The sequence below is a fragment of the Marmota monax genome, unplaced genomic scaffold (assembly GCF_021218885.2).
Source record: "Marmota monax isolate L192 unplaced genomic scaffold, Marmota_monax_Labrador192_F-V1.1 WCK01_AAM20220418_F8-fsc00025, whole genome shotgun sequence".
NCBI classification, from domain to species: domain Eukaryota; kingdom Metazoa; phylum Chordata; class Mammalia; order Rodentia; family Sciuridae; genus Marmota; species Marmota monax.
In genome coordinates, this window is record NW_026691950.1 from 4,620,656 (window position 1) to 5,197,371 (window position 576,716).

Genomic DNA, 576,716 nt, shown 5'->3' on the forward strand with positions numbered 1-576,716 from the left:
TATACCCCTCTACTCTCCACCCTTACAACTACAATTCTACTCTGCCTTTCTAAGGCCATTGTGGATACTTTGCATAAGTGGAATAATGAAGTATTTGTCTTTCTTGGATTGGTGTATTTCACTTCGTATAATGTCTTCCAGATTCACCCATGTCATCACATATGGTAGGATTTCTTTGGTAAGGCTGAATAATATTCCATTGTATATATACTATTTTCCTTTATCCACCTGTTTAAATTGTTTCCACATTTTGGTTATTGTGAATAATGCTGCAATAAATATTCAGATATCTCTTGAGTTTTCTAATTTTATTTTATTTATTTTTTTGTATATATAGCTATCCTCAGTAACATGGAGGATTGATTGAAGGATCCCTCAAGGTTACCAAAATCCACAAATTCTCAAGTCTCTTACATAAAATGACAGAGTATTTGCATATAACATTACACTCCTTTCTATATAAGTTAAGTAATTTCTAGATTACTCATAATACCTGATACAATATAAATGTGTTGTAAATTGTTGTTATGCTCTACTGTTTAGGGGATATCATGGTTAATTTTGGATGTCAACTGATTTAGAGAATTGGTAGAACACACTTCTAGGTGTGTCTGTGAGGATATTTCCAAAGAAGACTGGCATTTGAGTTAGTGAACCGAGTAGGGAAAACCTACCCTGAATATAGATAGCTCATTCAATAGACTGGGGACCAGATGGAAGGAAAAGAGAAAGAAAGAAAAAACTCAGCCTCTTGCCATTATTCTCCCTTCCTAGGCAGAAACTTTTTTTTTTTTTTTGATGTTTTTGTCCTTGGACATCAGAGACCTGGTTCTTTAGCTTTTGAACTCAGACCTGCACCCGTGGTCCTCCAGGGGTCTTTCAGAGCTTTGGTCTTGGACTGGCACTGCAAGTCCTCTCTCTCTTTTTCTCTCCTTCTCTCTCTCTCTCTCTCTGTCATCTGGGGAACAATCTAATTATCTTCTCTTATAATTATATTGTATTCATTTTTTCATTGAAGTGATCAAAATACCTGACAAGAACAACATAGAGGGAAAAGTTTATTTTGGCTCATGGTTCAGTTCATGGTGAGCAAACCTCATTGCTTTGGGCCTAAGGTGAAGCAGAGCATCATGATGGAAGGGTGTGGTCAAGAAAAGCTGCTCAGCACAGGATAGCTGGGAAGCATAGAAGGAGAGAGGAGCCAGGGACAAGATATAGTCCACAAGAGCAAGCCCCAGTTACCTACTTCCTCCAACCATGTCTACCTGCTGACAGTTACTATCCAGTAGTTCAGTTATTGATTCATCAAATGGATGAATTCAGTGATGAGAATACAGCTCTCATAATCCAATCTTTTCACCTATGAACACTGTTACATTGCCAGCACATGAGCTTTTCAGGGAACATTCTTTGATAAATACACACACACACACACACACACACACATATATAAACACATACACTATTGGTTCTGCTTTCTTGAAGAATCTTGGCTAATATAGGGAATAAAAAAGAACAAAAAAAGTGAGTACATATTCAATATAGACACAATTTTAAAAGTTTTTATTTAAAAAAATTCAGTTCTAGGAATTGATCCCAAGGCTATTGACATGCTAGTAAACTGCTCTAGCACTGAGCCACATCCCCTGCCCTTCTTATTTTATTTTGAGACAGTGTCTAGCTAAGTTGCACAAGCTGACCTTTAACTTATGATTCACCTATCTCAGCTTTCTCAGTTATTGGGATGATAGCATGCACCACTATCAAATATTTTTGATGCACTCTTGGTTGAATCTGTGGATATATACTGACTATATGCTCAGAGGTAGCATTGTTGGCTCATCTGGGACCTCAATTTCTATTTAGTTATTTATTTGAGGAAACCTTATACTGTTTTCATAAAACAGGGAGAAGACTTCTGAACATTGGTCTTGATAATGATTTCTTGGATATATAACCTCCAAAACATAGGCAACAGAAACAAAAGTAGATGAATAGACGAGTGGGACTACACTCAACTGAAAAGCATCTGCACTGCAAAGGAAACAGTAAACAAAATGAAGACACAACCTAGACATTGAAAGAATATATTTGCAAACAATTTATCTCATAAAAGATAAGTATTCATTATAAGGAACTCTTGCAATTCAATAGCAAAAAGCCAGATACCCCAGTTTAAAAAATGGAAAGGCATGAATAGACAACTTTCCAGTTAAGTCAGACAAAAGGCCAACAGGTATGTGGAGAGATGAGCATATCAACATGAATAACCTTCAAGGAATTTCGAATCAAACTGCAATGAGATACCACTTCACCCTCGATAGGATGACTATTATGAAAACTGTAAGAAAAACAAAAGAAGAGATAACAAGTGTTGTTGAGGACATGGAGACAAAAGAACCTTGTACATTGTTGTGGGAACAGAAAATGGTTCGGCCACTTTGTGGAAAATAGTATGGAAATGATTTTAGTGCAATGATTTTATGGTAATATCTAACTGACACAATTTTGAGGTGAATTTTCTTAAAAGAATAAAATGGAGTTTCTGTAACATAAGGAAAAAAAAATAAGACTTACCCAATGACAAAGGACAGACTCACCTTTATAACACTATGAGAACAGACTTTGACCAGCTCATAATAACTAACATGTTCCAATGAGCACTGACCTTCAAAACCCTCTTATTCTGAGGCTATTCCATTATTTTAATAATGTTGATAAAGGTTAAGAATGTCTCTTTGTAAATTTTGAAGGCAGTTTGTGATTCAGGAAAAAGGTCTAGGTTATTGATTTTATAGTCACATTATGTGAGTGCTGAAAAGAGTACTATTTTATTAAAGGCTTATTAATTAATTTCTGATATAATAGTTGGATTACAAAGTCTTCTATGCCTGTTTAACTCTGACTGATGAAATTTTCCTTTGAAAATGCAAAACAATTAAAATTTGATTTTTCTCAAGACTAGTGTTAGTCAGATTTTCATCTTTGTGGCAAAATAACTAAGAAAATCAACTGATGGGAGGAAATATTTGTTTTGGCTCATAGTTTCAGAGGTTTTAGTCCATTCTCATGTGTCTTCATTGTTTCTGAGCCTGTAGTGAGGCAGTACATCCTGGCAGAAGTACATGGAGGTGCAAAGCTGCTTACTTCGTGGCAGGGACAAGGAATGGACCAGGGACAAGCTAGAGTCCCTGACATTATACCCTTCAGCTAGATCCTTCCTCCTACAGTTTCTAACACAGGCATTCAGCTATGAATCCATCAGTGGATTACTCCACTGGTGAGGTCAGAACCCTTATGAGCCAGTCATTTCTCCAAAGCCCCACCTCTGAACATTCCTCCACTGGGGACCAAGCCTTCAATACAGGAGCCTTCGGGAGACATTTCAGATCCAAACTGTAACAGTGATCAACGTGGCCTTAATCCTTTCACCTTGAGTAAACTTTATACAGTTCTCTTACTGACTATAGGTCCTGGCTTCACTTTTCTTAGGTTATTTCAGTAAAGCTTGTGAGTTCTTTCTTTGCCTTGTGGAGATGAAATTTCTCAGCCTTTCTCCAGATTTTGAACCTGGGATGGCTTCTGCATTGACCCGGGCTCCATTTCCTTGAAATGTCGTCATCAAGGAAGGCAGTACCCCATTTTTCCATCTCTGTGGGTGAGTGCAATCTTAATTTACCTATCTGTAAACACTGACAGCCTCATTAGACTGACCAGCTTTCCCCTTGATCCTGTCCAATGCTTTTTCCTGACCAAGGCTCCCAGTGCTTTAAATCCTTTTTTGTTTCAGAGCAATAGTCCTGAGTAAAGTCTTCTATGCCTGTTTAACTCTGATTGATGAAATTTTCCTTTGAAAGTGCAAAACAATTAAAATTTGATTTTTCTCAAAACTAGTCAATCCTTGGATGTATAACTATATTTTTACTGTTGTAACTAGATCCAATATGAAGAGGAAAATGTAAGTCATTTCACACAAACTCTTATTTGAGAAGTTCTCACAAGTCAAATTCCCTTTGCTCACATTTCTTTTGAGGACTTTATGTTTAGCCATTTAACACATCATATTGGTGCTTTAAGATGTGAAGGCACATATTTTTTTGTGGAATAAACTTTTTTTAACCTCTTGGTTTATCCTCTTAAATTTTACTAATGTTAAAGTATTATTATCTGTCCATAGACACTGAAGATGGTAAAATGTGAGACACAGGAATTTTCTTCAGTATACCTTTAGAATAAAGCATATTTTGAATTTCATTTTAATACTATATCACACATTATTTGAGAGAGAAAATATTTGGGATAGTCAACTGCATTCCCTTAATCTCATTTCTCTTACCAATGTTACAGTTAATTATTATCATCGAAAAAACAATACAAACAATAGTGGGAAAAATTATCTTTGCTAAATAGTGGAAATTTTGAAGCTCTCTGAAGGAAATTGAGATCCTTAAGGCACTTTCAACTGATTTTATTCTGATAATCTACTTAGAGCTAGCTTTAGTTTCTATATAGTTTTCTTTTGGGATACCAGTTATTGTATATTGAGGAAAAGAACAGAAATTTTTCTGGGTGTAAATTAATCAGAGTTGAATAGTGAAAACAAGGGTTAAAAATTAACTTTATGAGATAAAAATGTACTCATACATGGTGATGTTAATGTTTTTAAGACTGAATTTAGAGGAAAGAGAGATTTGTTTTCAACAAACATACACAGATTAGAAAGAGGGAGAATAAAGAAAGGTATTTTACTTTTTTAATTTTAACTTATTATATACAATAGGAGAATACATTACAATTCATATTACATATATAGAGTACAATTTTTCCTATCTCTGGTTGTACACAAAGTAGAGTTACATAATCTGTGTCTTCATACATGTACTTAGGTTAATGATGTCCATCTCATTCCAAGATCTTTTTTACCCCCATACCCCCTTCCTTGCCTTTTCTCCTTTGCCCTATATAGGGTTCATTTAATCCTCCCATGCCCCCCACCCCACCACATTATGAATCAGCATCCTTAAATCAGATAAAACAGTCAGTGTTTTTTTTTTTTGGGGGGGGGGGGATTGGCTTACTTCATTTAGCATGATATTCTGCAGTTCCTCCATTTACCTGCAAATACCATGATTTTATTCTTTTTTAATGCTGAATAATATTCAATTGAATATATACCACAATTTCTTTATCCATTCATCTACTGAAGGACATCTAGGTTGGTTCCACAGTTTAGCTATTGTGAATTGTGCTGTTATAAACATTGATGTGGCTGTGGTAGACTGAGGAGTGGGATAGCTGGGTCAAATGGTGGTTCCATTTCCAGTTTTCCAAGGATTCTCATTACTGCTTTCCATAATGGCTGCACCATTTGCAGTCCCACCAGCAATGTATGAGTGTGTTTTTCCCCACATCCTTGCCAACACTTATCATTGTTAGTATTCTTAATAGTTGCCATTCTGATTGGAGTGAAATGAAATCTTAGGGTAGTTTTGATCTGCATTTCTCTAATTGCTAGAGAATTTGAACATTTTTTCATATATTTGTTGATTGATTATATCTTCTGAAAAGCATTTGTTCAGTTCCTTGGCCCATTTATTGATTGGGTTATTTGTTTTTTTGGTATTTAGCTTTTTGAGTTCTTTATATATCCTACAGATAAGTGCTCTATATGATGTTCCTGTGGTAAAAATTTGTTGCTTTTCTGTAGGTCCTCTATTCACCTCACTGATTGTTTCTTTTGCTGAGAAGAAAAGCTTTTTAGTTTGAATCTATCCCCATTTATTGATTCATGATTATAATTTTTGCACTATAGGAGTCTTCTTAAAGAAGTTGGGGCCTAATCCAATATCATGGAGTTTGGGGCCTACTTTTTCTTCTATTAGACACAGGGTCTCTGGTTTAATTCTTAGGTCCTTGATCCACTTTGAGTTGAGTTTTGTGCATGGTGAGAGATAGGGGTCTAATTTCACTTTGTTGCATATGGATTTCCAGTTTTCCAAGTACCATTTGTTGAAAAGGCTATCTTTTCTTCATGTATGTTTTTGGCACCTTTGTCTAATAACTGTACTTATATGGATTTGTCTTTGTGTCCTCTGTTATGTATCATTGGTCCACCATTCTACTTTGGTGCCAAAACCATGCTGTTTTTGTTACTATTGCTCTGTAGTATAGTTTGAGGTCTAGTATAGTGATGCCACCACTCTTCTTGCTAAGTATTGCTTTAGCTATTCTGGGTCTCTTATTTTTCAAGATGAATTTCATGACTGCTTTTTCTATTTCTATGAGGAATGTCATTGGGATTTTGATTAGAATCTCATTAAATCTGTATAGTGCTTTTGGTAGCATGTTAATTTTCACAATATTAATTCTGCCTATCCAAGAACAAGTGAGATCATTCCATCTTCTAAGGTCTTCTTTAATTTCTTTCTTCAGCGTTCTGTAGTTTTTGTTGCAGAGGTCTTTCACCTCTTTCATTGAGATGATTCCCAAGTTTTGTTTTGTTTTGTTTGAGGCTATTGCAAATAGGGTAGTTTTCCTGGTTTCCCTTTCAGAGGATTTGTCACTGATACACAGAAATGCCTTTGATTTATAGGTGTTGATTTTGTATCCTGCTACTTTGCTGAATTCACTTATTAGTTCTAAAAGTTTTCTGGTGGAATTTTGAGTCTTCTAGGTATAGAATCATGTCACTGGCAAATAGTAATAGTTTGAGTTCTTCTTTACATATTGGTATCCATTTAATTTCTTTTGTCTATCTAATTGTTCTGGCTAGTTTTTCAAGAACTATGTTAAATAGAAGTGGTGAAAGAGGGCACCCCTGTCTTGTTCCAGTTTTTAGAGGGAATGTATTCAATTTTTCTCCATTTAGAATGATGTAGGCCTGGGGCTTAGCATAGATCGATTTTACAATGGTCAGAGATTTTCCTGTTATCTTTAGTGAATCTATTGTTTTGATCCTGAAGGGGTGCTGTATTTTGTCGAATGCTTTTTCTGCATCTATTGAGATGATTATATGGTTCTCATTTTTAAGTGTATTGATGTGATGAATTACATTTATTGATTTCCGTATGTTGTACCAACCTTGCATTCCTGGGATGAACCCCATTTGATCATGGTGCACTATCTTTTTGATATTTTTTTGTATTCAATTTGCCAGAATTTTATGGTGAATTCTTGCATCTATGTTTATTAGAGATATTAGTCTGAAGTTTTCTTTCTTTGATCTGTCTTTGCCTGGTTTTGTAATCAGAGTGATATCGGCCTCATAGATTGAGTTTGGAAGTGCTCCCTCTTTTTCTAATTCTTGTAAAAAATTGAAGAGTACTAGTATTAGTTCTTCTTTAAAGGTCTTGTAGAACTCAGCTCTGTATCCATCTGGTACTGGGCTTTTTTAAGTTGGCAGGCTTCTGATGGTGTCTTCTATGTCATCACTTGAAATTGATCTGTTTAAATCGTGTATATCATCCTGATTCAATTTGGGCAAATCATATGACTCTAGAAAAATGTCAGTGCCTTTGACATTTTCTATTTTATTGGAGTACAAGTTTTCAAAATAATTTTTAATTATCTTCTGTATTTCTGTAGTGTCTGTTGTGATATTTCCTTTTTCATCATGTATGTTAGTAATTTGAGTTTTCTCTTTTCTTCTCTTCATTAGCATGACTAAGGTTCTGTCAATTTTATTCATTTTTTCAAAGAACCAACTTTTTGTTTCAATTTCATGGATTTTAGCTCTGATTTTAATTATTTCCCATTCTACTGGTTTTGGTGTCTATATGTTCTTCTTTTTCTAAGGCTTTGAGATATAATGTTAAGTGATTTATTTGTTGACTTTTTCTTCTTTTGAGGACTGGTCTCCACGAAATTAACTTTTCTCTTAGTTCTGCCTTCATAGTGTCTCAGAGATTTCAATATGTTGTATCTGCATTCTCATTCACCTCTAAGAATTTTTTAATTTCTTATCCGATGTCTTTTGCAACCCATTATTCATTCTTTAGCATATTACTTAGCCTCTAGTTGTTGAAGTAGATTTTATTTTTTCTTTTATTATTGATTTCTAATTTCATTCCATTGTGATCTGATAGAATACAGGGTAGTATCTCTACTTCTTTATATTTGCTAAGAGTTGCTTTGTGGCATAATATATCATCTATTTTAGAGAAGGATCCATGTGCTGCTGAGAAGAAAGTGTATTCGATCCTTGAAAGATGAAATATTCTATATATGTCAGTTAAGTCCAAGTTATTGATTGTATTATTGAATTCTATAGTTCCTTTGTTCAGCTTTTGTTTGGAAGATCTATCCAGTGATGAAAGAGGTGTGTTAGAGTCAGCAGAATTTTTGTGTTGTGGTCTGTTTGACTCTTGAACTTGAGAAGAGTTTGTCTGATGAATGTAGATGCTCCATTGTTTGGGGAATATATATTTATTATTGTTATGTCTTATTGATGAATGGTTGTCTTAAGCAGTATGAAATATCCTTCTTTATCCCTTTTGATTAACTTTGGTTTGAGGTCTACTTATTTGATATGAGGATAGAAACCCCTGCTTGCTTTCGCAGTCCATGTGAGTGTTATGATTTTTCCCAACCTTTCACCTTCTGTCTGTGGATGTCTTTTCCTATGAAATGAGTCTCTTGAAGGGAGCATACTATTGGGACTTTCTTTTTTTTTTTTCATCCAATCTGCCAGTCTATGTGTTTTGATTATTGAGTGTAGGTCATTAACATTCAGGGTTATTATTGAGACATGATTTGTATTCCCACCCAGTTTTGTTTATTTTTGGTATTTAACTTGACTTGGTTTCTCTGTTGATTAGTTTTTCCTTTAGTATAAGACCTCTTTTTGGTGATTTTCATTGTTGCTTTTTAATTCCTCTTCATTGAATATTTTGCTGAGAATGTTCTGTAGTGCAGGCTTTTCTAGTTGTAAATTCTTTTAACTTTTGTGTATCATGGAAGGGTTTTATTTCATCATCAAAAGGTTAATTTTGCTGGATATACGATTCTTGGTTGGCATCCATGTTCTTTCAGAGCTTGGTGTATGCTGTTCCAGGATCTCTGGCTTTCTGGGTCTTTGTTGAGATATAAATTGGTCTCCTCCATGTATGATCTGATTTCTTTCTCTTGTGGCCTTTAAGATTCTATCCTAATTCTGTATGCTAGGCATTTTCATTATAATGTGCCTTGGTGAGTTCTGTTGTAATTTTGTACATTTGGTGTACTGTAAGCCTCTTGTATTTGATTTTCCAATTCATTCTTCATGTTAGGAAAATTTTCTGATATTATCTCATGAAAAGATTGTGCATTCCTTTGGTTTGAAACTCTGTGCCTTCCTCTATCCCAATAACTCTTAGATTTGGTCTTTTGATGCTATCCTATAGTTCTTGGATGTTCTTCTCATAGTTCCTTACCACTTTCACTGTGTGATCAACTTTATTTTCCAGGTTGTATACTTTGTCTTTATTATTTGACGTTCTGTGTACCAAGTGATCTAGTCTGTTGTTTATGCTTTCTATTGAGTTTTATATTTGGTTTATTTTTTTTACCTTCATTTCAAGGATTTCTGATATATTTTCTCCAGAATCTCTATCTCTTTCTTGGAGTAATCTTTTGTTACCTGTTTTTGCTCCCTTATCTTTTCGTTGGTGTGATCAATGGATGCCTGTATTTGCTCCCTTATCTGTTTATTGGTGTCATCAATGGTTGCCTATATTTGCTCTCTTATCTCTTTGTTGGAGTGATCAATTTTGCCTGTATTTGCTCATTTAGGTCATTCTTTAATTCACAGATAATTTTAATTTTAAACCTGATGAACCCTTTCTCTGATGTTTCATCAACTGCACTGTTCATGGATCCTGTTTTTGTAGCATCCTGGTTTGTTTGGGGCACTTTCGTCCCTTGTTTTTTCATGTTGTCTATGTGATTTCCTTACTTGTAGTGTGGATTTGAGGTATTACAGTTTCTACCCTATAATCTTGTAGTATCTGTGCAAATTTTCTCTATCTCAGTAAGGATTTTGGGCCTCCAGACTTTGCTGGTGTCCCAGGATGGATGATATTACAACTATAGATGGTGGAGGCAATAACAGAAGGTAACTCGAGATAGCAGTGGAGGTGACCCAAGATGGATGCAACATCTTTCAGAGATGGGGCTGAAAGTGTGTGCTTTACACTGGCTTTGGGATGCCTGCTTAGAAGATGCAGCTGCTTCTAGATTTTGTCTGTTGTCCCAAGGTAGAGGCTACTGCATGGGGAAGACTATGGGGATAGCTGCAAGGTCTCAAGATGGAAATGGGTTAGACTTGGGCTCCCACATGATGGTTGTGGTGAGGTGGACCCAAGCTTACCCTGGGCCCTGGCTCCTGCGCTGGTCAGCAAGGCAGGTCTGGGCCGGGCCTGAACTCTGGTGGGTGTCTCCCAGTGGGTGGGCCCAGGCAGGTCTGGGCCAAGCCTGATCTCTGGCGGGTGACTATCAATGTCAGCAAGGACTGGGTCTACCATGGTCCTGAGCTCCTAGGCAGGTCAGTGCGGTGGATCTGGGCTGAGCCTGAGCACCTGAGGGGGTCTGAATTGTATTTTCAATAGGACTAAAATACCCATTCTTTGAACACAGCCATGAGGCCTTCTTCATTGGTCACGTCATAAATTGAGGCAATAGTTCTGTCAATTATAAATGTAAGCCAACAATTCAGTAATTATAAACTGCTATATATATACATGGAAAATGGTCTTAAAATATTTTCTAGGTGATTGTAGTAGACTGAGGTTTAACTACTCTGTTAGGGTGCTTTCCCTAAACATGGGACAAAATGTTGAATGGAGTCATCACAGGATTTGAGAAAAATCAGGGACAGGGGAAAAAACCATGAAGGCTAAGCAGTAAACTTGAATGCAACTACCTTGGTAGAAGGTAACAGTGCTGAGCCCTTTTCTAGCTTTTCTATGGCAGCTTCAGCAGGTGGCGCTGGTGTGCTTCTTATAGGCAATGACCTGCGCTGCAGAGGTGGAGATAGGGGCTGAGGAGGTGCATGGTTCTCCCCGCTAGGCCTCCAGGGAAGAAGAAACATGCAGTCCAATAAAAGATGAATATCTCTTTTAGTATATATGAAGCAACCATGCATATACATACAAAAATTATATTTGTATTTACAAACATGATAACAAGTTATCTCTGAAGAAAATTGTCTAACAATTAAAAGATATATTCAAAACTACTCAACATAAGTTTAAAAATTTTTTTGTAGTCCTCAGTCTTCCCAAATTTCTTTCAAGTTCTCGGCTAATCCATCTGCCAATGGCTGCATTATTTTGTAGCTGGGTAATTAAGAAATTTGGCAGCATGCTACAGAGGAGAGCTTTTCCAACTTTAGTGTAATACAAGCTATGTAAGGATCTTATAAATGCAAATTTACATTCAGTAAATATGAATAGGGTCTGGGATTCTGCATCTTGAAGAGCCCCCTAATGATGTTGTTACTGCAGGTCCTCATTTATACTGTGTAGCAAGTATATAAAGGGATTCTTCAAGACCTGACAATCTCTGTTAACTCTTTGACCTTGGTGAGGTTTTTTCCTTTCTTTGATTCTCTAATAATGAAACAAACAAAAATAAATTAATATTGCTTTTACTTTTTGTTCATAGAAACCATCTTCGTGTCCTATAAAGTCCTGCATTACCTACCAAAACAAAAAATATTGTTTTATTTTGTAAGTATTCAGATGATAAGTTGAGAATACTGACTTGAAACTTTTAGATGGTGCCACACAAAACATAAATTATTAGCTAAATGTGAAAAGCTTGTTTAATTCATATTTTAGTTTCTAGATTAGCCCCAAAGTGACCATTAAAATATGAATGAGTGAAAAGCAAGTTATATAAATGAAAGAATTGCCAGCAAATCTAAAAACTGATGGGAATACTTTGCTGAAAGAATGAGGAAACAATTCTGAATCACTTAATTATGCAATTATGATTTAAAAATAACATTCCAAGAAGGAATGAGAAAACAATTGAAGTCATTTAATTGTGTGACTTTAGTAATAAGTTAATATCTCCATGGGGGATGTTGACATCAGCCAAAGCAGCTTGCTTAGTACCTGTTTGTGTCAGTGGGACTAGCCTGTGCAGAACAGTTTCTTCTCCCTACATTCAGTCTTATGGTCAGTTTGATACCTTGTTTCTTATTTGACCTGAATAAAAGTTTGCCACCACAAACTGTTTGTCCATATGTATCTCAGCAGTAGAGTGACAATAAACAGCAGTTTTCCTGGATTGGGCACTTGCTACCTTTGTAATTAATGCTTGAATGTTCAGCAACTGAATAGCTTCAATAAATGACTTCTCAGATGTTCAGGCAAATTGAAGCAGGATGCCTAGGTTTTTATACGGAAGTGGTGCATTCAATCATTTGGTCATTTGAGTAATTGGTCTCTCTTTTCTTAGTGCTAATTTTGAGATTTCACTGCCTAAGGTTTTATTCCAGTTTGGGAGTTTAATAACTTGAGTTGGCACAAGTGACTCAACCTCTCTGAGCCTCAACTTCTTTTTTTTTTTTTTTTGTAAAATGCAAATATTAGCTGAACATAATTAGAGAGGGTTGTTGAGAAAATGTGGTTTAAGACAAGGAAACATAGTTCTGGTACATGGTAAGCCATCAATGTATGTTTGCTGCTACTATTAGTCATTATTTTTATCAATAGTTATGCTGAACTACAGAAATTGATTCTGGTTTGTTCTCTGACCTCTTAGGTTATTGTAACTTTGGGATCATATTGACACTCAGAATTCAACTTTTTTCTATGAACTATCACTACAGTTTTATTTACTTTAAAATAATGTTTTTCTTGGAGTTATTTTAATTTTTGGCAAAGATGTAACCCTGTCTTTATATAGAGTCATGCTAACTACTATAACTTCTCAGGTAATTTTGTAGACATTTTAAATATTTTTGATAATTATCTGTTATGGTTTAGATGTGAGGTATCCCCTAAAAGCTCATGTGTAAGACAATTCGAGAAAGTTTATAGGAGAAATGATTGGGTTATGTGAACCTTAACACAATCAATGCACTAATCCCCTGATGGGATTAACCGAGTGGTAACTGAAGGTGGGTAGGATGTGGCTGGAGGAGGTGGGTATTGGAGGTGTGCCTTTGGGGTATTTATTTTGTATCTTGTGAGAAGAGTCTCAGTCTCTCTGCTTACTGATCACCATGTGAGGTTCTTCCCTTTGCCACACTCTTCTGTCATGATGCCTTATCTCAAGCTCCAAGGAATGGAGCCAGCCATCTAAGGCCTGAGACCTCGGAAACTGTGAGCCCTCAAATAAACTTTGTTTCTTCTACAATTGTTCTGTTCAGGTCTTTTAGTCACAGTGGCAAAAAAACTAACAAACATTCTCATTACTAATAAATACTATAATTTTTTCTTAAAAAATCAGTAACTATCTCTTATATTTTTCACATTAATCTTAGAAAAACATGACAAGCTGAATTTTCTAAAGATGAATTACCCTAAAGTTGAATAGAAATGTTGAAATTGAATGGCATTAGTGGGTTTCACACATGCTCTATGCTTTGATAGTTATTTTTCTTAAGGGCTCACAGCAATTCCAACAGATAGATAGGGAGGGAGGTAGATGCCCTTAGATTTTCATAGATGAGGAATTGTATTTAAAGTATCAGTCCAGTTCTTGTTCCACAGTCACACAATTTATAAGCAGCAGAGAGGAATCTCAAGTCTGGGCCCCATCACTGCAAAACTAGTACTCTTTTCAAAGCCATGGAAAGGCTTTGGCCTTAACTATGAGGTCTGAAAGTGTGCTGCAAGAGGGCATTGAGTGCAACTGTGTGATTTGGAGTTGAGATTATGTGGCTTCCAAGATGTACTAAAGGCAGCATCTGTCATTCCTACATACCCATTTGACAAACATCCATCAGGAAACCTCACCTTTCTCTTGATGTTTTCAATGGCTTTGGGATGCACTGTTACTGGTCATCACAGCCTCCAACCAGTTAGGCTTAATGAGAGCCCAGGTAGCATCTGACCCTACTGGTTCAATGCATAAGATATTGTAGTTGGAATCAATTTGATTATTTCATTTGGCCAACACATATTTCCTGAGCACCTACTATGTGAGGTAAGAACATAGGAGGATTCCGATAGATGTATGAATTACAAGACGTAGTGGGGAAGCACATAACTGCAAGTTGTGAAAATTATAAATATGTAAAGTCATTGGAGGCAGCAAGCTACTTGTGCAAATGATGAGTAGGAGGCAGGTTTTCAGTTTGCTCACCTTACAGAGGAGAAAAACAAGGTCTCAGCAGATAGAGGAACTGGCGAAGATCATTTAAGTGTGTGATAGATGGGGACAACACTGGGCTCTATGGACACTCACTCCAAGACTCAGTCTTTTTACTTGATGTCTTATTATGAATTAGTATTTTCAGGTAACTTAGTAGAGAATAAAATTCAGCAACTATTTTTCATATATATATATATATACACACACACACACACACACACACACACACACACAGCCTTCAGGGAAGGTAGCTTTGAACAAGGGTTGTTAGGATATTCTGGGGTTTTTCAGGGAGTGTGTTTTATTGACGCCAGCAACAGAATGCATTAGTCCCCCAGGAGACTTGAGTAAAATCTACCTCCAGCACTTCAGACACTACCAATTCAAGTGCAGCAGTCATGTATGGAATTCTAGTCACATAAAATGAGAATTATTAAGAGAGTGAAACTAATTCCACAACTAAGTTACATAATGTAGCACAAACACAGACAATTGAGTCACATCAAATTCTCAAGTGGAATGCTGATACAGGTGAAGCGAATTAGCACCTGTGGTCTCATAGCACAGCTGGCCTCTGAATTTGATTCTCAGATTTAGTGTTGATAAGAGTAAAGTTTGATCCCACTCCTGCAGTCCCACATCAATTCAGTCCCACATCACTGACTTGTAATTCATGGGACAGAAGCAAGCCATAGTGCACATTTAAATGGAAGTCTACTGTGGCCAGTTCTTTGGAGCCTTTGAGGACTGAATGTTTGTGGATACAGGACACTGCTAGGTGTCCTTGAGGAGTGTGGCAGGGTCTGCAGTGAGACGTGCAGAGCCAAGGAGACCTCCTTTACAGATGCAATAGCGCTAAGCTAGTCATTGACAAATTTTCAACCCACGAACTCCTTTTCATTGATTTTTTTTTAAAGAGAGAGAGAGAGAGAGAGAGAGAGATAATTTTTTTTAATATTTATTTTTTAGTTTTTGGTGGACACAACATCTTTGTTTGTATGTGGTGCTGAGGATCGCACCCGGGCCGCACGCATGCCAGGCGAGCGGGCTACCACTTGAGCCACATTCCCAGCCCTCATTGATTTTTTTTATGGGCTCTAAATTTAGATAATTTTTGTTGGCTACATTGTACTTGTGTAAATAATTAGCTGTCACATGGTTAGTTAGTTATTATTCATATGCATAAAATCACCAGTAGGAACTAATTATTCTGAAATAAGTAATGTTATCACCTTGGGTTGACATTATTTTAGCCAAAGCAAAACAAAATACAACAAAAAAAGAATTTATTCTTAGACTTAACCTGCAGGGTTTAATCTAAGACTAGCTTCAGCTTCTCGGTTATGTTTCTGGAGTTTTTTTAAAAAATATTCTTTTAATTGTCTTTAAATTTTGTTTATTCTAATTTGTTATATATAACAACAGAATCCAATTCAATTCATATTACACATATAGAGAACAATTTTTTCCTATCTCTGGTTGTACACAAAGTAGAGTCACACCATTTGTGTCTTCATACATGTACTTAGGGTAATGATGTCCATCTCATTCCATGCTGTTTCCTACCCTCATGCCTCCTCCCTTCCCCTCCCTCCTCTTTGCCCTATCTAAAGTTCCTCTATTCCTCCCATTCTCCCCCCATCCCCATTATGAATCCGCATCCTTACATCAGAAAAAACATTTGGCATTTGTTTTTTTAGGAGTCACTTATTTCACTTAGCATGATATTCTCCAACTCCATCCATTTACCTGCAAATGACATGATTTTATTAATTTTTAATGCAGAGTAATGTTCCATTGTGTATATATACTACATTTTCTGTGTCCATTCATCTACTGAAGGGCATCTAGGTGGTTTCCACAGTTTAGCTATTGTGAATTGTGATGCTATAAATATTGATGTGGCTGCATCCCTATAGTATGCTCTCTTTAAACCCTTTGGGTATAAACTGAGGAGTGGGAGAGCTGGGTCAAATGGTAGTTCCTTCCCAGTTTTCTAAGGAATATCCATACCACTTTCCATATTGGCTATACCAATTTGAAGTCCCACTAGCAATGAATGTATAAGTGTGCCTTTTCCCCCACATCCTCACTAACACTTATTATTGTTTGTATTCTTAATAGCTGCTATTCTACCTGAATTGAGAGAAAAGATAGCCACTTCAACATATTGTGCTGGGAAAACTGGAAATCCATATGCAACAAAATGAAATTAACCCCCTATGGCTCACCATGCACAAAACTCAACTCAAAGTGAATCCAGGACCTAGGAATTAAACCAGAAGAAAGAAAAAGAAGAAAAAGTCGGCCCAAGTCTCCATCATGTCAGATTAGGCCCCAGCTTCCATGATAAGACTCCTATAGCACAAGAATTAAAATCAAGAATCAATAAATGTGATGGATTCCAACTAAAAAGTTTCTTCTCAGCAAAACAAACAAACAAACAAAAAAACAGCGAGGTGATTAGAGAGCCTACAGAATTTGAGCAAATTTTTTACCACAGGCACATCAGATAGAGCATTAATCTCTAGAATATATAAAGAACTCAAAAATCTTAACACCCCCAAAACAAATAACCCAATCAATAAATGGGCCAAGGAACTCAACAGACACTTCTCAGAAGATGATATAGAGTCAGTCAGCAAATGTATGAAAAAATGTTCAATATCTCTAGCAATTAGAGAAATGCAATTCAAAACTACTCTTAAGATTTCATCTCACTCCAGTCAGAATGGCAGCTATTAAGTTTCATGTGTTTGTCTGCCTAGTTCCTTTCTTCCCCCCTCTTGCTTCCTTCCTTTATCTTTCTCTCCACACTCCATTTGAAAGAGAATGTGCCTGCCTGCCTCTCTTTCTATCTGTCTATATATCTATCATCTCTCTATCTCACATGATCTCACAGGCATAGATAATGGATTCAGAAAGGAGTGGAGAAGTAGTCAGAAATTAGCAAAAATTAGCAAGAACCATTATCACTTTTAGGCATGAAATGCAAAAGTAAAAGAAATATCATGGGACGCTGTAAACTATGGAGCCACAAGGAAGACCTTTTGTTAGAAGCTTTAATTTTGATAGGACACTGAGATTTCAAGAAACACAGTGCCAAAGCAGGAAAGAAGTTCCTGGCCATATGTTATTCAGCCCTCCAATATCTTTGAGGTGACAGCCCTAGTGTAAACCCATTGATTTAGTTCATAAACAGGAGCATCCTGGGGTCCTCACAGGAAGCCATGGGTGGACAGTGAATGGAGATGGGGGATGTGAGCCAAGTAGAGCACACCCAACACACTCACTGTGGTGGGTTTTTAAATATCCCAGCTGTAAGTTTGCAGTATTTTGCAAAAATGGTGTTTGATTTGTATACAGCTCAATTTAGTATTTATGTATAGCATGATAAAACACTACTAAGCTTGTACAAAACTAACTTCCTGACTTGGTCATAGGTAACACAATTTATTCAGTTCTGAAGGTTGTGCAAAGATAAATGTGCCATTGTCTTTGGAATCGGTGGTGAAATATTTTCCTGCATTAGCCATTTCACTAGAATCAGATCATATGTTCTATTTCCTAGAATAGCAAGGTTTACTTCTAAAGATTTTATTTTTAGAGGAAAATAGCAGAATAATTCCCCAAAATGTTTTTGCAGAGAATATGAGGTCTAGATTTGTATTCTTCTTTCTTGCAAATATGAGGGATGCAATTATGTTTAAGCAATCATAGGTCATTAACATTCTAAAATCTATCCAGTGTGCTCTGTAAGAAATGAGAGACAGTTTTCATAATTCTCAGCTCAATGACCAGCTTCATTTCTGTCTAATCAATGTTCTTTAGTGTCTGATATATGTCTCCTTCACTAAGCAATAATCCAAGTGCTAAAGTGATATTTGTTCATCATTGTAGAGTAAAATGATATTGTTCTGATCAACTCATGTTAGTCCACATAAAATATGCATATTATGTTCAGTTTCTCATTAAATTGCCTTGATTCTACTCAGTTTTATAGGCATCTAGACAATGGAAACAACATCTTTCTATTTATTCTACTAGGGAACCAAATATGAACGTGAAGTCATTAGGCATAAGAGCAAAGATTTTTTTCTTTGAATTTAGCAGAAAATAAATCAATTTAGCATAAACCCAAGGAAGGAAATAATTTCTTGGATAAAATTTAATTTATGAACTTAATATGAACTCTAGGATTTTCATAAAAAGAGGTCTATGGGATTCTCTTCCACTGATTGGAAAATATTTTTACTTTATTTCTGCTTAGTGATTTGTTCAATTTCACCAATCATCTGGACTTTAGCTAGTTTTACTCTACTCTAAGACTGGTTAAATTAACAATGAATAATTATTTGGCATTTTCTTTGGTACATGGTTAATTTTTAAGGTTAGAGAACGACAATGTAGTTTTGTCTTGTGAGGCAGAATGACAAGCTTTATTAATTAATTAATTTACTATATTAACTGCTATTTTTGTATGTTACTTAATCTTTATGGGTCTCAGTGTCCTCACATGGAAGTGGGACATGAGACTTTTTTCTGTGTGTAAAAATTAAAATAGTTTGTGTTAATTGTCTAGCAGAAGAAGTAGTGTATAATGGATGCCTGTTTAGTATTAGTTCTTATTCTTTCTTATTTTTATTTATTTATTTTTGTTCACCTTATAAAACAGCAAATAGCTCTGTAATCTAAAAGTAGTAATCTCATGTAGGTCTGTATAAGAAGCCACCAAGAGGCCAGGCACGGTGGCACATGTCCGAAATCAGAACAACACAGGTGGGTGAGGTGGGAGGATTGCAAGCTTGAGGTCAGCCTCAGCAATATAGTGAGACCCTAAGTAACCTGGTGAGACACAGTCTCACATTTTTTAAGAAAGGGGCTTGCGTTGTAGCTCAGTGATAAAGCAAACTTGAGTTCAATTACCAGAGGGGAAAAAAGCCCACCAAGAATAATAGTCAGTATGAGCTTGAAGTTAGAATATATTCAGCAATGATGCATCATAGGCTGGCAGAGAAAGCAGGTAAGCAGATCACAGTGCTTAGATTACCAAGACACAAAAAACTCCTGGCCAAGAGGTCTAATTATCTAGCAATACAACTAGAAACTGGGGGTAGTATTATTTGTCCTAGAAAAAAAAGCTTGTATGTGAGAGTAGATGAAAGTGTTCTGAAGTGAGAAGATTCAGGAGCTACAAAACTAGAATCTCTTTCCTGTTTTGTATTTGATCACAGACTTGTCTCATTAATCCCCATTTCCTGACCTTCACAGAGTTATTCCATAGCATTCAAAAATATTGATTTACAAATTGCAACTAGAGATAGGCCAAAGGCATTTAATAAAAGATCTTCTGTGTTGAGGTAGCCCACTGAGTTTGTATTTGCTACACATTATCATCTCTGTGAAAATAATAAATATTCATTCCTTCATATATTATTAGACAATATACATTGGGGAACTTCTAAATGCTAGACACACCATTAGGTTCTGGAGACATAGATATTTAGAACAGTGCCAAATCTCTGTCCTCGAAGATCTCATAATCCAGGAGGGAAGACAGGCTAAAACATCAACAACAAAAATATTAATATGGTGACTAATAGCACCTTCATGATTCTTTACATAATAGCTACAGTTTCTTGAAAATTTCCTCTTTACGCATTACCACCAAACCTCACAAACATAACCCCCATTCTGAAGACTGGGAAAAGGAAACAAAGAGAATTTAAATGGCTTATCTGAGATCACACAGTTAAAAAGGGACAAGCTCAGCATGACATCTTTCTCTTTTGTGTTATTTGACTCCATCAGTGATGACTTTTTCTGGCATGATAGAAATTAGATACTGTAGGAGAAAAGATTTATGATTTGGGATTTAATTTTTTTTCCTAAACAACATTTATTTTGTCAACTATAAGGCCTAAAACATTACTCCTAATAAAATGAAATATAATTCTCTGGGACATATTTTCCAAGGCTGTGAATCTTATTAAAATATGCACTTAATGTTCCACATTCTTCTCCAATTTTTTTCTTTTTCTTTTTTTAAATTGATTTTATTTTTAAAATACATGACAGCAGAATGCATTACAATTCTTATTACACATATAGAGCACAATTTTTCGTATCTTTGTTTATGATAGATACAGATTTTTTTTTTTTTGTGGGTGAGAAGTGTCATCTTGATTGGTTTAGCAGAAGGAATAGAATATGTATAAGAACATGAAACAGTACAGATCTATCTGAAATATTAAGAATTTAGAATTTCCAGATGTAGGCTCAGAAGAGAGATTAGCAAAAGGGGAAACTATGGATGTAGGCAGAAGACAGGAAATTAAAGAACTGTTTGTGCTGTTCTGAGCATCTTAAAATGAGGCATTCATGAAAAATGAGTAATTTACTTCAGTGAAAAAGATATCTTTTATTTTGCCTAAGTATTATTTTTCTTTGACAGCATAGACTCTAGACTAGTAAGGTGAAGAGCAGAAGCCTAATAATAAGGCAGTTTGGAAATGAATTGACACAAATAGGAACTTGGGTGAGTTGAGAGGAGAAGGTTGATCCCAGATGCTGAGTAGGTAGACCCACTGATAATGACGAGTGAGTGGTTGGGTATGAAGAAATTGGCAGGGGGGGAGGCAGAGAAGGCATGATTTAGAATTGGAAGGAATTTAGAAAGTCTTTAAGTTTCATATTTGGGAGACAAATTGCCCTCAACTGAAAATTGGGAATATTATGCAAGGAAAAACAGTAGAATTTTTTTACTTCCTCTCCCTGCCCCCAGTGGAGATGGGGAGTGAAGGAAGTGAGAGGGTGGGAAAGGGAATGAGACTTTGGTTTTAGACACATCTTGCAGGTCTGCAGATGTATTGGTGCAATTATAGTAACATATTAAAGTTTACTTCAGAGATATATATTGGGTGAAAAACATTATTTATGCTTAGAAATAACAACTATAACTTGTTGAGCTTGACCTGGTATTAAGCATTTTATGTCATATTCATGTTCGGTCTTCATGAGAAGTCTGTAGAGTAGGAATTCCAGATGTGAGAGAATTTCTCTGGTCCAGTTACAAATAAAGTTCAATATTTAAGAATAGATATATCTGAATAAAGAGGGAGGACAGAGTGATAAGAATAGAGACGAACAAAGAGACTCTGGGGAATTACTAAAGACCAAAGGCCAATCAAAAGAGACTGAGATAGAGTGACAAGAGAGGAAAAGAGACAGGGGAGCAGACATTGGGGGAGCAAATACATTGAAGACCATTCAAGATTTTTTTTTTTTTTTTTAATTTTTTATTGTGGGTTGTTCAAAACATTACAAATTTCTTGACATATCATATTCCACACTTTGATTCTAGTGGGTTATGAACTCCCACCTTCACCCCATACACAGATTGCAGATTCACATCAGTTACACATCCATTGATTTACAAATTGCCATACTAGTGTCTGTTGTGCTCCGCTGCCTTTCCCATCGTCCACCCTCCCCCCTCCCCACCTCTCCCCTCCCCTCCCCTCCTCTCTCTCTACCCCCTCCACTGTATAACCCTGAGGGTCTCCTTCCATTACCGTGCAATTTACCTTCTCTCTCCCTTTCCCTCCCACCTCTCATCCCTGTTAAATGTTAATCTTCTTCTCCTGTTCTTCGTCCCTACTCTGTTCTTAGTTACTTTCCTTATATCAAAGAAGACATTTGGCATTTGTTTTTTAGGGATTGGCTAGCTTCACTTAGCATAATCTGCTCTAATGCCATCCATTTCCCTGTAAATTCTATGATTTTGTCATTTTTTAATGCAGAGTAATACTCCATTGTGTATAAATGCCACATTTTTTTTATCCATTCGTCTATTGAAGGGCATCTAGGTTGGTTCCACAGTCTTGCTATTGTGAACTGTGCTGCTATGAACATCGATGTAGCAGTGTCCCTGTAGCATGCTCTTTTTAGGTCTTTAGGGAATAGACCAAGAAGGGGAATAGCTGGGTCAAATGGTGGCTCCATTCCCAGCTTTCCAAGAAATCTCCATACTGCTTTCCAAATTGGCTGCACCAATCTGCAGTCCCACCAGCAATGTACAAGTGTACCCTTTTCCCCACATCCTCGCCAGCACTTGTTGTTGTTTGACTTCCTAATGGCTGCCAATCTTACTGGAGTGAGATGGTATCTTAGGGTGGTTTTGATTTGCATTTCTCTGACAGCTAGAGATGTTGAGCATTTTTTCATGTACTTGTTGATTGACTGTATGTCCTCCTCTGTGAAGTGTCTGTTCAGGTCCTTGGCCCATTTGTTGATTGGGTTGTTTGTTCTCTTATTGTCTAATTTTTTGAGTTCTTTGTATACTCTGGATATTAGGGCTCTATCTGAAGTGTGAGGAGTAAAGATTTGTTCCCAGGATGTAGGCTCCCTATTTACCTCTCTTATTGTTTCTTTTGCTGAGAAAAAACTTCTTAGTTTGAGTAAGTCCCATTTGTTGATTCTAGTTATTAACTTTTGTGCTATGGGTGTCCTATTGAGGAATTTGGAGCCCGACCCCACCGACTGTAGATCGTAGCCAACTTTTTCTTCTATCAGACGGCGCGTCTCTGATTTGATATCAAGTTCCTTGATCCATTTTGAATTCACTTTTGTGCATGGCGAGAGAAAGGGATTCAGTTTCATTTTGTTGCATATGGATTTCCAGTTTTCCCAGCACCATTTGTTGAAGATGCTATCCTTCCTCCATTGCATGCTTTTAGCCCCTTTATCAAATATAAGATAGTTGTAGTTTTGTGGATTGGTTTCTGTGTCCTCTATTCTGTACCATTGGTCCACACGCCTGTTTTGGTACCAGTACCATGCTGTTTTTGTTACTATTGCTCTGTAGTATAGTTTGAAGTCTGGTATCGCTATACCGCCTGATTCACACTTCTTGCTTAGCATTGTTTTTGCTATTCTGGGTCTTTTATTTTTCCATATGAATTTCATGATTGCTTTCTCTATTTCTACAAGAAATGCCATTGGGATTTTGATTGGCATTGCATTAAACCTATAGAGAACTTTTGGTAATATCGCCATTTTGATGATGTTAGTTCTGCCTATCCATGAACAGGGTATATTTTTCTATCTTCTAAGATCTTCTTCTATTTCTCTCTTTAGGGTTCTGTAGTTTTCATTGTATAAGTCTTTCACCTCTTTTGTTAGGTTGATTCCCAAGTATTTTATTTTTTTTGAAGATATTTTGAATGGAGTGGTTGTCCTCATTTCCATTTCAGAGGATTTGTCGCTGATATACAGGAATGCCTTTGATTTATGCGTGTTGATTTTAAATCCTGCCACTTTGCTGAATTCATTTATTAGCTCTAATAGTTTCTTTGTAGAGCCTTTTGGGTCTGCTAGATATAGAATCATATCATCTGCAAATAGTGATAATTTAATTTCTTCTTTTCCTATTTTTATGCCTTTAATTTCTTTCGTCTGTCTAATTGCTCTGGCCAGTGTTTCGAGAACTATGTTGAAGAGAAGTGGAGAGAGAGGGCATCCCTGTCTTGTTCCAGATTTTAGAGGGAATGCCTTCAGTTTTTCTCCATTCAGAATAATGCTAGCCTGAGGCTTAGCATAGATTGCTTTTACAATATTGAGGTATGTTCCTGTTATCCCTAGTTTTTCTAGAGTTTTGAACATAAAGGGATGCTGTACTTTGTCAAATGCTTTTTCCGCATCTATCGAGATGATCATATGGTTCTTATTTTTAAGTCTATTGATGTGGTGAATAACATTTATTGATTTCCGTATATTGAACCAGCCTTGCATCCCAGGGATGAATCCTACTTGATCATGGTGTACAATTTTTTTGATATGTTTTTGTATCCGATTCGCCAGAATTTTATTGAGGATTTTTGCATCTAGGTTCATTAGAGATATTGGTCTATAGTTTTCTTTCTTTGAAGTGTCTTTGTCTGGTTTAGGTATCAGGGTGATGTTGGCCTCATAGAATGAATTTGGAAGTTCTCCCTCCTTTTCTATTTCCTGAAGTAACTTGAAAAGTATTGGTATTAGTTCTTCTTTAAAGGTTTTGTAAAATTCTGCTGTATACCCATCGGGACCTGGGCTTTTCTTAGTTGGTAGTCTTTTTATGGTTTCTTCTATCTCCTCAATTGATATTGGTCTGTTTAGGTTTTCTATATCCTCCTGACTCAATCTGGGCAGATCATATGACTTAAGAAATTTATCTATGCCTTCACTATCTTCTAATTTATTGGAGTATAAGGATTCAAAATAGTTTTTGATTATCTTCTGTATTTCTGAAGTGTCTGTTGTGATATTGCCTTTTTCATCCCGTATGCTAGTAATTTGAGTTCTCTCTCTTCTTCTCTTCACTAGCATTGCTAAGGGTCTGTCGATTTTGTTTATTTTTTCAAAGAACCAACTTTTAGTTTTGTCAATTTTTTCAATTGTTTCTTTTGTTTCGATTTCATTAATTTCAGCTCTGATTTTAATTATTTCTTGCCTTCTACTTCTTTTGCTGTTGTTTTGCTCTTCTTTTTCAAGGATTTTGAGATGAAGTATGAGATCATTTATTTGTTGGTTTTTTCTTTTTTTAAGGAATGAACTCCAAGCAATGAATTTTCCTCTTAGAACTGCTTTCAATGTGTCCCATAGATTCCGATATGTTGTGTCTGTGTTTTCATTTATCTCTAAGAATTTTTTAATTTCCTCCTTGATGTCTTCTATAACCCATTGATCATTCAGTAACCTATTGTTCATTCTCCAATTGATGTATGCTTTTTCCTTCCTTCTTTTATCGTTGATTTTCAGTTTCATTCCATTATGATCAGATAAGATGCATGGTAATATCTCTACTCCTTTATATTGTCTAAGAGTTGCCCTGTGACATAATATATGATCTATTTTTGAGAAGGATCCATGTGCTGCTGAGAAAAAAGTGTAACTGCTTGATGTTGGGTGGTATACTCTATATATGTCAATTAGGTCTAGGTTATTAATAGTGTTATTGAGTTCTATAGTTTCCTTATTCAACTTTTGTTTGGAAGATCTGTCCAGTGGCGAGAGAGGTGTGTTGAAGTCTCCCATGATTATGGTGTGGTGGTCTATTAGACTCTTGAACTTGAGAAGAGTTTGTTTGACGAACATAGCTGCACCATTGTTTGGGGCATAAATATTTATGATTGTTATGTCTTGTTGGTGTATGGTTCCCTTAAGCAGTATGTAGTGTCCCTCTTTATCTCTTTTGATTAACTTTGGCTTGAAATCTATTTTATTTGATATGAGTATGGACACGCCTGCTTGTTTCCGAAGTCCATATGAGTGATATGATTTTTCCCAACCTTTCACCTTCAGCCTATGTATGTCTTTTCCTATCAAATGCGTCTCCTGTAGGCAGCATATTGTTGGGTCTTGTTTTGTGATCCATTCTACTAGCCTGTGTCTCTTAATTGGTGAGTTTAAGCCATTAACATTTAGGGTTATTATTGAGATATGGGTTGTTCTTCCAGCCATATTTGTTTATTTCTGTTACTAAACATTGTTTGTTTTCCTCTTTGATTGTTTCCCCCCCCCTTTACTGTCCTACCTCCCACTGTTGGTTTTCATTGTTATTTTCCATTTCCTCTTCCTGTAATACTTTGGCTAGGATGTTTTGAAGAGATGGTTTTCTAGCTGCGAATTCTTTAAACTTTTGTTTATTGTGGAAGGTTTTAATTTCATTCTCCATCCTGAAGCTTAATTTCGCTGGATACACAATTCTTGGTTGGAACCCATTATCTTTCAGTGTTTGAAATATGTTATTCCAGGATCTTCTAGCTTTCAGAGTCTGTGTTGAAAGATCAGCTGTTATCCTGATTGGCTTGCCCCTATATGTAATCTGCTTCCTTTCTCTTGTAGCTTTTAAAATTCTCTCCTTATTCTGTATGTTGGGCATCTTCATTATAATGTGTCTAGGTGTGGATCTCTTATGATTTTGCACATTCGGCGTCCTGTAGGCTTCTAGGATTTGGGATTCTGTCTCATTCTTCAAGTCTGGGAAGTTTTCTTGTATTATTTCATTGAATAGACTGCTCATTCCTTTGGTTTGGAGCTCTGTACCTTCCTGTATCCCAATGACTCTTAAGTTTGGTCTCTTAATGTTATCCCATATTTCTTGGATGTTCTGCTCATGGTTTCTTAACAGTCTTGCTGAGCTGTCTATGTTCTTTTCCAGTTGAAATACTTTGTCTTCATTGTCTGATGTTCTATCTTCTAAGTGTTCTACTCTGTTGGTAGTATTCTCCATTGAGTTTTTAAGTTGGTTTATTGCTTCCTGCATTTCTAGGATTTCTGATTGCTTGTTTTTTATAACCTCTATCTCCCTGTATAGTTGATCCTTTGCTTCCTGGATTTGTTTGCGTAATTCGTTGTCGAAGTGATCTTTCATTGTCTGATTTTGCTGTTTAATGTCTTCCTTGATACTCCAGATCATCTGAAGCATGTATATCCTGAATTCTTTATCTGACATTCCATCTGCTGCAGCTGTTACCTCTTCTAAAGTTGCGTTGACCTGCATTGCTTGTGGTCCTTTCTTTCCTTGTCTTTTCATACTGCTTGCGTATCTTTCCTGCAGGTGCGGGCGGCGGCTCTGCTCTCTCCTTATTCCAATTGGGGTGTCGTGGCTACCACGCCGGCAGGTCACTGGGCCTGTTCTGGGAGCTGGTGGCGGCTCTGTTCTGCCCCTACTCCAATTGGGGTGACGTGTCTGTCGTACCAGCAGGCCACTGGGCCTGTCCTGCTGGTCGGTCGCAGATCTGCCCACCTTTCGGGCACGAGTGGAGGCTCTGCTTTGCCCCTACTCCAATTGGGGTGTCGTGACTACCCCGCCTGCAGGATGCTGGGTCTGTTCCTGGCAAGGGAGGCGACTCTGCTCTGTCACTACTCCAATTAGGGTGGTGTTTGTACCCCGCCGGCAGGCTCCTGGGCCTGATCCGCCGGTCTGTTGTAGGTCTGCCTACCTTGAAGGCGCGGGCGGCGGATCTGCCCTGCCCCTCCTACCACGCCTGCGGACCCCTGGGCCTGATCTGCAGGTTGATCACTGGTCTGCTCACCCTGCGGGCACGGGTGGCGGTTCCGCTCCACCCCCACTCCAATTGGGGTCACGTGACCACCACACCGGCAGGGCCTGATCCGGGCGTGGGATAAGGATCTGCTCTGCCCCTACTCGAGTTGGGGTGACGTGTGTACCACACTGGCAGGCCACTGGGCCTGACCCGCCAGGCTGTCACAGGTCTGTTTACCTTGCAAGCGCGAAGGGCGGCTCTGCCCTGCCCCTCCTACCACGCCCATGTACTACTGGGTCGTGGGTCTGCCCACCTGGCGGGTGTGGGTGGCGGCTCCGCTCCGCCCCCTCTCCAATTGGGGTCACGCGGTCACCACGCTGGCGAGCCGCTGGGCCTGCTCCGGGGGCTGGCGGCGGCCCGGCGGCGGCCCGGCTCCTTCCCTCTGGCTCGAGGACAAATTGAGGAGACTCAGGTGACTGAGCCTCACCCCCCTTACCAGGAGACCAACTGCTTATGTCACCGCTGGTATTGATGAAGATCTCTCCTCCACCGCTTTCTGCTGACATCAGATCTCTGCCATGTTGGTATCCTATGCGAATGGCAGCATTTCGTTCCCCTTGCCAGGCAACCCAAGCAATGGGTGAGTCCTGATCAGCCCTCAGCAGGACCCGGACCGAGACACAGTTTCCGCGGGCTCCTAGCCCCGGTCCAGGGAAGTTCCGGGAGCCGGAACTCGGCCGCTCCGTGCTCGGTGTAAGCTCCTATAAGTGTAGGCTCCAAGAAGCAGCCCCCGCGGGCTCAGTTCCGGGAGCCGGAATTCGGCCGCTTAGTGTTTGGTGTATGCTCTGATAGTAGCAGGGTCCAAGAAGCAGCCTCCGCGGGCTCCGCAGCCCTGAGCCAGGGCGGTTCCGGGACGGTTCCGGGAGCCGGAACTCGGCCGCTCTGTGCTCGGTGTAAGCTCCTATAAGTGTAAGCTCCAAGAAGCAGTCCCCGCGGGCTCAGTTCCGGGAGCTGGAATTCGGCTTCTTGGTGTTTCGTGTTTGCTCTGATATTAGCAGGGTCCAAGAAGCAGCCTCCGCAGGCTCCGCAGCCCGGAGCCAGGGCGGTTCCGGGACGGTTCCGGGAGCCGGGACTCGGCCGCCCCGTGCTCCGTGTTCACTCCGATAAGATCAGATTTTAAGAAGCCCCCAGGCGCTGAACCCTAGCAATCTGTCTGCAAGCCGCAGGCGAATTGCAGCCTGAAATTACCTGTTCTATGGCTGAATGAGCTGCGGTCAGTCAAAAACAGGTGTGGTGACGTCAGTTTACCAACATGGTGGCTGCTGGCCTCCTCTGTGGTCTGACCGGTGTGGAGAACCGAGATGGACCGCTTCCTTCCCCGTCTCGAACCCAGAATTCAGCCCTGAGTGCGGTGCTTGCGCGTCTGGCAGAAACTGCAGCGCTGTAACCCTGCGTCTCTATCCCAGCGCGCCTTGCAGACTCTAGCCGCGGGGCGATTTGCTGAATAAGCAGTGTTACCCTCCGTGCGACAAACCTCTCGCGTTTGAGTCCCCGTAGCCGATCCTCGTGCGATGGAAATCCTTCCTCCAGGTTCCGGCGCACCCCACTATTGCTGGAAATTCCTAACAAGATATCCCTTAGCCGTCCTGACTTGTCATACTCCCACACAGTGAAGCAGCACACGGGGGTAATGCACTCCCCTCGCCGCCATCTTCCCTCCTCCTCCCATTCAAGATTTAATAACATCCAATGCTACAGAAAGGCTAAGTCTGAGCCCTACCCAGGCTATTTGCAAGTGACAATTGTCAGGTCAGTGAGGCCTTCTGCTAACATGGTAGGGCAACCAATGGACTCTGAAAGATTAAACAGTGAAAATATGTAGAGATGATATACTCAGCTCGGTTAAGAATTTTGGTTGAGAAAACAGGGAGAATGAGAAGAACCAATGGGATGAGAAGGTCAAGGGAGATTTTTCGAAGCAGGGGAGGTTTGAGTCTCTGTACAGCATGTGAAGGACCAAAGGCAGTTGGTGGAGATAAGTGGGGGAGCAAAGTTGGAGGGAAAGGAGGGTTAGCTGTGAGAAGAACAATGATGCAAAGTTAAAAACCAGGAGTGTGGCCAAAGGTAAACACAGTGGTTTGGGTATGATAATGGGCATCAAAGCACTCTGACAGGGTCTCCAAATTCTGTGGCATGGCAGAATGGGGTCAGCGGCCTCTTCTGGAGAAGATTCCAAGGTTGAGGGATATTGAGGGAGGGTTGTTTCTTTTCTGGTAAGGAGGTAGTTGGACTGTCTCTGAAGATGAGAAGCTGTGAGGTCATGGGTTTCTAATGGTATTGGGATCCCAGAGGGAGCAGTGGAGAAGAATTTATGAGATGATAATTACTGTGCACAGCTGGGATAAATCAGTGTGCAGAAGTAACCCTTGGAATCTCACCTTTAAGCAAATTTATGGAGAGTTTTTAGTTGATATGGATCTGGGGATATGTGGCTCCAGGCACTCCCCGTACAGAGGAGGGAGCAGCAGCCTTTCGAAGGGAACTGAACCAAGGCTGGGCTTTGATTTTTAACTCACATCTTCTCATCCTGTTTCTTTTCTCCCCCTTTTTCACTTTGTTTTCCTTCTTCTTTGCCATTTTTACCTTGTCTCTTACTACCTTCTTTCCTCCCTCTTCTCTGTTCTTCTTTCCTTCCTTTCTTCCTTCTTTCCTTATTATTCCTTATTTGCTTTATTTATATACAAAGAACTCCATTAATGAACATTTTTGAGATACTTAAAATCATTAAAAACTTTCATTTATTGCTCTATTTTGTGTTGATTTACATTTCCTTCAGGGAAAACAAGGTGATTGAAATTGCATGCTCTTTTTTTGTTTTTTTTGTATCAGGAAATGAACCAAGGCCCATGTAACCACAAGTTATATCTCCAGCCCTTTTTATTTTTGATTTTGAGACAGGGTCTTGCTAAGTTGCTTAGGACCTTGGTAGGTTGCTGAGGAGGTTGGCTTTGAACTTGCATTCTTCCTGCCTCAGCCTCCCAAGCCACTGGGATTATGAGTGTGTGCCACCATGCCTGACCCAATTTTCATTCTTTTTTAATGATTAATTTGATTTGTGTCTTTTCTCTGAAAAAAAAGAGGGCATGTATTTGGGCTCAAACTCACACTTTTCTATTGAAAAATATCTTTAATTGGGAGGAATATACACATGACAGCATCCAGGATGTCTTGCTGACTTGATTTCAGCTATAACATGTCCCACAATTTCATTCAAACTTTCTTTCCATCACAAACACTGTCTATTGCATGTGTTGTCAATTCATTAAATTTTTATTCTGATTCTTCCCCTCTACCCTACACCAACCTGCACATTCCACAAATAATGACTTCACGATCCTGGGAATAATAACATTTTTTGGTGTTAAGACATCTCTTTCTTTGCAAGACTAGTGGTATTCTTGTTGGTGTAACCTAGGTATTTTATTTTGCATGAAATTTTCAAACAGAAATATCAATTTACTTTCTGATTAAATTGACTGACAGTTTTCTTTTATTCCTTGGATTGATGATTCATTGTGCTGATTGACCCGCCCAAAGTCAAAATGCTGTTTGTAAAACAGAATTGGCTATGCACATATTTAACTAATTCATTTAGGGTTTAGAGTAACTTCTTTGAAGAAACACAATTTTAATTCTAAGTTTCTATTACCTTTTCCAAAACAGAGAGACCTCTTTAGGGAAAGAGAAATCATGAAAATAGAGTTTTCATCTCTCTGTGCTGGGTTATAAAAATGGAAAAGAAGTTCATGTGGCTTGGATTGCATAACAAATGAGGCTTATGTAACGCAAATGTTCTCTGGCCTGACCAGCTTATGACTACCACGCATCATCACAAGTAACTCTAAATATCCACATCACCAAGCCATCATCCCTGTGTGCTTGAATGACAGAAATTAGCATCTCTCAACATGTCCTCCAGCTATTTGTAAGAGCTCCACAGATAGCTGTCACATGAGTGCTCAGAAATAAGTCTCCCTCATTATTCTGCTGCAGCCTGCAGACATGCTGCCCCAGAGCTGGCTCTGCTGATGTTGGCCTCTGTGGTGTCACCCCTGGGTTGGGCACAGCTGTCCTCCATTAATGATCATGCCTATGACCTCCAACCTAGCCTTAGGAAAGGGGACCCACTTCTCCATTTTTATGCTACTAATAGGAAACCTAGGAGAGACAGATTTGTAGTTCCACACAGAAAGTGTAAGATCTAACTTTCAACTTGACTCCACTGAAAGCTCAGAATAATAGAAATGTAAAATTTATGATGTATCTTGCTACACTTTGTATATATATAATGATAGTCATATGATGTAATTTGCATTTTTAAAAATCTGACAGTAAAAATGATAAATGATAGAATAGTCATATTTCTCCCTCTGAGATGCCATTACAATTAAAATAATGGAATAGTTTTAAAATTACACCATAATACATTTTCAATATAAATGTAATCAAACACAGGTGAGCACAAACTGATTTAAAATATATCATTAACTTTATAGCTATCTAGTGTTCACAAATTAGGGAATAGCCTTCTAAATAAATACTTATTATAATATAATGAAGTAAAATATTGCTCCTTTATTATGTAATAAGTATATCATTAGAGAGTAATGTATATGTTCCCCTGCTCTTGAGTCATTGGGGAGGGATTTGCTTTAAGGGCTTCTCTCTTCTCCTTTTTTTATTCCCATATAACCATATGCAGGATCTAAAAGTTACAGTCCTATTAAATATGAAGCCACAATGTTGAGAGGTTGACAAATGACCAGGGTGGGCTGGCTGGAGTACCAAAGGCCTGGCTTCAAATTTCAGATCATTACAAATCCTGACATTGTTTGGCAGTTACCTGTTGACTATTGCCTGATTCAAGTAAAATATTGGCGGTCATTACAGTAGGTCCAAACTTTGTCGGGAAAGTCTAAAACAGGCAAGAACTCTAAAAACATTTTGGTTTGTTGGTACCAATCTCAACAGTGAGTTGGCAGTTTGGGTGAGGAGAATGAAACTGATAGCAGATAGGGTTGGTTATTGTTTCACTGGGGCCTTATCTTTTCTTCACTTGCTTTCTCCTTCTGAAGTTGTGGAGTTTTGTCTGTTCCCATTTGATATCTGAGAGTCTGGAATCAGAAAGAAAACTAATCATGATACCCGTTACAGATGAATTTTCATCAATATATGTCTGTTTTCACAGCATTTGCTACATTTGATTTGTAAAATTGGGAAGAGTAACTAGATGTTCTTGCTCAATGCTATCTTTTCTCTCTTGGGGCCAATTTGCCTGAAGAGACCCTGGATCCTGCTCTATCACTTGTGCCTCTGGTACAACCAAGCCAATTTCGATGTTTTATGAATAGATGAGTGAGTCTTTCAGATTTAAGATTCAGCATTTGCAAATGTAATTTGGTATGATTTAAAGTCACATTTCTCAACTGGACCTCTCTCAGAAAGGAAAGGAATTAATTTGATTTTTTTCCAATTTTCTTACTGAGAGGTAAGCTGTCTCTCAACCTATGCAGAATCTACACAAAGAAGCAGGATAAATGGCATAATTATTCACTGGGCTCCCTCTCAAGATAGTAGTGTATTTAACACACAACATTAGATTTTGTTAGGTTAGATTTCTTCATCTGACCCCGTGGACCCATTGCCTCTTCCCTCTCTAGATCATCTTTGGGGCCTAATATACCAGGATTATATCAACAGGCTTTCAGGTCCCTTGGCTTGAGAAAACCTAAGAATATTTAACATGTGGGAGGCTTAGTGTTCTTATTAGGGGTGAGTAGGATGGAGATTATGTTAGAAAGATAGACTGGGGATGTATTTAAGATTCTGAGGTACCATGAGAAGAAATATGAGAAACTGTTGGTAATAGAAAATCATCAAAGATTTTTACACAGGAAGGTTTTGTAAGTTTCAGTTTTAGACCTCTTTTATAGTGATATATATTTCTGAGCTGACTTTGAGAGAGACCACTCTTAGGAATTAGAGAAGTCTATTGTAAAAGCCCAGGGGTCAGATTAGCAAAGCCTTCACAATACCAAGGAACCTGAACACATGTGGTTCATGATTGCTCACAACACAAACTGGATAAAGCTTTCAAATCACCCCTTCACAGTTGTTTGCTATGGGATCAATCTTATTATCTTTCATCTTTTTATACTGGTTAAAAAAAAATCTGTTCAGAGGGTTAGATTGCATTATAAAACAAATGTTGAGAGTACAATATTATCTCACAAGGAGGTAAAATAGCAATCCAGGCTATTAGCTAACTATATTCAGTTAAAAGAAAAATACTTATTTTGATCATTCAAGTAAGATTTATATTCATTTTATTTTCATGCATATAAATCGTGATACACTTGGATATATTATTTTCATATTCTCATAAAAGTCTCCACTTTTGTACTTTTACTCTCATTATTTATACAGTTTATATTTTACACTGAATTTGAGAATTATCAAAGAAAACTCATGCGGAGTATTATGTCTCAAAACATAATTCACGTCAAGCTGAATATCATTGACAAATGAGAGTTACTTATCAGCATTTACCATGTAGTGAAATATGAAATTGAATGGTATAATTTTTCAAAAGCAATTAGTTGTCTAAGAGAAAGATAGAAGATTAATTATAAAATATTTCCAAATCAAACAAAGGTACATTAAACATTACCTTTAGAAGTTTAACAGGATCCCTTCAAGTTAACATCACCTTGCACCATGGTAATGAATGTCACTGTGCTGCTTCTCCAGAGACAGGAAGCCCAGTATCATAGTGACAGCTACTGTATAAAAATAAGCACCTTGAAAGATTATATGTCTATGTATGTCAGTTGTTTGGTGCTTATTTCCTGCACAGATAAGAAATTAGGGTAAACTGAGCCATTCAGGGGTCTATTTAAATTACAAGAAAATAGCTAGAAACGTCAATCAAGAAAGTGACAGACATTTTTCAACTAAAATAAAGTCATATTTTTATCACAACAAAGCAATTGAGTAATTAAACATACTTGCTATGAGCTGATTACTTTGATTCTTCAGTCTTATTAATTAACTTGAAAAATCATTTTCTTTGATTTGAGTATGAGATTTTATAGCATGAGAAAGCATTGTCTTTTTCTGTTTCAAATTTGTAAAAATTGAGGAGATTCAGTGAGTTTCAGAAAGCATCTGTTCAATATCACTGTATGCTATGCATTGACCTTATGAAGAAAATGAAAATAACTGCAACAGAAATGTAAACTAATTACCACAATTAATAGATCACACAATCTGCTAATATCATAAATACTAAAGAGAAGTCACTAAAGCAATAGAGGTGATATATATTTCACTTTTTTTAGGCATTTCTCATATGGACATGAGTGTCTTCTGTGTAAACTCCTTCAGGTATTTTGTTATAGTAACAAAAGGACTAATGCAATGTTTTTGAGTGAAATAGCATTAGAATGCAGTACTGATTTTTAAATACTTGGATTTTGAGAGAATGAACACAAAATAAATCAAAATTCGATACTAATTCCAGTAATATGTAATGCATTTGAAAGCTTACTAATTAGTCCATGAATATTGTCACTTTTGAGTCCCATTAAAGTGGATGGGAATATTTAAAATGTGTGGAAATACCTTATGTAGAATATATAAATCCTCAGGGAAAGAAATTCTCTTTTCTTTCTGAGATGGTCATTTTTGAGTTTCACAATATACTTCATGATAGGGTAAACAACTTATTAAAAAGGCAATACATCTGAGCATGGTGGTGCATGCCTGTAATCCCAGCAGCTCAAGAGGCTGGGTTAGGAGGATTTCGAGTTCAAAGCCAGCCTCAGAACAGTGAGGTGCTAAGGAACTTAGTGAGACTCTGTCTCTAAATAAAATACAAAATAAGGCTGGATATATTGCTAAGTGGTTGAGTGCCCCTGAGTTCAATCCCCAGTACCAAATAAATAGGTATACAATTAAGATTGTAATCTATGGAAAATGTTCAAAATCACCAAAGATCCAATAAATGCAAATTGAAAAATAATATGGCATGTGAAACTGATTATATTTGAAAACTTTACCAAAATTATAAGCATTATGAGCAAGAATAAAGTAAAACCCATATTCTCTTAACATATTTGAAATGTTATATTTACTAAGACTTTTCAATCCTTAAAACATTAAATTGTGTCAAATAACTTTAAAGCATTCAGATTCTGGATCTGAATCTGTGATCTGTTCTGTGATCTATTCTGAGAAAATCTGTGATCTATTCTGAGAAAACATTGAATGTGAGAAAATCAATATGCACAAACATGTGACTGTGATGTTATTTGTAATAATAAAATATTGTAAGTAGCCTAAATTCTCAACACCAGGGAAAGGGTTCAAGAATTATGCCATATTAATGTTGCATGTTCATTAAAACATATTAGCAACTAGTTTTTTTTCATGCAGTAACCATGTTTGTTGTAAACATGACAGTGACGAGATTTATTAACAGGGTTTCCTGTCTTAGGCCTACTTATTCTTTTGGGGACGAGAGAGACTTTGTGCCGCAGTCTGGCTGGGCACAAAATCACAAGCCACTCAAGCAGGAACAAACTTTATTTCTGAAACTCCCGCCAATGCCACGCACTCTCCCGGGAAATTCGCTGAACCACACACGCGGCGTTCTCCCCGCACACACTACCCCAACAGGAAATCCCTCCTCCGGAATTCCCCCCTACTGCACTTTCCCAACCAATGGAAACTCTTTGGGAGTCCCGCTAGAGCTCCAAAGTAGCAGGCGGAGGTGGACAACAGGGGTCTAATATCCATTTGAATGCACATCTTAACATAATCATATCATCTCAATGGCTTGCTGGCTTCACCTTTCAACCAGAAATGCCATGCATCATTACTACTTGGCTATGGCTCTTAGCAACTTTGCAAGTTTTGTTCTTGGATATTTTCTCTGTTTCTTTAGTTTGTTTACATGTGATTCTAAAAATCACAAGTTAGTAATATGTAGGAGGCAAGAAGAAAAGACAGAGCTTAGCTAAGGCAACAAATTTGATGCAAATAAGCAGGTGATATTTTGGGAGGATAAGAAGGCATAAGAAAAGCACAGGTATTAGGGATTTGCAAAAGAGCATTAGAGTTCATGTGAGAGAGACTCAGTAGCAACAGAATTAGGGATTCCAAGAAACCAGGCTGCATGATAATATGTAGCCCTGAAGAGAAAATAATATATTTTTTTCTTAGTCCTCATAGGCTCATAGCTGTGATAGATTCCTGTGACACAGAACAGGTTAACAAGAGAAAAAGAAGCAACCTTATTAATATGTACAGTGCTCATCACAAGGGAGAAAAGGAATCCAAATAGGTTTTTTAGGGTCTGCTTTAAATAGTATTTCAAAAAGAACAGTACATTTTAAAGAAGTGACAAGACAAAGGTAAAGTAGTCCCAGACTTCAGAGGTGATTTATGGGAAGAAAAGAAAGTTCTCGTGGATTCTTCTGGTGCTGACACTGAGCCAAAGTGAAAAGAAATTTACAGTCTGTCTGTCTTTACCTGGGACAGGGAGAGCAGGAGGTAGGGGAACAGGTTGTGTTTATGATGATCTCTTCTGCTTTTAGACAAACAGAAGACACAGACTTCCCCTTCATTTTGATTGTCTTCGGTTAAACAATCCTTTATACTTCAGGGAGAATAATTTGGCTTTCCTTCAATCACCTTGAGTGTCCCTCAAAACATAAAAGAAAGATTAAATTTCCCTTATAACTGCAACTTGCTAGTGGAATTGGCTTCTGTGAGATCAGGCAGATGTGAAATAGGTGTGTGTTCTGACTTTAAGATATACAATAAAATATCCTAATTGGGAAAATTCTCAATTGAGCTATTAGGAGAAAAAGAAGAAAGTGGAAGAAGAGAAGAAGGGATAGAGAGAGGAGGAGAAGGGACCGAAGGAAGCAGACCTAAGGGAAAGACCAAGGGCTAGGGAGAAAAGGAAAAAAATGCACACGTAAGATAATTATATTTAAATAATTATATAATGAACACTAGTTGGAATAGTCTACCAAGTTTATAAGATCTATGGTCTCAGTAGTAATTTTGTTTTCTGATAGAATGGGTTTTTTTTCTTCATTTTGTTAGGATTTCTTTGATTATGTTTTGCATAGTTAGAACATATTTTTAATTTGGGAAAACGTATTATAATATCATATGTAGTACATTTTCTGTGCTTCCTATGTCAAATGTGTGTTTTAAGGCAGAATTTATTGTTAAAGTGGCATTGAACAAGGCAATTTATGGGCACGGAAAGGGGGCATCTCATCCAAGACAATTTCATAGTGCCTTTTACAAGAAACATTGGTTTTTACAGAGGGTATGGCTTCTCAAATGCCTTTTCTTTCTTATTATATGATGCAGCAGAAGTTTAGTGTTTTGTCTAGTCTTATTTAAAATGATTTCATGCTAGTGATACTCTTTCAGCTTCCCATGATGTATAAGGTATTATGATGCTTTTGTGTTCAATTTTAACACGAATCAGTTACTGTTTCAGTCACTCAACCATAAAAAGTGATGATATCAGTGGCTAGCTGCTCAGGAAGCTAAACTTCATGCATTGTTTTAGAGGCCAAGATTTATAGAAGAAGAAATAATGCAGAGTGACCTTGTCCCATGGAAAATGTGGGTAAAAATAAAAGAAGATCAATATTTAGTTAGTATCTACTACTTTCTGGGTATTGTGTGAGGTGATTCATAGATGTAACATATAACCAGGGAGAAGAACTTGAACTTGTTCCCACATTTTGCAATGGAGCTAGTGTGTCTCATAAAGAATTTTTGATTTTTCATTTGTCACATTTCAGTGCTTTCCTCATTAATAAAACCCCATTAAATGAAAACCAATGTCATTCATAAAATCCAAACAGATAAGATTAAAATGCAAGCAAGGTGGTTTTTTTTTTTTGGTTCTAAAGTCAAATGAGCACTAAGTCCTAATATTTTATATTTGGACTGTATATAAAATATTTATTTCAAAACTCTAACCCTGGTTCAACACACTGAATCATTCCCACTTTACTCAGTTTTCCTCTGAAGGCCTGTGAAAATGAAATTGGGCTGTGCTCTCATCTCCTATTTTTTTCTACATATCTTCAATTCTATCTGAATTATATATGGGAAATAGCATAGAATCCCAAGCTGTTAACTCTGATATACTTCAAATATCTTTGAAACTGGAAATAAATTGTAGTCTATAAAAGTCGTCTGGGGTAAATTATAAAAAAAAAAAAACATCAATTCTGTAATTTATGCTATGTTTTTATTCAGGTTAAAATTACTGTTTATGTTCAATTTTATTTGGGTAAAATTTCAGTGGAAAGAAATATTTAATAAATTAATTTTATTTTGCTTTATTTTGAGAAAATATAGAAAACACCAAAGCAATTTTTACAAAGGCATTTTTATAAAAGTAGGCATTTTCCAAAGATGTCCTTGTGTTACTATTCTGTCATCATAATTATGTTTATGATTTCCTTCTATTTGATAGTAATAAGTGTAAAAAAAGTGACTCTGATTATTGAAACAAACAGTAATTTCTTTGTATTTATTTTATGGAACTCAGACAGATGTTCAACATTTCTTTTTTTTTTTTTGTATTTTCTCTCTACATTTTTTATTGGTGCATTACAGTTGTACATAATGGTGAGATTTGTTGTTGCATATTCATACATATACATAATAAAACAATATAATTTGGCTTATATCATTAGAAGAACCAAATTTTCTACTAAAACCATAATTAGCCAGAAAACATTGCTCATGAAATGTCCCAATTCCAAGGCCTCTTATTGAAGGTCTTTGCTGAAATTCACTCATTCTTTTTTTTTGTTTTTCCTGTTGATACCACTGTGGGAACCAATCCTTTAAATTGTTACAAGATACAACTCAAGATTCATTTTATTGATGTTAATTATTCTTAACATGCATGCAAATATTTCATTTATGATTAAGTATGCAACTAATTTTTTAAATTTATTCTTTCTTTTTAGTTATACATGACAGCAGAATTAATTTTGATATAATTATACAAGCATGGAATATATCTAATTCTCGTTGGAATCCATTCTTATGGATGCACATGGTTGTGGGATTCACTATGTTGTTTTCATATACGTACATGGGAAAATTATGTTAGATTCATTCTACTGTTTTTATTTTTCCTACCCTCTCTCCCTTCTATCCATTCCCCATTGTCCAATCTACTGAACTTCTATCCTCTCCCCATCCCTTATTATGGGCAAGCATTCACATATCAAGAAAAAACATTTGACCACATTGGCTTTTTGGAGACTGGTTTATTCTACTTAGCATGATAGTCTCCAGACCCATCCATTTGCTGCAAATGTAATGAAGTCATTCTCCTTTATGGTTGAGTAATACTCCATTGTGTGTATATATACCACATTTTCTTTATTCATTTATCTGTTGAAGGGCACCTAGGTTGGTTCCATTGTTTAGATATTGTTAATTGAGTGGCTATAAATATTGATGTGAGTGTGTCACTGTAGTATGTTGATTTTATATTCTTTGAATAAATACCGAGGCGTGGGATAACTGGGTCAAATGGCAGTTCCATTTCAAGTTTTGTGAGGAATCTCCAGATTGCTTTCCAGAGTGCTTGCACCAATTTGCAGTACCACCAGCAATGTATGAGTGTACCCTTTTCCCCACATCCTCGCCAACATTTATTGTTACTTGTATTCTTGATAATTGCCATTCTGATGGGAGTGAGATGGAATCTTAGAAATATGGTCAACAAATATATGAAAAACTGTTCAACATCTCTAGCAATTAGAGAAATGCAAATTAAAACTACACTGAAATTCCATCTCACTCCATAAAAATGGCAATTTTCAAGAATTCAAGTATGCAACTAATTTTTAAAACTCATTCCTGATATTTATGTTAAAAGCTGCTAATTTACATATCTGGCAGAAAGTTTTCCTTCAGGCTCAGAGAATATGAGAAAATGTGATAGGTAGGTAAAAAATAAAGAAATGGATCAACAAGACTTCTAAGAGGGGCTTCGGTTGTGGCTCAGCGGTACAGAGTTCGCCTCACACATTCAAGTCCCTGGGTGCGATCATCAGCAACACATATAAATAAATAAAATAAAGTTATTGTGTCCAACTACAATTACAAAAAATAAAATATTAAAAAAGTTATTCCTCTTCTCAGACTATACTCAAAGGACCTAAAAACAGCATACTACAGGGACACAGCCACATCAATGTTTATAGCAGCACAATTCACAATAGCTAAACTGTGGAGCCAACCGAGATGTCCTCAGTGGATGAATGGATTAAAAAATTGTGGCATTTATACCCAATGGATTATTACTCAGCATTAAAAAGGAATAAGATCATGACATTTGCAGGGAAATAGATAGCATTAGAGAAGATTATGCTAAGTGAAGTTAGCCAATCCCCAAAAAACAAATGTCAAATGTTTTCTATGATATAATGGGGGTGACTCAATGTGGGATAGGGAGGGAAAGCATGGGAGGAATATTACCTCTAGATAGGGAATAGGGGTGGGAGGGAATGGGAGGGAGAAGGAGAATAGCAAGGATAGTGGAAGGAGACCATCATCATTATACAGAATACATGTATGAAGATGTGAATTTGGTGTCAACATACCTTATATACAGAGATATGATAAATTGTGGTATAAAGGTGTAGTAAGAATTGTAATGTAAAAAAATAAGAGAGCTCATGTACAATGGCATAATTTGGCGTGAACATACTTTATATACAGAGTTACAAAAAGTGTGCTGTGAATGGATAATTATGAATGTAATGCACTCTACTATTGTTATGTATGTAAGAAATAAATAAAAAGAAGAAAGTAAAAATGAAATACATCCGATAATCCTAATGGGATATGATGATAAGCCAAATACCCTCGCTATTATAAAAATGTATTAAAGTATTATTTTCAAAAAAGATAAAAAAAAATGTTCTTTATATGAAAATGCTTTTAAAAAAGACTTCTAAGAACACCAGACAAAAGAGAAAATACTCAAGGAAGAATTTTATCTTGAAAATGTTAGCTGAAATAATGCATAGCTTTCATAGAAAAAACAATAGAGGTTCTAACTTCCTTTTACCAAACATAGGATTGCTGATATAGTTTATTGTTCTAATTTGTGTTCAATACTTTTAAAAAACTTCTCTAAAGAGTTTAATCTCCAGATAATTTATGATATGAGTATTTAATAATATTTTATAGAGAAAAAAATCTCTAAGACAGTGAGATTAATTTAAATATTCTTTACATGCAAAGAATATGTATTCTCATATTCCTAAAATATATATATATATATATATATATATATATATATATATATATATATATATATATATTTTGTTGTATCAGAATGAGCTTTATAAAGGAACCAGTTTTTCAGGTGGCAGAATGACACGGATGCTACAGCGTTTGGGGATGGACTGGTGAACTCTGAACTCGTTAGGTCTGTTTCATAATTTCTTGACTGTACTCCAATCAGGACTGGAAATGGGCAGAAACTGTGTCACTGTGATTTTGTAAATACTCTAACTTGACATATTTAGGTGATGCTATTTTCATCTCAGAATGTTTTCATTGTGGCATTATTTTTCTATAATGAAGAATAGGGAGGGCAAGGATTGCATAGGCCTAAGCAGTCATTGTGGTGATGACATTATTTGCCCTCATCCTTCACCCCTCCTTGGATCTACCTTCTTTATTATGGGTTATTGAAGTGGCTTCCCACTTTAACGTGCTTTATTTCTCTGCTTCTTTGTGCTGTCTGGTGTTTGGCTCTATTATTTCTTTTGGCCTCTGGAAAGAAGTAGGAATGATTATAGTTTGGTTCAAACCTGAGACATCAAGAGATCTTTATGCTTCTATTTGTTCTATTTCACTATCACCATGAAAAAATGCACCTTTGCAGCCTCACTGATTCCAAGAGAGGGATGAGATGCAAGTGGAAGGGCACCCCTGCAAGCTGAGCCAAGCCCAGGTTAGCAATGTCCTAGCTGGCAAGAAACACTCCTGAGTGAGTCCAGCTGAAGTTTGTGAAAAAATCCACTTGAACCTCCATCAGCCACACTCTGAGATGGCCTATAGGCATGAGAGCTACATAAATGCTTGTATTTGAAATCTGCTAAGAAATTGAAGTATTTTGTATGCAGAATTATTGTTAACAATACTTCTTTCTTCAGCAAGATTGTGATACATCAGGAGCAGACAGCAGTGATAGAGATAGACTTGTGGGCAATTGTGGTGGCCATCTGTCACATGATTTGAATAAGTTATAAGAAATTAAAACAGTAAGAAAAGAATCATTGCAAAAGCTCATCAAAAGGTTTTCAAAGTCCAAGTTTGCTTAACTGCATCAGGAAAACAGTAATTGTTGCCTTAAATATATCCTGTTATACTAATGAGGCCCCATTTTCATGAGTGAAAGCAGTTTGCCAACTAGAAAATGCTTTGAAAATGAAAGGAATTGTTGTTTAATGAAATGGTAATTATACTTTTGACTATGAAAAGAAATTCCTATGTCTAAATGTCTGTAAGATTCTGCTTCATTGAGATATATAACTGGCTTCTTGGTAACTGCTCCAACTCTTTATTAACAAACTATTGTTGCAAAAAAACAAAACAAAAGACAATTTTTTTTTTTTGTAAATGGGGATTACTCTTTTAGTGTATTCTAGTGTGCCTAAAGGATGAGAGAGATTTTATTTATCAGCGCTCTCAAAGGAGTATATTTGTTGAAGTCATACATGATTTTTAATAATTTTCAAGAGAAAAATTACTTCTAATAAAATGATAAATTGTGGTTCCAACAATCTACATATTTTTATGAAGTTCATTTATTATTCTGGAAGGCATATACTTATTATTTTTATTGATTTTTAACAAGATATAGATTAGTAAATACTAAGGTCAAATTATTAGAGATATCTTATTCCTTGATTTATTCATAAATTCATCTACTTCATGCCATCTGCTAAATGTAGCCAAAACTAGGGGTAACATTTTCTTCAAATGTCAAATAAATTAGGTCAGGAGATGATGCTTCCTGATGTTTCAAGAAAACAATTGTTAATTTGGAGGGAGGGAAAGGAGGATGAAGAATATTTCTTTAATACTTGGTATGTGCCAAGAAACACATTAAATATTTAGCTTTCCATAGCCCAGAAATTTTTGAGTTGGATGTTGTTATTATATCCACATTAGAATATTAGAATTTGGAAAAGTAAATGTTTGGATGTGAATAAGTAAACAACTCTTGATAGAAATTTTAAAAAGCAAAGCAAGCAACCATACATACCAACAAATAACAAACAATGCTGTTATGGTTTGGATGTGAGGTGTCCCCCAAAAGCTCACATGTGAGACAGTGTGAGAGGGTTCAGAGGGGAAATGATTGGGTTGTGAAAGCCTTAATCCAATCAGTGAATTAATCACCTGATAGGAGTAACTGAGTGGTAACTGGAAGGCAGGTGGGCTGTGACTGGAGGAGGTAGGACATTGGGGTTGTGGCTTTGGGGTCTGTATTTCTATCTGGCAAGTGGAGTCTCTCTCTACTTCTTGATCATTGTGTGAGTTTCTTCCCTCCACCACACTCTTCTGCCATGATGTTCTACTCACCTTGAGCCCTGAGGAATGGAGCCTACTGTCTGTGGATTGAGACCTCTGAAACTGTGAGACCTCAAGTAAACTTTTCCTTCTCTACAATTGTGCTGGTTGGGTCTTTAAATCACAGTGGCAAAAAAGCTGACTAAAACAAATGCCATCATTTCCCAATGATAGAATACAGGTAGGGGTAGAGTAAGGTAGAGATCATAGACCAGGCCATAGAATATGTATCAGGATGTACATCGTATGCATAGTTCAGTACAAAAATATGGAGACCATTGTTGATAAATTATTAAAAAATTTAAATCAGTGAGAATAACATTAAACCAAGCACAGAACCCTTGTAAACATGGGCCCCATATGACTGTAGGGTGCATGACCATGAAGCCTGCTGCCTGAGTCTGCTCAGGCTGCTATAAACTGGGTGTTTTAAACAATAGGCATTTATTTCTCACTGTTCTTGGTGTTAGCAAGTCTGAGGGCCGACATGCTTGAGTTCTGTTGAGCATCCTCCTTCTGGTTCACAGATGGGCATCTTCTTGCTGTAGTCTCACATGGCAGAGAACAAGAGAGAAGAAATAATCTTTCTCATGGCTCTGTACATAGGCTCCACCCTCATGACCTACTTAGTGTTCTTTCTGTTATGTCAGGCTACCTGTACAAAGCAGAAATAAATAGCTCAATTTTAGTCCTTCCCATAGGGATCACGAAAGGGGGCAGGAGGGAAGGGAGTTGGTACACTGACTGAAGAAAGTGTGAGAGTGCCTTGTTGACCTAAGCGGTCTCACAATCAGGAATCATCTAAAAGTCAGAATATTTTATATTCAAATGTGGATTTCCAGTTTCTTCTGAAAAATTTGGCATATTGAACATGCATTTCTTACCACACATGCAGTGGTGAGAGCCTGATGCCGGTGGGGAGGGGTCCTACCAGTCGTCAACCAAGAGGAGGCACCTTCCCCAGTGGGTTGTAGCCTCTGTCTTCCCCAGCGTTTACTATCAAGTCTGTTTTCTCTTATTATTAATATTATCTGCCTGGTCCTGGTATCAATTAGAGATTTTTATTTCTTCCTTTAAGGTTAAATCTTCTGTAGTCCTTCACCTGAGAAAGAAGGTGAAAAGCTGTGCATCACATGAGACAGGGGATTGGAACATTGCTCCTGATGTAATGCTCACATGGAATTATATACAGTTATATCAAAGTGATCACGCGATGCTTGGTAATTGTGCTGCTATAAAGCCAGGAGTGCTACCTCTTTACCACTGAAAATTGAGACTAGGGAGTTTGGCTTCATATGTATAATTTAACTCACCTGGATTTTGCTTTTGCAGGGATTATCTGAATAGCTGTTTTATGAATAATAACTGTAACTGAAATCTTACTTTCAAAATTCGTGAGCACCCCCTTGGCCTCTCTCTGCACCCACTCTCTGTTGATAATAAAAATGTTGGGATGCCTAATCGAATGTCTGAGCATGTTCTTGTTTATACTGATGCACAAGTCCCCCAGGTCTGTCTCTAACAATGTCCTGCAAGCAGTGCATATTTAACAGTGGCATATTCTGACTCCCTGCTGTAATCAACTCTCCAGAGAAATTTAATTTTTAATTAAGTGAAGCACAGTGTTTACTTTTTCTCTAGAGCTGATTAATCAGAACTTTGTTATTTGTGTTGCAAAAGGGGGGATAAATTAACTATATCTTTAATTAGACAAGAGGGAATTTATTTTACTGTCTCATATCTATCCTAAGCAAAAGCAGTCACTCTAAAACTAAGATAGGGAGGGGGAGGTGGTGCTTAAAATATTCCAGAACAAGTGGATAGGGATTGGGTCTGTTGATAATTATCAGTTTGGTTAGTGAGTTTCAGACTGAGTATTCACTGAATTGCTTATTAGTACAGTTTGTTTTATTGTTCATTTAAACTCTCATATTTTTTATTTTTTAAATTTATTTTTAACTGAAAAATAATATTTTTGCATGTTTATGGCACTAAGTGTGATATTTTGATGCATGTAAACATTGTGCGATGATCAAATCGGATTATTTAGTATATTCATCCTCAAACATTTATTATTTCTTTGTTGTGAGAACATCAAAATTCTCTTCTAGCTATTTTGATGTATATAAAGCATATAATACATGGTTAGCTATAGTTATGCTACTCTGTGGCAGAATACCATAACTCACTTTTCATAGCTAATGTAGCTCTGCACCTGTTCACCAACCTCTGCCTATCCCTACTCCATTACCCTCTCCAGCCTTTGGCAGTCATTATTCTATTCCATAATTCTATGAGATCAACTTTTTAATATTCCACATATGAGAGAGATAATATCATATATGTCTGTCTGTGCCTGGCTTATTTCATTTGACATACATGAAACTTCCAATTTTACACATGTTACTTCAAAGGACATGCTTTCATTCTTTTTTATGGACAAAAAGCATGTCATTATATTTACAATTAGTCTTATTTCCTATTTTGGCCATTGTGAATAGTGCTGTAACAAACATGGGAATAAGGATGTCTCATGAATATACTGATTTGTTTTCCTTTGGATAAATACACTCAGTGGGATTGTTGGATCATATAGTAGTTCTATTTTTAAGTTTTGAGGAATATATTGTTTCCCATAATGGCTGCACTAATTTACATTCTTACCTACAGTGTGCGAGAGTTCCCATTTCTCCACATCCTTGCCAGAATTTGTTATATTTTGTCTTTTTGATAAAGGGATTCTAATAAGAATTAGGTGACATCTCATTGTGATTTTGATTTCCATTTCTCTGATGATCAGTGGTTTTTAAGCATTTTTTCATATATCTACTGGCCATTTGTATATCGTCTTATGAAAAATATCTATTTAGTTCTTTTTCCTTTTAAAAAATCAGATTGTTGATTTGGCAGTGGCATTTTTTTTCTTGTTTCATTGTTTGTATTTCTTATATATTGTGAATATAAATCCCTTGTCAGATGCATAGTTTGCAAATATTTACTCTCATCCTGTAGGTTACCTCTTCTTTCTGTTATTCTCTTTGCTCTGTGGAAGCTCTAGTTTGATATAATCCCATTTGTCTATTTTTGCTTTTGCTCTGTTCAGCGCCAGGTATTCAATTTTGAGTGGAAAGTTGGGCCACCTTTTCTCATGGCCTCAATCCTACAACTTTCTCTCATCTACTCCTTTTTACATATGTCTTTGCTCAGCTTTTCCTTACCTTAGGAGATGTCTATCAGAATTCCAACAAAAAAGGTTTGGAAGATAGTGGATTAGAGGAAGGATGAGATTCCCAATATTTCCTCAGCACCAAACTTACAGAGTGGAAAGACTACTCCCCAGAGAGGTCGGTAACTAAAGGAATTTACTTAATACTGGCCTGTAAAAGAAACCACAGAGACACGTAAAGTCAGAGCTTTGAGTATATTATAAGAAATATTATGTTAGAGATGGGCCAGATGGGCTGGTGGTGGTAGCTGTCCTGGCAGTGGTCACCGCTGTGAAGAGCCTGGGATGGGTGCCAACCGAGGAAAAAGACAGTGTGGCAGATTGAAGAATCTGGCTTGAGGGGACCTGAGGAATAGAGATGGAGGCTGATCATAATGAACCAGAGTCAGTGGGGGAAGGGAACTCCAAACAACAGTTGCTTGAATCATGGGCAGATAGTTCAGCAGAAATAGGGAATCACTTGTGTCTAAGCTGGTCAGCAGCATGGGAACCATCTATAAGTGCTGTGTAACCGTGAGCAGGTACAGGAGTTTGGAGAATTAAAAAAGGACTTTCCAGTAGTCATGTATTAGGAACTCCAGAGTGTGCCCGAACCAGAGTGACTGAAATAGATTCAAAGAAAAGTATATCTGAAACATACAGCCTCCAGATATCAAGAAGAGAGAGTTCCCCCTTTTGCTGGTGCCCCATAAGAGCCATTGGGAAGGTGCCAATAAGAGTCACACAGAAGCATCTGCACTCCAGGATGGATACTTTTTAATTCATATAAATAGTGGTGAGGATGAAACAAGGGAGGGTTTGTTCCTATGTCCTCAAACTGGAGTTTATGGGGGCCTTCAAAGACCCAGATATTCAGCAGAGACCAGCATCTATGGAGAAATAGATTGTGTGGATCAAATCACAAACACCCATCTATAGAGTTCCAAAGCTCAGCCAAGACTGCACCCCAATTACTGAAACTTCTAATTTAGAACTCTGTTCCACCCCTCTACAGGAGTACATAATATTTCAGCACTCTCAAGTATATCCCATCCTGTATGGAAAGACTGGAATCTGAGAGCTACTCCTAACCATCACTGCTGGAAGCTAGGAAAAGAACACAAAGACTTTGGATTTAACCATCCCTAGACATTGACCCAAAGATTACAGAGCCACAAATAAAAATAAAGAATGAAAATCCATACTTGCCAACAGTTTTGACCACCTCAGCATAAACAGCCTTTTATTTTCATTAAGATTTTTAGTATTTTTCTTTTATTTTTTCTCATCTTTTATCCTCCAGTATTTTCCCAATGTTACTCTTCTTAAATTTTAAATTAAAAGTTCAATATCATTTCATTGTATTTTATAATTTTTGCTTTTATCCATTCTGCAAGATTTGTAGTATGTGTGTGTGTGTGTGTGTGTGTGTGTGTGTGTGTGTGTGTGTATGTATGTTTCTCACTATCAAGATAGGTCTGTAAAAAATAATATATGTACATATATATTCATATATTACTGGTTGAATTTTCAGGATAGATTTGTTTCCTGTTACCTCATGTTTCCAAAGGACTTGGACTTTGCATCAATTAAGATGAATTCCTCTTCCACTTTTACTCGTGTCCTTTGGGTGTAGCTTTCATTTGTTTGTTTGTTTGTTCATACCTGTAATTTTACATTAATTGCTTTCTTTTGTACCTGTTTACTATCTAGCCTTGGTTTGACTTGGTGAGGTATATTTATACATGGGTTTGAGCCATTTTGATCTTACATCAGATTGTTTGTATCTTTTTTTGTCCCTCATATTTCCATTTCTTTAATCTCTTCTTCTAATAGCCAAATTTTCTTGTTTCCTTTTACATTCAGTAATTTTTTTTATTTCTCCTGCAGTCAACATATGTACCTATCTTCTGACTTTCCTCTGTTCACTTTTTTAAATATTTCAAACTTTTCCTCAACTTTCTATCCCGTTTTCTCTTCACTTAAAGAATTATAATCCCACTAATAGAACTACATAGTTTATGTAATTACTATCCAATTCATGACATTGTGATTGTTAACAAAGTGGATGATGTAGTAGATACTTGTTGTCTAATGCCTGCTGGTACTGATATTAAATTGCTGATGCTACCAAATCTACATAGGTGGAAACTAGTGTTATAGATGTCAAAGTAAATACAGGACATTTATCTTACAGCTGCACATCTGTTCTAATGTTAGTGCTATTCCTAAATATCCACTTTCTCTAAGAAGGGCTAGAAAGTAATTGGAACATGTCAGGCTCACAGAGTAGAGATCTGGCTACTGAGCAATACCCACAACTCAGCCATGTAATAGCAAATCTCACCCCACACATGATGCAGCCCACCTGAGCCTCAACATTACATCAAACATGGAATTGGGAAGACAAAAAAACCCAAACAACAATGAGGCCCTAAAGAGAAACAACCAGAGGGGGATCTCAGGTCCCATCCCTAAATATGTACTCATACATCAAAACCAGAGAGAAGTCCCAGAACAAACAAACAAACAAACAAACAAAAAGCTATACACAAAAGGACATGTATGAAAGTGGAAGAGGAATTCATCTCAATTGATGCAAAATCCAAGACCTTTGGAAACATAAGATAACAGGAAACAAATCTATCCTGAAAATTCATGATCCCCAACAAAGGATCCCACAGATATAGAAGTGGATGAAATTTCAAAGATACATTATAAAAAACTTATTGTTAAAATGATGTTTAACAAAGTAAAAGAAGATCAAAGGAATCAATAAATGAGCAAATACAGGAGATAAAAGACAATTTTACTAAAGAAATAGAAATATTGAAAAGAAACCAAACAAAATTTCTGGAACTGAAAGACACAATGAATCTAATTAAAATGTCATTTGAAAACATCACCAAAAGATTGGATTGCATAAAAAATAGAACTTCATGCTTTGAAGACAGGGTATATAGAATTGAATTCTCCAAATGTAATAAAGGAAAAAAAATTATGATTAGAATCTACAAGAACTCTGGGAACACTTCCATGGAACAAACCTTAGTGTCATTGGGATAGATGGGAACATGGAGATACAGACTGAAGGCATTAAGAATATTTTCAATGAAATAGCAAGAGAAAAATTTCCCCATATCAGAGTTGAGATAGATATCCCATACAGAAGGCATGTTGGAAATCACATAGAATAGATCTGAATAGAAACTCTCCAAGACACATCATAAATGCTTAGCACAGAAAATGATAAAAGAATACTAAAAGTTACAAGAGAAAAGCATCTGGTTGCATTTAGAGGCAAAACAATTAAGCTCACATCTGATTTCTCAATTCAGACGCTAAGGAGGCCTGAGATGAGATATTCCAATCTCTAAAAGAAAACAATTGCCAACCAAGATTGCAATACTCAACAAAGCTGTCTTTCAAAATCAATAAGAGAAACAAAAACATCCCATGACAGGATAACCTAAAAGAATTAATGATCACCAAGTGATCATGACAAAGAATACTAAAAGATAAACTGCACACAGAGATACCCAAAAATAAATAGAAAAGCTCCAGTAAGTGAAGAACCCTAAAACATCCAATTAAATGAAAATTAAGGCAGAATTTAATATATTACAATCAAAGTGTCAGGACACTATAAACTCATATCCTTAATAACACTGAATGAAAATAGCCTCAACTCTTACTAAAAGACATAGATTAACAGAATGGATCATAAAACAATATTAAATTATATTCTCCCTGCAAGAAACTCATTTTATAGACAAAGATACCCACAGGCTAAAAGTAAAAGTTTGAAAAAATATTCCATGCAAATGGAACCTGAAAACGAGCTGGAGTAGCTATTCTAATAACTGACAAAGCAGATTTCAAGCAAAACATCATCAGAAGAAATAAAGAAAACTACCTCATCCTGGTGATTGAAACAATTCAACAAGAATATTAAATGATAGTAAATACATATGCCCCAATTCTCAGTGCACCTACATTAAAAAAATACTTAACTTTAAATCCCAGGAGATTTTGACAAATTCTTATCACCAATAGACAGGTGTTCCAAACATAAAATCAACAAAGATGTTTCCAACTTTAATAATATTGTCAATAAAATGGATCTAATAGATAGATACCTACAGAATATTTCACAAGCAACTGAATTACTTTCTTCTTTGCAGTTCATAGAATCATTTCCAAAATAGACCATATTCTAGGTCACAATGTAAGTCTTAGCAAAAAAAATCCTCAAATAAACAAAACCCTGACATTATCCCATCCATCTTATTAGATCATAATGAAATGAAAGTAGAAATCAACCACAAGAGAAATAATGAAAACCACGTAAACACACAGAGATTGAACCCTTTTGAATGAAGAATAGACTATACAAGCAATGAGAGAAGAAATCAAGAAATTCTTCAAAACTAATGAGAGCAGATATACAACATACTCAAATCTCTAGAATAGTATGAAAACAGTTCTAACAGGAGAATTTACAGAACCGAATGTCTACATTAAAAGACACAGAGATCCCAAATAAATAAACATATGATCCACTGACAGCCCTTAGAAAAGGAAGAACAAACTAATTTCCAAATCAGTAAAAGATGGGAATTAATTATGATCATATTTGAAATTAATGAAATAGAGAATAAAAAACAGCATACAGATCAAAAACCACAAAGGGTGGGTTCTTTGAATAGATAATTAAGATTGGTAAACCCCTAGCCAAACTAACCAAAAGAAAGAGAGAGAAGATCCAAATCAATAAAATTAGAGAGATGAAAAGAAGATATCACCACAGATCCTTGTGATTTCCAGAGGATCATCAGAAACCATTTTGATAATTTATGCTCCAATAAACTAGAAAATTTAGAAGACACTGACAAATTTCTAGACACATTTGACAGGCTGAAATTAAACCAGGAAGATCTAGAAAACCAAAATACATGAACATCAAGTAATGAAATTGAAGAATCTGTTAAAAGCCTTTCAATAGCAATAGTAGCAACAATAAAATCCAGGACAAGATAGATTGTCAGCTTAGTTCTTCTAAACCTTTAAAGAATAACTACCACCAGACTTCATCAAATTGCTTCATGAAATTGAAAGGAGGGAGCACTCCCAACACATTCTATGAAGCCAGCATAGCCCTGATACCAAAACAGACAAGGACACATCAAGGAAAGAGAACTACAGACCAGAATCCCTGATGAACACAGAAGCAAAAATCCTTAATAAAAGATTAGCAAGTCACATTTAAAAATGCATCAGGAAAATAGTACCCCATGATCAAGGCGTTTCATCACAGGGATGCATGGCTGGTTCAACATATGCAAATCAATTAATGTTTTTCACCACATAAAAATAATTAATGACAAGAATCATATGATTATCTCAGTGGATGTAGAAAAGGCCTTTGATAAAAATTTAATACCTGTTAGTGTTAAAAATGTGGAAGAAACTAGAAATAGAAGGAACATTATAAAGGCTATAATGTGACAAACCTAAAGTCATCATCCTGTTGAACAGAGAGAAACCAAAATATTTATCTTCTCCAAAGTAGGAATAATAAAAGCTCATTTCAATCAAATTTCACTGACAGTCAATAAGCAGCAAAAAAACAGTTTATAATTGGAAGAAGCTGGGGGACCCATTTTACCATGAGTCTGAGAAATCTGGATTAAAAAATTACCTCTTCAGTGTTTTATCATGCAAACTTTTCTTCTAGCATGTGATAGTGAGTAGAGTAAAAATTATTTTCTTTTGCTTTCCTTGCTTAACATTTTGATAGTACACTTCAGAGTGATGTTATCTGAGTTAAAGTGTTTTAAGTATGTTAAATATGAATCTTTTACACAACACCACAGTGAACACATTGGGGAGATGAGCTTTTTTTGATAACTCAAAAGTGCTAGATTCCAATTCAAAGTGAAACATTTATCATGCTTTTTAATTCTTTTTTTCATTTAATATATTTTAGGTTAAGATTATATTTTTTTATAGTTTTCACAACTGAGACATAATACTAATACTGTAGGAATTTGTGAGACCTTGACTTAACACTTTCTTTGTATTGTGATTTTTATTTTGGGTATATTTTGAGAAGTGAAAGTTGTGAAAAGTTTTGTTAACTAATTTTTTTTTAAATAAAAGCTTTCACACACACACACACACACACACACACACGACAAGGATGTCCACTCTCATCACTTCTATTCAATATAATTTTTGAAACTCTAGCCAGAGCAATTAGGCAAGAGAATTTGCTGATTAGATGATCTTATAAGACCCAGAAAAAACTCCATAATAAGAATACTAGAGCTGACAAATTAATTCAGCAAAGTAGTAGGATAAAAGATCAACACTCATAAATCAATAGCTTTCCTATACTCCACTAGCAATACTGCTATCACACTAACAATAACCTCCAAAAAACAAAACAAACTGAAAAACAAAAACCAAACAAACAAACAAACAAAACCCTTGAGAATAACTCTAACAAGGAGGTAAAAGATCTCAACAATGAAAATTATAAAACCCTGAAGAAAGAAGTTGAAAGAGACCCTAGAATATGGAGAGATCCCCCATGTTCCTTAATAGGCACAATTAATATTATCAAAATGACCATGCTACCAAAGGTAATATACAGATTCAATACAATCCCCATCGATACACCAATGCCATTCTTCTCAGAACTAGAAAAGACAATTCTTATATTCATTTAGAAGAATTAGAGACCAATAATATTCAACGCAATCCCGAGCAAGAAGAGTGATGCAGGAAGCATTTAAAGCTTAATATGAAATTATACTACAAAACTATAACAACAAAAAGAGCATGGTATTGCATTAAAATAAACATGAAGACCCACTGGAACAGAATGGAGGACACCAAGAGGAAACAAAATATTCACAACCATGTGATATTTGACAAGGGTGCCAAAACTATATCTTGGAGGAAAGATAGCCTTTTTAGCAAATAGTGCTGGGAAAACTGGATATCCATTATGTAGAAGAATTAAACTAGATCCATATCTCTCACTCTACATAAAAGTCAAATTGAAATGGGTCAAAACACTTAGGAATCAGACCAGAAATCTTGCAGCTGCTAGAAAAAGATATAGGTCAACACACCATCATATTGATGCAGGTATCAACTTCCTTAATAAAAGCCCTAAAGCTCAATAAATTAAACCAAGAATCAATAAGTCAGATGGCATCAAATATAACATAATTTCTGCATAGTAAAGGAAACCATTAAGGATGTGAAAATAAAGTCTACAGAATAAGAGAATTTTTTTTTTGCCAGCTGCTCTTCTGATGGAGGATTAATATCCTGAATATAAATAGAACTAAAAAAATTTAACACCAAGAAAAAAAACCATCAAAAAACTAAACAGACATTTATCAAAAGAAGAAACACACATGTCCAACAAATATATGAAAAAAAATGTTAAACAACTCTAACAATTAGAAAATGCAAATCAAAACTACAGCAAAAGTTCATTTCGATCCAGTCAAAATGGTCATTATCTAGAATACAAATAATAATAATTCAATATATATGCTGGTGAGGATGTGGGAGAGAAAGTTACACTCATACATTGTTAGTGAAACTGCAAATTAGTACAATCACTCTGGAAAGCAGTATGGAGATTTCTCAAGAAAGAGGGATGGAACCACCATATGACCCAATTATCTTTTGGTATTTATCCCAAACAAATAAAATCAGAATAGTATGGTGATACAGCCATTTAAATGTTTAGCTCCACAATTTATAATAGCCAAATTATGGAATCAATCTATATGCCCATAAATAGATGAATGGGTTGAGAAAATGTGATATATATATATATATATATATATATATATATATATATATATATATATATAATGAATTTACTCAGCCAGAAAGAATAATGAATTTGTGGCATTTGATGATAATTAGATGAGAATGAAGAATATCATACTATGTGAAATAAGTCAGGCTCAGAAAATCAAGGATCTGTTATTTTCTCTCATATGTGTAAGCTAGAGCCAAATTAGGGAAAGAAGGTGGGGTGGGGGCAAGATATCATAAAGTATAGGGAAGATTAGTGGAGTAGAAGAAGAAAATCAGAGGGACTGAAGAGGGATGGGAAAGGGGAGGAAATGCAAATCAATTTAACAAAGTCACATTCTGTGCATATATAAATGTAGCTCAGGGAATTTCACCTGTATGTATATGTACAAAACACCAATCAAAAATAAGTAAATGAGCACAAGGAAAATCAGTAGGGCAGAGGAAGAAGAATAGGGGGAGGGAGGAGGAAAGAAATGGGGCATGAGAAGGATTGAAATGAAATAAATCAAATTTTATACATATTTTGTCAAAATAGCCCAGCTTCCTTGTATATCTATGCTGCTCCAATAAAAAGAAAAGAATCCCACTGAACATCTATCTTACCTGATGATAGTGAAACCTGAATACTTAGTCCCTCTTCCTCTCTCCCATGTAATTTAAATCCTGAAACAGAAGCTTAAAATGCAAGGGAATCTTATAAAGTAAGAGCCATTTTCACAACAACTTTTGATTATCCCCTTTCCTCTGTTATAAAGTCTATCTCCACAAGCAGAATGTTTAGCAATGAAATGCTTTTAATGGTAGCAAACAGGCACAGAGGGGAGCCCACACAGATACACAGGGACCCCAGGTCCTGAGCAGGCATGCACCATCTCTACAATTCTTACAATAACTCTCTGCAGTCAGTCTCTTTTAATAATTTTGTTTTAGCAGAGAAAACCAAAATTCATACAGAAAAGGTGATTTTCCCATATTTACAAACTCTAATAAGTTAATTAAGATTCAAATCTTGCTTGGCTGGACACCATGCTGAAGGAAGAATCATAAGGGGTCTTGGAGTCACGATTACATCATAATTCCATCATATAAAAGCTAACACCAGAGTGCCAAGAACAAATAAATGTAGCCCTGTCTAGCTAAATTACAAGATTCCCTCTCTGTGTGAGAAAATTTTCCCCTTTCTCTCTGCCACTGAGAAACTTTACAGCAAATGGAAATCCCAGTGACAGCAAATAAACTGATCTTTCTATTGATACATTTATATTGTTATTTTCTGACATTCAATTGTTACTTGTTTTCTTCTACTTAGGAATCTCTGTTTTTGAAAAAAAAATCCTAAAGTTACCTTGAAAAAAATAAAGAGCGCCAATATATTGTCTTATTTCAGAAAAAATTTTGTCTTATGGAACTTCATAATCTTTTAGGTGCAGAAAATGTATCTTAGAGCAAAAGGAGCCAAAGAAGTTAATATCTTTAAATTATATATTTACCTGATGCAGATAGAAAAATCATACTTTTTTCTTTTATGTATAAGTTTTATACAAGGGACCTGCGCCGGCTTCATGAAAGAAGGTTTGAATTGTAAGAAGCCGCCAGGGAGTTTTAAATTAAAGAGATAAGACTCTAATTACCTCTAAAACCAGCTCCAGGACGGCTCCTCCCAGCTCCAGCCTCAAGCCACCTAATGCGGTAGCGAGGTTTACTGAAGAGGCTAGGGATTGAGAGAGAATGCGCCAGGGAGTGGACTTTTATTGGGGAACAAAAAATTCTGGGGAAAATCCCATCCAATGAAGATTAAGGGAGGCAGCATCCCAAGGTCAGGGGCGACGATTGGGTCTTTGGGGTAGTGGCCAGACATGCCTCTGCACAGACAAGCTCTTGGACCTGGAGAAGGGTGGGGAAAGCTCTGACACAGCTGTGTCTAAGCGCCTCTCACCCAGCCAGGGAGGTAATTCAAATCACCTTCGAGGATGGCCTCCCACAACAATGCAATGATCAAACCCAGAGAATTAATATTGATGAAGTACTATTGACTACTCTGCATACTTTATTTAAATCTGGCCAGCAGTTTCTCCGATGTCCTTTATCTCATCCAGGAATCAGCATTGATCTAGACTTGCATGTTATATTTGGTTGACATGTTACCTTCATGTCTTAATTTGGGACCGTTCCTCAGAGTTCTGTCTTCTATGACTTTGACAGTTTTGAACAGTATTGCCCAGTTGGTGCAATATCCCTCAATTTGAGTTGGTTTGATGTTTTCCCCATCAGTAAGTTGAGATTATGTTTCTTGGGTAAAAATACACAGAAGTGATACAGGTCCCTTATTTGAGCATCAGTTCAGAAAACAAATTATGTTAATTGCCTAGTGTTGGCAATAACCTTGATGATTTGGTGTAGGTGGTACCTGCCAGATTTCTTCACTGTAGATTTAATGTTATTAGGTTGTCTTTGTAATAAATAATTATTTTGAGGGAATGTGTTTGGAGAATATGTAAATATTCTCTCATAATTTTGCCCTCTAATATTGGGTCTTTGCTGAAACAATTATTAATGTGGTACTTCCACATGCTGTATTTTATATATCTAACATTTTTCTATGATTATTAGTTATGATTTGATGGTAAAAATGAGCATTCTGTTTTCACCACATTTGTTTATTCAATTATTTATTTATATCATATTATATAAAATCATGCATATTTTGTTTATTCAATGGATTGTAAAATATAACTATCATTATTTACATTTTTTACTCTCATCTTCCTAGATTTGAACACTAAAATCCCCTTCCAGTTGATTTCTGTGTTCTTTGGACATGTCTCTGTAATTTTTTTTTTTTTACATTTCCATACTACCTAGCATCACAAGATTATTTAAGTTTATCTTGTACTTTCTCTGTTCTACTTATTTACTTAGTAATTTATCTCAGTTCTGAGACCATATAATTTTTAATATATTGATCAACAAAGAGAGTTTTCAGGATGAGGTAAACTTAAAACTCTCACATTAGTCATACACTGATCATTCTTATTGATAAGAACACCCAAGACTAGTTACAGAAAAGCTAAATTCTTAAGAAAGTCATCTCAATTTTATAATCAATATATAAAATTAATGCCTATGATTAAGAAGTAGTTAAATTTCAATTAAGCTAAGTTTAGGAGGAAGAGATGAGGTAGGAAGTAGAGAGAATGCACATAAGGACAGGTTATTCCTCAAGCCCAATGCGGCAGAATCAAATATATATGTGTGTCTCTGTGTATATCTGTGTGTGTGTGTGTGTGTGTGTGTCTAAAGAAGATTCCTTAACACTCTCTGCACAGATTAAATTCCCAGGTACCCTTGCCTAGATTGTAGGGTTTTGTAGGGTTTCCTTCCTGGAGTGATGGGTCTGGAAATAGTTGGAAAGCATTTCATTACAGAAGAACTAAAGTAATTCATAAAACCCCAACTCTCTGCAGGTGGAACTGATGGTAGTGGAGGACAAGGAATGATCATTGGCTCATTATTGGGCCAGCCTGCACAGCATTTGAAAACCTGTTGAACTAGCAGGCTTACAAGACCCTTTTGATAGTGTAGCTATCTCTGGGACTTGGAATACACATAAGCACTTGCACACATGTGGATTAGTAGCAAACAGCTGAAGTACACATCAGCAGGTGCAGGAGGAAAATGGGCCACAGAACTTTAGGACACAGCAGATGTAGACAGAGACACACTCATGTGTAGACAAACATTAATTTTCAATAAACATGAGTTAAAAGTGACTTAAAAAGAAGGTGATAGACTGAAGTAGCTACATTCTAGTGTTTGGATTCAAGGAGACTAAACAAGATTGAGAATGTGATGTCTCCAGTTTCCTACACAAAAGAGCTGATCTTTTAGTTTTCAAAGTCAATTTATGAGAGGATTTGTTTATATCATGACATAGCAGTCTTGCTCCAAGACACAGCTGTAATTCTCTCTGTATTCAATATGTTGCTTTACATCTCAGACATATTCAACTTAATTAATGATAGTAGGTACATTTCATGAAACAGAAAGGAATGATTGCATCCATTATAAGTGATTTTCAAAAGATAGAACAAAATTTGCCATTGAAAATAATATTTAAATTATGAATTAGCTACACACACATAAGCACATATAATAAGTTTATTATAAGACAACAATAAACATCATTTGTGTTTATCTTAGAAAATAAATATGTGAATATTTGTCTTATTTTTCATTGGTTTTATCCAAGTCTCCATTAAATTCACATCTCTGTTTTCCATGTACAAGTTGTTAAACCTGATCTACCATAATATATCTGCCATTTCTTTCAGCATCTACTTTATGAATAACCAGAGAATAAAAAGCAATAATCCAAAAATAAAGGTAATAAGGGACAAAACTATAGAAATTATATAGAAGACTAGTTGAAAACAAATATAGTAGCCTGCTTCTGTTTTGGATAATAATTACCTTCACTTTTGATTGTTAATATTTTGAAAGAGATTATAAAGCACATTGTGAGGTGGTTATAAGCCATGATATAATACTACACTACATTTTACCCATTGAAGATATTAATTAAATTGGCATTAAGTTTGTGAAGTGCCATCAGTTTGAGTTGCAAGAGGAAATGCTTTACTTGTTGGATGCAGGAAACAGGTAGCAAAGGGTTGGAATCTATAAATCACAAAAACCTAGTCTTTTCATTTCATATTTTCCTTTCATATATTCTCTCCCATGTTTGTAAAGTATAACCTGTATTTAGTAGAAATAATATTAATAACTAATTTTGAATGTTATTCAAAGCAGAAGTCATATCAACTTCTCATTTGAGGATTTTTGAATGACAAACGTAGTTCAATTGCCTGAGCATTCAAGTTGATTGTGTAATATAATTGCTGGAAGATCACAAATGAAGAAAATTATTTATGTCTTTCTAGGGAATACTTTTCTAGTTTATGACCATTATTTCTATGAGATGAAAACATCTGAAAGTTGGCACCTATAGACTAAGCTTCAAATAGATGTTGGTACTTTTCCATTGTATGGCTCACACTATTTGGTAGGAATATTTGATGTTATATTCTTTTTAACGATAAAGTAGAGATTCAACTTTCTCAAACATTCTAATTAGTGGGGAAATTGAGATATTGGTAAATACATAATTATAAATCAAATGACTGAACATTTCTAGTCATAGATCACTACAGATATTAATATTAATGTCCCTAGATAATAAATATTCTCCCTATAAATTAATACACTGCATCTGATTTAGAAAGCACAACTTAATAATTTTATTAGCATGAATCTGTCCTCTGGGTGAACTAACTAAATCAGATTTGCAAATCTACCAGATTGAGGGTCATGTTTGAATAGTTTCCCTGGTGACATCAGACAAAAATGTGTGAATAACACTTTCTTATATTACTCAAGAAAATCTAATACAAATATGAAGTATCAGGAAACTAGGATATTCATACAGTAAAATAAAGCTAGAAGACAATTAAAAAATGGAAATTTTTCTAACTCAGAAATGAATCCAGATATTTTCTTCTCAGTTGATATAATTACTCTCAAGGAATTCTCAAGAGATAACTACTTGATGAAAACAAATTTTCTCATGTGTTGTTTATTGACACAGAACATCTTTATGGTTTCCCCACATGAAAAGTTACCAAAACAAACAAACAAACAAACAAACAAACAAACAAACAAAACCAAAACACTCAATACTCTTATAACATCGGTGGGGAAAATTTATTTGTGACTATATAAGACACCTTCTGGGGTATCCTGGAGCCTTGTTGTGCAATAGATGGTTGATGGTTAGATTCCAGAAAAACAGACCACTGGAAGAAAGGTTATTGTAAGAGAATAAGTTTGCACCAGGCTTAGAGTCTCCATTCAACACATAACCCCATTCCCTCCATGTGTGTTGTTTCTAAATATTCTCCTGCTGCACTCAGGGGAAGGTGGCTTTTGCCACACTGTCCAGTGTGAGGATGGGATGTCTCACAGTGCTTGGTAAACACCGGTGTTTTATCTAATGCAGTCCTTGCTTTTACTTGAAGGAATATACTTTGGGGCCTGAGGCTTTGTCATGATTTTGGAAAGGAAAAAATGTTAGTGAATGACACAGCAAGGCATATGGAGTGTCAGTGTGTGGTGCCTGGCCACATGTGAGGATGTGAGCATCTGTGCCTGGAGCATCTCTCTGGCCCAACCCCACCTCCTGGGCCTCTCCCAGGTATCATGAAGCAGCTTCACACAGAGGTCCTCTTACTCTCCACTGTTCTTCTCACCCAAGAAGATTCCTGCTTGGGAATTGTCTCCTTTCCTCCTGTGGCTATTCTCCTTTCAGAGATATAGACAAATGGGGAAAACAACAACAACAACAAAAAAAAACAAAACCAAAATGAAAGTCTCAATCTACATTCAGAGCTAGATGATTCAGTCTCTTTGTTGCTATGACTACTTAATATATACACTGGCCATTTATGAGGTTATTTTTCTATTTTATTTTCAAACTAGCAGAGATATTTAGTGAAGAATGTTTATAAACTGGTGATATTGCAGAAATGTAAAAAGAGCAATAGAATCACTGATCAAGGATTTGATTTGGTTGGAATCCTTGACCTCATTTATCCAATGTAGCAATGTGACATTGTCTTGTGTCCTTAGCTTGGCAATAGTTAGAAGATCAGTAAACCTCTGGGTACTGTGTCAAACACAAATAACAATGACTTTCATGTGAGGAGTAAATATAATATCTATGCGACCATGCTAATATATAATATTGCACAACTGATACTAGTTATTAATTATTATTGTAAATAATCACTGGACACAAACTCAAAAAATGTGTACAGATGGCCAGGTATCTCAAGCTATATTTATTCTTTCCTATGGAAAAAATAGCACTTCTCCTCAATGTAAAAGATTTACATGCTTCTATACTATGTGTCATTTCAGATACAGGATTAAAGATTGAAGATATTAATACAGATAGTATGAAAAATGATGTTGTAGAACTGTTTCATACCATATGTATTAACACTTCCGCTGACTTAGGGTGACATATCATTTGTCCTTAAATATTGCCCAAGGTTGAGTTTCTGGAAGAAGTATTTAAAACCTAGTACCTAGCAATGTAAAAAATGAATTCATGCAGAAACTCTGTAACAAAACTTTCAGTTCTATAAATAATTATTTGTGGATATCTATTGTGATTTAAGAAAATATGCATATGGTTATGGTTTCCCTAGAAAGAGAGTGCAGTAAAATATTTTGTAGTTCTATTTTTCAACACATCATAAATAGTGGGAGAACATGATTATCAGTCATATACTCCCAATTTTCAGAATATTAGCATCCAAATGAAAATGTTCAGGTCTTATTAAAATATTCTGATTCTAAGATCAAAACCTTTATATGAAAATTCATTTTTTTGTGCCACCCATTCATTCCACATGAATATTTATTGGGTGCTCAAACTATTTACAATACAGAGGAAAATAAGTTTCTGAGTTCACAGTTGCGGTTTACAGAGACTCAAATTATCTCAATACACGGAATAGAAGGCAGCTGGACAGACGTGATATTTGAAGGGCAGCATGTGGTGAGGCCCGACATGATGTGGCCCTGTGTAGTTTTCCAACCCCATCTTGTGTTGTGGTTGCCCTTGTCCTGGGATCCAGCTGCAGTGTCTCTTGAACATGGCCCTGTCATGGTATCACCTTCTTCTAGCTCTTCACACAGTACTCCTCTCTGTTCTGAGGCCTTTGCATACTCTGCTGAGGGCCATGTCTCTGGTTATGGCTGCCTGTCTGTATTTCTGGGACTCCCCTCATTATGAGTTCCACGCATGCTTTGCTGTGGTTTGGATATGGTTTAAGTGTGTCCCTCAAAGGTTCATGTGTTGGAAGCTTGGCCCCCAGTTTGGTGATATTGGAAGGTGAGATTTTTGAATAGGTGGGGTCCAATAAGAGGTTTTCTAGGTCAGTTGTGGGCATGTCCTTTGGAAGGAATTGGATCTGGAATATTCCCCAAAGTCTCACATATTGAAGGCTTGGTCCCAGTCCGATGGCTCTTTGGGGAGGTGGTGGGAACTGTAGAAGGTGGGGCCTAGTTGGAAGGGGTTGGTTACTGAGGAGAATATCTTTGAAGGGTCTATTTTTTCCCCAGCCCCTGCTGTGCATTCTCTGAGTCCTGGCCAGTGTACAGTACTTTGACATAATGTTCTGTGTCACCATAGTGATGAGGCCAAATGACCATAGATTGAAACCTCTAAAATTGTAAGCCAAAATGCACTTTTCCTCCTTTAATTTTTTTTTTCACTCTTGATTTGTTTTTCAGAGTAACAGAAAGCTGATTAACTCAGAAGGGATGATGGGACCTCAGTCTCCCTCTAGCTTACTGTTTTGCAACATGAATTTTTTCTCACATACATATTCCAACCATAAAATGGTACAGCTAAGAGTATATTCATCAGATCTGAGCCCAATACCAGCACCATGTCCTTGAATATAAAAAAAACATGAGTTAAATTACCCTCTTTTCTTTATATAGTTAGCCGGCATCAGGTATTTCATTATAGCAATGTACTAATGTACTAATAGAACCTGCCTAACATGAACATCATACCACAATATCCCAGACTTGCTTGCACTTGGAAGTAGACCAGATGACCAGGACCTATCAATCAAACAGTCCCAGAAAGCTCCCCAAAGCACTGACTTTAGATTTCCTTTAGATTGCTGCTGAAGGCAACAGAGGTATCCGGATTTTGGTGACAATGCTGAAAGTTGTGGAAGTTTTTCAGTCTTTGAATTGTTAAGTTCCTTATACCAAAGTAACATTGATGGATGCAGACATTTCTCTGGTCATTGTGGGTCAGCAAAAGCATCTAAGTAGCTATTTCTTTGGTTGTCTGGTTTTGACCTTTGTCCTAAAAGCTCAGCCTGGTTTCCATTCTTCCTGACAATGTTGTAAGCTGCCTGATATATTTTGAACACTTTCTGATTACCAGCTAGAGTCAGCTGCTGTTGCTCACAATTAAGAATTCTGTCTGCTAAACATTCCTGAATTCAGCCCTAACCAAAAGAATCTCTTTGAGTTATTTTCTGCCACAGAATGCTGTTTTGTTTCCTTCTTAACACATCACAAATTCTAATTATTATATTTATGAACTTGATTTTGACGGTGAACTTCCTGAGGGTCGAGATCTTCTTTTGCACCATGGTATCAGGAACAGGACATTGACTAGTCTGTGAAGAAATGATCTTGAAGCAATGTATGAAGCATGCCAAAGCTTCAGTTTCTTCAGTTTCTTCATTTTCTCTGCTTTTATTCTTTGCTCAATCAACAATCAATGAATCAAGACACCTTATCTTATTTTCACTTAATCTGATTCCCAAGATCAAGTAGAACCTGAGGCAAAGGCTTATGGTTTTTTACATAATTAGGGAGCACAATCCCAGAGAGCAGAAGTGGGGAGAGGAGAGTTAAGCAGATCTGGAGGGAGAGTCCCTGCCAGGGTGTGCTGTTTCACTGACTGTTAGTCTGCACTGTTGGAAGGTCTAATGGGAAGCCACACACATATGTGTCAGGAAGTCCACTGGGGAGGTGAGAGGGCCAAACATGTGTCTACTAACTCCTAACCCCCACTAGACAAAGGTTTAGTATACTTCATGGAGTGTTAAATTCTTCTCCATCTGGGTTCATCCAGAGGGGTCAGGAGAGTACAGAAATATCTGGAGGCCTCAGCAGTGGGGTCCTAGGGTAAGACAGAGCTGCACACAGGAGCATCAAGAAGCAGGGGTGGGCAGGTTCTGCTGTGTGAAGGTGATGGCAGCTCACACAGAGATCTTGGCTTCAGCAGTAGATCAAAGGAAGGAAAGAGAATCTGGGAGGATGTCCATAATGGGTGTTTAGTGTACTCCTCAAAGTATAGCTTGGGGAAATTGTTGTACTGAAACCTTGCTCAGCATATGAGAAGGATACCAATCTCATCTTTTTTAGCTTTACTTTTCTTTTTCATTTCCCCTTCCTTCCTTCCTTCTTTCCTTCCTTCCTTCTGGATAACATTATTTTCTCCTATCTCCTGTTGTGTGCCTTTCTATTTGCTTTCTTGCTTTCTCTCTCTGTGTGTGAGAATTGACTCCCCATCCACATAGCCCTGGGAATGGCTTCTAGCAATTTATTTAACAGGACCAGAACCCTGGCCACTTCTGTTTAGTTTAGAGCACAGCATTTCAAGCAGGGGCCATTAGATTTCTATTCTTGGGCTTTGTAATTGGGAGTAGAGGAAGAAAGATTCAGTCTATTATCAAATGCTACATCGGTAACATTTCAAGACAAAATCTCTCAGATAAAATATGCTTATTAAGTGAAATTACAGGCAGGGACATTTTGTCCTATGATTTAGATTTAAAGTAACAGCTTACTGGGAACATCTGAGACTCTATAAATGGAAAGCAGGTACAGTGTGAGCAATAATAAATATTAGTGTTCCATTAAGTTAGTATTCTTGTATCTTCCCTCCTTTGAGTATTAGGGCTTCAGAGCCTCAATAGTTTTCATATTCCCTTCTTTGAATGCTTTCTCCTTGGGCCCTTAGCTCTTCTTTAGAGTTGCTCTCCTGGTAAGTGCTTCTTGTCTTTATACTCCCTGTGGGGCATTTTTGTTGATCTTCAGTGAGGCTGGCTGAGTGCTTCTCCTTCCTTGTTGGTATATGCCATTACTGGTATCCAAACATTTTCTTCTGTGGGTGGGGTACAGGGAAGGGCACACAGGAGAGAGGCATGAGGAGAAATTTCTTGTAGTTCACAGGTCTTCCCATTGTCCCCAAATTTACTTTATCTGTGCCTGTTAAACACAATTCATGGGAAGAGCTATTTCTGTCATGCAAGTCTAAAATCATAGGCAGCTTAATGGTTTTACCTGTGCTTATATAAATTAAAAATAATAAGCAAGCAATAATTAGTATACTAGCATGCTACTAATATTCTTCTAGTTTTTGTTTCAAAAAATTCTGATCAAAAATTTAAAAATAAATAAAAATAAAAAGTTCTGACCATGCTCATTCTATTGACTGCTAAATCCACAGACAATGAGATCAGAATGTTTTCTTACATCTATTTTTTTTCATTTGTTCTAGGAAAATATGGCAACAGACCTGCATAGAGGTCAGAAAAATGTAATTTTATTTCCTCCACTTAAAATTTTCCTATTATATCTTCAAGCTGCACTTATTAAATCTGAGTTCATATGTTCAAACCCATTTCAGAAAATATAATGCAACACCCTGGACACTTTACCAAAGAACTTTCTAAGTGATTGCAAAAGATTCCTTCTCCTACAGGATGGGAAAATACAAAATAACAATGGTACTAATCATACTTACTGCTTTCAAAATATCTTGTCAATAATTAGAGCAATGCTAATCTGAAGAAGAATATAAATATAGTAAAACAATGTTTCTTTATACTTCCTTCCTTAGAGGTATGAAAATTAGAAAATATGACTTGCAGATTAAAAGCATGGCTTTGGATTTAAATAATGCTAAATTTAGACTTTGACTTTTACCATTAAAATACCTATCTTACTATTATTGTGCCCCTTACTCTGTTTTCTCATCTTTAAAATGAATAGATACCTACATCCACACACAGTTGTACAGAGTGCATGAGATCATGGAGGGAGTGGCATATACTCATTTTACTCAATCGAAGGCTGCCAAGGACAGCAATCATAATTTAATAATTTAAAAGTAGGGCCTTTGAATTTCAGTAGATTTAATGTCTACCATACACTCGATCTTGGGCAAGTTGACTGGCCTCTCTTGAGATTCAGTTCCTCTACAGTTACGTGGTGGTTAAGTTGTGCATTTCACCATTTTTTTGTTGTTGTTGTTTAAAAATTATATGATGTGTATAAAACACCCAGCATAATTGTTGACTCATGGCAAGTACTAGTTTTAAGGATTCAACTTCATCAGAAAATGTGATACTAGCTTTATGGAGACTCCTTGAAAAATTGATTAGAATACTTTTCAGATACTATAATTTAATTTTATAATCTAAAGAAATTTAAGAGGGACTTTCAATATATATCACTAGATATCATTGATAAATTATATTTTAAAAATAGCACCTATAGTTTGCTAACTGGTATATTAGATTATAGTATTTGCAAGAGTTTTTTTTTCTTTTCTCAAGGTATGTAGACATTGAGAAATAATTTCCATTTTGAGAAGTTTAAGTTTTTAAAGAAAAAGATCACAGTATTTCTCTGATAGACATTTATTTCAAACCATGTGTACAGTCATAATTAAGAATAGCCTTCCTTTTAGAGCCTTCTTGTCATTTTTCACCTATCTGCTGGTGTTTATTTCTGCTTGAGGCAAACTGATAGTTATTGTATTTGAGTAACAAAAGATAATTCTTAAAAACCGCCAACATAAATATAGAAGTAGTTATATATTTTGGAAAGTGCAATATCTAATATTACTCTCTTTTAAAATTTAATGTATTTCAATATTTTATCTGGATGATTTATTTTAGCACATTTTCTCTCTATGCTGTGGAAGCAACTTTCTGGAAGAGAAAACACTGATTGAGTGATTTCAGCCCCTACTCATAGACAAGTATACTTTGTCACTCCTTCTGGGTCCTAGAGGAGTAAATTCATTCTTAATCACAAAAGACCCATTTTCACACTAGGACAGAAAATGGAGAGTTTGTAAAAAATATGTTCTGTTCTCAGATAACCTCAGGCAGGCCATGATATTATTATTTTCTATGACTACAATTTAAAACGTTTAAGCAGCAATGTAAACCCATGTAGAAATACTAAAACCATAGTAGGCTCTTTGTGTCTAAAATGACTATTTCGTATCAATGATGTGTGCTTTCATCTTTGCATGCTTAGAACCTAGCACAGATGAAGAGATTGCAAACTGAAATTTGTGACTTTCAATGGATTTTTGTTCTATAGGATGAACTCATCCCTTTACTCTCTTTTAAAATGCTTCTATTAAAGTTATGAAATTCTCTATTAAGCAGTTTGACTATTTTATGTGAGAAAAATGTGTGTGTGTGTGTGTGTGTGTGTGTGTGTGTGTGTTTATTAATGACATGGCAGCTTGGAAGCTCTGATAAATTTCTTATGCACCTTTTCTCTTTCAGCCTGCACAGTGGTTACTTATATGCTATTCTTCTCTCCATTTTATAGGTAAACAGTGATATGAAGAGATTAAGAGACTTAACCAAGTCACATAACGTGTGAGGGGAGAGTTATTATTTCACTTCAGGTCAACCTAACTTCAGACCCCTGCTCTTAGGCAGGGCGCCAGAGTCCTCAGGAACCTGTCTTCTGTAATGCCACCAGCTGAAGCCTCTGAGCAGTGTGTCTCCTTGATGGCTGAGGTGAATGGTCCTTGTCCTCAGTTTTCTCTCAGACATTCAATTTGTGCCTCATTCACCTTCGTAAAAGCATAATATAATAAAATAAAATTTATTAAGCAATTAAATATGAAAGCCTCATATTGCTACAGCAAGGGTAATATTTGATAGAGTTGCATTGAGACTGTCATGGAATACTAACGCTGCTCTGTCAGAGAAACTACTTTCCATGGTAGTTTCTGAATCTTGTGGGTGGTTTTTAAGCAGGAAGGCACATTTTTCCTAACAAAATTTGAAGTAAAAATCCCATTTCCCCCCATCTACAAGGTTCTGCCAGATGTTCCAGTGAACAGAGAGAGAAGCAAATGAGTAGGGAGACAAGATAGAGCTGGCAATTACTACAGGCTTGTCTCAAAGCAAATGCTGGGAAAAGCAGTGCTAGTAGAAACCAGCTGTAGAGCTTTGGGAAGACAGTGGAGGAAGCTGCTGCATTTGATATTTGAGTTGAATTTCAGCACAGTTTGGAGACCGATGTTTTGTTTTGGTATTACCTTCTTCAACCCAGGAAAATGTCAAATGTTGTATTGATGGCATAGAACAAGGTAACCATGGAATACAAAGAAGATGGGCTTAAGACATAAAAACTGGAAGGAAACAGTTGAATCAGATGAACTGGGAAGATAAGGACTCCCTCTTCCTCAATGAGGAGGGTTGATCATAAGGTGAAATCACTTTTTACATACAGTGAGAAAGAGAAAAGCAGCACCTTGTATCTGTAGCTGGGGCTGATGCTATTTTAGCTGGTGTTCTGTTGAACATAACTCATAGAAAATCAGCATCAGAAAAAGGCATGACTCTAGGATGTTGATGGATCAAGAAAAGAGAAAGGCCACTCAACGATCATATAGATATACATTAAGACATAAATAATGTCCATACCATAAAAATCACCAAAATTGGCTAAGATGATTGACTGTTGCTTCTTTACCGATGACATCTATTGTTTTGTTCTAGTCTTGTCACCTTCAAGATGAGATTTATAAAGAAATCCAACCATGAAACTACCCTTGCTTTCCTGACATCATTCAATCCAGAATGACACGCGAAGGCTATAATTAGTGTGTCCCAACACCTTCTATTGAAAGCTTCCCAGTTGTTCATGGTAGGCATTCATTTAACCTTGATGCAATGTGCAATAAGCCCGACTTGTTCAACTATAGGTGTGTTCCTATGGGTGGTTGATAGGAGGGCACAGGAAAGAGCTTGCTGCAGAGACAATTACACTGAAGTTATTCTATCACTGTGTTATTTAAAACTTTGAGATGGCAAATAACTGAAACCCACTTGTAGTAGCTTAAGGAATATGGAGTTTTCTTCCCTAAAATCATATTATGTGAGATAGGCATGAAGAAATACCGGAAAGAGAACTTTTAAGTGAGTAGAAATTTAGAAATTATTCTCTCTCTCTCTCTCTTTCAATCTCTCCTATTTCTCTCTGAGTACTGATTCACCCTGCCATTCACTTTCTCTTGAAAAACAGATTTTTCTTCAGTTTTGACCAATGGGATAAGGTGGTCACCCTCGGCTTCTGAATGGGCATGTTACATTTCAGTTACAGATAGAGGCTGATGTGTAGTCCCATGTAGATATTTAATGGCTGCTTTTCAATCTCCTGTCCCTGTTCCTAGTAAAGGGAGCACAATGGGCCCAGCTTGGATCACACATCTTATGACTGAGTCAGCAGTTAACCAGACTGCTGGGTCTCACCACCACTAGGATAGGAAGACATGTAAAAAGTGTTTACTGCATGCAGTTTTTATTCCATAAGCTGGTTTTAGTCTCAATTATTTTCTTGTCTTTATTATGCTCAAACAGCAAACCAAAGAAATGTGTACTTTTAGAGATTAATTTGAGAACTGAGATAATAGTAAGTGATAGCCATAATCAATGTTCTAGTGCCTCCTTAGAGTAAAACCTTTCAAGGTGTTCTAGGTTAATATAATTTTTCCACTGTTTGCACTATATATTACATATCCATAAGAATACCTATCAATTTATTAGTAAAACAACAACAAGACAATGTTTAAATCATTATTATTACCAAATCAAACAACTTCAGTTTTATCCAATGTGTATCGAACTAGCAATGATCAGCTGTCTCCTTAATCCCTAATCCTTGCACAGGAATTTCATGCTCATATATTATTTAATTTAGGATATTTCTGATGTTTAAAAATAAAATAGCATTATGCAAATGCTGCCAAGACAGATCTTTATAAATCATCTAAATGCATGTGTGAAGTGAAGGATTCTTAGTGGGTAAAAAGTAAAAGTTTAAACTTAAATGACTTAAACTGTTCAATAATTTCCTCTGGGTCTAAATGCTAGGTTCTATGAAGTGTAAATTTTATACCCCAAACCCATATGCTTATGAAAATTGTTTAGGTGCTATTTAATACAAAAAAAGTCTATGTGTGCTATTTTAATAATGCATTTAATGATTTTGATGCATATAGATATAGCCTGGTTAATATTATAAAGAATTATTAACATGACTTACATTAGTAAATAGAATTTTGATCAAATTCTTAATTTTTCAAAGACATATTTTAGTATGCTTATATTTTTAAATGAAATTAACTTTTCTATCTCTTGCAAAATGATATAGTTTCTAAGATAGATTTATACTTAAGTTAAAATAAATTAATAGTCATGAGGAGTATATCCCAAAATACTGCACTAAACATCATCCCATCAATATGCAATATGCTCTGGGATAAAAGTTTTCTGTGTGGTAATGTGCTTAGGAAATTCTATATGCAGTTTCTCTGTTTGATATTCACAATGCATTAAAAATTTACTGGAATCCTGTAGCAAAGAGATTGGTTCAACCTTGTTTAACTTGATATTTCAAAAACTCTTATATCCACATAAGCCTTTATTTGTGCAATATATTTTCTTAGAAAATATTTCAAAAGTGTTGAAGGAAATATCAGTCTATTATTTGGTAATTTTTTTTCTAAGAATAACAAAATTCCTTGCATAAGAATAGGTAATACCAAATCTCAAATGTGAATGAGAAACTTGAGGTGATTAATGAGATAATGCACAGAACAACATTTACTAATGTTTAATTCCTTTATAGGTGAACACAACTAATTGGAATATTTTTTTCAGGATACTAAAGTCCTAGAGGCTTTTCCTGTTTCTGTTCAGAAAAAGAAGCTCAATTTAATAGTATTTATCAACTTCCCACTTGGGGCAAGGCCTAGTTTTAAGTACTCTCATGGATGCAAAGACTATCAGACATCAATCTTTGTCAAACAGAATTCATCATCTAGCGGGATGTCAGAAACACACACACATACACATATTCACTCACACTCACATACACACATACTCATACAACACAAAGATACACACACTGACAAAAATTTTTCACTACTATGAGATGAGTTGGGAAGCATATTACTATGAGGAATGAACAAAATATTTAGAAAGTAGAGAAAGTAGGGACAGAAGATTTCACACTTGCTGGAAGGAGAAAACAGATTTGAGATATAACCCAAATCTAGAATGATAGGAACACAACCTAAGGGTCCAGACCCTGGGCAGACATTTTGAGCAGAACTTGGACCTGATCCAAGAAGTGGAAAATATTCCCTGACTTTCAGAGTTATGAATATAGCTTCCATAATATTAGATTTCTACAGGCTGAATGTTTGTATTGTTCCCATGAGTCATGTTGAAATCTTCACCCATGGGTGGTACTGGAGGTGGGAAAGTTGAAGGTGATTCGGTCATAGAGTGGAGACCTCATGAATGGGATCTATGTCCTAATAAAGAGACCTCAGAGTGACTCCTTACCCTTTCTACCTCGTGCAGTCATAATAAAAAGACAACTGTCTATGAGGAGGTGAGTGTGCACCAGACTCTAAACCCACCGGGACCTAGATCTTAGAATTTTCAACTTCTAAAATCAAGAGGGATGGATTTTTGTCTAAATTTCTGGACAAAATTGTGGGCAGGGATTATAGTAGGACTAAGAAAAGAAAGAGGTCTAAGATACATCCCTTAACTTTGAGAGTTCTACAATTGAGGCAGATATAATCTAAAGAATCAATAATGTAGGCATCACAGGCTAAGTTTGAAATGGGTGTCATAGAGAATAAAATTCTCCAGAAGTTCAGAGAAAACATCAAAGAAGCCTGGGTTGATAAAAAATCGTTTAATGATAGAAAAATTTGTCTTAAGAAGTTAGCATTTAGCTAAGGTAAGAAGAGGGAGAATATTCTAGGTATGGAAAACAGTGTGAGGTGTACCAGGAGTCCCATGTATATGTAAGTTCATTTGTTTATCCATCCATTAATCTAATAAATTTTGAGTGCATGCTCTATACCAGATGGAATCTGCAGAGAATTTTCAGAATAACCAAATGAGACAAATTAATTGCAATGAGGATTTACATTTGAGTGACACTTTCAGGGAATTGTGGGAGGGGTTTCCACCTACTTTGACTTAATCTTCATAAGATTCCTTTACAGACCAAGGCCTCACAGTTTAGAGGGATCAAAGAATTTGCCCAACATGATATATGACATCATTTTCAGAAAGAAAACCACATCAATCACGTCTTCTGATTCCAAACATTTTACAATATTACATGTCCCTTTAAAAGTTACATGGAATAACTTTTTGGATAGCAACCCAAGCATTTTAAAATTTGGAGCTGAGTAATAGGTCAAAATTGTAAAATGTTTAAATTTAGGACTGGTTTTAGTCCTGAGACCTGGTATTCTATATTTGCCCATGTCTAATGGGACCAAATATGATTTTTATGGGCCCTAGATACCTTTGTTTTTGTGGGTTTCTTACTTGATAAAAAATTATTAAGTCACATTTTATAGCTGCATTGATATAAAGATAAATGTGTGGCATCAGACCTGGAAGATTCACATGTGGTGAAACCCAGAAGACCTTAAATGACCTAACCCTAATCCTTTCTTTTCTGTTTCCATGGGTAAGGTCTCTTAGTGTTTAGGTGTTGAATGTGTCCTCTAAAATTTTGTATATTGAAGCTCCAGCTTGAATCTAGTAGTATTCAGAGTAGAGGACTTTGGAAAGAATTGGGTTCAAATTAGGCCAGGAGGGCAGTATCTCCACGAAAAGAGTAGTAGTACTCTTTTGAGAGAGATGGGGAGGGTAGAGAGAGACAGCGTTCGTGATCCTCAGTGGCATGCACTGAGACAGACCACGTGAGTCCCAGTGAGATGGCAACTTTATATAATCTACTAAATGCTGTACTCTCACTAGACACCAAATCTGAAGGTTTGTTGATCTTGGACGTGGCTTCCAGAACTGTGGGAAATCAACTTCTGTGGTTGAAGCCACCAAGTGTATGCATTTTGTTATAGCAGGCTGATCAGACTAGAGCCAAGCAATCTCCTTTATCAAAGGGACAAGGCACAATTCCTGCTTATTTTTATCCTCAGTTTCAGTTCCCTGCCAACTTATGCGATTATTCAAGCAAGACAATCACATCCTCCTGTGGGACCAGGGAGTCCCCATACCCTCATGTAACTATAACACCTGTTCCCTACAGCTCCTGCTTTCTTACTCGGTTCTTAATGCAGCCTCTGTGTGGTCCTTATGGGGCAGTGGACTCCTCCACTGTGCTTGAGTATATGTAGTTAGAATGTTGCTGTCAATCTCATCCATGCAGGGTCTGGGGTTGCTTTTGGTCTTTGCCATCATCCTCCTTCATGAATCTCTCTCAGTAATGGGGCAAGTAGGAGACAATCAAAACAATATGGTAACATTAAATATAGATAATTTTCTTTGATCTAGCTAATTTAAAATAATTATTTTAAAAGAAATTAAAGTATTTTAAATTATGATTTTTCAAGAAATTGAAGTTCCTAAAAGCAATGTGGGTTCTAGAGAGTACACTTACTGTGCCTAATGGAGCAGTCAGCCCTGGCCTAATGTCACATTCTACCGTAGCTGAATATTGTATTGTACTTTTGTCTAATATAAACTATTTTAATCCACATATTTTCTAAAATGATGAAATAGAAATGCTCCCCATGTAAAACATAAAAATTCATTCTAAATTAAACTATTTGCTTCTTCATTATCCTTAAAGTCATTAGACTTATGATCACCCTTAAAAAGTCATTACCAGATGCTTTCAAATAATATGCTTAAGCAGAATCTGAACGCTGAGGCAGAAAGGACACAGATGATATACTTTAAATCATTTTGTGAGCTATAAAACATTACAAGAGTATAATATGTCATTCTTACCCAGGTCAGCAATTTCAAACCATGCTCACAAAGCCACACGGGTTCATCTGGTGTGACTTGGGGGTTGCTGGGAAGGGCAAGTGTTGAAGTCAGGCATAGAGGTGTTGTACCCCTCTTTGCCCTTCCTCTTTGCTTACCCCTGTTAAGCAGAGTAGCTTTGTCTACTTATATTGGCTAACCATGAAGTGTTTTATTGGAAGCAAGGATACTGCTATACAAAATGTGTTAAAATCACTAATCTTATTTATTTTCAACATTGTATTTCTAACAGGCATTTTCTACCAGAAAGTCAAGCCAAAGTTGAATTTAATATGACAAATCAATGTGAAAGAGAACCAGTTAATAAATACTTGACAATAATAACATACTAGTAAGAATAAAAGTATGACAAGTCAGAAACATCATTTTTTTTTCTTTTCCTAATTGAAGATAAACATAGATATCCAGAGAAACCTCTAGACAACTTTTTGAATTTTAGGTTTGGCAGCCCATTATTTATACCACAGACACATAGGCATATGTTTGACAGTGTCCATTAGAAGTGTGTTCCAGTGTTATCCCTTGTTAACAGGATACCATCTATGGAAACTGGTCTAACAGGAAATCTGATTGACAGTCATTTGACTATCTGAAGGACAAAACATTATTGTATATCTTGACACCTTCGTGGTGAGTTATATACCAGAAACATTGTGAGGTACTCGTACAAATAGAGCTCAGGTGGTTTAATTTTACCATTTCTCTTGACATTCGTAGATGTCTCTCAATTCTAGGATGATTATAGTTTCAATTCAAGCCAAAATTCCCACAATGATCTTCCAATTATATAACCACTAATTCTTTTTTTAAAAAAAATCAGTATTTTCTTAATATTCATTCTATTCCACATATTATTTTTGTCATTATGAGTACCAAAATAACAGTAACAATTTCTGATCTCACAGATTATATATTTTAATGGGTAAGATGAACAGTACATGTGTACATACACCATTATTCATGATCATAGGAAGTACTACAAGGCAACAGATTTGTTCACACACGTTTTAGGTGGGAAGAAATGGCGATTAAGAGCATTTCTTACTGGAAGTAAGTAACACTTCAGTTAATTTCTAAAGCAAGAACAGCCTAAAGCAAAGGGCACTGTGGATCACAAACACTATCTCCTACTCTGTTAGGATTTGAGATGATACCTGACTTAGATGAAAAGCAATAATTAGGTGTTCTGTTTTGCTTAAAATGATTTTAGATTTTTTTCTGGTAAATTATTCAAATGACCTAATTGAACCATGGTGCAGAGACAATTTCAATTATATTAATTTTAATTACTTACATTGAAATTACACAGTTTGAAAATGAGTTGCACCTCATGCTACTATTTCCTTCTGCCTCAGTTCCATGACAGGTTACTATTTCTGTGTGTAAATGTTACAGTTCCTGTGATTTCAAGGGTAATTCCACTGTCATTTGTTTGAAAGGCAAATAAATTAAATTCAAATTATTTTCCCTTTACAGAAATTTCATGTTCTAGTTAAAGTTCAAACATTACATAAAATTTTTAAAACAATGCTATATCATTTCTGAATAAGATAGGTCTAGAGGAAAAACAATTTTCAAAATAAAAGTTTAAAAAGAAACATGAAAAATTATAATTAGCTACTTATTTGTGCTCTATATTTGGAGAAGAGTTTTATGTACAGAGATATTTTTTCTTTTTTTTTATCCTCTCCACTTAACTCTAGGAAATTCACACAGTCAGCAGGGAGGGAAAAAAATCTGAATAATATATTTTGGGTATGGACAAGAGCATGCATTTGGTGAACTAATTCTTGATTATTGGTTGTACTTGGAAATCTTCATCACTGACCAGAAATCAGGATGCAAAAAAAAAATAATAATAATAATTTTTCTTTTTATCCATCACTTCTGAAAGAGCTTCTATTTATTTTTCATATGTTCCTACCTCTGTTTACTTCATACATTTGTGCTTTTCGCCCAATTTAGTTGGACCTGATATTTCAAATCTGCTTTGCTTTCCTTTCCTTTCTTGGGATTTTCAAACCAGTCTCCCTTTTTCTCATGTTCAAAATCTTCCACTTCTCTATTTCCAGAAGTCTAGCTCAAGTCAGAGCCCCGACTACCATCTTACTTAAAAGGAAATTATAGAGAGTTCTTTTCCTTAGAGGAAAATCTACCCAAAGTACTGGGCATGTTTTGTTCTATGTGGTGAGAAAGGCAAAGGTGTAAAAAATGATGCAAGACAAAGATAATAAGGGGAAGCAGCCCAGAAGCTCTCATCAAGTGCACATCTACAATGAAGGTCAGTGGAGGGGGTCTTCTCACGATTATTTATACAAGCACAGAAAGTAATGAAGCTTGAAATTTTCCTGTGATCCACGGGAGTGGAATAACCAGTTCTATACAGAATTTCCAAATAACCATTGAATCTTTCAGTCTAGCAGTGTGACAATGAGTTTCAAACTTTCTAGATAGTCTTTAAATGCTATTTGTACATATATTTTGTTTTTGAACCAACTGAAAGAAATAGATGTCTGCAAAGCTCTAAATGCCTGGTTCTTTTCCTGTTTGATTTTGGTTTTGAATATTTCCCCTAGGTAGTTGTTGGCTTAGCACACATTGGAAATCATGGATTAAAATTCAGAACAGGAGTAACTGATCACTTTGTGATTTGGAGAATTTTAAAAACACTTTTTATTTATTGCTTAAAACATGTCTAAGACTGATAGCTCAGATAACATCAGTTTTAAAAAGCATAATAGTTTCTATAACAATCAATTTAATAAGAATTATGATAAACATTTGAAAATATAAGGAAATACCATAGTCTTTACTTAATATTTGTCAACAGATAAGAATGCTACGTTTTTTGAAGGTACTGAGGATTGAACCCAAGGTTGGTGTATGCTAAGCATATATGCTATCCCTGAGCTATATCCCATATACCTTTGACATTTCAAATGATTAGATAGCTGACTATATGGTTCAGTAGAAGAAGCATCGAACTTCAAAAAGAAATGAAGATCAACAGAAGACAAGCCATAGACTAGGATAACATATTTGCTAAAGACATATATAATAAACAACTATTATTCAAAGTATACAAAAAAACCCTCTTAAAACTCAAAAAATGGGCAAAAGGTCTTGATCTTAATAAATAGGATACACACATGGCAAATAGTATGTGAAAAGATGCATCATATGTCATTCTGGAATTACAAATCAAAACTGTACCTCTACATACCTTTCAAATGGACAAAACTGAAACCACTCTAAGCACTAAATGCTGATGAGGCTGTGAAGCAACAGGAATTCCCATTCATTGCTAATGGGAATGTAAAATAATACAGTTGCTCTGGAAGACAGTGTGGCAACTTTTTATAAAATGCAATAGATTTTTACCATAGGATTCTGCAATCACAGTTTTTTTTTTATTTATCCAAATGAGTTGAAAATTATGTCCACAATAAAGCCTTCATATAGGTGTTTATAGCAGTTTTATTCATAATTGTCAAAACTTAGAAGTAAACAAGTTGTTCTTTAGTAGGTGAATTAATAAACTGAACTATATGTAGATAGTTGGAATATTATTTAAAATTAAAATGAAATAATCTATCAAGACATAAAAATGGAGAAATCTTAAATGCATATTAATAAGGAAGCAATCTGAAAAGGTATACACAGTATGGTTTCAGCTATATGACATTCTAGAGAAGGCAAAACTATGGGAACAGTAAAAGAATCAGAGGTTTCCAGGAGCTTTAGAGGGGAGATGTGAATAGATAGAGTAAAGGAAATATTTAGGGCAGTGGAATTACTCTGCAAGAAACTATAATGATAGAAACATGTCTTTATATTTTTGTCCCAATTCATATAATGTACAATACCAAGAATGAATCCTAATGTGAACTATAAACTTTGGGTGGTAACGATATATCAATATAGGTTCATCAATTATAATAAATGTACCACTCTGGTGAGGAATGTTGATAGTATAAGTATACATATGTGCATGTTACATGTATACAAAAAGCAGATCGATCTGCCTGTTGTTGATTCTTACAGTATTGTAGAAATTGAATCAGTTGGCAATATTTAAAAATCTTACAATTTTGAATAATCCTGACTTGTGGTTTCTTGAAAAAGATCTGCCTCCAATTAAAGGGCAGTTTTGCCTGGTGACAATCAGTTGGAGCTAAGTTACAACTATTCCTCAATAGTTTTCCTGGCATCGAGAGTTAGTTCCAATCTATCATCACATTCCAATACTATTTCACTTGTTTCCTTGAGTTGTTTTCTGCCAGTAGTCATTTGGATTGTGATCACTGGTTTAATTGCAGAGAAGAAGATTTTCAAGAAGTGTATCTCTTGAGTTACATGTTGTAACAGAATTATTGTTGTCAGAGTGTCAGCAAATTCAGTCAAATTATTGGAGGGGAGGGGAACATAGTATTTATTTTTCCTTTTTTTTTAATACAGCATCCTGATTTTCCTTTGGGAAACTCTGCTCATCTCTCCCAATGTTCTGAGATGTATGTTTTCTTGGTGCCTCTATTAATTAAGTTGTCCTCTGTGCTGGGACAATCACACTGGTAATTAAGAGCTCAAGGGAAGTGAAACATGGTACTTTCTGGCATTCATTCATTTTGGTTGTATGGCTCTAACATTGATTTCTGTCTTTTCTAACAATGAGTATTTTAGATCTTTTATTTTTTAATTTGCTGAACTACATTATGTAATTCCAATAAAATATGATTTTATTTAAATTATTGAGAATCAAAAATACTGTGTGCAGTCAAAAGACTCTAGGTTTGAGGTCAATTAAATGTGAGATAAGGTGCCACCTTCGTCCCCATATATTGGAATGGGTATACAAGGGTAGATGTAGGTAGTTGGATACAGTTCTATGATGCAATTTTTATCGTAATTTGTAACTCCAAGATATGAAGAGGATTTTCTCCCTGTGTTATTTTTTATTTCTGTTTGCACCTTTCCCCATTTCTTTATTCTTTTTGTATTGAAGTCTTCTTTATTCTGATTTTTTTCTTTTGACGGATTTAGTTGTTTTACATTTTCCTATTATTTGAATCATTTGTCTTAATATTTTATTACAATTTTTTTCTGATATGAAGTTTAAGCTGTTTAAAGATTATCGGAATCTTTATTTTTCTTTAGAAGAACACAAAGACCATAGAATACTTAACACTGATTAATATTTTCCTTCTCCTGAGCTATAGCTGTTTAACTTAACAAAAATTATTTTGGGGTATTTACATATCCAATGTTAGAGATTACCATAATATTTTATATCATTACTATAATTAGCATGTTGTCTTTCTGTGCTTTCATTCTTCTAGGTTCATGTTTCTTCTATTAAAATATAAAACCTTTATTACTCTGTAAGCAAGAAGTTAAACAGGAAACTGTTAGTGGCAAATTCAGGGTTTGATTATTTGAATTCATTTTGTTCTCACTCCTAAAAAAATATTTTAGCAGGGTATAAAGTGATATTTTGAAGCTCTGTTCTCTCAACTCTCTAAAGATACCTTTCTGCCTGGAAAAGTCTGTTTTTTTAAAATTTTCTTTTATAATAATTTGAATTCTTCCTTTTAAAATATTTTCCATAATTTGAAATTCTAGTTGTAGTATGATATATATATATAGGTGTCTATGTTTTATGTATGTCCTCTTTGGGTCATAAATGTTATTCCTCAATTTGGAAAAAAATTTTAAGCATTATTTTTAAGAGTTTTATCTTTCCCTTATAGAGAAATTTGTTTTCCCTGTGAAGTTTTAATAATTGAGTCTGCTGAAACAAATTGAAGATAGAAGGACCAAGAAATAAAAGCCTAGAAATTTATTAATGTGCACATGTATAGGGTAATCATACAATAACCAACTCAGAGAAAGGCCAGATGGTTGAAGCTTAAATACCCTCTTCATAAGGCAAAGTGGAGTAGGGACTACAAGCACTTTCAAGGTGGAGTAAATGATTTTCACGGGAATTGAGTGGGCCCAAAGTGTAGAAGTTAGTTTGTAAATGATTCTGTCTGGAAGCAGGATTTGTATTGAAGACCAAATTCTGTTAGTGTGTGGTGACATGCCTCCGGCTTCCCTTCTGATTTATGAGTTTAATCTTCTGTAGTTAACTTCAGGGAGGAGATCAAAAAACAATTATCTTCCAGTTGGGTCTCTTCTTTAAGTAGATAAAGTAACTTCAGAGAAAAGCCTCTGCCTGTGTTTGGTGGTCAGAAACAAGAAAGGACTTGATTCTAAGGGAGCCTCTAAGGCCTTCCTCCTTCCTTTAATTCAATGTACCCAGCATCTCCTATTTTGGAGTATCATTTTCTGAGCCAAATACTCACATTCTCTCCATTCTCTTTCTCTGTAATTCCAATTAGAATTATGTTAGAATCTTAACCACTTCTTCATATTTTCTTTACTTCATTTTTCTAGGAGTATATTTTGAATAATCTCTTCTGGGTCACTAATTCTCTCCTTGGCTATGGCTGAACTGATATTTAATTCATCCATTGAAGCTTTTTTGATTTTATGAATTATGATTTCAGTATTAGGTATTCTATTTGGCTTTTCCCTTAGCTATTTATAATTTTTTATTGTAACTTATTCTTGTTCTAAGTCTCTGATCATTTAAAATATACTTACTTAATTATCTGTATCTAGTAGCTGCATTCAGTGTTATTTCTATTCTTGGCTAACTCATATTGTCAGAGGAATTTATTTGTAGAAACTTAGGTGACCTGTGTGAGAGAGAATTTATCAAGAGAGGATTTTAATTTACTTTGGCCAGACTCTAAGGGGTATCTTTAACCCAAGAACACTTTATTATAATGGCAAATATTTCAAAAAATGTAAGTAGTTAAATCTGAGCTTCAATTAAATGTGACTTTTGCCCCATGATTATGAAGTCTTACAGAAAACTAATCCCCAACACACCCAAAGGTTAGGGGTCTACATATGAACTTTATACTTTCCTCTTTTGTGCCAGTGCATGCATTTTTTTAAATTTGACACTTTGGTTAAGCATATAACATTTTGCATGTTCTGATTTTGTGTGTAGACATCAATTTCAAGTTTTGATTTGTGTATTTGTTAAGTATTCTCCTATGTCTATCAAAACCCAAGCTTAGGTTATTGAGACAACAGCTTCCCCATGGCTGATCTCCTGAGTGTCAGTTCTTGTTCCTACTGGTTTGGTTTTCAATGAACTCTTCACCTAAAGACCTTGGGAGTTTCATTTATGTTTTACTGGAATGGCTTTAAATTTAAAAGTGCATATCTTATATTTTACTCAGAATTTCTATTTGTTTTCTTGAGAAGAATTTTCAGGGTATCTAATCTGTAACACTACAGGAAATGGAATTTTCTATACTCCAAAAAAGGCTTGCATTTATTCTTTCTTATCCCAAAAGCTTTTATCAAGTGTCTAAATTGATAGGCAATACTATTTACATTTTAAAAATATGGCCGGACATAAATCAACTGAAAAAGAATAAATGAAATGACAGTGCCAATAACTATTTTTAAATGTCCTTGTTTTAAATTTTATTTGACTGTGTTTCTTACTTGGCATATACTGAGAAAATAGTACTTTTGTGTGCTTTTTTTCTTTTTTAATTTCATAGCCCAGAAATGCTTAAGATTTCACTCTAACCATATTTCATTTCACCCTGACTTTCACTTTCTGACCTTTCCCTTCAATGTGAATAAATAAATATTTATAGAAACTACACATTTCATGTGTAGCATATCTTTTAATAGCCTCTTTCAATTCAAGTGTCAGAAACCATAAAGGATCATGTTGTTTTCCATCTGACCATGTGTAGGGTTATAAACTCTGAAGATTTGTGATCTCAGGGACTCTTACCTTTCTTGGAATGATTTCACATAAGGGAAGTGGTTGGAGGCATGCAACTTGGAAAGGTGATGTGGAGATGAATCAAAGGTTTTATCCTCCTAATATCTCCTTAACCATCCCTGGCCTACATCTCAAGGCTCCTTGTAAACATATGATCTAAATAAAAACAAATTACTTGTTATGGGATGATAGACTAAAGATCAGGCCTCTGGAATAGTGATTCTCAATCTAAAGGGGATATGAGTCCTCTGGGGATCTTGTTCAAATGCAGTAAGTCTAGAAGGGCCTGAGCTTTTACAATTTTACCAAACTACCAGATGCTGCTAGTTCTCATCTTGCAAGACCTATAAATTGCAAGACTGAGATACTTTCTTTCTTTTCTTCTTCTTCTTATTTATTTATTTATTGGTGTTGGTGCTGGGGATTGAACTCAGGGCTTTACACACGCTAGGCAAGTGCTTTACTACTGAGCCACATCCCCAGCCCCTAGACTGAGAAGCTTTTTAACCTGATTCTCTACTCTTTCTAAGTAAAAAGTTTGAAGTTGTAGCAAAAACAAATGCATAACTAGAAGCAATTATACATTATATATTGGATACATCTAAATGAAAATAACAGAAGAAGAGAATTTTCACTTATTCAATAAATATAACAAAATGAAATATTCACAAATTCTATATAGAAATCACCAGTATATAAAAACAGTTTTATATACTTAGTTTCGGTATTTTTTTTCTACTAAAATTTTGTATCTTTTAAAAATTGCAAGTTTACACAAAAATTTAAATGATGTAAATATCTATACAATAAAATGTAAATGTTTTCAACTTCTCAATTCCATTTCTGGGAAGTAACTAATGTTTGTTGCATACTCTTCAAAATATTTTTGTTTTCTCTGTAAACTCATATGCATATGTTTAACATTTGATGGTTCAAAAAATAAACCAAGATTTTACTGTTCAGCACTATTAAACTTGTTTTTAACATAATATTTGGTAATTATCTTCCATTTTAACACATATAGATCTTCTAAAGTTTTAGTGGTTGCATGGATATACTGTTTCCTAATATTTTATAGTTTCTTAAATTGATAGGCAGGCTAGTTACTATTTTTATTTTCATTTGGATGTTCTAAAAACTAAGAAAAATTGTCCAAACAATTACATCCCAATATAAAATATCTGAGAATTATGTAATGTGTTTACCTCTCCCACTCTTTGTAACTTGACTTTGAATTGTGTAGATCAAATTCAAAGAAGTCCCAAGTCCTGGTCCTTTAACAACAGTACCCCTTTCCCAGCTCCAGATAGACTCCAGAGACTTCACTTTTGATTCAAAAAAGGCAAAAAAAGTATTTCTATAGATTTTGACTCTGATTGCTAATACTACTCTTAAAAAGCAGACATGAAAAAAAGCAAGTGAGCTGGAGTGTACAACTTTCCATATTTTTTTAATTGACAGATGAATGCTTTATGGGCATAACCCAGCCATGTATTTTAAAATCACACTAAATTAACATGTTCAAATACATTTGTTTGTTCTGGATAAATAGCCTTGGTTTGCAGAAAAGAGATGATATGTTTATTCTGGTTTATAAAAAGTCATTTTAGAGATACAAATTGGATATGGGTGCTGAGAGTTATGAGACTTCCTAACTCATAAAATAAACATAGCTAGTTTCCATATATTTAAAAGAATCAGTCTGCAGTGCCTACAGTCTACACTCTAAAGGGAGAAAAATCATTTCCTCTAATGTATATTTAATAAACAAAACTGTCTACACAGAATTGCTAATAGAAATTGCTTGGCCTACCAAATAGTCTCTGATCTAAAAGATCATTAGAGAATGCTCTGGTAATATTTTGAGAGGAAAATCAGTTGTCTTTATTTTTTATTTATTGACAGGCTACTTTTATGATAGGTATAATAAAAAAATCTGTTTTCTATTGTGTTCTTTCTGATGCTGTTATAAACCTCTTCAACTGACCCTGAGATTAATTATTTCACTTCCAACAGCAACAGAAAACCTCATTTACTGGTTAGTGAGAAGATAAAAGTCTTTTGAAATGCATTGTCTCTAGTCTCCTCTCTCACCCTTCAAACATGACCATAGATTTACCAATTATTTTTCCATTGGGTTTATGTGTCTTTGCCCCTTTCCAAGAACGAGCTCTTACCTCTGTCTTTGATTTTATGGTATAACTTTACTATTTCTTTGCATTGCTTTCTCATTGCTTATAAGGTCTTGGAAGACAAACAGTATCTTTCTTATGTTTATATTTTCTAGTACTTCTGTCTTTAATTTTTTAATCAATCCTAACTTTAAAGATGCCCAGAGTTCAATTTAACACACAACAGTGATAATCTTATAATATAGCTCACGTATATCTCCCTGAAATGTTTTTGGTTTCATATTCTTATTTGTTTCTATTTATTCTTAATAGCTCCTTAAATATTTTTGGAAGTAGATTTGATATAAACTAATAAAATTTGTGATAAATAAATAATGAAGGCACCAGAAATTTTATTGCTTTACATTTTGAGAAGTGAAAAAAACTGCATAGAAAGAATAATAGTTATTGGTTTTATCCTAACATGATCTTATTCCCTCTCAAATTCAATTTACTTTCCCTTTTCATTACCCTATATTGTCTTTAGTGTTTTGAATTTACTTATTTACATCATATATAGTCTTTAAAACAACTTGTATGAATATCTAGGCTGCCAATATTGTGCTACTCAAGAAGGTCCACTTTAACTGCATTATCTTAGATTTATTCTTAAGAAACTGAAATTTAATTATCTAAAATATCAGGAAGGCTATAATATCATAGTCCATCATTCTCTCTAGTTTCTACAATGCAAATATGCCTAGGCAAATATTTGGGAGTATAATTGATAAAGTCATCTTACCTATAAAACAGGTTGGAAAAGAAACCTAGACTCAACAGCTGGTATGAGATGCTTTGGTATTACTGTCCCCAGACCTCAAAAATGTCAAGATACCATCTTGATAGTCAACTTGAATTGTAGCAATAAGTTCTGTGAACAAGTACCCTTGACATACTGTTGGGGTGAGTGGTAAGAATATTGGTCTCATTATGGTGGAACTCTAATGATGAAGAAGAAATAAAATATTAAGTTGAATCAGAAACAGAGAACTCTGGAGCTAAAATGAACGATGATGATTACCTACACACCTGATAAGTGTATAAATTTGTCTTATTCAGTAACTGGTTGAGATGAAAAACATTGCCAGAGAAGGCATTCATGGAGAAAGGAGAAAACCACACTAGCATTTGGCAAGTCCAAGATTCAGATATTCATGTTTTCCAGTGAGCACCCTGCCACTGCTCCTTGCCCCCCAAACCTACCACCTTCTCTTTGATATCCTTAGTGACAATGTGGTGCCAAATGACTGGTCAGTTCTTGAGTTCCTATAGCAATAACGTAAGACCTGAAACAATAAGGTTTTTTTCTTTAATGATTCATTAGTGAAAGATTCAAGCAAAACTTTTTCAAAGAGAGGATCCACAGAAAGAAGAAGGATCCAAGAGAAGGGTGAAGAAAGAAGCCTTAGTTATTACAATAAGGAAAGAGTCCTCAGGAAGGGTCCTCAGTTGGCAAAAGAAGGAGGTAGTGGCATTACAGTGGAGCAGAGAGTGATGGTGCTATGCAGGTGAAGCCAGTGCAGATTCCATACCAAGATGAAAACCGAGTCCATTTTGCCGTGTTCTATGTGTTCAAAATACACTGTAAAATCGAAACTCTTAATAAAAAAGAGAAGACTGGCAGCAGCTCTGTCTGATAGAACTTTCTACAATGATGTGTATGTTCTATAGCAGTTATGTTCAACATGGTTATAGAGCATCTGGAAAGTGGGCCGTGTAGCCAAATAACTGAATTTTTAATATCACTTAGTTTTAATTAATATCAATTTAAATTTAAGCAGCCAAACTAATTTAGAGTCAGGAAGCTTTTGGGGGCAAAGGAAATGTCCTTTATATTGGTTGTGATGGTATTCATAGGAGGGCATATAGTTTTAAGATTCATTTAACTGTATACTTAGAATGGACACATTTCATTTGTATACTTCAACAAAACTGAAAAACTTTAAATACTAACCACAAGTGACCAGAAGCTTCCTTACTGGGCAGCACAGGTCTAGAGTGGCTTGCTGTGTGGTCACAGGGAGAAGAGGGCACCCACCATCTGAGAAGTGAAGTACATTGTGTGAGGTGCTCATGTGTTGAAACATTATCTCACTGTTACTCATAATATCACTTGATACTCTCACAAATCTTGTCTTCAGGTCCATTTCTCTTTTTATGGTATCATTTAAAATTGATTCTTAGGAAGAGAGAGTATATTAAATTCGAGTAGATGGATTGTTATCACTGACCGGGCATTGTTTTGAGGTAATACAGAAGGACCAAGGGAAGCATCTTTCTCCTTACTTTTGTCCATACTTAATGTTTCTGAGAGGTCAACTTGAAGAGTTGAGGAATAGAAATCTTAGAACCACTAAGACTTCTTTTGTTCTTTGAAGTGGATAAACCTATGACCATTGAAAACGAAGAGCTGGAAATTTTTGAGAGGAGAGGTTCAGTAATGGGAATACATGCTGAAGATAATGAAAATGCCTAAAAGAACTGTATGTAAATTTACATGAAACACAGTTCACAGAACTTGAATTCCGATCCTGCCTTCTCCTTAATTCAATATTGTGTGTCAGTATCAGTTAAAAGAATATGTCAATCAGTATTAGTGTGCATTAAATGCATATTATTACAGTGGAATGTTGAGATCACTGGTTCACAATGAGTTTCACCATTCAGTAGAATTTTGAAATAATATTAGTGGAAGGGTAGCCTGAGTAAGTGCTGTTAATTGGGTTTCCCCCATAAAGCATTAAAAACATAGCAAAACCTAAAGGCCTTTTGTCTACACACCTCACCATTTCCAAAGGAATATTTTAATAAAGAGAAGAGGGGGAAAAATGATAACCAAAAATAATAATATTAAAAAACCCACAAATTGGTATTGTTAAGTCTGAAAAATTCACTACTTTAACCTGTTAAGGTGCTATTCGCCAATTTCCAAATAATTCTTTGGGTGCTTTGAAGATAAAGACAAAATATTTATTTCTGTCTGGGGCTGACAGAGAATCAAGCACTCAAAACCCACAGTAGAGGGGGCAGCAGAAGCAACCATAATCATAAGGTCTATTTCCTATAAAAGGAGAGTTACAAAAGACAGTCATATTTTCAGAAATTACATTCTCAGAAAAACAATCTTGCATTAGTCCCATAGATCAAGGATATTGTGGCCAGGGTGCAAGTAGGTGTGGGTGGAGGTGTTAGCATTGATGCCAGTGAGCTCATGAGGAAGGGGGGCCATTTTCACACAGGGTGAGATGTCTGAACAAAATGGGGTGAGTCCGGGCTGATTTTCAAATCAGCCCATAACAAACCTAGGTTTGTCATCTTCATGCAGGTTGGTGAAGAACTTTACAATGGACCAGTTCAAGCCCACAGAAAGGCACTAGGTCACTCCCTGTGTGGAGCAGATGGGAGGAGATTCTACCCCATCCCCTGACTTAACAAGAGGCAGCTGTCCAGGGCTTAGTGATTTGTGAGAAGCCACAAATTAAGGGAGTGGGCAGACACACATCTGGTGTCAGAGCTCTTGGTTTCCATTTCCAGCCCAATATTCCCTTGGCCACATTTTTATTATGTCATCTCCGATGTTTTAGAGATGAGCAAGCTTGCCTTTTTTCTTTTTTCTTTCTTTTTTCCTTATGTGTTAAAGGAAATATCACAGGCCTGGGCTCTCTGGAAGCAGATGCTGAGATAGCAATGCAAAATAGTTAAGAATCAGTGTCTTTGAAAAAGGTGAATAGGCAGGAGGAGTAGGCAGAAGAAGAATTTGAAATGTGACACAGGTTTAAGCTTGTACTTACTCATCAGGGACATCTGGAGCACTTTATTCCCCAGAGTCATTCCCTTTCTCATTTCAAAAGCTTCAACTTTTGCACTCCTGTTTTGTGAAGTGGCTGGAAATTGGCTGCCCCTGGAAGGCACGATTTGGGGTGAGGTGGGTTTGCAGCTAAAGAAGACCCTGAAGTTGCAGAAAGCGAGGGGCTGCCTACTGACTGAATTCCCTGCATAGGACACTGCCAGTGTTCCTCTGTGTCTACTATAGATGGCTTGCAGTCAGTATTTAAATGAAAGAGCAAAACCTCAAGATCAGTTATTGAGTTGTTTAAATCAATTTTATAGCCTACATAAATAATTCGCTCTGAATCCTCTCACTCTTAAGATTTTTTCTTCTATTATAATTTCACTTTTTTTTCTATTTTATTCAGAAAATGATTTAACCTTTGAAAAGAAAATGTGAAGGATATGAATCTGATTGTTAATTCATCAATAAACACCTGGATAAATAATTAAATGAAAGATTTCCATCCACATCTATTTCATAGTCATAAATTTAAAAAAAAAAACAAAGTGTTATTGAAAGACTTGCTGAATTGCAATGTGTTACAGGATCATTGTATTTGTTAAGGATTTTTAGAAAATATCTGATGGTTGCCCTCCCAAAATCACAATCATTTCTTAAGAAAGTGTATGTCCTTGCCAGGCCAGATAGGATAGTGCACACCTGTAATCCCACTGACTCAGGAGGCTGAGGCAGGAGGATTACAAGTTTGAGTCCATCCTCAGCCTCAGCAACTTAGTGAGACTATCTCTAATTAAAAATAAAAAGACACACACACACACAAAAACAGATCTTGGGAAGTAGCTCAGTGGTAGAGCACCTCTGAGTTCAACCCCCATTAACAAAAAATATAAAGAAAGAAAGAAAATACATGCAAACGCTGCACCAGAAATAAATCACACCATAGAGTAATATTGTTTTGACCTCTGTTTAATTAGTATATAAACTATTAACAGACATATCTCAAATGTAAGCCTAAATGTCTACTCAATTTGTTATATAATGACTATATTTAGAATTATTTGATGAAATAACTCAAATAAAGAGATAAGATGATTTTATAAAGAGAATCTATGAACAAATCATTAAAACTATAATAAAGTAATAAACTTTCTATTCTGTAGCTCTTTGACTTCTATAATGAAAAATAAGTTTATGTATAATCATTTGTTTTTAGTTCACTAGAGTTTTATGTGGTAAATTTGCATGATAAATTCTAGTATCCAAGAAGATGAAGTGGTCCATTTACCATTTGACCACTTTGTAAAAAGAGGGTTTTTTTTGTATAAAATGTATAACTTATTATAACACTTCAAGTTACTTTCATATTATGATGTATAAAGTAAGCATTAAAAATTTGAAATATATCAAAACATGATGAAACTACTTATCAGGGTCTGCCAGTCTCCTAAATTTAGTCATAAATACTTTAGGATGTATCTATGTTAACCATAAATAATATATTAACTTTATCTAAAAAGGGCTAACAATATTAACTTTATATAAAATAGAAATATTTATAATACTTTATTTACATAAAATAGACAAAAAAGTAAATTATAGAGTATAATTTTATTGAAGTATTAATTTGCCAAAAAAAAATCAACAGAATAGTTTCTCATTATGCTTTTAATCTCTTAGTAAACCAAACATCTGGAAAGGCAAACAAAACAAAGGCTAACTACAGTAGGCTCCTGACCTAGAACAATATTTGCTCCTAAAAGCTGTTTCAGGTTGAGGTATTCTAAAAGTATATACTGAATAACAAAAGAAAACTTTCTTCTATTAAAAACACATCTCCTCTTGGTTGCTTTTGCTGATTCAACTCCCATAGCGGGAGCAGAATTGATTCCCTTCTTTTTAGATGACATTATATAACTCAAAGTTGTTAAAAATTGCTGACATTAAGATCTACTATAGTATTTTATACTGGTATTCCCACATTCAAAACCCAAATCATAGAATGTACAAGATTAATGATGTACTTTGACTGCAAACTTCATTGTCTTTTTTATTTTTTATTTTTTTGTTTGTTTTATTTATTTATTTTTATTGGTTGTTCAAAACATTATAAAGCTCTTGACATATCATATTTCATACATTAGATTCAAGTTGGTTATACTTCCATTCTAGGATGCAGCAATTTAAGAAAATATAAACAATTGATAACAGTTGTTTAGGTTTCAGAGATCTTCACCTAAAATATTCAGTCGTTTGGGGGTAAAGGTACCTAGATCCATTTCTTATCATATTCTTTTCTGCAGATTGTGTTACTTGGTGTAACTCAAACTCCTGATTGCCAACCCTACCCCCAAATCCTTCTACTGTTATGAGAATGACTCAACAACATAGATGTCAGTTCATATATGAGTTGACCAAGGTATATTGACTTGTACTTCTGAGTTTAGTAGTATTTGATACTGTATCTGGACAAGAGAAATCAGTTTGATCTATTAGCATTTTTTGTCCAGAGGCTCACAGTGGTGAAACTGGGAGTTATTGAGATGCTTTCTCAGAGTTGCCAACTCTACTGTAAAAAATTAGGCAATGATTTCTTAATTATTGTTGCCTTTTATGTTACAGGAAGAGTAGCAGCTACAGCTCTGCTATTGATGTTGCTCTTCTTTTTTCAATCCTTGTTTTGCACTTGCACATTTAGATAACTCATTGCAGGGTAGCCTGGAAGATGCTGCTTTTAGTCAAATCTGAAAAACCACACTTCCTCTTTTATTGCATCATACATTAGTTCATTTATGTGAAAAAAAAAGTATTGCTGGTCTGCTGGTGCAAACTGCTGAAGACGCAGAAGAAATTAGACACAATTCCCATCCTTAAAAATACACAATGTAGAAAGAATTCACTGTGAATATACAAATACCTGAATTTAAAAAAGGCTCAGGAAGGAGTCATTGAATGGGAAGCTGTTTTAAGTGAAACTTGAAGAAGGAGGAAAATGACAAGGGAAATAGCAATGTACGAGGTAAAGTGGCACAAAACAAGAAGGGAAAATTTAACATGATGGCTGATTATCATGATTGTGAAGTATATATGTTGGCTAGATAGGGTCCCAACAGAACACAAATGTCCCAGAAATTAGGATAAGTTGACAAGCACTTTGTCATCCCCCCCCCCCCCCGACACACACACACATTGGTAGGACTTCTAAAAGTGTATAAAGAAACCAAAAGAAAGATTCTGGTCTGTGCTAAAGAACACTGGAGAAACTAATGTTTTTAACCCTTGAAGAGATAAGAAAAGGGAGCAATTTTCAGATCGCAGGAGCAGGAAGCCTGGTAGAGAAGCTACCTTTGTGAGAAGTACTAAATTGAGTTGGAGGAATATAGCGAGCCCAGGAGGCTTTGTAGAGAGAAGTTCAATCCCTACCAGGTTGGGATTCCTCCTGTCCATCACTCTGATATTCTGGGGTTCCGTTGGCTGAACCTACCTAGAAACCAGATGGCACAGGAGCTCAGTGGCTGGTTCCTCTGTATGCAGCAAGACAGAGGGATGGAAGCTGCATCTGGAAAGGCAAACAAATGTACCCTACCTAAGATATGTGTAGAAACAAGGGAAGGAAGGCAGGTGAGGTGAATAGTGGCAGGGCTGTAAAATATCTTCAGAGCTTAACAGTAAGAGGAAGTAAAATATTGAAGGCTTTTTATCAGGGCAAACACAAAGATGGTTCTGGATTCGGAGAAGAGATTAAAAAGCACTAAGGAGGGACAGGATTATTCTTCTCAAAAATGTCAAAGTTGTGAAAGTCAAGGAAAAACTGAGTCCTGAGTCTAAAACAACTTGAAAAATGAACATAAGCTTCACCTAAACCAATTTCTTCTCCAAAAAAGGACACAACTGGGGCAATTGATGGAACTTGAAAGATTTTCAGGACTGGAAGGTATTAATACATCAATGTTAATTTCTTGATTTGAAACATTATATTATGGTTGTAAAAAAGAATATTCTTTTCAGGAAGTATACTCTGTAGTTTCTGGGTGGTTTTGGGTCCTTATATTAATAAGTTAATCTCAAATGATTCAGGAAAAAAATTCACCCTCTGTTTACTAGTTACTAAAACTTTGAGATTGTTTGAAAATTATTTGCTTTTGCAATGACAATACAAACATATATAATAGTGTGGCATGACATCCTTGTAACAATAATATTTCACTTAATTAAGAAGCCTAAGGAGCAGAAATGTATTGAAGCTAGCTATGGCACATACATAATTTATAATTATGCTTTTTAAATGGCTATGATATTCTGTTATGGTTTGGATATGAGGCATCTCCCAAAAGTTTCTATATTAATGCAGGAAGGATTGGAGGTGAAGTGCTTGGATTGTGAGAGCTATAACCTAATAGTCCACCTAGTTTGAATGGACTAGCTGGGTGGTAACTGTAGGAAGGTGGGTCATGGCTAGGGGTAGGTTACTGAGAGCATGCTCTGGAAGGGTACACCTTCCCTACAGTCCTTACCCTTGAATTTTTTTTCCTGCTTCATGGCATTTAAGAATGAAATAGTACTTTTCCACCATGTTCTTTTCCCATGATTTTCTGCCTCTGACCTCTCTTGGGTCCAGAGCAATGAGTTGGCTGTAATGCACTGAACTTTTGAAACTATGAGCCAAAATAAACTTTTCTATCTGTGTTGCTTTTGTTGGGTATTTTGCTCACAGCGATGAAAATATGACTTTGATAGTCACCAGTCAAAGTTTAAGCTGGAGCTATTTAACTTTACATAAATTTTCATGTGGAAGACTTACAGTCCTTGAATGACCCTGTGGGATCAGGCTGAGTTTTGAACTTTATCTGATATTGAACCTTTGCTTGGCTTCTTCTACTTTTCTCTTCTTTTTCTCCTTCATTAGTGGTTTCTCCAGAGAGCACTTTCTAAAACAGCCCTTCTACCCAAATCTTGGCTTAAGCACAGCTTTGGGAGGACTTACTCTAAGACATAAGGTAATTAGAACTTGGAGTCAGCTTGCAATCTGGAGTATATCATGTCCTTGGGACTTAATTCTCAGAGTGTTCTAACTCAGTTTTTGAGCCTTAGGGATTTGGTTCCTTGTTTTACAATAGTTCTGTTAGGACCAGCAGTGAGTATTGGAGAGCTGCCTTATAAAGTTAGGGAGAAGAGTGCTGTTCAGATAGATGACTATTCCTTCCTCAAGAGGGTAGCATTCTTCAGCTTCATCTAAGACCCAGTGGCCTTACAGGAATAGGCAAAAAACAAATAAACAACAACAAACAAACAACTCTCCAATCAAAAACAAACAAACAAACAAAACAAGCTTAGGAATGTTAGGTGTGGGAACACTACTCCTGGTGTTTTCTTCCATGTGGGAAAGGTCTCCATTAGAATAACTTTTGGTCATGTGGAAACCATCATTTAGTTCTCCCAGGGTAGGAGGAAAGCTGTAAGCTCAGTGGAGATAGTAGAATTAACTTCTATTTTAGTCAAATATTTTGTTGCTGCAACCAAATGACCTGAAAAAAGTAATTTTAAGGAGGAAAAGTACATTAGTTGCTCATAGTTTGGGAGGCCTCAGTCCATAGATGGCTGACTCCATTGGTCTGTGTCTGAGGTGAGGCAGAACATCATGGCTGAAGAGTGTGGCTAAGGAAAGCAGCTTGGGACATGGCACCAGGAAGCAAAGAGACTAAGCTTAGCTCACAAAATGTAAACCTGAAAGGCATGCCCCCAATGATCCTATTCCTGCAGCCACACCCAACTTGTCTATAGTTACCACTCAATTGGTCCCTATCAGGGGATTACTGCACTGGTAAGGTTAACTCAATCACTTCACCTCTTAACTTTCTTGAATTGTCTCACACCTGATCTTTTTGAGGACACCTCATATCTAAACCATAACACTTCTTTTCTTCTTGGCAATAAGTTGTTCGTAAGGGAAGTCGATTCTGAACCAAAGGGACCCTACAAGACTGAAGCAAACTTCTCAGATCTTCTCTTTCTGATTCATTATTGTTAAGACACCATCATACACAGCTCTTTAGGCCTTAGTGGGCTAACACATCACTCATGTCTTTTCTAATTCTCTTTTCTAAAGGAATACTTTCTCTCTGACATTCCAGTATAATAATTTTTCTTGTTTTTTTTTTATTCATTGAACAAACATGACTACTTTCTTAACACACCCCCTTCTAACAGTACATTATAGAAGCTACATATTCTGTTCCATAAATACAGGAATGAATTGAGAGAATAACACATTTACTTTTTTCTTTTGGTACCAGGGATTGAACCACTGAGCCACATCCCAAGCTCTTTTTATTTTTAATTTTGATATACAGTCTCACTAAGTTGCTTAGGGCCTTGCTAAGTTCCTGAGGCTGGTTTTGAACTTGAGATTCTTCTGCCTCAGCCTCCCAAGCTTTTGGGATTACAGGCAAGTGTCACCACACCCCGCTAAGATTAACACATATCTTTATTGATCTTCCCCTTGATTATACTTTTAAAAAGATCTCAAACTTCTAGCTACTGAACAAATGACATAAGTTGAAAAGAACCAATAATATTTAAATTTCCACAGTCCCAACAATTAACGCTTTCTATAGCAGTTTGAAATTAGTTAACTCTTTTCTTCCCATTTTGCATGTGTGTTTGCATGTTTTTATTGATAGTCAAAAGAGGGAAATATAAAAGCAACAGAATAGCCTTATCAAATGTTCATGAGAACAGATGGCATCCTCAGAGGGGCAAAAATTTATCAAATGATCTGTTTCCAAACATGAAATACAAAAATCCGGGTGTAGCTGTGAATCACAGATCAATTGTGATTTAAAAATCTTTGTATGTAATAAGCTCCTGAAGGTCAACAATGATATCTTCAAGGTTCTCTCTAGAGACAATTTTCTCTTGAAAATGAGGACACAGCATCCTTCAATAGTGAATGTGTAGAAAATTACTACAATCATATTCTCTTAACTTATATTCCCTTTGGTGCAGGCACTCTGTGCTTTGGGAAGAGGAAGCTCTGATTTGCCTAAAGATTTTATAAAGTTCAGACATGGATCTCAGTATGCTTAAGGCGATTCAGTCTTAGCATTTTTCCTATTTACAGTCTTGCCCATATAAAACTGTTTCCATGGATGACTTTCAATACATATTCATTCATTTGCTCATTTTTTTAAACTGAAGGACTGGCTTAGATTGCTGGATTTTCAGAGGAAGGCTCTTAACCCATTTCCCCACCACCCACCCGGGACAACTCCTACATTCCTTTCAATATTTTGTTCTGGTACCATCTCTTTTGGAAACCTTCCTGATTTCACAAATCTGGGCTGAGGTATTATTCTCCAGCCTGCCATCATGCCTTACCCTGGAGCTCAGCTCACTCTAGTTTGTCAGATTGTTATTAGTCTAACTGTGAAGTTTAGTTGTCTTAAGGAGCAGGATCCTGGCATTACCATTTCTGTTGGTTGTACCAACAAATATATATTAATTATCTAATTTTTTGCTAGTGTTTTAATTATCTAGCTGCTGTATAAAAAACTACCCCCAGATTTATTGGCTTAGAACAATCATTTTATTTTTTCACTAGTCTATAATCTGGGCTGGGACTTACCTTCGTTGGATTTATTTGGTGGGTCATCTGGACACTGGTCCCAGCTGGAGTGCTGAAAGGACAGAGTCTGTGTCCTTGTCTCTTTCTTTGTCTCCACTCTGGTCTGTAATCTTGTACTCTCAGGGATCTCTCAATTCTCTATGGCTTCTCCATTATAGTCTTTTGTGACAACTGGGAAATCCCAAGGGTACAAAACTGAAGCTACCAGGTTTTCTGAAAACCAAAGTGACAGAACTGGCATAGTGTCCCTCCCACTATCTTTGGATAATAAGGAGAGAAAGTCTACCTAGATCTAATGGAAGAGACTAAGAAACAGTATGGATATCATAGCCACCAATATAACAGAACATCACAGCCACTTTTTGTCAACTCAAAATTCATATTTCTCCCTCATGAAAGGTGCATTCATCTGTTCTGTATACCTCCCAGAAGCTTCCCTCTTCTATAGGCTCCGATTCAGTCTCAGGGTACTCATCTCCAGGTCTCTGCACAGGTACCATGGACTAGGCTTCTGGAGTGTGGTTGCTGGAGTACAGCCCCTGGGGGCCAGGTGCTCTGGATTGGAGGTTTAGGGAATCAAAGGGGTGTGTTGTCTGCTGCACACTCACCCAAGATACCCATAATAGATCCCTTTTGAAATAAGTGAGGAGCTTATTGAGAGTCACAAAGCAGAGGGCTATAATGTGGGTGGGTAGGTAGCTGGGAGCTGTCTACCATAAGTGAGTTGTAAGGGAGTGAATGGCCTGTAAGGATCTAAAAACAAGCATATATATGCCTACATCAAAGAATACTTTTTTTGTGACCACACACAGGAAGGGTCAATAAACAGTGTCAGTGATAAATACTTATCCTGGTTGGAGCAGATCTTTCTTGCTTCCCCTTTGGTACACTACTCTATCCAGTCTTGCATTGATAGTAATTCTGAAATCCAGGGACACATAAAACCATTTCCTTGCTTAGGCCCAGTGCTGTCCAAGGAGTGACTCTGCATGGTCCCACAGTTCACTCCACTGAAGGAAGTACATCTCAATGGTTAAGACTAAGGGCTGCATGATTAGCTGTGTGGCCCCAGACAGGTGACTTAATCTCTCCCAGCCTACATGCCTTCATGTGCAATATGAGAATTTTTAAAAATAGTACCTATTGTGAGATGTGTCGTGAAGTTGTTATGAGACTTAAATAAGAATATTTATTTATTTTTTTAGTTATCGGCAGACACAACATCTTTGTTGGTATGTGGTGCTGAGGATCGAACCCGGGCCGCACGCATGCCAGACGAGCGCGCTACCACTTGAGCCACATCCCCAGCCCAAGTATAAATCTTAAAACTAAAACATGGATTGATTTGGATTCTATAAGGCATGAAATCAGTGTAAAAAGTTATAATTTAGTTAAGTTTTCCAGCAGATTTAAAACATGCTCAGGGCAGCCTGAAAGATTTTGTAATGGTCTCTTTTGTTATGAAAAGGGCAAGAAATGTAAAATCAGATGTCATGGCCCTCTCTGGCTGGGGGGAATTATCCAATTATCTTCCTCCATTACTAAGAGGCTGCAGTAAAACATTGGGAGGTGACTGCTAGTGCAATGTCCAGAGTAACAGTCCTGTCAGAGAGTCATATTCTTCTTGCCTTTCTGGCAAACACTGAAACACTGAAAGAATTCAAGAAGAGCTGAATCTTTTTAGAGGACTTCATGGGAGTGATATGTATTTCAACAGAAGCAAGCTTGGGCTCGATGTCATGACTGTTCTTTGTTGTTAAAACAAACCATTGGCTCGTATCTCATTTCCTTGTTCTGTCTTTTGTAGTTTCTCTTGAATCCTTTCTCCTCCTAGGACAGAATTGGATCATGCCAAGTTTTTAAGGCAATCTGTAAAGGAGAGAGGTGAAAAATCAATACAAAACTAAACTTCTCTAATTAATAAAAAGAACCTGCAATGAAATCATGAGCTTGGGTCTAAGAGGTCTGTGGTCCTACACCTGTTCTTAGGTTGTTGGCTTTCCTCATGAATCTCCTTCTCAGCATTTCTGATGCAGATTGCACAAATTTATGTCACAGAATTCCATAAGTTCACTCTCTGATTTCACTGACACATTTCTTCAATAACCAGAATCTGACTTTTTCCCAAAGCTTGCCATTTTAGGTCACTACTCCTTCTAGCAAAACGAACCATCTTGACTAAGTAAAAGAATGAAAATGGTATTTTTTTTTTTTTATAGAGATCCCTGTACCACACCTGGCTAAGAATTGATGGTTACCTTGTGAGGTTTATTTATTTATTTTTCATCTGTCGAAATATAGGCATTGTCTAGAATGATTGTCATAATTCTGTTCTGAATTCTCAGAAGACCTGATTTCCACTGTGAATTTCTAAAACAAATGGATGACTGGGGTCCCTTGGGTACTGATTTTAAGCCATCTACATGCCCCCTTTTTTGAGATTAAAAGTTTTCCTTTGTAATTCTTTGTTTAACCTTATGAGATTCTCTATATTCTCTGTAAGAAAAAATAACCAAAATGGTTGGCACCATAATGAAAGCCTAAATAACCAGGACAGGGGCAGACTTCTTGGATCAGCAATGCCTTTCATTCAGCAGTGGAGTCAGGCATCAGAAAGGATCATTTTTTGGTGGTAGAAAATGGCTCCTGGTTACAGGAGGGGTCTGGGTTTCTATAGGTTACCCTGAGAAGTAACTTAATCACTTCAATAAGATGTGTCAGTTTGGGCATTCAGGAAAAAGACTGAAAATTTGTAACTTCTTTTTTTTTTTTTTTTTTTTTTTACTGAGAAGGGATGGATGGTTTCAGTGCTTATCTTTTTCCTTTGGAGGTCACTTTATTGTAAAGGATCAATGTTTATCCAGGGACTGCCATTTTAGGATTAATGTGTACACTCTTCCCAGGGATTATTTTGTGACTGGGAAAGGATTTACTGGGGGAAGGATCAGTGTTTTGCCTTCTTCCTCCCTATCTCATCCTGGGTCACATTGTTTTGGGATTATTATTTTCCATATCCTTCACTCTGTATCCTGACCTAGAATGGTATAAGAACAAATAGATCTTACACCTTAGCTACTCAATTTAGGACAGGTATGATTTCTATTTTCGTATCTAATGTGCTATTAGCTCCATGAGCTAAAAACCAGTCATAAATCAACTACTTTCTTTTTGTCTGTTTTCTAATTAAAATATCCCAGTAGATTGCAGCTCAAGAAAGCCCTGTATCTACTGACTAGCTTGAGAAGGATATGTTCATATGAAATTATTGAGTCTTTATATGAAATTATTTTTAAAAATAGGAATAGTCAATGATGCTAATTGGAGAAAAAGAAAAATGTTTGGATATTGAAGCCCAGAGATGATTCACAGATTTGGTCTTTGGTAAATAGCCTTTTAGTTTTTACTGAGCACTGACAGTCTCAGAGTAGTTAATGGCATAATTAAGTGAGCTGATAGAATTTTTTTTCATCTCAATTATGCCAGTTTTGTCTTTTCTATTATTTGATAAAAGGAATAATTAATAGAAAATTTACCAGCAAAAGTTGATGAGGAGGAAATGTTTACAAATATTATTCATACCAATGTCAGCCCAAGGTGGTTGACAAAGGAAACTCTTTAGAAGTAGCTCAGGAACCTTCAACTTACAGGTTGAAGTCAGGTAAATTTTTTAGTTGTTGTAGCAACAAAGTTATACATGATCCTGTAACCCAGCAGGGCCACCTAGGTGAGTCCCTGAGGTCTTCTTTGGACTGAAACTATAGAGCACATCCCTGAACAAGAAGACACACTGTAGTTTTCAAAATGCCCAAGTCTATATTTCCAGCTATACACGGTCTTTCAAAACCTTGCCACTCCCCATTCAGAGGTGGGAACTTTGTGCTCTCACCTTGAACCTGGGCAGCCTCTTGACTTCTCTCACAGAGCACAGCAGAAGTGACTCTGTATCTTAGGACATAGCTCTTTATTCTCTCTTTCTCTTTCTGACACTCATCTTTGAGACCCAGTCCCCATGTTGTAAGGAAGAACAGGCAACTGGCAGATACCTCATAAATGTGTTCAGGACATTAGCCCCTGCTAATGGATCTGCCTACAGCCAACATCACCACTCAGCTTTTTTGATATAATTATGGCCTCCAACTTTGAGACTTGAAAGGCCTCAGACTGCAGGGGCAGGGATAATCCATTCCTAATATATTCTGTTAGAATTCTTTACCTACAGAATCTATAAGCAAAATAAATAGCTGTTTCATGCATTAAGTTTCGGGATAATTTGTTTTGCAGCTTGAATAGCTAGAACAGGTAATAGTTGGATGCTTCTTAAAGTGGCCTAATTTGTCTGAGCATATATCCCTGTATTTATGTAATAGAGAAATTTAAAAAAAGGAAAGAAATCATAATTTCTTTTTTATCCTCTATCTATAAAGCTAGATATATCGTCTCTCCTCTTTCAGTTATAGTTTCTGTGTTTTTTATTTCATAATTTGAAAGGTCTTACTCATATTGAGATTGATAACTTTTGTTTCATAAAATCCTCAAATTTCTGCAAGGCAAATTCAAGACAAATTATTAACTGAACAAAAAATACACAACTCGATTCACAGCAGGCTAATTTTCTTGATTAATAGTGCTATGACAAATCAATAAAAACAACAATAGCCTGATAAAAATACCGGTAACAAAAATGTCCAGAAAATTCATGGAAAAGGAAATGCATATGTTTTATTAAAGTACAATACTGTACCACAAAATTTGCATAAATGCTATATGTCAATAAAAACTAAAAACATAAAAAGAGACCTAATTTCACTTATAATAAAAATTGCAAATTAAACTGAGTTATCAAGATATCACTTCTTTCCCCTATCAGATTGCCAAAGATCAAAGGTTTGGTAACTGAAATATTTTGTATAGATGTGAGGAAATATGTCTTCTTGTTCTTTGTAAGGTAATTCAGATTGGAACAATTTTATACATATACAAATATATGTATGTACACATTTACATAACATTATATACATACATATGTATGCACATATATACATATATGTACATATCTATATATTTACTGCACTGTTATTTGTAATGACAAAGATTTAGAACAAAGATTCTCAAAGATTATTCGATTGGGGTTTGGTTGTATAAATTATGCCATATTCCTTTGATAATAGTAGATAGCCAAATATATAAATTAATGAGAAGGTTCTTTATGTGCTAGTCAAATGACAGATAAAATATTAGAAATATTATTAAGTAAAAAGGCAAGCTACAAAACCTTGTTTTGCTTTTTACATTATCTGTGTAGAAATTTTAAATACACATACACACATTCACACACACACATAACTTTTATTCACTCATGGAATATCCCTAGAAGTACATACAAGAACTGTTAACTTTGGTTCCCACTGGAGAAAAGAGTTGAATAACTAAGAGAAAAGTAAAAAGGAGAATTTTAATGGTTTTATCTAACTTTTAAAAATTATGAAAATATTATTTATTTCAAAGTAAATAAAATATTAAAAAGTAACTCTGAACCCAGATATATATATATATATATATATATATATATATATATATATATATATATATACACACACACACACACACACACATATAAATATATACAATTTTTTAAAGGTTTGTCCCTCCATGCCAGGATGGGAGCATCTAGGATTTACTCCTCTCCTATCCCCTGTGCCCACCTGCAGGTCCTATAGGAGCTCATGCATTTCTGGAAGGAATGCCAGGAGGCCTCTGTGAGCAGTAGGACACTGCCATAATCCACAGCTAAAGGGATTTGCAAGTGTTGAAGGTGAAGCTCCACATGGAGGCCTTTGGGAGGGCTTTTGGGGACAAATGCAGTTTAAGCTGGACCTCTACACAAAGGAAGGAGAGATACCTACAGGATCTGGGATGGCACGGTGGGTAGTGCCGGTGTCTTTCTGGAAACTTGAGTAGACTGGGTGATGCAGCTGGTTTGCTGGGAGGGGAGAGAGTATGCAGTTAAGAGAAGAGATCAAGGATGATCTTCCTTTCATGAGCTCACACAGGGAATACCATTGTTTAGTTAGTGCAAAGGCCCTGGCAGTCAAAACAAAGCTTGATGTGTTTTAAATGATTGATGACTAATTGAATCAGGTGGTTGCTGCCTACTTTAATTCTTTACCACTTCAATAACCAAGCCACCATATGTGGCTTGCATGACAGATGCTAGCTGCTTGGAATAGGGAAATGTAATTTGAAGAAACAATTTTTAATGCTATAGTGCAAATTTAAAAACCATTTTGTTGGCCTCTGAGGATAAAAAATGAATATAGTCATCTGGTAGTTTTAAATAGATGACTTCAGTTTACATTTACATTTTTAAAACACATCTCTCTTATATACACACAAATTAGCATTTATAATATTAACATCTGGTGTTTACACAGTGTAGGCAATCTCCCACTTTGCAGTTGTCACCCTAAAGTTCATTTGTGAGTTTATTATTTTCCCATAGAATTAATGTTGTCAGTGATACCCAGATTTTCATCCAGTTTGCAGAAATTATTTTATGCATCATGTATCTGAAAGTTTATGAAGAGAATATTATTTCAACTCTATATCACTATAATTCATAACTTTCTGTGTGTCTGAAAAAAATATTGCAAAAACTCAAACTTATTTCTTTCTGTAAAGCAATAGAGAGATAAAAGTACTGGCCTGTGAACATGAGCATGTTCTTAATCTTCTATCATCTTTACCTCTCTACTTGTGCACATTAAATATTCAATTATGTACATTATGCTCTAGGTGTCTACAGATGTGTAAAAAAGAACAACTAACCATAGATTGGAAGCCAGAAAGTCTTGAATATGAATCCAGCCTATGCCACTCATTCTGATATGTTTTTGGTATCATGTGCTTCTTCTAAAATGGGAATAAGCTCCCTTCTTTTCTAGTCTTGGTGAGTAGTCAATACTATAAAGTCCACATAAATTAAGGGCAAAATAGATGGTGTTAATATGTAGGTGCCCGAGGCAGACTGCCTAGGTTGAAATGTTTTATGTGGTTCTACATGGTGGAGCTTGGATTAGTAGTTTACCCCATGGCTCACACATCATGCTGCATATTTGAATCACCTGGGAAGATTTCAAAAATTCCTAATGCACAGCCCCCAGCTCAAATCAATTAAATATGTTTTTGTACAACCCTGCCCTAGTGCTTCCAATGTGTAGCAAAATCTAGACTTCTGTTCATAACTTACAAAGTGGGTGAATTTACAATTAGAAAATTGAAGGAAGTAAGCAGGCAGGTGAAGCACAGCACTGAGCCTGCACACAGTAAGCACCTCATGAAGCTTTGCTCTTATTTTATAAAGTCACTGTTGTGATAAAATTGTGCAACGTATCTGTGCCTTTTAGAAAATTGAATGATTATCTACTGTTCCAGTTCTCTCCTCTACCTCATTTGTATTCTCTGTGTCCTGGATCATCTGTCATAGTTTTACTGTATAATAAAATTGCAGTGTATGGGGAAAATATGGACACCTGGCACCCCAAATCAGATCTGCCCCACATGACCTTTTGCTATTGGAAAAGAGTTTAAATTTATCTGTGCCAGTTTCCTTTCCACATTTTTCACAGAATCTAAGTCACTAATGCTTATATATTTGAAATAAAAGAAAGGCATTTGCCAGGGTTAGGAAGCCAGGACAAAATCTACTCAGGACCCTGGGCCCCTCCTGACCTTTGCTGGTAATAACTGCTGTTGCTCCCTGGATGGAGGAGGAGAAGACAGGAGAGAAAGGTTTATAGGTACCCGTGTTTTTTTTTTTTTTTATTTTCCCAAGATTGAAGTTAAGTTTGTTCCTTAATTTTTTTCCTTAATTTTTTTATCATCAAAAGTTGATTCACAATCAGCAGAGCTGGATGAGGTATTAGAAATCATATAATTCTATACCTTTGTTCTGCTGATGAGAGAAGAGACCTCAAGAGGTGATTTGAAATTAGGCAAGTACATAGTCAGGATGGGAAGTAAAGATTTATTATTCTCTTGGATAGGAGTTAATTATTATTTTTTAAAATTTCTATTGTACAGCCGTTATAGAAGGGGGAAAGCACATATACACTTTACCCAAAAGAGAGAAATGTAAGCCAACATGTCCTCTGCAAAAAACATTAATGTTCCCTGGAGAGCATGTATGTTCACTAAATACAGTATTTAGTAATAGCCAACAGTAGTTAACTCTAATGAAACTTTAGTTTATTACTGTTTTTGGGGGGGGGGGTGTTACCAGGGATTGAACTCAGGGGCATTTGACCACTGAGCCACATTTCCAGCCCTATTTTATATTTTATTTAGAGACAGGGTCTCACTGAGTTGCTTAGTGCCTCGCTGTTACTGAGGCTGGCTTTGAACTTGCAATCCTCCTGCCTCAGCCTCCTGAGCCATGGGGATTATAGGCATGTACCACTGCTCCTAGTGTGGTTTATTACTTTTGATAAGAGAGTAACTCATTCCTAATGAGTAAGAGGTAATGAGGGTTGGGGTTACACATTTTCTTTCTTTCTTAAATTTGTATTTAACTATTTATTGGTAAGGTTAAAGATATTTTACATGTTTATTTGCTATTTACATTTCTTCTATCGATAATTTATTTATACCTTCTGCTCATTTTCTCCAGAGTTATTTTTAAATTTTTTAAAAAATTTGTTCTACTTAGTTATACATAACAGCAGAATGCATTTTAATTTATTGTACACAAATAGAGCACAACATTTCAATTCTCTGGTTGTATACAATGTAGAGTTGCACTATTTGTGCAATCATATACATACCTAGGGTAATGATGTCCCTCTCATTCCACCATCTTTCTTGCCCCTCTTCTCCCCACCCTCCCTTTTGCCCAATCCAAAGTTCCTCCATTAAAGCCAGAAAGAACTCTCTATGACCAACTATATAGACAGAAAGATACACATATGTCGACATTCATGTTTACATATTTTTATTTATACTTACTTTTTATATAGGAGACCGCAGGGACAAAGTCTCTCTTTGTATGATATAATTTACAGGTTTTTAAAATGACTTTTTAATTATTTATATATTTACTTATTGGTACTCTGGGAATTGAAACCAGAGCCACTTTACCAGTAGCCACATCCCCAGACACACACCTTCTTTCTTTCTTTCTTTTCTTTTTGTTTTAGGACAGAGTCTCACTAGGTTGCTTAAGGCTTTGTTAAGTTGCTGGGCTGGCCTTGAACTTGTGATCCTCCTGCCTCAGCTTCTGAAGTAGCTGGGATTACAGGCATGTACCCCCTCACCTGGCTTGGAAAACAAGCTTTATGATATAATCATTGGACAAACTTCTGCCAGGTTTAGGAGTTTAAAACCTTTATTGGGAGCCCAGTGTTAATCATCAGCCAATTCTCTGAATATGATGATGAGCATAATAAAGTCTAACCAAACAAATAATTATTATTTCATATTTACCTTTTCATACTTATTTCATAATTACCTTTAATCAGACAACTTCCCCTTCTTTTCATTGATTTTACTATAAAATATTTTGACTAAAGAGAAATGACTGGGTTGGTCTTCCTAAGATCATGTTTCCTAGAGCACATTTGAAATAAAATCTTGACATGTGCTTATAACCCATTTGTCTGAGAAGTTGTTTTAACATATTCCTTATCACTGTGTACCCAGGTGGTTCCAGCAGTGGCCAACTTTTCCTGTTCCAGAATACTGAATGCAAAGTCAGAGATTAAACATAGGTATTGGCTCAGCCTCTCATCAGCATTTAATCTAAGGGAGGTTTAATAGGGTTTTCAAGTCATGTGCTTTCCAGTTAATTAACTTTGCTGAAATCCTGATTTATTAGACAGACATTACTTAGACTTAAATGTTTTCTTCAGCTGCAAAAGAGGTGCTGAATCTCCTGTCACAAAAGCCCTCAGTTATTAATAATTGTAAGTCACAACCATCCTTTTGTGCATATTTCCCCTGATGCTTTCATTTAGCATCTCAGCACAGGCAAAAGGTGAGGAAATTAAATATGCAGAATGATAAAGAGTAGGAAGCTAAAAGCTCCAGGATGTTGGCTGCTTCCTAGACTCTTCTGAAAAATAGTAAATGTTCTACCCACTTCTCTGTTAGTAGTGCTTCCTTCATTTAACACATTTGATGCACTCTCTGTGCTTGGCAATGGACTGGGCACTGTGATACAGCATGTATAAGATGAGTTGGTCCCAGCTCCAAGAACATTCTGCCTGGCGGGAATACAGACACTCAACAAGTAATCACAATTACAAAAGAAGTGTACAAAGGAGGCAGACTGGGAATTGGGGACAGGTCTTCCTGAGAAAGTGAATTTTTATGCAGAGATATGATGATCAAGCTGGAGATGAATAGGTAGATTGTAAGGAATGAAACATTCTGCCCATACAAGAGGCTCAGAAAGCCATCCCTTAGATGTGCAGTCAAGGGCAGGAAAAGGAAATCATAGAACCACAGCATAGCAAAAAAAAAAAAAAAAACTACTCAAGCTTCTTATTTTTGATCTTGAAAAGATGTGACTGCTCAGATATTGACTCTCTGCACATGACCTACTTTGAAACTATGAGCTAGAGAGTAGGCATCTGATATTCCAACACTATATTCCTTTTGATCAAAGCACTGTTCCCTGGAAGTGTATTAGAATGCATTGTCTGCAGTTGGTAATACCTTGGGCTAGATAATTCACTATGCCGAGAAATGAAAATTATATCTAAAATTGCAACTGCTTGGGTTGAAGAACAAGGGCTAGCTAGGTCAGGCAATACTCAGTGAGTGGCTACATTAGAGCTAAGGTGTATGAGATCTGATGAAGAAAGGGGTAGTCAAATGATTATTTTTTTAAAATTTTGGGCAATAGGTAGGACCAATAGAAACTGCAGGGCAGTCAGTACACCTTTGAAAATATAGCATATTCAATATTATACGTAATATATATATATGTATATATATATATATATATTTGAAAAGTAGATATGCTTCATATTCCAACCCAGAATTACTAAATTATTAATAATTAATATGATGCCATATTGACATCTTTTTAAAATTAAATTATCTGTTACAAAGTTGAAGTTAAAGATGAGACTGATATCTAAGGAAATAAGCATACTAAGGATCAAAGAGTTAAGGTCAATCATTAGGAGTTGGAAAATGAAGTTTCTGGATCTGGGGAAGCCATACCACTCTGAGGTGGGGAAGGGAGAACATTGTAGAAAACAGAGGGAATACTAAGGACACTGGGAAGCACACATTCAAAGGTGTGATTCAGAAGGTAAAAAGGTCAATTAGACGAGTGAAGCTGTTTTGATATAAAATGATAGAGAGGGGAAAGAATGGTGGCAAAGAACAGAAGGTGTGTCTTCCTAGAGTAGGAGGAGGAAACAACAATGGAAAAGAAGAAGAAGGAGAAGTTGAAGGAGGAGGAAGAGGAGGAAGAGGTGGAGGAGAAAGTGGAGGGAGATAAAAGGGAGGAGAGGGGGGAAGAAGAAGAAGAGGAGAAAGGGGAGGAGGAACAGACTGATGAGGAGTGTGGGGTTTTTTTTTAATATTTATTTTTTAGTTGTAGTTGGACACAACACCTTTGTTTTATTTATTTATTTTTATGTGGTGCTGAGGATCAAACCCAGATCCTCCCATGCGCTAGGCAAGTGCTCTACTACCCGGAGTCTGGTTCTTGATGTCCTGTTTGAGCTCTCTGATCAAAACAGAAGTTGGAGTACAGAAGGAGAAGGTGGGACCAATAGAAACTGCCCAGAAGTCAGTACACCTTTGACATTCATCTCCCACTTCTGCCCATGGCTGACTCTTTCTGTATCCTTTTTCAAATTTAAAGGTTACAGACCACGAGAAGAATCTGAGATACCATCAAGGAGTGGCATCTTGATGGGCATGAGTGTTTTAGGTTGCTGACCAATGCTACAGCTAAGAACAGGGCCTTCCAAAAAAATGGGTTAAAACACTATTAAATTTGCAAGTTGAAAGAACAAGGTCAGAATCCAGAATACTACCCACACCAGGAAACCTGAACAGTTTCACTGGGAAGATGTACTGGCCTGCTGATTACCTGGGACAATGTACCAAGAGAAAAAGAAACAAGGAGGAAGCAGGGGGCAAGTGAAAAGAAAGGACAGGGAGAAAGAAATGTGAAAGAGATCCTAAGGCAAAATTTTTCTCCTTATTTTGTTTTCCAAAATAAGGAACTTCATGAAGAAATATTACTGGACATTTTGTCAAAATGCCTGAGGCTGGTATTTTGGGCCATTGGCTCTATAGCTACTCAGATATATATATATATATATATATATATATATATATATATATATATATATATATATATAAAATATAAATATATTTCAATATATATTTATTATATATATAAATATATATATAAATATATATATAAATATATATATAAATATATATATATAAATATATTTCAATATATTATATATATATATATATATATATATATATATTCAGGAGCTAGTTAACTTTTCAAGTCTCAGTTTTCTCATACCTAGAGTAGCACAATAAACATGAATTTACTATGAAAATTCGTTAATATAATGCATATGAAATGGTCCTATAAACTTTAGAGTGCTATAAAGGAATGTGATATTATCATTCTCTACTCTATAAACATCATCTCAGTATCTCTCTTCTTGGGGAGTAAGTGCATAAGCTGTCAGGAAGAGAGGAAACTGATTTTTTGGTTAGCACTCTCCTGGTATACCATTTTTTTGGTACATAAGCAGCAAACAGTTTTCGTATTATATTTCCAAGGGAATCTTTCTTAACTAGAGAAAAATATATTTTTTTGTATGATAAACATACAAGCTATCTATTCTAACCCTGTGTGGTTTGGAATTTGAAAATTGAATGTTGGGGATTAATGAGGACTTTGCTAGGGGCCTGTGTTGATCATAAATTTTTCTTCAACATTTGCAATTCCATTAATTCCCAGAAGGACTCAAATATTTAGTATAAAAAATTATCCATGCTGTTAGAGTAGCATTCAAACTGAAGTATGGCAGTCGTAATTTTTTCCCCCTAGAATTAAATTGTCTGCTTGCTCCATCATCTGGGTGCTTCTGCATTATGGTTCACTTTCATCATAATTGTTTGTGCCAGCCTAAAATATCTTTTTCTCCACCTGTCAGAGAGCCTAAATTTCTATATTTGCAGATTTATTCCTCAGGAATCTTCAGTTAGAATTTAAAATGTTCTGCAAGTGAAGGAGAGAAATCTATCAAGGCACCACATATTGTTAAAACCTTGGTGTGAACTTGTTCATCTTTTACATTAAATTATCTGTCCATCAACTCTATATAATAGGGTCAATAAGCTGCATCCAATTGCTCTCTTGTTGCTTTTACTCCCTAAATTTCTTTAAGATCTCTCAAGAGTCTTGCCAACCTCATTGTTCATACGATCCTTCACCTGTACAATATTCTTCTAATTAGACTCCAAGTCTGGACTCCAGTGTTTTAAAACTTCAGCCTGTCTATGAGTTATCTTGCAGTGCTTATTAAAAAATTCTGGATCCCAAATCACACTTTGAGAAGCTGATTCATTGAGTTGAGGCTGAAGTCTGGTAATTTGCACTGTCACATTTCCCAGGTGATTCTGATGCAGGTGGTTCATGGATCAGATCCTAAGCAACCCTTCCTTGATTGCCTACTCTAACATAGCATTTACCCTTATCACCCCTTGCTGAAGTTATTTTCATTGCATAACTTTGATTATCTCCCACAAAGCACTCATCAGGTCTTCTTTTTCCCTTTAAATATGTGTTTATAATGTGTTAAAAATGCTTTTTCCCAGGGCTTTACTTCTTATTCACCCCGTATCTTTAGATCCTGGTGGAAGCTTGTTATACGCATATGATCCCCAATTCATATCTTGATTCCACTCAGGAACTCTGGATTTTACAATAGTGAGAAAGTGATACAAATTCAGTTGACACCATACTTTGAATTTTGTTCTTTTCTTAGGGTAGCAATATGCGGTGTCATACTGTGATGCTGGGCAGTGGCAGAGAGCGACAGCTCCCAGTCAGCTACACAATCATGAGTGTAAAAAAACAATACTCCACAGTGAACCATGTTGCTAAGCTATAACGTTTGGTAGGTTGGAGGTACTAAATGCATTTTCAACATGATATTTTCAGCTTGTGATGGGTTTATCTAGATGTAACACCTTCATATCTCAAAGAGCATGTGTAATGACATTCATGAGTATCCTGGGAATGAATGGATGAGTGAGGAGATTGCTCAAGGCATTGGGTATTCCTGATCTTCATTGCATTCTTCCCACTTTTTCAGAGTTAATTTTCAGAACATTTCTGATCTTATTGCTCTGTCCCTTAGAATGTCTATCATCTCTGAACCACTTATAAGAGAAATTTAAACTCCTTCACACAATGTAAAAGACTTCTCCAATCTCATCCTGCACTTCCTTATAGTCTCATTGACTTTCCTCAGTATCCTCTCTTCTTAGCTATATCACCCTTCAAAAATCACCCATTTTTTTTCACATATCTATGCTTTGGCTCATGCTGGTTAATTTTGCCTGGAACATCGTTCTGTTCTTCTTTTCTGTTTTCCCCAAACTCTGCTTAAATTCATGTTCCTCTAAATTTTAGATTAAAATGTCCCTTTTTCTCTGACATCTGCTCTAGTTCTTCTACTTATTTATTTGTTTGCTTCTTGTGCTGCCATCTAATTCTTTTCATGACATTATTAAGGCATTCCCTCTAGTATTTGTTGGCTCTCATCTTTGTACCCAAAGATTTAGGACATATCTTTCACATAATTAGTATTTAATAAATTACCTCTGAATGAAGAATTTATAGAATGTAGAACTAAGAATGGTTCTCAATATGGGTTTTCAGATGTCAAAATTCATAATTAATCTTGATTCCAGTGGTATCATAAAGAAAGAGGAAAAGAAGGCTTTAAAGTACTCTAAGGTCTCTTTTTTTTTCTGTTTGGCTCAGTACTTGACATTTTCAGCATTAGATGTTCTTTTTCTTAATGACTTTAAGACATTTCATCAGCTAATGAAATACTGGGGGTTGTGTTCTGTGATTTCAACCAGTTGATGACTGAATGGGGGCAAACTCTGAAGGTAGAAGCAGGGTCATCTCTTAGGGTTTATTAGGGCACTGAAATGACAAGTTCAAATCAATTCTGTGATCCTGTGAAGAAATTAGTTCTCTCAAGAGTATTGATAAACTTCTACCAGTGACTTTTATCACCCAAGACTCATTATGATTCATTCAATGATCCATTTATTAATTTTTCCATTCTTTATTTAACTCTGTACCAAGTGAGAAGAGAAACAAACAAACAAAACTGACAAATATATCAGAACATGGGTAGGTTCAGAAGTAAAGGAACCAAGTACCTCTGGCAGTGGAGTATGAAGAGTTTGTGTAATAGAGCTTTAGGATTAAGTTTCTACTGAAAAACAATATATAGTATATATGTGAATTTTTGGAGTGAGGCCCAGGTCACCACCAGCATTTTTTTAAATGAAAGAAACAAGACATTTCTTTATGTCTTTGGGTGTCATCACTTATTTGTAGAGTGAAAAAAATTTTTTTTGAGAAAATAGGAAATACATGCAAGTTTTGCTGATGGGTTTTTTTTTGGAGAGAATTTCTGCATGAAATTATTTTCATCTTTCTTTCAACTTTAGTGAAGAAGGCTTTCCCTGGGAACACTTAGAGATGTTAAAGTGTTCCCTACATTGGGTATGTGTTGGGGGAGAAACAACTGATGTTTGAGAAAGGAAGCAGAATACAGGTTACTTACTGTGCATTCTATGGATTTGTTAGAGCAAAGTAACAGAGCTGTCTGGGAGCTGTTTAATCATGACCCAAGAGGTCTTCTGTTTTGGAGCAAGTGGATCTCAAAAGTAATGTGTCTGTGGGGTGGAATCTCTGGGAGCCTAGAGTTTAAGGGGAGATACTTTCTGCTATCTAAAGGACAATATGTATTTCCTATGTCAAGAAGCTGCTGTGGAAATTCCTAATGCATGAGAATTACCTAGGAGGCAGTCTGTCACCCAGAGCACCCCAGTTCAGATAATAATTGCATCCTTTACAAGATTTGTCTTCGCTCCTGCTCTCTAACAGAACAGGGGAGAGAATTTTACAAAAGCAGGTTGTTCCAAGTATGAAAATGTGGAGGGATAGATTAAAAAATGACCACATACTTATTCCTGGACTAGTTTTGTTTGCTGATAGTCCCCAGTTGGAGAAGACTTACTGCTAATTAAATGTAGGACTTGAAGATTGTTCACAATTAAACATATTTGTGGATTCAAGGAACTGGAATTCAAAGTATTTAAACAATTTTACTGAATATTCATGAATTTTTTTTGCTAGTCATTATTTCCTATACAACATAGTATATATTTGCATTGTGTTAGGTACTATAAATAACCTTAAAGATTATTTAATGTATACAGGAAGATATGCATGAATTATATAAAAATACTACATGATGTTGTAGAAGACACTTGAGCATGTAGATTTTCGTGTCCACAGGGGTTCTGAACAAATCCTCTGTAGACATCAAGAGAGACTGTGTGAGTTAAAGGGGTCTGAAACTGAGGACAACCTCAGTGTAACTGGAAATGTCCATTTCATGGCAGGGAAAATATAAAACTTAAAATGGCTTTGAGAAATAAGTAAGTGAATAAATAAATAGGTATGTAAACAAAGAGACAAAATAAACACATGTTCCCTTGATTCTGTTCTGGGTCCTGTTTATATAGTATCCATGCCCAGAAGTCTGCCTGTGGGAAGAAGCCCTTTCACCCTGTGGAAGAAGGAACCTCACTCTGTGAAGAGGAGAACCAATCTTGGGCTCCAGAGTTGAAGAGATTTTCCATATTGAGGACAGCAGGATTAGCTAAAGATCTGAATACTGATGGCAAGTTCTCCTCCTCTCCCTTGGTAGAAATTTTAATGAAGCCCCACACTTAGCTCTCTGATTCCTCTCTCTATGCCTACAAAAGTTCCTGTGAGTTTTTTTTTTTTAAATGTTTTATTCTTATATAGGAATAGAAATCTATGGATGAAAATCCAAGAAAGTCTCTATTGTGAAAGACAGTGCCCAAAGTGAATTAGGAGGAAACAGAATCAGGGAAAAACTAGATGGCTGAAAGAAAAAAGTAATGTAGTTAGTACCTGCAGGAAGAAAGAAGGTGTTGCAAAAATGAGAACAGAAAAGGAAATTATGAGAATCGGGGAACAATAACAATGAAACAGAGACTATGGAGGTTTAAAATTTGTTTTGACTGTAGAAATAAGAATTTTGTAGATGGTTTTGCAAATAAAGTAGGGAATATCACCCAGATAGAGAATAAAGGAGAAAAGGCAAAAGAGAGAGAAAGGTGTCCCAATAGAATAGTAAGAGAAGTTTCACAAAGAAAGAGAGAAAATGAAAGGGAGAGAACTATCACATAAATTATTTTTGAAAAATTTCAAGGACTTGAAACATGAAAATTTAGACAGAAATGATACACAAGTGGCTTAGCCCAACAAGACCCAAATACACAGTCTTATCATTGTGAAATATTGGACTATAGGGGATAAAGAGAAAGTATTAAAAGCTGTTTCAAAAAATACATAAATACAAATGGATTTTTTACCCCTCAGGAAACTATAGGAGTGCACTTTCCAGAAAAATAAAGGAGAAAATCAAGGTAGAAGAAGAAATAGAAGTGAAAAGAATTCCCAGGAGAGTAGGGAACAGAATCCCCAGCAGCCACCCTGAACACACTGCCCATCTCTTTCCCATTCTGGCATCAGAACCTTGACTGCTGTAATCAAGCTGTGCTAGGGCTATAAAAATATCTAGAGGATATTTCACAGTTGGAGAATCTACAGAGATTCTCAACATCACTGATTTCATTTTATTAAATGAAAATTCTATTGTTGACCATATAGCTAAATATAATATGTAATTGTGCAAACACAACTTATTCTTAGTCAAGAATCACTTTTCTGTCTTGGGTTGCTTTGCTTTTCATGTTCCTTCTGTTCGGAGAACCACATGGGCTACATCTTAGGCGGTCAGAGCTGAGGGCAATGAGTTATTTACATTGTGATCTCTTTTACAACAGGAAACTTCCTAGGTTACAATAAATCTGCCAGACACAAAAAATTAGATGGTCAGGGACCTTTCTATATTTATCATCCATCTCTCACATCCTACAGGTGGATGCAAAACTGATCACTTTTTGCTCTCACCTTTTTCTGGATTGTCCTGACTTCAACCAGTGACATGGCTACTGAGAAGCCAGTTACTTCTTTCTCATTGGGCTCTGCAAAGACTTAATACCTTAGGGAAGGGAAGGCTGTGATACCCATGAATATGCATATTCTATAATGGGGCTTTATGTTCAATTATAGGAACAATATGAAATGCATTTAGGAGTTAGAATCCACATACAGTTTTCGATTTCATAGACAATGAAAGCTACTAATGCATCTGGCCCTATTAGAAAACTGATGGATTCAAAACTATGTAAAACATAGCATCTGACCTCCCTGAATCCTTAGAAAAACCCCAATACACAAATATGAAACAGAATATAAGGCATCAGTATCTAAGTGTGTGGGGCTTCATGGACGGCTTAGGAAGGAAGAGACTAATGTCTGTTTCTACTAAAGAATGATGGCTGTGTCCCTATTACAAAACGATATTGATTCTCGCTGGCAGTAAAGCTTGCAGATTGGGAGCCGGCCAGCTGCTGAACTCATGCAGAGAACCATATGTCCAAAGGAGACTGTGTGTGAGTAATGCAGAATCTGTCTGCAGTAAAACCTTTGCCACAGACAAATATTTTACAGATAATCCCCGGGTTCAAGAGTCATTTTAAGTCTTAGTGGATATGAACAAATAGTAGACAAAAATGAATTTCAAATGTCCAAAGATATTGACTCACAATCTGCCATACAAAATATGATCAGGTACTCCAAGTTTCTACAAAATAAGCCAGGATGACAAACCTTCCTGTGTAATGGGATTGCTTTACTTTTTTTTTCCTCCAGGAGTGTGTGTTTTGATATGAAGAATGATCCTTCGGATAATAAAGAAATCTTATTTTTTCTTCAGCAGCCCTTGTTGAATGTCAGCTTATGCCTAGAGTATAAAAATTATAAAGAAGAAAGACTTTATTCCATGAGAAGGAAAAATTCATTATTAGAGACTTGAGGTTTTAAAAATGTACCTGAAAGATGTTTGACTATCTCTAATAACCATTAAGACTTTATCTGCCTTAGGGGAAATATTAAAGATTTTCATTCATGTGAAAGATAAATGTAGACATTTAACTGACACTGCCTAAAGTTAACTTTGGTTTCAACAATCTACTTCAGCAAGTTAAGATGTGAGATTGCTGAGTTTTCTAATTCTCCAAAGTGGGCTGCAAAGTCTACTTATTACAGATACATGTACCTCACCAATGGTAAGTAGGTTACAGAAATTTCCTCTGGCTCTGATTGGACTGGCTAATGCTTCTTCTGATCTTTAGTTTGTTCATAAGAGAAAAATATCCAGTGGAAGGAAATATTTTTAAAAATTTTGCATAGATGTAGAAAGTTGCAATTTTTCCTTGTGCTTCTGTCTATAGAGATACCTTAAAATCTTTCTTGAAGTGGAAGAAAACTTATTTTTTTTTTCCTAATACTACTTTTGTGAGATGCAAATGAGAATCCTGACTCTCTTGCACTTTAGAAATCAAATTTTCATCCCAAACAACAAAGTGAGGTAGATACAGAATAAATACCATTCACCCAGGAATGTGGACCAACTGGTATAAATCCAGATGCCCTCAGAGTCCACCTTGGAGGCAGTATAATAAATTGCTTGGATATGACTTCATAAAGTGTTTAAGACAGCAGCCCTATATCTTCACTTTCCATATCCCACCTTTCTTTTCTATATGTTTAAATCAATTTCATGTTAAAAAATCCCCAGCGATATTTAAGTTATTTAAATGGACATGAAGATATAGGTTATAATACAGAAGACAACCCTGGAACATAATTTCCACAATGTGAGGAGTCCATTCTTTTTTTAATTTCTTTGTATTATAGCACAGAACACATTCCCATACTTTTATAAAAATATAATCCTTCACAATTAAGAAAGAGGACTAACTTGCATAAAAATAACTTGCTTGGGGGCTCAGAATGTTTGTCCTGGGTCTGCCCAATCAAGGCAAGGAAGGCTCCATATTGAGTGCTTCCTGCTGTGCAGGGCTGTGCGAAGTCTCTAGAAGCACATAGTCAAGAGGTCCATGTTCAGAGTGGAGCAGTGACCCACCTACCTAGAGCCTTCTGAGAACTAAAAACAAGTCTATCCCAGATGCGAGGCTCATTCCGGAAATGGCTGAAAAACACTTGGAACAAACAACCTCAAGCACTGGGGTTACGGCTTAGTGGTAGAGAGCTTGCCTAGCATGTGTGAGACACTGGGTTTGATTCTCAGCACCACATATAAATAAATAAAATAAAGGTCCATTGACAATGAAAAAACAATACTTAAAAAAATAAGTATATAAATCAGAGTATATATTTCTTAAAGAAAACCCACAAGCTATATGCTGAAAAATTTCTAAGCTCAGTTTAATTTCTGCCATTATTTGTGCCAAGTGACAAATATAAGTCTTAAGTGGAGAAGTGAGAATGCATGTTGCTAAGTTAGGGGAAACAAAGTCCTTTATTTTTATAAATAGTTGAAAAGAACATTTTTACCTGTCCTATCATAAAACTTTGTAAATCTTGCTTCCCAGGTAAACACACTGATTTAATAATAGTAATAATAATAATACATGCAGAGAAGAAACATTTCCCACATGACATTCTATGCTGTTGAGGTTAAGAGAAAAAGAGGGAAAGATTAATTTTCAATATGCAACTGAGAGTTACTCATATGTAAACTGGTATTCAGGGTATAATTGATTATAGTGCAGGTTGTGCATCCTTAATCCAAAAATCCTAAATCTAAAATATTTCAAAGTTCACAACTTTTTGAAAGCCAACATCAAGTCACAAGTGAAAAGTCCATAACATAAAACTTTGTTTCATGCAGAAAATTATTTTAAAATATATTGTAAAATTATCTTTAGGCTATAGGTATATGGTGTATATAGTTTATGTGTGTGTGTGTGTGTGTGTGTGTGTGTGTGAGTGTGTTACTGGGGATTGAATCTTTAGCCTCATAGGTACTAGGCAAATGCTTTAACTCAGACCTCCATCCCTGGCAATGTATAACGCATATATAAAATGCAAATGAATTTCATATTTAGAGTTGGACCCCATTCCCAAGATATCTCATTATGTATATGCAAATATTACCAAATTTGAAATCAGAAGCGCTTCTGGTCCCAAACATTTTGGATAAGGGATATTCAACTTCTAATGTAGCTATATTCATTTTCTAGAAAAGAATATCGAGGGCAGTGTTTTATCACTAGGATTAAATATGATCCTTGGTTGAAACAAGTCATATTAATTAGGAGTTAAAATTTGTTTTTTTAATTTTATAATTTTTGTTGAATAGCTAACCCAATGAATCTATAGAATATCAGTTCTTTTAATTTCCCACATGGTCTAACAGGACACATAATTTCTCTTTCACATCTGAAAACTCACCTGGGCACCTACAGCTTCACACTCACCTTGGGACTGTTTTTCTCTGCAGGGGCTTATCCTGGGACTTCTGTCCAGCTCTCCACTTGGAAGAGTTCTATTTTAGTTTACCTACGTCATAGTCACGGAGAACATTCTAGTCTAGGAGCTTCCTAAGAAAATGTATATGGGAAGTACCTTTTTAAAGACCAAGATTTTAAAAATATCATAATTCCACCCACAAATTTGATGAATAATATAGTTTTGTATCAAACCCCTGATGGATAGTGACTTTCTATAAATAATGAATGAATGTCTCCTCTTTTCTTGTTTCAAGAAGTTGTCGTTGAGAAGTTTTGTGGGATTCTAGTATGCCATTCTTCTATATGACCTGGAAATTTAAAATTGTTTCCTTTAGTGTTCTGAAATTTCGTTATTCTGTGCTTCAGTGTGAAACTCTCTCATGAGTTGGATTGTGTTCTGGAGACTTGGGTCTATCTAGATGGGAGAAGTTGTCTTCATTTCTTCTCTGTGCTCTAAAACTGAGTTATTAAACCTCCTGGATTGCTTCTTGAATTATTTCATACTTTCTTTTTATTTTATTCATAAACATATTGCAAAATAAATTGTTATCTTTCCCAACATCTACTGCCATTCTGTTGAAATTGCTATTTAAATCTCTTAAAAAAAAAAAAAAAAAAAAAAAAAAAAAAACTCCTGTTGCTGGAATACTACTTATTTTAATGTGATTTTCCTCTTTATTTATTTATTTTTTGAGGGTACTGGGGATTGAACTCAGGGTCACCAAGACACATCTCTAGCCCTATTTTGTATTTTATTTAGAGACAGGGTCTCACTGAGTTGCTTAGTGCCTTGCTTTTGTTGATGCTGACTTTGAAATCACTATCCACCTGTCTCAGCCTCCCCAGCCACTGAGATTACAGGTATGTGCCACGCCGCTTGGCTTCCTCATTATTTTAAGGACACAATAATCTGTTTTATATGTCTGAAGGGTTTGATGTATAATATCATTTAATGCATAATATGATGTAGTTACATAATTTTAATTATAATAATATGTTTTTGGTTAATATTCTCTTTTAAATCTACACTGTGTCTGTTATAAGTTTTTTTTAATGTTCTGTAGGACTTTGTCTTTTATGCTTTCATCTCCCTTGTTCAAATGTTTGTGATCTTTTTGTGCACAAAGACTTTGATGATCTAATTGAAGAGTGAGACCCTAAAAATCTTCATTTCTTAGTAATTTCACTGTAATGTCATGATTTGGATTTTTTTCCCCACCTGACAGTATCCATAGAACTCTTTTCTGGAGTGATTCAATTTTTTGATAAGAGTCTGTTAGTCTCCTGCCAACCAAATGCCTGGTTGCTGGTGCTTTGAGGCAATTGTGGGAAAGAAGACTAAGAATCCCAGTACTTATCAACACCCTTTTATCCCTTCTTCCTCTTCAACGCCAACTGTGCACTGCCGCTGGGGCCAGGGCCTCTTTGTTTCAGTTTCCCTAGAGGATTTTTTTCTTTTGTTTTTCAGGGACAGGGAATGACAGTCTCCTTACTCCATAAGCATGTGGAGAGATGAGTACTTTATAAGGATCTAATTGCTGTGAAAGAAAATTCTAGCAATTTCCCCACTCTAGCTACTCAACTTCTCTCTGTATTTAAATATAATTTGTTCTTTCAATTCCAGAGCCTTCCTAGGGTTTAACCAGAAAGTCGAACTGCCTTTTTCTCTTTTGCTTTAGTTTGAATCTCATCTTTGTTAAATGGTTTACTTTTCCTCTACTTTTTTGTATTGTGTTTTAGAGTTATATATGTCTACTTGTTTCACTGAAGATGGATTATACATTCCTTTTATGCTTCTTTATTGGGTGATTTTTTGAGGGAAGGAGCAGAATATTTTCACTGTGTCCTCCCCTGGGTTACATTATTAGGAATAAATGAAATCATGTTTATTATCCATTTTGTTTTTATCATACATAAAATGATAACCCTCATAAGCTTAACTTTCTTTTTTGTGATGGATGTAAGAAAGTTCAGAACCTAATTTGCAGTTCTTTTCTAGATCATTGTGTGGATTGCTTGGTTTACCATGTAAATTTCAATATACATCACTATCATTTTCCCTTCATTAAAATTATGTACATACCATATACATATAAAATACCCACATATATATGCACCCATGTATATATATATGTGTATATGTTTGTATAAATACACACACAGAGACATCTATTTTATTTTGAATTGTATTTATTTCTGTAAATGAATAAATTCTTCTCTGGCTCCCTGAGAGGAAGCAGTCAATAAGTGAATAAATGGAGGAAGGAAAGAATGAAATAAAGGAAATAACAAAGATAAGGAAGGGAGTATAGAAAGAAAAAAATAAGAATTTAAGATGAAAGAGAAAATTTCAGCATTCTCATCTATAAGTTGAGATACTGAAGTTACTTTCCAGAGTTATTTTGATATAAACTGATGTGAAGTTCTAGCATTTTATAGGCTCTTAAAAAATATAAGCCCCACCCCTTCTATCCCCAGACACATTCCTTTTTTCCTTCACTTCATACTGTAATTTCCCAATGAAAAGTTAGTAATGATAAGCATGATTAATAATAGCAATAACCATAATAATAATAATGGTGATGGCTGCTTCCACCTTTATGGAGTGCTATTATGTGTCAGAAATCATACTCCATGTTTTAGATAAATTATTTCTAGGACTAAAGGAATAATAACTAAAAGCACTTAGCACAATTAGTTAATATTTTTCTTTCAAGAATTTATTAATTTTCTTTTAAAATTCCTTTTATCTTTCTCTGGCCCTTTTGTACCTTTAATTCACGGTCTGATAGTACTCCAGACTGGCACTAGACTCACACATTTCTAGCAAATTGCTCTTTGCTGCCCATATTTACATTCTGCAGGGCCCTTCACCTGACTCTTCTACTTCTCACTAGATTTCATGAGCCCTCGGTGGCCTCCCCAGTCTCCTGGCCTTGCACTGACCAAGGCTCCCAGGGAAGACAAATCATGTTTTCAGTTTCCACTGCAAGTTAGCTGGAAACCCATGCATTTTAATCAGGGATTTTAGCTTTATGTTGACAGCACTGCATGTTTCTTTCCTTATTTGCCCTTCCAATATAATATATGTTTGTTTTCCTCTCAGCCAGTGTATCTCTGACCATTTAATTTAGAAAAAGATTACTTGTTACATGGTTTACTTATATGCGTTTCAGTTGTATCCATTGCAATAATTTATTTTAATTCTTTATTTAAGGCCTTTTGTTAAGGGTTTTCAATGCCCAGGTTTGACTGCCTAATGCCCTCTGTTGATTATCTCTGCTATTAGAAGTCTTTTTTATAATCACAGTAAGATGTATATTAATCAGATTTTGTCTTTTCAAACACAACCTATCAAGAGCCTCAAATGGACAGTAATTGCCCATTTGTTCTGCTTCTAAAATTAGAACCTAACCACAAATTCTTTTATACTCACTGATATCTATCATAATTTACCAAATGATAATATTCTCAGAAAAGATGACATTTTCATTGGTAATAATCATACCTCCTTTTCCCAAATTCTGAATACCAAAATTATTTGCACAAAATGAATTAGTACTTATAATAAATGAAGTAGAAAACAATGAGAGGCCCTAGGTGTTCATTTTTCTTTGATAGATCTGTGTTATTTCATACTGACTTGCTCATGGGAAGATGAATGAATCTGACAAACTAAATGACAAAGAGGCTGATAACTGGGTTCTGAATGTTCATTTCTGCACATTCATGTCAATTTAGGAAACTATGAGCACCTCAGAAAACTATATAAATAGATTCTTAACTTGACGCTATAGAAGGGAAGAAGAGTGTGATGGGGTCAGGATAGACAGGAAAAATAAAGAGAATATTTATGACAATATTCTTGTGAAGTGAGAAGACTTTAATTGATGGTTTTTAAAAGTGGAAAAAAAAATTGACATTTGTTTTTTAAGAGTGTTTAACTATTTTTACTGTAGTACATTGTAAATTTCCATGATTTTTCTCTGAACATTAATTTCATATAGCCATGGTTTTGGTGATTTTTGAAATATAATGAATTGAAAATCTAATACATATATATTTATAAATATAAAAATATATAATATATATAATGTTAAAAATCCAAAGTAATCAGAGATCTATAACATTTTAACATTACCAAAGTATAACCATATTTTAATTTTACTGATTTAAAATTATTTTTCTTTCATTGTTCTTCATTGATATAGTCACTACAAATTATATTTCTTGCTATAATTTTAAAGTTTCTGACATCTTTTCCATATTGATTGCTATTGTGCTTTCTATATTCCATATTTGTTGTTATTAAGATTATTGCAAATTAGTAAGTTTCACTGAGTTTGAATCTATTATAAAATTTTAGCAATTTATAAATATACCTCTTTTTATTTTGTTACAAAATTAATATCATACTCACTTTTAAAGTTTAACTACTTTATCATTCACCTCTTAGTTATATTTCTGATATGTTAGTATAGTTGTTCAAAATAGAAAGAAAGAGAAATTCATAGCCAAGAATTCTCCATGTGTTTCATTGACTAGAAATGTTTGTGACATCTCTCACAATGGCTATTGGAATATGAACTTGTCTGGCATTTGACTTCTGAAGAGCATGGGCATAGAGTTTGGTCTTACCACGTGGGGGATCTCTAGCTGAAAGGGCAATTTTAAATTGCTCTGTATCATCCAAACTAGATTAGGTTGATATTTTTTTGAGAGATTATTTCCTTACTGTATGAGAACTGCAACAGCTTTCTCTTCTGAGCTTCTGATTCTGGAATCAATTAAGCAAAGATTTGACATACAATAGCCATAAGGTAGGGGAGTAGATGGTGTATGTGTGAATGCGTGTGTGTGTGAATGTGTGTGTGAGTGTGTGTGTGTGTTACCTACAAGAAGTAGAATATCCACTTATGCATAGTTATAAGACTAAAACTAATTAGGTTTATCCAAAATGAATTATTTTGTGGACAAGACCAAAGCTGATTCAAAGTTGAAATTCTCAAAATTAGTTGAAAATATGACTAAATTTATACAGAAAAAAATACATAAGCCAATATATACTGTTTTCTTTGTAGATTGAAAGCTAAATATTGTGAAAATTTCCCATTTGTAAATATATTTCTAACAGTGTAATATTTTGACAGGATTGTTAACATGTGATAAAATGAATCTCACAGATTAGCATCTTGATTTACAACTCCCTAGACTCTTGAAGATTTTAGAAGACTATCTTGAGATAAATATCATGAAATAAATAAATAGAACACTGATTACAAGAAAATCTCTTTTCATTCAGAAGTAGGGATGGAAAATATACCAATGAAAAGACACCCTAAGTCAAAAGATTAAGGAAAAATTAAATCAGACGGTTGAAGTGAATCACTCCAAAGGCATTAAGCTCCTATGAATAAAATCTTTGAGTGGTAATCAACAATTTTGGATTCAATGCATTGTTCTGCTGTGTCATGCATCTGGTCATTGAATCATTCAGTACCAGTAACTAAACTCCACCCTCAGGAAGTGGTAGTATAGGAAATAAGATGAACTCTGGAGCTAAGCTCTATTTGAATTCTGTCAGCCCCATATTGCTATGTGACCTTGTAAAAGCCACTTAAATCCTTGGTGTCTCAGATTCCTTAAATGTAAAATGAGGATAATAGGGGCTGGGATTGTGGCTTAGTGGTGGAGAGCTTGCCTTGTACACGTGGGACACTGTGTTCAATCCTCAGCACCACATAAAATAAATAAATTAGTAAAACAATGGTATTGTGTTCATGTTAAGCTAAAAAAATTAAATGAGGATAATAGAGCTATCTTATATATTCATTGTGCGTAATAAATGTATTAATATATGAACAATTCTTTTAAAAGTTGTAGGCACACATTACATAACACCTTTGAATATTCTATAGTATTCTATAGTGTTTGACTATAGAATGAGAAAATGTCTATTTAGTAGTCAAAGTAGAAGAGACAAACATACGTATGTAAGCATGTGTAAAATAAAAAGAACTCCTTATTAAGTAGGATGCTTATCAACTATTATTTTTGCCTGTGCATCTCCATCCATTTTACTTTATCTAGATACCACCACGTTTTTTCTTTGGAGAGCCACCCTTTAACTTAGTCCAAGTAGTTCAAGAGGGTTTTTGTCAGTCATTTGTCCCTTTGTGCCTCCAGTTTCTGAGGTGGGCACTGCTCCAGGTCTGACAAATAAGTATGTCCTAATCCATTAGCTAAAGCATTTGGCTCAGGATGAACAGGTGAAATAATGAGCATCTACGAAGAGAAAATGCTGTAACTTTAGTTGAACTATTGGGTTAGAAAAGCTCTCTGTATAGGGTTCCCTAGTTTTAATTATTATGTAAACCTTTGGAAAACAGGATCCAAAATAGAGACATAGCTTGTGTATGAAGGAAATAAATGAAATGAAAATGGTGCTGAGACATGGACAGATGAGAAAAGGGTAAAGAGAGAAAGAGAGAGAGAGAGAGAGAGAGAGAGAGAGAGAGAGAGAGAAAGGGAGGGGAAGAGAGGGACATAGTCTTCATGATGTCAACCTGTAAGGGTAAAAGAAATTGAAGCTAAAGCATAAAAGTTAAAGGGTAAAAGACCGGGTGTTGTAAAGTTTCTAAGCTGCAAGGTCTGAGTTAAAATGTAAAGGACTAGGTATTGTTAGGTTTCTATGCTACCTTCAAAACCTGAAATTTCTGTAGCTGTTAAGACAATGCTTGGAACTGCCCAGTAAATATTTCCCCTGACTATTTGGTTGTTTAATAAGGGCTCTGTGTGGTCGCACGTAGGCATTGCAGGGCCTGGACCAATCAGTTTAAATGTAACCCCCTCCTTAGGAATGACCTATCACTCCAGCCTGACCTGTTCCCGCCAATGAATGAACTAATCATGTTTAGGAGTTGTTGTTCAATTTTCCCGCGCCTCATGATGATTTGTTCTGATGTATACAAAGCCCTCCGCCCTCCCCAAAAAGTGTACTTAAGCAGTGCTCAGCCCCTGCTCGGGGCTCTGGGATGCTTTCCCTTCTTGAGTGGGCACGGAGCCCCAGCATGCTGGTTCAATAAATCCCCCTTCTGCCAATTGCATGAGTGGTCACTTGGTGGTCTCTTTCTCCGACGTTTCGCGGGACCCTTACAAACCAAGCTCCTAAGTGGCACCTGTGCCTGGTGCAAACATGTGTCTGGGATTTAGACCTCTATGAGTTGATGTATCCTCATATTACCAGACAAGGATAGGTTGAGTATCTTCCATTTGCTGATGACAGTTCTTCCTAATACATAAGAGTCATAATCAGCACAGGAGATGTGCAGGAAACATCTTGTTGATATTCTACATGTTAAAGGATGCTTCCTCAAGGGCATTGAGGCTGAATAAGAGTAGAACTTTAAGATTCCTAGTCTTCATAAAATACACTTTAAGAAGAGTTTTTCTCTATCAAATTATTTTACAGGCCTTTCCCAACTCCCAAATCTAAATAATCAATTTCTCCTTGGTTTTCCTACATACTCTTGTCATAAAGCCTTGACTGGGTTTTAATCTGTACTTATGTGTTTTATATGTGTCTTCCCAATAAGTCTACAGGCACCTGAGGATACAATGTCATACTCATAACATGGCCTTCTCTGTACCTATCATAATACCTGAAACACTCCAAGTTTCTTAAATTTCAGGACTGGTATTTTGGAGCAGAACAAAGTGGTGATAATATATGTCATTGAATATTATTGTTAATTAGACAAAAACACATCAGAAACCAGAAGCATTAGTTTTCTATGGCTGCCATAACAAAGTCCTACGGTACAGATGGCTGAAACTTGGTTTCTTTGTGTCCTTCTTCTAAGGACTCCAGTCATGCCGGATGAATGATCCTCATAAAGGTCTCATTTTAATTTGATTATCACTTTAGGATCTCTGAATACAATTACATTCCGAAGTTCCTGGAATTAGGCCTCTAACATCAGAATTTGGGAGGGAAACACATACCATGACACCAACAAAATGTACAAACCAATCATTAACTATAGACCTACCCCTATTTCTAATCAAACAGTGAAAGTAATATCTATTCTGTGGCTTGGGATTCTCTGTACCACTCATCCTCAGTTGTGAGATATCTGCTCCACCCTAGACTATTCCATGTGATCATTTCTCTGGTCTTTTTGCACTTCCTATCTTTTTTTTCCCACTGCACATTTGCAATTCTTTGATCCCTTGCAGCCTCCTCCCATCTCCCTAATTGTTTACTCCTCTCCCCCTCCCTTCTGCCTGCTTGTCCTTCTTGGTCTCAAGTAGAAAGGTCTTACATCCATTGCATCTAGTCTTACTTCTTAAGAGCCCTGTTTGAGGTAGAGAGAGAGCAAACTTTGAATCTGAAAGTATAAGAGCTTGAAAGTCTTCACTCCTTTAAGGTCTGTCCCTACAATTCACTGTTTAAAAGACAATCAGTGGCTTCACTAACTTTAATATAGTCCCTGCAAATGTATGTCCCTTAGGCTATTTTCCAAAACTTCCTTTCCTTGTTCTAGCAAGATATGAAGTAAGATTGAGGTGAAAGGAGAAAGTCTCTCACCACAAGCAAGTAAAATAAATTTGGGGTTTTTAACTGGTGACTGGGGGAAACAAATACTATGTCCAGGACATGAAATATCATTGGGACATTTATTGCTGACCTATGTTCTTGATTTTCTCTGGTGGCCAGCATTTCATTTGTTATTTTAAGCTGCTAGCTTGAGCTCCAGAGGAAGGGAGGAGACTCACAATCACTAATGAAACTTAAACAACCATTTATAGTCTAGTTATTCAGTAAATCTGTACTGACTGATAATAGAGAATACCAAAATTCATACCTCAAAATGGTAAGTACTATTTATGTGGAAGAACAAGAAACCCAGAATAGCCAAAGCAAGCTTCTGCAAAAAGAGCAATGCTGGAGATCCAATACCTGATTTGAAATTACATTACAGAGCCATAATGAGTATGGTACTGCATAAAAACAGACATGTAGCCCAAAAAGAACAGAATAAAAGACAGACACAAACCCACAAACCTACAGTGTTTTAGTCAGCTTTTTCACTGTTGTGACTAAAAGACCCAACCAGAACAACTATTGAGAAGAAAGAGTTTATTTGGGGCCTTAGAGTTTCAGAAGTGTCAATCCACAGACAGCAGGCTCCATTCCTTGGGGCCTGAGGTGAGGCAGAGTATTATGGTGGGAGAATGTAGCTGAGGGAAGCAGCCCACATTATGGTCTGAAAGCAGAGAGAGAGGTCTCCTCTTGCCAGATACAAATATATACCCAAGGCTACACCCCAATTCCTACCTCCTCCAGCCACACCCTACCACTTCAGTTAGGAATCAGTTAATCTCTATCAGAGGATTAAATCACTGCTTGGATTACGACACTTACAACCCAATCATTTCTCCTCTGAACCTTCTTTCTAAGACACAATTTGTAATCCATGAAAGTAGAAAGGAGAGTAGAGGGAAGGGATGGGTGAGGAGGGGGGAGGTGTTGAGTAATGATATTCATCAAATTATGTTTTATGTGTATACTAATATGACACAACAAAACCCACCATTCTGTATAATTAATATTCACCAATAAAAAAGAAAAGTGTCCTTTGCTTAAAATTAGTTAATGCCCTCTGATATTAACATACTAGCCTGTGTAACAATGCCATCTTAAAGAAAACATGCAAAAACACACACTATAATGAAGTCATAACAGTCCTCATAATGAAGTTGAGGATGTCATAGCACTGTTATGCTTGGCAGCCAACCACTCTGACCTGTACAAGGTCACTATTTGGAAGAAAGTATAGCATTCATTACCGTGGTTGAGGTGAACACAACTCACTGAATGACCGTAGCCATGATGGAAAGGAAACCTTATTCAAACGGAGGACGGTTGAATCAGCTGCATAAAATTCATAGACAAGCTGCAGCAAGATTTTTGAAGAATCCTAGTGAATAATGAGGGTTTTAATACATTTTAGGATTGCAAACATTCATAAATGGGATTTTGTACACGTATCATTTTTAAATGTTTTTAAAATTCTTCTGTTGGGTTTTATATTTGTTTTAGGATATCTTCTATTTTCATCCTACTTGGAGACTAATTTAATAGTAATGAAAATGAAAATATGAACAATAATAATAACTGCTGACATTCATTAAGTGTTAATATGTGTTAGGTACTATGATAAGCTCTTTCCCTGGATCATTTTATTTAATGCTTACAAAAAACTTACAGATCAATAACTTCAGGATTCACCTTTTACGGATAAAGAAACTAACTGTGGCATATTGAGATGAAATAATGGGCCCAAGTTCAATCAGGTCACCATTTGCAAAGCTGTTTCTTGTTTAGGAAATCTTACTCCAGAACTGATACTCTTTAATACTTGAGCATAAATTAAAAAAAAAAAACAGTTTATATAATGTTGTTTGCGGTATGTAGCTAGCAGAAAATAAATGCCAGAAGAGACCCATTGACTTTCCCAAGTTCTCTTTTGAATCAGGATTTGTTTGGAGTAGAAATTATCATGCACTCCTGAGTATGTAGGGCATGGCCCCAGTTAATAACTGGTTCTTGTCAATATGCTGGAGGGTATGAAGTACCCAGACTCCATTTAAGTCATTAATAGCCTCCAACTATCATAAACCCTGGCAAGGTGTGATTAACCTTTTCATTACAGTTTCATATATAGGATAAAACAGCAACTTCAGGAAAGCCATTTAGTGCAGTAATAAGCTATGCCAACAGGAAAGTTTCAGCAAATTTTGGAATAAATTATTTCTCAAGCAGTTGTGCTCTTCTTTTTTTTCTTAAATACTGCTTGAAGCTGTACATTCCATCAGGGATTCTGCAGTTGTCGCTTTCACCTGTAAAGAAGTGAGTGGTTTAACTTATGGCTTCCCTTTCTTTCCAGCAGCATGTACATTTTGGAGTAATGATTCTTTCTGGAATTAATGTGCCAGTGCTTTGGGACCTGGATAGATGTATATCATGGTATCTGTCTGTCCTGAGGCAGGGAACTACAAGACCAGTTCTTTTTCAGTAAATAAGCAATATGCATATGGCTGAGTGCATGCTGTGCATGTGTTTACTGTCTCTCCAGGAAAACACATGTCTGTATAAATCTTTATTGTGAAAAAGTACTTTTACTATTTCTTCAAATACAACATAAAGATTGAAGGAAAGAGGAAAGGCACACACAAAGGAAGAAGGGAAAGTGAGCATACACATGAATGAACAGCACTTTTCCCCTCATAGAATAGTCAGACCTGGCATAATAAATGGTGGGGAAAAAAATCATGACCTAAGAGTGCAGAAATTATGGTGTTAACCTATAACTCTACTTAGGTTCTTTCTCTTGCTTACTAAGTCCTAAATCTTTTCATGCTTTTGTTTCTAATCACTCTCTTTTTGAAATGGAAATGAGGAGAAAATGCAAAAATCAAATGATTTCACTCACCCCTGAACCCAAATCCAGAAGGATGCTTGGTCCCATTGAGTGTGTGACCATTGTCATGTAACCCTTGGTACTTTATAGATTCATTTTCAGCCACGTGTGTTTTTCTGAATTCGCCTTTTCGTTTCAATATGTCAGTGCTGGGGGGTAACAATAAGGAAGTTACCCAAAGAAATCAAACTATCTCATTTTACTATCCAAATTGGAATGAATACCTTTGAATAAAACCCAAGTGTAGAAAGCAGATATGACATTCATTTAAAATAACATGATTCAATTATACAGTAAATTACACAGTAATATAGATTTTGAATAATTCTGAGAATCACACTGTTAAAATTCCTTATAAAATCTATATTTTGTTTCCTTTAATTAACCAACCATGTGGGTAGTTATTTCTGGTAGCAGGATTGGCAGACCTATACATATTGTTCATGCTTTATTTTGAACTATTGAAGGCGAATGCCACTTCCTGGAGTTTCTATGGTCCTCATCTCAGCAGCTGCGAAGTGACAATAGGGACTAGTGCAGTGCCCTTTATCAGTAAAAGGAACGCTGTGAAGATCTGAGCAAGGTGTCTCTGATTTATTGTGAAGACTGGAAACTCCCCTGGAGCTTAGGCCACTATAATTCTTTTCATAGCATAAGAAGCTCTGCCTGAACATTTTCCCACCAGCACGTGGATTGACAGATAATACATTTTTTATATGGGTCTGCAGACGCATGAACTTGAAGCCTAAGCAATAACAAGGGCATATTATAAAGAGGAATACAGTCAGTGGAGAGTGGGGTAAAGAAAACTTTCTCCTATTCTAGAAAGATTCTCAATAAAACACCATGAATAATTTTGGTGCTAATCCTGAACCAGGTTCTCCCTTTCCTCCTTTGTTGCAAGATATCCCACATAGTTCTGTGATGCAGAAAAAGTCTGGTCTTAGTCTTATGTCCCAAGGAAATTTCCATGGTGCCCGAATGCACCTGTACTACTACTATCTGGGCACTCGGGAGGTCATTAAAAAATTATGCACAACCAAGTGCCAGAGTGAAGAGGTGAAAAGAAAATTACAAAATGTCTTAAGAAACAATTCATCATCCACAGTGGCATCTAAACAGATATTAATTGTCCTGTGAGAAAGAACAAAGCTGTTGCAAAGTCAAAATATTGAGTCTCATGCTGGGTTATAATGTTATACATTATTTATCTAAGTGATGACTAGAAGTAAAATAATTGTTTGCAGGACTCCTCTACCACCACATGCACCCCAGCAGTTCTGACTCATTCCTCTGATTCATCAGCTTCATACTGTTCCTTTTAGAGGAATTAGGCAGAGTGGCAGGATATTGACCATTAAAACAGTTTTATGAGGTTAATTTTCCAATTAGCGTTAGAGGAAATTTTCAACTTTTGAAATGAGACTCTTGTGATCTAACCAATGAACCACTCTTCCTTGATGAATTCACCACAAAGATATCTGAAAAGCATTCTGTGAAATAACTTGCAACACTAAATAATAAAGAAATTTTGAAAAATTTTAGATTAATCTTGATTCAAAGTATAAAAGTATAAATACTGTTTTTTCCCTGTAGTAGAACATACTAGCTAAGTTGGTTTTAGCAACTTATTCAATTAAATAATTAAAGTTTCATGATGGAATTTTTGTCATTATTTTTCCAGAGATAGAGTAGAGTGTCTCTTAAGAGAAGATAAATATTTTCTTTATTTTGCAACCCTTGTTTAGTTAGTGCTATGCTTGTAATTGCTTAATTATACCAAGGTAGTTTCCACATTAAGATAGACTAATGTTATACATACTTACAAGGTAATTGGATGGTATTTTTCTTATTTTGAAAATGTAAGATTTTATTACATAATTTTCTAAGTATACATTATATGTTAAAGTACTCATACTGAATGGTAACCTTGATTTAAAAAAATACAATGATAAAAATTTTAAAATATATTAATCATTCACATATCCTCAACTTGCTGTTATTAAAAAAATGTTCCTATGATACTGAAATGATTCCATTTCCTCCTTTAAGAAAGATGTACTCTGCTATCATTTACCTTACAAACCTTTCAGTTTAAATAAAACAAGTCAGATAAACCTTTACCCAAAAGAAGAAAAACTGACAAATTTAGCATCTCTTTCATTTTAAAGCAATATGTGTTGCTTCATTAGTTCATTCTGCATTACTGTAATAAAATGCCAAGGTTTTATAACTTTAATAAGAAAAGAGGTTTATTTAGCTCATAATTTTGGAGGTTCGAGTGCTAATAGGCTACATCTAGTGAAGACCTTCTAGCTGACAGATTGTTGGGGTGGTGCAAAACATAACATGACAAGAGCCAGGGAGTATGTGTGTGTGTCTCTCTCTTCTTATAAGGCCACCAGTATGCCATCATGCATGCTCCAACTTGATGACTCCATCAACCCTAATCACCTCCCAAAGGACGTGCTTCTAAACACCATAGCTGGATTCAGTTTCTGCCTTCTTAATCCTTCACAGTGGGGATTAAACTCCAACTCCTGAACCCATGAGAAACACACCCAAATGTTATCCATATTACAAAAATTACAAACTCCTTAACACACTTTTTCTATTTTCCATTTTAATATATGAAAAAATGACTAAATTTTTAGGTGATTTTCTTACCATACCATATTCATTCAGCATCTATCTACTGTGTCCAATGCTCTCTGTTTCATCACTGGAGATGTATCAATGAAACAGAAAAATCCTTCTGACCTGCAGAGTTTTGATGGTTTTGCTCTATCTTAAATCAGACCACAATGGAGAATTAAGACAAGATAAATTTTTACCAACCAAGGAACTCCCACTGGATGAACAAAGGGCACTTCAAATTTATCTGACACTCTCAAGGGAGTAGTGAGTTTAACATCATCACAACACGAACACTTGTGTAAGTGTAAGTATGTGTGTGTGCACATATTGATAATGTGTGTGTGTGTGTGTGTGTGTGTGTGTACATTTAGTCCTCTGCATCTGTGGGTTCCTCACCTGAAGGTTCAATTAATCAAAAATATTCTGGATAAAACATTACATTTGTACTGAACATACACAGACTATTTTTCTTTGTCATTATTCCTTAAACAATATAGTATAGTAATTATTTATACGGCATTCATAGGTGTCACAGGTAATCCAGAGATGACTTAAAGTATATTGAAGAATATACATATCTGACATACAAATATTATATCATTTCATACAAGGGATTTGAACATCGGTTGGTTTTGGTATCCTTGGAAAAGGAAGAAGATCCTGGAACCAATCCCCTATGGAGACTAAAGCATGACTGCATGTACTCATTTATTTCAAAGCTACAGAGACCATGTGATCATAATATAAACACTTGAATGAAATACATATATTATATTAATATAAAATACTAGGAAGACTTAAAAAATTATCAAGATATTGAAACACTGTTATACCCTGTTTTTTATCTTGCTATTGAAATTTTATTTAAGAAATACAATATATTTAGTAAAAAGTTATCTGAAAAAAAATCAATATCATCCCTGCTCTCAGGAACTGATAAAATATGACACAATCTAACTCTCTAACATATTCAAAGCCTGTTTCCTCATCAATGAATTGTGTTAAGCTCTTTGCCTACCAGAGAAAATGCTACACATTGTTCATTTTCCCTGAAAAATGAAAAAAAATAGATATAGAAAATATAGACTATTAAAACAAAGTCATTTCATTTTAGAGTTATGAATATAGTCATTAATTTGCTGAGGATAATTGGTAGCCTCAAAGAGAGAATGAATAGAGCAAAGAGACAACCTAAATAAGGAGAGAAAAATTTAAAAAAATCAAAACAAAAGGACAAAAAAAATCCCAAATAAGTTGAACAAACATTCATAAAGGAATATATACAAAAGATCAATGTATAAAGGAAAGACAATACTTATTATAAGGCCACCATGAAGGAAATGCAAACCAAAATTATAATGATATATCTCATGCCAGTTAGAATGCTCAAAAAATAACAAATGCTAGAGAAGATAGGGAGAAAGAAAATCTCTCAAATATTTTTTATTAGTACAATGATGTATAAGAGCCATTAATACAGCCATTATGGAAAACAGTATGGAGATTTCTAAAAAAATATTTAAAACATAAATTCCATTTATCCAGCAATCTGCTAATGGATCATATCTAAAGGAAATAAAATCAATATGTCTACAAGACATCTGCTAGCTCCTGTTGACTCCAAAACTATTAACAACGGCCAAACAGACTCTACCTGAATGTCTATCAATGGGAAATGAATAAAGAAAGTACAGCATGAATGCCCAGTGGAATAATAGATATTAAAAATCACAAAATTCTGTCATTTGGGATAACACAGATAAGTCTGGAGGATATTATGTTAAGTGGAATAAGCCAGGAACACAAAGACATTCATACTGCATGATATCACTCAATTGTGGAATTGAAAAAAGTTGATGTCATAGAAGTTCATAGTAGTATTGTGGTTAGCAGAGCCTAAGGGCACTAGAGAGAAGAGGGATCAGGAGAGCTTAGTCAGTGGGTATGATGTTACAGTTAGGAGAAATAAGCTGGTGTCTATTACATAAGGAAGTGACTGTAGTTAGGAGTAATGCATTGCATATCTCAAAATATAGAAGAGAAGATTTTTTAAAATACCATGTAAATGATAAGAAGTTTAAGGTAAATGATATGTTAACTACTCAGTTTTGTTTATTATAGAGCACATACATAAATTGAAACATTACACTGTATCCCATAAATATGAAGGATTACGGGTCAATAAAAATGACACTAATAGACTTTTTTGGAAAACAAAAAAGCTATTCTCTTTCTGTGTATATATATATACACAGAAATATATATATATTCTCTTTCTGTGTATATATATATATATATATATATATATATATATATATATATATCTTTCTTCTTTCCTTCTGTGAGTAGGAAAATTGTCTACCCTCATCTCCAAAACTAACTTTCTGCTTGAGCTCTCCTATCATCTAATCTTTCTTGAGGATTACAGAAAATGCTTCTCAACTCTTGCATTTCAATTATCAGGCTCAAGTAAAAAAATCCTACAGAACTTAATTGGTCTCAACTTAAGGTTTTGAGCTACAAATTCACATATTTCTCTTGGAGAAGCTCTTTGTAACTTATGTTCCACAATTTTTCTTTTCAAACCTCCAACTGGGCAATTACCACTTTGTCACATCCAGTTGTCTATCTTTGCATTTATCTCCTCCCTGGCCTATTAAGCAATTCCAAAACGAGGGCAGGGTCTTATTTATGCTTTTTATTCACAGTGTACAGTGCTGTATACTTAGATTCAATGTGAGCATGTGGAAGCAGTAATTGCTGACTTATTTTAAGATGCTTTGTTCCCTCTTTTCTTCCTTGTTTGATTGAGAGTATTGGTGGTATCCAGTTGAATATCTGTATTGCTCACCATGACTTGACAGATCAGGTAAGTTCTTGGCTGGGCAAAATCTATGTGAAATAATAATATTTTCTTAACTAGTAATAATTTAAATTAATAAATAAAAATTAATAAAACAACTTTTTAAAATTATATAATAATTATATATTATATATAAAAATAAATAATAATTATAAGTAATGAAATAACTTTTTATGAGCTGGGTTAAGCACTAAGAGATCAGAAAACTCTAATCCTGGCACTGAATCCAGCCCCACCAACTGTTTTTGTATCCTTCACAGGGTATGTTTTTCAGTTATAAATGGTTGAAAATTGAAAAGAAAAGTAATACTTGCAACATTAAAGTTAATGTTTTCAATATTAAAATTTTAGTGTTCATAGGGTTTTGAATTTCATCAATAAAATGTGAGATTTTTTTTCCTCCTCTCTTTTTGCCTAAGTATCTACACAGTATCCTTAAGTTTGCCACTTGGCTTACAAGTGCTAAAATATTTGCAACCTAATGCTTAAGAGAAAACTTTAACTGAACCTATACTATAAACACTGGACATTCTAAAAGAGGCAAAGTAGGTGGATCACATTTGATAGAGTTGGTTCATGGCTAGGTAGGACTGTGATTTTTGAACTCAGGCTGAAATATTCAAAGTTCTGACATTTTTCCTTAACTTTCTTATTCACTTTAAATAATGGGACTTTATTGTTGTCATACATGATAATGTATAATCTACAAAGAAAATTCTGTCTCTGCTCTCTCCTTGTATCTGAGGAGACTCTCCACAAGGTACTGGAGGCCCTGGTTTGATGGCCTTTGCCTTTTGAATGTATGCCAGGCCTGGTGTTCCACCCTTGACAGCTCCTCTCCTGGGCCCATGCTGCTGGCGTGGATGGAACTGGAAGAAGTGCTGAGCTGGGAGATTGGCACAGCTGTTTTTGCAGCTTCAGGTCCTTAATGCTGCAATTTCACACCAGTGTGTCTCAGCACTTCTTAATCGTCAGCTATAAAGTTCTGCAGCTGTCTCTGTCAAATTTGTCCAGAGTCTCACAAAATTCTTGGAGAGGGTGACTGATAAGATACCAAGATGAATTTTTTTTTTTTTACTTACCCCCATAACTCTGTTTCTTTTCAGCTAAAGGCAAGCTAAGGGTTCTTACTCTCCCCGGAGTTCAGGAGCATCTGCTTTTCCTCAAGGACTTCACTACAGAGTCTGGGATTGACCCTGACTCCCCTTTCTTTTGTTAAACCATAAAAGGGGCTGTTTATTGAGAACTGGATTTAAGTGTTCCAAAAGTTTCCCAAAGGGCGTAGACTCTTTACGAACACATTGCATTTACCAATGATATCAAAATAGGTAGGCTGAATACATGTGATGACCCTGGCTTTTTAACAAGGTCTTGGAATGGTGATGACCTGGTAACTAGTCTGCTCAGTAGATGATCTTAACTAAAGAAAATATTAAATATGAGAAAGGTTGATTTTATTTTCAAGGATTTCTAAACACCTGTATTTTTTTCCCCAAATATTGATTAACCTTTTGGGATCCTCAGAGGAAAGCAAATGTGAAACTTCATGTGTTAAGTAACACAATTCCGGAGAGGTGTCGACTGATGTAACAAATGAGCTCAAAGATGACCAAGAATTCCATGATTCATATCCTGCTTCTGCAGTTGGACATTGTTTGTGGAGATTTTGCATGTGTAGGTTTTAGTCATATATTTTACACTAAAAACTTTTTCTTCTTCTTCTTCTTCTTCTTCTTCTTAAGGGGTCTAAGTCATGTTGCTTCCTCTTTCCAGGAGGGAGGTTTGGGAGGAATGGTGTTTAAATTGTGGTGTTTCCCAAGATAAACTGCCTGTTCAGGGTCCAAAGTGCACCTCCCCCTGGCCATCAGGTACTGTGGTCTGCTTCAGAGACTGGCTGCCTTACAAAACTGGGTTATGTGGAATTTCTTTCTTTCTTTCTTTCTTTTTTTTTAGTACCAGGGCTTGAACCCAGGGGCGCTTAACCACTGAGCCACATCACAGCCCATTTGGTATTTTATTTAGAGACAGGGTCTCACTGAGTTGCTTAAGGCCTTGCTAAGTTGCTGAGCCTGGTTTTGAACTGGAGATCCTCCTGCCTCAGCCTTCCAAACAATTGGGATTACAGGCATGTGCCACCGCGCCCAGCCATTGCATGAAATTTTCACAGAAAATTTCACAAATCTTTACAGATTTCAACCTACTTGTATATTTATAGGCTAAAATCCCAATTGCACATAGGAAAAGGTGTTAATATGCCCGTAATTCTTAAAGAAAAGCTGCTTTGAGATCTCTTTCCTCCTTCATCTGTTTTACAGCTTCATTTCCTTAGACTTGGTTTTATCCAGGGTGAAGTTGTCTGAACTTAGTGATGTTTGCTTCTCCTCTCTGCATTTTGCATTCTCCCTTGTTTCCTTTGTCACAAATGCTACCTGTCCTGCCCCTCCCCTCTTGTCATGGGCCTTCTTTCCAATATTCCTGAAACATTGTTGTGGCTTCATTTTGCTGTTATATTTGAGAAATAAGATTTCATTCTTATTTTTATTTCTGCTTTTAAATCATCAGATATGTGAGGCAGTATTATAATTTTCCTAGTATGAATTCTTAGATTTTAGAATGATTAACATTTGCATACTTTCCATATACCTCTTGTATGATGCATATTTTATACATTAACTTGTTTAATCCTTTACACTTTTGCTGTGAGGGTCATACTGTTATTAATCTCATTTTATATCTATCAGAACTAAGCAGAGCTTGTATTCAAAGCAGTTTCTCTCTGACGCTAAAGTCTCTGTTCCCAACTAACTACCATACATTATATACACCATGCTACCCTGACAGTCTTGTGGTGATGTAATGTGAAAGTTTTTTTCAAAATCACCAGGATATTAGATTTTCATCAAGAGAGGTCAGATACTCTCTCCAGGGCACATCTCGGTTGGATTTCAAATTCTTCTTAGCAGTGTTGTTTTATTGTTCTGAAAGAGGATGAAAAAGTAAAATAAAAGTTCAAGTGATTTTCTTTTGCCCTCCCATTGTTTTCTTTTAATGGACACAATACCTTTATTTTTATGTAGTGCTGAGGATCAAACCCAGTGCCTCACAGGTGTCAAGCAAGTGCTCTACCACTGAGCCACAACCCCAGCCCCCTTGCTCTCCCACTTCTATCTCCAAGTGATTGCTGTGGTGGCCTGTGCTTTCAAGAAGTGAATCTTCCCATGTTTGTGTCTGCTTTGATGAAACAAAATTGAAACTCCTTGTTTTCTTGACATTGGTCCCTCCCCATCTTCTGTTTCTTACTCTACTACTGTTTTCCTGTGCTTTTCCTTATCTGTGATGCAGAGATGCTGATGAGGAGTCACCAGAGCTGAGTCCTGACACTGCTGCCAATAGCATCACTATTGGGGATCTTTCATTGAGTGCTTACTAATGACATATATATGACCAGTTATTAACTTGCCAGGTGCAGTGGCACACGCCTGTAACCTTAGCAGTTTGGGAGGCTGAGGTGGGAGGATCACGAATTCAAAGCTAGCGTCAGCAAAAGTGTGGCGCTAAGCAACTCAGTGAGACCCTGTCTCTAAATAAAATACAAAATAAGTTTGGTGATGTGGCTCAGTTGTTGAGTGCCGCTGAGTTCAATCCCTTGTACCCCACCTCCCACTGCCAAAAATAAAAATACTATAACAAGGAAGACAATGATATCACCATTGAGTTACAGATTAAGAGTCTGAGGTCCAGAGGTAAATTGACTTGCAAAATTCACACAGGTAATAGATGATGAACAAGGCTCCATGTATTTGCCAATTCATTTATATCTCTGGACTTTCTTTAATGTAAAATTGATAGGCTTTAGAAAACGATTTCTAAGGTCCCTTTCAGTTCTAAAATCCATCAATGTCTTCCTCTATTATAATATTCTCTTATTACAATATTCTATTTCTTTTAAAAAAGAAATCACCTAAGTTTTATCTCTTTTTATTTAGAAATGCACTATCTCCCTCTGACTTTTTCTCTTCTGAGCTTCTTTAGCACTAAAGAGTATAAATTTACCCTCATGTTTCTTAATTTTACAAACAGAACCCTATCAGTGAATCCTTGAGAGAAATTAATATTTTTATTTTCATTCTTCAACTCCAGCACCAAGTATAGCATCTGTTGAATTATGAAAGATGTCCATATTTTTATGATTATGCAGATATTGAATTGTATCATGCTTTGCTCATTGGATTATACATTCTCGGAGGAGTTTATGCTGACAGTTGAGTTAGAAATAGGGCAACAATTAGATCTCATTTGCCAGAAGTTAATTTTGAGCTATCAAACTGTGGCCCATTTTTCATCTTGAGTCTAAGCTCCAAGAAGAAGCTCCACGCAGTGTTTTCTTGTTTTCTCTGCATTCCAGCATTTTGTACACCCAAACATTTGGAAATCTCATTGCCTTTATTCACTTCCGCAGAGGGAGACATTAATCTCTTCTGAGCACATGATCAGCGAACTTCCCACCTTCTGGCTATTTTCTACTTTGTCAGAGGATTTAGGGGGGAGGTGATGGGCAAAAGATGAAAGTAAAGAGGTGAGAGTAGTACTCAGCTTTTGCTATTTATGTTCTACTAATGGTTAAATTTGAGAAAATGATTTAAAATCAAATTTTAAAACTTGCACCAGGGAGAACTAACATGCATCAAGAGCTCATTTTCCTTAGAAAAAGAATTATGCATCTACACAAATTATTAATATTCTGTGGTACTCTGGTATATAATTTCAACTTTCCGTTTTCTTCTCCCCTTTTGGTCGTCACTCACTGCCAATAAGAACTGTTAGTTTTTAAGTTGTGCTGGTTCAGCTTTTTATTTCTACTGTCTAGTTTTTATGAACTGGCGACTTTTAAATAAAATTCATATTTGACTTTATTAAGCCCTCACTGCTCTCAAAGCCTGTTTGCCTGTTCTTTACTTTCACAGAACAGAGTATTAATGAATAAGCACAAAATGTCAGAATGCAATTTCTCTTTGTGCTTTCAAAGGCGACATTTTCTTAGGTAATTATATCAAAATGAATGGATAGAGCCACACAGTCTTTTTTCCCTGTCTTTTAGGTGATAGGTTTATAGCACTTATGCTTAACTCTTCACTGGCTCTGACCTAACTAGGCCATTCAAATAGGAGGTTATTAGCTGTTTTTCTTCTTATTTATTGCATTTTAACATTAACTTCACTAAAGACTTGTAACTAATTTTCTTCACCCCATTTGAGAGAAGTAATTCTTTAAATCCAGAGGTTTTTTTTTTTTTTTTTTTTTTTTTAAAAGATAACTATCAAATGAGAGATAGAACATCAAGTTGTATTCACTGATTCACTCCAAATCCATAATATATGATGCCATTAAAAAGAAACTACTATGATTTTGATGAATAATTGGAAGGAAGGTAAGGAAGGAGGGAGAGGAGAGGGAAAGCAGGAAAGGAGAAAGAAAAAAAAATCAACAGTGGAAAATAAAGCATCCTTGGAACAGAGTATTTTACTCTTGGAAAAGTGCTTCTGTTCTTTGTCCAGTGGAAATATGAGGAGAGGGCAGTCAACAGCTCCAGACAAACCACAGCTTGTCATGTGATGGGGTGGAGTTTTCATCTCTTAAACATTGATGTTATGAAAGGGAATGAATGAGTTGATGATAGTCTTATAATTATTTGCCCATTTCTAGCCTAGAGATACTCTATTTTTAGCCCCTAATTTTTTAAAAATTTTTACACATTGTTATACTTTCACTGATACCCCTAATAACATAGTATGACTATGAATCTGTATGTAAATGAGATATCAAGGATAGATAAGGTGAGCTGCACTCACACATACTACCGAACACACAGAATATCTCCCCTGATGAAGTCAGCTTTTTTCAACTGCTGTGGTTTTAGAATTCCCAGTCAATAGACAAACACCTCCATTGCTCTTGGCCCAAGATGAAGCGGAACTTCATGGTGGAAGGAGTGGCAGAGAAAAGCAGCTCAAGACATGGCACCAGGATCAGAGAGAAAGAGACTTCTCCTCTCATCAAGGACAAAATATGGACCCCAAATCACGCCCCAGTGATTCACCTCCTCCAGCCACATCTTACCTGCCTGCAGTTAACACCTAGTTAATTACTTTCAGGGGTTTAATGCACTAATTAGGTTAGGACATAGCTCAGTTATTTCACCTATAAACTTTCTTGCATTGTCTCTGCTTTTGGGAGACACATCATATATAAATGATAATATCCCCTCCCAATTTTATAACAGAATTACTGAAATTATTAAGAGGAGTTACAGATTATCTGTGCAGCCTCTTCATAAAAAGATACGGAACAAGTTAAATGACTTCTACAAGGTCACAGGTTAATCACACTTGTTTGTGTATAGAATTGCACAACAGATAATATGTCAGATGGTGATTCATGATAGTTTGGAGTCATAAAAAAAGCCCAGATACCCAGCTACAAGCCTTTTATATGGAGAAAGAGAAGTTAAAGAATTTAAAGAGCAGAAGAGTGAAACATTGAGAGTAAGGCACTAAGCGGTTATTTGAACAAATTCAGGGTCAAAAGTTTATATTCACATCTCCTTCAATAGGTGAGATTTCTGTTTGGTAGATTTTATCCTCAATTGTTAGGTGAGGGGACTAGGGTTCTGAACGAATAAATATTTTGCCAAGCTCATAAAACCAGGGTTTAAATTCATGTTTTTCTTAACACCCTTATTTATATATTTCATAAAATCTTGTGATTATACAGCATTGATAATAATACTTTTGTATGCAGTCCTTATATTTTCTCCCAATTTTTTTGTCACCCACTAGTTATTTATTTGGAACATATTTATTGAGAATTTACTACTGGTAGCCTCTAAACTGTGGAGGGTAGATATAAAGACCTTCTGTTCCTGGGAACTTACCATCTGGTACTGTTATTCAGGGAAGTGTGGCAATGTGTCATAAGAGAGTTGTGACACGATAATTCAAAGGTGGAACTATAGTAGCCACTGTTTCTTTCTTAAATTCTCAGAGGTTTTCATGGGAGACATGTCCACATATATTTCCTCTCCTGATCATGAACCAATGGACAAATTATGCTCAGTGAGATGGAGATGGTGGGAGGGAATGAACAGGGATTGAAAAGCAGAAAGCATGTGCAAAGAACTTTGGGGAGTACAGTCTAACCAAGGTGTTTAAGTTGTGAAAAAGTATACTACAAAGCAGTTCTTAATGGAGACTTTTGTGGCCACAGTAAAACATTTTAACTTTATGTAGTAGCTATGGGAAGCCATGGAGAGTTGTTGAGAAGTAGTACTCTTACATGATCAGAATTGGTTTCATTCCTTTTTTGTAACCTTTAACAACTGTGCAGTATAACCAGCTACTCTTTTTTTTTTTTTTTTGAGCCAATATTTCCTCATCTATAAAATGTCAAGTAAAATACCTTATATTTGCTACTTATTTCTCAATAATACTATATAATAAACTCCCCAGGATGTAGTAACTTGCAATTATAAGCATCTGTTCTCAGCTCACCAGGAGTAGATGGGATGATTTAGCATGGGCTAAGGTTGCCCACTGAATTCAGGTCTGTTCTATTTGTACTTTTTCTGGATGCCAGATTGATGTGAGGACAGTTGTTACCAGTGGATTAGTGTCTCTGGGAAATAGACTCTGAGATGTAGGCATGCATACAGACAAAGCACTTGGAATCAGTATCTGTGGAATTGAGGAGGAAAGAAGATTGGGCAGGGGAGAGTTGAACTCCATTCTATCACAACAAAAGTCCTTGCTAATTTTGCTGGATGCTCTAGAGCTATGATCATGCATCAAAGTAGCATACCTGCAGCATGTCAAAATCATTTCATGTCCCATGTCTAACAGTCCTTGAAATGTCAAGATATTATTCTGTCTCTCCAAATATAAAAGCTAACAATATAAACAGTCAAAAGTATCTTTCAGGGAAGGACTGGTGAAAGTATTACAATATATTTTTGCTATGTGCTTGCAATGTCCTTCCTCCCTGTGGCCTGGCAAGTTGCTTATTTTGGTATTGGATCCAAAAATCTGACTCAGGTCTGGAACCAAGGGAAAAGATGCAGGAATTCTTCAGGGGCCATTTCTCTCTGTTATCTAATCTTCCCTCATTGATTGCTCCAGATTATATAGATTGAGCAGAATAATTGATATTTTCTTATTTTTCTCTAATGAAATCCTTATTCTATTAACTACCTCCATAATTCTCAGTGGGTAACATCTCCTTGATGGTCTCTTCAATCTTGCTATTTGTTTTGATAATTGAACTAATTTCTCTTCTGACAAATAAGCGCTTTCACCTGCTTTGTATTGTTTGGGGAGAACTATTACATTTGTTGTTACTAATAGTCTTGTTGGGTAATGGTTTCTTTTACCATGAGCTCTGACCTAGAGAGAAGCGACACCATTGAAAGCAGTGGTGTTCTCCCCAGAACATTCCTTTTTGCTTATGTAAATAGTATATTATCTTGGTTCTCCCTCTGTCTCTGGTAGGTTTTCTGGTCTAATATGGTATTACCACACTGTTAGTCAGTTTTCTGTTACTGAAACAAAATATTAAAGACAATCAACTTATAAAGAGAAAAGGTTCATTTTGGATTACAGTTTCAGAGATTCCAAATGATCAGTTTGCTCTGTTGTTTTGAGCCTATGCTGAGGTGGCACACTAAGGTGGGAGTGTTAGCAGAATAAAACCTCTCATCTCATGGTGAGAAATAAAGTGGATGAGGATAGGTCCAGTGTTCCTAATCCCCTTTGAGGATACACCCCAAATGACCTAAAGAACTCCTACTAGGCCCCACACCATAAAGATTCCACTACCTTCCATTAACACCATTCTAGAGACCAAATTATAACACGTGGTCCTTTGGGGGAGAGTCACCATCAAACTACAGTGACCACTTTAAAGTGCATACTTTCCTTAACCGTTTTTTTTAATTCTATCACCAGTCTTTTCAATTCTAGAGTTTTACCTTACCTAGTGCAATCCAATACATTCTAAAAACACTTCCAAGAACAATCTTTCAGCATGCCTGCACTAACTCTAAATGCCTTACCGAGGTGTTAGATCTTATGCCACAAGAGAAAGATCCTTTACTGTCATACTTTGTTTTATGTAGGAATTTTAGTTTTCTTTAGTGTTTGCCTTCTTTTACAATTGTAATACTGGGCCTCATCAACTTTCTGTATGCTGAGATATTAGAATAATACAAGATATAAGAATCCTTTCAGTTCTTAATAGCCTTTTATAACAATCAGCTTTTTATTACCTTCTCTCAAGAGCAGAAGTTGAGCTTAGCAATAGTCACCCAATTCTGTTGTCTTATTATTTCCTTAGTTCCTCAAAAACATGATTGGGGCAGCTACTGTATTTCCTTTCCTTGTAATATTCCAGTTTATTTCCAAAAAATATTTAATAATTGTTCCAAAATTCTGTTTTAGTATTTTGGACTGCTCCCGGTTGGAGCTGTTACAGATTGGGTTCTCTTAGAGGTGTTCTCTGAGATGAAGTTGGATGACAGGAAGAAATATTGGGCAAAGGGAGAAGAGCTGCAAATTACTCTCAAAGAAAGCCTTATGTGACCCTATAAGGCACCCTGGAGCTCTGGAACTAGTCCATACCGGGGTGATAAAACTGGACATTTATGCTCCTGTATTGATCAATTATTGCATACACACAGCCCCATGAAAGAAACATGACCTTGACAAGGTAATTTTCTTCACCTGAGACAATTCTTAGAGGGGCTGAGATGCATCTTCTATCATTATTCCCGTACCCTTGAGGGTTCTGATGACACTTCTGGTACAATATCTGGAATCATATCAAGGCATCACCTCAGTCACTGACTTCGTATGCTTAATTCTAGTTCAGAAATCATCATATTGTTGTTTGAATTTCCTGATTCTCACTTCACTGTGACAGCTTTAGGAAAAGTCACTGATGCTCTGATGGCTGTTGTAGCCAAAAAGAAAAAAAGAAGAAGAAACATAGGAAAGAAGAACCACTCCACTCTCCCTCCACCAGACAATAACAACAAACCTGGAAGAATTTTGTCCTTGAATATTTCAGTTTATTTATTATACCTATAGAAATGCTCTTGTGTCTTCTAGGTAACAGAATGCACAAGGAGGAGAAAAAATGTCTGGCTCCATGTAGAGAAGGGAATGTGTCTCTTTAATTTGTGATATTTTATTGTAATCTTTTGTATACCCATGTTTCCTACTATAGTGTAAAATCCTTGAACAGAGACTTATTCATATCTATATTCACACAAGCAATTATAGATTTTGTGTACATAATATGCTAATTTCCCTCTCCCTTCCCTTTCAAGGTGATGATTGCCCACAGGGAGAATTTCAAGATGTAGCACCAATGAAAATATCATAATAGTCCAAGCAGTGGATGTGAGGACGGATAATAAATATGCCACAGTGTTAATTTGTCAGTATTTGATCATAGATTACATGATGGTGTAGGGAAGGGTGTGGGTGACTTTGGCATTGTTAAGGATACAGAGAGCATGGGAAGACTGGGTTGGGGGACAAGAGGAAATGATGAACTATTTTTTGGACGTTTGACTGCTCAAGGTCCAACAGTTGGGATAATCTACAAATCCCTTAGAAACATGAGACTGAACAATAAAATGAGGATATAGTAGCACTGGACACAGAAATGCAGAATTTGCCTGTTTAATGCTTATAATACAAATATTAGAGTGAGTTGCTTAAAACATCCTGTGGAGAATGTAGGAAGAAGAGGACACTAAGCAGGAAAGAATGAGGAGATGAGTGAGAGTAAAGCAAGTGAAAAGAGTGTGACAGATGCATGCTATTGGCATCTGTTTACAAAGGATAAGGCAATAGAGGCAGCCATGTTATTGGCACCTGGAGGGAACAGGGAGGTGAGCAGTGAGAAGTGAGCTCCGCAGCTCTTCATTGTTATCCCCCTAACAACTATTTTTGAGTGCCTGCTTTATTCCAAGCACTATGATAGGCAGAGGAGGAGGATACAGTAATAAACACGATGAATACTGTTTTAATTTGTTAATGAAATGAAATTATCATTGAGGAAGCAGTTGCATTAAAGTGATGGGAACCAAAAGGACACTCTCACAGACAATTGTTTAACCAGACAGAGCAGTGCGGGAAGCCATCCGTGAAATATATCAGGCCCTTCTCTGGACATCACAGCCAGGGAGGGAATAGGTCTGGGAACTTCCTGTGACTCTCCCGTGGAGACAGATCACAATGCATGTGACCTTTCTCTCCACTTTGCTAGAAAGGTCCCTTCTTTAGCACCAGAGAAGGGCTTAACCCATTAGAAACTGAGCAGCCTACCTGCCCCCACTTTTAACCTGTTCTGTGAAGAACTTTCCATAGAATTTCTTTGATGTCTTCCAATATAAATAAAGCAGACGCGGGCTCCTTTGTGTGTTAGAAGCTGGACCTGTCTGGTCAGCTTGTCCGTCCTGCCTCCACTTTTGAAACTACTTTCTGCGTTTTATGGTTATTTTGCCATTTTATTTCTCTTAGCTTTTATTTCCCAGCCAGCCCATTCCATGGGAGGGAACCCCATTTCCACCATGGGTGCAGAATATGGGTGGTGGGCAGGTAACTTTCCTAGCTGTTCTTAGCCACATTTGCTATTTCCTTTCCTTTTATAGATGATACTAGATCATTTTCATGTATTTAACAGATGAAGAAGGAGATTAGAGAAATTAAGAGTCTTGTTGAAATCATAAGGTGGGTTAGTAACAAAGCTAGGAGAAGATTCTGATTCTGTCTTTTCCATAGTGTTTTCACTATGCAAGACTGAATGTTTATTAGATGCTGAGACTATTCTATTTTGTATCTGTAATGTCCCCTAAAGTTTCATGTGTTGAAAGATTGGATGCCAATGAAACAGTGTTCAGAGGTGAGGCTTTTGGAAATTGATTGGATCAAGAGCACTCTAATATCATCAATAAGTTCATCTATTCATGGGTCATAGCTTTGGGGGCTGGTAGAAATTGTAGGGGGGGAATTTAATTGAAGGAAGTGAGTCATTAGATGAGAGCCCTTGGAGACTGTATTTTGTCCTGTGCCTTTTCTCTGTCTTTCTGTTTTCTGGTTACTATGAAGTGAACAGCTTTGTTCTGCCACATGCTCCTCACCATGATTTTTTGCCTTATCATAGGCCCACAAAAATGGGATTAAGCAACCATTCACTGAACCTCTGAATCCATGAGCCAAAACAAATCTTTGCTCCTTTAAGCTCCTTTGCTTCTTTGCTCCTTTAGGTGTTTTGTCACAGCAACTGAAAGTGACTAATACAGTTTCTTCTGCTTTACAAATAGAGACATAGTATTTTTATCAGGATATTATTATTGTTTCCTTGTTTTGGCCATAAACAAAGCATAAGAAAATACTATACAGTCATTGTGCTAGGCACTTGGGTTCAGAAATGAGCAAAGCAAAATAGTTTCTATATTTACTGAGCATGCAGTGAAGAATGTGCAAAAAGAAAAAGAGTTAATAACTACACAGAAATGTAACTATGCTGTGACCCATGAAGGAAAAGAGAAATTGCTATTTGTTTATTATTATTATTATAAAGTCATATAATATAAATATCTGCTAACCCATATGTATTTTTTCTCAGCGAAGTACTTTGCAGAAAATTCTGTTTTCTGGATCCTTTGGCACATGACTTTTAAGACATTTGATTTACCTACTGGCTATTAACCCTGAGGTCTATAAAGCCATACAGAATCCTTCCTCCTTATGTAAGCTCTTTATCATGTGAGTGCAAACTAATAACAGACCTCATTTTCCAAACACCTCCCATTGGTTCAGAATAACTAAACTTTGCATTGCTACTAATCAATTATTGATTAAACCCAGGTAGCCTGGGTTATTTATTCATGTATGCAAATTCTGACTTCTTACTTGCCAGTAACTGTCTAGATGCTGGAAAATATCAAGACCATGTCTCTAATTTTGCTCTGGAAAATCTCCTAGCCTCAGGAATATCATAATGTGATATGAATTCCATAAAAATATATTTCTCAAAGAAATTAAATCTACCCTATATGGGAACACATTAACAAAAGAAACAAAATAATAAAATTCAGGAAGATTTATTTCTAAAAGTGCATTACTTTTGGGCTGTGGTTGTGGCTCAGAGGTAGAGCACTTGCCTAGCATGCATGAGGCACTGGGTTCAATCCTCAGCACCAAATTAAAAAAAAAAAAAAAGATATTGTGTCTACCTAAAAACTAAAGTAAATAAATAAATAAATAAATAAATATTTTTAAAAGTGTATTACTTTTAGAATCAGTGACTTTTCTTTAGGTTTAAAGAAGCTAGGCTCTCTGATGACCTACAGATAATAGGAGCTGGTGCATCAGAAAAGCAGACTACTCCAAAATTGTACCTATCTCACTTTCAGAGTTGGAGAAGATAATGCTAAGTAAAGTTAGACAATCCCTCTCCCCCCAAATAACAAATTCCAAATGTTTTCTCTGATATAAGGTGACTGACTCATAGTGGGGTAGGGAGGGGAAGCATGGGATGAAATAGACGAACTCTAGATAGGGCAGAGGGGTGGGAGGGGAAGAGAGGGAGAAGGGGATGAGCAATGATGGTAGAATATGATGGACATCATTATCCAAAGTACATGTATGAAGACTTGAATTGGTGTAAACATACTTTATATACAAACAGAGATATGAAAAATTGTGTTGTCTGTGTAATGAGAATTGTAATACATTCCTCTGTAATGTATTTAAAAAATAAAATCAAATTTTAAAAAATGTATTTCTTCTTGATGAACATGTGCTGAATATAATTTCATGGTATGTAACTGACTCCGAGTCATTTATCTGGTACCCATACATGGTCGAATGCACTGAGTCCTTGAGAAAAATCTAGAAATAGAGGTTGTTTGTAGCTTCCATAATAATCTGTTGAATTTTTGGTTTTGTTTCCTTTTCCAAAACTCTCACTTTGTTCACTATCTTCTTTTGTTCTGAGAAAGAGGAGATAACACAAAGAAGTGAAGTGACTATTCTAGGGTTATGTTCCAGCGTTTTTTTCTTCTCCTCATTTTCACTACATAACTTGAATTATTACATAACTCAAATTAATACGTAATGTGAATTATTTCCGGGATTTGAAGACACCCAACTGGTTAAAAACTGTTCTCTAGCAAATGCTATCTCCCTCTATCCTGGGAAAAGTAGTCTTTGTCATCTTCCATTGTTCTCTTGGGGAAAGCTGCTTTTTGGAATTCTTCAAGTTAACTGGGAAAGGAACTAAAAAGAAGAGGAGTCATAAGACTTTCTAATCAGTGACTTTTCTTTAGACTTAAAGAAGCTAGACTCTCTGATAACCTACAGATAACAGCAGCTGGTGCATCAGAAAAGCAAAGTACCCCAAAATTGTACCTATCTGGGTGCTACCTATCTCATATGTTGCTCCCTAGATTCCTGTATAAATCGTGGGTGCCTGCAACCCCTAAGTGAGATGGCCTTTTTCAAGACAAAAGTCCCTATCATTCAATGTCCTAGCTTACTGCCCAGGAAGCTCTTCCCTCACCTGTCACTTGGTCTCAAGCTGTTCACTTCCTCCAGTAGCCGTGGCAACAGACCTTTCATAAATTGGTATATTTATTAGCTCTCTTCCTCAGGAAACACATCTCTAGCCCCACCCTTGCATACAAATCCACTACACATATGCTAACTACTTCAGATTGCATTCCCTACATGTGGTATCTCCCACTGGACCTCTGCAGAGATTCTCTTCCCTTTGGCAAGGTGCTCATCCACTCACCTGGTCACCATGATGCTTGAGGGTTTTAGTGGGAAGGGGCAAAAGCATTAGTGACATTGTTCCATTTCAAAAGAGAAAACAACAAATTCCCAGGATAGGCAATTCTTAGTTATTGGCTGAAGATACTAACAACCAGGAGGTGGCAGTAGAATCAATAAATATTGTCATTTAAGCTAAATAACCTTAAAGTTGATCCTGAAAATTCTTCTTACCTGGCCAGGTCCTTAGAGACATGAGACTGGGATCTCTTCCCATGGGGGTGAGCTGCTGTCTCTGGATAGATAAAAGGAACAAATTAGAACATGAAATTCTGAATCCTTGGGACTCAAGGTTCCATCCTGTTCCTTGTATCCATCATTGACTTGTAATAGGGACCCTAGGCAGGCTAATTGGTTGAAGGAATAATGTGCCAACGCTAGACTAATATTTTCTATCCAACAATTTTATTCTTGACAATGATGCTAATGCACATCATATTGTGAATGATAAATAATTCATGAGATGGCTATGTTTATTTTGTCTGAGAGGCTGACATCACTCCATTCACTGGGTCCTTATAATTGGTGCTCTTGATTCCATCTCTGTCATCATAACAATGCCAAACATTTCTGAAAAGATTAGATTCTTCCAGAGTTCATAAGCACAGAGAGAGCCACAGGTTTTAAGAAGTATTTTATTCATGGATTTTTTTGTTTAGTGGATTATGTTATGGGAAATTTATAAAAATGGCACAAGAAGCTGTAAGCCCACTCTGAGAACGAACACTCTAGTGTGGCTGAGGACTTTCTTGTGGTTAAGGGTTTTAGGAAAGTGGAAAGGGAAACTACTATATTAAGAGAATGAAGGCACAAGCGCATAGGGTGACTTGATCCATTCTGAGGGGAGTGCATTAAATGATTATTTACGGACAGCACAGGGGTCAAAAGAATTTAACCACAGATTGCACTGAGCTACTTTGAATACTCCATAATAGCATTGAACACATTAGGCTTTGTTTGTATGGCACTTAAAAGGTCATACTTTTGAGGTGCTGACTTAAACAGATTGCAGGGTAATGACACATACACACACACACACACACACAGAAGTAGAAGTCATCCAAACACTGTTTTTTCTTAGTTAATATGCAATTGCAATTCATTTTCAATATTATAAAAGAAAATTTTCATTTTCATTTTAAGAGATAATACTACTGTACATTGATTAATCTGACAAAGTAAAAATAAATATTTCTCTTCAATTTTAGGGTTTAGCTTGGAGAGTTTCAATGGGGAAGAAAAAATGATTTTTCTATTTTTTTTATTGCTCCTATCACAGATATATCAATGCTAGCAATATTTAATCAAGGTATTCCACAAGTATTTATTGAACTTTTACTCTATGTTCAATACTCTTCTAGATGTTGGGGATTTATCAGTGAATAAAACAGATAAAACTTTTTGTCTTTGTGGAGCACACATTTTAGTAGAATCACTTATTTTTCTCATCCTTTTGAGATTTAAGGGGCATTTCCTTCCTATTCCTTTCTACTTAAAATAATTCCCATGGGGGTAACTGGGACAGACATTATTAATAACATGTTTAACAAGTGAAGAAAATAAAGTTTAGTTAAGTGATTTTCCCTAATAGTATAGCTTCCAAAAAATACAGAATTTCTCATTCATCCCAAATAATTTAAAATCATGAACTATTTCTAAATAATAGGAAGTATTTTTCTTTCTGCCTTAAAATCTTAAAGTTCAATGATTTTATGTACATACTAGAAGTAGAATGTGTTACATGGCAATGAATTGTTTACCTTTAATCTCCGTATAGGCTCTATCTCAGAAATGACCACACTTAAATAGATGATGAGTACTTGTCCTTAAATATAAGATGGAGGTTTTTGTCCATTAATGACTATGATTTATCCTATTAATATGCATAATTCAGTGATTCTACCTGGCCAGCTAAAGTTCCATGAGTGCCCCATTTGAACGCAGCAAATTGTGGTGAACTGAGTGTCTATTGACTGAATTATATGGGTACAAAGATTAATTGTAGTTTATCCATGGCTACAAGGACTTAATTATCTAATGAAAAGATTCTATACTATCTGCAATGATATAATCTGTGGTGATTACAGTCTCAGTGCCTAAATGTGTGGAAAAAAAATAGTCACTCAGTGAACACTCATTAAATAGCAAATTAATTCAGTACAGACTGTGATTGAGGTAGGCACAGCTTATTAGGTTTAGAAATGTTTGGAAACTCGGCTAGTGGGGGAAAGCATTGATCCAAGTTAACAATTATTTTGAGTTCACCAGGTATATGGGAATATAGATAGGATAGCATTTTCATAAAAGGTAGGTAGAAATAGATTTCCATTGATTTTATGGTGATAATATGACAAGGGTAATATTCTTATGTGGATCACTGGATAGAAAATCTTAAGAATTATTTTTCCTTTAGACACCTATGTATTACAGCAACTGACATTGATCATCTTTTTCTATGTTTAGGTGAATTTGTACCTATTCCTAAAAACATGTTTTTACTTTATTTTTAATTTTACATTTAAGGGCTTCATATTTTGAACTTACTTTCACTAAGTTGAAAATTTATGAACAGTTTTGCAAAATTCCTTTATGTCTCTATACCATGGATAGCTTATCTCTCTTCCACTCATGCACACGGGCTTGTTTTGAAGCATCTGATGCTGTGATCTGAGCCACTATGAAAATCATTACACACATCTCCTGTTTTATGATCACGAGGGTTTCTTTTGAGTATATACTAAGAAGTGGAGTGTCGCTAGTACAATACAGAGGCGCTCCTGCGCATTCACCATCTCCTGGGAGTTGTTATTGTTGACCTTTGAAATTCTTGCTAATAAAATAGAAATAAAATGCTATCTAATTTTTTCTTGATTTGCATTTCCCTGTTCACTAATGATACTGAATATTCCATAGATATTAATCATCCATATGTGTTTCTATTACTCGGAAATGCTTATTCATGTCTTGTGTTCTGATTTAATGTCATTGTGATGCTTTGTTTTTCATTTCTTGGCATTTTAATATTTTCAGTAAATAAAAACTGTACATGTTTATTCTGTGCAATGTGATATTCTAATATGCACATGCATTGTGAGTGATTACTATAAGCAAACTAATTAATATATGACCTCATAGATAACCAATTTTTTATGTTGTAATAGTACTTAAGATCTACTCTCTTAGCCAGTTTTGAGGACACAATATAGTATTATTAACCATAGTTACTGTTAGAGTCTGTAAACAAGTCAAAAATAACACCTGGCATTTTGCCAGGGGAATGTTAGAGTTCATAAACAAGTCTGGATGGTGCCTGGCAAAATGCCAGAGGGAGTGGTTTGAGAAGTAACAAAAGCGAGCCATTAAGTGTGGAGATTCCTGATTGGTTGACTGCTGTATCTAGTTTATGCTAATTAGATAAGCTGTGTGGAATGTATAAATACTGCTCCTGTCAGGCAATAAAGGGCTCCCACTCCTGCTGTATCAACGTTCACAAGTTGTTCGTCATCCCCCTGATTATTCTGCTGCAGCCGGACTGTGGCAGATGGTGGCCCGTTACGGGGAGCCCCGGGACACTCGGGGGTAAGTGACGAAAAAAAGCTGCCCGTCCATAGATAGGACGGGAGCAAATCTGCTCGTCCCTAGGCAGATAGGGCGAGAGGAAAAATGGCCATTTCGAGAAAACGGAAAAGATTGATACAGTATGTTTGTGTCTTGTTTTGTCTCAGTGTATTGTATTGTCTTTGTGATGAAAATATGGAAGGGGTGAGAAGTAAATTACTAAGGGAAGAAGGCACCCCAGTGGAACCAAGAATAGTTAGGGCATGTGTTGATAAGAGCCCAGGAACTCTAGTCAGAAAGAAAAAGAAAGTTCAGAAGAAGAAGGATTATCAGGAAAAAAGTTGCAGCAAAAGGCTATTACTAAATACTTTTCGTTACCTGAGGGTGCGTGAAGCGGAGAGGCGGCTGCCGAGTGTGCAAGCCGGTCACAGCGCAGCAAGGATTTTCCAAGAGGCGGCGGCGACTGGCCCTTCCCTGCTTCCTGGCCAGGGAGCTGGCTCTTCCACTGCTGCGAGCCCAAATCTAGACCTGACCTGGAGGCACAGTCTCGCAGGCTCTTGCTCCCTGTGCCCAGTAGCAGTTTGAGTCCGGGACACTCCCCAGGGCCATCTGGGGTTGCCCAGGCACTACAGCCAGCAGAAGATGCTACTGGTGTCCCTGATGTTTGGTCATTTTCAATGCCAATAACTAAACTACAATGGTTCTCCCACACCTGGAAGCTAATGAGTAATGAGCACTATTAAGGCTTATTTCAAATGTAAAAAACCTTGAGATAATGTACTAAATTGTTCAGAAGGTTGTTTTCTTAGTAGAATGCTATAGGATTTTCTTTAGCCATCCTGAGTTCCTGCCTTCGTCCCAGTGCCAGTAAAGACCAAGGTGGAAGAATTTCCAGTGTTGCTGAAAACCGGACAAGACTTCAGCTGAGAAACGGACGAGACTTCAGATCAAGCTAGCTGCCTGCAGAACTTACCTGGACTGTGATTTAAGCTAGCTGCCTGCAGAACTTACCTGGACTGTGATTTAAGCTAGCTGCCTGCAGAACTTACCTGGACTGTGATTTACCTGGTCTGTGAGTTAATCTATTGAGACACTGCTTTACCTGGACTGAGACAACAAACTGTAATCTATAACAAATTGTAACTCGGTATCTTTGCTAACAGTGTCATTGCTGGTATAATTTTTCCAAGGGCTTCTTGCATGGAGCCATCAAGTGGCTTGGTATTGTGGCATTTTGTATCCTCCCTTTCTGTTTGTAGCAGGTTATTTATGGTGTTTCTGTAAAAACCACTATGGTCGTTATTTAAATTAAACAAAAGGGGGAAATGTTAGAGTCTGTAAACAAGTCAAAAATAACACCTGGCATTTTGCCAGGGGAATGTTAGAGTTCATAAACAAGTCTGGATGGTGCCTGGCAAAATGCCAGAGGGAGTGGTTTGAGAAGTAACAAAAGCGAGCCATTAAGTGTGGAGATTCCTGATTGGTTGACTGCTGTATCTAGTTTATGCTAATTAGATAAGCTGTGTGGAATGTATAAATACTGCTCCTGTCCTGCAATAAAGGGCTCCTACTCCTGCTGTATCAACCTACACAAGTTATTCGTCACCCCCAGGTTATTTTGCTGCAGCCAGACAGACTGTGGCAAGTTACCATGCTTTATAATAGATCTATAGAATTTATTTGTCCTGTGTAATAACAACTTGAATTCTTTGACTATCATCTTCTCATTTCCCCATCTTCTAGGTTTTGGCAGCCACCATTCAACTCTGCTTCTATGAATTTGACTTTTTAAAAATTATATGTATAAGGGTGATTGTGCAGTATTTGTTTTTCTGTCTTTAACATATTTCACTTAACATGATGTCCTTCCATTTCATCCATAGTGTTGAAAATGAGATTTTAGTCTTTCTTCTATACTGCTGAATAATATCCTTCTCTCTCTCTCTCTCTCTCTCTCTCTCTCTCTCTCTCACTGTGTGTGTGTTTATTATGTTTTCTTTATCCATTCATCCATCAATGGATACTTGCTATGTGTTCATATAGTGGCTTCTTAGCGATTGTGAATAATATTGGAATAAATGTGGAAATGCAAATATCTCTTTGTGATACCAATTTAATTTATTTTTAACATATTCCCAGAGTAAGTTTGCTATATCATATGGTAGCTCTAGTTTAAATTTTTTGAGGTACCTCTCTACTGCTTTCCACAATGGCTGTACCAATTTGCATACCTATCAATAGTGTATAATGGTTCTGCTTCCTAGACCTTTCTAGAACCCTAGATGGGGTTCTAGACCTGTCAAAATTTCGTATATCTTGTCTTTTTGATAACATCCATCCTAACATGTGTGAAGTGATATCTCATTATGATCTTGATTTGCAATTCCTTGATGATTAGAGCTGTTGAACATTTTTTTTTCATAGACCTGGTGGCAATTGGTATGTCTTCTTTTGAGGAATATCTATCTATTTAGGTAACTTGTCCATTTTAGTAGGGTTGTTTACTTTTTATTGGGTTGTTGGAATTCTTCAAGTTATTTTTACTTTTTACTGTGCATCAGATTATAGTTGCTAATATTTTCTCTAAATACCTAGGTTACCTTTGCATTTTTCTAATGGTTTCCTTTGTTGTGTAAAAGCTTTTAACTTAATTAATAATTTAGTTAACAATACTGGGGATTGAACCCAGGGATGTGCTACCAGTGTGCTACATCCCCAGTCCTTTTTTATTCTTTATTTTGAGAATAAATCAGGTTCTTGCTAAGTTGCCCAAGCTGACCTCAAATTTGACATTCTCCTGCCTCAGCCTTCTGAGTAGCTGAGATTACAAGCATGTACCACTCACTGGACCTAAACTTTAGAAGCTTTTTGGTTCAATTATATTGAAGTTGTCTATTTTTGGTTTTGTTCCTGTGCTTTTGGAGTCCTGTCAAAATAAAATCATTGCCCATATTTTTTTTCCCATTGTTTCTTCTAATAGTTTTACAAGTTGTCTTACATTTAAGTTTTTATTTTTAGAATTTCCATCTATTTCTCCCTAAAACTATAGATGTTTATTTTAGCTTTATGTGATGAGCCAATTCTTTTAACTCTTTTGAAGTTATTCATCATGCTGACTTTAATTTCTTGGTCTGTCTACTCATTTAATTTTTTTTCTAGTACAATTCATGTAATTCCTTTTCAAGAACTCAACTCTACATTGTAACTGTTCCTTTTGCCTGTACAGTTATTTTCTAATAAGAATATTGGCTAAATGTCAATTTAGTTCTATCAAAATGATATTCCCTTTCATTTATTCTTGTTCTTAAGTGAATCAGTAAAGCCAGACTTGGGTTTTGTCTGTAAATAGCATTTGAAGATTGCCATGGATCTCACATTTTTCTCTGGACACTGACTGACTCTCCTTCTCATATGAGTGTCATGAAGAGATAGGAAAAGAAACCTACAAAAGTTAATACCTAAATAAGACATGCCACTATGTATTTTAGCCTTATAGTTTGAATTATATTTGAGTTACCTGGTCATATATATTATTGTTCAAGCTGAAAGTTGCTCTCAAATTATCAGATACTATTGGAGACTACATAAGCTAGTTTTTAAGTAGATAATTTATTGTTTGAAATGGTCCCTCATAAATTAGCATGTAGAAACAAGCATTACTTCAGTAGGGCCTTACCTTACTTCAGGAGTCACACCATTAAGATGATGGAAAAACACCTCAAAACATTATAACTAAACTTGAATGTATTGGAATAAAATGTTTTAGATGACACAGAGCAGGTATAGAATCTGATTAGCAATACAGGCTGTAGAAGCTCATTGTCTAGATTCAAATTGTAGCACCACCTCTCCAGGATTATCAAAGAATACACAGGCTAGTTAGTTTCTTTGAGCTTCCATTTTCTCACGTGTGAAATGCATATAGAACTTTTATAATGATAAAGCAAGAAGATGCACATGAAGGGCTCACTGAAGAGCCTGAATCCTAGAGCATGATTGATTAATGTAAATTGCTACCAAACAATTTTATATATATATATATATATATATATATATATATATATATATATATAAAACATAATTTGACACATATTTTTCTTCTATTCCAGAATTAGATTTAATGGATTGATAACTATATGAAAGAACAACTTTTCAAGAATTTGTAAATTACATATATTCATAGAACTATAGATATTACTAGGATTAAAATTTGATCAGCGCCAAGTGTGGTGGTGTACGTCTGTAATCCCAGTGGCTCAGGAGGCTGAGACAGGAGAGTTCAATGCCAGCCTCAGCAAAAGTTAGGTGCTAAGCAACTTGGTGAGACCTTATCTGTAAAAAAACATACAAAATAGGGCAGGGTATGTGGTTCAGTGGCTGAGTGCCCCTGAGTTCAATCCCTGGCCCCCCCCCCCCCCCCAATTTTTTTGATCAAATGTAATGAAATATTTTATATGTATGGAAACTAAAACATAGTAAATAAAAATATTTTATCAACATTACATCATTAAAATAAAATACTTTACCCAAAATTACTTCATTAAAGTCAGATCTTAGACTAGTGCCTCTGTCTTTCCAAGCTGTCCTACAGCAATTTTTCATTCAGTGCCCTCTCTGCTACCTAAGATGCTGGTCACTAAGAAGCTTTGAAAGAGAAATGTGAAAGTATTTGGAAGAATTGAATGTGGATATTTTCTAAATCCAAGTGTGGTAAGGTACTAATTTGATATAAAACAACAATATTCTTCTTTGTCTCCAGCTTGAACTTCTATTCAGATTCTGACCTAAAAGTAACTTCATTAAATTTCCTACATCCATCAAAATAGACCACATATTCATAAAATAGAACAAGATTAAAAGACAAAGTTGAAACATTTTAGTGCACCTGGTTCCATGTGATTGAACAATTTCCATAAGGAATAAGTTTTTTAGCAAGAATATATCATAAATAAAATGAGATTTCAAAATGCCTAAGAATTAGAAGAGCTAAAATAAAATGTTTAGAATGAAAAGGCTATGAAAGAAAGAAGATTGATTAATGAGTGGATTATCTTGAATGTTCAAAACTTTATATAAAATATTTTAGCTAGTTCAAAAAATTAATGTGTGTGATCTGGTCTTTGGAGAATGCAATGATTCCTACTCAAATTTCCCTCAGAATTTTTTTTTTTGCTAGTCTAGACCCCAGCTTTGGAGTTCTACCTTATTCATAGAGCTGCTCTTCCCTTATATTCAGGAAAATAGGACATTTTAGATGCCAAGTCTAGCACTTCTCTTATCCACAACATGATAAAAATCACTAAAGTGAAAAATATTAGAAAAATAAATCCTTTTAGGTTGTATGGTATTTAGCTAGTTGGCTCGGGAAAGAGGATATATTTGTTTTCCAAATGCTACTGTTTTCTCAAGGATGGAAATGAAATGGATGTTTTCCCACCACCACCTACTGCTGCTTTGATAATATTCTCTGAAGCACCAGATGGTGGGAAAAAAGTTATTCTTCTACAGCTCTCTTGGTTGAGCAGTTATTTATGGGCCAATGGGATCCATTTATCCACCTTTATTACAGCTTTTCATCCTTACAGACAATAAATCCAAATAACACGATCCTGGATTGTCAATATAATTTACACAAGTGATGAGCTGAAGTGTAGGGTGGTATTTATTTGGGCTTACTATTCACCTGGTGCTTTATTACTTTCCAAAGAGCAGAGGAATGCAGAAATGAAATTGTAAGAAAAATCAGGCTGGTGCCTTAATAATTGCACTTGAGAAAACAGCAAGAGGCACCTGCTAAAGGGAATCAAGCTCAATATGTCAAACCATCCGTATGATACACTGATTTCTGGTTATTTTATCTTAGCTCTTTTTGGATATCCTATTACAATGACATTTACTTAAAATTTGTTGATCTGAATTTGCATGTCTGTTTATAATAGTCCAAATCAGTAATAATAATAATAATAATAATAGCAGCAACAACAATAAAAATACTCTGTATGTGTATTTATTGACAAGTAGTGTTCTATAGACTTTTGCTAATTCAGTTCTTCATCAGCTCATACTTATATTTCCATGATCTTCAGCAACCTTTGAGCAGCAGCCACTTGATTCTGTGGCTATAAAAAAAAAAATGCCAGGAACAATGTTAGTAAGCAGCAGCATCTAGTGGTTCAATTGTTTTTAAGTTTTTGGTCACCCAGCTAGTGCTAAGGGGAGCTATACTCATTTATGTCTTTTGTGGACAAATAGATTCACTGTCTTTTAAAAGAGAAGTGTGAGTGAAAATATAAAGCTTACATGTTGACCTTGAATTTCTCCCCATTTATGTCCCCACACTCATTTAAAACTAAGCACAATTTGATGGAAATACTTTATTTTCTTGCTCATGTGTTGAAATGATGTATTCTCTTCTCATGCTATAGAAGTGTGCCTCTCAGGCACCATGTACATGAAGGACAGATCACTTTAAAATGCAGATGTGATTTCCTCAAGCTACTGATGGGTTGGAAATTCTAGTTTCAAGCAAAACTAGGGGTTGTCTGTGTTGAATCACACTTCAGTAGCAAGACTTTAGAAATTGCACTGATGCAACTCATTGGACACTTGTCGAAAGTTTTGAGACAAAGGAGCTCTACAACTTTTATAACTTATCTAAAGCTATAGCTTGAATGAAAATTTGGATCAAGACTCTGATCCAAATTGACTGAAATTGTGCTAAAAATTCTTTCCTTCCCCATACTATGCAGATACAGAAATTGGGAATCAATTTCCCAAGGAGTTTTTAGATCCAAGCGGCAGATGCTGATTCAGTTTGTATGAGAAGGATCTAAGCATCAGGATTTTTTTTAAAAAAATTGTCGATTATTTAAATGTCAACTTCTTTGAAAACCACTGTTTTTCTGAAAGAAGAAGTAGAAGAGGAGGTGGAAGTGGAGGAAGAGGAAGAGAAGAAGAAGAACATTTGTTCAAGTAATTAACCATGGATTAGGCCAAGGTTTCTCAAATTTCAGCTGCTTACTTAGAGTAGTGATATAATTCAATGGACCTAACCTGGAGCTTCAGATTTGGTAGGTCTGGGTTAGGGACACAGGACTGTGAATTTCTGATAAATTCCTAGTCGCCTCTGATGTGGCTGGTGCAGGGATAACACCTGTGAGAACCACTGTCTTACTCTGAAGCAATGATGACTCTATTTTCAAGACTTAAAAGTTAATGAATTTACCTCTGCATTTGATAATTATAGTTCCTTCCTACCCAGGCAAAATGATTTATTTGGTCTCAAAAGTGTAGACATTTTATAATAAATCATTTCCCAATAAAAAGAGCATGACAAGAAAGGTGCTGTGTAAAGAAAATGTTTGCTGCAAGGTGAGTGTCTTTATCATTACAGTACCCCAGATCTCAAACGGAAATTTCAAGGGACTTCACTTTTCCTCTCCTTATATCAAGAAATTTAATCCATTCACCACAGGAGAGGAAAAAAAAAACTATATGATTCACAAGGACTTCCTCTCTCAAATATGTTATTCAATCATCTGAATTATTTCAAAAGTGATTTTATTATTATCTGTAAGTAGTTAGTCTCATTTTAGAGGCAACCATTGCTATAATTTTATTCACAAGGAGCAATAGAATTTCTAGTCTTTTTTATTCAGGTTATAAAAGAAAATTATTATTGTAACTTGTATACATAAAAAAACCTCTTGTTAATTTCTTTCTCCTAAGAAAATGGCTTGAAATTCAAACAGCAGAGAATAAATTTTATTTTTAAAGGAAATTCCATGACTTCATCTTCTGTTCTTCTGGGTAAGATACCAAGTTGCAAAATCAAAGAATAGTCTTTTACACTGATATGAATGTGGTCAATGAATAAAGGAATCCATTGATGCTAATAACCAAAGTAGACATGCATCCTAACTGCCCTTTTTTTCCCAAAATAAAATCACATGTTTCAGTGTTATTCATCCTGAGGTTGGAGCCAGGCTCAGCCACTTACTAACAATTTGACATTGAATTATTTATGTAACCTTTCACAGCAGTGGAATTAATTATATCTACTCATTAAGACTGCTATGCATATAAAATAAAATGGCATCAATAAAGCACTCAATATATTACCAAACACACAATAGATGTTCAATAAAAGATAGTATTCCACCTCATAAAAAGCCGTCAAGCTTCAGCTTGAACACATTTATCACTGAGCTATCACTCTTTTGTAATTTTATTTTCTTTATAGGGTAGTTTCTGAATTGGAAAAACTCTGTGTCTCTACATATTTCAACCACAATAAATTGCAGCAACCACAATATGTTAAAAACATAAAAATAGGAAATCTTTCACCAATAGCAAATTATTTTCCAGTCTAACCTAGGCCTAGACAAAATTAGAGAAGTCAGTCATAAAATGCAATGAAAAACTTAAATACTGAAGAAAGATAAGAAACATCAATCCTTTGAGAGAGACAAATTTGTCCTATTTTTGACAAGTATTGAGGAGCTATAAAAAATGTCATTATAGGTATCAAATCCTAGTACTTTACTTTTGATCTCATTCTCTTTGACACCTCACTTCAATTTTTACTTATTATACTTAGGGTATGTTAACATGTGCTACGTAACAACACAAAATTTCACTGCCTTAGAAAAGCAAAAGCATGATTTTCACACTCTATGTCCTGTGAGGGTCAGCTGGAAGATCTGATCCATGTTATCCTTACTCCTGGACCTTGAATGATTATAGAACTTTCTGGAATACTGCTATTGATGTGGCATGCATTGGGATTTATAGTTTTCACCTGGAAGTGACATGTGTCACTTCTTTTTACATTTTATTAGCCAAAGTAAGTCACTCAGTTGTCCATGAATTAAACAGTTGGGGTGAGGTAGATGGGCAATCTTGACATACGCCCAGCAGTAGAAAACCAAATATTTGTGAACATCCTGAAAGATTTCCACAATACTATTGTACTTCCACTTCTGAGAAACACTTCCTATCCTTTCCTTTTGTGATACTGAATTACATTGACTCTCTTCCATTTCCATACCCTCTCCCGTGCTGCTTCCTTATATTCCTCCTTCCCCTATGTGTTGACCTTTCCCAAGAGTGTGCCCTGGACTGGTTTGTGCTTCTTTTCACTCTGTCTCATAATTTTATCTACCTATAAAACTTACTTATCAAAAGTGCTTACACAATTTGCACATCAACAAGTTTTTATCTTTGTAGAGTTCCAGGCCCACTTTTTTTTGGGAAATATGCACCTGGGTGATTCTTGGTACTTCAATTTTTCTAGTCTTCCCAGAGTCAAGAAATCCAGTTATTTTGTAGATCCACTTTCTTCCAATGTTTCCAAAACCTTTGGTTTTATTTCTTATATTCTTTTTTTACAGTTTAGCCTTTCTTCCATATGCTAGCTGTACAAACCCTTTTTTAAATTTTTTTATGTAAAGTTTCTTTTTTTTATAATTAGTTGTTCAAAACATTACAAAGTTCTTGACATATCATATTTCATACATTTGATTCAAGCGGATTATGAACTCCCATTTTTACCCTATATACATATTGCAGATTCACATCGGTTACACATCCACTTTTTTACCTACTGCCATACTAGTGTATGTTGTATTCTGCTGCCTTTCCTATCCTCTACTATCCCCCTCCCCTCCCCTCCCCTCCCCTTCCCTCCCCTCCCCTCTCTTCCCATCTTCTCTCCCTACCCCATCTACTGTAATTCATTTCTCTCTCTTCAAACCCTTTTTTTTTTAGTAAAATCAAATCTCATATTAATTTTCCTTTGTTCCTACTTATGAAAGTGAAACAAATAGTCAAATAAAAATACAGCACTTTATCAATCACACTGGTTTTCTTTCCTGTTTCTATACCACAATACTGGGAAATACCAGTACAATTTATTTAACTACAAAGAAAATGAAATGAAAGCAAAATCACGGTCAACAGGTACATGTATTCCTTCTCATCATTCTCTAACAAATCTTAACTCTATATTTTAGCATGTTTATTTTTCTCATTTTTCCATATTAAATGAAAACTTTCATTAGTTTCTTCTTTGTTATTTACTGTTACTTCACCATGATTTTCAACTTTACCATTAGTCTTATAAGATCAGCTATAACCTTTTTTTAAAAAAAAAATATTTGTTCTTTTTAATTATACACAGCAGTATAATGAATTTTGACATATTATGCATACATGGAGTATAACTTCCCATTCTTGTGTTAAGAAAGTAATGTCATTCTACTGCCTTTCCTATTCCTATCCCCTTTCCCTTCCATTTATTCCTCTTTTTCTAATCCAAAGAACTTCTGTTCCTCCCCCACCATTATGTGTTAGCATCTGCATATCAAAGAGAACATTCAGCTTTGGTTGTGTTTGGGGTGGGGGGATTGGCTTATTTCACTTAGCATGATCATCTCCATTTCAGTCCACTCACTGGCAAATGCCATAATTTCATTCTTCTTATTGTGTGTGTGTGTGTGTGTGTGTGTGTGTATATATATATATATATATAATAAAATAATATATAATATATAATAAAATGTTATATATAATAATATATAATAAAATGTTATATATATATATATATATATATATATATATATATAACATTTTATTTATCCATAAATCAAAATGAAGCAGTGAAATGAAAGCAATTTGAAAGAGTTTAATCCTTTAATTCCCAAGTCCCTATCTTTCCTATTTATCTCTGTGTTCTCATATCTTCCATTCCCTTGTCCTGGGGGAATAGATATACCTACTCTGATCAGGGGACTTTCTTCCTCTTTGTTCTGTATTCAACTTTCTCCTATGTACTTAGTGACCAGTCTTGATTCCTCCTCTTGGTAATATTTTCAAACTCCACCTCTGTACCAGTTATTGTTTTTTAAACAATCAGAATATACACATACTCAGGTACTTATTGCAATGTTGAAAGAAAACCAAGTCTTTAGTCTTCCACTTCTTTCTTTTTTACTTGTTTTCCTTCATTTTAGCTTTTAAATATATACTTGTAGAAATATGGTTGACACTTCATTTCCCTAATCTCTTCTCTACTTATTTTTGTTACCTACAAAAAAAAAATTACTATTGTCAAGTTCTCCAAATGGCTTTGCTTCTAAATCCTCTCTTTGAGATACTTGCCTCCCTCATTATTGGAAAATACTATACATAGCAACTTTCTTAAAATTCTCTCCCCCCTTGACTTTCTTCCCATCAGCCCTTGGGAGTAGTCCTGTCAAAATACCTTTGTGAGATCTTCTTACTCTTCTTATTGCTGAAGTAATATTTCCTTCTAAGTTCTGTCCCTTGTCTTCATTTCTACTCATAAACCTCTCAACACTGGTATTTCTAAATCTACACATCTAACAGAAACATAGATGGATCTATCCACATCCGTCTGTTGTTTTTGTCATAAGCTATTTTTACCTAACCAAAAAAATGAAGTCATCGCACTTTTCCTTGTCATTCCAGCAGAACACAAGTCCTCTTGCTTTCATTACCTATTTATGTACGTGATACTTTCATGATAATCAATCACTCAAGCTAGAATGCATGGATCATCTTTGAATCCTTATTTTTTTTAAATAAATGATCTACTAATGCTATCTGTGCTGCACAAAAGTGTTATCCAAATGCAGGCTGAGATTGAGAAAATTAGAAATTATAGTAATAAAGACAAAGACTCTATTATAAGTGCAAGCAGGACTCGCTGGGTGAACCAACTCTGACAAAGTGGCTGTAAGCAGCAGCCAGAGTCTGCATGTTTATTTATATAGGTATGAACACCAAAGAGATTCATTGTGAAAGGGCTTCTTTTAGAGGTAAACAGGATGAAGTTGAGCAAAAGAGCTTGATTGGGGCTTATAAATTTAAGCCCTCATATACTTCTGTCCACATGGGATTTGAACTCAAGCCTTGTGAGCTAGAGAATTCTATCACAAACACAGAATTCTCCCTACCAACAGGAGTCACCTTACAAATGGGCATTCCCCTTATCGCTCTACATGTCTCGCTGTCCAGGCTTATATAGTTCAAATCAATGATATATTACTGCTCATGCCCATCAACTTCTCTTTTATTATTACAACCACTCAACTTCTTTTCTATCTCCAGTTCCTTCCTTTAAATCTGCAGTGACATTATTACAAAAAAGAAAGTTTGAAATTTCCTCCAATCAACCTCCCTGACAAGTGACTCACTCATTTATACAACCCCCAGTGTGATGTTTCTAACACACAAATCTCCTTGGTTCACTTCTATGATCCATCTTTCTTTTCTTTATTTATTTGATGCCAGGGCCCCTTAACCACTGAACCACATCCCCTCAGCCCTTTTTGTGTTTTTATGTCTTATCTTGAGATAGGATCTCGCTAAGTTGCTTGGGACCTTGCTAAATTGCTGAGTCTGGTTTTGACTGCCTCAGCCTTCTGAGCTGCTGGGATTACAGGCATGTGCCACCATGCCTAGCTTGTATCTTCTTTTAAACACTAGGAAAAAATTAAAATTTCACAACAAAGCAAGCTAAAAGTTTTTATCTATCTGTGTTTTTCCAGTTCTGTGTCTAGTCAATGCACTTTACACTTTCCCATGGGCTTGAATTAAAGTACAGGCATCTTCCGTAATTCAGTGGATCTCAACCATGGGCTCTTGTGCACTACCTCCCCTCAGGAAACATAGGCAATGATAGAGCTCTTTTGTTATCACAACTTCAACAGAGGCACTACTGGCTTCTATTGGCTAGAGGGCAAAGATGCTGAAGAACATCCTAAAATGATTAGCACAGCCCTTCAAAGGAAAGAATTATCTGACCCAAAATTTCGATAGTATCAAGATTGAGGAATCTTGCCCCAAATCATCATCATTCTCATCTCTGGGCCTTCCTGCATGCTGTTCTGTCTGTGTAATAATCTCCCCTTAACATCTAATTTACACTAGTTTGTCACTTCCTCTGAAATTATCCTAGCTTCTTCACATCAAATCATGCTCTATTCACATTATTCCTTTTCACAAAATCATTTGAAGTCATTTAATTACCACAGCAATATTTCTTGCTTTGGTAATAAAAATGCTGCAAAACATGGAAATAAATTATATTAATGTTCCCCCCACTCCAAATGGTCTACTCATATTCTATGATTCATCCAAAATGGGTAATTCCCCATTTCTACAACTTATACACTCCTATAGTTTTGGTCATCTGTTTATTCTAGTTTACATTCTTCCTCATCTGCCTGTTCATCTCTACCAAATAAACACTTAGCAGGTTTCCATAGCTTATCTTCTGTAAATCTCTGCTTCTTTGAGAATTGATCTAGCTTGATCATTGATTTATTCCCATACTCATCATCACCTGATTTTTCTTTTCTATTTATTTCTCTTTGTTCACTGAAAATATTAGCAGGAGCATCAGTCTTTATATCTAAAAAACTTCCTAGCATAACTCCAGAAAAATCCAGCTGCAAAGCACTTTTAATTGCTGATCATTTCCAGCAATGCTGATAATATTTTAAACATTTAAAATATTTTAAATATTTTAACATTGACTGCTTACTATGAAGCACTGTGATAAGTTCCTTAACATCATTTGTTTCTCATTTCTTTATCCAATACCTGTTTTTCTCAGCATCTTGACCCTTATATCGCAAAATATCTTTTCCACTATTTCTACAGTGAGTAGCTCATTGTTCCTCTAAATTCACTCTCAGTTTCTCACTCTTTCAGGTGAATCAATGTGAATTGCATCCATGTGTTCATTTGCTCTCTGGTTCCCATTTGGGTTTGGGTGACACTGGATCATTTTAGGATTAAAAAGAGTTGGGGTTCTTATTCCTCTGGTTCCCATCCCCATAGAATCACTTTGGGTTGGCTTCATATCTCTATTGATATTGAAGATCTTTTCACACAGCCATCTCCACATAGACATCTATGTCTGTTCCTTTAGGCATAAGGTTGATAATGGCTTCTTTCTGCTTCTACACATCAGATATGCATTCCCCCTAGTTGGTTTTCCTAAAGCCTACCTCAACCTTGTAAATAACCCCTCCGTTATTTTTTAACTAATTAGTTTTATATTACCTAATTTTTTTATGCCACCTATTTCCTGGCAGGACCCTGAATGATCATCTGTCTCAAATATTCAAATATTGCCATCTCTAGAAAGGATGTTATCCATAGAAGCTGAATACCAGGACTTCTGTGTTGTGGTTACCTCATCCTTCTAGGTTGCTTATGTCAAAACTCCAAGCAACTTGTCATTAAGACTTCCAGGCACTGTATTCTACTACTTCATCATAATCATTCACTTCTGTTCTTATCTCACACTGGGTGAGGTCTTCCTGCCCCTTTCTGTACAATGCCCTGAATATATATTCATTACAGGTGTAAATATAAAGGTTCCCCAACTTAATTATGGGTTTTTTTGTGTGTTTTTGTGTGTGTGATTTACAATATTATTTACACTTTAAGTAAAAACCATATCTAAAATTATAAATTTTGACTTTTCTCAGGCTAGTAATAATGTGTCATGATACTCTCTCATGATGCTGGGCAATGGCAGTGAGCCACACTCCTAGTCAGCCCTATAATCAGAGGGAAAACCATTGATACTCTATCGAGTGCTGTGTTGCTAATCTACAATGTTCAGTAGGCTGCATGTATTACATGCACTTTCCACTTGCAATATCTTACAATGAGTTCATGGTGATATAACCCCATCAAAAGTCAAAGAGAATCATTGTTTGTTTAATATCATTCTTCCCCCATTAAAATGTGTTATGTTTTTAATATAAGGTGTTCCCTAAAAACTTATGTGTAAAACAATGTAAGAATTTTCGGAGGTAAAAGGATTGGGTTATGAGTCTTAAAATAATCACTAGATTAACTGGATTATAACTATAAGCAGGTAAGGTGTGGTGAGTGTAGGTAGGTCACTGTGGGTATTACTTTGAGGGTTATATTGTGTCCCTGGTGAGGGCAATTCTTTCTCTATCCTTCCTGTTGCCATGTCCTGAGTTGCTTTGCTCCACCATGACCTTCCATCATGATGTCTGCCTCACCTCAGTTCAAAGCAATGAAGTAGACCATCTGTGGACTTAGACCTCTGAAACCATAATCGAAAATGAACTTTTCCTTCTCTGCATTGTTCTTGTCAGGACTTTTGGTTGCAGCAACAAAAATGCTGACTGAAACAATATGTTTCTGTCATGCTTATTAGTGTTTTCCTCATACCACCTGATAGATGGGAAGTACTCAGGGAATTTTGAATGTCAGCTACAAAATGTGACATAAAGGATGCTGTAGTACTGTAAAACAGGAACAAGTGGTGGGATAATATATTTTGGGGGTAAAAGAACTGAGTTCTAAGCAGAACCTTATTTTATACATTTTGTTGTTTCCTAGAAATTATTTTTATACCCTCTTTTGGATTCATGTGGCACTTTTTCCTTTGTTAAGATGTCTGTTCCGCCTTATATTCTTATTATTGGCATACTTGAGACCCACTTAAATTTTCTGTTCTCTACCCCCATGACAATTATTTAAGTAATATTAGTCTTCCTCCCACTTTCATTGTGAATAGCAGAGATATTTACATAGTGGCAGTATTCATCTTTTGATACAATATGCAGATCTTGACACCCAACTTCAGTATCATGTCCAAACGTTAATTAATCAGTTCAGTGAACACTTAATAAATGCCTGGTGTTTACCAGACCCTGTCATCCTATCCTGAAAGTGTGGTTGCTAAAGCTATCAGGTCTTTTCTAAAGAACTACAGCTAATTTCTGTGACTCTGCCTATACATTTCTATAGTGGATTATTGGATTATAAATAAGAAATTTTCACTTAATTCAGTCAAATTCACCTTGTTGATTTTGGATCATGTTTAAAGTGATAACTTCAGAACAATGCTCACACAGAGTTGAGGAAAACAGCACACCAACAGTAAAGATAAACTCAGCATTCACTGAAAGAACCAAGCATTTCCACTTGGCAGATTCAGATAAAATGCAGTTTCTTAATAACAAGCACTGGAAGTACTCACTTGTCTTCTTTGTGTTTTCTTTTATTTTCAGTTAAGAATAAAATACCGATTGTGCATGCTCTGTGTTAAATGTTGAATTTTGTCTCCCAGAGAAGACCTGTTGAAGTACTGTCTTCCAGTGCCTCCAAATGCTAGTTTTGTTAGAAATAAGGTTTTATAGAGACAATCAAATTAAAATGAGGTTATGAAGGTGGTCCCTAAGCTATGTCTGGTGCCTTTATGAAAGGGGAAATTTGGATGTAGACACTTACAGAGGGGAGATGATGTGAAGACATATGGGGAGATGACCCTGTGCTGGGAGTGATGTGTTCATAAGCCAAGGAATACCACCCTTTCCAAGAAAACACCAGAAAGTAGGAACACTCAAGGAAAGATCCCACCCTGGAGCTGACAGAGAATGGCGTAGATGATACCTCGACCTCTCATTTCTAGCTTCTAGAACTGTAGGGCAACACATTTATGTTCTTTTAAGTCACCTCGTTTTGGTTACTTTTGTATGGAAACTCTAGAAAACGAATACAGACTGTATGCCAGTATTGCAGAATTGTTCTTTTTATTCCTCTGTGCTTCACAGTAGTATAATTCATTTCCCTTTGTCTATAACTATAGAATCCTCAAGAGAAAAGTTTCTACAAATCTGTACCAATAGTTATAATATCATTGTAACAAATACGATAAATCAGAGTTCCCAATCACTTGGGTTTTCTAATGCCATCCATAAATATTGATACTCAGGCACACAGACATTCATCTCTCTGCTTAAAACTAGCATTTCAGCTGCTCTAAGAGATAAAGGCAAAAGTTTCCATTTAAGATGACATTGATAGTATCAATTCTAAATAACCCACTTTAAAGGAATCAATAGTAATTTCTGAAAATTGTATAAAATAAATCATCTTTGTTTGCGTACATTTATTTTGTACAGGAGCAACAATTAGCAGGTATTTTGTGTCCTTTTGTGAAGGATTCGAATTTTTTTCAAATCATATCATCAGTAATTGCCTCTGTGTTTAATTCTGTTCACTTTCCATTTTCTTTTTTCACAGTGAGATTATGGTTCTGAACATTTTCTCTGAGATTGGATTTTGTAAAGCCTGTAGAAATATTGTAATTGAAGTTTTTCACTTACAAAATGTAGTACTCTGACTTAAGTCAATGCTGGTGCATTTATTCTTGTTAATAACCCCTGGGCACAGGTTTTCAGGTGCAACATGACACAGAGCACTGAGCCTTATTGGATGTGTGCAGTGTGTTCTTAACTCACAGGTGATAGATTAGCCACAGTTGTAGATCTTGTAAAGAGTCTGTATCATGGTTTTTTAGTACCTAACTTGGTTGGCTGATTCAAATTATGTGCCCTAGGAGAATGATTCTCAAGCAGCCTCCAATACAAACAGCTCTCCTTGACCCACTTCTGAGTAAACAGGAGTTTTCCTAGTGGTGCTTGTTCAAAACAGATAATGTTCCATAGCCATAAATGGAGGTCGGCTGGGATAAATTTCACTTTACTAAGACAGCTTTGATTTCCATGACAATATCAATGATCTTTATTCAAAAATATAAGGGCACCAAAGCTGGATTGCTAACATTTCACTTGAGAGGAGAAGAATGTGTGTTTTCAAGACCACTAAGCAAAGCCATCTCTATCTCCTTCCCTGATGATCTTGTGCTTAGTGAATATTTACAATATATCCAAATGGTTTTTTTTGGGGGGGGGAGGGGCAACAGATTCAGGAACATAGTATTAGAAATTCTAAGGCCATTAAGGACAGACTATAAATTGTTGTTTTCATTCATTTTCTCCTGGAGAAGATGCTTGATGATCAATTAAAGGCATGTTTCCTTGAGTCTGCTTGGGGACTATGCTGTGCAATGAAATCTATTTCCAGTATCACCCTTTATGAATTATTATATATTCAATTACATGTTTGTCATGTTAATTTAAAATCAGGTAAGAACTTCTTCTAGTATTGCTTCAAAGCTTTTCCTAGCTATTTCATTCTACTACTCTTTCAGATTCAGATTAATATTAGAAATAATTCTCAAGTTAAAAATATTTGTCTTATTTTCATTAGAATTTTGTTTGATATACAAATTATTTGGGAGAATAATCAGTGGCTTTGGAATCGTCAATTCACATTTATTAATAAGAGTGGTATATTTTTTCATTCATTTGATTCTTCTCTTTCTGAGTAGAATTTCAAATTGATATCACACTTTTTGGTGATGAACACATGTAGATAAAAGTAAGCACAGAGCCTGAATTTTTATAGTTTAAATATGACGGAGTTTTGTTTTCTCTCACATACTTAAATCTGGACTTTAGTTGTCCTTCTATTGTGTTCTCCTGGTATCATCAATGTTCCTGGCTTCTCTCCATTTATTAACATTATTAGCAAGTAGTTTCCATTTAAAGATGGCCATCAAGGTTGAAAGATCATGGTGCCAAGCCAGCAGGCACATCTATAAAGCTAGTCATCACATTTAAAATTCAGGAAGGAATTAGAAGGAGTTGGGAAGATAGAAAATGTGTGCTTTCTGAATAAGAGTGCCAAAAGAACTTTGGTGGAAGTCCCATTCAAGGACTTCTGCTGAAAAATCAGCAGGTACTCTTGTCTTAACTGTGTTTTGAGAAGGAAGGCTTTTTGGTAGGTTTACATACATATATATAGGTATATATATATATATGCATATATATATATATATACACATACATACATACTCATATATATCCATATATTATATTTAACTTACATATGTTTGTATATAAATTATATATATTTGATGTGTATATATAATTACAAATTTAGTTATCTATATATAAGTATGTTTATATAAGTAACAATTATAAAATTATGTTTACATCTTCCATCAGTTTCTTCTACTTTATATGTCAAGAAAGTCGGATAATATTGTAATTTATTTTTCAAATTTTCTCTTTTTAAAAATATTTTTATGAGACACTCAAGGATAAAAAGGAGCCTCTGCTGCTTACCTGATAATGGATCATCTGTTCTCTTTGCTGTCCAGTTCTTTCCTTTATTGATCATTTACCATTATTTTTACTTCTAATACATGATGAAAATCTGGCATGAAAAATGTACACTTTGAATAATGAACCTGTTCAGAATAAGAATATGATACTGACTGAAAAGTCCCAATTTCTTGTAAGATATTTTTATGCCTCAACTGCCAGTTATGCAGTGGGATGACTCAATTTTCCCACCACTTTTATCTGTTCCAAGTACTGTTAAAGCTTTCTTTGAAGTTACGGGATGCTATGACTTAATTTGTACCTGACATAAATGTTTATTCATTTATTAAATTTCATCTGAACTCTTTCTACTTAGTCTAAGACAAAACATCACAATAATATTATTGGTCATATCTTTTGGGGGGTGTGTGTGTCAAAGAATACTTTCAATTTACCAAATAGCTTAGGATGTGAAAAAGTCCAAGTCAAAACAAAACAAAACAAACAAACTTTCAATTATAAATTAACCTAGCATGTTATCAGAGCTCTGTCAGAAGCAAAAATGACTCTTAGTATTACAAGTAGAGGAAAATTTAATCCTGGTAATTGAATACACAGGTGATGGTGATTCCCTGAGAATCTACACAGGGAAACATGAAACAAGCCAAGCGGCAGATACAGCATGGAGTTGCTATGATCTGTAGGTTGGAGAAACGGAGGAGGTAAGAATGCCTCATCTCTGCATCCTGGACTTGTAGTTGAAAATGCAATGATGTTCCTGTCCTGTACTGCTCTGTTTTGTTCTGTGGGAGTAGGGACCATGATGCAAAAGAGCTGATCAATGATACCTTGTCAATAGGAGATATGCAAACACTGGAGATAAATGTCAGAGCCAGAAAGTGATGGGGGAAGATGGCATGGCTTGATTTTCTTCAGTCCTCTGTCTCTGCTCATTCATTCTCAATGACATCTTGAACCAAAAACAAAGTGATGGCATTATGCCATGTGACTTCAAAAGATGCTATATAGCTGCAGTAACCAAAAGAGTATGGTATTGGCATTTAAAACAGATGCATAAATCAACAGCACAGACTAGAGTGGCTAGAAGTAAACTCAACCATCTAACTTTCAACAAAGGCACTAAGAACATACATTTATCTTTTCAATAAATCATGATGGTAAAATTAGATACCTGCATGTAGGAGAATGAAACTAGACAACTATCTCTCACAAGCAACAATACTCAAATCAAAATGGACTAATTATTTCAATTTAAGACCTGAAACTAAACTACCAGAAGAAAATATAAGAAAAATACTTTAGGACTTTGGAATGGGCAAGGATTTTTAAAACAAGACCCAAAAGCAGAGGAAACAAAAACACTTAGACATATTGGATGGCATCAAACTACAAAGCTCAAAACAGCAAAGGAAACAATCACAGAGTGAAGAGACAACCTACTGACTGGGAGAAAATATTTGCAAACTATGTATCTGTTATGATTTAGATATGAGGTATCCCTAGAAAACTCATTCATGAGGCAATGTAGAAATGTTCAGAGGTGATTAGATTATCAGACCTGTAATCTAATCAGTGAAGTAACTATTTCCCTAACTCCTGCTCTGCCAGCCACAGTGGCAGGCCTGTGGTTGGCCCTTTTGTTATGACTCTGGATCTCAGCCCTACTAACATCATTCCCTTATTTACCACTTTGGACCTGGAGAAGGTAACATTTCCTTGCTCTTGCTAGTTTTAGCGTCCTTCATTACCTCTTATTATTTTTCTTCTTTTGGTGTTAATATCTCTGTAAACACCCTTTTCATGCTGGGTGTGGTGGCACTTTCCTATAATCGCAGTGGCTCAGAAGGCTAAGGCAGGAGGATTGTGAGTTCAAAGCTAGCCTCAGAAAAAACGAGGCACTAAGCAACTCAGTGAGGCCCTATCTCTAAATAAAATACAAAATAAGGCTGGGGATGTGGCTCAGTGGTCAAGTGCCCCTGAGTTCAATCCCCAGTACCCCGTCCCCCATACCCTCTTTATTAAATCATCTCATGTAAACCCGTTGAATGAGCAATTTATTTTCTGCCAAGTCTATGTTTGTTAAGTTGAGCAAATGAGTTTTTCCTTTATTACCATTAGAATAATTCAACATGATAGCAGGACAATTGTCATTTCCACATTTGGACGTGCCTATCTATTGGCAGTCAGACTTATTTACCAATACATTGGAAATAGAATATTCTTATTATAGATAATTACTTGTACAACTTAATCTCAAATTCACATACAAATATGAGCATTTGAAATCAAATGGCACTGCTCAGTTGTAAACTAGGGCAACCTCAAAGAGACCTGAAGCTGAGGTTGCCAAGGATATTCTATCTCGGAAAAAATTGCCTCATGCAATCTTGTCGAAAACCATTGGAACTGCTCTGTGGGTACTCTGAACAAGTTACATATAATTTGTGGTTAGGGAGACACATAGGCGATTTCTAGAGCAGATGAGTTGTATTGCTAGTCAGGACAGCTTTTTTATGTCAGTTTTTCAAAAAAGAACATAATTTCTCTTGATGGTTACATCCATATAGGGAGCAGTAACACATTTTCAGGAAGAAAAGAGAATATTTCCTTTGGTTTGGGTAGACCCAGTGATGAACTAAATTAACAGGAGAGTACTCAGAGGACATGGCACAGGAACTGTTTACCAATCAGAATTATTTCAATATTTTAAGAACCAGTTTGACCATTTGTTCAAAGATTTCAGTTTGACAATCATTGCTTTGTGTGCCTGTGTTTCATCTGCTCTCTTTTCTATATTGCTACACCAATAGGGCCTTTTCTGAGCTAATCTTGAGGGATGAAACCTTATGTTCAATGTGACCAACCTTTTAGTTCTGTGAGCTTTTCTTTTATCACCATGTTTAATTGCAATTCAATTTTGTTTTCTAAAAAATATTTCTGTAATTTATTAACTCGGGTTGTCTTGAGATTATAAAAAACCAGAGTTGTCTACTTTCTTGAAAAACATGTTATTGATCTTTTCACAAAATTACAAGTAGAGGGAAGTGTTGGTATTCAATCCTACTCCTATCCACTCCTTGTGCTGTTCTTGCTCCTCAAAACATTCATAGTTTCTTGTTCTCTTTTGCACTAGTAGTGGCTGTTTGTTGGTAGAGGCCCTCCTTGCTCCTTTTGAACTTGTTAATTCAGATATAAAACTAGAGTATGATTTGCCACCAGATATACTCATACTCTCTGAAATTTTTATGAAGAATCATTTTCGACCTCACAGCCTCTTGAATTTAAACATTTTCCAAAAGATCTTTTACATGTAGTAGATAAAATTGAGTTTGACATGTTGAAGCAAATGAATCTTAGTATCTTTGTCTTTTTGACATATTTCAGCTTCATTTTCACTTCATATTATGCAGTTCACCCTTTTCTGGTATCTTAAAATGTCACCTTCCCTCACCCTGACACCGCTTACCCTTCTTTCCCACCACTGCCCAGTTAGAAAACATGAGCAAAAGTGAACAAAGAAAATTCCAAATTATTAGGTCCTTGTATCTAATCTGAATTTTTATTAAAAACATGTGATTTTAATTATAGCAATCAAGACTACAATATCAAATTACCATTTTAATAATTTTGATTTTTGCTAAGTTGTTATAAAACACACAAATACTGTACATACTCATATATATGCACATAAGTGATAAGTGTTTGATCTTAAAATTTTAGATATCATATCTTAAAATAACACAGAACCACTTTATAATTGACCTTTATTTTATGTTCTGTAAAAATTGTTTCATGTGTGTGGATTCAAAAATTTATTGACATCATTCCATAGTCTTATAAGTCTTATATACATGCTCCCTCTGAAACCATCTCTGTGGGAATCATTTCTCAAATGAAATAATATTAATTCTTGCATTATTTTTAATATTTACTTACTTCTAAAACTCTTTTTTAATACATAGTATTAATTGTTTTCAAATACATCTAAAGGATGTATTTGAAATGTTGATTGGCATTGTTGTTTTTACTTATGAACTTATCTCATCTTTTATGTATATTTCTCTGAGACTAGTATTAAGACCTTTTTTTGAAGGGCACTAAGTCAGAACCAAAGAAAGAATTGGAATGCAATAGGCATTAGTGACCAGCAATCTAGCCATCTCAGAAGTATCTCATTCCTTACATTTTGATTCAGACCTGGCAGATTTGATTATTTTGTTTTAGATTTCAAAATCAAAATGTCAACTAATTGGAACAAGACAGCTGCAACAACATAGATTGTATATGTAACTGGATTTTCATAGTCTGAAGTTCTTCTCCATACATGTTAGATTGCCATTTTGTGATTTTTTTATTCCTACCTTCATTTTTCTTAATCTGAAGAACTCCAGTTGCCCCAGTTTTATATTGTGTGTATTTTTCCATTTCACCCTTCTAGACACATAAGCAACCCTGGCTAGTCTCTATCCATTCAGTTGACCTTACCACTTTAAAATTTTCTAGGAACATTTGTTTTTTCTGGAGTGATTAATCTTTTCCTTCTACAAGGTCAAGTTTGCCATTGATATTTGCAACTTTCCCTACTCACAAAGTGAGTGGAAAACAATCTCCTGTGAATTGATCTTGGACTTCCCAGTCTCTAGAACTATGGATGATAAATTTCTGTTGTTTATAAATTATCAAATCTTAGGTACTTTGTTACCTAAGCCTGACCTAAAACAATTTCCTTCAACAATTCATCAGTCAATGTTGAAGAATGAATAGATTAGCAACAATATATATTCCCACTCAAAACTCAGGAGAAGAAAATATTAAATGAACACTGATGCATAGAAAATATCAAATCATTCTGGGAAGAAATAGGGGAAGCTGTTTGCTCTGGTAGTGAAGCATGTTTCCTAATGAGTCAATTAGACAGTCTGAGCTCTGCTTTTTGGTGAGAATCCCATTGGCCATTGTCCAGTGGGGCCACATCTGAGGATATTGGGGGAGTGTAAAACTCCTAGGAATGTATAGCTTTCCAAGTTCATTCTAGGTGGCCCAGATGTAATTTTAGGAATTGAATAATCCCTGGCTGTTTCCTGTCAGGCCTGGGGATTATTTGGCAGTTCTCTTGCCTCCTCAGGCTTTTTGTCCATTTGATTCTGGTCAACTTTATGTGAAAACAAAACAAAATACTGCTAGTAATTTTATCAGGATACTTTTTAAGATATAAAATTTTACTGTTCATGTGTTTTTATGTTATGTTCAAACCCCTAATCCTTATATTAAGAATGCATGCCTTCAGGCCAGCAAAAACAATAGACATGATGCAGACACAGTGCTGTTAATATTTCTACCACCAACAGAGAACTCCTCAGGGAAGCTTCTACAGAAGGGCAGGGGCCCTTGCTTTATTTTTGGCCAAGTCTGTCTCTCCAGAGCCACCTTATAATTACCTCAGTTAAGGTACTGTGTCTTTTCATCTCTGAATGCTTCTAGTTAAGAGACTTTCAGTCAACAGGGCTTATAACTTCTCAGTTTGCCTTTACAAAGCAGTTTTTTCAGAGCTGCTTGCAAACTGTACAGCTGGAGCCAAGGATCAGTCCAGTCTTCTAGGACATTGCTAAAGGCAATCCGACACACTGGGACATTCTGAATTTGGCCTACTGTTTCCTGTATTCAATGGCTTCCAACCACATATGGCAGGTGATAGGCTAAGAAAAATGTTTTCTGTTATATAATAATGGTCGTCAGTTTTCCATTTGTGAAATTCCTGCCATGCCCCATAATCACCATTAAGCCACTTCCTGATTTTAGGAATCTGTAACACCTTCTTCCAGACATAAATTCTTAATAGTAAGAGTGATTTTCCTGAATGTAAAAGAAAAGTGACCATATTGGCTTAAGAAAATATGGGTTCATTTTTATTCCACACAACACAATGTTTGGAAAGAGTAGAGGAAACATATATTGACCCATAATTTAATGGTAGCAAATTACCTTGAATCTAGATGGAAATTATTATGAATTTTAAGAGCAGAGGTTTTCTCTGAGCTGCCAGATAGAGAATGGTGGATATCTGAGACACAACTGCGTGAACTAATTATGGAGGTCCCTGTCCTTCCTTTTCCTCTCCCTTACTTCTTGATATTTTTATTAGATTCCAGAATATGAGAAGTTGAATTGGAAGAAGTATCTAAAAAGGACTAAGATAGTTTTCTCTCACCTGAGTGCTATGGGGATGAAAACTGGACACTTTGTGTCAGAATAAAATATTTATGTAACATAATTGAGTCTGTGGACTGTGACTTATAAATGTTATATTATCATGTTTATTATTATTCCATTTGCACTAATTTGGTTCTTTTTATAATCACTCTGTGAGTGAAGGGGCTTCTAGGAGACAAATATCCCTGGCTTCACAATTTCAATGGTCCAGGATGGAGGATACACAGCACAAATCAATTTAGAGAAAAATTTAGGAACTTATAGCCGGTAGTAAAGAAAAAAAAATTAAAAATGCTCATCTTTCTTCCCTATTCCCATCACGCATCCACACATAATAATGCATTCAACTTATCTCACTGCCCACCTGAAGCCCACTGTCCCCTTATCAGTAAACATAATTACAGTTTGGTGGACTTGTTTCACATTTCAATTTTTTGCCTCCCTCCTCCTGGATTTGTGTAAATTCTCTTTCCCCTCACATTTCCACTCAGCCTTGAGACACTGGATTTCTTGGCTCCTATTTTCCACTCTCAGGATGTTGCCTAGTGAGGTTTTTCTACTTCAGTCTTACTCTAGAGACTCCTCCTCTTCCTCTTTCTCCTCCTCCTCCTGCTCCTTCCTCCTTCGTCCCCTCCCGCTCCTCCTCTTCTCCCCTTCTCCTCTTCCTCCTCCTTCTTTACTCTTCTGTTGTTATTCCTTTTTCTTTCTGTAGCTGTTACGATCATAAATGCCACCCCAACAATATTCCTGATTCACTCCTCAGAGTGTATACTGAGCACTCGTGTGTGGCACCGTCTGTGTTTGGAAAGAGACTGCCCTTGCCTGTGAAGCTTTTGGAAAAGTAGAGAGGCACAAACCACAAAGCAAAAGACGCTTCAGGGTGCTATAGCAAAGTACCATAAACCAGTGGCTTATAGAGAACAGTTCTGGAGCCTTATAGTTCCGAACTCAAGGTGCCTGCAGATTCAGTATCAAGTGAGGTCTCATTCCTCATAGATAGCTGCCTGGTCACACCAACCTCACAGAGAAGAGGGGAATCTCTGGGGCCTCTTCTATAGGAACACCTAATCACCACCTATAGGCTCCATCTCCTAATGCCATCACCTTGGAGGTTAGGATCTCAACAGATGAATTTGGGGGAACTCAAATACAGATGCTCATGGTTTTCAATGCAGTTACCTTCTTAAAAACCCATAGTAAGTTGACAATATTAAGTAAAAAAAAATGCACTCAATACATCTCACCTACCAAACATCATAATTTTGCTATGTGGTACATTGTGAATTATTGATTGTTTACCTTCATGATTGTATGACTGACTGGAAGCTGCGTCTTGCTACAGCACCCCAGCATCAAAAGACAGTATCCTACCCCATGTCATTAGACTGGGAAAAGATCAAAATTCAAAAGTTGAAGTAATATTTCTAGATTCCTATTAAATGTGTATTGCTTCTCATTTTCTACAATGAAGATATATCTAATACTCAGAGAAAATGTAGAAGGACATTTTAAAGAGTGACTTCATCCTTAGTATGAAGGCTTGAGTATTATCAGGATGAAAAGAGGAGTTGCATGTAGAGAGGAGTGGATTCTGATTCATTTGGTAGTTTGCAGCCTTAACACACAGTTTTCGATAGGTTATTTTATTATGTACTGTTTTTAATTTTTGATATCTGTATATTTTTGGTACTGGAATTAAACCTGGGGAGTTTTGCCACTAAGCTACATCCTCAGGCCTTTTTTATTTTTATTTATATTTTATATTTTTATTTGAGACATGGCCTCACTAAGTTGCTTAGGGCCTCTCTAAGTTGCTGAGGCTGACCTCAAACTTGTGATCCTCCTGTATCAGCTTCCCAAGCTGCTGGATAAAATACTATTTTTTATATTGAACTTTGCTCTAAGAAAGTCATTTGCTCCCCAAAGTCATTAAGTTTTTCCGAGTTCTAGACTTTCATTCTGCTATATTCCATTTCTATCAAAATGTAACCATTTCCTTGACCCATAAGATCTAACTTCTTTCTCAAAGCATACTTTTTAAAATATACTTTGTGTATATTTTTTTAATATACCTTTGCGGTTTTGCTAACACCCATTTTTCCCACCTCAAAATCCTTCTTCTTTCATTCTTCATGTACAACTTGTTTTTTAAACTCTAAATTCACCCTTTTCTGGGACACTGGTTCCAAGCAGCCACCAAGCTAAACCATTCATTGTCTTTATCTTTTTATTTGATTTTACTCATTACTTTTAAAATATGATTAGAATTTGAGGATAAATTTGCTAATCTGTGCCACAAAAATTATTTCAGTGATGAGAAAAAAATAAGGAAAATTCATCAATTAATGGACTTTTATTTGATTTTCCTTACTTGCCTCAATATGTGGATCTGATAAGCTGTTTATGTACTGTGGGTTCTGGATCATTCATGGGTGCTCAGAACAGGCCTAGAGAAAAGCACTATTTTCTTTCTCCATGTTTCCATGTAACTCAATTTTCTAAGGGACTAAACATTTAGTTTCTTTTCACCTCCTCACTCACCCATCTAATTTTGAGGAAAACATAACCTAGCTCTACTAGCCCTCCCTCTACTTCATTTTTTTGAAATATTGACTTCAGCAATAATAAAAGTGATATCTTTATCCACATGCTAAACACTGCTCCCTTTCAGTTCTTAATTTCACTTTGGGGAAGAGGGTAATAGTTATCCACCCTACTCAAACCATAACCCGTGTCTTTGTACATTAAGTTACTTAAGAGATATTGGATCCATTTACTCTGTAAGATAATGATTTCCAGTCACCCAAAGTAATAAGAACAAATCTGATTTAGACTGAGCACTCAGCTGTTGTTCTTATGTTGAGAGGTTAAAAACGAAAAAAAGCTATTTCATTAAGGTTCAAGCACCTGGCTGCAAATACATTTTTAAAGTCTTAATATAGTAATCCCAACTGTGAAACACATTTCTTTCAAAATCTTACCTCTTTTTCATGTGATTCATTTATAGTTTTGAATGGGGGAGGGATGACAGGGCAGCCTCATTGGCTTCTAACAGAGGATATTCCTTATTTCCTTCTAGCTCTTTTATGCTTCTCAGTGGATATAATGAGTGTGATTTTTATGAATGAAGTTGCTTATACAGAGACAGTAAAATCACTCATTTTTTTCTTTTATGTCTAAAGTGTCCTTAGAGTACTTTATATAAAAAGGGGGAGAAGACCTAAGTTACCAATGTAACAAATAGTTGTGACATTCTTTAATATGACAACATTTTCTTCTTCTACTTGAAAGGATTTTTTCCTAGTACTCTAAGAAACCCTATTTGTTACATAAAAACTACAATGGTATTTAAAGAAGAATCTCTTCAGCCATCTCTAAAAACAGAGATGGCTAAGTTGTTAAACACAGTGATTCATAGTTATTAGATTAAAGAGCGAAAATGACATACTTGCTTGAAATTGTATGGACATTTTAGGTTGAGAACACAATTTTCTAGCATGAAATTTAACCAAGTCTCTTAAAAATAGAACCAGAGGATCTTGAATGACAATTGTTCTGTTTCTGTTTTACTTGAAAATTCAATGAATATGTATTGAACATGTAGTGAGGCTGATTTCTTTCCTTTTTTTGTCTTATTTTACAAATTTATTTTTGCTATAAATCAACATAACCATATTTCAAAAAGGTTGAAAAAATAGCAAAGAGATCACTTATAATCACTCTAAAGGATTGCTTTCTTGGTTTGGACTATGAATTAGGCCCTAAGGTGTCTTTGAACAAGTTAGTTAACCCTCAGAGACACTGCATATACTGAAACAAGCAAGAATAAAATTAATCCCCACTTGCTGAATTAGAGCAAAACTGGAAATAATGTATAAAAAATTTATACTGAGTTGAACTTACCAAATCCACTTATGAGCACGACAAGGCATAAATTTACAAAGTAATTAGAGAAAATTTATGTACAGAAGTATTTGTCTTGATGTATATCTTGCCAAGAATTTCTGATGAGCACAGTTCCATACATTTTTATGTAATACATACACATGTACCACACACACACACACATTTTGGAGCCTGTTTTTCCCCATAATATTTTATTATAAATATTAGCCATGTCATACAGTCTTTATGTCATTTTTATCTTCTTGAAGAAGTTTCTCTGAGACTTCTGCTCCATTCTGAGTTGATATTTCTACACAATGGTCACTTTTGGTTTTCCTTAACTATCATGCTGCAGATTTATTTTACTTGTCCATTTGTTGGAGCCTGAGATCTATAATCATATGGTCTTCTCTTTTTAATTTAACTTTTCACTTTGTGGAATATATCCAAGAATGGCCTAGGTCATGATGCCTGGGGTATGGCTGATGTCATTTAAGAAAATAAATGAGAAGCATACCTAGAATGGGTCAAGAGGCAGAGCTGTCCCTTTTGGAGTAGAAAGTCTTGGGAAAGCAACTTTCCAGCTAATTAGATGGTTGGAGAGATGTTGCAATAGGCTCATAACCAGTCTTTGTTTTGTTAACTAGATCAGCCTCCTTGAAAGACATCTCATGCTTTTAGACCCATCAATATCTTTAGACCTGACCTTGACCCAAATCAGTGCTAGATCACCAACTAGGGTGGATTCACGACTATATCATTGAATTCACCTGACTGTTTATTTTCTCTACAATGTGACTACTCCCAGGAAATCATTAATTTTTGTGATACTAAGATCTTTGCACTTCATGACCAAAGAGATATGCCTATTTACATGCTTCTACCAGAACTCCTTGTTCTCTATATGTTATTCCTTTTGTTATTCCTTTTTTATTTCAAGTCTCTGACATAGAAATTACAACATTTTGTACTATAAATATATTTTTGCCTCAGACATCTTCTCTTTCTAAACAATATGTGAAGTGCCAAATGATTTTTTTCATTGAAATAATTTCTGACCTTATCATTTTCAGGACCATTTGAGTGGCACTCTCTTGCATCTGCAAAATATTAGTTTTGAGATTCTATTTAGATTAGCTATTGTATTCAAACTGAATTGACATATTTATAAATCAATCTTGGCTTTTCTCTTTCTGTATCAGTTTTACATACCAGAGAAGAGTGTCCCTATATCATTAAATTTTCTATATGTAACTTTATACCTAATCTACCTTAATCTAGCCCTCTCCAATTCCACAATCATACAAATTATAATGGCTCTGGCTGATATGTGTTGACTATATTATAGAGCACTTGGTTTAGTGCTTTTTCTTTTTTAATGGGCCAGTATTTCTCTTGAGAATATCATGTGTGAATTATATTGTGAATTGATCCTTTTTTATTTTTGACATGCAATAAGGAGGAGGAGAAGAGGCAGGTCTTGAGTAGGGTATGTATTTTTCTACAAGGCAGGGGCCTTTGTATCATTTTAAAAAGAAAATGGCAGTATGATGGCCTCTAATGAGAAAGTAAAAACCACTTTGTGTGTGTGTGTGTGTGTGTGTTTGTGTGTGTGTGTGTGTCTGGAATTGAATTCAGGGGTGCATAACTACTGAAACACATCCCCAGCCTTTTTAATATTTTATTTAGAGACAAGGTCTGGCTGAGTTACTGGCTAAATTGCTGAGGTTGGCTTTGAACTCACTATCGTCGTGTCTCAGCCTCCTAAACTGCTAGGATTTTATAGGTGTGTGCCCAAGAGCACACACCTATAATCTGAAGTCAAGATCTGAAGTCAAGAGATTTCAGAAGATCTCAAGGTTTTTGACTCCTTCAGCCTAGATATTTCCACCCAAAGTTTTAGAGCCTAATTTCCTTTAACTTGAGCCCAGATTTTCACATAGCACAATTTCCAAAATTGATAGGTCTACTTTCTCTGAAGCTATGCTTTGATTATAATTAAGTCATAGACCTGATTTTTATCTTTTTAACCTCTGTTATCAGCAGATGAGAACATCATTTTCTTCATCCAATGCCTCATGGCCCAAGCAACTGCCATTTTATTCCATTTCCTCTTAATTGCTACTTCTCCAGAACCTATAAAATGTCTGAGATAGTGCACCTGCTGGTGCATTTTCTCTCATAGATTTTTCCATCCCCCTTTGCAATCAATGAATGTTTTAGAAATTTCACTGCTAAAATATGCCAGTTGCTATCACCACTCCAATTACCACCCATGATGGAGCTCGTGTTGCCATCCAGCTGGTGATGATCTAGCTCCAAACTTTCATTTTATACTCTGCTTCCTCACCACTTCTGGTCATAATTGTGTGAAGTTGGTTCCTTAGGATGTAGCCTCAAGAAGGAACTGTAGATGCAGGAAGTTATTCAGAAATGCTCTCAGGAACACTTATGAAAGAGTGAGAGAGTTGGGCAGAATGAGAAAATTATCTACAACACAGAAAATACATCTTAGGAGGACCAAGAAAAGCTCTAGAGCTTTTTACCAGGTGGAGATAGAGCACTTAGTTTGTTTACCCAGAGAGATGCAGGCTGTTCTGGGGGAGAAGAATTGACTTTAAGTAAGATGCTTCCTTCAGTCAAGGATAATTCCTAAAGCACCACCTATCTGTGATTGGTCATCAGCCAGCATTTCCAAAACCTGGGGAATCAGTGCATTGGTCCATGTGGAGGATCCAGGCAGAACACCACAGAATCTACTACAAGTGAAAAGGTACATGCAGGGTAAAATCTGATCCCTTCCATATTGGAAAATGGTTTTATTCTATGCTCACATATAATTATTAGTTTGGATATAAAGTGCTAACTTGGATAGATTTATTCCTTTTGAATTTTAAAGCATTGCCTCTGTATTCCAGTTTCTAGAATGTGGCAGGCAGCCTCTGAAGTAAATCTAAGTGACCTGATGGTGTTCACCTTTGTATTCCTTTCCCCTGGTATGGGCCATATCTAGTTATTCACTTGTAATGAATAGAATATGGCAAAAGTGGTGAGATATCACTTCTGACACTAGACAAAAGTTGTGGCTTCTGTTTGGGACATTCCCCTTTTTTCTCCCTTTCTCAGAGAGAAACCAGCTATGATTTTAGTTGTCTATAGAGAGGCACAGTGGAAAGAAATTGATTTTTTCAGTCTACTGGCAGCAAAGACCTACAGACAGCCAACTACCATGAGTGAGCTCAGAAGCAGACCTTCCCCTAGTTGATCCCTCATATACCTTCTTCCAGTTGATCCTTCAGATGGCTAACTTTCAGAAATACTCTGAATAAGTCAGGAACACCCAGCTAAATCATTCCTAGATTCCTGACCCACAGAAACTATGAGGTGACAAATTCGCACTGTTATAAGCTGCCAACTTTAGGTATATTTTGTAGCAGCAATAGATAGTACTAAGGTTTGTAAGTCACCCCCACCAAAAAATAGAATAAAATAAAATACATGTGTTGGAAAATTAAATCCCAATGCAACAATGTAAGAGGTGGGACCTTTGAGAGGTTATTAAGCCTTGAGGACTCTGCTTTCATTCATGAATTAATGCTGATTATGATGTTTTGAAGGCTATTAGTTCCATCTCTTACTTTCCCTTGCTCTCTATTACCTGTTACCTTCTGCCATGAGATCATACAGATAAAAGGCTTTTACTTGTTGCCAGCACCTTGATATTAGACTCCTCAGCCTCCAGAACTATGCTAAATAAATTTATTTTTAAAAATTACTCATTTGCAGGTACTTTTTTATAGCAATACATACAGATTAAGGTAGTTTATAAAATATTTCCACTGAGATGTTCACAGCTATTTTGATTCTGACTCTTTTACATAAACCTGTTTTCTTTTTCTCATACTTTCCCCCCTCCAAATATTTAGGAATTTTTCTTTGCTTCTTGGGTTCTTTGTTTTCCCAATAATGGACTTTTGATGGATCTGATTTCATATATTCAGTTGGACATTCTTAGGCATCTTTGATAACATGTCTTCATTTGGGCAATTTTCTTGCATTGATTTGGTTTTAGTTTTCTTCATTTCTTTTTGGAACTTCATAGTTAGGTTTTTCGATGACCAAGATTATTTTTTAAAAAAGAAATCATTTCCCTCTAGCTTTTCACTTAAATTCTTTGGCCAATTCATCTAAGAGCTTTCCTAAACTTTATTTTCCGACCCTGGCATTAAATTTTTGTATTTGTTCTAAATTATTTCCAGGAGTTAAGGTTTTTAAGAGTCACTTTTATAGCATTCTCCCTTGTTTTATGAATAGATCATTTCATCTCATGATAAAGAGGCTTTTCTTTTCAAAGTTTTTGTTAGAACTCTTTAGATACTTTTTGTATTGTTGTCTTTTTCTTCCTTTTGTTTGTTTGCTTTGCTTTTTTGTTCCAAGATAAAGCTGGAAACAGCACCTTAGCTGCTAGCTTTGTGTGTGCCAAGTGGATTTAAAATGTTGGCAGTGTTAAGATTCAGTAGGGACATTTTCATGCACACCCTGTTTTGCACGATACTCTCAGATATGCTTGATATTCCCTTCTGATATCCATGCAACTGTTTTACCCCCCATTAAACTGCTGGAGCTGGAAAAAGGCAAGGCCCCAGCCCTGATGAGTTGTGGAGCCCTTTGCCTCACATGAACCCTCTCCTAGTTATCTACTGCTGCATGACCACTGCACCTTGCCTGCCAAACCTTGGTCATGTAGAACAACAACTGTATTATCACGGACACAGATTTTGTAACTTAACAATTCAGAAAGAGTAAAACCTGGATAATGCTTCTCCCTCCACTATGCTTGCAGCTTCAGCTAGTGTGTGACTAAATGCAGGAGGTGACTCAAGTGACTAGGGAATGGTGCCTGAACAATCCTATTTCAGGATGTTTTCATGGGCCTGATTGGGATGCTAGAAAGGTACCTCAGAAGAAGACATCAAGGAAAATGTCCACGTGTGGCCTCTCTATCACAGTGGTCTCAGATTTTTTTGAAACTTATACTTCTACAAGATTGTATGTCCTGCTAGGTGCTGAGATGCATGCTTTAATCCCAGCAGCTCAGGAGGCTGAGGCAGGAAGATTGAGAGTTCAAAGCTAGCCTTGGCAACTCTTAGGGAGACTGCAAGCAACAGCAAAAACCTGTCTCAAAATAAAAAATATGAAATGGTCTGGGTGTACGGCTTAGTGGTTAAGCATCTCTGATACCCACACCCCCAGAAAAAAAAAATGATTGTGTGTCCCAGTGAAAAAGGCAGTTGCTTCATAGCCTTTTATGGACCAGCATTAGAAGACACTCTTGCTGAACTGTTTTGGTTAAAGAAGCCACAATTCTGCCCAAATTCAAGGACAAGATTCATAGATTTCTTGAAAAGAAGACCCATAATGAACCTATGGCTTTTTAAAAAAACACAGAAGATCTAATTGTACTTTTCACTTTTTTCAACCAATTCTCCTATTTTTAGACTAAGCTTCACCCTTTATTCAGAGGTATGAAAACCTTTTTTGGTTTTATGATGCAAATTGGAAAGTTTCTTGGATCCAGGATAACAAAGGATTCAACTTTCCTTGATCTGCTGTCAGTCAGTTATCACACCCACTCGCTTTCCATCTAAAGCAACAGTGTCTCCTTTCATTCTCTTTGACTTTGGGAGTTTTATGTCCCCTCCTCCCCCCTTTTTAAAGAAAGTCATCCAACATTTATTTTCATTTCCTTGAGGTTTAGTGAGAAAGTATAGTTAAACAGATACTCTTAATCTGCCACTTTAATTACACGTGTTATTCTTTCTTTTACAAAATCCTCCGTATTTACCTAAAAAACATTTATTTTAAAATGGTTACATTTACTATGTGTCAAGGTTTGTGACATTTGCCATATAAACATCATTATATTTAATATTCTGATTTAACATCAATATCTTGTTTAAAATTAATAATCCTGTGATTTTATCAGTACTTATCATTTATCTCTAGGGTGACTTACAGTACATATTATATTAATCCTGCAGTTAAATTGTGACAACAGAAATTCCATCAAAAGAAGGTCCATATGGACCACAAGCTAAGTTTATCATGACGAGGCCAGGACTGATAACCTTCTGGAGTAACCCAATTTATGCAATATCTGTATTTCAGAAAAAAAAAATCTATATTTCTAATTTTGTTAAAGCAAAATACTTTGAAAAAGACTTGAGGTTCTTGTTACTCAAAGGACTCTTAGATGAGTTGTTTTATAAAACAGATAGCTATTTGTTATAGCTGTAATGACACTCAGATTTACTAGTTGTATAAATTGGTATCTTTGGCACTGTACTGAATATGTTGGTATTGATACATCATAAAGTCTCGTCTCAAAAGATTCACCATAGGAGGGTAAATTAGAACAAATAAGGAAAGAAGAACATTGAAATCCTTCAATAAAATGGAATTTTAACAACCAAGGTAAGTTAGTGACAAAAGCCAAGAGACATAAAATAGACATGTATTCAATGTCAGGCTGGAGCCACAAAATAATAAAAGTCCCCTTGTATTGTAACCTCCCAATGTCACTCCCTATGTCCCCTCCCTCTTCAACCCTATCTCAGAGCATCACCTGGCATGTGGCTGCTGTCAGGCCCAGAGATTCCTTTGGTTTCTGGCTGCAACTTATGGTAAGTACCAAGCACATGCAGGGAACAGATGTTTTGGGCAGGATCTGCTAAAGTTACTTCACTAAAACTTGGGTCTCTCACATGCTTCCATTTTTGGAGTAAGTAGTGAATAAGTTGTTACTATGGAGAAATTTAGAGTTATAGTGCTAAATCATAAATGATATGCACAGCATGACAATAGAAGCAAATGAGGATGATAATAAACCATCTTACATTAGCATTTTACTAAGTGTTTACTATAATTGTGCTGGTACTAGCCCATGCAGCTTCCATAAATTACCTAATTTAAGACAAGTTTTATTGTTATTCTGATTCTTCAAATCAGGAAATCAAGATATAAACGAAAACTATATATATATATAGTCAAATAGCAATATTTATCTGTCTGACTCTTCAACACTTGTATTTCTCTTGTGTTTTTGTGTTTACCAGGCATGTCAAATTCTAAAACTCATTTAAGGCTTCTTTTGAAAGTATTGGGATCCTAATTCATTCAAACTTATTAAATTATGACTTACAGAGAATAAGTGTAAGATTCTCTGCTCGGCAATACTAACCAGATTTTGTTTTTGTTTTTATCCAGGATGGTTTGGGAAAATACTATGATGCATTTCTATTGCTTCACTTGATTAGATAAGAAATGATGAGCAAATAGAGAATTTGCTGAGTTTTGGGCAATGTCTTTTAGTATGGCCCAAAGTCATCACAGCATATTAGTTTTCTAATAGCTATACACAATATAACTGCATAGTACACCCTCCTCAAAAATCTCCTAATACCTTGCACAACCAAAGCATCCTGGTCAGAAATCTCCTAGAGGTCAAAAAGGTATGTGAGTGGCTAGATATGATGCCATGTATTCAATGATACTTATTATATTTCTTCCTCTCCAAAAGATTGCAGCTGAGTAGACCTTACTCCTATGGTTAATAGCACCTTGAGTGGCAATAGTGCCATGCTTGTTTACTGGAAGAGTTTACATCTTATTTATTGAGGCCCTCCTCCTCCTTTACTCTCTTGGATGCTCTTCTCTGTGACATCTGGTTTTACAGTATCCTTACAGATGCCTTTCAGAGCTTGTATTTGTACAAAGTTCCCATGCCACCCTGCCCTTCTCCCACCTTCGGATCTTCTTTCAGACAATTTATCTCTGCAATAGCATGTTTCCATTTCTTCCCTGTTCCTCTTCTGTCAGGAGCTCCCTAATGGGGCAAAGACACATTGGGAAGCATTTCCTTAGAACAACTTCAGATCTGATTATATTATGCTTCAGTTAGCTTCTGGCTACATTTTCGCATGGGACAATGGTGTAAAATTCTCTGATGTTTCCTCCATTTAAAAAAAAAAAATCTTAGCAGGTCATGGTGGTATACATGCCTATACTCCCTGAGGCTTGGGAGGCTAAGGCAGGAGGATCACAGGTTCAAAGCTTGCCTCAGCAACTTAGTGAGACTGTAAGTAGCTTAGTGAGACCCTGTCTCAAAAAAAAAAAAAATGGCTGGAGATGTGGCTCAATGATTAAGTGCCCTGATCACCCCTGTTTAAAAAAAAAAAAAAATCTTATAAGGCACTCAGTAATGGGAAGTAGTCATGTAAAATCAAATAAATAATTGACGTTTGAACACTATGAAAGGGCAGTTTTGTTGATCTTTTTACTATAAATGATTAATATCCTTTTCAGTACAATTTTCCTGAATCTCAAGGAGAGACTTAAATTTCTCAGAGTTTAGCTTATATGCTACTATATTTGATCTTTGAAGAAAAATTTGAATCTAGTGTGTACCTTTCAATACATCATGAAAATACTGCATGCAATTTGAAAATATTTAACATTTTAAAGTTATATCAGTAATATGTCTAAAGTTGGGAAGAGATCCTCAAACTCCACTGTTTCCCAAAGTTAAAGCAAAAGGCTCAAATTGTCTTTAGGGGGCTCATTCAGAAGTGGTGGCTACGTGTTTAAAAATATGATCTTCTTTTTTAACTGGGACTATAAGTGATAATTTAAAGAAGCACTCATGAAACACAAGCTTTTTCTAGAGGAAAAAGAATCATCACCCTTGTTATCCCATGAAAATTCGTCTTCTCCTTTTCAGCAGAGATGAGGACTCGATCTGTCCTTTCCTGTAAGTGCCATCTGTGTCCAAATGAGGCTGTTACTCTAACTCAAAGCAGACATACAAGTATAAAATAATCAATCTTCATCATATCGCTTCACTTTCGACAGCTAATTTTCTAGGGGAATTTGTCATTGTGAAGAGCACAAGATTTGTCTGAATTTGTGTCAAAGGTTATTGACTGAATTGCCATCTCGTCTTTTCAGTCAATCTATAAATATGGGCAAGTTTGGGCAGAGGCTAATGGCCTTCTTGCTGAAGGCATGAGATTATCCAAGTTAGGCAGCTGATAATAGGTAGAAATATCTGTTGTTTCACCCATTTCTTGTGGTAGCATTGACTTAGAGTTAATCTTCGAAACATCACTTAATCTTTTTAGCTCTTTATTTTTTCTTTTCTGTAAAACAGGGCTGAAAATGGTCACAGTCATAATATAGTGCAAATATAAGTAAATCTATGTATGAGAATTTTTACTATGACTTTGGGAAAGTAACACTATTTTCCACAAAACAGGGTGAACTATTTTTATTTAACTTCCATTGTATTTCTCTGGGTAGTTCTGTTATTAGGAAATGTTGTCTCATCTGTACACTAATAGTAACTATCAAGATTTTGTTTCTTGAGTTATATACTCTTGTTCCATATTTGTATCCAGGGGCTGATATTGGGAACATATCTAGGAAAGATATGGGGGAGTTTATGTTTGCTGGCTTGTTATTGTGATGTTTAGATGTGAGGTGTCCCATAAAAGCTCACGTGTGAGACAATGCATGAGAGTTTAGAGGTGAAATAATTGGGTTATGAGAATCCAATCAGTGAATTAATCCTCTGGTATGAATTAACTGAATGGCAACTGTAAGCAGGTAGGGTGTGGCTAGAGGAGATGGGTCACAGGGGGTGTGACTTTGAGGTATATATTTTGTCCCTGTAGAATGGAACTGTCTCTTTCTGCTTCCTGATTGCCACGTCTAGAACTGTTTTCTTCCGCCACACCCTTCTTTCTGCCTCAACTCATGCCTAGAACAGCAGAGGAATAAATCTGTATATTGAGACCTCTGTAACTGTGAGCCCCAAATGAACTTCTTTTCCTATAAAATTGTTCTTGTTGGGTCTTTTGGTCAGAGCCATGAAAAGCTGACTAAAACACTTCTCAAGATACTTTGAATAATATAGCAACAAAGTTTTACTTTGGGTAGTAAGATGATTTCAGAAGAGCTGGGATTGTGTAGCTCAGTAGTAGAACATTTGCTTCACACATGTGAGGCACTGGGTGTGATCCTCAGCACCACATAAAAAATAAATGAACAAAATAAAAATATATTTTTTAAAAAAGATGATTGCAGAAAAGTTGATATCACTTCTTTTCAGATTTTTTAAAAAAACATTTCAAAGAGCTGGAAACAGACTTATGTCATAGAGTATGTGTGTAATTTAATTAAACTGGAAGGAGAAATATTCAGATGGGACAAACAGGGATAAAGCAGGTGATGGGAAATTGCAAGGTGTTTTAGATATCACAAACTTACCAATTTAAGTAGAGTTAATTGTCAATTTATTAGAATTATAGGAAAGATGTCTGAAAAACTATGTCAGAGATTGTAGAGAGGATTGAAGGTTGAATAAAGAGATTAAATCAAATCTCAAGTCATTTAGTTTGGTCAAAAGTCTTTTAAGATGAACAGAGTTACCATGACAGCATATTTCATATGTTCAAAAGTATTCCATAGTATTTATTTAAAACTCTGAGTGGCATTTTAATTCATAACAAATTATTTCTATAGGTATAATCTCGTTCAAATGTCTTGATACTATCTAAAGGTTTACAAGTAGGAAAAGTAAGAGAGAAATGTGGTTCTTTATACATTTAAGATTTTTGATTTCAAGGATCACACATGAATAACAGCATATGTCAAATAGGTGATAGTGGATGAAAGACTAGGTATTCAGTAACAAATTGTGTCATAGATGGACATTTATGGATTTGGTGGGGTTCAATATCTCTGCTGAAACTTCTTGCCGCTTACTGTTTTGGCTGAATCAAGTATTGAGATTATAGCCTTACATTCAGGTTGCCCTTTCAGGTCTCAAAGGATTAACCCACTGATTAAAAAAATATATCTTAGATCCCACTCTAGGAGAACTTATGACACATTGTGTTCAATTGGCTGAGATGAAATACATTGGATTTTTCTAAAATGCCTGCATTGAAAATTCAAGCATATGGTTCATTGAAAACAGGGTAAAACTTTTTCATCAAACAAGCCTAACAATTTAAAAAATAAATCTTGGAGATAAATGTGAATTTCATGCTTCAAAGAAAAATCTAATAAATGCTTAATATTTTAATTCATAAGACACATTTTTATGTGCTGCAGATATAGAGCTTAAGGTCGCACAGACACTGCAAGTTAACGCTACATTTTAACTTACGTAGAAATAGAAAGTGCTTTTCAAAATATTTGTTATCCTGTTATTTTTGAATCTTAGAAAGACAGGTGAAACGAAATGTCACTTTCAAGATCGTGTAATAAAAAGGCTCAAATTAATTCAAGCAGATGTAATTGAGAGTTAAAATTTCTATTATTTCACTGAAATACTGAAAACACTGTAAAATTTTTACTTTGTTGACCAAAGGTTACATTCATAGTAATTTTAAGTGTAGTTACTCTCATTAGTATTCTGTTCTAACTAGTTGGAATGGCCTTTATGACACACAGTATGAGTCATAAGAATAAAAACATAAATCACCAGAACAGGTTATGCCCAGCTCAGAATCTTGGCATGTCCCCAGCTAGAGATACTCTCTTCAGTTCTTCGTGTCTTTTGTGCTTCCAGATGGGTTCCATTTTTAAAATTCAATGATACTTGGATTCTGAACTCACTGTTGGTGTATATGGATGTATTCGTTGTTATTAATCATTCATCTTAACAAGGAACTTGTTTTTGATTTACCTGAAAGATGAAGGGAGCAACCCTCGGAGGGAGGCCATGGGACAGGTGAACCATCGGGGATCAAGGCATTGGGAGCAGTTGCTGAACTCTTCATTCAGAAAGGAATCAAAATCCGAGAGAGATCGGGGGATGCCAGTCAGTGTGAGAGAAGAGGGTAAAAAGGACAGGGAAAGCCCTGTGATACATGAGGCCGAAGACTGAGAATTAAGTTGGGGAAATGTCTTAAGAGCTTTAATAACTGGGATAATTACTAAAATATTTTAAATTTAGTTTTGTTGCGCTTTAAAGTCCTCCAATCTTTTCCACCACTTTTAATGTTAAAGTCCTCTATGTACACACATACTGTATACATAAAGAGGCTTTTCTAACATAAATTTTAAAAGAAAACAAATAGAATAAGTTCTATATTTGGATGAATAAAAAACATTACAAAGATAAATAAGTAGAATTTGTAATAAAAATTCTGACTTTATTGTCAACTTGAGGAAATTTTGCTAGCTAGATTTTTTTTTTTTTTGTACAGGGTAGATAATAGGATTGGGAACAATTTTAAAGTAGCTCTTAAGTGGTAATGAAATACCAGCTTGCCCATGGGCTACACACTTTTTTAGGGAAGTTTTTTTTTTTTTTTTTTGGATATCAGAAATTGAATCCAGGGGTACTGAGTCACTGAGTCACATCCCCAGCCCAAGCCATTTTTGTTTTTATTTTGAGACACGGTCTTGCTCAGTTAGTTAGGGCCTTGCTTAATATCTGTATCTGGCTTTGAACTTGTGATCCTCCTGCCTCAGCCTCCTGAGTCACTGGGATTACAGATGTGTGCCATCTCATCTGGCAGGGAAGTTTTTTTCTTGAGGATTTCTGAGAATCTCTAAATGCCTTGGGGGGCGGTCTTCAAATAAAAATCATAAGTATTATCTGGATAACCAAAACAACAATCAGATAAATAAATATTATTTTTTGAAAAAAAATAAAGAATTACTGAAGGATGAAACAAGCAATCAAAATATGATAAGGATTGTAAATGTCACCTGCTATGGTGACTCTAACTAAGATGATGTGGAAAAGTCTTTGTAATTGGTAGAATACATTTGGAAAAATTTGGTAAATGGTGCTAAAAAAAGCTTACAATGCTACAAGCACAGTTTAACAGGCGATTCTGTGAGTATCCAGAAAACCAGAATGCCGTTAGGAGTATGAGTAGTAGAAATTATGTCCTTGAGGTTCAGATGGGAATGAGGACTCTGCTAGGAAGTGGACTAAAGGCCACTTTGTTACACCTTCAGGAAGAATTTAAATGCATATGTTCATGTCCTGAGGCTTTTTTGGGAGGGCAAGTTTTAAGTTCATGGACTAGTTCATTAGAAGAAATTTCAATATAGTACAATCTTCAGGCAGCAGCCTGGCTATTACTAGTGACTTTCAGCTAGATTTATAGAAAGAATCAGAAGAAACAACAACAAAAAAAAAACCCACAAACACACACACACACAAACAAACAAACCAATCAAACAAACAAAAAGCCCAGAATGGAAACATCTAAAAAACTTGCAGTTTGATTTAACACAAAAAGCAGTGTGTTGTTTAAAGATGCTTCCAAGGAGAGTGCAGATGCTAATGAGATTAAAAGAAGCCAAGTATTTTGCACCAGTATAAGAAAGATGCTTCAAAGCCATCTCAGGAACCCACAGGAACCCAGCAATTGCAGGATCCAAGGTATGAAAGCATAAACTATTTTCAAATATTTTCATTTGAGAAGAGAACCTAGGCGCTCCCTACTCACCAAGATTGCCTATGGAATTGATGCCCTAGGATTCATTCCCCTATATTCAATCTGCAAGGCATTGGGAAGCCTCTGCATCTGATGTTCAGGTACCTCTGGCACAGCTTGCACTAACAGAGACCTTGGAGTTTTCCAAAAGATGCTGGTTTTGTAGGCATACAGAATGCAAGAGTAAACTGGTCTTGGAGGCTTCCAATGAAATCTCAAAGGAAAATGAGACCACATATGTGTCAGGGTCTGAGTTCCTGCAAGCAACGACTGACAGGTAATATGGAAAGCTAAAACTGCAATGAGGACCTCAGGAAGTTAGAGACAAGAAGATGGAACACCTGCTGAGGGAAATTACAGGTAGTGAGCAAGGCTAGCCCAAGAGTGTGGCCATGTGGCTGCAATGAGCAAGGCCCCAAATCTGATGATCTAATTCTTCCATATTATTTTCCTGTTCCTCCCTGTTGAACTGGATGTTTACCCTGTGCCATTTTATTTTGAAAGTTTATAACTTTTGATTTTTATAGGGGTTCACAGTTAAGTTTGCCTTGAGTCTCAGCAGAAATTGGGATTTGAATTTTTGAGCAATATTGAAACAGTTAAGAATTTTTTAAAGTCTTAGAAATGTACTAAATGTATTTTGTATTATGAGATGAACATAAGCCTTTTGGGCATAGAAGTGAAATTCTATGGTTCACATCTTGAGTGTCCTCCAAAGGCCCATGATTGGAAGAATAATCCCCAGCCTGTGGCAATATTGTGATATGGTTGGAACCATTCATAAGTGGAGCCTAGTGGAAGGAAATCAGGTCACTGAAGGCATGCACTTAAAGAGGATATTGGGACACTAGCCTCTGTTCTCTTTTTCTTCTGGCAGCCATGGGGCTAGCGTGTTCCTTAGCCATATACTCACACAAAGATGTCTACTATGTCACAGGCTCCAAAGCAATGGGCCAACCAACCATGGATTTAAACCTCAAAACTGCGAGCCACAATAAACCTTTCTTTAAGTTGCTTATCTCAGCTATTTTATTACAGTAATGGATATCTGACAAACACATATTTAATTATAAGTCTAAATTTTATTTGTATCTTCTTTGTCCTTAATTATTATTAGTATGTTTTTAGTATTTTTTCAAGGTGATAAAATTAGAAATTGTAAGCTGTACTGTTCCCATCTTACCATTCATTTATTTTTAGTTTTTTGTCATTTTTCCTCGCTATTGCTATTTTATTTTTAACTTGTTGGATAGCCTGTGCTAAAACCAAAAGGGTTATGTTTATGTTTTTCTTTCTACTAAAAAGTTATCTTTAAGGAAATTTCCTTACAAAAGTGTTTCAAGGAAAGTGCAGATCTCTGATATACCCTTCTCAGTTTCCTTGAATGTTAAATTATATAGTTGTGTTATATTTTTCAAAACCAAGAAATGTACATTAGTATAATGTTCTTGACTAAACATAGTCTTTATTTTGATTTCACTAGTTTTTCAATTTGTTCTTTCTGTTTCGGGATCTAAATGAGCATAACACATTGCCTTTACTCACCATGTCTTCTTAATCTCCTTTGGTCTGACACTTTTGAGTCTTTCCATGTTTTTAATGCCATTGAGAGTTTAGAACTTTCACATGTTGTATAAATTGTCCTTAAACTTTCCACTGACATTTTCTTATGTTTATAGTAGGAATATGAATTGTTGTGAAGAAGACCATGGAGGGGAAGTACCTTTCCTCCCACTTCATATTGAGGGGTACATGATGTCACCATGACATTACTAATGCTAATACCTTTTATCACATCTTTGAAGTGACATCTATATATTTTTTTCCTTTCCATACACTCACTGTTAATTAGAAGCCATCAAACTTTCCTCCAAAGTGGGATTAATCTAAATATCTGTCAACTGTTGAATAACTAAACAAATGGTAGTATATCCATAAGATGAAAAATATTTTATCAATAAAAGAAAGAATAGATTACAGGTATTTGAAATAACGTGGATCAATCTTGAAAGCATTATGCTAACCATAAGAAAAACAGTCACGATAGTATATATGTGATATAATCCCATTTGTAAGGCATTTTGGAAAAGGCAAGACTACAGGAACAGAATCCAGAATAATGGTTTCTAGGGTCAAGGTATGGGAGAAGGAGATTGAATGACTACAAGGAAGCATGCTCTTTGGGCTATTGAAAACTATGATATCTTAATTTTTCATGGTTACATGATTATATGGGGTTGCCAAAAATTATAAAATTGCACATGTGTGTAAAACAAACCTTAATAAACATGTCTTTAAAATTATAACAGTACAACAGATTGCTACAGACAAGGTTGAGATTTTAATTGCCCAAGAGGTAACACTAAGTCCCATTACAAGCAAGTAAATTCCAGGACAACTATATAAAAGGAAAACAATAACTCTGAAGTACAGTTTGACTCTGTCAGTGCCCCATCGTATCCTCTCTGCACTCAATAACTTCCTGTTAAGCCAATGACTTTCTTCTCAAAGCAACAGCAAATCTCGATCTGAGAGTTTTCTCTAGGTACTGGAGTTTATTCTATTGATATTCATGGCAGGACTGAAATGTCAGGAGCTTACTATTCCACAGGAACAGCCCTCACCCAGGGACTTACCACAGCTAATGGTATTCAACCCTAGCTACAAAGCTACACATCCTCCAACAGCCTCCAACTAGGACTAAGCTGCAGCACCCAGTGGGGTATGCTATCTGATAAAGTGCTCTTTATTCTCTTTTTCTCTTCTTTCATTTTCTCACCATATGACTGGTGCTTCCTAGGATTACCTTCTCAATCATTCACTTTTAATTTCATCTTCTCTTGAGGCCTGCTTCTGGAGGAAGCCAATTTATCCTGGCATTTGGAATGCTAGTAAGTGGCATGATCCCTAAGGATTGATTTCTCACCTGCACCTTTGGTATCTGATCACCCTGGCTTGCCTTCTGCAAGCACCCTTTCAAGCAGTTTAGGCAGAATTCCCTTTACATCTGAGGTCTCTTCATAGGAATTTTCTATCTTCTAATACCCCTGCTTCTCACATACTTGTTGATTCTAAACCTCCATTTGCCTTTGCTGCATTCAGAATTGAGTTCAGTTCTATACTGAGGTCACTTCACCCCTGTTGAATAGTTTCTGAATAAAATCTGTTCTTACTGCCTTACCACTAAAGTATGACTACTATCTGGCTCTGGTTTTCTTGGACAGTGACTACAAATAGCAGAACTTAGTTTAAATCAGAGTTCAGGGCTAGAATGACTCAAACGTTTTCACCTTCAGTTTTGAGAAATCTCAGGTAAAGAAGCAATGTTGAAGTTATGTGCTTCTACAAAATCCAGCTGTAGCCACAAGAGTAAGTTTTAGAAACCTGGCCAAGTTTCATTTGAGTAGATTCATATTATTTGGTGTTTGATGAACTAATTCTACTAAAATAGATTACAAAAGTGTATTTGAGCCTAATTTGAAATAACACACATTTGCATAATAGTGTTTGACATTTATTTTATTTATTATAAAACTCAAGAGTATCTGTACTTTCATAAAATATGAGAAGGTTAATTGAGTGAAGAAAGATGGGTTTGGAGCTAGAGACTTGAGTTATCAAGATCTCTGAACACACTCTTCCTCTGGTACCCAAAGGATTTTTTTTTTAACTTTTTCTGTTTATATATACATGGCAGTACAGTGTATTTTGGTGTATTACACATACATGGAATAAACTTAGGATGTCATTCTTGAAGTTGTACATGATGTGGAGTTTAACTGGTCCTGTATTCATGTATGAACATAGGAAAGTTATGTCCAATTCATTCCACTATCTTTCCTATGCCCATCCCCCTCTCTTTCTTTCCTTTCAGCCCACTAAGGGGATTTCTGGAAGAGAAACAGGGCTGCATGTAAAGGTAAAGGGTTATTATTGAGTCTGGTGACCTATTTGAATTAGCTTTGGTAAATATAAAAAGGAAAATAAATTGAAAGCCATATATAGGTATGGCACAAAAGTTAAAGAACTGTATGCAGCAAATGCTAATAGAATGGCCACCTATTAGTCCTGAAGAGAGTTTAAAGACAATAGCTATTTGAAGTGAAAGAAATTCAATCATCAACACTTTAATCAACATTCATGACAATTCCCATTTTGTGTTTTTCTTAAGTCACCGTATGCAACTATTATGATAGTAATAAAAGAAAATTATAGTCATTCTTTGCATTTTTTGAGCAAAAATTTTTATAACATACATATACTTATAGAGATAGTATGAAATATTAACCATTAATAGGTGATTAAAACTGTCTTTGGGATGGATTAGCTTTCAAATAAACAGAAACATGAATAAATCCATGTACATTTGAAATTATTTGTAGTCAAGATACAACAAGCAAGAAATTTTAAATAAGTTAAATAGTATTTTCACTGAATCATTTCATTAGAAGAAAAATGTATGAATATAATATAATCCTATTTCTCCAAACAATTTTATTACTGAAAAACATGATTATTTCTTAAAATAGATTTCAGCCACAAATATGAAACATATATTCTTTTCCACTTATAAAAATTTTGGAATAAATCAACAAGAATGTCTTCATGTAATTATTATTTATAATTTATGGATTTTTAAAATATCTTTGGTTATTTTATTGTATACATTTGTGGTTTTTATAAGTCTATCAATAGGACAGAGGCATGCTTGCTACAGTTGGTAATTAAATACTGCCTCTAGCAGGTAGCCAGGCTGCAAAACCAACAATGCATGTGAGTAAAAAAAAAAGATGATCATTCCTTCGTAAAAGTTTCAGATTTTTTGTGATTCATAAATGATAGGTTTTAAGAAGGCAAAGGATGAATCAGGGCTAGTCACATAAGGAATTCTAGAATATGCCAAACAAAACACTGATCTAATACTTTGGTTCCCTTGGACCTAAGAGAAGAAAATAAATTGTGTTTGGGAACATTGCAACATCCATATCTGAATGCACATAATCTTAAAGGAAATGTGAGGTGTTTCTGCTAAATCAACAGGAGAGCAGCATTCACATTCACGGATATCATACAAAAAGATAGAGGTCTCATCAGACCTGATGTGATGTGGTAGAAAGACTGTTGGATTGGTTATTGAAATGCTTGGCTCACAATCTTGTCTTTGAAATATATTATTTAAATTCTGAACTTGGAGAATATAATCTGTTTCCTCACCTACAAAAAAAGTATAATAATATTCCAGCCCATGCAAAGATTACCACGCAAATCACTTGAAATGGTATATGTAAGAAGATCTATATTTTATGAAGCTCTAGAAGAGAGGTGCTTGGAGGCTCCAAATACTGAGAAATGACAAGGAGAGGGAAATTATAATTACGCTGTTTTGACCAGAGCACAGAATACTGCATGCATGTGTTGGAAAGAATTGTTGAATCCCATTAACATGAGGATGAGAAAATTTACTTTGATGACAATTTGGTGTCTTGTCCAAGGTCACACAGTAAGTAAATGGTGTAAGACAGATTTAAAAATCAAGCAATGGGATTCCAGAAAAGCAGAATTTTGTACTGTTAACCATCATGCAATATTGCCTCAATGGGAAATTATTGAAAAAAAATATTGTTTGTAACTATCTACCATGCATTCGACTCTGGTTAGACTACGTGAATATAAAGAGAAGTAAATCAATATGTGACATTTTGCTAGTGAAACAAAAGAGCATAAGCAAAAAGATAGAGATTGCTGCACTCTCCTGTTCATTACAGCATTAGTCACAATAGCCAAGGTATGGAGTACATTGAAATGTTTATCAGTGATGAGTGGATAAAGAAACTCGTATACATGTGCCGTTCAACCTTTCAAAGGAAGGAAATCCCAGCATTTGTGACAATATGGATGAACTTGGAGAATATTAGACTGTGTGAAATAAGCCACGCAGAGACAGAATAAACAGTGCATAATTCACTCATATGTACACTCTAAATGGGTCAGACTTATAGATGTTTAGGGTAGAATGGTGGTCCCCAAAAGCTGGGGGTGGATGGAAGTGGGGGATGTTAGTCCAAAGGTACAAAGTTTCAGTTACACAAACTGCATGTGTGAAGCTCCACTTGTGCTCTCATGACCAGGTGGATCCTAGCCAAGCAAATATGAGGGAAAGAAGGCATTCTGGAGGAGGAAAGGCAGAAAAGTTAAATGCACCCAATGTATTTGGGGTGGGGCAGACAATAAGAGAGAATCCCAATACAACACCTAGAACTGGATAAAGTTCCTGCTCTCTGTGAGCTCATTATGAGCTCCTTCTCTGTAGTTCTATCATATTGGCTGGCTACAATAAGCAGTCCAATATGTGGGAGAGTCTGGTCACAGGCTCAAAGCTGTTTTGGTTTATTAAGATGTACCAATACCACTATCATTACCATGGTGCAGGTGGTTGATTTACTTTCTTCATCACATTTAGATCTTTGGGAGACAGTTTGTTATACATTAAGAATACAGCTTAATTTATACCCAGGTTAGTCTCAAGTTTAAATAGCTATATTCTGAGTTTATTTATTTATTTATTTTTTATGTGCGTGTGGTGCTGGGGATCAATGCCAGGGCCTCCTACCTGTATGACGAGCAATCTACTTCTGAGCAACATTCACAGCTCTATTCTGAGATGTTTTATCAAAAGGAAAAAGTATAACTTTACACCTGATAAAATATATTATTTGTGGATAATTCCAGATGGGAAGGCAGAACTATTGGTAACCTGTGAAGATGGATCTCTTCTGCTTATTAGAATAGGGCTTCAGAGAACCAGCTGGCTTACAGCCTGTTACCCAAGGAAAAAGTCCAAATTGCTCCTTTATTTTCTAGGTTCAGCATAAAATACTACACAAGTTTGAAATTAATAGAGTGTAAAGTAAATTGACCAAAATCTGTCATACAAAAATACTTTTGCTGTAAGTATTTAAGACAAATAATTTAAAAATTTTATTCTCAAACATGTATATTTCATTGAAATTGAAGAAAAAATGTCCAGAGAGCTGAGAGTTGAACTAATTATTCTCCTTTTCTAGCCTGTCTAGTCAAAATGATGTGCCATATGTCTCCAAGCCATATGTCCACTGATTTTTTTTTAATTCTTGTTTCTGCTAGAAATTGGCACTGGCTACTAATTTCTTCTTCTTGTGAATCCTGTCTGGCTTGTTCTACTATTTTGTTTCAGTTCCCCTAGAATGAGGGGTCTATGATCTGAATTTTCTCTCAAATAGGTTCTAATGACATACCTATAAGTAAAAACATTATGTCTTTATCTTGAAAATGCATGGTAGAGGATGTTACCTGGAATAAAAATTTCTACAACTCTATCGAATCATAGAGGGTGCTACATTAAATGATTTCACTTTAATACTGGAAATAGCAAATATTTATTATCATTCATGGTAACATTGTAAACTATGGTGTTCTTAGTTAACACTATGTAATTTGGTAATTGGTTCTTCTGAAGTTATTGGAAATGCATCTAACTATGAGCAATAGAGATAGTTGAGTTAATGTAGTCCACAGGAAGAAACTGAAATTTGTATTTAGATAGCTGTGGTAGGCTACTAATATTTACACATGTGTGTGCGTGCACGCACGTACACGCGTGTGCACACACACACACACACACACACACAAAACTCTACAGTAAAAATATGAAGAAAACAATGTGAAGAACCAAACTGACTTCTCTCTAATACCCATTCAGTAATTCTCTAAAGCTTACGTGTGTATGTGGAGCAGGGAAATGAAACTGGAACAGAAAGTGCCACTGAGACAGCTGCTCCTGCCTCAAATGAGCTTAGTAGGCACTGAAGTGTGTGTTGAATAAATGAATAAATGAATGAATGAAGCGATTTTAATTCAAACCAAACTTTCCAATTGAAGTGAATGAAGGTTTGGACTCATGCCATTTGAATTAAGTGGAAGTTCAAATTGAGATGGATTTGGCCTCCTACAGAAGTGGTTGGCATAAGGAAGACATTGAGCAACCAAGAAACAGGATTTGGGGATTAACCAAGTCAATACAATGGAGTGAAGGAAGCTCTCCAGATTTAGATCATATAAACACACGGATCCTGCTTCTTATTTTACACATTTATTGGTTCTACAAGTCTTTAATGAAGTCCTACTATGTGTTAAGCATAAATGGGTCTTACTTTGAAAATCCTTTGGTAAAAGAAAGGTACAAACATGCAGATTATTCCATATCAATTGTGATTCAGGCTGGAATAGAGATTTCTTCCAGCCTTTATTGAAGCAAGATGACAAGCAAGTACGTCTGCGTTCAAAGTTGCAAAAAATTTTACAGAAGAGATGGAATGTAGAAACACCCAGATTTAACATTTTAAACTGATTCTTTAAAAATGTAAATGAGAGGGGGGTAGGGAGAGATGATGGGAAGGGAGGGGAGGGGAGGGGAGGGGAGGGGGGATAGTAGAGGATAGGAAAGGCAGCAGAATACAACATACACTAGTATGACAGTAGGTAAAAAAAGTGGATGTGTAACCGATGTGAATCTCAATATGTATATAGGGTAAAAATGGGAGTTCATAATCCGCTTGAATCAAATGTATGAAATATGATATGTCAAGAACTTTGTAATGTTTTGAACAACTAATAAAAAAATAAAGAGATGCCTACAGTAGAAAAAAAAAAGAGAGAAGAGTTTTCTGTGTTTAGAGTATGTGATGTTCTGCTCAGATGTTTGCAGGGTACCCAGTGATGAGAGAACATGCTTGGGTAGCATTCAGAATGAGAGATTTAGGAATAATCTGTGAAGCACTTTGATATAATGTGAGGGGACTTGAATTAATCCTATAGGCAGGGAACATGTATGAGCTACACCAACTGAGAGGTAACCAATAGGCGACGGTCTAGAGTGGGTCTTTTTCTATGTTACATAATACTTGTAGACAGGTTAACCATGTCTTTCAAGAAAAATAATTACATTGTCTCATTAAATTTTAGTTCTTTATCTTTAACATATGAAAGATAATATTATTGAGGCCCTTTAAGCTCTGTAGACCTATGAATGATCCCATATAACTTTTCCTAAATAATTCACATACCAGATTGACATGATGCTGTGTTATTTAATAATTTTAAACATTGAAGACATTCGTTTGGATACAGCTGTTCTCGACAAGGTATTTCTTGAAGGATATTCCCGAAGAAGGTTCAGTATCTTTTGTTGTCATGTTAACAGTAAATCATTGTCAGATTGGATAGTTTTTGAGAACTGCTCAGCAAAATGTAAGCCATCCAAGCAGGTGAAAGAGGAAGGGTAGCTATGCCTTGTTATAGAGGCCTGCAGAGGAAAAGTAAAGTAATTTAGTTCTTTGGGGGATAATGAGATTTCAGGATACGTTAAAGTATTTTTGGTGTTTGTGCATGTGTGTATGCACATGTGCGTGAGTGCATACACACGCCTGCGTGTATATGTATTTCTTGGTTTCACAAGAAGGGTATCAAGCAACAAATAACAGGACAGAAGTGATCAGCTTTGGTAGACTTCCAGGACCAGTTAGGGCTACTAATTTTAATTTGGCAATTCTACGTAGACATAGATGAAATGACCCTCTTCACTCAGTGCTGCTGTCCTTTGGGTTTATAAAATATAGCTACTTAGATTTTTCCTGAATATCTTATTAGACTTAGTTAGACTTGATATTTGTGTATCTATATTGAATTAGTCAATGCTGACAGAGATAGAATCTCATTCTGACATTTATTTCTGTTCAGGGCGAAGGACACGGAGAGGCATTGTGTGTGTGTGTGTGTGTGTGTGTGTGTGTTTCTTTTCTGTTGATGAAAGCACATATTGGCTGGTCATAAATTGTGTGGTGATCATAGTGCAGAATACTATGAGTTTATAAACTTTTTGGAAAAATTGCCTTATTTGGGGGAAAATAGCTTCATATACACATATATCCAACACATTCACTGACCCTGTTTGCAGGAAAAAGTTAACCATCTATAGACCTCAGTTGTCAACTCCTTGAAGTAAAAGGAAATCATGACTTGTCCCTAAAATCCAATTAAATCAACTCCAAATTGTACTTTAAAACCTGGAGAACCAGAGCTTCATCTGTCTTTGAAGTTCACTGTAGTTTCTTTAAACTCAGAAACTCAGATCTTGCTTCAAAACCCAGGAGGCTTCACTTTAAGAAGAGTTTCATGGCAGTAGAGGCCAAAATGAGAAAATCATGTAATATTATAAGTCATATTTGTCATCCACTGATAATTATAAGTGCAAGAGCAAGAAGCATATGCAAATTCTTATTTAATAATAAAGCACTCATCCACATTTTTTAAAAACTCATGTAATGATTTCCTTAGAAGCAATTCAAAAGACTTCATTATTTTTTCTTTGATTGTTACTTCTTCCACTTACACCACAAGGTGCATTGCAGGGTCTCTGGTGTTACAGAGTGATTGACCATAATAAGGAATCCAGGTCCTTACATGGTGAGGTGATCATGAGTTGATTTGACTAATTTCATTGACCTTTCCTTCTCTGCAGAATGTAGCTAAACAATATTCTACTGCTTTTCTCATAGAACTTTTTTGTGAGGAGAAGACAAATACATTAATTAGGAAATTGTAAAAATGCTGCAAAGTGCACATGATTTTAAGCATGCATTATGAAAGTTCTTCTTTGAAATGTAGCAATAAGCCTTACTATATTATAAATTTGTTTAAATTCTGATTTCAAAATCTTTCCCTACTACATAGAAGATGTGTATTACCTCTTTTCTATTGAATAGATAACCTAACATATCGATCTCATCTTTTAATCACAACATTAAAATACGATTCTGTTCACATCAAAGATCAGGATTATGCCATTCAATTGACTTGAAGATGAAAACACGGTGTATCTGCTGGTATTATAATGGACTGCTTTTTATTGATGATTTTATTGAAAAAAAAAAGTAATAAACATAATATTTTAATGAGACCTTCAAATAAAACCTACAATCCAATAGATGGTAGTATTTATAAATTTCTTTTCGTCTTTTCTACTCAAATTCTGGCTGACAGTCCTAAACAAACTAAGACTGCTGATTATATTTTCTGACCTGATTGATTTTGGTGCAAAATCAATCCCTTCATCATTTCACAGTATAAACAATCTTGTTGGAAAAAAAAATGACTGAAATTTATTGGAAGTAACAGAAAGCACAATCAACGTAGCTTCATGTTGTTTAAAAAGGTAGATTTTAAGAGGTGAGGTTTGTCTGGAATGACACCAAGTGGGCTGAAGTTCTTGCCTGCTGGCTAGTACTTCGGCTTGGTTTTCATGGGTTCACCAAACATACATTTTTGTATGAAGCATATTTATCAAAATATCAATGAGTTTTGGGCAGTGAAAATAACATTGAAGATAATCACATGGAGTATCTAGGGTGAGGTCCAAAGCATGAGCAGGCCTCAGTTGCCCTGCCTACACCCATTAATTCATTAATTTATGTGCATATCTGCATACTGGGTGCTAGTCTGGTTGTTCAAATTATCACTTCTAAAAGAATCACTAGGGCATAAAGATCACCAGTTGTTATAATTTATTTGTTTTTAAATGATGAGTCAACAAGCAATTTAGAACTTTAGGATAAAGTAAGCAGGTTATCTACCTGTCAATATTTGTGTTCCTAAAAATTCAAAAGCTTAATAATAACAAAAAAGTGGTATTTAAAGATAGATAATTATCTTTTGTCCTCCAAATAAATACTATATAGGTGCAATTGCTAATAATAACTCCTAGGCTTTATGATTCAAGCAAGAACTGAAGCTAGATATTAAATTGCACCAAATAAAGTTTATTGGTCAAATAAATTTCTAAGATGGGCTTTGGGATATTCCAAAGGATATATTTTTAATGTTTGAAAGTTTATACCTAGGAAAAAAAGAAGTAATTTTATAAACTTGTGAATAGAATTATAATAATCTTTCTTCATGAAAATATACTTATTAAGCATACTCAGCATATCAACAAGCAAAGAATGATATCTTAGAATTAAACATTATACGTTAAAATTATGATGAACTTTGAGAAAAGGAGTGATTTATTGAAATGTTTCTTTTTAAATATCATATTAATATTGGCTTGATATAAATGTTTTCTTTTGGAGGACATCTATAATGTTAAGGGAGGTTAATAGTGTATCTGCATTAAAGTTGTCCACTAACTCAAATAGAAGGAATTATCTTTAAATGTAAAGCTATAGGCTAACAACCTAAGTTATTATGACTTATGGTATCCTTTTGCATGTTGAAAATTGTGAATGCAGTTTACTGTTGAGGATGAGATATGAAACACATATTAATTTACATGCACAAATTAAGCAACATGATCTTATTCATGACACATATAATTAGAATGTATGTTGTATATTGGTATATGGGTTGACTAACCGTGCTACAATCTTGGTAGCTTTTTCTTTCTTTGTGTATTAAGACTTATTTTGTTCATTTCTGAGTTAATTAAGTCAGATTGTGTTTCAGTCTCTGATCTGGAGAATAAGACTTCAAGAATTATGTGAATATGTTGTCTATTATAGAAATTTCTGCTTACTGAAGGACAAAGCTGTTGGAGTAAACATCTGAAAATCTATGGCTTAGGAACAGGAGAGTCACCCTGCCACCAGCTGTTAGAACTGAAGCAGAAAAAGAAAGCTGAAGACTGCAAGCATGATTGCACCATAATGATATTGCAGAACTCTGTGAACTACCATGACTGCAAAGTGGTAACTAGAGAAGAGTCTGGAAGTTTGCTGCATTTGACTACCTTGATCTCTCCCAATAGTGGCTTTTGCTTTACTGAGCTTCCAATCTCATGAACGTCCTTCATGGTGACAAAGTCTAACTCAAAAATGTACAAGGAAGGCAATTCTGGGGAACACATTTCCTAATAGTAGAAGAGACAGATGATGACAATGCCAAATTGACAATACCAACTCAGCACAGATTCATGAAACAGGGTGGATTTCTCTTCTTTCTTTCATTTTTTGGGTGTGTGTGTGTGATTGGGGGTATAAAGGTTATATATGTTGTTCTTATTCAGTAATAAACCACATTTTGCTACTCTGATTATACCTAAATGGCCATGTAAAATGTTTCTGTAACAAAGCAAAACAAACATCTACTTTCTGAACTTTTCTTCTCTTGGAATGAATGAACACTGTTTTCTAATTCCTGGTTATAAGACTGAGGGGTAGGGCTGGGGATGTGGCTCAAGCGGTAGCGCGCTGGCCTGGCATGCGTGCGGCCTGGGTTTGATCCTCAGCACCACATACAAACAAAGATGTTGTGTCCGCGGAAAACTAAAAAATAAATATTAAAAAATTCTCTCTCTCTCTCTCTCTCTCTCTCTCTTTAAAAAAAAAAAAGATTGAGGGGTATAATTCTACTGGAGTTTTGGAGCATGGTAAATTCTAGTTATCTTTGACTCTTAACAAATTCATACTTGAAAAAATCCAATGTTTCATTTCCAGGTCTTTATGCCTCATGTGACTGCAAGTTTTTGGAGGAAAGAAGGAGTATTTACTACATTTTTATAGCACTCACAGTATCTAGAAATTTCTACTAATATGTAGATACCCTTTAAAATTGTGTTTATAAGAGCTAGTGTTTAATATAGTATAGCAGTGTCTTATTAAAATCAGGAAGAAAACCTTGCTTTTAATTTTAATACTTCTATTTATTCTGTAACCCCAAAGAAAATATTAAATATCTTTAAGATATAATTTCCTCATCTTCTAAATGTGTGTATTCTTGTCTACTTTTCTAGAAAATGCTTGATCCTTACCTTTCTGTAGTCAGACTGTTTTTAGAAAAACCCACATGTTCTCTTTCCTTTTCTCACTCTACCCAATGTGAATAAGAGTGAAGTATTAAATTGATATGAGTTGGAGAACATAGAATGTAGGAATGAACAACATTCCTCTAAAATGTCACGATGGATACCACCTTTCTCTCTCTCCCTTGGGAACAGGTATCCCTCATGGGAGGATACTCTGTCTGGGACCCATGAAAATATTTCCAGCAGACTCTAGGGTTCATTGCCAATGAGGCACTTGTTCTTCAGATTGAAGTCTGATACTTCAAGGTGACCTTTTATAAGGTGATATTTTATGTTTCTTCTTTCCATTCTTATTTTTATTTCTCAACATATTCAAAATTGTAAGAAGCAGATTGCAAGTTATTTGGCCTTTTCATAGATTTCACTAAAACCTTGTAGGACTGTATTAGTGTTAAGAAAAATAATTCCATTGCGGAACATTGAATGAACTTCAACAAATGTGTTGGCTTCTCTGTAGGTAAGTTTGAAATTAAAATCCACAAGCTAGTGATTACCTGTGCTTTAATTCAGACAACATTTATAAGTTACTTTTCCAAATGCAGCTGCCTTAGCATTTTCAATCTAATGTTGAATCATATTATTGATAATCACAATGTAAATTTGTACCAAAAGAAAAATATTTTGCTCCAAAGACTATTTAAAAAGTAATGCATTGTAGTAAAACATGTTGGCATAAGTCACAGACACCCTGCCTATGCCATCTCTTCTGTCTAAAACTTATTTGTCTTGTATTTTATGTACTAAGCATATAAAGAGACTGAAGATTTTCCCCCACAAAATTAAAATGTTCAAACTGTCTATCTTATGAAAAGGTGTACATGGGTGGGGAATTTTATGAGCCCAGATTCAGTGAAATACATTACAATTCAATGCAGTCTAATTTTTACCTGTGTTTACCTTCTGAATTAGTTTTTCTATAGAGATAACCCAAGGACCTTCACTAAGTGACAAGCATAGTTATTACGATAACATATTTTCTCTTCTCTTTATTGTGAAAAAATATTTCCAGATTACAATTACATCATTTCCTTTGTCTTATACTTTTCATGTGAAAATATTTCTTCTACATTGGATGTGAGGAAAATGCCTGAATTACAACACTTTATGACAGTAAAGTTAACAGCAATATAGCTGAGTGCTTACTATGTGCCAGGTAGCCTTGGTACCATTCCTATTTACAGAGATTGAAGCAGTAACATAGAATGGCAAAGCAATTTTGCTCTGATTGCACAGCAACCAGCTGTGGAGCTGGGATTTAAGCTCAAGAGAATCAGGACTAGAACATGTTCTCTCATGATCTGTGTCTTTGAATTACAGTGTTGAAAAGGTTTACCTGTTTTGTCAGACACTTAAGCTTTATAAGAGCTCATACGACATTTCTGTATCTACTGTGAATGAGACAAGCTAGAATATTGTAATAGCATAGGTTATTGAGGTAGTCCTAATAGAGGAAACTTTCTTTAAGTCCTATTATTAAGTAAAATTAAATAGTGTTTATGATACTACTATTACAACAAGGTGAGTAAGTAGTTTAATTAAAAGCAAACATATTTAATAAACTTTTTTAAAGCAAGGTTATATTTTGCTGTAAAAAAAGAAGTTGGCTAATCAGACTGATTATAAAAAAAGAATTATTCATTATTAGAATCTGTCTTCAATCTAAATAATAAAATGAAGAACTCCACACACTCATTTTAAAAGTTCGATTTAAATTACATTTGAGTAAATACCAACCATATCATCTACTTGCTTCCAAAATTATATTGTAACACTTTGGGAACTAGTGCTCGACATTGACTAGATAAGCAAAATTATGAAACATGATGCTTACTTGAATAATTTTCATATTTTATCAGGTTTGATAAAAATTAAAAACTTGGCCTCAGAATACTTTTCCCAGAATTGAACTAGAATATTTAATCCACAAGTAAAAGGCATATTTCTAAAAATATCACATTATACTGATACAGCAGGAAATGAGTATCTAGTTTTCCCCTATTCTGGTGAAGGAGAAATTCTTTTCTTCTTTGCCATGCAGTAGAATGTAACTCAATACTTCCATAAAATAGAATTTACAACTTAAAAGGTAAATCTAGGTCTAAATATTACCATATGTTATCTTGTTCATTTTCAAGAATTACATAATGAACATTGTTTTTGATATTCTCAAAGGAAAACTGGTAGCACTTTAAAGGATAGAAGTTCCCTGAGGGAAGTGAAAGTGTTGGTTCACATTGAACATTTGCTCAGGTATTAAAACACAGAAGCCAAATGTCCTATAAATGGCAAGGTGCCCTAATAACAATCCTGGAGGCTCAGAAAGATGTGTGTCTGGTAAATGAGGCAGAGGAAAAACCTGGACCAATGTCAGAAAGAGACCTACAAGGAGAGTTCGCCACCCGTTGTTCCTGTTGTTTAATGTCATTTCTGAGACTTCAAGAAAACTAGTCCAGTACGTTCAGGCTGCATTTCAATGTCATAACTGCCATGTGTCTAAGAGGAAGAAATCACTTGTCAAGTTCAGAACATGAACATGTTATGGAGACAGCACTGCAGTAAAATTGCTTTGTGCTTCAGTTGAGTGTCAAAGCAGCAATTCACACAGGAAAAGAGAGAGACATTTTCGATCAGACAAAGCACCGCAGGAAACTGTGCATAGTGTGGCATAGGAGCAATACTTCTCTGGATGGCAACAAAACCCTCAACAAACACCTGGTCCACTGCGCTGTAATTGACATCAGAACAGCGCTTCAGGGAATGATGCAGCTTAATGTCATCTTTCCTGTTAGAAGAGGATTCCTTAGGTGCCATTTGCACGTTAATTTTTAAATTGCCCTTCTTAATAACTTCCTAAATCAACTGAAAGGTATTCAGAATGTTTGTTGTTTTCATGTAAAATTAGAGTTTGGTGTTATAGATTCCTGGGATTTTTTTCTGTCATTGCTGGATTTAAAAAGGTAGATTTTGCTATGAATTTTATCCCAAATACTGTTTTCTGTAAAGGCTTTGTCATTTCTTGTTCATCACAAAATTTAGATAAGATAAATACTTTATACAAAAGCAAAGTTGCTTTTGTTCTAGGTTGGAGGTTTATAAAGTTATAGTTGGAGTTAAACAGTGTCGGGTTAAAAAGGAGAGGGAATTTCTAGAAGAGATAAAAATTAAAGTAAGTTGGAAAATTATGCTGTTTTGTCATCTTTTTTCACTTTTGTGATAAAAGACTTGACAAGAAAAATTTTAGAGGAAGAAAAGTTTATTTGGGGGCTTACAGTTTCAGAGGCCTCAGTCTATAGCAGGCTAACTCCATTCCTTGGGGCTTGAGGTGAGGCTGAACATCATGGTGGAAGAGTGTGGTAGAGGGAATTACCTTACATGATGATCAGGAAGCGGAAAGCGAGATGAAACTTGCCAATTATGTAATATGTACCCAAAGGCACACTCCCAATGACCCAACTTCTCCAGCTACACCCAACCAGCCTTTAGTTATCTGGGGATTAATTCACTGATTAGATTAAGGCTCTCAAAACCCAATCATTTCACCTGTTAATATTCCTTCATTTTCTCACACATGAGCTTGTGTGGGCACCTAATATCTAAACCATAACATACCCTCTTTCAATTAAGGGCAATAATCAAATGGAGAGAGTTGTTCAAAAGTTCTCTTGAGTTAGCATTAATTGTTTTGATTAATTTTTCTTTTGTTCATGCAGAATAGATTGTAGAGAAGAACATTTTTAAGCAGACTTAGGCCATGTATAAATACTGAACTATGGTAGAAGAGTAGAGGTGAGTGAATGTCAAACAAAGAATTGAAATGCCTCTCTGTGTATAAGTAAATAATTAAATAAATTCAAAAATATATTTTTTTTTTCAAAAAGTAAAATGAATCTCAACATTGAAGAATGCACAATGAATTTGGAGTCCAAGAATATAAGGAATGAGTGAAATATAATTTTTAAATTTTAGGTGTCAAAAATTGAGAACAAAATTCATCTAGGAATGGAATTCCTCCCTCATGCTACATTGATTGAAAATAAAATAAACAAACAAAAAATGAAAAGTGTTACAGGAAAATTTTGAATTTATTAATAACCTGAGAATGAATAAAGAAAAAGAAAAAATTACTCATCTCTCTTTCTTCATTCTCCCCTGATTTTCTTTGAAAGTCAAAATAGAATGAATTAAAGAGTAGTTATGATAATTTAAGGCTAAAAACATAAGTGATTTTATTTTTAAATATTTAGTTTTTAGTTGGATTTGAACACAATAGCTTTATTTTATTTATTTATGTTTATGTGGTGCTGAGGATCGAACCCAGGGCCTCACACATGCTAGGCGAGCACTCTACCACTGAGCCACAACCCCTGCCCAAAGTGATTTTATCTTTATGAGCATCTATTATCCTGGAGAAATATAGATTCTAGGATCTCAAAACCATTAGGAATGTAGTAAGTGAAAGAAAGGAACAAACACATGGCTCTTTGAAGTTCTAAAGAAGGAAAAGACTGAGAAGTATAAGAGCCAATATTGATAAGAATATCAAATGACAACTTAGGATTTATTAATTTAAACATTTGTTTTAAAGAACTATATTAAAATGTAGAAACTTCTTACATGTATAAGCAGGTTTAATTTTTAAAAAAAGGCAAATCAATCATTTCAACAATAGTTATCCAATTTTTATAACAAAGTATCTATAAATACAGAGAGGAATAAGTTTTTAATAAATATTATATGAATCACTGAGACAAAAATACAAGACAAACATAGGCAAAGGAGAGAGTAATTATGTTGACATTAGGAATAGCACCCTGGTGAGTGATTCAAATAGAGGGAAAATTCAGTACCACGATTTGTAGTTGGAATAGGATTTGATGGAGAGCTGTGTGTGTGTGTGTGTGTGGTGTGTGTGTGTGTGTGTATCTGGACACTGTGTGTTTGAGGGAAGAGAGTCACAGATTTCTTCCTTTCTTCAGAAGAACAGATTAAATAAGATAAAGACACTTCTCAGAGGATGATGTACAATCAGTCAACAAATACATGAAAAAATGTTCATCATCACTAGCAATGAGAGAAATGTAAATCAGAACCACACTAATATTTCATCTTACTCCAGTCAGAATGGCAGATGTTATGCATACAAAAAACAGTAAGTGTTGGAGAGGATGTGGGGAAAAGGATACACTCATACACTGATGGTGGGACTGCAAATTGGTGCAGCCAATATGGAAAGCAGTATGGAGATTTCTTGGAAAACTGGGAATGGAGCCACCATTTGATCCAGCTATCCCTCTCCTGGGTCTATACCCAAAGGACTTAAAAACAGCATACTACAAGGACACAGCCACATCAATATTTATAGCAGTACAATTCACAATAGCTAAACTGTGGAATCAACCTAGATGCCCTTTAATAGATGAATGGATAAAAAATGTGGCATATATACACAATTGAATATTACTCAGCAATAAAAGAGAATAAAATCATGGCATTTGCAGATAAATGGATAAAGAAGATAATGCTAAGTGAAGTTAGCCAATCCCAAAAAACCAAATGCCAAATGTTTTCTTTGATATAAGGAGGCTGATTCATAGTGAGATAGGGAGCGGGCGCATGGGAGGAATAGATGAACTCTAGATAGGGCAGAGGGGTTGGAGGGGAAGGGAGGGGGCATGGGGTAATTAATGGTGGTGGAATGTGATGATCATTACTATCCAAATACATGTATGAATATGCTATGTATACAACCAGAGATATGAAAAATTGTGCTCTATATATGTAATAAGAATTGTAATGCATTCTGCTGTCATATATAAATAAAAACTTTACATTAAAAAAAAAGAAAGCTGAAGAGCAGGGCTTTCTTGAGGCTCTTTAGACACATCTGTAAGGCTGAAGTCCTGGAGAGAATATCCTACCTGAAGGAAGTTTAATATGACGGGAAATGAATATATAATATGATGGAAGCAAATTCTTATATGATGTAATATGATTAAAAATGTTATTCATAAAATTCCAGGATAGCTGAGGAAGACCCACTAGGAAGATAGGGTGACTTGGGAGTCAGGAGGCAATTTTGTGGCTGGAACATGGCTGAAGAGGATGCACAGAGACAGCAGACTGGAGGTCACATGAGTTGAAGTTTGAAAAATGGTGGCCGGCCATGAGGGAATGGAATCTGTGAGTATGTGCAAGGGTGCATACATAGCTAACGATACAAGACTGAGGTGATTTTATATTTTGTGAGAAAGAAAGAATCAGTCTTGAGATTTATCAGGGGCAGAACCAAAGCAGCGTGCATGGTATCAGAGGATTCATCCTACAAATCAGACACAAGAGGCCATAAGACCCAACATTTAGTTTATCTGTTGATTTGTAAATATTCTAGTATTCAAAGAGGGACACCATAGAAGGCATGGTTCATAGGGTTATAACTGGTTAGAACCAAAGTGAAGCATATCTTAAATTTTATTTCAGAATTTTAGCTTTATTCTTAAGGCCCTGGTCAGAGACTGGCAAGAATGCCAGACCCAGTCTTCTTTCTCATTTCTAGTCTTCTCCCTCTCACAAGAAAGAATTTTCTTCCTCCCAAACCCCCCAGAAAATCACACATAGAAAAAATGCAAAAGCTAATTCTTTTTAGTCTTTTATTCTTCCTTTTGAAAGTTAAAATAAAACTTTCTAGTCAGTCACACACACACACACACACACACACACACACACACCCCACCTACAAACAATGCACACTACATTCAAGTTTCCTGTTCTGTTTACCACTGTTTCTTTTCATACTCCCTCTTTGATGTTAATGATATATGACAAGTTGTATGTATGGTCACCTCCCTACGAGTTCTACCAACTGTACCTGATGTTGCCCACAGTATACAGAGTCTAAAGTAGTAGTGAGTGTAAGAGACCAACTTAGGCAGGAAGTTAAAATTAAAACTAAGGTATCGCTGGTAAATGTTCCATTTCTATAGAGAAAAATATAGAAAGAAATAGCTGATTTGATTCTGAACTTCATTCAAAATTGTTGCAACATATACAGAAAAGGTGGAAGTCAAGCTGCTTCTTGACCTATAAAATTGTTGATTAAGTTAAAAACTATGTACAAAGTTCAGACTTCTTAACTTTTCTGTATGAACTGCTTGGCTATAATCATTGTCAAAACAGGGAGATGATGAGGCATTAAGTTCCTCTTAGATTATATTTTCAGCTCAGGCCTTCTGTTAAGAGATCTATTTGAATGTTTCTGCCATACAAAAAATTGAAAGTTGTTGGAACTGATTCTATACAAAAGATTGTGATTATGTAAATTTTACATAAAGGCAAAATTTTTGCACTGGTTGCTGCAAATAATTGAAGGCAATCTTCTAAAGATTTTAAATTTTAAGCACTGAAAATATCTACTTCCATTCTCCAGTACCAATATAAGAGTAAATAAATTTTACCCCAAGATTTCTTTGGATTAAGTCACTGCCATTTATGCAAAATTCCATCTCTGAGCAAATATCTAATGACTATTCTTAGAAAGAAGTGTCTAGCAGTTTGTATTATCTAAAAGGGAATTAAATGAACATCAAGAGAATCAGAAACGACCTTTAATTTAATAATATTGAGTTATCGATTAATATTTTATGATCATAAATCTTTTGGGGTACATGAATGCTCACATTGAACTGATACTTAAGAGAAATGGCTTCTAAAATATATGCCAGACAGATGTACGAGGTAGTACAAAGATTTACTTATTTCCATTTATTGACTTAGAAGACTCTAATTCCTTTTATTGCTGCCATTTCAAAAATTTACAGTTTTACTCCAGGATCAAACAAAATGGTAGAAGCTAAACAGTGCACAATCCTAAGCCTACTCCTGTTGTGGCCTGTACTGAAACATCACATTAATGAAGGAGTTAACAAATATTTTATGCATAATCTCTTCTGTCACCTTAGTTGTCAGATGATATGAGATAACCATTAGACCTCCATCTTTCAGTAAGAAAATGTTTTGATTCACTCTATTCCCTCTAAGAAAGGTAGATTAGAGCCCATAAAGAATGGACCCAAGAAGTAGCACATAGAATGGGTACATTTTTATTGGGTATGAATCTGATGGAAAAGAAAGTGAAAATGTTAGCAAATCAAGAATATCACTGAGGAACTACCCTGGGTCTGAGCTTGGTGAAGGATGATGGCAACATGCATACATCGTTTTAGTCAGATTTCTGTCACTATGACAAAATATCAAAGAAATAATTTAAGAGGAGGAAATATACATTTTGGCTCACAGTTGAGGAAGTTTCGGTCCCTTCCTTCTTGGCCCCATTACTGTCAGCATAATCCACGATGATAGAGGAAGACTGTTCACCTCATGGTGACAAAAAATGTAAAGAGAGATAAAGGGACCAGGGACTCTTGATGACCTAACTTCCTTCTCTAGGCCCCATCTCTTAAAGGCTCCACCACCTCCCAATAGCACCACGGGTTGAACAATGAAGACTTTAGCATATAGGATGTTGAGGGACATTTATGATTCAAATGATAACATCTACCTCTAATAGAGAATGATAGGACACACAGAGCTGATAGTGAGAATGCCTAACATCTAGTCCTAATCCAAACACAAATTCTGAATGATGTTGAATAATACTCCATTAAGAGGCTGAAAAATACTGTGATCTGCTTTGAGCAAGCTCACCTCAGGAGAGCAATTTCCATTTATTGACTTAGAAGACTCTAATTCCTTTTACTGCTGCCATTTAAAAAATTCAGCCTTAAAGAATAGGGTGCTGGGGAGCTGCTGGCACAATTGCTGGAATCCAAAGGCTCAAGAACCAAGAGCTCTGATTTCTAAGGGCAGAAGAAGATGAGTGTCCATCTCAGAGAGAATTTGCCCTCCCTTCACTTTTTTGTTATGCCCAGGCCCTCAGTGGGTTGGTTGGTGCCTGCCCACATTGATAATAGTGGAATTTCCTTACTTAGCACATTGTAGATTTGAATACAGAAACACTCTCACATGCGTACCCAGAAACAATATTTTACCTGCTCTCAAGGCATCCTTCAGCTGGATCAAATTGTCATAGAAGTAAGCATTACAAATGAATTGGTCTGTAAAAAGATATATTTAAATAAGACAGGTCTCTTCCAATTTAAAAATTGAAAGGCCATGCAAAACATAGGCCAAAGTAATAGCATTCCATGCAATACCTTACCATTCCATGAAAAATAGTGTTAAATAAGAACAAAACATATACTCTGAAAAAAAAAAGAAGAGATCGATATTCTTGAGTATCCCTTACGAACATCACAGTATAATGAGTTGTTTACTCAAATGAGTTTGTTTAAGCCTACAGATAACCATAGAAGATGTAAAGAGGTTATAATTTTCTCATTTTACACCTCTTGTTCAGGCTGGTTAATTCTCAAAATGATAACAAATATAATTAAGGAAAAACACTGCAGGTGTGGAAATGCTTGTAGAAAATCTTTAAATGAAAAAATAAAAAATGGGCCAGGGACCACTATGGTCTTTAGCAATTTGTACTCAGCGTGATGTTAAAACAAGGCAATGAAATCAAAACTGATCTATTATGTTATTATTAACAATCTCACATTAGGATTACAAGTTCAGATGCCATAAATGCTACTAAAACTCTTTGAAGAGATTTATAGAAGACTGTGTTGGCTTTCCTTCTATCTTTGTAGTATGATCACTGCTGCATTGACCTAAACAATGAGTGTTTTCCTTGTATCAGCACTTCTTAGCTGTAAGCTCCATGTAGTATAAAAACCACCCTCATATCTTTTTAAAATGCAAATTCTAATTTAGTAGGTCCAGGGAAGAGTCTGAAGTCCTGCATTTCTCACAAGCTTGCAGGTTATACTGATACTTCAAATCCATGGAGCACATGTTAAGAAGTAAGAACTTAAGAGTATTTCTTGGACAATGAAAAGCTCAAAAACATATATGAAAGAAAGATGACCTTAAGTTTCTACATAGTGTATACTGCACTGAATTAAAGAATAATCATAGGTTTGAGAATATATTCTTTATCATAGATATTTAGTAAGCAGCATTTAAGTAGAATTGAACTTATATAAAACTTAACTACCATTACTTTTTCTTTGAACAAATAAATTTAGGGGTGAATTAAGAATGGAAGGAGGTTGATTTTTTTTGAAATATTTGGGTGTTTCAATTAGCTTTGCTCTACTAATTGTTATTTTAGAATGGCAAAATGTTTTATATCTATAACCATATATCTTGAAGAATAAAAATGAAACTATCTTAAATGTTAAGAGCTTATTTCAAAATAGTTACTGATAATAATTTTGCTTTTGAATTTCTGAGCATGCATTTCATAATTGTTCTACTAGGAAATAGGAAAGAAAGGGAAATAAATAATACATAATAATCTTCTATAGAGGAATCATAAATTCAAGACTAATTTCTTTAAAGGGAGCTATGATTTTAGTTGACAGGGAAAATATTTAATGCTTTGCAAACCATAGTAAATTAACTTCATTTTACACAAGATATTATTTGTATTGTATTTTTTTCTGGAAACCATAATAAATTATAGAAGAAATATTTTCCACTTTTACCTGATTGTAACACATCCTTTGTAACTCACCAAGATTTGCTTGATATTTTTGTGTCCAGAAACTTCAAAATCATCTCTATATCCTCATTTTACTCCATGTTCAAATACAAGTACATATTTCTGAGCCTCATGTTTTATAAAACAAAGCAGAATCAAAGACTTCTTTTCTCCTGGTTTTTGAAAACCAAGGTGCGATTCTGTCCTTTATTTTCTGCTATGATTAACTTCATGTAACTATGACTCTACATTATCGTTTCCTTTCCTACCATCCATCTGCTCCTTGACTTGCTGTAAGTGGGTTGCATTACTGTGCATGACTAAAGGTCTAGAATTAGAGAGTACCTGAATGCTTTATTGATAGTTCACAGCATTCCAAATCTTATTTTTCACATTTTGTTGTATTTTAGGTTACCTTCTTTCCTGTAATTTACAGAGACTCATTTAGTTTCAGCCAATTTCTCCTTCATTGACAGATTTTACTCTCTTTCTTCACCATTGCCCATCCAGTGATGAAGCCTTGTTAATTTTAGTCCCTATATGAAAACAATTGTGCCTCTTTCTCAGTTACGAATCTCACTGTCTTAGTCTAGTCCCTCTTTATTTCTAATGTGTAGCATGCATCTCTCAAGTCTTCTCATTATCCCAAGAAACCATTCTTAACACTGACAATAATGTACAGTTTTCTAAAATATGAGCATGAGCATGTGAGTCTTCTAATAAAAACAACTTTAAGACATCCTGTTGCTACCATATAAAATCCATGCTAACAAATAGATATAATTTTCTTTTGCTTACCTTTCCAAACTCACTTCTCATTCTTTGCTGTTCACAAATGATAGGAAAATATTTTAGTCTCTAAGTAATGAGTGAATACAAAAAACTTTCTTATAGTCAAGAATAATCTAGTTAAAAATGTAATGGAAAAATACGTTAACAGAAGCAACAAACTGATAAAGACCCAAGGAATAAGCTTAGCAAGAAATGTGAAAAATGTCTCTGAACGAACTTGAAAATACTAAAGAGACTGAAAAATAGTTTTGAATAAATTTGCCTGCATAGGAAGATCTAATATTATAAATATGTCATTTATCCTTAATCTGTATATTTAGCATATCCCAAATAGAAGGAAGTAAATGGACTCTAAAATTCACATGGACAAATAAATCTCAAGAAAGGAAAGGAAATTCTATAAAGATATGGGAAAATATTAATATAGTAAATAGTAAAGGTTCCTAAATAAATAAGCCAAGTAAGTGATATGTAATTAGAAGTAGTCCTGTGTGACATTATTTATATTTCTTTTTATTATATTCATGTATGTTAACAAATAGAATTATCTTTAGACCTAACAAAGTCTTATATTTTATGCTTGTGGAAATTTTCATTGTGGTGGTGGCAATACATCAGTTTTCTTTTTTTAATTTTTTAGTTGTAGTTGGACACAATACCTCTATTATTTATATATATATATATATATATATATATATATATATATATATATATATATATATATATATATTGTGCTGAGGATAGAACCAGAGCCTCACATGTGCTAGGCGAACCACACCCCAGCCACAACCCCAGCCCCTACATCAGTTTACAATAGCTGCAAGTCATCCTGAGGTATGCTGGTTCCTCTTCAGCAGTACTCAGCAGAAGCCACTGATAATTCTCACCTGCCAGTCCATCCTACCAAGCCTAGGAATCAGTTACGAGTGCATGTCATACCTTTTCCTGGCATTAAGTTTGAAATAAATATGTTACTCTGCACACAGTTATCCAGGGATGAGCATAGACCTCCCCCTACCCATGAGTTATGACCTACTTGCACTGTGTGGTTTCTTTTTATTTGTGCTTCATTCTTAGTTTTTTATTAGAATCCAGGTTATCTTACTGCACCTGAAATGAAGCTATGATAGGTTGATAGTCTCCTGGTTATTGCTACTTCTTGTATTCATGGAGATCAAGCCTTGTCCTTAACTTCTGCCTGCTGGATTATCTATCTATCTATCTATTTACTCATTTATTTATGTGCTCCAAAAGGGACAAACCATAAAATGAAAGTAAATCATTAGACTTCCCTTTCCCCAAGTGAAAGACTTAGTGCTCAGGTACTACCTATTCCCATCACAAAAGTGAATGCTAATTTTGGTAGCCGTCAAGACCCACATCAAGTTTTCAAAACCAATTATGTGACCCATCAAGACTTCTTCCATCATAGTCTTCATCCCTGGCTTTGACTGTGTTAGGGACCATCTTGTTCCCTCTAGTTTGACAAATATATTAACTGTCACTTTTCTTCTCATAAGCCCTGTTGCTCTATTTTGTAAAAAGAATATTTTAAGAACAGAAGTGTTAAAAATATGCTTATAGAATATCAACACACAATAAAAAATACAAAGTGAAAGACCAACCCCACCCCTATCTCCAAGGCCAAAAGAGTAGCTGTAGTCCACTTTCTGAATTTCTCAGTTCTCTTTCTTCAGATTTTGACAACTGACATATAATGTCATCTCCCAAACCTGTGTCATTTAAAATCTGGGCCTTTGTGGTAAAATAATTTATTTTTAAATCTGAATCATCACTTTCTTCTTCTTCCATATCTACACCATCAGGGCCCTGTTGCTCTTGTGACTTTTTACTTATGCTTCAGGAAAGTGAGAGATGGCATGCAGTGACTTTCTGGGTAGCTCACAAGTTGTTGAAATCATGAACATTAAATTTCAGAATGACTGGGATTCACAAGAAAGCTCATACAAAGGAGTAGACAGAATGATTTATGGATATCAAATAATGTTTATACATCTAGAAAAGTTTATTCACTGCAAGTCATAATTTCAGTTATTCTGCTTTTAAGAGATATGTATCTGTGTCATGAAGATTTTGATGTTACCCAGAAGCCATAGTGTAATGTATTATTAGCCAAAGCCTAGCTTAGAAATCAGCTGACATGTCTGGCATTCAGACACTGTTTGATAGGAAGTGGAGACAGACTGTGAGAAAAACTTTGGCAGGGTTTTGGAGGCAGCCATCAATTATTTGTCTACTTTTGAAATCATACAAAAATATACTAGTTTGTAAGACGAATGTTTGCAATGAAAAATAATACAATATACTATCGTATGTCTTTAAAAATATTAGGTGATATTAAAATTAAAGTGAAGAGAGATATAGTATATTATTTGTGGAAGACTATGGATTGAAGTGTCAATGACCAAATCTGTGAGTCTGAGGTCCTGGAGCCCAGCTGCTTGAGACTGCCTAAGTGAGGCATCAGGAAGGATGGAATTTGGATTTTCACATCTTTAGAATTTAACCTTAACAACAACTCAACTTTAGCATTTTTGTTTCTTTCCAAGAATTTGATAATGGGAGTGTGTTCATTTAGATTTAGGTCATGACTTTTACACATTTTATTAATGGAGTTTATTATTTTTGCACTGAATCAAATTGCAAAGCTTTTGACGAACTATATTGTAAGTAAATTTTCAAGATAATATTGGCTTGTGCAATATAATATGCAATGATTTGTTTCACTTTAAATCTTGGAATTTTCCAATATTACCTCCAGAATTTGCTCATTTTCTCTTTGTAGATAGTTTCACTGGTGATTTTTTGGTCCTATTAACATAATGCTGAGCAACTCCTTATCACATGACTTATAGCCATGGGAAAGACATCCCCTCCATTTTTGAGCTCCTAAGCCCTGAATATCAAATGCCAAATTATTGTATGTTTAATTACCAGAAAGAAAGATGTTATGTATAACTTGTCTTTATGTGCATATCTATGAGGTGTATCTGTGTGCATGTGTGCATGTGTGTGAATGAGAAAATGAGAAAGAATATTTTGTATTTTTCTTCTTCCTACATCATCTCTTTGTTCTCATGTTTTCATAGATTCAAAATAATCAGAGGAAGAAATTATGGAATTAATTTATGTAACATAGAATTTCCATGTAAAGGGGCATTTGTACTTTTGGTATAAAAAAAGAGCACTTGATTATAAGTTAGAGGGCTCTTGAAGCTGTGTGCAAAGCTTCCTTTAAAATATGTTCTTTTTTCTAGGAAAGGCAAATGTCGCTAGCTGCACATAGTAAGCTGTCTCCGATCAATATGACCTTAGTGTGAATGAGGTCAAGAAATTTTTGTCAAAAGAAAAAATGGCTACGGAGAAACCAATTGTTTCTGACAGTGAGAAAGGGAGACAAGAAATATAGAGATAGAAAAACGATAAGATGGGACAAAAAAGTAAATGAAGAGAGATTTTAGATACATTTTGATCTGTTAAAAACTTCACAATGTCCCTGTAGTGTGCTGTTTTTAAGTCCTTTGGGTATAGACCAAGGAGAGGGATAGCTGGGCCAAATGTTTTCTTTGATATAAGGAGGCTGATTTATAGTGGGGTAGGGAGGGGGAGCATGGGAGGAATAGAAGAACTCTAGATAGGGCAGAGGGTGGGAGGAGAAGGGAGGGGACATGGGGTCATAAATGATGGTGGAATGTAATCGACATCATTATCCAAAGTACATGTATGAAGACACAAATTGGTGTGAATATACTTTGTATACAACCAGAGATATGAAAAATTGTGCTCCATATGTATAATAAAAATTGTAATGCATTCCACTGTCATATATAAATAATTTTTTTAAAAAAACAACTTCACAGTGTCCAACTTTTAGATTCATTGCATGTTAGTTCAGAACATACCTAGAAGTAGTGACCGCATGTTCTCCAAGCAAGAACTGAATGGTTTCAGTTTCCCCACAGAGGTTGATAAAATACTTTATGGTGGATCAGTAAAAATTATGTGTACTTATTACTGACTGTATTATTTACAGTTGAGTTTAGGGTATTTCTTAAATTAAAGAAACTAGCTAGGAGAGAGTACAAGATGCTGAGTTTTGAGTAGTTTGGGGATTCTTTAGAAAATAACACAAATTTGGAAATTAAATATTTATTCCTATACTTTATTGATTAAAATATAAATCAGTTGCTCAGACCACATTGAATTTTGAACACCCTTATATTTTCCCTGAGAATTTTGGGTGTCACATGGTTATGTGTTGACATACCATGGAAGAAAATTCCCATTTTTAATCAACATTGTATTCACATTTTCATAAATCTAATGTATAATTAATGCTGAACATTTGTAGTTTCTTTCAGTTGTAGCAATCTCCTTATTATACATCAGCTTCAGATTTTTGTTTAATAAAAAAATATGGTTATTGAACATATATAAGAAAATAGAATGTCAAATATATTTGAAGACTAATAATTATGAAAATAAATGTGTTGAACTGGGTTAAAATTAAGTCAGAACTACAATCTGTATTGTAAGAAAGATACTCTTTGACTTACTGCGTGCCATTTAAATTAAACTTTTTGGTAGTATCTTTTGCATCCTTATCATGTGCCAAGCCCTATGCAGGGTAGTGATATTTCGAAACTGTAGAAGTCTCCTACGTATCTGCTGTTACTTTTAGAAAATAAACAGATGTATTCAAATCAACGTATTCTTCATACATTCATTCACACATTCACTGCTATTGAGTCGACTCTATACCAAACATTTTTCCAAGTTCTGTGACATAAAAGTGAGCAAGACAGAAACCGTGTCTTCCTCTTGGAGCTTTAATCTTATCTAGGGAGAGAGATAACAGCACACAAACGAACACATAAATAATTGTGAAATGTGTTCCTTAGGCCACAGATGCAGGGCTGAAACAGATAGTAACATGATGGAGTGAATAGGGGGACTTCAGGGAGATCTTTCTGAGAGGGTGACATTAAAGCTGAGATAGTGACCCAGGGTGTTAGGTGTTGTGGAGATATAAGGAGGGACACTTGTTCCATTCTTTGCAAGTAAGAAAAAGCTTCTGTGTCAGAGATTATGATTAAAAGACAAAACAATAACAACAAGAAAAACAAACAAACATTCCCCAAGAGGAGAAAAAGGCGGTTGAGGCAGGAGAATGACACAGATAGAGGCAGAGGTGCTAAAGAAATTTGCCTTGAGCTACAACTCTCAGATGCTCAGCCAAGGGGTTGATACAAGACAAGGATGGAAATCAGTTACCATAATAGGGAACATTCCACAATGACACAAACAGGTTCTGCTGGCTTTGTTAGCTCTGTTGCCTGTTATGAGTATGTGGTGTTTTTAATATTAGGAGTTTCCAATGTATGATGCAAACCTGTTTTGTAAGCCCCCCATCATACTATCATGAGAATGTCTAAAAAAGGACTTCTGTGTTTATGTGAGTTTAATTTAATAAAAGTGTATATTGGAAGAAGGGCATATGGGAAATGGGGACAGCTGAAATTGAGAATATGAATATATGAAATTGAGAATATGAATATATATATATATATATATATATATATATATATATATATATATATATTGAGTCTTCATTCATATATATATATATGTGAATGGAGTCTTGCTACATTATCTATTATCTCTCTCTCTCTCTCTCTCTATATATATATATATATATATAGAGAGAGAGAGAGAGAGAGAGGCAGTCTTTACAAAGTCCTAATCAGAATGGAGCATTTACTTCTGGCATCAAAGGATAGAATGATGGAATAGAGACAAGCACAAAGATACTGCTTTATTTCCTTTCCACAAGGAGATAGTACCACAGTATTTCTATTATAAAAAGTATGCAATTAATTAAAATTCATCTGACAAAATATTTATTGGGTAACTAAAGTGTTTTATTCTCAGTGATAGGTACAATTCTTTCTGCATTCGTCACACAGTAACTTTATAAAGCTATTCACCTCGACACCTAAAACTGGGTACAATCTCTTCTCAGGTAAACTTTCACATTTGCCCCCTTCAGGCTGCAAAATTTTACCTGATTATTGGTGCATTTGATGAGATGATTCCTTTTATTGGTATTATTTCCCCTATAGATTTTGGAGCATTCTGCTCTGAACTACAGAAGACTATATGTTGAAACTAAAAAAAGGAAAAAAGAAAAATGAAAGACAACCGATCAGAAAGAATTTGACTTTGTTCATCTTGACCTTAGTGATTAATCTGGCAGAGTTCATGTTAGGGGAATTAGGCCTAACTGTAGCCTTGCATAACTAATTCATTCTAGTGTAGACCAGCTACAAGTACCTAAGCAAAGAGCTCTAGAGTCTACAAACTAGCCAATTCTCCAGTGGAAGGTGTGCAGATACAGGACCTATTAACTGAGAAGATTTTTATAAGAAAATAGTAACATACCATGGTTTGATTAAACAAAAAAGTATTGAGATCAAACTAGATTTATGGCAAATCAGGTGATTTGATTTATACTGAAAAATTAAATAACACTTATAAAATGTTGGTTATTTCAACATAATTTTAAATCTTAACTTTGAAGGCAGAAATGATGTTTAACATGATAAATTCATAACTAATTTTGAAGTTAACAGAGGTTAAAAAATAACTTTGGCTTCTGTTTGTTTTATTTATTCTATTTCTCACAATTTATGTATGTGGTGCTAGTGGATGATATGTTGGGATTTGTATAATCAAGCTCAATTTTGTTCCATTCACAATCCAGAATATGTTTCTTTGCATTTAAGGACTACTGCAAATTCACTTTTTTTTACTTGCTTTATTGCCTATTATCTGAGGCATGTATTCTTTATATTTTCTATTTCTATGATAACTTAGTTTCTTGCTTAAACTCACATAATAAGTAATCAGTGGAACGGAACCTAGCTGTTTTGATAGTCAGTTACGCTCTAAATGCAGCAGCCTGTTTTTTCTTAACCTTAAGTAGAAAAAAAATTTACCAAATCTTGTCAGATGATTGAGAATGTGGGACATTCACTGTTTTCTGCTTTCATTTGAATCCTGTTTATAGTACTAGAATTGTAAGAGGTATAGTGGGTTGAATTGTTTCCCAGAAAGACATGTTTAAGTTCTAACCCCTGCTGCCAGTGAATGTGACCCTATTTGGAAATACATCTTTGCTGATGTAATCCAATAAAAATGAGATGAAAGAGAATTAGGTTAGATTGGAAATCCATTGATTCATGCTATTATAAGAAAATATGAGAAACACACACAGGGAAGAAGGGTTTGTGAGGATGGAAACAGAGAATGGAGTGATGCAGCCACAGACCAAGGAATGCTGAGGACTGCTGGTAATCACCAGGAGGTCAGAGAGAGGCACTGAACAGCTTTGCCCTCAGAGACCCTGCTAGAAACCAACCCTGATAACTGGGTTATGAAACAGCAATGAGCAATCCCAGGAATGGAGTCTTGCTACATTATCTATTGAAATTCAAATGGGTGTTATGGCTTGGATATGTGGTGTTCCCCAAAGGTCCTTTGGAATGTTCAGAGGTAAAGTGCTTGGATAACCGAATCAGCCCATCTTAATTTGAACAGACTGAATGATAACTATAGGCAGGTTGGGCATGGCTGGAGGAGGTGGGTGACTGGGGGTGTGCCTTGGAAGGTTGCATCTTCCCTGTGAGTCTTTTTCTCTCTCTCTGGTTTCTTGCTGCCATGAGGGGAGTAGCTTCCTTCTGCAGCATTTCAGCCCCATGATGTGTGTTTTAGTCAGATTTTTTGTTGCCATAACCAAAAGACTTGACAAGAATAATTAGAGGAGGAAAAGTTTCTTTTGGCTTACAGTTTCAGAGGCCAATTCCATAGCTCTGGGCTTAAGATGGGATAGAACCTAAATGTGAACGAGCATGGTAGAGGAAAGCAGCTCAGTACCTGAAAGCAGAGAGAGATACACTCACCAGGGACAAGATATAAACCCCAAAGGCATTCCTCCAGTGACCTACCTCCTCTAGCCACACCCTACATGTCTACAGTTACAGTTAGTGCAGATCAATGGATCAATCCACCGATTAGATCGTGCCTCTCATAATCTAATCATTTTACCTTTGAAAATTCTTGCATTGTCTCACCCGTGAGCTTTTGGGGGATACCTCATATCCAAATCATAACAGTGTTCTGCTTCAGGGCAATGAAATCAGTCATGTATGGACTGAGACTCTGAAACTTTGGGCCCCAAATAAACATTTCTAATTTTAAGTTGTTTTGATAGGGTATTTTGTTCATATTGATGTAAAAACTAACTTTACTTTTAACAATGAAGTTTCTTAATGCTTCATTTTCAACTCAAGCTCTGGACTAAGGAATCTTTCATTTATTTCAAATTGCTCATCATAGAAGTAGAGAGGAAAAAATTGGTGAACAATGCACTGTCCCTAAAACCTCTGCCTAAAAGTGATATATTTTAATTCTGCTCACGTTTCTTCAGCCAAAACATCTTACACACACCCTCTTAACTTAGGGTGAAAGGTGAAGTGTGATTCTACAGCATTCCATGAAAAAGTAAGAGTTGGAATATTTGTGAATATCCTAAGTGATACAACATAGAGGTTCTGTGTTTTGTCATATTACACGGATAAAGAACTGAAGGCAAAGCAAGCATACATTCATTGTCTGAAGGGATACATCTTTAAGTTTTGAATCAAGATACAGATTGTCTATGTTCAAAGATCTTGAAAATGATGGACATATAATTTTATGAACAATTTTTACATATAATTCCAAAAAATTACTGGATGTGCAACCATGGAATCTGTATGAGCCAAGATAGGGCCAATTTTACTGCAATAATAAGCAAACACCAATCCTGTTGACCTAAAGCAACAAAGCCTTATTTCTGCACACCCAATTTGCCTGTAGCACCTTGGTGAGGAGTCCCTCTTGTCATTGATGTTGAGAGTTTTGGACTGAAAAAGCAGACTTCATTGCAAACATTTCTGGATTGCAATGTGAGGAAAATACCAGTTTTAGAATATTTTAGGTTGCCAAATAAAGGCTTAAAATTATCTCTGCAACTGCTATTTGAAGGTCATTCACTAAAGCCAGTCTGATGTGGTTTGTAGTACTAATGAGTGCTCAAAATAGGCAAGAACCAAATGTAAGCAAAGAGAATGAATGATGCCTATACTTCCTACCCAAATTAAGAACCATATATACTTATAGTAAAATGCAAAAGTATTGTACAGTGTGACTCTCCCACAGATTTTAACATAGATTTCTGTATAAACATTATGAGCTAATATTTTCCTAAATATAGAAAAAAACTTTCAGGAAATATAGCAAACAAAACCAAACAAGAAAAAAACAAGAAAAAAAAATCTCTTCTATGCACACAAACTTTCCTCAGTTCTCAGAGACACAAGTTTCAAAAGATTTTGTTTATCTATCACAAGATATTTTAAAATAATTCACCAACTTACAATTAATGTTTAGACCAAACTTGCCTTTGAACTACTAATAACAGTCACTTACTATGATATTTTTTATGTTTCAATCAATAATCATACTTTTTTCCAAAAGTTACATGGCATTTTTCATGTGCTCTGATTATGTATCCATTGCCTTTTCTCTCTTTGGTATGATTCCCCAATGCGAACTTAATACTAACCTAAAGTCTTATGTGGAGAAAAAGTTGATCATGGTTATGTTTAAATAGAAGATTACTTAGTCTGCAGGGCTGCCTTGAGGAAGCATTGGTTTTTTGCACCATGCTGATGTATTTCAGGCGTAGCAGATGGTGTGGAATGGCTGTCTACATCTGAGAAAGGATGGCTTCCCTATTAAGAGTGGCTAGATTGTGGGGAGTCAGTATCCATTAGCTGTCATAAAATTTACTAGACATAACATTACCTAATCTACTACTCCATCTATATTCAATCCATTACTTTAATTAGAGGTATAAAGTTTGAAGGTGATAAATCTAAGGAAATACTTTAAAATTGTCTGAAATTGTAGTTGTTACTATGAAATTGTTTATAACTTCAAAAAAGGTATGAAGAAAAGGGAAAAAAACCAAAAAAGTTAAAATATTATTTTTCTTTCTCTGTCATTCCTTACATCCAATCACCAATTTCTCTTGATTCTTCCTTTATGTTTTCTTGCACTTTTATATTCTCTTACATATTCTCACTGTCATTTTTCTCTTTATGTCTATATTACATTCAAATGGGACTACTTCAATAATTTTATAACCACCAGGCATATGTATCCTTAACTTGATGCCATCAGGTATAGTATCTTCTTTCCTTTTCTAAACATTTATACATTTTTTTTTACTGTCTATATCAGTGTTTCTCAGTGGGGTAATAATCCTAAGGGAGTTTTGGAATTTTATGGGCCAATTTTGGTTTTTCACAGTAATTGAGGGAATATTAGTAGCATAACATTTGAGTGCTGAAACCAGGCTTGCAAGGTTTTAAGGTGTGGGGTAGCCTCACACAATAAAGGTTTCCTTGTGTCTTGTATGATTTCCATTATTTGATAAAAAATTTATTTAAAATTGACTGTTTTAATTAACAATGTTTCATTATAAACAAAGTATTTTACATACTTTGATATACAATTAATCTTTCAATTTGCCACTAACATATATGTTGAACTAGGGCATTTTTTAGAATAGGTATCTTTACTCTTCAGAACTATGGTGTCTGTGTGTCTATCTATCTATTTATTTGCTATACCTTCCAAATCAGTTCTCAAGCTTCATGTGGATTAAGATGTAGAAACTCATTCTCAGACTTCTCTGTTTCTTCCATTATGCCTAGCACTCTATTTTTTATATAATAGGTACCTAAGTGTGCATGTTGATTGATTAGTTTTGTGGTTAATGTACATCTGAGTGCTTCTCAAAAGAGAGTGTATCAATATCACCTGGGAGGTTATTAAAAGTGCAAATAGTACGCTCCAGCCCAGATATCTTAGGTCTAAATTATTGATCTTCAAACTTAGAATGTATGTTGAGTTTCTCATTCATTTGAATGGTAACTACTATGTCTTCCTGGAATATGAATGTCTTTGTTGTCTCCTGATGTCACACAGCGTTTTAGATGAGGGCTAGTTAAGTGTTACTACAATTTATGAGGAAAAGCTGGTACTATATTGACCATCTCGCCTCTGCTAAAAGAAGGTGTTGTTCAGCTGAATTTTAAAAAAAATAACAGCTTTTTGTACCTGCATAGAAACAGCCAGAATGACAAATAATTCCATCTCTCATGATCGCTTCTATTCCACTATCCAATTTTAGTTGCCAAAAGATTGGAGGTTCCTGATAAATCACAGGGAAATAAATTATGGGCTGCATTGCTTTTGTAGTATTCATAAAATTTCCATATCCATCAAAACTTTGTACTTTTCTTGTTTATTTCCATAAATACATTATTGGTTGGGAATTTAATCATGAGACTACACAATAAAGCAAAAACAACCAAGCAAACAAACAAAACAAAATCCTTATTTTTTTCCTTACTTTGTTATTATCATTCCAACTTCAGGCAAAAGAGATGGTAATTTCTGGTTTTGTTTTAACAAGCACCTTAAGGTTGCCATGAAAATATTATGTTCATTATTTCCATGTTACTGAAATATTATCTAGATATAAATATGCATATTTTAGTATTCTGTTTTCTTTAGGAAATTTCATAAAAAGAATGACTCTATCCAAGATCAAATTTGGTTGAGTAGCCTGCCAAAGTCAATTGTTATTTCTATCTTCTCCGGTGAAAGAAGCTGTCAAATGCTTTTCAAACGACTCAAGATCACCTTGAAGCAATTTCTGGGAGGGAATCTCAAATTATTAGAATGTGTTAGAAGCAAGCTCCCTGACCAGAGGAAAAATGTATAAATCACTCAATCATTCATTTCCTAAATTATTTTGGAGTCCTTTCATGTATCAAACACTATTTTAAGTATTGGAAGTACATCAGGGATTACAATAAAGTCTCCAATCTTATGTAATTTACCAGTAATAAAAAAGAAAATCATCTATGTATGTGATAAAATATCAGGTTATATGAATATCATGAAAAGTGAGGTAGATTAAATTCATAAATAGTAACAGAGGCTGCTCTTTTCAACACAAGGTAGCGTTTGATTAGGTGAAATGAATCTCAAGCAGAGAGAAAGCAAGAGTGAAGTCTGCACGTGTGTGGCAGGTTGACATGACCGCAGAGCGCTCTGCAGTGCTGAGGTTTTTGAGGGTCCTTGAATGATTTCACATTGGTGTAGGAGGAAATAAGGTCATTAGAGATATGACACCATGTTAAGAAGCAGGAGGAAGTAGGGAGGGGGTGGGGCCCACAAACTGCTGGTTGACACCTAGTTTTCCTCTAAGGGCCCAGCTCGGAAAAATGCTGGTTTAAAAATCAAGAGTTGTCAAGGTGGGTCTCTGGCTTGCTAGGACACTTTCTCCAGAACAGAACCCAGGCTATTATTGCTCCTTCAATATAAATGCAATACAAGAGGGGTTTTGTGGCCATTGGAGAAAGTGCAGACAGTAACTTTGCCTTTAAAGGCAGCTTGGACTCCATGATATCACCTTGTGAGCATCTGGTCCCCAAAGGCAATTGACTCCTTGTAGGCTCAGCTTTCTGCCGCAGTCCGGCTGCAGCAAAATAACCGGGGGTTATTTTGATACACTCCTGCTGTATCAACATACACAAGTTGTTCGTCACCCCCGGTTATTTTGCCACAGCCGGACTTCGGCAGCTTTCCATGAGGGTGGCTCAGGAGTGGCCAGGTTTGTGAGATGTAATGTGTACCTGCAGGGCTTCAGTTCTTTTCCCCTGAAACCAGAGCCTTCCTCTGAAGTCATCTCTTCCCCTTTATAAATCACTGCATTTTATGACCTGGTAGCAGATCCATCTGTATTAAACACATTTCATCAGGACATCATGCATTAGATGTGCCAAGTATGACCCTATATAACAGAATGAATAAAGCATGTGACTTACATAGTCTTGATTAGTATGTGTAGCCTTGCTCCAAATTCATCTCCTATAAATTCTATTCAGCATGATTCTTATCTAAAAAGGGAAAAGAGGTATGGCACATTTATAATTATATATGCTGCATTATCAAACATATTCTTGATGGAAAAGAATTTCCATTTTGACTAGGCACAGATAAGAACCAAATCTTCTTAAAATTTCACACAAAAGATGATTGAACAAATTGTCTGAAAATCAGCCTATTAAATGATATTAGACATGAAATCCAACAGAGTTTAATTCAGTAAGGAACAATACAAGAATTGGGGAGTTCTCAGAACAAGAATAGGTTCAAAGACACACTGCTCCACCATATGGGCAGGTTATATTTTTAGTCAGAGAAAAGGCAGTGACATTACAAAAAGGAGGTGAGGTAGAAAACTGCTTGATTGGTTGTCACTCATGTCTGATTTGTTTGAACATGACTGAAAGAATTGATCACTTGTGGCCAGCTGAGTTTCAATTTGTTTTTATTACAAGTGCAGGTAATAGTCTTGTTTATACATCAAGTTACGTTACAGTTTACTCTATACAGGGAAACCCTTAGGCCAAACTTAAAAAATATATATGAAGATAATTTTAGGTCAAAACTAATTCATTTTAACATGCTTCTTTGTCTGGAATGTGTTTCTTTTATTCTTTCCATCTCCTTCTATGCTCCACACTATAATACATGTTCTTATTATGAACGACCTTTGGCCTGCACTTTCATTTCAAGTTACCATGTGACTAGTACCACTGGAAGCCATCCCTACCTTGGATTGGCTAGCACCAAACTAACTACGCAAAAAACTAATGCCAATCCAGTCATTGAATCCCTCATAATCCAAACAATGGTATTTCCAATTCAACTTCTCCACACCAGAATCCCTAACTGGATTCCATTCCAACGCTGCTTAGCATGAAGAGGAATAAGGTCAAGGGGACATCAGAGGGAAAAAGGATAGCTGCCCGAACTTCTGTTGACAAAATATGCTTTCATATTGGTAAAGTTCAAACCCATGTGAGTCCACGTCTAGGAACTCTCCCATGGTCTTAGTACAGATTTATGCAAACAAAGGACCAAAAGCTTTAGCTTTGATAATTTCATGATATATTCATTCTGTTGGCTTGAAAAAGAGCCCTCTTCACTTAGTATGACAGTGAGGAGTGAATCAGCTCATCTTTGAAGTTTCCCTACAGCAGGAAAGATGCAGCCCTGGCAGCTGAAATAGTCACTGGCAGTGAGACTTTCTTCAACTATGTATTTCATGCGGTTGATGCCTCATTTACTCAGCCGCCAGGAACATCTCTGCATGCCTTGAACTTGGTTCATCAACACAAGTTAATAATAAAACATAACTAGACTCATCCCTTTTTTAAAACAATATAATGAACACATCAGGTCTTTGGGATGAGTGAGGAGACCTAACTGTGCTTGGGAATGATTTTTATCTACTATCAGCAGTGAGGACTCAATCCCTGTGCTTTGGTATTAGAAAAACCTTTTGTTTATTTCAAAATGTAAAAAAAGAAAGAAAAAATTAGCGCCCCTTTAAAATCCTTAATTATAAGAGCATGATATTCTTTTGAGTTATGGAATTCAAGCAGGAGATCAAAGAAATCATTAGAAATAAAGGAAGCTGGAGTTTGCTCCTGCCTGAGAAATCTTCTTCCAATGTTTGGGAATTTGGGGGAAATATTATATCCAACTCAGCATCCGATAAAAAATAACTGACATTTATGAAACTAATTGTAAAAGTGGATATCCTTTTGTGATCACCTCTAGTAGATATTTAAAGCAATCCTGCAAAATAAATACACATGGGATTAAATTTAAAATATCAGTCTGAACTTATTCAAACTCCACAGGGAATCTTAAATAGCTATTTCCCATAATCTCTATATGCTATTTAAATTTCTAGAATACTAAAGATAAATAAGTGTTTTGTATATAAACAACTGTGTCAACTTGATAACTATCAACATTACTTCTAGATATCTTTTTTTTTCCCCATAAGGCAGAAAAATGTCTGACAACATTATGGTTACTTGTGATGAGTGGAGATGTGCTTGGCTTTCTCCCTGTTAATGAAAAAGTGACATAAAAAATGACTTGCTTTCAAAGAATTGATGCACACTTCATCATGGATCAAGTGGGGTTTAAATAAAAAAAAAACTGGACTGGATTAAATAATTGAAGATGCAGTCTTTCAAAAGTAGCCTTACCCTTTTCAATTATATCTTGACAATTCAATGATTTAAATATTTTAGTAGCTTCAAGGTATAATATTTTCTGAATGTTGAGTGGTATTGATGCAACATAAGCATGATAGGTTCTGGACTATCCCTTCCAGCACTCTGTCTGGTGGCACTGGTGTGAATAGACATGACAGTTCGTGAAAGACACTTTTCTCAGCTCTTGAAAGATGCCTATTTCCATGTCAGCTAGCTGAGGACATCACTGAAGGCCACTACCATAACCTGTGGCAGTCTTCAAGTTGAAAATCATATCTTAAAAATATTTTATTCTTTCCACAAATTCCTCCCCCAACATGTTATTTTATTAAGTGCCTGAAGAGATATTTATTACATAAGTGCCAAGCCACAAACTACCATGAATTCTGCTGAAATGTGTGAACATAATCATTTTTTAAAGTGTGTGTATGCTATAAAAGGCAAAAGAAAGAATATCACAACAACAATCATGTGAGTTTTATGTTTGGGCAGATATTATTTTGAAAAGATAAGTTTATCTATCAAACAGTAGAATTGAAGAATGTGTGGTCATATTTGAATTCCATTTATCTTTTCTCAGGTCTATTTTAGGAGATGGATGAAACCTTGGTTCCACTTATTTTTCATAGCTATGATTAATTTTAAACCATGGCCCAATACTTCTCTATCCTCATTGTTCTCAGACCCTTGACCTTTTCACCTCTAACAGCTTTACTATGCATTGAATGTGGAACTCTTTCCAGATATATATTTCCCTTCAGACTTAGGTCTTCCAGTTTCATTTGTTGTAATTTAGCTTTAGGATAAATCTTGTACCAAACTATGCTGCAAACATTTTACCTAAATGCAATTACTGCTTATGGTGTTCATGTTAAGAAACAATGCTAGGCACTTTCACTGGCAGCTGGGATTTAAATATCTGAAGTCTTTTAAGTTACGTGTCTGCAGAGTACTGAGAAGATGAGTGAGATTCACAGAGATTAAATGATTTTACTTCCAGTTTATGAAATTGCTAAGTGTAAAAGACAAGCTTCAAAGATCTTTTGTCTGAAAATTAATTAATCTTTTTTATAATTAATGCCATACATATGTCATACTGTTGAGTAGTGATTGAGAGCATAAACTATGGAATCAGGCTGCTTTGGTTAAAACTTGAGTTTTGTCAGTTACCAGCTGTGTGATCTTGGGAAAATACCTTAGATTCTTTGTGTCTCTATTTTCTTATCTTTTACACTGGAATAACCACCAGCTCTTAAAGTTGTTGTGAGGATAAATTAATGCACATAAGTTACTTTGAAGGTATACTGTTATCACATGATAGCTACCTACTGAGTGCTAAAACATAGACTTCACTGTTTTCCTCTATGAAAATCTCTTTATAAACGTCTAGATTTATATATTAAAATAGATCCTCAATATCTCCACTTGGATGTCTCAAAGGCACCCTTGCTCTCTGTGTGACAAACAGCAAAGAAACTTCCAACATGCAGGGGCTAACTTCTATGATGATCTGCTGGGACTTTGTGCTAGTGCCAGCTAGACCAGCATTCAGAGCTGGACTGTGGGCTTTCTCATGTCAGACCTAAGTAATTTCAAAGGACACCAACATCAGACAAGGCCACTCTGATTTTGATGGATCAATGCAAAGCAAGACCGCTTTGTAATCACATCGGGACCCAGACAAAACAAATGTACAGGTCACAAAATGACTCAACTTCCTCTTCAATATGAATCATTGCTATTTCTTTGCCAACTTAACTTACTCCACTTTTCCTGTCTTCTAAATACGAATGATTAAGATACCCAGTCATAGAATCACCACCTCTGACAAACAGCATCCAAGATAGAACCAATCTCATTTTTTCCCCACTTTCCTCAAATCACCTACCACCAGTCAAATCTTATAAATCCTTTCTCCTGTGCTCTTACTAAGATGGTCCACAGCTCTCAAAAGTATTTTCTTTCCCACTGAAATGAGTCAATAAACCCAACTTTATTCACCTACAGGTGAGGTTTAAAGGAGTTGATAATTTCTAAACACATCCTCAGAATCATCTACTTCACATCTGATTTATCTCTTCTTATATAGTTTGAGAAGATTAAAAATCTGAGTCATCTTTAATCCCTTTAATTGCTTTATTTCCCATATCAAATTGATGACTGAACATCATTTCTACTCCAGCAATTTTCACCAACGTTTTTATCATAGCATACTTGGGCAAATTCTATAGGCATTTAATCAATTTCTCATCTTCCTTTTTAATTTGAATCAGAGAATTTTTAAAGAACCAGTATAACCATGTATCAATTTGGGTTATTGCTTTTCAATGAGTTCCCTTTGCTCTGACAATGAAGAACAAAAACCTTAACATGGCCTCTATGTAGAAATATCAAAAATTATGATTTGCCTTGGAAAGTCTTGATTTATGCCTGGTGTCATAGAGAAAGTAATGCCTTCACCTTTCACTCTCAGAAGTATAATAGCTTGGATGATAAGATATATGGTCACAGTATTCACCTGACCCATGTTCTCTAATTCATACCCACAGCTCCAGTCTCATCTTCTAGCACCCTCTTTCCCTTTCTGGGTGCCTTATCTTACTTTCTTCTATTTTCCTTTCATGTCCTTGACTGTGACATGATCCCTCTATTACTAGACCTCTTTCTCCTGTCCTTCCTCAGCATTCCTTCTCTCTCTTTTTAGTTAAGCCTTTTCATCCTTTAAATATTAGCTCTAAACTTGGTTCCCAAGGAAAACTTTCTGACCTCCAGATGAGATCAGAATCTGCAATGTGCTTACACAGTCCTCTGGGTTTATCACAGTTTTCAAGTGTGCTAATATATATTTATTTGGTTGAAGATTTTTCTTTAAATGGACTCTAAACTACCTCATAGATGGGCCATATATATTTTCTTTTACTATCTATTTTATGAGTCTGATACATACAAATAAGCAGTACATAATTGTAAGTATATTTCCTAGACACAGACAGACTTAAATCATAAATAACCCTACTAAGTGTGACACTCAGGTAGCCTATAAAGAGGTATCTTTAATCTTGATGAAAGCACTGGTTTATCTCCTTCATCTTCTAGAAGTTATTACTCAAAGATTGCTCTTGAATGATAGTAGAAGGCATCAGCTCTGTCTAGACAGGGATTGTTCTGCTTGTCTGCTCACAGAATAAGAGGATTAAGGATAGGTAAGAATGGGTTACTCAGTCTTCCCTAACTGAACAATGTAGGCTGCCAAAAATGGAGATTTTAAAAATATCTTATGTTTAAAATATGCTGTGAAGAAAGAAGAGAAAATCACCCACTTATCAAATCACTCTCCTGTTGTCCCAGGGAGGGACAGTTTCCCAGTTCTCAAGACTCAGTGATCTCCTTAAGGAGGGATGCAGCTACTGGCAGACGTGATGTGGGTGAAAGTGCTTGACATTATAGTCCCCGTGGCTATCTCATGACATTTGCTTTTGCTAAGGTTGTGATATCATTGAATAAGGAAATTGATAACATGCCAACTGATAGAAATACTACCTCAGTTATTTGACATAGTCACACACAGACACAGAAAGACAGACACAGTCTCTCTCTCTCTCTCTCTCTCTCTCTCTCTCTCTCTCTCTCTCACACACACACACACACACACACACACACACACGAACACATGCATACACCTTTCATCACTGGAAGTATTTATTTGCTTCGAGTATCTCAGGGATAAGAACATGTTTTCATTGGCATACTTACTCTTACAACTTATTCACTATATGCATTTTAGTTTGTTTACAATTAACATACCTCAATGTGAAGAAAGTTCTAAAGAAAACAAATTTCCTATATCAGTGCATAAGAAGATACAGCATATGTATAGCATATGCAGAAAAAGGACAAAAAGAGTCAATTTTTTTCAGAAATTTTGGTTCGAGTATTTTTATTTGATTCAAAACACTAATACTTAATTTCCAAATTTATTTCTTTTCTAAAATCTAGTACTGTGACACATATATTCTCAAATAAATTTATCATCACAACTAATCGATTCATTTGCTAGGCATAACAAAGAACCTTTTATTTTAAAAAATTGAGACAGAGAGGCATAGTGGCTACTGGGGACGCTGAGGCAGAAGGATTACAAGTTTGAGGACATCTTTGTAACTTAGGGAGATCCTGTCTCAAAATAAAATAGAGAGGGCTGGGGATATGGCTCAGTAGCAGAGCATTTGCCTCACCTATACAAGACCCTGAGTTTGATTTTCATCATTGTTAAATAAAAAAAGAAAAGAAAAAAAATGAGGGGTCACAAAAATGAGGAGGAAAGTGGAAGAGATGCTTTACAACTGAGTGAAACCGAAATTTCCAAACTTATTTTTAAAACTTGTCTTCAGTAGAATTGTCATTTCAGATTTTCTAATGCTCAAGGTCATCCACATCCTACTTTTCTAAAACAATTTAGATACAGAGAGTTCATGTCATACTGTTTCCCTTCCTTGCCAAAGAATCATTTGAATGTCAGTTTCTATTATGAATAAAGTCAAGGTCAGAAGATCCACATGAGTGAGGGAGTAACAGATATGTCTTGTTTCCATCAAGACTGATTTCCTTAGAGTAGGGATTAGTGATGTTTTATTGGACATCTGCTCATTTAAAGCAGAAATTTTGAGGGTAAAGGAGAAGCCACTGAAGAGTGATCCCTGAGAAAATGTTATTGCTTTGGTTCTTATTGTATACGGTGCTAATTCATTGTCAATATGAACTTGCAGGAGGTTTTTATGGTAGCCTTATCTTCAAAGTTTGAGATGCACATTGTCGTTCTGTGATGGTCCATCTGTGATTGTTGTGGGAGTTGGGAGAATAAATTGATGGGTAGGTGCAATAAATCAGGACTATACAGTTGAAGTCCAGAAGATCAATTAAAGAAACCAAGGGCCAGGAAGTAATTTAGTTTAAAGAAGCAAAGGATTGAATCTAGAAAGTTAGCTAATGCAAAAATGAAAATCTAATATAAGAGACTAGAGAGCAAAACATCGAGAAATAAGACAAACCCTGTAGCTTGTGAAAGACCTCAAACTTCAGCTGCCCCTTGGGAGTTCACTGATCTAGAGGCTCTCACTGTGGATCACTGCTGCTGACTGACATCACCTAGAGACTTAAGCCCTCTCTATGATTCCCCCTATTTGTCAGGAGCTCCCCGCTCTCTTCCCTTCCAGGGTGGTGGTCATGGGTGGCTGTTGATGCTCTGAGGGACTTCCTCTCATGTAACCCTGAGTGCCACCCAATCATGCTTGTTGTGAAATAGTTTCATTGTTTTGTTTTAATCCCTTGGTCTCCCCCTCCCCTTGATCAGCCTGAATCCTCTAACTGACCTCAGGTGTCCACCCCTGTTTTCCTTTGGCATCTCTCACTTTGGAGGAAGGAAGATACTCATTATCAGAAGCCCCATGGAAAAAATCCTATGGTGAAGAGAGAAACCAAAGCACACCAGCTACCACATGTGTGCATTTGGAAGCAGGTTTCCCATCCCTAGTGAAACCAACACAGGGATTCATCCTGGCCAACCTCTGGAGAGATTCTAAGTCTCAGCCAGTGTAAGATTCCTGACTCTCAGAAACTTTGTGAAATAATAAGTGTTGTCTTCAATTGCCAAATATGGGTGCTCGGCTACACAACAGTAGATAAACAGCACAGTAACTCTCCTATCTGGGGGGCAGTCATCTCAGGAGTTGGGTAAGCACAGTCCCAGGGTTGAAAAAAAAAAAAAAGAAAGCACATATGAAGGTATTAGCAATACATAATAATTTCCACCATTTCAATTTCATATCCAAATTAAGAAATTAACTTTTAAAACATGGTGATTTACATTGCCTTTCTTTCTCAAAGGACTTTAAAAAACAATGGAGATTTTAACAGTGAGAATGTAAAAGGAAGTAAGACAATTTACTAGTTCATTACACATATTATTTTTATGTGTCCTAGGTGGAAAGAAAATGAAATTGCTCAACAAATCAGGAGTATTTTATTTCATTTTATCTATTTCTTTTTTAGTGTAGAGCACACATTAAAATGAAGCCAAGACTTTTGGTTAAGCAATTAAGATACTGCCCTGTTCTAGTATTCATTAATTCGTAACTGAGTTGTCAGAGTAAAAAAAAAAAAAACAAAAAACTACAGATCCAGTTACTAAATGAGGCAACAAGAGGGAAAGCAAACCTGATTCTTGAAAAGAGATGAAGGAGGAAATAGCTCCCTCACACTTCTCCCAGTAACTGACTTTACACATTATTAAAAGAATACATTGAAATGAATAGCAAATAGTGGCTACTATGTATTGAATACTTCCACTGACAAGAACCTTCCATAGATCATTTCATTGTCAATCTGAGATTGGTAATATTGTTATTTTTACTTTAGAGGTAAGAACATTAAAATTTAAAGTGGCTAATAACTTATACAAGATCACACGGCTGGATGTCATTAGATTCCTCAGTCTACTGGTGCACCTCATCTGTTCTTGTCCATTCATTGGCTTTTAAGCCCAATCATTGTCATTCATAGAATTTTGTACTATTTTCACTACACATTTTTTCTCCCTTGAGCTGTCATTATTTAAGCCACAAAATAAGTTCATATCTGTTCTTCATCAAGACCCAGACCCATCTGGCAAATTTCAGGCAATCTTATAAAGTATATATACAGAAAAAATGAACATTACGTTTTAAAAATCATCAGCTGCTGCAAGAGTGGTCTACTAGAGCCGTCTTCAATCATATGAATCGGCATCTGTGAGGTCCTTATTACAGAGAGAATAGAGGAAGTTGGGCACTAAATTCAGTCACCTCAGCAGTAGAAACAGGACACATGAAGGAGTAAAAGTCTATTAGAAGGTCACATATTCCTAGGCAATCAATCTGTTACAGTAGGGTGGCAATCTGGTGTCTGACTCAGGTCAAACTTAAGGTAATCAGGACCCACTTGTGTCTAATTTGTTATCTAGATGTGAACTCACCATAAATTTGCTTTTCAGTGCTTTTGCTTGTATCAGCAGCACATACTCATCAACATTAAATTGCAGTACATGCTTGTACTCACAGATTTTGTTTTATAAAGATGTTCTCTGCAGGAAAATTATTGAAGCCTACTCTTAAACATAACCTACCTTAGTTGCTATTAGGCAATTTCTTATTGGACAGTTTATATAATAAGGTACCCTTGAGCTTGGAAAATCTGAATTTTCACATTTTAAAATTATCATATCTCTAGCTATTTTTGCCAACAATACTTTAATTAAAAGTGCATGCTGTGTGGTACAAGGTATTCCTAAGGGCCTTTGCTAATCGAATTTTTTGTTTAATTAGCATATTTTTGTTTTCACCAGGGTGTGCCAATTAGGATTCTATCATATTATCATCTTGTTGATATTCTACATCATTTTTCTATCATCAACTCATCAGAATTCTTGATTCCCTAAATTTCAGAAGCACCTTGTTTGGAAAAGGATACATGCTCACTAAAATTAGTTTTCTGATAGTGAGATTTTCCTCTCCATTTTAATTTTCTAATGGAACAGAATGAAAGTTCTTCCTGTAAGATCTGGAATGTGAGAAGAATCTTCACTTTCACCCCTTTTATTTCCCATAATACTGGAAGTCCGAGCCAAAGAAATAGATAAGAAATAAAAGGCATTTGAGTCGGAAAACAGGAAGTCAAATTATCCCTGTTTGTAGATGAGGTGATCTTACATATAGAAACACCTAAAATTCCCCCCCCCCCAAAAAAAAAAACTTTGAAATTATTAAAAAATTCAGTAATGTTGCAATATACAAAATCAACAATAAAAAGTAATAATCTATCCTATTAAATCCAATTCACATTAGCTACCAAAAAACTATAAAAAATATTTAACCAAGGAAGTTAAGGATATCTTTACAATGAAGATTATAAAACACTGATGAATAAAATTAAAGAGAATGAACACACAAAATAGAAAGATGTTCCCTATTTGTGGATTGGAAGAATTAATGTTGAAATGTCCATACTACCCAAAGGAAAGTATAGATTTTTCAAAAAATATTTTTTTAAGTTGTAGATGGACATGTATCTTAATTTTATTTATTTTTATGTGATGCTAAGGATTGAACCCAGTGCCTTATACATGCTAGGTAAGCTCTCTGCCACTGAGCCACAACCTCAGCCATGGAATGAATAGATTTCATATAATCTCTGTTAAAATTACATTGGTATTCTTCACAGAAATAGAAAACAAAATCCTTAAATTCATATGGTCTCACAAAATACCTTGACTAGCCAGAGCAATCATAAACCAAAAGAATGAAGCTGGAGGCATCACAATATGTGACATCAAAATATGCTACAAAGCTATAGTAACCCAAGCAGCATGATATTGGAGCAAAAACCGACACACAGACTAACGGAACATAACAGAGCACCCAAGAGTAATACACATAATTACAACCAACTGACTTGACAAGAACACGTATTGGAGAAAGGACAGTCTTCCCAATCAATTGTGCAGGGAAAACGGATATTCAGGTGCAGAAAAATGAAACTAGGCTCCTCTCTTTTACAAAAATAGACTCAAAGTAGATTAAAGTCCAAAACATAAGCATAAAACTATGTAAATACTAAAAGAAAACATAGGGTAAGCCCTTCAAGACATTCAGAGGGGCAAAAATTTTTGAGGTAAGACTCAAAAGCACAGATAACAGATGATAAAATAGACAGATGGGATTATATCACGCTAAGAAGCTTCTACATAGCAATGAAAATATCAATGGAGTGAAGAGACAGCCTAAAAAATGGGAGAAAATATTTCCAAATTATTTTTCTGGCAAAGTATTAATACCCAGAATACATGAGAAAGGCAAACAAGTCAACAACATAAAACAAACAATATGATTCAATACAAGGCAAATGGTTTCACAGACATTTCCCAAAAAAGATATAGAAATGGCCAACAAATTGAGAAAAATGTATACTAATCACCAGGTAAATGCAAATCTAAACTATAGTGGGACGTCCTCTCCCTTCATTTAGAATGATTATAATCAAATAGACAAAAGCTGATGAGGAGGATGTGGGGAAAGGGAACTGTTATGCACTGTCTGTGGGTATGTAAATTAATACAGCCATTATGGAAACAACAAGGAGTTTCCTCAAAAACTAAAAAGAGAAGTACCACAGGATCCAGTTGCCCAGTACTGGGCACATATCTAAAGGTACATGTAGAAACATATTGGTATATTGAAGAGACATTTACAGTATGTATACTGTAGCATTATTACCATAGCCAAGATATGGAATCAACTGAAGTGTCTATTGATGTATAAATGAATAAAGAAAATGTGGGGGAAAAAACTGACTAAATTACACTGTTATGTTGTGTAAACATGCAAATATGTAGCAATGAATTTCACTATCATGTATAATTAAAATGCATACACACACCCACATGCTAAAAAATATACAAAATGGAATATTATTCAGCCCTTAAAAAGAATAAAGTTCTCTTATTTATGGCAACATGGATATAGCTGGAAGATATTATGTTAAGTAAGTCAGGCAATGAAAGACACATACTGCAGATTCTTGCATATATTTGTAGTTTGTAAAAACTGATCATAGAGAAGCAGAGTGTAGAATAACGGTCACTAGAGACCAGGGAGGTTAAGGGAGAGGATGAAAGAAATTTCACAGTGTATACCAAAATGCAATGAGGTGGAAGGAATAAGTTCTAGTCTGCTACAGCACTGTAGGGCAACTATATTACATTATAACAATTTATTAATATTTCTAAACAAAGACAAATGAAGCATTTAAAGATTCAAGACAGAAAGAAAGAAATGTTTCAGAAGACAGAAATAGTAATTACCTCAATATCATTATACATTGTTTACATGCATTTGTTCATCATACTCTATCCCATAAATATGCAAAACTATGTATCAATTTAGGAAATCAAAAGCATATTAAAAAATGAAATGACAGTTCATAAGTCATTCTGTTTACTTTGATGTTTCTTGAATCTGAATCTAGATATTTTATTTGATACACCCAATATATGACAGTGAGCTGATAGTTGGTTAGTTTATAGGGAATCTTTGTGTCCTCATTTGCAGATATATAACTGGATTGTAAAAGATGTGTGTTTGGACAATTAATTTTTCTAGATGAATGTTTTAGTCTGAATTTAGTAATCAGATACTTTAAGCTACTTTGGAATTTTACTTTAAAGAGCCTTGTTCCTCTGATGTAGGGGTAAATCCTAAGAGCTGGTTTTCCAGTGCTAAGTCTGAATCTCAGCTCTGATCCTTCAGGTTGGATAATTCCCCAATATTTTTGAGATGCAAATCCCTCATTTGCAGAAGTCCTGTAATATCTATCCTGCTGGCTCATAGTATTGTTTTTGAAAGGAGGTGGTACCTATGTAAGCATTGTATAAACCGTAATAATTGTATCACCACCAAGTTAATACTTCACATTCTATGTAGGAGAATGCATTTGAAATGCATTATTTCACAAGTTGTAAAGCTTATAGCTACAGGTTTTTATAAGGATCTAGTATTACAATCCATTTTAATATAGAATATTAAACATAATTCATGAAAGAAAACCTACCATGAGAAGTATTTATTTTTAGTTAAAATATGAATAAATGGCATTGTTTCATGGGAGGTGGTGACTGTTGCTTCTATGAAATGTGGAAGACAGTGGCTCTACTTCTCATTTTCAATTTTCCTAGCATGCTGTGTCTGACCTTTGCTAAGAGTAAATCAGCAATAGGGTAAATAAAAGAAGCTGTTACACAAGTACATTATCATTTTGTCTCAGTTATTCCTTGTGAGGAAAGACCTGTGTAACCATTTTTCCTAGATCAATGAATAATAAGCAAATGTCACATACCCTCACATTTGGCCAAACGATGTTTCAATGTTAGCATCAATACTCATGTAAGAAAAGGGGAAAACGAATTTTCCTTGGTATAAAAAGGCAAAGAGAAGATTTTTCCCTCTCTCTTTTCTTAGAGTAGTTCTTTGAGGAAACATAAATTGTAGATTCTTTCTTTATCACTGTAAGACGGTTGAAAATGTTTTGAAAAGCTAATTGTTCCTTTTTTGCTGAGTTTGCAAACCAAAAATGTTTTTCTCAAGGACCCAAAGCTATTTCTTTGAAATACAATCATTAAAAAAAGGTAATGCTCCTATTTCCAAGTTTCTATGAAAAGGTAGGAATCTAACTTCTGCTAATGCCTGCTAAAAGTTGCAAATTTACTTTCTATCAAATTTACTTCCTATCACACACACACACACACACACACACATATATGTTTTTTTTTTTTTTTGATAAATCTGATTGGCCAACATAGATGGTCAATTCAATTACCAGGTAAGTTAAGAGGAACTATATATGACAAATGATGCCCTTGAAGCCAGAATTAGACAGGCGGTCAGCTTAGATAGGTAAATCGAGTCAGATTGAATCAAGAAGGCCAATTTTGAGTGATTAGCTGGAAGTTGGAAACTGTCCCTTGAGGGATTGAAATGTAAATTCCTTCAGAGCCCTTCCTCTGTCCTTATGCAGAACCTGCCCCTACTTCAACCTGTTTCTAAGGTAACCTGTCCCAGGATTTGCCACTTCCTATAGGGAGCTATAAAGTTGTTAATTAAGGTGTCCTGGGCTGCTCCATCCTGACCTCCCCCTTCAGCCCACCTGTTTCCCATCTTTTGGCCATCACATCGAGCATTTCCTAGGCCTAGTCAAATGCCTAGTCATATATGCAGAAAGTTGAAAGACAAAAAAAAAAAAAGTTGAAAGAGGGAAGGAGATCAAAGGGAGCTTAAGACATATAAAAAGGGCAGAACGCCTCGATTCTGGGCACATCAGGATACCAGCTATGGCTCCCTTCTCCCTCCCAGGAGAGGTCTATGTTACCCCTTTTTAAAATAAACCCTGCTTTCTATGCTTGCCTCGGTGTGCTTCTCCAATGTTCAAACTTCAACATGTGAGGAAGCAGGACTTGTCACTGATAACTGATGGTATCACTGTCAGATCCTCTTATGATGACGAGTTATGCTTATCTTGAGAACAAGTATTTAGTAGGTTGTATCTGCTCTGCTATAAAAACGGGTGATATGTCTGACTTTATAATTTCTTTGTGATATTGTCTGTGATATGCATACTATTCTGATTTTAAAATAATTTTTGACTAACACCTCACTGTGCCTTGTAACAAAGTAGGATGTGATGTTTTGATTCATATGAGCATTGAGCAGTGATCAGCTCAGGGTAAATAGCATGTCCATCACCCTAAACTTCTACCATTTTCTTTATGGTGAATGCATTCAAGTGCCTCTCTTCCAAATATTTTGACATATACAATGCATCATTGTCATTTATATTCACCCTGCTGTGCCAAGAATACCAGAACTTATTGCTGTCAACTGATGACATCATACTCATTGACCAACCTTACCCTCTTTTCTCTCCCCCTTATTCTTCTCAGTCTCTGGTAGCTCTTAACACCTGTGAAAGCAACGATATAGGTTTCACTTATGAGTGACATAATGTGGTATTTGTCTTTCTCTGCCTGACTTTTTTCACTTAACATAATATCTTCCATTCTCCTCAATGCTGTCCCAAATGGTAGGACTGTATGCTTTTTATGGGAAAATAGTATTTCACTGTGTGTATGTACCACATTTTCTTTATCCATTCATCCATTAATGGATATTTAGGTGGAGTCCATATTGTGACTACTGTGAAAAGTGCTTTAATAAATGTGGACTTCAGATGTCTTTTCCACAGAATTTTATCATTCAGGTATATACTCAGTAGTGGAATTGCTAGATTGTATGATAACTCTATTTTTAGTTTTTTTTTCTTTTTTTGAGGAATCTTTATACTCTTCTTCATAATAATTGTTCTAGTTTACATGACCTATAACAGTGTACAAGAATTCTTTTTAATCTCCTATTCATCAGGTTTTTTTTCTTTCTTTTTCTTCTTTTGGATAATAGCATTCTCACTGGCATTGTGGTTTTGATTTGCATTTCCCTAGCAGTTAATGAAATTGAGCTCTTTTTCACTTATTTGTTGGCCATTTTTATGTCTTCTTTTGATAAACATCTATTCATATTTTATCCCGTCTATAAATGGGTTATTTGATTTTTGCTGTTGAGTTTTTTGCATTCCTTATATATGTCAGGTCAATGGTGGTGACTTAGGAACAAAGCACCAAGCAGCACGTGTGCGAGAGAGAAACATCAATCAGGCACCAACAGGGAACCGCCTGTCAATCAGCGGGGTCTCCTGGCCAATTTTGGATCTTAGCCAGTTCCCCCACCAACTCCAGTGGGAAAAGGGACTCTAAAAACCCCTTTTCCTATCTCAAGCCCTCCCTTCCTGCCCATACAATTCCTGTCTGATGAAGCCCCTTTGTGGTTTCTCCTCAGACCCTCTTCCTATCAGACCCTCTGTTGGTCTGATAGAGCTCCTCCTGGGAGTGGAATCTCAATAAAGCCTCCTTCAGAGGCCTTTTAAAATCTGTCTCCTTTTGGTTGCCGCTGTTGCCTGAACTTACAATGTATTCTGTATATTAGCCATTTATCAGATGTGTAGTCTGCAAATTTTTCTCCCTCTCTCTATAACGACTCTTCACTCTGTTGGTTGTTTCCTTACTGTACAGAAATGTTTCAGCTTGATAAGGTCTCATTTTTCAATTTTCATTTTTGTTGACTGCTCATAAGATCATATGAAAAGCCTTTGCTCAGACCAATGTCCTGAAGCATTCCCCTATAATTTCTACTGTTTTCATGGCTTCTGATCTTACATTTAAGCCCTTATTCAATTTTGAGCCGCAAGTTGTAACTGGTGAGAGATAGGGGTTCATTTTCCTTCTTCTCTACCTGGATATCCAACTTTCTCACTACCGTTTATTGAAAACATTGTCCTTTCTCCAGTGGATACTCTTGATGCTTGTGTCAAAAATCAATTGGCTGTTAAATGTGCAGGGCTCTTTCTGGACTCTGTTGGTCTGTGTTTGTATTTATGCCTATACAAGCAGTTTTGTTTTTCAACACTTTTTTAGTTGTCAATGGACCTTTATTTTATTTATTTATATGCAATGCGAAGAATTGAACCCAGGACCTCACACATGCTAGGCAAGTGCTCTACCACTGAGTCACAACCCCAGCCCTGATGATGCTGTTTTGATTTTTGTAGTTCTCAGCATCCTCTGAAGCCAGGCCACATGATGCCTTCAGCTTTGTTCTTTTTGCTCAGCATTACTTTGGCTATTTGGGGTTCTCTGTATTTCCATATGAGTTTCAAAATTTTTTTTCTAATTCTGTGAAGAATGATATTGTTATTTTGATGAACAACATTTTAAGACTTATACAATAACAAGAGTTTTCTTTCTACTCTAGTTTTTTTGGAGAGGTTTCCCATGTTAGGAAGAGATTTTATTTTTAGTTGTTTTCCCCAACATAACACATATCTGATTAAATCATTAATTTGTTTAAACTTTTGGATGGTTTCTTTTATTCATGGTATTAACTCCAAGTTCATAATACTCTTTCAGGTGTTCTACCATGTAATAGAACCGTATCTTTCAGTATGATCTCCTAGTACCTACTTCAGTGCCTCCTACATACAAGCCACAGCAAAATGCTTAGCATAGTCATTTTGTGAGCGCACATTGCAAATTCAAACATTGCTTTAAAGGGGGACGCTACAACAAGCCTTCAAAACAGCCATTGTAAGGAGCTTGGCGGAGCATTTTCCTAGTAAAATAAATTATTTGTCTAAATAGAAATAAGTAATTTAAAGTCTCTGCAAATTGTCCTAAGGGCAGGAATAGATGAAGAAATGAAAATAAAGGATATAGGATAAACAAAAAATGGAGAAATATTATTTCAAGAAAATATACTAAATATTGGTAAGACTAGTGACTGTGTGGCAGTAAAGCTGTGAATCAATACTTGATTCCTCCTCCTCCAGCTCCATGCTACAAAATTTCCAACCAGATGCTCTACTCTAGGCAAGAGTATTGGCTGCATTTTCTCCCAAATGCTAGGTCAAGCCTGGGAAACCAAGTTCAAGTACTAAAGGACTATATGAAGACAGTGTGAAATCAAATAACAAAGATCATATGGAGAAGTTCTTAAAACTAGAAGTTCTGAAATTGTAAAGAACAATAACTGAGAAAAAAAATCACTGTAAGAACTCAACAGTAGATTTTAACACTATCAAAAGAAAGAATTAGCAAAGCTGAAGACATCCCTAGACATTATTAAATATGAAAAACAGAAAGAAAAAGAATGTCAACAATGAATTCAGTTTCTGAAAACTGCCACCCATGTATAACTTTTGAATAATCTGAAGACAACTCAAATCATCCAAGACATTTATAGATTTAAAAAAATAGAATGTATAATCAATGTAAAAAATGAAATAAAATTACATGCATAAATTGTAACAGTAATTTCGAGTGTTCTTTGGCTTCATTTATTAATTAGACACTAGTTTGAATTTAAAAATAGACAAATTTTTTAAGATTCTAAAAAAAATAGTATTAGAAATAGGAGTTAAAAAGAAAACCAGACAAATAAGACCCATCATAAAGATGGAAGTAACAATTTGAATCATTATCACAATAAAATTTAAGGCATACGGGAGAAAATAGGATTAAAAAAAGAAATGATGACTTATAAAGAGAATAATAGATAGGAAATTATATTTATCATAAAATGTATAAATTGGCTTACTTATATTAAGTGACTTATGATAGGACCATAAACCAAATGGATTAAGCAAACATTATATAGGAAATTATAATATACTCTCTCAGAGGCAGAAAATCTAAGTAGACAAAAATAAACTTCATTTTATGCCCAAATATTTTCAGCTAATAGAGGAAGTCTTGAATGAATTGCTTCCTGTCAAATTATTTTGATGTAGACTTTCCTGTTTGTTTGAAAACTAGTTAAACATCTGCCTGAAGTTCATTCAAACACTTCAGGCATTATTTATTAAGAGGTGAAAAAATTCTCCACCACAAGGAAGCAACTGAATCTTCTGCTTTCAATTCTTGCCCAACCCATTCAAAGAATGGGAATCACTGAAGTTAAGATCTCATGACAAAATTCCAAGCCTTCCTCCAGGAGGTTTGGCTGAGGCTTGACCACTGTTCTATGAATCACAGCCCATGTACATATTTTTTTTTTCTCAAACAGCTAAAACAGCATTACCAGGCATTGCAGATGCTACATTTCTGAACAGAGGATAAAGAATTTCTTATCAGCTAAAAATTTCAGTGGCAGAGGAGATTCAGGAGATTTTGAGAATTCTAAAAAAGAAGCTCTGCACATTGAAATTCTCTTTGATGTGGTCTGAGTGCATGTAAGAGCTGCAATCTAGGTGTTGGCTGCACAAAGATATATCAGTTTCATGTTGCCTCATGCTGATTCTTGGGTCATTCTTCATTGACTTCCTGTAATATATTAGTAAACAAATATTTGTTTCTAGAGTGGGTAGTGTCACTTGTCACAGGTACAGCTTGTCATGGTACCGTTTTCTTTCTTTTCTTTTTGAGTAATAAGCTACAAACTAACTTATCCATCTCTGGCACACTTGGTTGTATCAAGTTCTCATCAATTGTTAGCAGCTTTGCTTCATAACTGGAAAAGCAATACATAATTATTCTAGTATGCTATAAGGGAAGGATTTGATTCAGGGTAATTTAAATTTTTGGTGTCTATGAATCAAGCTGTATTTCATGAGAAATACCATGCTGTGTGACATCCTCAGTTTGGACATATTTGAAGATCATTTTAGGCCTCGTAAGCTTTAGAATATCATTTGAGGGGAAAGGACAAGAAGTTTGTCTTACTATAAATACTGTGGTTTTATAGCCAATCATGGTTTATAATGAAACTAAATAAAAAAATAAAATAAATTTAACTTTAAATTACTTATTTCTATTTAGCCAAATAATTTATTTTACTAGGAAAATGCTCCACCAAGCTCCTTTGTTTGAGGGATCAGTCCCTCACTTCTACTAAAAACATACATTATTTTTTCCCATATTAATTTTCTTAAATCATATACTTTTTATGATGTCTACCATAATCAAGTTAGCTAAAAATAATCTGTCCTATCTTGAGACTCTCTGGGGATTTTCTGTATAATTACACTATGAAAAATTTAGTTTTTTATCCTATATTAATCTTACTGATTTATTAAAGAAAAATAAATTTAATTTCACTCTGCATTTTTTTCTGTTTTCTAACTTGCTTGATACACAATTCATAAGATGGTAAAAGCAGAAGGTATTTAGTAATTTATATCAATGATTATACTAACTTGTTGCTGTGTGCACAGTAGTGAACTGTGCCTCTTAAATGAAGACATTCATGTAGAATAATAACACCAGTGTAACAATTTTGTATTTTGTTTATATTTTAGGTAAAATTACCACCGAATTATTGTAAATTTCTCCATAGACAAGCAGAAAAATTTCAACATGACAGAAAAGAATTCAGAGAAGTATGTGTGAGTCTGTGTGTGCCTCTGGTGTGTTTTCCTGGGTTATGTCTAGTTTATGGAATTCCTAGACTATCCTTGAGTTAAACAATTGAAGCTTTGGTCTAGAAGAATTCTAAAGGATCTGCATTTACAAAAATTGAACAAAGAGTCAGAGAAATACTGATTTGTAACTCAAATGTTAAACTAGTCTTGCCCCTTGCTAATGTACTCTGGAGAATGAAGGTTATTAGAAAAAAAAATGCCACAAAGTTTTGCCTGAGTAGTATCCCTTGCTCAAAAATCCACAATTATCATCTATTTCATCTGCATAAAGCAAAACCCCTTAATTTGTTATTAAAGATGTTCACGATTTTTAAGTTTATTTTCAAATGTTTTCCATCAGTAAAGCTACATTATTACTAAAAATCACTGCTAAGTTCTTGGATATGTGACCAGTCCCTCACTTGTACTAAAAACATACATTATTTTTTCCCATACTAATTTTCTTAAATTATGTACTTTCTATGATGTCTACCATAATCAAGTTAGCTAAAAATAATTTGTCCTATCTTGAGACTCTCTGGGGATTTTCTGTATAATTATACTATGAAAAAAAATTTTTTTTATCCTATATTAATCTTATTGATTTTTTTAGCTCTGACTTTGATTTATCTCTATAACTTCTGCTTCATCTCAGCGTTGGACACACATTTGTCATCCATTAGCTTCTTATTGAGTGAATGAGTCAACAAATGAAGTAATAATGAAGGGTCGAATTTTTTGCTTAATAATTTTTTACTTTGGCTCATGTTGCCTGTCAACTCGAGTTAACAACAACTCTTGCTCTCAACAATTTCATAATTGATTATCTGCTTAGCAACAATCTAATGGGAAAACAATTCTTAGCTGAGATTACTGACCCAAAGAATCATTGGCTTTGCTGTAGTAGATATTTCTGTGTAAGTAATAAATTTTTAATTATCAAGACCTATCATTATTGCATTTAAAAAATCAACCTTAAAATTCCATTTACATGGGAGCACACAAAAATGTAAAGTCTTGTGATAAAGACACAGATTTCATGTTAAAGGCTATTTATTATTTGGCAGATATGCTAAGAGTTTGTGAAAGATCAGACCTGTGCACAGATTTTACAGCAAAAACCATAAGAGCTCTCAGTTTAGGTAAAACTCCACTCCTTAGATGAAGGTACAGGGCCTAGAGGGTGGATCTGTCACACAATCATGGATTGGTGGAGTCAAGATTCATATCTGAGTATGTTCTTATTCCATTGCACTGAACTTATTAAGTTTACAGTAATGTTGACATTGAAGATGTCAGATAAAGAAAAATTGGTATAGTAAGACCCCCGAAACGAGCCAAAAACCAGAGCTGCAGAAAATACAAATTGGTAGGAGCTGAAGTTGGTAGGAGTGTAAGCATTCTATAATGGGATGGTGGAATATTATAATATGTTCTGAAAATTCAAATCATATTGGTGTTAACAAACCATAATATATGGGGCACCAAGCTAACTAATATCTATAAAATGAGGATAATGCTAATCCATTTTTAGTTTTTTACATATATACATATATATATTTTGCATCCATTAAAGTTTTTTTTTTTTTTTTTTTTTTTTTGAAATGGCACATAAATTAATTTATTAAGCATAGTATAAGATATATAATACATGTGACTGATGTGATTGCTGACAGCATATTAAATAAGTTTTCCTATTTACAATATATTTGTACATTGCTTATGTTAAAATCTGTTTATATGACACCTAAGTGTATGAATTAGAAGTTAACTAATATTTCAAAAAAGTTTAGATGATTCACTAAATAAAAAGTATGTAGTAACCACAACAAAGACATCATTAATACTGGTTTTCAAATCTTACATTAATTTCACAAACAAATAAAAGCTCCTATTATAATAAGTTTTCAACAAATGATAGCTTTTATTTTGGAAGAAAATATAAACTTTTACTAAAACTGGTTGTGTTCGTTTTCTAGATATCCTGGTGTAGCTTGGAAGTTGGATGTTCTCTAAAGGTGTGTGTGTTGATGCCTTTTCTCCCAGGGTGGAGCTATTGAGAGGTGAATAAACTTTTAGAAGGCAGGGCGTTCTGTGAGTCCTTAGCTCACTGAAGGGTATGCTTACCTTGCTCTCTTTCTCCCTTTCATTTGGCAAAGGAAATGAATGGTTTGCTACTCCACAAGCTCCTGCCATGTGGTGCTGCTGCCTTACCAGACGCCCAAAGCCAGGAGCCCCTCAATCATGAACTGAAACTACTAAAACTGTGAGCCAAAATAATTTGTTTTCCTCTTTATAAGTGAATTGACTCGGGTATTTATTTACAGGGGTGGAAAGCTGTCTAATAGAGATTTCATAACTAAATAGAGAGACTGAGAGGTTTAAGAAGCAGATTTTTTTTTTTTTAAATCAATTCTGGAGGCTAGCAGTTCAAATCCAAGTGTTATCTGGATGACTTGTTTTTCTGGAATTTCTCTCCTTCACTCACAGGTCGCTCCCTTCTCACTGTGCCCTCCTGTGTTCCCACGTTGCTCTCTGTGTCCCAACCTCCTTCTCTTATAAAGACTTCAGTCAAAGCAAATTATGAACTACCCTAATGATCACATTTTAACTCCATTACCTCTTTGAAAGTCCTATCTTTAAATATTCTTTTATTAAGAGGTACTGGGGGATAGGGCTTCAACAGATGAATTTGGTGGTGGGGGACACTTTAGCTCATCACCTTTGGAGACTGAGAATAGAATCTCAGGAGAAAATACATGAAGAGCAAGACTAGAGACAGAGGACAGTTTGGTCACAGAGAAGAAAAGCTGACAAAAACAAATATTATCAGATATATATATATAATATTTATATGTGAGACACACTAGATTCAAACAATTATAATAATATAATAAAAAAGGTTAAGTTGGAGTTAAAACTGAATGAATGAATTTTCTCCATGAAAAAGAATGTTCCTGAGATATGTGAGGAATCAGAAAAAGTTGAAAATCTGTCTTAAAAATGAAAAAGAAAACAAGCAATGTGGACTTTCAACTGATTTTCATAAGAGAAACTAATTCAGGACCATAGATTATATAGATATATATACACATATATACATATAACTATACATATATATGTTAGAAAAAAATTAATAAAAAAACAAGATCATTGAAGAGAGCAAAGAAGGAAAGGAAGGGGGTAACAATGGAGCATCTGGAAGAGACCTTTGGCTGATCTGAAAACAATGAATGATTGGCAGAATTAATTTATATAAAAGAAGGAGACTCGTTTATTTTCCCCCAGATAACATATTCCTTAACACAACTTGAAACCATTCAGTACAACCACTAAAGAAAAGTTATACTATGCTCCTATCCCTGATAATGCATCCTATAATATGAGGTAACAGAATTTTTCTACATATAATTATATTTCTATTTGGTGACCAAGCTACATTGTACATGGAATCTAAACTGCCATAGGAGGCAGGGGATCCTGTGTAAAGCCGTATAAACCTTATGTTTTGTGATTCGTCTACTTTGTCCTATCCCAGAAGACATAAAATCTCAAGTACAAATGACCAAGAACCATATGAAAAAATGTTCAGCATCTTTAGCCATCAGAGAAATAAAAATAAAAAGGACATTGAAATTTTATTTCCCATTCCAGTTAGATGGTAATCATGAAGAGTACAAATGGTAAATAAATGCTGGTGAGTATCCTGGGGAAAAGGAATTCATACATGTTTGGCAGGAATGTCAATCAGTACAGTCACTATGGAGATTCCTCAAAAAGCTAAAGATAGAATTGACACATGATCTAAATATGCCATATCTTAGTATTTATCCAAAAGAATTAGAAAGTCAGCATCCCTTAGAGATATGTGCATGTCTGTGTTTAGTGAAGTACAATTCATAATAGCCAAGTTAAGGGATCAGCTCAGGTGTATCAACAGATGAATGGATAAAGAAAATGTGATATCTATATTTATCTATCTATCTATCTATCTATGTATCTATCTATGTATCTATCTATCTATCTATCTATGTTCAACCATAAAGAAGAATGAAATTGTGTCACAGGAAAATGGATGGAACTTGGGAACATAATTTGCAGATAAATAAGTCAGAAAAGTATCATATATAGTTTCCCTCCTATGTGGAAGCTAGAAGGGGAAAAATGAGGGCGGGGAAGAGTTCTCTGAAAGTTGCAGGGTAACCATTAGGGTAGAGGGAGGAAATCAGGAGGAGAGAGCAAAGGAAGATGGGGAATATGTGGGAGTCAAATTGATCAAATTGTGTTTTTAGGTATGTGCAAACATGCCCCAATGAAACCCACTATTCTATGTAAATGAGATATACCAATTAAGAAATAGAAAAATAACTATAGCAAAACCATACATAAACATTTTTAAAATGTATTTTTCCCCTTCCTGGGAACTAAACTCAGGGATAGTCCACCACTGAGCTATACCCCACGTTTTATTTTTTGAGTCAGGGTTTTGCTAAGTTGCAAAGGCTGGCCTCAAATTTTCAATCCTCTTGTTCAGCTTCCCTAGTCATTGGTATTACAGAGATGGGCCACCTGGTTTTAATTGTAATTTAGATTGAGTTTCTGTCCTTTTTCCCCCTAGAAAAGCCAGTATCAATTGAATTAAATATTAAGATTTGCCTCTTCCTTATATAGGAGTTAATTCTTCTTAAGTACTTACAAGAAAGACACATTTGAGTTATGTAACAACAACATTGGGCTAATTCTATTTTTTAAAAAATATTTATTTATTTACTTTTAGGTGTAGATGGATATAACGACTTTATTTTTATGTGGTGCTGAGGATAGAACCTGGGTCCTGCCTGCCCGCCCGTGCTGGGCAAGCACTCTATTGCTGAGCCACAATCCCAGCCCCGGGCTAATGCTATTTTTCTCTGATAAAGTATTCAATTGGAAAGAAAAAATGTTCCTCATGAGAAAAATAGCAACAAGTATTTCCTTTTTTCTACTTTAAGCTCTGATATGTTGAAAATGAGGGGATGTCCTCTGAAGGGTCTTTTGGATACACAGTTATATACTTTGGGAACATGTATCCCCCACGAAGGAGTCTCACTTAACATGTTGCTAGAAGTTTTACATGCTTGTTCACTTTGAAGTTATTTTTTCTTTCTTTTTTCCAAATTGAAGACAAAGCTTAGTGTGACTATACTGTTGAATTTCTATGCAGTTATGTTTGGAGATACGACCTTTAAAGAGTTAAGTAAGACTAAGTGAGTATATGGAGGTAGGTCCCTAATATGAGGACTATATCCTCATAAGAAGAGAGGGAATCCCTAGGAAGCTACCAAGAGAAAAGGTCACGCTAAGGATGAAGCAAGAAGGTTGCCATCCTTGAACCAAAGAGAAAGGTCTTAGGAGAAACAAACCCTTGATATTGGATTTCCAGCTTCCAGATCTGTGGGAAACCTGATTTCTGTTTTTTTTTTTTTTTTTTTTTAAGCAAACTGGTTATTTTAAGCAGACTGATTTGTATTAGTTTATTATGACAGTACTAGTAAATTAATATAGCTGGTCAGACTTTGGGTGATGGGGTAATTTTTTGAAGTCAATGATCCACACAAAGCTGTATAAAATGATATGCAGACTGTTCTTAAAGTAGCACTGGAATGTCAATGAAAACTTCCTTAATCATCTTCATGTTTCTTCCTTACATAACACAGTTTTATGGTTTCAATGTGAAGTGTCCCCCAAAAGCTCACGTGTGAGACAATGCAAAAAAGCTTTAGAGGAGAAATTGTAAGCAAAAATAACTGAAATCGGTAGCAGACCTGGGAACAGCAAGCTGTTTTTATCAGGCTGAGGTGGAATGGCACATGGCACATTTTCAGGAGAGAAAATAGTGACTGGTTACAAGAGAGATCTGTTTTTATAGGTCTTAATGAGAGTTAATCAGAGCAGAATGTTTAGTGTGACTTAATCATTAGATACTTGAGATGTGCTGGCTGGGTAGTCAGGAAACTAGTTGTGCAGGTTAAAAATCTAATTCTGGTTAACAGTTGTAAAAGCTTGAAACTCATTGTTACTAGGATAAAAATCCAGGGCCCAGAGCCCATTTGTTTGCCTTCTCCTCCAGGATTCAGTGTTACTGGGAAAGGATGAAAAGACCAGAACCAAGGGCCCACTATTTATCTTCCCCTCCTCCCCTCCCAGATCACACTGTCCTCCTTTTCTCCCTGGGGGTTGTCATTTCCATTTCCTTGGGGGATATTATTTTGCACAGCCTTCAGAAATGATTGTGTTATGAGAACTTTAACCCAATCAGCGAATTAAACCCCAGATAGGATTAACTGAATGGTAACTAAAGGCCAGTAGGATGTGGCTGGATGAGGTTGGTCAATGGGGGTGTGCCTTTGGGGTCTCTCTCTGCTTGCTGATCTTCACATGAGCTGCTTCCCTCTGCCACATTCTTCAGCCATGCTGTTCTGCCTCACCTTAAGTCCCCAAGAATGGAGCCCGCCATCTATTGGACTGAGACCTCTGAAACTGTGAGCTCCAAAATAAACTTTTCCTCCTCTACAATTGTTCTGGTCAGGTATTTTCATCACAGCAGCAAAAAAGCTAACTAAAACATACAGTAATCTCCTCCAGAGACGAGTGCTTTGTAATGAGAGAGAGAGACATTTGTATGCCTTGGTTACCATCCCACCATCAAGACAAACAATGAATTGTCTTATTGATAGTTGAGAAAGCAGGAGGAGTTTAATATGTTTGAACAAGTATCAATACTTGGGAGAAAGTAATCCAATACAAGTCTAGAGGATGCTAGAATTTATACAATTAAAAAACAATGTACATCACTCCCAAGGGCTGTCAATGCTTTGTTCTTGGTGTAGCAAAAACATTTTGGATCATCAGAAGAAAAGTGCATTGTGGGAGGCAGGAATAAAGTGAGCATCATATGAGCTGCACAAAATCTTTGTGATTCATAACTGGACTATTCAGCGAAACTTAAAAGATCATTTGAGAAATTGTTAGGTGTGGTTGGCACAACCCTGTAATCCCAGCAGCTCAGGAGGCTGAGGCAGGAGAATGGTGATTTCAAAGCCAGACTCAGCGATTTAGTGAGGCCCTAAGCAATTTAGCAAGAGTCTCAAAATGAAAAATGAAAAGGGCTGGGGATGTGGCTTGGTGGTTAAGCATCCCTGGGCTCAATCCATGGTACCAAAATAAATAAATTAAAAAATAAATAAACCAGTAAAGATAATAAAAAATAAATTTGAGAAATAGTGGATTAGAGTAACTAAAATAAAGTAATTTTAAATTAAGAAGGAGGCTTTATAAAGATACCACAAAACATCAGCACCTATTATAATCTTCTAAGGTAAAGACAAAGAATATGATTAGAATCTATAAAGTTAAAAGACATAGTGTGAACTTGCTCAGAAAATCAGATCCCACAGATAGAGTTGGTGTTTCTGATAGCCTGAACAATTTTAATAATACAACATTGCTTATACTGAAGAATATTAAAGATAAATTTCTTTTTCATATAGAAATATGAACTTCCCCTCACTAGAGTAGCTGAACCTACTAGACTATTTTCATCTATTTTAATATTACTATATCAATAGCTATACTTATTATTAAATACTTCCTGATAATTCATAGATCTGAATGGAAAAATATAATAATTATGAAAAAGAAAAAAAAACAACAAATTGTTTCCTGTCTTTCCTGTAGCCTAATAATTCAATAGGTTACACCTGTATCCCTGATAGACTCTATATTTGTGCAATTGCTCTGAAGGTGTTTATTTAACACTATTAGAGTTAGTTCATTATTATTATTATTTTAATTGAGTACTGTATGAAAGTATGTATGATAAATGATCCGAACATTTGTTTTAATGTTGGTGGGCAATATGATCCAAATAAAAAATGTCTACAAATTAGGTCATGATGTCAACTATGGAATCTCATGGAAGAATATTCTTTATGATTCTTCATTAATAACAAAAATGTGGCAGATCCCAATTAAAACCTATAATAGAGACACAGCAACATATTCAACCCTGAAGTGCTAAGGACCTTATTTGAAGAGATGCTGGGACCATACCCAAGTAACATGATGAAGACACACTGCTACTTCTGGGTGGTCTGTTAGACACAGTGGCTTCTTTTGTCTATGGCAAACAGACATGATAAATGTGTGTGTGTGTGTGTCTGTGTGTGTGTGTTCCAAAATCTGATTGAAAGAACTGTCAGATCATTCTAAATTAACTATTGAAACTATCCAAATTGCTTTATCTTTGAAGATTCTTTCTTTTATTCAGGGGAAAATATTTCAAAGAGTACTTAAAAAGTTTTCCAAGTCATTATGTATTTGAATTTATGTCAGCCTCTTGACATTAAGACTGTACTGTAGCCTTCATTCTAGAACTCATTTCACACACTCTGATTTAGTTTAAAACTTCAGTTAATCACAAAGAATATTGTTTATAGAAAATCAATGTCTAATATATATTAAAATAAATGGAGTATTGTGAACAAGAGCTTTATTTTGTCAATGGAATATATTTATAGCTATATATTACCATTTTTCTTCTTCCTTTCTAACGTAGAATGCTTTTGGTCTTCTTTAATAGCCCAAATTAAGGAAGATTTATATTTTTAAGAGAATGTGAAATATAGTTTACACAATTCATGGTGTGTTAGAACTTCTTTGGCTAATTTTTATTTTTTTATTTTTTAATTTTTTCTTTATTTTAAAATAATGAGTATTTTTTAAAGTGTCATATATAAAACGTACACAGGAAAGAAAGTTAAAATGAGTCTTGACTCTGAGTTAAGACAAAAACTGAGTAAGAACTATTTCACTGAGAGACAGCAGTTAGGCTGATGGAAGTCTTAAGGGCATGACATTGTCCCTTGAAGCAGGAATCCCTGATGTCTTCAGAAGCATTTACTGAACTCTGCTTGTAGGGGCAGTTAAAGAAGAATGAACTTTTTCTTTAAAAAAATATTTGTTGGTTCATAATAGTTATACATAACATTAGGATTTATTTTGACATAATTATAAGTGCATGAAATATCCTTTGCTTTGATTAAGTCCCCAGTACTTACCCTCCCCATCCTCCATTTCCCTGATTCCTTCCCTCTAATCCTCTGATTTTTCTATTTATTTATATCTTTGTAAAATAAGTGTCTTGTGGGTATACATAACGGTGAGATGCACTGTAGTACATTCATATATATACGAAATTATGAAAGAGGAGGTGTTGGATTTCTGTTCGCAACTAAAACACTGAGGGGTCACTTCAGGTAAACTGGGCTGACTGGGCTGGGCAAAATAACCACACAATAGACACAAATACCTTTTTCTTTGGGGTCACTGTGACGGCTCCTCTGACCTTAAGGGTCTGCAAGAAGAGAGAGAGAGAGCACCCACTGACCCCTTTTATTGAGGAGAAGCTATTCAAATGAGGTAAGGGGTCAGGTTTCAGGGGGCTGAGTCTATCTTCATGATGTCCACTGTCAGCAGGTTGACTGACATCTAGGTAGGCCACACCAAAGGGCACAGTAAGAGAAGGGGACACACACAAGGCACTTCCATGGAACATTCTATCCTAAACAGAGAAAGGGGTAATATTACAAAGGAACAGGTGAACATAGCTCCACCCATGGGGCTGTAGCAAGGTATGAGCATGCATGAGACACCGTCCCTAAACCCAAGAAGGGTGGGGAAAGTCTATCAGAATGCTGCCTGACTCCTCAGCACCCAGCCGGGGAGTGTGACTCAGTCACGGGCAAGGTTGTTGGTCTCTCACAAGGAGGGCGAATTTCAGGCTAGTTACCAATATTTTACAACTTGTTTTATAAAATTATAGTACCTTGAAGATCAGATTATAAAGGCATGAAAATCAAAGAGGACTCTCCATACATGAATAAGATAGAATAATCAGAAATATCATACAGAATGTTATAGTTTAGGCCACATTTTACACATCAGCATGGATCAAAACCAATTTGAAATGCTAAGTACACCATATTTTACACTTACAATAATTCTGAAGTGAGCGCTATTTCAGGATAGTGAATATCTTACAGAGAAACAGATAAAAACATAGCCTTAACTATTTTCCTTATGTAACTCTCAGTGCTCTTAGAAACTTCTAGTAATCTGGAGAGTTAAGAGATCTTTTTTAGAAAAAAAATATATTATATATAAATACACAATTATATGATCTTCTGCAGAGGCAGCAACAGATCTTTCGCAAATAAATCTTTTCTTATTAGTGTGTCAGCAACTTCTACTCTTGCCAAGTTAATCATTGAGCCTGCTGAGACCTAGCAAATGTGTTTGCTGGTTTTGGCCTTGTCAGCAGAAGTGCAAATAAATGTGGCTTTCTTCATAAAACCATTTTTCTCTTTTTTACCTTAGTTAATAAACTTCCTGTAACAATTATTTTTCTTGGGAAAATTACTTTTTTAGAAAGTGTTTTTTATCTATAAGATGTGTAATTTACTAAGATTTCCAATCCTATAAATTGGATCAGCTCACAGGTAATCTACAAAATAGGTACAATTCATCTTAGGAGTTAATGTCATCATATAATTTCTCATATTTCTTTACATACCATCTATCAGGTGCTCCGTGACCTCTCTATCTTGTCAAGCAAAGGGATCTTTACAGAATCTTACTTACATAGCACTGAAACACCTTCTGACTTCTCTAGCCCACATTCTTCAATGTAATTCATTTGTTCTATGTGCCACAACTCACATTTCAGAGGACTATAATTTGAATTAATTGATACAACTAAAATTAAATATAAGAATTGTCAAATACTACTGGTGAGGATATATTAACATATATGCTCTAGAATAAAATCTGGGAACATATTTTCATGTCCTTGTGTATATTAGCTGGGTATAGTGGCACTTGTCTTAATCATAGATCCTTGGGAGGCTAAGGTACAAGAATCCCAAGTTTAAGGCCATCCTGGGAATCTTAGGGAGATCCTTTCTCAAAATAAAAAAACAAAGATAGAACTGAGGAGGTAAGTCAGTGGTAGAATCACTTGCATTGCATGTGCAAGGTCCTAGGTTTAACCTTAAATACCTCAAAATGAATGAATGAATAAGTAATACTGTGTATTTTTCAATCTAGTAAGTCAACTTAATATTTTAATCTAAGCAAATAATCATATATATTTTGTTGGACACAAAAATGTTTAATCACAGTGTTATCATAAAAGTGAAAACCCCCAAAATAACTAGAGTGTATATTATATATTTTTATATGCAAATTAATGCAGAATCATGTGACAGAATAATATGAAGCTTTTAGAAACATAAAAGATGTTTGCTTTCCATACCTATTAGAATAGACAAAATCCAGAACACTAATGACCAAATGTCTGCAACAATGTGTTTTGATGGGAAACCTCATTCACTGTTGGTGAAAAGCAAATGGTCGAACTTCTTTGGAAGATAAACTGACAATTTACTACAAAATCAGACATTTTTATCTCATGAGTCAGAAATTGAACTTCTTGGTATTTTCTCAAGGAAGTTGAAAACATATCCACACAAAAACCTGTGCATGGTTATTTACAGTAACTTTACTCATAATTGCCCAAACTGGGAAATAGTAAAGATGGGCTTCAGTTCATGAATGGATAAATATGTTGTGTTTCATCAGATCATGGGGTATTATTTAGCATTAAAAAGAAAAAGATCACTGGTTTCCAGGAGTTAGAGGATAGAGAGGGATGAATTGGCAGAAAAATGGATTATTTTTAGGGCAATACAGTGACAGACTCATCTCATAATATATTTGTCCTAACTCATAGAATGTAAAATGCCAAGAGAGAACCCTAAAGTAATCTATGGACATTGGATGATTATAATGTGTCAACACGGGTTCATTAGTTATTGCAAATGGTAGATGTTGATAATGGAAGAGATAATGCATGTGTGGGAAATGTGGTACTTGGGAAATTTCTGTACTTTCCTTCCAATTTTGCTACGAACCTAAAATTGCTTTGGAAAAATAAAGTCTTAGGAAATGTTTATTTTCAGCAATTAGTGGATCATGTACTATGAAATCCTATGAACTGCTTTCCCACTACAAAACAAACTAAACCCTCAATAAACCTTTCCTCTCCATGTATTTGTGGATTCCAATAAGTAAGGGAAATCTATTATAAGAATTGCTCCTTTATATATGCATTTAGGTATATGTAGAACTACTAAATACATGGCTGGTTTCTTGAAGGAAAATGGAGACATTAGCACTACCTTAGGCCCATATACCAAGTGAACAAATTAATGTCCATGATTTTCAATGAAGGCTAACCTGATCCAAAATTAATGCTATTCCTGATTCCCACACAGGAAAATAAAAATTTCTTTCTGGAGGAAAACATTTCCCGTCAAGTCTTTTAGGACTTCTACAACTATGGTAAAGAAAATATGAGACAGCAAACAAAAATTTCCAACACACCAGAAAATAAACTGTCATTCTATCTTTGAGACAATACTAGTAATAATAACTATATGCATTTCCCACTTAGTTCATTTATTTAAATTATCAGATATAGGATATAATTTATCATATACACACATATAAATTAAAGATAACTTAAAATTGGGTAAAAATTTGATATTTTTAAAAGACAAAACTAATTAGAAAATAAATATTGATCAATTAATTAAACAGGTAATTTTTCGAGTAAAAACAGCATGATAGATGAATTCAAAAAATAAATAAATAAAAGAGATGGATTGGAAAGTTCACCATGGAAGTGGGGAACAAAAGTGAAGTAGATATAGTTGTAGCAATTTACTGGACAATGAAAAATATGAAAAATAAAAATTGGGCATATAGGATATGTTGATAAGATATAATGAACAACTAAAATCATTCAAGTTTAAAGACACCACTGAGGGCTCAAGTCTAATATCTAAGTGTCTTAAAATGTCCGGGTAGATGTCATATCTCACTCTACAACTACCTGAACAAGTTGCTGAAAGTTCTTTGAGGAATGACTTGAAGAATACTCATAGTATACGTTCCTTAGTGTTACAACAGACTTTTTTATGGGGACTTAGTCTCTACTTTGCTGAAAGTATATGGTTGTAATAAGTGGCTCATGTACCGATATTCATATTTTTTCAGTGGAGAATGCCTGCACACGTTCGCTAGGTACTATTGTTTCTTTTACATGTGATCCCTCTCTTTCCTTTGTTATACATGAAAGTGGAATCCAATTTGACACAATTATAAAAGCATGGAATATATCTTGTTCTAATTCAGTCCCCAATACCTTTCTTTCCCCTTTCTTCCTGCCACCCTCTGATCCTTTTCCTATATTTATCTTTCTGCCATTTACCCTTAGTTATTTTTTAAAATTAACTTTTTGTGCATGTACACAATGGTGAGATTCACCATGGTATATTCATATATGTATTACGAAAGTTATGTCTGATTAAATCCACTGTCTTTTCTTTTCCCATCACCTCTCTCTTCCTTTCATTCCCCTTTGTCCACTTGGGTTTCAGGTTTAGCTTCCACATATCAGAGAAAAAACATTCAAACTTTTTTTTTAGGGGGGATTGGTTTATTTTGCTTAGCTTGATAGTCTCCAGTTTCATCCATTCATTAGCAAATGCCATAAAGTCATTCTTTATGGATGATTAATAATCCATTGTGTACCTTTGCCACATTTTCTTTATCCATTCATCTGTTGATTCATACCTAGGTTGGCGCCATAGTTTAGCTATTGTGAATAGTACTGCTATGAACATTGATTTGGCTGCATTGCAGTAGTATGCTGCTTAAAAATCCTTTATACATATATAGAGAGGAATGAGATATCTGGGAAAAATCATAGATCCATTTCTAGTTTTTAAAGGAATCTCCATACTGCTGTCCAGAGTGCTTACACCAATTTACAGTCCCACCAGCCATGTTTTGTTACTTGTATTTTTTTAATATTTATTTTTTTTAGTTTTAGGTGTACAAAATATCTTTATTTTATTTTTATGTGGTCCTGAGGATCAAACCCAGTGCCTCACACATGCTAGGCAAACACTCTACCACTTGAGCCACAACCCCAGCCCACTTGTATTCTTGATAATTGGCATTCTGACAGGAATGAGATGAAGTCTCAGTGTACTTTTAATTTGCATTCCTCTAATTGCTAGAGATATTGAGTATTTTTTCATATATTTGTTAGCCATTAGTAATTCCTCTTTTGAGAAGTGTTTGTTTAATTCCTTTGTCCACTATTGATACAAATATTTGTGGGGGTTGTTTGGTATTCAGTTTTTTGTGTTCTTATATGCTGAATATTAACACCCTATCTGAGTAGCAGGTGGCAAAGATTATCTCCCATTCTGTAGGCTCTCTGTTTATGTTTCTAATTGTTTCCTTGGCTGTGATGAAGCTTTGAAATTTGATGTCATCTCATTTATTGATTTTTTATTTTACTTCTTATACTTTAGGAATCTTGTTAAGGAAGTCAGTTCTTAAGCTGATATGTTGGAGTGTTGGGCCTACATTTTCTTCTAGTAAGTGCAGGGTTCTAATCTAATTCCTAGGTCTTTGATCCACTTTGAGTTGAGTTTTGTGCAGGGTGAGATATAGGGGTTAACTATAATTCTACATATGGATTTCCAGTTTTCCCAGCATCATTTGTTGAAGAGGCTATCCTTTTTTTTTCAATGTATGTTTTTGGCACTTTTGTCAAGTATGAGATAACTGTACTTATGTGGGTTTGTATCTGTGTTTCTATTATATTCCATTAGTTTTTATTGCCTGTTTTGGAGCCAATACCATGCTGTTTCTGTTTCTGTAGCTCTGTAGTATAATTTAAATTTTGATATTGTGATGCCTCCTGCTTCACTTTTCTTACTCAGGATTGTTTTGGCTATTGAGGGCCTCTTATTTCTCCATGATTGCTTTTTCTATTTCTGTGAAGAATGCCATTGGAATTTTGATGGGAATTGCATTGAATCTGTAGAAAATTTTTGGTAGTATGGCCATTGAGAATAACTTTTTCAAATCTATGGATGACAGATACTTTTGAAAAATGGAGTAAAAGTAGAATGGATGATCAACTTGCTATGAAGGCCTTTGAATGCTTATTTTCAATTTTGGCAAACATTTTATGTGAACAGGTAACAAGCATTTTGTGGACTGACATTATATGAGGGCAAAACTTTAAGTAGAGCTACCAAGGTGTTTCTATCTTATTTTATGCTCTTTTCTATTTTTCTAATCATTTGTTTATCTTTGCTTCAGTTTGAATGTTTTTTTTTGAAATGTGTCCTAGTTCACTAATTGTTTAACTATGTTTAATCTACTGTCATATCCACTGAGTTCTTTTATTGTTTTAAGTTTTAAAATTACACTATCTTTAAATATTTATTTCAATGCTAAAATAAAAACATCTTTTATTTACTTAAGCATATGTTTATAACCAGTATAAGACCCTTAACACATAACTACACCATTCAAATTTTTATTATTTGATTTTTTTGAGTTTGTGGTTACTGGTACCTATTCACATGCCTGGTTATTTTGGATTGAGTACTAGGCAATGCACATAAAATTTAAAGATAATTTGAGTCACTAAATACTATTCTTCTTCAGGAAAATTTGTGTTTGCTACCAACTGGTAGCCATCCTAGGATTACTAGCCACTCTAAATTAACTTGACTACAATCACGGATTGCAATAAATCAGTTAAGGAACACTGTGATCTGGGTCTCTGATCCTCTGAAGACTCCACTACTTTTTTTTTAAGTACCAAGAATTGAATTTAAAGGCACTTAACCACTGAGCCATATACCCAGTCCTTTTTTTTAAATTTTTTAAATTTTGAGACCAGGTCTTACTAGAGCCTGGCTAAATTGCTGAGACTGGCTTTGCAATGTGATCTAAGCCTCCCCAGTTGCTGGAATTAGAGATATGTACCACCCAACAGGCTCCACTACTTCTGTTTTGCCTTTTTTTCTAGTATGAAGACCTTCAGGGTTTTTGCAGAGACATTCTATTTATGAGCAAAAACTCAGACTCTGTTTCTTAACTCTGTCTGTGGAATGTTCTGTGCATTTACTTGGTCTCTTTGTCTTCTTCAGAATTTTCAGGTTAAAAATGATCATGGATGTGACCCGTTCCTCTGCTACATAGTTTTCTAAATCCTTGCTTTTAATTCTTAGACAATTTTACAATGTTTTCTAATCAATATTCACTGTATCATTTAAAGTTATTCTCCTTGTTTTCAGTCAGCCATTATCAATAACCACAATTTAGAAATTAGAATTTTTTTCAAGGTAATTTACTATTTTGAAAATAATAATTTTTCTTTTAAGAATTATTTTTCACTCTGTCAGGTCTCTGATAGAAACTGAATGTCTGATTATGAGAATCTATGTGATACTGTGACCTGAATTACTAAGCAATGAACCAAGAAGACCTAGCGTTATACTTAATAAGTAAAGGTACATACCTGAATATTCTTGATGATCCTGTTGGCACAAAGAGAGAATCGTAATTATGTCAATTATTGCATTGTTTCCAATTAAAAATTGGTTAAAAATCATATGCTTTTCAATATGAAACTTACAAAGAAATTTTTACTTTTTATATTTTTTAGTACTGGGGATTGAACTCAGGAGTGCTCAACCACTGAGCAACATCTCCAGCCCAATTGTGTATTTTATTTAGAGACAAGGTCTCACTTAGTTACTTAGTGCCTCACTTTTGCTAAGGCTGGCTTTGAACTCGCAATCTGTCTCAGCCTCCTGAGCCACTGGGATTACATGTGCGCACCACTATACCCAAAAAGAAATTTTTATATTGAATACAATGGAATATGATGGAGTAGCTAAAATGTATCAAACAGAATTTCATATATCAATCTGAATGAGTCTTAAACTATAAAGTTATGACAAAAATGCATCTGTGAGAATGTATATCTATAACTGAATGCAATTTATTTGACATTAAGAATTATTAAACATTATAAAAACAATATACATATGTAATTATATATATTTTTATATGTAAGTATTTATATGTAAACATATTTTATATGTTTCATGTATGTATAAAGTAAAATTTTAAACATGTTTATGGAATTTTCAATTATAAAATTGATAATTATGAAAGGAGGAAAATAGCTTCAGAATTATCTAGAGGGCTTTAACTCTATATACAGCCTTGTTTCTTTTTAACACATGAAGCAAATGGATAATTTTTGAAATTAGACAAACCAGATTGCTGTACAGAGGAACTTAGTATAGTATCCTCTGTACTTTACTGTGTACTTGACTTTTATACAAAATAAAGTTTCACAATAAAATGCTTTTTAAAAACTTATGCTCACAGTGTTATTTATCTCTTTACATTACCAAGGTGCTAATTACTGTTTGTTCCAGTCCAGTTCATGCTCTGCCCCAGCTGGTTGAGCCCTGTGAATGGCATCTTCACATTTTTCCAGCTGACTGTATTTGGATTCAATGGAAGCCCCAAATATTAGAGTGACATATCATAGTGTTTCTTCCTGTTTCCTTCTTCATGGGGTCTCTTGCAGTGTCTGCATGCCAGATGACTTCTTCAACAAGGTTCTGGATCTCAGTGGGCCCTGGTCATCCCCATCTTGGACCTTCAGTCCCAGGAGCAGCACAGGCTATGTTCTGTTGCTGTAGTGAATCATTGTTCCTTATGGGATGCCATACACTTGCCTGCTCCTTGCTAAGTCTGCTGATTGAAACATTTGTGCTTCCTGCTGAAACCTCAGTTAATGCAATGATAGAAGAAACCAAAGAAATAAAATACTACAATAAGTCATAAGAGGTATTAAAAATATACAAATTAGTTTATGTAATGTGAATTAGATCAAATATGTATAACCATTTTAATTAGTTGATCAGGTGTTAGTCAGATTTGTCTGCATTCTACTATAAAATATTTGGCCCCTATGGAACATCCTAAGCCATGAGGGAAAATAAAAATGTTTAATGATAGTTGTCAGTTGTATTTAGAACAATTAAACTAGTAATATTTGCAAGTGTAATTTTCAATATATTTAATGATTATTTTGATAGGAATAATTTTAATAACTGTTATGATCATCAATCCAGTGGTCAAGTTCTAATGGGCATAACAATTTGAAATTTAGACATGTGACTGTCATAATTCATTTTCTGAAGATTATTCACTAGAAATAATGTATCTCATTAGAAGCCCAAGCCTTTTTTTTTAATGAAAGGCAATCATATTCCTTAGCAAAACTGATTATTCTGTCCTCCTACTTCAGTGTGTTTATCTTTTAAAGCCATAGACTCATTAGCAAATTCACTAATGAGGTTCTCTATATCAGTTATAAAGAAAACCCTTTCCTTACCAAACTTGCTATTAAAATTGTAAGTTAGACTAGTATTAACATCGGCAAAATTCTGCAATCCATGCTTGACAAATATAAGTGTATTTTCCTTTACTGCCTGCAAACTTGAGGGTAATTACAGGATTTCAGTTCAAACAAATAATTAGAGTTGATGATAAGAGTAAACATAATCCTGATTAATAAGTTTGCTAACAGTGGTTGTTCATTTAGGGCATTAATCCAAGTTTATTGCTTACCTACTAACCTATATGAGATATTTAGCAATTCTTCTATATGCTTGTCGATTGTCTATGAACAGAGCTTTTTCACAGTCCTTGATGGTGATTGGTGGAACAAGTAGATATTCCCGTTTGTCTTTGAATTCAAATAAGCAACATGTTTTAAAGCCTCTTTAAAGAGCTAATATAAGCCTAATAGGCCAGCAGAAAGGCTAGAGATGAGGATTGAGATAAAGTCAGGAATCACCTGTTGGAAGGTTTGTAAACCATCCTAAAGTTTCTGATTTTTATCATACAGATTTTTGGAACTCCCAGAGGATATAAAACCAGGGAGTAATATGATCGATCAGATTTCACATCTTCTTCTTCCTGTTTTTTTCTCATATTAAACCCTGTTTTATTATGATAACTTAAGGAAACCTTTGTTAAAACTTGCAAAATGAAAGCTGACTCACCTCTCATGTCTATGATCATGAGCTTAGGTGATAACTCTGTCTTGTGTTCTCTGTGTACTCTACCTAAACTATTCAACTGAGCTTCACTGTTTCTTAGCATAGACATTTTGGCCTCAATATCTGCCTCCATTAGGAAGTTTTTAAAATTTACTATCCTTACTCATCTGCTTCCAGTATGGATTATTTTTGGTAGACTATGTTTCACCACTGCTCAGAGCTTTGTGATCACAAGACTTTTAATTCTCCAATGAGATTTACAGTCAGAAATTTCAGCCTTGGCTCTGCCTCTTGCTAATTGGAAAAACTGGCACGATCTCATCTCCCATAGCTAAAACAAATTCACATTGATTTTTGTTTATTGTATCATGCTTTGTGAACTTATTTTGAGGAGAAAACCAGTGAATATATATGAGAGTATTACAAATATAAAATGATGTGTGGTGTTTTTAACTAACATGAATTTGATTGGCCCGTCAATGATAAGTAACTGCAGGATCACAAACATGGGCTTTAAAGTCAAATAGGTCTCAATCAAGCTTTTGCCACTTACCATCTATATGACCTTGGGACCAGTAAATTGTCTTTCTAAACCTCAGTATTTTTAATCTATAAAATGAGGATAGTGATATTTACTTCATAATGTTACAATAAAGGCTGATGAAGTAACACATATGAAGAATTTAGAAAAAAAGTGAGACACAGTGAGTGCTCATATAGTTACAGAAAATACTAAAAACTCAAAGTATCTGACATTTTGAAATCAATGCTTAATTATAGGAACCATGGGTACTTGAGTAACATGTTAGCTCATAGAAACTTATTTGGGTTGAGCCCTCACTCGTACTGTCTTTGGGAAGGAAAGCCAAAGCAAAAGTGGAGTAAATAGAAGTTCGCATCTACCTGGTAAAGTAGGGACAGGGTTTGCTCTTCTTTCTGCCTTCCCAAACTGGCTGTGACCTTAGTATTGAACACAAAGTATCGTGCTCAACAGGTGTTGAACAAAACAATGAATGAAGAAAAGACTGAAGTAAGAAAGGGTTTGAAAAGAGTCAAAGCACTTCATGCTGGAAGATAAGCTTAGAGCCTGAAGCAAGCTCCTAAGTTGAGATGGATGCTCTAAAGGCAGCACCAGAAAGCTAGCACAGAAGTCTGTGGGGCATTAATAAAAATGGTGTTGGTCCTGATGAGGACTCTTACCAGACAGTTTCAAAGACACTACATATATTACCCATTTTCTCTTCACAAATCCCCTACTGAGTAGGTATTATCCTTATTATTATTATTGTTATTTTTATTGTGGAACAAACTAAAGCCATGAGAAAAATAACAAACTTGCCCAAACTTATCTGCTATAAAGTAAGACCTGTCTCTTTGAGAGAAAGTAGTCAGATTTAATTTCCCCAGGCTTCATCCAGGTGATGGAGGAACCCAGTGAACTTCCTCTTAGATACCTATGGGTGCCGGGAAGAAATAAAAGTGCAACACAAGTGTTTAAAATCCCCAGAAAGGAGTGACCAAGGAAGCTGCATGGTTACTACATGGAGAAAGAATTATCTGTCTCCTCATGTCACTGTAGAAGTCACTGCCACCACCTTCTCAAACCTGGGGAAAGGAGGGCACCTTCTGACATGCCTAAGGAAAGAGACTGTTGGGTACTCGCAGAGGAAAACAAAACAGCCATACATCCTTCACTGTTAAATTCTTCTGAACATAAGCTAGGATTGTCCTACAACATGAGTAAGATGTAAGTCATGATTGGAAGCTTTTAGGTGCTGAAGATTGGAAATTTCTCTTTTCATACTTTTCCAATTTCTGGTTCTCATTGAATAATGTCTTTTTGTGTATCCCCATCTTGATGTTGCTCGACTAATAGGAACATATCCAAGCTCAGTCCTTTATTGGGAAAGTATTAGAACCAGCTTTATTAGAATCAGTGAGAGTCCAGCAAAAAGGATAAACATATATTTCTTGTTCATATAGATATATACACAAGTGTGTGCTCACACACATACATGCACACACATCTTAGCTTTTTATTTATATTTAGTTTTTAGCAAAGTTCCTTCCATAGTTTCTTATAAAGTTCATTTCTTTGCTTGTTTTCCCTGCCTTCCTTTGTTATGCAATCCTTCAGCATCTAGTTTGCTAGGCTTTCATTTCTCATGATTGCACTCTCAACCCTGTTTGTCCTAGATTATCACATTTTACCTTATTATTATAGAATGTCTAAGACAAATGCCTCCCTTGTTACATGGAACATATTTTATAGAATTAATTTAAAGTGTTATTACTCAGCAGATAACGCAGAATCTGGCACAAAATAATTCATATCATTGAATAAGTATTGGCATTCATTAAATTATACATTTTAAATAAGGGAAGTGTGTCCTGCTATCTCTTCTATGCTTTTTGTAATCAATAGTTACATAAAGATAAGATAAAATTGTCTCATCTGTAAATCTTAGTAACCTAGTTCTTCATAGACACAATTGTGGAAAATACTCTAAAATTATAGTATATTTTCAATTATAGCATTTTTTACTACAAAAGGAATGAAATATATTTGAACTTGAAACTTATGATAAAATTCAGACATTTTTAACATTTAAAATTTTTAATCTTAAATTTATATTTTAACTGATATATAAAAATATGAATTGCACATATTTATGGGGTAGTATGTGATGTCTTAATGCATATATACATTGTGCAATGCCTATATCAGTGTATTACTGTCTCCTCAAATATTGATTTTTTTATGATGAAAACATTCAAAATCCTTTCTACTAGTTTTTTGAAATTCACAGTATATTATCATTATCTACAGTTACCCTATGGTGCAATATTACACTAAAACTTCTTAGTTAACTGTAACTTAGTACCTATGAATCATCTTTTCCCTGTCTCTAGCTCCTGTCCCATTCTCCTTAGCCTCTGGAAACCACTTTGGTTTATTATATCCACATCTCAAATCATTGTACATTTTTTCTTTATTTTAAATTGGCTTTTTATTGATAAATAATAACTGTATGTATTTATGGGTTACAGAGTGATATTTTGATCCATGTATACATTGTAGAAAAAACCAGTCAAGCTAATTAATACATCTATTACATCACCAACTTACTTTTCTGATAAAAATGTTACAGATTCTTTAGCAATTTTGAAATATGCAATGCAGTATTAACTATGGTCACCATGCTATGCAATAGGTCATTAAAACTTATTTCTACCATCTAACTACTGAACCATGTCTCTCCTTTCCTTATCCCTCAACCTCAGTCCCAGTCTCTGGTAATCAACTCTCTGCTCTGTTTCTATGAGATTTTTTAGTTTCCTCATATGAGTGAATTCACATAGTAGTCAGTCATTTAGGACAACATGAATGTAACTGCAGGACAGTATTTTAAGCCAGACTCAACTTTCGTTTTTGTATTCTCTTTATGTTGTTTTACCTTGCATGTTCTTTTTAGCTGGGGTGCTGTTCTGACTTTTGTGCAGAATCATCTTGCATTATGTCATGCATTTTCTTGCTACTGAATTTATCCTTTTTTTTCCATATTGTGTGTGAAGCACAATAATCCCACAATCTGGCTTTTCTTTCTAACAAGGTATTTTTATGTTCACTTCTAAAGGTGTCCATTTCTTCTGAAAGGTTAACCTACTTTTTTTCAATAGTCATTATTTCTAATAGACATTGATGATTTTGGTCACTTACTTGTGTCTAATTTTAAGACTGCATCTTAGTTCTCAGAAGTAGGGACTTTTATTCAAACCCTGAGAGGAAAAGCAATCCATTTTCCTGAAAGTCTGAATCTGAACTGTAAATACCCAGAGTGTGCAGAGTTATTAACCTGATAGTCTCACTCGATTTAGAGTCTAAATTGTTCACTGCTTTTTGTGTCATGACCTCATCATCTCCCTCAATGTTTCTATCCAGTCCTTTTCTTCCAACAACAGTTTCTTATTTGCTGTTCTCTCTCAGCCATAATCTTTTCATTCCTCAAAGTTTCCATTCCCACCCACTTTCTCATTTATCTCAGAAGACAGAAATAGGCCTTACCAGTTGGCGTTCTTTGCCCACTTTAGACTCTTCTCAAGACCCCACAGTCTTCCTTGCAAGCAAACCTGGCACTGGAGCATAGTTAAGAGACAAATGTTCATAAAGCTAAGTGGACTCCTCTGACTTTCTGTGAAGGAGAAGCAAAGCCTTTATTCTGATATACCAAGTTGATGTGAAGGGCAGTGAAATTTTTTATTCATCCTGAAAACTTAAAATGAAACGTGGTACCCTGAAAAAACAATTGGCTACTATCATTGCTTTAACTTTTGAACAGTATCTCACCCTTTCTTAACCTGATTGGATCACTTTACTTAACTGGAACAAGCATTACCCTTACTTTCGACATTCATTTTTCTGCTCTTTATTCCTACTTTTCAACCTCAATCATGTACATAAACACATATAAACATCTAGGTGTGCACGCCTGTCTCTCTCTCTCTCTCTCTCTCTCTCTCTCTCTCTCTCTCTCTCTCTCACACACACACACACACACACACTCACATCATGCTACTTTTTCAACTGGCCAAACCTACAGTTTTCTTTAGCTCTATCCACATTGCTAGCCCTTGCTACTCCATTTCCAGATCTCTGTTTCTTTGCATTGTCCAACACAACCACCTTGGTGGGTCAAGAAAACCCTCCCACATTCTAAGTATCACTTACAGTATAAATACTAAGCAAAGTATTAGTTAGTATTTATAATAAGGTCTTGATAGGTTTCAGCAAGTAGCCCAATCTTATTTAAGCAGATTTTGTTATTATTTTTTTCAGAAGCAACTGGCAGGAGATTTTAGGGTAGCCCATGTGGATATATGCCATTATATATCCAATTGTGTATATATCCAATTGTGTAACATATTTCCAAAGTCTGTGGAATTTCCCATAAGATGAGCATTGCCTATCAAGTTAGGAGCCGGAAACTCACTTTCCCAGTCCTTCCTATTCATGTGCTCTAGACATCACTCATCAGTTTCACACCTGACCATCCTGATAATGCTGGATGGTTCCTGCTGCTTCTTTTCCTTATCAAACTTCTTATTCTGTCATTTTTCAACATTATACCTGCACCTCTCTGAATGTAACTGGATTTTAAAAATAACTCAGCTCTGGAAAATGTGTGTGTGTGTGTGTGTGTGTGTGTGTTGAGGAAGGAAATACTTATGTAAAGCATACACAATCTTATAACTGTTTTATGACAGGGGCTGAAAATAGACCCATTAGGATTAACTGGGAGTTTCAGAAGGTGATTTCAAATTAATCACAACATGCGAAACATATCCATAAGTAAATTCATGTTTTTTCTCAAGAAAGGCTGCTGACAAAATAAATAAATATACTGTTTCTCATCTTTATTCATCTAAAATGTACAAGTATTCACTGTAGGCTACTCTGTTCCTAAAAAATTGATTAATTTTCAAAAGAATCTACATTTGGCTCTGTGTATATATTATGGGCTGTGCACAGTTTAGTATAATGTTTTTCTTCAACACTTACTTCAGTTTTATTCAGACGTCAATATATGGAAAATAGGAAAAAATAAAACTAATCTTAGTCTTGGATCAACAATAAATTCACTCTGCAGTGGTAACAAAGGTATATAATCTCCCTGAATTTTACTCTCTCCTACTGGATATTGCAGGTAATGTTCCTTCACAAACACACGAGGACAGCATATTTAATGAAGATGTGTTTTCATGGAGAGTGCTTATTATGAACACTGGTGAAGGCAGAAAAGGGAAAAGGTATTAGCAGAGTGAGTTGTCTGACTGTGTTGCAGGTCCAGTGAGAGTCTCATTCAATCCTACAGGAGTCCTACAGGATGCAAATGGCCTGTTGAATGGTCTCACATTGGGTCAACATGGCTGGTTCTTTCTACTTCTGCAATGACTGTCTCTGGTTGTGGACTACAGTGGAAAGGGTCTTCAGGCTGATTCTCCGCAGCTGAGGTAAAACTTGAAGGAGCTGAGATTTAAAATCTGTCATTTGGCAATAGCATTCCTAACAAATGAGACAAAAGTCCTTCCTTGAAGGGATACATGGGCAACTCAGAGTGTCCACAATGCAACACAGAGTGTCAGTCAATAGTGGTGAAGACATTCCCACTTCAATTAATGGCTGCAAGGGTAAATAAGATAATATTTTTGAAACAACTTGCAAAAAGTAAAATGTTAATTATCTCTCGTTCTCTTTCTCTCTGGTTTGATTAAATTTAATGTCATAAAATTCTAGGAAGCAGCAATTTCTACAATAAAAATATCTTGATAAAATAAGTAATACATCTACAAAATGGAGATATTAAAGTGTTCTCTAATAGTTTTAACAGACATACCATTATGTTTTACAGTTTGATCCCTTCTCTGTTTCTGAAGATCAACATAAAGCAGTACAGCACCAGACACAGAAGCAGAGATAAACCATTAGGGAGCAAGAACTGGGGCTTGAACCAGTTTCTATTCTTTGCACACACTGGGTGTGTATTTCATCTCCTTGCACCTGAAGCATTACTGAGTTGCTAGTAAGGATACATCCTGGTCCAGTTGAGCTGAAAAAAAGTCCCTCTGAAGATCACTGTGTGATGAGTTCTTGCTGGATTGCTGTTCTCTGGTGGTTCTGTAAAGCTCATCACCCAGTTTGGCTCAGGTAAGAACCAGAGATTCAGTGAACTTGCTATGAGCTTTACCTAGTTTTATCTCCTGTTTAATGTTGAAATCTATAACATGGTGATTTTTAGATATCAGGTGGAGGACGGCAGAATTTTATGTTTGGTGTCATTTAAATGATCCCTTATCATATTTAATATATTTGTAATGTCTATTTTTCAACTTAAAAAATTACATATACTGAATATGGAACTTCAGCTTTCTATTCTGTTTCATAGTTGTATAATATTGTATAATACTGTATAATATTTCATAGTTGTATATATTAAAATAATAATGATATTTAAATAATCTATATTAACATTTAAATAATAACATTTAAATAATCTATATTTTAATGGCATACTTTAATGTCATAGAGAAAAATATTATTACAAGATTAAAAAGTATCAAATGCATTTTTACTTTAAAATGTTAAATATCATTTTATCAAGCTAAGAAGAAATCTTGGTTGATAATCTTTCTGTTCAATTTCATGTAATTTTAAATGCATTTAGTAAGAATTAACACCCTGAGGTATTTGTGCTATGATTTGTGTTTATGCATGTGCATACTGTGCCATTAGTGCCTGAACCCAGTGTAATCTTAGTAAAAATCTACCTATATAAAAAGAAGACAGGAATATTGATGTAATATGATTTATGGGACATAACTCTGCCATGTCATCTGCCATTAGTTATTTTGAATTTATTTGGTAATTGTTAATAGAACATGGGAATGCTCTATCAGTGTACTAGACTTTTTTTGAAAACTGAAATCAATGAAGTTCAGATTAAAAAAAAAACCACACACACACACTTGCCAAAAAGATCGAATAGAGGGACTTCAGAGTTTAAACAAACACAGAAATCTTTCATCCTGTATCCACTTATTTTATCTGTTCCATAGAATTTTGACTATGAAGTTTGTCTGAGTCTCAATCTGCCTATTCTTGATTCAGAATGAGTAATAGGTATTTCAATTAAAAAGCCTATGCTACATTAATCTTTGGATATATTGTAGAGGGTTATATTTAGAGTCACTTAAAATGTTTACTCATTTAAAAAGGTCTATTAATGTATTATAGTCATACATAATAGAGGGGTTCAGGTTGACATAATTGTACATGCATGTAATAAAATTTGCTCCATTTCGATCCCCAGTACTTCCACTTTCCCTTCCCTCCTCTCTCCCCATGCTCCCTTTCCTCTACTGGTCATTCCTCTGTTTATTTATTGTTTTTTAAATTGGTGCATTATAGATACACATAAAAGTGGAATTCATTGTGCTATTGTCATACATACACATAGCATAATTTGATCACTTTCATTTCACAGTTCCTCCCCTTTCCTGTCTCTCTTCTCTCCTCATTGATCCACTTCCTTTAAGTTACCATTCTTCCTTCTGTTTTAGTGGGATTTCCTTTCTTAAGGTTTCTTAATTCTCTCTAGCTTCCACCTATGTGAGAAAACATTCAACCTTTGACTTCATGTGTTTGGCTTATTTCACTTAGCATTATGTTCCCCATTGTATCCATTTAACAGAAAGTGATGTGATTTCATTAGTAAAATTCCTTTGTGTGTATATAGCATATTTTCTTCATCTATTTGTTTGTTGACAGGCACCAGGACTGGACTAAATTCATATTTCTGAAAAGTAGAAACAAATGGACAAAGAATATAAGGAAAAAATATCCATTATCCTTAGCAATATCCTTAGCAATCAGGGAAATGCAATTTAAAACTTCACTAAGATTTCATCTCATTCTAGTTAGAAGGGCAATCATCAATAATACAAATAAAAAGAAATACTGGCAAGGATGTGGGAGAAAAGGTACTTTCATATGTTGTTGGTAGAACTTCAAAGTAGTACAACCAATTTTGAGAGCAGCATGGAGATTTCTCAAACTACTAGGAATAGAAACACCATATAACCCTGCTATCCCATTCCTTCGTATTTATTCAAATGAACTGAAATCAGAATACTATATTGACATATGCATATCAGTGTTTATAGCAGTACAATTAACATTGCCAAGTTATATTACTCATTTTCATATTCAATATTGTTAATTATGAAAACCTCTTTAACTAGAATGGATTTTCATTAAAATATTAAAGATCCATTTGAAGTGAGATATTAGCAACCATTCTCTTTCACCACATCAGAGGTTTCACCACCCAAAACCATATTTTTCCAGCTTTATTTTAGTATAACTGACAAATAGAAATTGCATATATTCAAAGGATATATCATAAAGATTTGATATTCATATGGAGTGATTATCATAATCAAGTAATTTTTGAATAAATGTAAACTGTTTTCAAATAGTTTATTATTTTAACATATTTATGGGATACCCTGTGATTATTAGATTCATGTATACAATGTATTATATATAAATTCTATATAAATTAGCGTATTCATCTACTTCAACATTTTTCTAAAAATTTTATTAGAATTCATGACTTGATTATAATATCTCATTTTTTAATCTCTGATTATATTTATTTGGGTTTTCTCTTCCTTATTCTTGATTAGTCAAGCTAAATATTTGACAATTATGTTTATCTTTTCAAAATATCAAACCTTCATTTCATAGATCTTTTTGGTGTTTTCATTGTTAGTTTTTGTTTCATCAATTTCTGCTCTGATCTTATTATTTATTTCCTTCTACTTATTTTGGGTTTGATATTCCCTTGCTTTTTTATGCCTTTGAGATGCATCATTGATGGTTTATTTGAAATCTTTGTGAAGGCACTTACTATAATAATTTTCCCACTTAGTACTGTTATTGCTGCAATGTATAAATTTTGGTATATTGTTTCTATTTTTATTTGTTTCTATTTTTATTTGAGTTCTTAAAAAACTCATTGTTAGTTCAATAGCATGTCTTTCAGTCTCCATAGATTTGCAAGACTTTTAGTATTTCTTTTGTATTTATTTCTAGTTATCTTCCATTGTAGTCATAAAAGATAGATGCCATGGTTTTAATTTTTTTTAATTTATCGAAACTGTCCTTATGACAAAATATCTGGTGTACTCAAGAGACTGTTCCCAAATGCTGAGACAAAGAATACTATTTTAGCAGCTCTTAGATTAAATATTTTGTAAATATCTGTTATGTACTTTTGGTTTATAATATAGTTTAATGCTGATGTTTCTCTGATGATGGTTTTGTCTGGATGATCTTTGCATTGATGAAAGTGAGATATTGAAGATTCTTGTTATTGTATTGGATCCTGTCTTTCCCTTTAGATCTTGTAAAGTGTGCTTTATAAAATGGAATGTTCTAAATTTTCCCCCACATCTTCGCCAACACTTATTGTTGTTTGTGTGCATAGCTGCCATTCTGACTAGAGTGAGATGATATGTTAGAGTAGTTTTGATTTGCATTTCTCTAATTGCTAGAGATGCCGAACCTTTTTTCATATATTTGTTGATTGATTGTATATCCACTTCTGAGAAGTATCTGTTCAGATCCTTGGCCCAATTATTGATTGGGTTATTTGAATTTTTGGTGCTTAGCTTTTTTAGTTCTTTATATACCCTAGATATTAGTGCTCTATCTTATGTGTGAGGGGTAAAAATGTGCTCCCAAGACATAGGCTCTCATTCACCTCACAGATTGTTTCTTTTGCTGAGAAGAAACTTTAGCTTGAATCCATCCCATTTATTGATGGTAGCACTGCAAATTGGTACAGCCAATATGGAAAGCAGTATAGGGATTCCTTGGAAACTGGGAATGGAACCACCATTTGACCCAGCAATCCCTCTCCTTGGTCTATACTCAAAGGACTTAAAAACAGCATACTACAGGGACATAGCCACATCAATGTTTATAGCAGCACAATTCACAATAGCTGAACTGTGGAACCAACCTAGATGCCCTTCAGTAGATTAAGGGATTAAAAAACTGTGGCATATATACACAATGGAATGTTACTCAGCAATAAAAGAGAATAAAATCATGGCATTTGCAGGTAAATAGATAGCGCTGGATAAGATAATGCTAAATGAAATTAGCCAGTCCCAAAAAAACCAAATGCTGAATGTTTTCTCTGATGTAAGGAGTCTGGCTCATAGTGGGTTAGGGAGGGGGAGCATTGGAGGAATAGATGAACTACAGATAGGGCAGAGGGGTGGGAGGGGAAAGGAGGGGTCAGAGGGTTAGGAAGGATGGTGGAATGTAATGGACATCATTATCCAAAGTACATCTATGAAGACACAAATTGGTGTGAACATACTTTAATACAACCAAAGATATGAAAAATTGTGCTATATATATGAAATAAGAATTGTAATGCATTCTGCTGTCATTTCTTTTTAAAAAATCAAATAAAAAAATAAAATGGAGTGTTCTAGCCTTAGGTAAATATACATTTACTATTGCTGTATTTTCTTGTTGAACTGATCTCTTGATCATTATATAGTTATTTTCTTTGTCTCCTATTTATAATTTTTATTGTTAGTTTATTTTGTCTGATATTATGTATGGACCTACTCCTGCTCACTTTTGGTTCTCATTTGCATAGGATATCCTTTGCCATCTTTTTCGTTTGTCTCCGTGTATTGCCTTTACTGGTGAAATCAGTGTCTTGTCTTATAGATAGCATATTGTTGGGTTATTTATTTATTTATTATTCACATTCATCTACTCTGTCTTTTAACTGGGATATATTGTTCATTTACATTCTAGGTTATTAGTGATAAGTAGGGACTTACTCCTGAAATGTCAAATTTTGTTTGCTCTGACTCTCCTTTGTTCTGTCCTTCTTTTTTTTTGTTCATCTTTGTGGTTTGGTTATTTATTACATTGATAAAGACTGATTTTTTTTTTGGTTTCTATTTTGTAAACCTGCTCTTCCCAAGGATTTTATATTTCCATATGTTTTCGTTGTGTTCACTATTTTTATTTTGCTTTACACATAGGACTTTTTTAAGCTTCCTTTCAGAGATCAATCTGGTAGTGGTGAATTCAGTCTGGTTTTATTTGTCTTGAAAAGTTTTTATTTCTTTTTCATGTCTGAAGAATAGCTTTGCTGGTTACTATATTCTTTGTTGATAGCTATTTTCTTTTAGAACTAAGAATATGTCACTCCACTTCCTTTTAGCTTGTAAGATTTCCTTTGAAAAATCTACTGTTAGTCTAATGGGGCTTCCTTTAAATGTAACTTAGAGATTTCCTCTTGTGGTTTTTAGAATTCTCTCTCTTTCTCATGTTTTTGACAGTTTGACCCTAACATGCCAAAGTGCAGATATTTTCTCGTCATGTCTATTTAGAATTCTCTAAGCTTGTATGCAGTTGCGTGGATCTTTCTCAAGACCAAGGATATATATTTTCAATGTCTTACTTCTTTTAATTTCAACCACCACAAAATACACAAATGAACTTACAAAATTTGTTCATTTAGTGGCATATTGAGGCTCTCAAACGTAGTCTTAATCCTTTTTTTTTCTTTGTATTTGTCTCAGTGTTGTATTTCAAAAGACCCGTCTTTAGTTCAGATGTTTTTCCTTTGGTTTCATCTGGTCTATTATTGAGACTTTCAACCATTCTTCTTATATGACTTATTGAGTTCTTCATTTCCTAAATTTGTTTGATTCTTTTCAAAATCTTTATTTGCTAAATTTCTCATTCATTACATGAAATTTTCTCCCACTTTCATTCAACTGTCTGTGCTCCTTCTAGTCTCATTGAGTTTTCTTATAATATTTCTTTAGAATCTTGCTCCGCCAGGCTGTTGGAATCATTTTGTTGTTGTTCCTTGTTTTTCCATATTTCTTGGGCCCAATGTAGAGATCTGAGTGTTTAGAAGATCAGTTATTTCTAACACTTTTTAAAGGTAGCTTTCAGAGTAAACAATTTTCTTCTGAAGATATGACTTGGTATGTCATTTTGGTGTGCACTGTTGGCTTTGATTCCACCGAGGTGCTATAGTGTTGTCTCCCTTTCACTCTTTTGTCTGTATTAGATGTCTTGTGTGCAGTGCATGTGGCAATGAGGCCAGAGAGTATCTCTGTGTCAGGGAGTCATGTGGAAATGGGGACGCTCTACTGGTCCAGCTCTGTGAGATGCACCTAGAATTGGGAGTTGGGTGTGCATTGTATCGTCACTCCAACAAAGGGACTGGTAGTTCCAGGAAACAGTGTCCATTTCCTCAGGCACTGTTGGAGCAAGCTCTGCTGCTGGTAAGAGCCCCTGGCACTGGCAACCCAAGGAGTGATAGAGGGCCCCAGCACCTTCCATTAATCACATTGGTCATTTGGGTCTAGGAGCTATTGTCTGGGGTGGGAGTTACAATGGAGAAACGCACACCTGCTTTCTGATGCAGATTTGATGTAGCTCATGAAGGCTGGTTGTAGATGGATGAAGTAGTGGGTCAGTGTAGCACTGACTCTCAGATGCAGTGACAGATTGGGTCTTAAAGTAGCTTGCCATAATCAGAGGTGGTAACTAGGGATTGCAGCAACTCTCTCATTCCTTCAGCAGTTGGCTGTGGAAAGATGGCAGTGGGGGGTTGGAACACTCAGTTGTAGTGGTAGTGTGGATCTACAAGAAATTGGTTAGATCTTCTGTATATTTTGTAAATTGTTGTCTAATTACTTTATCTTCTTCTGCTATTAGCTATCCTAAAGACAGGAGTAAACTTCAAGGCTTTTGACCAAACTAACTTCATATATTTTCTACAGTATCATATCTTCAGTTTATCACTGTATAGTCTAAAAGTTGTTTTGTTTTAAACTCCACAGCAGTAGACTTATCAGTTTTTCTCTGTACCTTTTGCTTTACATCTTACTTAATGTTTTAAGCTTACATTATTAGATGCTTATAGTTTAAAATTGAAACTTCTTTTTAAAGTTAATTCATTTTAAAATCTCATCTTGGAAAATGTCTTTATTTCTTCCTATTTTATCACTACTGTATCTGTATTATTATTGTATATGTATTAATAGTATAAAATTTTAAGTTGGTTTTTGCTTTGATATTTTTTCTAATCCCTTTACTTTTAAACTTTTTCTGGTTTTATGCTTCTTCATGTCTCTATTAAACAATGTTTCTAAAATCTGCATTTATTTTATGCAACTTGTTAACTATTTGTCTTTCAACTCTCAAATTTAGTGCAATTTCACTTGTTGTAATGATTTGCATTTGAGCTTTTAATCATATCCATTTGTTTTATTTAATTTTATTCCAGATATTCAAGGTTTCCTTACAGGATTTTACTTTTCTAAAATTGAAAAACAAGCACTTTAGCATGCTCTCACATCTCTTGGTTTCCTTCATCACCACAATTAATTAGATATTGCCTCAAATTTTCACCCTAGATTATTATGAGTATTTTTTTTTCTTTCTTCTTCTGCTATTAGCTATCCTAAAGACAGGAGTAAACTTCAAGGCTTTTGACCATAATAACTACATATATTTTCTTCAGTACCATCTCTTCAGTTTATCACTATATAGTCCAAGAATGATTTTATGTAAAAAGGAAATTAATATGCTTCTTCAAGCTGTTTTCTTAACACTTAGGAAGTTGGCACTGAAGAGATTATGACTCATTCTAATAAAATCTGTAACATTATTATTAGACCAACATTCTTTCTGGTTATTTACTCTACTTATTACATTACATAACAGTTCAGTTGATTAGTTTCCCCACAGGATATCTTTTCTTTCCTCATATATTTTGCTACCAAGACTGTCAGCATTACTTATGTGATGTTTACAATAATTAGAGTAGACACTAAAGAGAAACAGTTTTGAAAACTAATTTTTTTAAAAATAATCATTTGTATGTGTATGTGTGTGTGTGTGTGTGTGTGTGTGTGAAAGACTATATCAGGGAATATGGAATGAGCAAATTTCTGAACTAAAATTCAAATGAGTTTACTTTAATTAAGTCCCACAATATTTATTGTAAACATTTTCATTATTAAAAATAACACACACAAAATATAATAGCACATAACAGTACATAGACACATAAGTTCTTAAATTTGAAGAAACATGCACATAAACTTCCTTCAATTAACCATGTTAAGAAAAAATTGTGTAGCATCATATTTTTGTCCAAAAAAACTTACTTTAATGAAGTCACAGAATATATATACTACTTTTACAAAATTTTGTCACATATGATGCTATACTTTATCTACAAGACTTTGAAGGACTATAAATGGGTACAAAGTCAAAAATTGGTGGAAAATAATTTTTGGGTTAATTTGGGGAAAATAAACATTAAAACACAAGACATAGTGGAATTTTCTTTTATGTGGCTTTCAACTGATTTTGACATTTGCAAGATAATATGAAATAAATTTGGATTTTGAAAATTTTGTAAATATATATGTATTGAAAAAGAACTGTGTTTTCATTTTATATTAAAATATTGAGCTACAACTTAATATTGATGTGACCTTCCAGGGAGATACTAAGCAATTATGATTATACTTATTTCCTTTAAAAATAAATGTTTTGGACTAGTGATACTAAATATTCATTATAACATTAGATATTCTTAGTCTGTAAGAATAGTTCCTTATGTTTATATCCAGGTTCACTAAAACTGAATATATCATATTTTAATATATTTGATGAAACTTTTTTGACAAAGAATTCTCATGCTTTTCATTAACTTTCAAAATTTTTTATTACTCAAAATTCAAATCTCATTTTTATTCGAGAGTATTATTATGATACCATGGGCCATTTGTTTCCAAGGTTGAATTCTGAAGAGCAATATCACTTTCAGAGAAACTAAAATATCTTATAATCTACAATTATGATTTCTTAGTTATTAATATTACTATTTATGTATATCACTCTATTTGTTTCTTTAAAACTTTATTTTGAGAGACATACTCATTGGGGCAAATTCTGAAGAGGGATATCTAATTAGTAAGCCCTCCTCACTATTAATTAAGCAAATATTTCTAAGGAAGACAATGAGAGATATTTTGTTATTTCGTTTAAATATATGTATTTTTTCATATATATTGGAAAAAAATATATATAGAGAGAGTTTTTTAATATCTATTGTTGAAAGGCCTACAAGGAGATAGTTTTTAAAAGGAGAACTGAGGCTGAGGGAGAACTCTGTGAATTCTGGGAAAAGAGAGATTCCAGACAGAAGGAAGAGCAGGAGGAGAAAAGAAATAGATGGATATCATAAGATCACAATTTCTAATTCCTTTGTCAAGTTGAAATGTCATGCTGTAATGTTGTGGGTGCTATAATAATTTCCTATAGACAGGATTATTTATAAAAGCCAACAATTTATTTCTCACAGTTCTGGAGTCGAAGGTTAAGATCATCGTAACAACAAAGCTGATTCTGATGAGACTCTTCTGGGCTGTAAAGTGCAGACTTCTTGAAAGACCTAGCAGCACTCTGGCCTCTTCTCTTAGAGGCATTTATCCCACATATAAAAACTCCATTCTTATGACCTAATTACTTTCCATGGGACCCTCTTTCTAATACCATCACACTGGGATCAGGGTTTTAATCTATGATTTTTGAGGGATATAAACATTCCCATAGTGTGTGCGTATGTGCGTGTACACATGATATCTTAATGTTTATAAAATAATTTCCAATAAATATTTCTGTAGCTTTCATTGTAAAATTAAGACTGACAATTAGGTGGAATTATGTGGGGACTGCAAAAGGAAGAAGAGAAATTGCAGTATCTAAAACTAAGAGATTCATAGCAATGGAGCAATTATTTTATTTTTTGTGAACCTCAACTAAAGGCACAGTATGTTAGTGAAATTACTAATGATTTATACTTAAACATTACTGCCTGTCTGAAAAGTGCATTGTCTTAATAAATTCATGGTTTTACTGTAACTATTTATAATTTTGCCTAGAGTGGATTTAGATTACAGGAATTCTTAAATTATGTGACTTCAGAGATTATATTTATAATGATACCCATCGTTTAGATTCAGCTTTTAAATAAACTTATAATTTTTTTATGATTTCAGCTTTATTCTTCAGGAAGAAAAGAGGGAATTGGGAATTCATAATATTTCATAAGTAATGAATTTCACAGTCCCCACGTAATTCCAAGCAAGGAGGAAGTTAAGGTTAAATGAGATAATACACTGGAGAGCACTTTGAATTTTCTAAAGCAAAGTTGTTATGTAAATTACCATGTTTTGATTGTTCTACATATTTTTGTTGTCTGTGCTTATGACCACTCCACTTAGCATGCATTTATGAATAAATTTTTTTATGCAAGCAGATTACTTCCTCAATTCCAGACAATCTTATATTGGCTATTTCCCCAAATTTTAATTTTGGTGTATGCTGTCTCTTTGTAGCTATGTTTGTGCTCATGTATACTTGAATATACATGATTTTCTTTTTTTTTAAATTTGTTTTAATCAGCAGTTATACACAAGAGCAGAATGTTCTTTGATTCATTGTACACTGAATATACATGATTTTCTTAAGAAAACACAATACATATTGAGTAAATTAAGAATTGATTTTTAATTTCCCAAGAAAACTTACAAAAGGAATTCATTCATTTATAAGCTTCCTTATTGAATTTACAATTTGCTCTAGTTATGAAAATATCCTATTGAAAAGCATGTCTATAAATATTTCAGAGGTATGTTTATTGGATAAAATACAGTGTTCTTGAATTACTTTGCTACCTTCATCCCATTCTTCTTTATAGAATGACTTTAATATTTACTTCTTGTCCTTAATGCCAAAGATTTATCATAAAGGTATCTCCAGAATAGAAATCTGGTAGATGAAGCATATTTATACCCTCTGATGTAAGTGGGATAGCATGGATCAGGCTGTCAGCTGTCATTCTGCCTGTCAGAGATTACCCCAAGTTCATCTGCAAAGCTTGATTTATTTTTTCTCTGACTACCACTAAAAATTTAGTTTCTTCTGATTCAGCTTAAATATCTCAAAATATAAGTTAATGATATTATTTTAAGACTGTACTTTACTTTAAAAAGCAATTGCATTGCTATTCTATATAGTCTTATCTAAAATATAGGTTTTTCACAAGTAACACCAAGATGATCTTTCATGCATTTGTTTGTGAATTTCAAAAATTAAAGAATACTTTAGCCTTTGATTATGAAATCATAATCTTCATCTATATTTATAGAGAAGGATACATTTTCTTCTTTCCACTGAGTGCTGCTTGGTGTTGCTAGCTGCTTTAGTTGGTCAATCTGAATGGCAGCCAGTCTATGGATTCTGCTTCTTTAACTTGGGTACTTGCAAGTGGTTTTGAAGGAACAATTGTCCTTCTGCTTTCATGATGGTTTTGATCAAAGAATTATTTTGTAGAGCCTGAGGTGCAACACTATGTTACTTCCTTTATGCAAAATTTAAAAACTCCCTTCTGGTGAGAGTTGTTGGATATAACTGTTGTGTGACTTTGTGAAAAAAATAATGTTTTCTTTCAAAACAGTGGAAAGAATGGGTAAACTTATGCTGGGGTTTCAAGAATGTCTCTGTAGGGAGGTGATATGAGTTATTTCATGTGCTAAGGAGGCATTTTCCAAAGAGGTATGTGAGACCCTGTGATCATTCAACAGAAACAGTGTACAGTGAGGAGTTATTCAACAAAGCCCTGGAGTGTTTCTGATGTAGATATGCAGTGTTTCCTTTCTCTTAATCTAATATATAAAATAATATCTTCTGTTTTAGATAAGTGTCCAAAACAGGAAAACAAGGATAAGAACCAACTACTTCTGACTTGAGAACTCTCGGAACATGCCTGGAACAGTTTAGCATTTTCCCTATAAAAACTTCCTGCCCTACATCTTCCATGTGCATTCTTTAGTTCTGAGTTTGGCTGTCATTTCCTATGATTAACCAAATTCATGTGCCCAATACCACCATAGCTGCTTGAAGATATGTCTTCTGTGCTCCCAAAGCATTCTGTACTTTCTGTTCAACAGCCCAACCTGACCATGTGTACTACATGCATGCTGAGAGCCATAGCCAAGTCAGAATGACGCATGGCATTTTTGCCAGAACGGAGTCGTTGAGAGGTGACCCCAGCAAGCCATTGAGATGATAATGGTAATGTTAAGCTGTGTATATTAGACCCCTGCTGTCCACCTGGGCCTGCTACTGTGGAGTTCTCGTGGGGATTCCCCGGAGAGTTCCCATTGGTTGGGGAAGTGCCAGCAGAGGGATTTCCGGTTGGTGTGTAGTGTGTCCCGAGGGAAGGCCGCGTGCATGGTGTTCGCGGGAGTGCAGAGAATAAAGGAGTTCCTGTTTTGAACCTACAAGGCTGTGTGGCAGCTCGGTTATTTTGTGCCCAGCCAGACTGCGGCACATGCAATCCCCACCATGTAGTGAAAGAAGTGTCTGTGTTCACTTATTACTGTGCAACAAAATATCTGACTCAACTTGGTCTATAGTAGCATTTCTAAAGTCTTGTGGAAGAATTCAGGGTCAATATTAACTACTCACTTTGGAATGTAATAGGAATAATAATTTTGTAAATGGATAAATGAATGCATTTATGCATGAAAAAATAGAAGAGGATAATTTCAGTTTAGTCAACAAATTTAACTTGCTGTGAAATTTCTTTGTCAGTATTGATATCACTGAACCAGACCTAGTCTGTTGTACTTAGTCTAAGACAAATGATAGCACATACTCCTGGTTTCTCATACTGTTCCAGGAATATTTCTATCTTTGTGACCATCAGGAAGACTACCACAAGTACCACAAATGCAATATCAAGTTTTCCTATCACCTTTGGTAAGGAAAGCAAGCAGGTAGCTACTTAAACATGAAGATATATTCCAAATAGGCTTATCAAATCAACCAACTGGAAAGAGTTGCTTCTTTCCTTACATGCATACCTTATCAAGGTAACTGAAAAAAGAGAAAACACAATAAATGGTGGATCAGGTTATGAACTACTGAAGAACAAGTCATAATTTTACTGCCCTGAAATGTAATGGGACTCAGGACACAGCACTTTAAAATATGACTGTGGGTTACCAGAATATGCCACCCCAAAATATAATTCTTTTGCATATTGGTTATTTTAGATGGGTTATTTTGAGAAACTGCACACATAGGGAGTAGCTCTGAAAAGTGGCTCTTTTGTAAGAGAAACTTACATCTCTAAAGGAAATATAAAATTGTAAGAGTTTATTCCTCTCTGCACCATGAAGAGAAGAACAATACAATTATTAGAGTATCATAAACAATGGGGAGGGCTTGATTTTGACCCTGCATAACAAATTTTACCTTTGCTTAAAGTACTTTTGTGGCTATCCTGTCTTAATGGAATCTTTCCCCAAACCTTGCTTGCAAAAGTGTTGTATTTCATCTTGAAGTTTAAACATTGTCTGGAGAACTTCTCTAAAGATTTACTCATATCTCTATTTTCTCCTGTGTATACACGAGGTACACATGTTAATAAACTTGTTTGTTTTTCTTTTCTTAGTCTATTTTTATTGCAAGGATCTTCAGTTAGGTGCTTCAGTTAGGTGCTAGGTGGAGGAGTTGAAATGTTAATTTCTTCAGATCCTTATTGTTTTAGGAAAATAATACTTCCTTTTTCAAATGCAGTAATGTGATTGTAAAAACATTTGAGTTCAGTTCTTGATCTGACTGGATTCTCTGGGAGGCAGAAGCCCTGAAGTAGAGAAGTAGTTAGTTATGAAAAAGATTTATAGGGATTTCTGTCAGTGGAGTAAATGGAGATGAAATAAGACTAGAAAAGGGAGCCATTAGACCAAAATGCAGACATAACCAAAGTCTCTTATCTCATAAGGCACTAAAGCAAACTACCTATAGAAAATTCCCACATTGCATGGAAAATTGCTACGATATTAAATTGCTACTTTGCTTGGTCATTGTCTGGGGATTATCCCAGGAAGAACAGGACATTGGAGGCTGAAGTGGATACTGAAGTACTGACAATTGGAGGCTGCAGCACTCTTCATAGATGGAGAGCAAGTACTTATTTTTTCAGGAGATCCTCCTGTCTTCATTTCTTTATCAGCCACAGTATCTACTTTACATTTTTTTTCCTGAACTATCTATCCCTGCCTACAAATTTTTATCCTAACATAATGTCAGAAAGCACCAAATATACGAGAAAGTTTGATAAATATTAATCTTGAACCTTTAAAACAAAGACATTAAGAAATTTCCTGATGCAGTCCACTTATAAAATATTGGCTGGGAATTTTTGTCAGTTTTACAAATACAGGAAAAAATAAATTATTCAATGATCTTGATTCCAGATGGTATTCAGAACTGAATATATTCACCATATCTAGATAATTAATTTTTATGACATTCACCAATTATAAATTCTATTTATTTAATTTTTATATCCCATATAACATTCTGGCAGCATCTGATCAATCACATTTTCATGCTTCAAATGCAGCAGCAAAATATATCTGAATAATTTATTAAAACATATCTCTTAATTTTCTAGTTACATGACATGAAATATGTGTGGATAATGCTCAAATGAATGAATAGCTGTGGCAGAGATTTTTGACAAATATTCAAAATAAATGATATTTGGATTATATATGTATTCAATAGCACTGAATCATTAAACACCTCAAAATGACTTCTTTTCTGCCACATGCTAAGTGCTTGGTAGTTTGTGATATGTCTAAAGTCATTCTGAATGCATTAGACATGTAAGAAATGAAAAAGGAAACTATAACATTTTGTTCATGAAAAAATTCTCTGATTTCTAATATTTGCTCTCTTCTGAATCTCTGGCTTTGCAATATTCTTGCATTTTCGTTTAAGGCTCTTTTAATTTTTGCTATTGTTCTAGGTTGAAATTTGTAAACTAAAATCCATAATAAAATATGGTTTTCCTTAAAATATCTTTAGTATTTAAACTAAGCAATATTTCAGGAAAAAACATCTAAGATACTAGTACATATTTCTTTCATGTTTTGATTGTTTTGAAAGCATATTAACAGCATACACATTGATATATATTATGTCTGACATTGCTACTCAGCACATATTATATGTTCTCTTATTTAGTTATTTCAGAAGTGCTATGATATAAATATTATTTCCTTTTGCCAGTGGAGAGTCAATGGCTTATAAAAGTTAGGTGACTTGTACCAATTTCATCGGTGAGAATATTATCATGTGGAATAAAATGTATCTATCCTGCCGCAGCATTGTCTAAATATGCTTGAAACGAATAAATTTGCTTTTCCTGCATTTAGTTAAATATACATAAAATCACATTTGCTAACTGAAAATGGATAAAGAAGTAAACAAGACTTCTGATATTTGAAAAGGAGTAGTTAAATCACCAATGAGTATAGAGATAATAGCCTAATATCTAGAAACAGGAAAAAATAAGAGTATCATGAGATTTTGTGAGGATTAAGTGAGAGTCATTGACAGAAAATTTTAAAAAATTATCAATATTCCTGATGCAGAATAGCCATTCAAAATATTAGTTTCTTCCTATCAATGCCTTCTCAACATAAATAAAACCACAAAAGACAAATATGAATTGTGACCTAAAAAAATACCAATTGTATTTAGTCAAAATATAGCATTTACAATACAAGTAAGTCTTTTCCTCCTACCCTAAAGTCAAAAAGTAAGAAAGAAAAATTAAATTGCAGAATTACATTGGATAGGAGTAAGACCTTTATGAAGGAGATCAAACTCTGTTGAGTTGTTTAAAAAAGAATGTGTGGGGTGTGTGTATAGAAAAGTACAAAGTGTTTGCATAATAAGAAAGGTTTGAAACATACATAAATAAAGAATATGCAAATTTCAACATCTATAATGAAAATTTGGTTAGAATTACAAATTGTTTTAATAATGATAATTCTTCCCACAAAGATAATCTAAACATTATTTTTGAATAAACACAACCTCACTTTACAAATTGACAAGTTGATTGTAAACTTATCTGAATGATTTTATGCATGAATACGTCATGTCGATCTATCTATAGATATCTAGATTATTTTAAAATGAAGATAGATAGATAATCAATTGATTGATCCTGAAGCATAGTGAGTTTTCCTAAACTTTACAGAACCCAGAAAATATGAAGCGAATATATGGATAGATGTGTGTACATAAAAATAAATTTTAAAAAATAATCAAGGCTAAAGAATGCATGAATAAGAGAAATATACTAACAATATATTTCAAAGGCAATAATTAATTCTGCCTTTATATAAACATTGAAAACATATGACAAGAAATCCAGCAGAAAAAAATTGTGAAAGTGTGTGAAATAGTTATCACAAATAAATTTTAAACATCATTGCCTATGTGTTGAGCCTCACAAGTAATGAAATGAATAAAAATGTAAACAATGAAAGAATATTATTTTTTTATACCAACTGGATTAGTGAAACAGACTCAATATAGCCTGAGTATTTAGGTAATATGCAGCTGGAATGAATAATGGTAGAATAACTGATATAGTCTATTTTAGAGAGTAATGTGATTAAATGAATGAAAGTTTAACTGGTACTTATAGTTTAACTCAGAATCTATACTTGTAGGATTCTATCAAACCCGATTATGAGAATAAAATAAGATTAACAAGTATACTTACTGCATTATTGTGATTACAGAAAAAATAGCAATTATCTAACTGTCAATAAGTAGGGTGATTTTTGCATAATCTTTGTTGTATATACAATACAGAATTAGATACACAGCAGGGACATATTTAAAGATTTATTGTTGGACACAAATTTCTTCATTGTCATAACAAAAAAACTAGAAAATATGTAAAGTTCCATCAGTTAGAAAATTCTTGCTTTGTATATATGCATGCTATGAGAATTATATATACCATGCCATGGAAAAATTTAAATATGCTATTTTGTGAAAAAAGAAAGTTGCATAATAATATGCCTGGGTTACTCCATGGTTGTTTTTATTCCACCATCATTAGGATATGGGGGAAAGATAGCAACAGAAAGAGGCTTTTACTTTTTGACTTCCTATTCTTTGATATTGCTTCAACTTTTAAAAGCAACATTCTGTGGTTATTTAGGAATAATAAAGAATATCCACTATGAACATTTCTTTCACAAGTCACTGCTTTAAACCATCTGCTCTCCAAATTAACTTTTTTTTTTCAAAATCTTATTTTCGAGAACTGTGTTAAGTTCACAGAAAAACAAAAAGGAAGATGAAGAGCTTTCCATATATAGCTTTTGTTCTCCCTCAGCCACAACCTCCCCATGGTCAACATACTCCTCCACCAGAAAGGTCCATTTGTTACAGTCCATCAAAATACATTGACACAGCACTATTGCCACACATCCACAGTGTACCTTAGGGTTCACTCCTGGTGATGTGCATTCTGTGGGTTTGGTGAAATGTAAGGTGGCATATATGCATTGTCATAATACCACAGGGTATTTTCACTGATACAGAGGAAAATCCTCTGTGGTCTGACTATTCATTACTCCCCGCCCCCCATTCCTGGCTGCCTGATCTTTTTACTGCCTCTCTGATATTGTTTTTCCCATTATGTCATATAGTTAGAATCCTGCACTACATAGCCTTACCAATATATATCAATATGTTTTAAGTTTCCTTCATGTGTTTTTATTAATTTAATTTTTTATTTGTTTTAATTAGTTATACCAGACAGTACAATGCATTTTTGCCCTTTGATATATCATTCATAAATGGGAATAATTTCTCATTTTTCTGAGTGTACATGTTGTAGAATCACATTGGTTATACAGTCACATATATACATAAAGTAATAATGTCTATTTTGTTTTATTATCCTTCCTATCCTCACATTCCCAGGCCTCCTTTCACTTAACTATACCTAATCTAAGGTAACTCTATTCTTCTCTAGTGTCCCCCCACCCCTTTATTGTGAATTAGCATCTGCATATTAGAGAAAACATTCAGCCTTTGGCTTTTTGAGATTGGCTTATTTTGCTTAGCATAATATTCTCCAACTCTATTTACTGGCAAATGACATAATTTCATTCTTCTTTAAAGCTGAGTAATAATCTATTACTTTAAAGCCAAGTAATATTCTATTACACATTTTCTTTATCCATTCATCTATCGAAGGACACCTATGTTGGTTCCATAGTTTAGCTATTGTGAATTGAGCTGCTATAAACATCGACATGGTTACATTACTGTGGTATGCCGATTTTAAGTCCTTTGGATATAAACTGAGGAATGGGATAGCAGGGTCAAATGGTGGTTCCATTCCAAGTTTTCTGAGGAATCTCCACACTGCTTTCCATAGTGGTTGTGCCAATTTGTAGTCCCACCAGCAATGTATGAGTTTACCTTTTTCTCCACATCCTCACCAACATTTATTGTTGCCTGTATTCTTGATGATTTCCATTCTGACTGGAGTCAGATGAAATTTAAATGTAGTTTTGATTTGAATTTCTCTATTTGCAGAGATGTTGAACACTTTTTCATATATTTGTTGATCAATTGTATTTATTCTTCTGTCAAGTGTCTATTTAGTTCCTTATCCCATATATTGATTGGGTTATTTGGGGGTTTTTTTTTGGTGTTAAGTTTTTTGAATTCTTATATATCCTGGAGATTAATGCTTTGTCATGTGATGAAGATTTTCTACCAATCTGTAGGCTCTTTCATCACTTTATTTATTGTTTCCTTTGTTGAGAAGAAGCTTTTTAATTTGAATTCATCCCATTTATTGATCCTTGATTTGACTTCTTGCATTTTAGGGGTCTTGTTAAGGATTCTAGGCCAACATGGTAAAGATTTGGGCCGACTTTTTCCTCAATGAGGTGCAGTGTCTCTATTCTAGTGCCTAAGCCTTTGATCCACTTTGAGTTGAATTTTGTGCAGGGTGAGAGATAGAGGTTTAATTTCATTTTGCTGCATATGAATTTCCAGTTTTGCCAGCACCAATTGTAAAGGAGACATGGAGGTGAACCTAAAGAGAGGAGAATATTTACAAAGGGAGAAAGAACCATGGCCCAGAGGCAGAACTAAAAAGGCAATAGGCTCCACTTTCTAACTCAGACATTTCAGGGTAAGAGTCTAGAACATTGCTTGTTTAGGTGTTGTTTTGCAGCAAGTTTTTAATGATTCAATTTCTTAACAATGGGGTTGTTTGCCTACATTAATGATCTTGACCTCTACACCAAATTGTTTGTAACAGAATCTACCTCTAATTTGTATGTCAAAATGCTCATTGCATTAACTATGGGTTTTTAAAAACTAACACCTATAGGATGAACATACAATTAATTATTCAATCTTAAATAAAATTGGCTGGGACTGTTCAAAGCATAAAATTATAAAGGAACTCCTACTGATGAAGCACTTATAATGTTCTAGGCGTATTCTAATTCTGAGATTTATTTGAGCATATCCAAACCCTCCCTTTAGCTTCTTCTTTCAACCACCAACACTGTTCTTCTCACAGTCAGCAAGCCTGTCCATGTTGTCAGGCTCATAGGTTCCTTTCTGTACCCACTGTATTCAAATCCTCTGTGGAGATTTACAAGGCCAGTCTTCTTTGAAATTTTTATTCTCTTTGTTTCATGATGCCATTCTCTCCTAATTTGTATCTTAATAGCTTCTCCCTTGTAATGCACTTTACTTCATATTCTTTAATATCAAATCACTAATTTGGGGCTTATATCCATCAGAGTTTCATTCTGGGTCACTTCAATTTTATTTAAGGAAATATATTCATGACATGTCTCTCTTTTTTTTTTATGATACTTGAGATTGAACCAATGGGTGCTTAATCACTCAGCCACATTCCTAGTCTTTTTTAAAAAACATTTATTTAGAGACAAGTTCTCCCTAATTTCTTAGGCCCTCACTAAGTTGCTGAAGCTGGCTTTTGAACTTGCAATCTTCCTGCCTCAGCCTCCCAAACCACTGCAATTCCAGGCATGCACTACTATACCCAGTTTTCATGACTTGTCTTTGAAAGATATTTATGTAGCAATGACTTCCTAATGTAGACCTCTGCCAAGACTTGCAATTTAGCACCATATTTATATAGCTGCCCAACATTTCAACCATGTCTTACAGATGATAGAACTTAAAAAACAAAGAGAAACTCTTTATTAGTAATCTTGTAATAGAAATATTATCTTTTTTCCTATCAGTCAAAAGGACGATTTGAATTATGTTTGGTTCCTCACGTTCTTTCATCTTTCACATATGATCCACAGCAAACTTTGTCAATTCCACCAATTATTTACATTCCTACACACTGTGCCTGTAATACTAGTGGCTCCGAAGGCTGAGGCAGGAGGATGGCAAATTCAAAGCCAGCCTCAGCGACTTAGTGAGGCTCTAAGCAATTTAGGGAGACCCTGCCTCTAAATAAAATGTAAAAAATGATGGGGGGATGTGACTCAGTGGTTAATTGTCTTTGGGTTTAATCCCTGTGATCAATAACCAAACAAAGAAACAAACAAAAAATGTTCTTGTCTGTACTATTTCTTAAGCCTTGTAGCTGGTATTCATAATTCAAATTCATCCCATCTTTTTGTTACAATACAGCATTCCAAATGATCTGATAAAAATGAAAATATAATCTTGTAATTTCCCTGTTTAAACTGCCTCAGGTTTTTACTGTATGCATGACCCAGGCCACTGGATCAGAGGTTCATCTATCAGAGTCTGTCACTAAAGCATCTATTCACGCCTACTTTCCTAAAATGAGACTTTGTGTTAAAAAAAAAAAAAAAGAAGTCATTTTCGTGCACCACTCATCATTCACTGTTATATACCTGAATCCTTAATCTATTTTAAAGTGTTTTCTTTGTTAAAGTTCATCTAATCATTAGCCTTTCAAACTTAAGCCCTTTGTCCTCCAACCTTATCATAAACTATCTCAGACTTTTGTATTTTTCCTTAATAGCTCTAATTTATTTTGTTTTTAATCACTCATAATGTTTCTGAGTGTTCTCCACTAGAATACAAAATGTATAAAAGCAAAGATGATATTTGACTGGTTCACAGGTAAAACTCCTGCATTAGCTCAGATTAGCTAAGTGAATTGCAAGAGGCAGATAATTTACATTTTTTGAATAAAAATAATCTTCTCTTCAAACAGGTTTTTTTTTTTTTTTTTTTTTTTTGGCCAGGTATAAACCATTGATGGCAAAATAGAGTCCTACTTATTTACGTAGCTAACATTCATAATGACACTTGGAAAGATTATGTATCTTGGGATTCAGTCAAGACCCCACAATAATGGATGAAGAATGACTCATAATCTCAGATAATTAAAAAAAAAAACAGAGTTATATAGATTTGAATAGTTATGTAGAATGTATTCAGATTTCAGTTTAAAATTGTAAATGTGTGCTTCTTAAGGGCATTGGAGAACGCCAGAAAACAACAGTGTTGGTTCTTCTGAGATAGAGCTGGATCCTTTTCAGAACTATTTGCTCTTGTTTCATTCTGAGATATCAATGCTGGGACACCTACTTCTTGCTCATAAGAGCTCATTACCAACTTAAGAAAGTGCTTCATCATTGGAAGCCCTATAAGATCTGAGTGTGTCTGATTTGGTTTTTATGGATGAATTTATTTGTTTTTAGTATATTTTCTTAAAATGAACTGTTCACTTTTCATTGGAAGTGGCTGTGAGATTTGGAAGCTCTTGTTTTCTCTAACATGGGCACTGTGAGTATATTTCCTTCTATAATCTTCAGCTGCTGCTACAGGGTGATAGGAGAGGTATTTTAAATCTCGAATGAAATAGCCATCTTCTGTTTAATCTTAAGCAGAAAATAGATCCCCCATTATGAGGCAGCAAAAGCACCATTATGCATTTTCTGGTACACTGTCAAATTTCCATCTAAGAGAAGAAATTCAGAAAAATGTGTTCAGCCACTACATGGATGATATTGTGCTGTGTATCCTAGTATAAACTTTCGTAGAGAATGATATGTTATTTGGAAGATACTTAAGTTACAACAACAATTTACAAACTTAAAAGTGCTTAAAATTTTTACTGATACATTCATGTCTGGTATCTATGGTTTTAGACATAAACAAAATAAAATCATGAAAAATGACTATTAGATTAGGCTCGCCAACATGTGGTTGAAGAGATATATAAGATGTATCTCTAAGAAATTGCCAACACTTTACATAATAATTCAAAAGAAAATTTCTACGAGGAGAAGCAGTTAGGTATTTAGCTGAGTAATAACAAGGTACTAAAACCCACTGGGGAAAATGTGAAAAACAAACTAGACAGCTTTTGTCATAGCAACCATATAATAAAGGATGTAAACAAGAGCTAATCTCAGAGTTTATTCTGGGTTTTAAATTGGCTGCAGCAAATTTTCTAATTTATTTTCTAATAGAAATAGCATTAATTAAGCAAATAGCTTAATACACAGTGCCTGATTCCTGGGTAAACAGCAGGAGCACAGAATAATAAGAACACAGAAGGTTAGGAACTAGGTAGACCACTGCTGTAGATATAGAAAGAAAGGAAGTGGTGCAATACAGTTCAGTGATTTTAAACTTTATTTTGTCATAGTCACCTGAAGAATCTATCACATTGCATACCTGGACTCCTTTTGTCATAGTCACCTGAAGAATCTGTCACATTGCATACTCCTGGACTCCCTCCCCAGAGTTTCTGATTTAGTACCTCTGGGATGAGGCACATGCATTTGTTTCTCTGAGAAATTACCACGTGATGTTACGGTAGTAGATCTTAGGACCATACTTCGAGAGAAAATGTAAGTCTAGTTCAAGAGAAAAGATCAACTCAGTCTGTACTGATATTAAGCTCCAGAATCAGTGGAATTATATCCAATATGTGCCAAGAGACAGTGAATGAGGTCAAAGCCAGGAGATAAGAAAGAGTTGAATAAATGGAACTAAATACAAGGTAAGACAGAAGTTTCCTGGATATGCATTGTTGAACAAATAAGGGGATCAGATTTGAATGTGTCCTTTCCAAAATTCAAGTGTTTCCAATGTGATAGTGCCTTAGTTCATTTTCTGTTACTATAATGAAATGCCTAAAGGTAGGTAATTTGTAAAGAAAACAATTTTATTTATCTCATAGTTTTGGATGCTGAGAGTCTAAATAGAAATTTGTTGGTTTGGGCAGGTAGGTTCACCCACTAGCTGCATCGCATTATGATGGATGGCAAAACAGTAGTGGGTGAATGTAAGAGGAACAGATTATATGTTGAGAAAGGAAGCCAGAGAGAGAGAGAAGACCAGTTTTGTTTGTTCTCTAACAAGTCAGTCTCATGAGAACTCAATGGGGTCTGACAAGATAAATTTACTCCCTTCTAAGGATAGTGCCCCCAGTGACCTCCCACTAGGTATCACCTAAAACTCCCGCCACCTGAATGCCAGGAGCCAAGCTTTCAACACTGAACTCTTTGGGGATGAGCCACATTCAAACTATAGCTGATAGAATTAAGGGGAAGTTTAAGAGACGATTAGGCCATGTGTAATGCCATTTATGAATAGGATTGTCCTTATAAAATGGAGGGAGTTTCTCCTCTTTGCCCTTCTGTCTTATGACATGTGAGGACACAACAGTCCTCTCTCCTTCTTGCAGCAGTCAAGATGCCATCTTGGAAGCAGCAACTGGATTCTCACCAGAGGCAGAACCTGCTGACTCCTTGATCTTAGATTCCTTAGACTCTAGAACTGTTAGAAATAAACTTATGTTCTTTATAATTACATGGTTGGTGGTATTTTGTTAGAGTAGTACAAGCAGACAGAAACACCAAGTAATGTCTGCCTCACTTAGAGATTAACTATCTAGAAACATAAATTTATCACAAAAACATCCTATTCAGAAATCAGACTGTTGGAATGTCAGAATTTAAAATACGTCTACTCTTTTGTTTAAATAATATACAAACATTCATGAAATTCACAGGTAGGTTACCAAGGTATCTACTCTAACATAGTAATTTGAGAGGTATTATGATCTGAACATCTGTAATTCTCCAAAATTCATGTTTAAATTTAATCCCTTATGTGTTGGAATTAAGAGGTGAGATCTTTCAAAGGTGATTAGGCCATGAGGGTGGAGCCATTGTGAAAAGGATTGGTATTCTTATGAAATAACCTTGAGGGAGTTTGCTTCTCTTTCCTTTTTGCCATTTGAGAACAGCAAAGAAGTGCCATCTATGAGAAATGTATACTCACCAGACACCTAATCCGCTTGAGCCTTGACCTTGAACTTCCAAGACCCCAGAACTGTAAGAAAAAAATTATAAAGTACACATTCTCATGTATTTTCATTGAGTAGTCACATGGTCTAGGATAACAGGTGTGTCCAAGACTGACTAGATACAAACCTGTGTCTTCTTGAGCACATAAACTTCCAACCCTCCCTTTAAAGGTAGGTATAATTATGGGACTCAAGTTTAGTCAATAAGATGGAATGTATGTCCCTTTTTGTACTGGCTTTTCAAAATCTCCCCTCACCATCCTCTCTGCATTACACTTTCTATTTCCCCACATGCTAGCTAATGGCAGGAGAGAATCAAGAACAAGAAGGTGCTCCAGTTACATGGTAGCAGGGAGATGTGTTTGTTTGATATCCTGGAGCCAAGCCTATCTTCCAACTCTCAAACTCTGGCTTTGAACTCTGACATGTGTTAAGAAATAAACACAATTAGTGAGGTAATACACAATTGTTTTTAATTTTACTTTGTGTGTGCATGCAAAAGCCTGTATTTATTTCTTTATGTATTTTTACAAGCAGATATCACTCGTTTCAGTAGTTTTGTAGTAGACAAAAATGGTTGCAAAAGCTTTTACAATTTCTTCCATAGAGGGATGGAATTTTGTTCCCTTTCCCTGAATCTGGTCAAGCTCTGTGACTACTTGAGCAAAAGAATATAGTGAAAATCATTCACCAGTTTATGGGCCAAGTCTTTAAAGTCGTAATAACTTCTACTTTATGTCTCTTGGAATACTCAGGCTTGAAACATAGCCTTGGTGCCATGTGCAAGCTTTAGCAGTCCTATGACGAGTCCCATGAACTTTCCAGGTGCTGAGTAAGCCATCTTAAAAGGGGTCCACTTGCCTGATTTGCTTTCCTATTGCTGTTGAGTGCGGCAATGAAGGGTTGTTGCTGGTGTTGATACACTACATAGAAATAGATAATTCGAACAGAGCTTTACTTCTTATTTAAATTGAAATTCCCAATATTGGAATTACCGTTTTCCCAGATTACTGCATTTAATGTGCATTTATTGCTCATCTAACCTAATTGTATATGCTGTGTATAGCAAGGATTGTTGCTATAGGTAATGTGATTTTCAAAATAAGGTAAACTCCCTTTGCAAAATGTGACCAAAACAAATTATAACCTTTCCTTAACTAATATGCTATTTTCATTCTTAAAACACTGAAGTATGTATAATCATGCAGAAAGACTTGCATTCACATATAAAATGGACTTCAGTTTCTGATAAAGAGGTTTTAAACCAGAGAGATGGCCACTAGGAGATTATTAGATAGGACTGTCCCATAATTGCAGGATATAAAACATCATTGATTGGCCATTGAATCCTTATCAATTACAAAATTATTCTTCAAATTAAAAAAACAGCATTTAAAAAATGCTATCTAGGTTGTAGAATCTTTTCCATTGGGAACAACTAATGTGAAGTGTTACAGGAAATCATAAGGGTGCCATCTTTTATTTGGAGAGGTATTAGGAGGTTTCAAGCAAAAGAGTCTTACAAGCTGACACATATTTGAAAATAATTACTCTTCATGCTGATTAAACATAGAGAAGAGGGACATTAAGGATAGAAATAGGCAGACTAGTTAAGAGGTTCTTTGCAATATTCCAGGTGAAAGATGTTACCGGTTTAAGTCAGGAATTAATGTAATATAACATAATTGTTTAAGTGTTTTGAAAGAATAACCAATAGGATTTGGCAGTAAATTAACTGCTCATAGAGGAAGGAGGCAAGAATGTCATCAAAGAATTAGAAATATAAAGGTACCATTGAGTGAAATAGTGATGATTACTATACAGGTAAATTGTGTATGGTATGGCCAGCTGTTTAACAATGACTACTTTGAGTTAGCATCGGAGACATGAGGCAAAGCTGTTGCAGGCAGTCAGATATAAGAATGTGGAGTTTGTGGGTAGCAAAGCTACTCAGCTGCTAAAGTGGAACCCAAGTGGAGAATTCATGGGAGATGTGGAAAGCTGCCTCTGTGACTGTGGATTCCTAGTCATGTGTATGGTGGTAAGCCTGGAATTGGTATTGATCAGAAGGACAAGAATTTAGGAAAATAGTGGGCATGGAGCAGAGCAGTGATGACAAACAGGAATTCATCATAGAGCTCTGCATCTGTTACTTCCTGTATTCAAACCCAGTAAGTGTCCTCAGAGAGTTCTGACCTCTGTTTCATTAGGCATTCCAAACTCCACAATAGTTTCTCTTTTCAATTATACTATCTTAGAAATGTGGAGGAAAGTAGATTCTTAAAGTTTTAGTGTCCTGCATAACTCAGCCAATACAGAACAGTCTACCACAGTCTGCACATTGTCAACTTAGTATCTGTACACATTATTTAACCATATTTATTTTCTAAATAATCACAATAGCAAGATCAGGTTTCCATCTAACAATCTACCACTATCCTACACAAAACTTCCGAACACTAACCTACTTCCCCAAAGAAGACAAAACCTTACGTTATATATCTTGATCTGAATCACACTTCCCCTTTGATAGGTTCCAACTTAAATAATAAAACATAAGGTTAATTATTATGGTCACATCTTAGGCTTAATTTTAAAAACGAGGAGAAAAATAAAAAGATAATAATTTGCATATACACATGTAAATGCTTTTATTCATATATACACACACAAAATATATATACACATATGCACACACATATGTATACATATAGACACAGCTAAGTAGGAATAGCTATAACTGATAGTGTCCCCTGGTGCACTGATCACATGGTTGTGGTTGGAATGGATGACTTTCATTTTCCACCACCTTCATCATGTTGCCTCTGGTCTCAGAAAATGCTTTGGACACGTTTAGCTTTTTGTCTGGTAGAGTCAGAGTGACTGAACATCATTTCTGGAGAGTCTGTGTCTTTAAGAGTTAAGTTGTAGTTTCTTATGAACTATTATCATATGACAGAGGAGTACAAAAAGGTGTCCCCCAAAGACTCCTCAATTTCATGTTCTCCCACCTACTCCTGTTGCATAGCTGTAATCATTTCTCCTTTAAAAGTTGGGGAAGATGTTGATAAAGGAGGTAGCTTTTAAATAAATGAATTAATAAAATAAGTTAATGGTCCTGCATTAATCATTGATGATTAGGTACCATGGACAATGGCATAGAATAAATTCTTCACATCTTAGGATAAACTTCATGATAGGGTAAACATTGTGTTTAACATGTACTAAGTGCTCAATGAAGATGAAATTTTGGCCAGGTGCAGTGGTGCAGGTCCGTAATCCCAGTGGCTCATGAGGCTGAGGCAGGAGGATGGTGAGTTCAAAGCCAGCCTCAGCAACTTAGTGAGGTCCTAAGCAACTCAGTAAGAACCTGTCTCTAAATAAAATACAAATAAAAAAAAAAGAGAGGGGTGGTGCTAGGGGATGTGGCTCAATAGTTGAATGCCCCTGGGTTCAATCTCTGGTACTAAAAACAAACAAAAAAAGAGATTAATTTCTAAAATGGATTCTATCAAGAGAAGAACTGTGAGGTATTAAACAAGGCAACAACAGAGAGTGTAAAGTGAGAACCTGGCTTGATTTATAGGTACTTAATGGAGACACTGCTCTCTTGGTCTAATCAGTATTAGCCCAAGCACTGGGTTAGTACAGGCATTGAGGGGTCATATCAATAAAGCAAACATAAAATGCTAGAAACAGAAGGAGCAGTGGCAGCCAAACAATTGGGGGCTAAAAATTATCTTGTTTCTTCTTGGTTTGGGCGTTTGGATCTCATAGATCCTGGTGAAAAATTAACATGAAAAACTTCTTAGCATAAGTCATAGCTCGATTCTCTTGATAGTAGACTATAAACTAAATAACTAATTTGCAATCCATTTTATAGTGCTGTAGCATTCTTAGCTTGAGGCCCAGGCTATTTACTTTTTGCATATTTTAATAACAAATAAAGCCCTATAACGTTTATTGCTTTCTTCCCTAGATTGCAGAACTGAGATCTTTATTTATTTATTTATTTATTTTTATGAATTATAGTTGCTGTGGTGTCATTATCCATTTTAGTTGTGAACACCTGGAACATTTAAGTTGCCCTTTGCTGCCTGGTATCTTCAGCACACCTAATTATGCATTAGCTCTCCATTTTGTGTCTTCCAAATACTTTACAGCCTGTGTTTTATTAGTTGCTGCTAGAAAACAAATGCATAAATCACCTTGGGATTATTATCTTTGTTCCCTGGTTTTTGTAGAAGGAATGAAGCAACATAGAAATGGAGCCCTTCACATTTGTGGTAGGAACACCAAAAGAAGCAATCTGCGACAAGAAGGCACTCAATGTTCCAATCACATTCCTGTTCAAAATGTGAGCAAAAGGTTGGATAAGAACGTGTTAAACACGACAAACTCAATATTACAGATAAGAGTTTGTTTTTTTTTCCCTAGATAATTCAGTCATTCTCTCAGCTCACTGTTTCCCAGAAATGGCAGTTTCATTATATAATAAATAAATAATAATTTTCCAACTCTTCAGTTTTCTTAATCTTTGGAAACATAGTTGCTGATTGGAGAAAAACTTATCCCTCCGAGGTTTTACTCTTTTTTTTTTTTCTGAAGTTCATGAACATGGCAAGATTATGACTGTTTTTAGGCAAGTGCTTCTCTTGAATTCACACTACCTGATTTATTTTACTCTTGGTCTGATCTCAACATGTCTTTTTCTACTGTACTACCAAATACATATCTAATATTTCAGTTTAAGGTATTATTCTCTGCTGTAGCTCTTGGCTGTGCAGCAAAGCATCATATGATTTTTATGGGTTTTGGCTAAACTGTGAACTGCAAACCAAATTGGAAAGCACAGATTTACAAAACTACAAACCAAGCCTAACACATTTTTTTTTTTTTTTTTGCTGAACCATGAGCTGAACTATTATTATTTTCTAACATAATAGCCATTTAGAATATCAGTTATAACTAGAACAAAATCAATATATTCTTGTATTCTCTTGAACTAGGGCTTTTTTCCTGACCTTTGAAATATTATCCAAGAATGTCTTTCCATTTCTATTTCTATGCTCAGTATCCTAGCAGTCTTTAATCACCATATGTTAGTATTGTGAGGAATTTTTTCTTTTCCTGAAGTTCTTTAAGCCAACTAGTCTTCAAATACATGTTCTAACTTCTCCAGTCATGTCATTTCTTTGAGCCAACAACTCTTTTGAGTCCATTTTAACAAACTTTATTACATTTTAATATCTCGGGTACACATTAATTCTTACCCCCATATGAATCTACTCTGTCAATTCTGTCTCTGCTGAATGCTTTGTAATTAGTCAATTTCTCTTTTATAATATGAGATTCAGAAGGAATTAAATATTTTAAAATGTTACTCATCTAGAAAATGGGGGAGTCATAGTTTTACCCAACATGTATTTGTCTATAATTTATGGTTTTTTTCATTACTTTTGTGCCATGATAACCCATATTCATCAGTATGATTTCAGTTGTAATAGAAAATGCTAATAAAACATTTTTTTTTAAAAAAAAAGCAAATGTATTTTTTTAAATTAAAAATCTAGTCTTTGCCCTAATCTGCTACAGAGTCTTGGTGTGTCCATATGTTTATTTCTTGCTTTTAATTTCACAGCTCTCCTTTGGTGTTGGTTATCTTCTTGGTAGGATTCTCTATTCATGGTCCTGCATATATGAATTATGATGTTTGAGAATAGAACCAAAACACATCAAATGCCCATAAGTAATAATACAGCATGGAAAATGCTTCAATTATATACTCCAGATGAAGAATCAAGGAGTGGTGAATCCTGTAGTGGAATCAAATTCTCAAATATATGAACTGAGGAAGGAAATACAAACACCCAAAAGAAAATTGAAGTCTCCTTATTTATAGAAGAGAAAGTGAGACTAGTTAATTACATACAACTATGCCTGCTCTTTGAAAGTGCATGAAATGTGCCCTCCAGGCCAGTGGCAACGTAAGTTGCAGAAGTCCTCTATGATACTGAAGCTTTCATCACTTTGACCATGGACCACTATGCTAGAGAAAGGCCCAGTTTCCCCATAACCTGTTGTGTGGACTTGAACTTTCAAGCCCAGGTAAGTTCTATCATCTTCATGAAGACTCTCCTAATCACCCCGGTACTCTGACCTTATTCCCACTTAATTGCTATAGAATTGAAATAATTTGAAATATTGAAACTTTTAATAAATATTTCATATTTGTAATTTGTGTGACCTTTCTAAGACCTCACGATTATGTTGGATCCAGCTGAATTGTTAATGTATAAAGTTAGGCACAAATTATTTAACCAGCACAATATTAATTTTATAATTTCTAAGATAAGTATGATCTTCACCTTATTGTTTAGTATTTTGGGGTGAAATAATTTTTCTTGCAGGTAAGCATTGGTAATTTTATTTGGTGGTCTCCTAGTAGAGCCATCTTGATGCCTAAAGAATTGTAGTTATATACATAGAAGATTTTCATTTGAAGTATTCTGTTTCCCAAAACTTAAATCATGTTTATTATTGTTGATTTTTAAAATACATTTGCATAAATAGTATTTCAAAAGTCCTATGTAAATTTTTATTTCATATTTTAAATTCTTTAAATACAGTATTTTATTTAATCAACCAATGATTACTACAAATCCTAGTATGCCAAGTGCTATGTATTGCTGTTAGACCATTTAGCATGTGGATATTGTCCTTGACCTTACACAGCCATAGCTTAGGGTAACAATCTGAAATTTGATTAAAAAAAAGAAAGTAAACAGGGAAACCATCCACCTTTTGCTATAATGGGAAGGTACTGCCCAGAAATCTGTTGGTATAATTATCCATACAAGTAATTTTGATTGTAAGTCCTCAGAACCACTGTGCTTTGTTAAGAAATCATTTATTTCTTATATCTCAAGGGAAAAAGTATGTGTCACCTCAGAGACATACTAACTTCATGCTTATCCATCCGTTTATGAGCACTCCTACTACCTGTGTTCTTGGCTCACTGAGTAGCTAGTGGTCCAGAAATGCTTTTTAATGTACCACACATTGCTAACAGAGTGTGTTCAACCTTAGAAAAAATAAAGCCTTGTACTTTCTTTTTCTAGTCCAGATATTGGTTCTAAAAGCAATAGAGTACATCGGTAATATTAAATACTTATACCAGGGAAGAAAAACTTCAAATTGATCATTTAAGTTTCCATTTTAACTATAAAAAAGATAAAATTAAACCCAAATCAAATAAAGAAGTGCTAAAAGTAAGTATAGAAATTGAAAAAAATATTGAGATAAGTAGAATAAGTAAATATAATATCAATCCAATGAGGAACTACCTATTTGAAATTTGAAAATATGTATAAATCTTCTAGCTAGACTGAGTTATAAAAAAGCAAAAATATTTGTGGAGCACTAGGTACTCAGTGAACCAAGAACACAGGTAGGAGTGCTCATAGCCAGGGACAGTGGTTCATGCCTGTAATTCCAGCAACTTGGGATGCTGAGGCAGGAGGATTGGTGCTGAGAGCCATAGCCAAGTAGGAATGACGCATGGCATTTTTGGTTGAAAGGTGACCCTGCTCAGGGATTAGGGTGGCTCCAGGTTTAGGGTGGATCCTGCTGGATTAGGGTGGCTCCGGGTTTAGGGGTTTAGGGTGGATCTTGCTGGGAATAGGGCGTATCCTGCTGCCTCAGGCGCAGCTCCTTGAGTTCCCATGGAGTTCTTGTGGGGTTCTGAGAGAATTGGTACTCAGAGCCTGGTGGAGGGAGTGTATTTTTTCCCAGAACGTGCGTGTGCGTGTAGAGTGTCCGTGAGAGTTCAGGAATAGAGTTGCTGTTTGAATCTACAAGGCTTTTGTGGTGGCTCGGTTATTTTGTGCCCAACCAGACTGCTGCAGATTGGAAGTTTAAGGTCAACCTCAGCAACTTAGCAAGACTCTCAAAAATTTAATGTAACTCTGCCTACAATTAATTAGTTAAATTTTAAAAAGGTGGGAATATACTTACTGGTAAAGCACACCTGAGATCTATCCCAGCACCAATAAACAAACAAACAAACAAATAAAACAACAACAACAACGTAAATTATCTATGTCACCATTAAAACATGGAGCATTCATAATGATCATACAAAAACACGTAAAGGGAATAATATAATTCTATGGCTATGAATTTGAAATAGAATTGTAGAAATGCAGCAAGTCTTTGAAAGTCATAAAGCAGTAAAAATATCACTAAAGATATAATAGATAACCTGAATAGTTATCTATTAACCTGAATAGTCTAGTATAAAATTTAAAAAAGTTTAATTCATCATTAAAAACTTTCCAGTAAATTAAGTTCCAGGCACAATATTCTCAAAGCCCAGTCACCCAAGCATTTGATAAAGAAGAAATACTGATTCTGTACAGTCTCTTCAGGAAATCAGGAGAAGAAAGATTTTCCAAATCATTTTTCACATTATTCTGATTTCATATGAAAATTTAATCCTTATTCTGAGGTATTGATTTAGGAACTAGCAAGACCTTTAACATGTGATTAGAAGGTGATTAGATAGCCCTCATGACAGGAAAAATGCATAAATCAATTAATGAGTTAATGTGTCAAAGGCATACCATACCTGTAGAATGAGTCTATTATAAAAGCCATTGTGGCTCTGCTTCTTGTCGTTGACTTTCTCAGCATGTGATGCTTTATTCAGCTGTGGATTTTTACAGGGAGTCCTTACCAAAAAGAAGGCCTTTACTAGATGAAGCCCCTTCACCTTGATCCTCCCAGCCTCTAGAGTCCTGAGCTAGATGAATCTTTTGATCTTCACAAATTACCTGGCCTTAGGTGTTTTGTTGTATCAGTAATATATAGACTGATGTCACCATCAGTATTCCCCTGATGTTAAAAAAGAACAGCTAAAGGTATTTAAAGGAAAAACAAAACAAACAAAACAAAAAGCTCCAGACAAATATTTCACAAGCATATAAACTACTCTGTCCAAATATTAGCAGATTGAATTTAGCAAAATATCCAAAGGATAATATCTCATGATGAAGTAGGGCTTATGCTGGAAATACAAGGCTAACTCAAACAGCATTTGAGAATGAATAAATTTAATTCCCTATACTAACAAACTAAAAAATGAAATAAATGAATTCAATTTACTTTCTCACCTTTGAACTAATAGCAGCAATAATGGTCATCACAATTGATGCAAGAAAAAAAAATTAGCAAAGCTTGTCCTATGTGGTGCTAAAATTAAAAAGAACTTTCAGTAAACTCAAAAGCGGAGGCATTTTTATTTACCAGATATCAGACATATGCCAGAAACTTACAACTGACATCATTTCTAATGGTGAAAAATTGATTTATTTTTTCCTCTTAGCATTCCTATTCAAAATCTTATGGGAAATCACAGCCTGTGCAAGAGCACAAGCCAAAATAAATAAATAAATAAATAAGCTTCTTTTATTTGTAGATTACATATTAGCTAAGTAGTAAATCCCAAGGAAAATTATAACCAAGAAAAAAAGTTAAGTATGTTATTCTTGATGTGGTTATATTCACTATGTATATATTTAAAATAAAATTTCAATCTGTAAAAGCTGTTGGTAAAGAGAAATATATAAATATGTATATTATATATATATATATGTGTGTGTGTGTGTGTGTGTATATATATATATATATATATATATATATATATATTTGAAGCAATATGGAAGGGTTTGCTAGATCAGAAATGATAAAGTAGTAATGAAACCAAAGAAAAATCCTGTTGGTATTTCCAGCATCACACAGATGTGTGGGATTGAGACAAAAATGAAAAGTCCTCTTGAACCATTGCTGAAAATCTGCACAATAGTCATGACACAATAAAAAGTACATAAGAAATTTCCACATAAGAAATACATATAACCCAACTTGTAACTACTTCTGCTACCTAGAAGCACCTGGAACATTTGCTATCACAAAGAGTCATGCTGATGGGTTTATTGTTGAGAATTGTGGTAGTGTACTTAGGTTTTAGCCAAGGGCTCAGAATAAATTCAGTTCTACTCTTCCTGAGCTACCATTTCCAATGACTTTCCCAAATGCTTATCCACAGGAGAGTGCGGGACAAAGCAAGGTACCTACAATTTCACCGTTAAGTGTGGATTTTGGCTCCAAATCCAAATGTAAGAATCATATTAGGCTAAACCCTGTGGAGATCTCTGATATGTTATTTATTGCAACTTAAAATACTTCTGTTCCAAAGCCAAAGGAAAATCTTTGATCTAGTGACTCCAAAGTGATAAAAGATCACTTCACCTAACAAAGAACAAAGACTGGAATGCCTGGAAGACAAAAATTGAAGTTGGCCTAGATGGTATTTCAACCCAGTTTTTCTCACACCAGATAAATACCCAAGTGCTCTCTGTTGAATGCAGGAGGAAAGTCACCAAATTTGTGGTAAGGGGGAGCTGGACTGCTGGTGTTTCTCACTCCTTTTCACTAGGCTTATCATACTGAATGTCTTGCTGGGCATAGTGGTGCATGCCTGTAATTCCAGCAGCTTGCTAGGGAGGCTGAGACAGGAGGATAGTGAGTTCAAAGCTAGGATAAGCAAAAAATGAGGTGCTAAGTAACTCAGCAAGACCCTGTCTCTAAACAAAATACAAAATAGGGCTGGGGATGTGGCTCAGTGATCAAATGCACCTGAGTTCAATCCCCTGTACCCCCCCCCCAAAAAAAAAATACCAAATGTCCAGAAACTTCTGCCAATTCTTAACATATGGAAATTTTACTCAGTCAAACCATAACCCATAAAATGTCTTGAAATCTTCAAATTTAGGTCACCTCTTCTCCTCAACAGAGGATGAATATAAGTTATTAATTTGTCAAGCACAGTAAAGCCAAGCATTTTAAAATGAAGCTGCTTTAAAATTGCTCCTGTGTTTATGGTTTCAGTGTTGGTCTCCTCAAGATAACTTGATTCAGCTGATAGAATTAAAGATAAAAAGTGGTATGTGAATTTTGAATTTAGAAAGAATGATATTTTATAATGTCAGATTTTTATGTCAGATGGTTTTAGAAGAAGCGTTGTGATGTAGTTTCTGAAAGGTGATTCTACTTCACTATATCAATGAAATAAAACATTTTATTTACTCTCACTAGGTCATGTTGTCTTTCCCCCAATTCCCTTCGTAAAATAAAATATACTACATTAGTTCAAGTTGTTATTTGCATTTCAGTTGCTTTGATTTGTACAATTTATGGAGAAAAATATTTTATTAAATGATTATTGTTAGTTCAAAGAATTGTTGGGAAAGCTAAGAGAAACAGACATGCAAATCAGCCCCCAAGAAGGGGAATAGCTGGGTCAAATGGTGGCTCCATTCCCAGCTTTCCAAGAAATCTCCATACTGCTTTCCAAATTGGCTGCACCAATCTGCAGTCCCACCAGCAATGAACAAGTGTACCCTTTTCCCCACAACCTCGCCAGCACTTGTTGTTGTTTGACTTCATAATGGCTGCCAATCTTACTGGAGTGAGATGGTATCTTAGGGTGGTTTTGATTTGCATTTCTCTGACTGCTAGAGATGGTGAGCATTTTTTCATGTACTTGTGATTGACTGTATGTCCTCCTCTGAGAAGTGTCTGTTCAGGTCCTTGGCCCATTTGTTGATTGGGTTGTTTGTTCTCTTATTGTCTAATTTTTTGAGTTCTTTGTATACTCTGGATATTAGGGCTCTATCTGAAGTGTGAGGAGTAAGATTTGTTCCCAGGGTGTAGGCTCCCTATTTACCTCTCTTATTGTTTCTTTTGCTGAGAAAAAACTTTTTAGTTTGAGTAAGTCCCATTTGTTGATTCTAGTTATTAACTTTTGTGCTATGGGTGTCCTATTGAGGAATTTGGAGCCCGACCCCACCGTATGTAGATCGTAGCCAACTTTTTCTTCTATCAGACGCCGTGTCTCTGATTTGATATCAAGCTCCTTGATCCATTTTGAATTAACTTTTGTGCATGGCAAGAGAAAGGGATTCAGTTTCATTTTGTTGCATATGGATTTCCAGTTTTCCCAGCACCATTTGTTGAAGATGCTATCCTTCCTCCATTGTATGCTTTTAGCCCCTTTATCAAATATAAGATAGTTGTAGTTTTGTGGATTGGTTTCTGTGTCCTCTATTCTGTACCATTGGTCCACCCGCCTGTTTTGGTACCAGTACCATGCTGTTTTTGTTACTATTGCTCTGTAGTATAGTTTGAAGTCTGGTATCGCTATAGCGCCTGATTCACACTTCCTGCTTAGCATTGCTTTTGCTATTCTGGGTCTTTTATTTTTCCATATGAATTTCATGATTGCTTTCTCTATTTCTACAAGAAATGCCGTTGGGATTTTGATTGGCATTGCATTAAACCTATAGAGAACTTTTGGTAATATCGCCATTTTGATGATGTTAGTTCTGCCTATCCATGAACAGGGTATATTTTTCCATCTTCTAAGATCTTCTTCTATTTCTCTCTTTAGGGTTCTGTAGTTTCATTGTATAAGTCTTTCACCTCTTTTGTTAGGTTGATTCCCAAGTATTTTATTTGTTTTGAAGATATTGTGAATGGAGTGGTTGTCCTCATTTCCATTTCAGAGGATTTGTCGCTGATGTACAGGAATGCCTTTGATTTATGCGTGTTGATTTTATATCCTGCCACTTTGCTACATTGATGTTCATAGCAGCACAATTCACAATAGCAAGACTGTGGAACCAACCTAGATGCCCTTCAATAGACGAATGGATAAAAAAAAATGTGGCATTTATACACAATGGAGTATTACTCTGCATTAAAAAAATGACAAAATCATAGAATTTGCAGGGAAATGGATGGCATTAGAGCAGATTATGCTAAGTGAAGCTAGCCAATCCCTAAAAAACAAATGCCAAATGTCTTCTTTGATATAAGGAGAGTAACTAAGAACAGAGTAGGGACGAAGAGCATGAGAAGAAGATTAACATTTAACAGGGATGAGAGGTGGGAGGGAAAGGGAGAGAGAAGGGAAATTGCATGGAAATGGAAGGAGACCCTCAGGGTTATACAGTGGAGGGGGTAGAGAGAGAGGAGGGGAGGGGAGGGGAGAGGTGCGGAGGGGGGATGTTGGAGGATGGGAAAGGCAGCGGAGCACAACAGACACTAGTATGGCAATATGTAAATCAATGGATGTGTAACTGATGTGATTCTGCAATCTGTGTATGGGGTGAAGGTGGGAGTTCATAACCCACTTGAATCAAAGTGTGGAATATGATATGTCAAGAAATTTGTAATGTTTTGAACAACCAACAATAAAAAATTTAAAAAAAAAGAAAAAAAAATCAGCCCCCATAAATAGACCTAAAACTAGCCTTTAAAACTGGTTGGATGAGGACGATGCTACATAAGAAATGCATGAAACACAACTTGTAACTATTTCCACTACCTGGAAAGTGAGATAGCTGCCTGTCACTACCAGCAACAGCAAAATGTAATTCCCTGAATAAATATTTCCTCATATAGCTTTCCTCTAGGTTAAAGTCTCCTGTTGCATATCTAGTAGCAGACCCCCAAATTATACACTAGCATATTAAAGGAATATTGGGAAGAATTATTCTAGTTTTGATCTTGGGAAACTAGGGCTCATAATGCATGAAACCATCCAAGTATGGAAATAGCTATTTAAAGAGACTGATTACTACAAAGTGATTGCAAACACCCGGGTGCTATGGTTTGAATGTGATTTATTCTTCCAAGGATTCATGTGTTGGAATCTTGGTCCCCAGGGTAGTGATGTTAAGAGGTGTGGGACCTTCAAGAGGTGGGCCTAATGGGTGTTTATTAGGTCTTTGGGGGCACTGGCTTCAGAGGGATTAACAAGTGATTCTTATCTCGTGGGACCCTGAGTTAGTTCTGTAGAGATAACTGTTATAAAAAGAGTAAGAGCAGCCTGCAGCACCCACCACCTCTGGTTTCTTGTCTTGCCATATGATCTTTCCCTTTACTCAGACGATTAACCATTCACTTACCATTATCTTCTAGAACTCTGAGCTAAATAAACCTCTTTTTTAAATTAAACTCCCATCCTCAGGTCTTTTGTTATAGCTAAAGAAATTAGACTCATACATGTGATAAATTTTGTTTTTAAATTGTCATGTGCATGTGCTCATTTGTATTTAACAGAGTTTATCATTTTTCCTCAGAAAGAATACAATTATATAAAAGTATAAAAGTATATTCACCCTAATCATAACAAGTATATTAATTTTAAATATAAACTGTGTCAATAATTCTGGTGTATAAATTATTACACTAATATGAAAGTCTCAAATTTAGTTTTTGAAAGAAAATGAATTATCTTGAGTTCAAAACAACTAATTTAACTACAATCAAAGAATACAACCCTAATATGGGCTATTTAAGAGGAATAAACATGAAGCTAAATGACCCACAATGATGGTTGCACATAACAGACTAGAAAGAAATTTAGTCAAAGACTAACAAAATAATAAAACCAGAGTAATAACATTTATACCAAAGTAGGATTCTAGAAAGATATAGTAATATCAAATGGAGAAGACATCTATTAAAAGTTACAGTACTCTGTTCTAAAATTATAGTATGGCTATTCTAAAAACTATATTTCTCAAAGAAGTTGGAACAATTTTTGTAATTCAGTCAATCTAAACAATTTTAGCTGAGCTTTAACATTTAGAAAGCAGAAACAATCAGAAATGCAACAATGATTATAAAAACATTTTTAGAGAAGACAATGTGAAAGCATTATTATTTTTCATCTTTTGAAATTCACTAATAAAAGTAGCAACAAAATCAGTTTCTGAAAAATACATTTTAAAGCAAATAAGTGAATGGAACTCATGGCCAAATTAGATGCCATGATAGTCTGTGAAAAAGTTATTGAGAAGTTCAGTACATGGGGATTGTCAATAGAAGAGTGTTCAACCTAAATAATAATTCAGACATACAATTTGAGACAATAACAAAACATTTTGATGTATCTCATGAGTACTAGTGGATAAATCACTAATACAGCATGCAAAAAAATGAAAAAATATGCACTACTTGTCTGTGATATCAAAACAGTCTATCAAAAGGCTTACAATTATCTGTGAGATAGAATCTAAGGAAGCTGTGGAAACATTACTGGCATGAAAAGTCATCAAAATATGCAATGCTTACTTTATTGAAAAAATACCAGAGGACAATCATTCACACTGTGTGAAAAGAAAAAAAAACATAGTAGACCTATTTTTATATTAAAAAGAACCAAAAAATAATAATCTGATTTATATAAATTTATTTTGTATCTTTGAGCTCTAAGATGGCATTTCTCATTATTTAGTCTAGAAAAAATCTATTGTAGCACTTTAGCTACTACTATGACTTTTTGAGACCAAAAGTGCATTCTATTGCTAATTTGATTTTTTTTTTAATCTTAGAGACAGGCATGATAATTTCCAACCAGAGGCAATTTCAGCCAATTATAGATGTAAGCTTGTCAACACTAGATACTAAAAACAGGAATAAGATCAGAGCTTTTATATTTTCCCCTAAGTTGATTTCATTCTATGTCTTAATACATTTTGTTCATAAAAAACTCTAATGCATCTTGGCTTACAAGTAGGGGACATTTAAAATTTTGCCAACTGCTTTTCTTTTTTTCAATAAGTAAACACTGTTTTGCATTGTCACTTACAATGATACTTTAGAAACTTGCAAAGAACCAAGAACAGAGAGATTCTTGTTTAGAAAAAAGGATAGGTTAGGAAAAAAGCATATTATTTCAGCTATCCAAAATATTTAAATCTAGAAAACAGGGAGACATTAGTTCATAGTGACCATTAAAAAGATAAGCACAATATTTTAACAAGCACAGTAGGGAATAATACTTTATTTTTATTTTCATATATTTATGTATTTATTTTTATGTGGTGCTGAGGATCAAACCCAGTGCCTCAGTGTGCAAGGCAAGCGCTCTACCGCTGAGCTATAGCCCCAGCCCTGGAAGAGTACTTTAAATGTATTTTATTCTATGCATCTCTGTGTCTAGTTGTCATGCAAAAATCAAAATATATTTTTCGATTTGGTTTTAAGCTTTAGTTAAAGATGAGGCAAAGCATCTTTCCACATGTTTTTACAAATCCCATTAAGTAACTCAAAAGCTTGTGTATGAACAAAGACTAAAACTTTGATCATGGGAGGTGCATTGTTCTTTATTACATGCCAAAATTTATTTAAAACTTTTAATGTACACATTTCTATTTTATTATATTTTAAATACTTAATTGTGTTCAATAGCAGGCAGATATTGAATGCAAAATATTTTGTTCACCATCATTTTAATATTACTTTTGAAATATCTATTAAAACAATGTTATGGTATCTTTTCATTTTCTATTAGAATATTTTAATGTTTGAAAAATCACCAAATTAATTTCTCAAAATCAAATCTAATTGCTGAATGAAGTAAACTGTTGCTAAATAATCTATTTAATGTTAAAAGATCTAATTAACAGTCATGAAAATAAGGTTACCATTGATCAAGATCTTACTGACCCCTGTATTTTTCTATGGCCTGAAAACTGACCCCATTGAACCAGTGCATCTGGTGACCTTCCATTTCTATCCAGTTTAACTCTCATGTGAAAACAACTGAATTTCTTCCTTATGTTTCTAATTGCATACCTAAGTACAGTACATATTTCTAATTTGACACTTTTTCTTTTGAGTCCAATATCTTCATAATGTATTTTGGTTTCTTACTCATCATACATATTATTGCAAAGTGTTTTGTATAAAATTTCTTTATTTCAATGTTTGAGAATAACTTTGATTTTAATAACTATTTTTTTAAAATCATGACTTTTTAAAAGTATCTTAAATAATATTTGATATATTGGAACAATTTATGAGTAGGCATATTTAGTTTTATTTTTTATTTGTTCGGATTAGTTATACATGTCAGTAGAATGCCTTTCAACCCCTCATGCATAAATGGAGTATAACTTCTCATTCTTCTGGTTGTGTGTGATGCAGAATCACACTGGTCCTGTAGTCATATATACACATAGGGTAATAATCTTCAATCCATTCTACTAACTGTCCTACCCCCATTCTCCCTACCCTCTCTTTACTCTCCTCTATCTAGTCCAAAGTACATCTATTTTTCCCTACTCATGCCCTATTGTTAATTAGCATCCACATATCAGAGAAAACATTCAGCCTTTGGTTTTTTTGGGATTGACTTACTTCACTTAGCATGATATTCTCCATGCTGGCAAATGTCATAATTTCATACTTCTCCATTGTGCATATATACCACATTTTCTTTATCCATTCATCTGTTGAAGGGCACCTAGGTTGGTTTCATAGTTTAACTATTATGAATTGAGCCACTATAAACATTGATGTAGCTGCTTTACTATAATATGCTGATTTTAAGTCCTTTGGGTATAAACCAAGGAGTGGGATGGCTGGGTCAAATGGTTGTTCCATTTCAACTTTTCTGAGGAATCTCCATACTGCTTTCCATAGAGATTGCAGCAATTTGCAGTCCCACAAGCAATGTTTGAGGGCACCTTTTCCCTAACATCCTTATCAATATTTATTGTTGCTTGTATTCTTGGTAATTGCCATTCTGACTGGAGTGAGATAAAGGCTTGGAGATACAAATGAAAGAAATGCACAATATTTTCAATGAAATAATATCAGAAAATTTCCCAAACCTAAAGAATGAAATTGAAAATCAAATACAAGAGGCTTATGGAACCCCAAATGTACCAAATTACAACAGACCCACACCAAGTCACATTATAATGAGAATGACCAATATACAGAATAAGGATAGAATTTTAAAAGCTGCATGATCAAAATATCAAATTATGTATAGGGGAAACTAATTCGAATCTCAGCTGATTTCTCAACTCAGACCAACAAAGCTAGGAGTTCCTGAAATAACATATATCAAGCTCTGAAAGAAAATGGATGCCAACCAAAATTTTTATATCCAGCAAAATTAAGCTTCAGTTTGAAGATGAAATAAAAACCTTCCATGATAAACAAAAGTTAAAATATATACAACTAGAAAGCCTGCAACACAGAAAATTCTCAACAAAATATTCCATGAGGATGAAATGGGGAAAAAAAGTAAAACCCAACAAAAGTAGGAACTATAATAAGGGAATAATCAATCAAAGGAGATACTAAGTCAAATTAAAAACCAAATAACCTAAAATGATAGGGAATACAAATCACATCTTAAAATAATCTGCAATGTTAATGGCCTAAACTCATCAATCAAAAGACATAGACTGGCAGATTGGATTAAAATAGAAAACCCAACAATATGCTGCTTCCAAGACACTCACCTCATAGGCAGAGACATACACAGACTGAAGGTGAAAGAATGGGAAAAAACATATCACCAATATGGATCATGGAAACTAGCAGGGTTTTCCATCCTCATATCAAATAAATCAGACTTCAAGCTAAAGATAGTCAGAGGAGACAAAGAAGGACATTTCATACTGCTTAAGGGAATTATACATCAAAAAGACATAACAATCTTGAATATTTATGTCCTAAACAATAGAGCTTCTAAGTACACCAAACAAACCCTTCTCAATTTCAAGAATCAAATAGACCACAACACAATCATAGTGGGTGATTTTAATACACATTTCTCAGTACTGGATAGATTTTCCAAGCATATATTATTTTAAAAAGAAAAAATAATATACATAATATCATAAAGTGCTAAGCAACCTACGAAATGGTTACTGTATCACTGCATAAAGGAGCCTTGGTAAGAATTATTATTATGTGAAATAAATAAAGATGTCTACATACATATAAAATAACCATAATTATTGATAATAGATGAAATACCATCATAGTCAGTCAGCTTTAAGGATTAGTAGTATGACTTTTTTTCTTCTGGTTTTACATTTGCTTATTAACTTTCCATATGCTTCAAATATGAACAACATATCATGGAGTTCCTTGGAAATCATCTAGAAAACTCACTTTTATATTAGAAATGTTCATGAAATCAATAATTCCTTAGAATATATTACTTAAGTTGGGAATAGCAACATGAATTTAAAAAGAGAAGAGGACAAATGAATTTATCAAAATCACTTTCTGGATAAAGAGGATTAAGGAATATGATCTGTTTATATTTCCTGTTTTTTCCCAAATAATTGAGTACTATTGAAACAGAAACGATGTTTTGTCATTAATAATAATAAAGCATTTTTAAATAAATAGTTGATAAAAAAGACAAAGGCAAGTGACAGCCTATATTTATTGAGTTATTATTTCAATTAATATTTATTATTCATCATCTATAATACACTGACCACCAATAGAATATAATGCATTCTATCCTATTTTAAATAACCTACAGATTATAAATGGAGAAGAATACAATATCTAACTGAATCAAATCATGATTTCTGCACATGTATTACTTTTTCCCTCTTAATTGTCATATAATTTGGTTTTCATGTTTACTTGTTTGTGAAATAATGGCCATATCAATTAACACGTTATTTTATTTATTTTTGAGATACAACATTAGAATAGTTTCTAAATTTCATAGATTCTCAATTAATAGTAGCTTCCACGAAAAAATAAAAATAAAAAGAGCATTGCAACTAAATAGTCAATAATAAAGCAATATTTTAGAAAATCACACACACAAATACATCAACTTCTGTGAATTTTAGAAAAGGTCTCAATGCAGTGAATTTTAGATTTAAAAAGAAAAACATAAAAAACAGAATTTGACTGGAGTGTACACAGAGGTCAGGATGCGTGAAAGAGCTGTAAGAGTGCATGGAGTTGTGAGGAGTCCTGCTGTAAGCTTTCATTTTTCCTTTATATCTAATATAGAATTTCTTTCCCCTCTCAAGCCACTATTGTCTCCTTTAGTGGTAGAATTTGCCCCTGGTTCATAGAAAAAAATAGGTAATCATGGAGGACATCATTCAAAGTCTACAAACATGCTTGTTTACATATACCTTCTATTCTCAGAAGATAATTTGCTTCTCCTTATCAAAGTTGAACTTCAATTGGTAGTTCAATTAATTTTTTTCCATTTAGTCTATTAATATTTTTTATTTTCTTTTTTCTGTGGTATTCTCCATTTTGTTGTTACATCTAAATCTCAATCTGAAATAATCACATTTCTCCATTTAGAGAAAATTCAGTAACCAGAATCTTTCTTGTATCTCACTTTCACCTCTTTTCATTAAAAAAAAAATCCTTAAAACAAAATAACATTAAAAAATAATGATTTCTTTACTTTCTGTATGACCTTTATATTACCAGATCCCCCTACCACAATCCAAATAAGATTATTCTTGTTATCTTGAATGACTCCTATTGCCATCTTCAGTGAACATTTGAGATTCTATTTTATTTTTATTGGTAACCACTGTTCTCTTGAATGTCTTTCTCCTTGTGTTCTGGGACATTGTCTTCGCCTCTCTCTTCTTAGTAGCATTCTAATTCTCTTTTCCCATTCTTCCTTGCTAGCTCCTTAAGTCTGTATAAACCACAGTTATTAGTGACTCTCACAGTGTCCTCTTTGTTTTTCTTTTAATCCTACCAGTCCATTATTTTGAGTATGTATTTATCTGTAGTTTATTTTTATTAATATATGTAAATGGGGTTAAATGGGTCATTAAACACATGCACATGACACTGATCAAATCCAGCTTTCCATTATCTACCTCCTCTCCAACTTTCTGGTCTCTAGCTACCATGAGTTTACAGTCAATATAATTTAGTTTTTAGCTTCCAAAAATGATAGAGAATTTGTGGTAATTGCCTTTCTGTGTCTGGCTTATTTTCCTTAACATAATGTCTTCCAGTTCTACCTATATTGCTTTCAGCAACAGTAGTTTATTCTAATGGCTAAATAATATTCCATTGTGTATGTCCAGCCTATTTTTTTATCTATCCATCCATTCATAGACACAAAGGATGATTCCATATCTTAGTTATGGTGACCTCTTGATGTTCTTCATTCAACATATTCTTGCTGAGTCCCTATGATTTCCTCTCATGGTAGCTGCTATCACTTTTAACTGATAGATCTGGAAAGTATACCTACAATTAAAAAGTGGTCTCTAAGCTCCAGATTGAGATATCAAAGTTTCATTTGGAAGTTTAACATATGTGTCTATAGAGAACCAACCCAGCCTAGTTAAACATGAACACAATACTTTGAGATTAAAGGTAATTCTTCTCTTGACCCCCATATTTTCACATGAGTAGGGTGTGAATGAGCTTTTCATCTCTGTGACAAAATGTTTGACATAAACAACATAAAAAGTGGAAACATTATTTTGGCTCACAGTTTCAGAGATTTCAGTCCATGGCTGGCTAGCTCTTGCTTTGGGCATGAAATGTGGCAGAATGTCCTGGCAGAAAGGGGTGTTGGAAGAAAGCTGCTCACCTCAAAAAAGAAAAAAAAGAAAAAAAAAAAAAAACCTCTCCAGCACATGTTTCCAATGACCTGCTTCTTCCCACTAGACTCCACCTTCTATAAGTCCACCACATCCCACTGATGTCATCAAATTATTAATCCATGAATGGATTAATCAACAGAAGAAGCCAGAGCCCTCATGAGCCAACCACTTCCTAAGAGCCCCACCTATGAACACTGCTCTATTGGGAAACATTGCCTTCAATACATGAGCCTTGGCAAGGCACTCCATACCCAAGTCATAGCAAGTGTCAGAACTGTTCATTCAGAAGTCCGCAAGGAGCTTGTGAGCATCTTTAGACTACTTCCTCCTTTTCAGTGTCTTCCCATGTGTCCATTTAGTCACTCTAAATCTTCTAGTACTTTCCTTGACATCTTCTATCCTCAGCTTAATGTACATTTTGATCCTTGGTTTTGGCTTACTATGTCAGCATTCTGCATTTTTAAACATCCATCATTGCAGAAAGAATGCCTGAAAAAACCATACAAGACTTTATTGTGAAAAAAGTTTGTACTATTTATCTACTCTCTCTACACATTAAGAAAGAAATAGGGGTTTAGGGACTTGAATACAATAGATAAGACAAGATATTTTAACACGTAACATAAAATTTGATAAAGGCTGAATTATGGATAGAAAACATTTAGTGAGATTCAAGAGTCCTTTTTGAGGTAGGATTAAGATTATTTGATTATCAGACAGGGATAAAGTACATATCTTTCCCATGAGAGGATGGTCTCCTTACAATGAGCCCCCAAATGCAATCTGGAAAGATGACAGATATATCTGAAGGTATTACCTTGGGAATCATACTAAAGGTGTCAGCTCAAGGTGAACTCTCAGAGTTTTCTAGTTAGGAATTAAATGTTAAATACCACTGAAGGGGTGGGTAAAGGCATGGTATGTAGTAATCTTATTACCCAGTAATTATATTGTCCATTAAATAAACTAAATTTGAAAAAATAAAGTCTAGGCCCTATAGAAATGTTTCAGAAACCAGAAAATGTTTCAATGTAGGAGGACTCTTTGGAAAATTAAGGTGTTATAGAATCACACCATTGAATCTTAAATTTTGCATTCATTGAATATTGAATAATATCCTCACACAAAAGTCAAATAATGTCAAGTTTTCCCAATTCACCAGAACATAAACAATGAAAACAAATGTTAATTGAATTTTTCAATTTTAAGTTTCCCTGCTCAATATTTTAAAATCTTTGACATTTACTACTGCTTTCTAGCAGAAAACAAAGTAAGTTACAAAAAACAAAAAGCTAAATAATATTAATGGAAATGTCAGAAATGTGATTTCAAGAAAATCTTAGATGTATTACTTCTTAGTTGCAAGGACTTGCTTACATATATCCATGCACTTTGTTAGAAAAGTTGTTGCTATTTTATAGAAAGGATTAAATATATCAAGTTTCACAGGCTTCTTCAAATACCTGTCTAACAAGCATGAATCAGCTCCCCCGAAAAGATCAGGTGAGTGAAATGAGGAAGGAAGCAAACGTAAAAGAGACAAAGGGGCAGGGGGTAGAACAAAGCAGCAATAGCTTTATTTCCTGTTTTAATTTCTGTTTTGCATTTCATTATTTCATGTATTATCTAAAAGTCCTCTATGAGATGCTATCAATAATCACAATTAACTGGTGAGAATCTGAAGTCCATCTGAGTGATTTAAGGGAGATTATAGTCATTTGACCAGATCCAAGTCAGAATAAATGTTCCTTAACCAGGTCATTAATTGAAAAGAAACATCAATGTTGGTCAGAGTTTTGAGTCAGAGCTCCAGTTACTCTAAGTCTCAGAGTTGGAGAGTTGCTGAAATAGTTCAATTGATTTCAAAGTCTTTATTTTCCTTTCTACAAGTTCTGCTGTCATGAAATTATAAAATTAAGAGTGATTAATTAGTGAAGCTTAATTTTATGTTAGATAGATTGTCATTTCTTTAAAAGATGAAAGGGTGGACATGATTGATACTTGTATTGCTGAGCCATGATTACTAATTTTGCTTATTTGAGTAGTTCATAACTACCTAGTTAGGTTTGGTTTACATGTTGTAAAAATGAAAAAACTGTGTGTGTGTGTGTGTGTGTGTGTGTGTGTGTTTTAAACTAACACAGATACCCTTTTCAATCTAGAATCATATAAGAATGTGATAAAATTCCAGAAAACTAGAGAATCAAAATAAGGTAAACCCAGATGGAGTTCATTTGATGGGTTCATGCCAGCATATTAGAATTAAGGAATGCTTCTTGAATTAGGATTGACTTTAACACTTGACTCTTCAGTTGAGGTCTACTTGAAGACCATCCTTAGTGGGATAGAGCTGTCATCTATTAGAGTCAAAACTTTCCCAGGAGTCTTAAAGTTCAGGTTGAAAACAGTCATCTCACACAAATGAAAACATTGACCACAGCCTTTGAGTAAATATGAAAATGGCTTGGAATTCCAAACGTTATTTCAGATATTTGCTCCATTGCAGTTCAGTTTCCCCTCTAGTTCTGATTGCAGCTTGATAAGATAATTTCATATATATATATATATATATATATATATATATATATATATATATATATATATATATATATATATATAATCATGTCCTTAGTTTAAATCCCAGCAATCACTAGGATTGGTTTCCTTCCTTATTGCCCATTTAACTATAGGCTGCTAACATACTTTCCTTTGCACCACACTGATCAGAAGACAAGAATACAATGTTTCTAGTTTGAGCTCTAATTTCTGTGGTGCATTTAGGTTGCGGCTGAAAATATTGTAAAATGTAACTTTCCAAGTTACAAGGTGAAATTAGAAACAAACTGTATACCAATGACAATCCTATAAGTGATTTAAGGGAGATTGGAATCATTTGACCAGATCCACGTCAGAATAAATATTCCTTAACCAGGTCATTAGTTGAAAATAAACATCAATGTTGGTCAGAGTTTTGAGTCAGAGCAACAGAAACTGCCTTTGGTATGTAAGGAAAGATTTGCAGAAGTTGGGAGATGATACTTGTGGAATGAGTGGTAACAAGGGAGGCTAAGAGGATGTGAGGTTCCCAAATCTCTCCAGACAATGGGTTTGACAACAATACCACAAACCATCATTTTGAACCACCAGTACTATGGCTGACCTGTCACCATGAGCTCCGTGTCTGCGGCATCCTTTGAATCTGGAAGCTGGATACTACTACCACAACATAGCCACCTCCAGTATTAGGTGTTAGTTTGACCTTTTCTCCAAGGTTATATTAATTTAAACATTATATTCTATAAATAAAAGGCTAGAGTGGTTGAAAGAGTACTATTTAAAATGTAAAACTTGAGAGGATAGATGAAAGATATTTTCAATATGTAAAAGTATACAGATGGACTAATTTCAAGTTTTTTCAGATGATGGAGAAAAAAAATTAATGGAGAAAAATTATTGAAAGTCATGATTTCTTTTTACTAAAAAAAAAGACCAAAATTGAAATGGGCAAGATGCTTGCTACTCAGAGTAATCACACAGGAATGAGATAGTCTCCCCCTGGGGATATCACAGAACAAATTACTCTTTGAATGTGTGACTAGACCACATAACTGCTAAGAGGAACTCTAATTCTAAGTCTTCATGGTCCTTTGAAATCTGCCTTTGATTTTCATGTAAAATATTTAAAATAGTTTACATTGCTAATTGGCCTTCAAGATGAAAGACATTTTACCTTTGTACAAAAGAGCTGAATTTTCCTCTAGCCTCTTGAGAATAATTATTTTTGTGTAATGTCAAACCATAATTATTTCTCAGTGCTTTTCTTAGCAAACTATGGTGTTGACAGATATATCTCAGGTTGACATGGCTGTTGGCTTTTGGAATTTTATATTTTGATTTTTCACTTGAATAGTTTCCTAGACATTATAGAAACGTCTGTGAACATTTGTGTATGATTGTTTCACTTTATATTTTGAAATAATTCTAAACATATAGAAAAGTTTCAAAAAGGTATGAGTTCCTATTTACCTTTCACTCAGCTTCCCTCAAAGTGAATATTTGCTTAATCATTCTTTTCATTCTGTTATTGTGTTATGTGCATATGCATTGGTTTCTGTGGGTTGTCAAAGAAAATCAATCGGCACTAATGGAGTTACACAAACAAAAAATCTTAAGACTACTGCAGTGAGGGAAGGAAGGGAGGGATAGAGAGAGAGAGAGACAGGAGATTGAATTCAACTTCCCTGAGGAAAGTGCTGTAGTGAGCAAGTAGGAAAGTCCTGGAGAACATTATGGGCGAGGTTGGTCAACCTGATTAGGCCATCTGTCTGCTAATGCATGTTTAAGTTTGGATTCTACCCTCCCACAGAGACTGGGGCATGGGGGTGCTATGCTTCTTGAGCTAAGTTTCAAAGAGATGGGTGCCTGGTCCTGAGAATGAATTTTCATGAATTGCAAAACTGTCAAGAGGCTAAATGATTTACATATCAAAGAAGCAAAAAAGAAATTGCAATTGTAAGGTTTCTCAAATTGGGTTTCTAAAAAAAAGTGAATTCAGGAGTCTATCCTCAGAAAGAAATCTGTCTAAAGTTCAGTTCAGTTGAGGGGAGCTATGAGGCCATCTTGGGCAGCTAAGCTTTGACACATGAGGTTCAAAATGGAAAATGTGCACATACACAAACACACAAACATACACATATACACACATACACACACCCCACACACTATATATGAATATATGTATATATATATATGTGTGGGGTTTTTTTCTGACACGTTTGAGAAAAGGCTGCAGACCCAAGAATATTTTATCTCTAAACACTCCAGTATGTATTCATGAAAACAATATTTTCCTCTCATGTTCTTATAGACTCATTTTCTTTCATTGCATAATGATAGCATAATTATTAAAATTAGAAAATTACTTCATATGTTTTGCATAACAACCCCAGACTGGATAGTCACTATCAGGCTATTTTTTACAAATGATAAAACACTGAACATTAGCATTTGGCCTCAACATTGGGTGGTAGAGATATTTCACAGATTCTATCAGTTTAAAAAAGTAACAATTCTATAAGATTTACTACATTATGTTTTCTTCATATTAGAATATGCTGAACAGAAACTGACATTTATATAGATGTTGTATAATGCATGTGAAGATTTGTGTTTTAGTAATCTCAAGAGAGGATATTTTCTGTCAAGACTTCTAGAGTTTTGGAATTCCCTACCATGTCTGGCTGTGTCAGAAAACAGAGTAGGCTGAATTTAAATGCTTGTGGTGAGACCCATATGCTGTATTATACTTTGCCAGGTTGACACAGGAAGCTCAACAAAAGCAAGGGAGTCCTTTACATTATTAATGATTCACTAGGCCTTAAAACACATTCTATAAGTCACAGATATAAATGGAATAGTCATTAAAAAACATTTCAACTATTAATATCATATAAATGAAGATGAAAGGAACAATATGGCATGAAGAGGCCATATTTGGACTGAGTTAGCATGCTAAAATATTCCAAGGAAAGCAGTAATAGTTTTTGAAATTCCTCAAGAGGTCAGAGGACGTAATATTTTCTTCAAGTATCAAAGGTGTGCAGTGTGGCTAGTTACAAAAATGCTCAGATATCAGGGTGCATACTTATATATAAAAATCCAGTAAGGAATACAAGGAAATTATCTTCTATTTTATTAGTTTTAATAACTCAGCATTTGTAAACTTCCAAACACACATTACTATATCTAATATGAATTTTATCATCATTTATCATCACCTGTATGTCCAAGAGACCTGAATTGTTGAGTAAAAATCTTTATTTTATTCAAAGTCTGTGTTAGATTTCAACAAACTTTTTTTTACAAAGGGCAAAATAATAAATTTAGGTTTTGAGAGCCATTTATGGTCTCAATCACATATCTTTCTTTCTTAAAAAATCTTGCAAAAATAAACAAAGGATTTTTAGCTCAAGGATCATACCAAAGCATGCCAGGCATCAGATTTGCTCCCTGGTTTTGACCTGTCTACTGATCACTGTCTAAGTTACATGTTAAATGCAGTTGCCAAAAAGAAAAAAAAAGGTGAGAAAGCCTCTGTTAAATATAATTCCTTTATATGAGGTTAGCAGTTCTTAAAATGTTGCCTCAGAAATTCTTTGTCTTAATGGAACAAAATATATTTATTTAGAGGAAAGAAATCAGAAGTGCATATTGTTGCTGATTCACTATCAAAATATATACCAAACTAATGATTTTAATCAATATTAAGGCAAGAGAAAATGAAAGGCTAGTTGAGAAAATACACCAATTTTTTTTTTTTTTATCAATGTAGCTGTGTGTTTTATAGGTGCACCTAACCTCTTTAAAGTTACTATAAAAGGATATGTCATCAAATATGGAAACACTGGTACAGGGGGAGTTTTCCAGTTAGCAGATATTTGTGCATGCAACTGCTGCCATAATTTCTAATTAATCTATAATAATAATTTTTTGTAAAAACAATCTGGATTACAAAAGGAATAAATCTGACCCAAAAGAGGAAAATGTAAATTAATTTTAATTACCAATATGTAATTAGTCTTTAGCAGAAACTGGCATTTATGATATTAAATAAATACTAAATTAATGGATAGAAAGAAGTTCTGATATTCAGTCTATTGGTATCATTGACACCTCAAGGGCCAAACAGAAAATAAGATCTGAAGTAATAAAGTTGTTACACAAAAAATCATGGCAAGAACTAGACTTTGTGAGGAGAATATACCATGTCTGGGACAAAAATAGATGGCAGGAATTTAGGTAGAGATGTAAAAGTCCCAGTACTACAATTGAAAAAAGAGAACAGAGGGGAATCATGCTGAATCCCTGATCTGCTGGCCTCCAAACCTTTGCTCCCCTCGTTGAACCTAATGGCCACAAAGTATACCTGGAGTTGAACCTCCAAATGCAGATAATGTGGTCTCTCTGATAAAGGACATATTGGAGTCTCAAAAGGCAGTCTTTAGTCTGACACCTAATATTCATTTACTACTTAACTAAAGAAATAACTATGGTGGAAAAGAGTCAAGCAGACCGTAATGTTGCATTTTTCACTCATTTATAAAGTATCAAATGTTCATTTGAAATAATTGCTGAATATATTAAGATTACAATTGGTAATAATTTCATAACTAATATATTCTAACTAGAATGTTCCTTGATGCAATTTTTAATACCTTTTATACTCACTTTTCTCTATCAATACATGTGGTATTTTGAGCATGGTTTCATGGTCATTTCAAGTTGGTAATTTAATTACTTACTGATTATAAATCAAGAATTTGCTTTGGGTTCTAGAACTAACATCAACTGTAATATTTCTCCTTCTCTCTTTCTTTCTTTGTCTCTCTCCCTTCCTCTTTCTCTTTCTTTTCTCTTTGCCTTTTCTTTATAAGTTTGGTAAATACATGATAAGAAAACTGAATTTAAAGAAATATTATATAACATCAATACAAGAAAATATATGATTTCTACAATAAATTAATACAAAAAAGCATTACTAATTTTGTTCCACAGTAAGGTTAAGTTTAGGCAATATTTATCCCTTGAAAACTAGAAATTTGGATATGTATCATAAAAAATGAAGTAATAACATTAGTAGACAAATTCTCAATAACTGTGGCATGCTGTTAACAATGTAACAAAAATATATATGAACTGCTCTCTTGTGTCTCTTGATTTTCTTAATTCCCATCCAACCTGATAATTACATAATTATTCCTAATAGTTCTAGAAGTATTCCATAGAGTTCTTACCATATCATAGAAATTCAGTGAATAGATTTGGATTGATTTGCTAAAATACCAAGATCTTGGGTGAAATTTCAAGCAGCTTTAACACAGTGGGGCACTAAAACTGACTACTACCAGTTCACACAAGGAAACTGCTAAGTTATGAGACACATTATTGAAGAATTAAATTACATGAAATTAAATATTAAATAAATTATATTGTAAACAAAATAATAAGCATTCAGAGTTCACCATTTCCTAATCACTTCATTACATTATACTATCTGTGATCTTGAGGTTGTTAATGTCTATTTTTCCACACGGTAGAAATTCCATATAACCACATATTACTGTTCCTCTCTTCTGTGTCTGCATTCAATAATGCCATTATAGCATGAAATATGCTGTGGTGGTAGAATTTACACCAAAAAAATTGGCAAACATTACAGATGAGAATTATCTTCATATTTTCTCTCTTTGGAGGATGACCATATAAATGAGACAAGGGCTAGAAAGAGAAGATTTGATTCAAAAGATTACAAGGTGAAAACAGACACTGAGTGAGCATACCATTAAAATAGGCCTCCTAAGTTAGGGATAAACACATGATCAAACATTTAACTTGAAAAGAAGTCTGGTTTCTCCATTAAGAGAACTTGCTAAGGCACATGGACACATATGTAATTGTCTCTAAATAGCAGACAGTGATTACCCATGTGGATAAGTGATATCCATAAAAGTTTAAATTTTTTTATCCTTTGAAAATGTCAAATGTAAGTTTTTAATTTTCATTCCTACTATTGATGCTGCGATTAACAATTATAAACGGCTATTGGTGACATGATCAATCTTCAGGCACATGGAGTTGGATTCAGTGGGTACACAGTAAAGTCAAGGCTGAGGACCATTGCCTTCTCTGCCTAGCAACTTCTAGTTATATACAAAAAAGAAAGTTTGGAAGTGTGACTGTCACTCCTTAAGGGAAAAATAAAATCTTTAAGAAAAATAACTTCCATATTAGAATTTCTAATTTTTTCCCTATTAGCCATGGAGCTTGTATCAATATGCAAAATGAGAGCAAAATAAAACAAATAAAATTTTCATTTGCAAAGTCCACAAAAGTTTATCTGAATGTGTCCATAGAGACATATTTGTGTGCAAGCACAGAAAGATATAGAAACATTTCTCATTAAATAGTTGTCTCTAGGTAGTGGCATGTTGGACAATTTTACTTTCTTCTTTTTTTTTTAATTCACCATTTAAAGGGTTTATGATGGCCATTCATCCTTTTATTATAAAAGAAAACAGGTTTAATAGAAATTCTTGCACATTTAAGTTTACAATTTTCTCAAACTTGATGAGAAGTTAGTTTCTAATTTCCTGAAAAATACAGAACTTTCAGCAATAAGGAAGTTTGCTCCCTTTTAAACGCAATCATATCACTTTCAGTTATAGAAAGCTAAATGGAAAACAATCCTGCTCAGTAATTTTTATATAACACTAGTCCCTTTATGAGTTAAAGGGAAGAAATACAAAACAATGGTTAAAAACCTGAGCTTTGAATGTTGGCAAGTGCAGCTTTAAATTCCTCCTCCATCATTTACTATGTGATTTTGAGGCAAGCTATTTTCCTTTTTTCTTCCTTGCTTTCTCAACCGTGAAATAGACATAATAAGATCCACCTTGTAGATATTTCATGAAGATTAAATATGAAAATATGTCTGGCATGTAATTAGCCATTGACAAATAATAGCTTGAAATAGCACTTAACGAGAGAAAATTTTTTTTCAGAAACGTTTCTAAGCAAACGTAAATGTAAATCTAGTATTTTACCCTGAAATTCCGTTTCAATGTTAGAGCAAATTAGATTCATGTTGGAAAAGGAAATGCTCAGACCTCTGATATTTTGAATGATAGCTATGTTACAAGTGTTCCTGATAAACTAAATTCTATGTTAGGATGTTTGTGTAGCCCTGGATGCTTTTGCCTCTGCCTCTGTGTTGGTTCTAGCCTCTGATCCAGCAGAGAGCAAAGCTGCATATGTTGTTCCAGCTGCTCTTGCTTCAGGCTTTCCACATTGGTGTTAACCTGTGAGGCGCTCATACATGGAGCCAAAAATATGTTTGAATCCGAAACAAAAGAATTCATGCTAAGTTTTTATTTCACAATATATCAATCTAGATAGGTGCCTAGGTTTGATTCAACTAAGCCACATTTCTTCCAATGTGACTGAGGTCCAATTCAGGGCAATACATACAGTCATCAAATATTCATTCAGAGACTACTATGTGCTGGGCTTTATTCCTGGAATGAGGAATCAATGAACAAGGCATGTATGCATATTTTATGAACCATATCATTCACTGGTAGAGCATATAACTATAATAACTAAGTAATTTTATACTAAAATTTTATATAATAACTAAGTAATTTTATACTAAAATTTTTCGCCTAAAAAGGAGGCAAAAAGTGTTATGGAAAAATAGAGCAAGGTAAGGGAATTATGAGTTGCAATTTAATAGACTTCAAGTCCTTGCACAAACATCACCTATGACACTGCACCTAACCCCACCATCCAAAATGGCAATCTCTCCCATACTCCAATACTCCAATATTCCTAAGCTTGCTCTGTGCTCTCTATAGAAATTACTTCTATTGTTATTGTTTGCTCACTTTCTTCTCCCTCCCAATAGAATAAGAGCAGGAATTTCTGTCTGTTTGGTTCTCCCTTAAGGAAAGACCACTAGTGATTGATTCCATGATGTGATAGAAAGTCTCAAAAAATGCTCAGGGAGCAGATAGTAAAGAATCATATTAAGGAATTTCAATTTATTGCACTGGGCATTGTGAGCTATTGAGCACATAGCATAATTCGTTTTGCACTTCAGAATAGTCATTTTTACCCTGTGAATGGATGAGGGGTGGAGGGAAGGGAGGACAACATGGAAATGACAAATGCCTCCTCATATAGTGGTGAGGAGGCTGTAGAAGGAGTGCTGATAACAAGACATAGATAGTACTTGTTAATTAGAAATTGTGAAAGAAAAAGAACTCAGAAGGATGACTGAGCTTCAAGTGTAAATGAATAGATGAAGATTACTGGCTTTCAATGAACAATATGAAAACAGATGGAGAGAGCCATTTGCAAATGTATGTACCATGAACACATTCTGAAATTTGAGAAAATATATAGAATACTCGAGTAGAGTAATACACACTCTTAAATGCCGTACTAGAGTTTCAGAGGAACTTTGGCTTTGGGAATCATAAGCATTTAGTAATAGTTAAAGTTAAAAGTGTAGATAAAAATGGCGATATTTTATATTTTGGGTAAGATAAAACAAAGGGAGTTTTATTTAAAGGATGTCTCAATACCCCTTGGCAGGACAACCCATAGCATAGGTAACAGGAATCATCTTCCTCTGAAATAAGCCAGGAGGATACGGTGATGCTCATTCTATTCCTGCTAAAGTGGTTACAGGAATCTTTGTTCTCCTCTCCACGTGGCAGAGGTACAGATATTCTCCATAATTGTCTTCAATAAACTAGCTACCTGTCTTCCTCTTCTCTTTCAGGTTTACTTTGCATAAGGACTTGGATGATGCTGCATCCTCTACAAAACCAAAACTCAGTATCCTCAAGATAGGGGCGGAAGGCATACCTGGTTTACCACCAGGGTGCTCTACTGCCTCAAAGGCTCAGGGCACTCCTACTTTTCTCCAAACTCCTCATCCAACACCCTCCATAGCAGGTTGTAAATTAATGACTTGCATTCTCTCTTTTAAATTACAAATCCATTAGGAGTAAAAGACACGCGTGACCAGAGCAATCTCCATTGAATCCCTACCTTTCTTTCACACTGGTCTGGAAAATTCACTTATGTAATCCGTTCTCTTAACTTTTACAGCTAAGCCACGGAGCACATCTTGAGGAAATCACAAAAGTAAATATCACATAGGTATTATTAGAAACTTTTACTGGACCCTTATCACCAATGGAGAGGGACTTTACATGTTTTCCGTCTGTTTTCTTTCACACTTGGCAAAATGGCTAGTTCAGTTCTTTAGTGATTACTGAAAGTCCAAACTCCCGGGAAAATAGAGGACTTAAATTCCCTTGGTTTCTTGCCCACTACTGGTCTATGTGTTTTATCCTGATCCATGCTACAGGTGAAAAATGCTTATTTCTGCATTAAGCTAGTTTTCCTGTAAATACCATAAATAATAACAAAAATACTCTAATGTCTTTATCTCACAGATTTTCTCAGCTGCAACATAATCCTTACTTGCCAAAGAGATAATCCTCTATTGAAACAAGATTTTGTCTCTTTGAACATATGTGTCTTCTTATTTGAATAGGTCTTCTTTTTTTTTGGCCAAAATTGCATTGTTTCTTCTTAGCATAGTTCACATCTTGCTTGCTTTATGACGTATCTCCAAATATCAATGATAGCTATACACATAAACTCATGATATTGTTCCTTGTGTGTGATTTATTATCGAATTTCCAGCCTTTACTATGGCAGATTTATTATCTTTTCTGTGTATGCTTTAAGATGTGATCTGTTTGCTGAGGACTTTCTTTATCTTTTTCACAGTTCATTTGATGGTGTCAGAAACATATTAGAAGTTCATTACTTATTTAATTATCTGAATTAAGTAAGAAAACAAATATTAAACAAGGGGCTACCCTATTGTTACCTTTACATACAGCCTTCAATATTTTTTTAATACAACTCTTTAGAAAATTGAGGATAATCATATTTTCTTCTGATTATAATTACATTTTAAAAGCTTAGAAAAATGAAAAACCTGCCTTAGAAATTTTAATCTTTTAAAACTGATATATTTCCAATTCTCATATTCTTGTTTGTTAAATTTTCAATGATTTTTTTTTCAATTTTCTTACGTTTGTATCTTCTGAAAAGTTCTAGCTACTTGAGAGAAGTATTTAGAGCAACATAATAGCTGAACATGTATTTAACCTTTAGCTTACAAGTTTCAAGTAATTTCTTTCTCTTTTGGATGCAAAAACATATGAACATCTGGGAAAATTTTTTACATTATTTTTTAATAGATCATATTTGTTCAATAACTGGCATATTTTATAAATAGCATATCAGCTTATTTATACAAACTATTAACATGTTACATCTTTGGTCACCAGTCTACCACCTTTAAGAATTTCTAAAATGAATTCTGTTTCTGTTTGGAGCTGTCATGAATTATTCTTCATTGTTATATTTAACTTTCACAATTTTTAATTGAGATAGGTTGGGAGATGCAGCAGAAAAATATTCAAATAATGGATGAAATGGTCCTAAGTTTGATGAAAATCCTAAACCTATGAACTCTAAAGAAGCTCAGTGAACTGCATGTAAAATAAAAACAGAGACTCACACAAGTACATACCATAGTGAAAATGTTGAAAGCAAGAGAGAGAGAAGGGGTTGGTGAAGGGAGAGAGAGAGAGAATGAGAATCTTGAAAGTAGGTTAAAGCAAATTATTATGTGGAAAGAAACCTCAATAATATTAGCAACTGGTTTCTCAGCCCAGCTTTAGCAGAAAGAGTGCAGGCCAAATCAAAGTGGGATGACAAAGTCCTGAAAGAGAAAGAAAAGACCACCCCACACTCAAATTTAGCAAAACTATCCTTCAAAAATAAAAGTGAAATAAAAACAATCCTAAATAAATAAGAACAGCAAACTGGCAGAATTTGTTGCTAAAAGACTATACTTATAAGAAATACTAAGGGAGATTCTTTAGGGTGAATGAAAGTGACCTCATACAGTAATTTCAATCCAGACCAAAACAAACAAACAAACAAACAGAGTGCTGGGAAGCATATTTATGTAACTATAAAAAATGTTATAAATCTATATTGCATATTCTTTCTTAACTGATTTAAAGACCAATTATATGTAACTTTGTCTATCTACTATCTATTTATCCATCTATATAAATGTGTTTCAGAACTATAATATAAGAATATAATATATTTACAAAGTTAGTACAAATGAGGTAGATGGGAATGAAGCTAAATTACAATAAAGAAATGAATGATCCCAGATTGTAACTTGAAAAAGAGAACCAGGAAGAGTAAATAAGAAGTTTACTATGAATAATATACTTTCTATATATTTACTCTCCTTTCTTCTCTCTACTTCTTGAAACGACCAAAAACAACATTCTATAAAGAAAGAATAATTATAGTGTTTTGTTAGGTTAATGGTGTGTGCATGGAATATGCATAACAATGATAATGTGCAAAGGGGGAAGCAGAGCTGTATAGGTGTGAAAAAATTTACCCATCTCACTACACTAATTTAATATAAATCTGAAAAAGAGTTTTGTTGAATTAAAATATATATGGTAAACTTTAAAACAACTATCAAAAATACAAATGCTTTTATAATAAAAACATCAAAATTGAAATGTTAAAATACAAAATATTCAATTAGAGTAAAATATGTTCTAAAAGAGGAATAGGGGTACAAAAAGAAATGAGACATAGAGAACATAAAAATGCAACTGTATCAATGACAACATTAATTGTGAGGCAATTAAACAATCCAATTAAAAGGCAACATTTGTGAGATTATATACCAAATAAAAATTTCAACTATGTATAATCCATGGGTGACACTTTAGAACCCAAGATTCAATTAGGTTAATAATAAAGTGTTGGAAAATAACAACCCTAAGAAAACAAATATGATTATATCAACATTACATAAAGGCTTTAAAATACAAAATATAGATATAAACAGGGATATTTCATAATGTTAATTGTCAAACCATCAGAAAAATATAAAATTCACAAACATTTATGTCTTTAATAACAGAGCCCCCAAAATACACAATGTAAAAATTGGCAGAATTGAAGGACAAAATATAAAATTCATGATAATTTTCTGTAATGGAAGGAGAGTTCTGTAATGGAAAGGATTGAGAAAATAATCATATGATAGATTAAAATGTTGAAGAACTCACACATCCAAGTGTCAACACTTAATACAATGCTACCTTAATCAATAAAATATGATAATATTTTCATAAAGCTGTATGTGCAAATCAATGCAAAATAGAATTGACAGCCTAAAACAACAAGAACAATAGCACCAAAATCTTTCACATCTGTATTCATTGGAATCTTGACAAGGGTGCCAACATAAACCAACGGGGAAAAATTAGTCTTACAACCAATGGTGTTTAAGCATTAATATTCACATGAAAAAGGAGTTGGTTTAGATATCTATTATACAAATGTATTAAAACATCACGTTTATACCACAAAGATATAAAAAAGATCTCATTTAAAAAATAAACTTAAGAAGAATTATTTTGACCTGTTCCTTATACCTTATAAAAAAACTAACTTACAATAGAATCTGGGACTAGCAATAAGAACTAAAACTATAAAATTCTTGGAAGACATATAGAAGTAAATCTTTAAGAAATCATGCATATCACTGAAAATTAAATAGAAAAATAATACTTCATCAAAATTAAAGTATATGTATTTCAAAGGATATCATCAATGAAATGAAAAAAAAATCCACAAAATGGAAGCAGATAGTTGCAAATAATACATCTGATAAAGGACTCGTATTTACAATATATAAAGTTATATGTTGTAATTCTTTATATATTTTAAATATATAAAAAACAAAAATAAAAAATAAAAAACAAATCTATCTATAAAGTGGTTGAAGGATCTGAAAAGATATTTCTCCAAAGAAAATATGCAATGACTAATGAATACATAAAATAGACAGACCGACCCATTAGTCATTAGGGAATTTAAAATTATAATGATATAATATTTCAAACGTGTTTGGAAGTCTATTGTTAAATACCATAATAATCAAATAACAAGTGTTGACTGGGGCATGTGGAGAAAATGGAATCAATAATGCTTTGCAGATAACAATGGTACAACTTCTTAGGAAAATTCTCTGAAACATAGCATTTATATGTGATTTAGCAATCACACTCCTGGATATATGCCAAGAAAAAAAAGACATAAATCCACATAAAAACTTATACCTTACATATTCATATTGACTTATTAATGATAGTCAAAGAGTACAAAATCCTAAATTTTCACAATTGATGATGACTGAAGTATGATATATCAATACAATACCCATTATTTGGCAATGAAGAAAAGTAAGTATAGATGTATGCAATAACATAGATGAACCTTGAAAACATTATGCTACTTAAAAGAAGCTAGTCGTAAAATATCGTAAATGATTCCATTTATACAAAAATGTCTAAAATAATCAAATCTATAAAGACAGAATGTTTATTAGTGGTTGGCTAGAATTAGGAGGATTACAGAAAAGGAAAAGTGACTATCAGTAAATGTGGGATTTGTTTTTGGTGATAAAAAATATTCTAAAATTGATTTTCTAACTCTAAATATGTTGAAACACTGACTTGCTGAAAAATAGACCATTCCCAGCAACATCACATATGCAAGATTTCTGAACTTCATCATATAGACATTTTAATCTAAATGATTACGTGTCCTATGCATAATGGAAATTCAGCACCATCCCTGAGCTCTATGTATTAGTTTTTAGGAGCAAATCTTTGCAGTAATGAAAAACAAAGATGCCTCCAGACAGCACCAAATGTCTCCTGGGTGACAAAAATCAACTGGTAAGAACCACAGTATAATTGCATAGGGTTGAAGGGTACACATTAAACAATCCATTTTGGACACTTCTGAAGCAGTAAGAAGAGAATGAAGATGGTGAGAGGAGAGGACTTTCACATTTTCTCCATATACTTTTGCACTGCATGAGCAGCCTAAAAATTATAATGGACTTAAATATTATATCTAAGATAATAACAACTAAGGAACTTCCTGTCCAAAAGAATGAATGAATGAATGAATGAATAAATAAATAAATAAATAAATAAATAAGATTAGCTTGTCCTGAAAAATCTAGAATGCCACTGTAGTAGGCCATTCAGAAAATGTGGTGATTTAGGGAAATGGAGACAGTGACATGTAATTTGAATCTTGATACATCTTATTTTTTTTAATATACTGCTTGCAAGACTCACTGAGAAATTTAACATGAAGTATGAAGGAAACAGAAATAAAATATTTTGTTTGGTCTTCTTAAGCAGCTGGCCGAGTGATAATGCCATTATTGAGTTGTGAGAATGGAGGTGGAATAAATTGGGGACTTTTGTGAAGAAAGTGGAATTGATAGTTCCATTTGTTAATTAAATCTGAGACCATAATTGAGTTCCAAGTGGTTATTATTTTATGTAATAAATAATATGTTATTTATTATAAATAAGCAGTGAAAATGGCTTTAGCTGTTGTTTCTCATAGAACACTATGAAAACTGATTTTCTGCTCCACTCTGAAATCCTGTTTTGGAGTTTCTGTTTTGGAGCTGAGAGTAGAACAGAAAAATAGTTTTCATAGTCATCTATGAGAAACAACAGGTAAAACCATTTTCACTGCTTCAAAGTTGAAAATGAATAAATAAATTTTAAATCATAACTTACCCATATGTGTTTTATTACCTTGTGAGAAAAAAATATCAAAACTTAGAAGCGAAAGAAAAGAATGAAGTTAACATTTATTTTACTTATTCTATGTAAAAATGAAAAAATGTTCACTTCAGAATAAGCAGAAAAGAAAAAAAAACATAAACAAGCTATTTAAATATAAAAAGTTTCACCAAATCAGAAACAAAACCCATTAAGTCATTAGTTAATATCACTATAAGCAATGATTCTATTTTTTTGAACAAAATTAGCTTTTTCTTTTTTTTTGCAATAATGAATTATAATTATAATTATAATTATAATGAATTATAATTCTTAAAACTTTTCTATTAGAAATATGACTTTAAGGCACAAAGAAAGAGATTAATTCAAAAGATGAATCTAATTCCCCATGCTTTATAGTGTGGAAGAATCACAGCAATTCAGGGAAAAGAACATCTTATTATTTCTGCAAAACTTAACATTGGCTTGCATTTGATCCTTTACAATGGCACAGGCACCATGCTAAACACTTTAAATGAAACATATCATTTAATCCTCACAGCAACTCTGTGAAGTAGGCATCTCAATTTTTAGATGGAGAGAATAAGATTTTGATATAATTAGTAACTTGCTCAAATCACATAATAATCTGGTCTTGCTATAGTGTTCAGCAGTTTGACCTAGAGCTTGTGATTTTGTCAAATGTGGAGGCAGATATCACACACACACAAAAAAAAATTAAAAAGAGGTAAAAAACTGGTTTAGTTGTGATTTAGGCTTTTAAGCCAGAAGTTGAAGGGTCAAGAAGCAGAAGAGGTGGAAGGGGGGGCTACTTCCCGTTTTACTTGTGTCCATTGCTACTTCCAGTCAAGGGCAACAGAGCATGGAGACACTAATGGAGCAGCCCTTACAAAATTGCAAAACCTTTCGATTTTCTAGTGAAATAAAATATTGGTTGCTTTGGTTTTTAATCAACCATAGAAGTCCAATCAGTGTATTACAGGTTCACATGTCCTTATATATTAGCCTTACTTTTCTGATAGCATAGGTGTCATATGTTTTCTATGTTACCTATGAAGAATTTCTGTATGCTCATCAGGTTATGGAGATCTCCAACTTCAATTGTTTTGAAAACAAAACTAGCCTCAAAATGCAGACTATGCTTCCTCCAACCGAAGGGATTTAAATTACGTTGTGGATAAGATGTTGTAAGCAGACCAGATAAAGCAGTGTTTTATTTCGGAAGTAAATGGACTGAAACAGATGGAAGGGGGAAAAGAGAGCTTTCCTAGAGGCACAGTGACTAGGTGTCACCAGCTGTTGCTGGGAGATAATGGGCAATGGCAAGTGATGTATAGCAGGAAAGCCAAATGCCTGCAGTCCCCAGCTTCCGACTGTTGGGAGGAAAGAGCTTCTCCTCATGGTTCTTTTAATTGAAGGTGAAGCCTGGAATTTGCAATGCCCAGTTAAAATGACACTGCTGTCTTTGATTGAAACATAAAACAGGGCTCAAAAATTGCCTATTTTATTCTACCCTTGGATTCAGCTAAAACTGTATAATTCATGGAGTGAACCAGGGAGCTGTGGTGGAGAGGAAAAAGGTAAAAATGGAACATATCATTAGTCCTCCCTTATAGTCTGTAAGTACGTTTTGTTTTTTAAATTTGTATTTAACTAAGTTTTATTTAAGATTGTACTCTTTCAATACTGAGGGAAAAAATACTGTTTAAACCATAAAATTAATGGTTGGGAGACTACAACCCAAGGATCTCCTTTGGGCCCACTTGTGTGATTAAATTTGGTTTGGGGAAGAAAACTAATTTCTGCATTAATTAATTCCTTTAGTATTAAAGGGAGACTCCCAAGGCAAAATGTAGATGACCTTCTAGCTCCTATAACAAACAAAGCTGAATTTATCTGGGAATTAATGTATTTTCCTTATAGAAGCTACTCAAATAGACTCTGAGAATAAAGAGATATAAGAAATATAATTAGATGATGAAAAAAAGGGTCTCAGGTGATAAGAAGCCTACACACTGGAAAGGACAATACAAAATAAAGAACAGCAGTTACATATTATAACATGCATGTGAACATTGTGAACATTTTTGTAGACAGAAACTTGTAAGTCACCTGTGGAAGAAGATGTGTAGATGAAGCATATTAGCTAAAAGTCAATCTCATCATAGTGGAATCACACTATGGAATATTATGTATCAATTAGGAAAAAAAGGATTAAATTTACACATAGCCATGTGGATAAGTCTGAATAAAATGGTGCCAAATGTAAAATAAATAAATAAATGTGAGGATCCAAGATAGCAGACTAGAGAGAGGCTGCATTCTTAGTTGCTCCATGACCTGGGATTCAAGCAGTGGGGATACTGTTTCTTTGCATAGAGTATCCCCAGCAGGGCTCCTATGCAGGAATCCTGGCTGCCATGTTTGCAAAGGACCCCCAGATGCTTGTCCATGGAGGACCCCTGGCATCATCAGCTCCTGTGCAGGACCCCCAGCAGCCACTCTTGTGTGGATCCCCATCGACAAATGTGCCCCCACCATCACCTTCATTTTGGGACACTGCTACTGCTGCCATAGTCTCCTATATCTGGGAACACTGGACAGGGTCTGGAGACCATCACCAGCCACAACACTGCAGCCACAGAGCTGAATCTCTGAACATGCCACCCAACATCACCACTTGGCCTGCCTGGACACCCCATCTCTGAAAGCAGCTACTTCTGTCTTGGGACACCTTTGATGCCATCTTTAGTTGGGGAACTTCCAGATTACAACACTGGCTGGGGCCTAGAAACAATATCAAGGTATTTATAGTGCCCAACTCCCCACTCTCCCCTGTAGCCACTAACCCAGCACAGTGCTTTCAGCTAGGTGGCTGATCCATAGCTCATAAAGCCTGATCATGTCCTGCCCCATACAAAACAGCTATCCTCAGGTGCACAGGACCCAGAGCACACCCCACAAGACCTCCAGAGAGAGAGATGCCTAATGGGGAAGTACAAAGGGAGGAGGTGAGTGAGATACAGTTTAGAGACTAAATTAGAGACCAGAAGTTGTGAAAAATGACATAAGGAGATAAGATTAGGTGCCCACATCACACAAGTGGGCCCAAAGGAGATCCTTGGGGTGTAGTCTTCCAATGGGGACCAACATGTGCTATACCCTACATTCAGGAGTTTCACACCCAAAACCAACTCTCTCACCCTAATAACCTTCACCATCCTGAGGGCGGAGATATCAGCAAAAAACTGACAACCACACCTATTGGATGAGAAGGGAAGCAGGAAAGATACTGATCTCCAACAGAAACAATCATTTTGATCACAGAAACAATTCTTGAATTTTCCTTTAAGATTTTTCTTTTTTTCTTTTTTACTCTTTTCTTTTCTCTCTCTCTCTCTCTTCTCTCGCCCCCACATCCCGAACATTTGTGAAACCAAATACTTTCTATGGATTAGGCTACTGAGGACTGGAATGTCTGAATAATATATTACAGTTGTGTTGTATATTCTTTTATCTCCCATTTTTACATTTTTAAATATTTATATTTATTTGTTTTTTATTCTCTATTGTCTTCCCAATTACTTGTCTCCCCAAAAATCACTTTCTCTCTTTTCTCCTGCTACTAGCCAACTTCTTTGGATTCTTCTTTCATGCTTCCTAAGATCTAATAACTCTATATCCTCACCTCCTACCTTCTTAACATCTCATTCTATACCCCACCCCCATTTTCTCTTTGTCCACCATCAGAAACTGTAGACTCTTTTGAAAAACCTACTGTTTATATTGTAGATAATAAATTGAACTCACTTTTTCTATATATTGTGACAAAACCATAAATATCTTAATAGGAGCTATTTGGTTTAAGGATGTATATTATTTATATTGGAATCTGTTAAAATTGATCTTTCCCCTAAAGGAGAAGTATTGGAACCCTAAAGGGACACTATAAGCTTATAGGGTAAAAACTGTAACACCTTGAATCTGCAGTGCTAGAAGTGAAGACATACAAACAACATGAAAATAAAAAGGTGGGGCAAAGAAAGTGCCCCAAACAAACCAAGATACTTCATTATTAGAACCCATGGCTAGTACACCATAAGAAATAACAGATAAGGAGCTCAGGAAGTACATGGTTTAAATGTTCTGTGAATTAAAGGATGATGGAAGAGAGCAAATACAGGCAGCAAACAATCATTTTGATAAAGAGTTACAAATAAAGAAACAAAATATTACAAAGATTGCTTCAATAAGGAGATAGAGATTCTGAAAAAAAAATAGAAATCCTTGAAATGGAGGAAACAATAAACCAATTTAAAAACTCAATAGAATACATCATCAACAGATTAAATAACTTGGAAGACAGAACCTCAATGAAGACAAAACATATAATCTTGAAAATAAAATTGATCACACAGTCAAGATGGTAAGAAACCAATAAGCAGAACATTCAAGAATTATGGGATAACATGAAAAGACCAAATTTAAGAATTATTAGGAAAGAGGAAGGCATAGAGTTACAAACCAAAAGAATGAACCATCTATTCAATGAAATGATATCATAAAGTTTTCTAAACATGAAGAATTAATGGGAAAATCAAACACAAGAGGCTTATAGGACACCGAATATACAAAATCACAACAGATCTACACCAAAACATATTATAATGAAAGTGCCTAGCATACAAAAAAAGGAGAGAATTTTAAAAGCCAGAAGAGAAAGGAATCAGATTACATATAGGGGGAAATCAATTAGGATCTCCATAAATTTCTCAACCCAGATCCTCAAAGTTAGAAGAGACTGGAATAATATATAAGTTCTGAAAGAAAATGGATTCCAACCAAGTTTTTTATATGCAGAAAAATGAAGCTTTAGATTTGATGATGAAACAAAAACCTTCCATGATATACAAGACTTAAAAGAATTTACAACCAGAAAGCCTTCACTACAGAACATCCTTCACAAAATATTCCATGATGAAGAGGAAATGAAAAACAATAATGAAAATCAGCAAAGGGAGATATTACACTAAAGGCAAAATTAATCAAAGGAGAAAGTAAGTCAAGTTAAAAGCCAAAAATAAACAAAAATGGCCAGGAATACAAAACATGTCTCAATAATAACCCTGAATATTAATGGCCTAAACTCATGAATCAAAAGACATAGATTTGCAGATTGGATTAAAATAGAAGATCCAACAATATGCTGCCTTCAAGAGACTTATCTCATAGGAAAAGACATGCACAGATTGAAGGTGAAAGGTTGGGATAAAACAAATCACTCACATGGACTGCTTAAGCAGGAAGGGATTTCCATCTTCATATCAAAAAAGTAGACTTCAAGCCAAAGTTAATCAAAAGGGTAACAAAGGATATTTCATACTGCTTAAGGGAACCATAAATCAATAAGACATAATAATTATAATTATATATGCCCCTAACAATGGAGCATCTATGTTCATCTAACAAATTCTTCTCAATTTCAAGTGTCAAATAGACCACAACACAATAATACTGGGTGACTTTCACGTACCTCTTTCACCACTGGATATAGCTTCCAAACAAAGAAACTATAGAACTCAATAATACAATCAATAACATAAACTTAAGAGACATATTGAATATTTCATCCATCAATGAGTAAATACACTTTCTTCTCAGCAGCACATGGAACCTTCTCTAAAATAGACCATATATTATGCCACAAAGCAACTCCTATCAAATACAAAAATGTAGAGATACTACCCTGCATTCTATCAGATCATAATGGAATGAAATTAGAAATCAATGATAAAATAAGAAATAAAATCCACTCCAACACCTGAAGACTAAATAATATGCTATTGAATGAATAGTGGAGGGCAGAAGTCATCAAAGAGGAGATTAAAAAATTCTTACAGGTAAATGAGAACACTAATAACAAGATATGAAAACCTCTAGGACACTATGAAGGCAGTACTAAGAGGCAAGTTCATTGCATGGAGTTCATTCCTTAAAAGAAGAAAAAGTCAACAAATAAATGACCTAACATTACATCTCAAAGCCCTAAAGAAGAACAAATCAATACCAAAAGTAGTAGACAGGAAATAATTAAAATCAGAGCTGAAATCAATGAAATTGAAACAAAAGAAACAATTGAAGAAACTGACAAAACAAAAATTGGTTCTTTGAAAAAATAAATAAAATTGATAAACGCTTAGCCATTCTAATAAAGAGGAGAGAAAACTCAAATTACTAACATGCGTGATGAAAAAGGAAATAGCACAACAGACACTATAAAAATACAGAAGATAATTAGAAATTATTTTGAAAATTTGTACTCTAAGAAAATAGAAAATATCAAAGATGTCAACAAATTTCTAGAGTTATATGTTTTGCCCAAATTGAATCAGGACAATATACACAAGTTAAACCGATCAATTTCAAGCAATAAAATTGAAGAAACCATCAAAACTCTATCAACCAAGAAAAACCCAGGACCAGATAGATTCACAGTTGAGTTCTACAAGACCTTCAAAGAACTAATACCAATATTCCTTAAATTAATAGAAAAAAAGGGAACATATCCAAACTCATTGTATGAGGCCAATATCACCCTGATTCCAAAACCTGATAAAGACACATAAAAGGAAAAAAAACTTCAGACCAATATCTCTAATGAACATAGATGCAAAAATTTTCAATAAAATTCTGGCAAATGGAATACAAAAGCATATTGAAAAGATAGTGCACCACAATGGGGGGGGGGGTTCATCCCAGGATTCAAGGCTGGTTCAATATATGGAAATTAAGAAATGTAACTGATCACATCAACAGACTTAAAGATAAGAATTTTATGATTCTCTCAATAGATGCAGAAAATGCATTTGAAAAAATATGTCACACTTCATGTTGAAAATACTAGAAAAACTAGGGATAATAGCCACATATCTCAACATTGTAAAAACAATCTATGATAAGTCCAAGGACAACATCATTCTAAAAATTGAAAGCATTCCCCCTAAAAACTGGAACACGGCAGGAATGCCCTCTTTCATCACTTCTATTTAGCATAGTTTTTGAAACATTAGCCAGAGCAATTAGACAGATAAAAGAAATTAAAGGGATATGGATAGGAAAAGAAGAACTCAAAAGTATCACTATTTGCTAATGGCATGATTTTATACTTAGAGGATCCAAAAAAGTTGTCCACCAGAAAATTTCTAGAACCAATAAATGAATAGCAAAGTAGCAGAATAGCAGGGGAGTTGAGTTCAGCTTCTCTCCTGCCTACTGCAGATAGTCTTTATCTTTTTTGCAACCACCATGAATAAACAATCTCTTGCACATCAAAATGTTCTTGTGTAAATTTTCTTTGACAGTTTTAAGTTTGAATTAACAGAAAAGATAAACTAGTGAAATGAGTCAAGCCATAAGTATAATTTATAGTTTCAGTAATTTAGAAGATAAAAACAAAATAAATCTAGCATAAACATAATGCCTGTCTTTACAATTTAAGATGTTAGTGGTAAGGGCCAGGGATATAGCTCAGTGGTAAAGCAACTCTGGCATGCACGAGACCCTGGGTTCAATCTCTAACCCCCATCCCTCATATACACACATAATAGAAGTAACATTTACTATCCCCACTTGAATTTGGATTACAAATTCAGGGGTATGTGTTTAACTCTTAAGCGAAAGTGGCCCAGTGTAAGTGGACCGTTTTGGAATAGATACTCTGTGAACTAACTTACATTTTTTCCTAATGAAAGCACAGCAAAATTAAAATTCAAAGTACATTTTATTGTGAAAATTTCTTGTTAATCCAAGGCTCTTATATTTATTGGTACATGTTCTAGGTACTGCCTGTTGATTTTCAGTATCATTTTCAAAGGTTCAAGCTCTTTCCTGTGTTTTGGGATAGTTGAGTGAGACTTGGAAAACAGAAGAGGGAAATCCATTATTCTACTCTGGCACGGTAAGCAGCAGTACCAATGCTTTTTATAGAAATTTCAGATCATACACTTTAATTATCAAAACAGTTGTGTTCATCAGTGTGGATTTTTGTGATTTTTGGCATTTCCTAATATTTTTTCATCCCAAAGTCACCATTTCATAGGTTTTATTAACATATAATTTTTTGTATTAAATCACTTTTTCTCAAATTACCTCAAGTCATCATTTCTGTTTCTTAGAGATATTTATTAATTGATTCAATGACAATTGAGAACATATTAAATTTAAAATAAAATCAATGGGGAAAAATATCACTCTCTCTACTTCTATTCAACATAGCAGTGAAAATAATAAGCATCACAATCAAAGAAGAAAAATAAATAAGACATTAAAATCAGAAAGGTAACATGATATTATTTTTGTTGTAAATGATAAAAACATATGTGAAAAAGACAATAGATACTCAATAAAAAAGTTGTTTATACTAATAAAGAATTCAGTAAATTTGCAGTATTCAACATCAATATATGCAAAATGAATTACATTGGGGGGGGTAAAATACCTTTACAATGAAAATCATACAACACAGAAGAAAAAAATCAAATAAGCCCTTAGAAGATTAAAAGATCTAAAATATTCATGTATAGGTATAATTTTGTCAAAATGTCAATATTACCCAAAGCAATCTACAGATTCAATGAAGTCCCTCTCAAAATACCAATGACATTCTTCAATGAAAATAAAAATACAGCAGTCCTATAATTTATATGCAAGAATAAAAAACCCAGAATAATCAAAGTGATCCTGATCAGCAAGAGTGAGGCTGAAAGCATCAAAATACCAGATCACAAATTGTACTATAGAGCTATAGTTAAGAAAACAAAGACAAAAACAAAAACAAAAAACACAACAGCATGGTATTTGTGCATAAAACCAGAAATGAATACCACTATGGCTTAGATATAAGGTCTCCCCCAAAAGCTCTTGTATGAGACAACATAAGAATGTTCAGGGTTAAATGATTAGGTTATGAGAGCTTTAACCTAATCAATAGATTAATCCACTGATATGGATTACCTGGGTGGTAATTGCAGTCAGGTCTTGGACAGTTGGAGAAAGTATATAACTTATGTGTACCTTCAGAATTTATACTCTGTCCCTGGTGAGTGGAGTTCTCTGTTATCTGGTGCCATGTCCTGCATTCCTTTCTTCCACCACACACTTCTTCCATGATATTCTGCCTTGGTCCCAGAGCTATGGAGTACACTAACCATAAACTGAACCTCTGAAACCATGAGCCAAAATAAACTTTCCTTCTCCAAATTGTTCTTATCAGATATTTTGGTCACAGTGGAAAGAATTGAATAAAACAAATACCAATGGAGTAGATTAGAAGACACAGAGACAACCCCACTTAAATATAGTCATTCAAACTTTGACAAAATGTCAAAACCATAAGTTGAAGATAACCTTTTTAACAAATAGTGCTATGAAAACTGTATAGCCACATGTACAAGAATGAAACCAGATCTCTACTTCTCTTTCTGCAGAAAAAACAACTGAAAGTGGACCAGAAACAGTGGAACTACTAGAAGAGAACAAAGGAGCAACAATACAATACATTGGTACTGGAAGTGACTTCACTAATAAGACTCCTAAACTCCAGAAATAAAACCAAGAGTAAACAGGTGGGCAGCATTAAATTAAAAATAATCTGCACAGCAAAAAAAAAAAAAAGTGAGATGAGGAAGCCTACAGAATGAAAGAAAATTCTTGCCAGCTACTCTCCTAAACACCGGATTATTAACAAGAATATTTAGATATCTCAAAAAATTTAAAACCAATAAATCTAATAACCCACTCAATGAATCAACATTTCAAGGGGACACAATTCAAATCTATACTGAGATTTCATCTCACCTGGATGGAATGGTAATCATCAAGAATAAAAATAATAGGGGCTAGGGTTGTGGCTCAGTGGTAGCACAATCGTCTGGTATGTGTGAGACAGTGAGTTCAGTACTCAGCACCAAATAAAAATAAATAAACAAACAAATAAAATAAAGGTATTGTGTGCATCTACAATTTAAGAATATTTGGAGAAAAATAATAAAAATAATAATAATTGCTGGTAATGGTGTGGAGAATAAGACAGATTTATACATTGTGATGGGACTACAAATTAGTGCAACCACTTAGGAAAACAGAATTGACATTCCTTAAAAAACTAGGTATAGAACCATATGACTCATCAGCGTACTATAGTTATACAGGCACACTTATGTTTATACTGTAGTTATACAAGTACGCTGATGTTTACAGCATGACAATCAACAATAGCTAAGATATGGATCAAACCTTGGTGCCCATCAATAGATGAATGAATAAGGAAAATGGAATTCTATTCAGCCATAAAGGTGAGTGAAATGGTGGCATTTGCTGGTAAATGAATAGAACTATAGAACATCTTGCTACGTGAAATAAGCCAGACTCTGAAAGTCAAGGGTTAAATATTTTCTCTCGTATGTGGAAACTGAAGAAATCTCATGAAAATAGAAGGGAAATCAGTAAAGTAGAAGCAGAGATGTAGGAGGAGGGAGAGAGGAAAAGGGGAAAAACTGGATAATGAAACTGACCAAATTATACAAGGTGAATGTATGAATATACCATAATACTTTCCAATTTTATATATAATTAGGGTGCATCAATTAAAAAATAAATAAGCAAATAGAAGGAAGAACAATAGATTAGAAGAAGGAATTGGGGGACATGGAGGGAAGGGAAGGGAATGGTACAGGGGATTGAAATTGGGGAAATATTTATATGTATACATGAATGTGTCAAAATGAATTCCATTATTATTTGACTATAATACACTAGATATTTGTTTAAATTTTAAAATAATATTCTTTTATATAAACAATGACCTATTTAAAACACAAATCAAGATCCAATTTTACTTGTGATAGTACAAACAACAACAAAAGTACCCAGGAATAAATTTAGCCAAAACGGTGAAAGATTATATAAATTTAATGAAAGAAATTGAAGACAGCAATATATTATGTCTCATAAAGATATGTCAGTCAATGATGGACTGCATATACAACAGTGGCCTCATAAAGTTTGCCTTTTGACATCATAGTTTTCTTAGTTTGTGTAAGTACCCTCTATGATGTTTGTATAATAACAAATTATCTAGTGACATAGTGAGGCATTTCTCAGAATTTACTCCATTGTTTTAAATGATGCATATTTGTAAATTGAAAGATATCCCTTGTCACAGATTTAATTTTTTTTTTAATTCCAGTGGTATTTTTCACAGAAAGAGAGAAAACAACCCTATGCTTCATAGGGCCACAAAAGGTTCTGAATAGCTAAAATCAGTCAATCAATCAATCTTGAAGGTTAGAGACACCATATTTTATTGATTTAAAATTATATTAAAAACTCCAGAACAGTGTTGTATACTTCTGTAGACCAATAGAACTTGAGAGTTAAGAAATAAACCTAAAATTTATCCTCTGTGTTAATTTTCTGTTGTAATGGCACAATACCTGAGATAATCACTGTTCAGTTAGCTCTATTGTTTTTGAGCCTGTGGAGAGGCAGCACATCATTGCTGGAGTTCCAAACAGAGGACTAACTACTTGTATCATAGCAACCCGGAAGTACAGAGAAAAGTGGCCAGGCCCTAATATAACCTTCAAGGGCATACTCCCAATTATCTAATTTCCTTCCACTAGGCCCCGTCTCCTAAAGGTTTCACCTAATAGTGCAACCAAACCTTTTCACACATTGACATTTTCAGGACACTTCAGATATAAACTACCATAAGCAGTCAATTCATTTTGTACAGGGCACCAAGAAGACACAGTGAGGAAAGGGTTGTCTCTGTAATAGTTGATGATGGAAAAACTAATTATCCAACCCTCACCAAGCAAAACATAAAAGAAAGGAGAGAGAGGAAAAAAAGAAATTAGACTCTTATCACAAATCATGAATATAAATCAACTCAAAGTGAATTGAATACTGAAAAGCAAGACCTCAAACTATAAAACTCCTAGGGGAACACATAAAGCAAAACTCCTGAAAATTGCCCTTGACAATATATATATATATATATTTTTATATATAAAAAATATATATTTTTTTAGATAATCACACCAAAGTTCAGGCAACCAAACAAGTAGGAGTACCTTAAAACTTAAAAAATGAAAAAAACATCTGCACAACAAAGGAAACAATTAGCAAATTGAAAAGACAGCATTTAGAAAATATTTGCCTACTATATATACAATACATGTCTCATATACAGAAGATATAAGGAATTCATTTCCACTCAATAGCAAAAAAAAAAAAAGGATCTGAATAGACATTTATTCCAATGAATACATACAAATGACCAAAACGGTATGCACTAGTTCTCAGAGAAATGAAAATCAAAACTACAATGAGATATCATCTTGTATCTGTTAGAGTGGCTATGATAGAAAGGAGATTAAAAGAGTGGTCAATAAGCTGTGGAAAAAGGGACTACTTATACCTGTTGGTGGGAATGTAAATTGGCTTGGTTGTTATGGGAAATGTAATGAAGTTTCCACGAATAATAAAAATGCAACTACCCATGACTCCTCAATCCCTCCTCTGGATGTATACCCAAAGGAATGCAATCAGCCCCTGAGAGACATCTATGCTCCTATGTTTATTTCGGCATTATCCACCTTAGCCAAGGTATGGAAACAAGTGTCTGTTGATGGATGAATAAACTATACAAGCATGCAACAGAATATTTTTCAGTTTTCTTTTTTTTAAAAAGAACTTGCTATTTTCAACAACATAAATGAACCTGGAAAATAATAAGTGAAATTAGCCAACCAGACAGACAAATACTATGTGATTTTGCTTATATGTAAAATCTAAAAATAGTCCAATTCAGAGGGCAAAATATTGTTATCAGGACTGAGACAGGGAGGGGGAGGGTGCAGAATGTGGAGATGAAGGTCAAAGGGTGAAAATTTGTAATTATGGAGCATGAATAAGCCTAGATATCTTATGTACACTATGACTATAGTTAATAATTTTGTATTGTGAATAGAAAACTTACTAACAGTAGATTTCAGTTGCTCTTATCATAAAAAATGTGACTATATGAGGAAATGGATGTATTTATTTACTTGATTATAATAATCATTTTATTGTGTATATTTTTAAAACATCATTTTGTACACCTTGAATACATACAACAATGAATTATAATAAAACAAGAAAATTGAAGCCATGTATTTAAAGAATAGTAAAAGTCTGACTGCATAGTGTCCTGTTTATATTTAAGGTTTTATGACCTCTATCACCCTTATTTTGTTAATTTTAACTTTCATAATATATTCTATAACTGTCCAAATTGCAGAAACTTTATGATTAATACAGTTGAACCTAAATTTTAAAATAAATTATTTGAATATCAGTGAATTTATTCAAACTTTAAAAACAAATGAGTTCACAAAATATTGATCAATGCTGTTTAAAATGATATTTTCTACTCCTATAAACATTTATAAGTATTACTTTATTTATTATTTATTGTTTTTCCCCACCTCTACCTGCCATTTTAGTATCCTTTCAGAGGAAAAGGGTAAAATGTAAGTAAATACACAACAGGATTTTTGAATGGTAAAAGCAAAGTAAGATATTCATTCAAAAATCATCTTTGAGAACATTTTTATGTAAATAAAGAGTTAAACAATAATCCTTTAGGGTCCTTCCCCTGACTTCTTTTCAATAGGGTTATGATCTTTCTGAAGAATCTACTTTTTACTCCTCTAGGAAAGACATGGCAAGGATCCTTCATGCTTCTAGAGAAATAAGAACTCATTTTGTTAATACTCTAAGATTCCATTCAGGATAAAAAGGAAAATGCTTTTCCTTTCCTGGATATAATTAATTTTTATAAATTTAAAATATTTTTAACACATGACATAGAGCTTCAAGGATAATTAATAATGACTTTATATCAAAATGTCTAGGATATATTCTGACAAACATTTTGATTTCATTTTCTCTTATTCTTTCAGGATGTGAGTAGTCAAGAAAAAAAGGAGAAAGTGAAATGCAAATGAGCAATGACAATGAAATATCTAAGTATTTTGAACTTTTTAAAAATAAAAATTGTCTGGTAAATGTGCAACAATTTCACAAAGTTTGCCATTGAGTATTAACTAAAAGAGATGCAAGTCACTTTGTCAACTTCACCCACACGTATTTTTCTAAACTTTTGCATCTACTTACTGCCATAGGACATTGTCTAAAATCTCATTTGCATGTTACCAGCAATGTCAAAGTCCCCTGATATTCATAAGACTCTGAAAGCACTTTAACATATTTGAATCATTCCCAGAATTACATGTTCTTTACAGTTCTGATATACTGGATAAAGGATACCACATTGAAGATATAGCACTTGAGCCTTAAAGCATCATGAAATCAAATAAAAATAAAATAAATAAACATTAAAATAGTTATTTTGCTCCATAAACATCAGTCAAGCCAATTCTTCTTATTTAATCGAACATGACGAAAAGCATATTTGGAAAGACATTGCAAACATTCACCAAGGCATTCTCAGATTCTGATACTGATTGTGCATCCAAAGAATATTTAGTAGGTCAAGTCCATTTTAATTATGTGTAACCAATAGATGTGTAAAAATGTATTTTCAGAATGGAATGCTAAGTATATATTACTTGTTTCAGCTACAATTTTTATTATGATCTAGTCATAATTAAAACTTGTCAATATATCAGCTAACCTTTACCAGACTCTGATTTTATCTAGGTAAGAAGACCGAACTTTCCTTTCATATCATTTCCTCTCATTGAGTTATCATAATACCATAATTTCAGGAACAATTTTCAATAAAATTATCCAGTATTATTTTATAAATGTATGATAATGAGGCATAACTTCCATTAAACTAAATTACTAGGTTAATAGTATTATTCCAATGTTCTGTAAATACAGGTTCAGAATGACAACAGGAATACTTTACTTCTCAGATAATTCATATCTAATGTTTGCATATAGGTAAAATGGAATGAAGTTAAAATTGAAATTAAAATTATTATTATTTCATAACTCTTTTATGAACAGCCATTCGTATTGAATAATAGTGTGTGAATAGTTTGTGCCTGTAAATGAACATTCTATGTTGAGTAAATGTTGATGTTTCTAGTCTACTTTCTAAATCACTAATACTACAAGAAAATTAGCTGTGCCTTAGACATAAGTTATGTCTTATTTTCATAATTACATCATGGTTCTAAGAGTAATCACTTATTAAGAAGTAAATATGATAATTCTCTGACCTGCTTATTTTGTAATTTTATTAGTAAACTATTAGAGTTTGCTCTAATGAAAAGAAGATTGTAAACAATATGTCACAAAATGTTTCCAGATATTCCATATTATTTCATCTGTGAATGAGCAAGAATTACTTTAACATGAACTCTTTATACTATGGGTTCAAATGATGGGCAAAATAATTGATGTACCTTGGTATTTCTACAAATATGCCACACTTTCAACTAATCTTTATTATTTTATAATTCTGGATATATATTATTAATATTCTATGAGTAAGAATATTGAATTAAATGTATATAAATTATAGATCAAATTTTTAAAAAATAAATATTAAGAATTACTATTCTTAAATTGCTATAAAATAACCCTGAAACATAGGATAAATTTATTGGAAATATGAGCCATCCTATCCCCTATATATTTATTGGATCATACAAAACCTTTTCTTAGTGAGTACCAAAGTAAATGTAGTCAGAGAATACACTATTTCACCCAGTGTCAGAGTGGTCAACAATGACCATATAAGGAGTGCATGAAACAGAATCCAGTTCAATTTCAGCAGCTGAGCTACCATGAAATAAGTTTTCCAAGTGCATGCCTCAAAACAGAAAGCTCAACAGCCTCTTCCTTAGAAGTGCATGTTTCATGCATCTTATCTCTAGTTTGTCTTATATGAAGCATCCACACTGAATTTAAACTTTCTCAAGTAGATTATATATTTTTTAATTATCTGGCATACCTTTTATGACATCATCATTCAGTAAGTGTTCTACACATAATAGTTGATTTTGATGAAATAAGGAAAATCTGTTTTTACTTTGAATTGAATATTGTATGTAATAAACAGATATACCATATTGGAAGAATGAATGGTAAATTGCACACATATAGTATAAACATCAGATAAACTACTTGTTCAAGATTCAAGTGTGTTCTCTATGTTTTATTTACTTTTCAGAATTGATTATGTGATTTGGCTAAAATGTAACTATTCAATGTTATCTCTATTTTGTTCTTATAGCACTGTATAATTCAGATGTCTATTTTCTTGAATTAGATATTCAATACACACTCCAACTCCTGCAAATGATGAGAAGATATTTTGGCAAGCTTACCTAGATAGTTTTAAAAAATGAATCTAGCCATTGACTGGTATGCTTTAATTGCTGTAATTTGAATAATTCATTCTATGTTTAGAAAATGAGTTCAAGGTGGCGTGTGATTAGCCATGTTTAATGAAGTCATTACCTGATTAAATAGCATTTCATGCCCATGACTGATTATATCCAAATGCTAATCAATTTTATTTAAATTGTCTATATATATTTGAATTTGTTACACTTTTGTATTACAGCTCCTATGATGAAAACTACATTGATATTTTATTAGTAGTAATTGTTTATACAATTGGATATCTCTTCTTTAAAAATAAAAGATAAGATGTTTCAACTCTACTAGAAACATCTGCAGAGAATGGTCTTGACTTGGAAAATTATTTGACTTAGGAAAGTACAACATTTTAATCAAAGGGATGAGTTTGATTAAGAAATTAGATATTTTAAATAATAAACTAGATGAAAGAATTCCTAAGAGGTTTTTTTCATATATCAACTTTAGCTCTAATCTTCATAGGTAGGAAAGATCACACTTGCCATATGGTCTTGAATAAGGGTATTGGTTTAGAAATGAGGTGTCTCCCAAAAGCTCATGTAATAAACAATGCACAAACTTTAGAGATGGAATAATTGGGAGTCTTAATCTAATCCCTGTATTAATTTCCTGATAGGGATTAACTGGGTGGTAACTATAGGAAGTTAAAATGTGGCTGAATGGATGTAGGTCCTTGGGGGTGTGCCTTTTGGGGGTATATATTATGTCCTTAATCTGTATTCTCTCTCTCTCTCTCTCTCTCTCTCTCTCCTCTCCCCTCCCTCCCCTCCCCTCCTTCCCTCCCTCTTCCTTCCTGGTGGCCATGTCCTGAGCCACTTTCCTTCATTACAAACTTCTGCCATGATGGTTGCGATGGTTGGCCCCACCTTGGGCACAAAGCAATGGAGTTGACCATCTATTAACTAGGACCTCTGAAACATTAGCAACAAATGAACTTTCCCTCCTATAAAATTATCCTTGTCAGGTCTTTTTATTACAGAGACAAAAATATTGACTAAAAAAATGAGTGACTTCAAATAAAAAAAGTTTGAACTGTTTTTAATAATATAATCCCAGAGTATAAAGAGATTTTATTTTTCCAGAAGATGAGAACCAGCTGTTTTTCTTCTACATTGAGAACAGAAAAAGAGAAAACACAATTAAACTGTAATTAGGTATTTTGAATCTTATGATACAATGAAAATATTAATTCTGACATATGCTATCATGCAGTGCTAAAGCTTAGACTATGACACTTTTGGAGAAAATTTTAATAATTGCACATGGCTTAGTTACATAATATGACTTCCTACTTGAAGTATATCAATACTTCTTTCCTATACAACGTGGCCAATAACTTTTTCAAGGTTGCTTCCTTCAGCAAGTAATCTCATAATGTTGTGAGACAAAATATCCATACTTTTAGTGCAAAAGCAGGCTTCAAATATGAAGCAGCTATTGTTAATGTTGTTAGCTCAATTGACAATGACCTCTAACATTGTGATAAACGAATAAATTAAATCCCTGCATGTATACATACATAAATACATACATACATAAACATGGCTACATGTATAAATCAGTGTTCTTCTATAATACTTTAAAAATGTATCCCAGTTTGCAATTTTTCACATCATACAATAATAGATATTGCTACAATGACCAATAAATTGCTGCCAGTTGTATAATGCATGTGAAAACTTAAAAATTTTGAAAATATATTGGGAGATCAGGATGTTCATTATAGGATATCAAGAATGTTTCTGGCGTGGTTTGGATTGCAAATATCTCTCCAGAATTCATTTATTGAAGGCTGAGTCTCCATTGTAGCAGTGCTCAGAGGGAGGTGGTGGCCTGGAGAGGTGACTATGGCTTCATAAATGGGTTAATCTGTTGTTGGATTCATAGCTAACTGAGTTACAGTGAGGTATTTAGCTGTAAGTGAAATTTCAGTAAGTAAAGCTAGTGAGAGGAAGTAGGTCACTGGGGGTGTAACCTTGCAGGGTCAATTTTGTCCCCAAGTCATCCCTCTTTCTCTGCTTCCTAGCTTCTGTGAGGTCTGTCACATACACCCCAACTTGACTTTCTGCTTTATCTCAGGCTCAGAAGCAATGGTGTCAAGTGACCAGGGACCAAAACCTCTGAAACCAAAAATATATAGTTCTTCAGGTCAAGATTTTCCATTCCATTTAAAACTGTCAAACCTTGGGTACTTGGTATGGTCATTTTCACATATTAGTTCTCATAAGCCATGAATACAGGATGTCTTTTCACTCATCTCCTTCTTTAATTATCTTCATCAGCTGTTTTTAATTTTTAGTGATGCTTCTTTCACCTCTTTGATTAAGTGCATTCCTAAATATGTCATTCTTTTTGTTGCTATTGTGAAAGGAATTGCTCCCTTAATATCATTTTTGAATAGTTTATTGTTTTTATATAGAAATGACTGATTTTCGTATATTGATTTATATCTTTGAAGTTTGCTGATTTCGTTTAGTAGTATTGATCATAATTTCTTAGTTTCTAGGATTTATTCTGAATATAACCATAATCTAATTTTAAAGAAAAGGAAATAAAAAGAAAATAGGGATAGTTGAAGTGCTATATATATTAATTAGCTTGATTGTGATGATTCTCTCTCTCTCTCTCTCTCTCTATATATATATATATATATAAATAGTCATATTTTATCAAATTTTATACCTAAATGTATATGGATAATATTTAATTATCAAATATGCCTTTTTTGTGGTGCTGGGGATTGAATCCAGGTCCTTGTGAGGTGAGGCAAACATTCTACCAACTGAGCTATATCTACCCAGCCCTCAAATATACCTTAATAAATAAAATGTTGAAAGTTACCCATACATTTTTTGTATACCCATTTACATTCAATTAGAAAGTGAAACATATTTAGTAATTAAAAGAGACTAAGGGCCCATTGGAGATTATTGTTACAAGGAATGCTATTCTTCACACCTAAAAGGTCATTCTTGAGACTATAGCTATATTAACCATAATGGTGTAAAACAAGGACATTATTTCTCTATAATTAAGAGAGTTTACATCTCTCCTTTAATCATTGATTCCTTCATAATATGTGGCATCTCAAACTGGTAGAAGTGTTAGAAAAACTAACAGGGTATTTGAAAGGCAGGGCATAAAAAGAGATCTTAGTTCAGGTTAATATAAAGCAATAATTAAAGCAGTTCAAAACACTATATTTTAATTATATACTTTTTAAAGTTTAAAGAAGAAAAGATCTAATAAATAATATCCCTTCATTAGCAAAAGAAAAATGTCCTAAGTATTAAGCCAATGTATTCTCATGATGTTGAAAATATTCTTCAACCCAGTGGCTATTAATAACTTAGAATTCAATACTTAAAACTAGTACAGATATTCTTATGAATAATTTAAAAATGTACAGGAAACAGGCACATACAATATTGCAGCCAAATTTATATTCTTTTGAATATTAAAATAAAATTAGCACCTGAGATGTAAATATTACCCCAAATATTAATTATTATAGAATTGCTTCTTAGTTTTTTGGCTAAAATGGATATAAATATGAATTCAGATAGTATTAATCTAACTACTTTCTTTGAATTGTTGGTCATTATTTTTTTTCCACAGAAATCTTTTCTGACTGTACATTGTAAAATAAAATCCCATATTTCCAGGATCTTTTACTTTTGACAAGCCTTTTCTTTTCCAAAAGCCCTTATCATCAACAAATACACAAAATATTCTATTTTCCATAAACTTTCACTTTTTGCCCAAATGTAATTTTCATGAGGCCAGGGATTTTTACTCATTAAACAAACAGTACCTAAAAATATTTGGCACTCAAGGAATTTTTATTAAATAAATAAACAAGAGCAAAAACATTTTGAAAAGGGAATAAAAACTAAAGATAAGAGCAGGAATGAATGGAAAATTTGTCCACTGTGTCTACAGTAGAAGGAGGAGCAGGAGGTGTATTAGAATCTGTACATTAACTTCTTTTATAGTAAAATACAGCTAGGAGAATGACCGATGGGAAGTGGAGACTTTGGTCAAAGTGGTGCAGAGAAACAGGTGTGAGTGGAATATGCACACAAGAGAGTCCCTCAAACAGCTGTCAACATCAAGGCTGGATAGACCTCCTAACACTCAAAACACACAAGAAGGGAAAATTCCGTATACCTGATGAAGACCATCCCCCTTGAAATAAAACAAAACTTAACAGAATACCTAATGTAAAAGAATAATACTGAGTTCTGTAAGATGGACTATCTTTTTGTACTTAGTATATAAATTTAATGAGTTAATTAACATTCATTACCTCACGTATTTTTCATGTATCTCTGGTGAGAACACTTAAAATCAGCAATTTCCCCATAATGTGACACATTGTTATTAACTGCATTCACCATTTTGTACAATAGATCTTTTCAACTTATTCCTCCTAAAAGATGCTTTGTATCATTGGACCAAATTTCCCCAATTCTTTTCTTTGTAGTGCCTGGTAAACACCATTATACTCTCTGCTTCTCATACTTCTCTCTGTTTGACTTGTTTAGATTCCACACGTGAGATCATGCAATATTTGCCTTCCATGTCTGATTTATTTCATCTAGTACCATATCTTCCAAGTTCACACATATTGTCAAATTTTCCTTTAGTTTTAAGACTCAGTAATGTTCCATTGGTCCTGTTTTTATTGACCTTATGGCCAAAAAAGCTAATGAAAATTCCTTCAGTTGTGATTATCAGTGGAAGTAGAGAATCCCTATGTAATAAACATCAGATCTCTCTTGTGATAGTATTTTGCTGATATAATCTACATTATGTATTGTATACTAATAGTATACTCTCTATATACTATTGAAGAAAGGACAAAATTAAGCTAAATGATATTTTTAAAATATACTAGTTCACATGCCACAGCAAGAAATAAAAAATACATATGAGCCTAATTTTCAACTGAAGCATTAGCTTGACTTATCCACTTCTTCCAATTACTATTTTTGTGTTTTCTCTGGCATGGATGATAGAGATTTTTGCTTATGCATGAGATATAACTTCATTCCTATGATAGCTGAACCTCTGGATACCTATTTTTAAATAATGCTGTAGTAGTCTTTTATTAAGTTTTACCAGTGGTTGTGGTAGTAAATGATGGCACTAAATTAAAATCTATTTTTTTCTCCTTCATTTTTATACTTCATCATATATTTCTCACCCTGCATGGGAACATCCTTAACCATTCTTCTCTTCCCATTCAAACACTTTCAGAATTTATCCCTAAATGTAATTCACCAATTGTAGCCCACTAATGAAGATAAAATAATTCCAAAATTATTTTTCTATATAAATTTTCTTCTTAGTTGAACTGTTTTTCATGGAAAATTATTTTCATGCATGCCTAGTATGGCATTTGGTGTGATAATGAAGTGCATTTTAATAATACAAAATAATCAAGTCAATATAATTGGGATTTCCATCTCCTTAAACATTTATTATTTCTTTGTGCTGAAAATATTCAAACTTCTCTCTTCTAGATCTTTACAAAATATTTACTATATTGTCACCCTCCTGTGATATAAGATACTAGTTCTTATTTCCCCATCTATCTTTTGATCTTGTATTGACTTTGCAAAAATCCTGAATGTGCTTCGACCTGGTCTAAGTTATCACTCTAAAGCATTGCAAACTAACTACCTACAGTTAGACAATTTTGCTGTGCTCAGACAAGTGAAAATAGCTTACTTTGGCAGCCAAAGGAGATTCAGTGAACATTGTGCATTGGTATTCTGAGTCTTCAAATCCTCTGAATCTCTGTTACAGTGCTCAGACTTCCACTCAGTTGACAGACACTAAATTTCACATAAAAGGTTTGGTAACTCTTTGAATTCAATTAACACTAATCTGCTGAGTAAAATTTAGAGTAATTCCTGGTTACCTTACTCTGGAGAACCCAGCTGGTAGGGTTTTTTTTTAGCACAGTTATAAGGTTTACTTACAAGTTATAAGGTTTGCTTATACTCCATTCCAGTTTCTAAACTGCCTCCATATTTAATGACATGAAATAACAATGACCATTTATTATTTCTCATTATTCTTAAATTTAGGTAGTCCTCAACACAGGTATTTCATTAGTTGTCTACTGTTGCTATAACAAACTGCCAAAATTCAGTCTTAAAAAACACATATTTATTCTCTTTCAGCTTGGCTCCTTGGCTCATGACCTCTTCCTCACATCACTCTAACCTCTCATGTCCATTGTAACATCTTAGACAACTGTGTATGTGACCTATTTTGCCTCCTTAAGAACAGGCTTTTATGAGTAGATTCACAGCTTTTTCAAATATTCTAGGTTACTCTTCCCTTTAAAAGATCTAGATCTTTGACTTAATCACATCTGCAAAGTCTCTGTGCCATGTAAGGTATCATTGAGAGTGTCCAGAGATTAAGATGTGGATATCTTTGGGGAACCATTATTTAGCTTAGTACTGATGTCTCATAGTGTTTGCTGAAACTACAACCAAGGCTGGATGTTCCAACCAGCTTCACCCATGTTTCAGTAGCCTCAGGTAAGTGGTGGGGATGCCTGAGGTCACTAAACTCTTTCATCACCCCAGAGTCAAACTAAAACTTTTGTCATGGGAGTTGAATCCCAAAGGAGTGAAATATAAAGATACCAGGTCTCTGTAAGCCCAAGTCTTAGAACTTGGGCTGTCAGTTCATTTACTTGATCAAAGTCCAACCCAAGACTAACCTAGATTCAAGGAAAAAGAGAATGACTCTTCCACTCAAAGAGTGAAGTGGCGTGGGGATACAAGGATAAAATGAATTGTTTCGTTCATATTTGCACGTTGCCACTCTGAACTAAGAATTTAAGAATTTTTTTTTCATAGAGTTTAAAAAAATCTCATTACAAGAATTCACATCACACTACAGCCTAAAATTTATCATATGCTGTATTCAATTTTAGAGAAGCTATACCTCTTTCTACTTCAAGCCTTTTCTTGGATTGGCTACTTGATTCCAAATGATAACAGATGGAATTTCAGTTAGCCAACTCAACACTGTGTGTCATGTGGTGTCAAGTTTCCATCCTGAAACACTAGTGGAGTTTCACTGTCTTATTCTATTAATTAGACCCATCTGTACTCTAACAACCGGTTTCTCACACTTCTCTTAAGGTTTGTTACCTATCATATTTTCCTGGTTCTAACTTCAAAATTAGTGAAAATTCTTCGTTGGCTATAAGCAATGGATATTAACTGTGGCTCACATAAATAAAAAATGATTTAATGGAAGAGTGTCAGGTTCAATGAGAGGAGGAAAAACTGGGAAAAAAGAAACTCAGATTATTTTGGCTGCAAAGTATAACCAGTTGTGAGGTTGGTACCCTGGCATCTCAGCCACTGCATCCTTACCACTGTAGCTAAGAGACTCTGGATGCTGCTGCCATTTGCCATGGAAAACTCTTAGCTGTCTATCCATCTTTGCATCTCTCCCATCAGATATAGGGGGATAGCTAATTGATTAAAATGATTCATTTTAGGTTATGTCTGAGACTTCATAGGGTCAGAGACAGGCAATGAGTGGTCTACTACATATAAAGCAGGAGGTTGCTTTGCCTTACTCTCAGATTTTTACTCTAAGAATCCTGTGGATGAACCCATAAATAGGATCGAGTTGCAGGTGGCTGTCAGTTGAAAAGACAAGAACAAAACCACTAAGTCTTGGAAGTAACTACTATAAAATAAAAGATATCCAAAAATAATTAAAAAAAAACATGGTCAGGAGAAAGAACACTGGATTTAAAATTAAGTGATGAAACAATTGGGAAAACACTACCACAGAGAGAAAAAACTAAGCCAAGATTTTAAGACAACTCTTACGAACTAAGTAGATCATCATTTGGACAATAAAACAGCTAACAATATCAGAAAAAAAATTTAAAAAAAAGAAATAGCTAACATTTGAGTGTTAATTATACTTTAATGTATTTTAAATTCTCATTACTCAAACATCTTCAGTGATTATTTCATGTATAATACATATATGTATGTGATTCTCAACTATTAATCCATTTTAAAGGTGAAAATACTGAGACACTTGTTGGCTAAGTTGTCCATTCGCATACAGTGAAGTTCAAATACAGGCAGAGTACCTGCAGTGAAGTTCAAATACAGGCAGAGTACTTGCTGGTGTTCTCACAATTGCACATTTGCTTTTTTTTTAAATTGACTCTTTTTAGTTATATGTGAGAATAGAATTTATTTTGACATAATTATAAAAACATGGAATATAATTTGTTCTAATTCAGTCCCATTACTTCTCCTCCTCTCCTCTTGTTCCCTTCACTCTACTCTTGATATTTCTGCTATTTACTTCTAGTTATTTTTTTAAAAATTAGTGTCTTATGGATGTACATGAGGATTTGCTTTATAAAGTCTCATGTTAATCAAAGGAGGCAAATGGTAGGGTAAATTCAAAGTAGAAAAAATAGACTGTTGCTCTGAAAAAGTCATAGGGAATCATAGTGGTTTAGTCAAATTTTTCACAGCAGTGACTAAAAGACCTAACCAGAACAATTGGGAAGGGGGAAACATTTATTTTACCTCAGATTTCCAATGTCTCAATCCATTGTCAGCAGACTCTGTTCCTCAGTGGTCAAGGTGAGGCAGAAAGTCAAGGCAGAATAGTGTGGTGGAGGGAAGCAGCTCATATGATGATCAGAGAACAGAGAGCAAGAGAGATCTCCACTCTCCAAATACAAAATATATACCCCAAATTAATGCCCCCAATTAACGAACCACTTCCTCCAGCCACACCTCACCTGCTTCCAGTCACGACTCAATTAATCCCACCAGGGATTAATTCACTGATTAGGTTAAGGTTATCACCCTATCGTTTCTCCTCCAAACCTTCTTGCATTCTCACCCATGAGCTTTTGGGAGACACCACTTCTAAACCATAACATATAGCAATTATTTTAACTGTTTAGAAGTACGACCACACACTTCCTCTAAATTTCTCCTTCTCTTCTCCAACATGAAAGCACACATACACATGCTCATGCACACTTCATTCAAGGATTACTCAAGTGAATATCTATGTTTAATTTATTCTTGATGAGATTCTATTTCAAAAAACAAAACAACAACAAAAACAGAAAAGGTTCCAACTGCCAACTATTCTCATACATCAATCAAAACTCACACATGACCCAGTGGGGAGACAGGCATGGGCCTGGGTATCCTAGATGATATTTTAAAGACATCAAAGACATTATAAGTATCTTTTCCTCATTTTAATTGCAAACTGTCAGTCCAACATCAATAACCTTAGTTTTCTAAAGATAAGTTTGAAAAATCTGTGATTTATCTATTTGGGTAAATTAAAGAAGAAAAATGATTTATTAAACAGGAGCCAAAATTAAATAAATAGCACATTTGATCCATTGTTATTATAGCCATTTTTAATTTATAAAGACTTTTCATGATTTACTTTTGATGAAAAACCTCATATCAGAATTTGACACGATTTATTTTTGTCTAATTCCCCTTGAACACCCCTTTAGCTTGGTTCTGAATAAATGTGTAATTTTATAGAAGTCCTTGGAATATGTTAATAGTGAAGTTCTCTTAATTTCTAAATGCCTTTGGAATACATACCTTTGTAATACTACACACTACAAATCTTTAAATAAATACAGGTTATGACTTCAATGCAGTGTGAATAATATGGAGTTCAAAACATGGAAAATAATTATCAGAGTTTGTTAGTATAAAATTGCAAGAACAATACATGAAATATGTATTTCGATGATTTTAGTCAATATATCTAATCCTGTGCAAGAAGTTTTAGTAGATTTTGTGAAATTTTTAAATTACATTTGCATACAGATATAATATAAACATATGCTTCACACAATCTCTCTTTTTCCTTAGTGAATTACAAAATAAGAAGATAGGCTAAAAGATGTTTTACATCAAAAAAAAAAAAAAACAAACAAAAAACATTTTATTATTGAAGTTTTCTTCATCAAATTGATTTGTTTATAGCAATTCCATAGAACATGTGCATGTTTTCAATGCAGATACATTTCTGCTGACAACAATTTATACAACTTTAGAAGTATTACGGAAGTAGAAAAACTTAGTTTATAAACAATCTAACAATCATGATATAATAGACTCAGATTTGGAAGGAAATTTCAAATCTACTTATTTCAGTAACAAGTATTTGGAAAGCTCAGAGCTCATGTTTAACTCGTGCTCTGATGAAAATTCAATGACGATAGTGTTTAATTTCCATTGTTTTTTATTTCAGAATACTCACTTTGAATTCCCTCAATTTCATACATAAGTGTGGTTTCTACCATGTCAGTCATCTATGTAAATACCTCAATTTTTCAAACTTTCACCTTTTCAGTGAAAAGGCAATGCTGAGAGTTAAACATTAGTTTGGAATATAATTGAATTATTTCCTGCAACCTGTGTACTATAATCTGGATGATCTAAAATGGAACTTTCTTTCCTTCATGTTTGCCCTGCTCCTTCTCTCTTGATTTCTATACTTTTTTTCTTTCCTTCCCTTTGCTTATTTCACTGTAACACATCATCCCTTTCTTTTTAATAACTCCATTATTTTTTATTTTTAAAAATTTTCAGGCAAAGAATATGTAATGACAGTTGCAATGCCCTGTGTCTAACAAATATTTCTTGAGAACCACATTAGTTTCTTATTGCTGATACAAATTACAATAATATAATATCTTAAGACAACAAAATATTTTTGTCTTACAATTTAGAAAGTCAGAAGTCCAGAATGAGCCAACATCATTTTTATAGATACTTTGGGAAAGAACCTGTCCCCTGCCTTTTCAGTTTCTAGAGGCCACTAGCTTTTCTTGGCTGATGACCCCTTCCTTGCCATCTCCCTTGAAACTTCTTGCTGCCTTAGCCCATCTCCTCCTATTTTTATGATCCTCCTACATCTCTGTTACTAAGGCATTTGTGATTACATTGGCCCACCATAAAATACCACAAATAAGCTGCCATCTCAAAAATCATTAACATAATCACATTGCAGAATCCTTTATACTTGGAAAGATAACATTCATAGCTTCGGGGGCTTAGGATACTGACATCTTTGGGGAAGGGGCAATATTTAGCCCACCACCAATGCCTAATGGGGCATTGTAGGAAGTCAGAGGCACAGTTGTAATTGTTTGATTGTGTATGTGGACTATACATTCAAGAGCATAAAAAAGTACTACACAGAAGTCCCAGTATAAAGACTGAATGCAGAACTCTGAGGTGTTTGGTGTAGAAAGCTGTGAGATGAACCCTAATGGTCTCCATTCAGGTCTTTACCAAATTCCCTCCAAGTGAGGATGGGCTAGACATAGACTCACCTCCTAGAAATGGGATATGGCTGTAAAGATGGAGTGTCATCTTGGGGATTAGGTTACCAAAAGACTGAGGATTCCCTTTTGTACATCTACTTTCTTTAACTGACTCACTTATTCTAAGCCAAGCCACATTGGCATGCTTTGAGCTTCACTGCAAGTTCTCCTAGCAAGAAGTAAAAAAAAAACCATAGAGGTTTCCAGTGAGTTGCCAGTGAGCAACTAAGGCTCTTTGTTCAGCAACTCATAAGGGAATAAAAAAATCTGCCCATAGTTAACCCAGAAGTTCATAACTATCTCTCCCTGGTTGCAGCCTCGTGAGAGACTCTAACCCAGAGACACCTGGTTAAGGTACAGAAACTGTAAGACCAGAGGTCAATGCTTAATGTATAAATTGCCAAATTCACCAGTCATTTGTATATAGCAATAAAGAGCTAAGGTAGTTTTTGTTTAAACTTTAAATGCCATTGAGTAAGGCAACCAGTTCTTAACCTACCCATAATTCATACATTTCATGTTGTCTAAAACACAATATCCAAAATAAATATACATTAAAAATTGTGCAAATTTTTGTGTAGTTTAATTAAATTATTTAAAAGTAATAGTAATCCACATTAAGAACTTTGAAGTGAAAAAAATAAAGTACTGTGATAGCAATAACTAGGAAGTTTAAGTTCACTATAATATTAGGAAAGGTTTCTCTGTGAATTCTCTTTGAAGCCAAGAGCTGAAAGAAAAGGAGGAATTACCCAGCAAAGATCAGATGGAGTACTCCAGATAGAATAAAGAATCAGCACAGAACAAATCTGATCTTTAGACATTAAACAAAGTACAATGGAATAAAAAGAATACTTTCCACTTGTGTCTGAAGTTTAGTGGGTAATAGTTATGGGTAAGAGAAGATGAAGTTAAAGAAGCATCATTGATCCAAAAAGATAGCTTGGATCACCAGGATGGAAAATGAATTTTAAATTTAGTGCAAAGCAACTACCCAAAGAGAGTAATCAAAGATAAGTCCTGATTTTCTTCATCATGTTTGGTAGATATTGTCCTATTTAAAGATTAGAAATAAACAAATAAGTTTTAAAGCTGCAGGAAATTCACATTCCAGCTTCAGTCATAATATATTTAACTTGAAATACCCAATTGCAGAGATCAAGAAATAATTTGTTAAAAGATACCAAGTCCTTTAATTCATTAACCAGTTAACAAATATCCGCTTGTGCCAAAGATATGGCAGCTCATAGAGGTCTAAGAAATATAGATTATAAAGCCAACCACATGTGTCAGTTAAATGTACAATCTCTGTAAGTAGCAAAACACCTAACTAATGGTGTTGTAGATAATGGAGCTTCATTTATTTATTTATTTATTTTTTCACATGGCAATAACTCTGGAGGCAAATCTTAATAATAAAGGGACTCAATAATACCAGGAAAATGTGTTTAATTAATTAATTAATTAATTAATTTTTTATCTTTATCCTTTTTATCATTTTGCTCTTCCCTTCAGAGATCCAAGTTCACTAGAGCAACTCTTACCATCATGTCATGTTCAAATGGAAAAATAGGGACTAGCAAGAGGCAGAGTCCTCTGTTAACACTGCACCCTCTTATCAGAGTCAAACTCATTCCCAAAGCCCTTTAGAGAATGTCCTTCTTTCTTCTCTTTGGCAAGAAGAGGGCAATAATGTCATCCCTATACCAAGAGCTGATCCATTTTCTCATAGATCGAGGCTTCTTGATTTGATACATTAAGAAAAACAAAATGACAGGAAAATTACTCAACTGTAGGCATTTAATAGAATTGCAAATTTGTACATAAACTGTCCAGGGTCATGGGACAAATTGGTTTGATTTCAAATGGGAACTTTGTTCACAACAACACCTTTATGTCTGTGAAATGGCATGAAAAGAATGTCTGGCCAAAATAGAGCATGAAAAGTATGTCTGAAAGCTACTGTCACTGTTATCTTTTTGCTACATGGAGACCTTAGGGAAAGCATTCTCATTTTCTTTCAACTTGGGAAGCTACTATATAAGATTGTAATGCTTCAAAATGTAATCGCCATTTTCAACCGTAAGACAAAGGTGAAAACTTCATCACAAAACAGCTTCACAGATCCACTTAAATAAAATTTTTGATTTTTAGTATCAAAAATGAAACAAAACAGAAAAAGAACACTTGGGGATTCTGTTATATCTGGAAGAAAAAAGAAGATTCATTCCTGAGAGTTGCCAATACTTAGGGAGGAATAGATGCAGGACCTATTAAGGAGATAGAAAGTGACTAATGGCTAAAGGAAAGCCCAGAAAAATGAGAGGACACCTTCCGAAGGAAGGATTTTGAAGTGTGTGGAACACTACTGAAAAACTGAACCTATTGGGAACAGCAATTTTAAGATCAATTTGACACAATGGAGGTGGTTGGAAAGATTGAGAGTATACTCTTCCTTGAGTCCTGGAAGGAAGGTGCTATATTAGATCACAAAGGGTTTGAAGAGGTATGAATACAACACTTTTAAGAATATCAGGGTGGTTAGTTATGAAGAAAAAGTGAGGACAGAAAGTGAATCATGTTTTGTTATTATAATTGCTATGTAGTAGACTGTACTAAAGGAAATTTGCATAGCAATGAGATGATAAACCATAGAAAAACAAAAATACCTCAGAAGAGATGGTCTCTGGAGCACTAGAGAAGAGATCGACCTCTGATGCAGAAGGGAGTTTCCCTCTGCTATACCAAAAAGGAAAAGATGTGATGTTGAGGCAAATAGATTTCTTAGTTTGATGGTGTCAGGGTGAGACAATTATTAACCAGTGGCCCCTTTTTGTATCAGAGAAGAATCAGTTCCTAAACCTGTCATCCATGAAGGGACAGGAGACAATGGAGAATGCATGGGGTATCAAAGCTTCTCAAGTCTTTTGCAAATGGAAGCAAGTTTTGAATGACCACTAATAATAAATAGAAATAAATAAATAAGTAACAGCTTTCCTGAAAGTCGTACATTATAATTCATATGAGATTATGCTCAATCTATAGCAGTAAAATACAGTATTTAAATGCATTAGATTGCCAGCTTGTGGATCTTAAGGTTCATTTTGATCTCACTTTTATCAATACATAAAAAGGTTACTGAACATTCTGAACCTAAAATACCTATGATATAATTTTATATATCTTCAGTCACTTCTCTCTTATCTTGCTTTCACATTGCTTAATAATACTTTAGGCAAATTCAGATCTTTCTGGTAATTTCTTTTTACTCAAAATAATCTAATAGAGCTGAAATGCCAGTCATCCCATATATATAGGAAAGCATAATGTCCCAACACTAATCCTTCTCTGCACCCGGCTACCTCTCTTCACTCACTGCTCAAATGGGTAAGAAAAGAAAATCAGTATACGTGCTTCCAGAGAATGAGATTTCTTCCCTTATTCAAAAAAATAATGATTGAGTAAATCATATTTGCATGGACTGGGAATTCAATAGTCAACAAAACTGACAGAATCCCTGCCTTCACAAAATTTGTATCTTAATGGATAGAAAGAAATAGTGTCATGTGGTGGTAGGATTTAGAAGAATCAGTAAAGCTGGGTAGAAAGAAATTGAGTAGGAATTATTTTAAAGTTTGTCAAGGAAGGTCTCCATTAATAATAGTTGGATGTGAGATTTGCTGATGAATGTATGAAAATGTGAGAGAAAGGGGTCAAGAATTATTCTAATATCTGCTTTTTTTAGCAGATGGGGGGATCAATAGTTTTCCTTAAGACATTTAAATTTGAGATGCTTTTTATATAACCTGATTTATAAAGGTTTGTATTATGCTGATGAAAATAAATTGCATTTAAAAATAAACCACTATTTAAAATATAGCAGGAGACTTGTCTTACCTTCAAAACTTGTTGGTGTTTTTTAAACAAGCATAAGGTAATTCAATACAAAGGAAGTCAGTAATAATTTATTAAGAGTAGAATTGCAATTATGCTAGAGTATTAAATGCAGTCACCTGTGTAGTCATGTGCAATTGACCGATATAATGTGCTGCTTGCTGGGTCATTCAATTTAAAAGGGTTAAAGCAGCTAATCTTTTAGCAATCAAAAGGATCCTTCAAGAAATAAACATTTAAGAAAGGAAAGAATTTTAACTAGTGAAAGTAAGTGGAGGTAGTAATTTTCTAAAATTGGAAATAAAGTCTACCTTGTTTTTACATAAGTCATTCAAACTATGGAATTTTAATTTGAGTGCTAGAGATAACCTCTTTCTCTCACACACTTTGGTTTCCCTTATCTCTTTCTGTTTCTCTTTGTCTATTATCTAATTATCTCTTATCACTCCATTTCAACCAGTTCCCCCAGCCCCGCAATAAAAGAGTCTCTTTTCTCACATTTGAAGTAAATGCTTCTACTTGTGTTTCTGGGGGGAAAAAAAATACCAACTTTACTCTTTTACTCATCAAATAGGACAGTTGCATTGGTCTTCTTTTATTTTTAAATATTTTCTCCTATTACTCCTTCTCATCTTTTTTTCTCCAGGTATTTAAAATAGCTTTTATTTTTTTAAAAGTTAACATGTGCATTACAGGAAACAGAAAAACATAAAGAACAAAGTCATCCAGTCACAAGCAACTTAGTTGGACATGTCCCTCCAGGTCATGTCTGTCCATACACAACATCCCATTTTGTGTGACTGAGTGTATATCATTCTTTTCCACTCATCATTAATATTCACCAATTCAAAAATCCCAAAGCTACATTAGTATTTTTGACAACCCAAAATATGCTATACCAACTCAATCTATTAGAAAAAAAATTGATTCTTTCTTGGTGACAAGAATTTCACTAAAGACAAAAGTGGCAACAGGCCTCTAGATAGACATATTGGCATAGTTACAACTAAAATAATGCATTGCCTTAATGCCTAATTTAAAATGACATGAAGCAAAAAGAAGAAGACAGCATGTTTCTAAGAGAGTTCATTATGAGATTTCTACTACTAAAATTTTAGGACATATGTATGTTCCCAGTGAATTGAGGTCTTCCTAAAGAACAGTCAGAAGATTTTCACAACCAACGGCTCACATAAAATATAAATCCTTGAGCACTCGCTACCATCTTTCCCTGGGAGCTTCCCTTTGTCCTTCTGCTGCCAGCCTGATGAACAAGTCCTGATGCACACTGCCCAGAGATAAAACAATTCCATGTCCAAGATATATCTTTTTTATCATTTATAACAAGAAGATATTTAGAAATAGACTTGTAAAGACCTACTTTTTATGATACACTGTCACCTCAGGACATCTAGAAAGCTTAGATGTTATGAAGTAAAATATAGACTTTGTGCACAATAAACATAAGTACTTTACCAAAAATGCACATATAGATCTATGGTGATAGTATAAAACTCTCTTCCAGATATGGCAATACTAGCAAAGAGTACTTCCCCTCACCCTTCCTCTTCATAATTCTAGTCACTAAGATGACTACCCCTTGCTCCAAGAGGTGAATTAATAAAGGTCTTTGCCAGAAGACTAACTAAAAAAGGATGTTTATATAGGGATTATTTTGCTACTTCTAAAAAATTTTGGGCTTTAGGACTTACCCTTTAATACTCAGCAATAATACACTAAAATGCATATTTAACAATGGCTAGACCATCTGACCTAATCTAAGGGGCACAGAATGCTTGTCTCTGCATACTTTATCCTGTCCCCATGTACCACCCAGTGCATCTTCAACATACTCTCCAAGACATCAAGTTCAACAATTCCATTCCCCTAAATGGCAACCATGCCTATGTAGTAACAAAAAATACCTAAAGGCCATTACTTCAGCCTTGTGTTGTGTACTTTTAAACACCTAGAAAGACTAGGTATTTCCAGAGACTTAAGCTTCCCATTATACATACAGTAGCACTGAAAAAATTACAACACTTACTTAACAAAGGTTAGACTTTTAAGAAACAACAACAAAGAACACACCTTTTTTAAAAGGCTAGAATTTGAAAGTGTCTTCTATACAGGAACATTCTGGCCTAAAATCCTTCCTCTTCTCATCTCTGATCACCCAGGGGTCAGATGCATGCATCTGTAATGCTTAGAGGTGACATTAACAATTTTACTTCTTAAGTGGTTTTAAGAACATTCTTTCCTGTGGATTTTAACACAATGTGTACTCAGTGTGTTAGTTTATTAACTCTACTTTTGTCATACGCTCACAACCTCTTTAACATATAGGTAGCCTAGATGTATTTAGCACTCCTTTGTCCTTCTTATGCACTATTTACATGACATAGTAAGACAAAACTTACAGAAATAAGAGCCAATGGTAAATCTTGCTTCACAGAAAACATACTGGTATAAAGCCCATTGAATTTTCTTTTCCTCCTTTCTCTCTGAACCAGTACAAATATAACGTGTATTGCTCAGAGAAGTGTTTTGATCATTCCATTTTCGAAAGATGTATTTCATTATGCATTTTAACAAAAAGATACCTATAGAGTTGTTCCATTTACTACCTCACTTTAAACATACTTTATGTACTTTTAAACATCTAGAACGATTAGATGTTTCAAATAAGGACTTAAGTTTGTCCAGTGGTTGTTTCTGTATCTTCTAATTAGGATCATTCTGGCCTAGAATCCTTCATTTCTTCCACTTTCTTCTCTCTTATGGGCTTCATCTGTTTACATGCAATAAAATGTTTGTCCTTGAAAATTTATAAAACTCCTTGATCTTTGCAATAACAAATTTGTTTCTTTCTTCCACTGTGGAATTCTGGCTAAAAAGAGAGTTATTGCTGCCTTTATTTCAAAATAGGAGGTCCCACATTCCAACTACTTCTTACCATCCCTCTATCCAGCTTCCACCTGTTATCTTACTGAATCTGCTCCTAAAGGGTTATCAGTGGGCCTGCTAAATTCTAGTAGTTTATTTTTGTCTTTCCTGTTACTTGAATCTCTTTAACACTGAACCATTTTTGATCATCATTCTTGTCTTCTCCATTCCTTGGATTTTAAGAGTGCAATTTCTAGATTTAAAATTCCAGTTTCATTTTTTTTTTAATTTCATTAAGGATTTTTATTCACTCTTGTGGTTTTCCTTGTGATCTCCATTAAAGGCTGATATTTACCAAGAGTCCAAGAGTCCATTAGTAATTCTCCTTTGCTCATCTTCTCTTTTTCCCCTTTTCATTCTCTCTTTGCTCCCCTTTCCTTTCTCTTTTCAGTTCTTTTAAAAATTACAATGCATCCCTATGAGAACGAATTCTGCTAATAACTACTATATTTACTCTATTGTCAAAAACCTTGAAGGAAAGCTTATTCATACTTGCACCCCCAGAACACCACTTACTGCATAATAGGTGCTTAACAATTATCTATTCAATTAAACAAGGTTCATTCCACAAATTTGTCCCCTGTTAGAGTCCGTAAACAAGTCAAAATAACACCTGGCATTTAGCCAGGGGAATGTTAGAGTTCGTAAACAAGTCTGGATGGTGCCTGGCAAAATGCCAGAGGGAGTGGTTTGAGAAGTAACAAAAGCGAGCCATTAAGTGTGGAGATTCCTGATTGGTTGACTGCTGTATCTAGTTTATGCTAATTAGATAAGCTGTGTGGAATGTATAAATACTGCTCCTGTCCTGCAATAAATGGCTTCCACTCCTGCTGTATCAATCTACACAAGTTATTCGTCACCCCCCCGCCCCCCGCCCCGTTATTTTGCTGCCGGACTGCGGCAGTCCCCTAAACTCTGAATCTTTATAACAACGGTGTAGAGAACAGCTGTAAGTGGAAGCCCCAAATACTCCACATACACAAAATCAAAAGAAAACCATCATTTCTCCCAAATATTTCACATTATTCTCTCAGTCATCCAAATTCCATATCAGGGATGTACTTTAGATAGCTACCTCTCATGCACTCAACATGCTTCTCCAAAACTTGAGTGTGCCACTGGACTCAGCCAATTGCATCACCCTTTCTACTTCATCCTCTACCTTACAGACAGAAAGCTCTGTCTGAAATATATGCTTGCTTTCCTCTAGTGAATAAGAATATTGCTGTAATCCATTGTATGACAAAGTGACTACAATTAATGACAATATATCACATGTGAAGATTGCTTGGTATATTTTAAGTGTATTGAGCAGAAAAACTATGTATGCAAGATAATGCATATGTTAATTAGCTTGATTTAGTCATTCCACATATTTCAAAAGATCAGGCAGGTCATGCATAATAAATTTATATCATTTTTATTTTTAAAGTAAAATAAATAAAAGTATTTTAATAGGTATAAAATTAATGCTGATTGCCTAATATCTTCTCAAGACTGGATATTTTCAAGACTGAATTTATATGAAGGTACTAGAATGCAGTTGCAAGCCGATTTGCAATGAGAAAGATCATGATCCTTAATTTCCAAATAAAAATATGTAAAACAATGAACAACAACAAAATGTTAACGAACAACCTGACCTTAATTTTTTTAATACTATAATTTTAACAGATCAGAGAATCCTGAGGTTCAGCTCCAAGGAGGCAGAGTCAGATAACATTCAGATACCTGGAGAGTGCTTTCTCAGCCATGAGTACAATGCAAGCTGCCTAATTAGGATAAAACACATCCCCTGCTTGTACTATTTTATCAAAATGGATTCTAGTGTCATGTATAACTAAGAAGAGTCAATACAAAAGAAGGGTAAGAAGGGAAAAGGGGCTGAATCTGTGAAAATGTACATAAACAATAGTACTTTTCCTGATTAAAAAATTAAGTTAAAAAAAATCACAAAACAAAACAATAGGTTTGCTGACATCTGTTTGTTCAAGACAGAGTTCAGGCTCATTTGTATTATACATGGGACTCTCCAGAATCTGTCTTCACTTTAGAACTATATTCTTAAACTTTATAACCTTTGCTTTCTTCTTGATCCTGCTGCACAAACTATAATTTCAGTCTAAGTCAATTAATTTATATTTCAAAAAAATGTGGAATTTTTTTATAAATCAGTACTTTTAATTCAATATGTGTACTCCAATTTTCATGCTCTTCTCCTACTACCAATGTTGTGGACCTAGATAACCCTCTCTTATTCTCAAGACACAGCTCAAGTGTTATCTTGGAGAAGGATTTCTGGGACACTGGGGCACATATAGAACTACACCCTCTCACCTTTCCCATCTTTTATTTGCTCATCACATGATCATTGTCTGTAAACACCTTGAAAATGTTTTTACATTGTTAGCAACTTTCTTAATGTTCAGCACAAAAATAGAGGCTTAATAAAGATCATGAGTTATAGGATGTTCCAGATGCAGTTTGTTTTTTAGTATCTATCTTAGCTATTTTAGTCTAGACAGTTTAGAGAGGAAAAATCCCTATGGATTCTACAATATATTAAATATAAAGTTGTTTCTTTAGTTTGGGCATAGACTCAAGGTGAAGTTTAATTCAAGATGACATTGTTTTCCAAAGTTTATTTTGCCTTAAATGCTTTCGGATATTGTTAAGAAAGATTGCTTTTTTCCTTCATCAAATCCTAGGTACCATACTGGCTTTGTGGTCTTTGTTTATAGCCTCTGAAGCAAGTTTTGCAAAGGAGCAAGTATTGAAAATCTCTTGAGAAGGAAAGTTCATTCCGGGCTCAGAATGATGGAAAGGTAGCCTGATTTTATGGAAAAAAAAATACTGCTAGAAGAGAAAAATTAGGGTGATTCTGAAGGGCTTCTTGAAAAAAATCTGGGGAGAATAAAACACCACACAGGTACACACACACAATCACACACTCTCCATGTTCCTAAGTTCACCAAAAAATTGAACAAACAACAACTAAGAATCTACAGTAAAATACACTCAAGAGAATGCTCATAAAATTTCAGGTTAATTAGGTTATCTTTATGGTGAGCCAAAAGAAAATTTGATTATTTTTGAAGATCACCCATAATAGACGATGAAAGCTCACCATTAATGCTATTTTAAAGTTAATTTCAGATAATTAAACATTAGGTAATATTAAATAATTTTTTATTAGAACAGATTTTGTAATTATCATCAAGGTGCTGTCTAGAAAGTCCTGAGGCTTACCGTGACAGTTACTGGTGCAGATTAATTCAAATCCAATACTCTGTCTTCATAAATATGATTGTATTTATAACATGTAAGGCTGTCATAGGAGAAGAAAGCAGTCATTTCTTTTTTTTACTCTGTAGTATATCTCAGGACCCTTATTAAGACTTATTTTTAATTTTAATTGATAATTAGTATAAAGAGCTCATTTGTTAACGTTAAAGATTATATTCACCTAGTTAAATAAGGGATATACAAAAGGAGTATAAGCTACTAAAATGTACACATAAATAAAATTATTTGAAAACATAAAACATATATCGGTTAACCATTGGCAATCTGAGGAGAAACATTATATCTTGCTTAAAATTTTTCTAATCGAGTCAGAAAAAAATATAATTCACTCTATGGTTTTTCTACCCTTCAAAGTATATCCATGCAAATTGAAAGACCAAAATAATGTTATAGAAAACTCAAACATTGATGGGCTCCCTAGAGAAATAAAGTAGAAAACTATTTTTTTTTTTAATTTTTCACACCTTAAGTATTTTCAAGTAGAATTCTGTTATAAGCAGATTTTTCTGATTAGCATATTTATGTTTAGTTTCCGTAAATTTTCAAATGATTTTAATTTTTTTCAGAATCCCTGTTAACCTCTTCACATCTGTTGTATATTTGTTACTATAATAAGAAAAGGAAAAAAAAATTCCAAAGTGTGTATTGAGTTCAGATCTCGCTGTCTTTGTCATACTTCACTGCATAGCTCCCTCAGAGCTGCTTTTAGTGCCTCTCTCTGTCTGATCCTGTTTTTCTATCTTCCCAGAATTCAAGCATGCATTTTCCCCACCATTGATTCAGTCTATGGAGGACCTCAAGGGAGATGTTTGCTCAGATCTGCAAATGTGTGGAGCTGTTTCTCTGCTGTCATTTTCCAACTTTCAGTTACAAATCAATTCTTTCTTTCTGTTAGTTTTCCCATAAGGCCTGTAAAGTTTTGTTTCTTAGCAAATAAATCCAATTTGGCATCAGTGAGGTCTCCCATCTAATGCAGTTCTGTTCCTGTAAGGGAGAGTAATCAGTGTTACCCCTGAGCATATCTACAGCCTCCTTGCTGTATCTACCCTGGCAATTTGATGCCAGGTCACTGGGAACCTTTGGGATATATATTTTGTCCCTGATAAGTGGAACATTCTCTCCCTTTTCTGAGTGACTGTCTTCTGCTCATCCTGCCGGCTCACCTGAAGTCACTAGAGTGTTAGTGTTCCTTTTCAGACTTTTCAGTTGGGCATGTCATTATTATTTGTGTTGTTTCTTTTAGTTCCCAGGCACATCCTGTTATGGTTTAGCTATGAGTTGTCACTCAAAAGCTCTTAGGTTAGAAAATGCAAGAAAGTTTAGTGGTAAAATGGTTGGGTTGTGAGAGCTTTAACATATTCACTGAATTAATTCAGTTGAACAGATTAACTGGGTACTAACTCTGGGCAAATAGGGTGTGGATCGAGAAGGCAGGTCATTGGGAACCTTTGGGATATATATTCTGTCCCTGATAAGTGGAACATTCTTTCTCTCTCTCTACTTCTTGGTGGCCATGTCCTGATTTCCTCTGCCACACAAGTCCACCATGATGTATTGCTTCATCTCAGGCCCCAAAGAATGGAGTTGTCTGTCTTTGGACTGAGACCTCTGAAACTGTGAGCATCAAATAAACTTCCTCTTCTAAAATTATTGTTGTCAGGTCTTTAGGTTCCAGAAGTAAAAAAGGTGACTAAAACATTCTGAATGACAAAAATGTTTTCAGTACAGGCCTCTAATATACAGAGGTAGGTATGAATTATCCAAAGCAATAGCTTATGTAAAAAATATGAAAGATATAATTCACAAGCCCTAGCTCCTTGATTTAAAATTGTAATTGATTAACATTAGTCAGATTTTCACTTCATCAAGTGATATGCAATAAAGATTATCTGAATAATTAAGTTCATCTGAATGATATTTATAGAATTTCAGGCCCTGTAAATGGTGTATTTTTAAAATTATTTTAGATAAACCTCAAAACTGCCACTCTTAGTATCTATAATGTGAAGTGGAAATAGTATCATAAATATAGTTTTTTGAGCATTTGCATAAAACCATGAAAATAAAAATTAATGGCATGAGTCTAGTACTCATAGATTGGGGAGGAAAGAATTTGCAGGCTGTTATTTCCTGAAGCAGTTTAGAGTAGGAAAATGGAACAATTATATATTTTTATATATTTTCTCACTAGTGTCTAGAGAAAGAATATTCAGATGTCAAACCAGAAGCACTCTTTTTCATGTACTTTGGAAGCAATCATAAATTACATATACTGGTCAAATATGTGTAGGTAGGTATGTAGGTATATACTTATTATTTTTTTGGTCCTGGCGTTTGAACTAAGGGGCACTCAACCACTAAATCACATCTCCTGCCCTATTTTTTGTGTTTTATTTAGAGTCAGGGTCACACTGAGTTGCTTAGGGACTTGCTAAGTTGCTGAGGCTGGCTTTAAGCTCGTGATCCTCCTGCCTTAGCCTCTTGAGACACTAGGGTTCTAGACATGCACCACCATGCCCAGCAAATGAATTTATTTTTAATGTAAAATAATTTGTTTTTTCTTTAATGGTGAGGAAAAATCAACTGCTTACAGGACAATGTTTTAAAGCTTTACAAGTTACTATGGAGTATAATGATCTCTTGTGGTTTATAACACAGGCATTTCTATATGGAGCTCCTAACAATTCTATCATGGCCATTCATTGGCAATCAGGAATAACAGTTTCAAATTTTTGATCAAAGAATTATTAATTCTCCAGCTTTGCTATTTTAACTGTGATGTAAAAAGCTGAACAAACTTTGATGGTTTTTAAACTAGTTGACTTATCCTGCTGGAAAAAAAAATATACTCAGGAAGTCAGAAAGTAGATAACAGTTTGTCTAAATATTTCTATACCATCAAGTATACCAAGTCGTGCCCTAGGTCAAACTCCTTTAATAAAGTTTCTAAAAGGTGTTTCCTTTTATTTATATTATAATATCAATATATTTTATCATAGAAATTTGTAGATATAGAGAAGGAAAAACAATAGTTGATAATCATTTTATCCTCCATTAGAAATTTTCTTTTTTCAAAGCGTAGATGTGAAAATACATAACACATAGTAAAACACAATAAATTTTAAAAAATTATAACAGATCTGTAAACAAAAGTATTGTCTTACTTCAGAAAAGAACTTGATGATGAACTTTGGAGTCATGTTGCATCAGTGTAGATCCCAGCTCATTGACCAACTGCCTTTGTTTCTTGGACACCTGGACACTGGATAACACTTGGTATCTTTCCACTTTTTGATAAAAGACATTTTAACAGGTGTGAAATGATATCTCATTTTTTAGTTTTAATGTTCATTTCTCTAAGGATTAGCAATATTGAGTTGTTTTCTATTTCTTTTTCCATATATCTTCCCACCATTTATATGTCATGTTTTAACAATATCTATTCAGGTTTTCAGGTTTATTCTTTCTAACTCTTTTTTCCTTCATATTGAGTGGTTTGAGCTCCTTATATCTTTTTGATATGAAACCCTTACCAATATAGCTTGCCAAATTTTTCTTCCAGTCCGTGGTTTCTTCCTATGCATTGTTGTTTACTTTGCAGGGCCAATTGACATTTTTATAGTATTATATTAAAACCTACTGTAAAGATCCTTCTTAGTAGGTCAAATTATGAAATTGTCATTATAAAAATGCGTGATGTTCAGAAGATAAAGAATAGTTTTTCATGTTGTAATTGAAGGGATTTATTGGTAGCAGAGGGGAAAAAACAACTGCAAAATTGAGCAAAGTGTGAAATTCTTAACACATCTCATAGCTTCTTTTCATACTCGGGTGTTACAAATAAAGAGAAAATTCCATTTACAATTTTTGTCTTTATTGTGCTCTTCCACAATAAACTGATACTGTAAAACAGTAATCCTTGCTTAATAGGTTAGTGAATTTAATACTGTTTTCGTATTAAAATGTTACATATGTAATGTACATAATATATTACATTGTATAATATCTTAGAATTATACATATGTATTGATTCAACATTGCTACTTTCTGTTGAATTAATGTTTTAGAGTTTCCTACATTTTAATTTCCATTATAGTAAGTATCAATAATTATATTACACATTAAAAATAATCAACTCCTTGGAATTCTAAATAGGTCTTAATATAGGGAGTTCTGGAAACCAAAAAGAATGAGAACCTCTGTTTTGAGAAAGATGTGTGTCATGGTGTTTCTCTATTATTATTTCTCTTTGTGTAGACTCAACCACTTATATTAATCATAAACTCTTACCCAAGGAAAGAGTTTACTGAGAAACCTGGAAAATGGGAGATTGAGAACTACCTGTATCCAAGCAATTTTTGCAGATGAGTAGAGCTCATGGATCCAATAACACAGTTCTCTACAGCCACTAATATCCTTTGTATATATTTTTTTTACAATGGCAAAAGTAAAGATGTTCAATACCTGGACTAAAAATAGCCACTCTCTATTGTATAAAAATAAGAAGCAAAACTGAAAGCTTAAAATTATGTTTACTAATGAATGCTCCAGTATTTTATCTTACATAGAAATTAATTAAAGATCAATGGGTATTGATTTTTTACTCAATTTAATATGTCTTGTATTTTAAATTACCTAAGGATATTTAAAATTGCATTCAATCTCACATACTACAAAACTTCCAAAATGTTACAAAGATATAATTTATATTGAAATAAAATATTTGCTAGAATGTTTCAGTTTAATTGAACAAAAATTTACATTTTTCATAATCCTAAATCTTATGTTGGAGTAATATTATCTTATTTGATCTGTTAACTGAACAAGTACAAAAATAAAGTCAAGTAGAAAAAAAATGCACATTTTTGATACTGACAAATCAGAGAAAAGATCTGGGTCTTTGATCTTTCCTACCCATTCTTTCTGATTCACTACAGAGTTAACATTTTAATCCATGTAATGTAATTTTGTACATGGTATGATTTAGAAATATACGTATAGATTTTTCCAAATGTTAAGCAGTTGCAAAAATAGCATGTATTTAATAAGACATTTTACCTCTTCTGACTGTACGTGTTAACTTTAGTATATATTCCAATTCTAATAATAGTTATCTTATGCATTCCAATATCTAAAGACTACTTAGATCTGATTCTAGTTTGATAAATTTCTTTTAGCATTCTTTCTATTTCACTGTTTATAATATATCATAAATGCAATATGGAGATAAAGGAAATTAAAGAGATTCAAAAAGAGGTGAAAAATGTACAAGATGATATAAAACAAAACAAAACAAAAACTCTTTTTTTCACAATGTGACCTAAAGCATGATGAAATTAAAAATATAACACATTAAGTACTAGAGAAAGTTCCACTGAAGTTATTATGTTACTAAAGATAAATTTTACAAACCAATTTCCATCTAAGCTAAATTATTCCCCAATATAGAAAACATTTTATTTCAGTTTCCTACATTTACCAAAAGGAAGGACAATAAAACCTTGCTGAAGAGCAGAGAGCTACAACTCATAAAATCACTGGAGGCCGTGTCAGTCAGCTTTCTGCGTCTATGACAAAATAACTGGAATAAATAAACTTAAAGGAGAAGAGCCTTATTTTGGTTTGCAGTTTCAGAGGTTTAAGTCCATGGTCTCTGGACCCCATCTTGGTGAGCTTTTGGTGAAGCAAAACATCATGGTGGGGAGTACGTGGCAACCAGAACTGCCCAACTCCTGGTATCTGGAAAGTAGGGAAGGAAGGCAGGGTCAGGGATAAAATAAGCACTTCAAAGTCATGCCCAGGTACTTCCCAACCTACTTCCTTCAACTGGGCCCACCTCCTAACATTCCACTGTCTGCCTCCTAATAACACTATCCTCTGGAGGACTAGATCTTTAATGTGTGGCATTTGGGAGACATTTATGATCCAAGTAATAACAGATAGAGGTTTTGTCCAAAGCCTGAAAATTTAGAATTGATAGGAAAGTATAGTAACTTCATTCATTAATATGACAAATAAAACACATAATTTAAGCCAAGGGCTCTACTAGTGATTGAGAATAAGATGGGAAAGCAAACATATGCCTTTTCTTCTAAAATTAATATTCTATGATGAACACCCAAGTAATTACCTGTGTGCTAAACATGACAGAGATAGACACAGTACTCCCAAGAACTAGAGAAAGATGTAAAAAAGATTTTAGCCAGAGAAGCTCAGAATGAAAGGACAGTGAATGAAAATTAGGGAGCGCAGCGAGAAAAGAGGAATTTCAAGATGGAAAGGCACAAGAAGATAAGGAGTGTGTTTTATATGGAAACCATAACTTGACTTTCATTATTACTGCAATGGTCAAATAGTCAATAAATGATGTGTGTGTGTGTGTGTGTTTTCTTTTTTGACATGAAAAAGGCAACTCCAAGAGAGTTCAATATGTGCCTATGTGATTCACTGCCAAATTACCAGCACTGAAGGTGTTTGATGTGACAGGTGTTCAATAAACATGTAATGAATGAGTAAGTGGATGGATGGTTGGTGAATGAATGTTAGGGTTTGGATATGTGGTGTCCCTTGGAAGCTCCTGTTAATGCAGGAATGTTCAGAGGCGAAATGACTGGATTATGGGAGATGTAAACTAATCAGTCCATCCTAGTTTGAATGGACTGGCTGGGAGACAACTGCAGGTGGGGCATGGCTGGGCCTACTGGGTGTGTCCTGGAAGGATACATCTTCCCCTTGGCCCTTCCTTGGCTCTCTGTGCTTTCTTGCTGCCAAATGGGGAACAGCTCTCCTCTGCTGGGTGCTCAGTTTTTCCTCTGTGATATGCTGCCATACCTCAGGCCCAGAGCAATGGATTTGGCCATCTGTGGACTAAGACCACTAAAATCAACAACTGCAAAGAAACTTCTCCTCCTCTAAGTTTTTCTTGTTGGGTGTTTTGGTCACCGTGACAGAAAAGATAACTAAACATTGTAATAAATAATTTTTATACTTTACCAAGTATGAATTATAATTACAAGTGGAAACATTTCTGTCCCAAATGATTCTCAAAAAGTAGTGGCAGAGGGTGGATTAAAAATGACAATAAATAATACATATTATGCTTTTTTTGGTAATTCAGTTAGTATAACATTAGGGTCTGTCCGAGGTAATATAAAATGCATCCTCCTGCAGAAAATTTCCCTTCATCTCAGCCCCCGCTGCTCTCCTCTCTAGAGCAGGCAGGACTCAGAGACTCTTCTCCTGTATCTCTACACTGAAACCCTAGTGTCACCCGGCACTTCTGCCTGCCACTGCACTTTCAGCATGTCTCAATTTGCTGTTGGAATTATTGTCTTATCTCTTAATTGAAGCTATTCAATTAAGAGACAGATAGAAAGATACTCTTTAGTTTTTGAGCCTCAGAGCCTTGCATTACACAGGGAAATAATGATGAATAAGTGTTTGATGACTGACACTGTGATTGAGAATTGGTTTGGAGCCAACCATTTGTCCTTTTTCAAATCAAACTTAACCTGAGTGCTATTTAAAGGGAGAAAGGATAACTCTTTTCCTCATCAATTTCAAAACTGTTCTGCTATCTCAGATTCATATGTACTTTTCCTAATGTCTTTGATTTTTAAAAATGGATTTCTATTTTTAAATGATTTTTTTAAAATTTTGGTCTTAATAGTCAGTTTTACCATAACTGAATTGAAGGTTAAAACATTCTAAAATTAAACTAATTAAAGATTAAACAAATCTAAAATAAAGATTTCATTCTTATTAAATCTTTATTCTTCTGGGTGAAGTGAGACATTTGCAGCATTGATAACAAACACTCCGACTGACCTCAGAGGGCACTGTTTCCATGCTACTTCATTTGCTCAGTCATTGCATAATGTTCACTCTAAGAGGGCTTGCTCCACCTACTTTCATATTAGGTCTGTCTTTGCTGAACTTTTGCTGCATCACTGCATTTATTCTTTATATGCTCATACTCTTCTTCCTTATGAAGTCATTCTGTGTATTGGTGGCAGAATAGTATTTGCTTAAGAAATTCTCCTCATACAAATACCAATACCCTAATCTTTTCATTCCAGGATCAACAATGGCTACAAAGAGGACAGCAGCAGTCATCCAAAGTGGTCATTGATTCTTAGTACTTTCATCCTCAGGCCCTCCTTTTTGGTGTTAAAAGCTTAAGTAGCTTGTGTTTTGTTTTTTGTTTTTTGTTTTTTTTTGAGAAAAGAAAATTAAAGATCAATTTTATTTATGAACATGGATGTTAATATCCTAAATAAAAATATTTCAAAACCAATTCAACATTATATAAACAAGTCATGACCACACTGAATTTACGTGAGGATTTCAAAGTTGGTTTGAAAACTTTAGCAACAGGGCTAGGGTTGTGGCTCTGTGGTAAAGTGCTTGCCTAGCATGTGTGAGGCACTGGGTTCGATCCCTAACAACACATGAAAAAATCAAGGTATTGTGTCCATCTACAACTGAAAAAATAATAATAAAAAATTTTAGCTACATAACTCACCAATTAGTAGATTAAATGAGAAAAAAATCTTAGGATTTTCTCAATAAATATAGAAAAGATAATATTAAATTCAACATCCATTATTTTAAAATACTCAGGAAAATATGAATAGCAAAGAATTTAATTAATCAAAGAGCATTTATAAAAATTTACAGCTAATATTATTCTTAACTAGGAAAAGTAAAAAGATTTTCCATTGAGAATAGGAGAAAGAAAATCTGCCCACTTCTATTCAATGTTTACTGAGATGCTCAAGGGGGCACTAAATCTGGAAATGGCAATGCATAGGACTAGGACATAAGAAAATGAAATTGTCATTATTTGCAGTTAATAGGATTATGAACTTAGAATTTATCCGGGTTCGGGCTAGGGCTGTTAGCTTGTGTTTTTTTAAATCAGTACTTTTTAAGCATTTTTAGTTGCTCAGAGTTTAATAGATAGACTTCATTGAAAGTAACATAGGAAGTTCTTTTTTTTTTTGAAAAATAAGAGTGTATTAAAGGCAGATTACAGAATCTCTGGAAGGGCCAGACAATCAGACTTCTAAATTATGTACTCATAATTCCCAAAGGCATGTTGGGGAATTTCTTTGAGGATACCACAGTTGTTCCTGCTGGGCACCCACAGGAGCTTACACAGACTGTCCCTCAGGTACTGTCCTGCTCCTGCAGGCTGGAGTGCCCACAGGAGAAGCATGGCTGCTTATTTGCACCTGTCTGTGTAACTGCTACTGGCCTTTGTTGTCAGAGATACTATTCTAAGTTTCCTCATGTGTCTGCTTGCTCTATCGAATCAGTGTCAATGCAGGTGCTTGTCTGAGCCTCAGGAGAACCAAGAAGTCAAGTATCTGCTTGTATAAAATTCTTGCAGCTATAATTTTCCATCAAAGAATATTTCTTTTTTTGTTTTTCCTGATACAGGAAGGGTACATGGAAGTTTTATTTCCTGTTTTCAGAAACAAAAAGTTAAATTAAAATGTCCTTCTTGTATTTTTTTTCCCCTGGTACCAATGATTGAACTCAGGGGAACTCGACCACTGACCCACATCCCCAGCCCTATTTTGTATTTTATTTAGAGACAGGCTCTTACTGAGTTGCTGAATGCCACATGGTTGCTGAGGCTGGCTTTGAATTTATGATCTCCTTGCCTCAGCCTCCAGAGTTGCTGGGATTATAGGTGTGTACCACCACGCCCAGCACATCTATTGTTTTTTAAATGCCTTAAACTCAAAATAATCCCTTTGTTCAAGTGGTATATTTAGGGTGGCATATTCTACCACCTTTCATCAATAATTCTTTATTTGAAGGTAACATATCCACTCTCCTTACCTCAAACAGCAAACATCAATGTCTAATCACCGAGTGTAATTAGTTCTAGATCTGGTTTTGTTAATTCCACCAAAGTCATAAATTAATACCTATAATATCTACATTATATACAAAGGAACCACCACTGGTTCATCCTATAAGAAATATAAGAACAAAATATGGATAAAAAAAGAAAATCAGGATAAATATACAAATGTGAATAGACTTAAGCATATAAATGGCACATCGAAAAAGGATGCTGAGAATATACCATATTGCCTGTTTCTACAGCTTGATATGAGGCCATGCATAGATTTCTTAACTTCTCTAACCATTCTATGTTCCTTTACCCTCATATGGCACCTCTAATGGTCATGATGCTTCATGGGATGAGTAGATTAAATTTTAATTGTGGCAGTATCTGACCCTGGTGGCACTTTCTGAATGAAGCTGTTAAAGTAATTCAAAGTAATCCATGCTCTTTCACCACTGGACATGACAGTACTAACAAGTGCCTTAGAGAAGCCCTCACCTTTCTGACTTGCTCCTGTATGCACTTAAAGTAGAAAATCAAAGTCCATAGTGACAACTCTGTGGAGATAGTTTTGCAAGTAAGGTAAAAAGATGAAGAGTGAAAGGTATCATTCTCACTTCCACCTTTCATATTTTTCAATCATAAATTTTGAATATGGGAGGAGAACTGCATTATATATTGACTGCTTACTTAGAAAACATAATACATGCTATTATCAACATCTCAGCTTGTTAAGAAGTCTATTAGTTGTTACATCCTTGTTATGACATGTATAGGAGGTATTCCCTCTAAACTCGTGGGTGAGACAATGCAGAAAATTTCAGGGTGGAAATCATTAGATTATGAGAACTGTACACTGATCATGGAGTAATCTATTTGGTGGATTAATACTTTGAAAAGCCTATGATAATGGGTAATTGCAGGGTTGTGTGTAACTAAATAAAGTAGGTCACTGAGACAGCTCCTTTTGGGTTAGTATTTGTCACTTGCAGCTCTTGTTCTCTCTGTTTCCTGCCTGTCATAAGCAGAACAGTTCTCCTTTGCCATGTCCTGTCCTTCTGCCAAGATATTCTGCCTTACCTTTGGCCCAGAGCAATGGTATCTGGAGACCATAGACTAAACCCTTGAACCCATAGCCAAAAGTAAACTTCTTCCTCTAGTTGTTCTTATCAATTATTTTAGTCACAAGGACAAAAAATGTGACTAACACAGAAATTTGTACCAAGAATTGATGTCATTGCTTTACCTAACCTGGCCATGTGGTACAAAAGTCTTTGGCACTGAGTTGTTGAAGAAGTTTGAAAATATTTGGAGATGCAAGATAGAGAAACCTTAGAAGAGCTTAACAGGCAATCATGAGGGGAGCTGCAAAGACCAGAATGGTGATCAGAATGTGGACAGTAAAGACTGTGCTTATGATTTTTTATATGAGAATGAGGACTGTACTGGGAATCAGGCTACAGGCCATTCATTTTACATCCTGACAAAAACTTGTCTACATTTTGCTCGTGTTTTGAGACTTTGTGTGAGGCTCAATTTAAAGTGATGGACTAATTAATCTGCCAGAGGATATTTCAAGGCAGTACAACATTCAGGCAGTGGTATGGGTATTGATGGGACTTTTAGCCAAATTTACTGTGAGAATTAGAAGCAGAAAGCAGAGAAGAAATAATTTTGAAACTTGTAGTTTGGTCTGAAAAGCACATGCAAAACTGGGACCAAGGGAGATGTGCTTGTTGAAGGATTACTACCAAAGTATTAAGAGAGGCTAAATACTTTGCACAAGAACAATTGGAAAATGCCTTAAGGGCATCTCGGGAATCAGCAAGACTACAGCCCTGATAGACTCAATGCTCTAAAGGTGAACTTATTTGAAAGATGTTGCTTTAAGAAGAGAACTCTGAAAGCGGTTTCCCTAGGATTTGGTTGACTTTCTCAGATGCCCAACTGCTGCAGCCATGGTATAAGGTGTCTGGCTCACTCCAGACCTTAGTGTCATCCTGGTATGGCACTCCTTTAGAAGGAATGCAGGATGCTAGAGTTAGGGGATCACAAAGACTTCAAAGGAAAGTCTCAGAGGCCAGGGAAAGTATTGGAGGGTTGGAATTCCTGCATGCAGCCCATGAGAGGATAATGCATGAAGATGTGAGGAGGATAAAGCTGCAATGTAGAGCAACTGGATTAAAAGATGCCATTGATATGGAACATGTGCTGAGAAAAGCTGCTGGCAGGGAATAGATAGAGCCAGGTCAAAAGAGGGAGGCCATGTGGGCAACAACCAGCAAGGTCATAGGGGCAGGGCTGCCCAAGCCCTTTGGAGATTATAAGTATCTGCCAGGTTCAGAGACTGGACATGCAGCTATAGGACTTGTTTTGCCCAACCGAGTGTCAGTCTTGTTTTGGTCCCATTCCTTCTTTCTATTATTTCCCTTTGGAATAAGATTGTTTACTCTGTGCCATAATTTACAGATGTATGTAATTTGCTTTTAATTTTTACAGGGACTCACAAACAAGAGTTTGCCTTAAGTCTCAGAAGATACTTTGGACTTGGGCTTCTGGACTCTGCTGAAACTGTGGAGACTATGAGGACTCTTGGAGATAGACTAAGTTCAGTTTGCATTATGAGATGGATATCAGCTTTTAGGGTCCAGGGCAGAATGTTATGGTTTGTAATAGGAGGTATCATTTGAGAACTCATATGTATGAGATCTATAACCTGATCAGTGGATTATTCTACTTGACAAATTAAGAATTTTAAAAGGCTTTTATACTGGGTGGTAGCTGTAGGCAGATAAGATAGGGCTAAAAAGTAGGTCACTGGAAGCATGACTTTGGGGTTTATATTTTGCCTCTGGTGCCTCCTTTTCTCTGCTTTCTAACTTCATGAGCTGAGCCACTGTCTTCCTCCAGGCACTTCTGCCGTAGTGTTCTGCCTCACCTCCGGCTCAGAGCAATAGAGTGAGCAAACCATGGACTGAGACTTCTAACACTGTAAGGCCCAAATAAATTTTTCTTCCTCTAAGTGTTCTTTTCAAGTATTTTTGTCACACTAATGAAAAGCTAACACAACCCTTAAGTGAAACTTTCCAGTTTCTTTAGATTCTGTTATCCTTGATGGGACATATTAGAAGAGAAGTGAATCTCATCAAAAGTAGCTCATTCACTCACTCATTTGTGTGCAAAATAATCCCTCAGAGTTAGATGTGATTATGAACATAACATCCTGTGTTTCTTCAAATTCTAGAAAACAATGATAAGTTTTAAATAGAAGACTCAAATAGTGTAATAGCCTCTGACATCAGAATGAGCTCTTTTCTTCGAGCAAGAAATTTTTTAGCCCCAATCTGATAAGGTAAGAATAGTAGATAACACTTATTGAGTACTTAGTTCATGCTACATAGTTTTACATGTGCAACTATTTTGTATAAAAATATTATGTGTTATATACAAATTTATTTACCAATTTATAAAATGGGAAAGTGAGTCTGAGACAAGTGAAGTTACTTGCCCAAAGATATCCACTTTAGTGAGAAAGGACACTGTTAGTCATGAGTTTTCACTGAGAGCTACAAGGCACTGCTTACTCACTTCATAGCGACGCAGGCTCACTCAGCTTTAGAATGATGTTCCAAAAAAAATTCCTAATTATGCTTGTGATTTTTACAAAATTTACCCATTATCTATAACAAATGCAGATCTCTGGGAAGGCAGTGGAATACTGTGATTTTAGCTTCATTTTATTTCTGAGAATTATGCCAAGGTCACCTTTCCTGAGGCATTTAAGTTAATTTTTTTGGCTATATAGCTGATAAATTCATATGAATGTATTTTTACACCTATGTATTAATAGGTATTAGTGCATATCATATGTAATTGCATCAAAACGTGAGTCATTTAAAAACTCATACACTAAAAACATACAGTTTAAATTATTAAAGCATCTCATTAAGCTCCCTTCATAGAGTCAAAATGTATAAGCGACACTAATGCTAACATGTTCTAGAGGACAATTTACTAAAATGCAGGTAAAAAAGGAAAAACTCTGTGATCTGATTCCGTCCAGATCTGGCTCTGTTATTACCCAGGTGCAGGAGTGTGGGAAAACTACTTAAGCTCCCTATGCCTAACTCCTCATCTGTGCCATTTAGATCATGATGCTACTTTCCCTTACAGGGTTGTCTATCTAAGGATGAAATGAATTAATATATTTAGAACATCTACTTCCTATCATAGGTGTAATACATGCAATGTGTTTCTCCTTGTTATGAACACAAACATTCTGACGATTTTAGAAGATTATAATTCCTTTGAGATGCATTATTTCATTCCAAATTTTAAATGCATTGCAAAGAAAGTCCATTTAGATATAAATTAGTGGGATGAAGTTTGGGTTTATGGTGGTACAGGAAAGGAGAAGTTGAACGAAGAGACAATGATAGATGAAAACAAAGATAAGGCTTAGAATTGTGACTATGATAAAAGAAAGAAGGATTTGATGAAGGAGAGCTTTGTTGAGGGCCTTAGACATGAACCTGAGAGAAACCCTTTTTATGGCTTCATGCTGATATTCAGGCATGTTGCCAATGGGACCCAACCTCTAAATCATTCTAAAACTCTAATCATACAAAGATTCTCCTGTTGCTACTTTATGTTTATGATCGCTCGTCTCTGCCCTTTACAGCACACTGTTAATGGGGTCAATTCTTCAAGCCAGGTAATACTTTCAGGTATTTTTAAAAGGCTATCAACTCATCCGAGTTTAGTACTCATGAAAGGCTATGAAAATGTATAACACTTTTCCTCGACTACTCCACAACTTCGGAACAATCTTACAAAGAAATTAAATGACAGAAACAGACAACTGAATAATGAGAAAACAAAAAGTTAAGATTCAACCTTAGTAGAAATCACTGCCAAAATTTAGTTTATTACTTTCTAAAACAATAAAATATTTAGATCATCATTTTGTCATGAAATATTAATTTTAAAATGTATATTTTATCAAATTTAGTCCCATTGACTAAAATATCCCCAAAATATCTATTATATGCACATGACAGAAAATATGAGATTCAAGCTAAGATATTCATCTATTTTTAAATTGTCATCAATTTTCTGTGGTTTCAGTTAGTATAATTGCCAAGTAGAAACAAAATTAACTAAATAAGTTGTCCATTATTCACTTGTCTTTAATTTATTCTGATATTAACATATTATTTTCCTAAAAGTTTTCCAGGGGGAGAAGGAGATTTTTAAAATTTTTTCAGTTATACTTTTTTGAAGACAGGATATAGTAGTACAATAAGGAGATTATTAATAATAACAGTTTTAATAGCTAACTTTCAATAATAATGGTTAACTACCATAGAACATTTGCTATGTACCAGTATAGTTTTTTCTACATTTTTTATTAGTGAATTATAGTTGTACATATCGATGGAATTTGTTGTTCTATATGTATTGTGTTCCATATGTATTGTGTTCCATGGACACAATATAACAATATAACTTGGCCAAAACTTTTTAAATGAGGTACATATAGTAACTCATATAATCATCTCAAAAATTAAATGAGATAGGTATTATTATCAATATCATCACAGTTTTCAGATGATGGAACAAAATAACAAATAAGTTAAATAATTTGCCTAAGGAAGCCTGGCTAGTCAGTAGCAAAGCCAGGATTCAAACCTACTCTCTTGAGCCCTGAAACCCTTGTTTTTAGCCATGATGTTTTAATATATCCAGAAAATCCTTTTTAATCTAGTTGCTCTTCCCTTGCACTAACCACAGCAGTAAGTGTTGTCCTGGTGAGCTTATTGGTGGCTGGATCTAGATATTCCACCCGGGCTTCTGTTTTATATCTCACAGTATCAAACAGCAAGACATCAACTCAAGCTTATGGGATGTATAAATTGATATCCCTCTGTAGGGAATCATCTTCCCTCAGTTTCCGTGAAGCTTGTTTTATTAAGGTATGTGTGCACATGTCACCTCCTCAGAGAGACCTTCCGTATACTGTGGATCCAATGAAAAATCTGCCCCTTTCACATTCTGCCCTCTTAGCTTGTTAATTTTTTTTCTGACTGTGGTTTTTACTTATTTATTAACTGATTTACAATCTACAGTGCATATTTAAATTTCATGACAAATTTCCTTTTGTTCACTTCTACATCCCCTGTGTTTAGAAAAGTGGTAAGTGGTCAGTGATAGTTTATTCAATAAAGGTTAATGAATAAGTTCAAGAATGGAAGAAATTCTTATCTGGAAAATTTACAGGGAACTCACAACACAGGTTATTTTGGGGGAGGAAAATTGAACTGTTACAAATAGAGGACAAATAAGGCTACTTTTAAACTTGTAAAATTTTTTATTGTCAGTATTTTTTAAAAGTGCGTATAGACAGTTTACAATATATTTGATTAAACTAAAATTGTTAATAACTACCTCCCATTTCAAATCAAACTTTTTGTGATGTTTATTTTATATATATATATATATATATATATATATATATATAATATATAATATATAATATATATATATATATTCTTCATATATATATATATGCCAAAACCTTTTTTATTGCATATATTACATATGTATGTAAAATATTATATAGTATATTATTTATTATATAGCTTTATAAAACATACTGTCTGATATTAAACTTTTTACCCACAAACCCAATTACAAATTTTATATTCTTAATAGTCACACTTCTCAAACTTTGACTTTATAATAGATAAGCTTCATTAATTTGAAATTGTTAAGTACCATGTACTAATACAATGGCAAAGCTGCCTCTATTTGTTACTTTTCAATTATCATCAGATAATACATTTTAAAAGATGAGCCAATTTTCTTACAGAAAATACATCTTTTTATTTAATGGTATGGAAATATCAATGATAAGAAAATGTATTTTTTTTTTGCAATGAGACTACATAAATTTTTTTTTCATTGCAAAAATGTAAAAAGTGACATTAAAATATCCATTTTCACTCAATTTGTCAACTCTAAAGGAAGGTATTTTTTCAAACTTCAATGTTTTTGTAAGCACTTGCAAAAACTAAATTTGCTTATAATTAGCAAATTTCTATCTTTATATTCATAAGGAAAATGAATAAATACAATCATCTAACTTTAGTTACATTTAATTAAAAAAATTTGAAATAAACAAAATACACAAAGTATTTCAAAAACATAAGCAGCACTGTGTTCTTTCTGTAAGGCTATTGTAACTTTAAAATGTTATCTATAAAACTTTTGAAAATTCACTATTTTTCCAGTGACATATTTAATTAACTTATTATTTATTAAAGATATCGTTAAAGAAATTTCTGTGCAAAGAACATTAAAGCAATCTCATAATCACAGATATTTCATTGAGATAATAACTTAAAACACAATTGCATACAAAATTTTATATGTGCATATGAACATATTAAGTATTCTAGAACACTGAGCTGAAAGCTATTTTAAACATAACTGCAACTAAAGCCCCCCATACCCCTTAAAAAGTTAAAATCCTATTCCTGTGCTTTAATTTTCTCCACTGATTGTTTTTTCACTTCAGTGACAAATCCTTCCTCCAGTTGCCTTAGGCTGTAATATTCACTCAATTTCCTTTTCACGTAAAAAAGCAGACATTATATGTGCACATAAATTTAATAATGTTAATGTATTCATTCCAAAGAGTTTTATTTGCATAAACAGACTTTTATTTCCAGGGCTAGGATGTATTCATTCATTCATTCACTGAGTATTCTTTCCCTTCTTCAGTCACCCATTTACCCACTCATTCACTCATTCAACACATACTTGAAGAGATTTTTGTGAGAAGATGATATGTTAATAGAGATTTCAACTATTTAAATAAAGGGGTTCCTGGAAAAGTCCTGAGATACCTGCATTTCAGGCAGAAGTTCTGGAAACCACACAGGTACTAAGGCAGGAATGAGGAAAAACACCAAGTTCAGCTAGCTAGAATAAAGCCAGAAAATGGAAAAAATAATAAGTGATGAAGAATGACAAGGAGTGAGGCTATATTGCCTACAACTTTGTGAGGAGTGAGAATGTAGTACTGAGTTAGATGGAGCAATATATTTTTAAAGGTTGTCTGTGAATGCTATTGCAAATATATTGTAGAATGCAAGAATAAAAATGGAAATTGGTAGGGACTGGAATAGACACAAATAACAGCCAACCTCAGAAAACCAGGGTCTCTCAGCAAATAAGGATAGCAGTGGTCTTAACACAGGAGAAAATTGTACCATAAATCTTTTTTGTTTGTTTGTCTCTCTGCAAGTTAAAAATAGACATAAGTTTGAAAATGTCAAGAATATAAGCAACAGAAGCTGGAGGAAGATGGCGGCGAGGGGAGTGCATTGCCCCCGTGTGCTGCTTCACTGTGTGGGAGTATGACAAGTCAGGACGGCTAAAGGCTATCTTGTTAGGAATTTCCAGCAATAGTGGGGTGCTCCGGAACCTGGAGGAAGGATTTCCATCGCACGAGGATCAGCTACGGGGACTCAAACGCGAGAGGTTTGTCGCACGGAGGGTAACACTGCTTATTCAGCAAATCGCCCCGCGGCTAGAGTCTGCAACGCGCGCTGGGAAACGAGGAGAGAGCGACGCAGGGATACAGCGCTGCAGTTTCTGCCAGCCGTGCAAGCACCGTACTCAGGGCTGAATTCTGGGTTTGAGATGGGGGAAGGAAGCGGTCCATCTCGGTTCTCCACACCGGTCAGACCACAGAGGAGGCCAGCAGCCACCATGTTGGAAAGCTGACGTCACCATCCCTGTTTTCGACTGACCGCAGCTCATTCAGCCATAGAACAGGTAATTTCAGGCTGCCATTCGCCTGCGGCTTGCAGACAGATTGCTAGGGTTCAGTGCCTGGGGGCTTCTTAGAACCTGATCTTATCAGAGCGAACACGGAGCACGGGGCGGCCGAGTTCCGGCTCCCGGAACCGCCCTGGCCCAGGGCTGCGGAGCCTGCGGAGGCTGCTTCTTGGACCCTGCTCCTATCAGAGCATACACCAAGAACTAAGCAGCCTAATTCCGGCTCCCGGAACTGCCCTGGCCCAGGGCTAGGAGCCCACGGAAACTGCTTCTCAGTCCGGGTCCTGCTGAGGGCCGGTCAGGACTCACACGTTGCTTTGGTTGCCCGGCAAGGGGAACGAAATGCTGCCATTCGCATAGGATACCAACATGGCAGAGATCTGATGTCATCAGATAGCGGCGGAGGAGAGAACTTCATCAATACCAGCGGCGACATAAACAGTTGGTCTCCTGGTAGGGGGGGTGAGGCACAGACACCCGAGTCTCCTCAGTTTGTCCTCGAGCCAGAGGGGAGGAGCCGGGCCGCCGCCAGCGCCCAGAGCAGGCCCAGCTGCTCGCCAGCGTGGTGACCGCGTGACCCCAATTGGAGAGGGGGCGGAGCGGAGCTGCCACCCGCACCCGCAAGGTGGGCGGACCCACGACCCAGTGGTACATGGGCGTGGTAGGAGGGGCAGGGCAGAGCCGCCGCCCGTGCTTGCAAGGTAAACAGACCTGTGACAGCCTGGCGGGTCAGGCCCAGTGGCCTGCCAGTGTGGTACACACGTCACCCCAACTGGAGTAGGGGCAGAGCAGATCCTTCTACCACGCCCGGATCAGGCCCTGCCGGTGTGGTGGCCACGTGACCCCAATTGGAGTGGGGGCGGAGCGGAACTGCCACCCGTGCCCGCAGGGTGAGCAGACCTGTGACCAACCTACAGATCAGGCCCAGGGGTCCGCAGGCGTGGTAGGAGGGGCAGGGCAGATCCGCCGCCCACGCCTCCAAGGTAGGCAGACCTGCGACAGACCGGCGGATCAGACCCAGGAGCCTGCCGGCGTGGTACACACACCACCCTAATTTGAGTAGGGGCAGAGCAGAGTCGCCGCCCATGCCAGGAACAGGCCCAGCGACCTGCAGGCGGGGTAGTCACGACACCCCAATTGGAGTAGGGGCAGAGCAGAGCCGCCACCCGTGCCCGAAAGGTGGGCAGATCTGCGACCGACCAGCGGGACAGGCCCAGTGGCCTGCCGGTACGACAGACACGTCACCCCATTTGGAGTAGGGGCAGAGTAGAGCCGCCGCCCGCGCCTGCAGGGTAGGCAAACCTGCAACCGACCGGTGGATCAGGCCCGGTGGCCTGCTGGCGTGGTACACTCGTCACCCCAATTGGAGTAGGGGCAGAACAGAGCCGCCGCCAGCTCCCAGAACAGGCCCAGTGACCTGCCGGCGTGGTAGCCACGACACCCCAATTGGAATAAGGAGAGAGCAGAGCCGCCACCCTCGCCTGCAGGAAAGATATGCAAGCAGTATGAAAAGACAAGGAAAGAAAGGACCACAAGCAATGCAGGTCAACACAACTTTAGAAGAGGTAACAGCTGCAGCAGATGGAATGTCAGATAAAGAATTCAGGATATACAAGCTTCAGATGATCTGGAGTATCAAGGAAGACATTAGACAGCAAAATCAGACAATGAAAGATCACTTCGACAATGAATTACGCAAACAAATCCAGGAAGCAAAGGATCAACTATACAGGGAGATAGAGGTTATAAAAAACAAACAAACAGAAATCCTAGAAATGCAGGAAGCAATAAACCAACTTAAAAACTCAATGGAGAATACTACCAGCAGAGTAGAACACTTAGAAGATAGAACATCAGACAATGAAGACAAAGTATTTCAACTGGAAAAGAACATAGACAGCTCAGCAAGACTGTTAAGAAACCATGAGCAGAACATCCAAGAAATATGGGATAACATTAAGAGACCAAACTTAAGAGTCATTGGGATACAGGAAGGTACAGAGCTCCAAACCAAAGGAATGAGCAGTCTATTCAATGAAATAATACGAGAAAACTTCCCAGACTTGAAGAATGAGACAGAATCCCAAATCCTAGAAGCCTACAGGACGCCGAATGTGCAAAATCATAAGAGATCCACACCTAGACACATTATAATGAAGATGCCCAACATACAGAATAAGGAGAGAATTTTAAAAGCTACAAGAGAAAGGAAGCAGATTACATTTAGGGGTAAGCCAATCAGGATAACAGCTGATCTTTCAACACAGACTCTGAAAGCTAGAAGATCCTGGAATAACATATTTCAAACACTGAAAGAAAATGGGTTCCAACCAAGAATTGGGTATCCAGCGAAATTAAGCTTCAGGATGGAAGATGAAATTAAAACCTTCCACGATAAACAAAAGTTTAAAGAATTCGCAGCTAGAAAACCATCTCTTCAAAACATCCTCGGCAAAACATTACAGGAAGAGGAAATGGAAAATAACAATGAAAACCAACAGTGGGAGGTAGGACAGTAAAGGGGGGGGAAATAATCAAAGAGGAAAACAAACCATGTTTAGTAACAGAAATAAACAAATATGGCTGGAAGAACAACCCATATCTCAATAATAACCCTAAATGTTAATGGCTTAAACTCACCAATTAAGAGATACAGGCTAGTAGAATGGATCACAAAACAAGACCCAACAATATGCTGCCTACAGGAGACGCATTTGATAGGAAAAGACATACATAGGCTGAAGGTGAAAGGTTGGGAAAAATCATATCACTCATATGGACTTCGGAAACAAGCAGGAGTGTCCATACTCATATCAAATAAAATAGATTTCAAGCCAAAGTTAATCAAAAGGGATAAAGAGGGACACTACATACTGCTTAAGGGAACCACACACCAACAAGACATAACAATCATAAATATTTATGCCCCAAACAATGGTGCAGCTATGTTCGTCAAACAAACTCTTCTCAAGTTCAAGAGTCTAATAGACCACCACACCATAATCATGGGAGACTTCAACACACCTCTCTCGCCACTGGACAGATCTTCCAAACAAAAGTTGAATAAGGAAATTATAGAACTCAATAACACAATTAATAACCTAGACTTAATTGACATATATAGAGTATACCACCCAACATCAAGCAGTTATACTTTTTTCTCAGCAGCACATGGATCCTTCTCAAAAATAGATCATATATTATGTCACAGGGAAACTCTTAGACAATATAAAGGAGTAGAGATAATACCATGCATCTTATCTGATCATAATGGAATGAAACTGAAAATCAACGATAAAAGAGGAAGGAAAAAGCATACATCACTTGGAGAATGAACAATAGGTTACTGAATGATCAATGGGTTATAGAAGACATCAAGGAGGAAATTAAAAAATTCTTAGAGATTAATGAAAACACAGACACAACATATCGGAATCTATGGGACACATTGAAAGCAGTTCTAAGAGGAAAATTCATTGCTTGGAGTTCATTCCTTAAAAAAAGAAAAAACCAACAAATAAATGATCTCATACTTCATTTCAAAATCCTTGAAAAAGAAGAGCAAAACAACAGCAAAAGAAGTAGAAGCCAAGAAATAATTAAAATCAGAGCTGAAATTAATGAAATCGAAACAAAAGAAACAATTGAAAAAATTGACAAAACTAAAAGTTGGTTCTTTGAAAAAATAAACAAAATCGACAGACCCTTAGCGATGCTAGTGAAGAGAAGAAGAGAGAGAACTCAAATTACTAGCATACGGGATGAAAAAGGCAATATCACAACAGACACTTCAGAAATACAGAAGATAATCAAAAACTATTTTGAATCCTTATACTCCAATAAATTAGAAGATAGTGAAGGCATAGATAAATTTCTTAAGTCATATGATCTGCCCAGATTGAGTCAGGAGGATATAGACAACCTAAACAGACCAATATCAATTGAGGAAATAGAAGAAACCATCAAAAGACTACCAACTAAGAAAAGCCCAGGACCGGATGGGTATACAGCAGAATTTTACAAAACCTTTAAAGAAGAACTAATACCAATACTTTTCAAGCTACTTCAGGAAATAGAAAAGGAGGGAGAACTTCCAAATTCATTCTATGAGGCCAACATCACCCTGATACCTAAACCAGACAAAGACACTTCAAAGAAAGAAAACTACAGACCAATATCTCTAATGAACCTAGATGCAAAAATCCTCAATAAAATTCTGGTGAATCGGATACAAAAACATATCAAAAAAATTGTGCACCATGATCAAGTAGGATTCATCCCTGGGATGCAAGGCTGGTTCAATATACAGAAATCAATAAATGTTATTCACCACATCAATAGACTTAAAAATAAGAACCATATGATCATCTCGATAGATGCGGAAAAAGCATTCCACAAAGTACAGCATCCCTTTATGTTCAAAACTCTAGAAAAACTAGGGATAACAGGAACATACCTCAATATTGTAAAAGCAATCTATGCTAAGCCTCAGGCTAGCATCATTCTGAATGGAGAAAAACTGAAGGCATTCCCTCTAAAATCTGGAACAAGACAGGGATGCCCTCTCTCTCCACTTCTGTTCAACATAGTTCTCGAAACACTGGCCAGAGCAATTAGACAGACGAAAGAAATTAAAGGCATCAAAATAGGATAAGAAGAACTTAAATTATCACTATTTGCAGATGATATGATTCTATACCTAGCAGACCCAAAAGGCTCTACAAAGAAACTATTAGAGCTAATAAATGAATTCAGCAAAGTGGCAGGATTTAAAATCAACACGCATAAATCAAAGGCATTCCTGTATATCAGCGATAAATCCTCTGAAATGGAAATGAGGACAACCACTCCATTCACAATATCTTCAAAAAAAATAAAATACTTGGGAATCAACCTAACAAAAGAGGTGAAAGACTTATACACTGAAAACTACAGAACCCTAAAGAGAGAAATAGAAGAAGATCTTAGAAGATGGAAAAATATACCCTGTTCATGGATAGGCAGAACTAACATCATCAAAATGGCGATATTACCAAAAGTTCTCTATAGGTTTAATGCAATGCCAATCAAAATCCCAACGGCATTTCTTGTAGAAATAGAGAAAGCAATCATGAAATTCATATGGAAAAATAAAAGACCCAGAATAGCAAAAACAATGCTAAGCAGGAAGTGTGAATCAGGCGGTATAGTGATACCAGACTTCAAACTATACTACAGAGCAATAGTAACAAAAACAGCATGGTACTGGTACCAAAACAGGCGGGTGGACCAATGGTACAGAATAGAGGACACAGAAACCAATCCACAAAATTACAACTATCTTATATTTGATAAAGGGGCTAAAAGCATGCAATGGAGGAAGGATAGCATCTTCAACAAATGGTGCTGGGAAAACTGGAAATCCATATGCAACAAAATGAAACTGAATCCCTTTCTCTCGCCATGCACAAAAGTAAATTCAAAATGGATCAAGGAGCTTGATATCAAATCAGAGACTCGCCGTCTGATAGAAGAAAAAATTGGCTACGATCTACATTCAGTGGGGTCGGGCTCCAAATTCCTCAATAGGACACCCATAGCACAAAAGTTAATAACTAGAATCAACAAATGGGACTTACTCAAACTAAAAAGTTTTTTCTCAGCAAAAGAAACAATAAGAGAGGTAAATAGGGAGCCTACACCCTGGGAACAAATCTTTACTCCTCATACTTCAGATAGAGCCCTAATATCCAGAGTATACAAAGAACTCAAAAAAATTAGACAATAAGAGAACAAACAACCCAATCAACAAATGGGCCAAGGACCTGAACAGACACTTCTCAGAGGAGGACATACAGTCAATCAACAAGTACATGAAAAAATGCTCACCATCTCTAGCAGTCAGAGAAATGCAAATCAAAACCACCCTAAGATACCATCTCACTCCAGTAAGATTGGCAGCCATTATGAAGTCAAACAACAACAAGTGCTGGCGAGGATGTAGGGAAAAGGGTACACTTGTACATTGCTGGTGGGACTGCAGATTGGTGCAGCCAATTTGGAAAGCAGTATGGAGATTTCTTGGAAAGCTGGGAATGGAGCCACCATTTGACCCAGCTATTCCCCTTCTTGGTCTATTCCCTAAAGACCTAAAAAGAGCATGCTACAGGGACACTGCTACATCGATGTTCATAGCAGCACAGTTCACAATAGCAAGACTGTGGAACCAACCTAGATGACCTTCAATAGACGAATGGATAAAAAAATGTGGCATTTATACACAATGGAGTATTACTCTGCATTAAAAAATGACAAAATCATAGAATTTACAGGGAAATGGATGGCATTAGAGCAGATTATGCTAAGTGAAGCTAGCCAATCCCTAAAAAACAAATGCCAAATGTCTTCTTTGATATAAGGAGAGTAACTAAGATCAGAGTAGGGACGAAGAGCAGGAGAAGAAGATTAACATTTAACAGGGATGAGAGGTGGGAGAGAAAGGGAGAGAGAAGGGAAATTGCATGGAAATGGAAGGAGACCCTCAGGGTTATACAGTGGAGGGGGTAGAGAGAGGGGAGGGGAGAGGTGGGGAGGGGGGAGTGGTGGAGGATGGGAAAGGCAGCGGAGCACAACAGACACTAGTATGGCAATATGTAAATCAATGGATGTGTAACTGATGTGATTCTGCAATCTGTGTATGGGGTGAAGGTGGGAGTTCATAACCCACTTGAATCAAAGTGTGGAATATGATATGTCAAGAAATTTGTAATGTTTTGAACAACCAACAATAAAAAATTTTAAAAAAAGATATTAAAAAAAAGAATATAAGCAACAGTAAAAACAATATTAATAGCTAAGAGTTAAGTAATGCTACATACTAAGAAAATTTTCACATATTGACTTATTATTTCTTCAGAGTTACTCAAATTAAGGGCATAGCACTTCAGACTGCCAAGTCTGCATAAAGCTTCACACCTGAGCCACAAGTCGGAATTACTCAGGGCTACACTCATTTCTGATCAACTGACTATAGATTTGGAGTTTCCCATGACCACCTTCAGATTTCATAAATCACTAGAACAACTCACAGAATTCAGGAACATGCCATATTTATAATTTCAATTTTATTACAGCAAAAAAAGCAAAAAAATCCAAACCACCAACAAAAGAGATATATTGGGTAAAATTTGGGCCTGGAAGGCTTCCAAACATAAAATTTCCAAGTCCTTAGGATGTGCTACCTTCCCAGCACTGATGTGTGGCAATATGTAAAGGTGGTATCACCAAACCAGAAAACTCACCGACACTTCAGTAACCAGAGGCTTCATTGTGTAGGCATGGTTAATTCAATCACATTGAGACTGGGGGGAAAGGACAGTCAGTGTTGATAATGAATGATTGGCTCAGGAAGATGGGGGCTGATTCAAAAGGAAATACAATGCTAATACCTCCAGAGCACTTCCCCCTCCTCCAACATGTTGCCAAGGTTACATTGCTAGGGCAATTGTCCTCCCAGCAAGGAGTTGTTAATGAGTGCTTCCTTTCCTGTCCTTGGTCATTCCACCTTTTCTTCATGTAGGCAAGATAAGAAGAGGAGGGTACATGAGAAGAAAAGAAACTTAAAATCTATAAAAGGGACATCCCGCTCCCTCTGGCAGCAGCTCTAGACACCCTCATCTTTGGAGGAGTTTCTCTCTCTCTTTCTCCTCCCCCTCTCATATTCTTTAAATAAAACTTTTTCTACTTTTCTTGGCATTTCTCAGGTTTTCAGTCTTCAATACCTGGAGAACAGGACCCAATCCTTATTTTCAAGACTGGTTTCAAAAGCTTATGTGGATGAACTCAGTTTTCAGACAACTGCTCTCTTCAAAGGTCAAGCTGATATATTCTGGCTCAACATACCAATTCTATAACAATATGGTTGGTCTTTCTGCACAATTAGTCTCCACTCTATAACTATCATGTGGCTGGCACCACTGTGGTTCATTTCATTGACATGAACTTTGAACAGCAAAGCAACTCCTAACACTTGGAAAATTCCAACAGTTCAGAATACCTACTAGGAGCTGACTCAAAGGCCAGGACTCTCTTTGGGTAAGGTCAATTCTTCAGTATTCTACTATTATTAGTGCGATGATGAGCAATAACAAAAATAACAATAATAAGTCCAACTTTTTACTGCACATTTAATAAATTTGCATATGATAACTTGTTACTTGTATATTTCTCCTAACAACTTTGTAAGGTTGTTATCAGCACATTACAGATAAAGGAAGAGAGTCAGAGATAAAATAATTTGTCTAAGATCAAAGAGCAAGAAGGATATGGAAATAGGAATGAAGCTGTGCTTTAAATAGCAATGTGATATTGCCTCTCTGTAGAGATATCTGAAACTAAAAACAGAATCAGCAGTGGGACACAAGGCAAGTAGGAAATGAATGCCAGAAGATTCTACACCTCTGAGCTTACAGGGAATGGTCAAATCATGGAAGGGGCTCTAAACCAAACTATGCTAAACACATGAGATTATTTAACTCCAATCCTGAATTGTGCCTAGAAATTCTTCTGTTTCTCCATTCTGCTTTCTCTCAGATTCCTCACAACCACTATTTTAAATGTTCTTCACACTTTTTAATGTGCTCAGAAATAGCAATAAAAGCCTCTTCTCCTGCTATAAATTTTGAGAGAAAAGGATTCTATGATCTTTGGATTTTTAAACATCACATATTTTTTAAAAGAGATTTGAGATGCCATGTATCTGGCCCTTGTGGAATCACTTAGCTTCATGTCAACCAATTAGCTCAACTTCTAAGAGTCAAACTTGATTGTTTTTTATAGATTGCCCCAGAAACTAAAGAAAACCTTAACAGTTAAAGATAGGAGTGGGTGAGAGGAAGAGGGGATAGAGATTTCAAAGCACTGATGATAAACTTCAGGACTGTGTTCTATTTGCCTTGAAATCTGTGCACCATTCTTAGGCAATCTCTGAAATGCTCACCATTTTAAATAGTTGGTTTAGTTTTGAGAAAGAGAAACCCCTAGCATCTATCATCTGATATCTGTCCTGCTCTAAAATTAGTGTTTCCTACTTTGCATGAACAATATCAAGTAAGGTCACTCTGTGACAGATATAATGAGACAAAGTAATACTATTTGCAGTCATATTTGGGTACAGTCCAAAGCTAGAACACTGAGAAACCACAGAAGAACCAAATACTCTTATCCAGGATAATAGAATTAATGGGTGCTTCACCAGTTACAGTTCTGACCCCACTTCACTTCTTCAACTTCTTAGATAAACATTATTGGGGTAGTGTCTTTGTCATTTGGTGCTACTATAACAGAATGCTTGAGACTGACTAATTTATAAACAGAAATATATTGGCTCACAATTCTGGAGGCTGGAAAATTCAACATGAAGGAACTGACAGATTTGATGATTCTGATTCTAAGATAGTGATTGGAACATACACTCTCTTGACCTCCAGAGAGAAGTGTTCCATCTTTACTTGGGAGAAGGGAGAAGGGCAAAGAAATACAAAGGGGCTGAACTAGCCATTTTTTAATGGCATCAACCCCACCCATAAAGGGTGAAGCCCCCATAGCTTAATCAGTTCCCATTTGCCACACTGTAGCAATGGCATTTAAATTTTTATATCAAATATTCAAACCAGTTTACTGTGCTTTCTGTAAGTGCTCAACCCAGAAAATATTTCTTTGAACCCTGTACAAAATCTCTTCATATAAAGCTAGTACTTAACCCAAGAACTTATTTTATATCTGTTCACTAAGACACCAGATGATGTCCCATGATGCATGGCTTTCTTCACTGGGAAAATCATTGAATGGTAACTGTATTTGACCATAAGAATGTCCACTGTGATCTGTCATAAGTGAACACAGATAGTGTATCTTCCCAGTATTTATCTCTAATTTGTTATTCCTTTGTGAAATAATTATCCAAAAGTCCAATGTCTGTTTCACAGATATCTCATAATTTGTGTATATATCTCAAATAATATATATCTCTTTCATTTGCATTTCTTCTTATGTTCTTTATTTTATGTAATGATACACCTTACCTCAAGTTTTGAAGATATAAATATAGGAGTAACTTGATAATAAACACTCCTGCACTGAAAATCTTGTGTCAAGGGAAATACTCTGTTCCAGGAAAATTGGAATAATTGATTCTCTATCAACTTATATTTTTCAAACATCTTTTAAATCTATACATCTCTGTAGTAGTTAATGCCATCACCTGAGTCCAGATTTCTTATAACACATCACTTATTTCACAGAAAGTGTTTCTCTATCTACTTCATTATTCAAAGTGAACAAGACATAAGTCAAATCAAGTTTTAGTTATTTTTATTTTAGCATCATAAATTATCCTCACATTGTTTATGAGATAGTATCCAATACCTCTTCTTTCTTTATAACAATAATAAATGGTGGCAAAATCCAGCCAAATTCAGCCAGGTAAGAAAAGTTTTATTGGAAAAATAAAACATCCATGGATTTACATATTATATAAGGATGCTTTTCATGTCCAATGGCAGAGACAGGTAGTTGTAAAGAGACTTTTTAACACCCTAGCCACTTATAGGAAATATTTGCTGACTCTTGATACATAAAGTGTGGTGCACAGACTCATGCCAGCCCATCAACTGTGATATGATAGAGATAAAAGTAAAGAGGAAAGGCCTAGAAACTTTATAACAATTTGACAGAATAACCTTATATCTGCTGAATCTGGTGACCAAATAAATTGTATTAGTTTAATCTTTTATTTTGACTATAGTTTTATTTTATTTTATGGAAAAATAATGCCGGACAGATTTGGGTGTGAGCGTGTGTGTGTGTGTGTGTGTGTGTGCACTATGTGGGTACATGTGTGTATGTAGAGGGAAGGGGAATATTCCTTTATATTAGTTTTGAGCAGTGTGTCACCTTCTATGTCAATTTATCTGGTATCATGCTCCCTTGACTCCTGTGTTTAGCATTTCTGGATTTTATCTCTTTAATGGATAATTCTCTTCTTAGGACTTGGTACATGTAATTTCTCTCTCCTCAATCTCTTAATGTCCCTCCACCCAAACTTTTCGTCTAATCAAGTATGTCTCAAAATCAATCCAAATATTCCTTCTTTTTAAATATTTCCTTTTTCTCTTTTAACATTTCATGAAAAGTAAAGAAGACTCTCTTTTGTACATGATCGGTAGCTTCTACATACCTGTTGGCAACATGATTATGCAGCAGTTATTGATACTATGACTACTGATTCCTAAGTGGTTATTAAATTATAAATTTATGGAACTAGAAGGCTAGACTATAATGTACATGTGTACATGTCATGTGTCTAACCTGTTTAATAGGAACTCAATAAATATGTATTTGGAAGCAAACAACTGAAGTGCAAGACAACAATTAGAGGTATACTTTGTGGGTAATTCATAAAAAAATATATATATAGGGATAAAGTCCTTGAGGTTACTAAGGCAATCTTGGGCAAGAAGACAAAGGACTTGGACTGAAGTGATAGAAAGCAAAACCCATGCATGGATGGATTGATGGAATGCAATGGAATGAAATGGAAAGAGTTACATTTAGGGAAAAGCAGAGGAGTAAATTACAATAAGCACAAGGCAGAAATAACTGTTGAATGTCAAAGGCACAAAAATCAAATCCTCATATTAATATTAACAAACATAAATACCTATTGCACAGTGGCCACTTTTTAAAAATAATTCTTTTATTTTTTTTAATCTGTATATTTATTTATTTATTTTTATGTAGTGCTGAGGATTGAACCCAGGGCCTCACAAGTGCAAGGCAATAGCTCTACCACTGAGCCACAACCCCAGCCCCAGTGGCCACTTTTCATATATAAATTTACTTAATTCTCAAACAATTTTGTGACTAAGTACTCTTCAAATACTCAATTTATAGGTGAGAAAACAGGAAGAAAGACAGTCTAAGAGTAAGAGCCAAAGTCATTTGAATCAACTCTTTGGTCAGTTATCTGGGGAATTCAGTCAATGGAGGTAACTGAATACTATTTTTAACTTTTCTACATAAGTTTGTATTTGGACTTCCTCTACATGAAAAAACTTTCAACTAATTATTAGGTCAGCTGATGAGGTGTCTTCACTCTTCTGTAAACATGTGTGTGTGCACTTTTCTTTTTGGTATGTTGGATGTGTCTTGCCAGCGATGCACAGTACTGTTCTCCCTAAACCTCCCCCCAAATCATTCATACCTGACCACTGACATCCTGGTCACCACAGTAGGAGACAGCTAACTTTCTCTTATGATACTTTCACAAGTTCCGAATTCTAAATAATTTAGTAGTTCTTGTAATAGCAGTTATTGTTTCTCAGAGGCTTAAATTATTCAATTTATCTAACTCTATGTGTTCTCAAATCAATGGCTTTTCTTCACAATCTTATTAAGATATGCAGGCTAAGATATTAATGGCACACATTAATTAACTTGATATATTTGTCACATGTAAATGAGTGAATTTCTTTATTATACAGCACTAGAAGAAGCAGAATCATTAGAACTTATCCCATAAATCTTTTTGTATTCATACGATTATTCTTTAATGAAATTAATTAATTGAATTTGTTATATTGTACAAATATCATTACACACATTAACAACTTTTGTGCTAATATTTCTTAGAAAAGACATTGTGAATTCTTGTTACATTACTTTATTATAAATATAGAAAAGCCATATAAGAAAAGGAAGCATACTTAATCTGAAAAACTCAGAGCCATTTTATAATAGCTAAAATATTTCCTGTCTCCCAAGAGGCAGTTAATTCTGAAACACCAAAGGAAAAGTCCTTATTCACATTTTAGTTGTGAAAAGTATAGCACGTTATTGCTTTTTTCCCTTTCAAAGGAGTTTCTATTTAGCAACAAAAGATTTCTGTTTGAAGACATACAGAGTTTAGCTACATCAGAGATTAGATTTATATCAATAAGAATGGAATAATTATCATTATTTTAAATCATGTGCTATACTTTTTATAAGTATACTATTCTTAATTATAAATTCTATAGAGCCTTCTGATTCTCACAAAATGCTTTTGTTGTTTCTCGATGAACTCATGTGTCTGTAAGTGACCTGTCACTGCAAACCAACTAATATATAACAAATGAAAATGCATCTCAATTCATTAACTTTTTTGATATCTTTACTGTAAACATGTATGATCTCTTATTAAATTATTTTTGACCTTCACATTCATTATGTTCTTAGCACTGATACTGTTTTCATCTTTAAGAAAATATATGTCATAATTTCACTTATTTGTCAGTATTGTGAATGATTGCTGAATGACAATAGTTTCAAATATTGGAAAAATATTTTTGAAAATTTCTGTGGTATTCATAATATGAAAGCACAATTTAGATAAAATTTTATTGTTAACATTTTCTCCATTACTTCAAAAAACCTTAATAATCAAAAACAACAAGAAAAAAACTAATCAGACTTGATAAGTGATGTTGACTAATTTTCATTATTTAAATATTCTCTTTCAAGATACTAATAAGTCAGTGTTAAACTCAAGATTGGCAAGAGATGAGTGATGGCATACAATTGCAAAGTAATCCCACTAGATATAATAGATGAATATAATCTTGATAATATTAGCAATAATAAATATGTTAAATAATTAGGAACTGATGAGTTGTGGGTATTTATTACCTTTATTTATTTATTTATTTATTTATTTATTTTTGGTCCTGGGGATTGAACCCATGGTACATATCAGGCAAGCACTCTACCAACTGAGCTATATCCCCAGCCTTTACCTTTTTTAATACAATTTATTTAACTATCAGTTTATTTTATTTATTTATTTACTTCTAAATTGATTTCAAAGTAAATATATAAATGACAGCGGAATGCATTACAATTTTTATTATACATATATGCCACAATTGTTCATATCTCTGTTAGTATATAAAATATTTTGATACCCAATTCACTATCAGTTTGTAATATTTGTTTTTTAACATTGACTTTAAAAACTGACTAATGGAATTCATTTGAACTTAACAATTAGTTGTCTGTCATTCACTGAAGTTTTTACTCTGCTAAGGACCATGCCAAGCCACTTGATATACGTTTTTTAAGTTTTATAGTTATAAGTATTAAAAAATACATTTTTATCCATAGGCTCCTCACACTCAGAAGTTTTTTATGTAAACTCATCATCACCTTTGATCTTGCTTTTGCCCCAGTGTTCTCCATGACCAACAGCTATTTATCTGACTGGTGTAGGCTGGATCATCCTTGGCTCAACCCTTTCCTTTATCTTCATGGTCAACAAACATTAAAGCCTGCAGGTTTTGTCTCCAAAAATTTCTTCATTCCATACACTCTTCTCCAACCCTCATGTAGGCCACCAGAATTTCTTGCCTAGAGTATTACAATGAATTTCTATTATCTCTATTTATGAACAAAAAATTGCCAAAATGAAATCTTGAAGACACAAATCATTTTGCATTGTTCCTTTATTTAAAATTCATCTGTTTTCACATAATTTAGGGTATAAGATACAAAATCCTTAAGTGGCCAAAAAACTTTGCAAGTGCTGATTCTTGCTTTCTCTCAAGAGCATCAACTTATTTCACATATAGTTCCTTAGTTCTAGCTGTCCTAATAATAATAGATTTTTATACTACCTCTTTATCTCCTATTCATACTTCAAGCCTGATCTTTAATAAATCTTCTCAGGATTTACTCTCTGACATCACCTGACACTATGACATTCAAAATACCTTCTATAGGATATCATGGAATGCAAAAATTATTTTTAGTTATATCTCTAACATTTATAACATTTATAATTGCTGAGTTGACATCTGCCTTCCTTACTATTTCTAAGTTCCCTGATGGTGCAGTAGTATCTACCAGGCTTTGGACCAGCAATGTTCTCTTATTTGGTGTTCAGTTAACATATTTTTAAACTGTTATCTATTTTATTTTCTACTTATTTATTACAGAAAGTTTTAGTCACACACAGAGATAGTGTTAAATCCCCATCTGCCCTAGCATTTATTTCCAATCTGCAGATTAGCTACAGTATGACGGAAATAATGATTTGATATAAACAGTATTTGCTTCAACCTTCTCGTAGAGTGCTTTTTGGAACTTCCAGAGGCTGGTAAGACGACAAAGCACGTCTCAGATACCCAATTTTTTTCAATTGTAGTTGTGGATTTAAGACACACCATATAGATGCACCCCTATGAATCCTGAAGAAAGGCAGATTACAAAGCAGCTGTTTGGCTGATATTGGCAACAACTGAGGAGCTGATAGTTAACCTTCCTGAATCTTCTGGTGTGGCAGTAGCAGCAGATTCTTTGAAGACTCAGTGTGTGGTGTTATAGAGAGAGCTGTAATGGTAAGTCAAGCCTAGAATATGTTTCTTCAACTCTCCTAACAATCCTATATGTTTTATCATCTCACTATAAGACTTTTTCAGCTAAAATTTGCTAGAGTAGATTGTGTTTGCAACTGCACACTAATCAATATGAGAAATTTCACTTCCTTTTAGTATTCCTATAGAAGCATTCATTGAACTTATTCTTGAATATACATGAGAGGTGGCTGCATGAGATCATAGGGGAAAATAGAGACATTTGACCAAGGCTATACTCAATTGTTTGCCCCAGGAAAACATAAATCAGGGGAAGGAGCTCCAGTGCTCAGACATTTTTTTTTTCAACTATGATAATCAAAGATAGATTGTATATAAGAAAACAAGCTGCATTACTCATGTTTGTAGCAGCACAATTCACCATTCACAAGTCAGACTATGAAACTAGCCTACTTGTCCATCAATGGATAAATGCATAAAGAAAATGTGTTATATATTTCTGTTTTAGTCAGTTTTATTGCTGCTGTGATAAAAAGACCTTACCAGAAAACTGTAGAGGAGGAAAAGTTTATTTGAGGGCCTGTGGTTTCAGAGGCCTCAGTCTATAGATAGCCGGCTCTATTCTTTGGGGCTTGAGGTGAGGCCAAACATCATGGCAGAGGAGTGTGGTGGAGGGAAGCATCTCACATGATGATCAGAAAACAGAGATATCTCCACTTGCCAGATACAAAATATATACCCTAAAGGCACATCACCAGTGACCTACCTCCTCCAGCCACACCCAACCCACCTTCAGTTACCACTCAGTCTATTCCATCAGGGGATTAATTCAATGATTGGGTTAAGGCTCTCGTAAGCCAATTATTTCCCTTCCAAACCTTCTTGCATTATCTCACACATGGCTTTTGGGGGATACCTCACATCCAAACCATAACAACATACAATGCAGTTGTACTCAGCCATGAAGAGCAATTAAATTATTTTCAGGAAAATGAAAGAAACTTGAGAACATGATGTTAAGCAAAATAAACCAAACTCAGAAAAATCAAGCATTGTATGTTTTCTCACAAGCTAGAAAAGAAACAAGAAAGAAAGGTGTGTGTCTGAGATCTCATGAAAATTAAAGGGAGATTCATGGAGAAGAGGAAAGGAGTAAGGGGGAGGGAGAAGAGGAGAGAAAGGAGAAATACTGTGGAATGACATTGGCCAAATTATTGCTACATTCTGTGCATGTATGAATTTTTTTAACAACAAATCCCACCATTATGTATAATGCACTAACAGGAAATATGGGAAAAGAAAAAAAATTAAGCCGCATGGGCAAGAGAATGGAAAACATTCAGGGAGTCATTAAGGTTTAATAATTGCTCAAAAAGAAGCAATACGATGCTGGTGGGTCAAGGGCTGGCTCAGACTATGTCTTCAGATTATATCTTCAGAAATTTCAACATGTGTCATGTTTGTTCTATGAACTAAAAGAAGATCAAGTTAGAGTACAATACAATTTCATTACAGTAATAACCCTCTGAAGGTATTCCTCCAATTCTTTGCTCTTCTTCCCATGAAAATCACTATTTCCACCATAGCTGCTTTCCTAGGCAGTTACTACAGGTTTCTATTGATCTCATCAGCCTGCTGTTTTCCAAGTTTCTGCATCAGATCCAGTGTCCTCACTCATAGGAGAACTTGAGTTAATACTTGGTTAATTAATGAATAAGAATGGCCTGTTTTGGCCACATGGCAACATTGTTCAACTTCCTAGCTATCCCATGGGAATTATAACATAGTGTTTGAATTTGCTCTAAACCCTTCAGTAGACAAGAAAAATTAAAAATTGCAACAATAGTTTTTTTTTTTTTTCTAGAAGAAAACATTTGAGCTCATGAATAGGAAGTTGCTCTTTTTAAAAGGCAGAAACTAAAGTACCTTAGTATTGGATTGCTTTTATTACTTGTTTTATAGTCAATGAAAAATTTGCCTATAACTCTTAGGTGGTGTCTTTCAGCAGTGTAGCTTCACATTTATAAAGATGAAATTGTGCTTCTAGCAGAGTCGCAACTTTGATACCTATATGTGCCCAGTGATTCGGCAGAACCTACTCACAATTTGCATATAATGATTTGTCTGAGTACAAAATCCGTAATTCCCTGTTATTTATCAGTTAATTTTCATTAAATTCAAAATTGATTTTTAGTACACTCTGTGAATGTGTTAAAAATTCCCAAGCACTTCGGAAACTTAAAGCACCGATTTTTAACAAAATGTTACAGATTCTAAAATATCTTCCTTGTTATTATCTCTATTCTTGTACAAACCCCATCTTGATAGCTCACCAGGAAATATTGTAAAAAAAAAGAAGATTCATCTTGCATTGTCATTTTATTTCAAGTAATATAATGAAATGGATGCTCATGTTTTAATACCTTTTGATGAAGGAAGCAGAGAATTTCAGTGGTTCATAGAAACAGGAAAATGACCACCACATTTCAATGGATGGTGCTACCAGAGTACTGTCAGCCACATGGAAGGGAAAACAATTGCAAGATGGTGGCTGGGAGAAGGTTTGTGGGGGTGAGGTCACATTATGGTTTTGTTTGTTTTTTTGTAAATAATTGCAACTCTGTTATGAGTTACACACACACACACACTCAAGAGAAATTAGTAAAATTAGTGGTGGGCAATTCTTTCTCTTCCTCTCATATCTATTGAAAACTTGTTCAGAGAGGCCACTGGGAATTTGGGAGAGGGGAAAAGATATATATATTTTTTTTCCTGTATAACAGATTTGAATCTTGAGGAGACACTGACACTTGGAGCTGGTTAGCTCCTGCCCATGAAAACTGTTGCATTGGGCAGTGGGCAAAAGGTAATCAATTTAGTTGGCCACTAAACAAAGCAAGGCTCAGTTAAGGGAAAGGAAGCCCTACTGTCATCCTGGCTGTTGTAATTAGAGAGGTCAATAAGGTCCTGACTTGGAGAAGTCTAGAAGCTTTTTCTGAAAGAGGAAGAATTTGACTTCAGTCAGACTTGGAGGGTGGGAAGCCAGCTTTTGATCATTCTATTCCAGTAAGAGCTCTCTGCAGCTCTCTTCTTTTCTCAATTTCCACATTGAAAGTTGGCAGCTGTCAGCAACTACATCTGGGTGAGTGGCAAAGAAGAAAATTGAGGAAGAGGAAGAAAACCAATCAGACTGCCTTTTCTAGGCAGCCATCTGACTTCTATAGGTCATGGCTGGTTCCAAGAAGGGCAATAGAAAGACACTTATTTTTAAGGAAAGATTAAAATGTCAATTAACATATTAAATAGGTATTCTAATGACTATGTTAGACTACATTTTAAATTGAGAGTGACCATACCATATTGTTTTACCCAAGTGTCACAGTAAGTCTGAAGGTCTTAGGGATGCACCTGGTAGCAAGGGAAAAATTAAAAATAAAATTTTAAAGAAGAGTTGGAAACAAAAATATAGTTGCATTTTCATACATATCACACAAATTATGTATATTGTGAAGAAATAAAAGCTAAAAAAATGTTCTAAATGGCTGGTAGAACTGTTGAGGGGTGGAGTGGAGGCACTAAGAATGATTGCTTTCTACTTTTGTTATTTTTGGAACAGTTTTAGTATGACTTTGTAATTCGAAAAAGAAAAAATATATTTTTAAAAGAAAGACTTTGGTGAGCTGCAGGAAGGATGAGGAGGAATGGTTGTATTGACAGGTTATTTACTCTATAACTTCTTTTGTGTACTTTATATCCATTGATAGGAACACTCATTGACTATGCCCAAGCAACCCAAACATCCTGCCTTGTCACCTTCACCTCTACATACAATCAATCATCAGCTCCTGATGATTTTGCTGCTTGAATCTTCCTGCAAAGAGAATTATTTCTCCATATTTTTGGTACTCAATTCCTGCTCAGACACAAATCCTCATCTCCTACTCAGACTTTGAAATATATTCCAAAATGGTCTCCAAGATTCTTGTATTATCCATCTGCCCCATAATCCACCCAAATGTAAGACAAATATCCATAAAATACAAATCTGACTTTGTATTCCCACAGCATAAGCCCTTTTGGTGACTTGGCTTAAAGAATCAAGTCCCAGTTTTATATAATGGCTTATAATAATACATTGTCCTGTAATTGATTTCCAAATAAATTAGCAAATCAATCAGTATATCAATCAACATGCTAAACTGTGAGTTATTTGATACCTATAGAGAAAAAAATATTTCTCTTCCAGTCTTATCTGGATTGTTGGCAAAGCAAACTTTCTGTGCTTTAAGGTAAAGATTCTTCTAGTAATTTATCTATTTGTGGCTCTTTTGTAGTGAAATAATTTAGTGACCTTTTGAATTTTATATATAGCAAATATTCATTATGTGGTGTGGGCTTAAGTAGCATAAATACCAAGTTATGCTGATGATTCTGTCAACATGTAACCCATAGAGAATCTTCACTGAGAGCATTAATTTATAATGGTCCAATTTTTCAGAGTTCTTTTTAAAAATCAGAGATTCTTTCTAGTTAAAGTCATTTTTTATCACAACTTAATAATGTTAAATAGTTATCTCTAGGATAAGTCCAGGGGCAGTTTCATTCACATCTTTAAATAATGAGCAGCATTAATAATATAGTAATTGTCTTAATTTGTCTATCAAGAAGGATCTTTATTCTTAGAAATCATCCTGAATTACCATTCAAGAAAACTCTGCAAAACTTACATGACTTCCAAAAGTAAGGACCCTGATTGAAAATGACTTCACAGATAACTTAGAAATGGGATTTCTAAACAAAAATTAAAGTGGTGTGAGCTTCTGCTTAATATATTGAGTAAATTCCTTAGTGGTAATGGATGAAATGATATATTTCTTCACACACAGACCTGTGGACAATATGTTCCCTCTAAATATATTATATGTGTCATAGATTACATATGCAGCTTTAATGTTCTTTTCAGGTAGAAAGTGACTACTTTTAATCATATTATCTCTCTGTGGCAATCTGATGATGATCACAGGTACCACTAACTCTGACCCTAACCTGACCTACCTAGGACTCCTCAAGAAATAATTTAACTGATCACTGAGATTCTGAGAAAGAGAGAATCCACTTGTGTCTTTCATTAATTATGAGAAAATGATCAGCCATTGCATATTTTTTAATGTCATAACTCTTCAGGAATCCTCTTTGCTTTTGGGTCATGAGTACTAATTCTAACTTCCATGTTTTTTAACTATTTTCTTGAATTTTTCTTCTTTTGTCACTCTGTGCTGTGTTTTATTATGAAATCTACTATGCATTTTGCTATATTTACTTTTTATTTTTATAAGCTATGTCTCATTTACTTTTATTTTTAAAAATAATATTTGATTTACCTTCAATTCTGCCTTGTCATTTTGATAGATTCTTTCTTCGGGTTTTTCTTTTCTCCCCTTCAAAATCATATATATCAGAAAAGTATTTTTAAGTTGATTTTGTTCACTATATTGTGTTCATTCTTTGCTTGAATTATTCTACAGTAGTTTTTTATTCCTGTATATATGTAATTCTTTTATTTTGAGGGTTTTTTAAATTACATGCTCATTATTTGAAAATTTAAAAGTAGAGGAGTTGTTTTTAAAAATGATTTTAGAAAGTTTTCCTTTGGAGAATAATTTTGTTGTTTCTTCATGACTCCCAACTTCAAATTAATTTTTGAGTTAATTTTGGCCATGTGGATCATGTAACTTCTGGACTCGAATTTTGTACTTTTGGGTTTGTCACTGGGAAATCGCCTGAGAAATTCTTTTCATCTTTCCACTTCTCCAGAGTCATGGCTGACATGGGCATATTTCCTTGATCTATAAAGGAGTATTTTTACCCAAAAAGTTGGTCTGGATTTTATAGAGATTTTCAACTCAATCTCTCATCAGACTCAAACCTCAGATTTTGTGTGATCTTTGTTCAACATGCAATTGATTCAAACTTAATTGTTCTGTAAATGCTCTAGTATACATGCAATCAATGCTAACTTGTTCTTCCACATTAACATTTTATTAATTTTACTGAGTAAGGAATACTTAATCCCTAGAAATATGAAGAAGTTCTTTGGGATTTGCTATTTAATAGGACCCATAAAATACAGCCAAATGTTAATACATAGATTTCTGATTGATAAAGAAGCTAACATAAAAAATGATTATTTTTCTTGCCATTTATATTAACCAGTTTTATTTCTAAGCTCACAATCTTATTCTTACCATAAATATGTTTTTCCCCAGTGGTTATTTCAATAATGATGTAATAATTTTTACATCTTTATTTGCATTTGTATGAGAACCATAGCTTTACCTGTATGAAAATTAGATTTTGACTAAAGATAATTAAATATCTTCCAATTTAATTAGCATCATTTTAAGAAGTACTTACAATATTATTATGTTACATTTTAAGGAGAGAATAAGAATTACATATTCCTTCCCCAACACATACACAGAACCACATAAATTGGTATAACAGGACTTGGTTAGATGATTTTTTATTAATAGAAACATTCCCTGGTATTGTTTGTTAATACTACAGTAATTTTTTTACTAACAGTTCATATTTTCTTATGTAATGAGGTTACATAAGAATTTCAGCTCACTATTTATTATGTGACCAGCTCACTGTATGTGCTACATTTAAGGTCACCATGTAAACAGAGTTGGACTTATCAAACAGAGCCTGATTTTCTTATTTCTGTTCAACCACACTTCCATTGTGAGATTTTTTAAAATAGTGATTGTAGATTTATCTGCAAGCATAAAACTGTTAAGTTTTGAATTACTTTTCAATGTTATTATTCTCAGATGTGATTGTTTCCAACACTGTTGTACAATACTAGTTACCTGGTAGAAAATCGAAGTATCTAATTTTGAGCAATGCCTGAGTCTTTAGTAAGAAATATTTTGTACCGTGTCCACAGGATTACTGTATATTGAAAGATGCTTTTTTGTTGCTTTTTTTTGTTACTACGTTAAAAAAAGTTCCTGTGAGTCAGCTTTCTGGTCTACTAAATGCCAGTGTTTTTGGATGTTGAAATGTTTATGACACTAAATGGGATATTTTGCTGTGACTGATTAGATCAATGCATCTGTTGCAGGTTTTATATCATCTTTTTTATGACAGATTTATTGAACAGCTCAAGAAACTTGGCACAAGGGCACTTGAATACATGGTCTCAATTGGAAAATTAAATATGGATATTGTGAGCTGTAATTTTGACGGTATTTTATATAGAAGCAAATAAAACTCTTGAAAAAATACATGAATAAAAATTTAAAGCTTATGTAAGATACCAAATAAAGTTTGTTATATTTGTTTAGGCAAATTTAGTAACAAATCATTGGATCCCTGAGATTTTTATCTCTAAAATGGTTTTACTTGAGCTTCATTTACATTTCTTTCCTGTCCTTACATTTTTGTCACACAAAGTTTGTATTACTGTTATTAGCCATTTTTATGCTTTCCACATAAATATTTATCATGTTTCATTGTCCTAGTATGTTTTATCTTTCAGGTACAATTTCTTTGTTTAAATATTTTTGTTTAGCATCAAAACCTTTCTGACTTAAGTCACTCTAGTTTTGTTAAATATCCAATTCAAAGACAAAATAGAAAAATTTTAAAATTAGTGCTCATGGAACTCTTTAATTTGAGCTAAAGACATCAACTTGATAGCAATAAAAGCTCTTCTTCATGATTAGATGTACGAGCGCAAATCATGATTACTCGCAAGAGTGTCATTCTGAAGCAAGCAGCTCTTGACACTCACTTTTGGCTCATAATCAAAACTCAGAAAATATGGGCATTAGCTGAACATTTTGAAAGCTACTTAGTAAATCGAAGGTCAAAAATATTTCTCAACATTATTTCTTGGAATCTTTCTGAAAAGAGTTTAGAAGCATAATGAATTTAAAAGAAGCATGTGTGTTGTTGCATAATTGCTACTTGGACTTACTTTTTATTTTTCTTCTAATTCTTTAAGTTATTATTATTATTATCGTTAATTTTTTGGTGTTAAGGATTGAATCTTGGGACTCACATATGCTAAGCATTTTCCCCACCACTTAGATGTCCTCTCAGCTACTACATGAATTTTAACCTATTAGAATCTCAGATATCTCTATACCTTATTCTTTAAGTTGTCAGGTACCATGGAGTAATGGTTATGAAGGATTCCTCTGCATAGAAATATCTGAGTTTCAGTCTTGGCCCCAGTACTTAGTACCTGACATAGAGCAGATTATTCTGCCTTTCTTTGCTTGCTATCTTCACACTTAAAAGAGTGACATTAATACCTACTTCACAGGGTTGAGAATATAATATATGTTGGGTACTCATTAGTGATGTTTACTCAATATTTCTGATTATTTTTCCCCTTTGAGGAACATGGTAGGATTGACCTTCATGGACTCTTGTCATTGTATGGGTTTATATAGTTTGTGAAGTCATGTGTCAACTCTGCCTCACAACATTTAGTTAACCATGCAAGCCTCTCCAGAGCTGTTTTATTCTCTCCACAACTTAGAAAATTTAAAATGGTTACCACATTGTGATTCTCGTCTCTGAATTACCATAATAACTGAGGCCCCTGACAACCTATTATATACATGTACAGTAAAGAAATAAGATTTGGTTGAATTAAGTCCTTGAATTTTTTTTCTCTTAACACTACATAGTGACGGCAGCTATAAGTAGATGATATATTTAAAAAACTCTAAATATATAGCACTGGCTTAGGAACTGGTTAGAGGATAGTGATGAAACTTATCAGCTGCTAGAATGTTGAGGATCTCATATGTAGTACAACATCTCTTAAAATTGACTCTTGCAATAACATGAAAAACAGACAAGGCCCTAATGGCAACCTAGCCTTAGGGGAATAACTTGAAAAATAGAAAGATAGTAGCATACATTAGTTGCCATTGGCTATATTTGCTAAGTTATTACAAAAAAATATATAAGCACAGTTCAAAAAAGGATTAAAAAGAATAGAGAGAAGTGTGGGATTTATGGTGTCTGAAGTGGCAAATCAGACAGTTGGTTCTTTTCTTCCATTTGTGACAGAAAGCTGAGATTACCTTTGAACAACAAAGAGCAATCAGACATCCATTTTGCAGGAATAAAATAAAGCTCAGATATTTTTACTCACTATTAAAACCTCTAAATAGGTTAAAGCCTCGTTCCCTGTTATGGTTTAGATCAGAGGTATCCCCCAAAAGCTCATAGATGAGACAATGCAAGACAGTTTATAGGTTTACAGGTGAAATTAGTGGGTTATGAGCCTTAACCTAATCAGTTAATAGGGATTAACTGAGTGGTGACTATATGCAGGTGGGGTGTGGCTGAAGAAGGTAGATCACTGGGGGCATTCCTTTGGGGTATATATTTTATTCTTGTTGTCTCTCTGCTCTCCAAAATCATGTCCCCAGCTGCATTCCTCTGCTACATTCTTCTGCCATGATGGTTTGCCTCACCTCCAGCCCCAAGGAGTGGAGGTACCTGTCTATGGACAAATAAAGTTTTCTTCCTCTAATTGTTCTTTTCAGGTCTTTTGGTCACAAAGACAAAATAGCCAACTAACCCTGCCTCCCGCCCCCCCCCCCAAAAAAAAATCATTTTAGTTAGACAAAAAAGGCTGAAGGAAAGAATAAAGGGAAACTCAGAGCATCCGTAATTATATGGAAAATAACTACAAGTGTCGTTTTTAGCATAAGAATTGGAATAGGATGTGATTCCTATTAAGGTTTTTTTTTAATGATACTGTGGAAGAAATAATTAGCACGGGTTAATAATTATTTGTCCATGACAATAAACAGTCCTTAGTTTTCCAACTCTTTAGAGATAGTGAGTTTCAGAAAGCGGCTCAGTCCCCAACAAGAACTGATTCTCCAATGCATTCAATGTGATGCTGCAGAAGAATGAAGAAGGAAGAATTCCACATGAAATAGGACATCACCAAAAGCAAAGGACTGGGAAGCATATTCCAGAAATATGATCAGGAATCTAAATAAGGAACAACGTTGATCCCAATTATAGGAAATCTTTGAAATTTCTTCTCAGTAATATATATATATTTTTTTCATTTCAATAAACCAAAAGCTTCTGTAGGTCTATTTTTTCAAGATAAAAATTTTATTTGAAATTTCAAATTCTGTCCTTTTGTAACTGTGGGAGATGGTTTTGAAGTGGTTCTCAATGCCCTGTGCCTTTCTAATACTCACTCTCTTGTGACATCTTGAATTCTTGAATGTGGGCAGGGCTTCATGACTTGCCTCTAACAAGAGCAAGTGGCAAAACTGAGTGGATGCCACTCTCAACATCATGTTACAGAAAAGTGGACCTCTGATCTGCTCGTGCTCTCCCTTTTCCTCTTACTTCTTGGCTCTAATGAAGCCAGACACTGTGTTAATAGCTACCCTACAGAGAAGCCTAAGTTGTAAGAAACCAATAGGGGCCACCAACTACCATCTTGAAAGGGAACAAGACACTCAGTCCAATGACCCAAAAGACATGATTTCTTTCTACAATCACTCAGCCACCTTGGAGGATGATCCTGGCCCCATCGAATTTAATATTACAAAGGTTTTGGTCAAAATCTTGATGTTTTGCAAGACCTTGGGTCAAAAGATTCATTTAATCCAGACTAGATTCCCAACTCACAGATTCTATGGGATCTGAAAGTTACTTTAAGGTTTTGGGGGATTTTTCATTTGATAATAGATAACAGGGATTTTGTAAACTGTATGTATACAAGACAGATCAGTGGTCTTTAAAATCACTACTTTTTTTTTTTCAAATTGTTACTAGTTGCGTTCAGACCTGAAATTGAAACAAGTGTTTACTTCTCACAGTCACTAAAATTTCAGCTTTATATCATGTTTGGATGAGATTTACTCTGTAAGCAAGAAGAAGAGTGAATCAAATATCCAATTACAAGAAGAAGACTCCAGTGGTCAATAGAGTTACTAACTAAATGTCTTTGGTTCCTTCTACTTCTAGGCAAAATCGATTTCTCAGCCCTTTTGTGATTAGGTGGATCAAATGATTAGTTTTAATTATTCAGCTCTGAGCATTTAACACTACATTTTCCAGCATAGAAACTGGCAGTGTTTGAAATGATGGCTGTTCCTTTATCTTGAGTCTCTAATATATTTTTTAAAAGTCTCTGGTGATTGACAAAGGATACAAAGCAAGAGTATAAAATGAACCATTCCTGTGTCGAATCACTGAGATTGTGGGGATGTTGCCTTGTGTGATTTTACCTAGACTTTACTGATATATTCAATATGTGAAGAATAAAATTTTGCTTTACTCAAAGAATAGAATCCTAACAAATACTATTATTCTTGTCTTGATGATTATTCTGGCATAAATTCTGGCTCATTAGATTTTACTTTAATCTATAGCTCCCCTTTGAAATCATCTCAGCATCTCCAAACTTATGGCAGAATAGTCCTGGAAACAAGGACAAATGATTGGGTTATGAGAGCCTTAACCCCATCAGTGAATTGACCCCCCTGATGAGATTTAACTGAGTGGTAACTAAAGATGGGTAGAGTGTGGCTGGAGGAGGTGGGTCACTGGGGGTGTTGGGGTGTATATTTTGTATCTGGTAAGTGGAGTCTCTTTCTGCTCATGTGACCCACTTCCCTCTACCACACTCTTCAGCCATAATATTCAGTCTCACTTCAAGCCTTGAAGAATGAAGTCAGACTTCTTTGAACTGAAACCTCTGAAATCTTGAGCCCTCAAATAAGCTTTTCCTCTGCTAAAATTGTTCTTGTCAGGTTTTTTCATTACAGCAGTGAAAAAACTGGCTAAAAGACTTTAAAATAAAAATTTATATGGAATATATATATATATATATATATATATATATATAAATAGCTGATTATTAACTTATTGTAGTCAGAGAACTAACTTACATAATTAAAATATTTCAGATTCTTTGAATTTTAACATTTAAAAGCATTTAAACATTTTTTTAAAAGTCTACTTATACTCCTTATACTTGGAAATCATGTATGATCGCTATATATTGGTAAGCAATATATAAATATAGGTATGTAGACACAAATGTACATATATACATACACATGTATAGTTATCCATATAACTTAATTCTTGCTAATATTTGATGTAATATATATTGTGATATATACACATTTTGATACATATATTAAAACCTTTCATTATATTTTGCTCTTAATTTTGTTATTTCGTGCATAAGGTAACTTGAAGCTTCTTGCTATGTATGTATAAAATAGTTATTTAAAAAGTCAATGTTTAGGGCTAGGGGTATAGCTCAGTGGCAGAGTGCTTGGCTAACATTCATGAGGCCCTGGGTTTGATACCCAGCACCACTAATAATAATAATAATAAAGTTTTTAATTTCTCCTTTTTTCTATGTACCTTTGTACCCCTGTAAATGCTTATTATATGCTATGTGATATATATATATATATTATACACACACACACACACACACAAGAGATTAAACCCAGAGCTACATCACCAATCCTTTTCTTTATTTTGTAATTTTTATTGTGAAACAGGTTGTTGCAAAGTCACACAGTCTGACCTTGAACTTGTGATCCTCCTGCTTTAGCCTCCAAGTCACTAATATAGACATGTGCTACTGCACCTAGCTGCTGGTTTTATTAATAACATACCTTTTTAATAAATGTCTGGTTTTCTTGGTATATTTTAAACCTTTTTATACAAGTAATTCAGTGTCATTTAATAGATCCGCCTATTTAGTTTTATGTATAAATATGTATGTTTTTTTATTTTAGTCAAATTTATAAACTATATCTTTTATTAAATTATTTTATTCAATTATTTTATTCTGATCTTTGTGTTGCAAAGATAGAGGTTGTGGGGAAGACTTAGCTGGAAGACTAGTTGCTGTGGATAATACAGTTGACTGACAGCTTACAGCTGCTGTACATTGGGATGTACCAAGTCATTCAAACCAAAGTCCCATTGCCCCTAGACTGTTACTAGCCAATGATTGCCCACAATGTACAGTTTTTGGACAACTGCTGCTCAGCATAGGACTCCTTCAATGGCTAACTCTTGCCTGAGGGTCTCAAGGGTTTAGCAAAAACTTTTCACAACAGTGTACTATAATATGCCATTCTCCCTGTTTTGTTTTTCCTTCTCTTTCTCCTTTTACGTGGGTCAGATTTCAGAATATGAAGGTATCCTTTCTATTCTTTGTGGGCATTGCCTACATAAGCCTCTTGTATGCATCATCTAATACATGGATTTTTTAGAAGGTTCTAGCTTATACAGTTACTGAAAGTGGGTTTGTTAGTCAGCTTTTCATTGCTGTGGCCAAATATACCTGACAAGAATAAATTAACGGAAGAAAGATTTATTTTGGTTCATAATTTCAGAGATCTCAGCCCATGGTCTGCCAGCTCCATTGCAGAGATAACATGGTGGAAGAGCATGGCAGAGGAAAGTCAATCAGCCCACAGCAGCCAGTAAGGAAAGAGAGCAGGGGTTTAAGGGAAGAAAGGGGTTGGGGAGAAGATGAACCTTTCTAGGGCACACCCCGAGTGACCTACTTTCTCCCACTATTCCCATCTCTCAGGATACACTCAGCTCTCAATCCATTAACCAAGGATTAATCCATGGATGAGGACAGAGCCCTTGTGATCCAATTATTGCATAAAAGCCCTACCTTTGTACCTGGAGGCACATGCTTTCAACACAAGAGCTTTATGGAGGACATTCCAGATCCAAACCATAATGATAGCTACTATCTTGCATTTTTAAATCCTATTTATTTGCCTGTCTGCCGCAGTCTGGCTGGGCACAAATCACGAGCCACTGAAGCAGGAACAAACTTTATTTTTAAACTGCAGGAAAACACTTCACACAGCTCCCGGGGAATCCTCCCGAACGCGCCAGGAGGCTTGTCCAGGAACCCCCAGCCGGAAATATCTCTCCCGGAAATCCCTCCTCCTGCACTTCCCCAACCAATGGGAACTCTCGGGGAATCCCCGGAAATCCCCATGAGAACTCCAAAATAGTGCGAGAACTCAAAAGTTGCGGCAGAGGCGGATAGTAATGCCTCGCCTGTCAATCAATACTGTTGGCAAAATGCCAGGGGCCATACAGACTCGGCCGTGGCTCTCAGCATCTCCCCCTTTTTGTTTAATTAAACAACAAGCAATGTGGCTTAGGGACCGTGCCTGTTAGGCAGTCCAATTCAACATATGGTCCTTACCCGTCATCGGATGAACTGACCTCTAGGCGTCAGCCTCCTGTCTTAGGTTGGTACCACTGCAATTGGATCATACCCGTCACTGACTACCGGTCCAGCATACAGCCATACTTGTGGATAGGCCTTTGCACCAGTGGGGGGTGAGGTTCTTTGCCTCACCTCTGTTGGCCCCCAAATTTTAGACCATCACTAGTAGAAGGGAGGAGGATGCAAAATGCCATGACACTAAGCCAATTGAGGGCTCCTTTGAAAAATTGTACCACCGGTGACACCATCAGCAAAAATACTCCAGCACTACCACAATTCGCTGTACCAACACCTGTCCATTTCCTTCTTCCTATGTCTGATTGAAATAATAAAATTCTGTATACCAAATTCATTTTCTCCTTGTATTTGGAAAACTTTTATTTTCCTATTCTATTGTAACCTACAGTTTTTAACTGGTTACCCTTTTGTCCACTAATAAAACAAAACAAAATAACCATTTCTCAGCTCATGGTAAATTGAATGTGACCTTGTGACTACACATTGATTAAAAGATGCTTGCCTAACATTAGAGGAATTATCCCTAATATGATTCAAGAAGATAATATAACACATTAAAACAAAAGATAGCAATCTGAAATGACAAAAGTGCTTCATAAAATAAATATGAATCAAAAGTGCAATAAAATCACAGTAACATAAATAAGATCCACAGAAATGAAGAAAGGAAACAACAATATATACTACAATATGTGGACAAAACACTTGAAAACTAAGTTCCTCAAAATTCAGAGGAGTGGTAGAGTATAATTATAGAAATAAGATAGAGGACAGATATAGAAACAGAGAAGCGGTGACCTTTCCTAAGAATTGCAGATATAAACCTGAGGATAAAGCCACTAAAAATAGAAAAAGATAGCACTAAGTTTTCTAGAAAAAATATTTTTAGTAAATGGATATATAGAAGGGGCTTTCTTACATCAAAATCATTAAATAATACAATGTAGCTGTGGATTTCCAATCAATATTTTTGCATTAAATAAGGATAAATCAAACTATCTTCAAGGTAAATTTCAATGTGGCATAAAATTTCTCTATAATGCCAGGGGTTGGAAGATGATGAAGTGAGATTTGATTCAATCATTTCGTATATGTAGGCAGATTGTATTTCATATGCAAAGGCCATTTCAGACATGATCAGGTCTGACTCAGCTCAGGCCTGGGTAACTTTCTTTGGAAAAAGTATCTAATAATTCATTCTAGAATGCTAAGAGAAGAAATCAAAACCAAGGATGTAACAAGTGAACACATGGCCAGAAATTGCAGCCAATTGCTTTTGTACATTAATTTACATAAATAATTGTTATAACTCTAAAAGTTGTAATGTCAAAGCCCATAAAGAAGTGGAAGAATATGCAAATTGCCTGTTATACTAGAGAGATATTAAATGGTCCTTTCTCATTTTAAGGAGAACATAGTTTGACAATACTTTTGGAAATCTTAAAAGATGCAATCAAATTGGCATATTAAATACCAAACAATGTGCAGCTTCCAATAAGATATGTAAAAAATATGTGGATTTCATGAATTCAAGAATATCACCAATTGGTGAAAAAAAATAGTACATACACATATCCCTTTATGAGAATTATTTATTTACTTATTTAATATATTTTTTTGGGGGTACTGATGGTTAAACTCAGGGGTACTCAACCACTGAGCCACATCCCCAACCCTATTTTGTGTTTTATTTAGAAACAATGTCTCACGGGGTTGTTTAGTGCTCCCCTGTTGCTGAGGCTGGCTTTGAAATCTGGATCCTCCTGTTTCAGCCTCTAGAGCTGCTGAGATTATAGGAGTGTGCTATCACACCTGGCTATTTTTAACTCTATACTAAGACCTTTGAAAATGTAAGTAAGTTGATCAAATGAAAGAAAATTTTTGTCATGAATCTTTAATTTCTAATTTATATCTGAAACACAGATCTCACTACTGAACAGCTAACACAATTGCCAATCAATTCAATTTGCTTTTCCCAAAACAGGTCAGATCTTATTTGTTCAAAATTTAATTATCAACTGAATTATTAACTTTTCTCTGCAACTACCTCCTTCCCATCCTACAAGCCCACTCTGAACATGGAGAAGAAAGTTTTCTTTCTCTTTACATTATTTGTAGAAAATACCACTAACAGCTTTCCAGTACATTTTGGTTTTAAAAGCAGAAATTATGTATAGTTCATTATTTTATCAATAGTGGCTGACACAACTAACTAGTATATTATTAGTATCTTTTTGATTGAAAAATAGGCAAACTGAATTGTAAAACAATTCTTCCCAAAGGCAAATTGGATCTAATATTTTTAAATTGTTTATATCCTTTTATTTGTATTTTTATTTCTAATAGCATCTTTAGAAAGAAGTAATAAAAGCATAACATGTAAAAAAAGAGTTTTATGACATTTTTACTAGCAAAAACAACACAACCTAAATCTACCACAATGTGATTATAAATGTGGTAGATGAAATGCTACCTATTTACAGAAATTTTATGTAATTGTTAAATATCATGTACGAAAGAATAGCAAAAATGCTCACCAGACATTGCCAAATTTAAACAAAGATATAAATATTATTAGTGTTATTCTTAAATATATTCTCTTGTATATATGAACATTATTTTAATAAACGTTATGAAAAATCTAAGCTTCTTCAATGGTCTGGGCACTTTCTCAAGCGCTGAAGACACTTGGATGCATAAGATCTAACTCCTGCTCTTACAAGCCGGTTGTTACTTCTTAGTTATCCAAATATGTTTAGCAAATTAACTATATTTATATCTAAAACAATTTTGATGCATATATGATTCAAACCTTGGTCCTCTTGGAATACTTTATACTACTTAGAATTTGGGGAGAAGAAACAGAGTAGCTCATTGTCCTTAGTGAATACTGATGCCCTAATATCGCCTTAACTCATTATTCACTTGATTTAGATTGACTGAGACTAAATCTAGTTTCACAACCTCCTGATTCTGTTACCTGTACAAGTTCCTTAACCTCGCTAAGCTTCTTTCTTTTTGAGGCAGGGTCTTGATTCTTGATATGGTGCCGAGTCTGGTCTTAAACATCTGGACTTAAACTCCTGCTTCAGCCTCCTGAGTAGCTGGGACTACAGATGTGTGACAGCCTACCCACCTCTCTGATGGTAGATCTTTTAAATAAAATAACCTAAGCATTCATAATTATTGCCTAATATGTCATAAATTCTCAAAACATTATTCTCAAAGATTGTCATTCTTAGAAGAAGAAGTTAGGAGAAAAGAATAGGACATGAGTAATTAACTTTGCCCCAGAAAAAAAGAAGTGCCCGATTTTGCTAAATTTGGGCATAGAGGATAATACTACTGCAGATTCTGTAGGGCAGATACTATCTGACTTTGTCCTTAAACGAATTGCTTTCTGAAATAAGTGGAAAATGGTGTTTTCATGCATGGGTACCATTTTTGTAGATACAACTCTGGCTAGATCGTATGCTATTTTTGGAAGGGTTTTATGTTAAAAGACAATTTAGTGATACCTTTTTGGTTTAAAATAAAAGTCTCTGGTATTGATGGTGAACATATTCACTTTTACTTTGTTGTTTCTTATCTCCTTGTCTTTCCCTTGCCATTTCTTTCTTCTTTTCCTCCAAACTTAACTTTAAAAACCTAACATGAGGCTTAAGTAGCAGAAGGTATTAATAATTCTCTAGAATAAGGACTTGGCAGAGATGATTCTTAACTGGAACTTGGGAAAATGATGGGCAGTTCAATAATTCTTTATGATGTGAAGCCTGACTACATTGCACTTATAAAAAATAATTTCCTTAAGTTAAAAATAAGAACATTATTAGTGGTCTCTGGAAAACGCTCCTTGGGAGAGTCTTTCTTTAACCTCTAACATGTGCAACTTCTTAAGGAGAATACATTTTTTTAAAATAATAAAACTATCCTCTAAATTAATCCAAACCCATATGCCTCAAATTAAAACAGTTTGATTCACACGGTTTATAATGCTATACGTTTATAATGCAATATTTTTAGTTTAGGCTCAAAAGCTGGGTTGGAATTAGAATGTGTGACCAGCATTCAACGTGTAATCTTCAAAGTTTGATAAATCATTTCTGCTTGGATTTCAGATCTCTTGAATGCTATCTGTCTCTCTCCCTTTATCATATTTTCTATGTGTCTCTTATGACATGTAACAAAATCCCAAAGAAATAACACATAGAAGAGGCCAGTCAGATCCTGGTGACCTGGTGAAAGGTAAAATAAAGTTTCTGAGGTATGGAGAACAGATCCAAGTACAGCATCATTTCTGCAAAAGAATGCTTAATGCAGATCATGTTAAAATTGAAGATGATAAACAAAATACTTTTTTTATGTTTAATCTATTGGTCTTTCCCGTAAGCCACCCAGCTTCTGGCTACTGAGATTTGTATAGTTTTTTTTTTTTTTAAACCTCAGTTTTCTCATCAATAAAGATCAGGTTGACTGAATATATTTCAAGATATCCATGAAAATCTATTAAAGTAATTGGTGAGGAAACCCCTGGTACACTCCAGATGAATCTGGAGATATATTTAAGAATCAATAATGAGCAAAGCTTTGTGCTTGGTAATATTTATTGGAATATTTTCAGTGTAGCTCAGTTTTATATAAAGATGATTATAAATATGCTGTTTCGACTTCTTTCCTAATGACTTACTTAAAAGGTTGTATTTAATTCAATTTGTCTCTGTGTTAGATGTACTACCTATTCCTGATCCTATTTTGCGACTTCCTTTCATTATGTAATGCCTGGTAGCTCAAAACCTCACATTTACATAAAAAGATGACAATCTTTAATTTTTTCTGGACCTTGATGCCAGGGATATATGCCAACCAACTGTGACAATTATTTCTGTTTAATTTTCTAATTTCAGTCAAGACCACTTAGCTTGCCAGTGTCAGAGGCCAAGGTAGTTACTTATGAGCAGTAATGACTTGTAATAACTGCTTCAATACCCTGGGGAGTGTAGAAGCCTCTGTCTTCTTCAATAATGAACAGAGATTTATTTATACACTTGTTATTACCAAGTGTACACAAGTTTTATAAGAGAGCTTGCACACAGAAGTTAAGAAAATGTTGAAAATACCTAAGAATAAAAAAATATGAAAGAACATCTGCATGTGGATATTCTATTATTTTCCAAACTCAAGATATTTTTAAAATTCAAAGGGAGATTTTTCAGTGAAACAGGCATGAACACAGTCTATCTTAGGTAAAATAGGATTTATATTAATGCTAATAAGAATATACAAGTTTTGTGTGGTGGTTGAATTATTTGGGTGTGATAGTTGTAATTTGTAGAACTTAAGTAATTAAATAATATGGAATATTCTGTTTAGAGCTAGTAGCAACTTTAAAATACAAAAACTAACATGTAAGATTGTTATGCTTTCAAAGGCAGCTCTAAACTCTTTAGAGTAACATGAGGGTCATTGTGGCGGAGCATCATTGAAAATCTGTAAGTTAAATGATTTTTAAAACAGTGTACAGAACACTCAACTTTAAATCTTTGGACAATGTGTTTTCATGAGATGAGTCAAACATAAACTTGCACAGGAAATAAAAGTTTTTGTATTTCATGATTAGTCTAACCAATTGGAATATAGGTGTCTAGGAACTTTATAATCAAATTATTCAGAAAAACAAGTATTCCACATGAAAAGAAAATTTAATCTATCACTATAGATGTTTCTTTTGAGGTCTTCATCCATCAATAAAATTTATTGCAAAAAATAGTACAAACTATTCAGCATTAATCCTTATTTTCCTTTAAAATTATTTTTGTCATATGACTTATTCATTTGCTGAATAAGTTAGCAAGTTTGCAAGGTTCATATTGGATTTAAATTAACTATTTCATGAGGAGACAATTATTTCCTGACAATTTTTGTAAATTATAGCCTGAATATTACATAATTAAAGAATAGTCTATAACTTTATTTCTTAGAGATAAAATATGGTATGTTAGTCCCTTTAAATCTTGAAGCTTTAAATCTAAAATATTATTAGTACCATAGAAACAGGCATTTGAAATTTCACTACCTGCCATTCCATTTCATGGTTGCACTTTCAAGTGACTCCCATATTTTGATGAAGAAAGGCAATCACAAGTAGAATTAACAGAAACATTAAAAGCTTAGTTCATACAATCAACTGTGATCATAGTTTGATGAAACTTTTCTCTCACAGCAAACACCACTTATTTTTAGTTTAGATTCTATCACAATTTAACTCATCTGATGTTTCTATTGTCATATGTATTCCTTGTCGTCTTCAAGATTATTTCTCAGATACAATGCTACATTAAAAAATCTTTACAGGGAAACTTATCCTAGTCACCCTGTTTTACTTTATTCATTTACTTTATAATGAACAGGTTTTGCAATGAACTCTTACTATAGTAGAAGCACCTCCACAGCAATATGCCCATAAGTAGTGTAACCTTCTGTTGCACAGATGAGTGAAAATAGTCACTGACAAGTCTTTGAAACTTAATTCTGGATGAATTATAACTCAGTTAAATGAGTAATTTGAGGATATGTTGATTATTACAAAGTGATATGCTCATATTAAATAAAGCTAAGCTCAAGAAACCCAGTGTAAAACATAATAATTACCACTTATTTAGCATTAATTCTAAACAAAGTATTAGCTTAAGTGCTTGTTCTTTGGGGTTGGCAAATTACATCTCACAGATCAATCCAATCTCATTGCATTTTTTATGTAAATAATGCTTTATTGAAACATAGTCTCCCATTAATTTTCATATTTCCTATGGTTGTTTCATGGTATACAGCAGGATTTACCTGCTACCACAGAGAATGTATGACCTGTGAAGCATAAAATATTTACTATTAGATCCTTTACTGAAAAAGTTTGCCAATCACAGTGTTCAAATTTTGATCCACTCAACAGCCTATGGAGCATTTTCCTCAACATAATCTCTATTTTTATGATGAAAAAAAAGGGGACAAGGAGAGAATGATTTGTCCAAGGTCATACTTTAATAAATCACAGAGAAAAGATTCAACCAAGCAACTGAATCCACCCACTATTTCCATTCCCCACTATGCCAAACTGCACCTGAAATGGTGACTCTCTTTTTTTTTTTTTGCACTAGGGATTGAAATCAGGGGTATTCAACCACTGAGCTAAATCCCCAGCCCTATTTTGTATTTTATTTAGAGACAGGGTCTCATTGAGTTGCTTAGCAACTCGCTTTTGCTGAGGCTGGCTTTGAACTCACAATTCTCCTGCCATAGTCTCCCAAGCTACTGAGATTACAGGCATGCAACACTACACCCCGCTCAAATGGTGACTTCTGTTTGCTTACCATGATGAGGCAGTTATCCCAACACATGTTAATTTCTATTAACAGAAATTGGCTGGGCTTTAATATTTTTTCCCCCAAAGGATAAAATTCCTTGTGTTTGTGGTCAAATGTGGAGTTTAAGGCTGTATCTTTGTCCACTTTCCATTAGCTGCATGAATTTGGATAGCAAAATGCACTCCCTTTGCAGACAACAGATCGTCTCTATGGTTCTCTGTAGATACTAGTAGAAAGCAGAATTTGATGAATAAGATATACAACATGATATGTATGATATTTATGGTTTAGTTGACCTAAGACAAAACACAATGAATAAGTGAATGACAAAAGGATTCTTCACCCTTAAGAATTTTCTTGTCCCCACAGCCATTATAGGAGACATTTAGAAACCACAGAAATTAGTGAAGATAATGGATAATCCTGCTGTCAGCATCAAAATTTTAGATAATAATGATAGCTTATTCTGGGAGGGCTTATTTAATCCATTTATCCATACCCAAGCCCTTTGGAAAATTAAAATTTTTCACTAATCAGAGCAGGTTTTCAGCAGCTGCCAATGCATGATGGACTTCCCAATAACAGGCAGGACGAATGTTCTTTTTCACACTTGGAGCAGGGTTCCCATGGCAACACTTGCCTTACGCATTCAAATGAAACTTCTCTTTTTCCCTTTCAAGAGTCTTTCCTTTTTCTTCTCCTTATACTGACATTTTTCATTAAAAATAAATATCTTGACCTTTACAAAACTGAAACCTACCGTACCTCCTTTAGGCTCCAGTTTTTCATTTTTTTTCTATACAATGTTTAGAAAGGAAATTTACACACAGGCACACACATAGGTATATATGCATGTGCATGCATATAATCTACTAGAGGTTTAGTTTCTTCTTTACCATTAATCACGCAGAATATTCAGAACTAGAGTTGGCCAAGGAAACTGTCCAAACTTAAGTATGAACTAGAAAAATGAGTTTTGCTAACATGCAGCAATATACTAGTGATTCCTGTTCTACTGCCTAGTTGAATTGTGCTGAGACCAGACTGTCCTACCTACTGGCAGCCTTTTAAATTTATCACGAGGTAATTTGAATATTGATCTGGCGCAGATTCTGCTGTTAATAGCTGGCATTTGATAAAGGCTTAACCATCTCTAATAAATAACTTTTAGTAGGAATCTGGGCTTGGGTAAATGTTCCAGGAGGTTTTTATTATAAAATAACTAAGAACAAAAAAAAAAGAAAGAAAGAAAAGAAAAAGAAAGAAGACAGAAATGATGAGAGGAGGCAGGTAGCTGATATGTAAAGAGATGGTTTCTCATAGACATCTAAACTAGAGAGAACTAGATGCTGCAGCTGGGCCCAGTGGCACATGCCTGTAATCCCAGTGGCTTGGGAGATTGAGGTAGGAGATTGAGGCAAGTTCAAAGCCAATCTTGGCAATTTAGCAAAGTTCTAAGCAACTTATGGAGATGTTAGGTTTACGGATAGGGTTATCGTTAGGATTATGGTTAAGGTTAGTGTTAGGGTTGCGATTAAGTTTAGTGTTAGGGTTAGGGTTAGTGTTTGGGTTAGGTTTAGGTTAGGGTTAGAGTTAAGTTTAGGGTTAGGGTTATGATTAGGTTAGTGTTTGTGTAAGGGTTAGGGTTAGGGTTACAGTTAGGTTTAGCCTTACCCCTCGTGTTAGGGTTAGTGTTAAGGCAAAGGTTACGGTTAGGTTTAGGATTAGAGTTACGTTTAGGGATAGGGTAAGTGTTAGGGTTCATGTTAGGGTTAGTGTTAGGGTTAGGTTTAGGGTTCAGTTTAGTGTTAGAGTTAGTGTTAGGGTTAGGTGCTGATCTTCTAGGTGTTTATCTCAATGGTCCTCAACAGGGTAATTTCATTCTATATTAGTTGTCAGTTCACATACTTTCAATGAATGTGCTCACTTGGTTTTTAATTATTTTTCTCTGTTTTATTTATCATACCTATTGCAATATAATTATATGTATTGAGTCTTCTACTAATAAATGGAAATGATAACTGTTTAATTGACTGTTTTATTGACTCTTTTAATTTTTAAAATATTTATTTATTTATATATCTTTAGTTTTAGGTGGAGACATTACTTTGTTTTTATGTGGGCTGAGGATCAAACACAGTGTTTCATGCATGCTAGGCGAGCACTCTACCACTGAGCCACAACCTCAGCACCCCCTTTTTAAAAATAATTTTAGGAAAACCTCCATATTCAATTTAACAACACTCCAAAATGTGAAATAGAACACTACCATCTTTACAGCATATAAAGGGTACTAAGACTTGCAGAAATATTAATAAAAGTAAAGTTTTGGGACACTATACTTTCAGAACAATTTTTATTATTCTCTATATAACCTATATGGCTAATAATTTATTTTTTATATCATTGGTAGATGATAGGTCTCTGAATTTAAGGACATTATTATTTTTTTTAAGATAGAAGAGGGGGGGACAAATTTCTAATATTTATTTTTCAGTTTTAGGTGGACACAACATCTTTATTTTATTTGTATGTGGTGCTAAGGATCGAACCCAGCACCCCACGCATGCCAGGCGAGCACGTTACTGCTTGAGCCACATCCCCAGCCCTTAAGGACATTATTAAGAGAGTTGTTATGAGACATTTGTTGACATAGCTTAGGTTATAAAATAAGAAATATCTAAAATAAAACACAAAAAAGCAAGACAAATTATCAATTAAGATTTATTTATTTTTCTTCTTTGCTTTCTGTTCTGAAGTATATAACGTATTCTTTGTTTAATAATATTGAAAATGTACATATTTTAGTGATTCATTTGTGGGGGTCTTGTTTCCTTATCTGTGATATCTTCTTGGAGGTAATGATCTTCTGGCATAATTTGAATATCATAATGAGGAGAATGAAAGAGGGCCATCAATCTTCCAGCCAAAAAGAACATCTGCTGATAAATAACATGCCTGAGCCACTGGATTATGCCTCCAGTAAGGTTCATTACTTTCTGAGGATTGAGAGCTCCCACTTCACCTAAATGGATTTACCTACATTATCAACCCAGGATGTATAAATTGCATTTGATGTTAGAATAGCAATCAAGGCAAAATAATTACAGTATCTGAAACAGTACAATTAGGGATTGCCACAGTTCTGAAGGTCAACTGAAAAGAAAATGACAGAAATAAGGCTACTGGTAAATGCTGGTATTTACTGCAGGGAATCACACACTCTTTTACCTTTCATGAGCTCCACCAGACACTTTTGTTCATGAGCAAGTGCCGCAGCCCTGCTGGCTGGGCAAAATAGCTTGGGGGTGACAAACAACTTGTGTACGTTGATACAGCAGGAGTGGAAGCCGTTTATTGCAGGACAGGAGCAGTATTTATACATTCCACACAGCTTATCTAATTAGCATAAACTAGATACATCAGTCAACCAATAAGGAATCTCCACACTTAATGGCTCGCTGGTGTTACTTCACAAACCACTCCCTCTGGCATTTTGCCAGGCACCATCCAGACTTGTTTACAGACTAACATTTCTCTGGCAAAATGCCAGGAGCTATCCTGACTTGTTTACAGACTCTAACAAGCAAGAAGTTGTCATCATGGATGCTTAGCACTTCTGCCAAAAACTGCCACTTCTACCCTAATATCCGCTCTCCTTTACTTTCCATGTTAACAGAACCCTTGCATTTTCACTGAAAACATTACTGTCCTAGAATAAACCCTATGGGTCTCGAATAACTTCATAGCCATCAGTGTGTCCATATAAGTAATATGAAACTAATTAGATCCATTCACTGAGATATGAATGAAACTAATTCTTGCACCTTCTCAATCCTACCATGTTTCTATCCTTCACTTGATTTTTGGAGCTGTTCTGGATTTGGTTGTGATTCACCTTAGACCACGTACACAAGAGCAAATAAGACACATGCCAGAAATACAATGCATTTGGAATACCACTGTACCTTTCTTGGCCTGTACAAACTATATTTGATGAAAAACAAACAAACCTTCCTCTTGCTAACATCTCCATCATTCAGTGTCTTTATTTCAGAATCTATAATATTTCTGAGTAAATATTGTTCTAAACTCTTTGTTTACCCATGTCTCAGAAAAAGGACTTCCCTTGACAGTCCCACCCCTTTTTAACCCATGAGTACACATACTTATAGTTAAAACATTTAGTGTGACTCCTAGAGGTCTTCCCAATTGCAAGGGTAAGCTAAGGTAATATTGGTTAATACTTGTGATTTCTTACCAGGTTCTTTAAATATATAGACACATTACATCCACACAGGAATCCTGTGACATAAAAGATACAAATATCCTCAGCACAAATACTTTGATCAAGCTCATACAGTTCTAAATATAGGCAACCTTCAAATAGTGACAGCTGAGATCTGGAGATCTTTTTAGTAGTTATGATACTGTGGTGTCTCTGATTCTTTCCTTATTCTGTTAACATGGACTTTTCCTGAAGTATATTTTTCCTTGGGATTTAAACTCATTAGTAAATAAATCAGGCTACTTGGCTATTTATCAGATCCATTATACTTGAAAAGCATGATTCTTAGCACACGTAAGGAGCTCTCAGTATATATTAGTTCAATGAATAGTGGTGTGCTGGAGCCAGATCCTATGAGTGTTCCAGGAACTGAGTCTGCATTATTGCCCAACTCCACATTCAAGGGAGTGAAGCAAGGTTAGTCACTTGAAATGTGCCATGCTGTAGATATTTATGATGCTGAAATTGAAAATTCCACAAATCAGAGGTTTTTGTTTCTTGAGAGAACTGACTTAATAACACAACACTTATTAAAGTATAGAAAACTTGTGTACACTTTAAATATGTAAAAAAAATCATGTTCTGGCTGGTATAGAAGCTTATATAAACTTGCAATACAGGACAACATAGAAATATTATTTTTAAAATTTTAATCATTGGTTAAAAATTGTTGAAGCAATTTAAATATGGCAGAAGTCAATAAAAATAACAGCAATTGAGGCATACATAGCATATTTAGCTAGGCTCTGCTTCAAATTGTGATAAGATTTTAGTATTAAATTTTGTAGATGGGCATGATGGTACACACCTATAATCCCAGTGGCTTGGGAGACTGAGGCAAGAGTATCATAAGTTCAAATCAGCCTCAGCAATTTAGTGAGTCCCTGTCTTATAATAAAAAAATTAAAAGGGCTGGGGATGTGGCTCAGTGATTAGGCATCCTTGGGTTCCCTCGTACAAAAATAAAAAAAATCCCTCGTACAAAAATAAAAAATGTGTTATTCATTAAATAACTGAATATTGAGGAAGGTCTTGATTTTTTATTATTCATCTGTTAAGATATATAATAAACCAACTTTACAATTAGGACTACAAATTGTTAATCTAAACTGTATGATGAAAGAAACTTAGAAGTCAAGAAGTGAAATATATATTATATTCCTTGATAAAGACTTCCTGCCCATGAATATCTTCATCATTTTCTGGTAGTTCTAACATTAAAGATTGATTTTCCATGGTACTGAAGATTTCTTTTATTAAAATGCAAATGTATCTGGAAGTCATTTTCTTGTATGTCTTATCAGCTATTCATCTTGAAGCTTTGACTGATTAGTGGTCTACATAACTGACTGTAAATTCAAGGTAATCAGCACTTTGTAAATAAACATGCCTTTGATTTAGACTATAAAGGAAAATTTCAACCTAAACTTCAAGGACACCACCATATTATTAGTCTCTTAATTTTTTCTGTTTCTTTATTGATTCATTTCTAGTCACTAATATCAAGTAATTCATCAGTTCTAGTATATTTTCTTTCCAAGTTTAATCCAATGATTTCATACATTCAATAATGAAGTAAATTCAGAAATATTATGTATTCTATAGTTCATGTATCTTACTCAACTAAAAAGTTAATTTTCAGTGATTACAGTCAGTCCTGAAATGGAGGAATATTTACCTGAAATACATGCCCATAGATTATTGTCCTTTCTTGCTTTGGACTGTCCTATTCTAAGATTCTTAACTTTCCATAATCCTTCAGCTCTTCTGAAGAAGACTACTCACTAATCTCTAACCCTCTTTCTCAGACCTTTTAAAAGAGATATCTAGATTATTGACCTGGGTCTTTATATGTTGCTCACTTTTACCATTCTCCATCCTTTATCATGGTCCTTCAACTCAAGGGACATAGTCATCTCTTACTGGGATTTTCAGAGGGCAACTCCTCAGTGACTACCTTTCAACAGTCATCAAACTCTCTGAAAATAATATTCATCCACTATCTTGAACTTATCCTATTATTTATATCCAGTTCTGTTCTTGGGACCAATACCTAAGTGTAAATAATGATTTGTATGTTGTAAGCCATTCTACTTAAGGTTTTCCCACTGCCTTCTCAGGTATAAAGTTAAAAAAAAATCAACCCAGAAGAGGGCTGAATCAAAGAATCCAAGTGAAGAGATTAAACAAGGCAGGTGATTGGGATGGTGTTCTAAGCATAAGCAGGTCAGGAGATGCATCTTGAAAGAAGAAACAATTAGCTATTGTGAAATGTTTCCCTAGTCTTATGCCAGACCAGGGTACCTAAAGTAGAACATGGCATATTATTTCTATATGTTGAATAGCTTCCTCAGACTAGTAAGAAAGAAGAATGAACTATTGAGCAAATGTGGATAGATAATTCTCTACAATGGAGTTGTACAAGTGTTCAATTGGTCAAATTGTAGACAAGAATTAAACAACTCTATACAGCTTCTTCATTATTGAGCCTACATGCTCTAAGGAATACCTGACTCAGGATTTTGGTCCAGTGAGTAACATACATGCATTTGAGAAAAGCCACCTAAATATTTTGTATTTCAGATAAGTTATAGCAACATCCTAATGTACTTTTAAAAATAGAACTAAAATGAAAAAATATGTTCTATTTTTAAATTCGTCTTTTGGTACAGCAGGCTAGCCATTCATCATAATGAGTTGTATACTTATGGAAATTTTTAAGATTTAATAAAAATAAATTTTACACACCCTTCAAATTTTCAATTTAATATGTCCAGATATTGAATTTTATAATATTGGAGGATGCTTGCCCCATTGTAAAAGAATAAATTTTTTAATGTTTTCTTTTTAATATCAACATGTGTTCCTTATGACATAAAATAATACTTTAAACATTAAATGACTTTGGAGGAAACAATAGTAACTGAAAGAAATCATTTAATCAGTCCCATTTTATATTTGAATGTTTTAAATCATACTCTTGTGTTCTACTTAAATTGTATAGACACCAAATTTTGCTTATACACTTTCATATTGATGATACCTAAATGATTTTAATTTTTAACAACTGGAATGCCATGATGTTGAGTAGCTTCATATGAGTTCCCCTACAGACCCAGGTAAAATTTTCCTTGGCACCCATACCTGCAGTATTAGTAGGTGACAAAAATTGTCATACATGATATTTGACTAAATACTGTAAGTTTTCACTATATAATGGCTTTGTTCTATCATACTCCTGCTAGCAGTGTAGAAGTCTTATTTTCTCACATTCTGACCAATAATTGGTATCATCAGTTTTATTTTTTATCTTTTTGGCAAACTGTTAGGTAAGAGTTCCATCTAGTTATGTGAGTTTTCTTTTATCCAATTACAAGAAAGTTGGGTGATTTGTGTTTCTTCTTTAATAAATTGTGTATCTGATACTCTCTTTCACATTATCTTCCTTTTGTCTTTCTTGTTTTTCAGAAGCCCCTCATATATTTTAACTCTATCCATCACTTGCTTTATTTATTGAAAATACGTCTGGTTCTATCTTTCAGTCATCTATTATTGTCCTCCAGGAATCCTTGCTTTGTGGAGATTTGCTGATGTCTCCAGAGCAGGGGTCCCGGCCTGATCCATCGGCACACAGGAGGTACATGGGAACAACCTTGGGATCAGAAAAGCAGAAACTGCAGAATGAACAAGAAGAGACCTAGAGAAAGGAGAGGTGAAGGCAAGCTGATCTACAGGCATGCATGTCACTAGGATGGGAAAGGAAATATGGTGATTGCCTGTTGCACCACTGCAGGTATTGGCCCTGGGTCTCTGGAATAGATCTGCAATGGGAATGTCCACAAAAAAGGCTACACGGCCTCATTAATGTACTAAAAGTCTCTTCTGTTTTTAAACCTTTCTATGTTTTATGATACACTGTCAAATTGGCTGTAACAAATACCTGCCCTTCTTCTTTACAATTTAAAGGAATTTAAGAATAAAGCTCACCATTTCAGAGCTGTCACCACCACTGTCACAAAACAGGGGTTTTCTACATGATATTTTGTTTTCTTCTGTAATTAACAGAACTTATAGTACTTATAGTAGAATTCAGGACCAAAGAAAATTGACTTTTTTTTTTTTTGGAACAAAAATGTGCTTTCACCCATAAGACTACACTGATATATTTCTCACAGTTTAATGCTCAATTGACTATATAATATCAGAACCAGTTAAAAAAGACTTTTTTCTCCCTTTAAGACATTCACATAATTTTTTTTTTTCTGGCAAATAAAACTATTTTCTATTCTTACATTCAGGAATTGTGACAATCATAAGAATAGTAAATATAACACATCAGCTATCAATAGGTCTCTGTTATGTGTCCCAGTCTTTCTTAGAACAATTGCTTATTAAAACACTAGGCATATTCAAAGAAATGTGATTTTTTTCTTTACATCCAGAATTTCCAACTTGCTTTTAAATCTAATGAAATTTATTGACCTCTTTGAAAAGAATTGTTTTCCTAAAATGTCTTCTGAGATCTTAGTAGTCACACATTGGATTTAAAGAGAATTTAATCATTGAACCAAAACAATTATCAACAGTTTCTTCTTTGGAGTCTTTTGAAAACAGTCTTAGTTTTCTTCACTTGGAGAGATAGGTATTAATTGACTCTTCTATTGTTCTCGAAAATCTCAATAAAAGTGGTCACATCTCAAAACAAACAAAAACAAACAAACAAACAATAACAATTATCAACAGGAACTAAGCCCTGTATTGTAGGTAATATTTCAAGGTGAGTTTAAGATTCTAACTAAGCAACATATCTTCTTTTAAATTAATCTTAAAAAATCATTTGCTTTTACCCATGCTATTGGGGGAAGTCTAAGATTTGGGAAAATGACTAGAACACAGTGAATATTTTTAGAGCCTGTAAACAAGTCTGGATGGCGCCTGGCATTTTGCCAGAGGGAGTGGTTTGTGAAGTAATGCCAGCAAGCCATTAAGTGTGGAGATTCCTTATTGGTTGACTGCTGTATCTAGTTTATGCTAATTAAGATAAGCTGTGTGGAATGTATGAATACCTCTGTTGTCCTATAATAAACGGCTCCCACTCTTGCTGTATCAATGTACACAAGTTGCTCGTCACCCCCCAGGTTATTTTGCTGCAGCCGGACTTCGGCAGATGGTGGCCCGAACGGGGAGCCCCAGGGCACTCGGGGGTAAGTGACAAAAAAAAAAAAAAAGCTACCTGTCCCTAGATAGGACGGGAGCAAATCTGCTCGTCCCTAGGCAGATAGGGCGAGAGGAAAAATGACCATTTTAAGAAAATGGAGAGGATTGATACAGTATATTTGTGTCTTGTTTTGTCTTGAAATGTTGTATTGTCTTTGTGAAGAAAATATGGAAGGGGTGTTAAATAAATTACTAAGGGAAGAAGGCACCCCAGTGGAACCAAGAGCAGTTAGGGCATGTGTTGATGGAAGCCCAGGAACTCTAGTCAGAAAGAAGAAAGTTCAGAGGAGGAAGGATTATCAGGAAAAAAGTTGCAGCAAAAGGCTACTACTAAATACTTTTCGTTACCACAGGGTATATGAATCAGAGCAGTGGCTGCCACGTACGCAAGCCGGTCATGGCACAGCAAGGACTTTCCAAGCAAAGGCAGCGGGCTCTTCCCCGCCCCCCGCCAGGGGAGCGGGACGCCACTGCCAAGAGCCCAAATCCAGACCTGACCCGGAGGCCCAGTCTCGAAAGCTTTTGCTCCCTGTGCCCAGTGGCAGTTTGAGTCCGGGACGCTCCCCTCCTGGGGCTGCCCAAGGACGCTGCAGCTGGGCGGAGGATGCACATGGCATCCCTGAAGTTTGATCATTTCTAAGGCCAGTAACTACAATGGTTCTCCCACACCTGGAAGCTAATGAGTAATGAGCGCCATTAAGGCCTATTTCAAATGTAAAAAACCTTGAAATAATGTACTAAATTTTCCAGAAGTTTGTTTTCTTAGTGACTGCTGGAATACTACAGGATTTTATTTAACATCATTGCTGGAGTTCCTGCCTTCGTCCCAGTGCCAGTGAAAATGAGGGTGGAAGAATTTCCAGTGTTGCTGAAAACCGGAGGAGACTTCGGCTGAGAAACAGAGGAGACTTCGGATCAAGCTAGCTGCCTGCAGAACTTACCTGGACTATGATTTAAGCTAGCTGCCTGCAGAACTTACCTGGACTGTGATTTACCTGGACTGTGAGTTGATCTATTGCTGAGAGCCATAGCCAAGTAGGAATGACGCATGGCATTTTTGGGTCATTTTTGGTGACCCTGCTCAGGGATTAGGGTGGCTCCAGGTTTAGGGTGGATCCTGCTGGATTAGGATGGCTCCAGGTTTAGGGTGGATCCTGCTGGGAATAGGGCTTATCCTGCTGCCTCAGGCTCCCGCTTCTTGAGTTCCCATTGAGTTCCCACAGTGTTCTGAGAGAATTGGTATGCAGAGACCGGTGGAGGGAGTGTATTTTTCCCAGAACATGCGTGTAGAGTGCCAGTGAAAGTTCGGGAATAAAGAGTTGCTGTTGGAATCTACAAGGCTTGTGTGGCAGCTCGGTTATTTTGTGCCCAGCCAGACTGCGGCAATCTATTGAGACATTGTTTTATCTGGACTGAGACAAACTGTAATCTACAACAAATTGTAACTCTGTATCTTTGCTAATGGTGTCATTGCTGGTATAATTTTTCCAAGGGCTTCTTGCATGGAGCCATCAAGTGGCTTGGTATTGTGGCATTTTGTATCCTCCCCTTCTGCTTGTAGCAGGTTATTTATGGTGTTTGTGTAAAAACCACTATGGTCGTTATTTACATTAAACAAAAGGGGGAAATGTTAGAGTCTGTAAACAAGTCTGGATGGCGCCTGGCGTTTTGCCAGAGGGAGTGGTTTGTGAAGTAATGCCAGCGAGCCATTAAGTGTGGAGATTCCTTATTGGTTGACTGCTGTATCTAGTTTATGTTAATTAAGATAAGCTGTGTGGAATGTATAAATACCTCTGTTGTCCTACAATAAAGGGCTTCCACTCCTGCTGTATCAGTGTACACAAGTTGTTCGTCACCCCCCGGCTAGTTTGCTGCAGCTGGACTGTGGCAAATATGAAGTGGCACACAAATCCATGGTTTACACTTACTTGTCTCCTCAATATCTTGGTTAGGAGGAAGACTTTGTACAATTTATCATTGATCAAGCTAATTGTCAGATGATCATTGATGATGCTACTGAAAAATGTATAAATTATATTAGTTGTAAAATAATTGGAGTTGATCATGTACAATTCCATATGTTGTCCTTCTGGAGATTTTGATGAGCTCAAGATGTTAAAGCTGCCCTAAGTTTGTGAAATAACTGAGTGATAAAAGAAACACCATATAAACTATTATGAACACTATTTTTATGGTACTGGGGATTGAACACATGGACTCATGCATGTTAGGCAAGTTCTCTACCACTGGGATACACACCAAGCACTTAACTAATGCCTTTTCAAACTACTTTATCAATATTTTTCTTATGCTCCATTGAATAAAGACACTCTGGATCTTGTCAAAAAGATAGATTTCAGTATATTCAAAACATACAAAGAACCTATATAACTCAATACCAAAAAACTTAAATAACTCAATTAAAAGATTGGTAAGAAACCTGAATAATTTTTTTTTTCAGAGTAAATACACAAACAGTCAACAGGTATATGAAGAGGTTCAACATTAAAAATTTTCATAGAAGTACAAATCAAAACACAATGGTGAATGGACCTCAAACTTATTAGGGTGACTACTATAAAAAAAATAGCAAGTGTAAGCAAGATGTGGAAAACATGAAACCTGACATAGTGTTGTTGGAATATAAATTAGTATACACATAATTGAAAACAGTGTGGAAATTATTCATAAAATTGAAAGTAGAACCAAGAAATTCCACTTGTGGATATGTATGCAAAAGAACTGAAATCATTCATTTCAAGATTATTCACAGATAACCAAAATACATAAGGAAGCTACATGCTTACTTATGAATGAATGGATAAAGAAAATGCACTGTACACATGCAATAGAATATAGAATCTTAAACATGAAGGAAATCATGTCATTTGAGAAAACATGAATGGTCTTAAAGGACATTTTTATGCTAAGTGAAATAAGCCAGGAACAGACATAAAAATACTGTCTGATCTCAACTATACATGGAATCTAAAATAGTCAAACTCATAGAAACAGTTGTAAATTAATTATAAGGTGTTAGGAGAAAAGAGATGTGGGTCAAAGGGTACAAAGTTTCACTTACTCAAGATCAATAAATTCTGGAGATTCACTACATAGCATAATGACTCAAGTTTACAATATTATATTGTTTATTTGAAAATTTCTAAGAGGGTAGATCCTCAGTGTTCTCACCATGCTCACACAAACAACAGTAACTATGTGAGTTGATGGGTATGTCAATTAGCTTGCTTGTTACCATTATTCACAATATATACATATAACAAATCATCAAGTTGTGCACCTTAAATATCAACAAAGTGAGGGAAGAAAGGAAGGAAGGGAGGGATAGAAGGGTGAAGGAATAATGGATTTAAGAATTTAAAAAGAAAATGTAATGGTATCCATGGGAAAGACAATCATGATCAAGAAGAATGTCCATGTGGCATGGGAAAGGTGCTATTAACTTGCCCTTAATATGTGGTTGGATCTTTCAGATGGTCTGGGCTTTTTTTTTTTTTTACTTATTTTTTACTCCCTGAGAAACTTATATTCCTTGCTCCTCAAGTCCATTGGCCCAATGTGTCCCATTTCAGTTGGATATCCCTTCAGTCCAAGCACCCCTTTGATTACATGAGGATGACAGAGAGGTTCTGCATACTCCTGGATGATATATGTACTATACACACTGAGAAAATTACCCATGTTCTTAATATATGGACACCTGAGAATATTATTTTATTATTTTTCTTCATGGATCTTAATTCTAAGGAAAAGAAGAAACTTAATTTCAAAAGAAACAAATACACTTCTAAATGACATTTCCTAATTATGATTTTAAACTTTCCTGTTTACTGAATTGGCAGCAAGAGAATCCATTCAATTGTTGTTCTGTGAAAGGAAAACAAAAAGACTATTACTTTAATGTAAAAATAAGAAATAAATTTAAATCTGTATAGATTTGAATCTACACAAATTAATGTAAATATTTTTAATAAATATAATTCTCTTTTCAATGCTCTCTCACTCTTATTGTCCTTTAAAACCAGCCAAAGGGCATGTTTTAACATTGGACTTTTTGGTATATGAATGCTGGTCATTAGGACTCTGGTCCAGTCCTTACCAATGGGGTTTCCCATATATGGGGCACTTTACCTTAATTAGTCTCACTGCACTTATTCAGGAAATGACAGATGTCACTGAGAGATGACCTCTTATTCTAATCAAGAACAGCTTTATGCAGAGAGAAAAACATAAGTTATCAGACCCTCTTGTGTTATTATATGCATCAGGATCATGTCCTCAGAAAAAAAGAACTACTTTTAAGTCATCTTATTAAGGTACAATATATACTGAATAAAATTTACTGGTTTTAAATATATGATTGACAAGTTTATTACCAATGTGTATACTCACATAAGACCTGTACAGTCATGTAGCCCATTTTTATCACTCCAGAAACTCTCTTTATGCATATACGTTCCCACTATAAAGAAAGCATTAATAATTGTCATATTATTTCAGTTACATTGTAGGACTATTCATAGATTATTGATGTTAGTGCTATAGCTACCACTTTTTACTTGTGATCCGATTTTCAAAATTCATAAGGAATTTGAGCTCATACTAGACTAGTTAATATAACCCATTCACATTTTCCTGAAGAAATGGCAAAGAAACAGGATTTTGTATTAAATTCCTTGGATACACTAAGAAAAAATTTTTATGACTGTGCAAGAGTCCTCAAAATAATGTGAAGTGGTTTCATTTAATCTCAAGTGTTTACTGTAATAATCCCAGTCCTTGACCAGACATTTGCCACCACTGGGCAGTGTCACTGGTAATGTGATGATAACAGAGCTATTAAAGTATCAAGAGGCATAAGCAGAAGAAAAGAACAATTCTGTTCTCTGAAATCCCTACACTCTCTACTTCATTGACAGTAATTAGAATAATCTTTCCAAATGGTTAGGATTTTTGGCTTAAGGAATTGTGACTCTTGGGGGCTTTTTACACACATTACCTTTCCCACTGAAACAGAAGCACACTGTTTCCCATCTTCCCATTGATGGTACCATTTGCAAAGTAACAGGGAATTAAAATAAATTGTTTAGTAATTTTCAAAGTTAAGAAACTACTGAACTGGAAAATGAATATTCCTTCTATTTATGGATGCCACAAGTACCACAAAATATTTGTGATCTGGTAAAGTTGTGTATGTTAATCATTGCCATATATTTTTGAGTATTTAAATCCATGGGTGATAGGAAGACAACAGTGACGAGCAATCTATTTTGTCTTTGTGTAATATTAAATGCAGTGACAAAGTCTACCAGGTTGAATAATGTTTTGCCCAAAGTTTTGTCCACTCAGAACTTCAAAATTTGACATTCTTTGGAAATTGGATGTCTGCAGATATTTGGAATGAAGCAGCAGTACCAAGAAGAGTGCTAAGGGTTGCGGAAATCATCAAAGTCAAGAAAAGATGGTTCCTTGGACTTGATGGGAGAAACCAACAGAGGCAACATTTACATGGAAGATTTCTGGAGCCCTTAACTATGAAAGAATAAATTTTAGTTGTTCTAAGCCCTTAAAAGTCCTAGGAAAACAGCAGAAAGAAAAATGTATCAATGAAATATTGATGAACACATGCACAATTTCAAATATGAACAAATATTCTTGATAAGAGTTTCAAGGTGCCCTGAGAGCCAGAATGACTTGTCTTAGTAAGCAAGATCAGAGAAAGCAACTCTGCAAACATGTTGCTTAGAGAAACAAAGAACTAGGAGAAGTTAACTGCATAAAGAGGAGGTGGGAATAGGGAGTAGAGTTCATGTAGAGGTAAAATGTGATCTTAAAATTGAACAGGCACTATTTCATGATTTTAATAAACATATTTTAAATGCTTAATCTATCCTATGTACTCTTATAGGACCTAGAGATATATAAGTGAATATTTAGTTTATACTCCATAAAGGAAGCTATAGCTTTCAGAATACTAAAACATGATATATTAATAAACATGAACGATAAAACTGAATCTCATATTTTTAAAAATCTTAAGGTCCAATTATATAAAAATGCAATATGCTTTTGCTGGGTGTTGTAATCCCAGCAGCTTGGGAAGCTGGAACAAGAAGTTCAAAAGTTCAAAACCAGACACAGCAACTTAGTGAGGCCCCTGAGAAACTTAGTGAGACCCTGCCTTTAAATTATTTACATATAATTATATATATATGGACTGGGGCTGTAGCACAGTGAGTAAGTGCCCCTGGGTTCAATCGCAGGTACAAACAAACAAACAAACAACCCAAATGTAGTACTTTTACAATAATGATATGAAAATATTTTTCCTTTTGTGTTTCTCATAACAATGACACTGTATGTTTTTTAAAATAAAAATTTAGTCAATGAAAACAGAAAGCTGTAGATAAAAAAAAACATTTAAATCTTTTGATTAGCTCTAAAACTCACTTATTTAGGTGATGTGCTTTGTTTATTAACCATATGTGAAAGTTGCCTGATTTAAAATTTGATATATAATTTTATTTGAGCAAAGTCATATCAGGGAAGTTGAATTTACTATAATCATATGATTTACTTTAAATTTAAATAAGAATATGAAAATCTAATAAATTAACAAGATAAATAGCTATTCTACAAGGCAGAAATTTTAACCTTTTTTTTAGATTAACAAATTCTAATAGGAGGATTTAATTTCCTGCAGAAAAAAAAATTCCTTAAAATTGCTTCATCCTAAGAAAGTTCTTTATGGTGGAGAAAATCTTGCTTGTTCTCTGGATGCAAAAGGACATGTGTACTTTGGTTCAAATTGCCTGAGTCTTATGATCTTCTTGTAGATAAATCTGTTTATAGAACTCATAGAGAAGAAATTTGAAGATTTCAATTTGGCTAGTGGTGTAGTTCAATGGAGAGTGCTTTCCCAGCAGATGTGAGTCCCTGCATATCACACACACACACACACACACACACACACACACACACTAATGCTTCAACCTGAATTTGCTATTCGGATATGTGATTTTTGAAATTGGCTTTTATAATAAAGAAATTACATAAAAAATGAATCCAAACCTTCCATATACTTTTTAAAAAATATTTATTTTTTTAGTTGTAGTTGGACACAATACCTTCATTCTGTTTATTTATTTTTATGTGGTGCTGAGGATTGAACCCAGGGCCTTGCATGCACAAGGTGAGCGCTCTATTGCTGAGCCACAATCCCAGCTTCTCCATATATTCTTTTCAAAATCACAGAAAATAAGCAAAAAAGACTGAAATACTCTGAATAATTTGATATCATATAGGTAGGAAAAAATAAGTATTCACATCCAACAGAATCAGCTCCAAAACCCATAATAAGTAGAGTTGTAAGATGGGGACTTGGTGATTAAAAAAAATGCCCTAAGGATATATTAATGAATCAGTACCAGAATGAAAAACTCTTATAAAAAAATAGGAAATAAGAAGAATAGGATCGAGATCTGCTAGACCAAGGACACAACTTCTGGGGAATACAGAGGCAAAGAAGACCTTGACATTGCATAAGAACAGGGGTGGGTATGCCGTTTGGATTATGTAAGATCACTAGAGAAGGGGCCCTTGCATATGTTAAGAAAAAGGCATTAAAAATAGAAAATAAGAGTTCTGAAGAAAGCAAATTAAATCAGAAAGTCAGAAGACACATCAGTCCCGCCAACACAATCTTCTTTAATAAAACAATAACAGCTAGTAAATGACTATACCAGGTTGGGTTTGCTGACACGACCAAAATGTCTGTTTTGTGTAAGTGAGATGTGAAGTGGATAGACTCAGAATAAACTGAGAGGAAAATGTTTTAGAGAGAGAGAGAGAGAGAGAGAGAGAGAGAGAGAGAGAGAGAGAGAATGACAGAAAGTGGGAAGATGCTTAGCAAGCCTGTGGCTTCAGGTGAAGTACTGACTCAACCTGTCCTACAGGATACTCTGAAGTAGAAATTTAATATGGACACCCCTTGCAGCATCAGGCAAGAAAGCCAGGTTTTGTGTCTATTGAGATCAATCATTGAGTTGTCATGGGAGAAATTAAACTGCCCAGGCATATCTAAGTGATTCAGTTCCAGTTGTGCAAGGATGAATCTCCGGAGAAGCTGGAAGGTGTGAGGCATTGGCAGCCACAGCATCTAGGGAATGACACATGCAGTCAGCACAGCATGTCCCAGGTTATCTGAATGGGACACCAGTAATGACCTCTGCAGCAACAAAACCCCTTTTCTGCATCTACATAAAATGGTACAGAGACACTTAAAAATGAACAGAAAATAGCAAACAGATACAATGAAAAGAAGAATAGAATTAAATACCTTTAATGGAACACTTATAGATACAAAAATTAAATAAAAATTTTAAGACCTAAGTGGAAAAATAAAATGAGAAAATGTGAAATGAAAGTCAATAATGGAAGTAAAATGCTGGGTCTATAGCTCAATGGTAGAGCACTTGCCTAGCATATATGAAGCCCTGGGTCTGATCCTCAGTATCACATAAAAGAAATAAATAGAATAATGATATTGTGAAAAAATAAATTATTTTAAAAAAGAAATGGAACTAAAGAAAAATTACAGTAGAAAGGAAGATAAAACCATAAGGTGCCAAGACAAATAAAAAAAAAAAAACAATTTGACTAAAAATATAATGAATGCCTTTAAAAAAACACATGAAAACATCAAGAACAAAATGAAATAAATAAAAGTTAAAAGATAAAAGAAATTGATGTAGATAACAGGAAAGAACATATAATTTGAGTACTTGAACAAGCAAAAATAATGGAGCAGATGTTAATATTCAAAGCTGGTATACACAAAAGCTTTATGGAAATAAATGACACAATTTACATTTTGAGTCATTACATAGCAAAAATATCCTGAAACAGTAAACCACGTCTAAAATTACTAGACTTTTAACATTAAGAAAATGGACCATGTTAGAAAGAAAAGCAAAGTGGCTTTTTCACAATTTCTCAAGCACAATTTAAAAACAAATAAATCATGTGCCCAGGATTTCAATCAAAGGATATTCCTATGGAATTAGTTATGTGACAAGATTTATCCAAAACAAAATTAGAAAACTGGAACACTAAAAGACAACTAACCTGAACATAAAAGGATATACTTCTGAGATATGTGTGCATATATGTGTGTGTATCATATTTACATATATATACATTTTTACATATATCATATTTATGTACATCTATAATTTTTTTAACTGCACAGATTGCCAAAGTAATTTTGAAAAATTACCATGCTTATACAGCACAGGAGAAAACCTGGGGGTTGGGGAGAGAGCAAAGAGGGAACCCTATCAATAGCAATAATAGATTCCAAATATGATTCAAAGACTCAATTTAAAAACCAAAAACAGTATGGTATAGGCACATGTATGTAAAGACATGCCTTTGGAACAAAAAAGAAGGTTCAGACACAGAAGAAACTTAAATGGAAATTTTATATATGTGAAAGGCAACATTCAAGATAGTAGATAAACTATGTGTTTTTAATTAATGGTTGTCAATAACCTGGATAGCTACTTGGAAAAAGATCAAATTGTTTTTGTAATTAAAAAACTAAAACCAAAGAATAGACTAATAGACTCAACATAGACAGCATCAAAATATAAAAAAAAAAAATGAAACCACACAAACCTTGAATAAACATGAATAATTTCCTTTATTACCTAGGTATGCAATAAAGAAAAAATATACATATGACCACCACCACCAACAAAAAGAGCCCCGAAAAAACAAAACTTCCTATGCAAGGTCAAAATAATAAATGACAGAAAGAGAACTCATGAAAATAGAAGGGAGATTAATGATTCTGCCAGTTATTCGTGACCAGTTCTGCTGCCTCACATGTTGAAGTTTGAACATTAGAGAAACACGAAGAGGTAAGCACATAAAACAGGGTTTATTTAAAAGACTTCTCCTGGGAGGGAGAAGGGGGCCATAGCTGGTATCCTGGTATCCCAAGAAGTGAGGGTGTTCTGCCTTTTTTATAGGTCTTAGGCTTTCTTTGTTCTCCTGCTCTCTTCCCCTTATTTCTCTCCTTCGTGCATACATGACTAGGTCCAGGAGATGCCCAGGAAATGGGATGGCCAAAAGGTGAGAAGCAGATGAACTAGAAGAGCCCAGTTGGAGTGATCAGGGCAGGAAGAGGGTATAATTTGACAACTTCTTATAGGGAGGGACAATCCCTGAGACAGGTTACCTTAGCAACAGGTTGGAGCAGGGGCAGGTTACCTTGATAAGGGTGGAGGAAGGGCTTTGAAGGAATTAACATTTCAATTCCTCCATTCTCTGGATCTGACCCTTGACTATCCGCCTGTCTTATTCTGGCTTCAATAATAAAGTATAAGAAGGGGGTTGAGATGCAGGAAGGATGGGAGGGCCTGAGAATGTATTAGGGAAGAAAATCTACCAAATTATGTTCTGTCCATGCACAAATACACCACCATTAATCCTGTTTTTATATCATTATAATGTACTATTATTACTACAAATATAGAAAGAAGATCAATAGAGTAGAGCAAGCAGATACAAAGGAGAGAGAAAGGAAGCAAAAAAGGAAGATACTGGGGAATGAGATGGATTAAATTGTTAGGTATGAATATGACATTATGAATCCCACTGTTATGTATAATTATAATGCAGCAAAAAACATGAATTATAATTCTATATTCACAATATCTAAAAAAAAGTTCTAAAGTTTTAAATATATTTTTAAAAGTTCTTCAATAGTATGTACAAATGTACCATATACAACCAATCCATTCCATTTGCCAAACAAAAACACAAAGTTTCTCTTAAATAATAATAAAAAACAAAGCAAAATTGCACGGTGATGCTGTGATATTCTTTCCCACCTAATATGTTATGGATAGATTGTCAACAGTGTGTGACCCCATGATGAAGCAGGAACTCTTGTATTGCTGGGATTGTAACATGGTAACCCTCTATTAAAGAAGCATATATAATACAAGCATAAATGCATATACAGTTTCACTCAACAGTCCTGATTCCAAAATCTGAATTTCATCAATTTATAAAGTCAATCATTGATAAATTCTTCATAATAGCAAATACAGGAATAATTTTCACCCCAGTAGTTGGTTGAATGATATATAGTACAAATAATATCTTTGAAAATAAACAGAAATATTGTGATTCTTAAGTGTTTATATGTGCACATGGTGTTTGTGTGAATGTGTATACACATATATATTTTGTATATAAACACAAATTCATTCATATCTGTCATCTAATTTAATATTGCCTTTGTATGTAAAAGTAGTCAATTTTTTATTAAAAATAACTTTAAAAGTATCAAGATGAAAAAATAGTCAAATATTAGTAGATTTATATATTTCCCCTAATCTATTCTTTTAACATTTCTGAAGGTACAAATCTTAATAATAAAGTGTTTCAAAAAGTAAAAAATAATACTTTTTACAAGAAGTCTTAGTATTTTACACTTAAATTTATGAAAAGGATGTAAAGAGGCAAGGGAAGTAACATTTCAGAAGGACCAACTATGTTATAGGAACCATGGCAGCCCTTATGTCCTTCTATAAAGAAACAAATTTAAATATATTATGGGACTATAATAAAAGTTTTCATCTTTTGAAAAGTTTACCTAGCTAATAAATGACAGGAAATTATTCCCAAAGCAAAATGAAAATAAAAGTATCCCCTATTAATTTTTTAAATGCAGACCAGAAATTAAAAAGCTTGATACTAAAAACACAAAACTGAAATCCCCTTAGGGAAGGTTTACATTGTCATGTGAAACTAATGAATCATCTGCAATATGATAACCACGTCTAAATGCTTTAAAAGTTATTTTAAGCAATTCAATTTTTGATGCATTGATCTTTATGTTCAGAACAATTCTAATATTTAAAGCGTTGTTCAATATTTCTGATCAAAACGTCCTTCATAGGTGAGCTGTACTTGCTGGAAAGTTCTCTGCTGCTTACTCTGGCACTCTGCCTTCTACCCTGCCCTCTTCAGATTTAGACTACTCCAAGTGCATTTTATTGGCCTCCAGTCACGGCTAAAACACTGTGTCATTTACCATCTGGCTATTCTTCCATACTTAGGAAGCAGTTTCTTTTTTTATCATCAAACATGACTTTCAGCATTAAAAAAAGCATCTTCCAGTAATATAAAAAAATAATTGCCATTCATATACTCTGAAGTGTCACACAGAAAATACACATTTTTAGGTTACATACCAAAATGTAGAGTTTTACAATTCTCGAAATCTCTCTCTTGTCTACAGGTCACTAAATTGCTGACACAGACATGGCTGGTGTTACAGGAATTAGCACAGGAAGAGGAAAACAGGTCCAGCCAGCTTGAGCCTAACACAGACTTTCAGCATTTTTCCCCAAGCTTGAGGTTAATAGAATCCACTGAAATCATCCACAAGTATAAGAAAGTTTTCATTAGTTAAAACTCTTCCCCTTGTTAAAGTTATTTATATTTCAAAAGCAATGGATATTGTAAAACAAACAAAAAACATTGTTTTAATGATGTAAAGAATTTCATACTATAAATGCCACATTTTTTTTATCCATTCATCTATTGAAGGGCATCTGGGTTGGTTCCACAGTCTAGCAATTGTGAATTGTGCTGCTATGAACATCGATGTAGCAGTATCCCTGTAGTACGCTCTTTTAAGGTCTTCAGGGAAAAGTCCAAGAAGGGCAATAGCTGGGTCAAATGGTGGTTCCATTCCCAGCTTTCCCAGGAATCTCCATACTGCTTTCCAGATTGGCCGCACCAGTTTGCAGTCCCACCAGCAATGTACAAGAGTACCCTTTTCCCCACATCCTCTCCAGCACTTGTTGTTGTTTGACTTCATAATGGCTGCCAATCTTACTGGAGTGAGATGGTATCTTAGGGTGGTTTTGATTTGCATTTCTCTGACTGCTAGAGATGGTGAGCATTTTTTCATGTACTTGTTGATTGATTGTATTACGCAGCACTAATAAATGACAAAATCATAGAATTTGCAGGGAAATGGATGGCACTAGAGCAGATTATGCTTAGTGAAGCTAGCCAATCCCTAAAAAACAAATACCAAATGTCTTCTTTGATATAATGAGAGCAACTAAGAACAGAGCAGGGAGGAAGAGCAGGAAGAAAAGATTAACATTAAACAGATACATGAGGTGGGATGGAAAGGGAGAGAAAAGGGAAATTGCATGGTAATGGAGGGAGACCCTCATTGTTATACAAAATTACATATAAGAGGTTGTGAGGGGAATGGGAAAATAAACAAGGAGAGATATGAATTACAGTGGATGGGGTAGAGAGAGAAGATGGGAGGGGAGGGAGGGGGGATGGTAGAGGATAGGAAAGGTAGCAGAATACAACAGTTACTAATAGGGCATTATGTAAAAATGTGGATGTGTAACCGATGCGATTCTGCAATCTGTATTTGGGGTAAAATTGGGAGTTCATAACCAACTTGAATCTAATGTATGAAATATGATATGTCAAGAGCTTTATAATGTTTTGAACAACCAATAAAAAAAAATTAAAAAAAAAGAATTTCATACTGATTTTGATGTCTTTTTAACTTAAAAATAATGAGCATGATTAAAATTTGAAACTCATGATGCAGAAAGGCAAATGAATGAAAAATTATAAAGGAATGGACTGGACCAAATAAGTAGAGCAAAATTCAGGCAAAAAGGAAAGTAAGAAACTCCTGAAGATGATCTGCTCTAAGAGGAAAGCATTCTGAATTGAATTGATAGTCACTTGGATTAATGAAAAATAAGCTATTAAGCTATATCCAAGTGATCCTGCTTAAACAGCACTTCAGTTTTTGGTTGTGTAAGGTTGACGTGCAGCCATAGCTTAACAAATCTCTCATCTCTTACAACACATGATTCTTCTGGGGAGGCTTCAGAGGTAACATGTTCAGTCGCACAAACATTTGCCATATCTGGAGATCAGAGTTTCTGGAGTTCATTTTATTTGCTGTTTGTGCTTATTTTGTTGCTTCTATGACCTGGTCCCCCATTGTCTGCCAGAACCCAACTATCTTGGGTGCTAATAGTCCCCCTTGCATTACTGACTTGGGCTCCAGTGTCTGTTATAGTTTAGGTATGAGGTGTTCTCAAAAGCTCATGTGTGAGGCAGTGCAACAATTTTCAGAAGTGAAATGCTAGATTATGAGAGCTGTAACCTAATCAGTGGGATTAATCCACTGATATGGGTTAAACTGATGTGTTAACTGTAGGCATGTAGGGTGTGGCTGGAGGAATTAGGTCACTGGAGGCATGCTTTTGGGATTTATATTTGTCCTTGGTAAACTGAACTCTCTTTTTGCTTTCTAAAACATGTTCTGAGCTGCTTTGCTCTGCTATTGCCACCTAACCCAGCTGGCGACCTATCCTGGGTTCACAAAATCTGACTGCTTCAATAATTTAAGAAAATGGCGGAGAAAGCATGTGAGCACACAAAAGTATTTTTTCAAAATCTGGGGATGGCTTTGCGAATTTAGGGTTCCGTTGAAAAGAGAAAGAGCACACCTTGAACCCTGGTTTTATTGGGGGTGGCTGTTCGAAAAAAAAAAAAAACATTTCATCCATATTAGGCAAAGGGGTAATGTTACAAGGGGCAGTCCACTTTTATTGGGCAACGTCCACTCCCAAAGCGTTGCTCCTCTGCTGAGCTGAGATGGGGATCCACCTGCTTCCCAGTCAGGGAAGCCAGATTACACATTTCCATCGCTGATAGCTAGGGGGTGCTCAACTTCTATGTGGCAGGTACTGACATTCTGCCACACCTTTAGGTGGTGAGGTTCTCCTCACTTTTGGTCCAGAACTATGGATTCTGCCATTCATGAACTGAACCTCTGAAACCATAAACCAAAATTAACTTTTCCTTCACTAAGTTGTTCTTGTCAGGAATATTGGTGACAGCAATCAGGGCTGATGAGAAGAGTGTTCAAATCAGTCTCTTATAAGGGACATTTTTCCTGTGTCAGACTTCTAGTGGCCATGAGTAAGACTAGTAATATATTTGACAACTTTCTAAATATTAATGTTATCTAAAAGTTCAGTATTAGAAGCAGCAATTTAAAAAGAGAAACAATGTAAATAAGGCATCCTCTGTTTCTCTTGTTTGGCTTCCAGTGAGCAGTGGGCGATAACACTGGACATTCAGTGGTCAGGGCCATCTTGAGTTCCAGGTTTAGGTTCTGAGGCAGCAGCTTCCTCCTGAGGCTTCCCTTGCAGATCTTCCCCTGGGTGATCTAACTGCTTTTTCTTTACATTGCTACCTCTGACCAGTGCGCCTTCCTTCTTTATCTCCAATGGGAGAATTTCAGTTCAACTGTAGGGCTTCTCATATCATGTGCAGATAATACAGGGATGTTACTTAATTGGTTGATCAGCTTGACAACGGAAAAACAGTTTACAGACTTAACAAACACTTCAGATCTATACTTTTATAAATTTTAAGTTAAATAGTCATGTAGTTGAAGAATTCAGAAAGAGATTTTCATGCTTTTGTTTTCTATTTCCCTTTATTTCCTAAATATTTCTCTTAATTAAAAAATACATTTTCCTTGTGACACATGAATATTCTGATTAGAACTTATAATTCAATATAACTTCAGTTTTGTAGCTAAAGGAACTTGAAAGAACATATAGCAATATACCAGATTTCCACTAAGGATCTTACATACAGTCCCTCACCATTTGTATGGTTTTGTGCTGTTAGGGATCAAACCCAGGGACTCATACATGACAGGCAAGTGGTCTACCTTTGAGCTATATCCCTAGCACCTTGCTCACAATTTTTATCATAACAAAGTAATGACTTTCCTCAAGATATTTGAATTAGTTTTCTACAGTTACAGTGGCAGGAAGCTATATATGAAATTCACATATGATCTTATTGCCAGTCTACTTTAAATCTAGAGTTTTGTAAGCAATTTATGTTTTATTTTATTTGATGGATACATTTTATTTTAATAAAGGTGTTTATGAGGCTGCATGATTACTCTTTAAGAAATTTTATGCATGTTATCATTATTCACATTAAGGAAATCAGAATGCTATCATCTTGTATCCAATCAAATTAAAAAAAAAAAAAAACTTTAAAACCTGGCATTTCTTTCATTAAATAGATTTCTAAGATTAAGTTTGAAAGGGAGCATATATTAAGGTTTAAAAAAGTATCCATAAATTATTTTAAGGCTATATATGTTGATATAAATATTTTTAAAATTCTATATAAAAATAAATGTTTGCTTAAATCTTACTTTATAAATTAAAGGATTTATTGAATACCTGCTATGCAGACAATATCCATAATTGTTTTTTCTAATAAGTAATAAAAATTGAGTACTTTGTTTTATTTGCTGTAAAATACAAAGTTTTATGGAAACAGAAATTTATTTTACATTATATTACTCATATAAATAATAATTTTAATAGATGTTCATCCTTTAAAATATTTATCTTTGATTTATATGTATAGTTTCTTTGCTTTAAAATATTTTACAGCCAAGTGGTGTGTTGCACACCTATAATCCCAGTGGCTCAGGAGGCTGAGGCAGGAGGATCACGGGTTCAAAGCCAGCCTCAGCAATAGTAAGGTGCTAAGCAATTCAGTGCTGTTTCTAAATAAAATACGATATAGGGCTGGGGATGTGGCTCAGTGTCTGAGTGCCACTGAGTTCAATCCTCAGTATCCCCCCAAAATTCTTTTTTTTAACAAATAAATAACTTTCTTAGAAAAATAAGAGGGTAATATAAAATATCATAAATCTTATTTATTTAACTGTAGTAATTACCCATTAACTGTAGTAATAGATAAAGTAGGTGAATAATTTGTCCTTGTATGTTTTTACTCTATTATTTTTAGTTTGCTGCCAATTCCAGTTAATTTTGAAGAAAGCAACCACTTACAACTCTCACTCTGTCAATTTACATTATTTTTAATTATGCAGATATCTGGTAACCAGAGCAAACTCACTTTCCTATGTGCTGACCAGTAGGAAAGGATGACTTTAAAATGCTTACCATAGTTAATTTCTATTCCAACCAATTAAATAGAACATCATTATTAAAATAACATATCAGACCTTGGCCTACGTGGTAAATCTATGAAAATTTTACACATACAAAGGGCTTTTCTAAATTTTGGCGTAGACCATTCAGCTGTCTAACAAAGCTCAGTATTTTCCTTTTCTAAAGGGCTCCTTAAAAGCACAAAATGGTAAAAGCTCTTCATTTAAATAGAATCTGAGATAATGTTATAAGAAGGGCAGAGGTGGGCACAAAAGCCTGACATTCTTTGTAAGATTTCTTCTGATTATGATATAAGTTCCTTGCCTTTTTTTGGGGGGGGTTGTTTTTCTTTCTTATGTAAGTGATGAAGTTATATGAACGGTATTGATGAAATATTTAAGTAACCATGTTCTAAGCCCATCATTATAATTTGTAAGTTTCTCTGAATCAGGGCTGGAGTACATAGGGCCTATCTTTCATTCTGCGGAAAATTCCATATGAATAATTAAATTTCTACAAATTTCAGGTCAAGTGGAGTTAAATAATTTACCTATGGATCTTTGTATCTTTTAATATTTTTACTCTTCTTTTCCTCAACAAGTTAACTGCTAATTCAGTTTAAGACTGAGGAAAGCAACTTCTAAATAGTCTCAGGCTGTTGAGTTACGTTATTCTTAATTATAGAGACACTGGAAAACAGCCATTCTGACATTGCCAATGCTGAGTTTCTAATATTGCAGTAATTCACCCTTATGTATGAGGGGATATGTTCTGAGATGTTGCATGAAACTGTGGATATACCAAACTTTATATATACTATGCTTTCTTCCTATGCATACATCCCTATAATGAATTTCAATTTATAAATTATGCATAGTAGAAGAGCAATATTAGCTAATAATAAAATAGAATAATTATAGCAGTATAATATAACAAAAAAAAACTATTTAAAACTTTGAATTGTTTATATACAGAATTTCTCATTTAATACTTTCAGATTGCAGTTTACTATGGGAAATTGAAACTGTGTTTGCCAATCATCGTGACCAAAATATCCACCTGGAATAACTTGGGGGAGGAAAGTTTAGGCTTACAGTTTCACAGGTCTCAGTCTGTGGCTATCTGATCCCATTGTTCTGGGCCTAAGGTAAAGCAGAGTATCAAGAGGAAGGGCATGATGGAGGACAGTTTCTCAGATCATAGCTCTCATGATTTAAACTCTGAACATTCCTGTATTAACACAGGAGCATTTGAGGAGCATCTCACATCCAAACCATAACACTGTGAGAAGCAAAAGCTTGTATAAGGGGGTCTATTGTATTTTTATTGAAAAGTGCAACTGGCAAGGATTCAAACCATACTATGAATTTCATAATTTATAGGAGTATCACAATGAACTCAGTCAGTCACAACATTGGGTAGAGACTGGGCTAGATAGAATGGAGTAGTTCTGAAAGGAGTAAGTATGAATGTATGAGTGAATATAAGAATAAAATTAAAAGACCAAAGCAAGGAAAAGTGTGTAAAGTCTCTCTCTTTCACACACACACATATGTACACATTTAAATATAAAAACTCTCAAATATAATTTTTCTAGTAGTCTGACTTTCTTAACTCTAAGCTAATGCTAGTTGTTACAAAATTATTATTATTATTATTTTGTGGTGTTGGGGATTGAATTTAGGGCCTTGTACATGCAAGGCAAGCACTCTACAAACTGAGCTATATCCCAGGACCATCAAAATTAGTTTTTTAATGTTTGATTTAAAATTAAACATTGAGAGAAAGTTTTCAGTGGCTAGTGAGGGAAAGAAATGTAAAACCAAAGAAGTCAAATAATTAAACAAACAAATATATTGTATGAGATATATATTTTAATTCTCACTATCCCAACAAACTCAACTCTCTTGAGTTTATAAGAAATATCATGTACCTTTTTACCATTGGAATATCAGATGGAACTGGGGATTAAAATAGTTTTCATCTGTTAGATCTCCTTTTATCTTTGGCACTGGGATGTTTTTGAATTTTATCACAATATTTGCACACATTACTCTTTTTTAGTGAATTAAGAATGACAAAGGAGAAGTATAGTAAGAAATAGTTGGAAGAGGAGCTTAAGAATATAAGATTATTGTCAGCAAAATCATTCCATTACTTCTTCTAAGGACAGAGAAGAAATAATATGAAATTAGAAATTTATTATGGTTGATCTAGAATACCATCAAGGGCTCATTTGTTGAAGACTTGGTCCCAATGCAGTGGTGTTCAGTGGTGGGTATTGGGAAAATGATTGGACCATAAGGGTTGTAACCTCATTAGTGGTTTAATCCACTGGAAGATGAATGAACAATTAGAAGGTGGTGGAAACTGTAGGTGGGTGGAGCATGTTTGGGGAAAGTAAGTCACCAGGGGCATACCCTGGAAGGGTATTTATTGTCCCTGGATCCTTGGTGTGTCTGTCTGTCTGTCTGTCTGTTTCTCTCTCTCTCTCTCTCTCTCTCTCTCTCTCTCTCTCTCTCTCTCCATTTCCCCCTTTTTTTCTGAGCTAAGAAGCTTTCTCCCCCAAGTACTTCCACCAAGATGTTTGCCTCACCTCAGCCCAAGGCAATAGAGCCAGCTAACCATGGATTGAAACCGCTGAAATTAAGAGATAAAACTTTCCTCTTCTTAGGTTTTTTTTCCCCCCTCAGGAATTTGTTATGGTAATGAATAGCTGACTAACACACTAAGATTAAGGCAATTTGAGCATTTTTATAGATTAGAATAAGACTTTGAATAATACTCTAAAGTCCTTTTGTGACAATTTCTTAAGAGTGAAAAAATGGCAGACTTCTATTTAAGGAATAATTTTGGCTAAGATGCAGGAAATAGACTAACCTCTCAAGGTCATTTTGCTCCAATCTTTAAATAACTATTTAAATGAAATCAAGAATTAAATGACTGCTATGACTTGCAATATCTTAGTGCACTGACCTGGGTTTTGTAACTTAATATCTATGAGTACTAATCTATTTTAACTAGATGGGAACAGAAAAATGAATTGCAAAACATGCTAATGGGATCAAAGATCTTAATATATCTTGCATGTTTCCAGGACCCAGAGGTCGAAATCCAGAAGGCAGTGGAATGAAGTGGAAGAGAATGAAAAGGAATGCCATTCAGAGTTTAGCTGTTAAATGTAGAAACCTAATTTTATTTTATTCTGTATGTGATGAGAATACACTTTAGCTGAAAAATCTCATTTATGTGGATCATTATAATTGAACAAAGTTGCATTTTATCTGAATAAAGATTTTACTTCATTATTATGAACCAACAGTAGCCATTTCCAATTATAAAAATCATCCCGTGAATAGCAGTGATAATTAATTGAAATTGTAATCTTTACAACAGAATAAGTGCCACTGACTTTGATTCAAACCCTTCACATTAATTATCAAGCACATTTTTTTTTTAAAGTACAACATTTCAAGATTTTTCTTTAGTCATCAGCTGTATTCTGGGCTGATATAAAAAAGAAAATGAAGTTTCAATTTTTGAAGATGGATCTGTAATAAATACTTTAATTAATTTAGAATTTCAAATTAAAATAAAGTTGGAAATATCTTACAACTTGATACTTGGATTCGTCTTCTCAAAATTGAACTGATCTTATTATTTTTACTGTGTTCGTAGTGACAATCATATACTTTAAAATTAAAAATTAAGCAGAGTAATTGAAATTCGAGAAGATGTAGGGAGGATCATATCCTTGAGAAATCTGTATACAAAGAATAATATCAAAGGAATCATTTTATCTTTCTCCATTAAGCTTAGCCTGGTAACCTTTCTGCATGTTTATGTGTGTGTATGAATGCACCATGCATGTACCTACCACGTGTGTAATGTGTACATTTTATCATGAAGAATTCCTTCCATATATGGCACTATAAAATTACAAGAAAATAATTGTCCCTTAATCTAATTTTCAACTGTAACCCAACTTCCTACATCCATGAAAGCCAATAATTTTCTTTCTTAAAATTCTTTTCTCTCTGCTTCCAAAATTTCCAGTATCTAAACATTATCTTATTCCATCCTTCCTACTATTATCTACAGTCTGCACTACCTATGTACGCATCTCTTTCCTTCATTTTCTTTTGCACAAACAAATCTGTGCATGCCTACAACCCAAATCTATTAGTTTCCCTCTTGTAGCTGCTATCTCTGATTTATGTAAAGTCCATGACTCCTGTCATTGTCTGTGTGCTCTGGGTCAGGCCTTGTTCTTAACATTTACATCTTAATATTCACAGAAATTGTCTTTAGGTATTATTATCATTTTAAATCTGTAGCTGAGGAAGCTGAGAGGCAATAATTAGGGCCAAAATAACTCAGTTGGTAAGAGAAGGAGCCAGAGTTGGAACCCAGGAAAGGTTAGATTTCTTGTTTCTACTTGCTCTCTTCACACCTTATGGCAGACTGCATCCTTTGACAACACTTCAAACATATTTTAAGTAGAAGAACCAGAATCTCAAATTTGGCAAATGTTCATGAATTCTTGCTATGAATCTCAAGAGAGTTAATTTCTTATATATAAATCAGAATCACTGCCCTGATAAATCTAGCATAATGCTTTGGGGTAGCACTTGATCTTTATTCTTTCTACCATTCTGCTGGTTCCAATAAATTTTCTTATTTCCTATGCACTAAAACTTCATCGAACTTCCTGGACTGTCTAATCCTACTAATTCTGTTAGTCAAAACTCTTGAGATAGATAAGGTGACTTTTATCATATCTTTAAAATTAGTTTTATTGCTTTGAGAAGTTAGTGAGGTCTGGAGATTAGAACCTTGGATTTGAAATGAAAATCTACGGAATTTAAAGCTTAGTTTGCCACCAAGATCTGGGTAGGAAAATGCCTTCTCTGAGATTTTACTCTCCATCTATAAAACTCAGACAATACTTTGCCTACCTGGCAGGACTGTTATAAGTTTCAAATTCGTTAGTGCAAACAAAAAGCATATTAAATGACTCAAACTTCAGAGGTACGCATTGGTCTTCTTATCCTTCTGTAGGCTATTTTTGCTCTATGATTCATTTAATATTAATATTTTCAAATATTTTTTATATATGTCCTGCATATATAAAAATTATTAAAAAATAATTATTACAATTATTAAAAAATTATAATCTCTAATTGTCAATTCTTATAATGAAGGTAGAAATAAGAAAGCTCAACTAACTGGCTTTCAGCATCTGTCTTTTAACTTGTCTAAATTGTGGATTGGCTTATATAATTTGTTTAGTAGAAAGTTGCAGGAGAATTAAGTTAGTTCAAGAACTTGTTTTAGTTTGCAGAAATATGATCTGAAGTTGTAAAAAGCCAATGTTAAGTGAGTTAGCAGACAAATGGTACTACCAGAACACTTCCAATTGTTTGTGCTATTCCAGGTGGAACAATTAACTATTGCTTTGAACAGTTTTACAGGTACGTTTTATTTATGTTATACTCTATCACAGTTCAGTCACATTACCTTGCTATTCACTACCAATTATCCCCAGGTACACTGAACTTTGTAAAACAAATTGAACCATCTGTAATAAACATAAAACGCTGAATTTTTTGAAATGTTTTCAACTCAGACAAAAATGAATGTTTGCATTTACTGAAAAATTTTGGTGATTTGCAACAGTCGTTTAAAATCTGTTTCTATGAAGCTGTAGTGTATAGACTGCAAATGGATTCTCTGTACACTATGTTTCCAAATTATGTTTCATCCCCAGTGGAAAAGCCATTAGTGGACTATCCAAACAAGTTTACAAGGCCAAGATATGAGCCTTATAGTCTGGTAATGGAAGCATTGTTATAATCAAAGTTTACTTTTTAAACTCTAGGGAGATAGATACATACACAAATAAATATAATGTCATGAAAACTGTCAAAATTAAAGATACAAAGTACTATGCATATAAGGTGGATGATATGATTCGTTTTTGATTAGAATGAAATGGGAAATCAATTTTTAGAGTAGACTCTGAAGAAGGTAGGTATGTGTAAGAATATGGTTTTGTGGGGAAGGGAAATTAACATAGAGTAGCATAGTTAAAGTCAGCACATTGATAGAGAGCTTGATATTCAGTTAAGGAATCCAACTTGTGACTTGATGATGTCCCCATTATATATAGTCCTGCCTCCATGTACAGAATGCTGGTAATTCCTTATTTGGGGTATCATCATTTCTGCCTTCCTTATCTCTAAATCAGAAGTTTTACTATTTCCTTACTGATTGATGTCCTTTAATCTTATCTTAGCCTAATATTTTACCAACTAAAATCTACAACTCACCACTCTTCAATACCCACTCAGTGGTTTCTTTGTTAGCAATAGCCCACATATCTCATTTTATAACACTGCTTATCAAATACCTCCCCTATCCACTACACTAAAGCAGATCTGTCTTAAAGTTGTGATCCTATTATCCTTAATGTACCTGGCATATAGTGAACACTCAAAACTATTTTAGAAATAAAAAAAACATTGTATATTTAGCATTCTGATAGATTCAACTTTATATCCACCCATTTTTAGTTTCTTCTGTTTCCATTCTAATTTGTACAGTTAGCCCACAAAATGCTTATGTTTCATGATGTAAATTTTGCTTTCACTAATGTGTGCACTAAATTCTATGGTATTCTTTCCAGATTACTGTAGATTGCTTTGTTTTTCATATCCTGATCCAGACTAACAAATTTCCCTCTTGTACTTGTGAAAAGGGTTTGAATATAAGCCGATTGAGATTTTCCATAATTTCCTGTGAAATATTTTATAATAATATTGAAAATTCCTTGATTTTAGTAATACTCATGTTTATAAATAAATAAGAATAATACACTTTGAGGATATGCATGTTGTATTAGTCAGCTCAAGTTGCTATAACAGAATCCTGTTACCTAGATGGCTTAAACAGGGGACATGTATTTTTCATAGTCTGGAGACTGGGATGTCTGAGATTAGGATTCTGGTGAAAGCCTTCTTCCTTATTTGAAATGACTGCTTTCTCTCTGCACTCTAATGTAAAGGGAAGGTCTCATATCTCCTCTTAAAGGCTATAAGCTCATCATTAAGGTTTAAACCTTACAAAATAATAATTTCCTAAAGATTCCATTATGTAGTAACATCTTATAATGAGCTAAGAATTCAATCTATGAACTTGGGTGAACACAAATCAGTGCACCACATGTTTATATTTGTGCATGTGTGCACGTGTGTATACTCACGGAGTTAACTTTTTCCTGTCTTTGTGTATTACAGTTGTACACTTGACCTGTCTAAAGCAAACTGCAGTTCATGAACCACAGGGAGTTTCTGGAACTCAGTCAGGAAGCCTAAGTTAAATTTTTTTATCATCATCATCATCATAATAATAACATATTTGCTTTTTTCATGTCATTTGATATTCACAATGATGGTAGAAAAACAATGATTTGTATAACTGTTTATGGCTTAACATAAGTCAGGGTAGTAGCTTTGAGTTGAGAAATACACTTGTGTGATTATTTGAAATTTAAACCAAATAACCATTTTTCTTTCAATATAATTTTTTCCTAAAAGAAAAACTGACACACAAACTGGATAATCAGAATGAGATATTGAACAGATATTTTCTGAATAAAAGTGAAGAATTATATAAAATTACAATTCACTATTTTAAAATATTATAAAAAATAAATGATAAATGATTTAGGAGATGAATATATTAATCTAATTTGAACTTTACATAACATACACATATATCAAAATCTAACATGGTACCCTATTATTATGTACAATTTTCACGTTTGTTTGTGTCAGTCAAAATGTATTTGAGATGTGATTCTGCAATTTGTATTTGGGGTAAAAATGGGAGTTCATAACTCACTTGAATCAAATGTATGAAAGATGATATGTCATGAGCTTTGTAATGTTTTGAACAACTAATAAAAAAATAAAAAAATAAGAAAAATGTATTTGAATTTTTTTTAAAAAAAAAAAGTAATGTTGAAGAAATTAAGAAAAAAATAGTGAAGTGTGTCTGTCATTTCAAGGAAAATATCTGACAGGGTTTGTTGCCTATGATAAGATTCAATCCTTCAAGTGTTAAATTAGAATTTTTGGAAAACTTGTTTGCATCATTATAAGCTTGACAGCTTCAAATTTTTCTGCCAAACGCAGTGATTATATTATCAAATGCAATATTTTGATATTGTATACTGAAATGTGTCAACATTTGGAAGCATGACTTTAATATTTTTCAAACAATCAATTAAATTATGTGTGGGTAAAGTATCTATTCAAAGTATTAAAATGACAAAATATTAGTTTTCAATATAGTAAAAACTGCTACACATAAGAGTTTATAACAAATACTTTTGAAGGTACTTAAATCATTTTAAGAATATAAAGGGTTTCTGTGGTCAAAATTTGAGATCTTCTGTTCCAGACTGAATTTGAATTTATACTATACTTACTGCAACAAACAGAATATGCATTCATTTTATTCCAGCACCAAGAATTTCAAAATATAAGTACACTCTTGGGGTAAAAGGCTAGTGAAATATTATTATATTTATTCTCTATTTTTATGTGTTCTAATTAGTTATACATGTCAGTAGAATGCATTTTGACACATTATACATAAATGGAACCTAATTTCTCATTCTTTTGGTTGTACATGATGTGCAATTATACCACTCTTACAGTCTTATATGCACATAGGACAATAATGTCCAATTCATTCTAATATCCTTCCAATTATTTTTTACAAGGAATTTTGTAAATCTTCTCAGGTTTACTCAGGTCAATTATTTATATTTCTATAATCTTGTCAGTATTGCTTTTTGTTGTTAAGCCTATATTTTTGTGTATGTGTTGATTATTTACTCAGAGTCCTTCCAACTTTATCATGTTTTCAACAATGAAGATCTAATTATTGCCAGAATTTAAATATCTCAATATTCCTTCCCAAATCATTTATTCTTTTTCTAGAAAATGAAATATGAACATGATTCCTCTTCTTCATCTTTTCTTAAATTTCTCCTTAATGTAACCTCACAGCCATTCTCATTCATGATATGTCTGTATGTTAACATTCCTAGCCCACTGGAAATATTACATTTCTTGCTTATGAAAAATTTTCAGTTTCATAGAATTCAGTTGTAGGCAGTTAAAATGCAAAACTTTGAGTTTAAAAATAAGGGAAAATTGCAATGATAATTTTAGACTTTTATTTTAGCAAAATGTCTTTTATATTTTTATGGATTATCTCCTTGTTCTCTGTACATATTCAATGCAAAATATTCAACATATTTCATTTTTTACTTAGTTTCCTTCTTTACTTATTTGCCTCTCTACCAGATTATAAGTATTTTTAGGGCATAGATGATTTTTTCTTCATCATTTAACTTCATATCCTAGTACAGAAAATGAAATACAGATAGAATTCTGTAAACATGAACAAATTTCATAGTCAAAAGATTAGTTGATAAAAGTAAAGCTCAAACTTTGGAATGGGTCATTTAGTGCTAGAACCAAGATAGGTTTTGTATATTTTTAAAGTTTTGAATATCATGATGATTTTCTTTGTTCATTTTAAGTTTACCTGACCGTCTTTGTATATTTTCTGTTGTTATAACAAAATACCTGAGGCCAGCTAATTTATAAAAAAAAAATAGAGGTTCTAGTTATCTAATGGTTTTGGAGGCTGAGAAGCTCAAGATCTTGGTGCCAGCATCTTATCAGCATCTGTTGTAAGCAGTTATTCTGCATCATAATATGGCAGAGGGCATCACACCATGAGACAGAGAAAGGTTGCTATTTCAGATCCCTCTTCTTCTTCTGATAAAGTCACAAATTCCATCATGGAGGCCACACCTCATCATCTTATCTGATAGTAATTACTTTCCAAAGACCTCTCAAAACCATCACTCTGTAATTTTGAAGATTATGTTTTCCTTAAGTAAAATTTAGGGGACCATCTAAACCATGATTCTGTTATTACAAGAACCTGAAAGATGAACATTTAACCTTTTGACATGATCTTAGCAGTTAGATACTGGGCAAAGCTGTTATTTCAAAAGATAGACCCCATCTTAACTTCAAAACACCTATATACAAAAATTTCTCCTGAGATCTTCATTAATCTTTTTGTTGTTTGCTTAGAAAATCATTAAAATTAAATCTGAGCAACTCTCAAGTTTATTTCAGGTTTTATTGCTGACCTACATAAGTTTTCTATAGTGACCAATGACTATGTGAAATTTATTGTACTAAGTACTGTAAAATCATTGAGATGGCACTTGATTTTCCATTATTGTTCTTAACCTAGGACGGGCATTATGAACATTGTGGAAAATGTGAAAGTTCCCATGTTGTGTCCATATCCTAGAATATTTAAATTAAAATACCAGGAGGTAAATTCTGTGATGAATTTCTTTAAAGAACCCACATGATGCTGATGCTCAGCTGAATTTGAGAACCTTGAGATAAGTGGAGAAAAAATAAAAATTAACATTTTATGTTCTATACCTCATAATTGGGAATATAGATTATGGGTTTTAATGCATACCTATCTAGCTCTCTCTATATTCTACATTGCTACAATTCAAGTAAAATAGAAACCAGAGAGATAGAAATCCCTTTAATGTAAGGTGAAAAGCAATAAATTTTATTAAAAGTAGACAAAATGTCTTAATTCTTGTGTAAATGCTATTATTTTGCCTGTACCACAAAAGCCTTCATGGTATAGTAAAATTATATATTGGTAATTAAAAGAAAACTATAGTTCTTACACTCACAACACTTCTTACACTAGTGTGTAGGTCTTTATCACACTATGCCACTCAACAATTCTCTGGAGGCAGCAAGTGTGTGCATTCAATTCAGTGCAATTTTGATAATATCTACCTGGAGCTAGCTTCAGGCCCCACAAGTTGAAGACTCTGTCTCACTAAACTACCTCCATTTCGGAGGATAATCCAAGTCCAGGCTTCCCTTCTGATCTCTGGCTCAGAAGCAAGAATTAGGGGTTCCACAATACCTCTGTCATTTTTAGTAATTAACTAGAATGCTCATTAAACTCAGAGAAATACTTAAGCTTACTAGTTTATTCTAAAGTACACAGGATAGGAACAATAAGATGGAAGAGAAGCATGGGACTATCTAAGGTGGTGGTAGTGGGGTCCAGGCATGTCCCCCTCCCAGTACCTTAAGGTGTTTGTCCACATAGTCATTCTCTGAATCCCATTCTTTATGGTTCCCACAGAGATTCCTTTACATCTGCATTATTGGCCATTGGTGATGGAACTCAATCTCACTTCCCTGGAAGTTGGGGTCAGGCTGAACATTTCAACCTTCTAATCACAACACTGGTTCTTCTGGCAAAGGAATCCCATTTTCAAGCTATCTAGAGGTCTGCCAGGAGCTACCTTATTAGTATAACCTCAAGCATGGTGAAAGTGCTTATTATGAATATAACAAAAGATATTCTTTTCACTCCTATCATCAAGGAATTTCAGGGGTTTTAAATGCTCTTGTGCCAGGAACTGCACAGCAGAGACAAAATATATATATATATATATATTTCTTATTATGTCATAGCAATACAATGTGAGATGAGTATAGAATGTGAGGGAAATAGTATGGGGTCTTCAGTTTAAGATAAATGAAGCTAAATAGTGTCTGTTTAAGATAGAGCAAATCTGGAGAATCTTGGAAGTTAGCCACAAAGATTGGAACTTTCTAGTTAATCAACACTATGGCTTGAACCATGGAGAAGGTGAAAATCTCAGATAGTGGTTAGAGAGTCATCTTTATGGGTAAAGAGATGATAATGAATTTTTAAACTGGGGCACAAAGGGTCATTGGTGATAACAAGAGAAGAAAATCCATTAGTATGAAGAGTACAGTATGGCCAAATCTAAGGGTCTGAGAGTTCCACAAAGGAGGAGAAATTCAAAGTCTTTGTCATAAAATATGACAAGGATGAATGAGTACAGGATAATATTTAGTTTAATAAGGAGGGTACTATTAGTATTTTGAGATAATAGTATCAGAGGAATATTGGAAATACAAACTTTAATGAACAGATGAAAGAATCTAATTACTAAGCAAGGAACAAATGCCAATGAAAGTAGAACATTTTATTAGAATGTTGACTTTCAAGAATAAATAGAAAATAAAATGGTAACACATTGATAAAAGGCTGTTTTTAAGGATTAAATAAGTCACTTATACTTTCATGTATCTCTTCTTAAAGTACAAATTATTATGGCCCTCAATACTAGAAACTCTGTTAAATTTCCAGAGCACTTGGTATAAACCCACAAAATAATCCTATGTTTTGTGTTTTGTTTTTTCTTTCTCTATATATTCTAGTGGGGCTATAAACTCTTCAGAGTAATTTTTATGTTTTGTTTCCCTTAATAGCCACAGAAACAAACCAGTCAGTGCCAGGCACAGTGGCACAAGCCTGTAATCTCAGCAGCTCAGGAGGCTGAAGTAGGAGGATCACAAGTTTGAGGCCTGCTTCAGCAACTAAGTGAAAACCTAAGCAACTTAGTAGATTTTGTCTTAAAATTAAAGAAAAAAAATGAGGTGGGGAGGCTGGGAATGTAGCTTGGTGGGAAAGTACCTCTGGTTTCAATCTCCAGTATTAAAAAAAAAAAAAGACAGAAACGCCAGTGATCAATAAATGTATAATGAATTGATCAACTATTTCTCATTTTCATTATTGTAATAATTATTTCCAGTGTTTACTGTACATAAATACTTGCTAGAATGGAGGGAAGAAAATGGGAAACCTGCTATATTAAAAAGTTGATGTTCTATTCAGATGTAGAAAACTGAAGTGACAACAAATTTGAAAAGAATGCAGCACAGTAGTAGTAAAAATGCAAACTATTACATTTTACAAACTATTCAAGCATTCTAATCTCATTCCATTGTTCCCTAGGCTAGACTGTAAATCTGGATATTCTACTGGTTTTGACATTGGGATTGTCACACTGATCTCCAGAGATGATCTTCTGTAACAAATGGAAAAAAAAAATTTAAATAGGATGAAAAAGTTCTCATATATGCTTGAAAACTTTCTTAGAGCAACAGACATCCATTCCAAAAGTCAGGAGATAAAAATTGAGGCCTCCTCAAGTTGACAATGCAACATTAGCAAAGGAGGCCTTATATTGAAATTTGATTGTATTGAAATGCTAATTAGGTCTCTAAGAAAGACAGAGAAAGAGATCTCAAAGCAGAGGTAGAGTAGCAGGAAGAATTCACAATCACCAAACACAGGGCAGATTCCTGAATTGATGACAGAATGTAGAGACAAACACTAGAGTCATTCCTATTCACCTTCTGCTCCCCTTTGAATATGGTCCAATGGAAAATCAATGAATCAAGGCAAGTCCTCAAACATTGTGTCCAGGACACTTGCATAATCCTTACCTTAAGTGGTGGAACTAATAGCAATTGATTCTTTATGGGAGTTTACTATGCATACATGATCTATTGCCTAGGACAAACTCTTCATTAATGAAAGTGTTCAGAAGTAAAAGGATTTATACTTAAAGATAAATCTACATCTAATGTCAATGACTTATCAGTGACTTGATATGGATTATTTTTAGAAATGATCACTTATATTAAAGGTCAGTTGACAAAATACCTTCAGAAGCAAGCATGAGATTACAAGGATTATTATTTTGTTACTGTTTTGTTACTTGTTTTCTTTCCTTTTCTTGGAACAACTCACCCTCATCTCTTTATCATCATTATTCCATACTGTGCTCATAACAGAGTTGATACTGGGCATGGGATGCATGATTGAATTTGAATGAATACTTACAGAAAGCTAGTGTAAGTATTTAAATAAGGGGGAAGTTATGACAAGTGTGGTGTTAAGAAGATAATACCTATTTTTTACTGCAGAGTGTTCTAAAGTAGTAGAATAACATAGCAAAGGGTCTGGAAAAACATTTCGGATGCAATGAAGAATTATGTAACAGCAGAGATCATGGCAGTGCTTTGGGATCATGGCAGTGCTTTGTGAAAGCCTGGATCCCAAAAGAAAGGATAACAGAATATTAAAAAAAAAAAAAAAAAAAAAGCCAAGTTTACTAACATACAGTAAGCCCTACAAGTCATTGAAAATAGTAAGTTGTTCTAGTTTAGAAGCACTCTAATTTGGAAGAAATCTCCTAAATTATGTGGATATTGCCATGTTTGCCTTAAAAACATGAAGGGTGTCCATTCCAGGTGCCATAGGTATCTATTTCAAAAGCACAGCTACCATAATTCCTTCAAATCAGCATTCAAGTTCTTCTGGTTGTTGCCTGATCTTCATGCAGAATGAAACTGTGTCAGTATTGGAGAGTCACTGAGTATATTACTGGCAGAACTAATAACCATACCATAGAGGAGTAGCTAGTGTTGTATAAGCAAAAATAACCAAAACAGTTTCAGCACCATAATGAAAACACAAATAACCGGCACAAGTGACATAGTTGGGAACAAACATACAGGTCAGCATTGTCTTTTATTCAGCAGTGAAGTCAGGCATCGGATGGGCTCACTTTCTGGTAGAAAATGGCCACGAGTTATTGAAGGGGTCTGGGTTTTTTTAGGTTACACTGAGAGATGACTTAATCAATTCAACAGAATGTATTAGCTTGGGCATTCAGGAAACAGGTTGTGAGAATTTGAACCTGGTTTTTAATAGGCAAGGATGGAGGGTCCACTGTTTATCTTCTTCCTCCAGGTTCTCTTGTCACTGGGAAAGAATTTACTGGGAAAGAATCAATATTTGTCCTCTTCTAAGGGACTGCCATTTTAGAATTGATGTTAACCTCCTTCCCAGGGATTGTCTGTCACTGGGAAAGGATCTATTAGGGAAGGATCCATATTTTGCCTTCTTCCTCCCTCCTTCCTCCTGGGTCACACTGTCTTGCAGGGTTGGCATTTTCCAAATCCTTCACTAATGATTTCTGACTCATGCTCTCTGTATCTATTAAACCTTATGTAATGGGATAAATGCATGGAACTTCCTATAATCACATTCAAAGTAACAGAATGAGTATCATCATGTCCTCTTAACGGTTCTGCTAAGTATCTTTAATGTTTCCTAAATTTTAGTAGCAGTATAAATGAAGGAAGTTAACAATGACAAGAACTCAAGATAGTATGTAGATGAAATGGAAAATAGCAGGTATTACCTTGTTTATGAAGCTTGTGTTCTCTCCCCTAAGACAAACTGTAGCTGTCATTAAAAGTCTATTTGGATATTCTGGGCAGAAACTTTTTCTCAATTAGGACATTTTTTTAAATAGCAGAATTTCAATACTTTTTTCTGAGAAGTGAAGAAAAATGTAGAAATACATATGATGAAAGATGAGTGAGACCAGTTTTTATGCTTAATAAGAATAACAATATCAACAACATTTACACAGCATATACCCAATGGAGGCACAGATATAAATTCATAATTTAGAGCTACTACATGTAGAATATAAACAAGAGTTTTGTGGATTTTTCTCATTATTCTGAAATTTTCCCTCATAATACTTTGTCAGTGTTCTGAAAAGTAGCTAAAAAGTAACAATATGTCCTGGAAAGGGGATTTTCTCTGACTATAATAAAGGCAGTAAATCTTAGGACTAATTGAATATTGTAGATGTGTTCAGTTCTAAGAGCTGTTCCTGGATCTACTGCTTATGACTTTGGACAAGTTATTGAATCCCTGTGGAATTTAAACATCTCACCTATAAATTGTGAATAATCTTGGGCTCTTCCTTCATACTACTGTAATAAGAAGCCTTATCATGTGATGGCCAATTTAATTAGAGTCCCTGGATTCTAAAACTAATCCTACCTCTTATCAGATATATAACTTTGAGAAAGTTGCCTAACTTGCCTTTCTCTCAGTTTGGTAAAAAAGAAATAATAAATATACTTCTTTCATTGACTTGTGAGGATCAAATATGAAAATTATTGTAATAAATTTAGGTGATAATCTAAGAAAGCATTTGGTAAATATTAACCAATGGAGCATGATCTCATTTTCAGATCAAAGTTTTGCTGATGTTACTTCCTCTAATGTATTAGACTTCCACTACTATAGCAAATACTTGATCTACTCAAAAGATAAAGAGTTTATTTTGGCTCAAGCTTCAGAGGTTCATAAGTAGGCTTTATTGCTTTTAGACTTGTAGAGAAAAATCACATCATGGCAGAGAGTGTGTGGTGGAACAAGACCTCTCAAAAACCCTCATGATCAGGGAGCAAAAGAGTACATGAAAGGCTGAGGCCCACGGTCCCCTTCAAGGGCATGTCTCAAATGACATAAAGACCTCCTACTAGACCCCAAGTTCTTAAATTTTCACCAAATCCCAATTGGTACCACATGTTATGGACTGAACCTTCAAAACACCTGTCTTTGGAGTACTTTCCAGATCCCCTACTATAATATCTAATTTCCATAACCTAAGTGTGTTTGTTCTCAAGCTTTTGCTTTGCTTAAGAACAGAGTAAAATTAATCATGACTTTAGTGCTTATAAATTAAAATTTTTCAGTATGGACATGCTGTTCAATATTCAAAAGTGGTCTTCTGTCCTATGACAGAGAGTGTTACTGAGATAACTCACTGTTTCTCTATCCCTCCCTCAAAATCAGCTCCAATGCCTCTCTACTGAAATAAACTTCTCTACTGAGATAAACTTAATCTTATCCCCCACTGTTATATTTATCAGGTATGTAACATCTTCCTAAAATCTTGAGACCTATTCATACTAACTAGATTCTTCATTGTCCCTACAGAAACAGGCTGCCTGAATGTAGCTTAAATACCATACTTAATCACATTTCTTCTAACATCAATATCATGATGGACTTATGGCTTCCTCTGGGATTCCTTAATCCCTACAGGCCATAAAACAGAAACTGAGACACAAGACTCCTCTGCTCTGGAATTTACCCAGATTTATTTCATATACAAAAATTATTGGACTTTTCTCAGTACCATCTGCATCTAACATAGCTATCGGTGTTTCTGTCTTTTGAATAAAAAGTCTCTCTTTAAGGAAAAAAATATTTTTTCTTCATCTTTCTACTTTGATCAATCAAAGATAAATTATGATAGACATTCTTGTTCCAACCTTATCTTAATATTCATGAAAAGTCTCAAAATTAGGAAGACTTACAAGTCTCCAGTTTTCCCTTCTTTTAAATGGTACTTTCAACTTTTGTTTTGCAAGCCTAAACATTTGTATTCATCTTATATTCCTTTCTGAATATATCAAGAATTAGACCATTTCTCACTTTTCTATATCTATATTCTATTCCATCCCCTTCCTGGGCCATTATAATATTGTCTAAAATTTTACCTTGCTTCCATTTTTGCACCATGGTAAAGTCAATTTTCTAGCTTGTGGTCCCATCATCCATCATTCTTTTTATTTTTTTTATATTTTTATTGGTACATTATAATTGTATTTGTATATGCACACAATATAACTTAAAATTTATATAATATCAGTGTATTTCCCCCTTCCCTCTCTTCCCCCCAAGTCCCTTTCCTCTGCTCTGCTGCTCTCTATTCAACTTTCATGAGCCCCTCCTACCTTTCATTTTCTTCTTCTAGTTTTCACATATGAAAGAAAGTGTATGATCCTTTACTTTCTGAATTTGTTGTATTTTGCTTAACGTAATGTTTTCAAATTCTATCCAGTTTCCTGCAAATAACCTAATTTCATTCTTTTTTTATGGCTGAATAAAGTTGCTCTTCTAGGAGTTGCATAGTTTCTGGTCACATTTTCTTGGCACTTTTGCAGAGGATTAGATCACCTTATCTGTGTGGGTTTGTTTCTGTGTTTTCTATTCTGCACCTTTGGTCATGTGTCTGTTCTTCTGCCAGTACCATGCAGTTTTTGTTTTGTTACTAAAGCTCTGTAGGGTAATTTGAAGTCAGGTATTGTGATGCCTCCAGCATTTTTTTTTTTTTTTTGTGACCTAGAATGGCTTTGGCTATTCTAGAGTTTTATTCTTATAGGTTTTGCTGTGCCAAGTTTGCCTTTTGTGTTTGTTAATGGAGGAGGATCAAGTCAAAGCTCAGGTTTTTGGTGTCTCAAAGAATTGAGCAAGACACAGAAGAAAAGCAGTCAGAGAAGATTTATTGAAAGCAAAAGTTCTCTTCATAGAGCAGAACAGAACAGAGTAGGAGAGAATGGCTGGAAGTTCCAAGACCAGCAACCTGATGGTTTATATCAGCCTTCAGTAGGGGATTTCCAGAAGTGGTGGCACTTGGCCTTACTCTACTTCCTGGGGTCCTATGGATGCCTGGGGCAGGCGTTCCCATAGCAACATGGGTGATGGAAGCAGGTACATTTTCCTGCGATCTGGCAGACATCTTGGCATATTCTGCCATCTTGTCATCCCTAACCTCCAGTCTCATGGTTGTCTCTCTGTGTGTGTTTTAGCCCTCCCCTATGCAGTAAACCAGTGCTGCTGGCACTGCCACGACATACTTGGTCCCAATGTACTCTTTCTTAATCTTTGTTCAATTTACCCAAATTTCTGAGATGCTAGGAGATTACTGACTCTCCAATATTGAATTTCAGTGAATTTCCTCTTTCACCGATCTCACTGAGAAGCAGTACTCCAGCTGCTTGAATACCAAGTCACATAGCTACTAGAAATGGAGACTTCCTCTAATCCACCATCTTGAATCCCCCTCTCATCATTTTTTTTTTTAAAGCATAAGTCAAATCAAGCTACCTAAGAACACCATTCAGAATCTTTATATCACCAGTGCTCTCATCCTGGATACCCTTGAGCACACTCTCCATTTCTTACCCATGTGACACTGTCATTTTTACTGCTTCTTATATATGCCAAGAAGGATCCAATCACTAGTACTTTACCTCAGGGAGGCTATTTACTCCAGTTATCTACAAATTTCATCCCTCACTTCCTTTAGATCTTTATTTAAATTTCACCTTATTACAAAAGCAAGGGCATTTTTTTAAATTTCCTTCATAAAATAGCATTTTCCTTTCACCTGACTCTTCATCACCTTAGCTGGCATTCTTTTTCTTCATAGCATTTATTATTTAAGACGTGTTATGGCAGTCTCTCCTTACATACAGTTTTGCTTTCTGCAATTTAGATACCTTTGGTCACCTATGAGCCAAAAATATTAAATAGAAAATTCTAGAAATAAGTAATTCATAAACTTTGAATTATATACCATTCTGAGTAGTACGGTGATATGTTTCACCGTCTTTCTTTGTCTTTCCTGGAGTGTGAATTATCTTCTGTCCAGTGGACCAGTGCTGTGTATGTGACCTACTACTTGTCACTTCATAGCTGTCTCAGTTATTAGATCAACTGTTGTGGTATTGCAGTGCTGTGTTCAAAGACAAACACATACATCATTCACCCCTGCATCTCATGACATAATCATTGTACCATTTCACATTATCACAAGAAGAGTGAGTATAGTAAGAATTTGAGAGGGGAGAGAGAGAGAGAGAGAGAGAGAGAGAGAGAGAGAGAGAGAGAGAGAGAAAATATACTTACATAATTTTATCACAGGATATTTTATTATTAGTTATTGACAACCTCTGTACCTAACTTATAAATTAAACTTTAGTATAGGTTATGCATGTATAGAAAAAAGCACAATGTTTGTAAGATTCAGTATTATCTGTGGCTTCAGGCACACCCTGTGGGTATTGAAGGATTAGGAAAATTATATTCCTAAACGACAACCCCAACCCCAGAAAAACAGAGGGACAGTATGGCTTGGGAGGAGGGAAGGGAATTAACCAAATATTAAACCTCTCCCAGTACATCCTTTCCCAGTAACAATGGGCCCATAGGAAAAAAAGCAAACTTTCATCCCTTCCTGGGTTCATCCCCAGCATCTCCACCAAAAGCAAATATTCACCCCTTCCCAACCACAATGGGTGCTAAAGGAAGGAAGCAAATGCTGAAACACTGGGCACTGGAGTTTCCCCATTACCAATGAGTCCTGGAAGGAGAAAAGCAAATAGTGAAGCTCTAGGTAACAATGGGTCCCAGAGGAGGGAGGATAAGTTGTAAGCTTTTCCCAGTGACAATGACTTTAAAACATTTTATAAGTGCCTTCCTGATTTAACATTTTAACCTGCACAACCAGGTTCCTGACTGTCAGAACATCACATCCACAGTCTTCAATGATTAATTCACCCACTTAGTAAACTATAAAACTCAAACTCCTTCTGTAACCCAGGAACAATTTCCATACCCAGAAAGTGAGCCTTCCTGTGCCTGATTGATTGACTTCACTGCAGAATAAAGGAAAGCTTGCTGATCCAAGGTTTGCTTGCCATCTCCCACCCCAGCCATTTTTGTGCCATGCACTCACAGGTATTGGTATGTATTCCTCATGTAAGGGAGGCTTTTGTAGAAGATGTAAACATTTTCTTGTTTATTGCTGTATTCCTTCCATTATGGTACCTCCCACAGAAGAGGATTTGTGCCTGTCTTCCCATTGGCTGTTGTATTTATTTACACCAGAAAAGGCACACCTTGGTGTTTAGCAAATGTTTGTCAATGAAATAAAATATACTTTGCAGTCTTTTTGATTTTCCAAACCATTCTTATGAAAGTATCACCATCAAAACAATCACTTCTTGTTAAAGTGTTTACTGAATTCTTTTAAATAAATTTTATGAAATTCTTTAGTTTTCAAGAGCCACAGAGTCTAAAGAAATCTGTTTTAGAAATTCAAGTTATAGTTTTCACTGAGCTTGGCTTAACTTGAGCATTCAATCTACTACTAAGAATATATGACTCCTACCAGTTGCTTGAAGCACTTAATGTCACTAGCACATTTTGAGGAAGAACAAAGGGTAAATGATAACAAATAAAAAAAAATTAGAAATCTTTGTGTGCAAGAAAAATTACCAAAGACTGAGAATACCCTTTCTCCTTAGTGATTAGAGAAGAATCTAGCTTCTGAGATCAGCTTTTCACTGCCAGGGAGATGAGAACATAACAGCTTCCAGAGATCCCAAATTTTTGGAATTAAGGAAAAATGAGTGTCTAACACAGCAGACTTTTGAGATTAAAAAAAATTGTTTCTTTGTGTTCTCCCTGAGCATCCTCACACTGTTCTGATTTATGCAGATCATAATACCTGTAAAGGATAATGGCATATGTTCATTCATGTGAAAGACTGATGATTGGCTGAAAATCAGCATTTATCAAAACACTAAAGCCTACCATTTAAAATAGCTGATCAGAAGACATATTGGCACTGTCGTTTAGCTCCCTAATTAACTACTGGGCATTTGTGTCTAAAATCAGGGTATGGAGAAATGATGATTAACCTAAATGAAAATTTTCTAATGCTCTGTTTTGTTAATAGATCTCATCATTTTCTTTAAGACTGTCATGGTATTATTTTTTTTTTCTTCTTTGTTAATAAACTGTGATTTTGTCTTGTAATGAATAAACTCGTAAACCATCTGGCAGTTGTCTCATGGCTCATTACTTGCTATAGGCCACTCTGAGAAGCTGCCTCAGGTGACATTTAAACTGGTGCGTGCAGAGAAAATCACTTCCTACTATGGAGATAAAAGTTTTGGAAAAAAGAGCACTCTCACTATTCTTGAAATCAATATCTAAGATGAAGGTATGGTTAGTTAAATAAAAAAATTACCCATCATTCTGAATTAGGGGTCATAAATGGGAATTTTATGATTCTCTGAGTGTGTGTGTGTGTGTGTGTGTGTGTGTGTGTGTGTGAGAGAGAGAGAGAGAGAGAGAGAGAGAGAGAGATGCTTTTACATGAGATAAGGAGATAATGTTTAAAGCCAAGGTTGTTGAGATGTCTAGCACATTTGTCATTTCTTAATTATTAATGTTGTGTCTCCATACTACCACATTGTTTTGTGAAGCACTGTGAATATTTCATGGGGACTAGGAACTGGGAGTCTACAATGACATTCAGACAGTGTTCCAGAGATGATTTTATGCCCCTAGAGATGATACCTCATGAACATGTAGGTATCATTACTTCCTTTCCAAGATATGCTACCATATATTCCATTTCGATTCAGTTCCTTCACTTTTAATATTATGCTATCTCCTGTACACAATATTTTTTTGAGAGAATCACAATTAGCACTCAAAATGGTAATCTGTCATTCTGTTGTCATTTAATGGTAGTTTTATTGTGGCTGGATAAGTGTCTGGAAATTATATTTTCAAGAATAAAACTTAGAGGGAAAAGAGCTTTTATTGTTCCCAATACAGGAACAAGATGTATGGAACTCATAATTCCATTTAAAGAATATGATGTCATGGTTCTGACTCAGCCATGAGATAGTTCCATCATCAACTAAATGAAAGGAGCCTGCAAAGTGCATTGGGTAATTGATGTGTTTATGCATTTTTCAAATGAAAATAAAGTTTTTATATCATCACATTATTACTAGAGAGAGAGCATAGCTCTGCTTGATTGATGAAAGTTAGAGGACAATGTATCTAAAAAAAAGACCTCAGTATTATGAAAAGAATTGTAAAACAACTTTGCTCACTGGAAAAGAGATCTTGAAAAAAGTTTTCTTGTAAATTTCGACTACGTGTTTAGAAACAACAACTTAATAACTTTCTCAAGCTCCTGTAATACTTGCCAATACATTTCTATTTTGATTAATTTCATGGTGGAAATAGAGATAAGTATCATTATAAGTATTGATATTTCTGACTATGATTACAGAGATTTAGATTAGTTAATAAACACTGGAAAAATAGCTTGAAAAGATCATTTGTAATTTATAAAAAGACTGGTGACCTTCTTTTAGGGTTATATGGTTCATTTGCATTTTTGAAAATATGTCATTAATAATTTGTTTCTATAATAAGATTAGAAAAGACATATGCACTTGCACATGTGTACACACACACACACACACACACACAACTAGGCTGAGGAGCATGAGATATTAGTTCTTGTGCTCTCCCTTCCTTCTGTGGCCTTAGATAAGTCAGTCAATCTCTATAGAATTCTATTTCCTTTCTTCCATCTCCTTGGATGATTTATGTTACTTACATTAGAAATAGGTACTTCAAAGATTTCTAATGAAGTTAATTAAAATTGTTTAAAGGGCCTTCTAAGATTTAAAAGAGTGTTTCACAATAAAATGAGGGAAGGCAGATGCTTTGGTTTGTGTATCGGTTCTGCCACTTCTTGATGACTTCACCCTAATCACATAAAATTGTGTGTATGTGTGTAAATATGAGTACTTTTTTTCACATTGTCAACTTAATATTCTTCCCCCAAAGCACATCTAAAATGCTATTCCCACATTTTCCATTAAAGATAAACTTCATATTAATTAGTATATTTCTATAGCACCTTCTCCTGAGTCCTGTCTACGTCTATGGTTTTGTCTCAAAACTTGAACTCTATTTGCTTGCCTCACTACTGCTTGGCATACTCCCTTACAATTGGGCCTTTCTTAAGCTTTGCCCTTGCATGAAATATCTGTCACTCCACTTTATTTATGTATCTCAGACTGACTTTCTAAAATTCAATATGTTTATTACACCTCTCCTTCCCCAAGGTGTCCCTACTGCGTCCCTGCATCCCAATGTACTTAGCTCCACTATAGCACTTTGTCAATTTATATTGCAATTGCCTGTTTACACTATGTGTCTATCAGATTTTAAGTTACTTGAGAGAGGTTTTTTTTTTTTTTGCATTTTTCTGTCAATGAAATACTGAGAAGAGGCACACAAACTGCTTATAAGTGTTTGATTCTTTTTATTACCTCTGTTCTCCAAAATCATTTTAATATTATCTACAAACTCTAAGGTTAGGCTTGTACAGAAACTCCAGGAGTGTGGAATAGCAGTGAAGGTTTTTTGTTTGTTTGTTTTCAATGTACTTACTGGTGTTGAGTAATTCACTATGTCAGAGAATGAGCGTTCAGAACTAAGCACAATTCAGATTGTGTAAAATGACTGATCTTGTTTGAAAATTGACAAACTTGGTGAATATTATACCTGGTTTCTCTTAACATTTCTTCTAATTGCTTTGTTAGTAGGATTGAGTAGCCTTTCTGAGTCACAGATGGAGACTTCTACCTGACCACAGCTGGTGCCAAGGAAATCATGCAGAGAACACATTTCAAACCTGTGACTCAGCAAGAGATTACCAAGGACAGGAGGACACAATTTGGAGCACTTGGCTAAGGGTACAAAGCTGTGAGTTATAAGGCTTGCCCAAAAGCAGGCCTGTTTATTTCTCTAACACTATCAAGCCAATGCATTTGCATATTAGCTCCTACTGATCCTGAGAAGACAAATGGAAGAAAGCCAAAACTCTACCAAAATCAGGTCATTGCAATTATATTTTATGATTATACTTCTAAGTAAGAGATAGAGAACATCATATATATATATATATATATATATATATATATATATATATATGTAAAGGAAATTATCAAAATCTTCTCATATATTTTCCATGTGTTTTGAAGAAAATTCTTAATGCCAATGCACACTTACATAGAACAAAGAGAAACTGGCAAAAATAATACATTTTACATGTGCACATAAATAAACACAGAATAAAGTTTCTGATTGGCCTGGACAAATTTCCAGTACAGTAGATGTTCTAATGATTCTTTACCACTGATTTTAGACAGCTGTTAAAAGCTACTATAAATCCGTATTCTCAGACATAAAAGCTAATTAGTATCATAGGTTAGGAATCAATTTTCCCCTTCCCCTGTGTCACAGTGGGTTATCATATAATTAGATACATAAAGAAGATTTTATTTCTTAGCTCAGTACAAAGCAATCACATGCATTTTAGGCCAGTTGGATTGTGGTGATTACCTTATTGACAACTGTGCCCATTATGTATTGATAAATAAGTGATAGGAAAGAAGATCTTGGAAATTTTTGAAAAAGATTACATAATAAAGTTATAAAATAGCATAATAAATGTGCCATAAAGAGTACATGGTCCATACCTGGAAGAGTTCTAAAACGAGATTCAGAACTTCTTGAATGTGTAACTCAATATCTTACTTCAGTTTTTCGAACTTTCAAGACAGTATCTCTCATTGTTTTAATCCTTTTCTTGTTCTTATCTTCTTGGACTCCTCAACAATGTTAGATATTTCATTAAGTTTCATATAGCTACTACACTCACTTTGTTTTTTCTCATCATATATTCTTTTCATTTTTCAGTTTAGATATCTTCTATGATGCAATCTTTCTGTAAATTTTTATTTTGCTTTGTTTACTCACTAGTTAAACTCATCTATTGAGTTCTTCATGATAATCCTTGTACTTTTCAGTTCTAGAAATTCCTTTCAGATAGATTCTATTGCTTTGGTGAAACTCACAATGTTGCATTGATTTATCTGAATCTATAAACAGGAATTTTGATGTTCTTGTCTAAAAATTCTCATATCATTTTTATTCTCTTTATGGACTCCAACTTTCATTTTCATCCTGTCTCTAGACACACTAGATGGTTTTACATCATTATATGAGAAAGCACTGTAGAAACTCTAGGTGATGTAATAGTCCCCAGATAGGATTTTATTTTATTTGGGGGGAAGTAAAATAAGTAAGGGCAGATTAGTTTGTATCAATCTGGAAATAAATGATAGAGGTTGTGTTAGTTTGCTTTTCATCATCGTGACAAAATACCTAAGGAAGCAACTTAGTGGGGGAAAGATTTATTTTGGCTCATGGTTTTAATCCACATTCAGCTGGCTCCATTGCTTTGAGCATGGGGAGAGGCAGAAGATCGTAGAAGAAAGCCACGCTTGAGGAAAGCTTCTTACCTCATGACAAGGAGGAAGGAGAGAGAGAGAGAGAGAGAGAGAGAGAGAGAGAGAGAGAAGGAGGGAGAGAGAAAGTGTGCATAAGGATCCAGAGACAAGATACACCCTTCCAAGGAACCTCCCTAGTGACCTATATCCTCTAAGTCCCTACTTCATAAAGTTTTCACCACCTCCTAATAATGACATCAAACTATGAATCAAAAATGGATTAATCCGGGCTGGGGATGTGGCTCAAGCGGTAGCGCGCTCGCCTGGCATGCGTGCGGCCCGGGTTCGATCCTCAGGACCACATACAAACAAAGATGTTGTGTCCGCCGAAAACTAAAAAATAAATATTTAAAAAAAAAAAAAAAAAGGATTAATCCACTCGATGAAGTTAGAGACCTCCTGATGCAATCACTTTCCTGAAGACCCCACTTCTGAACATTGTTGCATTGAAGACCAAGTCTTCTTGAACAATGCTTTCAGAAAATTCCAGATCCAGATTATTACAATGGTCTCTTCAAAATTTTTGAGGATGGATTATTTTCTAGCTTACTTTTACTCCCAGAGAGTATTCTTTCACAAGTTTCATTTGAAAGGCTGGGCATTTACAAGGGCCTTTTCTCCTTTGTTTGTTCTGAATTCACAACTTTGTTTCCATAGCACTCAAATACTCCCAAGAGCTTTCCTTAGCTTTGGCCTCTCCATTTCTCTCTCTCTTTTTTTTTAATTGGCTTCTTGATGCCCTCTCCCATTCATCTTCAAAATCTATAGTGCTGTGTGGAGAAAGTAAAACAGAATGCATGTGGTTTCCTTTTTTGAGAAACTTGGTTCCCAAATTCCTAACTTTAATGGTCGCTTGAAATTCCAACTTTTATCTCATAGTCTTGCAAGACTGACAAACATCCCAAACCTCTGGTTTTTGCTCAACTTCTGGGCCCTGAATCTCCGAAGGATCAGAAAATGTCTTATCCAGCTTAGCCCAAGACATTTCTGCTCCAGAATTTGGTTACTTATGTCTTGACTATCCTGAATATTTTCTGCTTCCTTCACATAATTGTTTTGTTGTTGTTATTTTTATAATTTATACATCATCTACAGTTGTTTTAAGAAAGAGATTGGTTTGGTAAAATATAGTTCATCAAAGTCAGAAATGTAAGTTGTATAAGTCCATTTAAAATGTCCAAAATAAGATTTTTGGTTAAAAATATCAACAGAAATATTTAAAATAATAATGGGAGGCATACCAGGCATGGTAACACATACCTGTAATCCCATAGCTCCGGAGGCTGAGGCAGGAGGATCGGGAGTTCAAAGCCAGCCTCAGCAAAAGTGAGGCACTAAGCAACTCAGTGAGACCTTGTTTCTAAATAAATACAAAATTGGGCTGGGGATGTAGCTCAGTGAGTTCCATCCCCGGTACCCATCCCACCCACCCCCACAAAAAAGCATGCAAGGCAAAAGGAGTGTAAATATGAACAAGAAATTCCTGTAAAAAGTGATAGGGAAGGATGAACATCTTTAAAATGTTTTACACAATAAATCAAATTGAGATTCCAAAAAGCATTTTGCTTTGAAGGAATAAGAAAATAACAGTTAAACCCATAAATACTTATAATGTGTTTTGCAATCCAGTCAAGTAAAAAGGATTGATTTTTATCTGTAAATTGTTATTGACTGTGAAAATCAGCTGGCTTCTGTTGTTAGAAATCAGAACACAGTGCATTAGGCTGAATAAATGTGTTGCCTAGTAAACTTGCATGGTGCTAAATTACATTCAACTGGTGAGTAGTTTAATGATTTTTTCCCCTAAGATGTGAACATGTGAGTATATCTCAAATGGTCTGTTTTGCTCAGTCAAATTTGTAGGCAGAAAGCTTACAAGCCTCACAAAAAGATAAGAGAAGTCATAAAAGTGATGAGGCAAAGCAGATATCCAAATGGCAAAGTGATCTAATTTATCTGTGAACATTTAACTGAAATTAATTCTTAAATGATTGATCATATTTTGTGACAGCAACTGTAACTTCCTCTATGCATGAGTTAGAGTCATTCATTATGGGGATTATAAAGATGATCAATGACTTGGCTTTCTGACAAGTCAAATCACAAATACATTAAAATTCCTTGTGCCACTCATGAAATATCTACCCATGAACACATCAGGCATCCAGAATTGTCAGGCATAATTCACATATCAATTTTAATATAACACTCTGAAGCATTGTCAACCAATACTTATTAGGTGCCCTCTGTCTACATGGCCAATTAACATTGAGAACATGTGGAAAATTTACAAATCTGTCAGAGAATGCTCCTTTTACTGTTAGAAGGAAAAATAGTGAGATATATATATATATATTATATATATATATAAAATCATTTGTTGAGCAGAATTGTCTGAACATTCAACCCTGCTCCCAAGCATCATATAACATAGTTGGGTTATGTGAATATTCTCACTAACCTAAGGCGGGGGGTTGTGATAAATGTTATTCATTTATTTCCTCAGTAAATTTTTTGACCAATATTATAAACCAGGTTTAGGGGAGGTAATTTCAATGTAGTAAAATTGGATAATTTATAAATATAAAATGTATTAAATATCATGGTAAACACTTGAAAAATCTCCATGAAGCAGCATTTCAAACTGTAAGACAGGTGGTGCTGAGAGACCTCACTCAGGAGATAAAACTGAGATGATGGGGCTCTTCAGGCAGAGAGAAGAGCAAACGTAGAGCAGAGGGGTTTGTATTGTGCCCATTTAGCTAAATAGGAGCCATGTTTTCCAGAACCACCTCCTCTGTGGTTAGGGTTAGGCACAAGTGGTTCAAGAAAGATTTGAAAGGTACAAATAGAGCAGTAGCCATTTCCTCCAGAAGCTTAGTTAGGACAAGTCCCTGTGCATGGCTAACACATGCACTTGCTGCTGGTTCACTGGCTTCTCGAACTGTTGTGCCCATGGACTCAGAACTCCTTCACCTGCAATCAGAGAGTTTTTTTTGTGTGTGTGTGCTTCTCAAAATCCTGAGCCAAACACAAATGCAACTTGCGGGTGAAAGGCAGCAACTTCTTCTCAAATTATCTGTATAATTCAGACAAGAGGAATGTTCTGATTTATACTTGTTAATTCTAGTTTATTCTCAAGAGTTCTCATCTTCATGTGAATTTATTGTATTTCTTTGTTTAGCTTATCTTCCTGTCTATCTACAAATCTAAAAAACTTCCAGCTCACAACCAGGTACAGAAGCAAGCACTTCCACAGAGCCGCTGGTTTTCCTTATGGTTCCTGGTCAGAGACATTTCTCTGATGCTCTGACCATCTTTTTCCAGTATTTACTTCAACAAATTTTCCTACAATTGCATAAGGCCTAACCACAAAACAAATGTTTTATTTCATGTTATTCATACTTGTTCTGCTTCCTCGTTTGAATCCCTACAGAAAACTTCAAAGAAAAATGCTTATCTGGTGATTATGAGTAGATGGCTTGGCTAGAAAACAGGGTGAATGTGGGAGTAGCAGGAAATAAAACTGAAAAGGGACCTCATTAAAATCTACTAGGATGCATGTCAGGATTTCTAATCCATTTCTGGTAATGGATTAGAATGGCCAGGTCTAAGACAAGACAAACTAACTGATTAGATCATTATAAATTCAAGAAGATAATGGTAGACATCTGTTCACAGGTATGGAAGCAGAGAGAAAGGGAGGAATCAGAGATAAGTACAAATAAATCTTAAAAGTTGAAAAATATTTTCAACTTAAAAGTTGAAATATTTCTTTTTGTAACTAGCGTTTGCACTAGAAATATTTTCTAACCCAAGTCCTTGGCTCTACTTGTAAGACTGTCTATAATTTACAATTCATTATGTTTTAAGTAATTGCAAAAGAATAGAGTTTCATGGGAAAGAATATGTCTGAGTGCATTACAAAGTGAATGTAAGTATTCATCATGAAAATTGTTGAGTATAAGTGTGCATGTGTTTGTACTGACTGAAAATGTTACCCAATATGTATCAGTTTTAAATCTTATGGGCACCCAAATGTAAATGTAGCATCTTGAAGTGGCCCAAAGTTTTCACATTAGGTATTGGAGAAGGTGAATCTCAATAAAATCTTAAATAATAAATAGAAGAAAGAGACCACCCATACCAGCCCTTACAGGACCCAAGTTCACAGTAAGCCCAGATCCACCCTTCTACCTGTGGGGCAGATACCCACCAGAGCCTAGCTTCTGACGAGCAGACTACTTCAGGAGGTCAAGCCCAGTGGCCCAGATCCACCCACACTGGCCTGTGAGGGACCCAGGCTCACAGTAGGTCTGGTCCACCCCTCCACCAGCAGGCACCCACTGGAGCCCAGCCTCCAGCACAGGACTGCCTCTTCTGAACAGCAGACTACAGCAGGAGCCAAGGCCCTGCCCAGATCCCTCCACACCTACTTTCACAGGACCCAGGTCCAGGGTAGATCGAGTTCAACCCCACCACCTGGGAGCCTAAGCCCAACCCACCTCCATCTTGGGACACTGCAGTCATTGCCATAGCCTTCCGCACTCAGTAGCCCCTAACTTTTTAATAGCAGACAGGGTCTAGAAGAAGCTGCATCTCAGAGCAGGCATCCCAAAGGGAGTATGAGGTCCTCACTTTAAGCCCCATCTCTCTGACATTGCTTCTATCTTGGGGCACCTTTACTATTATCTCGAGTTACCTCGGCTATTGCCATCATGTCACCATCTTTAGATACAGTAGTATACATCGAGGGACACCAGCAGGGTCTTGAAGCCCAACATCAGGGTGAGGTACAGACAATTTGCATGGGTACTACAAAAATGTAGGGAAGAAACTGTAATATATCAGATCCCACACTGCAAGAAAGAAAGGCACATAGACAACATGAAAGAAAAAAAAAAACAAGGGAGGAAAGTGCCCCAAAACAAATCAGGATGCTGTAATAACAGAACCCATGCACAGTGAAGTTGATGAAATGTCAGAGAAGGAGTTCAAAAGGTTCATAATTAAAATTATTTGTGAATTAAAGAATGACCTAAATGAGCAAATATAGGCAAAAATTTAGCACTCCAACAAAGAGATAAGAGAAAAAGTACCGGTAGCAAAAGATTACTTCAAGAGAGAGAGAGAGACTCTGAAAAAAAATCAGTCAGAAATCCTTGAAATGAAGAATAAAATAAATCAAATTTAAAAACTCAATAGAAAGCATAACCAACAGATTAGATCACCTGGAATAAAAAATGACAGATAATGAAGACAAAGCATACAATCTGGAAAATAAAGTTGATAACACAATGAAGATAGTAAGAAACCATGAACAGAGCATCCAAGAATTATGGGACAGCATCAAAAGACCAAACATAAAGAGTTATTGGGATAGAGGAAGGCCCAGAATTTCAAACCAAAGGAATGCACAAACTCTTTAATGAGATAATATCAGAAAATTTCCCAAGCATGAAGAATGAATTGGAAAACCAAATACAAGAGTTCACCAAATGTACAAAATTACAACAGATATACACCAAGGCACATTATAATGAAAATGTCTAGCATATAGAATAAGGATAGAATCTTAAAAGCTATAACACAGAGGAATCAGATCACATATAGAGGGAGAACAATTTGTATCTCAGCAGATTTTTCAACCGAGACCCTCAAAGCCAGGAGAACCTGCAACAACATATACCAAGCTCTGAAAGAAAACAGATGTCAACCAAAAATCTTAAATCCAGCAAAACCAAGCTTTAAATTTGATGATGAAATAAAAAACCTTCCATGATAAACAAAAGTTAAAAGAATTTACAACTAGAAAGCCTGCACTACAGAGCATCCTCAGCAAAATATTCCATTAAGAGGAAATGGAAAACAATAATGAATATCAGCAGAGAAAGGTATTGAACTAAAGGAAAATCTAATCAGAGGAGAAACTAAGTAACATTAAATACCAAAAATAAACAAAAATGTATGGGAATATAAATCATGTCTCAATAATAACCCTGAATGTTAATGGCCTAAATTCACCAATCAAAAGACATAAACTAGCAGATTGGATTTAAAAAAAAAAAAAGACCCAACAATATGCTGCCTCCTAGAGACTCATCTCATAGTAAAAGACATCTACAGACTGCAGGTAAAGGGTTGGGAAAAATCATACCACTTGAATGGACTGCAGAAGCAAGAAGGGGTTTCCAACCCTATCTCAAGTAATGTAGACTTCAAGCTAAAGTCAATCAAAAAGGTTAAAGAAGGACACTGCATACTGCTTAAGGGAAGCATACACCAACAAGACTTATCAATTATACATATGTATGCCCAAACAACGGAGCAGCTATGTTCATCAAACAAACTCTTCTCAAGTCCAACAGTCAAATAGACCACAACACAATAATTTGGGGTGACTTTAACACACCTCTTTCATCACTAGATATATCTTCCAAACAAAAGCTGAGAAAAGAAACTATAGAACTCAATAATACAATCAATAACTTAGTCTTAACTGACATATATAGAATTTTTTATTCTTCAATGAGAGAATACACTTTCTTCTCAGCATCACATGGATCCTTCTCTAAAATAGATCATATACTATGTCACAAGGCAATTCTTACCAAATATAAAAAAGTCGAGAGACTATCCTGCATTCTATCAGATCATAATGGAATGGAATTAGAAATCAATGATAAAATAAGAAATAAAATCCACTCCAACACTGAACACTAAATAATATGCTATTGAATGAACAATGGGTTGCAGAAGACATTAAGGTGGAGATTAAAAAAAATTTAGAGGTGGATGAGAACACAGATACAACATATCAAAATCTCTGGGACACTATTAAAGGAGTTCTAAGAGGAAAGTTCATTTCATGGAGTTCATTCCTTAAAAAAAGAAAAAGTCAACAAATAAATGACTTAACATTACATCTCAAAGCCTTATAAAAAGAAGAACAAATCAACAACAAAATCAGTAGAAGACAGGAATAATTAAAATCAGAGCTGAAATCAAATATTGAAACAAAAAAAACAATTGAAAAAGTTGACGGAACAAAAAGTTGGTTCTTTGAAAAAAAAAAAAATTGACAGACCCTTAGCCATGCTAACGAAGAGAGAGAGGAAACTCAAATTACTATATACATGATGAAAAAGGAAATATCACAACAGACACTACAGAAATACAGAAGATATCAGAAATTATTTTGAAAACTTTTACTCCACTAAAATAGAAAATATCAAAGCACTGACAGTTTTCTAGAGTCATATAAGTTGCCCAAATAGAATCAGGATGATATACACAATTTAAACAGATCAATTTCAAATTACAAAATAGAAGACACCATCAACGAAAAGCCAAACAAGAGAAGCCCAGGATCAGATGAATACACAGCTGAATTCTACAAGATGGTTAAAGAAGAACTAATACCAATACTCTTCAATTTATTTCAGGAAATCACTTCCAACTCATTCTATGAAGCAAATATCACCCTGATTCCAAAACCAGGCAAAAACACATCAAAAAAAGAAATACTTCACACCAATATCTCTAATGAACATAGATGTAAAAATTCTCAATAAAATTCTGGCAAATCAAATATGAAAACATATCAAAAGATAGTGCACCGTGATCAAGTGGGATTCATCCCAGGAATTTAAGGTTGGTTCAACATACGGAAACCAATAAATGTAATTCATCATATCAATAGACTTAAAGATAAGAATCATATGATCATCTCAATAGATGCAGAAAAAAGCATTTGACAAAATACAGCACTCCTTTATGTTCAAAACACTATAAAAATTAGAAATAATAGGAACATATCTCAACATCATAAAGGCTATCTATGCTAAGCTCCAGGCCAAGATCATTCTAAATGGAGAAAAATTGAAGGCATTCCCTCTAAAAACTGGAACAATACAGGGATGCATTCTTTCACTACTTCTATTTAACATAGTTCTTGAAACACTGGCCAGAGCAATATGATTCAGTACATAAGAGACTCTAAAAGTTTCACCAGAAAGCTTCCAGAACTAGTAAATGAATTCAGCAAAGTAGCAGGATATAAAACCAACAACCATAAATCAAAGGCATTTCAGTATATCAGTGACAAATCCTCTGAGAGGGAAATGAAAACTACCCCATTTACAATAGCCTCAAATAAAATAAAATAAAATAAAATTTTGGGGAATCAACTCAACAAAAGAGGTGAATGATCTATATAAACAAAATTACCTAAAGAAATTACCCTAAAGAAAGACATCAAAGAAGACCTTAGAAGATGGAAAGATCTACCTTGCTCTTGGATAGGTAGAATTAATACTATCAAAATGACCATACTTCCAAAAGCACTATATAGATTTAATGCGATTCTGATCAACATCCCAATGACATTCTTCATAGAAATAGAAAAAGCAATCCTTAAATTCATCTGGAAAAATAAGAGACCCCAAATAGCTAAAGCAATCCTTAGTAGGAAGAGTGAAGCAGGTGGCATCCCTATACCAAACCTTAAACTATACTACAGAGCAACAGTAACAAAAACAATATAATATTGGCACCAAAACAGACTGGTAGACCAATGGTACAGAATAGAGGACACAGAGACTAACCCACAAAATTACAATTATCTTAAATTAGAAAAAGGTGCCCAAAACATGCATTGGAGAAAAGATAGCCTCTTCCACAGATAGTGCTGAGAAAATTGGAAATATGCAACAAAATGAAATCAAACCCCTATCTTCACCATGCACAAAATGCGACTCAAAATGGATCAAGGATTTAGAAATAAAACCAGAGACCCTGCCTCTAATAGAAGGAAAAGTAGCCCTAAACTCCATCATGTGGGATTAGGCCCCAACTTCCTTAATAAGACTCCTGTGGTGCAAGAATTAAAACCAAGAATCAATAAATGGGATGGATTCAAACTAAAAAGTTTCTTCAAAGCAAACGAAACAATCTGTGATGTGAATAGACAGCCTACATCTTGGGAGAAAATCTTTACCCCTAGGGTATATAAAGAATTCAAAAACTAAGCACAAAAAAAAAAGAAAGAAAGAAAAACAGACAAACTCCCCAAAATAAAATAACTCAATCAATAAATGGGCCAAGGACCTGAACAGACATTTCTCAGAAGAGGACATACAATCAATCAACAAATATATAAAAAATGTTCATCAGCTCTAGCAATTAGAGAAATGCAAATCAAAAGTACTCTAAGATTTTATCTCACTCAGGTCAGGATGGCAACTATTATGAAGAGAAACTGCAATAAATGTTGGTGAGGATATGGGGGAAAAGGTACACTCATACACTGCTGGTGGGACTGCAAATTGGTGCAGCCAATCTGGAAAGCAGTATGGAGATTCCTTGGAAAATTGGGAATGGAACCACCATTTGACCCAGCTATCCCTCTCCTAGGTCTATACTCAAAGGATTAAAAAAAAAAAAAAAAAGCATACTATAGGGACACAGCCACATCAATGTTTACAGCAGCACAATTCACAATAGCTAAACTGTGGAACCAACCTAGATGCCCTTTAATAGATGAATGGATAAAAAAAAAAATGTGTCATATATACACAATGGAATATTACTCAGCAATAAAAGAGAATAAAATCATGGCATTTGCAGAGAAGATAATTCTAAGTGAGGTTAGCCAATCCCAAACAACCAAATGCCAAATGTTTTTTCTAATATAAGGAGGCTGATTCATAGTGGGGTAGGGAGAGGGAACATGGGAGGAATAGATGAACTCTTGATAGGGCAGAGGGGTGCGAAGGGTAGGGAAGGGGCATGGGACTAGAAATGATGGTGGAATGTGATAGACATTATTATCCAAAGTACATGTATGAGACACGAATTGGTGTGAATATACTTTGTATATAACCAGAGATACGAAAAATTGTGCTGTATGTGCAATAAGAATTGTAATGCATTCCGTGGTCATATATAAATTTTAAAAATTAAAAATACAGAAGAAAGAGCTACAGTGAACTGATTTCTAATGAAGACACATGACAGTTATGATTAGTTTTCTACTCTTAAGAAGTATTTAAATAGTAGCCTCTGAATTTCACTCTTTGTAAACCATACCACTTCATAATAAAAAGGAATAAACATTTTAAAGTTATAAGAATCATTTGCTTGTTTTCAAGTCAACTATATATTGCCAAATTCTTCCAAATTTATTGCTAATCATGTTTTTATTCTAGGTGCACTGATCAAATCTTTTAATGAAATTATACTGCATTTATTTATGTATATATTCATATGCATGCCTTATTAATATAAATTTTTACAAATTTCTCATAACACCAAACAAATAAGAATCCTCTGTGGGAAAAGTATTTAGAATGTCACCTTAATTAGTGAAATATACTTTGATTACTTGGAGGCAGAAATAAAATTCTTTCGTCTCTGTTCCATTTCCATCATTTTTGGTCATATCCCCTCTAGCTTAGTTGTCTGTTCAGATCATGCAGTGTCCTTATGTCACAAACCAAAAACTGAATCTACTCTGCTCTGCTTATCAGCCTTGACCTGGGTAATTTCCATTTGGGGATTATCTGATCTGGCAGGAGATTTAGATGTCAGATTTGGGTGGCTTCTGCTCCTTACAGCAGAATTTCCAGAAATAAAAAATGCACCCCATTTCACCACCCATGGAGAGATACACACAGAGAGAAAGAAAGAAAGTGAGAATAGGAGGAGAATGTTTCTACTTATTTGTGCATTTATATTTGCATTTATACTCATTTTTAGTAAAGTTCGTTTGTCGTAACACACACATTTGCACCCTCAACATGAATTAAACTTTCAAGCATCTTTAATAAATATGGAGCATTAAAAGTTAAAAGCTCTTTGGCAGTTGTAAGACCAAGTTAAGCAATCAATGGATGATTTTGATAAATGTCTATGTATTACTTGAAAATGTCCATTGTAGATAAATATAGAATTAACCTATATTTTAACTTTATGAACAGTTGTCCACATTCTCAGTAATGTTATGTTCAAGATTAAATCTGGTAAGTAATATAAACATGGGAAGTGGTTAGGTGTTATCTCTGAGGATTTCCTGGCCTATAGTCATTAGAAAATTTTCTTTATACAAGTTAGCTGGACCTCTGAGCCTTCTTCTGCCTAAGAAATCTTTACTTTCAGTCAAAGATCATTTTCTCTGAAGTAGCATTCTTAATTTAAACAGAATAATTAAAAATCTTTTTTCCTAGTGATTTTCTTTTTGAATATAAATGTGTCCTTTGTTCTGCATGGTTCTAAAAATAAAGTACTAGGTAAATATTGATAAATGGGTAATTTATTACACCCCCTTTTAAGATATGCATGGCTTGGCAGACATTATAGAGACATTTAATTTAAGTCATAGATTTACTTTTTGTTTTTTGGGGTTTTTTTGTTGTTTAAAATCAGAACTTGAGTTGGCAAGATTAGGAAATTAGATGACCAGAATAGTTCTCCTTTCTTGTGTTATTATAATGGTTTCCATAATTTAACTAAGGGGTAGCTGGAGAAAAATAATAAATAAATAAATAAATAAATAGGGTTTTTTTCTTTTTCCTTTCTTTCTTTCTTTCTTTCTTTCTTTTGTTTTTTAAAGAATCTTGAAATAATTATACTCTATTCAGAGTTTTATGAACTTCCACAGCAATCTCTCAATTTCTGGTTCCACTCTTAGAACATGTGAGTGGCCATTATTATCAGTGAGTCAGGCATCCTCTACTTTATAAATATTATTCATTTAAAAATAATCATATGTACATTGATTCTCTCAAATTTTTCTACTTCAGGTCCAACATAGCCTTCAATGCTAACAGGTACACCTGGGATTTAAAATGCGGTTGATTCAATATTCTAGTCTGAGTATGTTAGTTAATATGCTAGTTAATCTGTATTTACTTTTGAAATTCAAATAAATTTTGTTTTATTGATTAATATTTGCTACTCACAATTAAACAACTCACATGTTTTCTTACTACTTTTTACAAAAACTTCATCCTCAATTTACAAGTTATAAATAATGTAACTGAGGTCTTATAGAGGATACATGCTTGCAAAAGTCACACAATTAGTCTGTGACAGAGCTGAGACATAAATTCAGTCACCTACACTTCCCAATATAATGTCACCACAAAATTAAATACCTTGTCCACTTTTCTCACTGACAAAGTGGACTTCATATATGTTATTTCATGAAGTCCTTGGAAGGATTAATCTCAAAATATTAAAAAGAACATGTTTTGGGAAAAATTAATCTGGAACAGAGGTTATTCAAATTTGATCTTCTGTGATCTTATGGAAATCCAATATTAAATGAGGGACAACTGGATAATTGTTAATATTAATGCTTCAGATATTAATCTTTGAGGTTTTGTTTGTTCGTTTGTTTTTCTGTTTGTTTTTGATGACAGAGAAAGAATCTAGGGCTTGCTCATACAAGTCAGGTGCTTTATCTCTGAGATGCATCTCCAGTCCCAGCCCCTTTGGGATTTTTAAATTACTTTTCTGCTCATGATCCTTTCTTTCACAACCAGAGGCTTCCACATGCCTTTCTGAAGAATTAGGAATTTTACAGAAGAAATAACAAGAACAATAGGATCAATATTCAGTTTATGACTTCCAAAATAAACTTTGAAACTATCATTTTTTGTAGTTATTTTTGAAACACAAAGCTTTTGGTTTTACAAGTTTTCCTCTGTGATTTACCAAGAGATAGAGCAGAAAATATTTTTTTTTTGAAATGATAATGAAAGAGACAAGCTCCTTTCCTTGTTTTTAAAATATTAGATGGGAATCACTTGGAAAGAAAATAATAAAGTCAGCTTATTTTAGGTTTGGTCTTAGGGAAGATTACAAATATTCTAAAATGAAAATGCATTTAATAAACATAACCTAATGGGCATAAACTTAACACAGTGCATTGGAAAATATCAGTTGTCTACTTCTGAGACCCTCTGACTGGAGGCTGTGGTTCAGTGCTACTGTCCACTGCTTTCTGCCCAGCATCACCAGAGAGTATTACAGCACATCATTAGTCTAGGAAGAGGTCAAATTCAAATTTCAAGGTATGGTTTCTACTAAATGCATATTTTTTACACCATTATAAAGCTGAGAAATTATAATTTGAACCATATTAGATTGTGGGCTGTCTGTACTTCATGAATACACTGATATAAGTACTTAAAATAGTCAAATTCATAAAGATATAAAATAGAATGGTGGTTACCAGGAGCCGAGGGGAAGGCAGAAATAAGAAGGTGTTATTTAATGGGTGTAGAGTTTCAGTTTTGCAAGATGAAAAATGTTCCAAGAAATGGTAAAATTGATGATTGTGTAACACTATGAATGCATTTAATACCACTGAACTTAAAAACCACTTAAAAATGGTTATGATGCTAAATTTTATGTTATGTTTGCTGGACCATGTTTGTTAGTTTGTTTTTTGTTTGTTAGTTTTTTGTTTTGTTTTGTTTTTTAAAGAAAGAGAGAGAGAGAATTTTTAATACTTATTTTTTAGTTGGGTTTTTTTTTCAGTGGACACAACATCTTTATTTTATTTTTATGTGGTGCTGAGGATTGAACCCAGCGCCCTGCCATGCCAGGCGTGCGCGCTACTGCTTGAGCCACATCCCCAGCCTTGTTTTGTTTTGTTTTGTTTTATATTTCAGGGGATAAAAGAGAAGGACATGGGTCCAATATTCCCAAAATAATAACTGATGTTTGGTGCCTAGTCCAAACATCATGGAAGGATTACAGTAACTGCTCTGAATGCCAATGAGGAAGGGGAGTGGCTTACATAAGTAAAGAAAAAAAATGCTTTTTTTGGTGATGTGGTATGGAAGACAGGAGTGTGGTCAACATCAACAGATCATGACCTATGAATGCAGTGACCGCAAGCTGAAGAGCTCCAGAGATCACAAGGTTGAACAGTTCTACCTTACAGTATATGACATTATAAAGAGTAAATTTAATCTGAGTGGAAAATGAGTTATCATTTGCCCTTTCCTGCATAATCTAGGTAAGACTTGAATTTGTTGTCATCATCTATGAAGAACAGTAACAAGCTTGACAAGGTCATTAGATGCTATAGGCATGGGTTTCTTGATGGATGCTGCAATGTCATGAATTAAGGATATAATCAGCATTAAATAAATGACATTATGCAATTGCAAATACAAAAAAGGCTCAAGTATTTTAATAAAAATAGGTTCAGATTGGTCATGGAATGTTAAGTAACACCAACATTGCTATGCTTTTTCTAGTGGTTATAGATATGAAGTTAACCAGCAAGGTCACATTTGAACATAAAAAACATAAAAAGAGGACTCCTGGACCTGAACAGGTATGAAACTTCCCGAACACTAGGAAGCATTCCCATGTGTACTGTATTAGTTATAGTAAACAATTATATGTGTATTGTGTTTTATCACTGTGACCAAAATATCTGACAAGAAAATTTACAGGAGGAAAAGTTTATTTTGAATTCACATTTTGCATTCACATTCAGTCCATGGTCAGCCAACTCCATTGCTCTGTATTTGAGATAAGTCAGAACATCATGGTGGTAGGGCACGGCAGACACAGAGGGAAGGGAAAGAAAGCAAGGAACCAGGAACAAAATATATTCCCCAATGGCACATGCTCAATGACCTACTTCCTTCAGCAACACCCTACCTGCTACCTCAGAGTCCATTATAATTATTAATTCATCAAATGGATAAATCCACTGAATAGGTGACAGATTACAGTTCTCATAATCTCTCACCCTATACAAAAATCAAATGAAAATTAATCAAAGACTTTAATGTAAGACATCAAATTTTGATATAACTAGAAGAGCACATAGAGAAAATACTTTGAGATATTGGCATAGGCAAACCATTTCCTCAAAAGGATCTCAAAAGATCAGGGAAATAAAAACAAGAATTAACAAATGGGGTAATATCAAATTAGACAGTTTTGTTTTCTTTCTTATTTATTTATTTATTTATTGCCATTATACATGTACCTCTTTTTTCGGCATTACAATTCTTAATACACATAATACCACAATTTTTCATATCTCTGTTTGTATATAAGGTATGTTGGCTAGACAGCTTTTGCATAGTAATCAGAACCTACAGAATGGGAGAAAATGTTTACCAGGTATTCATCTGACAGAGGATTAATATCCAGGACATACATATAAGGAACTCAAAAAATCCAATGACAAAACAGCTAGTAATTCAAATCAAATGACCTAAATAGACATTTCTCAAAAGAACAAACACATATGACCAATAAATACATCAAAAAAAAAATGTTTGATACCTTTACCCACTAGGGAAATGCAAGCCAAAACTACATTGAGATTCTATCTCAATCAAGTCAGAATAGCTATTACTAATAACAACAAAAAATGACAAATGTTGGTAAAAAAGTGGAGAAAAAGGAATGCTTAAACACTGTCAACAGAAAGGTACAACCACTATAGCGAACAGTACAGAGATTTCTCAAAACAAACAAACAAAACTACCATGTGATCCAGCTATCCTACTCTTGGTATATATTCAAAGTAAATGAAGCCAGCATATAAAAGAGACATCTGCATGCACATATTTATTGTAGCACTATTAACGATAACCAAGGTGTGAAATCAAGGGATGAGCCCATTAACCGTTGAGTGGATAAGGAATTATGATATATATATACACACATACAATAGGGTATTATTCAGTCATAAAAAATGAAATCTTGTCAGTGGAATAAAAATGTATGGAACTGGAGGGCATCATCTTGAATGAAATAAGTCAGACAAGCATTGCCTGTTTTCTTTCATATGTGAAAACTGAAACAAAAGGATGATCTGAAAGTAGAATAGAGACTATTAGGAACTGGGAAAGGAGTTGAGGGGAAATAAGAGGGACCAATAGAAGGTAGAAGGGATCTGGACAGGATCAGTACATACTCTATGTCTATGTGAAATATCACCATGAAACCCATTCATTTGTACAATTACATATCTTAACACAAAATAATGTCACCTCAGTCCTACCTGATAAGTGTTAGTACCAGTAATATTATTGTATTTTATTTGATACATTAAGCATTATCTAGTGCTTTTGTGGGGTGGGGCAGGGAAAAGTAAGAAGAGAAGAGATAGAACTTTAGTGATGTTGAAAGGAATCTGATAGCAGGAATACGCATTTTAGTGTGTTATAAGTTTTTTTGGGGGGAGAGGGGTGTGATGAGCATTGGTAAACATCTATGCTAAGCAGGCATTTAAAAAATATCTGGTGCATTTTTAAAATTTTTAAATAGAAATAAAATAGAAGATGAAACATTGTTCCACATGACTCATTTGAATACTGTTTACTAGCAGGGCAAATGATACTTTGTTGATATAATATAAATTATAAATAATAAATGTTTCAGCTCTCAAAAAGATTTCCATTGGATCTCCAAATATTTAGGCAAATATTACTTGTAATGGAAATATTTCCAAATTATATGTCAATATAATATTTTAAACAAATAAGTATAATATTTTAGTTACTTGATAAATGCCTAGATGTGAAAATAGATTACAGTTAAATATTTTCCTAAAATACTTTTTAAAAAACTAAAGGAATTCACTTCTAAATTTATGTTAGACTTAATGCAAAAGTGAAGAAAAATAAAATAATTTATTTTAAAATACTACATGTAAAAGTTATTTTCTTTAATCATTTGACTCTTAAATTGATTGCAATTTCTCATATTTACAAATGAAAGAACAATTACTATTGACAATTTATAAAACCATTACCTAAAAATCAGATCTTTAGGTAAATGTTGTTCACTATACATGTATTATCCATTACTACTAATATGTAAATTAAATAATTATATTTAAATCTCTTCTTTCTACCAATAGGTGGCACTAAAAATGTATATATTCCAATAATAAAATAGTTCACCACTATGTTGGTTTAAGATGCCTTCTTTCTACAATGTGATTTCAGCTATGGTTTGAATCAAGAACACCTATCAACCATAAAATTACTCTGATGTGAATAAGAAGAATTTCATTATACAGATAAAATATAAAATGATTATAATAATTAAAATATAAAATGATTATAATAATTGGCCATTACATCAAAATATTTTACTTTATTGGTACTATATAATTTATACTGTAATCAGCTCAGATTACATATTATTTAGCAAATTGGATATTCTGTTCTTTCTGTTTTACATTATTAGTATCTGGTAAGATTGCAATTTTCATTTTAGTATGGGACATTGATGTTTGAGTAAACAATGCAAATAGATGAACTTCATAGAATTCAGAATTTTGACTTCGTTTATACTTTAATTAATATATTCTGTGTCTCATAGTGTGTAATAAAACTAAGAGCAAATATGTGAGTATTTGTATTAATTTTGTGTGCAGCATTCTATATTTTACCAGTGTATACATAGTTAAAGTCTTTGCCTTTCAGTATTAAAAATATTCTAATATCTCAATCATTTAGAATCCTTTTAAATCTAGTTCATGCAAGAAGTTCATTTCAACAACTCATAGGGGAAAAAAGAAAACCTTATGCTATTCATTGCACATTTTTAACAGCAGTTTTATTAAAATGATTTATTGCCTTAAGACAAAACCTAATGACATTCCCGTTTTACAACTGTATTTTATCCTGGGCCTGGTTAGCATGATTTATTCAGATTTTTTTAAAGAAAGTCTGAATTGCTCTGTAGCTGTAGCTATTATATAGCAAATGTACTTTACATTGTAATAATAAGCATGCATTTTTTATACTCGAACTTTCCAACAATCAAATATTCTTGATAGTTTCAGTGCTTTTATTGGAGTCCACTGAAGTCATTATCTTGTACAATTTACCTCAAGTATTCTTCTGCAAATGTCTACTATTTTCTGATCTTTAATTGGATGAAAAACAAGCTGGATCTGACATTGAGCTTTATTTAATTCTACTTCTACTGTTTCATTTCTGATCAGAGATACTTCAGTATGAACCCTCCCCCATATGTCCTTTGGTTAGCAGCAATTCAGCTTAATTTTATTGCTTTACTGAACTACCAAAACCTTATGTCTTGATGCCCTCCAACCTAGCAACTACTTCTTGAGAATAACATACTTGAGAGTCACTTTTCCTTGATTACTCTTTGCTCTTTCAATCATTGTACTCAGATTTTATGCCTTTAAGATTTATAGAATAAAGCAAGCAAAAACTTTAATCACCATAAGAAACAAAAATCTTAAAGAAAAGGTATGTGTTACTCTAATTTGAAAATTCAGAAAAGGATTCAGGTAGAGTCAATAAGGATCTATCTAGGACTTTGCAGTAGCCAATCTCCAAAAGAGACTCCAAGGATCCCTGCCTCCTGGACTTCATGCTCTTATATGGTGCCTTCCCACATCAAACCTCTTGGTAGAAAGAAGAAACTTAGATAGAATTAGCTCAATTACAGATTAGCAGTAATAGATAATGTATAAATAGTGAACAACATATACCTAAAAACTATGGTCCATGTGGCCAATAACAGAGAGCAGAAGGGTTAACATGTCAGTCCCAAAATTGTTATTGGAAGTCCATAGTTCAGGTTTGGATATTCTTTCTTACTCACTTTGTTTCAGAAATTTACTCTGGGAAAAACAGATACCATACTATAGAAATGCCATGTGGGTTGTCAGGAGCATATACAGATATCTGTAATTCCAGCAACTGGGGAGGAGAATCACTTAGTGAGATCCTGTCTCAAACTAAAAATATTCAAAGGACTGAGGGTATAGCTCAGTGGTAAAGACCCATGGGTTCTTTACCAAAAGACACACACACACACACACACACACATACTGAGAGAGAGGGGGAGAAAGAGAGAGAGAGAGAGAGAGAGAGAGAGAGAGAGAGAGAGAGAGAGAGAGAGAGAGAGAGAGACCACATGGAAAGAAGTGAGGCTTTCAGTTGACAGATCACAAAGAATTGAAGCTCCATTCCCCTACTTCTAGATTTTTTTACACACAGAAACTAACAGTTAATAAATGTGTATTGTTTCAAACTGCTAAGTATTAGAGTAATTTGCTATACATAAGTTTTAGAGTAATGTGTGCAGTAATCGGTATTTAACAGATGTTAGGTAATATCAGACCTCTGTCTACATCTCTCTGTACTTAGCTCTGATTATAAAAATTTACATCAACTCTGAATAGATATAAATTAATTAAGATGATAAAATGGTACAATAATGATCTGTCTCTATCACGTGGGTTCTATATCATGGACTTGCAAACTATAGCTCATTTGTCAAATTAGACCTATTTTCTCTTTTTATAAATAAAGTTTTATTTTAACAATAACACTGTGATTACTTTACATTTTGTCTATGACTGATTTCATGTTATAATTGTAGAGGTGAGTCATTAAGGGGACAGACTAAATGGCCCACAAAGCCAAAAATTTGTACTGTTTAGTCCTTTATTAAAAAGTTTGCAAAACCCTGTTCTACATGCTGAGCAGTATACACCTAGGCTTGAATAGTTCCAAATTAGTAACAACTGCAGAAATAAAAAGAAATATCTATAACTTGATAGGTAACTGATGCATGATAGGTTCAATAAATGAACCAAAGAGAGAAAGTGGTTAAAGATTTGGTGGTACATTCTTGAGGAGATTCCATTACTACAGAATTAGATTAGTCCTACATTGAAAAAGTTGGTGAGAACTGGCAATTGCTGAGTAAAACAAATTGAAATGATATGTGGAGGCTGAAACATGGAGCCATTAAAAGATGCCAGAGAAATGAAAACTAAACAAAATAATAATTTTTTTAAGAAAGGTGTCGCCCTATGGATCTTAGAGTCTAGTTATGTTTAGTTGGGATTTACAGAGGATGGGATATGAGTGGTAGTGTATGAGAATGACTGTTAGAGATGGAGAGGTGATATTCATTTCAGGCAGATGAATGAAATTTAAAACAGATAAGAAATATATAGCAATTAAATGGAGACAAAGATGGAAGAAAAATGGAGCTCTTTGTATTAAAAGAGAATTTAAGAATAATTGGTGAATTTGTAGGTAAACATTTTGTCATAAATCTGCTTTACTGATTCTTCCATTTTTAGTACATTGAAGAAATACTTTTTAAATTTATAAACTGAAATTGGAAGAATAATAGATATAGGAAATTTAAGGTTACATTTTCTAATATTCTCTCATTCTGAATTTATTATTAGGAATTTCTTTTTATTTGTAAGATATTGCATAGAAGTTTTCTAACTTCTTTGCACCATAGATATTATAACTTTCTTCATTTTTGTTATGAAAAGTTTCTAACAACTTATTCACTTTGTAAATTTGTTTATTTGAGAAAGTTTCTTCCTGAAATCCAGACAATTTCTTTCTGCATTTATTTTTACCTTTTAAAAATTTAAATCTAGATAAATGTCACCACAAATTAATTGAAAATATAAGATAGAGTGTATGTGCTATTGGTAAAATTAGAAATCATGCTTTTTACAACTGTACTGTAATTCTATATAGCAATTGCAAGATATTTTATTCTGAGCATCAACTTAACATTTATCATAAAGGTATGATTTAATAAATATCCAATGTCAGAAAATCTGAAAAATGAAAAATAATATACTTTCCTCACAGTTAATAGAACAAAACATGTTGATTCTGTAGACATTTATACTTGTAATTTGGATCTATTTATATACCATTTTATTTTATTTTGTCATATTGAGGATGGGACCAAGGGGAGTTTCACCTCTGAGGTATGTCCTCAGCCCCTTTGTTATTTTATTTTTGAGACAGCATATTGTTAATTTGCAGAGGCTGACCTCAGACTTGTGATCCTCCTGATCCATCTTCCCAAGTCACTGGGATTACAAGAATAGACCACCACATTGAGTATTGACTTTAAATGATAGATATTACCATACTTTACCTTTGATTAATATAATCTTTTAAATAATCTTCAGAGCCTAACAGACATTCTTCATGAAATTGATCCAAATATATATATATATATATATATATATATATATATATATATATATATATATAACTTCGCATTTAAGAAGGAAAAACTTTTTCACTTTGCTGTTGTTGTTTTCCTGTATCTAAAAAGATGGTCTAGTACACTAAAGTACACTGGACACAGAAACATTAGGGAAGACAAGAAGTGGCTGAGAGTCCCAATCCTGCCTTCACTTTATATTTCACTAGACTCAAACCAATTATTTTCTTTGAATCTAATTTTCCTTGTCTATAAAGTTATGGATTAGAATTTGTGATAGTGAAGTTCCCATGTATATCTATCTAAAAGTGTCTGATTCTAATATAATCATTTAAAAATACTTGATAGGGCCAGGGGCGGTGGCAGTGGTGAATATCTGTGCTCCCAGTGACTCAGAAGGCTGAGGTAGGAGGATCACAAGTTCCAAAATTCCAGGTCAGCCTCAGCAGCTCAGTGAGGCCCTGTGTCACAATAAAAAATAAAAATAAAAAGAGCTGGGGACGTGACTTAGGGGTTAAGCACTCCTGGTTCAATCTTTAGTACCAAAATAAATAAATAAATATTTAAAAAATATGAAGTCAATTCAGCTCTACAATTATCAGAGAAAACCCATTTTAGGTTCAGTCTTCTGAAAAATGTATTTCATTAAAAGAGAAACATAACACTACTTCATTCAGATTAAACTTTGTATACCATAAAATTCACATATCATGAATTTAGAATGTTGAAAGTGGACAAACACATTTTCCTGTTTCTGTCCTCCAAATCATTTCCATTATACTGCAGAGATTCCTCAAGTCCCATTTCCAGTCAATTCCCCTCTCCATCTATTACCCAGAGGGCAATGACTTTTCTAATATTCTGATTTTTAACCCCATAAATTAGTTTTCTTGTTTGTGAAATTTGTGTATATGAATCAATCAGTCTATAGTTTTTCTGCTGGCTTTTTTTTGCTCAATATGTTTCTAAAATTCATTTATGTTGCTAGATATATTCATGCATTGTTTGTTTTGTATTGATGAATAGGAACTCTTTTTTATTAATTTTGTATAGTTTGGAAACACAACATATTGGTTGAGAGACTTTTTTTTTTAAATTTCAGGCTATTATGTAAAAGGTTATGATACCAATTTATTTACATGTACTTTTGTGGACATAATTATTATCCTAGGGTATATACCTAAGCAAATTAATGCTCAATAATAACAAAGATATATTTATTTTCACTAGAAACAGCCAAATAAATTTTACAAAATTTTACAAAATGGTTGAACCATTTTATGTGACGCAGGGTATGGTATTTCTACCTGCTAAACCACCTTACCAATTTAAATTTTATACATTTGGGTGCTGTGAATTTTTAAGCCTCATCATTACTGATGATATTCAATATCCCTTTGTATATTTGGTGTTCATTTAACTTTCTTTATTGAAGAAACACTTGTTTAATTTAATTTACCAAATAGGAAAATAGTCAAATAGGATTATTTTTTAAAAAGGAAAACATTCTGCTAATAAAAGATAACATTAGTCAATTGGAAAAGGAAACTACAGATGGAAGAAAGTATTAAGAATACAGATAATACAGATAACAATGTACATAAGTAAATAAACAAACCCTTTATCACAAATATATAAATAATTCAGGCAGATAAAAAAGAAGCAAGACAAATTTTCAAATGCATAAATTCTTGTTTATAAAGCAGGCTTTCTAAAGGCCTTTATGTGGAAATAAAAGTTCAAGGATCAAATTTTAGATAAAAAGTGGAAAGGTGCTTGTCTTATTTTTGTTACTGGTATCTTAGTCTTTCATTTCATGTCTGATGTTGATGGTCTGATAAGAAGCATACTAATAAACACGTAAAATATAAAATTTTCTCCAGTATATAAGGAATACTTTTAAGATTTTCATTATATCTGTCATACAATAATTTATTTTAATTTTTATAAAATCCAATTTATAAATCTTTTTTCTTTTATGGAGAGAATTTTTTAAAGCAAGTTTTATCTACTACAATGTGGAGAAGTTAGTTTGTTTTTAATCTATATTTCTTTAGGAATTCCTACACATTTACATTGAAGCTTTAGGGCTATGACTTATTCCAGATTATTGTTGTATAAGGCAGAGAGAATTTTTCAATTTTTTTCCTATAAAAATATCAAATTGTTTCAGCAAAATTTCTTAAAAGATGTTCCTTTCCTTTCTAAATTATTTTATCATCTTCATTGAAAATTAATTGGTCTCATATGCATAAGTATGATTCTATATCTTGATTCTTTTATCTATACCATTGCTTTTTATGTGTCTGTGTGTATATGGAAATATATATAATTTTAAAATCTAATTTTATATAATTATGTATTATATAACATACTTTATTATATAATTATATATTAAAATATAATGTGTGCGTATCTTCATTTATAATAGACAAAACTAAGAAATAGCTAAATAATATTCATGGGTTAATGATTAAATTAAATTAGACCATGGTACATCATGCTGTAGAGTTCTAAGAGGCAATAAAAAGGAAAAAATTATTGATACACACAACATATACTAATCATTAGGGAATTCAATTAAATGAAAAAAAAAGCTAGTCTAAAAGTGTTGCTTACTTATGATTTTATTCATGTACCATTTTCAAAATTAAATAAATGCATAAATGAAGAACTTATTAGAAGTTTTCCAAGGATAAGAAGGTGGAGAGAGATACAGAATGAAAGTGGATGTGGTTATGGAAGGGCAGCACAAGGTATTTTATAGCATTCACTTCATATTGTGTATATGAATCTATTACACATGAAATAAATTTGAATACACAAATATATGATCAAAAGTAAAGGGGGGAGACATATATATATATATATATATATATATGTATATATATATATATATATATACATATATATATATTTTTTTGTCTTAAAAATTCTGGTTATGACAATGCAGAATAGATTTTCAAAATGTTACAATTGGGTGAAACAAGGCAAGTGCTACAAAGAACCTGTGTGCATTTATATTTTTAAATTGCATGTGAATCTAAAATTACCTGAAATCGTTAAAAATAAAATTACCTCAAATAGAAACACAATTAAAGTTAAATGTGTTTCTAAAAATTGTCCCTGAGATTGCTTTATTGATTCATGTGTTATTTAAAGCTATGGTATTTAATGTTGAATTACTGGTGATTTTCTAGATTACTTTTCCTAATTTAATTCCATTTTATCAAAGAAATATTCTATGATATAAGTCCTTTTATATAGCTATGTGCTGCATAACAGAGTTGGAAACAACAGCAAACAGCATTATGCCCATAGTCCCATAAGATTATATGGCCTGAGGACACTGTACCTCTCTTAGTTTGCCTAAGTACACTCTCCAATGTGGACACAATGACAAAATCCCCTAACAATCCATTTCTCCAAACATAACCATTGGTAAGGGACATGACTGCATATTGGGATTGTTTATGTGCATCTAGATAGTTCCAGCAGAGGGTTTTTTGTTTGTTTGTTTGTTTGTTTTCCTACATTATCATAAGTGAGAGTCTGCACACTATTATAGCTGACTAGGATTAAGCCCTGGTTCCACTATTTAATAGTTGGTGTGAATTCTATCTTATTGGGTTAAGTAGTTGTATTTTTTCTAGTGGAAGATTTATCACTACATTAGTATTGTAGAGAAAACAATTTTGAAATTTACATACCAGTTGAACTACAAATATATAACTAATAAAGATATACCCGGGCAAACAAGCACACAGCAGTTTAATATGAGATATCTGCTAATTTTACTTCACCAAAGATATGGTAGCATTAATTTGCTATGTTCGGAGACTGTATACAACACTCCACAGTTTCCTTTGTCTTCTTGGTCTTGAAATGTCTTACCCTTCTGAAATCCCATTGTGATCTTGTTTAAGCTGTAGGTTAAATGTTTTTTTCCATATGTCTGTCTTCATTTGTGTGAACAAGTTGAAGATTAACAAATTTCCTTTGGAGGTATTTGTATGTCTCATTACGATCATCATTGCTTTGGCTTACAAATCTTGCTCTAGTCCTTCCTGTTGCTGCTGTTTTCCAATCAGCTTCCTTCTTATTTTTTCCTAGTACTGCTCCTCACATCTGGCCAAAGAGTTATCTACTTATGCTGGCATATATCAGCTGCCAGTGCCTTATTCAGGACTTTTCCATTTTATAAATTTTCATCAGCCATTCTTGACTTCATAGTGATGAGGGTTTAATTGGCTCCTACAAATCTCTGCTTTTTCAGATGAGAAAAACAGATTCCCATATACTGTTGCCAGGCAATATAACAATCCAGAAATGAAATTTAATCCTCTCTCTTATTTTCTTTTATTAAAATTTTATCATAAAAATTTTCAAGAACACACAAGTAGCACAAAATAGTATACTGAGATTCCAATGCCTTCTAGCCAGCTTCAACAAATTTAGCAGATGGCCAATTTTGTTTTATCTATATACACTAACTAGTCTTTTCTTTCCATTCAATTAGTTTTAAGCAAATTCTAGTCACTCTATCATTTCACCCATAATACTTTATAAAGAGAGTTTTTGAAGATTAAAACTTGTTCTTAACATAATTGTCACTATTATATTTAAAATAATTTATAATTATAATTCTTGAATGTCATAAATCCATATGTTATATCATCCCTGATTATGGAACGGTGGGTTTATATGAAAAATAATTGAGGTAGTTGAAACCATCTGTTGTTTATTTTTAATTTTAGAACTTGTGCTGATTTATTGTGATGAATCTTGTACAAATTTATTGTATTTAATTCAGATCATAGGATTAGTATTACAACCCCTCAAGTATCATACATAGAGCATATTCAAATTTCTAAAAGGATTTTTCATCAGGATTGTCATTTTATGAGGCAAGTACAAGAACTGAAGTACCTGAAGTGAATTTAGATTCAATCTAATTTTATGTAGGCTTTATTTATACCCATCTTTCACTCTTTTCTTTAAATAAGCCCATTAATGTATTATGCACATATTTATCATATTTTGTGCATGTATATGCCTATATATACAGATGATAGTATAAGTAAAGAAAACAAGAGTAAAGATTTATTTTATAACATGAAACAAAAAATTATCTGTGTACAAAATAGTCTACCTGAGAATCCAATCAATTCAACTGAAAACTTCTTAGGACTCAAAACATTCAGGAAAGTGACACATTATAAAGTACATATTTAAAAATAATGTCCTTTTAATACATCAGCAATAATTAGTGAAAAATAAGATTTTCTTTACTTGACATCTGTATTTTTATTGGTTCTCTTTAGTTATACATTACAGTATTATGTCTGTTTTGACATAATAATAAAAGCCTGGAATAAATCATGTTCTAATTCAGACCCCAGTACCTGTCCTTCCCCTTCCCTTTCCCCACCTGCTGTTCCCTTCCCTGTATTGATATTTCTGCCATTTACCCATAGTTATTTTTTTCAAACACAGCTTGTTAGCAAGACACTTCAAGTATATGTATTTCCCTAGTATCTGAGTAAAGGACATATAATAGGTCTTGTTCTGTAGTTGAGGAAATCAACCCTCAGGAATATCTGGTGTGAAGAACAAATGGAGAAGCCAGTCTTTGAACCCTAATGTCTGTACTCTTTCTACCCACCGTGGTGGAATTTTCCTGTGCATTTCCCATAGAAATATGGAATCCAGTCTTTTTCCTACACCACCATAGTGCCAGGTACAACTAGAAAAAAGTGGTAGTTGCTGTAATTTCAGATGTAGTCATTTTGAAGTGCAAACAAAATCTTTAGCCTTACTCATCAAATTCTAGTATTCTTTTTCTTAAAAGTCATCAATAAAGAAAAGTAACCAAAATATCTGTCAGCTAAGATGTATTCTTTGACATTTCTGTGTAAAGAGTGCTCATGGCTGCAATGATGAGTGCACCCTTTCCTCACCATGAGATGCTTTCACTGATCTCAGAATCCTCTATGCTGCACAGCCTAGGAGTTCTGAAATCTTCTCAAGTTCATCTCTTCAGTAGCTTGTAAGTACATCTCCCAAGGCACTGAGTTATTCAACCATATTTTAAGAAGTAACTATATGCAAAAAAGGCTAAGTATAGCATGGCACAAAAGATAATCAAGTACTGCTTTCAAGTTAGTTTACAAAGAGAGTATAAAAGTGTATAAATTATTAAGATAAAAAGTGAAAATTAAAACTGTCTTAAAAGAGGAAAAGAGAAAGTAATATAGAAACTAAACTAATATAGAAAATAACAGGAAAGGAATTTAGAAGTGGGAAGGTACACTTGACCAAATTTCACAAGTGAAAAGGGGGATGGGGAGGACGAGAGTTTATGAGGCAAATTATCGACATGTAAGAAAGACAGACATCATTCTCTGCCCCATCCTTCAACTTGGATACCATATTTTTTCACTTGTCTTGCAGGAGTCTTGACATTTAAAGCAGAGTGTTTACATTCATGCTAAACAACTCTGATCTCAGTGGCACTAGTAACCTATTTATATTTTATACATTATGTTGAGTATAAACCAGTTCAGCAGGGTTCATATAAAAAAAGAATTTCATCAGTTTTTACTACAGTCAATGCAATATCATTACTTTACTGTAGTATCTCTGTAAAGTCAATTTATACTTTAGTATATATATATTTTTCTGTATGCAGATTCAAATGCCTTCATCAAGGTCAGTGTTTACTGATATAGTACACTCACTGAAAATTGTGGCAAGAATCTTCTCAACCTGACCTCATTTCTAAAGACTAATTAATAGATTAATATGCAATTTTTACTTTTGCAAATATTGTTCAAATAGATTTGAGAGAGAACAGTACTGTTCTCTAGAGAGAAAGCACAGTATTATCAATAATTTGCATTCTTTGCAGAAAACTCTAAGTTGGCATTTGAGAAAATTCTTAGCTCTTTTATGGTGGAATGCATCAAACCTGGCAGTCTGGTCTTGGAGCCGTTTTATCTTGTTTCCTCAGCTCAGTAGCTTCTTAAGAAACTGTGTCAACAGGGGCGTCATTTACCACTATAGACACATGCATACATATAAACACAAAGCAAGCCTGATGCTTATAAGTAGTTTACATATCACTCAAAATGGTGATGTATACTTAGCAAAAATCTATTTTAAAACCTATTACTGGAGCTTTAGTCTTATTAATGAGATTAAAATTTAGAGGAAGTAGTTGTATGCTAATGCCCAAGCAAACAAAGTATTTGCTTCTTCATGGAGTTAATTTTAATTTGTTTAACCTAATTTTCATCATGCACTATTTGATGGAATAACCAGGGATGAACGTTAAAACTATGACACATTTTAATGGTTGATAAATTTTTAATTGAAGAATTCCATTAATGAAGCTCAGGATTCATGATATTAGATTAATTCAGAGCTCATATTGCAAATACAAAAGAATATTTTCCTTATAATCAATTTATTGTCAAGAGTATTTTTAGCTTAAGTCTATTAAACAGTGCTGATTACTTGAGACTTTAATTGAGAGGGCTATTTTGTTTTTTTTTTAATGGGAACTTAAAATGGCAGAATAAAGTGTCATTAATTAAACATTTGTTCCAAATATGATGATTTTCTTAGTACTTGTTTCAGTTATCCAGAGATACATCAAATTAGACATTTTATGATGAAGAATTCACTTTATATGACCTAAGTTTAAAACTTTTGTCTTCTGCTCCAGAAGGGAAGTGAAATTTTATTGGAATAATAAAAAAATTTTAAAAATTAAAGACTCTTCCTAAATTTATAATTGTGCCTATTAGCTTTCCACTTGAGTACACCATAAAAATTAAGTCTCCATGTAGAGAAGATAAAAACTTAGAGACTAGATATAATTGAATACCATTATTCAATTTAAATATAAAAAGTTACATTTGGGCAGTGGTATGGGGGTTTGAGAATAGGACTGATTTTATTTTTCCAAACCTCAGGCATTACTGTTAATATCTTAAGCTTGAAATAATATGAGAAAAAATTAATACTTTGTAAATGATCAGCCTGAATTAGTTCAAGTCGAGAATGAATTCATGAGATGTAAAATATTTAAAGGCCTATTTTAATGGTTCACACCTGGTTGGAAACATGGGGATTAGGCTCATCAAAATAAAGTGGACAAATGTTTTCCAAATAATGCCGTAAATTAATTTGCTTTGAGCCTTTTCTCCTCACTTGACAGCCAAGGTCCAGTCTGTTCACATAGCATTTAATTCTCTTTATAGAATAGCTAAGAAAATATAACCTCTTTTTCATTCACCATCCACTGAATATTTTCAGTCAACATTTCAGTATCTATATAGCCTTTCCTTATGGCAAAATAAAATATTTATCTAGGCTCTTTCTGTCCTTGGTCATAGTTCCAACATCTGTGGTCAAGGGGATTAATAAATTATTCTTCTTTGCATCAACATTAAGCTTCAAAGCAATTACCTGTTCTCCAATTCTTTTGCAACTGAAGTTCTTTGTGCTCATGTTCAAGAATTGAGTCCAGAAATCGCTAGTGAAGGTTGCAAGGGAAACTGGATTATTTATTTTTAGGTTAAGATTCATTTATTGATATATGGAAAAAAATTACAAGTTAGCCTTTGGTGACAATGTCAGAATCTGTATGCTAGCCTAATGAATCATCAGTGTGATTTAATGTGGCATTTCTGATTCGTTTTAAAACAAATATGCATATTAGAATTTTAAGCAAACATGTGATCTAGAATTGAATCTAAAGGAAGTGTCAGTTGTACTTAATGATTAATAAAGTTACTGGGTTAGTTATGTCAATCATAATGGGTTGGTATGAAAGAAGAGTTACACATTCTCCAATTTTATTTAAACTGTTTACATTCTTACAGCTAGATGTTGAAGTGTATTTTAAGATTACACATACACCCACACACACACACACACGCACATTACTTTAGTCAGCTTTGGGCCACTGTGACCAAAAACCTGAAAAGAACAGTGTAGAAGGAGGAAAAAATTATCTTGGCTCATGGTTTCAGAAGTTCAGTCCATGATCAGCTGACTCCATAATTCTGGGCCCCTAAGTGAGGCAGAAAGTCATGGCAGAAGGACAGGACAGAATAGCAGCTTGGTTCAGGACAGCTAAGAAGCAGAGAGAGCTCTATTCACCAGAGACAAAATGTAAACCCTGAAGGTGCACCCACAGTGACCTACTTCCTCCAGCAACACCCTACCTACCTGCAGTTACTGCTAATCAATCCTTATCAGTGGTTAATCCGCTGATTAGGATATAGCTCTCATAATCTAATCATTTCACTCTGAAAATTCTGTATTGCTTCACTTTGGGGAACACCTCCTGTGTAAACCTTATTATATAAATATATGTATATACATACACACATACATATACACATAATTCACATATATAAATTTATATACATTACACATATATTTATTATATATGTTATATACATATATCTTAGAGAAATAAACTTTTCATTATATAATTTTAAAACATAGTTTTAATATGACTATATCTATCCATCAGTATTAGGTATTTAAATCTTAGGTCTCTATTAAAAAGAATCATTGCATTATTTGTCATATATCCCCTAAAGATTTATTCCTATGAAATTTTTTTTCTAATTATATAAATGTCAATGTAATTTAATGTTCACTTTTCAAAATGCTGCCCATCTTGTTTTTCAAACCATAAGCTGTAAATGTTATTTCATTGGGAATAAAAAATTTAAAGAAGAGAGATGTCCCAGTTTCCATTCTCAATATCTAAAGCACAAACCACTTGGCTTGTATCACAGCTTATAAAGAATTTTACAGCAAATTTGTGAATTACTTTCCATTTTCATCTCCATATTGCTGTCTCACCTCCATATTACCTTTTCACCTAGACCATTATTTCTTCCTGAAATACATTTCTTCCCTTTATGTCTGCACTATTTTATACTCATATATTATTCAGAATTGATGCAATTTTAATCATCTTTTCCCAAGCATCAACTGTCTCTTTTCTCTCTGTTCTCATTAATTTTGTTATTCACATGCCATTTTAAGTTAATAGTATAGTTATAACCAACTGAAATACCAAGAGCAGGAGATGCGTGGCAGCTATCATGTCTTTGTTCTCCAATGTCTTATGACATCTGGTAGTACCTAGGAACTGGACTTGGGCTTATTTTGACATCTGATCTTTGTCTTGATTCCCCAATCTTGATAAAATCCTTGAACCCTTCTGTCTAGGGTATGTACAAATTTAGGCAAAAAGAAGATAATACAATATGATAGAAAAAGTATATAATTTGAAGTAAAAATGTCATTTAATGAGGGTATTTATTGAGCTAGTTAAACAGTTATCTTGATTATTTTTCAGATACTTATAAAAGAGATTAATAATAACTACATCATGGATTTTTGGTGAGGATAAAAAGAAGTACATCATATAAAAATATTTATCATAAACTTGACAATATATCACTTAAAATACCAAAATACATTAGAAGATCTAATAATCTATAGATTAAAAGATGTTTTACAATCATCTCTTAATTACAACAAAGTGATATTTTCAGTTACTTTTATCAAATGAAAATGTATTTAAGTTGAAGTTTGTCAAAGAAAAGTTGTAAAATGATGACCTTCTGAAGAGGATGGATTTTTGAAGACATAGTGAAAATGCTAATTGAAAGTGAATAAAATTTGAATCCAGTAAGGATGTTATTAACAGGCACCAGAAGAGTTAGAAGATTTAAATCAGAAAAGAGAAACAGAATTTGTTAAATATTTATATTTTAATAAGAGCTATAGAACAAGATAAATTTTTTAAAAATACTATCATGTGTATACTGAAGACAAGGAATATAAGGATTTTCATATAGTACTAGTATTGCAGTAAAATCTTAAAATTTTTAAAAATGTAATTTTTAAAAAATCATTGTTATAGAAGGTTAGACCTAAGCTGAAATTCTAATAGATTAACATTTCAGTTATGAATTACAAATTAATTAATTTCTATTAAATTATATAAATTGTTAGTATGTTAGGTGTTTGTCAATGATGATGAAAAAAGTCAATAAGTAACTGGTCCTCAAAATAATATTTTTTTAGTTTCACTCTTTTTGAAAAATCTGGTTTTCTCTAGTAGCAATTATTTATTTTCATTAAATATATATATTTGAACATTATTTTTAGCAGTATATTTATGAATTGATTTCTAAGAGTAGTGGGTGCACTGGTCTTCTTTTTTGAAATTTATTTTGAATATATAAACTATTATATTCCCTGTGTCCTCATGAAAAAAGGAAATCCTAACCATTTACATCTCAAATTTTTTGAATTAAGAGAAATGTGTGAATGTGTTTGCATAAACAACTCCTATATTGGTTTGAATATGTTTTTTCCCCCAAGGGTTCATATGTTGGTGAGTTAGTCTTCAGTATGGCAGTGTTGAGGTGGTGTGGTTAAGACCATTTATACTCAATATTATTATTGAGATGACTTTTATTTTCTGCTATTTTGATGTGTTTAAATGTTTAAATTGGACTTGATTCTCCTATAATTAACTATTCTTTTAATGTAATTCCTCTCTAAACTGGTTTTCATGATTCTTATTTTCTTATTTTTTCTTCATGAAATATTTTATTGAGTATGTTTTTTAGACCAGGCTTTCTAGTTATGAATTATTTTAACTTTTGCTTACCATGGAAGGTTTTTATATCAACTTCAATTCTGAAACTTAATTTTTTTTGGTAAAGTATTTTTGATTGACATACATTTTCCTTCAGAGCTTGGAATACATTATTCCAATATATACCAAGACGTTTAGGGTCTGGGTTGAAAAATCAGTTGAAATCTGATTGATTTACCATTAAATGTGACAAATTGTTTTACTCTTGAGCTTTTAAAGTTCTATCTTTTTTTCTGTATGTTAGACATTTTCATAATAATGTGTTTTGCAGTGGATCTATTATCATTTGGCATATCTGTTGTGATTTGGTATATACCTCCTGCACTTGAATTTCCATTTCATTCTTAAGGTTTAGAAAATGTTTTGTTATTATTTCATTGAAAAGATTGTACATTAATTTAGTTTGTATTTCAGAGCCCTTATCTATCCCAGTGAATTTTAAAATTGGCCTTTTAATTTCTTGAATATTTTGTTCATGGTCTCTTAACATTTTTTATTTTGTTGACTTTATTTTCAAAATTACATACTTTGTCTTTGAGGCCTAAAAATCTATTATCTAAGTGTTCTAATCTATTGGTGATGCCTTTTTTGAATTTTTAATTTGGTTTATTGATTCATTAATTTTAAGGATTTTCATTGAATTCTTTAATGTTATGTTCAGTAGTTCATGTATAGAATCTTAATTTCTATATTGAAGTGGTTTTTCACTTCTTGTATTTTCTTTCTGATTTCACTTACATCTTCTTTTAGCTCACAACAGTTTAATTATGAACTTTCTAAAATCCTTCTGACATTCTCATGTCCTTGACATTTTCTCCATGTGCTGTCAATGAAATCTTGTGAAGCATTATGAGGTGTTTGGAATGGTTTCTTCCATTGCTTTTTCATATTGTTTGATTATCTACCCATCTATCAGCATCATTCTGACTTTTTTAAGTGAAGGACTACCTTGTGAGCTTATTTTTCTTAAGAGAACTAGGGTGGATGAGTATCCAGATAATAATATTTTATGTCAGTGTGAGACCTCAGAAATCCCGATATTTACACTACTTTATGAAACGCCACTGAGCCCTATTACTATAATTACCTCAAACCTTGTTTTATTTAACCTTATGAAAAACAAAAATTCTTGCATTTTTTTGTGATCCTTCATAAACCTGTAAAGTTCTGGAATATGTCAAAAATTAATTGTTAAATTTAGCAAACTTACTATAACTTTAAATGAGGGCTAGGGAGGAGGAAGAAAGATTGGCCAAATAAGGGGAAAAGACAGAAAGGAAGAGGATTGGGGGGGGAGGTTGAAAGAAAAAGATGTTTTAAAGGGATAACTTACACCAAGGTTAAAAGGAGAAATAAACAAAGGGTTGATATTTTGAGGTAGCACATAATGCAAGGTGCTGAGTTGGAAGTATAAGAAGTAGGTATAAACTAGAGAGAGGAAAACAAAGATACGAAGATTGATTCTAATTAATATTTTAAAATATCAGATGAACTGTATTCAAATGTGTTGAAGGTACAATGTTGGCTATTGGGTCAACAATTATTGTTCAAGTTAAAGAGTTGACATTAGGGTTGTTTATAGAATAGCATGCCAAGGTGAAGAAAATTATTGGTGAATCTTGGTTTGGATTTCAGTGGGATTTGGACATTTAGCACAGGCCCATCCATCTTTGGCTGTGGATTCTCCTGTGTTCTAGAAGCACAGGAGGCAATCCCCTAGTGCTCTGAGCCTCCTACTAGCAGCTTCTGGTTTGTCAGCTCAGGGGCCTGCAGCTGAATGCTCTAAGGGTGCCATGCTCTGTGTTTGCTGTTTCTGTTATGTTCAGTAGTTCAGGATGCATGCTCTGGAGTGTCCCTGTGATTGTTGTAAGTCACCATGCCACCTGCTCCCCTCTATAGGATCAGTTTCATGGTAGTGATCCGGTGCCTGGCTGTGATTATGGTTTTCCTGCAGGTGTTCTTTAGATTCCACTGGCCCAGGTTGTGAGTGGTGGGCATTCATTCCCTCTGTTTACTAAGTCTGATGCAAGATTCTGAAAGTATCAAATAATGCCCTGTCACTTTCCAGTTGTAATCACAGTTCAGACTGTGCACCAGCTAAAGCTAGGATCAGCCACTTCCTGCTATGTAGACTCTCATACTTTCCTGCTGGTTCTCTATGTCAATGGATATCCAGGCAGTTTCCCTTTGCTAGGGTCCCATGATCCTGGGGACTATCCCTTTCCTTCTCATGTTGCAACCCCCAGTGGCAGTGATCAGGACCTGGGGAAGCCACTTTCCTTTGTTCTGAGCCCAGGCTGCTTCGTTGCTGTCTCACTCTGAGCTGAAGGAGAAGATACTGCACAGATTTAATGGGGCACAGGTCCCCACCAGCCTGATTGTTCCCTTGTCTGTAGTAAGGGGGAGGAGAGGGAGCTTTAATGTTTTGTGGCCAGTAGTGGTCCTTTTCGAAGTTCTTTCTGGCAGGATTCTTAAGAGTTTCCACTATAAGGGACTTCCCTCTGGATTAATTTGCAGCTGTCTGTGCATGGCGAGATGCTGCCATGCTGATTGAAGGGGGTGACATTCGGTCATCTGAGGGTTGAAAACAACTGACCCAGTTTTCTTTTCACAATTTGGTTTTAAATTGTTTGCACTTTTTTTTTTATAGACCCCTCTGTTACTGTGTGCTTTAAATTTTGTCTGTCTTTCTAACTGTTCCTGAGTGGATGAAGTTAAGAAAATTCCCCCCTTTCTTTCTCTGTTGCCCCTCCTCTCTCTCACCCCCCAGGTTCATGCTCAGGTTTGGGGTTAGGGGACTCTCAGTTTGTTTTCTACTCTGATATCCTATCTTCAGTCTCTCAAGGACTCAGACTTTGTAATTTCAAGTCTTTGAGCATTGGTTTGTCACCCACCTCTTTTTCTTTCCTGCCTTCTTTCTGTATGGTGAGGAGATTAAGACTCATTGCCTAGCTCATTTCTTCCATCTTCCTGTATAGAATTATTATTTTAAATAAAATTTGATCATTCATTTATTGATAAGTACTTTTTGAGTCACTGGGCTATAGGCTGAGGACAGAGGGTTGACAAATTCAACCAAATCCTTGCGTGCATGGATCTTTGCTCTATCAGAAAAAAAAAAAAGTCATGAAGTATGCTATTTAGTTTCACTGATACTAAAAAAGCTACTGGCAAGTCATAAAAGAAATACTTAAAGCAAAACAATGTTTAACTCTGAAATCCAAGATACTGGAAGTGCAGGACACTAACAATGAAGAGCATATAAACTGGGGTTGTACAAGAGCTTATTTCACAAAACATTCTTAATACAAATAAGCACTACAACTCCACAGAAAAATTCCAGACAGGCCTGACTTAAAGACCTTTGTCAGCAAGCCAAATTGCAAAATCTTGTCTTTCTTTGTTGTCTGTATCTGTTCTATCTTAACATTGCTTTGGTAAAGCACTAGATGTTGTGATCTAACTCAGCCAGTAGAAATTGTTATGGATTTGCTTAACTATACTTAAGAACTGGGATGATCCTCATTATCTTTATTATGTATATCTAGTGGCATCATACATTATATCTGCTATAGTTTCCTAAGAATGAACTCTCTTTTATCTCATTATTTCTATTTTTAAAGTTTTTATTAGTTCATTATAATATCGAGGTTCATTTTGCCATAATTATACATGCATGGAATATAATTTATTCTACTTCAGTCCTCAGTACTTCCCTTTTCTTCCCTTCCTACTTTTCCCTGTCCCCCTTACTTCTATTTATTTATAGTGTTTTTAAAATTAGTGCTTTATAGTTATGCATTAAGGTAAACTTTTGTGATATATGTATATATACTTATACATACATATATCTTCTCATAATTTGGTCAATTTATTTTCATATTTCTTGATATAGAATAAACATTTTCTCTTCTTTAATGCTTTATGAAACACTAATGATTTATATTCAGTGTTGGTTTTCAAATTTTAAATGAACTTTTCCAATTTGATCAAACATAAAGCATATAGAAAGTGCCAGTTATTTTAAACCTGAAATTTACAGTACTAATAAGTTATCTGTTTCATCTTATCTTGATTAATGAGGTGAGGTATGTACATCAAGATCTTTTATATGAATGTATCCCATCCCCTCCATACCATAAAAACCATGTGGCTTAAACAAATTAGAGATTTTACTATTATCATATAAAAGTAGTAATGTGATGGGCTGGCTAATGTGGAAACCCACCATACCATCAAGGACCTAGACTCTTATCTATCCAATCAATTATTCTTAAATTATCTTTGTTGCCTTATGGTCACAAAATGGTATATCCATATCCAGGTTTTGGTCAGTGAAGAGCTTTGGAGCAGGTGGTAGTTGAGAAGAGATCTCCGGAATTGTAAAGAAGAGTTCAATACATAATTGGTTAGAATAACCAATAATTGCTTATCACTTGAGAGGGTGATAAATCTGTAATGTTTATAGAGAAAGAAATAAAGAAGTCTAATGTAATGATGGTTTTAAAATGAAACTCTCAGAGCTAGAGAGAAAAGAGGAATCCAAACCTGAATGATTTTCAAAAGAATCTGGACTTGAAAGAGGAACTAAAATCTCAAAGCTCATTCTGTGTTAAACAAAGAGGGTAAAAAAAGTCTTTTCTCTCTTAATATAATTATTTTTTCATAATTTTACAGATTTTCAATTTTTTATGTCTTATTTCTATGGAAAACTAATGAAATACTCATTATATCCACTTACTAAATGACTGTGACATGCTAGACACTGTACAAATAGCTTTATATTCATCAGCGCAACTAACCTTTCAGAATATAAGCTCCAAAGGAGAGTGGGATTTCTGTTTTGCGCAAGTCTACTTCCTAGTATATGTGAAATTCAGTTCACACTCAGCAATTATTTGTTGGCTATGTGAATTGAATACACATGAAAGCCTTAATCATGAGGCATTCTTTGCTCCTTTGGACTTAGGTGGATGGAAGTTTTTATCCGCGCTGAAAGCCCGCCAGCTCATGAGAGAGTTCATAGTCATGGCCTACATCTCTGAATGCTGAGCCTATCTCTTTAGTTTTGCTTTCTCTAGTGTCTGATATATATTACACTAAACATCTTAAAGTTCTGAAGATATTTGTAAAATAAATTGATGGTCATATGTGGCTTATTCTGTATTTTAAGTTTGACCTAATTATGAATCCTAAAAGGTATATATATGAAAGGTCTAATACACACACACACACACACACATCCACAGACACGGGTCTGTGGATCTCAAGCATTCTGACACTACTTTGAAAAAATGGCAGTCAGTGATTACTTTGAAAGAGAATTAATGAATGATTCTCTGAAGATATAATGTTTCCCAAAAAGGCTTTTCCCAAATTAATATGTTTGCCTTTCAATGGATAATTTTTTTTAAGAATAGGAGTTTTCCTTAAAACTTTTATTTTCTTTACTGCTTAGCTGTTGAAGGAAATCCAAACAGTGTGTATAGCATATCAAGCCTAATTTTTTTCCTGGTACCTAAGTCCATCTTCCAAAGACAAGCAATGCATCACCCATGCAAAGAAGGCCTTCATTTTGACAAATGGCTTACCTAGAAAGAAATACTACGTGGGATGTCCTCTAAGTACTCACCTCATTTATAGACATATAATAGCAGTGTTTAGCAAGTATGTTCTCTCAAACACACTCTGGCACACATGCATTTACTAGGGGAGTTATATATTCCCTTTACTTAGAGAGGGTTGGAAAATCTAATTGATTTTTTTTCAGTATTTATATTTGTAAATATATAACTGTTTTAGTGATATTAAATTCAGCTTTATTTTGTTTTCTTCTAAAGTTACCACCAGAGCCTAATGCTTGCTGAAGTGGTTCTACTTCTAAATGATGAAAGATTGAGCATTATGGAAAGATGATGCTTTGCACATCCATCAATCACAAACTCTCCTTCAACCTGAAAATTTCACAGTATCTAATTTCAACAGAGCAGTGTTACTGAGGCATGCAATTTTGTGATTTTCAAATTGAAGAAGACACTAGACACCCTAAGCTGAAATATAATTTCAGTGTTTTGGGGGAATAAATGAACATTTCAAGGGCTCAAAAATAGTATTTCCTCTGTTTTTCTTTTGAAAGCTGCATAGTATATGGTTGGTATATTTTTTGAAAGACTTCATATTTGTTTCATGACTATTCTATGAGCATTCACATAATTTCTAGGTACTATAGAATTACTGCATATGAAGTTTCAGTTATTTTAATGTAATGTATTTTTATTGAAGCTCTGTTAAGTATTAGCCAGTTGTTAATAATTATCTTACTAGATTTTAGGACATTTCAAAAAAAATCGTTTTCTGGAACAATCCCTTCCTTCAGTATAGTCAACTGTTAAATTACACCAAATAGCTAATTAGTTATCTCAATTTCAAAGAGCTTTGAGACAGATGCCCAGTCTTTATTCTTTGGTAAATAGGCTTAGTGTGTGTGTGTGTGTTTTTCCTCCAAGGAAGCTATATTAACTTGTATTATATGGCCTATTTTCTACTTGGTAAAGCCACAAACTCTTTTTACAATCTCAAAGGAAAAGGATGAAATTATAGAAATGGAGTTTTTTTTTTAAAAAAAGAAGTATTTATTCACCAACATCTTTTCATAACATATAGTACTGATTACTTTTAATACAAAAGATAAAATGAATAAGAATAGAATCTAGATTAAAGAAAGATAAGCTTAAGAAAACAATAAGACTTAGAATTAGATTAGCATAGAGAATTAGACATTTCATTGCCAGCCAGTGATCCTTAATAATTGGTAAAAGTAGGTCACAAATGTGTTTCATACTCAAAGATTGACATTAGGAAGCCTAACTTGAATTTCTGCAGATTTGAAGTATTCTGGCCATTTCTACGCTATATGATGGGAAGAATTCTAAAATCGTTATCCAAATTCTTGACTTTGGTGTACCTATAACAACTTCCACTTCTTCAGTCAAATATTAGCCTCAGTATTGCTTTTAAGAGATTTTGCAGATGAATGAACTTACAAAATCAGTGAACCTTAAAACAGATTATCTTGTTGAGCCTGACCTATTCCTATGACCCCTTTAAATCTGAATCTAAAGGTCAAGGCAGAAAAGTCAACCATTCAAAATCTGACTCCGTATGAGGAAGGTTCTCTGTAGACAGCTTTGGATGTGGAGGGACCAAGGGGCAAAAATATTGACACCCCATAGGAGCTAAAATGGCTTCTGCATGTAGCCTGAGCTGAAAACCTAGCCACGATGCACTCAATTTCTGCTCTTCAGTACTGGGAACTAAAGAATGAGTGTTATTTAGCTGATAACTTTGAGGTAATTTGCTATACAACAGTAAAATACAAACACAACATACAACTCCCAGGCAGCTTCCCTTTGCTAAGGGCCCATGATCCTGGGGACTATCCCTTTCCTTCTCATGTTGCAACCCCTAGTGGCAGTGGTCAGGACCTGGGGAAGACAGTTTTCTTTGTTCTGAGCCCAAGCTGCTTCATTGCTATCTCACTCCAAGGTGAAGGAGAAGATACTGCACAGAGTTTAATGGGGCACAGGTCCCCACCAGCCTGATTGTTCCCTTGTCACTCTCAATAGTGTAAAATACATGAAATTGTTTCTTAAAAAAAAAAAAAAAGGCTTAGACCAGCCCATTGTTTCCTTTGTCTTATCCCAAGATGGGTTTATCTCCTTAGAATCTTCATCTTTCAGGGAGTCATTAACCCCAATCTCCCACCAGTTGACTTGTACATACATAATTCTGCCTTTGTATGGCATCACAGGATATCTACATTCACAGACTCTGATTCCTAATATTTAGAAAAAGATGAGTTGAAGGAAATATTACAACAAAGGATTGCCTGAGATCTTAGACATCTTCTACTCCTTAGAGGTCTTAAGGATGTCCCCAAATTGGGACAAACATTCGTTTACTAAATTGACTATATATTGACTATATGATGTTGAACCTTCATACCCAAGAATCACTTTTAATAAACTCTGAGTTTGCTCTACTTTGTTTCTCCTGGGGAATTTCAGAACTTTTTTTGACGTGTGGAGGGGATGTCTTTCTGTTCTGTACAGTTATCATTAAGTTGCATGTCAACAGAATTTTGTTCATTTGTGGTTCTTAGCTTTCAAGGTTGCCCTGGCAATGAACACATACAAGTGATTGGAAAGAGGGAATGTGAAAGATAAAAAGTGTCAGTTTGGGGGCTTTGTCTTGTATTACTGAATCTCACTTCTCACTTTCTATTGCTCAGGCCTCAGCACCAGGTCTACACTTTCAAAAGCTGTTGAGAAATATAATTAGCTGCATCCCTATGAATAAATAAATGATGAGAAATGAGTTTGACAACTGGTTAATCTGTTCATCTTCTCAAAATGATTAGGAATTCATAATATAGCTTTTCTCCTATTTTACTCTTAGTTTTTCCGTTTGTCCTGTCTTTTGCTTTAATTTGAACTTGTAATGTTATGTGTGTTTTTATGTTCCTTTAAGTTTATTTTAGAATTAGATAGCATATGCATCAATCATCAAATAAATAGAACTCTTCTGGCTATAGGATGAGAATAGCATACCTTAAATTCATTCAGAAAATCATAAGACACAAATAGCTATAAAGCTAACATTTTCAGGTTTTTTTGTTTGTCTTTTTTAAAATTTTTCCTTTCAAATTTATTTTTATGCTTGAGCCTCATGACCTTAAGTCAATCAGAGTCACTGATCTTTGGCTCTGTGATAAGTGATTCATTGACAGGATCCAATGCATTTTTTTAAATGTCACCCTCCTTTGCTCTAGTTTAATTAAGCTTACACAAATATGTAAAGTTCCTGCAATACAGCTGCTATTTATTGAGCATTTCTTTGTGCCACAGTCACTATTTGAAGTACCTTGTATGCATTTTCCTACTTCATGCTAGCAATAACCCTGTAAGATAGTGTTTTCTTCATTGCACAGGTGGGGAGAGGATTTGAGTAATTCATCTATGGTGACTTATGTGGTGAATTCTAAGACATGTGGTTCCCTAACCCCAGCATTTTCATCACTACACCAGCTCTGAGTCATGACATTACTCTCTTTTTTAAAGATAACTTGGTATATGGATATTCATTGATGATGGAGTAAGTTAATACACAGCAAGGTAGCAGATTTTGAACTATAATCATGTGAATAAAGGGATAGCCATGCAGTAAAAAAAGACCTCTAAAAAAAGAGATAATGGAGGTGATTCTCTTAAGTAGGAAGGAAATGTTAAATGTTTGGGGAGAAACAAAGTATCAAAGGATGGAAAGAAACACATTGTAGAATCTTTAATGAAAATATAATTAAGAGGCTTGAGGGTAAATTATGTTTTAAACCCTACTTATTGTCATTCCTTATGAAGAACTATGATTTAAATGTATTATTCAGGGACTCATTTGAACAGCTGAATTTAAAACACCTAAATGGAACTTTCCATTTAGGAAAAGTCTAGATTATATGTACAACTTTGAGCAGAAATTCCAAGTTTTCTAATCCTGTACTCTTCAGAGCTCTTTAGCTCAATTGCCGTAGAAGCACTTCTTGAATAAATTCTTAGCAATTGAATAATTGTGTGTTCTACCTAAAAGAATAGCGAATATGTCCAACAATGATGTTAAACATATATTCTTTTACCTCATTAAGAATAACAAAATGAAATGAAACAAAAGACCTACATCAGTCCTCTTAGATATTTTTGGATAAACACATGTAACTCTTTTTTATCACAAAGAAAACCCTAATGCAAACAAGTAAAGACATAACAATGTTGCAATTTCACAGTCTAATTTAGAATTGAGATCAAAATAGACTAATACAATAGGTTTATGTTATAAAATTAACTAAGGATGACTATTGTTATAATAATTATCGTGGGACTAATCCATATGTTTATTATTCTTCCAGAGGTAATTATCTGATTCTAATAATCTGTTTCCCAGGGTGGGATGTAGCTCAGTGGTAATATCCTTGCCTTGCATTGATGAAGTCCTGAATTTAATCTCTAGTGCAGAAAGAGAAAAGACAAAAATAAAAGTAAAAAAGGCAAAAATGAAAGCAAACAAAAGAATCATAATCTGTTTCCCAAATAGACGCAGGAATCTGCTCAGTTTGTAAACACATGTCAACTCTGTCTTCTTGCTTATGTGTCAAGAATCCTTTCTAATGCATTCTGCCTTATAACATTTACTCTCTACTGTTATGTTGTACTGCATCACTTTTTGCTATCCAGCAAATTCAGGAAAGTTGTTAATCTTCCTTTCCTTCTTAGTCTGTTTAATGATGTACTTCCAAACTTAATCAAAACTTCCTTTTCTAGAGCAACCTCTTAATCTCTCCTTTGGTAATTTATTGATTATGGATAGGGTTATACTCTTCTGCATTAATAATACACTCCTGCTTTGCCACCTACACAACTTTTCTTTTACACAAATAAGCATCATGACATATCCTTTCTGACATTATTATAAAGAAGAAAATTCATATCTACAGGAAAAAGTGAAAAGGGTGAAATAACGCTTCATCCAAATATTTTATCAATGGTTTAAATCATTTTACCTATGTTTTAATACCAAGCTCTATTTTCTCTCCTCTCTTTTTTTATTCAAATAACAGACACTGAAATCAGAAATACCCCATGCTATTTTTTGACCTTGTACTTGTGCTCTGGGTTTCTATGTTATACATTTTTAATGTATAATTGAAGAAAGTAGCAAGATTATTTGTAGAAACAATGAACAAATTATTTATCTTGTTTGTATTATTTTCTAGTCTTTGATACAATTCAAAACTTTTCTATATGAGATTAATATTTTCCCATTTGAAAGATGAACATATGGAGATGCAGAAAGGTGAAGTGTGTACCTGAAACCAGAAAATAATAAACTTAAAGCTAAGGGCTTTATTATTTTTTAAAAAAGCACAAACAATATAGCTATCCTGGGTAGATACAAATAAAATGAAGAAGCATTTTTATATGCACATTTTTCAAAAAGGTTACGTATCCAATGCTTATTAAAAATGTGTCAAATATTTTTAATAAAATTAGAAAAAAAAATTCTTAGCTGAGCTGCGTGAGGTCAGCTCACATCATTTCTCCTACATTCCCTGCACTCCTCTGTATTTTAATGAATAGATATCTGGAAACTATATTTTTATATTTGCTTTCCACAAAGATTCCTATTGTGCTTGATCATGAGAGGACAGGTAAGGTATGGAAGGAGGAAAAGGAGAACCATTCCTTAGGCCAGATCAGGCAATGGATTCCAGCAGACCAGGAGTTACCACAGCTCCTGTGGGCATTCTGAGATGTCTGCTCTGATGTGCGGCAGTGGATACTTCCAGTTTCTTGATTCCTGAGCTACCAGGAAATTTAAAGGCTAGCTGTAAATTTCCCTGTCTTTCCAATAACTTTCTGAGCACTAATTTCATTTCTAAATCCCTTCCTTTAAATTATCTTGAGCTGATTATTATTCTGGCTAAATCCCTCCAAATACACACTAGTGAGAAGACAGCTAATGAAAAGTTTTCTCAAAATATGTCTTTTTTTTTTTCCCTGTAGCAGCATCTCTCCAAATCAAGAAGTCATTGCTTGGGCCCAAGTGCACATCCAGGCTTCCTTTTCCCATCAGAAGATCATTTAATTGAAGTCTCAGTTAGAGCATTTCTTTGAAATTCATCTTCTTTGTCTCCTCATTTGAAGTTTAGGATTCAGAAAGCATCCTAGTCATTTAACTTGACTTTTCTGAATGACCCAAATCCCTTAACTGCCTAGTCATGTGTGGTACCATGCTACACACTGCACTGGACATATTAACTTCATACATTCATGTCTACTAGACAAAGATTGCAGTGAACTTTGGTCTATCACTTCAATTTTCAAAAAAAAAAAAAAAATGAACTTCATGCTGAGGCCTTTGAGAGCCATGTCTAGAATCTCATCAACCTTTGTGAATGAGGACTACAGCAGTAATGTATTAGCTTTTTAGAATCTAAGTATTCATTTCTGTCATTGAAAAATTGAAGCACCATTTGCGTTATTGATCCTGAAAAAGTAATGACCATAGGTGGTTTTGTAACTTTCCTGAAGTTTACTTTCTTGTGGTACACTGAGAATAGAAATCCCCAAATAGCTTTTTAGAATAGCCTCTTCTAAAAGAAAAGGGAGACATGAATCATAAAAACCTCTTCCTTGTAAAAGTTACATTTCTCCTATTGATCTTTTTGAGCATTTTCCACTAAAAAGTGCAAGGAGTTGAAAATGTGTTTTGGAAAGATGTAGTGCATCCTAGCACAAATGGTCCCCAAGCACACATTTGCGTAAAAATAGAAGAAAAAAAAACCCACACATACACACACACAAACACACACACACAACAAAAAATGAAAATTAACAAAAAATATCGCAGTAGCATTAAAAATAAAGGTCACAGATTTTATTCCTCTTATCAAATTATTAGTACCAAATCAATTTCAAGTCTATCTGATTATATATTGAAATTATGCTTTCTGGTTGGCAAGTTTTTTGTTCATTTTAATAATAAGAACACTTTTTATTAAATTTTTACAATAGTCAATATAATTTAAATAAAAGTAAGGCCTATTGAGTTTCTTATTTTTATGGATAAATTTATTCACTAAAATATCAAATAATTATTGATTGTAATGCTGGACCCTTCAATCTGCCAGATGTTTCGCATGAATGATCTTATGTAATGCTCCTAGCGTATCTCTAAAGTATTAATAAGATAATGCCACTTCATAGAGAATGAAACTAAGGCATGGAGAAATAAATTACTTATGCAGGATCACATGTCTATTAAGAAGCAAATTCAAGATCTGAGCAGAGCCTCTACAGAAAACTTCTATTTCAAGCATTATACTATGTTGCTGACTAATATATTTATGACATTCACCAGTGTTCTCCCTTATTGCAATGAGTGGAGGAACAGAGATAAATATTTCAATACAATAAATATTTCTTGAGCATCTACAAAATGCAAAGCATCTTAACAGATATTGATGATGAACCCCAGAAGTTTACAGTCTAATTATAGTGGATATCTAGGTCTACTCATTTCTGTGAAGTTTCACTTATAATTCTACACCAAGAGTTAAGAAAATGTGACACTACCTCCTAGAAATACTTAACTGTTTTGCTAGAGTAAAATACTTGTCTCAGTGGCACACCTTATAGTACCTCCCCCTGATTATGTCTAATCTGACCAGAGTCAGAAAACTGAGAAGCCTTGGCCAATCAGTAATATTACTCAAGAATACAAATTTGAAATTAGGGGTTCTGGTTCTTTACTTGAGGAGGTGACTTATAAATTCAAGAGACTTTGCTGAGAGCTAACTTTCTGCTATTAATCTTGGAAAAAGCTTTATGCTAATGAAAAGTATACCTGACCAGCAGTGAGAAACAAGTGGCATCTATGGGGTGACTTATTTCCAGTTGTTCCTAAGACCCAGATCATCTCCATCCTAGAGTTTTATGAAGCACTCCTGTATTCTATACCAATAATTTTCCTTTTTGGTGTGTGAGTTCAAATTGAGTTTCTAGTACTGTCAGTCCAGAAATCTCTAACTGTAATAGAAAAGCTGGGTTTTTTTAGCCATTAAGACCTGCACAATAGAAAATTATTTTCTAACTTCTTATTTCTGATAGAAGTATATTGAATATGAGGAAATAAAGAACTAATGTTTTTAAAGACATCTAAATTCATTAGTGTTCTGGAAAAGAGGGGAATGGCTACTTGTCAGATTCTTTAGCATTTTCTATAAGGTGCTCCAGTCATGAGACTGTCAGTTTTCACTTTCCTTCATTTCATCACATACTTGTCTCTTGACAAAATAATCTTCCCTCATCCAAAGACCTCATTTCCCTTCACTAGTCTGATATCCAACTCCATGCACAGGTATAGGAGTCTGGTCAACATCCAATCTCATGAGTCAGAGGTCTATTCTGATCAGTCACTCTTCATGGTAAAGTATTAAATAAATATTCTACACTTCATCCTTGATTTGACAACTCTAATCCACGAAACATATTTTCCTTTAGTTTTTCATCCCTTTCTCCAAATTGAGTGAGTGGAAAATCCCCACCCATTTCTTTGTTCATTCAACAAATACCCACCACCTTAAATGAAACAAAGAAACAATATTTTATGTATAGGACATCAAGTGCATCATTTATTTTGAATTTTAAAAACAGCTTTTATGTTTATAGCAGTTTTAAGTTGGTAGGAAAATTGAGCACTTGGTACAGAGATTTCTCATGTACTCTCTGCCTCCACTCATGCATGGCCCATTCTAATTGATATCCTCCATCATGGTGAGTATATTTATTATAATTAATAAGCTACACAGGCATATCATTATCATCTGAAATCTATGGTTTACATGAGACTTCACTTTTTGGCATCGTACTTTATATGGGTTTGAAAAACTGTGAAATGAAATATGTTCACAATTTTAGCACCATATGTAATAGTTTCACTATCCTAAAATTCTCTGTCCCCTGATTATTCATCCTTTCATCCCCCAATAATATCTGCCAAACACTGATATTTTTAATTCAAAGCTTTGCCTTTTCTACAATGCCATATAGTTGAAATTGTGTTGCATACATCCATTTCAGATGAACTTCTTTCACTTAGTTATATGACTTTAGCTTCCTCTGTGTCTGTTCATGCTTTCATTGGGTTTACAAATTATTTCCTTTTTTGTTGAAAAATATATTATTGTCTAGATTTACCAGTTCATATCTCCATCCCTCTACTGAAGGTTTTTGTGTTTTGGCAAAATGAATAAAGATTATGAACATCCATGTGCAAATTTTTGTGTGGATATAGCATCAACTTTTTGAAGAACACAGAGGCCTGCAATGGCTGGATCACACAAAAAGACTAGGTTTTGTGGGAAACTGAGAAACTGTCTCCTAAAGGAGCTGTACCTGTTTCCATTCCCACCAGCAAAGAAGGAGAATTCCTGTTACCCAACATCCTCATCAGCATTCGGTGTTGTCAGTGTGCTGATTTTCACCATGCTAATCTTTGTGTAGTAGCAAATCATTGCTCTAATTTGCATTTCCCTGATAACAGTGATGTGGAGCAACATTTTTTACAATTAGTGCTTTATATTCATACATAATTTTGGTTTTTGTGTTGGCATAATTACACAGGCATGGAATTTAATTCATTCCAGTTCAGCCCCCACTACTTCCCCTTTCCCTCTTCTCCTCCCTCCCTCTGTTCCCTTTCCTCTACTCTAGTGGACTTCCTTGGATTTATTTGAATATTCTTTGTAATTAGTGTATTACAGATATACATAAAGTTGAAACACGCCGTGCTACATTTCCTTATGCACATATAAATGTATAAGCTTAGAACATTTTGGTGAGTTTCAGTGCACCATTCCTCCTTTTCCTGTTCCTCCTCATACTTCTTGATCTCCTTTGGCTACTGTACTGCCCTATCTTACATCATGAGAGTCTCCCTCCCCACCTTTCATAGCTTTTTGGCCCTCAGTGATTGTATTTGGTGAGGTGTTTTTTTCTTTTTCAGACCTTCTGCTTATTTTAATTTGGAATGTTAGTTCGCATATTTATTTATTTATTTATTTACTTTAGTTTGAAGTGTTCTTTGTATATTTTGAATTAGATGTTTATTTTGTAATTTTATTTCTTCCCAGTTTGTGGCCTACAATTTAATTCTTTAAACTGTGTATTTTCAATCAGGAGGTTTTCATTTCACTGAAGTCCAACCAAAAATTGAAGTCAATTTTTTTTTTCTTTCATGGACCAGGCCTTTGTTGCTGTATATAAAAAGTGATTACCAAACTCTATGTAATAAGATTTTCTTCTTTGCTATATTTTAGGGGTTTTATAGTTCATGCTCTGCATTTAGGCCTGTGACTCAGTCTGACTTAGTTTTTGTAAAAGGAATAAGATCTTCTGGAGTATTATTATTATTATTATTATTATTATTATTAGCATATGTATTTCCATTTTTTCTAGCATTATCATTCCTCCCTCATATTAGCTTTGTTATTTTCACAAAGATCAGTTGAGTGTATGTGTTGTATGTGTGTGGAGGATATATCTCCACATCTATTGCTATCTATCTATCTATATTTACCTACATCTACAGTTTTTTTTTTTTTTTTTCTGGGATGACTGTTCCATTCCATTGATTTTTTTTGCCAATATGAAACTGCCTTGATTACTATAACTTTGCAGTAAATCTAAAGTCAGTTACAGTAGGTCCTCCAACTTTGTTTTCCTTCAATATGGTGTTGAGTGTTCCAAGTCTTTTGCCTGTTCATATACACTTTACAATCAGTTTGACCACATCCACAAAATAGTTTTCTAGAATTTGGACTGGGATTGTATCTACTCTATTGATCCATAGAGAAGAGCTGATATCTCACACAATATTGAGTCTTTCATTGAATGAATATGAAGTATTTCTCCATTTATATATTTGTTCTTTGATTTCTTCCAACAGAGTTTTGCAGTTTTCCTTACATAGATCTTACATGTAATTTGTTAGAATTATATGTACGTATGTCTCTTTGAGGTGTGTTGTATATCATTTTCAAATTCCACTTGTTCATTACTGATATACTGGGTAGTTATTTTCTCTGGTCTAGCAGAGAACTTGTCACCTTGCCATAATACCTTATTATTTCCAGAGGCTTCTTATTGTTGTCATTGGTTCTTTTGGAATTTCTATGTTGATGATCACATCATCTATAAACAAAGGAAGTTTTATTTCCTTGCTCCCACTCAGTATACCTGTATTTCAGTTCCTTATATTATTGCATTAGCTGAGATGTCCTGTATAAAGTAATGAGGAAAAGGAGCCTTTTTATGTATTCCTGATACTATGGGAAAATATCTATTTTTCATCATTAAGCATACTGGTAACTTTAGTTTTTTGGAGATTTTTAAAATTATTTTCAAGTGGAGGAAGTCACCCTTCATTCCTAGTTTACTGAGAATTTTTATCTCAGTAAAAATGGGTATTAGATTTTTCTGCATCTGTTCCTATGATCATTTGGGTTTTCTTCTTTAGCCTATTGACGTGATGGATTATATTAATTGATTTTCACAAGTGAACTGGTCTTGCATAGTGGAGAAAATTTCACCTCACATGGTCTTAGTGTAAATGTTTTTTCTTACATAGTTGGATTTTATCTTCTAACATATTTTTGAGGTTACATTTATATACATGAAAAATATTGGTCTTTTGTTTTCTTTTCTTGTAATTTCTTTGTCTGGTGTTGGTGTTAAGGCAATTGTGGCTACACATAATGATGTAGGAAGTATTTTTTCCTGCTATTTACTAGAAGAGATTTTAGAGAATTGTTATAATATAACATGATATACTGGGTAAAGGGAACTTTTGTAAATAGTCCTCTAGTAGTGTGGTAAATTTTAGAGGCATGAGAAACATTCTGTAATTCTGTAATTAGGTCTTGGTACTTTAGTGACCTAGGTGTATAAACTGTAAACTTCACAACTGCTTTTCAGTTTTCTATTGAATTTTTACTCCCATCTCTCGATTTCTTAGGAGACAGTTTAGGTAGAATTTGTTTGAGTTCAGTATTTTTCTTCCCCCAGGTCAACTAGACTCTGATAAAAATCCATAAAGTTAGGCTCCAGTTTAGATAGTTGCCCCTGAGGTAAAACCTGTGAAGAACACAATATTCTATCCTGGCATTTTTTTTTTTCAAAATAGTTACTTTTTCCCTTCCTCATGCTGGAATAAGAAGGAATTTTTCTCCAGTATTCCCTACAAGAACCTAAACCATTCCTGAAGGGGAAATGCACAAAATTGTGGGGATTCTCCTTCCACCCATGGCTGAATCCTTGGGAGTTTGTGACGCAGACTTCTCCACATTCAATCTCTTGCAAGTCCTCAGTTTCCACCTTTTGTACCCAGGCAACAACTCTGATGGAGGTTTCTGCTTATGAGTTTCTACTCTGGAAAGTTGTGATGCTCTGTGTCCACGTGCATGTCTCCCTCGTTTTAAGGGCAGCTGTTGGCCCTGTGATCTCCCCTCTCTTGTGGATCTAAAAGTTACCATGTTTTCAGGTTGTTCACCTTCTTATTTGTTGTCAGGGTGCAGTGGTGACTTCCAAACTCATTACATGCCAGATTGGAAATGAGAAATGGCCTTATTTTTTGAGGGTCTTCTTGTTGCATGAATAAGACTCTAGGGAAAGTGAGAAAAGGAGAACAATTGAGAAGCTATGATGAGAGCCTAGTCATGCTCTGCTGACATCTAGGACACTGATAGCACAAACAGAAGGATCGTTATTAGTATGTTCTTAAGTGAAAGGATATGTGGAATTTGCATGTTACTTTTATAGGCAGTGTTATTTACTCTTTCACATGTGGTTATATTATACTCTAGTAGTATATCTTTAGTTTTGATCAAATTTTACAATAAAAAAACCTTGAAAATGATTCACTTTCCACCCAAACTTTGAAATATATCAATTCAGGTATCTCAAGTTTTCTTCCTTTTTTCCCCAATGGCTATCACTGTGCCTACCTCCTACTAGGCAATTAATCTTTCTCACAAGAGGAAGAACAATTAAATGAAAATAAATCACATAATATTTTATAAATTAAGAATAGGATGTGTATATCCTTATGTAGCATTCTATGCAATTATTCATTAAGCTAATTTTTGCCTAATGTTTAGGTTAGTCTATTAATAATGTTATAAAAGGGAAAGGGTTATTGGAAAATAATTAATAGATAGTTGATAGATACATTGATTGATTTAGGGAATACCATGATTCCATAGCCAGATTTGGAATGGTTGTCAACACATATCATAATATAAATAATATAATTTGGAAGAGCAAAAAATGTTTGGTAAGAAATATAAGCAAAAATTCCTACTGAAGAAAGTTCATGCCTACATTATTAGCAACTAGAAATCAGAAATGAATGTTTTTCTCTTTAGTCAGACTATATGTCAAAATTCACCTTGGTTGAGTAGTTAAATGAAGTTTGCTTGGCTGTTCTTAAATACATATAATCCACACAACAGTACTTCTGTAAAGCAGTGGCTAATTTACAGGATAAGTATATTGTGGCCCCAGATCTAGGCAAAGAGAAGAAACATTAAAGTCTGTGTATGCCTGAGAAGTGACCATTTGCTAGTGACATCTGAATCCCTCATGATCTACAGGCATGGTTGTGACAACTAAAGATGGCAATGGTGGCAGTGGAGGTAACCCAAGATGGCAGTAGATTTGTCCCAAGATGGAGATGCCACTTTCAGAGATGGAAAAGTGAGGGTGGGCCATGCAGTGGTGGTAGGTGGCCTGTTTGGAGACATAGCACTGTGGCAAGTGGTTGCTTCCAGGCCCTGTCCAGTGTCCCAAGGTGGAGGCTACCACATTGAGGGGGCTATGGTGTCTGTTGCAGTGTCCCAATGAAGCCAGATTTTAAAAAAGGTAGTTAGTGTACTTAGGTAAATCAGGTCTAATATCGAGTCTAATAAAGAAAATGGAGTCCATAAAGAAAATGGAGTCCATAAAGAAAATGGAGTCAGGGCCCGGGAAACCAGAACTACACTTGTGAAATTGAAATGTTAGGTCCCCAAAGCTGGCCTGCCCTAAAGAATTATTAATGAAGTAGCTCCCAGCAAAACAGGGAGATGATAATCAAGCCACCCTAGGCATTCCTGCCCAGATCACTCCTCTCTGCCCCATAGGTCCACCTGTTTCCCCTCTTTTGGCCTTCCCACCTGCAACCCCCATCACATGCAGGATAGCGGGAAATAAAGGATAGGAATGTGGGAGGACAAAAGAAGACCTCAGATATAAAAGAAGGAAGACCTCCCCTCCCCACGGATTCCACCTTTCCAGTCCCCTTCTTTCTGGTAGGGGAGGGTTCTGCTATCCTTTAATAAAGCCTTCCACTTTCCACTCTACACTTGCCTCAGCATGTGTCTCTGGTGTTATACTCCAGCATTCATGGAAGCAAGGACTCAGAGTGGTAAACAGTGGTTACACCAAGATGAGGCAGCCAGGGGAGCCCTGCCTTGGTAGATGGGGAGTCAAACGTAGGTGGGCATGGGGAGAGAGGGGGTCCTCAAGTAAGATGTTTTTAACAAACCAAAATTGCTACCCTTGGAACTGATAATAAATCATTTTGACTGTAAACTGGAAGATTCATCATGTACTAAATGGGGACAGCAATCTTACTGGAGGATTCCCACATTTAAAAAATAAAATTTATTTTCAACTATAGCTCCTGTGATATATCCTATGGGAGAGCTTAAATGGAAAATTAATAAATTTGTAATTCCTTTGGGAAAAACACTCAAAATTGTCTCCAGCTATCTGTTTTTTGTTTTGTTTTGTTTTGTTTTCATATGGAAAGCTTTAAAAATAAAGTTATGCTTTTATTTTGAAAATAGATGGCATATAACACAGAATTTTACCCACCTATACATGATTATTATAATATTTAGATTTTATAATTTCAGCTTTCTTTGTATATATACAGTGCATGTATGTATTACATTTTATAAAAATTGGATTATATTTTATTGTGAAACCTATAAACTTAATAACTTAAAATTTTATATCAGTAGATGTCATTTTAACAGATGAATAGTATAAAGATTTTATTAAAAATTTATCTCAAAGGTTACTAAATCTATAATAAGAGTTATATTTTAGTAATTAATACTTCTAAAGTATTATGAATGTCATCTATTACTTTAATTCCTGCACATAAACTGCATCACACACACACACAACTAGTTATTTTCTTTCAATTATCTTGATTAATTTAAAGACTAGAGATTATAAAACAAACAAGTTTCTGGAAAAGTGAACGATACAAATAATTTTTACAGTAAGGAACAATGTCTTTCATAGTCCTAGAATTTGTTTATGCCATCATTTCAGCACTGGTTCTTTTTCTATAAAATCTTCTTTTATTATATAGATAAATCTTTTTGTTTGTAGTAAGAAAAGTTGTGGAATCACAAATATTGTTTAGGTAAAAAAATTTTAAGTTAGTAGGAAGTTGCTTAGCCCATGAAATGACTTTGGTGAGCAAAATAAACAAACAGAACCCTCACACTTATCTAGGTTCCAAATGAAATGCATGTTCTTACCTCTGCTGTTATTCATCACTGACTTTTACTGCTTTGAAACTTATTAGTCAGCAGTAAACCTTTAGTCTTTTTTAAGCTTCCATCTGTCATTGCCCGTATGTATTATCTTCATCTGCACATCCGCTTTATTAGCCAGGGTCAAGTTTAGTGGCTGAAAAGTTAATTTTCAGTAAAGTTTTTCCTGCTAGAGCCTCTTTACTTCTATGAGCTCTTAATTCAGATGAATTAAGAGTAAAGATATGTAACTTCTATAAATGTTCTGGACTAAAACAAGAAATGCATATAGGTTTTTATTTTTAAGTATTTTCTTCTATCCTTTTATTCTCTGAAGAATTAAACCAAACTATTTGTTTGCCTGTGTTCTGTTCATCATTGACTTTGGCATGCATATGTATGAGGAGAATTTTGGATTTATTTTAGTTGATACTATAGCTTAGAACAATTAGAAAAAAATTAAACCATGAAACAGATTAAACATAAAACCAATTATGCAACCAAAGGCTTTATTTGTTATTCATAGCTTTATTTTGACCTTTACATTTTTTTGTGTGAAGTCTTAACATATGTATAATATAATGTGAAAGTTTACCTGTTAATACTTTTTAAAACATAAAAGTCATAATTTTCAGTCTTAGATATCTACTATTCATGAGGATCATTTATCTTTCTCTAAATGAAACAAAAGAGAAAATTGTTCTAATTTTATTATAATAAATTATTAATGAAGTTAAGACAATTTTTAAAACAAAATGTTTAAAATTCATATAAACCAATCGACTGTACAATCTTAGTGGCAAGGAATAGATAAGATTTATGAACTCTTATTTAGCTAATTAGAATAGAGCAAAACTGCTAAGTCCCATGTTTTTATTCTCCATCCAGAGTAACTGGTCACAATAAATTCCTAGGTATTGAGAGGCACTAAGAAATGTTTTAATTAGGCAGTGAACATTTTCTACCTCTAGATGTACCTAACAAATTATATTCTGCTCCCAGAATACATTTTATTCATCTTTGAAATAAAAAATTTTCATTATAAAATCTTATAAATTCTAATAAATCATACACATCTCTTTAATATTATTATTGAAAGAAAAAGGTCTAGTATAAGTTTTCTTGGTTTTAAAATGTTTTCTTATATTTATGTTTGAGTTGTTTGATATATGTCAAATAATTAAATATATTTAAGATTCAATATTCTCAAAAGGAAAATGAGGATATACTATTTTTTAGCAAACAGAGTTATTTCAAGGATTGGACAACATTCCTGAACCACCATTTTGGTCTTTATGTCACTTAATATATATATATGGATGTATTCTATAGGTATTTATATATATATATTCAATACTTTATAATTTATTAATACCTATTGTATAATGAGTTTCAAAAAATATATTTGTTTGAAAAATACATTGATATCACACCTATAATCTTAGTGGTTGGGGAGGCTGAGACAGGAGGATCGCAAGTTAAAATCAGGTTCAGCAACTCAGTGAGGCACTAAGTAACTTAGTGAGACCCTGTCTCTAAATAAAATACAAAAAATGGGGCTGAGGATGTGGCTTAGTGGTCAAGTGAACCTGAGTTCAATCCCCAGTACCAAAAGAAAAAAAAAAGATACACTCATAAATCTATTGTAAAATTTTGACAAAGTGCTCTTTATGAATCCAGCAAATGAATTTATTCTGCTTTGAAAATTTGGAGGAGAGAAAAAGGACTATCAAAGAAGAGAGTCAGAAAAGAGCAGAGCCCAAGAAGATGTGATATCTAAGACTACATGAAGAAAATATGAATGGGGTCTCCTGTTGCAGGAATTTAGAACCCTAAAGTCCAGAGATCCATGGCCCTGAGTTGGGAGTGACTGAACTGCTATAATGAAAGCCTTTGCCTATGGAGGAGATCAACCCAAGCAGACATTCACTAAAGCCCACTCTACCAATGAATGCTTCAGATGACTTGGTTTACTATTTTAGTAAAATGTGAAATGTGAAAAAGGGAGCAAATTTAGTGACCTACACAAATGGACAGTTCTTACAAAGGAAGCATAAAGGTGGTAAACAGGCCCCTGGCAATAGAAGTAATCCATGAGACTCATAAGGGTTTCCATGGTACATAGCACTGTGAATTTGAATCAATCATGTCTAGATTTAAAGAGGCAGAACATTCCACAGTAGATATTAAATTTAAGGAGATAGCCATGAATTTTTTTTACTTTTAAAGTACTTTATAGTTTTCTAAAAGCATTTTCATGATTTATATTACTTGTTCTTTTGAAAGCACTATGAGCCAGGTAGGATAGTACTGTTATTTCTAATTTGAAGTTCAAAAAATTGTGCCTGAAAAGATTAGCTGATATAAACCCAAGTCCTCACAAACTAACACAAAAAGGAGTATTGAAATTTCTCTAGCTTTTTTCTTTTTTTCATTTACAGTATGGGATCTACAGATTGAGAAAAGTGCTTTAGATGTGGTGATCTATCATTCTCACTTAGGTAAAGGCAGACATCATCTATAAAACTCAAGGAAGAAGGAGAGGCATGTCCTTTTGGAAAAAAAATATTTAAAACCTTCTAAGTGTTTTATTTTTCAAAAACCATGAAATATTTAAAGTTTTCCAAAATATACAGCCTTTCAAGTTATGATAAAAGTAAACTAAAATTTTAATTTAGATTATATGAGAAGCTTTTCAAAGGAAAAACGATGACTTTGGTGACAATCTATGTTTAATTTCAAATATGTGAATCAAATTAACCATGTCTTTGGCCTTTCTGTATTCTTATTCTTTGACATTTGGAAGCATGTTCACCCTGGAGGAACTGCCCCCCTCAGCTGATTCTTGTAGTCTGCAATGGATAGTCCAAGAGCACACATTTTAAATGCAAATCAACAAATACAAGGCTCATACCCCCAACCACTTATTTTATCAGGCTATTTGGAAATCACTGTCCACCTTCCCTAATCGCCCTAGCAGCAGATGCTAAACAATAGGGGCAGTGTCTATGCCCTAGAGCCCTTGAAACATCCAAACTAAGCAGTCCTTAAACCTGCTCACCCTGACATTCCTGTGGCAGCCACAGTTGTCTCTTATCAGTTTCCCTCTCTTCCTCTGGCTACTAGTCAGTGTTGGTTCTTCTCCCATGACATGGTAAGTTCTCTCCTCTTGGAATGTCTAAGTATACACATGTGTTATTTCTTTTAAATATTTGACCTTGTTATACCTAATTGATAATAAAATCTATATTTAAAAGCAACTATCCATAGCCTGGTATGAAAGCCTCTAGTTTCTGATGTGTGCTTGTGAGTATATACATCCCCACTCACAGATTTCCTTTCTAGTACATCAAATTGTTGATGTATTACATCTTTCAGATTTCTATACAAGATACTAGAATAGACAAAAGGACAGTGTATTATTATTCTAGGTATAGAGACAGTGTTTTCTAGAAAGGAGAAGAAAGGTACCACCTGAAAGAAACAGTATTGGATAAGAGAAAAATGGGGGTAGCTGGAAATCAAGGGAACACTCTCACCTGTTGAAGACATTACCAGTGAAAATTTTTCATTTGTGAAACAGAATGGGAGGTAAATATCTCACTCACTCTTTGTTATAGTTTGTTTATGAAGTACCACCTGAAAAGCTTGTGTGGTAGAAACGTGATATCCAATTTAACAGTGTTCAAAGGTGAAATGATTAGATTATAAACTGTAACCTCATCAGTGGATTTAATCTATTGATTAAATGAATTTATTCAATGAATTTATTAATAAAATTAACTATTAATAAAATTAACCCACCTATAGTGGCAACTATAGGTGGGTGGGGAATGACTAGAGGAAATGGGTTACTTGGGGTATGTCCTTGGGGATTATATTTTGTCCCTGACTCCTTTTGTTTTCCCTTCTCCCTCCTCCCTCTCTCTCTCTCTCTCTCTCTCTCTCTCTCTCTCTCTCTCTCTCTCTCTCTCTCTCTTCCTGACTCAGTGAGCTGAGGAACTTTCAACTTTCCTCTGTCATGCTCTGCCACCATTTGGTGGTTCAGAGGTCTCAGTCTATAGATGCTAGATTCCTTTCCTTGGGACTTCAGGTGCATCAGAACATCATGACAGAAGTGTGTGGCTGCTGGGGACATGGCACCAGGAAGCAGAGAGAGAGAAACAGAGACAGAGATGACAGAGAGAGTGCTCCTCTTTCCAGAGACAAAATATATGCTCATTGAGAATGTGCCTCTTTCTCAATGACCCACCTCCTCCAGCCTTTTCCTAACTGCCTATAGTCATCACCCAGTTAATCCTTATCAGGAGATCATCTCTAAACTTTCTTGCATTGTCTCACACAAGAGCTTTTGGGGACACCTCATATCTAAATCATAACAATGAGGTAAAATCATGTGCAGTAGGAACTTGAAAGTCGATGTAATCCTTCTGACAGTTAAAAGTCAAGAGGCAGACCTGTGTGGGACCCTCTGGAAACTTCACTGAGACCCCTCCCCCCACTAGAACTGGAGAGCAGGAGAGGCGCACTGTCCCTCTCTTCTTTGAGAAAACTCACTCTCTCCCTTTTGCCCTTCTCCTATCCTTTCTAATAAATTCATGCCTGCTATTCTGAGAGATATGTATGATATCTTTTTAATGTGATGGCAAGAACTGGTAACAGGACTGCGGTGGTGGCCTCAGATCCACACCAGATCCTTGCTCTGAAACAACACTGCTGTGGACCTTACATGATACTTAGGGTTTCGTTATTGATATAAGTCTCTTTATGAGATATCTTTATGAGATATCAAATACTAGGTATCAACCTAAGAGAAAACCCCAATGATACATTTTTTTTTTGTTTGACTATGAGTTAATGGGTTAGCTGGATTGTGCTATTGATCTGCTGCAGTTAACTTATCATCCATAAGCTTGTGCATTTATGGGCAGCTTGCAGATCAATTGAAGGCTTCCTAATCTAGCATGACCTTGACATCGATTTTTCCATGTAGTCTCACATCCTCCAACAGGTTAGCCCAAGCATTTCATAATGTTACTGGAATGGCTTGGATATAGAGAATGGAAATATGTGAGCCTTTTTAAGGACCCAAATGAAGACATCACTTTGCTTCATTCTGTTGGTTAAAGTCCCAGATTTCAAGTGTGAGGCAATTCCAACTTACATGTCAAATATTGGATATGGGGAGTCCGTTATTAGAACCATTAATATAATTATTCTACAACTGTGCCCACATAAGATTTTTTTAAATGGACTTGAAATAATCAATGGTAGATCACTTGCTTAGCATGCATGTTGATCCCCAGTAAACAAAAAACAAAAACAAAAAAAAAGAGAAAAAGAAAATTTATGTAAACTTCTTAGTATATAATTAGAGATTGAATCTATAACTCTGCTTATTTTTCATCTTGAAAAGTTCTGCTGTATAAAACCCCATGTCTGTTGAGAGCCTGCTTTCTTGTTCATAGATGGCTCTCTTCTGGTATTCTCACATGGCAGAAGGACAGGCAGCACTCTGGCAATTTTTACAAAAACACTAATTCCATTCATAAGGGCTTGCCTTCTAGACCTAATCAGATATAATAGGCCCCACTTTCAAACACCTCCAAATTAGGGGCTATAGACTCAACATGGATTTTGGAAATGCATAAACATTCAGTCCACTGCAATCAGACTCTGCTAAGGCCAACTTTTAAAATTTTTTGAAGGAAAATATCCTAAGATTCTTGTCACCTTCCAGGTGTTGCTACCTCAATTCACTGTAGTAAATAACAAGAGGAAAACACACTCTTCATTTTGGAACTATCTCAGGCAGCCCTGATACGCAGTAGGCCAAGAATGACTCCAACAGATGTTAATGGGAGAGAGATGCACATTTTGCAGTGAATCAAAGTGCAGAAAATTCCTCCCACGCCAGGTAAAAAAAAAGATAAGGCCTGCATTTTTAAAAGAAACAGCATTCTCCCAGGAGGAGTGAGTCATGTGCATCTTGAACTAAAGCTAAAAATCATAAATAAGAGTGGGATTCTGTATAAATGTCAGGTTGTTTTTATTTATTAACCAATGCTATTTATCCAAGTTAAAATTCCTGTGAAGGAGCTCATATTTCCTTTTTGCAGTCAATCTGAGAACACATTAAAATGTGGGAGAGGGGGAGGAATGAAAGGCATTTATTCAGTCCATGCTACAAAATCAATCCCTTTTAAATTCATGTCAGCAAAACCGTGGGGCAAACCCATCACTTGACATTTTGTTTTCATTAACATTATCTCAGTGAATAATAGCAATAAACATATATTGAGTATAAAAATTATGACCACTAAAATAGCCCAAACACACAGAAATAAAGGTATAGCAGTGAGTTTCAAAAAGCTACCAATAAAATTAAAGGAGAATTTATTTTTAAAAACACAGTTTATTTTCTGTCAAAGTTCACTTGCTATTAGAATATTTACTTTGCAAACTTGTGATTATGTTCAGAGCAGTCCTATCACTTTTAGCTTCATTGAATGTGATAATTGGCTGACCACATCTTTTGCCTCTTTCCTTCTCCATTTCCTCAGTGTATTTCATATTCTGGGTTCCTTCATTTTGATTCCTATTCCCTTTCTGTCCATGCTAACTTAGAGGTAATTATTCGACATCTTATTCTCTGTGCCTTATCCCTCCCATAAGGTAAAAGACTGCCCCATTATATAAATGCCTCCTCAATAGTCATAAAGGCCATTAAGAAGAAGAGTGATACTAGCAAGTTCTTGAAGATAAAACTTCTATGTGAACTCATACATACAACCTCTGAGGAGTGCCCAATGAAATAGAAGCCAAAATATTTTTCTATAATATTGCTAATTAGCCTATTGTTCTTGAATATATTACTGTTTTTAACTCTTGAAAATCTAAACTTAGTTTTATGAATTCATAGTCAATATCCATTACATTCAAGAAAGCACCAAATTTTTGTTGATTCTACTCTGAAATATATCTCAAGTCTGATAACTGTCCTATTCCTAAACCCAGTGCCTCTGTTCAGTCCTCATTATTTTTCCCTATACACTGTTCATTAGCCCTTTGCCTTGACAACCAGCCTTAGTGGTACTCAAATCCCAAACTATAGTAGTCACACTTCCATGTTATCTAAATTTGTTTTGGAACTGCCAAAAGTGACCTGTCAACTCCTTATGGCACATACGGGAAAATGTGGAATCCTTGGAAATTAAACTCTACCCTGCCTTATTCAGTTCTGTGATTTCATTCCTGCTTCCTCCTGTGGCACTGAGAAGGTATTCAAAGTATATTTGAGAAATAAAATAACATTCAGAAGTACTACACTATTATTTAAGAAGCCGAATTACCTACAGAAAGTTAATTTGTATTTAATTATTACAGGTCATATAAACCAAAGTGGTCTTGTTTCCATTTTGCCACTGGTTTAAGAAAAATCAGTCTGGGGCTGGAGTTGTGGCTCAGTGGTAGAGCACTTTCCTGGCATGTGTGAGGCCCTGAATTCAATTCTCAGCACCACATATAAATAAGTAATTAAATAAATAAATAAATTAAAGATCCATTGACAACTAAAAAAAATATTTAAAACAAGAAAAATCAGTCCAAGAGGCAAAAAAAAAAATGTATAAAGAATTTTCTGAGTTTTTCTTTTAAACGTGAAATTAGGGAGGATTACGACTGAATTGTCAAGAAAGCCTTGATCACATACTTCCAGGGAAGTAACCAGGACTTTTATGTATAGAGTATACACAGGGCAGCAGAACACTGAGAAATGTGTCCCAAGACTGCATCACAGGTAGGAAGGATGGCAGTATTTTGGCTTCGTTTTCTGCATAGATTCCTGGCATCTCTTCAGAGAACATCTACCTTCCTTGGCCTTTTCTATGACTTTTGAAGATGTAAATATAGGCAATAAAAATCAATTCCCACTAAATACTCATAAGTAAATGAATTTTTATATCCCTAAGAAGATAAGACGGGTAGTATTTTCTGAGGATTAAACATGACATAGTAACTATCATCAATCACAGAAATGAGTTCAATAAAAATAACACATTCTGCTTGACATTTTAGATTTTAGAATATTTTTAAAATGAAAGTGACATATGTAATTCCCTCTCTGTCTTTGTTGGGTAAGATAATTGGGAACACAGAGGTAATATATGGAGGTCATGTATTATCTTCACTTTAATTCTTTATACTAAGTATTTCATTATATATGACTTATCTCCCCACTTAAAGTAGTTCTTCTCTCTTTGTGTAGGGAAAGCATCTTGTACAGAATTTCCCTCTTACAGAACTTCTCAAAATGTTAAGTGATCATGGATTACAGATTATTTAATTCTTCCCTAGAGAATAACAGAAACAACACATTAAGTTTTCTGGGCCAAGTCCTACTACTTCATTTTTGTGTTCCTGAATGAATCTACCAGAAAAACATGCCCCAATATGGAAGAGTATCGACTCTTAGTAAATCCTTAGGATATACAGATATACCTGGGTTATCATGCTAAAATGTGACCCAAGAATAGTTTCAGTTGTTACCATTCCATGGTCAAAGGTTTACAGAGGAAGCTCAGGATGGAACATTGTTTTCCAAGTTAAACAAGCAGCCATACTAAAGGTGTGTCTCAGGGGTTCTGTTAAGTAACCATAAGAGACCTGCAAGGAAATTGAAATTATGTTGGCAAACAATTTGCTTTGCAAATAATAAAATTGGAGAAGAAATATATGCTTCTTAGTTCCAGAAAAAAAATTCCATTTCAGATTGCTGTGATCTAAATGTTTACGTCTCATTCAAAATTCAGGTTGAATTTAATTCCCAAAGAAGCAGTGTTAAGAGAAGAAGGTTTGGGGGAGGCCATTAGACCATGTATGTTCCATTCTTCAGGGTGAGAATAAAAAAAAAAAAATAAAAAGACTAGAGGGAACTATCTTGACTGCTTGAGCACTTTTTTCTCACCTTTCTTCCATGTGAGAACACAGCACTTGTCCCTTTTGGAGAATGCAGCCAGAATTTGCAATGGTGGAAGCAAAGAACAGCCCTCACCAGACCCCTAACCTGATGTGCATTGGTCTTAGACTTCTCAGTCTCCAGAATTGTGAGAAATAAATTTCTATCATTTATAAATCACTCAGCCTAAGATATTTCGTTTTATCAGCCTGAGCAGACTAAGGCAAGTATATACCTTCCTTGGCATTTAATTATGCCCCTTTTAGATCTTTGAGAAATAATTTGAAGTTAGGTTATACACAACTCAATTTTTGATCCTTTAGACATGAGACAAATCTAAACAACTGTTAGTGGTTTCTTGAACTGATGTGGTGAGATGGACTATGAAACCTCACCAGGTAGCAGAATGTCAATGAAGTATAGTGGACACAACTGTGCCACACATACCTTCCCACTTCTAAGACTGTTTTATAGTAGGCATGCCTCACAGGGCAGGGGACACTTCAGAAAGACAACTGAGGAAGGGATAGAAATTTTAGACAATAATTCTGGAAGCCCTTAATATATATATTTTATCTATAGCCTTGTTTGTTATTATAATTTTAAATATATAAGTTAGCATCTGAAACATTCTGGACTTGAGTATTTGATTAGTACTGGGAATACATTTTATTGCCCTTATATGTGTATGGGTCTACATGTATGTGTGTAATTTAGGGAGGGATTTTAGGCTACAAAGGAACAAGTCACTAAATTTGCCATCATGAAGCCTACAAACCTAGAAGACCACAAGATAAATTCAAACTTCACTAAGCTGACAAGGGTGCTACATTTGGGGGAAGCAGCATTTTCATGATTCTTATTAATCATATACACAACTTTATATCTACACTAAAATTGGAATGCTAGTGGTGAGAAAAAAGATATGACATTTATTATGCATAATCCTCAGGGATTTTGTTAGGTGGTTTATATATTCATCATATTTAATCCTCTCCACTGTGTTTCTGTAGGGCAGGTATTATAATCCCCATTTTCCTGATAAAGATTGTTTAAGGTCACTTAGTTAATAAATGGCACACACCAGTTATAAAGCCCTGAAATCTAATTATTTCATTTAATGGTAAATAAGGGAAGGCATGAAGAAGGAGTGAGGCATATCATCTTTATTGGTTACAGGAGGATATTTTCCAAAATAGTTTCTGGGGGTATCTAATCCGACACTAATTGTTACCTAGGATTTGGCAATGCATTTATATCTCTTCTTTTTTCTGAAGTACCAACCATGGAATCTCCCATTTCTTTACTTGGACTTTGAACATTGCAGAAATTACTATTATTTCTATTTGAAGTATGTAAGACTGTTGAAAATAAATTTGAAAATGAATGCCTGTGAATAGTCTTATGTCCTTTTTAAAAGTGAAAGCTATATCAACTCTTGACTACAAAGATTTGTTTGAGAGGCACATTAAGTAAACTAAGTTATAGAAAATAATTTAGAATAATATTTTAATCCTAGCTTCAAGATTTATCAAGTTAAATTTAAGAGAGGTAATTAAGAGTTCATGAAACTGCCTTTATGTGGAAAAAGCCATCCTGGGAATTCAAGTCTGTTTAGGGTACTCCACACCATAGTGGGCTACTTCCATATGGAGCTACAGTAGGAAATAATGCAGTTACCATAGGAAGAATCCCAAATCTCTCTCCTGCCTGAAAAATTGAGACTATGATTCCAGAGCCAGAAATTGTTACTATATACAAATGAATGGGTAGTGGAAAAGTGTTTTGTATTTCTTAAATTTTAGCTAAACACACTAATGAGCAGTCTAGATAATCAAATTATCAGGTCACATACAAAATGTGGGTGTACACTTTGAGACGGTCCATGCTGAGGGAATATGACAGTGTTTGGAGCATTGATGCTTCAGCTGACCTGTACAGAGACAGGGCTGACAGCGATGATCACACTACAGCCTTGCACAGAAGCTCACTGTCAAATAAAAAGATGTGGCAGTAATTGATTATAAGTAAACTAAAAAAAATGCAGGGAATAACAAAATAACAAAATGAAAACTAGAATCAGCATCAAAAGGTTTCAGTGCAAAAAAATAGTAAAAATCATCATGCCAGTTTAACTTTGATGGGCACAGAAGGAAAGAAAAACACAAACACCATTGAGGACAAGGGCCCTCATTATGGTATCAGAAATAACAACCATTTAAATTTCTTTTATGTTTATAATCCCCCATTTTTGAGTACCCATTTAAAAAATATGGTTTATAATGCAAAGTCATTTCTTAACTAGAGAAATACACACAGACAGCCACATATACATGTAGGCACATGCACACGTTAGGTTCATATTTATGTACATTTTAAAAAAACAAAACCTCTCAGTTGATAAACTATAATATTCTTTATACATTAGAAAAATATAAAAATATTAATTATTAAATTGTTATTTAACACTGAATTTGTAAGAACCTAATTTAAAAAAAATATTTGCATAATCTAAGAATCAGCACCTAAAAAAATGAAAATCAGCTTTTCTGCCTTTTACTTATTATAATCTCTGAAATAAAGTTTCTTAATCAATGGATCACCAACATCTAGAAAGAAGTTTGTCTTAAATCTTTATTGATATTATAAAAAAGGATATGCAAAAGAACTATGAAAGCACAGACAGAACTCTCTTCTTAAGATTCAGAATATTTCTATTAAAGAAGAGTTCAGAGTCCATCATGAATTCCCTTAATCAAAGCACAGAAATTGAACTTTTCGAAAAGTAGAGCTTTAGAACTGAGAATGTAACTTAATAAGACTTCTCATGATTTCTTTATATTTTCATTGAACTTACATTTATAAATATATTGGTTTCTGCTCCCTCTTGACTCTGCTTCTTGTAACAACTTTTAAACATACGTAATAGGAATAATCACATATACATATATAATTATATGGATGTATTAGATTTTAACTATTTTACAAAACTTTATATAACTTGTATTAATAGTGTTTGTCTTTGAATTTTCTTTGCAAAAGTCTGTTCTTTTCTCTCTCTCAATATCTTTGTCAGTGATATTCTATTCTAAATCTTATCTTCTTAACTCTATTTTTAATTTTATATCAACACTTTCCAATATAATTTTCTACAATAATGGAATGTTGTCTGTCTACACCTTCCATAAGAATATGAATATTGAGTATTTACAACATGACTACAGTAACTTATAAATTACATTTTACATTTATTTATATTGCTAGTGGATACAATGTTGGCTAGAATAATAATAGACTTTCATTTTAAAGTATTTGCTAAATTTCTGATCAATATAAATATATCAATTTTAATATTCAAGTATAAATATTAATTCTCTGACCAGTGTTATGGGATTAAGACATTGATTGGTTAAGGCTGTCATAACCCAATAATTTCACCTCTAAATCTTTTTGCATTGTCTACAAATGTGAGTTTTGGGGGGACACAATATCTAAATGATAACAAATGGATCCCTGGTTCTCAAACAACTTCAATTCTTCACTATTTCCCAAGTGTGATATTAAATAATATGTCAACCCTAATGATAATTTCTTCAACTTGTACCCATATAAGCCTTTGATATCTTCTTTGTTCTTATTTGGTACATCATCATCACTACTTAGACTTTTGAAGTGGTAAATTTTTTTGAAAGTTTAGTAGATAATCTGTTGTTGTCTGCCCAAACTGTGTGTGTGTGTGTGTGTGTGTATATATATATACACACACACACACACACACAGTTTGGGCAGACAAACTTTATATATAAATGATCTTTCTGACTAATATGAGTTAAAAGGAAGCAAACATTTAAACTATGTTTAAAAAAGCAAATGCAGTAATTTTTTTTTTGTTTTGCTTCATTTAATTTTGTTTTGCAGATTACGTTTTGCTTACTGCACACCGCCCCCCTGCAGTCTCTTCAGCCTTTCTAGGAGGATCAATTGAGCCTTTATGCTCCTGGAGCTTCAGAGAGGCCTGATGACTTACTAGTATTTCCTATCATTTGAACAACACCCATGACAGAAGTGTTGAACATACCTAATTCTTCAGGACCACGAAAACATGTCCATTTAATTCTAAGTTCCTCCTCGGTAGTTTTTCTTTCAATTCTGTCATCACAAAATGACTCATTAGGATTTTTTGTTGAACCCAGGCTCATAGTACTCTTCCTAATTAAAACTCATACTCAGAAAGTATGATCACAACTATATGACAGACAAAATACCATTAGGAAGAGTCAAAACAGATGAAACCCTACAACAGACAGTAACTGAACAGTCTAAAACTTAAGTTTAGTCAAAAAGATTTGAAAAAGATCCAGAAATAAAAACCTATAGTTATTAAATTTTTTTAAAGTAAAGAATTGTCAAATATCAGAAAAAAATAATCATGGGAGAAGATTTAGGATTTTGATGTGCTTTTTAATGAAATTATCCATAATATAAAAGTAAGTGATTTTTAAATTATGAAATGCAATAAAATGTTCAAGGAATTTGGCAGTTAAAATTTAATATCCCAGTATGTATATAAATAGAATTTCCACAATCATATTACAGAGAAATTTGGATAAGGCAATATCTAAGACTTCTTAAGAATAAACAAATTTTAATTATTTGAAGCCTAATGAAAAAAAAATAAGACCTATAGAAAACCGAAGATTTTAATAAAATTGCAAAAAATAAATATGAAGTGAATAAACAAATTTTATTAAAATCATATTTTCAATGAAAAAATGTTAATTAGAATAATTGCAAACTTCTCTGTCAGAAAATAATAAAATAATATCATCATAATGCAAAGGTAAAGGGCTTTCATTCAAAGGTCTACTAGCAGATATATTTAAATCAGATTAAACCCTCTGACCAGCTAAGAATGAGAGAAAATCAATAGCTTTTTAAAATAAATACAATTCAAAACCTTTCCTGAATATGGTCTCAAGGTCTGTTTTTTCATTAATATTGCCTCTATTACTGTAGAATGTAGTTTTAAGTTTTCTGTTTATCTCATTACATTTTATGACCACAGGCACTTCAAATGATTGAAATTATTCAATATGGCTATATTATGTGGATAATGGTTTGGATCAATAGGCCTGTTCTTAATAGCGTTCTTTCCATTTATCTGTGACTATTTTGTAACAAATTCTTCACATCCTTTTCAAACCCTGTTTGGTCATCCTGTAATTGTCCCATCTCAGTAAAGGCAGTTCAGTTTTTCTAGCCACTCAAGCTGGTGCCACTGTCTTCCCTACACCTAATTCCCTAATCTATGTGCAAATCCTTCCTATATTTAAATATATCTCATCTATCCCACACATGACTGAAAAACATCCTTTTAATGTGTAATCAGTTTGGGAAAAATTCTCCCAGAACCAGCATTATTCAAATATTCCTACTGCCCCCATGATACCATGACTTCAAAACATGCAAATGTTAGACATTTTCACTGTGTCTGAAAGGTTCCAAACTCTTTTCAATACTTTCTATCTTCTTAATTTCTCAGACTTCCATCTGAACTTTTTTAAAAAATCCTCTTGTTCACAAAACCTCTACGTGTATGCCTGATTTTCTGATATAGTCTTCATTATGACATTAATTTTAATTTTTAATTTTTAAATTTGTTTTAGAATTTCATGTTTTATAAAAATAAATCATAGGGATTTTTTAATTGTGAAATTCTCCCACTTGTAATACATTTTCTTAAGCATGAAAGTAATTTTTTTTTCCCTTATGCTAGAAATCAAACTCAGGTCCTCATGCCTGATAAGCACATACTGTACCACTGAGCTACTCATCCAATCCTAAAGTCTGTAGGGGTTCTGTGTTTGGGATTGGGGTCCCTGATGACTTTGTGGCTGTGGCATGCTTGGTGCCTGGGAAAGTTTCTGTGCAAAGGCATAGGATGCCCGGTTGCTATGGTAATGCCCTCCATGCTAGAGTCTTAGCAGCTTCGACCTTAATCTTAGGCACATAATTCCTGGGAATAAAGAAACTTGCTTGCTTGATAACTATAAGGTTTCACCAAGCTTCTAAACTCCTGGAGCTGCCCACTTAACAGTAACTTCAGACAAAGGACCTTCTTGAGAACTGCACAAAGCTCCTATCATTGAATGTTGTAACTATGAAATGTAACTGCAGAATAAGCAACCTTACTGACGCTCTAAACAATAATGTGGTTATGGTACTAATGACATAATGTAACCTATAATTATAAATAAACGAGGCTTCTTGGACAATGAGCCACTCTGCCACCTTCCCTGCCTCTGTACCTTGTCTCTGTGTCTCCTTTTTATTATTATTCTTTACAAAAGTCAGTTATTTTAGAATAAATACAGTATAATTCCAAAAAAATATTCTATGAATATTTTTTAAGAGAGAGTGAGAGAGGGGGAGAGAGAGATAAAGAGAGAGAGAGAATTTTAATATGTATTTTTTAGTTATCGGTGGACACAACATCTTTGTTTTTTTGTATGTGGTGCTGAGGATCGAACCCGGGTCTCACGCATGCCAGGTGAGCGTGCTACCGCTTAAGCCACATCCCCAACCCTATGAATACTTTTTTGTCTGATTTTTTTTCCTTCTTGGTTTCTGTTTTCAGATATAATCCTTAATTGAAAACAGGATTGTGAATGAAAACCCAACAATCTCTATGTTGTTAATCTTCTTCCAAGTATTGATTATCTTGCTATCTATAGGCATTTTGTAGCTTTGGTCCATATCTGGTTCACTCAACTCTGGAAGTTCCAACAGAGAGTTTAGTGTGGAACAGGCCAAATTCTCCCAGAACCATCATTTGGGGAAGGCTGTGGAGACTTTGGGTCTCAAATTCCATTTAGTACCACAAGACCATCAAAACCAAGAGTCTGTTTTTTAGGATTTTTTTTTCTTTTCCTTCTCAGTCTCATGCATCGCCGCAAATAAATAAATAAATAAATAAATCTATCAAATATCTGGAATAAAAAAATGGCATTATTTTACTCAATATCCTTCAATGATTTCAGCTTCTCTCAAACTAAAGACAAACTAATGAATGTGTCCAACAAGTAAATTCATAAAATTTTCCCTGGATATATTTTGACTGTATCTCTTGCTTCATGGTCAAAGAAAGAGAAGAAACATGGCAACTGCAACCTATGAGAATGGGCTGGAAACCAAAGGTTTGAATAAAATTTATGAAGATGAATTACAATGTGTTTCACTATTGCTGAGCTTCCAGCTTTGAAGATGGCTGTGTAACAGGAGATACCTCATCAACTAGAAAAACACATACCTTGGCCAGAAATTGGAGACTAAAGGAAAAAAAAATCTGAGTTATTACAATCCAGCAACTAACCCACATCAAGAAGAGCTAGAAGGAAATGTACACATTGCATGAGCTTCAACAACCCCTTGTATCTACTCCTCAAATCAGTCAAAAAGATGATGGCTGGTCAATTCAACCTCCCTCATTGTGTATGCAATGTCTCTCTTGTGGCCCACATATTTTCGTGAACAATGCAGGGGAGGGAATTCTAGGAAACAGAGTTCCAACTTAGTTAACACAATTCAAATCTATCACAGCCCAGCAATAGATGACAATGCACATCTTGAATTCACACGCATCTCCCTTATTAATATTTAAGATTCTAATAATGATTCTATCTTTTGGAACCAGAATTTGAACTATGATTTTATGAGAACAACTTTTTAGATTCCACATGTAAGTGAAATCATAGAGAATTTTAAAATTATGTCTGGATTATTTAACTTCCCATAATGTCCTCCAGGTTTATTCATATTGCTGTAAAGAGAGAAGTTCCTTTGTTTAAAAGGCTCTATGGTCTTCTTTTGTGTATACAGATACCATTTTCTTCATCGATTCATTGGTTTATAGATACTTAGGTTGGTTCGTATCCTTGTTATTGTCAATAATGCTGAAATGGTCATGGGAGTGCAGGTATTTATTTCATATACTGATTTCATTTTCTTTGGATTGATACACAGAAGTGGGATTGCTGGGTTAAATGCAAATTCAATTTTCAGTTTTTTGAGAAACAGTGTACAAGTGTTTCTTTTTCACCACATCTTTTCCAACATTTTTCAGGTATATTTCTAGTGATAGTAATTCTCATAAGTGTTAGCTGATAAAACATCATGGTTCTAATTTGCATTTCCATAATGGTTACAGATGTTGAACATTTATTTCATCTATTTTTGACCAATCATCTCTCCTTTGAGAAATACTTGTTCATATTTTTGTGCATTTTAATCAATTTTTTTTTCTATTTTTCGCTAATGAATTGAGTTTCTTATATATTTTGAATATTAGCCCCTTACCAGATGTATAGTTTGTAATCATTTTCCCCCAATCTGTGGTTTGTTTATTCACTCTGCTAATTGTTTCATTTGCTGTGCCAAAGCTTCTTAGTTTCATGCAATCTTACTTGTCTGTTTTTTCTTTTGTTTCCTATGTTTTGAGGGTCTGTTCTTGAAATCATCATGCAGAAATATGTTATAGAGCAGAGCTTGACCCATATCTTCTTCTAGTACTTCTCAGTTTCAGACGTACATTTATGTCTCTCACCCATTTGGAGTTGATTTGTGTACATCTTGTGAAATAAGGGTCCAATTTTATTCTTCTGTTTGTGAATGTCCAGTTTTCACAATGAAATTTATTAAAGAGACTGATATTTCCTTATTAAATATTCTTGGCACTTTTGTTAAAAATCAGTTCACCTTAAATATTTATATTTATTTCTGGGATTTCTATTTTATTTCATTGATGAATTTTTCTATTTTTATGCTGAGGAATGAGAGGCAAGAGAGGAAAAGAAGATGTTGATGAAAGGATATAGAATTTCAGTTAGTACGCAAAGTTATAGTAATCTACTCACTCTATGGTCCCCCCTAGTTAGTAGTGTGTTTTATACTCTGAAATTTCTGTAAGAGTAGATTTTTAACATTCTCACCTCATAAAAATGGTGGGCTGGTAGGATGATTAATAGTTGATTGATTGAACTGAATCTTTCTATAATATATACGTAGATTGAAACAATATGTTGTGACTCATAAATATACATAATTACTAGTTGTCAGTTAAAATTAATAATATTTTAAAGATGGGAGAAAAACAAACTTATACAATTCTCTTTCAAATAGCTGAAAATATGAACTATCTTCCTCCAAAAAACATCCCTTTGTGGGTGTTTGTGGGTGTTCGTTCTTTATTTAGCTGAAACCACTTTTTTCTTTGTTATCCTGTAACTTTAACTTTGAAATTTGAGAATAACCATTTTTAATTCTGAGGTTAGGTGACAGAAGAACCAAAAAGTACAAGAGAAAAAAAAAACTGGTTCATATATTCACAACTGTGTCTAGATCATAAAAAAACAAGAAACATTTATAGATATTCCAATTCTTTAAATAGGCAGCAGATAGATATGAATTGTAGGGACATGAAGTTAAGGGGATAACTCTATAAACTGGGCTTCTATGCTGAACCTCTACATATTTTTTTTTCTTAAAAACCAATTTTCCTAAGATTATTCTAGCCCTGCTCTGGTTGTTACATTCCTTGACAAACTATCTGTTACCTGTAGGGCTATTCTCTGGGCCAAAGAATTTAAGACTCTTCTCTGTCAATAAGAACACAAATTACCCTGAAAGGGGACTCTTGTGACCTTTACACAGAACAAAGATTGAAAGACTCAAGAAAACAGGATAATTAAAAGTGAAGCCCATGAACCATAAAGTCTGAAAAATAGTTTGAATTAGTACAGACCAACATGGGTCAAGGTAACCAAGAGTTGCCTTTTTATATTTTTAGAATACAATTTTATTACTATTACAATAGTGAATCCCTCCCCCCAGTGGGTTTCTCCTGGGTACCCGTGGGTAAGTTCATGTGCAGTAAGGACTTGAAAATCTGTTGCAGTTCTACTATAAGTCAAAAGTCAAGAAGTGGTTATCTGGCCAGAACTTGAGAACTTTCCCCAAACCCAAACAAAACTAGATAATAAAGGGGTGACATGTTGCCCTCCTCTTGGAGGTGACCCACCCTCTCCTTGAGGGCATCTTTCCATTTTTCTTTAATAAACCTTGTTATACTTGTATGTTTTGTGTCTTGCTCAAATTTTTCACCTGCAAGAACACAAGAGTCAACAGACACAAGATGACTCTTGGATTCCTGGGCTTCCATTATTAACATTTCTTAATACAACCAGCTCCATAATCATAGCTGATATTTATAGATACCTTCTTTTGCCTTTCCAATGTGCTTTTTGCCTTACTCAAGTACCCTGGTCCTTGCCTGATTAAAAGTTGGAGGAGCCATCCAAACATCCCTTCTTAAAGTGTAAGGATCATCACCAGACTTTCTTGTATTAGGTTACTGTAGATTCCCTTGATTTTAATTATAAGCATCAAAATACTAAGACACACTTCAGGATTTTTGCTTTTGTTTTTGAATTACATGCATATTTCTTCTTATCATTATTGGGTAGAACCAACAAATTCTTCCCATGATAATAAAAATAAATCACCAACATGAATAAAATAACCTTGTTTTTGTAAGCTTTATTCACTGTTATTAAGAAAACAAGGTAAATCAGGGGGAGTCTCATATTCCAGTTTATTAAATCCATTGATGTTTATTCTAATGGAAGCATTCCTTAGACAGGAAGAACCTAAAGCTGACTGGTGAGGAAGTAATAGTTTTATAGGTGCATCTTTGGGGATAATAGTGAAAGAATCCACTCCTCTCTCAATCCTTTCCGGTCTCTGAACCCTGGCTACAGGGAAGAGGACACCTTATTGTGTGCTGATGTGTTAGAAGATATCAGTTGAGCATTGCAAGCTGTTCCAACAAGCTGGCATATAATAAAGTTTTCAAAGAGACAATTCAAACTCCCTCAAAAATTAGGTCCATTCATATTTAAAGAAGACCCCAAATCTGTAACATAAAGTCAAGTAAAAATGACATTTGTATTGTTTATAGTAATAACACAAGTCCAATACTCTATCCCCTTCCCCACATTATCAGTACAGGGTTTAGTGTATAAGCAATTACCATTACCATTTAATCAGTCGATCAACATTTTTCAGGCTTTTAATTTTTGCAAAATCTATGCTGAGAGTAATGTAAAATGAGAAAGTAAGCTTTATTTCCAAATGAAATATACTTGAAGTGCTCTTTATTTTTATGAAAGTTGTAAAATACCATATCAGTATAAATCAGTTGTAAAATACCACACCTTCCCTAGAGAAGAGTTCAAAACCACATTAAGGAGCAACCCGTGCCTGGGTTGTATTACTGTCTTTCAGAATCTCTTCTCTTTTTTGAAGAAGTAACACAAGGGAGTTAGCCCTTGAACTGGTCTTTAGGAGAATAAAAAAATGTTGAAAACACTCAAAATTCTCCATGTGTTTCATCTTTGTACATGGACTACTGGAGGAAAATCCATCAATAATAGTCATTGATTTTCCTTTGTGTTCAACATTATTATTTATTTTTCCTGGAGATTCTTATATGTTATGAATACACAAAGGTTCGCCACATAGATTTTTCCATTCTGAAAATATTTATGAGATTTCTGAAAATGCTTTCTTTCTATTCCTGCCATCTCCCAAAAGTGTAGCAAGAAGACTGATCCTATGATTTTCCAAATAGCATAAACTTGTTACCAGAGTCCGAGGCCAGAGTCTTGATTCTGGATATACTACAAATCAGTTCTGACCACTCATCTCAAAAACAAATCAGAAAGTCTAATGGGAAAAAGCATCAAAGGAAATTTAATCAGTGTAGCTACACCAGGATGGCAGGAGGGTACCCATATATTCAACGTGATCTTTGTAGGAGCTGAGAATGACTTTGAAGCTGTATAGAAAGTGAGATCAAAGCAAAGCTTGAGGATTTGCATAGCTGGAGGATTTGCACAGCTTTGAAGGCAGGTGATCTTGGGCAGGCCATGGTTTGGTCTATCATTACCTCAGGATTGGTCAGGTGGAATTTTGTCAGCAATAGGAAAGTTGCTTTTGCCTGGGGTATAGTTTCCAATCATCACAAGATGTTTATCAATCATATTTGTTGTTTCTGGCACCCAACATGACTCAGAGCAAAAGAGACAAAAGCAAAATGGGTGCAGAGATGCCCAGGTTTTTAATCCTGACTTTACCCCCACCGTTTGACATTTGAAGGCAAATTTGAAGAGTCTAATTGCTTTTAACTTATTCATTCAGCATTTGGTCATAAAATATTTTATTGAAATCCACTATTATTTATACGTTTATATTGTATAATACATACATTATAAATACACACACACAAAAAAAACACACACACACAGGGTTATAACAGCAACCAAAACTGTTAAAAATCCCTGCCTTCATGGAACTTGTATTTTTATGAAAGGAAATCATTATTTGCTTAAAATATAAAAAAAAATGGACCAGAAGCTCAAGTTTACCAGATGCATAAGAAATGTTTATGGATATCCAATCAGAAAAGGATGATTAACTGAAAATTAGACTTGAAATCAGATGAGTCAAACCCATTTGAATCTGCCACTTTACTCCATTTTTTTAAAAGTTTTTCTTCTTTAATAGAAACCCTTGAAAGTATTTGGGTACAGATTATTTGCATAATCATTTTCCTTTATTAATTAGTAAATTGATTTAGAGCATTCAGATATCTTTCTTTCCATTGTTTTATTATAAATCAAATTTTGTATTTTTTAAATAAGTAAGGGTATAATTGTTTAAATGTTTAATGTGTAATTTTATAAAATCCTAGTGAACAATGATTAATGTGAGTCAAGCTTAGACCATGACCTTGACTGAATCCTATGATGCGGTATTTTAAAAAACATCAACAACACACTACAACAAAAGCAATAAAAACTTTCAGATTCACTACGTCAATTTCTTTAAGCCATCTAAGGATGCTACCCTCTGAGCTACAAATTATGATGTATCTTGACAGTGTTGATGGTGATCATTTGAATTACTTACGTATTTCTGGATTTTACAAAATGATCTACCCTTCATTCTAGTTCTTTTCTTGCATTTGAACTTAAGTTCTTCTAGCGTTGCATTTCAAACTATTTTCAATTTAAATATTATAGAATAGAGTGTATTTCTCACCTAAACATGATGAAGAAATGTATCAGCTTCTATTAGGCAATAGGTCTGATTAAGGAAATTCTATTGTCTCTCTTTCCCTAAGGCCAATAAAAGCAACTGGTTTAAAACTTGGTGTGGACAATGAATTACTTTATTGAAAAAATTTATAACCTCATTTTGGAGGGGGTCAAAAATGTATTCCTGTAAGGATACACAAATATTTTCTTATGAATGACAAAGGGAATAAATCTTGTTTTGGAAAAGAGTACCCATCCTTGCTGAGGACTGTCAGTCATGAGTATATTTATCTTAAACTAAATATTCCTTTCTTTATCTATGCACTCTAACAGTATTTTCTTCATTACTATCTTTACCAACAGAGAAATATTTGAGTTGACCTATTAGAGCCTTTTTATCTTGCAAAAAGATCATAATAATGCTTGGATGTGTACTTATGAGAAATTTTTCAAAAATTTTTTAAGGAAAAGAACACAGAGCTTCATATATACATACATATCACTGAGGAAAAGACTAATTTACGTGTCTCAGCCATTACTGAGCTTGCTTTTTCAGGCATTAACCAAAGAGAACTTTCTTCTCTTTAAAAAGAGCTATCAAAAATATTTAAAGTGAACGATAAAAGTTTCATCTCTTTTCATAACTAAAAATTCATAGCTAACTTTTGCCACATGTTAATTATTACTCATGAAATTCTTTCCCTCATCTCCCTGAAAAATTAGACAGCTAGTTAGAAATGGGGCTTTACAGAAGTGACACCTATTCATTCCCAGTGATTCACTGAAGAATAAAAGCAGGCAGGCATTTGCTAAGTAGACAGAAAGCACAGTTCTTCATCATTGGCATCTTCTCTCCTACATTATTCCCAATTCACTTGTTAAGTCTTGTTCTTTTACCACCCTCAAATCACATACTTCTGACATCTCATATCTCAAAGAAACATAGATCTCTGAAGCTAGGTAATCTAGCCACATACACAGACTCAGATGCATGCTGCTAGCGTGCAGTCTTCAATCTTGACTAGAACTTTGTCCCTATAGGAAACTCTTCTCTAGTCTACAATGATCCTGTTCTTAAGATTCTCTTCCTACCTAGTTAGTCATATGTATTTTCCCAACAGAGTTAAGAAAGTTAGCTAGTTTATTGACATAGAAATTCAGCAATTGGGCTGGGGTTTTTGTTCCGTGGTAGAGCTCTTGCCTGGCATGTGTCAGGCACTGGATTTGATTCGAAACTCAGCACCACATATAAATAAATAAATAAAATAAAGGCACTTTATTAACAACTAGAAAACAAAAAATAAAAAAATTCAGCAATTCCACATTTGCAAAGTTTAGCTATATTTACCAACAGAAGCAGAGAAAATTGGTTTACCAAGGAAAAGTTCAGAATGAAGACCACACAGAGAAGTAGAGCTGAGGTACATCAATTGTTGGAGAAGATGATATCCTGGTAACCGTGGTTACAGATGTACTTCTTTTTCTGTCTCCTTATTAGACCTTATCATATTTTCTCCTCTTAGGAAATAATGAAGAAAATATCTTTTTTACTGCTACAACTAACAATAGTAGCTATATTAATCAATTGTCTGTCATTATAATGAAATAGCTTGGACAATTAAGTTATAAAAATGAAAAGTTCATAATTTCAGCATCTTGGGAGGCTGAGGCAGGAGGATTCCATTTCAAAGCCAGCCTCAGAAACTTACTGAGGCCCTAAGAAATTTAGTGAGTCCCTGTCTCAAAATTTAAAAAAAAATAAATAAAATAAAAAGGGCTGTGCATAAAGTTCAGTGGTTAAGTGCCTCTGAGTTCAAACTATGGCTTAAAAAATGGTTTAAAAAATGAAAGGTTTCTTTTGCTTCCATGTCTTTTTGAGACTCTAGGCCACGATTGGGTAGCTTCTTGCCTGTGGCTATCTGGTGAAGCAGCACATCATGGGAGGAGTTTGTAACAGAACAAACTACTCACCACACATACAGGAAGCAAAAGAGAGAAGAAGAAGGAAACGAGGTGTCACAGTTGCCTTTAATTGTATCTCCAATGACCTTGGGACATCCCTTCTAGGTCCAATATCCTAGCAGCACCACACTGGGAACCAATATTTTAATACATATGAACATTTCAGGATACATCAAACTTCAGGAGTAACTAATAGTGGCTAGCATTTATTGAGGCTTTGCCATGAAACAGGTAGTGTTTTAAGCACTTTATATGCACAAAATCATTTAATTTTTAGGTTTAATTAATGAAAAAATTACCATCATTGTCCCAATTTTACATGTGAGGCAAGTTTGTCATATAGATTCTTGAAAATTATCTGCTTATATAGACAAAACACGGATTTAAATCAGGAAGTCTATTTTCAAAGTATGTCCAGTGTTCTTATACACAGTCAATTTGTAATGGGATCCTTCAATAGAGTTCTATAATTTGAAACCTAAAGAGAATTCTGCTTCTGAATAAAATGAAGTAGTCTTACAAAGATTTTGTTCCTTTGCCCCAAACAAGCAAATAATAAGACAAAATGTGTGAAATAACAGCATTCAGGTCACTGGGCATCAAACAAGGAAGACAACTCTCCTTCACTGTAGGAAACTGGTAAAATATGCCCAGAAATTGCCAAGGCATACAGCCTTAAGAAAGGTGTGGTGCAGGAAGAAAACCAGGCAGAGACTAAGGGATGTATTGAGTTAAGAAGACACTGGTAGGAACACAAAGGCAGCTATGTTTTGCAGGGAAATGTGCTCATGCATTTAGAGCAGAATAAAGAAAAGAATTTGGGAGATCTACAGAGGATCTTCCTAAACTAGTAATCAGAATACTGCTTGGCACATGTGTATAAGAAACTGCTAGAGGTCATAGAAAGAACCACCAAATTGGACAAGATAAAATGATAACTGAAGGTTACACCCCACAGGGATAGTTCCTGTTACCCAGTCACTGAAAAGGTTTATAATAGACGCAAAATTAGATGTATGACCAGATGAAGATTCCATCAGTTGGAATGAGAAATTAGCCCTAGATTGAATTCTGCTGTTGTCCCATATAGAAAATATTAAAGACTATATGAAAAAGGATGAATCTATTTATGAGTAATTTAAATAAATCTTATAAAAAAGCTCCAGAAAATATACATGACTGTAAAAATACCCACCATATAACAAAGCAAAATTGCATCCAACAAGACAATATCAACAATACATTTAATATAATAAAAAATATGGAGAATAAAATTACAGGAATGATCCATAGAAAAATTGATCAATCAAAACAACTCAGAACTGAAACAAATGAAATAATTATGAAACAAACATTATAACATAGTTATTATAACTGTGCTGCACAAATTCAAAAAGCTATATGCAAAATAAACATGTTAACTAGAGACAGAGAAGATAAAAAATAGAACTTAAGCTCATTGCTAGTGATGAGAACTCTTCAGTTTTTTTGACTGATATAAAAACACACTTGTTGGAATAAATGGAAAATGATGCATTATAAAAACATAAGAGTATAACTACTTGATAACTGGGCAAGAGAACCTATAAGAAATGGAATACAGAAATTTTAAAAATCTTAAAAAGATGAACACAGAATCAGTGAGTGGTAGAATATCTACAAAATGATTTAATTTACATAAATATGGAGTCCCCAAAGAAGAGGGGGATTGAAAATATTATTTGTTCAAATATTTATTATTAAATTTTACAGGTCCTAAAACGTCAACTGGCAACAAACAGAAAACATGAAAAAAAAATAATGCACTAAGGCACAATCTATTAAAATTGCTCAAAACTAATATCAAAGAAAAACTCTTAATAACAGCCTGAGGAAAAGAATATGTTATTTACAGCATTGCAGAAAAGGGAAGACAGATTTCTTATTAAAAATGGTGTAGAGTTGAATATATAGTAACATCCCTAAACTATTTTTATAAAGCAAATGAGCAAAATGTCAAGCATTAAAGCTATGTGCAGCAAAAACACCTTATTAGTATTATGGTAAAATAAAGATTTTTTTCACTTTTGTAGGTATTAAACTAACAAAGGAGATAAAGAGATATTATGAAAAGGAATTACAAAGGAAAATTAAAAAGGAAGAAAAAGCAAACAGTGAAAGCTGAGGCAAATAGAAAACATAATAAGGTGGTTGACTTAAATTTAATAATATCAAAGTATCATAAAGTACATTTAAAAAGTACACGGAAGAAATTTGTCAACTAAAAGGCAGAGATTGTCAGATTGAAATAAAAGATAAGACCAAGCCATAAGCTGCTTACACACACAATAATACATCAGGTCAAAATTACACTACGAATAGATTTAAAAGAAGAGATGGAAAAAGTAAATCATGGTAGCAAAAATAAAATAGTCTGTCCTCTAGAAGGCTAACTATGAAAAAGAGAGAGAATATATATTAGTATATACTAGTATCTGAAAATAAAGCAAGGATCTCAATATAAATCCCATCAAAATATTATAAAGAACTAATATGAACAGTAATAAAATCCCAGTAAAAGTATAATAATAGTGGAATAATATGATCAGCTCTATGTTCAAAAATTCAATAACCTAGACAAAATGGATCAATTCTTGAAATGCATAATTTGCTAAAACTTACACAAGAAGAAATAAACTGTTAGGGTTTGGATATGAGGTGTCCTCTAAAAAGACTCATACCTGAATGTAGGAATGTTAAGAGGTGAAATGCATAGATTATGAGCAGAAAGGTACAGATTACCTCACAAATTTATTTTAAGGATATTGACAAGTTTATATGGAGTTACAAAAGACCATTCACCACAGAATAAGCAGCACAATGTTGAAAGAGAAAAACAAGGAATGATAATTGACACAATTCAAATTCAAATAAGCTTACAAAGCTACAATTATCAATGAAGTAGTATTCAATGAAGAATAGATCAGTGGAATATAACAGGGAGCCCAGAAATTAACCCACATAAATATCATTAACTGATCTTTTAGAGATGAACAAAGATGACATCATGGAAGAAAAGGTTGTCTTTTCAGTAAATGGTGCTGAAATCATTGGCCATCTACATGTAAGAAAGAAAGAAAGAAAGAAAGAAAGAAAGAAAGAAAGAAAGAAAGGAAGGAAGGAAGGAAGGAAGGAAGGAAGGAAGGAAGGAAGGAAGGAAGGAAGGAAGAGGAAGGAAGGAAGGAAACAAGGAAGGAAGGAAACAAGGAAGGAAGGAAGGAAAAAATCTAAATATAGACCTCTCATGTTTGCCAAAAATTAACTTAAAATAAATCATAGACTTAAATGTCACATGAAAACTATAAAACTTACAGAAGTAGCATAGAGAAAATTTGGATAATCTAGGACTCATTCTGATTTTAGTCACAACAAAGGATTATCCATGAAATGAATGATCCATAAGCTGCACTTCATTCATGATTCTACAATTCAATTAAAGTGAAAATGTAAGGGATCTCAAATAAAAAATTGAAATAGAAAAATTTGAAGTATTAACAATAATTGATTTCAAGTCATATTATAAAGCATATATCATGAGACCATCTGCTATTGATATAAAGGTAGACAAACAGATCAGTGAAGTAGAATAGATAGTCCAGAAATACACTCTCACACAGAGATGAATAATTTTTGACAAAGGGACAAACGGAATTTAGTAGGGAAGGGCTAGCCTTTTCAACAACTATGCTATAACATTTGGATCCAAGAAAAGAAAAGAAACCTATATCCACATATCAGTCATGAGCAAAATAAGTCAAAATGCATCATAGACTTAATTGTATACCCTGAAATTATAAAACTTCTAGAAAGGAACAAGGGAAATATCTCTGTACAAATGTATTAGGCCAACATTTCTTACTATTAAAATCATAATCTAGAATAGAAAATAAAATTGGTAAATTGGACTTTATTAAAATTAAGAAGTTTCCCTCTTTGAAAGACTTTTGAGAGAATAGAAAAGAGAGATACAGACTTAGAGGATGTATTTTCAAATACTGTATTTGAGAATGGACTGTGTAGATGAATCAAGAGCTCTCAAAACCAAATAATAACAAAACACTCTAAAAACAACTTTTCAAAATATTTGAATAGCTACTTCATCCTGGAATATAAGCAGATATTAAAGAAGCAAATAAGATATGCTCACCAGCAAGTGGTGCACACCCATAATACCACAGCTTGTGAGGCTGAGGTAGGAGAATCACAAGTTCAAAGCCACTGTCAGCAACTTATCAAAGCACTAAGCAACTTAGTGAGATCCTGTCTAAAAAAAAAAAAAAAATTAAAAAGCAACTGGGGATGGGCCTCAGTGCTGAAGTACCCGTTGGTTCAATCTCTGGTACGAAAAAAAGAAAAAAGAAAAAGAAATGCTCAACAACATTAAGCATCAGGAAAATAGAAATTAAAGCTACTTCATAAGTATAAATAAAATTTTAATATCTGACAACATCAATGCTTTAGAGTGTGATACAAATGGAAAAGGATAGAAAAATATTAGGAGGACTGGCAGTCTTATTAATATTGCCAATAGACTTTAAAAGTGAGACTATTAATAAATGTACATACAAAAGATAAAATGTAAAATCATGAAAGAAATAAGTATTTTACATCTGTATACCTTTATCACCAAAACTTAAAATATTATGAAGCAAAAAAATCTCAGGAGTAAAGAAGAAATAGATGAATCCACTGTGACAGCTGGTGATTTTAGCATTCCTCTATTGATAGAACAAAAAGAGAGAAAACAAAAGAAACATATAAAAATGTAAAGAATTCACACACCATTATCAACTTGACCAAATTGGTACTTATAGAATGTCAAGTTCAATCAATATTCACAGAGAAGAAATTCTTTCTATTGTACATACAATTAACAAAAGCAGGCCATGTGATGGGCCACCCAAAATTTCTAGATTTTTTAACACTGTGGATTAAACCCAAGGGCTCTCTGTCACTGAGCTACATTTCTAGCCCTTAGTATTTTTCATTTTTTTTTTTTTTGGACAGGGTCTTGCTAAATTGCAGAAGCAGGGCTTGAACTTGTAATCCTCCTGCCTTAGCCTCCCAAGTTGCTGGGATTGTTGGCTTGTACTACTGTGCCCATTGCTAAATATCTCTGAACTTTAATATCTCAAAATCTTGCAGTGTATATTCTCTGACAAAACAATCTCAACATTAATGAATAAATGAAATATTTTAATACTCCAATTAAGTAATGATCTTCTAAGGAATCTATATATCAAATGAAAAATCAAAATAGAGAAAAAGAATGATAATGAAAACACAATATGTCAAAATTGTAAGATGAGACTAAGGAAACTCTTATAGGGAAACTTGGCACTTTAAACGTTTGTATTAAAAAAGCAATAAGATTTGTCATTAATCTAATCTCCCACAATAGGACTCTAAATAAAAGAGAAGAAAAAAAGAGCAAAGTAAATCAACAACAATAAAGCAATGGAAGAAATAAAAATCAGAGTGGCAATATTTTTTCTAAAAAATGGCAGGCAATAAAGAAAAGCAAAGGCCAAGGATGATTCCTAGAACCAGCGATATAATTGATAACCTGCTAGCTTGAGTGATCAAGAAACATAATGCAGGGCTGGGGTTGTAGCTCAGTGGTACAGAACTTGCCTAGTATGTGTGAGGAACTGGATTTAATTATTAGCAAAACATATAAATAAAAACAAAATAAAAAGTTCCATTGACAACTAAAAAAAGAGATAATGAAAACAGCTATGTGTGAATAAAATAAAAGACATTACAGACAATATGAACATTTAAAGGACCATTAGGGAACATTATTAACAAAAGTTCTCAAACCAATCAATTCAATGGAAGAAAGAGAAGTTTTGACTTCTGCAGGTGTACTAAAATAAATTAAATTTGTAATGAAATAGTTTCCACAATGAACACTATCAACACGTGTGGGATTATTTTTCTAATCTTACCTGATATTTAAGAATGAAATAAGACAAATCTTATTAATACCCATCAAGGGAGTGAATTCAACTGAATATATTTCTTCTCATTTGGTGCATCCACCATAAACCAAACATACATTATAGACTAATCTCTCTCCTAAGCAGAACTCAAAATTCTTTTAAATATATTTCAGCATATTGAATTCAGTAACATATAGAAATGAGACTACATAGGACAAAGGAGGGTCTATTCTAGCCATTCAAGGTAGGATTATCATTATGAAGGAAATAAATGTAATATACCATATTACAAGAACAAAGTTCAAGTCAAAGTATCATCTCAATAGATCCATGAAGTACATTTGACAATTTTTGACTCAAAGTCATAAAAAAAGTTTCAGTAAATAAACAGAAGTGATACACCTGACAAAGTTCATCAAAATGATTTACATTGACATCACACTTGAGGTTAAACTATCAAACATAAGCTCAGGAAAAAACAACTAATAATACCAAACATTTGGAAGAATATAAGTAATTGGAATGTTCAGACTTTTCTTTGAGGAATGTAAACAGGACATCTCTTTGAAGAACTACTTGTCAGTTTCTTAAAATGACAACTCACCAGTAACTGCACTACTTGATAATATGCCTGGGAAAAAAAAACTTGTCCACATAAAAGACTTCTACAATAATATACAATAAAATACAAACAATAGACTACTTAGCATTCATATAAACTCAAAAACAACAATAACAACAACAAAAAACTAATCTGTGATGATAAAAATTAGAAACTAATAGCTCTTCTTCTGAAAGGTGATAGCTAGAAGGTGAAACAATTGTCAAGTTTTATCACATTACATGTTAAACTGTGTGCATTTCTAATATGTTATACATTTACATTAAATTAGTAACAGTTTTTATACTGACACTGAATGAAGTTCGAGATTTAATTGCATTTATTTCCACTCTTGGAATATTCTCAGTAAGGATGCACACTAAATATATACCCTGTTGGAAAATTACTAGTAATAATTATTATATCTATGCTAGTGTCAATGAATTTGTAAAAAAAAAAAATCAGTTCATTTGTTTTATTTTGATGTTCAATTTAGGATTTGTTTCTTTGGGTTTAATTTTAGTTTTCAAAATAAGGAGTTCATTTACATTTTTAAGTCAAAATGACATAAGAAGTTGTACTCATAGAATTCTCTCTCCTCTGTCATTCTCCACCATTTTCCCACCTATTTCCTACAGGTAATCATTTTCAGTTGTTATCGTTTTACTCTTCCAGTGTTTCTTTTTGGAACAAACAGGTATATTCCCTTTTCTACAACAGTAGAATTTATACATTTTTTATCTTACTTCTACACTTAACATGTTCTAGAAATCAATCAAAAAAAATGAGAGATTGTTGTCATTCCTTCTCATGCTGTAATGAGCTCAGTTGAATGTATCTATCTTAGTATTTGAGAAAGGAAGGAAAGAGGGAGAGAAGGAGATAGGGAGGGAGGGAGGAAGTTGGTTTTTTTTTTTTTAAAGCCTGTCTCTTAAACTTGATTTTTACATTTGAAATATATATGAAATTTTCATTTGAATAATCTTGTATACAGTTTCAACATTAGTAGAGCTATTTTAATCTCTGCCTACACATAAACACACACACACACACACACACACACACACACACACACACACACACCTTTCCCATTCTAACCTCTAAGCTTGATCTTCAACTTCCTTTTCTTATGAATTCTCATTGTTCTACTCACACAGCTTCTAGTTTTCCCAGTGTTGAAATAAATCACTTTTGATTTCTTATTTCTTTTTTTCCCTTACATTATTTACATTCTGTTGCTGTATATTTTTTCATTGCTTTGATTTCTTCTCATCTCTTTTCATACTGACATTGTCTGATTTAGATTCCTTGTCATCCTTAATCATTACACATGGTGGTAATGATTTTTCTGCTTCCATTCATGGCTTTCCAACCTGCTTTTGCTCCATGCTCTCTCTGTATTCTTTCTGGAAGGCTTTTATTTGAAAACCTGTAAGATCTCATTTCCATTAGGATCCTTAGCTGGATATCCAAGTCTTCCATGATTTATCTTATTCTTCCAAACCTGCCTTCCAATACTTACCACTATAATCCCTTCATTTCAGCCAGGCTCCTTTTCTCATCATTCGATATGCTTTCTTAAATCCTACCTATAAGCCTAAATTTACACCATTTCCCTCCACTTTTCTAATTTAGTCATGCAATTTCATTCACATCTCAGTTTCAATCACAGCAGCATAAGACAATTTAAGCAGTAGCATTAAGATGAAATTCAGATCTCTGACCATTTTCAATCATGGTCAAACAGTTCTTCCTAGGTGATGATTTAAAATAAAAATGTTCTTTTTGTTTAGGATTTTTTTTCAAAAGAAGATTAAAGCTGCAAAATGGTTTTTAATAGTGGTAAAATCCACATAGATGTTACCTGATTAACACCTTCATAAATAATATCATTTTGTAGGAAAATTCAGAATTCAAAGAAATAAATCATATGTTATATCTTACTTACCTGAGTAAGATATGGAGTGCTCTAAGAATAGTTAAAGAAAGACTAAATGGAATTAAAACTTAAATTTTAATGGAAGATTTTTGGTGGATAATATTCAAACTGCTATTTCAGAATAAGTAAAAGGTTGCATTATATGAGGATAATTATTAACATGTAGGTTTTTCTGTTTACACAACTGGCTAAAACATGTCTGCTTATTCACAATTCAAAATAATCTTTCACACAGATGCCACTTTGCTGAATGATACATGTTCCCAAAAATGCTTTGATACAATGGAAGGGCTTTTCCAAGTAATATGATCCGTAGAATACACTGAGAAGTAAATTGACAAATAGGAGCACCATACTTGCAATCAAAGAGAACTTTCTCCTGGTAATTGCAATCATTTCAAACTCTTTCCCTGTGTGGATAGCTATAGGACTGGCAAGAAGTCTAGACAGATTCCTTAAAGTCTGTATTCATTATCTAAGTTAGAATTAACACTAGACACAGTGTTAAGGTCGGTTTAGCATGGGCGGAATAGAGACAGAATATGAAGGTCCTTTAATGACACTGCATCATAATTGATGTGAATTTTTAAGATATATCCTACCCTGGGGACACTTATGGTTCCTTTTGCCATGAACTTTGGCTTTACCATGGGACTAGAGATGCATGCTATCCCATGAGAAGAATACATTGCTTGTTAAGTTTGGCTCTGACCATGGCCAAACAATAAAATGTGGCTAAATGTATTACATTTTTGAAAGCTTTGATAACTTACAATTAACCACAACCTGTTTTTCTTTTTGACATGAGTTTCTCACATAGGTGTAGTTC